This window comes from Bos javanicus, chromosome 3 (assembly GCF_032452875.1).
Source record: "Bos javanicus breed banteng chromosome 3, ARS-OSU_banteng_1.0, whole genome shotgun sequence".
In the NCBI taxonomy this organism is placed as follows: Eukaryota; Metazoa; Chordata; class Mammalia; order Artiodactyla; family Bovidae; genus Bos; species Bos javanicus.
In genome coordinates, this window is record NC_083870.1 from 7,592,630 (window position 1) to 8,085,591 (window position 492,962).

General features: G+C 41.2%; 10 protein-coding genes, 1 long non-coding RNA gene, 5 other non-coding genes and 1 pseudogene across 34 annotated transcripts; 4 read left to right on the forward strand and 13 right to left on the reverse strand.

Moving 5' to 3' along the window:
- Positions 1–9,034: 9,034 nt before the first annotated feature.
- On the reverse strand, positions 9,035–243,225 carry ATF6 (activating transcription factor 6). 2 transcript variants are annotated; one of them, XM_061400334.1, is made up of 16 exons: positions 242,931–243,225; positions 230,112–230,188; positions 226,634–226,721; positions 224,509–224,609; positions 217,319–217,448; positions 216,519–216,722; positions 209,593–209,813; positions 193,968–194,153; positions 192,857–192,948; positions 165,602–165,733; positions 159,142–159,255; positions 157,969–158,068; positions 147,777–147,844; positions 143,693–143,804; positions 74,071–74,155; positions 9,035–14,157 (listed from the first exon to the last, which is right to left on the reverse strand). In XM_061400334.1, the coding sequence occupies exons 1-16, from the start codon at positions 243,208–243,210 to the stop codon at positions 13,949–13,951; spliced, it is 2,199 nt and encodes a 732-aa protein (XP_061256318.1). In that variant the 5' UTR covers positions 243,211–243,225; the 3' UTR covers positions 9,035–13,948. The 2 variants fall into 2 exon arrangements, with proteins under 2 accessions (XP_061256318.1, XP_061256311.1); XM_061400327.1 differs by having other exon boundaries at positions 143,693–143,807.
- Positions 104,328–114,270, reverse strand: LOC133237744 (proteasome activator complex subunit 3-like). Its single transcript, XM_061400215.1, has one exon. It carries the CDS (start codon positions 105,793–105,795, stop codon positions 104,839–104,841), a length of 957 nt encoding a protein of 318 aa, XP_061256199.1. The 5' UTR covers positions 105,796–114,270; the 3' UTR covers positions 104,328–104,838.
- A 6,163-nt stretch (positions 243,226–249,388) lies between the features above and the next one.
- On the reverse strand, positions 249,389–257,546 carry DUSP12 (dual specificity phosphatase 12). Its single transcript, XM_061400346.1, has 6 exons — positions 257,092–257,546; positions 254,317–254,430; positions 254,106–254,224; positions 253,218–253,314; positions 252,723–252,909; positions 249,389–249,796 (listed from the first exon to the last, which is right to left on the reverse strand). Exons 1-6 carry the CDS (start codon positions 257,433–257,435, stop codon positions 249,620–249,622), a joined length of 1,038 nt encoding a protein of 345 aa, XP_061256330.1. The 5' UTR covers positions 257,436–257,546; the 3' UTR covers positions 249,389–249,619.
- Positions 257,547–279,872: 22,326 nt separating this feature from the next.
- Positions 279,873–286,933, reverse strand: FCRLB (Fc receptor like B). Its single transcript, XM_061412978.1, has 5 exons — positions 286,795–286,933; positions 285,898–286,221; positions 283,477–283,743; positions 282,563–282,853; positions 279,873–282,268 (listed from the first exon to the last, which is right to left on the reverse strand). Exons 1-5 carry the CDS (start codon positions 286,931–286,933, stop codon positions 281,880–281,882), a joined length of 1,410 nt encoding a protein of 469 aa, XP_061268962.1. The 3' UTR covers positions 279,873–281,879.
- Positions 286,934–293,521: 6,588 nt separating this feature from the next.
- Positions 293,522–305,229, reverse strand: FCRLA (Fc receptor like A). 3 transcript variants are annotated; one of them, XM_061400357.1, is made up of 6 exons: positions 305,082–305,214; positions 301,486–301,638; positions 300,903–301,169; positions 300,147–300,431; positions 298,721–298,755; positions 293,522–295,448 (listed from the first exon to the last, which is right to left on the reverse strand). In XM_061400357.1, exons 1-5 carry the CDS (start codon positions 305,137–305,139, stop codon positions 298,721–298,723), a joined length of 798 nt encoding a protein of 265 aa, XP_061256341.1. In that variant the 5' UTR covers positions 305,140–305,214; the 3' UTR covers positions 293,522–295,448. The 3 variants fall into 3 exon arrangements, with proteins under 3 accessions (XP_061256341.1, XP_061256335.1, XP_061256352.1); XM_061400351.1 differs by lacking the exon at positions 298,721–298,755; XM_061400368.1 differs by lacking the exons at positions 293,522–295,448; positions 298,721–298,755; positions 300,903–301,169; positions 301,486–301,638 and adding an exon at positions 298,801–299,158 and having other exon boundaries at positions 305,082–305,229.
- Positions 305,230–328,889: 23,660 nt separating this feature from the next.
- On the reverse strand, positions 328,890–345,439 carry FCGR2B (Fc gamma receptor IIb). Of its 11 annotated transcripts, none has more exons than XR_009733380.1 (9): positions 345,214–345,439; positions 341,687–341,707; positions 340,249–340,506; positions 334,703–334,957; positions 333,947–334,066; positions 331,694–331,750; positions 330,224–330,357; positions 329,586–329,626; positions 329,419–329,468 (listed from the first exon to the last, which is right to left on the reverse strand). XR_009733380.1 is itself a non-coding variant. In XM_061400385.1 (8 exons), exons 1-8 carry the CDS (start codon positions 345,323–345,325, stop codon positions 329,382–329,384), a joined length of 948 nt encoding a protein of 315 aa, XP_061256369.1. In that variant the 5' UTR covers positions 345,326–345,437; the 3' UTR covers positions 328,890–329,381. The 11 variants fall into 11 exon arrangements, 7 of the variants coding, with proteins under 7 accessions (XP_061256369.1, XP_061256361.1, XP_061256395.1 ...); XR_009733379.1 differs by having other exon boundaries at positions 330,224–330,360; XM_061400385.1 differs by lacking the exon at positions 330,224–330,357 and having other exon boundaries at positions 328,890–329,468; positions 340,249–340,503; positions 345,214–345,437.
- On the reverse strand, positions 336,300–338,112 carry LOC133245394 (polyhomeotic-like protein 1; annotated as a pseudogene).
- Positions 345,440–365,427: 19,988 nt separating the features above from the next.
- LOC133237854 (splicing factor 45-like) lies at positions 365,428–366,869 on the reverse strand. Its single transcript, XM_061400466.1, is given in 1 exon segment — positions 365,428–366,869. A coding segment is annotated over 1 exon segment (1,206 nt). The 5' UTR covers positions 366,830–366,869; the 3' UTR covers positions 365,428–365,623.
- A 37,884-nt stretch (positions 366,870–404,753) lies between these two features.
- LOC133237855 (low affinity immunoglobulin gamma Fc region receptor III-A) lies at positions 404,754–413,531 on the forward strand. Of its 2 annotated transcripts, none has more exons than XM_061400482.1 (6): positions 404,754–404,853; positions 405,850–405,870; positions 406,675–406,932; positions 409,523–409,777; positions 412,081–412,270; positions 412,363–413,531. In XM_061400482.1, the coding sequence occupies exons 1-5, from the start codon at positions 404,814–404,816 to the stop codon at positions 412,257–412,259; spliced, it is 753 nt and encodes a 250-aa protein (XP_061256466.1). In that variant the 5' UTR covers positions 404,754–404,813; the 3' UTR covers positions 412,260–412,270; positions 412,363–413,531. The 2 variants fall into 2 exon arrangements, with proteins under 2 accessions (XP_061256466.1, XP_061256470.1); XM_061400486.1 differs by having other exon boundaries at positions 406,678–406,932.
- Positions 413,532–415,812: 2,281 nt separating this feature from the next.
- TRNAN-GUU (transfer RNA asparagine (anticodon GUU)) lies at positions 415,813–415,886 on the reverse strand. Its single transcript has one exon. It is a non-coding gene; the product is annotated as a tRNA-Asn (tRNA).
- Positions 415,887–428,246: 12,360 nt separating this feature from the next.
- TRNAD-GUC (transfer RNA aspartic acid (anticodon GUC)) lies at positions 428,247–428,318 on the reverse strand. The gene has a single exon. It is a non-coding gene; the product is annotated as a tRNA-Asp (tRNA).
- Positions 428,319–429,205: 887 nt separating this feature from the next.
- Positions 429,206–429,277, reverse strand: TRNAG-UCC (transfer RNA glycine (anticodon UCC)). The gene has a single exon. It is a non-coding gene; the product is annotated as a tRNA-Gly (tRNA).
- A 644-nt stretch (positions 429,278–429,921) lies between these two features.
- On the forward strand, positions 429,922–430,004 carry TRNAL-CAG (transfer RNA leucine (anticodon CAG)). Its single transcript has one exon. It is a non-coding gene; the product is annotated as a tRNA-Leu (tRNA).
- Positions 430,005–435,787: 5,783 nt separating this feature from the next.
- On the reverse strand, positions 435,788–438,191 carry HSPA6 (heat shock protein family A (Hsp70) member 6). The gene has a single exon (XM_061400489.1). The coding sequence runs from the start codon at positions 438,052–438,054 to the stop codon at positions 436,123–436,125; it is 1,932 nt and encodes a 643-aa protein (XP_061256473.1). The 5' UTR covers positions 438,055–438,191; the 3' UTR covers positions 435,788–436,122.
- Positions 438,192–438,736: 545 nt separating this feature from the next.
- Positions 438,737–438,807, forward strand: TRNAG-GCC (transfer RNA glycine (anticodon GCC)). The gene has a single exon. It is a non-coding gene; the product is annotated as a tRNA-Gly (tRNA).
- Positions 438,808–440,322: 1,515 nt separating this feature from the next.
- On the reverse strand, positions 440,323–448,911 carry FCGR2A (Fc gamma receptor IIa). Of its 5 annotated transcripts, none has more exons than XM_061400492.1 (6): positions 448,631–448,870; positions 446,736–446,756; positions 445,298–445,555; positions 443,388–443,654; positions 442,431–442,526; positions 440,323–442,306 (listed from the first exon to the last, which is right to left on the reverse strand). In XM_061400492.1, the coding sequence occupies exons 1-6, from the start codon at positions 448,740–448,742 to the stop codon at positions 442,128–442,130; spliced, it is 933 nt and encodes a 310-aa protein (XP_061256476.1). In that variant the 5' UTR covers positions 448,743–448,870; the 3' UTR covers positions 440,323–442,127. The 5 variants fall into 5 exon arrangements, with proteins under 5 accessions (XP_061256476.1, XP_061256477.1, XP_061256474.1 ...); XM_061400493.1 differs by having other exon boundaries at positions 445,298–445,552; positions 448,631–448,867; XM_061400490.1 differs by having other exon boundaries at positions 440,323–442,526; positions 448,631–448,911.
- Positions 448,912–476,666: 27,755 nt separating this feature from the next.
- Positions 476,667–485,496, forward strand: LOC133237943 (uncharacterized). The gene is made up of 2 exons (XR_009733423.1): positions 476,667–478,482; positions 483,103–485,496. It is a non-coding gene; the product is annotated as an uncharacterized LOC133237943 (long non-coding RNA).
- Positions 485,497–492,962: the final 7,466 nt, after the last annotated feature.

Consider the following 492,962-nt stretch of genomic DNA (forward strand, 5'->3'; position numbering starts at 1 on the left):
AGGAATAGAAGAGCCTGTGTAAGTCTTCTAGGTTTGTTCTGTGAGGCTTTTTTCTCTTGGTGACTCAATATTTGGATGGCTAGCCCCGGGGGAAGCCATCAGGGTGAGATCTAAGAATCAGGGGCTGGCGCGTGGCTTTGGGTGGGGAGCTGCTCCCCTCAAGGCCCACAGGAGCCAGAGGCCTGGGCTCCTTGGGGCTCGGCCCTCACTCCCTCACAGAAACTTGGAAGGGGAAGAATCTGGCTTCCCAGTGTCAGGCCCAGGGCGCCTTCATCTGCGAGCTCTGCAGCGCCGGGAATGGAGGAGAAAGGGCAAGGCATGCGATGGTTGCCTCGTGTCTTCTCCCCTCCCCCGAGGGGCTGTTGGGGGCGGGGAGCTGCACCCTCAGCCTGCTCCCGGGAAGCACTCCATCTGCCTGGGTGGGTTTGGGTCAAAAGCTGGGTGTTTCTTCTCTTAGCAGTAGATTCCTTCTCTCTCTCCTGGCTTTTCTTTTGTTGCTTCGGCTCCTTCTGGGTCAGCAGTTGGCCTCTGTCCCCATTCCTTGTGGGGACTCAAACCGCCTTCTCCTCTGCACATCTTTTCACATCTTGTTCCTTCTTCCATTCTCCAGAGGTCTGGGAGTGAATCTCCCTCCTATATTCTCTCTGGCTCGGCCCCCCCCCCCCCACCCCCACCTTTTCCCCCTCTCCTCTTCCCTCTCCTTCCAAGAATATGCCATTTCACAGAAAGTTCCATTTTCACAGCCATGGTTATTTTCATGTGTTTCCCCAGTTCTAACATCGCAGAGGAATGTCTGACATCATCTCCACCAGTGAATCCAACGCTCACCAGCAACCCCCCGTCCCTACCTCTCTCCCCTCCTTTCTTCACCAGCTGTTTGCTAAGTCTGGAGTCTGTCTGATGATTGAAATACTTTTTTTTTTTTTTTCTTGTCCTTGAAACCCGGTTCTACCTTCCATCTTTAAGCCTATGTTGCTCCCTAAACATTAGAATATGAGCTGGGCTTGGTCTCAGGAGAACTTGTTCATTGGCTCCCAAACTTGTGTGCACATTAGAATCACCTGGGGGAATTTAAACACTCCGGTGGCCAGGTCACACCCTATGCCAATTAAATCAGAACATCTGGGGCTGGGAGTGGGAACAGTAGTTTTTAAAGATCCCCAGGTGATTCCAACATGCAGCCAAGTTTGGGAACCATGACCTGGTGATGTACTGAAGGGGGTTACAGCCTGCAGCCAACTGAATCAACTTCATAGAGCTCAGATCTTCTTGTCTTGTCGAGACATGAGGGTACAGGTCCCAGGTCCCAAACTAGGCTGGGAGCATTCTCTCTGGGGTGTCTCTGCACTTGAACCGGGGCCTCTCCTAGCCTCAAGGTGAAGACATGCTCTGGGGAGGGTTGACAGAGGCCTGGGAGAGATTCCCTTTCTGCAGCAGAGGGTGCTGGTTCCAGGTGGGAGCTCTGAGGAGTTCAGTCCCCAGGAGAGCCTCAGGTCAGTTGGGAAGTAAGCAGCCAGTTCTGTCCCTCCTTCCTGAATGCAGCCCCAAGCCCTGGGGTTCCTGACACACTTCTGATTAAGGACACGGTTCTGATTCCCACTCTGCGGGCAGCCCTGATTCCTGCTGCTCAGCTGAGAGTAAGGCCATCCCGGGTAGCAGGAGGCCAGGTGAGGTGGCAAGGGGTGGGAGGCTGTGGATGCTCAAGGTGTAACTCTGTGGACTTTCACAAACAGAGTGACAGCAAGAAAATTCTTTCCTGGCGTTTCCCTAGAGCCCCAGCAATGACAGTCTCGGAAGGATCATCGCTGGCAGGCTCTGATATTCTCACTCCTCCACCCTGACAAGCATCTACATGGGTGGTTCTCAAACTCTTATCAGAATCCTCTGAAAATGAAAAGTGACCCAGAGGGATGGTATGGGGTGGGTGGTGGGAGGGGGGTTCAGGATGGGGAACATGTGTACACCTGTGGCGGATGCATGTTGATGTATGGCAAAACCCATACAATATTGTAAAGTAAAAAAAAAAATAATAATAAAAAAAAGAAAGTGAAAGGCACTCAGTTGTGTCCAACTGTATAGTCCATGGAATTCTCCAGGCCAGAATACTGGAGTGGGTAGCCTATCCCTTCTCCAGGGATCTTCTCCAACCTAGGAATTGAACCAGGGTCTCCTGCATAGCAGGCAGATTCTTTACCAACTGAGCTATCATGGAAGCCCAGTGAGGGAAGTTACCAGGGAAGCTCAATGAGGGAGCTATCAGGGAAGCCCAATGAAGGAAGGGCTTCTTAAAACGCAGATTGCTGGGCCTCAGAGTCTGATTCAGTGGGTCTGGGTGGGGACCAGAGCATTTCTAACAAGTGCTGTTGCTGCTACAGAATGAAGGTCACATTTATAGAGCGCCTGGTCTACAGCCTCTCTCCAGAACACCTCCAGTGTGCCACAGACTGAAATCAGAGGAAAACAGCAGGAAACAATAAAAAGGGAAGGGGAGAGCTGATGCTGCCCCGCCTGATAGGAGAGGCAGGGCCCCCATCTTGCGTGTCCCTCCTGCTCATAGCTGACAGTGTGCCTGCATCGCAGAGCGCCATGAATATTTCTGTATGGTGACGTAGCTGGTACACGCAAACACAGGCGACAAATGCCAGTCTATCGTGTAAACTTCTGGAAAGACAATGTCTGTCTGTGGCTTTCCAAATGCTCAACAACTGAACTCAACAAAAAATACTGAGTTGGCCTAAAATGCCCAAAGTACCATATTCTAAGCACATCATGTCAAAAATCTACTGGGGATAAAACAGTGAATTAGATACTGACAGAGTTCTTGATCTTCTGGAGTTTACTGCCTTTCAGAGATGACAGTAAACAAGAAATGGCAGAGGTGAGAGCTTGGAAAGAAAGCTACCTTTCTAAGAGCAGGCTTCTCTCTCTCTGGACTGTTGATGCCCTGCTGACTTGAACCAGATTATAAATCTTGGGGAGATGGAATTGGCCCCAAATGGGCTACTTGTTGTGTTCACCTGAGCTGACCCATAGAGCCACTTAAAACCAGAGGTTAAATGTTTCAGCATCTTGCTGAAATCTTTCAGCTCATGCTGTTTAAATTAAATGAATTTTCAGTTCCCCTTCCAGCCAAGGGTTTGATGGAAACAGCCAGGCTGGTGGTGCCATGCTGATGTGCTCAGTTGTGGCCGACTCTGCGACCCCATGAACTGTAGCCCGCCAGGTTCCTCTGTCCATGGAATTTTCTAGGCAAGACCATTGGAGTGGGTTGCCATTTCCTTCTCCCCCTTCTCCATGGTGGTGCAGAGGTTGCTGTAATTCTGTCTTGCTTGAGGCTGCCAGGCTAGAGGGGGCATTGTGTTAGTCTGATGTGAGTAAGTCACTGAGCAGAGAATTCCACCATGTTCAGGAAACCAGAGACAATGCAGTGAAATGCACCATTGTTTGTCCTAGGACCAGCAGCCTAGTGAGTGGGTGAGCTCTGTGGCTGTGGCAAAGACATTGGTCAAATAATCCTCAATCCCAAAGCTCTCCTGAGAGCAGCTTGTGTCTAACTAAACTTATTTTTCAGGCTGACCGGAAATAATGACCTCGTCTGGAAATTATCTTTACTCTTCTGTGGGAACAGAGGGGTGACCGCATAGACCCACAGAAGAGACATCATTCACGTCTTTGAGGCCAAGGATATTATCTGGTTTATCTATACAGCATCCCACACATTGGTGGTAGCTGCCTGAGCTTAGTTCAACACAGCATCTGTAACAAAGGTTTAAATTCTGGGGCCACTAACTCTAGCTATGGGGACATTCAACTCAGGAGTCCAAGTTCCACCGAGTACTCAGGCAATGTGCATAACCTGAGAGGCTTTGGAAGTCTAGCAGGAGATCTAAGAAATGAGAGTCAGGAAAGGCTTTTGAGGCTCAGTTTTTCTTTGCAACCAACCAACTGATGTATGTAGAAACAGGGCTACGCCTGTAAACAACTGGAAATATTTTTGGTTAGCTTCACAAGGTCCCCCTACTCCTAATTAAGCAGTTTCTAGGAGTGACAGGGTTGCAATAGTTAAGCTAACAAGATGACCCATTTCTTAATATGGTGTGTTGCATTTATTTTAAAGATACATCCCTCTCTTCTGGACCAAAGCATTTCAGTTTTGGATCTGGACATTAGTGATCTCTTACAAAAGTATCTCTCACCATCTCATAGTCCAACATCCACACTAGAAGTTAATTCTGCAGTGAAAACTTTCTAAAGACAAAAGAACTTGTGATCAAAAGAGTAGGCAGTTGGATACGCCCTGCAGATGGGGTTGAAGGGTCACACTTGAATGCTCTTCAACCTGAGCTGAGTGGGTGGACTGGCCAAGCCTGGGCCTTCAATTGTGGAAGCACCCAGCTTGTCTTCACCCCATTCACTGGGTAACTCACCCAAAAGAACACAAGGATTAAGGGCCAGGAGAGGCAGGGCAGCAGCCCACTGTGGGCTCCACATGCAACCAGCATTGAGTACATACCTTCAGAAGGAAGTAGTTATTCACAGAAAATCCACTGGCATTGCTGGGCTCTGCCTCTCAGCTATTGTCCCTCTTTCCTGAACGTGCCTCAGCAGCTGGGTTGCCTGTGATATGTGGCTTTGTTTCTGTCTCTACTTTGTCTCCTGTGACATCCTTTATGGCTTTAAAGGATGCGTGATAGTGTATTACAGTAAAATGAATGTGACCTTAAAAGCAAGGTAGACATAATTTGGCCTTGGAGTACAGAATGAAGCAGGGCAAAGGCTAATAGAGTTTTGCCAAGAGAATGCACTGGTCATAGCAAACACCCTCATCCAACAACACAAGAGAAGACTCTATACATGGACATCACCAGATGGTCAACACCGAAATCAGATTGCTTATATTTTTTGCAGCCAAAGATGGAGAAGCTCTATACAGTCAGCAAAAACAAGACCAGGAGCTGACTGGGGCTCAGATCATAAACTCCTTATTGCCAAATTCAGACTTAAATTGAAAAAGTAGGGAAAACCACTAGACCATTCAGGTTTGACCTAAATCAAATCCCTTCTGATTATACAGTGGAAGTGAGAAATAGATTTAAGGGACTAGATCTGATAGACAGAGTGCTTGATGAACTATGGACGGAGGTTTGTGACATTGTACAGGAGACAGGGATCAAGAAGATTCCCAAGAAAAAGAAATGCAAAAAGGCAAAATGGTTGTCTGAGGAGGCCTTATAAATAGCTGAGAAAAGAAGAGAAGTGAAAAGCAAAGGAGAAAAGGAAAGATATACCTATTTGAATGCAGAGTTCCAAAGAATAGCAAGGAGAGATAAGAAAGCCTTCCTCAGTGATCAGTGCAAAGAAATAGAGGAAAACAATAGAATGAGAAAGACTAGAGATCTCTTCAAGGAAATTAGAGATACCGAGGGAACATTTCATGCAAAGATGGGCACAATACAGAACAGAAATGGTATGACCTAACAGAAGCAGAAGATATTAAGAAGAGGTGGCAAGAATACACAGAAGAGCTGTACAAAAAAGATCTTAATGACCCAGATAATCACGATGGTGTAATTACTCACCTAGAGCCAGATATCCTAGAATGTGAAGTCAAGTGGGCCTTAGGAAGTATCATAATGAACAAAACTAGTGGAGGTGATGGAAATCTAGATGAGCTATTTCAAATCCTAAAAGACGATGCTGTTAAAGTGCTGCACTCAATATGCCAGCAAATGTGGAAAACTCAGCAGGGACCACAGGACTGGAAAAGGTCAGTTTTCATTCCAATCCCAAAGAAAGGCAATGCCAAAGAATGTTCAAATTATCACACAATTACACTCATCTCACATGCTAGTAATGCTCAAAATTCTCTAAGCCATGCTTCAACAGTACGTGAAACATGAACTTCCATGTTCAAGCTGGTTTTAGAAAAAGCAGAGGAACCAGAGATCAAATTGCCAACATCCGCTGGATCATCGCAAAAGCAAGAGAGTTCCAGAAAAACATCTACTTCTGTTTTATTGACTATGCCAAAGGCTCTGACTGTGTGGATCACCACAAACTGTGGAAAATTCTTAAAGAGATGGGATTAGCAGACCACCTGACCTGCCTCTTGAGAAATCTGTATGCAGGTCAGGAAGCAACAGTTAGAATTGGACGTGGAAGAGCAGACTGGTTCCAAATAGGAAAAGGAGTACGTCAAGGCTGCATATTGTCACCCTGTTTATTTAACTTATATGCAGAGTACATCATGAGAAACGCTGGGCTGGAAGAAGCACAAGCTGGAATCAAGATTGCCGGGAGAAATATCAATAACCTCAGATACGCAGATGACACCACCCTTATGGCAGAAAGTGAAGAAGAACTAAAGAGTGTCTTGACGAAAGTGAAAGAGAGTGAAAAAGTTGGCTTAAAGCTCAACATTCAGAAAACTAAGATCATGGCATCTGGTCCCATCACTTTCATGGCAAATAGATGGGGAAACAGTGAGGACTTTATTTTGGGGGGCTCCAAAATCACTGCAGATTGTGACTGCAGCCATGAAATTAAAAGATGCTTACTCCTTGGAAGAAAAGTTATGACCAACATAGACAGGATATTAAAAAGCAGAGACATTACTTTGCCAAAAAAGTTCCGTCTAGTCAAGGCTATGGTTTTTCCAGTAGTCATGTATGGATATGAGAGTTGGACTATAAAGAAAGCTGAGCACCAAAGAATCGATGCTTTTGAACTGTGGTGCTGGAGAAGACTCTTGAGAGTCCCTTGGACTGCAAGGAGATCCAACCAGTCCATCCTAAAGGAGATTAGTCCTGAATATTCATTGGAAGGATAGGTGCTGAAGCTGAAACTCTAATACTTTGGCCACCTGATGCGAAGAGCTGACTCTTTTGAAAAGATCCTGATGCTGGGAAAGATTGAAGGCAGGAGGAGAAGGGGACGACAGAGGATGAGGTGGTTAGATGGCATCACCAACTCAATGGACGTGATTTTGAGTGAACTCTGGGAGTTGGTGATGGACAGGGAGGCCTGGCATGCTGAAGTCCCTGGAGTCTCAAAGAGTCGGACACGACTGAGCGACTGAACTCAATTGAGACATGATTTCAAATCCTAGCTCTGGTATGTGCTAGTTGTGAGTTTTTAGGCAAGTTCCTTAACTTTTTTGCCCATTTTTTCATCTGTGTTGTGGATAAACTTCTTGATAAGGCTGCTGTAAAGTTTAGTGAACTAATGCTTACAAATGCTTAGCACAATCTCTACTACAAGTTAAGTCTTCTATACCTATCAACCATCATCATGAAGTCAGCTAAGGGAAGAACTGTCTTCAGGCAATTGTGGAGATCACACCAGATGCGATGGAGTGAATGTGATGGAGTGAATAATACACTATAGATTTCCTATGGTTAGCAAAACATTGGAAGTAGTTTAAATTTCTAACAAAAAAGGACTAGTTTGGTAAATTGCAGAGTACGTGCTAGAAGCGCCCTCTACTTCAGGCACCCTGTATTGTGTAATCCAAATGTCCGCTGTGGTTATCCTTTGAGACCCCAAAATTGGCTTGAACACTATCCCACACACAGTGGGAAGTCCAGGAGGGACAATCCCAGAATGATTTGGTGATGGGGTCCTGTGAGGGCAAGGGTGTGGGCGGTGATACTTCCCCATTCACTTCTGCTGCTTCGACTCTTCCGTTTATGAATTATCTTGCTTTACTGTCTGCAAGCTTTTCTTCTGCACCAGTCAGACCACATTACATCCGATTTCCATTCTTTCACTCCCTCAAACAACACTGATTCAAAGGTGTGTGTGCGACAGGCTCACTGAATATTTGAGACAACGAAGAGGATTCAGATTTTAGCACATTGAGCAGTGTGAAGTCTTTTTGTCCTCCTGTGACCAGGGAATCTTCTCATGAGTCCCTGACAAGCTCCAGAATCCAGAGACCAAGTCCTGTAGCTTTTATTCTGCTGCTGCCCAGGCCCCTACCCTCCAACGGGCGCTGACCTTCTCTGCAGAAGAGGGGATTTGAGGTCTTACTTTTCAAAGAAGCCTGATAAGGTATCTTAGGAAAGAAATGTAGTTTTGCCTCTGAGAGAACCCTGATGTGACTGTAATTTTATATATTTGTGTACCTGACCCCATAGGCTCCTTTAGGGCAGGCACCTATGCTTGATCTGTGCCTCAGGAGGGGGAGCAATAGAGCAAATAAGAATCCATGCCCTGAGTTAAACTGCTGCTGCTGCTGCTGCTAAGTTGCTTCAGTCGTGTCCGACTCTGTGCGACCCCATAGATGGCAGCCCACCAGGCTCCCCCATCCCTAGGATGCTCCAGGCAAGAACACTGGAGTGGGTTGCCATTTCCTTCTCCAATGCATGAAAGTGAAAAGTGAAGAAGTTGCTCAGTCGTGTCCGACTCTTAGCGACCCCATGGACTGCAGCCTACCAGGCTCCTGCATCCATGGGATTTTCCAGGCAAGAGTACTGCAGTGGGGTGCCATTGCCTTCTCCATCGACTGCTTGGGTCCAAATACTGAGTCTGTTGCTTACTAGTTAGGTACCCACTGTAGGAAATGAGTTGTAGGGAGGATTGAGATAAGATAAAAGGTAGTGAACATAGAGCAGTGTCTGAGGTATACCCTGGGTCCTCACTAAATGCCGACACTGACTGCTCCCAGATGGATTCTGTGCCGACAGTCTGCAGAGACCAGCTTCATGGACATGTCATTCCAAGCTGAAAAGAGGTCTTTGGTGTGATTGAGTAACTTGGTTTCCTAATGTAGAATGTCAAAGGATGAATTTTTAGACAATTGTTTTTCCCCTTAGTAAGACTGTAGTTTAAATATTTGGACACAATAAAGGAAACTTTTACTTAACCAGGTTGGGAAGAAGAGTGGAAAAGAGCTCAATTGTTTCATCTAAACAGTGACAAGCCACGAAACCATGTCAGGCTTCCCTTCTCATTATTAATCACTTAACACTACAGATTCATTTTGGGTCTTTTTTTTTTTTTTTTCTCTTTCTACATACAGAACAAAACCAAGCAAGTTTAAAAATTCTTTATTTGAAGTTTAGACAAAGAACAAGTATTGCATCATAAAGACTTGCTTAAAAGCATATCATAGTCTGCTGTCATTGTTTCTTTATGTGTTGAAAACAAAACAAAACAAAAAATTTAAGGGAGAAAATGGTACATCTTTCCTCCATATTTTAACCCATTCTTAACTGAGCACCGATACAACCTTACAAAGAAAGTCCTGGTGAAGCGACATCTCTGATGCTCTCTCCTCGGGTTCTAATGGCTCCGCGGGAGAAGCACTATCGGTCTCAGACTAACCATACTGCCAGTGTGATGACAAGTGACAAGTATCTCTAAGGCCAGTAGTACAGAGCAGTTTCCATCTAAAGTTCTATTTCCCCACTCTCTCTCATGAAGACGACTGACCTAGAAATGAGGGCTGAGTGTGAGTTAAAAGGGTCCAATATACATCTGTCGCGAAAGTCAGCCCACTGAACTGTCTGAGATGGTCCTGCCGGGCAAGACGCCAAGCCTCCAGGTCTGCTTGTTGACTAACGTTCAGCAGCATCACTGGGGGCAAGCAGCACTGTTGCTGACCTTGGAAACGGTCAACTATGCTTTATTTACTCCTTGGTTCCCCATTTAATATAATTAAAAGCCTTTTAATGTGCTGAGTCTCTAAGGCTTCAAGGTAGCAAACCACTATGTTGAGTATGGTGCCCACTTTTGACAGTGACTAGCCATGACCTGACTCACACACAGGACAAGTTTCCTGATCCAGATGCCTTTGTCATCTTCTTTTCATAAGTTCTCACAGAAAACCTGACAGATATCAACACAGAGGTATTAGAATAAACTGCGAAAAGTCCTAGTCTTGTCCAAAATAAAATTTATTTTAAGTTTACTCATTAAAAATATAAGTTAACAGAACAGACTCTTTTTTCAGGTAAGAGAAAAGTGTTTTTTTTTTTTAATGTGCACAGTTCCATCTGGACTCTGGCAACATTTTGGGTGGTAGTCCAATGTTCTATTTCCTAGAAAATTAAAAATTAATCTCAACCCCTAGGGGTGAGGGGAAATAGGAACTGCTCCCTTCCAAATATTATTAGGTGTAAGAATAAAAATTTCTTACATTTCATTTTATCTCTTTAAGCTTTATTCTGCTTTTCAGGTATAAGTTATAATTAGCATTCATATTAGCAGCGAAGATCCTAATTTCTGTAAATTAAAATGACTCAAGACTAACAGAAGTAGCATTTGGCAAAGAATGAGGGGTCTATAGAGGGTCAAAAATGTCTATCAATTCTGGCATTAAGCAATCTTATTTGAGAGGTTAATTTGTATGAAAACAGCCAATAGGATAGTACGCAAGGTCTCATTTGAAGTTGAGTCCTGTGACTCTGAAACAGGAAGCCGAGTTGGCCCAGCAGTGTGCAGTGGAAAGAGGGCTTTCACGGTGGAAAATTTCCATGAGGTCAGACTGAAGGGGGCATGGACTCTAACTCTGGCTCTTCAGTAAAAGTGGTTACTTCTAATAGTTGAAAGTGGAAGCTGCTTTGAAACTTGGCAATGTGTTAGAAAGTCAAATATAATTACAAGTTTTTCTCTCTGATTGTCAAGTTTCACCACCTGAGGTTAGTAAAATGGTGAGAATCAGAAAATAGTACAAAAGCTGCAAAGAGCTTGAGAATTCTCCAGCTTTAATCACTCCAGATGCCGCAGCAGCAGGGTCTTATCAGAGTGTCACTGCTGTGACTACTGGGGGTTCATTCCCGGGAGGCAGATTCAAGCCAGGAAAGTTTAATCGGGACAGTGTCTCTTTAAAAATGCTAGAAAAATCAGTTTGAATCCCAAATTTCTTGTCTGTTTCTAAGTAGTGTTTATTCAGAACACTCAGGAATGACTCATGTAACATTGCTGCTTTCAAATACCTCTGCGTCTACTTCTTGCTAACAAGAGAAGGCAAAGAAATGCCAGCTTTGTTCTGAAGCCTGTAGTCTTTTTTTTTTCTTTTTTTAAATTAGAAGATGCTCTGAGCTTTCATAATCACAGGGAATTTATTTGTGAAACGACAAACACTACCCAATAACATAAACTACAAGGATGGCAAGCAATGTTTCTTTCAAGACGATCCTTTCACAAACCCTAACTTTAGAAAGGGACATTTCACACTGTGGTCCTAATGGAGCTGTGTCCCTGTTCTGCTGAGTGAGTTAACCCCCCGGGGAAGCAGCCCCTGACATCTGACTCAGTAGGTAGCACAAGGGAACTTCTACTTCCATGAAGCCTTAAAAAGTCGCAACCAGGTGGGAAAAACACCCAGAAGTCTTCACCATCACTTCCCATGAGAGTAGTACCAGTGCCCCAAAGGGCACAGCCATCTAGGAACAGGTGGACTTGACCTCTCCGTGACCTTATCTAATATCTTCACACATTTGCAAAATACCACTTAAAGACTTAATAAATTAAAAAATTAAATAAATATACACCCACACATCCGCCATAATTCCTGGTTGCCATCCCCAAAAGGCAATCTCACCACAACAATTAGGGGAAAAAAACAGCTTAATTTATTCATCAGGCACAGCAACTTTCCATTTCCTAAAGGACCTTGAGCTAGCGTACAGGCGTTAAAATAAAAATACCATTATGCCCAGGGATTAGCAGTAGCCTTGACAGTAGTTTAAAAAGTATATTTCTTTGCACTTGTCAGTTGCCTTTCACTCATTTCCTGAAACTGTACCCTGAGGAGAATCCTGTTCCCACCTCTCAAAAAGATCAACTGCAGAATAGGTCATGACAAGGAGCAGAAAGGTCGGTGAGTGCAAGCAGGCAAGGCTCCCAGGCTGCTTTTTATGGGCACTTCACAGGTACTCTCAATCCACACTTAACCCACCTGAAAGGCATTCAGGGGACGCAACATGTAAGCCTTCAGTCTGGCCACTTGGTAAAATGAGCGCAGGAAAAGCTGGGAATGAAGGGAAAAAGTAAAAGCGAGTGCTAAAACCAAGAACTCCACGTGGTGGTTCGCTCTTGTGTGATTCAGTGCAAAGGACAGGAAGGAAGCACCGTCTATAATCACTCCATGCACACTTCATGTGTATCCACCGTAATGACTACCTCAGTTCCAGGGGAAGACTGGCAGCTTGGGAATGACCATGTCGCCACTGACTACTAGCCATGGCAGCAGCCTCTTGTTTGGAATAATTCACAGGACAGAATGGGAAGGATCAGGGCCAGGAGAAGACACTCCTGGAGAAGATGGCCTGCAGCCTAAAGGTCTTCTAGGCGCTGCCTTCTCTTTCTTGGTGCCCAGTAGAAGGAGGAGTGGTCCCCTGGGAAGTGGCTCTTGTCTGAAATTGCCCAGGACAGACAAATCACAGTGGAGTGCTGCCCTGATTTAAAACAGTTTGTGCATACAGAAAAGGAGGCTACTGACACTTCCCAAACTCCAGATTCCCGGGGAACAGAGCAACAGAGCCCCCTACTTCCCCTCACAAGAGTTAAACTGATTTCCTCCAAAAGCATCTAACTGACTTAGACAGAGAAGCATCACTGTCCAGACAGAAGTGCTGGTGCGTCTTCAGAAGTATTTAGGAACTATGCTAACTTCACAGGCAGAAAACTAACTGGCTACATATAAATCCTTGAGTTGATATATTTTCTCTGTTCTTTTCTTGCAGGGAGGAAGAGACTGATACAGTGTGGAATGGAAGGGAAGAAATCTGACCAAAGCAAGTCAATTAGGATAAGAAGCGGTGTTTGCAGAATGCATTCTACCGAGAAACTGAAAAGTTTCAGAGGAGGAGAGGGTCAAAGACCCATTTTTGAAGCTAAAGGTAGAAATCACAGAGGAGAAGAAAGTAAAGTACAAGTGAACAAAGTACGATATTTTTCTGTTTCGTTTTTAATAATGGGAGGACAAAAGAATTAAATTCCTTCACTGCCTTTTCACTGGAGAACTGATAATTACTGCCATATTATGGGATGCACTCCACCAGTAGGAATCTAATTTGCCTGTGTGCATAGTCTTAAAGGAGTAAATACCTGTCAATTCTCAAGAGAAAAAACTCGTGTTTGTTTAAATCTAAAGTCACCTACATGCTCCTTACTTGAACTGGGTCATATTACTAGAAGGTGTGTAGTGTGTGGAGATTCACAGTCAAGTGAAGGAAAATGGCTTTAATTAAACTGCAGTCTCATCAAACTTTCAGTGTTTTAAATACATGTGTTAATGGAGCTATCTCCTCTTTCAAAAAGACCCCCACCACCGTCTCTTCCATTTCATCCTCTCAAATTCACTACCCTCCCCCGGCAATACAGTTGTTCTCGTGGCGTTTCAGGTGTGAACCACAAATCCCAAGATAAACTTTGCCACTGGAGGATTTTCCCTTTTACCTAACACTCCAAAGGGTTTGCCTCTCTTGGGGATGCTTTTGGCCCTGCTGGTTCTGACATTTGCTTTCCAATAAGCATACATCCACAATTGGTTTGCATTAAGTTGATGAAAGATCTAATCAGTGGAAACATCTGTGTGCTGTTAAATCAAAGTATGGTACCTATAAGTGAAATGGCAGAGAGGGGAAGCAGGTCTTATTTGAAAGAATATGACTATTTAAACACAAAACAAATACAGAGGAAAAAGTAATTTAGAAAAGTACAGGGAAAAAAAAAATCTACACCAGGCAGCGGTGAAGAATGCAGGGCTACCTGTGCCCCCAGAGAACTGCTGCTTGCCTTGTGTCTGAGCTTCAGTGCTCTTCAAGTGGATAGGCAGATGGTGAGAAATGGAGCAGCTTCGTTTTTTCCTCTTCTCTCTCTGGAATTCTATTATGAGGCAGTTCTCTGCTTGCCACCGAGGCAAAAAGAAACATTTCTCTCACCCACTCACCAGTCTGGCAGGGTCCCATTCTTAGTTCTCCAATGTAGCCCCAGGGTACTATTGTAATGACTCAGGGATGGTGCTGACAACATGGGCTGCCTCTGGGGCTGCTGGAGGGGAACCAAAGAAGGTGTTGGTTTGATTCCTCTGCTGATCCCGGAGGTAAGGAGGAACTGACGAGCTTTTGATGTGGAGGATTCTGGTGTCCATCACCTGACAGTCAATCTGCATCATCACTTCGTAATCTTGCCCGTTGATCACATTCTCTGCAGAGAGGAATACACACAAGGAATAAATATTCAACAGAAGGTGAAATTCCGCTATAAGCTTGAATCCCAGGAAGACATCATGAGCTCCAAGGTGTGAACTGTCAACACGCTTTCAAGGGTATAGAGAGAATTCATCAGTCACTAATCAGAGCTACAGTGCCGGGATGGGCTGTCCTCTCCTCAATTCTGGTTTCTAAACAACCTTCACTGGCTCAGGAGGCGCTGGAGGCACTGTCAGAATAAATACCGCAGGTTACCTATTCACAGACATTGTATGTCTTATATGCTTTCCATGCAGTGTATCACCATGACTGCAGCAACTGGAACAGCAGGGGATTTCAGATGCAGAGGGTGGGGAGTGGGTGCAGGGGGAAGAATACTTAAGTCCTCTCCTTCCCTTTCAACAGTGGGAAGGAGTAATCTGTCAAATGGACCACCACATCATGTGAATCGTAAGGGGGCCTTGGCCAAGACTGCTTGGTTCCTGTGCATCAGTAATATTTCTAATTTAATTAAGATATTCCCAACTATGCATTTAAGGGTTAGAAATTAGGAACATAAAAATACAGTGAAGGCTATAATAATTTATTCCCTGATTTGTAATTCCGGGTGGTTTTTTCCAACTTGTAGTCAATGAAACTTGGCATAAAACTGATGGAAGAATTATAAATAGATAACATCTTTCAAGTCCAGCTGAATAGTCACAGCAATATAGTCAGAGGATGTGTGAACTTGGAAGAAGGCTGGAGAGTCAACGTGGCATCTCAGTTTGCATTCTGAACCACGAATCCAGAGCTGGGTGTGGGGATCAGGAAGAAGCTGGCGAAGGCCCAGTCCTCCACTGCCTTTTTATGAAGATGATACACGGCCAGCCAGTGATTTTTAAATTAAACACTTGGCTTCTCTAGGACAAAGAACTGAATTTAAAAGTAGAATTCTTTCTATTCCATTATCTTTTTATTTATTTTCTACTACTACACCATGTATGCCAAGTATTATAAATCCAGAGGAAGAAAATCCAAAGCTTGACATATGATCCTCAGATTCCATTATGTTTGGGAAAACTGAACTATGGAGTTTGTCACTTATGAGGCAGGAAAAGATTTACAGAGATCACCTAATCTGGGGTGTCTTAAAACAGGGTCTAATGCAAAGACCTCAGAGTCCATAAGTTCCCTGAAATTACATGCAAAGTTCTATTTGTGTGAACATTTTTCTGGAGAGGGGGGTTACATCAGATTCTTAATGAGGTCTATCGCCTCTTAAAGGTTAAAAACTTATTAAATCTAATAAGCTATCAACTTCAAGTGCCTTGAGCAGATCATATTTTTAAAGCTAATGGAAGACATAATTCTTCCACTTTTATTGGCTGATTGTTTCAATTTCTAAAATAGTCTCCACTGATGGTGAATTTCCCACTACAAGTCTTATTATAAGTCTCTTTGATTACAGTTAAAGCTAATTTCCTTCTTTCCCAGCCGTACTAGTGATGAAGAGCAGTCATTTGCTGCTGGATATTAACTAACCCTACTTATTTTTTAAGACCATTGCTATGGAATTTTAACTCCAATTTTACAGCTCCTGCTACTCTGTAATGGCTATCAAATCATTTACTTATCTTTAGAGAATTAAATCTGATTGCCTGCAAGTTAGCCAACATTTCCCTATCCAGGTGTTTTCTTTTCTAAAAAGTAGGCAATGGAAGAAAGACAAGCTGCTAACGTATTTGGAGTTATTACATTCAGAACATGTGATACAGTTCAGATTCCAAGGTACCACACTAGTTATTTCCTTTTGGAACCATGGTCCCTCTCTTTTAGAAAAACTGAAAGATTGTATGTGTGTGTGCATGCACACACACACACACACACACACACACACACACACACACACATGACCGAATAATGAAAAACACGTGTATAAGAGACATAATATACATTACTAATTTTTACTACTTTCCTGGATTGACTCAAAATCCAGATGACAGTATAAGATCAAAACTAGGTTCTCTCATATAGCCCATACCACCTACAGAAGTCATCAGAGCCCGTGTGCCTGAGATGCTTTAAATTGATAACTGGAGTACTTTAATATCTTAAATATTGGGAAGAGATGAAAAACCTGGTGGTATGAGCTCAGATGTTTGGGGGAAAACTAAAGCTGTGTCATGATTCCAAAAACCTGGGAGTCCCTTGCCATGGCTGAAATGGCATCATTATTTTAAGCCCATCCAGGAGGCTCAGGCTAGCTATGGTTCAGGAAGCTTTAAAATGGACTCTCTTCTTCACTCCTTTCTGAAATTTGAGGCCAAGGAAAGGACCAGCAATACTAGAAGAAGACTCTACCAGATAGGATATGAATGTCTTAAACCGAATTTAGAAAGCCCTTCTGAACGACAAACTGATAATTTAGGGTTTAAAGTGACATACCATTAGGACTCCCAAGTTACCCACAACCTCTAAAAAAATAAGAGTAGCTCTAGCAATTTCTTTTCTTTGGTCCACTCTGTGGGACCCTATAAAAGAGTCCTTTGGGGGTTTCAGTACTGACCCCCTTGCATAATGAGTGGGGTGGTCTTGGCATTACTGATGAGGTTCTAATTATTTTAACTAAAGGAGAACAGAATGAGAAACAGCTTATGATAACTTGTGGCCTGGTAGGCCCTTCCCCTGTGCTGTCAGGCACACAGTCTGCTTCCAGGAGCAACAGACAGACTCTGAAACTCTGAAATTTGTGCCTCACTGTGAATAATACAAGGGGTCTACCGGTGGTTCAGTGGTAAAGAATCTGCCTGCCAACGCAAGAGATGCAAGAGACGTGGGTTTGATCCCTGGGTTGGGAAGATGACTGTATATACAGCCCATGGGGTTGCAAAGAGTCAGACGTGACTGAGTGACTTTCACTTCACACTTCCAGTATTCTTGCCTGGAGAATTCCATGGATGGAGGACCCTGGTGGGCTACAGTCCATGGGGTCACAAAGAGTTGGACATGACTAAGCACGCACGCATGTGAATAATATACACCAGAGTAGGTTCTAACTGGAGAGATGAGACCTGAAGATTCTGGTGGCTCAGGGAAAAGGGAGAGGAAGAGTCTCTGAAGGAAAATCCAGACAGGATGTGAGAGGCTGAGGACGGACTGCACACTCTCATTAAGGGCCAGGCTTCCATTATGAAGGGGCAGCACCCCCAGAAAAGAGAAAACATCACAGCTCATGGGCTTTCTGACAAGAGGGAACAAGGTAAATACTGGATTAGGGAGTTGTTAGAGTTACGTGAAAAGATTGCTAAAACATTTTTTGTGTACTTAATGAAAAAAGACAGTGACTATTTGGGAAAAATAGAACTAAAAGGAACAGTGTGGAGCACAGACGGTAAAGGTTCACTCTCCCTCTTGCACTGGCAAGCGCTGTTTTGGGTGCTGCACAAGTGCTATAACTGATCTTGCATTCTGGGCCTTCTGGAGTAAACACAATGAGAAGAAACATTGACCTGAGTCAGGAAAAAGGTATAAAATACGAATACTTCACGTTCAAAATTAATCAGGCAAATAAAAAGGAAGAGGTGACTGACTTGAAACATGAGCGCCAGAAAGTGATTCTGAATGCCCAGAAGGACTGGGAAAGCATGAAAAAGAGCGCCTGGATAGTGGAGGTGGAAAAACTCTAGGCACTGTGAAATTCTGAATGCCTGTAAACACACAGTGACTGAATTAAGAATGGCCTGCCAAGAGGCTGTTAGCTGGGAGATGACACATACATCAGAACCTTGACCGTAAACAGAATTCAAATACCTCAGAATTTTACAGAAAGCTTAATTTAAAAGCAAAACAAAACAAAACAAGACTTCACCAGTGCTTTGCAAAGAAGTTATGTATGAGAAAACAGATTTCTGTTCAGAATCAGACACTAATCAAGCTAGGCTGGTGACTGGCAGTAGGCTGTCAGTATCTGTACCTGAATTCTGCGGGGTGTGGGGAGACATGGATGGTAAATAAAAATCCCCCCTTCCACGGATCACAAGATATAACTTCATCCAAAACAAACAAACTGAAAAATGAGGAAAGAAACCCAAATGGGTAAGAAAGTGGAGACAAAGGGAATGGAAGGTGGGAACAGAATGAACAATAACGTGGTAAAATATCACATGTGTGCCGGTTGTGACCATCCCAGTGCGCCATGCGTTGGAAAAAAATTAAAAAGCTCTTTCTACTCTTCTACCCAAATTCTCCATTCAACTTCTTTTTTTAAAAATTAATTGTAGGATAATTACTTTACAACATTGTGATGGTTTTTGCCATACATCAGTATGAATCAGCCATAGGTATACATATGCCCCCTCTATCCTGAAGCCCCCCTCCCATCTCCTTCCCCACTCTAAACCTCCAGATGTCACAGAGCACCGGCTTTGGATGCCCTGCCTCATACATCAAACCCACACTGGTTATCTATTTCATATGTAGTAGTGTATATGTTTCAATGTTATTCCTGTTTCAAGAACTTCTTCTGAGAACCTTCTATGAAAATTCCAATATTGACCTTTTTCTTATAACCAATATATAAATGTTCTATGTCACTGAATATGTTAAAATACTGACAGAAAAGAGGTTTGGCTCTTTTAAAAAATGTCTGGCATTTTTGAAGGTAGCAGGTAAGGGATCAGATCACTGGTCGCGCTAGAACCTTTCCCTCATCAGCGGGGAAGAAGACTGAGTGAATAACTAAGAGTCATACTGAAGATGGGCTTCCCAGGTGACACTGGCGGTAAAGAAGCCACCTGCCAATGCAGGAGACATTAAGAGACGCAGGTTTGATCTCTGGGTCAGGAAGATCCCCTGGAGGGAGGGCATGGCAACCCACTCCATTCTTCTTGTCTGGAGAATCCCCATGGACAGAGGAACCTGACGGACTACAGTCCACGGGATTGCAGAGTTGGACACGACTGCAGTGACTTAGCAGGCAGGCATACTGCAGATGGAAACACAAAATACACTTCTGACTTGACTCTTTCCAGAGACATAAGGAAGAACACCTGCAGGAGCAAAGAGCACCCAGTAACTTCTATTGTCTGCCCTTTGCTGTTTCTCAGACAGTGGAGAGATTTCAGGCTGTGAGTGTCCAAGAAAATCAGAGATACCAAAGGAACATTTCATGCAAAGATGAGCTCAATAAAGGGCAGAAATGGTATGGACCTAACAGAAGCAGAAGATATTAAGAAGAGATGGCAAGAATACACAGAAGAACTGTACAAAAAGATCTTCACGACCCAGATAATCACGATGGTGTGATCACTGACCTAGAGCCAGACATCCTGGAATGTGAAGTCAAGTGGGCCTTAGAAAGCATCACTACAAACAAAGCTAGTGGAGGTGATGGAATTCCAGTTGAGCTATTGCAACTCCTGAAAGATGATGCTGTGAAAGTGCTGCACTCAATATGCCAGCAAATTTGGAAAACTCAGCAGTGGCCACAGGACTGGAAAAGGTCAGTTTTCATTCCAATCCCAAAGAAAGGCAATGCCAAAGAATGCTCAAACTACCGCACAATTGCACTCATCTCACACACTCGTAAAGTAATGCTCAAAATTCTCCAAGCCAGGCTTCAGCAATATGTGAACTGTGAACTTCCTGATGTTCAAGCTGGTTTTAGAAAAGGCAGAGGAACCAGAGATCAAATTGCTAACATCCGCTGGATCATCAAAAAAGCAAGAGAGTTCCAGAAAAACATCTATTTCTGCTTTATTGACTATGCCAAAGCCTTTGACTGTGTGGATCACAATAAACTGTGGAAAATTCTGAAAGAGATGGGAATACCAGACCACCTGATCTGCCTCTTGAGAAATTTGTATGCAGGTCAGGAAGCAACAGTTATAACTGGACATGAAACAACAGACTAGCTCCAAATAGGAAAAGGAGTACGTCAAGGCTGTATATTGTCACCCTATTTATTTAACTTCTATGCAGAGTACATCATGAGAAATGCTGGACTGGAAGAAACACAAGCTGGAATCAAGATTGCCGGGAGAAATATCAATAACCTCAGATATGCAGATGACACCACCCTTATGGCAGAAAGTGAAGAGGAACTCAAAAGCCTCTTGATGAAAGTGAAAGTGGAGAGTGAAAAAGTTGGCTTAAAGCTCAACATTCAGAAAACTACGATCATGGCATCCAGTCCCACCACTTCATGGGAAATAGATGGGGAAACGGTGCAAACAGTGTCAGACTTTATTTTTCTGGGCTCCAAAATCACTACAGATGGTGACTGCAGCCATGAAATTAAAAGACGCTTACTCCTTGGAAGGAAAGTTATGACCAACCTAGATAGCATATTCAAAAGCAGAGACATTACTTTGCCAACAAAGGTCCGTCTAGTCAAGGCTATGGTTTTTCCAGTGGTCATGTATGGATGTGAGAGTTGGACTGTGAAGAAGGCTGAGCGCCGAAGAATTGATGCTTTTGAAGTGTGGGGTTGGAGAAGACTCTTGAGAGTCCCTTGGACTGCAAGGAGATCCAACCAGTCCATTCTAAAGGAGATCAGCCCTGGGATTTCTTTGGAAGGAATGATGCTAAAGCTGAAACTCCAGTACTTTGGCCACCTCATGCGAAGAGTTGACTCATTGGAAAAGACTCTGATGCTGGGAGGGATTGGGGGCAGGAGGAGAAGGGGACGACAGAGGATGAGATGGCTGGATGGCATCACTAACTCAATGGACGTGAGTCTCAGTGAACTCCGGGAGTTGGTGATGGACAGGGAGGCCTGGCGTGCTGCGATTCATGGGGTCGCAAAGAGTCAGACACGACTGAGCAACTGATCTGATCTGATCTGAGTGTCCAAGGGCAGGGAGGGACAGTGGGAGGGGCTTTATACATTTAACTACAAGACAAACCAGAATTTGTTAAACTTTTTAAAAATACATGTGTATTTATTTTTTATTGAAGTATAGTTGATTTACTGTATTACATAAATTGCTATTATATTCCATTTAAAATTATTATAAAATATTGGCTATATTCTCTACGCTTGTAGCTTATTTTATACATAGTGGTTTCTACTTCTTTATTCCCTCCCTTTACCTTGTTTCTCCCCACTGGAAACCACTGCTTTGTTGTCCATATCTGGTAGTCTGTTTCTGTTTTATTATATTCAGTCATTTTATTTTTGACATTCCACATATAAATGATAACATACAGTATTTTTCTTTCTCTGTCTGATTTATTTCACTAAGCCTAAAAAGGTCCATCTAGTCAAGGCTATGGTTTTTCCAGTGGTCATGTATGGATGTGAGAGTTGGACTGTGAAGAAAGCTGAGTGCTGAAGAATTGATGCTTTTGAACTGTGGTGTTGGAGAAGACTCTTGAGAGTCCCTTGGACTGCAAGGAGATCCAACCGCGCCATTCTAGAGGAGATCAGCCCTGGGTGTTCTTTGGAAGGACTGATGCTAAAGCTGAAACTCCAGTACTTTGGCCACTTCATGCGAAGAGTTGACTCATTGGAAAAGACTCTGATGCTGGGAGGGATTGGGGGCAGGAGGAGAAGGGGACGACAGAGGATGAGAAGATGGCATCACCGACTCGATGGACGTGAGTTTGATTGAAGTCCTGGAGTTGGTGATGGACAGGGAGGTCCCGCGTGCTGCAATTCATGGGGTCACAAAGAGTCGGACACGACTGAGCAACTGAACTGAACTGGATACTCTTCAGTTCCATCCATGTTGTTGCAAATGGCGATGCTTCATTCTTTTTTATGGCTGAGTAGTATTCTGTTGCTATATACACCACATTTTCTTTATGCGCTCATCTACTGATGGACACCTAGATTGCCTTCATTATCTTGACTACTGTAAATAATGCTCTCATGAACACTGAGGTGCATGTGTTCTTTTGAATTAATGTCTTCATTTTCTTCAGATATATACTCAGAAGGGGAGTTGCTAGATCATATGGTAGTTTTATTTTTAGTTTCTTGAGGAGACTCCATATAGTTTTCCACAGTGGCTGTACCAATTTACATTCCCGCCAACAGTGTACAAGGATTTCTCCACATCCTCCCCAACATTTGTTATCTGTGGTCTTTTTGATGACAACCATTTTGATAGGTGTGAGGCGATATCTCATTGAGGTTTTGATTTGCATTTCTCATTAATCAGTGATGCTGAGCATTTTTTTTTCATGTGCTTGCTGGGCATCTATACGTCTACTTTGGAAAAATGTCTATTCAGGTCCTCTGCACTTTTTTATTTGGGCTGTTTGCTTTTTCAACATTGAATTGTTATGAGCTGTTGATATATATTTTGGATATTAAACCCTTTACTGGTCATATCACTGCAAATATTTTCTCCCATTCTCCTGTTTTCTCCCAAAATGGCTGTCTTCTTTTTGTTGGTGGTTTCCTTTGTTATGCAAAAGCTTTTAAGCTTAATTAGGTCCCATTTATTTACTTCTGTTTTTATTTCCTTTGCTTTAGGAGACAGATCCTAAATACTAGTGCTACAATTTTTGTCAAAAAGGGTTCTGCCTATGTTTTCTTCTAGGAGTTTTTATAGTTTCCAGTCTTACATTTAGGTTTTTAATCTATTTCAAGTTTATTTTTATATACAGTACTAGAGAATGTTCTCCTTTAATTCTTTTACATGTAACTGTGCAATTTTCCCAGCACCACTTAATGAAGACACTGTCTTTTCTCCATTGTATATTCTTGCCTCTCTTGTCATAGATTAATTGGCCATAAATGTGTGGATATGCTTCTGGGCTCTCTATTCTGTCCCGCTGATCTATGTATCTGTATACAGAACCATACTGTTTTGACGACTGTAGCTTTGTAGTATAGTCTGAAGTCAGGAAGTGTGATGCCTCCAACTTTATTCTTTCTTCTCAAGTTGCTTTGACTATTTGAAGTCTTTGGTGGTTCCATGTAAAATTTTTAGAATTGATTGTTCTAGTCCTGTGAAAAATGTCATAGCTATTTTGATAGGCAATACAATAAATCTGTAGATTGCTTTGGGTAGTATGGTCATTTTAACAAGATTAATTCTTCCAATTCATGAACATTGAATGTCTTTACAATTGTCTATACTGTCTTCGATTTCCTTCATCAATAACTTATAGTTTTCACAGTACAGGTCTTTTAACGTCCTTGGTTTAAATCTGTTGCTAGGAATTTTGTTCTTTTCGATGCCAATGTAGATAGGACTGTTTTCTTGAATTCTCCTTCTGATACTTCATTATTAGTATATAGGGAAACAAAATATTTCTTTAATTAATCTTGTATCCTGTAACTGACTGAACTTATTTATTTAGTTTCGGGGTAGAGATTTCAGGGCTTTCTACATAGTGTCATGTCATAGTAGTGAGAGTTTTACTTCTTCCCATCCAATTTGTATGCCTTTTATTTCTTGTCTGATTAATATGGCTAGAACTTCCAACACTGTGTTAAACAAAAGTGGTGAGAGTTGGCATCCTTACCTTATTCCTGAGTTTACAGGAAAAACTTTCAGCTTTTCTTGTTGAATATATTAACTGTGGGTTTGTCATAAATGGCCTTTATTATGTTTAGATATGTTCCCACTATATTCACTGTGATGACAGTTTTTATCATGAATGGATATTGAATTTTGTCAAATGCTTCTGCATCTGTTAAGACAATCATGTGATTTTTAGTCTTCATTTTGTTAATGTGATGTACCACATTAATTGATTTGCAGATATTGAGCCATCCTTCCATCCCTGGAATAAATCCCACTTGATCATGGTATGTGATCCTTTTTACATATTATTGAATTTGGTTTGCTAATACTTTGTTGTAGATTTTTGCATTTATAGTCATCAGAAATGTTGGCCTGTGATTTTCTTTTTTCATAGTATCTTTCTCTGATTTTGGTATCAGGGTAATGGTGGCCTTACAGAATGAATTTGGATGTGCTCTCTCCTCTTCAGTTTTTCAGAATAGTTTGAGAAGGAGAGGTATGAATAGAATTTGTTAAATATTACATGATTATTATATTTCTGAACAATGGGGAGACAGATGAGAAAGAACTTATCTAGTTAGAAGATCTATAATAATTTAATTTTAAAAATGTATGGGCCTACAATAATGTCTATAAAACCCATCAACCCTTAAGGAAGACATGTAGTGGTCATGATGATTGAAGGAAACTACACTTACTGTTTTATATTTAAATATAAAGCATTTTTACATGTTTTTTTCTTTTTTATTATTTATTTATTTTTAAATTTATTTACTTATTTTTTAATATAAATTTATTTATTTTAATTGGAGGCTAATTACTTTACAATATTGTATTGGTTTTTATATATACTAAATTTCAAGGAATAAACTACTGAGTAATTTATTTAATAACATTTAGTGGTTTGGTTTGCCAGACACTGTTCATCTAATACTCAAAGCAACCTCCTAATTCAGGCATTATTATTCCCATTTCATAGATGAGAAAACTGGAGCATAAAAATGTCATGCAACTAGCAATACAACAAGGAAATGGCACAACAGGAAGTTCAAACATAGTCAGAGTGTCTTTAGAATACATTCTTACAAACCACTCCACTATGTTGGGAATATTATTATTTTTTAACTGAGATTTGTTTATCATCATTTCAGGAAATCACATCCCCAATGGCAAGTATCTTGTGATACTAAGTGACCCTTAGTACCTGGGTCACTATCAGGAAACGCTAGTATCAGTTTGCATTTGTAGCTGTTGCATTCCCAGTCATAGCAGGTACTGATTCAAGCACCTGACTTGTTCACTGTGTATTCTAATGCAATATAAGCATTATATTTATAATGCTTGAACATTATATATATTTATCCATTCAACAAATATTTACTGAATTCCTACCATGTGCCAGGCACTGAGGATACAGAAGTGAACAAAACAGAAAAAAAAAAAAAAATCTTATTCTCATAGAGTTTAACCCTTATAAAAGATGAAAGTGAGGGTGGAGACCGAAACTAAATAAGTATACAGAATGTTGAATAAGTGGTATGGGTAAAAACAAAGCACCGAAGGTGGTTAGGGAGTGAGGGTGGCGGTGTGAGGAGTGGCTTGCAGTTTAGATGTGGTGCCCAGTGGAGGCTTCACTGAGAGGGTGACTTCCGCATAAGGACCTCAGGAGGTGAGGAGCGAGCCATGCAGCTATCAAGGGAGAAGTCGAGCACGTACATGTCTGAGATTCCATGACATTTTAGTGGAGAGAACAGGCAAGCAGTAGGAAATAGGGGTGAGGACTGATTGGCGGGAGAAAACAGGGTTAGAACTGTAATTTTGGAGTTTATTTGTAGACAAGACAGATGGAGTCCTGAAACCAAATGGTACTCTTGGGGAAAAAATGATGGGAACATGTGTGTTAAAAAGGATGGGCATGAACTCAGAGAATGGGAGAAAATAATTCCTTCATTTGCAAATAATCTCCAAAATATAAAAACAGCCCATGCAGCTCAATAAAAAAAAACACACAACCTAATCAAAAAAGAGCTGGAAGATCTAAATAGACATTTCTCCAAAGATACACTGATGGCTACAAAGCACATGAAAAGATGCTCCAACATCACCTATTATTGGAGAAATACAAATCAAAACTACAATGAGGTATCACCTCACACCAGTCAGAGTGGCCATCACCAAAAAATCTGCAAACAGTAAATGCTAGAGAGAGTGTGGAGAAAAGGGAATCATCCTACAATATTGGTGGGAATGTAAATTGGTATAACCACTATGGAGGACAGTATGCAGGTTCCTTTTCATCCCAATCCCAAAGAAAGGCAATGCCAAAGAATGTTCAAACTACCGCACAATTATACTCTTCTCACATGCTAGGCTTCAACAGTGAGTGAACTGAGAACTTCCAGATGTTCAAGTTGGATTTAGAAAAGGCAGAGGAAAAAGAGATCAAATTGCCAATATCAGTTAGATCAGAGAGAAAGCAAGAGAATTCCAGAAAAACATCTACTTCTGCTTCATTGACTACACCAAAGCCTTTGAATGTGTGTGGATCACAACAAACTGTGGGACTACCAGACCACCTTACCTGCCTCTTGAGAAATCTGCATGCAGGTCAAGAAGCAACAGTTACAACCGGACATGGAACAACACTGGTTCCAAATCGGGAAAGGAGTACGTCAAGGTTGTATATTGTCACCCTGCTTATTTAACTTATATGCCAAGTACATCATATAAAATGCCAGGCTGGATGAAGCACAAGCTGGAATCAAGACTGGCGGGAGAAATATCAATAACCTCAGATATACAGATGACACCACCCTTATGGGAGAAAGTGAAGAGGAATTAAAGAGCCTCTTGATGAAAGTAAAAGAGGAGAGTGAAAGAGCTGGCTTAAAACTCAATATTCAAAAAACTAAGATCATGGCAACTGGTCCCTTCACTTCATGGCAAATAGATGGGGAAACAATGGAAACAGTGACAGACTTTATTTTCTTGGACTCCAAAATCACTGCAGATGGTGACTGCAGCCAGGAAATTAAAAGATGCTTGCTCCTTGGAAGAAAAGCTATGACCAACCTAGACAGTATATTAAAAAGCAGAGACATTACTTTACTGACAGAGGTCTGTATATTCAAAGCTATGGTTTTTTCAGTAGTCACATATGGATGTGAGAGTTGGACCATAAAGAAGGCTGAGTGCTGAAGAACTGATGCTTTTGAAACGTGGTGTTGGAGAAGACTTTTGGGAGTCCCCTGGATAGCAAGGAGATCCAACCAGTCCATCCTAAAGGAAATCAGTCCTGAATATTCATTGGATGTTGAAGCTGAAACTTCAATACTTTGGCCACCTGAGGTGAAGAACTGACTCATTTGAAAAGACCCTGATGCTGGGAAAGATTGAAGGCAGAAGGAAAAGGGGATGACAGAGGATGAGATGGTTGGATGGCATCACTGACTCGATGGACATGAGTTTGAGCAAGCTCTGGGAGTTGGTGACAGACAGGGAAGCCTTGCATGCTACAGTTGCAAAGAGTCAGACATGACTGAGCAACTGAACTGTACTTAAAAAACTAAATATAGAACTACTATATGATCCAGCATGTATCTGGAGAAAACTGTAGTATGATAAGATACACGCATTCTGATGTTTACTGCTGCACTATTTACCATAGCCAAGACAAAACTAAAGAAGATGTGGCACATATGTACAATAGGATAGTACTCAGCTGCAAAGAAGAACAAAATAATGTCATTTGCAGCAACGTGGATGGACTTAGAGACTGTTATACTGAGTGAAGAAGTCAGACAGAGACAGACAAATATCATATGATATGGCTTATATGTGGAATGTAAAAAAAAAAAAGGTACAAATGAACTTACTTATAAAACAGAAATAGAGTCACTTGTAGAAAACAAACTTGTTACCAGGGGGGAAAAGGGGAGAGGACAGATAAATTGGGAGACTGACATATACACACTTCTATATATAAAATGAAAGTGAAATTGTAGTTGCTTAGTTGTGTCCGACTCTTGCGACCCCATGGACTGTAACGCGCCAGGCTCTTCTGTCCATGGGATTCTCCAGGCAAGAATACTGGAGGGGGTTGCCATTCCCTTCTCCAGGGGATCTTCCTGATCCAGGGATCAAACCCAGGTCTGCCACAGTGCAGGTAGATTCTTTACCATCTGAGCCACAGGGGAAGCCCCCATATATACAATAGCTACTGCACAGCCCAGGGACCTCTACTCAATACTCTGTAACATCCTTTATGGGAAAAGAACGTGAAAAAAAGAAAAGAGTAGATATATGTATAACTGATTCATTTTGCTGTATACCTGAAACTAACACAGCATTGTAAATCTACTATACTTCAATAAAAATTTTTTAAAAAGAATGATGAACATGAAGGAAAAGAGTAGATCTGTGGTTTTATCTGATCACTGAGAATACTTTTAACTGAGAAACCAAACTCAGTTTGTAATCTTCGTTCATTCATTCAACAAATGTTTATATACTAACTATAGGCCAGGCATGGTTATAGACTCTTAAAAGCATTCAGATCCTATTTTCTGTATCCAAATTAAACAGAGGGTGAATTTTCTAAAGGAAAACGGACACCATATCATGGGTCACAAAACTGTCCACAAACATTTACTAAGTGCCTTAAATTGTAAGGAATTATGTAAGACAATGAGGTTTCTCCCTTTATGCAGCTGACAGGAGTGTTTCAAAAGCAACAAAATCACATTTAAAATATTGGTAAAACATCAAACAAGTGCATTTCCTCAGAAAAGCCTTTCTTCTTACTACCAAAACTCAAGTTGCATCCTCAAATCACATCAGTTATTTTCCTTCATAGCACTTACCGCAACATATAATTAAACACTGGCTTATTTACTTGTTTATGAATATATGCGTCCCCTACTAGACCATCAACTCCATAAACTCAAAGAATATGTCTCTTTCATTCACCACTACATATCTGGAATTAGCAACATCTCTTTCCAGCAGACAATGAAAAATACAGAACATGGTTAAGAAGGCTGTCCTTCATACTTGCTAGTTATGTCATCAGGTAATTCTTTGCCCTATGAAAGTTCCATCATTCTTGACTCCAACTTGAGAAAGTGTCATCCTAGAATACTTCCAGAAATGGTAGCAACAAAGAATTTCTAATATCCTCAAACACAAAAATAATCCTACTCTGAAACACAGCTGAAGTCACTTCTTTTCAACCTCAAGTTTATATTCTGAATTCATAACCATCAACAATGACTCCTTTAAAGGTGACCAGATGAAATTTATCCCCTGGGAAATTTAGGGGCTTACAGAAGTTTAAGCTGTACATGGTCACGTTCCTACCTTTTCCCAAGTTCAGCTCCTCCTGGGCTTTCGATAGTTTGCTAGAATGATTTCAGGAAATCTGACTATAATTGTTCAGATTCCATAATAATTGTTCATAATTCCAAAACAATTCCATAGTTGTTCAAAGACTAATGGTATTAGTTTTGCTTTACCCTGGATTTGCCTAGTCTTTGCCTGAAAATGCTGCCCACATATGTGAGAGGTTTTTTTCATCAGATCATAAAAAGAGTTACATTTCATTGATCTTCAACAGCCCCTAACAGATCATTAAATGGATATGACAAAATTACTCATTTTGCTTCAAACTGGATTTCTAGACTACCAAACTGATATCTGATTATGTAATTTCAATTAGCCTGAAAAACTGAGAACAAGTGAACTTCAATATGAGTGGCAACAAAGGGACCCACAAGAACACTGGGTTGGGGTTAAAATTCATTCTGAAAGCTGAATGAACTAGACATAGGAGCTGATCTGTTGCCCTAAGACACAGTTTTGAGTTTTAGCCTGGGACGTGGGCCCAACTCTAGGGATGACCAATGTTATTGCTTCAAATAATAAAATTGCTGGCACCAAGTACTAGAAAACTGTTTCATGGTGTCACAATCTGCAATTTGAGACCCATAAGAACTGAACCAATGTTCAAAGGCACTTCCTTCTAAAACCAGAACACGTGGAAGAACTACCCCACAGGCAGATTAAGAACCAAACCTCTGCAATTACTAACACTGGGTCAAAGAGCACTCTTTCTTCTGAAAATCTGTGGCTCCGTAATTGCATTTAAAATTAATACATGGGAATTATACATTCTTCTCAGAGCATCAAAATGGCTTTCTCTGTAATATTTCTGCCCGTTGTGTTGGGCAGGCTCAGCTTCTACAAGGAATCACTAAATCAGAATTATAGAACGTGAAGGAACCTGAGGCCTGATATTGTCATATTGCTCTCAGCCTAGTAAAAAGTCTAGCATATGTTTTATTCATAAAATGGAATCTTAAAATATTTTGGAAATGACAGTCACTCAATATCAGGTACATGCAGAAAAACTCATTCACATTCTAGAAACAACTGCCAATAGGTTAAAATGAATGAAACCTGACATGGTATTGTAACTGTAGACTAAAAACCAACAAAGTGAAATATATATAGATATATATACATATATACACATACACATATGTATATACCCAGAAAGCGGTTTGTGTAACACGGAAGGCTGCCATTCTTCATATTCTTTCAATAGGAAGAAGTGTCTTTTCCTCTCCACACCTGCTCAGATATAAAGCCTGTTTAAGGGCACAGAACAGGTGAGGGGCCCTGTAAATTTCAGAGGCTTCTCAGATACACCCACTTCTAAAGTCCATTTAACTTGGACAGCTCTTAGGAGGAGTCACAGTAGAAAGTTGGCTCCCTGAGGACAAGGAATTTTTATCCATTTCTCACTGCTGAATCTCCAGTGCTTGGCACACAGAAGGCACTCAATAGGCATTTTAAAATAAATGAATGAATGAGGCTTTGGTTGTGTGGAAGTGTTCCCACAGGATGCTGACTTACAGAGGGTGCTGGAAGTATTCTCCTCTACCACATACACAGAACTGAGCTCAACAAGAGTGAGAGTAAGGCGGCTTCCTCAGGAGGGACCCGCTCTCCTGTGGGTTCAGTTTTTAACCAGAGAATTCCCCCCTCTCTCAAAACAGGGGCAGGAGCGGAGGTAAGAGAGAGGTGGAGACCAGGTTCAGAGGTCAATGTCCACAAGGTTATTTGCCATTCTGGGTCTCATTTTCTCCACTGCAATGTCCGCAGTTCTCAGTCTGCAGGAAACCATGTTGCTTTTCAACTACATAATGTTCCGAAAAGCCTAGAACTCCCCAGTTTCCTGTGTTTACTCCCCACTCTTACAACTGATAATTCTGTAGGCTTACATAAGCAAAACCCAGGAAACAGGACTTCTTAAAGTGTCTGCATTTATAAATAGCCTGACTGCCCCGCTTAAGCACTGTAACGGGCAGTCCTGCCTCCAGGCAAGCTTCATTAACAATGTGCGTGCGTGCACGCATGTGTGTTCAGTCGTATCCAACTCTTTGTGACCCCATGGACCGTAGCCTGCCAGGCTCCTCTGTCCTTGGCTTCCCAGGCAAGAATACTGGAGTGGCTTGTCATTTCCTACTCCAGGGGGTCTTCCTGACCCAGGGATTGAACTCTTGCCTCTTGTGTCTCTGCACTGGCAAGTGGATTCTTTACCACTACGTAAGGCCAAATAAATGCTGAGATTCTGAGACTACTAATTCAATCTCACTCTTAGTTGAAATTTGACCAAGTGCTGGGTCATCTAGAGTTTACTTTTTCAGAAACCTAAAAAATAAGTAAGTTTATCTTTTAGACACAGAGGTCTTTGATAACAAATAGGATTTTTTTTTAAAGTTAAGAAACTGGTATAAACAGTACTTGTAGATATCTGGAAAAGAAATAATTGTTGAGTGCCTTATTCAGATGTTCCTATAAATGAGTGAGGCTCACTGTTTCAGTATTCACTTTATTCTTGCAGATGAAGTAATCAGAAAATTAGTGGGAAAAAATTTCCCTTTTGTTATTATTGGAAACTAATCTAGAAAAGTTGTCTAACAATTGAGGAAAGATCTCTGGATTTATTTAGAGAAAAATACTAGAGGATACTTGGTTAAACAGCTGATAGAAGTCATCACCAAGTACAATTAAGGCTCTGCTGTGAACTGATACCCCATCCTCAACCCACCCTCCACATTAGAAATGGCCTGGATGGTCTTGTCTCAGATTCTCAAAAGAAATGGCCTAAGGACTGTATAAGATTTTTGATTTTATAACACAAAAATAATCTGGAATATACTATTCTACACATTGAATAATTTTTCCATTCTGGGAATTCTGATACACTACCACATCAGCCTACAAATAGTACCACTTTGACTCCTACAACAAATGCCTCTTTTCCAAGAATTTTTCATGAGTTCTGAATTAATATAAAGTGGGATACAGACAAGCTCTCTCTTGCTATATGGTTGAACTATTATTCTCTGAGCCATAAAAGCTATTTCTCTTTTTGGCAGGGAAGCCATTTTCTCTCAGACATTTCTATTTCTTTCAGAAAAAGGAAGCAGTCATATTTACAAAACTACTGAATAAATCCTGGTACTATACAGGTTTTTGGCAAGAAGCCAAACAGCATTTTGGAAAAGTTTAAAGTGAATTAACTACAAAATGTTCTGATCAATAAATGTCATGTGATTTGCTGAGCAAAGAGTGAGAACAGGGTGTGAATGTTAATATTCAGGTGAAGTTCAGTAAGTCTCCTGCTCTCATTTTTTTTCACAAACTAAACTCACAAAAGCAGAGGGTGCTTGTTTTTTTGTTTTTGTTTTTTCTAAGATAAGACCTGCTACATAAAAAATTATCGATAAATAATGAATGAAAAATGGGTACAATTGAGTACATGTCACATTCGAGTGTTCTACTCAGCTATGAAGATGACAAACCCTGCTGAAAACCCAAAACTAAGCCTGCTCCATCCCCCAAGGCCCGTGTGGAATGTATGCCACATACACTCTGAGAATCGCGTCAAGACCAAATTCCCAGAGACTCCTGGTGTCAACTAGGATACTCAAACCAGAAAGAGATTTTTTGATCAAGGATGTAATTTTGACTTTTTAAACTCAGAGAATTTCTCCTCCTCTCTCATGGAACAGTGCCTAACAGGTGGCACTGCTACAGCAGAAGCATAACCTTCTTAGAGGATCTGTGGTTGTCTCACAGGAGTGTAACATCATGGATACAGGCTCCTCCTCACACTTTAGTTTGTTAAAGACTCTTTGGGCTTGCAGTCAGGTATCCTGTACTGTCTTATCTAAATACTTGGGTAGGAGAACAGAAAATGTGCTCATGAAAGCTAGTGGCTATGCATTCAGTGGATCCAGCATGGTGTCAGGGCAGGCACTGCTCTCAGCTGAAATGTCTAACCAAATCCCTGATCATTCACAGAACTAGCAAATGATTACATGACACAGTCCCTATTGTAAGTAGTTCGCAATCAAGCTGGCAGATAAAATATACAGAGGAAGAAGACACTAATAATAGTTCAGAAGGAAGATATTCTAAAATTACTGAAAAATATAGCAATTTGCTTGTATGCAATAGAAATTAACAATGATAAGCTTATTAGGATCCTATCTGTACTTCTGTTATGACAGACAATTATACTTTCTCCTAGTGAAAAGTCATGTAAGAATAAATACAGCAGTGATCAGTTGGTGTTTTGGAAACTGCATGACCTGTGAAATCCAAACGCTGGCTGGTATGGTGACAGGAGTAATGGTTATAATAAATTAACTTCAGTTCAAGCAAAGAACTTAATACAGTTGCCTCTAAGTGCAGCTATAAAAGTGCTTGGGAATAAAGAGAAAGAAGAGATTAATTCTTTCTGGAGAAAATGGAAATTCACTAAGAGAAAGGTGACTTAGGAGGCTGATGTTTTATTGTTTGTCTTGGGGTTTTTTTGGCCGTGTGGCATGTGGGGTTCTTAGATCCGTACGCCCTGCACTGGGAGTGCAGAGTCTTAACCACTGAACCACTAGGGAAGTCCCTGATGTTTTTGTTTTCTTTTATTTCCAAATAAAAGTTTTGGTTTGATTACTGATCAAATCCCAAATTGAGTAATTAGCTTACTATTCTTACTTTCTCAAATTTGTTCTACCTTGTCAGGGGTCATGGCAGGTTCACTTAGTCACAAACCATTGTGCAAGGAGTAAAACAGGACTGGAGATCACAAAACTTACTCAACTTGTGCATTTAAGAACCAATATTTGTCAAGGAGCTTGGAGAGCTGCCTTCTGCTCATAAGGATATGCACACCACCTCCAAATAACTGTACTCCCTCCACAGAGAGAATTTTTACGAAAGAAACAGATATATTGCAAAACAACTGCCTTACTCCTTCTTTGCCAAAACCGTTGTACAGAGTTGGACAACCACCCACCTGACTCACCAGTGCACTTTTTGTATCCGGCTGCCTGGAGCACATCCTTAACTCAGAACAGCAACAGTGCAGAGCCATGTGGCAGACTTGCCTCCTTTCCTGACCTGTGGATCACTGATTTAGTTCCCTAGTCTAAAGTGGCCTTGCCTTCTGGTTTGTTTGCCCCTTTGGTGAGTGGCAGAGTCTCCCTGTGGCAGAGGCTGCATGAGAGACCAGCATGCTTGCCAATCCTGTAATGTGACACAGGGAGGTGAAAATCCCTAGGTTTATGCAGCTCTCCACCTGTTCTCATTACTCCTGCTATGTGGGGACAGCGCTGAGGAAGGGCTGGCCTGTGTCCCCTATGATACAGTAACTGATGCAATAATTGTTTTAAAAGTGCAAATTACCTAAAAAGTATTCCTAATAAACTAGATTCTATGTTATAAGATCACTTACAACCTCTTGTGGATTTTGACCTCACTCAGCTCCAAACTGAAAAAGCATGGAATGTGGACCAGAAGATCAGGGTCAGCTTAAACTCTGACACTGCTGGTCCACAGTATTTTCCGGGGAAAACCACTTTACCTTTTTCATCTTCCATTTTCTGGTTTCTTTTTCATGCACTGAATATTTACTGAGTGCTTTCTATGCACCAAGCCTGTTCTAGGTGCTGGAGCTAAGAAGTGAACAAAACAGACCAAAGCATTTCTTCACTGCATTTCCTCACAGTGTATCCATTCTAGTGGGTATGAGGAGGCCGATGATTAACAGTTCAGTTCAGTCGCTCAGTTGTGTCCAACTCTTTGTGACCCCAAGAACCGCAGCACGCCAGGCCTCTCTGTCCATCACCAACTCCCAGAGATAACCCAAACCCATGTCCATCGAGTCAGTGATGCCATCCAAAAATCTCATCCTCTGTCATCCCCTTCTCTTCCCGCCCTCAATGTTTCCCAGCATCAGGGTCTTCTCAAATAAGTCAGCTCTTCGCATGAGGTGGCCAAAGTATTGGAGCCTCAGCTTCAACATCAGTCCTTTCAATGAACACCCAGGACTGATCTCCTTTAGGATGGACTAGTTGGATCTCCTTGCAGTCCACGGGACTCTCAAGAGTCTTCTCCAACACCACACTTCAAAAGCATCAATTCTTCGGTGCTCAGCTTTCTTCACAGTCCAACTCTCATATCCATACATGACCACTGGAAAAACCATAGCCTTGACTAGATGGACCTTTGTTGACAAAGTAATGTCCTGCTTTTGAATATGATGTCTAGGTTGGTCATAACTTTCCTTCCAAGGAGTAAGCGTCTTTTAATTTCATGGCTGCAGTCACCATCTGCAGTGATTTTGGAGCCCAGAAAAATAAAGTCAACCACTGTTTCCCCATCTATTTCCCATAAAGTGATGGGACCAGATGCCATGATCTTCGTTTTCTGAATGTTAAGCTTTAAGCAAACTTTTTCACTCTCCTTTTTCACCTTCATCAAGAGGCTTTTTAGTTCTTCTTCACTTTCTGCCGTAAGGGTGGTATCATCTGCATATCTGAGGTTATTGGTATTTCTCCCGGCAATCTTAATTCCAGCTTATGCTTCTTCCAGCCCAGTATTTCTCATGATGTACTCGGCACAGAAGTTAAATAAACAGGGTGACAATATACAACCTTGACGAACTCCTTTTTCTATTTGGAACCAGTCAGTTGTTCCATGTCCAGTTCTAACTGTTGCTTCCTGACCTGCATACAGATTTCTCAAGAGGCAGGTCACGTGGCTTGGTAATCCCATCTCTTTCAGAATTTTCCACAGTTTGTAGTGATCCACACAGTCAAAGGCTTTGGCATAGTCAATAAAGCAGAAATAGATGTTTTTCTGGAACTCTCTTGCTTTTTTGATGATCCAGCAGATATTGGCAATTTGATCTCTGGTTCCTCTGCCTTTTCTAAAACCAGCTTGAACATCTGGAAGTTCACGGTTCACCTATTGCTGAAGCCTGGCTTGGAGAATTTTGAGCATTACTTTACTAGCATGTAAGATGAGTGCAATTGTGTGGGAGTTTGAACATTCTTTGGCATTGCCTTTCTTTGGGATTGGAATGAAAACTGACCTTTTCCAGTCTTGTGGCCACTGCTGAGTTTTCCAAATTTGCTGGCATATTGAATGCAGCACTTTCACAGCATCATCTTTCAGGAGTTGAAATAGCCCCATGGAATTCCATCACCTCCACTAGCTTTGTTCGTAGTGATGCTTCATAAGGCCCACTTGACTTCACATTCCAGGATGTCTGGCTCTATGTGAGTGATCACACCATCGTGATTATCTGGGTCGTGAAGATCTTCTTTGTACAGTTCTTCTGTGTATTCTTGCCACCTCTTCTTAATATCTTCTGCTTCCGTTAGGTCCATACCATTTTTGTCCTTTATCGTGCCCATCTTTGCATGAAATGTTCCCTTGGTAATTTTCTTGAGATCTTTAGTCTTTCCCATTCTATTGTTTTCCTCTATTTCTTTGCATTGATCACTGAGGAAGGCTTTCTTATCTCTCCTTGCTACTTTTTGGAACTCTGCATTCAAATAGGTATAGCTTTCCTTTTCTCCTTTGCTTTTTGCTTCTCTTCTTTTCTCAGCTATTTGTAAGGCCTCCTCAGACAGCCATTTTGTCTTTTTGCATTTCTTTTTATTGGGGATCTTCTTGATCCCTGTCTCCTGTACAATGTCATGAACCTCTGTCCATAGTTCATCAGGCACTCTGTCTATCAGATCTAGTCCCTTAAATCTATTTCTCACTCCCACTGCATAATCAGAAGCGATATGATTTAGGTCATACCTGAGTGGTCTAGTGGTTTTCCCTACTTTCTTCAATTTAAGTCTGAATTTGGCAGTAAGGAGTGTAATAATAAACAAGAGAAATAAATACCTAGTATGTTTGAAAATGAACACCAAGGACAAAACTAAAGCATGGAAGGGACACACGAAATACTGAGGAGTTGAACCTAATTTTAGAAAGAGTGGTCTAGCAACAACTGACCAGGAAGATGATTTTTGGTGAAAACGGGACTTTTTTGTCAAGACCTGACAGTGCAGAGGCAGCTGGTCATGCAGGTCCCTGGGGAAGGGCATTTCCGGCTGAGGGAAGAGCCCCGATAAAGGCCCTTTGTGTCTGAGGAACGGCCTCCTGGCCAGCGCGACTGGGGCAGAGGTAGAAGCAGGGCTGAGGCCAGAGTGGGGCCAGGGCGCCAGACCCCTACAGGCCACACGGATTTGGGCCTCTACTCTAGATAGATGAGACACAACTGGGGGGCTGAACATGAGTGTCACTGACTGACTTAGATTTTAATAAGATCATTTTGACCAGTTTCTTGCTTATTTATTGCAAAAATTGCATTCGTATTTCCAAAGTTCTTAAGAATTAAATGCGATCATCTGGTGGAGGACTTTCAGGCTATAAAGCGACATAAAATGTTACCTTCTGTCATTGTGTGGAGTCACACAGTGGAGAGATGCCAGGCTTTGGAATCACAGACGTGAGTCTGAAGGTGAGCTTTTCTAATTGGTAGCTAGAGAGTGAAAAGGTGGCTTAAAGCTCAACATTCAGAAAATTAAGATCATGGCATATGGTCTCATCACTTCATGGCAAATAGATGGGGACAGTGGAAACAGTGTCAGACTTTATTTTTTTGGGCTCCAAAATCACTGCAGATGGTGACTGCAGCCATGAAATTAAAAGACGCTTACTCCTTGGAAGGAAAGTTATGACCAACCTAGATAGCACATTAAAAAGCAGAGACATTACTTTGTCAACAAAGGTCCGTCTAGTCAAGGCTATGGTTTTTCCTGTGGTCATGTATGGATGTGAGAGTTGGACTGTGAAGAAAGTGGAGCACCAAAGAATTGATGCTTTTGAACTGTGGTGTTGGAGAAGACTCTTGAGAGTCCCTTGGACTGCAAGGAGATCCAACCAGTCCATTCTAAAGGAGATCAGTCCTGGGTGTTCTTTGGAAGGACTGATGCTAACGCTGAAACTCTAATACTTTGGCCACCTCATGCGAAGAGTTGACTCATTGGAAAAGACTCTGTTGCTGGGAGGAACTGGGGGCAGGAGAAGGGGATGACAGAGGATGAGATGGCTGGATGGCATCACCGACTCGATGCACATGAGTGTGGGTGAACTCCAGGAGTTGGTGATGGACAGGGAGGCCTGGCGTGCTGCGATTCATGGGGTTGCAAAGAGTTGGACACGACTGAGCGACTGAACTGAACTGAAGTTTTTGTAACTTCGTCTGTAACAGGGAGGCTAATATCTACCCTGTAGGGTGGCTGTGAGACTTAAACACATAGATTAAAGTACCTAACACAGCATGCAATGTACACCCCTCTAAGTAGCAAGGACACAAGACGTCAGAGCACAGGGAAAAGGCCTGGGAATCTGTGACCCCAGGGTCTAGCTGTGACTTTCCACTCCTTTATGGTCTTGTGGTGACGGACTTAGCTGCATTCTTTAAAGCTGATTCATTTTCTCCATCTCTCTGATGGATGGAGGTTACAGTTTCCTGTGGTGGTATGAGGGTTAAGAAGTTAATGCCTGTGACCCTGCTGTTTGAAAGCAGATACTACAGAATGTTCCTATTGTTAATACAAGTGTGACTAAGGCTTACGCTAAGGAGACAGTGAGAGATTCCAGAGGAAGCTGCTGCTTTGGAAACAATATGAGATTTATGTTTATCCTGAGAACGCTTTCCAGAACCGTTCAAGTTCTATGACTTATATTAAAAAAAGAAGAAGAAGAAAGAGAAGAAAAAGGAGACAGGTCTACAGCATCAGACGTCTGTTATTACATAGTAGAAATGGTTGCAGAGGGGAAATTCTGGCACATATTAAAAACCTGTTTTAACTCTTGCTTTAGAGCTAAGAAAGCACTAGAAAATTTGGCTATTTTCCTATCTCTTTTTCAGATAAGTTATCCCAGTCCGCTTCCTGTAACTTGGTATGTCTCATCAGAATTCATGACATCTTTCTGGGCTTCTTCAATAAAAAATTTGGGGCCCTTCTTGGGATAAAACAACTGGAACCACTACATAGTTTATATAGGTCACTATTAATCTCTATGGAAGGCAGGCTGAAGGCTGAAAACTAGGCTGGTTTATGACCTAGAAAATGCAGGCCATAAGCTTTCTTGAAATAATCTGTATTTCTTGGGATTTTTTAAAAAGCAAGATATCAAAGCAGAGACGGCTTGCCACTCAGCCTCTTCCACAGACCAACAGTGACTTGCTACTTTTATGCTATTAGCTCATCTCATCAAAATACCACCAAACACAGAGAGCTATGCTGGACTGCAGCCGGGCATCACACATCCCAAGCAACTGTAAAATGTAGTCACCACCTATGTTTCTGCACTAATAGGCACTATGTAATCTTAACAGAGCTGTGAATATACTCAATTTAACCTTTATTTTTAAAGCAGGACTAAAATATCCAATTTAATATGTAGTACAGCAGCTCTCAATTAATAGAGTGTAATAAACAAGGGCTTTTCTGAGATATATAAGGCAAGCAAGGCAGATGTTCTCCCAGTGGGAGTTTGTTCATATGATCAATATGATTCAGTTACATAAATATTTACTTAACAGCTGTTCTGTGTTGGGTACTGTGCTGGGTGCTGGAAAAAGAGATGAGTAAGACCTGGCCCCGGATCAAGGCGTTTAAGGGAGGCAGCAATGTAAACAGATACAGGCAGCATAGGTGCTGTGTGGGTTTGCCTATGGCGTAAACAGAACAAAGAGGAGTGCCTTCCCTGGCCTGGGGGGCGGGGGGTGGGGGGTGAGGAGAGGGTGAAGAAGGCTGTCTGAAGGAAATGCCACTGAAGGTGAACTCTGAAGGAGTCTTCAGCCAGGTCAGAGGTAGGGGAAATGCTAGAGAGGGATAAGCATTAGGCAATTCATGAAGTCCTGAGGCAACAGTCTGTGCAAGGGGTTGTTGAAGTTACATGGTGAAGTGGAAAGTGGGGTTATGAGTCTGAAGAGATGAGAAGGGGTGGTTCACAAAGAGCTTGGAATTTATCCCAATGGCAGTGGGGAGCCACTGAAGAGTTTTAAGGAAGCGAGAAACAGGATTGGGTATGTATTTTATTTTAATAGGTCACTGGTGCTAGTGCAGAAGACAGAGCTGTTGAAGGATGGAGACAAGAACAAAGGGATGATTCAATCATAAGTTTATATATCTTGACTTTTTTCCTGTGGGGTAAAGAGGTCCATTAGTTTTGCTTTATATCCGCCAGTGCAGATGAAAGTATGGAACACACATTTTTAATGTATGCCTGACAGTCCAGAGTATATCCCACTTGGTGCAAGAGTTAACCCTCCGTCCTTATTAGGTCTGCTTTGTTTCTAATAAAAATACATGAGCCCAGTGTAAGAGGAGTCCTAAAAAGTCCAATATGGCTCTTAGATCCACAGTGAAAAAGTCTTCCCTTCTTTTTTTGTAACAAAGTGGCACAATCTATTGCAAAATTGTCTCTTCTTAAGCAGAATATTTATTATTTTTTAACATTCAATATATGATTTGGAAAAATAAGGAATTATCAAGGGAATAGTGAAGCATTTGCTACATTTTCTATACTGCTCCCAATTCCTGGATTGTTCCCTATTTAAACTAACTTTCAGTTCAGTTCAGTTCAGTTCAGTCACTCAGTCGTGTCGACTCTTTGCGACCCCATGAATCACAGCATGCCAGGCCTCCCTGTCCATCACCAACTCCCGGAGTTCACCCATACTCACGTGCATCGAGTTGGTGATGCCATCCAGCCATCTCATCCTCTGTCGTCCCCTTCTCCTCCTGCCCCCAATCCCTCCCAGCATCAGGGTCTTTTCCAATGAGTGGCCAAAGTATTGGAGTTTCAGCCTCAGCATCAGTCCTTCCAATGAACACCCAGGACTGGTCTGCTTTAGGATGGACTGGTTGGATCTCCTCGCTGTCCAAGGGACTCTCAAGAGTCTTCTCCAGCACCACAGTTCAAAAGCATCAATTCTTCGGCACTCAGCTTTCTTTATAGTCCAACTCTCACATCCATACATGACCACTGGAAAAACCATAGCCTTGACTAGATGGACCTTTGTTGGCAAAGTAATGTGTCTGCTCTTTAATATGCTATCTAGGTTGGCCATAACTTTCCTTCCAAGGAGTAAGCGTCTTTTAATTTCATGGCTGCAATCACCATCTGCAGGGATTTTTGAGCCCCAAAAAATAAAGTCTGACACTGTTTTCGCTGTTTCCCCATCTATTTCCCATGAAGTGATGGGACCAGATGCCATGATCTTAGTTTTCTATCAATAACCTCAGATATGCAGATGATACCACCCTTATGGCAGAAAGTGAAGAGGAACTAAAAGCCTCTTGATGAAAGTGAAAGAGGAGAGTGAAAAAGTTGGCTTAAAGCTCAACATTCAGGAAACTGTTGTTCAGTTGCTAAGTCCTGTCTGACTCTCTGCACCCTTGGGAGGTACCTACTGTATCTCCAATGTTAACACATGGGAAATCTGAGTCTAAGAAATTTATATAAACTGCCCCAAAGCACATAGGTAGTGAAGAGGAAGAGTCACATTTGAACTCAGGTCTGATTCCAAAGTCTGAGTACTTTTTTCTATGACAGCAAGACCATGAGATCTCTCAAAAAGAGGCAGCAATTCAAATTTTATTAACATATAATTTACTTGGGCTCAGAAGGAACTTTTCGGTTAATTAAAATGCATTATATTTTAGAAATGTCTTCATTTCCTGTTTGGTTTTCCTTTTCACTCCTCTACGCCCTACCATCTCTTCAAAGAAGAGATGACAAAATCAAGATAAAGTCGTGATCTTACCACAGAGAAGAAAAATAGTATAGAAACAGATGCCTTTGGATTCTCTGAGATTTGATATCCAAACCCAAGGTTGGTTCGGTCCAACAGTTTAGATGACTTTGGGTACAAAAGAAATTTTGGCCAGCTAGTCTACATATCTACTAATACTACAAACACTGAATTCCTACTTCATCCTACTTCATGATGGCAGCTCTCTTTGTCATAGCAGCTTAATCTGTATTTTTATATCATGATGAAATATAAAGAAGGATCTGAGCATCCAATAATTACTAAGCACCTTATTCATGCCAGGCACCATCTCAGGTGCTAGAGAGAAATCGTCAAATTTAAGGTTCTTCCCTCATAGTACTTACTTAATAGTAGAGCAGTCAGAGCAAAACAAAAGCAGTTTCAGACACTGACAGGCTATGAAGAAACCAAAGCAAGACAAGCACTCAGAGAGGGCTAGTGGAAGAGAGCAGAAGACAGGGAGGGAGGGAGGCGGGGAGAGGAGGGAATACCCTACATTCAACAGTAGTAGCATTCGAGAAAGGCTTTCTGAAGATGTCCTCTTTTGGCTAAGATCTAAGTGATAGGAAGGAGAGAGCCAAGGAAGGACCAGACAAAAGAGTTTTCTAGGCAGAGGGACCAGTACGTGTAAAGGAGTGAAGAAGAAATGAGCTTACATGTTCCAGAAAACCCAAGACGGCCAGGGAGGCTGAGGTGGGGTGAATGAGGAAGGAAAATAAAATCAAAGGAGGAGGTAGGGATCAAATCATGTACCATTTGGTAAGCTATGATAAGGGATTTGGAATTTTTTCTAAGTGTGACAAGATGCCATTGCAAGATTTTGAACAAGACAGGGATATGATTTGATTTACATTAAAAAAAAAAATCACATCACTCCAGCTGCTGTGTGAAAAAGTAGAATGAGACACGACTAGTTAGGGAGAATTACAGTTGTCCTGCTGAGATAATGGTGGATAGATCAGAGCAGTGATCAGAGCAATGAAAGGGAGATGAGGAGAAGTTGTAGGGCTCAGTGTTATTTTGAAGGTAAAATTAATAGGACTTACAGATGGATTGTATGTTGCGTAAGAGAAAAAGAGAGGAACCAAGGTTTCCTATTTTTCTGGCATGAGCAGCTGGGAGAACTAAGATGAGGAAGGGGGTTGGGAAGAAAAGTAAAGAGTTCAGTTTTGGACATGGGAGTGTTTGGAGATGTTGGAAATGTAGCTGGGTAAAGAATCTGGAATGCGGGGCATAGGTCAAGGCTAGAGACTCAAAACTGGGAGACATCCGCACCTATTTAATACCTGAAGCCATGTGTTGTGGAAATTGCTCCGTTCACCAAACTCAATTATCCTCTTTTTCCTCTAGTAAAAGAACTGCCAACTTTTACCTGGAGTCCCAGGCTACCTGACTAAAGACTACATTTCCTGGAGGCCATTCAGAAAGCTGTCATGTGACTCAGTTCTGCCCAGTGGAATGAAAGGAGAAGAAATACTGTATAGTGTCCTCAAGGGTGGGGATATGTCCTTCACTTCCTATTTTCTTCTTCCTGCCACCTAGAACACAGATGTGATTGATCCAGAGGCTGGAGCAGCCATCTGGGACCAGAAAATGGAGGCAGCGTGTTGAAAACAGCAGGAAAGAAAGAGTCTGGATCTCCAACACTAACAAGCTATCATAGCAGTGGGATCATCTACCCTCACTTTTACAGGAAAGGGATGTTGTAATTTAGATACCATGGGATTAAGTGAGAATCACCGAGGTAAGACCAGGGGTAAGGTCTAAGCCCTGGGATATTTCAGTGTTTAGGGTTTGCGAGAGGAGAAAGAAAGAGTCCATAGATGAGACTGAAAAACAGCCACTAGTGAAATAAGATGAAGAACAAAATGAGACATAACAGAAAGGTCATAGTGGAAAACAACTAGATAAAGTGTTTCAAAGTAGTGCCAAATGCTGCTGGGAATGATAAAAACAGAGAAGAGAATTTGAAAGAATGAAGGTGAAGGCAGCTTTGACAAGAAGTTTCAGTCGAGTGATGAGCTGAAAGACTACTTGGAGTGGGTTAAAGAATAAATAGGAGCAGAGAAGGAGGAAGCACCAAGTACAGATGAGTCTTTCAGTGATTTCTGCTAAAGAGGGCGATAGTGAAATGAGAGATAACTGGAGAGGAAATGAAGGATCAGGGAATATTTTTTTCTAAGTGAGCCCTACTATCATTATCAAACCTACTGTAATGAGAAGTTTAAAATTTAATTAAACTTGTCATTATTAATGACAAGTACTAAAAAGCAAGAGCTCTGAAATGCAGTATGAAATACTTACATTTTTATAAAGGAGTAATTCTTTCTTTGAAAACTCACCTCCTTACAGGAATGACAGCTCAAGCTGTTAAACTTGAGACCCTTAATGAATCACGTTAACAGCACAAATGCTGTCGCTATACTACAAATGCAAATAGGGTGATTAATGGGACTCTTTCTTATTTATAAATCAGTGCCCATAATTAAAAAAACCCCACAACTTGATAGTCTGACTAAACTTTCTTCTACAAACTTTTAAAATATACCTTATATTTTTGGTACCAATGAATTAAAAAGTTTGGTGTACTTTTTCCATTGGAGAAATCTGACCATTTCCTTGAAAATCCTAATGCTCTTCTTATGTTCTCTCAGATTCACAGGGAAATCTCAAGTATGTGAAAATCATTAACATTTAGTAGGAGAGGAGTTGGGGGAGGAATCTAACTGTTCGCACAAAATACTTGGTATACAGAGGCAATTATTTCTTTAGATGTAATTTCAAAATATTCATTTATGTGAGTTCAGAAGTCAAACCTACAACTGCCATTAGTCATAACTTCTGTTAGTGCGTAGGTTCTCATACAATACCTTAACCAACCAAACAAAAAATGACATGTGGAGATTTCATAGGGAAGATTCCCAGACAGTGAAAGAAAGTGCACTCTGGGTAGAGGACACTTGGCATGTCCCGGGAACAACAAGGAGGACACTGCATGGAGAGGAGAGGAGAGGAGAGGGCAGAGGAGTGGAAAGTGAGGTCAGAAATGCAGCGCGTCTGTGTGTGTGGCGAGAATCATGCAAGGCTGTGCAGGCAGTTTGCAGGGCTCTAGCTTTTACTCTGAGTGAAATGGAAAGTGATTATTTTGAACAGAGGAGTGACATGACCTAATTTATGTTTTAACAGGATCCCTCCAGCTGTAGTGTTGGAGAGAGACGAAAGAAGGCAAGGGTAAAAACAGAAAATAACAGGAGTCCATTCAAGGCTCTACTGAGGTCTGGTTCAGAGCAGCAGGGCAAGGAGCTAAGATGTAGAAGAGGTGTGATTCAGGATATACGCTGAAGTCAAGTCAGCAGAATTAGTTGAGGGATTAGATGTGGGGTGTGGAAGAAAAAAGAAAGGAGCCAAGGATGACTCCAAGGCTGTGCAAACTGAAGGCTGGATATGCCATCAACTGAGATGGGAAGACTATGAGAAGAGAAGGTTGGGGGTGGAAATGAGGAGGTCTGGTTAAGTGTGAGCTGCCTCATCTAAGTGGAGATATTAAAGAGGCAGTTGGATAAATGAATCTGGCTAGGCTGAAGTTAGAGGTACATTATGCAAGTGTAGATATTGAATATATAATGAGGGAAGTGCATGGCTAAGTCACTCACTGTCATAAGAGAACCCCCAAACAACCTGACAGGCTAGAAGAAACATGAGCAAACTCTAACAAGCTGAAATTAAGTCGAAACGTAAAATTCTACACAAATACATGATAAGGGAGATAGAGTAGACTAGAGACATGTTTGAAAAATATACAGAGGTCTTAATCAAGTATACAAGTCTGATAAATCAAAGGTGAAACAACTCATGCCAACTAAGGTTGTGTTGAGAATACAACCCCCAAAATGAGAGTTCTACTCTTTACCTGTTGATCAGAGCACATTTGCAATGCTTTGTCCCATTCTGTATTGGCTTGAACCCAGGAGTTCAAAGCAGCCATTTTCAAAGACCTTGAAGCTGACCATGTAGGAAAAGGATTACGTCTTCTCCAAGGCCCAAGGATACTGAATTAGAACCAGTAATCGAAAGGCAGAGATTCTGAAGCAATATAAAAAGAAATTTCTGACATTTATAGCTGTCTGAAAAGAGAATGAACTGTCTCTGGAGGTAATCAATGCCCTTTTATGAGAAATATTGGAGCACTGTCACCATTTTCTGAGACTCTATTATAAATGCTTTCATATGCTAGATATATTATTGGCAATTTATACAATATATTAAGTCCCTCTTTACTACAACCTCATATGAGGAAAGGCTTCCCTGGTGGCTCAGCTGGTAAAGAATCCTCCTGGAATGTAGGAGACGCAAGAAGTGTGGCTTTGATCCCTGGGTCGGGAAGATCCCCTGATGGAGAGGAAATAGCAACCCACTCCACTATTTTTGCCTGGAAAATTCCATGGACAGAGGAGCCTGGTGGGCTACAGTCCGTGGGGTTGCAAAAGAGTCATACATGGCTGAGCACACATGCATGCATGCACACATATGAGGAAATTTCCACTCAGAGCAAAGTGAACAAATCATATAGTTAGGGAAGAGCTGAGATTCACACCTATGTCCATCTGTTTCAAAAGCCCATGCTTCTATGCATGTCTCTCTCTGGATATTTTCAACTGTGTGTAGTCTTTTTCAATAGTGTATGTTAAAACTAATATGGAATAAGAAAACACTCTGCCTAGTTAAGTACCTGTTAATCCAAAGAGCTCCGTGATAACTTCATACCAATTATTGAAACCCATTTGCATCTCTCTTTCTTAAAAAAACACTTATTTTATATTGGAGTATAGATGATTAACAATGTTTTGATAGTTTCAGGTAGACAGCAAAGGGCTCAGCCATACATTATACACTGGAGAAGGGAATGGCAACACATCCAGTATTTTTGCCTGGAGAATACCAGGGACAGAGAAGCCTGGAAGGCTATGGCCCGTGGGGCCACAGAGAGTCGGACACAACTGCGCCAATCGCACACACATACATATACATGTATCCATTCTCCCCCAAACTGCCCTCCCACCCAGGCTGCCACATAACACTGACATCTGCACCTTTTTTTAGTAATTGTGTGCATCATATTTCTCTGTTAAGTCAGATTCTCTCCAGCTATCATGGAAGGTCAACTGGAATGAGGGTAGAGACAGAAGTATTGTTATTTCTGGAAGGAAACTTCCTGACAGTGGTTAACACAGTGGGTGATGATGCCCCAGGAACAAACGGAGAATGTGAGAGCTAGTCAAGACTCTTGCCCTGCCCCAAGGGAAGCATGGGTTACCTTAGTTCTAATGCTGTCAGTGGTAGAATGTGCTTATTCCCTGGAAAACAAAGTGTTTATAACATGCTAAGTGCCATGGAAACACATTTGTTCTTTCCACAAGCATATGAAAAATTCAGGGGAAAAAATAAATCACTGAGCTTAAGAACCAGAAGAAAAACAATTAGAAGGGAACTTAGAAGAAAAGGAAACACCAAATCACAACTCTTATGAAAAAAATCACACTCTCGAGAGTTATGGGCCTTTACATAGAGGCTGTTGGCCATACATTCTCTTTGAAAGGCCTCTGGGGAGGTACCTGGTGCATTGGGAAGAGGCTCTGCTAACACCACTGGGAACCAAAAGCATCTCGGGAACAACGGCCCACAGATGTGTGGCACTCTGGACAACTCACTCCTTCCTCTATCCGAGCTCCTCCTACCTGAATGGGTTTCATTCCTGATAAAGAATTTCCTGCTACTTTTTTGGCACTTCTTATTTTTTTTCAAACTTTTCTTTATCATGTTTTGGGTTGTCAAGTGGCTCTAGAGGCTAAAGGAGTAGGAAGGAAGGCAGCAACAGTCTACTGACATGACAAACCAGAGGAAGGTCTGGTTTCCACAGGCCATTTGTGAAGCTCCACCCGGGCTGAAGCTGGTCTCGCTGCTGGGTGGCTCACCAGGCTGGGCTCAGATCCCAAGGCGTCCTCATGTGAAACAGACGCACTTGCACGGATGGAGCTTTTGCTTTGTATGGGGGCAGGCAAAGTTCTCCTCATTAAAAGGACGTGTGTGGCTTCAAACACTGTCCTGATTAAAATTTTTCTTTACAGAACAACTCTGTTATGAGTTGGACATGACTTAGTGACTAAACAACAATTAGCCACTGGCACTTACCCCCTGGCTCAGTTTGTGCTTAGTTTTCCAGCTGTCTCTCTATACATTGTTTCACAGAGTTTTCAGGTGACTCTCCTACCACTGTATTATCTTTGCACTAGCATCCATGCTACTCCCTAATATAAGTAAAGTGAAAGTGTCAGTCGCTCAGTTGTGTCCCACTCTTTGCGACCCCCTGGACTGTAGCCTGCCAGGCTCCTCTGTCCATGTCCAGGCAAGAACACTGGAGTGGGTAGCCTTCCTTTCTACAGGGGATCTTCCCAACCCAAGGATTCAACCCACAGATCCAACCCACATCTCCTGCATTGCAGGCAGATTCTTTTACCATCTGAGCCACCAGGGAAGCCACTAATATAGTGGCCTGTATTAAAAAGAAACCTTTGCTTTCCTATATGATGATAATAACTGATATCATATTCTCACAGGTAATCACAAAGATGACCATGAACTTGTCAGGGAAGTTATAGCACAAAAGCTGGCCTCAATCAAGTTTTCACTAAGTTCCTTTTTTAAAAACTGCATTCACTAACTTTCTAGTCTTTGATTTATTTTCATGATAGGATCAACTTAATTAAAGCTGAGACTGCCAAATTCATCAATTTAGAGGACTGGAAGATTCTTTATCAGGTTGACCCACTCACCTACAATATCCCTGTGGTCTCTAAAACATCCTTAGCACAGATGAGTAAGGGAAAAATATATATATAAAGAAATTCCTCACATATATTCCAGAAGATAAGAAATCAAAATTAATGCAACAAAAATTGTCTAAAAGAATACCTTAGTAGGTGGACAGGCAAGGGAGCAAGCCAAAATCACCACAGTAGCACTGAGTACTTGACCTGAGTTTTGAAAAATCTGTGATACTTCGCAAGTGTAGAAGCAGGAAGAGTGGTCTGTAATCTCACTGAACATACAAAGACAACTGGATTGGATTGCCAGCTCAGAGAAGACTGACTCAATCCTTATAATAGTTAGGTAAACCAAAAGGCTAATAGCAGAAGTCTTCCATTTAAGCTCATAGAGAGAGATTTCCCCTGTGTTGAACAGATATGATCATGGAGTAACCATGGAATGGAGATCCCACTATTCTTCAACATGACACTTGTGTTTATGAGGGAAGTGAAGTCAATAAAATGGTCAAGAAAAAAATGATGTGGTTTTGGCAAATAACATGCCATCTTCTATAAAGTCTTGTGTTCTGCTTACAAGCACATAGTCCTCACCTTTCCTCCAGGTCAGATCATTATCAATTCACGCCTGAATGAATACAAAAGTTCCTAGCTGTGGCACCTGATCATGTCTAATCCAGCCTCTGTCTACATACAAGTCATCATGTACACTGTCAGGAGATTAATCTTTCTTCAGTTTCATCATGTCCCTGGCCTTGATGGTCTCTATGATACTGTGAAAGGCGTTACATGACTGCCTCTTTATGGTAGTGGTGCTGGAATGGAGAAGTGAATGAAGAGGAGGAGTGAACCATGTGATGATGTGAGGTTAAGAGGCTTCCAGAAGATGGAAAAGCCTGAAGCATAAACAATCACTCAGGCTGAAGACGAGCAAGGACTGTGTGCTGGAGTGGAATGAACAAGAATAGGACCGGTGGTGACAGAGAAAATGAAGCTGGAGAGACGGACAGAGATCAGTTGAGTTATGGAGGCCAAAGTGAGGAGTGTGGACTTTATTACAGGTTTAACTCATGATGAGTTACGTGAGTAACTTAATAAGCTCTGCCTGTTGAACAAATTAATTATTAAAATCTATTCAGAACTACTTATTTTGTTAAATTAGAATTGAAACTCACAGCATGATTTAAAAGAAAGAGAAATATTCTTCTGCATGTTGAGCATGTTTAAATTAAAATAATCTTTTACATGGGCCAAAGTTTTCTATTACTAAAACTGAATAATGTCAATCTTTCTAAGTCAATGGAAAAAATGAAGTTACACATACAAATTTCTAATTGTGTCTTAGAACTTTAACATTATCTCTTGATAAAATGGATTAATAACAGTGGATATTCACAATTCAGATGCTTTAAAATATTATGCACATATACACATAATTTAGGATGGAGAGACCTGCTTATTATACATATGTTTTGGAAATAAAATGATCACTTGTTTGCGTGACAGAATCGCATATGTCAATGCTCTACCTAAAGACACTATGACTTTTGGGTACTCCATGACTGGACAACAGATTCACTGAATGTGACAGGCAGCCTCTACCAGCACCTCCAGTGAGCCCCACTTCCTAGTGTTCATATCCCTGGTGCTCCCTCCTGTTGAGTGGGGGCTGTATTTAATAATTAGCTTCTAACAAACAGAATATGGTAAAAGTGATGGGGTATTACAACAACACTGTGGCATCCACCTTGAGCATTCTCTTATTTACTCATTCTGAGATAAGTCAGATGCTGTGTTATGAGCTGTCTAACAGAGAGGCTCATGTGGCAAGTAACTGCGGGAGGCCTCAGGCCAATAACCAGTAAGAAATGCAGCTCTCAGTCCAACAGCTCACAAGGAACTGAATCCTACCAACAACCATGTGAGTAAACTTGGACATGGATCCTCCCTAAGCTGAGCCTTAAGAGGCTGCAGCCCTAGCTGAGAGCTGGACTGCAACCTCATGAGAGGCCTTAAACCAGAGGCACCCAACTGAGCTACCCCTAGACTCCTAACCCACAGAAACTGTGAAATGTTTTAAGTCACTAACTTTTGGGATACTCTGTAACACAACAATACATAACTAATATACCGAACTACTTATCATTTTAATGGAGATGTAGATCAGTTACAATTTTAACAGTGGCTAATCCAAAAGACATTTAAAATGTCTGACATACATATTTAATCACTTTGTAATAGCAAGTTTGCCTTTTAGTATTTTTTAATATTAGAATTAGTTTAAACGGGCTAATTTGGAGGGGATAGCCAAAAAATCCAAAGGTTATATATTAATGAAAAAATCTGATCAGAAACTAAGAAACTGCAGTTTCAAAGAGACAGAAATCTAAAATTAGAAGTTAAGGACTGGGTTCTAATATGCCTGAGAAAAATCTAGAGACTGTTATCAGATGAAAAATGAAATTGTAAAATAATTTTGTTTTTAAAAGAATGGCAGCGGGACATAAAGACACAATAACTTGCACTCGCACTGCAACTTGAAAGCCCTGGCATCAGTGCTTATTAACAAGTCAGCCTCTTCATGCCTGTTTCTTCATCCATGTAATAAAAATAATAAGAAACGTACACTTTAGGGTTGTAAAGCACTCAGAGCAATGCTTGGTACATGGTTAACAACCAAAGAGATTTAGTTCCTATAACAATTACTGTTTTCTGTTATAGTCTTAAAAAATTATAAATCACAAATTTTCAGGTTACTTCACATGAGACATTTTAAAAAAAATTAGCAGGAAGTTCAGGAAACCAAACTTTAACCAGAGCTAAGAATAAGGCTTGGATGTCCTGGGTAGTACAGTGGATAAGAACCCACCTGCCAATGCAGAGGACACAGATTTGATCCCTGGTCTGGGAAGATTCCATATGCTGTGGTATAACTAAGCCCATGTGCCATAACTATTGAGCCTGTCCTCTAGAGCCCACAAGCCACAGCTACCAGGCCTGTGCGTTGCAGCTCCTGAAGCCTGCATGCCTAGAGCCTGTGCTCCACAACAATAAAAGCCAACACTGCACCGAGAAGCCTGTGCATCGCAACAAAGAGTAGCCCCTGCTCAGCACAACTAGAGGAAGCCCATGTGCAGCAATGAGGAAGACTCAGCACAGCCAAAAATAAATAAAGGCTTGTTCAAGAAAGCGAGAAGACAAACCCAGAGAATGAGTGAAAATACTTGTAAATCATGTACCTGATAAGGGACTGGGACTTGTATCTAGAACATAAAATGAACTCTTACTACCCAATAATAAAAAAGACAAATAATCAAATTAAAAACAGGCAAATGATCTGACGAGATAGTTCTTCAAAGAAGATATACAAATGGCCAATAAACACATGAGAAGATGGTCAACATTATTAGCCATTGGTAAAATGTAAATCCAAACCACAATTAACATACCATTCCACACGCACTAGGATGGCTGTAGGGGACCTGGGATCCCAAACGGCTCTGAGGGACCAAGCCTGCACGCTGCAACTAGAGTCGATGCGCCACAGTGACGATCACACACAGCTCCATGAGGACCCCGTGTGCTGCAACTAAAACCTGACCCAGCCAACTACTGAAATAAATAGATATTCTAAAACAGACAACAGTAAGTGCCATTAATAATGTGCACCAAATGGAACCCTCATACACAATTGGTGGGAACACAAAAGTACAGGTTTTCAGTGGAAAACTTAGACATTTATTCAATTTTTAAATGTACAATTTGCTACCATCTCTTTCGCTGAATCAACTGAATCAAAAAAGGAAAATAGTTGACCAGTGGATGTAAAATGTCTCCAAAATCCTCCACTTTACAATAAATGTGAAGAATCTTGTATTTTGTATTGAGATAAACCCATTTTTTAAAGAACATGGTAGTATTCTAATTCATTATCATAAATGCAGTTTGAATCTTCAAATGTTAAATCAGGCATGCTATGAATTAAAATCTACTTGAGAAATAATATTGAAACTAGGAAACTAGAAAGGCTCTTATAAAAATAGAAGCCAAAAATAAATAAATAAAAAACCAAAAAATTCAATGAGAATTTCCCCTGCTGCATCTTGAATGACTAAGCTGTATTGTGTGGGAAAATAGCATTGTCTTAAAAAAATAAAAAACTAAGCAGGAATTGAGGATTTAATTATGTGATTTCATGGAAATTTACTGCCACCAAAAAATAAGCTCATGGTTTATTTGCCCTCTAAAACACACAATCCATTTAGGCAGACCTTCCTTTAAAGATCAGCTACCTCAGCCTTCTCACGTTATAGATGAGGGCATTAAATTGAACACCTGGTTAAGGGTTGAGCAGAGTGAGAACCTAAAGTGTAGGTTGTTTTCCTGGGTCTTATGCTGAGACTAAACCTTTAAAAAGAGACAACAGTTCCTGTATCTGTGTAGAGATAATGGACTCCAAGTAGAGTTATTATCCATTCTTTAAGACCTTGTTAACTTCTGAGAATATCAGTTATCACCGAGACTTCTATTAAATGAGTTTTATCAAATGGTTTAGGAAAACAGTTTTTTTTTTAGTTTAACGATATGAACTAAAGCCAAAACTCACTATCTTTCTCCTTTGGTTGTGGTTTCTTTCTTCTCACTTTCTGTGTTTAACCTTCTCTGATTATCTAAAATGTAGTTGAAATAAGTTTTTAGGCACTTGGCATCTACTGTTATAGATTTAGAGAATCTCCTATCTTAAGAGGTAGAGCTTACGTCCCACTATATAATTTAAGTTCTTGTGAGATAGCAGGAATTATATATTGGCCTCTGCCCCTGGTTCCTGGCATAGAGCTCCTAAAACTCTTGGAATTTCTTAAGTGATAAGAGCACTGGGAGCATGTTTTGTTCTAACATTTGACCTTTCACCATGGTTCCTGATACAAGACTCCTGAAACCTTTGTGCTGGGTGACAGGAATGTCTTCTCCTAATGAGGCCACTCTGGATGGTCTCCTGGATTATGGCTGATCACTGAAAAGACCAAGCCATGATGAGAAGTTTGGAATTTTCAGCCCCGGCCCTGCTGAAAATGGAGTTAATGACTGACCATCCTGCCTATGTGATGAAGCCTCCATAAAACCCCCAATAATATGGGATCTGGAAGGCTTCCAGGTTGAAGAACACATCCATGAAATGGGAGGGTGATGCATCCCAATTTCAAGGGAACAGAAGCTCCAGTGCTTGGGTTACTCCTGGACCTCTCCCTATGGAGCTCTTCATCTAGCTGTTCATCTGTGTCCTTTATCACATCCTTTAATAAACTGCTAAACATAAGTGTTTCCCTGAGTTCTGTGAGCCACTCTAGCAAGTTAACTGAACCCAAGAAAGGGGTCACGTAAACCACTAATTTCTGTCCAAGTTGGATGAAGTTGCAGGTAACCTGGGGTGCTGACTACTTGCAACTGGCATCTGAAGTTGGGTGGGAGCAGTCGTGCGGGATGTGACACAGATCCAAGTGGACAGCGTCAGAACTGAGTTAGACTGCAGGACCCTGAGCTGGCATTGTGGAGAATCCCTGGTACGGGGGGAAACCCCACACATCTGGTGACCAGAACAGTTGTTAGTATCTTTGTGAGGATTAAAGGAGAAAGACACAGGAAAGGAGAACCACAGGTTTTCTCAATACAGTACCAGATACTTAATCTCCCAGGTTTCCTTATAACTAGGGTACAGACACGTGACTTAGGCATTGCCTTACAAGATGCACCTGCTCTAGACTACAAAGAAGCTGTGGCTAGTAAGACTCTCCTGGACAGGGAGGTGGCCCTGGAAGCAGTAGCATCTAATTTCAAGAGCCAGCCATGGCACTGGTTCTGGAAGCAGAGTTAGGAATCAGTGATCTCAGTGGTGCAAGCTATGCTCTATGACCAGCTGTGGTGTGGAATTTGGGGCTTTGTTCTTCTTTAAGGGACCTCCAAGTGTGACTCTCTGGCTTTCCTAGAAAATCTGCTTAAGTCACCCAGAGTTAGTCTCTGTTACTTGAAACCAAGAAGTATTAATACAAGCAGCTATAAGTAAAAGAAAAAAAAAAAAGAAAGGAATACAGAAAAAGAAAGAAAGGAAAAAAAGCTCTTCTATATTGTGTTTATCTCAAGCTGGTTCTATATGTAGTTTTCATATTAAATAGTATTTCTCAGCTTGTAAGATAATGTCCAGCATTTAGTAGATTCCTAACAAATGTAGAATTAAATTGGTTATTTTATTTACAAAGGTAATACTTATTAATGAAGCTTCCAGGGATAAAAGGGAAAAGATAGCACCAACAGGAAAGTACATTTACCAGAATGTGTGAGGACAGAACAACTAACCAAACCCAGAGTCGGGGGCAGAAGTTTTTTATGTTCATAGCCTAGTTTCTCTAATGGAACTTTCAAACTATCTAAATTTTGGCAAGCCCATTTTCCTGGGAAGATACATGTTTCTAGAGAAACGCAGACAGTAAATTCCTTAGTGAGAGGACAGTTTTGTTTATTTTTGCTATAAAATGACATGCTTTATTTTGCATGTAGAACTGATCTGTTGGTCTGGGACAAGCTAGGTTAGGGAAATGATTAATATTTATTTACTAGAAAATGTAAAAAAAAAAAATTGTATATTTAAATCCCAAGGAAAAAGCAAGCAAATTTTGAAATCCATGTTTGCTAAATTTGGATGGAATGAATTTATTTTAAAATCCTTTAATTGGGTAAACACATGATGCCAAGAAAGCTGCAGCTTACAGTTGCTCCATTTGTTTCTTCACATTTTAGTATACTGGTAAGAAAATCTTTCTGTCTTATCATGGAAATTCCAGGGAACATGTGAGCATGTCTATCTTACTATGAACATAAGTACTTCATCATTTTGTTGGCCATCTTACCAAATTATGTGCTTAATATAAAATATTTATAGATGCCTGGAACATAAACACCATAGCTGCTACTCTGAAATTATGGTAACATAAACTGGCATTTAGTTATACTGCTTCCACTCAGTCACCAACTATTTAAATAGGAGCTTTGGGTAAAGGAAAGTGACTGCAAGGACTATTCAGAAAATTCAGTTATGATTCTTCCAACTTCTCAGCCATTTCAGCCGTACACTGGGATAAAATTATACCATGGAGACTGTGTGAGGACCAAATGCAATTATATATTTTAAAGAACCCAGAAATATGCTTAATATACATGGTGGGTACTCAAAAAAAGGCAAAAGGAGAAGGGGACAGCAGAGGATGAAATCGTTAGATAGCATCACCGACGCAAAGGACGTGGATTTGAGCAAACTCCAGGAGATAGTAAAGGACAGGGAGGCCTGGCAAGCTGCAGTCCATGGGAACGCAGAGGCAGATGTGACTTAGTGACAACAAGAACAAAACTCAAAAAGAGGAACTAAACCTGAATTTGCAACTATTTAGTAGCACAGGCAAATCTATGTCAAAAGCATTTTGTTTGGGGGAAAAAAAATTCCAAAATATATTTTAAGCTATGATACATGCTGAATAAATCTTGTAAATGCTTAACTTTATTTTTATCCTCTCATTATTCTAACAGTATAGTTCATACTTACTATTTTTATTCATTATTCATAACATAATTCTTTGTTTAACCCTGGATTTTATCATTTTGGTGATGGTTTAGTCACTAAGTCATGTCCGACTCTTTGAGACCCCATGGACTGTAGCCCACCAGGCTCCTCTGTCCATGGGATTTTCCAGGCAAGAATACTGTATTGGGTTGCCATTTCCCTTCTCTAGGGGATCTTTCCCACCCAGGAATCGAGCCTGGATCTCCTGCATTGCAGGCGGATTCTTTACCAACTGAGCCACCAGGGAAGCCATGATTATCATTTTAATACGGGAAAATTTATGTAAATATCTCGCTATCAACTAGGGAGGTCGCTGCTTCAAAAAACTGTAAGGTATGTGACACTGCCAATTCTTTTCTCTGGGTTTACTAACGCACTAAAATTCAGTTCAAAGTCGTACAATAACCAGTGACGAAGTGAGTTGGTGTTTTAAGAGAAGACAAAAAGGTTTTCTAAGACGTTTATGTCTCACTTCTCCCCATGTCAAATACTAAGTCATTTTGCTTCTAATATAAAATGGTTTATCAAATAAATATAAACAAATAACCTTTCACATTTAACTAAAGTTCTGTGTCTGGGGATGTGAAGATCTGGGCCTGGTCACAGCTCCATTAATAGCTGGGTTGGGTCAGCCGTTTGCCTCCCTCAACCTATTTTCTTACCTCTATCATAAAGCTGTTATACTAAACTATCACTAAGTTTTCTTCCAGTGCCTAAATTCCCTATGATCTACATTATGTCCTGCTTCCCAGTAAGATCATTGGTTCTCTGGAGGCATAAATCAGATCTTTGAGAGAAACTACGTTACTTAGCATAGTAGTATGTATGGAATATCTATAAATCTGAACTGCAATTATGACACTGTAAACCCAATATGGAACCAGATTATTACATCTTATAGTATAAAACCAATTATTGCAAAGTAACCATTATTTAACATGTACAATGGGGTCCTCTCTTATATTTCAGTCAAGCAAATGCTTCCTTTACCGCTCTAGGCAGTATGAAGCTGGGAGGAATGACTAAACAGGATAGTTTCTATGTGAGGTGTTATGTCCTCTTATCTCCATAAACCATTAAAATACTCCTAACTTCTAGGCTTACACTGTCGTACGTCAGTGTGGTAAGCAGCTTCAGTAAGTTCCCCAAGGAATCCCACTTCCCGGTGTTCATACCCTTGTGTACTTCCCTGCTAGAAGGAACCAGGGTTAGCATGCAGCAGAACGGATGGGGCTCCAATGCTTAGGTTTAAAAGACTGACTGCTCTCCTGGGAGCTCTCCCACGTGCTCACTTTCTCACTCTTGTGGCTTACTTACCCTGAGGGAAGCCCCAGGGAGAGGCCCTCACAGTGAGAAGCTGACACCTCCTACCAACAGTGAGTGAGTTTGGGAGCATACCCTTCAGCCCTGATCAAGTCTTCATCTTCACCAACAGCTTACTGCAACCTCAGGAGAGATCTGAGGCCAGAACCACTCTGCTAAGCTGTTCCCAGATTCTTGACCTTCAGAAACTGTGAGCTAATCAATGTTTGCTTTTTCAAACTGCTAGGTTTGCAGATTATACACAACAAATACCTATTTATCATCCTTTTCTAATATGAAGTACCTGTGATTTCTTCTTCTTGCCTAGATGATTATAACTTCCTAACTGTTGTCCCTGTAAAAGCATCAGCCTCTGTAATATTCATCCTTTACATGGCTGTAAGTAAGATATTTGAAATGCAAGTTTATTTGTGCCTCTCTATTGCTTAAAAAATTTTAGCAGCTCCCTATTACTATTAGAACATTCAAAACTCCATACCATGTTATAGAAGGCCTTCACAAACTGGCTTCTGTTTTCTCTCTAGCTTCTTCTGCACCTCAGTACTTAAGCACTTTAACTCTACTTCAATACCCAAAGTGGGCTAAGGATTTTTCTTTTTCTGATATCACTATTACACTGTTTCCTCTGCCTAGAATATCTCATCCATTTGGCCAACACTACTTATCCTTCAAGATTCAGTTTAAGTATTACTCTGTGTGTGTGTGTGTGTATTTAATTAATTATATATTTTTCTTGGACATAGATACTTCTATACAAGCGTCTGGCTTGTATATATTTATAATTCAATTTGACAAAAACTTTTAAGCACCTACTATGTGTTCGGCACATTTTTTGTAAGGCACTAGGAATAACAAAAAATATTAAGTGAAGGGTCCTTAACCTAAGGGAGGGGAAGTAGCAAGGAAGCTGGACAGTAAACAACTGATTACAAATGACGTGAATGTTACAAAAATAAGGGAGTTCAGAGTATTCTGGGCAGATAAGGTGGGGGAGGGACCCCCAACTTACTCTATGGTTTTAGGAGAGATTTTCTTGAATGATTGTTGAGTAAAGAATTTAAGAAAAAACTCTTCCCAAAAGGTGTGAAATCAAAATAAAAACACAGCCCTAAATTTTAGTTCAAAAATCAAAATTAGCAAGTAAAACGGAGACATACTTTGGCAACAATATATGCAAAAAAAGTTATGAACTATATTTGACAGAAAGCACAATGTATGATATAGAAAAAAAAAAACACACTTTGGTTTCACCAATGGGAATATACTATATAGATCCTCCTCAACTGACAATGGAGTTACATTCCAATAAACCCACTGTAAATTGAAAATATCGTAAGTCAAAATGAATTTAATACACCTCATCTACCAGACATCGTTTAGTCCAGCTTTTTCTGTTTAGTCACTAAGTCATGTCCGACTCTTTGAGAACCACGGGTTGTAGCCCGCCAGACTCCTCTGTCCATGGGATTTCCCAGGCAAGAATACTGGGGTGGGTTGCCATTTCCTTCTCCAGGAGATCTTCCCCACCCAGGGTTCTCACCTGCGTCTCCTGCATTGGCAGGTACCAGGGAGGCCCTTAGCTCAGTATACCTTAATTTGGCCACATCAGGTCTTAGTCGCAGCATGTAAGATCTAGTTCCTGACCAGGGATCAAGCCTAGGACCCTGCATTGAGAATATGGAGTCTTAGGTGCTGGACCACCAGGGAAGTCCCAAGCCTAGCTTACCTTAAATGTGCTCACAGGGGCTGCCCTGGTGCTCCAGTGGTTAAGAATCCACCTGGCAATGCAGAGGAGACAGGTTCGATCCCTGGTCTGGGAAGATTCCACATGTCATGGAGGAACTGACCCCGTGCACCACAACTACTGAGTCCACACTCTGGAGTCTACACTCTAGAATCCGTGCTCCACCACAAGAGAAGCCAGCCGCAACAAGAAGCCAGCACACCACAACGAAGAGCAGCCCTCACTCTCCACAACCAGAGAAAGTCGAGCACAGCACAAAGACCCAGCACAGCCAAAAACACCGTTGTTTTAAAATGTACTCAAAACACTTGTATTAGCCTACAGTTGGGCAAAATCACCTAATACAAAGCCTATTTCATAATAAAGTGTTGACTAGCTCATGTAATTTACTGAATACTGTACTGAAAGTGAGAAGCAGAATGGTTGTTTGGGTACAGATTGGTCGTAAGGGTATCCATTGTTTACCCTGGCGATCACACGGCTGACCGGGAGCTGCTGCTGCCCAGGATCACTAGAGTACTATAACTAATATCACTAGCCTAGGGAGAAAAAAATCAAATTTCAAAATATGAAGTACAGTTTCTATTGAATACATAACACTTCTGCACTATCTTGAAGCCAAAAAAATGGATAGGTCAAACATTTGGAAATTGGGGACTGGATAAGACTCTTGAGAGTCCCTTGGACTGCAAGGAGATCCAACCAGTCCGTCCTAAAGGAGATCAGTCCTGGGTGTTCTTTGGAAGGACTGATGCTAAAGCTAAACTCCAATACTTTGGCCACCTCATGCGAAAAGCTGACTCATTGGAAAAGACTCTGATGCTGGGAGGGATTGGGGGCAGGAGGAGAAGGGGACGACAGAGGATGAGATGGCTGGATGGCATCACCGACTCGATGGACATGAGTTTGGGTAAACTCCGGGAGTTGGTGATGGATAGGGAGACCTGGCATGCTGTAATTCATGGGGTCACAAAGAGCCGGACACAACTGAGCAACTGAACTGAACTGTATAGAGTTTGGAAATACTCCATTATGCTCAGTATTCACAGCCTCTTAAAGGAGGGAAAAACAGAGCCCGTTGAGAAGAGAATGACCAGAACTGAGACACCCTGAACCCACATCACAAAAAGAATAGCTTCTGAAAACTGGAAGGCCTTGCTGTGTGAAGACTCAGAGGTGCACAGTGTATAAGTAGCTAAAGGTCAGTCTTGTAGAAAATATTTTATATTAATATATAATCCCATGGATTTATGGATAGAGTAAGGAAGAGACAGAAGAACAATTCAGAAATAGCCAGAGCTATTTAAGGCAGGTAAGTCTTTATCCCTGGAGGTGACTATTTCTCAATTTGTTGGCCACTGAGCAAAGCACTGCAGAAGGGAATCCAAATATTGGAAGGGAGTTAGTATGTATGACTTTGTACTAAAGCCTTTTAAACCTTGATATTTTATGGCTTGAATACATGAATATTAATGAGTCTTTCTTCATCCTAATCTACACTGCAGTGATGCCAAGTAGTTCACATTTCCCACAAGATCTGTTCTATATAGTAAGCAGAACGAAAACAAAGAGATGGGCTTTAGATATCTTCAAAGAGGCTATCTATATGGCCTTCTCAGCAACCCTGCTCCTAGCAACAAACTATTTTATAGTTCATTTGTCTCATTATTTAATCTAAATCATATGTTTCAGGCATGCATTTGTTTCTGTAAAATCTGTAATAAATCTGGAGGAAAATATCTCTATGGATATTTGGTTGAGTTCAAAGGCAACTGCTGCTTGATGTACTCAAGATCCCCAAAGCAAAAGTTCTCTCTAATGAACGCTAGTATCTGTATCCATATTTTCAATTTCAACTTTCTGAATTCAGAAAAAGGAAACATAGATTTCTTCAGACTTGCTAACCTTTATTTGTAAAAGTCCAAGCATGTGTGCTTCATCGTGTCCAACCCTCTGCAACACCATGGGGTCATGTAGTCCGCCAGACTCCTCTGGCCACGGGATTCTCCAGCAAGAATACTTGGGTGGGTTGCCATTTCCTCTTCCAGGGGATCTTCCTGACCCAGGGATTGAACCCGTGTCCCCTGCATTCGCAGGTGGATTCTTTACCACTGAGCCACCTGGGAAGCCCCAAAAGTCCAAGTGTGAACAAAAACTACAATGTCTTTGACATGTACATCCTTAAGATGATTCTAGTCTATTACCCTGTCTTCAATTTACATCTTAAATATCAAAGAATTTACCATGCAAGTATGGAAAGAACTATGCAACACTCCAGAGAAAGTTATGGTCTCTACTGTTGCCAATTGGTATCACTGCAAAGGAGAACACACAGAGAACCTGCACTTGCTCAGCAGTTCTTCTGAAAAACAGAAACTTGAGATTATGTGAAATGGCTCAATCTTCTGACATACTACAAGGTTCTTAATTTTCCAGTACAAAGATAAATCCATTCTGAAGAGCTTAATATGTATAAAATAAATAAATATTTCAAATTTTGGACAGTCAGTAGGAGGTTCAAACCAATTTTGTTGGCTTAAATAGATGTTGATCTGTAGTTTTTATTAGCTGAAAGCTAAACCATCTGTTTGAGTAGAAACAGATTTTGGCCCCAGGGAGAAAGAGTGAAAGTGATCTCACTGAAGCTAACAGGGCACTGAAGGTCAGTTAGGTACAGTGGGTTTGGGAACTGGCTCCTTTGGGTCAAGGAAGTTCTCTAGTATCCTAGAAAATACAATGCAAACCTGTCTAATGTAAATCTCTGAAGCCTAGTGAAAGTTCTAACAGATTAAATGTCTGATTAATAAATCACATACAAAAGGGACAAACGCTTCATGGAAAAGATTTACTTGTACAACTTCCAATAAACTATCAAAGCAATGATCATTCTTCACAAAGTGATAAGTATTCCAAGTACAGAAAGGCAGACATACCATAAATCCTATTTTATTTCTATTTTAAAAATCTATCTTCAGATTTACTTTGTAGAAGGGGCTTCAGAACAGGCTATACCAAGTGGGGATAACCTAGTGGTTTCGAAGGAATTAAAAACAGATACCCTGATGACTTCAAGAAATAAATGGGAAAGAAAGACAAGCAGGGAAATGAGGGTGGCAGGATACAGTAATACGACAGCTTTTCAAAGTCATGGGATCAGTTTTTACTGCTTCCTCCTTTAGCTGCCAAGTGCTATAGATTTTCCTTTGAAACTTCTTTGGACATTTTCCCTTTCTCTCCATTCCAGGCCTTTAATGATCTCACTCCAAGACTGCTGCAGTGTCTCCTTGCTCATCTCCTCTGAAGCTTCAATGTACTCTACCCTTGCTCCTAGCGCAGCTTCCCTCTTATTTTTCTTTCTATTTACAGACCTCCTCCAGATTAACAGTCTCTTAATAGAGCCTTTATAGTGTTTTTAAAATTATGATAGCTTAAAGTCACTTCCTTAACTCATTAACGACCTAAATCATATATAACTGCACCCCATGCAATAAACACCTATTCCCCATCTCTCCTCAACACGAACCCTCTCCTTACTGTCTTCTCCTGGCCACCTGATGTGAAGAGCCAACTCACTGGAAAGGACCCTGATGCAGGGCAAGATTGAGGGCAGGAGGAGAAGGGGGTGACAGAGGATGAGATGGTTGCATGGCATCAGCGACACAACAGACATGTTGCTTGCTGTTCAGTCACTAAGTCGTGTCCAACTTTTTCCAACCCCCAACCAATATGAATTTGAGCAAACTCTGGGAGACAGTGAAGGAAAGAATCGGATACGACTAAATGAACAACAAAAACTACCTGGATACCTTGCTCAGTTCCAACACGTGATGGAGCACGCAGCAAGCAGATGCTGGTTTGTCCACAATATCCATTATTTCCATACTAAGAGACGTTCACTTTTTTTTGTTTTTTTCAGATCACAGTGTACCTAGTTAAAACATTATACTTCTGAGCCTCCTTTGAAGCTAGGCACAAGAATGTGACACAGTTCATATCCAGTGAGAAATAAAGTCTGCTACAGATTTCTGGAAAATGTGTCTTCTGATAGACACCATGCCTTCCTTTTTTTCTGTCTGAAATACAGATGTGACGGCTTGAGCTGCAACAGCCGCTTTGAGATCATCTGGGAAAGGCCAAGACAACTGCAGCAACCTTAGTCCTGCTGCTGCTGCTTCTAAGTCGCTTCAGTCGTGTCCGACTCTGTGCGACCCCATAGATGGCAGCCCACCAGGCTCCCACCGTCCCTGGGATTCTCCAGGCAAGAACACTGAAGTGGGTTGCCATTTCCTTCTCCAATGCATGAGAGTGAAAAGTGAAAGTGAAGTCGCTCAGTCGTGTCCGACTCTTAGGGACCCCATGGACTGCAGCCCACCAGGCTCCCCCCTCCCTGAGAGTCTCCAGGCAAGAACACTGGAGTGGGGTGCCATTGCTTTCTCCGAACCTTAGTCCTAGCACCCTTAAATTTCTGAATCAACACCAGCAACTGGACTGGTTCACTGCTGTGGATTTTTCAATACATAAGAAAAAAATCCAATTTATTTAAGCCCATGCTTAATTACGTGTTCTGTTACTTGTAGCTGAAAGCAATTTTTATATTATTTTATAATAATATAAAATATTTTAATATAATAGAGAGTATAAGATAAAAGTGTATATCTTATACTTTCCTCATCCTTATATTCTAAGTTTCCATTTACAGTTCAAGTTTTATCTCCCAAGGAACCAAATTATGTTAGTCATAAAGATTTTCTCATTTATCATATTCTTCTAATTTTCTTTTTTTTCCTTCTTTTGAAATTTATTTTTTAATTGAAGGATAGTTGCTTTCATAATTTTGTTGTTTTCTGTCAAACATCAACATGAATCAGCCATATACCATAGCATTAGCTTTACAACTACCAGTACCTAATTGATCTCTCCTTTAAAAACATCAATCAGCATATTATTAATGGTTCAGAACTTATCTGTGCCATCACTGTGGGTCTAGATCCACTTAGTAAGGTAGCATCAGTGGAAGCTATGAGCTATAAAGGGACCTAAGAAATTCAGTCAGATTTTACCCAAATTCTAAAGACAATTGTGTCACAGAAAGCAATGGCCACCCACTCCAGGACTCTTGCCTGGAAAATCCCATGGACAGAGGAGCCTGGTAGGCTGCAGTCCATGGGGTCGCAGAGTTGGACACGACTGAGCGACTTCACTTTCACTTTTCACTTTCTTCATGCATTGGAGAAGGAAATGGCAACCCACTTCAGTGTTCTTGCCTGGAGAATCCCAGGGATGGTGGAGCCTGGTGGGCTGCCGTTTATGGGGTCGCACAGAGTCGGACACGACTGAAGTGACTTAGCAGCAGCAGCTGCCTTCCTTAGGTGAATGTCCTCTCACTAGAAAACTGCCAATTGAATCTGCAGCTCAGAATGTAAAGTCAGTCTTTATGAAAGTGTTCCTTATCATAGTTAGCACAGTAAATGTGACTTAATGCTCATCATTTTACTTGTCAGTTATTACTATATTCATAATTAACACATCTCTGACTTTGTTTCAAAAGAAAAAAAAATCATTTTTTCAGATGAATAGTGTGATTTTTCTCCTTTCTTCAGTAGAAATTCTCAGTGGGAATTTTACTGCCGGTTTTAATAGTGAGTCAAAAGTGGAACTACTTGATCATGCATTAAAAAAAAACATGGCTTCAAGAGAAGACTCCATTTACTCAATTAGATATAATTATATCTGAAATGGAATGAATTGCAATCAAAATACAAAACTGTTCACATATTTTTAAAAATAGATAGCCTGTACACATTTAAGGAGAAATGAATATATAAGAAGAAAATGCACAACTTTTAGGCACAACTCTCTTGGGCAACCAGCCTGCTTGAGCAGAACAAGTCTAAAGTAGGACAGTTTCCAAATATATTTTCTTTGAGACAACACTCCTATGAAAGTAATCATCAAAAGCAGTTGTATCAACATTCTGTTATTATAAAAACCAATCCATTTATTTGGTTGGTTTGCTTTCTGCCCTTCTGTTATAGTCTCTCCAACCAAAAGGGGTTCCACTGGTAGTGACTTCTAGATTTTCCTTACATGAAAATTATTTTGAGATTAAACACAATTACAGTTTAGCCTTGTAGTCATTTGTTCACTTACTTGAACCCTTAATACTGACAGGGTAGAATTAGAGTTACAGTTTTATTTTCGTTACTCATTTACCACATTGTCTGAGCCACATGGTTAACAGAGGGAAGGAAGACAGTAAAACCAAATCAACACAAGTGCTGGTCAAACTGTGAAATGTACCTGCTAATGGCTGTGTTCAATGTCTGATGAAAGGCGTCTACAAAGTAGTTACCATTAAAAAAACTCTTCTATGTTTTTTGTTGAATTATGTATCAAGAATGAACGAAAGGAAATGAGCAGTTTTACTATAACATGAGTGGAAATAATTTAAAAGCAGGAAATGCTGACTTATAGTACAAGAAGACCTTCTAGAATCCTTTTCCAAAAAAAAAAAAAAAAAAATAGCAATAGCCTTTTAATTCATCACCAACTGGCCTGCCATACATCTGCAATCATTGTTTTTTAAGTTTTTTTAAAAGTATGCCTCAGTTCAGTTCAGTTCAGTCGCTCAGTCGTGTCTGACTCTTTGCGACCCCATGAATTGCAGCACGCCAGGCCTCCATGTCCATCACCAACTCCCAGAGTTCACCCAAACTCATGTGCATTGAGTCGGTGATGCCATCCAGCCATCTCATCCTCTGTCATCCCCTTTTCCTCCTGCCCCCAATCCCTCCCGGCATTAGTCTTTTCCAATGAGTCAACTCTTCACATGAGGTGGCCAAAGTATTAGAGTTTCAGCTTTAGCATCATTCCTTCCAAAGAAATCCCAGGGCTGATCTCCTTTAGAATGGACTGGTTGGATCTCCTTGCAGTCCAAGGGACTCTCAAGAGTCTTCTCCAACACCACACTTCAAAAGCTTCAATTCTTCGGTGCTCAGCTTTCTTCACAGTCCAACTCTCACATCCATACATGACCACTGGAAAAACCATAGCCTTGACTAGACGGACCTTTGTTGGCAAAGTGTCTCTGCTTTACAATATGCTATCTAGGTTGGTCATAACTTTCCTTCCAAGGAGTAAGCATCTTTTAATTTCATGGCTGCAGTCACCATCTGCAGTGATTTTGGAGCCCCAAAAATAAAGTCTGACACTATTTCCACTATTTCCCCATCTATTTGCCATGAAGTGATGGGACCAGATGCCATGATCTTAGTTTTCTGAATGTTAAGCTTTAAGCTAACTTTTTCACTCTCCTCTTTCACTTTCATCAAGAGGCTTTTTAGTTCCTCTTCACTTTCTACCATAAGGGTGGTGTCATCTGAGGTTATTGATATTTCTCCCGGCAATTTTGATTCCAGCTTGTGCTTCTTCCAGCCCAGTGTTTCTCATGATGTACTCTGCATAGAAGTTAAATAAGCAGGGTGACAATATACAGCCTTGACGTACTCCTTTTCCTATTTGGAACCAGTCTACTGTTCCATGTCCAGTTCTAACTGTTGCTTCCTGACCTGCATACAGTATGCCTAGAATTTCATTTTACTTCAATAATCTTCAGTGTGAAGACTTCTTCAAAGACCTTCTTTCTTACAGCCTAACCTGTTTTCAACTCTCTTACAAGAACAAAGGAAATTAAATAATAAAGTTTATTACTCTTCATTGAAGAGTAATAAACTACAAAAATTAAATAAGGCATGGAGAACACAGAACGATGCGACTATTATTTTCTAAATGGCATTAAACTCACATCCATATCCTACTCTCTTTAGCTATTTCTTATATAGACATTTTTCCACAGCTCAAAACCACAAAGTAGAATCATTATACATTATAGCTTAAGGCAAAACATTGACCTAGAATCTAATTTATTTTTCTAAAATTGGAAAATCAAATTCCTATTCCCAAATCCCCACATACAGGATACAAAAAATCCAATTGCTCAATAAACTTTGACTTTATGCCCTCTACACTCACTCCAACATTCTACAAGCTCCATTTAAGTCAAAGAGAGGGATCAAACCCACAACTCATTTTTCTGTTTCAAGTTACATGTAACATTTGAATTCAGAGATGGTAGAAAATATATTTTATTAACTTCCTCAAGTCCTCATATTGCTCACGGTGAAAACCTTGCTGACTGTTTTTAATCAAAGAGTTAAAATAGTAATGTCTTTCAAGTGACCACAAAGTAATGACCAAATAACATTTACCTTACTTATTGTGTCGTTCAACAAACATGTGCCTATCAAATCCAAAATATTATATTATATTGAATTATATTGCTCAATGAATGTGCTTAACCTTTATAACAGGGATCAAGTAGTATAAAAATATATCTTAAATTCTTGAGTCCACATATTTTTAATATTTACACATTTGTCTTTAATATTGAAATATTTAATTAATAATTGATCAAAATATATTTTATACAATGTATTTAGCTCTTACTTCTCTGTTATATAATGGTTGAATAAATGGTACAAATTACTTCCTTGACCTTTAATGTCTTCATCTATAAAATGAAGATAATAAAAAATAAATAAATAAAATGAAGATAATACTTAGCTGGCAGCTGAGCATTACATAAATTAACAGAGATGAACATCTTGCAATACACCCTGTGCCAGACACTGCTTGCTCTAGGTACTGGGGTTATGGTAAATGCAAATATAACAAACATTCCTGTCCTTACAGAGGAGGAGAAGCTGGCTAAAGTAACCAAGAAGGAGGTGCAGCAGGAAAACTAGACCAGCCATTGTATTACAAAAGCTCACAAAATAAAGTGTTTAAAAACACAGGGAACACCAAAAATGAACGTGAGGGGACTGACTTTAAAAGAAGACAAATAAACTTCTTGAAGCAGTGAGAACGCTGCTATCATGAATGAAGTGGTGGTCTCACAACGGTTTACACTTGTCAAAACTCATAAAATTGTACACATAAAATTGGTGATTTTTTTATTGTATGTACATTATATCTCAATGAATCTGATTTCTAAAAAATGCATGTGTCACGAAAAATAATTTTAAAAAGGGCAGAAGAGCTGTTCTACATGAAAGGAGACTAAAGAGGTGTGACAAGGAGATGCCATGTATGACCTCTGATTGGATGTTGAATCCCTTCCCCCAAAAGCTATAAAGAATATTTTGGGGGCAAATTTGGAAATTTGAATATTGATTATATATTAAACTCTATTATATCAATGTTAAACTTTGATGTGGTCATTTTATTGTGCTTGTGTAGGAGAACATCCCTTTTTTAGGAGATGCATATTCAAGTATTTAAGGGTAAAGTATTAAAATGTTTGCAACTAACTTCCTAACAGTTCAGAAAAAAACACATATGAGTATAAAGAGATAAATAGATACAAATAAAGTAAATATGGGAAACTGTTAACAATTGGTGAAATCTAGGTAAAGGGTCTCCATATACTCACTGTACTCATCTTTCAACTTTTCTGTAGATGTGAAGTTTTTAAAAATAAAAATGGGAGGCTGAAAAAACGGGAATAGTCAACCATGTCAAATAACAGTGTGAGGTCAGGTAAGATGAGAATGAAGACATGACTCTTGGCTTTGGCAAGGTATTGGTCATGACCCTTTTGCAAGAATACTTCAGCAGGGCAAAAGTTACATAAGAGTAAGCAGAGGAGAGAATGGGAGATAAGTAAATGGAAGCAATGAGTATAGGTAACTCTTTCAAGAGTTTTGCTATGAAGGCAGCAGAGAAACAGCACATGGAGTCAAGAGATTCTCCCTACACTAAAAGCAATATTAAGGCACTTTGTATGTTGGTAGGGATGACCCAGTAGAGAAGAAACTGATCACTGGGGATAGCAAGGGTAAAAATGCAGGAGCAAAGTCTCTGAAATGGTGAGAAGGGCTGGGATGCACGATCCAAAAGGAAGGAGTCACCTTAGATAATGGTGACCATGATGACAATGACAAAGTAAGAGTGACCAAACTGAAAACAGCTAGGCACTATTTAAAGCATTTCTGCTTATTTAATTCTCACCCAAATCTAAGAGGAAGGTATTACACTAATACCTCCTTTTACAGGAAGCTCAAGTACAGAAGGAAATGGCAACCCACTCCAGTATTCTTGCCTGGAGAATCCCATGGACAGAGGAGCCTGGCAGGCTATGGTCCATGGGGTTGCAGAGAGGCAGACATGACTGAAGCGACTAAGCATGCACGCACGCACAAGTACAGAAAACTTAATTAATTTGTCGAACTACACATATCCAATAAATAGCAAAGTTGGGATTTACAACTCAGTGGAAGAAACTTTTCTCCCAGTGCAGTAAGAAGGAAAGCAGAATTTGTGGGTATAGATGCTGCTAGGTAGTGGAAAGATGAGATAGCTCTTCAGTGATTACATCTATTTTCTCAATGTAGCATTTTGATGAGTTCATCAGCTGAGGGGGTGAAGAGAGGGGATATTGGAGATTTGAGAAGAGAAGGTGAGAAATTCTTGTTTCAGAGAGAAGGCAAGTGCATTTACTAGCAATGATAGGTGGTACTGAATGCCCCTTTGGAATTAATGGTCATAAATTTGAAGTGAATCTCCTTGTCCAGACTGGATGATGTTTTGTAGCAATTTTCAACCGCTTGACAGGAGGCATAAAGAGTATAGCTGTGTTTAATTAGGGTGAGATTTTTACAGACAAGTGGGACCTAAGGAAAGAGGATTGGGTGGGGGGGTGGTTTGTAAGAGTGGTGATAGTATGGAACACGGAATACAGGCTTGGTAAGGAGAAGTGTATGGCCAAGATGGATGTAAGACACAGAAAAAGTGGCAGGGTCAAAGGACTGGAGATTTGTGAGGTCAGAGAGTAGCTGGAGTGTGGGTATTACAGTGGGAGAGCAAATAAAAGTCAGAGTGGGATGCCTGGAGAGATTTCAAATGGATGCCATTATGGATGATGAGGAGGTCTTGAGTATGACCATGTGGATGGGAAGCTGAGGTGGTGCAGAAATAAAAGATGAGTTGACCTAAAGAGGCCTGAGTGCTGGATGAATCCTCTGTGTAGATGCTGAAGTTTTATAGAGTTGACAAGAGCCGTGGTGGAGAAGTAGTCAGTGAAAGCGGGGTAGAAGACAGCAGCAAAGAAGGGTAACAGGAGTGTTATAAACTTAAAAGATGTTAGGGAGACCAAAGAAGAAAGGTGAGGTCATCTGGAGGTTGTAATGGGGGACAAGGATACTATCCGCCCCATCTGCAGGCTCTGAGATATATGACGTGGGAAGGAAAAATCAAGGTCTAATTTGAGAAGTGGCCTCAAAACAAGAAGGTAAAGGGATGGTTCAGAAAAGAAGCTGAGGATGCAGCACAGTACTGAGCACATGGTATCTACTTAATCAGTATTTCCTGAATTTGAAGTAACTTTTCTAAGAGTTGTCTATATCCTAAAAAGGAAAACAAAATACAAAGAAATTCAAACCAGATTAAAAAGGAAATGATCCTCTAATTATGGTATTTTTCAAATCCATGAAAAGGCTCATTTTAAAAAATTAGTCCCCTGGCCAAGATAATCAAACAGCATCTTACTGTTTTTGGCTTAATATCAATACAAATGGATAGCTTACTGTTATGCAGAAGAATGCCTGGTTTTACTTTATAAGAACCTGAGATCAAAATACTAAAATTAAGTAAATTCTGCCTTGTTGAAGGTTAGACAATACCCTTTCTGAGCATAAACTGACAAGAAGTTAGATCTATTACAGTTCAAGTAGAAAAATCTAGGAACAAGATGAATAATATTTCCTAAGCATATTCTTTGGAGTGTAATACACTACCCTTTCGAATATACTGTTCCACTTGAAGTTGTAATATGATTGATCCATGAAAGCTTCAGAGGTATGCCTTCATTGAAGGAGTATAAGTTCACCTCAGCGTTACAGTTTGTTTTTGTAAAAAGTTTGTTCTGTCTTCCTAAGACTAAGAGGATGTCATAATTCTTTTATGTTTTAAAAAGAAAAAAACTTTTTTTTATATGTTATGTGTCTATAACATTGTCTCCTAAGCATTTCTAATAAGCTGTCTGTATACAGTTAGAGCCAGACATCCTGGAATGTGAAGTCAAGTAAGCCTTAGAAAGCATCACTACAAACAAAGCTAGTGGAGGTGATGGAATTCCAGTTGATCTATTGCAAATCCTGAAAGATGATGCTGTGAAAGTGCTGCACTCAATATGCCAGCAAATTGGGAAAACTCAGCAGTGGTCACAAGACTGGAAAAGGTCAGTTTTCATTCCAATCCCAAAGAAAGGCAATGCCAAAGAATGCTCAAACTACCACACAATTGCACTCATCTCACACGCTAGTAAAGTAATGCTCAAAATTCTCCAAGCCAGGCTTCAGCAATATGTGAACCGTGAACTTCCTGATGTTCAAGCTGGTTTTAGAAAAGGCAGAGGAACAAGAGACCAAATTGCCAACATCCGCTGGATCATTGAAAAAGCAAGAGAGTTCCAGAAAAACATTTATTTCTGCTTTATTGACTATGCCAAAGCCTTTGACTGTGTGGATCACAATAAACTGTGGAAAATTCTGAAAGAGGTGGGAATACCAGACCACCTGATCTGCCTCTTGATAAATGTGTATGCAGGTCAGGAAGCAATAGTTAGAGTTGGACATGGAACAACAGACTGGTTCCAAATAGGAAAAGGAGTTCATCAAGGCTGTATATTGTCACCCTGTTTATTTAACTTATATGCAGAGTACATCATGAGAAACGCTGGACTGGAAGAAACACAAACTGGAATCAAGACTGCTGGGAGAAATATCAATAACCTCAGATATGCAGATGACACCACCCTTATGGCAAAAAGTGAGGAGGAACTCAAAAGCCTCTTGATGAAAGTGAAAGTGGAGAGTGAAAAAGCTGGCTTAAAGCTCAACATTCAGAAAATGAAGATCATGGCATCCGGTCCCACCACTTCATGGGAAATAGATGGGGAAACAGTGGAAACAGTGTCAGACTTTATTTTGGGGGGCTCCAAAATCACTACAGATGGTGACTGCAGCCATGAAATTAAAAGACGCTTACTCCTTGGAAGGAAAGTTATGACCAACTTAGATAGCATATTCAAAAGCAGAGACATTACTTTGCCAACAAAGGTTCGTCTAGTCAAGGCTATGGTTTTTCCTGTGGTCATGTATGGATGTGAGAGTTGGCCTGTGAAGAAGGCTGAGCACCGAAGAATTGACGCTTTTGAAGTGTGGTGTTGGAGAAGACTCTTGAGAGTCCCTTGGACTGCAAGGAGATCCAACCAGTCCATTCTGAAGGAGATCAGCCCTGGGATTTCTTTGGAAGGACTGATGCTAAAGCTGAAACTCCAGTACTTTGGCCACCTCATGCGAAGAGTTGACTCATTGGAAAAGACTCTAGTGCTGGGAGGGATTGGGGGCAGGAGGAGAAGGGGATGACAGAGGATGAGATGGCTGGATGGCATCACTGACTCGATGGACGTGAGTCTCAGTGAACTCCGGGAGTTGGTGATGGACAGGGTGGCCTGGCGTTCTGCGATTCATGGGGTTGCAAAGAGTCGGACACGACTGAGCGACTGATCTGACCTGATACAGTTAATTGAAGTTTGACAGTCCTCGATGATCTTAAAATGTACAATGAATACCTAATACTCTTTCTCTAAGACTAAATTTTATTGGAATTTATCTAGAATCCCAGTGTTTTATAATTGTATTTGGTGGCTTCAGCATGACCATCAATCAGAATGTGGACTGGTCCAACTTCAGGTTAAAGAACTTTTCGATTTTGTCTTACTCATTGAACTATAAGGTTGTCATTATTAGACAGAAAATTTACTAGTAGTTCTGTTACACCAGATAAATGGACTTGAGAAGGACAACCAATCCTCCCAGTTCCATTAGAATTTAATATGATGTGTCAGAGAAAGTCATCAGCCAACAATATACACTGTGCTCATTCTCAACACACACCTGACACTGGGAGTGAGAAGTTTCTCTTTTCCATGAAGAACCCAGCTGGAAGTAATCTCTTCTTTACTAAATCCCTTTAGTACTTTGTTTATTCCTTATGGGATGCTCTCTCTGGAATACAGTGATTTCTGTGCTCATCTTATACTCCCTACTAAACTATAAGCAAGTACACTACACCATCACACTTTGGATACTCTCAAAGCACTATGGTATTATTTGTATTTTATCCAATACCCAGAATTAATGAGAGAACAAAATGCAATAGTAATACTGTCAATATCAAATTCATTAGTATTACAGATTAAATATAAACAGGTTTCTTAGGTTTAGTTTGGGAATCACATCACATCACCATTTATGTTATACAAGAAACTGCTTTGAGCTCCAATAACCTATGAACTCACCCTCACAATATAGCAAGGACTTCTTATACAGCAGGTATTACCAGAAAGGCCCCAAGCAAGTAGTCTATAGATCAGTAAAGATAAATTGTATATAAATTTATATACAAAATATATAGTAATTGTAAAGGTAGCTTTAGACTAAACCTTTTACTTTTTAAAAGAGAAGAATTTAAAAATAATATTTTGTGAAAACAGTGGGAAAATGCTTCAGAAATAACGCATGGATATATACTTGACCAGATGAATGTGTTAGTTAATCCAGAGAATCTAGGTTAAACAAAGCAATCACATGTCATTCATAAGCCAAAATTTCAACTTACCATTTATGTTTATTGCTGGTAATACAATTGACATCTTTGGTCTTGAGGTCTTGTTATGGGTGGTAGCTGGTAACAGCAGGTGATCCTAAGATTAACAAAGAACAATTTGTTACATATAACAATCAGCTTAGTCCTATAACAAGCCCAATTCAGAGTTTCTAGGATGCCAACATTTCAATGCTATCATAAAAAAAAAGGTGGGGCGGGGCTGGCTAAGCCCTTTTGTGCTCAGAACTCTGGCCTGAAGGACTAGGTGCAAGGCCTCTGTACTCGTCCCCCTGTGAGCAGGTGAAACCAGACTAAGCACCGAGGAAGAGAAAAAGGGATCTTCCGTCAGGAGGGAGGCGTCATCCTGGAGGACAGGAGTCCTTGAATCTGGCTTCAGACCTGTTTTGAAGACTGGGTAAAAAGCACTGCCCCATTTCTTCTGGACTCAGAGATCAAGCCCTAAGCCTTTGGAGTGGGAGCACTGACTTCAAGACCCTAGACTAACAGAGAACTAATGCTAGGGAGTATCAAATAGTGAGAACTCACACAAAGGAAACCACTTGAATACAAGACCCGGCATCACTCAACCACCCATGCAAGACGCCTGTGCCGGACATCTGTGCAGGATGCCTGATCTAAACAACAAACAAAAATAAAAACCCAATCATCAGCAGACAGGATTACCACCTCACTCAGCCTTGTCCATCAGAGGAAAACCAACCAAACAAACAACAACAACAAAAAGCTCAGCACAAATCTCACCCTACATGAAGCTTACACAAACTACTGGACCAACCTTAGGAGAGCAGAAACCAAAAGGAAGAAAGAATTCAACCTTGAAGCCTGGGAAAAGGAGACCTCAAACATAGTAAGTTAAAAAAAAAAAAGAAAAAGCAGAGAAATACTACACAAATGAAGGAACAAACTAGAAATACATAAGTCCAAATAAATGAAGAGGAAATAGGCAAACTACCTGAAAAAGAATTCAGAATAATGATAGTAAAGATGATCAAAAACCTTGAAAACAACATGGAGAAAATGCAAGAATCAATTAACAAAGACCTAGAAGAATTAAAGAATAAAGATGCAGAGACAAACAACATAATTACTGAAATTAAAAATACTCTAGAAGAAATCAATAGCAGAATACCTGAAGTAAAAGAATGAATCTGTGAGCTGGAAGATAAAATGTGGAAATAACTTCTGAAGAGCAGAATAAAGTAAAAAGAATGAAAATAACTGAGGATGGTCTCAGAGACCTCTGGGACAATATCACATGCACCAACATTCGAATTATAGGGTCCCAGAAGAGGAAGAGAAAAAGAAAGGGTATGAGAAAAATTTTGAAGAGATTATAGTTGAAAATTTCCCCAACATGGAAAAGGAAATAGTCAACCAAGTCCAAGAGGCACAAAGAGTCCTGTAAAGGATTAAACCCAAGGAGAAACACACCAAGACATATACTAATCAAACTAACAAAGACTAAATACAAAGAAAGAATATTAAAAGCAGCAAGGGAAAAGCAACAAGTACATTCAAGGGAAACCTCATATGCTTAACAGCTGATCTTGCAGCAGAAACTCTGCAGGCCAGAAGGGAATGGCAGGATATATTTAAAGTACTGAAAGGGAAAAATCTACAACAAAGATTATTGTACCCAGCAAGGATCTCACTCAAAATTGATGGAGAAATCAAAAGCTTTTCAGACAAACAGAAGTTGAGAGAATTCAGTACCACCAAACCAGCTTTACAACAAATGTTAAAGGGACTTCTACAGTCAAGAAATACAAGAGAAGAAACAAGATCTACACAATCAACCCCAAACAATTAAGAAAATGGCATAGGGACATATATACCAACAATTACTTTAAATGTAAATGGATTAAATGCTCCAACCAAAAGACACAGACTGGCTGAATGGATACAAAAACAAGACCCATCTATATGCTGTCTACAAGAAACCCACTTCAGACCTCTCACTTTCAGTGAGACTGAAAGTGAGAGGATGGAAAAATATACTCCATGCAAATGGGAAACAAAAGAAAGCTGGAGTAGCAATCCTCACATCAGACGAAATAGACCTTAAAATGAAGACGATTACAAGAGATAAGGAAGGACACTACATAATGATCAAGGGATCAATCCAAGAGGAAGACATAACGATGGTAAATATCTATGCACCCAACATAGGAGCACCTCAATACATAAGACAACACTAACAGACATAAAAGGAGAAATTGACAGTAACACAATAATAGTAGGAAACTTTAACATCCCACTCACACCAATGGACAGATCATCAAAACAGAAAATTAATAAGGAAACATAAGTCTTAAATGATGCATTAGATGAGCTGAATCTCATTGATATCTTCAGGGCATTCCATCCAAACGCAGAATACACCTTCTTCCCAAGGGCACATGGAACATTCTCCAGGATAGACCACATCTTGGGTCACGAATCAAACTTCAGTAAACTTAAGAAAATTGAAATCAAGCATCTTGTCTGACCACAATGCCATGAGACCAGATATCAATAATAAGAAAAAGCTGTAAGAAACACAAACACATGGAGATTAAACAACATGTTTCTAAATAACCAGAAGATTACTGAAGAAATCAAAAGGGAAATCAAGAAATTTCTAGAAACAAATGACAATGAAAACACAACTCAAAACCTATGGGATGCAGCAAAAGTAGTTCTAAGAGGGAAGTTTATAGCAATTCAATCCTACCTCAAGAAACAAGAAAAACATCAACTAGACAACCTAACTTTACATCTAAAACAACTGGAAAAAGAACAAAACCCCCCAAAAATTAGTAAAAGAAAACAAACCATAAAGATCCGAGCAGAAATAAATGATAAAGAAATGAAAGAAACAATAGTAAAGATTAAAAAAACTAAAAGCTGGTTCTTTGAGAAGATAAACAAAATTGACAAACCTTTAGCCAGACTCATCAAGAAAAAAAGGGAGAAGAATCAAATCAACAAACTTAAAAATGAAAAAGGAGAGGTTACAACAGACAGTGCAGAAATACAAAGGATTATAAGAGACTATTATGAACAACTATATGGCAAGAAAATGGATAACCTGGAAGAAATGGACAGAGTCTTAGAAAAGTTCCATCTTCCAAGACTGAACCAGGAAGAATTAGAAATTATGAACAACCCAATTACAAGCACTGAAATTGAAGCTGTGATAAAGAAAATCTCCCCAAAAACAAAAGCCCAGGACCAGACGGCTTCACAGGAGAATTCTATAAAACATTTAGAGAAGAGTTAATGCCTATCTTCTAAAACTCGTTCAAAAAACTGCAGAGGAAGGAACATTTCCAAGCTCATTCTACAAGGCCACCATCACCCTGATACCAAAACCAGACAAAGACAACACAAAAAAAGAAAACTACAGACCAATATCACTGATGAACATCGATGCAAAAATCCTCAACAAAATTTTAGCAAACAGAATTCAGCAACACATCAAAAAGCTCATATACCATGATCAAGTTGGGTTTATTCCAGGAATGCAAGGATTCTTCAATATATACCAATCAATCAATACCCTGTGATACCCTATATTAACAAGTTGAAAGATAAAAACCATATGATAATCTCAATAGATGCAGAAAAAGCCTTTGACAAAATTCAGCACCCATTTATGATTTTAACTCTTCAAAAAATAGGCATAGAAGGAACTTACCTCAACATAGTAAAGGCCATATATGATAAGCTTACAGCAAACATTATTCTCAATGGTGAAAAACTGAAAGCACTCCTCCTAAGATCAGGGACAAGACAAGAGTGTCCACTCTCACCACTATTATTCAACATAGCTCTGGAAGTCCTAGCCACAGTAATCAGAGAAGAAAAAGAAATAAAAGGAATCAAGATCAGAAAAGAAGAAGTAAGGCTCTCACTGTTTGCAGATGACATGATACTAAACATAGAAAAGTACAGTATGAGAAAATTACTAGAGCTAATCAGTGAATTTAGCAAAGTTGCAGGATACAAAATCAATACACAGAAATCACTTGCATTTCTATATACTAAAAATGAAAAATCAGAAAGAGAAATTAAGGAATTAATCCCATTCACCACTGCAACAAAAACAATTAAATATCTAAGAATAAACTTACCTAAGGAGACAAAAGAACTGTACAGAGAAAATTATAAGACACTAATGAAAGAAATCAAAGACGACATAAACAAATGGAGAGATATCCCATGTTCCTGGTTAGGAAGAATCAATATTGTGAAAATGACTATACTACCAAATGCAATCTAAGATTCAATGCGATCTTTATCAAATTACCAATGGCATTTTTCACAGAACTAGTACAAAAAATTTCACAATTCATATGGAAACACAAAAGACCCCGAGGAGCCAAAGCAGTCTTGAGAAAGAAGAATGGAGCTGGAGGAATCAACCTTCCTGACTTCAGATTATACTACAAAGCTAGAGTCATCAAGACAGTATGGTACTGGCACAAAAACAGAAATATAGACCAATGGAACAAGATATGAAGCCCAGAAGTAAACCCATGCACCTATGGGTACCTTATTTTTGACAAAGGAGGCAAGAATATACAGTGGAGCAAAGACAGCCTCTTCAATAAATGATGCTAGGAAAACTGGACAGATACGTGTAAAAGAATGAAATTAGAACACTTCCTAACACCATACACAAAAATAAACTCAAAATGGATTAAAGACCTAAATGTAAGACCAGAAACTATAGAACTCTTAGAGGGAAATATAGGCAGAACACTCGATGACATAAATGAAAGCAAGATCCTCTATGATCCACCCCCTAGAGTAATGGAAATAAAAACAAAGTAAACAAGTGGGACCTGATTAAACTTAAAAGCTTTTGCACAGCAAAGGAAACTGTAACCAAGGTGAAAAGAAGACTCTCAGAATGGGAGAAAATAATAGCAAATGAAACAACTGACAAAGGATTAATCTCTAAAATATACAAGCATCTCATACAACTCAATAGCAGAAACATAAACAACCCCATCAAAAAATGGGGAAAAGACCTAAACAGACATTTCTCCAAAGAAGACATACAGATGGCTAAAAAACACATGAAAAGATGCTCAACACTGCTCATTATTAGAGAAATGCAAATCAAAACTACAATGATATATCACCTCACACCAGTCATCAAAAAGTCTACAAATACTAAATACTGGAGAGGGTGTGGAGAAAAGGGAACGCTCCTCCACTGTTGGTGGGAATGTAAATTGATACAGCAACTATGGAAGACAGTATGGAGATTCCTTAAAAAACTAGGAATAAAACAACCATATGACCCAGCAATCCCACTCATAGGCAAATGAGGAAACCAAAATTGAAAAAGACACATGTATCCCATTGGTCACTGCAGCACTATTTACAACAGCTAGAACACAGAAGCAACCTAGATATCCATCGATAGATGAATGGATAAAAAAGTTGGGTACATATACACAATGGAATACTACTCGGCCATAAAAAGGAACACATTTGACTCCGTTTTGATGACGCAGATGAACCTAGAATCTATTACACAGACTGAAGTGAGTCAGAGAAAGATAAATATTGTATTCTGTGGTACTGAAGACTTCACTTTCACTTTTCATTTTCACGCACTGGAGGAGGAAATGGCAACCCACTCCAGTGTTCTTGCCTGGAGAATCCCAGGGACGGCGGGGCCTTGTGGGCTGCCGTCTATGGGGTCTCACAGAGTTGGACATGACTGAAGCGACTTAGCAGCAGCAGCAGCAGCAGTGGAGAAATAGACATAGAGAATAGACTTATGGACATGGGGAGAGGGGAGGAGAGGGTGAGACGTATGAAAAGAGTGAGATGGAAACTTACATTTAAAAAAAATGATAGTTTTTTATTTGAACCTGACTTTGGGATAATTAACTACAAATCATTTTATGATTCATTCATTCATAATGCAATACACATGAATTACTGAGTGACTATCATTAGCCCAGACCAGCCTGTGATGCTCAGTTATGTCTGACTCTGCCAGGCTCCTCTGTCCATGGAATTCCCTGGGCAAGAATACTGGAGTGGGTTGCCATTCCCTTCTTTAGGGGATCTTCCTGACCCAGTGATCAAGTCCAGTTCTCTGACATTGAGGGCAGATTCTTTACCATCTGAGCCACCAGGGAAAGACTATCACTACCAGATACTACAGAAAACTGCTAGTTCTGATAACATATATCCTGCAGTATACTATAAAGAGTATTGGTCAAGCAGTCAGAACAGAGGGCTTTTAATTCTAGGTCTGCCACTGAATAGCTGTATAATCTGGATCTATTTCCAATCCTATAAAATGAGGAGGCTGGACTAGATAATGTCAGAAGGTACTGAAGTTATCTAGTAGAGTCATCTTCAAATTTCTTTTTTAAAGAAGAGTAATGTTCCGCCCCCTCCTGAAAACAATACTGATCCCAAAAACTGATATGTAACAGAGAGGTTCTGATTCAAGCAAGACCAAGGCCTAGAGCCTTACCTGCTTGGCCTTCTCTTCTCCCTTTGAAGCAGCCAGTGTTAGGCTTCTCTTTCGGTAAGCAACAGAAAAATGCTAAATAAGATGCATAGTTCTTCCCCTTAAAAAGTGTATAGATTAGTGGAAGGGTAAAAAAAAAAAAATTATAAACGGATGCCTAGCAAAATTATATAATTCTAAATGTAATATTGGGGCTTCCCAGGTGACACAAATGAAAGAATTTGCCTGCCAATGCAGGAGACACAAGAGAGATGGGTTTGATCCCTGGGTCAGGAAGATCCTCTAGAAAAGGAAATGGCAACCCACTCCAGCATTTCTTGCCTAGAAAATAACATGAACTGAGGAACCTGGCCGGTTACAGTCCACAGCATTGCAAAGAATCAGACATGACTGAGTACATACACATAAATGTAATATTGCCAACTTTTGATCATCTATAAGTGACCCAGAGCATCTGAGGTTTCTAGTTTCCAACCACACAAATACTGAAGCCGAAGTAAGAATGAACCAAGAGGACTTTGGCTTCAGAAACAGGGAAGAATGAGTGTTTTGGAAAAGGTATATATGTCTTTTGTAGGTATGAAAAAGCTGGTTAAAAATGACTTTGACTTTGATATTAACTACTGTTTTCAATAACTCAGACACTTTTTTTCCTAGCAAAAACATAGGAATTGTCACAACAAAAAGGAAAAAGAGAAAAAAGTATACAGTAGTGTTTCTTCTTAAGGGAGCATGGTTAAACTGAGATAAAGCTAACCCGCAGTCTAACTCCTCTTGCTTTATTTTCTTGCTCCTGTGTTGCATCATTTGTTCAACAAACTTGCTCTATGGAAGGACTCATCAAAAAATAGGACTTGACATAGCTGAGAGTGATAAAAAATTCAATGCAACTTAATTCAATGTGATTATGAAATGTAAATATCAGCAAAGCTAAGAAAAAAATCTAGATTGTGAAAAACAAACAGAAATTAATGTACATGAACAGAACTGTACAGAAAACCTTTCCTGTAACTGCTTGTGCTTTGTCTAATTCAAGGCAACATCTCCATGAGAACATGTTTATTTTTTAAAAAAAAACAAAAAAATAGAGGGGAAAAGATGAGTGTGATTGTTCTGTTATAATTCCGGCACTGCAGCATGGGAAAGTTTTTTTTTTTTTTTAAGTGCATTGTTAGACACAAAGATCACACGTTTCTGAAAGTAAGATAACATATGATAGCCAAGACAAAACAAAATTTGCTGATCTTCGTGCCATAAAAATTATAAATAGCTAAACACCTATAATTAAAATACTGTTCAGGATCCCCCAAATTGAATGAGAAAACAAACCAACAAACTTACAAGCCCCAAATTAAGGCTACTGTAAAAATAAACATACTTTGATTCCACTGGTCACGGGTTAAGGTCAGGCTCAGACTTAAATCTGAATTTCCTGTTAGGATCTAGATGTCGTATCAAACTTCTTTAAACATGATTTTCAGAACATAATGCCTCCTGCTTTCTCTCTTCATTAAATTTCATACAAAGTAGTTACTTTTGCAGCAGAAAACCAAAAAAACACATTACTATTTGTGAAAAAGAAGAAATCACATCTTGAACGCATAAAAACTATTACAGTTAACCTTCCCTACCTCTAATTATTAAAGGTTTGCAAACTAGGAGTAAAACCTATAAAGTGCTTGTTTACAAAGAGACCTATAGGTTAGACATGCAGGGAATCAAAGCTGGTATACTAAAGACTCTGGGCTTCCCAGGTGGCGCTAGTGGTAAAGGACCTGCCCGCCAATGTAGGAGATAAAAGAGATGTGGGTTCTATCCCTGGGTTGGGAAGATTCTCTGGAGTAGGAAATGGCAAACCACTCCAATATTCTTGCCCGGAGAATCCCATGGACAGAGGAGCCTGGTGGACTACAGTCCATGGCGTTGCAAAGAGTTGGATATGACTGAAGTAACTTAGCATGCACCCACGAACTCTAACTGTGCCTATTTTATATTAAAAAATACTTTGCACACACACACACGCCTACAACAGTGTAGTTGCTTCATTTAATATTTACTTTCACTTCATCAAGTTAAATGTTTCTTGCCATAACAGTGAATCTTCAATCATTTGTTCTCTCCAACTATGTTTATCTCACGTTTGATGGTATTTCACTAATCCTATCAGTGACATCTTCAGAAAGGAATCAGTCAACATTTACTGACTTCTCACCATTCATTAAAAAAAAATTTACTGAGCATAGTAACCTACCATGTATTCAGCACTGTGCTACAGAGGATATTTTCTTTTAAAGAACACATATTCAAGTTTTTCTTAGGCAAAGAATGCTAATTGTGGCAGGAACAGTCATTGTGCTCGGTATCTGCTTTCCTTTTCCTATTCCTTTTCTAATATCATTTAGCTGGGCACGAAGCTACTCAGAAAAAGGACTATATTCCTGTGCAACCAAGTGAAGCTACACATTCAAGTTCTGGTCAGTGGACTGTGAGGAGAAATGGTACATGAACTTTGTCAGGGTGGTGATGGTGAAAGGCAAACTCGCTCCTTTTCTTGTTTCTCACCTGCTAGCTAGAATGCAGATGTGACTGCTGAAACTGGGGTAGCCATCTTGCATCAGGATACGGAAACTGCAATCTGAAATTTATGGAGCAATAAGGAGGAGCAAGGGATCCTAATGATCAAGGAGATACCAGAAGACCTCCATATGAGAAACAAACTTCTAATTTGTCTAAGTCACTACTATTTTGGACTTTTCTGTCACTTGTACTAAAACAACTCCAATGACTAGTTATATTACAAGTTTGTGAAATAATATAGTGGTTTTTACTCAAGAGAAATCTCAATAAGGGTTAAAATAATCAAAGAAGCTTTACTCTTTAACAGTGTAAAACAAACACCTTTGTTATCTGGCCTTCTTGATAATATTCCCCTCCCCTTTATTTATTAAAGAAATTGTCTAGGAAATTCAATCCTGGAAAAGTACAAGTACAATTAGATGAATCTGAACAAAATTCTTTCTTTCTTATTAAGTCAGTTAATATAATTCAACTGCAACAAAGGTGAAGTTACTTAGAAATAAAAAGTAGAAAAAAGATGTTGCCATAGAGATAAATTATTTTGTCACAGTCTTTCAAAACTATGTCACTACCTTTAAGATATCTCCAAATGGACTCCTAAAAAGCTTTTATAGGACTGAGATACCTAGGAATATCTTTGGGGAGAAAACTATGTGGACAAAATAGCATAATCAACACTTTGTTATTCTCAGAGGAAGTTAGAGAAATACTGGTGGGAAAACGCCAAAACGTTTCATTGTCAGAATAAAGCATCAGTTTTCCAATGTTATACAATATTGTGCATGAGAAAATATACTATTTTCATACAGCTTTCCCCATTCCCTCTTCCAAGCACTTTGTTAGAAAAACAAAATTATTAGTGCATAACACAGCATCCAAAGTTATCTGTTTCTTCTCTTTTTTTTTTTTAAAGAGCTAAAATTGGAGACTAACTTATCAAAAGAACAGGACCACATTTTGCCCAGCTGGAGGTTATGATGGAAAAGCACATTCAAACTGAGGTCCTACCAAGTTTTGTCTAATGTTGATTCTACATATCTGTGTAGGTAGAAACTGACCTTAACTTAAACTAACTCACTAGGTTAAATGACCCTTCCCGCTTCCCCTCTAAAACTTACTGCTGCCTCTAACACACTAAACATTCATGACTAGTTGGGTTATTTTTCCAAAACTACCTTTGCTAATTGCATTTGTTACTAACTGTGTAATTTAATAAACTACTACATAGGATGGTATGGGGAGGGAGGAGGGAGGAGGGTTCGGGATGGGGAACACATGTATACCTGTGGCGGATTCATTTTGATATTTGGCAAAACTAATACAATTATGTAAAGTTTAAAAATAAAATAAAATTAGAAAAAAAAAAAAAACAAACAGTGTGAATAGAAAGAGAGCACTGTGGGTGTAGCGCTTCCAAGTTGGCGCTAGTGGTAAAGAACCTGCCTGCCAATGCAGAAGAAAGAGACGCAGGATCGATCCCTGGCTCAGGAAGATCCCCTGGAGGAAGACACAGCAACTCACTCCAGTATTCTTGCCTGGAGAATTCCTTGGACAGAGGAGCCTGGAGGGCCACAGCCTATAGGGTCACAAAGACTCAGACACGACTGAAGTGACTTAGCATGCACACAGTGAGTAGAGTTTATTGCAAGAAAGACAACGTGGAACTTTAGTAGATGTGCACTCAAAAAGAACCGGCCCTACCTCAAAGCTTGCCAAATGAATGCATATTTATATAATTAATTGAGATAAAGTAAGACACACACACGTATATATCTTAAAAAAAAAAGATCCTTTGCTTTAACCAATTTTGTTAATTAACAGATTATCCCTAGTCTGTGTTTTACTAGGTAGAACAGCTTTGCCCATGTTAGGAAACTGAATCAGGGCTGCAGTCTTTTATTTTTGATAGAAAGGAATGCATTTAAAATTTATTTATTTGGCTGTGCTGGGTCTTTGCTGCCATGCAGGCTTGTCTCTAGTGGCAGTGTGCTCAGGCTTCTCACTGAAGTAGCTTCTCTTGCTGCAGGGCACAGGCTCTAGGCTGAGTGGGCTTCAGTAGCTGCAGTTCTGGCCGTTAGAGCACAGACTTCATAGATGTAGTCTATGTTTTCTTAGTTTCTCTGCAGCATGTGGGATTCCCCCGGGCCAGGGATTGAACAAGTGTCTCCTGCACTGGCAGGCAGATTCTTTACCACTGAGTCACCAGGGAAGCCCAGAAAGGAAGGTATTTAATATCTAACGATGTCCCCTAAGGATGAGGGAAACTCAGTCTGCAACAGGCAGTATCTGTGACACTAAACAGCTTTCACTTAGATCAACATGTCAAAGAGTCTTGCAGATCAGGCCCCTATTAATAACAATGACCTCTTGATATTTTAAATTTGAACCACGTAAACTGTATTACAGACATGGGGGTTGGTTTTCCAACCCAGAAAACTGTTAAAAACAGACCAAAAATAAAAAGAGCATCTATCCACATTTGAAAAACAGCTTTGTATTAAATTTTCTCTATCAATATGTTCCTACCTTTTGTTTCCTGTATCACTGCCTCATTTACCTTACCAAGTATCTTTCAGACTACCAAACTGAAGGCCAAAGCAGTAATTAAAGTCAGTTTTTCCTAGTTATTTATCAATTCACAACATTCTGAACTAATGTTAATTTCTAGTAGTTACATTAACTGTTGATCAGGAACCAAATCTGTCCTTTCATTTAAAGCAATTATAAAGCAAAGGCAATTAGGAAATTAGAAATCATTAAACTACACAGACACACATACTGACATATCCTGAAAATAAGAATTGCAAAAAAAAAAAATTAGAGGTAGTAAAATTAAGTAGAGTGTAATCATTTAAAAGTCTATTAAAATGTCTATGATGTAGAACTTCCCATCATAGTAAAAACATAAGTAAAATACATTACTCATCCCAAAACTAGAAACAGTTAATAGAAATAGCTAATATGAATGCAGTATTTGTGCCACTAACACATGCAATAAAACTACAGGCCAATAAAAGGAAATGTAAAGTTTGCATCTGCACCATTAGCACACATGTCAGCCAGAGGAAAAATAAATCAAAACTATTAGAGCACAACAGATGGCTCAAAAGCGAGCCAAGGTTTACATTTTGACAAGAGGAAAATTTTGACAGTAAATTCAAATCTGATAGTGCAGGCAAGGTCACCCCCCAAAAAAGTTAGTTTGAAATCCTAATAAGTACAAACTAAAGTACTGCCATAAGCAATGGTTCTCATATCAAACTCTACAAGAAGCCCCCAAAACTCCCCAACTGATGCTGAACTCCTTTTTTTTTTTTCTTAATTTTTTAACTGAAGGATAATTACACTATGGTGGTGTTTCTGCCATACATCAACATGGATAAGCCATAGGTATGCATATGTCCCCTCCCTCGTGAGCCTCCCTCCCACCTCCCATCCCATCCCACCCCTCTAGGTAGTCACAGAGCCCCGGCTTAAGTTCCCTGAGCCATACAACATATTCCCACTGGCTATCTGTTTTACATAAGTTAGTGTACATGTTTCCATGCTACCCTCTCCATTCTTCCCATCCTCATCTTCCATATCCCTGCCTCGTGTCCATAAGTCTGTTCTCCATGCCTGCATCTCCACTTGCCCTGCAAACAGGTTCATCGGTACCATTTTTCTAAATTCCATATATGTGTGTTAATACGGGATATTTATTTTTTCTTTCTGACTTACTTCACTCTGTTATAGCTCTGTGCTGAACTCTTTTATTCACACAAAAAGGGCATGATTGAACCATACAAAACTGTCATTTTTATGGTGAGTCAAATCTCAGTAATTTCATAATGGTCAACCTCATAGTTTGGTGAAGAGTTTTGAGAGACCCTAGGACAGTAAGAAGATCAAACCAGTCAATCCTAAAGGAAATCAACCCTGAATATTCATTGGAAGGACTGTTGCTGAAGCTGAAGCTCCAATACTTACACCACCTGATGAGAACAGCCAACTCATTGGAAAAGACCCTGATGCTGGGAAAGACTGAGGGCAAAAGGAGAAGGGGACGACAGAGGAAGAAATAGTTGGATGGCATCACTGACTCAATGGACAAGAATTTGCGCAAACTCTGGGATATCGTGAAGGACAGGGAAGCCTGGCGTGCTCCAGTTCAGGGGGTCATGAAGAGTCAGACACAACCTAGCAGCTGAACAACAACAACACCGTTACGTATGCCTCTCTTTCAAATCCAGAATTAATTTTGAGTTTCACAGCCAAAATGATTCCTTGTAAACTTTCCCAAGAATAAGACAGTAGCCCCCCAGTCATTCTTCTGTCTTGATGAGGGCTTCAGGGAAAGTGTTTCTAAACCAGGGTGGGATTGTTTTCCCTAAAGAAAGCTCTTAGAACAAAATGTTGGTTATGTGCCTTGAATAAGTAGAGTGCTAGGAAGTCTCTGACCTTATACTTCCTATTTCTTCATTCAGTAATCTGAGCTCATCAAACTTCAAAACTTTGTCAGCTATAATACAGAGCTTTTTCAAAGGTGGACCATGTGTGATTTAGGCAAATACATTAGGATTCCTGAGACTTGTTATCAATCATCATTTGTTGTGTGCTGAGAGTGTAGCGTCAGAAAAATGTCTTATTAAGGAGAAAGATCAAACACTAAACGTATAGAGTTTAACCATATGAGAGTCTGTCAGACATAATGTTTACAAGATGTTTTATTTTAAAAATTGACTTTACTCAGGACTACTGGCAGGAAGTGAATTTCCTAAGAATTAAATTGCAAACTACAGATATGCTACCAAAGCAAAGGATGGGATGGGACAGAGGAAGGGTCTGTGTCTACAGAAAATTGAATCAAGTTTTCTGAAAAAAGAGATTAATTAGGAAACACTTCAAGCAAAAAGTTAAATATTGGTATCTAAGAGAATTACTTTATTTTTTTGTTGGAAAAATTGGGGAAAATGTTGGGTGGAGACCAAAAATTTTTTTTAAACTAGGCAGCTGGCTCTAGAAATGAAGTAAACTTGTACAAGAGTGGAGTGGGGGATTAGCTCAAATGGTAGAGGACTTGCTTAGCATGTGAGTGGTAGCGGGATCGATGCCCACATTCCCCAGTTTGGGGCTTCCCTGGAGCTCAGTTGGTAAAGAATCTGCCTGCAGTGCAGGAGACCCTGGTTCGGTTCCTGGGTCAGGAAGATCCACCGGGGAAGGGATGGGCTACCCACTCCAGTATTCTTGGGCTTCCCTTGTGGCTCAACTAGTAAAGAATCCGCCCACAATGCAGGAGATCTGGGTTCGATCCACAGTTGGGAAGATCCCCTGGAGAAGTGGAAGGCTATCCAGTCCAGTATTGTGGCCTGGAGAAATTATAGTCCATGGGGGTGCAAAGAGTTGGACACGACTGAGTGACTTTCACTTTGACTTGTACAAGAGTAGTCTCAAATGTCCTATGTGTGTAAACAGGGGAGGGAACATGGAGGGATATGATTCTAGCTGATTCCTTCATATCTATGACTCTACAATCTTCTGCGGTGGAAGAGGAGTCCTACTTAATCTATTCTCCTGGAATGATTCTCAGTGTTTGGATATTTCCCCACTCTTCACTACAGATCTTGATCCTTTTCCTTCCAAAGCAATTTTGATCTTGGTTTCACACAAAGAAATATGAGGGGCTGGAAAATATCCATAAAGTACATTTTAGGAAAGACTGGACTTGACAAGGCAAATTACAAAGTGGGCAGTGACAGCTGTCTAAGTTTATTCCGTTCCACCTCATAGTGGAGAACCACTTTCCACAGCTGAATAAAAGAAACTGAGGGTGACAGACACAACTGATCTAAATTTCTGAGCCTAGAAATGAAAGCTCTTTTATGATTTGGTCCCCATGGATTTTGGTTTTTCTACTGGGATCTCTCATTCTTTTTCACAAACACTGGTGTCAACTGTCATAGATACTCTCTATAAATTCAACCAAGAAAGGAATACACTCTGGTATTTCACTTCTTTTAATTTAAAAAAATGGCGAGAGAGAAATAACAGAGGTTTAAGTATTCAGAGCTTCTACTCCTATCTCTGTGCTTCTTCTAAGGATTTTTTTTTTTTTTTTAGCACTGCTGATTGTGTGGGAGGGGTGAGGTTATAGGTGGAGACGAGAGTTGGAAGAAGCTACACTGGCTTACATTTTTTAAAAAGTATTAGTTTAGCAGAGGGGGAGAAGTCTGGAAGTTGGAAGGGTAGAAAAGAATTGAGTAAAGAGGGCTAGCCTGAGCTGTGGGCTTTGTGTGACAGAAGAGAGACTAACGCAGTGACTGTGTGTTGGGGGCAGGGAGTGGTGGTTGGAGGCAAGAGGATGTTTTCCTGTCTATTAATATTCCCTTTCCAGTTTTTTCAAGAGACTCCATTAAAAGGCTATATTACTTATCAAGTTTTTGAAGTTTTGGATTTGCATTTCTTTTGGATGTGCCACTATGCCAAAATTAGTCTTTTAAAAGGGTAAGAAAAAAAATGTCTAGTTTTATTTGAATTACATAGATAAAGGGTCTTTTCTTCTGTGGGCAGACTTCATAATGGTCTTCTGGCAAGGAAACACATTTAAAAATCAAGTTAAATCCTAGTACCAAGAAAAAAAGTTTCTCACAGGCCTAGTCATTTGAAGAATCTGGGCAGCTACTATCTGTACAACATCTGCCTTTCTCTGCTTCCCTCCACTGTTATTCTCCTACCCCCGCCAATTCCTGGCCTGGCCCAGCCACTCAGCTTCCACTGTGGCCCAAAGCACTTTCCCACCCCAGCCTCAACCCAATTTTCTCTTCTGCAAAGTGGTATTTTTCTCCCTCCCCGTCCAAAGGGTCACAGCTACTTCTTATATCCATTCAGGTCTCAGTTCAGTTCAGTTCAGTCACTCAGTTGTGTCCAACTCTTTGCGACCCCATGAATCGCAGCACGCCAGCCCTCCCTGTCCATCACCAACTCCCGGAGTTCACTAAGACTCACGTCCATTGAGTCAGTGATGCCATCCAGCCATCTCATCCTCTGTCTCCCCTTCTCCTCCTGCCCCCAATTCTTCCTAGCATCAGAGTCTTTTCCAACGAGTCAACTCTTTACATGAGGTGGCCAAAGTACTGGAGTTTCAGCTTTAGCATCAGGTCTAGCTGAGACTAATCTCATTCCTAGACATGTGCTCCTACTACTAGGTTCAACAGTGTTGCCTCCATTTGGTTTGCCCAGGCTGCCATAATGAATCCCAGTGTAGGTTACAGGGGCCCAGATATCTGGAGAGAGAGGACACTGAAGGGCCTATACTATAAGGTACAAAGCAGGAGAGATTAAAGTCTTTAATTTAATACTCTTGATATTTAATATTTGTAAGGCAAGCCATAGATTACATTCCTAAGCTTAATAAGTATTGTTCATTTTAGTCATGTGAATTTCAAATTAGTTTCCCTAAATCTTTAAGACTCGGCACTTAATTTTTATAGTATTAGCTGGTGGTTATGGCCATCCTGCATCCCCAAAGCTTTTCTATTTGTTGGTATTACCACTGAGTGGGTTTTTGTGCAGAAAATACCTTCAACTACTGAAGCCTGACGCTAGGAGAAGAAGCCTCTCTCCCAGCTCTTTGGCAACTAGGGCATGGACATGTGATATAAGCTTGGCCAATCAGATACTCCTTTTAAATTTGAAAGGCTCAGGCATTAGTGAAAAAAGACTCAGAGACATACAGATTATTCATAGCAGTGAAGAGTCTGCCACTGACAGCAGTGCTAGCAATCTGTGGGGTATCCAGTGGTGGGTTATCCTAACCCAACTTCTTGAGCTGAGACAATGGCTGTGTTCTTTGCTGTGTGGCTTCCTTTGGTTCCCACCATATTCTAAGCTGAATTCTCCAGTCTTCCATGGTATCTGTGAACTACCAAATAGACTTCCAATAAATTCCTTTTCTGCTTAATGTCAGCAGTTTCTGCTTTAACTTACAGTAGGTTTCTGTTGTTTACAATCAAGAAACACTACTAGGACAGAGCTGCAATTCCATTTCTGACATATTTGACATTGCCAGTTAATGTCTGACCTAACATTTTTCAAAAACATTAAGTTAACAATGGCATTATTTTAGATAAACTACAATAGAGTCATAAATCAATGGGCTTCCTCATCTTCCGTTTGATGCCCACAGTAATGAAAACTAACTCTGTCACTACCACACTATTGAAACTGTCCTCAAAAATATTACATTCTAATTGTCCAAGCCACTTGCTTTTATTTAGTCCTCACTCTAGATTTCTCTCTGCAGCATTTGACATGCAACTTTCCCTCCTCAAATTCTCTTAGTTCTCATTTTCCTCCAATGTTACTGTTACCTTCTCTTCCACCACATTCCACATTAACAATTGGTGTTTCTTAGTGGCAAATCTTTTTTCAACCCATATTATTGGCATTCTCATCTAGTCCCATGACTTGAAGTATATGTCTGGCTCAAACCTCCCAAACATTAACTGAAGACCCATATTTACAATTTTTCACTAACCATCTCCACTGGAATGTCTATAACAGTATTCTTAAACGACAGTTTATCTTCTCCTGGGTTTTCTACTTTTGTTAACTCATCAATTTCCATCTAGTTATCCAAATAGAAATCTAAAATCATCTTGGACTCCTTCGTTCTTACCTTCAGCACGAAATATGCCCCCTTTTCATTCCCAAGCTTAAGTCCACATTAGCTCCTCTCATGTACTTCTACTTACTCTGCTTATTTAACTTATATGCAGAGTACATCATGCAAAATGTCAGGCTCGATGAAGCTCAAGATGGAATCAAGATTGCCAGGAGAAATATCAATAACCTCAGATATGCAGATGACACCACCCTTATGGCAGAAAGCAAACAGGAACTAAAGAGCCTCTTGATGAAGATGAAAAAGGAGAGTGAAAAAGCTGGCTTAAAACTCAACACTCAAAAAATTAAGATCATGGTATCCAGTCCTATCACTTCATGGCAGATAGATGGGGAAACAATGGAAATAGTTAAAGACTTTATTTTCTGGGGCTCCAAAACCACCTCAGCTGGTGACTGCAGCCATGAAACTAAAAGGCACTTGCTCCTTGGAAGAAAAGCTATGACAAACCTAGACAGCATATTAAAAAGCAGAAACAATACTTTGCCAACAAAAGTCCATGTAGTCAAAGCTATGGTTTTTCCAGTAGTTATATATAAATGCGAGAGTTGGACCATAAAGAAGATGGAGCGCCAAAAAATTGATGCTTTCAAACTGTGGTGTTGGAGAAAACTCTTCAGAGTCCCTTGGACTGCAAGGAGATCAAACCAGTCAATCCTAAAGGAGATCAGTCCTGGGTGTTCACTGGAAGGACTAATGCTGAAGGTGAAGCTCTGATACTTTGGCCACTTGATGCAAAGAGCCGACTTGCTGGAAAAGACCCTGATGCTGGGAGGGATTGGGGGCAGGAGGAGAAGGGGACGACAGAGGATGAGATGGCTGGATGGCATCACTGACTAGATGGACGTGAGTCTGAGTGAACTCCGGGCGCCTGGTGTGCTGCGATTCATGGGGTCACAAAGAGTCGGACATGACTGAGTGACTGAACTGAACTGAACTGAATCTTATATATTAGGAATTATTCTTAGATGTTTTATGAGTAGTGAAGACAGTCCTATAAATCTTTGAATCTACTATTTCAAAGCTACCATGATATACCTTGTTCATGAAGAAAACTGAGAACTGTTAAGTGATTTTCTTTGTTCACAAAGAGGAAATAAATGTATGACTCATTTGTGGGCAGTCACAGAATGATTAAAGTACAACTGGATGACAACTCCCTGAATATAAAACTTTTCTAGAAAATGAAATCAAAATTTTAAAAATAAAATTACAGTACAGTGGTTTGAACTTCACTTCATGGCAAATAGATGGGGAATCAGTGGAAACAGTGGCTGACTTTATTTTTCTGGGCTCCAAAATCACTGCAAATGGTGACCGCAGCCATGAATTTAAAAGACGCTTACTCCTTGGAAGGAAAGTTATGACCAACCTAGACATCATATTAAAAAGCAGAGACATTACTTTGCCAACAAAGGTTTGTCTAGTCAAGGCTATGGTTTTTCCAGTAGTCATGTATGGATGTGAGAGTTGGACTATAAAGAAAGCTGAACACAGAAGAATTGATGCTTTTGACTGTGGTATTGGAGAAGACTCTTGAAAAAGTCCTCTGGACTGCAAGGAGATCCAACCAGTCCATCCTAAAGGAGATCAGTCCTGGGTGTTCATTGGAAGGACTGATGCTGAAGCTGAAACTCCAATACTTTGGCCACCTGATGTGAAGAGCTGACTCACTGGAAAAGACCCTGATGCTGGGAAAGACTGGGGCAGGAGGAGAAGGGGATGACAGAGGATGAGATGGTTGGATGGCATCCCCGAATCAATGGACATGGGTTTGGGCGGACTCCGGGAGCTGGTGATGGACAGGGAGGCCTGGCGTGCTGCAGTTCATGGGGTAGCAAAGAGTCGGACATGACTGAGCAACTGAATTGACTAACAGTGGTTTGAAACCACCAAACTTTAGGTGAGTACCTACTTTAGCCATTTATTTATCTATTCATTCATTTACTCATAAGTGATTCAAGAACAAGTTCAAATCTAAAAAAGCTGCTGTCTGCTACACACCTTCAGTTCAGTTCAGTCACCCAGTTGCGTTCGACTCTTTGTGACCCCATGAATCGCAGCACACCAGGCCTCCCTGTCCATCACCAACTCCCGGAGTTCACCCGAACTCATGTGCATTGGGTCAGTGATGCCATCCAGCCATCTCATCCTCTGTCATCCCCTTCTCCTCCTGCCCCCAATCCCTCCCAGCATCAGAGTATTTTCTAATGAGTCAACTCTTCGCATGAGGTGGCCAAAGTACTGGAGTTTCAGCTTTAGCATCAGTCCTTCCAATGAACACCCAGGACTGGTCTCCTTTAGGATGGACTGGTTGGATCTCCTTGCAGTCCAGGGACTCTCAAGAATCTTCTCCAGCACCACAGTTCAAAACCATCAATTCTTTGGCACTCAGCTTTCTTCACAGTCCAACTCTCACATCCATACATGACCACAGGAAAAACCATAGCCTTGACTAGACAGACCTTTGTCGGCAAAGTAATGTCTCTGCTTTTTAATATGCTATCTAGGTTGGTCATAACTTTCCTTCCAAGGAGTAAGTGTCTTTTAATTTCATGGCTGCAGTCACCATCTGCAGTGATTCTGGAGCCCCCTAAAATAAAGTCTGACACTGTTTCCACTGTTTCCCCATCTATTTCCTATGAAGTGATGGGACCAGATGCCATGATCTTAGTTTTCTTAATGTTGAGCTTTAAGCCAGCTTTTTCACTCTCCTCTTTCACTTTCATCAAGAGGCTTTTTAGTTCCTCTTCACTTTGTGCCATAAGGGTGGTATCAAATACATATCTGAGGTTATTGATATTTCTCCCAGCAATCTTGATTCTAGCTTGTGCTTCCTCAAGCCCAGCGTTTCTCATGATGTACTCTACATATCCGTTAAATAAGCAGAGTGACAATATACAACCTTGACGTACTCCTTTTCCTATCTAGAACCAGTCAGTTGTTCCATGTACAGTTCTAACTGTTGCTTCCTGACCTGCATACAGATTTCTCAAGAGGCAGATCAGGTGGTCTGGTATTCCCATCTCTTGAGCAATTTTCCAAAGTTCATTGTGATCCACACAGTCAAAGGCTTCGGCATAGTCAATAAAGCAGAAATAGATGTTTTTCCGGAACTCTCTTGCTTTTTCGATGATCCTGCGGATGTTGCCAATTTGATCTCTGGTTCCTCTGCCTTTTCTAAAGCCAGCTTGAACATCTGGAAGTTAATGGTTCATGTATTGCTGAAGCCTGGCTTGGAGAATTTTGAGCATGACTTTACTAGCGTGTGAGATGAGTGCAATTGTGCGGCAGTTTGAGCATTCTTTGGCATTGCTTTTCTTTGGGATTGGAATGAAAACTGACCTTTTCCAGTTCTGTGGCCACTGCTGAGTTTTCCATATTTACTGGCATATTGAGTGCAGCACTTTTACAGCATCATCTTCAGGATTTGAAATAGCTTAACTGGAATTCCAACACCTCCACTAGCTTTGTTCGCTACACTCATTAGGACTGCCAAAACTATGAGTAGAAATCCAAATTCAGGCTTGCCTAAAATATACTGGGGGTGAGGGTATACTGGGGGTAGGGGTAGAGGGGAATGTTGAGACTGAAGAATATGCTTGGTCACTTAAGACTGACTGACTTTAAAAATTACTTCTTATAATTACACTCAAATACTTCGTATGTATGACAAACTAGAAAATTATTTTATGACAGTTAAGGATCTCTGTTGTTTAATAGGATGGAATAATGTACAGGTGATTGACATAGTGGTCTCTCTACTAGTAATTTTATACTAAAATATCATAACAATGTTACCAGGGTTATACAGCAAATGTATTCCCATATGTAAGGTAATAAATGCATTAATACTTATTGTGAGCTCAAGCACATGTACAGAAAGAGTTTCACATACACCTGAACAAAATAATAGATTAGTAAATCCTCAGGATAGGTTAATCAATGGACAGAGACAGATTGTTTAATGAAATAATACTGCTTCTTGAAATTACTGAGATCAGTTTGAAATTAACACATACACACTATTACATATAAAACAGATAATCAACAAGGACCAGTCTAGTGTATGGGACAGGGAACTTTATTCAATATTCTCCAATAACCTATATGGGAAGAGAATCTGAAAAACAATGTACGTATCACTGAATCACTTTGCTATACACCTGAAACTAAATCAGCATTGTAAATCAACTATACTTCAAAATAAAATAAAAATTAAATTTAAAAAAGAAAATAAGTTAGCCATTAATCTGACAGTGTAGCTAAAAATTTCAGAAATAATTTCACAGTAAATCTAGTTACTGATTAAACATATATTTAGAATAGTATCACCATGAAATAATACTAAAAGTCTCAAATTTATTTTCTAGGCAGGACTGTTGTTAAACCTTTTTGAAAAAATTTAAATGATTTCTGCGGTAGAAATGAAAGAGCTTAAAAAATGAGTAATGAGTAATATTTCTTTCTGATACATTATTTCTTATAGTCTTTCCTATGGGAATTATGAAAGTTCTCATTTTTTAAACATTAGTTTTAATTTTTAAATGTTCTTATGGGGCTAAAGTTCATTAATTTTACATAAAACTTTTACAGAATGAGCATATCTCAGGTAATACATAAATTTATGTACTTGCAAAGCAAAAAATTAGCACATACTGTAAAATTAAGGAGATATTCTTTTAATAAACTACAATTATTTGCTTCCTTTAATCAAGCTATTTTTACTTCATTTGTTGTCATTACTCTTAATCTTCTTTCTAAAAGTATAAACAGAAATTCGATTCTTAAGTAACATTTAAACTTCCTACCATACTGTGTGGTCTTTTGGACTTAATATAATACAATGCAATAAGTTGAAATTTAAATACAAAGGATTATATTCAACTTATTGGTTTACTGAAAATATTAACTCTCAGCTCATGAAGCTCATAAAATGGTCTTTTTCACTACTCCTCTACAGAAGAGCAACCATCTTAGTCTGTCAAATTTCTTTAGTTCCAGACGGGTGCCTTAAAGCAGTATTGGAGTAAGCTATGAAATACATAGGTAATGGGTTCAATAATTTTGTGCTTGTCTCACAGCAGAAAATGAAGGAAAGAAGCAGACAAAAACATTCACTAACATTAAAGAAGCTGAGGAATAAGACAGTGATGTCTTGACCTCACCATACTTTTTAAACTGTTTAAAATTTATGAAATAATTTTAACCAGAATATTTTAAGTCTTTATATTAGCAAATAAAACTTAAAATCTAAGAGAATTCTTTCTTGAGTATTTAATAAACTATGTACCTTTAAGTATTTAAGAAATTAACTTTTTAAAATCAGAAATCTGGAAGGGTAAAGCATTATGTTTATGACCATAGAGAATCAATTTTGAAAAAAAAACTTTTCACTCTTTGATATACAAATTTCTTCATAACTGTTGGTTAGAAAAGTAATAAGAGAATTACTGATGCCGTTAATGGGGTGAGAGAGTTGTTTTCAAATGGGCTTATACAGCATGGGAATTCAGTACAGATGTTTGGAATAACTTGCAGCTGTTGCAGGGTGAATAGGCTTAATGAAATCACTGGGAATATTGAAGGAGAATTGCCAGAAGTACTTTAAAACATTTATATTATTGTGATTAAAAACCGTTTAATTAGAAGCCTAAAATTGGTCTTTAATTATGATCAGATTTTTAGACATCTCTCATTGTTACATATTCCTGGGTATACATCCACAAACATGTGCAGTTGTAACAAAGTACCTCACTTACTATTAATGTATGTCTGATGAAAAAACAATTTTCTTTAGTTTGATCAAGTTGTGGTTCAGTTAAATTCAAAATGCTTTATAAATTTATTATATGCAAAACACCAAAAGGATAAAGAGTGAATTAAAAAAAGTCCCTCACTATTCTCAAGAAACTTACCTAAAGAAGGTATTATACGTGTACACATAAAAATAATACAGAGAAACAGTATTACAGGAATTCAGTGGAATTTTCCAGATTTCACTGAGTGTTCAAACGCTGTTCCTTGAGGATGAGCCTGACTTTGCCTGAAGGTATCCATAAGTACATTATTCCTTCATCCAGGTAAAAATTGTTAGGAAAGTCAACCTTCAAAATAAGATGTCAACCTTACCATCTATTAGGTTTCTAAAGCATACGGAATCACCCTGAGTTAGCAATACAGAAGGCTAGTACTCTAGGCTCTCATCATAAGTGTGGATAAGAGATAAGATATTTAGAAGATATGTTTAAGTGGCATGCTGGCCATCCACTCCCTTTAGGCACTCCAAGTTCCAAGATGAAGTTGAACTCTGAGAAGGCTTGATTCACTTTTACCATACATTATGAAAAAAAGACAAATCAGTGTCCTCAGGTAATGTCCCCATAATGTCCCCATAGAAGGTTTTGGTTCAGCTTCAAGACTCAACCCAATTAACTTAGAAATCTTAGCTCTAAGCATGTTGCCTAAGGTCAATATATTGTGAACCATATATGCAAGTCACATGTAAACTTTCTAGTAATAAAAAAGTAAAAAGAAATGGGTGAAATTAAGTTTAATAATCTATTTTCTTTACCCAACATATTAAAAATACTATCATTCAATTTGTATGTAATCAGTGTAAAAATTATTGAGCTATTTTACTTTTTTTCTTCAAGTTCTTAGTCTTCAAACTCTGGTGTGTAGTTTGCTCTTACAACACATCTCCATTAGGACCAGTTAGAGTTGAAGATTAATGGCTACTATAATGAACACTGTGACGCTCTAGAGGATAAACTTCTTTTGGGAAATGGTCCTTTGAGCCTTCGTCTCCAACAAAAACCTATCGCTCCTCTGCTTTCCCCTTTATTCTGTAGGTTATTACGGACAGGGCCTTAACAACTCCACTTAGCAGTTCTTTGGTGGTAAACAATGGGAGGGTAGGTGACTTGGTCAGTAAGATATTTTAAACCCATAAATTCAAAAGTGAAATAAATAAAATCTTGTACTATATTTCTCCCCACCTATCTCCAAATGCTGTAATAGCACCTCCCTCCAACACGAATCTGTCTGCAATGCAGGAGACCCAGGTTCGATTCCAGGGTCAGGAAGATCCCCTGCAGAAGGAAATGGCAACCCACTCCAGTATTCTTGCTTGGAGAATCCCACGGACAGAGGAGCCTGGCAGGCTACAGTCCATGGGGTCGCAAGAGTCGGACACGACTTAGCGACTAAACCACCACCACCACAAATGGCATGGCTGATAGTTTAGAATGTCTCCTCAGGAGAAGTGGAATGGGAGTATTCAAACTCCTGGGGGTATTGACTCCTTAGTAAGGGTCATTTCTATGACCAAAATAAAGTTACGGATACCATATAAATTTAGATATTATTTAGATACCTTTATATAATCTTTTAGTAAAAATACTATAGCCCATTCTGGTTTAGAAACATTTCAACTTCTCTTAAATTTCATATAATAAAGTAATACACCACTTCGTAGTGATATGTTAACTTGTGGCTACTGGTTTGCACGTTTCTAGAACTCCCTTTTAAGACACTATAATCTCATTTATTGAAAATGAAGATGCAGTACAGTGCAGTGAATAAAGCACTAGCCTGAAATGGAAGATGATTTGGCTTCTAGACTTCTGTCACGTAAGTTGTGTGATGTTATATAATTCTCTGAATCTAAATTTCTTCATCTGTAAAATTAAGGAGGCAAAAGTACATCAAAAACCTTAACTGGAAGCTATATATTTATTCAAGAATTTCAAAATGCTGTATTATCTGAAACAAATAGTGTTTCCAAGGTCATGTTGCAAAACTTTGTTAAGAGTGAGATTAAATAACAAAGCTAAAATAAATGGACAAGTTATAAAAGGAACTTAATTCTGCAGGCGGGTTTAGTTCCTGTTCATTAGCTCCTGATAGTTTTTCACAAGGAAAAATAACACGACGTTCTCTATGTGAGAGAATTCATTAAGTTCAGTTTAGTATTGAAATAGTTTAAATTTGAGTGACTAGGATCACTAAGCTTCACTGATAAGATTCTGCTAACTAACTTTAGAAACTTAAAGACTTATCACAAAAAAGAAAGCAAAGAAAAAACACATACAAATGTATAATCATCTAATATTAAACACCTATGACTGTTGATGAAAAGATAAGTCATGAAACTTCGACATTTCTATTTTATTTCCCATGGACAATTTCAGTTCCAGGTGGGCAGATACTTATGTGTTAGCACTACAGTGTTGTAATTCAGTGAACAAGGGTGGTCCAACACCTGTTTCTGTAACTGACTGAGTCCTTTGTTTTTTCAAAAAGATCAGTAATTTTTAAAAAAATGCCTTGATGTCAGTGCACAATAGCATCTTTCAGAAATGTTTAAATGTTGACAAAGGAAGTAGGATTCCCTCCTACTCATACCAAATCACTGTAAGAAGGAACAACTCATCTAATCAGTACAAGACAATGAGTGCTTTCTTGAACATATTGACAGAGGTAATAAAAATGTTTTTTGAGGGGGAATGGGATAAACACTAAACAATAAAATGGTTAATTCCACTACGGAACCTCAAATCAAAATCGGAGTAAAATCCTAATGTAAGTATCTAGACACTCCCACAGTAACCTAGGCACACGTCTTCCTCACTACTTGATCTCTATTTTCCACATTGTGGTCAAAACCCTTATCCTAGCTGCATATCATTGCCACAGCTACGTAACAGAGCCTTAGGAATCCTTGAAAGACAAAATTAAAGGGGGTTCATCTGTTGCTATCTGAATCTGGGGAATAACAGCCAAATGAAATTCTAATTAGCAAAACTTGATTTAAATATAAATGCTTATCTTCTATAGAAATTTACATAATCTTTGTTGCAATAATATAAGAAGATGTATTTCTTAAAATAAATGAAACCCACACATAAGCTTCAATGATTTCATTAAACTAGTGGATGACTAGAGATGACTTCTCCCTGTTTGTTTTTCAAATTTCTGAGCATTGAGATAGTCCTTTTGAAACTGAAAAAACATTTTAAATTGATCACAGTTATCTATTAATGGCTGAGGCTATTTGGTAAGAGTTCTGCAGAAATATGAAAACCTCATTAAGACTATTTAAAAAGTTGCTTCTAATAACCAAAGAATTTATAAACAATTTGATAATTAAAAAAAAAAAAACTTCTATGCTCCAAAACTTAAGAACTTTGAGTCTCTTCTATATCAGTTTTATGGCTTAAGAAAGTTATATCACTCGGTTCTAAAAACCAGATCTACCAATTTCAGAATTTCCAATCAAATCTGAGTTAGAAGCTTTCACGAATCATAAAAAGAATTTAAAACTAAAATTAATTTCAAATGAGTTTTTCAAACCATTTCCTAAGAACAAAATATGAAACACACACTCTTTCAATTCAGCTGTCTTTTTAAAAGGAATTTAAAAGAGGCTTTAAGACTAACAGCAAATGATACATATTGGCTACCATGCTTTGATACCAGTCCTGAAATAGGCTCATTACAATAAAAGCTTTTGCAACCATATGCAAGGAGAAATCATAAAGGGCTTGATTTTTGCAGAAGTAGGCACCAGCTCCAAATTTGTCTGATATAATGTTAGAACAGGGAGAAAAATGCAGATACCAGAAATCTGAACTAAAAAGGACAAGCATATTTTCTTAGTAAAAGACATGCTTGGGTATTAGAGATAATTTATTTCAATCTCGCATAGGGTCAGCATCAAGAAATTGAAACTCCAAAACTTTGGCCACCTGATGCAAAGAACTGACTCACTGGAAAAGACTGATGCTGGGAAAGACTGAAGGCAGGAGGAGAAGGGGACGACAGAGGATGAGATGGCTGGATGACATCACCGACTCGATGGACATGAGTTTGAGCAAGCTGCGAGAGCTGGTGATGGACAGGGAAGCCTGGTGTGCTGCAGTCCATGGGGTTGCAAAGAGTTGGACATGACTAAGCAACTGAAATGAACTGGCATAGGGTTTGACAGTTTAAGAGAATAAGAAACAAGCAAGATGATGGTGGTATTATGTATGGAACAGATATTTTAAACCTTAGATGATTAACTATGGTTGAAAAACAAGCAACAATTGGACTTCCTTACACTGTCGATTACACACTGGCATGCAATTAAATGCCTGTCAAACGACATGAACTGACGTAGAATTCCTGGCACTTAATCTGAATCAGATCTAATACCTTACAAGGGAAATAAAGAGAACTCTTGAGGAAGAACGTTAAATGCAACCAGAAGTCTTTCTATTAGGCAATATCTTTTGTTTTTTACAAGGTCCAATTTGAAAGATGCAGGCTGTTCAGAAGTTCAACGAAAGAATAAACTTGTTCTATCTTGGGGCATCATTTTTTAGAAGTTTACTTTGAAAATAAAGCTTCCACTAAACCAGTTTACAATTTTTTCTCATCTATATAGGTTAATATAGACACATATTCATGTATATTTTAGTAAAACGGGCTCAGTTATAAGGATGCGTTATACAGTTATAAATATAAATAAAAATTTTTAAAGGTGATTATGTCTCTAATTCACTTCACTCATGAAGAAACAGCTATTTTACTCCTTCAAGTGAAAAAGATAAGGAAAATGAAAAAGAAGAGGTGCCCAAAATCACCATGCTCTTCCTGCATAGACTTTGACACTACCCCAGAAAAAAAAGTAATGAACATCACTATTCACTTAGAAAAACAAAACCACCCACTAGAAATGTGGTATAATTCAAAATAAGAAATATTTCTTTTTTAAAAAAGATGCAAAAGAAAACATCTCTGCTTTACACATTAAACAATTCTTACTGTTAAATAGGAAATGTTTTTATAGCAGCCTTTAGAGTCAAGTCTGTACGATAAAGGTTCATGCTGGTTTTCACCCTTGGCAACCAAAATGCATTGTTGAAAAGAAACTCCTAAACAAAAAAGTCTCCTTCAAAAGTGATTTCATTCATTAAATGGGGAAACGGGGGAGTGAGGGAGGAATGATTAAGATCAACGAAAAGAGAAGATAATCATGTTTTGATCCTATCTGAAGCAAGATCTGAAGGTAGTTTCACTTATAGTAAGGAAAGATATTGCAAAAAAAGGGGGGAAGGGAGTAGAATCACAAGCAAGTTTTAATAATAGATTCTAGACTCTCACTTGGATAGTTACCTAGTTTCAGAGGGTCTTATATTATGTGAGAAAAATTTCCAATGGGAAATACATTCTCATTTTTCACAAAAATAAATTTAATCCCTCATAATTTCCCTACCAAAAACTCATTTGAGGAATAATTTATTGCATGAAAGTATTACTTAAAATACATTAAAAGATTAAGGTCATAACTTATTATGTGTAGTCTTAAAAAACTCTCATGAGGATTCAGGGCACTTTTAGCTGAACGGGAAAAAAAAATGAAGCTGTCAATTGTACATGGGAATAATCTCATTCTTGTATATAAAAAGGCAACAAAAGTAACTCCCACTCTTTTTCCAATTGTGTATTATATAACTTCCACAAATGCTGATTTTGAGTGACGAAGATCCTCAAATAATACTAATACTGGAAAAAAAAGTGAAAGTGAAAGTGAGGTAGCTCAGTCCTCTCTGACTCTTTGCCACTCCATGGACTGTAGCCTGCCAGGTTCCTCCGTCCATGGGATTTCCAGGCAAGAGTACTGGAGTGGGTTGCCACTTCCTTCTCCAGGAGATCTTCCCAACCTAGGGATTGAACCTGGGTCTCCCGCATTGTAGGCAGACGCTTTACCGTCTGAGCCACCGGTAAAGTCCCACTGAAAAAGTTTTCAATAAATATACTTCAGCTGGCTGAAGAATCTTCATCACCAGATAAAGTAGAATTCTAAAAAAAAAAAAAAAAAAAAAAACCCACCATGGAAGAAAGATTCATCATTCAATAACTGCAAAAAATTCTCTGATGCATAAGGTGACTCAGGGTATAGTAATTTACCTTACCGGCAAATAAAATTTGAAAATGCTGGACTTGAAATACAACAACAATATAGATCACTACTGAGATGACAATGGTTTCCCCTAAACTGGGCAGCAAAAGCAGGAAGGAGGAAAAAACCCAGTCACATTTTAGAGGCTTTAGATTTTAAAAATGACCCATATAATTTGACAGGAAAACTTTTAAGAAATAAGAAATATCTTAAGGGACAAAAGGGTACAGGAGTTGAAAATCAGTTGAGGGCAAAAAATGTGATATAAAGCTTGAAGGACTTAGCAGGGACTTAAACAAATGGATATACAGAAGAGACTCTAAACTGTGTGTAAAAGGAAAATAGATGATGCTGAGGTGGCAGAAGATTGTGCCAGGAAGCCATTTTCACAGATTTCTCTCCAGTCTAAGGGAGGTATAGATGCCCATTTCTTTAGAACAACTGAGATCTATCCCTCTTTATATGCTCATTTTTCTTACACATCAGAGTTGAAAAATACCAAAGGTATGAGTCCAGCTGAGGAGGAGGAAAACTACACATCTGAAAATTAAAGTTTAGATAAGCACACAGGCCATCAAAAAATGATTTTTATTTCAATTTGCTAAATTGAAAGCATACAATGACCTAAACGCATCCCTTTAAACTCTTTTTCTTGCAAAAAACAAAAGATGGTATAAAAGGAGCATTTCTGAGGTTTGAACAAAGTAACAGAGCAGAACCTTAAGAAAAGCGTCATTGAACTTTCTTTAAAACTTTTTTTTAATTAACCCCTGAAACCATTCGATATCACCAATGCCATAAAAAAAGAAACCTTAGCCAACATTCATCTATAAAGCTGTTTTTAAAATGGCCATCCTTTCTCCTTGACCAGCCTTACCACCTTCAACCAGATGGCTTGATCCCATTCTCTCTCCCCAAAGAAAAATCAAATAAAAATTACACCAAGAGGATTTAGTATGAGGATAAGCTACGAAACAGTCTCTAAAGAGTAACGCACATTTCCAGTTGTTTCGTCACCTGTAGATAACCAGCCTTCTGAACAGCTCAGCCAACTCCTGAAGGAAGTAGGGTGGAGAAAGGTCCTCAGTAAAGGTTGTCAGTGTTGGTGCTCCGAGGGGTCTTGATCTTCTCGATATTCTTGAGGATTACATCATGCAAAGTGGCATACTGGTTCCGTAAATGGAGCAGGATCTGGCGCACACTCAGGTACTCATTTTCGTCGACCTCCGCTACAGTGCGGCGATAATCTTCCACCTGGGGATATTTCACTATCTTGGATACCAACTTTGCCCGGGTGTTGTAGTAGGTGGAGAAGCGGCGTAGATAGGAGGCTGCTGTGCTCTCCACGGTCCACAGCTGGTCCACGGTGTCTTCCTGGATGGACACGCCGAAGTTGTTGCCGTCCTCCACCTTCGGAATGAGCAGCTGCACCCACATCCGCACCGTGTTGCATTTCTCTCTCAGCAGCTCGATCTCAGGCTTTACACGCTCAATCAGCTCCACCAGATGCTGGTTGCTCCGCAGAAGCTGTCCCTCGCCGCCGGGCAGTGCTAGTACCTTGATGGAGGACTGGGTCTGCAGAGGTGGCGGATCCCGCTTGGGCCCATCACCCGCAGTGTCTGGGGTGATGAGGCTTTCTGGGGCAATGAGGCTCTCTGGGGCTGGCACTGAACGGATTCTGGACAAGTCTTGCAGGCGGAGCTCCTGGACGCGACTATCCAGCTCCGAGAGCTTCTGAGGGAAGAAGGTGGACACTAGATCCTCGGCCTCCTGGGCGATGCGGGCCCGGAATGAATCTACTTTCCCCAGCACGTCCTGCTCTAGCTTCAGTGGAGAAGCCATGACCGCCAGGGGCGTCGAATGTTGGAGCAGATACGGGTTTGGGCTTCCGGCGCCACCGCCAACTCCCAACAGACCAGGGCCCGCTAGGCCGAAGTGACGTCCCAGGGTCTCTGCGGACTGGCACGCGGTGGAAGCGGAGCCGCACGCTGACCACTCCCGATGGCACGCTGACCACTCCCGATGGCACCCTGACCACATGTGTGTAGGTGGGGAGGGAGCCCAGCCGGATCTAGTTATCTGGGCGGCCCATCCCCTATTTACTGGCCCCTACGGGCTGGAAGACAGTTCCAAAGAACATCGTTAAACTTAAGCTGTGACGACGGAAGTCAAGGAAATCCACAGTCCTTAGATCCAGAATACACAATCTCTTTTGAAAGTCACCTCACGAAATGGGCTCCCAAGAGCAAGTCTCACTTATGAAGAGCTTTAAATCACATCTTTACATGTAATCTGAGACTATCCATGCTTTCCCCTTAGAAAGTCAGAGGGCTTCCCTGGTGACTCAGTCGGTAAAGAATCTGCCCGCAATGGGGAAGATGCGGGTTCGATCCCTGGGTTGGGAGGATCCCCTGGAGGAGGGCACGGCAACCCACTCCAGTATTCTTGCCTGGAGAAGCTCCATGGACCTAAAGGAGCCTGGTGGGCTACAGCCCACGGGGTCGCAAAGAGTCGGACACGACTGAGCAACTAAGCATACATAAAAAGTCAGAAGCGAGTGCACTATTATATTTTTAATCAAGTTAGAAAACTTCTGAGATCTTCTATGGCTTACTTCATATAATTTTTAGTTTAAATTTATAGCAAATGTTAAGTTACAGAACTTTTCTAAAAATTCATTTTGGTGAATAATCACAGTTAAATCTAGACTGTAGATTAAAGTAACAGATTTCCTTAATTCTAAGTGTATGGTGCTTACCGAGGTTAATATCCTTGTTTTTAGGAAGCACACACTACAATATTAAGGGATAAAGTGGTATGATGCATTTACCTATTCTCAGATGCTTCAGAAAAAGTGTGTATGTTTGTCAGTGTGTGCATGTGTATAGAGAATGAGAATGCTGAAGCATGTGGAGAAATGATAAAAATTGATGACTCTGTATAGACTGTATGAGAGATCAGTATTAGTCTTATAAATTCTCTGTAAGTTTCTACTTAATTCAAAATAAAAAGTAAAAAAACTACCTTTTCCTTAAAGTTTTCTGGAATCATAAAGACAAATTCGATAGTCTTCTAAACTCTCACCCTATTTATTTATATTCATTTTCCTTTCCCTGAAATATTTTCCTTTTCTTCTTTGCAACCCACAGAGTAAAATCCATGCCACTCACTTTTATTCTAAAATTACTGAAGTTTAGGGGTTTTTTTTTTTTTTAAGGATTATTCTAAAGATGCTATAGTATAGTTTCAAATGTAATTGTCACTTTGATCAGGCTGTAAACTCCTTCAGGACAGGAGCCAAGTTTTAATTTATTTCCTTTACAGGTGCTCAATACATGCCTGATGAAATGATCTTGACATAGTAAGATTTTAGCTAACTAGAACTTCAGAATATCTAGAACCAAAAGGAAAATATCAACAAGACAAATATGTTGTTACAGGTTGGGTCCCTAGCAAGCAGAGAAGTTGCTTACTGGAAGTTTATTAGGGAGTGTTCTTAAGATAAACACCTATGGAAAGGAAGAGACAGAACTGGGAGAAGTTGGGCTTCAATGCAATCTCAGAGCCTTGACGGACCCCATGGGGAACTAGGTAATGCCCTTCAGAGTTATCCTGAGATGGGGTCAAGGGAGTTCTGAAGAGGGCTCTTTGGCGGCAGGACTTCTTGCAGTTGGGAAATAAAAACTTAAGTTCTGAGGAGGGATCTGGGGAGCTCATCACAGCTTCAACTACATATGTAAAACACTAAGATACCATAATCCAAATGGAAAAAAAATACCTCATTGGGAGTGGTAATGGGGTTGAAGAGAAGCATCAAGAAAGTCTTAGAAAGTAAAATTAACATGGTGATAGTTTTAGATATGGCGAGATGAGAAAAAGCAGAATTCAATATTATGCAAGTTTTTTTTTTTTGGCTTAGGTAAATAATTTCTATTTATACTTATATTAAACCTCTCCTATGGGGTCACTAAGAGTCTGACACGACTGAGCGACTTCACTTTCACTTTTCACTTTCATGCATTGGAGACGTAAATGGCAACCCGCTCCAGTGTTCTTGCCTGGAGAATCCCAGGGACGGCGGAGCCTGGTGGACTGCCATCTATGGGGTCACACAGAGTCGGACACGACTGAAGCGACTTAGCAGCAGCAGCAGCAAGAGGTGATTTAAATATACATACATTTTTTACACACACATATTTACATTCGAGTTATGAGAATTTAGATAGAGCTGTCAAATAGAAAAGAAAAAGCAGATCTTGAAACATGACCACAATTTCCCAAATGTTGATTTTCTTCATAACTTTGGCTATAAAAGATTACAATAGGGCCAGCATGGAAATTCCTTTTTGTACCAATAACATCCTCAAAGGTATTAATATATATGGTTTAACAGATGGTTATTTTGTTTTCAAAGAGAAAACATTTCTAGCTGCTTTTTAACTGAAGCATAGTTGCTTACACTGCTGTGTCAGTTTCTGCTGTACAGCAAAGTGAGTCAGCCACACATACACATATATCCCCTCTCTTCCAGTTGCTGTTTTAAAAAAGGAGAGAAGTTTCTTTCTGTTTATAAGTGATTAATGTAGCCATTTATGTGAAATTATTTTCTTTACTTGTCTAATGATAAAATATAAAATCCTTTGGGGGATTTAACTGCTCTTTTTTCTGATGTGATGTAAGAATTTTATTTATTTGTAATGTTTTCTGGTCTTGTGAATGAAAGTAGCAGTTGGTAGGAAAGTAATAGCTCCTAATTCTTCTTCTGCCATCAACCATCAGCAGTCAGTTTTAAAGATTATTTAATGCACTTGCATGCCTTGATTTGACCCATGAAATTAACACCGAGTGCTAACAGGTGGAGGAAGGCTAGGGACAGCTGTATAGACTGTTGTCTCGTTCAGTTCAGTTTCTCCTTTCTTCACAGCCCAGTAGGGTTCATCATGAACTGATGCCAATAACAGACACCCCGCTCGTCTTTTAGAAATACCAACAGATCTATGGATTGATTTGTCCTTTAAATATCTTCCAAATCTGAAACTTCCCTGTGAAGATGGGATTCTGTGGTGCTAAGTTCCACTTACAAAACTAAACAACTATTGTTGTATCAACTATTGGAGACACCTGTAAGTGTGCGACATGGATTGGAATGTAATCTTCCAAACTAAGCTTTTTTCCCCCCCACTGATTTCTGTCTATGAAAGTTAGAAGAAATATCATCAGTGGGGCTATATCTAGATAATCGTAAGACTCTGGTGGGTGGTAATATTTATGTCTTTATAAAACCTCAACTCTGGGTTGCAATGGATCTTACGTTATCTAGACCAAATGGTTTCATTTACCACGTGTGAACACCCCCAAGTGAGCAATTTCTAGGCCTGGGAAATATATCATGTCTCTTCCTTCATTCTTCTTCCTAGACTGCTGTAAGTAAAGGTACAGAAATAAACAGTCTGCAGTGTCTTTTTGTCAGAATCAAGTCTCCACATCTAACATGATCATGGCTTTAAATGAAGTGAAAGAAATTGAATGTGTTAAGTCACTCAGTCGTGTCTCTTTGCGACCCCATGGACTATCGCCTGCCAGGCTTCTCCGTCCATGGAATTCTCCAGGCAAGAATACTGGAATGGGTTGCCATGCCCTTCTTCAGGGGATCTTCCCAACCCAGGGATCAAACCTGGGTCTCCTGCATTTCAGGCAGATTCTTTACTGTCTGAGCCACCAGGGAAGTCAAGTTGGCAATATAGGCATTGTGGTTAAAGTTTGAAGTTAGTCATGTTCAGATCTTAAGCTTTGCTACTTACTGTGACTCAGGCTAAGTTATCTAACCTCTCTGTGCTTCATTTTCTTCATCTATAATAATATCTATAAAATTATTTTGAGGATTAAATTAGTTAATACATGTAAAGAGTTTAGCAGAGGGCCTGGAATATAGTAATTGTTCAATAAATGTTAGCTATTATTGAAGGAGGGTCTATCAACAGTCCAAAATCTCCCTTTACTCTTAGGAGTAGAACTATGTATTCTAGACAAACAAAACAAGATATAATTTTCTCGTTCACTGTCTTATTATTTAGCAGTGATGACTAATTGTACTACACAGTTGAATATAAGTATCTTTTTTTAATGGCTTGAATTTCTCAGATCATCAGTATTTAGAGTCCATATCACAGAGAGCATGGGTGAAGTAAGCACAAAGGTTTATTGGCTACCTTGACTGAAAACTCTGTTTCTAAATAGAACCCCTTCTTGCAAAAGCCATATCTTCAGCAATTTCACATTATTTTTATCTTACAAATTACATAATTGGGATAGTTTGGAAACAGTGATGTCTACTTTCAAGGGTCCTTAAAAATCACTGATTTTAACAAAAATCCACTGATTTTCGGGTCCTAGATTCTTGACTTTTTAAGATGCTATGGCCAGTGGCTCTCCATTCAAGTCACTGATAGCTTCCTTGTTTACAAACTGCCTGGATCAGTAATGTACTGAAGGACTTCCCTGGTGGTACAAAGGATAAGAATATGCCTGCCAATGCAGGGGACATGCGTTGGATCCCTGGTCCAGAAGGATTGATTCCACATGCTGTGAAGCAACTAAGCCCGTGTACCACAACTACTGAGCCCACGTTCTAGGCCTGCGAGCTGCCACCGCTGAGGCCTGTGCTCCCCAACGAGAAGCCCCTGCAGCGAGAAGCCCGTGCACCACCACAAGGGGCAGGCCCCGCCCACCGCAACCACAGAAAGCCTGCATGCAGCAGCGAGGACCCAGTGCAGCCCAAAATAATAAAAATAATGTACTGGACGGATAAGTAATCTTCTAGTTCAGTATTTTTCAAACTGAAGCCCACTGGTTCCCTATAATTATTTGTGTGTCTTCATTCTGATGATAAATTAATTGATGTAAGCATATTGTGGATCATATTATAACTGCCATGTGATCTGGGGCCCAGCAATTACATTTTTATGATTATGATGGTACCAAGTATATCTACCTTAATTGATGAGAGAGGAGCCTATTAAGTGGTGTTGGTTTAGTTGCTAAGTTGTGTCCGACTCTTGCAACCCCATGGACTGTAGCCCACCAGGCTCCTCTGTCCATGGGATTTGCCAGGTGGGAATAGTGGAGTAGGTTGCCATTTCCTTCTGAGAAAGGAGCCTATTAGGTATGATTATCCATTTTTCCCTTCTCCCAAATAACTGTTAATCCAATAGAGCAAAAGGTTTTTTTAGTGGCTCAAATAGAGAAAACCTGTGGGAGAATTAATTGGAATTAATAATATGAAAATGTTTAATTAAAAATGAAAAGCGCTTGCACCATGAGAGTCGGTACTTCACTTATCAGTAGTAACTTACACAAGAACATAGTCTATGACATAAATCCATGTTGTTGATTTGAATTTTATTTTTGTAATATTATTTATATTTAATTTATATATTTATATTATATAATAGAATTATATTATTTTGGTTTAGTACTTGTAAACTAAAAGTAGGGGATGTTTCGAGTTTTATGTTTATATGTACTTAATAAACATAAGTCAATGCTGGCAGAGAATTTCTTCCTTTAAAAGTAAAAATCCTCTTCTAATGCCTTATGTGAACAATTCCAGAGTTATCTTCCTGAAATGTGTTATCAGATTTCTCTCAAATTCCTTAAGCATAGCCTACAAGTTCCTTCCTGACCTATTTCCTGCCATCTTTTATTTCCCAGAACCAACTCTACATTCCAATAACATGTCCTATGCTTTTACAAATTCAGCTTTCTCTGTGTAAAATGCCACACTGCATCATTTTTCTCTCACTCTGTCTTACTCATCTTGCTATAATCAACTCAAGAACGTTTCCTGATGCCACCTGCTTCCTTGTTAGATGAAGTTATTGCTTCTGGCACAGGTTAAATAGTATAAGATCTACCTCATAAAGCTGTTGAAAGGATTAAATGAGATAACATATAAAGCATCTAGAACAATACATTCTTCATAAATAGTAGTAGTTTCATTTGTATCTTAAAGTATTCTGCATATATCTCTTTTATAGTTCCTATCACAGTATTGTAAGTCTGGATTTACATGTCACTTTTCTCCACCATAAGTTCTTTGAGGATAAGCATTTCAGTTCTTTGATTTCTGTATGTCCTTTAATGGCAGTGTGCCAGGTAACAGTAAGTGTTCAATGAATATTTACTGAATAAATTAATGAAGTATAATAAAATGTATCAGACATGACCTAACTAGCAAAAGAGATGAGATTCTCAAGCAACTTATTTTTTCGTTTTCCCCTGAAAAGCTGCTGAACTATCCTACGTCACATAAAAATCCATTTTAGAGATCTAACAGTGGTCTTCTGGGCTGAACTCTTTAGGGATTTATAGGGAAAGTAGGAAATATATTTCTTTTTTCTCCCATCAACAGCATGCAGAGTTTTACATTCTGCTTTTGACTCTGGTAATATGCCAGAATTCTAGCAATCACAGTATTGCTTAGTTCTAAGAAGGAGCTCTTACATAAACAACTGGAGTTGGTCTTTAGAACAGTAGTTACGCATCACTGCGTGTTTGTGCAAAATGAACATCTCAGGAGTACTAGAGAGGTACACACACAAGGGATACGGGCGGGGCTGGCTGACTCATGCGCCTACTGTTTACTTACAGCTTCTTATTAGGATGGCATTTGTTTTATTTGGCAAATATACAAGATTTCACTGACTGAGAGAGGAAGATGTAAGAAAATGCCCAAGCATAAAACTTCTACCCCTGAATAATAATCTGTAACTCGGTGCTGTATCAACAGACTCCCCAGGGGCTGGTGCAAGCTGAAACCACTCCAGAATTACAAATTTCATGAGCTGTAGACTTTACTGCTAAAAGTAAAGTAGTGGTTAACTAAAGATTTTATTCTTCCACAGACACGTCCATTTATAAACGCTAAATTCACTAGTTGGGGCTAAATTTTTGATTAGTATATAAAATATGTATGATGAGTTTCTAATTTCTGTAAATAATTCTGACCAGCAGAAATAGTCAAATGTACATTTCAAAAACCAAACCAAAGAATGTATATGCTTCAACCTGAAAAAATGTACTTTCTTTATGTTCGTTTAAAATTACTCGGTCCTTTCACTTTGATTTTCCTTCTTGTCCCTTATCACAAACTGAAATTCTATTACATGTTTATCTATTTGTTGTTTCCAGGCTCTAGAATATAAAATCAAGAGCTTTTTTTTGTTTTGTTTATTGGATTCTTTGCAGTGAGAACAGCTTAGAACATAATGGCTACTCAATAAATATTTTGTTGGATGAATGACAGTAAACTTGTTTAAATCTCTTGATTTAAATAACTCTTTGAGGATAACTGCATTTGGAAAAACTTTTAAATTATGAAAGTAAGGTAATTATTCAAATAGTCGTAACTTAGTATGAATAAAGTTTTTGGAACAATAAAAGCAATCCTTAAATATCTGAAGAAAAAATGTTTTATGACGATCTCTCATATTTATGTTTTCTCTTAAAGAGCAACAAAAGAGGCACTACTTGTTTTAAAAAATTTGGATTTTGGTATTTATCACTTCCATTTACCTTCTTAAAATATATGTTTTTTCCCAAGATGAAAAGATTCATATTTTGAAAGATGGAAAATATAACTCCTTAGCTTTCTATTTTCAACTCAGGTCAACTACACCAAATTGCAGTAAAGTTAAAAAAAAATACAGATAAAAACAATTGAATTTGGACTTATTTTGGTTCTAATAAGTACTTTGCTTAAGGAGATGCTATGCTTTCCTGAATGTAACCTGAACACAAAGTTGGTAAAATAATCCTAGGAGGATAAAAGTTTTCAAAAAACTTAGCAATCATATATGCACAGAAATTAGGTTGATCACTTCTTTTTGTATGGTAAATAATACATATACCTATTTTACTAAAATATAAGCAAGATAAACTTCATAGCTAAAAAGCTGACCCCAAAGCCTCAGTCTTAAGTTGTTTCATCAGAATAGACTTGAACTATTTATAATCTGAATTCAAATTATTTTATCTTTAATTATTGATCTACTTAATAGTCTATGGTGGACTTCCCTGGTGGTCCAGTGACTAAAACTCTGAGCTCCCAGTTCAGGGGGACCAATTCAGGGATGTTTGATCGCTAGTCCGGGAACTGATTCCACATGCCACAACTAAGAGTTGGCATGCTGTAAAAGACCCTACATGCCACAGCTAAGACCCAGTGCAGCCAAATAAATACATAACTATATCTTTTAAAAACCTATGAGCTTCCATTATATATAAAAATGTCAGGTAACAGGTTTCATCTAAAAATGAACAACAGAATTAGAACCTTGTGCAGTAATGTCTATTAATATTAAACCTATGCTGACATTAACTGTTTCAAAAACTATATATGATTTTATGTGTGCTATTAAAATTTATAGGAAAACAAGACTAGTTTTATGCTACAAATATGTAATATTTACTAAATCTTCTGGATGACCTATCACATCCATACCAGGCATATGGTTCCTATCTGATATCAATATGGAAAGGTCAGATTAAAGATGACAGTTTCTTTTCAATTATCAGCTGATGTTACTAAAATCATCAAAATGAATGTGACAGAGTCAATTTGAATAAATCCTAAAAACAGCAGAAAACCTGGTGTCTTCTGTTACTTCATGTTCTGTCGGTAATCTAAGTATCTAGTTTCTGCAGGCATCACATGAAATGAATATTGAAATAGAATTAATTTAGGAAATCACTCTGAAATCACTTTTTAAAAGACTACTGTAAGAAATTTATAGACTACTGAGGGAGATTCTAGCTGTCCTTCTGTTTGGAAGAGCTCTTCCTTTCAAATTATAATTGCCTTTACCCCCAAAAGGGATAAAGGGTAGGTCTAAATTATGTAAATAAAGCCTTCAAAAAACCTAATTAGATAATGGATAGTAATATAAAAGTCACTGTTGTAAAATGTTGCAGATTTCACACTCTTTCCAATATGTTAATTTTCTGTCTGTTGCTGAATGATAATGGCAAAAAAATGAATCTTTATGGGGAGTTGGGGGTGGTATGGGATCATGGATGACTGTGTTATGTCTAATGAAAAACAAACTTTCTTCCCTTGTCCTATCCATTTATAGGTTCTTCAAACTGTAGTCACAGGCTTCAAAGGTCAGTCCCCTGATGACAGAGAAACAGACATATACTGAACACCTACTATGTGTTAAGTACTATCCTATTAGGTACTCTTCTAGTACCTGATTTTTTATATAAAAATTTTTATATAAAATTTCTTAGCCTAAAAAGAGAGAATTATTAATATTAGAGATACTGAGGCTCTGAAAGTGTTTCCCTGAAATCTTTGAGTTCGTAAGCAAGAGAACAATGCTGGTTGAAATCCAAATACATTCGACTCTAAAGCCCATGCTACATGATTTCTTACAAAAAAAAAAAGGCTGTCTCAGCACCTCCAAAGTTATTTTCTCTACAAACTAAAAATTATGATGACTCATAGCTGATTGGAAATTTTTTTTCTTATTTCTGAATAAGGCTGCATAGTGCTACAGGATAAACTATCTATACCCTCTGTTATTTTTCTACTCTTTAAGCCAACGCCTAAAATATCTGTATGTGCATGTGTATGCACATACATACATGTATTCATACATACATAATACATGTATTTTTAAAAGAATAATTCTAAGGTCAAATCCTATAGGTCTTTTTTACTAAAAAAGGGAGAAATACATAGTAGATTAGACACAAAGTAGTAGCCAGTTCTTTTAAAAACTTTATTTTTAGCTCCTCTTTCCCTTACTTTTCTGTGTATTTCCTAGCACTGAGATCTGTATTGGCACATGTTGTATGTTTATTTCGTCTGGTCTCCAGAACCTTGGTTTGGCAATATCTTCCACTACCCATTACACTTTTGCTGTAATTACCTACAGTATATGTTATGTTTCCAAAAGAGTATATAAATAACATTTCATTGGTTAAGTAGAAAGTCAGGAAACTTGAGGTTGGAGGAGTTCAGTCACAGGATACTATTTTAAGAAGTTCCAGCAAAATGGACAACAAGAAAGTTTTAAGGATAACAAAAGAAAAGAGCCTAGTGTAGCTCAGCTGATAAAGAATCTGCCTGTAACACAGGAGACCTGCTTCGATTCCTGGAAAGGGAAGATCCCCTTTAGGGAGGGATAGGCTACCCACTCCTGTATTCTTGGGCTTCCCGGGTGGCTCAGATGGTAAAGAATCGAGAATCTGCCCGAGAATCGAGACCTGGGTTCTATCCCTTGGTCAGGAAAATCCCCTGGAGGAGGGCATGGTAACCCACTCCAGTATTCTTGCTTGGAGAATCCCCATGGACAGAGAAGCCTGGCAAACTACAGTCCATAGGGTCGCAAAGAGTTGGACATGGCTCAGTGACTAAGCACATACCCTTTTAAGCTTAGCTTTATTTTAATTCTTCTATTAAAAGCTACTGGACACAAGGAAAAAGAGTTTTTATTTAATTATGTACCTACATAAAATGATGGATATTCAATAAACTTAATGATAGTCATTTCATGATGTGTGTAAGTCAAATCATTATTTTGTACACTTTATACTGTGCTGTGTATCGATTTTATCCCAATAAAACTAGGAGGAAAAAAAACTATGGGATGTAAACAGTATTGAATATCATACAGTACTGGATATCCATATGCAAAAAAATGAACTTTGACCCATCCCTGTGCCATATACAAAAAGTACTTTAAAATGGATCACAGACCTACATGTAAAACCTAAAACTATAAAACTTTTAGAAGCAAACATGAGAAAATCTTTGTGACCTTGGGTTAGACAAAGATTTTTTAGAACAATAAAAATAATACTTAAAGGAAAAAGATGATAGATTGGACTTCATCAACATTAAGATTTCTGCTCTTTTAAAAACACTGGTAAGAAATTGAAAAAACAAAAGACTGGGAGAAAATATATCCAAATCAGTAACTGACAAGGGAGTTTTATCTAGAATATTTAAGAACTCTCAAATCAATTATAGGAAAACAGCTACAACCCAATTAAAAATGGGCAAAAGATCTGAACAGATACTTTACAAAAGAAGATATATGGATGGCAAATAAGCACATGAAATGATGTTTAAGATTATTTGTCATTAGGGAAATGCAATTAAAACCTGAGATCAGTCAGTTCAGTCACTCAGTTGTGTCCGAATCTCTGCCACCTCATGGACTGCAGCACACCAGGCCTCCCTGTCCATTGCCAACTCCTGGAGCTTACTCAAACTCATGTCCATCGAGTCGGTGATGCCATCCAACCATCTCATCCTCTGTTGTTCACTTATGCTCCTGCCCCCAATCCCTCCCAGCATCAGGGTCTTTTCAAATGAGTCAGTTCTTCACATTAGGTGGCCAAAGTACTGGGAGTTTCAGCTTCAGCATCATTCCTTCCAATGAATATTCAGGACTGATTTCCTTTAGGATGGACTGGTTGGATCTCCTTGCAGTTCAAGGGACTCTCAAGAGTCTTCTGCAACACCACAGTTCAAAAGCATCAATTCTTCGGCGCTCAGCTTTCTTTATAGTCCAACTCTCACATCCATACATGACTACTGGAAAAACCATCGCTTTATCTAGACAGACCTTTGTTGGCAAAGTAATGTCTCTGCTTTTTAATATGCTGTCTAGGCTGGTCATAGCTTTTCTTCCAAGGAGCAAGCGTCTTTTAATTTCATGGCTGCAATCACCATCTGCAGTGATTTTGGAGCCCAAGAAAATAAAAGTCTCTTACTGTTTCCATTGTTTCCCCATCTATTTGCCATGAAGTGATGGGACTATATGCCATGATCTTAGTTTTCTGAATATTGAGCTTTAAGCCAACTTTTTCACTCTCCTCTTTCACTTTCATCAAGAGGCTCTTTAGTTCTTCTTTGCTTTCTCCCATAAGGGTGGTGTCATCTGCATATCTGAGGTTATTGATATTTCTCCCAGCAATCTTGATTCCAGCTTGAGCTTCATCCAGCCTGGCATTTTGCATGATATACTCTGCATAAAAGTTAAATAAGCAGGGTGGCAATATACAGCCTTGATGTACTCCTCTTCCTGTTTGGGTTGTTCCATGTCCAGTTCTAACTGTTGCTTCTTGACTTGCACATAGATTTCTCAGGAGGCAGGTCAGGTGGTCTGGTATTCTCACCTCTTGAAAAATTTTCCACAGTTTGTTGTGATCCACACAGTCAAAGGTTTTGCGTAGTCAATAAAGCAGAAGTAGATTTTTTTCTGGAACTCTTTTGCTTTTTTGATGATTCAACAGATGTTGGCAATTTGATCTCTGATACCTTGACACATTTATTAAAATGGTTCAAATAAAAAAGATTGGCCATATCATATCAAGTGTTGGTGAGAATGCAGGGGAAGTGAAACTCTCGTATACTGCTGGTAAAAATGTAAAATTGTACAACCACTTTGGAAAATAGTCTGGCAGTTTCTTAAAAAGATAAACACATACCTATCATATAACCCAGCCACTTTACTCCTAATTTCCATAAGAGAAATGAGAACATATGTGTCTACAGAGACATAGGTACACCAATATTCATAGTAGCATTATCTCATGTTGATAACTGTAAACTCATGTTGGTCAAAGGGTACCAGTTTCCAGTTATATGATGAATAAGTTCTGGAGATATAAGATACAGCATGGTAATTATAGTTAACAATTATTTGTATTAGCCAAAAGTGGAAGGTGAATGAATAAACAAATTGTTATATTCCTACAACAGAATACTAAACAATAGAGGAATTAGCTATTGATAATACAACAGTACAGATGATTCTCAAAGTAATGATGTGGAAGGAAAAAATACATACTGTATGATTTCTTCATAAAAAATTATTTTTTAATGTAAATGAATTTATAGTATCATATCAGAAAGAAGATCAGTGATTGCCTATGACAGGGGAGAGAATAAGTGGGGAGAAATTACAAAGGAGTAACCATCAGAAATGATGGGCATGCTGATTATTTTGACTATGGTGATGATTTCACAGATATATACATTTTTCAAAACAACATGTGTGATTAAGTATGTACAGCCTCTTGGATGGTAGTTATATCTCATTAATGCTGTTTTCTATTTTTTTAGACAATAACAACTAACCCACCATGGAAAACAGTATGAAGGTTCCTCAAAAGATTAAAAATAGAGCTATCATATGACGGAAAATCCCACTTCTGGGTGAATATCTGAAAGAAATGAAATCAATATCTCAAAGAGATATCTGCACCCCAGTGTTCACTGCAACATTATTCACAATGGCCAAGACATGGAAACAACCTAAGTGTCTAATGATGGATGAATGCATTGATAAGGAAAATGTGAAACACACAAAGTGGAATATTATTCAGCTATAAAAAAGGGGAAATCCTAGTATGGAGAACAGTATAGAGGTTCTTTAAAAAGCTAAAAACAATTAAAACAAAGTTACCATATGATGCTATATATGTATATATATACAATGGAATATTACTCAGCCATTAAAAAGAATGAAATAAGGCCATTTGCAGCAATGTGGATGGACCTAGAGAGTATCATACTGAGTAAGTCAGATCAGAAGGAGAAATATCATATGACATCCCTTATATGTGGAATCTAAAAAGAAATGATACAAATGAACTTATTTACAAAACAGAAAGAGACTCACAGACTTAGAAAACGAACTCATGGGAAGGGACAGTTAAAGACTTTGGGATGGTCATGTACACACTGCTATATTTAAAATAGATAACCAACAAAAACCTAATGTATAGCACATGGAACTCTGTTCAATGTTATCTGTCAGCCTGGATGGGAGGGGGGCTTGGGGGACAACGGATACATGTATATGTGTGGCTGAGTCCCTACACTGTTCACCCGAAACTATCACAACATTGTTAATTGGCTATGCTGCTGCTGCTGCTAAGTCGCTTCAGTCGTGTCCGACTCTGTGCGACCCCATAGACGACAGCCCACTAGGCTCCCCCGTCCCTGGGATTCTCCAGGCAAGAACACTGGAGTGGCTTGCCATTTCCTTCTCCAATGCATGAAAGTGAAAAGTGAAAGTGAAGTCGCTCAGTCGTGTCCGACTCTTAGCGACCCCATGGACTGCAGCCCACCAGGCTCCTCCATCCATGGGATTTTCCAGGCAAGAGTGCTGGAGTGGGGAGCCATACAAAATGTTTTTGGTGTTAAAAAATGAAATTAAAAAAAACAAAGAAGATGTGGTATATTAGTTATACATAAAAGAGAAAGAATGCCATTTGCAGTAATATGGATGGACCTAGAGATTATCATACTAAGTAAAATCAGAGAAAGATAATACTGTATGATTTGCACTTGGGTGGGGGAAATGAGGGAGATGTTGGTCAAAAGATACATATTTCCAGTTATAAGATGAATAGGGTCTAGAGATCTAGAGATATACAACTACAGTTAATAATACCATATTATATACTTGAAAATTGCTGATAGAGTAAACCTTAAATATTCTCAATATTAAAAAAAGCAATTATGTGAGATGATGGATGTGTTAACTAACCTAATTATTTAACTAATAATATGAACTAATAATCTAATAATTTAACTAATGTGCTAACTAGCCTTTATTATAGTAATCATTTTATAATATGTATGTGCATATATATTATAAAATGATTAAAGATATATACCTTAAGCTTACAATGTTATGTATCAATTATATCTCAATAAAGCTAGGGGATGGAGAACACTAACCTTCACCTTAAAAAATGGCATTACATGATATACAAACTCTCACTAGCAATTTTAATTATAAATATGTTAAAGAATAAGTCTTTGCTTCATATAGCAGAAAATTAAATTCAATCCAGACACAAGGTTTGTTTTCTTGTATTAAGAGAGTCTTCCAAGAGGTATGGTTCCCTGAGTGCTAAAAAGACTAATTCCTCAGAAGGCCGTAAGGCAGAAATCCAAGTTAAACACTAAGTGTTCAAATATTACAACAGTATAACAAACTAGAAAATAGTTAGGAAATGATAAAAAGAACATGCCAAATGAAAACAAAACAGTATTATTAGGCTGCACCTACAAATTCTTGTAATTTTCTAGCTTCCAACAACTACAACTAAACAAAGATATGAGGGGGGAAAAAGAGGGAGAAAGAAGAGAAGGATGGCCCTTTTCCTCACAGCATCTCGATGTGTTAATGAGGTGCCTGATGATATTTGCAGAAAGCAAACAAGCTACTGCATCAAGACGTAAATACGGTTGTGACTATCACACCCTCTACAATTATTTTTGTCACCATGAGCTATGATGTAATAGTTACAGGTAAAATATCTCAGAACAATCAGTTCAGCTGTTAAGTCTCCAGGAAGAGTTCCCTGCACAGGACTGTACTGTAATTATTTGTCTGTCATTTTTTACATTATAAATTCCTTGAGTGCAACGGCTATGTCTTATTAATCAGCTGTAACCCCACATCAAGCACTTTCTTGCAGAGATTTCATTTATCTCATACTGCAAACTGGCACCCACCATGGCCTGACAATCCTGTTTCTCTAGCAGGCACACTATTAGTCAAGACAACTATTTCACACCTACCTACTCCTCTTTCCTCAAATCCCCTATACCTCCTCCAACAGCCTCACCTGCAGCTGATCACATTGTATTAAACCCTTCAGCGGAAAATAGAAGCCATCAGAGGTGTCTTATCTTCCTAGAATAAAATGTCCTCCCTATAAATTGCCTGGCTTCTAACTGCAAGACAAGAAAGGTCTCACCTTCTAGCACAAAGGACAGTCTTTCTACTTGTGACATAAATTCCACCTGTTTGCCCCGCCTCAAGGACTTCATCACTTCTAATAACACTGCTCTCTTACTATCCACTAGTTCATTCCGTGAAAATTTAAAATTGTTATCTTGGAATTAAAAAAAACTACCCTTTCTCTGTTCCTTCTGTTGACTAAAAAAATACACAACCCAAAATTTGAGAATTACTTTTATTTGGCAGACAGAACTGAGGACTTAAGCTAGTTCTGAGAGACTTGCTCCAAAGAGGTAAGGAAGGACCCAGGGCATATAGGAGATTTTGCTACAAAGACCCGGTAGCTGGGATGTCAAAAGATTAGTATTATTAGTTAATGAAAACCAGATGTCTCAAGAAATTTAGTGTTTTTCTATACATGGGAAGATTCAAGACTCTGGGCTCACTGAAACCAATTCCCTTGATATGCATTGCTTGTATTTGTTGACAAACATTCTCATAAAAGATTTTTGTTGCTGATTATTTGGTGTTCATACTGAATGAATATAAATAAAACATCAAGTGTGTAGGTTCTTTCATTTATAGAGCAGAAAAACAATTCTATACTAGAAACACTAATTCAATCTCCATATTTTCTAAATCATTCATGTCATTCAGTTGCTTAAATGCCTTAAATGGCCCTCAGAATAAAATTGAACTCCTTACCATAGCTTACAGTCCTTGTGTGATATGGCACCTTCCAGTCTCTCCAACCTTATTTTCATAACTCAACCTCATCCCCCGTACTCTTCACTAACTCTTCTGCCACACTGGCTTTCTTATAATACCTCAAATAAAGCTTCATTCTATGAGGCCACCCTGATACCAAAACTGAGCACCAAGACACTACAAAAAAAAAAAAAAAAAATTATAGGCCAATACTCTTTGATGAATTTAGATGCAAAAATTCTCAAGAGACTATTAGCAAAACAAATTAAAAAAAAAAAAAAAAAAACAGAAAAGATCAGACACCATGATGAAGTGGGACTTATTCCAGGGTCACAAGGATGGTTCAACATTTGGAAATCAATGTGTTACACTGCATTACCAAAAGGAAGGATAAAAATCACATGATCATCTCAACAGACATATAAAAAGCAATTGAGAAAACTCAACATCCACTCATCATAAAAACGCTCCACAAAGTACGTATAGAGGGAATATAACTCAACATAGTAAAGGTTAAGACCCACAACTTAAGGTTATTCTAAGACCAATCATGTAAAGTTTAAGAGCCACTGAAATATCTTACATGGTAAATTTATAATGCATTGGCTGAAGAAGTACATACAATCAATACCTGAGAGACTAAAAATGCTGTGGATAGTTGACCCCGCTCAGTGCCTGCTGGATGAAAAGTCAATACAAGAAATTATGGCACTGCTACTTTCTAGTCATATAATAACACATCAAATTAAAGAGTAGCTGCAAATATGAAGACTGAATTAATATTTCTACTGAATTGTTCTGCTCAATAAATGAAAGAAACTACACACTTGATATTTTATTTACATTCATTCAGTATGAACACCAAATAATCAGCAACAAAAATCTTTAATGAAAATGTTTGGCAACAAACAGAAGCAATTCTAAAGTATTCAGTATTGAATATTTAAACATTTTGAACAATGGTTTTGAATCTCATTTATCCTGGAACAACTGTGTTGATATTTATACTGATGATACAAAATCAATTCTGATACTTTAGCCTGAATGAAGACAAGGGCACCAAACTGTATTAGAGTTCACTGTATTATTCATCACCTCATGTTCAGATACACACACATATACACATCATAAACACACACACAAAGTCAGTTTAAGGACATCCTGGATAAAGCAATAAAAGTTATTAACTTTATTAAATCTTGACCCCTGAGTAGACTTCTTTTTAATATTCTATGACAAAATAGGAAATATACATAAAACATTTCTGCTGCATCCTAAGTATGACTGTCCAAAGGAAAATCACTTGTGTACTGTGTGAGTTGTGAGCTCTACAAACTACTTTTTTTTTTTATTTCTTTTTTGGAAAGGCCATGAGAAAATACTTGAGATAATAGTTAAAAATTTCCCTAAAATGGGGAAAGAAATAGGCACCTCAGTCCAATAAATCCAGAGAGTCCCAAACAGGATAAACCCAAGGGAAAACACCCCAAGACACATATTAATCAAATTAATGAAGATCGAACACAAAGAACAAATATTAAAAGCAGCAAGGGAAAAACAACAAATAACATACAAGGGGATTCCCTTAAGGATAACAGCTGATCTTTCAATAGAAACTCTTCAGGCCAGAAGGGAACGGCAGGACATACTTAAAGTGATGAAAGAGAAAAACCTGCAACCCATATTACTGTACCCAGCAAGGATCTCAATTAAATATGAAGGAGCAATCAAAAGCTTTACAGACAAGCAAAAGCTCAGAGAATTCAGCACCACCAAACCAGCTCTTCAACAAATGCTAAAGGATCTTCTCTAGACAGGAAACACAGAAAAGGTTTATAAACTCAAACCCAAAACAACAAAGTAAATGGTAACGGGATCATACTTATCAATAATTACCTTAAATGTAAATGGGTTGAATGCCCCCAACCAAAACAAAGACTGGCTGGATGGATACAAAAACAAGACCCTATATATGCTGTCTACAAGAGACCCACCTCAAAACAAAGGACACATACAGACTGAAAGTGAAGAGCTGGAAAAAAATATTCCATGCAAATAGACACCAAAAGAAAGCAGAAGCAGCAATAACTCATATTAGATTAAAATAGACTTTGAAATAAAGGCTGTGAAAAGAGACAAAGGACACTACATATGATCAAAGGATCAATCCAAGAAGAAGATATAACAATTATAAATATATATGCACCAAACATAGGAGCACCACAATATGTAAGACAAATGCTAACAAGTATGAAAGGGGAAATTAACAGTAACACAATAATAGTGGGAGTCTTTAATACCCCACTCACACCTATGGACAGATCAACTAAACAGAAAATTAGCAAGGAAACACAAACCTTAAATGACTCAATGGACCAGTTAGGCCTAATTGGTATCTATAGGACATTTCACCCCAAAACAATGAATTTCACTTTTTTCTCAAGTGTACATGGAACCTTCTCCAGGATAGATCACATCCTAGGCCAGAAATCTAGCCTTGGTAAATTCAAAAAACCTGAAATCATTCCAAGCATCTTTTCTGATCACAATGGGGTAAGATTAGATGTCAACTACAGGAAAAAAACTATTAAAAATACAAACATATGGAGGCTAAACAACACACTTTTGAATAACCAACAAATCACAGAAGAAATCAAAAAAGAAATCAAAATATGCATAGAAATGAATGAAAATGAAAACACAACAACCCAAAACCTAAGGGACACAGTAAAAGCAGTGCTAAGGGGAAGGCTCATAGTAATACAGGCATATCTCAAGAAATAAGAGAAAAACCAAATAAATAACCTAACTCGACACCTAAAGCAACTAGAAATAGAAGAAATGAAGAACCCCAGGGTTAGTAGAAGGAAAGAAATCATAAAAATTAGGCAGAAATAAATGATAAAGAAACAAAGGAGACCATAGCAAAAATTGACAAAGCTAAAAGCTGGTTCTTTGAGAAGATAAATAAAATAGACAAACCATTAGTTAAGATTCATCAAGAAAAAAAGGGAGAAGAACCAAATCAACAAAATTAGAAATGAAAATGAAGAAATCACAGAAGACAACACAGAAATACAAAGGATCATAGGAGACTACTATCAGCAACTATATGCCAATAAAATGGACAACTTGGAAGAAGTGGACAAATTCTTAGAAAAGTATAACTTTCCAAAACTGAACCAGGAAGAAATAGAAAATCTTAACAGACCCATCACAAGCACGGAAATTGAAACTGTAATCAGAAATCTTCCAGCAATCTGGAAATCTTCCAGGACCAGATGGCATCACAGCTGAATTCTACCAAAAAAATTTAGAGAAGAGCTAACACCTATCCTACTCAACCTCTTCCAGAAAACTGCAGAGGAAGGTAAACTTCCAAACTCATTCTATGAAGCCACCATCACCCTAATACCAAAACCTGACAAAGATGCTACCAAAAAAGAAAAATACAAGCCAATATCACTGATGAACATAGATGCAAAAATCCTTAACAGAATTCTAGCAAACAGAATCCAACAACATATCAAAAAGATCATACATCATGACCAAGTGGGCTTTATCCCAGGGATGCAAGGATTCTTCAATATTCGCAAATCAATCAATGTGATTGATTGATATTGTTAACACCACATTAACAAATTGAAAGATAAAAACCATATGACTATCTCAATAGATACAGAGAAAACCTTTGACAAAATTCAACATCCATTTATGATAAAAACCCTCCAGAGAGCAGGAACAGAAGGAACATATCTCAACATAATAAAAGCTATATACGACAAACCCTCAGCAAACATTATCCTCAATGGTAAAACATTGAAAGCATTTCCCCTAAAATCAGGAACAAGACAAGGGTGCCCACTGTTCACCACTACTATTCAATATACTTTTGGAAGTTTTAGCCACAGCAGTCAGAGAATAAAAAGAAATAAAAGGAATCCAGATTGGAAAAGGAGAAGTAAAACTCTCACTGTTTGCAGATGACATGATCCTCTACATAGAAAACCCTAAAGATTCAACCAGAAAATTACTAGAGCTAATCAGTGAATATAGTACAGTTGCAGGGTATAAAATTAACACACAGAAATCCCTTGCATTCCTGTACACTAACAATGAGAAAACAGAAAGAGAAATTAAGGAAACAATTCCATTCACCACTGCAACAAAAAGAACAAAATACTTATGTATATATCTACCTAAAGAAACAAAAGACCTATATATAGCAAATTATAAAACACTGATGAAAGAAATCAAAGAGGACACAAATATATGGAGAAATACACCATGTTAATGGATCAGAAGATCAATATAGTGAAAATGATATACTACCCAAAGCAATCTACAGATTCAATGCAATCCCTATCAAGCTACCAACGGTATTTTTCACTGAGCTAGAACAAATAATTTCACAATTTGTATGGAAACACAAAAAACCTCGAATAGCCAAAGCAATCTTGAGAAAGCAGAATGGAACTGGAGGAATCAACCTGCCTGACTTCAGGCTCTACTACAAAGCCCCAGTCATCAAGACACTATGCTACTGGCACAAAGACAGAAATATAGATCAATGGAACAAAATAGAAAGCCCAGAGATAAATCCATGCACCTATGGACACTTATCTTTGACAAAGGAGGCAAGAATATACAATGGAGAAAAGACAATCTCTTTAACAAGTGGTGCTGGGAAAATTGGGCAACCACTTGTAAAAGAATGAAACTAGAACACTTTCTAACACCATACACAAAAATAAACTCAAAATGGATTAAAGATCTAAACATAAGACCAGAAACTATAAAACTGCTAGAAGAGAACACAGGCAAAACACTCTCCGACATAAATCACAGCAGGATCCTTTATGACCCATCTCCCAGAATATTGGAAATAAAAGCAAAAATAAACAAGTGGGACCTAATTAAACTTAAAAGCTTCTGCACAACAAAGGAAACTCTAAGCAAGGTGAAAAGACAGCCTTCAGAATGGGAGAAAATAGTAGCAAATGAAGCAACTGACAAACAACTAATCTCAAAAATATACAAGCAACTCCTGCAGCTCAATTCCAGAAAAATAAACGACCCAATCAAAAAATGGGCCAAAGAACTAAATAGACATTTCTCCAAAGACATACAGATGGCTAACAAACACATGAAAAGATGCTCAACATCACTCATTATCAGAGAAATGCAAATCAAAACCACAATGAGGTACCATTTCACACCAGTCAGAATAACTGCGATCCAAAAGTCTACTAGCAATAAATGCTGGAGAGGGTGTGGAGAAAAGGGAACCCTCTTACACTGTTGGTGGGAATGCAAACTAGTACAACCACTATGGAGAACAGTGTGGAGATTCCTTAAAAAATTGGAAATAGAACTGCCTTATGATCCAGCAATCCCACTGCTGGGCATACACACCCAGGAAAACAGAATTGAAAGAGACACATGTACCCCAATGTTAATCGCAGCACTGTTTATAATAGCCAGGACATGGAAGCAACCTAGATGTCCATGAGCAGATGAATGGATAAGGCAGTTGTGGTACATATACACAATGGAATATTACTCTGCCATCAAAAAGGAATCATTTTAATCAGTTCTAATGAGGTGGATGAAACTGGAGCCTGTTATACAGAGCGAAGTAAGTCAGAAAGAAAAACACCAATATAGTATACCACCGCATATGTATGGAATTTAGAAAGATGATAACAATAACCCTGTATGTGAGACAGCAAAAGAGACACAGATATAAAGAACAGGACTCTGTGGGAGAGGGCGAGGGTGGGATGATTTGAGAGAATAGCATTGAAATATGTGTATTATCATATGTGAAATAGATTGCCAGTCCAGGTTCAATGCATGAGACAGGGTGCTCAGGGCTGGTGCACTGGGATGACCCTGAGGGATGGGATGGGGAGGGAGGGTCAGGATAGGGAACACATGTACACCCATGGCTGATTCATGTTAATGTATGGCAAAAACCACTACAATACTATAAAGTAATTAGCCTCTAATTAAAATAATTTTTAAAAAAAAGAAAAAACAGAAAAAAAAAGTCTTGTTTGGCTGTGCCACATGGCTTGTGAGATTTGTTTCCCAACCAGGGATTGAGCCTGGTCATGGGAGTGAAAGCCCAAAATCTGAACCAATAGGCCACCAGGGAACTCCCTAGCAACTTTTTAATGTAATATCAGTTTTATTTAAAAGGATATCAGATAGACAAATAATATTTTGACTTGGGTATTTGGTAGACAAATGAGTTAAAGGAGGTTGCCACTTCAAGGAAAACAACTGACAATATTTTGACAGTGATGAAATGAGCCTTCAAGCAAAAAACAGAATTTTGAAAAAGTTGCATCTGCTACCATGAACTTAACAGCTTCCTAATATTTAAAGACTCACTTTCTTTATAAGGGTGTTTAGTGGATGCTAAGAGTTAGTACTACTGGGGTTTCCTGGGTGGCCCAGTGGTAAAGAATTCACTGCCAGTACAGGAGCTGCAGGTTTGGTCCCTAGGTCGGGAAGATCCCCTGGAAGAGGAAATGGCAACCCACTCCAGTATCCTTGCCTGGAAAATGCCATGGACAGAAGAAACTGGTGTGTTACAGTCCATGTGGTCACAAAGAATTGGACACGACGGAGTGACTAAACAACAACAATACTTAAAGACTTTTCAGATAAGACTTGTGGTGGTATTAAACAGCATGGTTTTTTTAATATTGTATAATAAAATGTGTCAACATTTGCAAGATCTGTATATCTCAATGAGCCAAATTCTTCCAAATGGCCAATGTGTGACGTTACAAAATCATGCATGGAGAAGAGATCCATTCAAAAGGCAAGGTAAAAACCAATGGATTTTAATGTATCAGAGTGCTAAAAGTTCTTAGATTTGGCTTCTACACTTAAAGTACCCTTGAGGAAACTATCTCTGGTTGAATTTTGGTATGGCATCAAAGAAGAATACCCACAATTATCTGCAAAGGCTTTGAAAATATTTCTTCCATATCCAACTACATTATCTGTGTGAGGTCAGGTTTTCTTCATATATTTGAGCCGAAAGGAAATGATTAATGCAGAAGCACATATGAGAATCCAGCTGACTTCTACTAAGCCAGATATGAAAGAGATTCATAAAAATATAAAACCAGCACTCTTCTCACTAATGTTTCTTTGAAATCTTTTGGGAAAATACAAAGGACTCTTGAAACTGAAAAGTTTGAGAACCTCTGATCTACATCAGTCAAGGACCTCCACTTTCTTATCACTCAGTTCAGTCTGAGGCCTGATTTTTCAGGCAAAATAGGAGCCTGAAGATCAGAGTCAAATATATAGGAAACGCTGCTGCTGCTGCTGCTTCTGCTGCTGCTAAGTCGCTTCAGTCGTGTCCGACTCTGTGCGACCCCATAGACGGCAGCCCACCAGGCTCCCCCGTCCCTGGGATTCTCCAGGCAAGAACACTGGAGTGGGTTGCCATTTCCTTCTCCAATGCATGAAAGTGAAAAGTGAAAGTGAAGTCACTCAGTCGTGTCTGACTGACTCTTCGCGACTCCATGGACTGCAGCCCATCAGGCTCCTCCGCCATGGGATTTTCCAGGCAAGAGTACTGGAGTGGGGTGCCATCGCCTTCTCCATATAGGAAACGAGTGGATAAATATTTGATGAGATAAATATTTGACTGCAAAATTCTGAGTTGGATGTTTTTTCATTCCAAAGCCAAGGAAAAATTTTTTGATTATGTATCATTCTCTTTATACTGCTTGTACCTCCACAAGAATAGATATCCAAATGCTACTAATTCAAAGCACATTTAACAGGAAGAATGCAATAGTCTCTTTAAGGAACTTTAAAGTAAACACCCCCTCCAAGGCAGATTCATACTCAACAGAATAAAAGTTACTGAATTTCTATTCAATAACAGAATGAGAAGAAAAGTAGCTATAAAACTTTAACAGAGGCTTGCTTATTCTGTATGATATATTTTATTTTCAAGATTTACTTCTAGGTGTATTATAATCAGACATAGATGACTCTATATGAATTATTTAAAATATAGGCTATGGAAGATTTGATTGACAAGCTTTTCTTGAAGCATGTTTTTTTCTTTATTGAACAGCTGATTTACAGTATTATATTAGTTTCAAGTGTACAACATAGTCATTTAATATTTTCATAAATTATATTCCATTTAAAATTATTATAAAATATTGGTTATAGTCCCTATGCAGTATAAAATGCATTTAAATTTACAGATTTTCAAAGACTGATTTCTAGATTTACCATGAGACCTAGATGGCCCCAATAAAAGTAATCAAGAAGCTGGTCTATCACAAATTGTTTATCACATTATGGTGATGTTATAAACTAATTTAGAATCCATCCATCAAACTAATGGATTTGATATCCAGTTTGTTCATTCATTCAGTATTTACTGAATACCTGCTCTATGCCTGATACTAGGCTGGGTACTATGGATAGTGTGATGACTAAGATGGAGTTGGTTCTTGCCCTCAGGTGCTTAAGGCCTGACAAGGGAAACAGACAGTAAGCAAATAGTTACATAATTATTTAGTTAGACATACACCACACTCTGGTCTCAGCTAATCATCTATCCTGCTGGTTTCCAGTGTGATTCTATACTCGGAACTGGAAAACTCCTCAAAGCCCAACCATAACAGACTCTCTACAGATTAGCATCAGTGTCTTGAAATAAATACCACACACCTATTAAAGCCTTAGGATCTTTCAAGAAAAACCAGCTACATGTCAGTGTTCAGATTTGTTGATGGTGTCAAAGTTAAACAAATCATAGTCCAAAATGAAGAAATCACCACATATTGGGGAGGGAAGGACATAAGCATTTCAGACCTTACTCCTGAGTCAGATGGTAAATCAACAACTTTTCCTAACTATAACTGCTTCTTCCATAATTAAGCTTTATGACATCATCAAAAAGCTAGCACCAAATTCTGTTTAAGCATAAAATGATTTAATAGTCTACTTTGCTAGTTTTCCAACTTTTTGAGGAAAAACTTGAAGACCATCTGTGCATTAGTTAAATTAGAAATAGTTCTATCTCCTTTCAATTTTAAAAACATTTTACCATTATTAAAAACCAGCTCCCTGTTTAAGATTTAGAAGACTTTTGATGTCTCAAGGAATACTTTAAATATGATTTTATTTTGTAGAAATCTGGTTTTAATTCCACTTTTCCTTTTATTTTGTGTAGTCCTACTGCAAATCAAAAATTTTTCTTTAACTTCCTCCATGCTCTGAGTTAAATAGAAACACATTAATACAGAGGAGGAACAAACACTGACATGTTTATTTTCTTTTAAAACATCTGTCAAAAATAAAATATGCACTCCATTCTTATATTTATATGTATATAAATTAACCATAACAGTCTCTCTGTGACTATTCTGGGAGATAGTGAAAGACAGAGGAGCCTGGCGTGCTGTAGTCCATGGGGCCACAAAGAATCGGACATGACTTAGCAATTGAACAACAACAAATCTCTCTTTACTTTATATCTCTCCTATCCTTAAACATACACATGAGCACACGTGCACACACACACACACACATACACCAACACACACCTTAGTTCTCTTCCCTTTACCTGTATCCAGGCTATTTCCCCTTCCCTTCAGTGCCAAATTTACCAAGCCCCCCACTTTATTTCCTTCACAGTCTCTCTCAGCCTCTAATCTTCAAGTCACCAATTATTTCCATGTTTATACAGGCCAAATGGGCTTTCCTCATCTCGTTCTCAGTGAGTTCTGTAACACCTGATACTGCTGACCATCTCTTTTTTGAATTCTTCTTCCTTAATCGCCATATTTTAAAATAGATTTCCCCCCTTCATCTGTAGCACTGCTCCAATTCTTCTTCTATATCTCTAATCATTTCCTCTGTATTTCCCTGGTAGCTCTGTTTCTCTTACAATATAACTCTTCATAGCATGGGTCCTGCTTTTCCACAGGGCTTTATCTTTGGTCTTGTTCTTTAGAAAATGAACCAGAAGCATTCAAACAATGTTTTGAACAGATGGATCAGTGGAATTAAAATCTTGAATTAAAATCCAAGCTGAATATTCTGAAAGACAAGGCACTTGGACTTAAAAGTTCTAGAAAGGCAATATTGGGAAGTGGCTGCAAACACAGATTCTGGAACCAGACTCTGTAAGTTAAATGCTGGCTCAGTCACCTCCAAACTATGTCATGTTGGACAAATCAACCTCTCTGTGCCTCAGGCTCCTCATCTGCAAAGTGAAGATAATAACTGTACCTACCTCAGGATTAAAGACTGGCATATTATAAGCACTATAAAACTATTATTAGATAAATTATAAGGTCACTAGCAATTAAAAAATCAAACTCATTAACTTATGGGTCTATCTTGTAATTTGACATTTTGTTTTTGTTATGGTTGTTTTTCAAAACCTTTAAAATATTCAAACTCCAACAGACTGAGTCACTCTAGTAACTTTAAAGAGTTTTTAACACAATACTACAGGTCTTTGATTCATTTTGATATTTGGCAAAACTAATACAATTATGTAAAGTTTAAAAAAAAAAAAAAGGACAGTGTTGACACATAGAAACACATATACACACAAATACCTACACACACACAAATAGAAGACTGGAGACTTCAGATTTCTAGAGTTAGAAGGAAAATGCAAACCTGCTCTAACTGAATCATTTTACAGATCAGGAAACTGAAATTAGGAGAGATGAGTGATTTGTCCAAAATCAAATAGTAAGTGGCAGAATTGGGGTTAGAATGCAAGTCACTAAAGGCTGCATCTGTGAGTTGTTTAAAAAACATTTTCCCTCACATCTTCATGATGTGAAGAAATATTTTTTCTTAAAATGCAGTTTTGCTTTCAGGAAATGTTTTCTTACTCCGTTATGAGAAATGTGAAGTTTGATGAGAAGGAAACTATCCAAACTTCATCAATTATCAAATCCCACCTGAAGAATAGGGGTAGCTTTAGAAGTCATTCTATCCTGTAGCTAAAAATCTATCCACATCAAAGTAGACTATATATTTAAAGATTTTTTCCACAGTTACTCAAATAATAAAAGTAATTTTAAACGTTCACTGAGAAAATTTCCTTATTTGTTTCTGGAAACTTCATCTCTAGTAATCTTTTGAACAACAGGACATAAAAAATAAGGCAAAAAGTCACAAATAAATAGCAGTTTGAGACCTAACATTTATTTAGGACTTACTTTACACTGTCTGCAGTGCACTGCAACAGACTTTGTAAAATGACCAGAGGAATAACTTTATTCCTGCCCAGAGAAAGCTTGAAATCTATAAAAGGAGCTTAAACAAATGCATGTGAAAAAACATCATAAAATAAAGATTACTAAATATAGCACATGAATCACAAAAGGTTGGAAAAGACTCAGATGGACTTGCTCACCATCCTGAAAATTTTGAAGACTTGAAATCATGAGTTATAAGTTCTTTGTGTCCATGGCTATTCTACTTACAAGTCTCGTTATAGAGACTACTGAACAGTCATTTTTCAAACATAAAACAAGTTATATTACAGTTTATAACTGAAAAGTCCAAATAACAGAAACTTTTTTTAATATTAGCTAGGAATCTGTTACAGAGCCAAGGAACAAATGACTAAATCCCCTAAAACCATACAACAGTAATTCATATTCAACAAGGAGCTTGAGATCAAAAGTTTCTCATCTCAAGAATCTGGCATGCCATATACAGAATGCATTATAAAATGCATTTACACAGACACAAAAACCATTCTTCTCTATGAGAAGTTCTAGTGTACCAATCATTAAAATATTGTCTATTTTGGCTAAAGTACTTCCATTTCAAGACACAGCAAAGATTTTTTTTTTCCCCTCAACTGTTTTAAAAAGAAACCAGAAACTCTCAAAGTCTACTTATTATATTCCCTTGGTTTCAAATCTGAAGAGATACTGTAATCTTTCAGACCATTAAGTTATTCTTTACTATTATGAAAGTGTAACCTAATAAAGCACTTAAGCTACAGTCAGGTTATTAACAAACAAAATATTTTAATTGTTATATAATAACTCCAGCAAAACTGGCCAGCAGATTTGGCAACAAAACATACTTGGCTTTGGAGAAACAGAGTAATTTTGATATTTAAATATTCTGCATATATATCTAAAATGCAGCACCAGAATGTAAAGAAATAAAAAAATCGTATTAAATTAGAACACCTCAATTATTGCTATTTCTACTGCATACCATTTCTGTGTCCTTAGACAAGCTACTTAACCTCTCTGTGCCTCAATATTTCCATGTGTAAAGTAAAACTAGGGATACTTTATTATATGTACGGAACTAAGATTATAAATGTGAAAGGAGTGTGTAAAGTATAATCAGTTCAGTTCAGTTCAGTCGCTCAGTTATGTCCGACTCTTTGCGACACCATGGACTGTGGCACGCCAGGTCTCCCTGTCCACCACCAACTCCCAGACTTTACTCAAACTCAGTCGACTGAGTTGGTGATGCCATCCATCCATCTCATCCTCTGTCGTCCCCTTCTCCTCCTGCCTTCAATCTTTCCCAGCATCAGGGTCTTTTCAAATCAGTTAGTTCTTCACATCAGGTGGCCAAAAAATTGGAGTCTCAGCTTCAGCATCAGTCCTTCCAATGAATATTCAGGACTGATCTCCTTTAGGATGGACTGGTTGGATCTCCTTGCAGTCCAAGGGACTCTCAAGAGTCTTCTCCAACACCACAGTTCAAAAGCATCAATTCTTCTGCACTCAGCTTTCTTTATAGTCCAACTCTCACATCCATACATGACCACTGGAAAAACCATAGCCTTGACTAGACGGACATTTTTGGTAAAGTAATATCTCTGCTTTTTAATATGCTATCTAGGTTGGTCATAACTTTTCTTCCAAGGAGCAAGCATCTTTGAATTTCATGGCTGCATTTTTGGTGATTTTGGAGCCCCCAAAAACAAAGTCTGTCACTGTTTCCCCATCTATTTGCCATGAAGTGATGGGACCAGATGCCATAATCTTTGTTTTCTGAATGTTGAGCTTTAAGCCAACTTTTTCACTCTCCTCTTTTCACTTTCAGCAAGACGCTTTTTAGTTCCTCTTTACTTTCTGCCATAAGGGTGGTGTCATCTGCATATCTGAGGTTATTGATATTTCTCCCGGCAATCTTGATTCCAGCTGTGCTTCCTCCAGCCCAGCGTTTCTCATGATATACTCTGCATATAAGTTAAATAAGCAGGGTGACAATATACAGCTTTGACGTACTCCTTTTCCTATTTGGAACCAGTCTGTTGTTCCATGTCCAGTTCTAACTGTTGCTTCCTGACCTGCATACAGATTCCTCAAGAGGCAGTTCAGGTGGTCTGGTATTTCCATCTCTTTCAGAATTTTCCACAGTTTGTTGTGGTCCACACAGTCAAAGCCTTTGGCATAGTCAAAAGCAGAAGTAGATGTTTTTCTGGAACTCTTGCTTTTTCGATGATCCAACGGATTTTGGCAATTTGATCCCTGGTTCCTCTGCCTTCTCTAAATCCAGCTAGAACATCTGGAAGTTCTCAGTTCATATACCGTTGAAGCCTGGCTTGAAAAATTTTGAACATTACTTTACTAGCATGTGAGATGAATGCAATTGTGTGGCAGGTTGAGCATTCTTTGGCATTGCCTTTCTTTGGGATTGGAATGAAAACTGACCTTTTCCAGTCCTGTGGCCACTGCTGAGTTTCCCAAGTTTGCTGGCATATTGAGTGCAGCACTTTCACAGCATCATCTTTTAGGATTTGAAATAACTCAACTGGAATTCCATCACCTCCACTAGCTTTGTTCGTAGTGGTGCTTTCTAAGGCCCACTTGACTTCACATTCCAGGATGTCTGGCTCTAGGTCAGTGATCACACCATCGTGATTACCTGGGTCGTGAAGATCTTTTTGTACAGTTCTTCTGTGTACTCTTGCCACCTCTTCTTAATATCTTCTGCTTCTGTTAGGTCCATACCATTTCTGTCCTTTTTTGTGCCCATCTTTGCATGAAATGTTCCCTTGGTACCTCTAATTTCCTTGAAGAGATCTCTAGCCTTTCCCATTCTATTGTTTTCCTCTATTTCTTTGCATTGATCACTGAAGAAGGCTTTCATTCCCTCCTTGCTATTCTTTGGAACTCTGCATTCAAATGGGTATGTCTTTCCTTTTCTCCTCTGCCTTTGACTTCTCTTCTATTCACAGCTATTTGTAAGGCCTCCTCAGACAATCATTTTCTTTTTGCATTTCTTTTCCTTGGGGATGGTCTTGAAGCCTGCCTTCTGTACAATGTCACGAAGCTCTCTGTCCATAGTTCTTCAAGCACTCTATCTATCAGATCTAATCCCTTGAATCTAATGGTCATTTCCACTGTATAATCGTAAGGGATTTGATTTAGGTCAAACCTGAATGGTCTAGTGGTTTTCCGTACTTTTTTCAATTCAAGTCTGAATTTGGCAATAAGGAGTTCATGGTCTATGCCACAGGTAGCTCCTGGTCTTGTTTTTGCTGACTGTATAGAACTTCTCCATCTTTGGCTACAATGAATATAATCAATCTGATTTCGGTATTGACCATCTGGTGATGTCCATGTGTAGTTTTCTCTTGTGTTGTTGGAAGAGAGTGTTTGCTATGACCAGTACGTTCTCTTGGCAAAACTCTATTAGACTTTGCCCTGCTTCAGGACCCAGAGATCCCACAGAGACTGAGACTAAGAATTGTGTTTGAGTGTCTCCTGTGGAGGTACGGGTCAGCAGCAGGCTGATGCAGGGGCAGGAGCTCTGGGTGCAGCAGACCTGGGTGCGGCATAAGCCCTCTAGGAGGTGGTTGCCATTAACCCCATCACAGAGCTGCCAGAACTTGCACAGGACTGGGAAACAAACTCTTGGTGGGCACAGAAAGAACTTTATGTGCACCAGGACCCAGGAGAAAGGAGCAATGACCCCATAAGAGACTGATCCAGACTTGCCGGTAAGTGTCCAGGAGTCTCCAGCAGCGGCATGGGTCAGTGGTGGCCTGCTGCAGGACTGGGGGCACTGAGTGTAGCGGTGCATACATGGGACCTTTGAAGGAGGTCACCATTATCTTCATTACCTCCACCATAGTTTGGCCCCAGGTAAATAACAGTTGAAACTCCAATACTTTGGCCACCTCATGCTGGCTGAGTTGACTCATTGGAAAAGACTTTGATGCTGGGAGGGATTTGGGGCAGGAGGAAAAGGGGACGACAGAGGATGAGATGGCTGGATGGTATCACCGACTCGATGGACATGAGTTTGGGTGAACTCCGGGAGCTGGTGATGGATAGGGAGGCCTGGTGTGCTGCAGTTTATGGGGCTGCAAAGAGACGGACGCGACTGAGCGACTGAACTGAACTAACAGGGAGGGAACATAGCCCCACCCATCAACAGAAAATTGGATTATAAATTTACTGAGCATGGCCCTGAACATCAGAACAAGACCCAATTTCTAACTCAGTCTCTCCCATCAGGAAGCTTCCATAAGCTTCTTATCCTTCTCCATCAGAGGACAGACAGACTAAAAACCACAAGCACAGAAAACTAACCAATCTGATCACATGGACCACAGCCTTGTCTAACTCAACGAAACTATGAGCCATGCCATATAGGGCCACCCAAGACGGATGGATTATGATGGAAAGTTCTGACAAAATGTGGTCCCACTGGAGAAGGGAATGGCAAACCACTTCAGTATTCACGCGTTGAGAACCCCATGGAGGGTATGAAAAGGCAGAAAGATAGGACACTGAAAGATGAAAGACCTCCCCAGTTCAGTAGGTGCCCAATATGCTACTGGAGATCAGTGGAGAAATAATTCCAGAAAGAATGAAGAGACAGAGACAAAGCAAAACAATTCCCAGTTGTGGATGTGACTGGTGATGGAAGCAAAGTCCACTGCTGAAAAGAGCAGTGTTGCAGGAACCTGGAATGTCAGGTCCATGAATCAAGGCAAATTGGAAGCGGTTAAACAGGAGATGGCAAGAGTGAACATCGACATTTTAGGAATCAGCAAACTAAATGGACTGGAATGGGTGAATGTAACTCAGACGACCATTATATCTACTACTGTGGGCAGGAATCCCTTAGAAGAAATGCAGTAGCCCTCATAGTCAACAAAAGAGTCCGAAATGCAGTACTTGGATGCAATCTCAAAAACGACAGAATGATCTCGGTTCGTTTCCAAGGCAAACCATTCAATATCACAGTAATCCAAGTCTATGCCCCAACCAGTAATGTTGAAGAAGCTGCAGTTGAACGGTTCTATGAAGACCTACAAGACCTTCTAAAACTAACACCCAAAAAAGATGTCCTTTTCATTATAGGGGACTGGAATGCAAAAGTAAATTATAATGGCCGTATACATTAAAGGTATCCATATTTGTATATGAATGAAAAAGAAAATGGATATATAATGCTCTTGATATAATCATTAACTAAACTCAGGTTAAGTGAATCCTCAGACAACTCTGTTCTATTTTTTATAATGTGCTTAAGACCTGAATAACAGTATATCTTAAAGTAAGCTAACAACTTATTTGGAAAAAAGCCTTCTAAAATAAGGATTTTTTTTTAAGTCTCTCTCTTCTAAGAAAAGACATTTTTTTTTAATTTATTTTAATTGGAGGGTAATTACTTTACAATATTGTGGTGGTTTTTGCCATACATTGACATGAATCAACCATGGGTGTACATGTGTTCCCCATCCTGACCCTCCCTCCCACATCCCTCCCCACTCCATCCCTCAGGGTCATCCCAGCGCACCAGTTCTGAGCACCCTGTCTCATGCACCAAATCTGGACCAGCAATCTATTTCACATATGATAATATACATGTTTCAATGCTATTCTCTCAAATCATCCCACCTCGCCTTCTCCCACAGAGTCTAAAAGACTGTTCTATACATCTGTGTCTCTTTTGCTGTCTTGCATATAGTGTCATCGTTACCATCTTTTTAAATTCCATATATATGCGTTAGTATACTGTATTGGTGTTTTTCTTTCTGACTTACTTTGCTCTGTATAATAGGCTCCAGTTTCATCCACCTCATTAGAACTGATTCAAATGCATTCTTTTTAATGGCTGAGTAATACTCCATTGTGTATATGTACCACAGCTTTCTTATTCATTTGTCCGCTGATGGATCTAAGTTGCTTCCATGTCCTGGCTATTGTAAACAGTGCTGTGATGAACACTGGGGTACACGTGTCTCTTTCAACTCTGGTTTCCTCAGTGTGTATGCCCAGCAGTGGGATTGCTGGGTCATATAGCAGTTCTATTTCCAGTTTTTTAAGGAATCTCCACACTGTTCTCCGTAGTGGCTGTACTAGTTTGCATTCCCACCAACAGTGTAAGAGGGTTCCCTTTTCCCGCACCCTTTCCAACATTTATTGTTTGTAGATTTTTGGATCGCAGCCATTCTAACCCCTGTGAGATGGTACCTCATTGTGGTTTTGATTTGCATTTCTCTGATAATGAGTGATGTTGAGCATCTCTTCATGTGTTTGTTAGCAATCTGTATGTCTTCTTTGGAAAAATGTCTGTTTAGTTCTTTGGCCCATTTTTGATTGGGTCGTCTATTTTTCTGGAATTGAGCTGCAGGAGTTGCTTGTATATTTTTGAGATTAATTCTTTGAAAGACATATTTTTAAAATAGCAAGTATTTTTCAAAATTCATTTAGTCACTTCTTTTTTCAGCCAGAGAAGGAATATGGCTAGAAGATTATGAAAGCAGAGATAAGTAAATGGCCAAACTTCAAGATCCATGTGTAGTTGTGAAGTCCCAAAACAAAAGGAGCTGTATCCTTTTGAAGGAGACTTTATACACTAATTTCCTTTGATTACTAAAGAAATTCCTCTTGCCTCTGAAGATTTTATATAAAGGTATATACTAAACAAAAATTTCCAAGAAACAAATAATATACGTTAAGAAAAGATGCCACTCTTCTAAGCATGTATTCGGTATTACTTTAGGCATTAACTTAGAAAATGTCATTGTCATTCTGTAAAACTCTCCTTTACGGCCTTCCGTGGGAATAAACCTTTGGCAAACGTTTTGAATCATTAACATCACCAGTCAACCTTTCTGCACTATGAAAGTCTTTCCTATTCTTTGTCCAAAGTTACAAGTTTCTGGTTCATGCTGCTTGAATCTGCAGATACTAGACACCAACCCTTCTCCACACACAAAAAAAGCAACAAGGTCTAACAACAATCCACTCCAATAATTTCACCAAGGTGACTTTTTTCTTAGCTCTAAAGCTGAGATTCAGAGATAAGCACAAAGCTGATAAGATACATCTCTGGCTAGTACAACCATAAATAAAGCAAAGACAGGTCATCTCTAACTGAACTTTCTGCTGGAATTTGGCACTGCCCATGTTATTTCTTAGAGCAGCAAAATAGATTTAAATTTCTCTAAGCAAAACAGATGTAAATATACACCTTAAAAGATGATGAAAAACCGTGAACTTTCCCTTAGTGAAGCATACATAAAATTGCTTTGTTCAATAAACACTGAGTGACTGGCATTGTGCCGAGTGTCAGCTGTAGTCATAAAGAAGCACATGACACTTCCCGTCTTTCAGAGGCCTGTGATACATATGAGAAGACAAGCCTTGGAGACCAGAAACTAGGGACCAATAAAGAAAGAACTCTTTTAAAAAAGCAGGTGTTACGTGATATAATAAACAGTTTATGAAGCTCTAATGGTTGATCACAATCTTTTTCTCAAACTAGTAGTCCAAGCTATTCCTTCTGCATAAACTTGTTGGTACATTTAAAGAAATCCACCCTATTTCCTCGGTCACAAATGAATGGACCATGGGTCATGAGCCAGATTATTGCAGAAATTCCATATAATTATATATATATATATATATAAAATCAAGCTCTTTATGTTTGGGGAGTCTGAATAAGACATGTGAGAAAAAGACTAAAGTGGAATTACTGGAGCTGCTGTTGAATCAGGAATGACAACAAGCCACTACTCTAAGTCTCCATGAGGACTAGTGTACGTTCCAAGCTATGAAATGTAAGAGTTGGTTTATTAAATAATGGTATACTAAACAGTCAATAGCTACATCTACTTTTTTATAAATTAAAATATTTGTTAAACACATGTCCAATTATAAAATAAAACAATATGGTTTGCTTATTGGCTCCGTTAATTTTCATTTATACTAAGCAAAACCTGGGGGCATCAAAATTCCTACACTTCTTAATTTCTAATGCAGTCACACAGGATCAATTACAGTAATTTCTGTCAATGAAATTAAGAGCCTGACTAAAACTTCTACGTCTTTCTTTTTTTTCCCTTATTTATTTTTATTGAGATTTCTACATCTTTCTGCACAAGAAATGATGCCAGTTAACTTTTTAATAAAACTGTTAGTATATTTTATATTGAAAAAAATGGAAAAGAAAACTAAGCATATAAGCATGAGATCATTATGTCTCTCATTCTCATTTTAGCAAGAACAAAAAGAACAACCCAGGACTTAATCAAATTCCTGTCTAATGACATAGTCATCATGATAAAATTAACTTCCTTATCCCTACTGTTGAAAAAAAATAAAGCAAGAAAAAGTAAAAAAGGATGCTCTCTCTCTCTCTAAGGACTTCTAACGACTGTTATCTAGTTCAGTTCATGCTTATCCTCACTTTTCCCTGATATAAAACACTAAGATATGATAAATCAGTAATTAGGAAATGAAAAACTCAAACAGAATGTGAGAGTCCAACAGTTTGCTTAAACATGAGACAGTTCCTTCCAGAACATCAGAAGGTTGCAGGGAGGGTGACAAATAATTTTCTAGTAGCACTTTTCACAGCAAACTAATGAGAATTAGCTTTTACAAATGTAAGAAATGTAACATATTCATTAAAAAAAAAAGAACAGCATTCGTCTTCCTTTGTAAAAACACAGTCCTTTTAAGGCTACAATAATTTTCTTCATAACAAATACTTGTTCTCCTCCCTAGAAAAATGTTACTAGTCATGATGTCAATCTGTGGCTTGACAATTGCTACTTTTAATGTATACTGTACTGTTTTCATCAAATAATACAGAAATTATCCCAAACCTAAGGAAAAGTATTCAGCTATTTCAGTGCTTCTTTTGTGGTTATATTCATTACATATACACATCAACACGTTCGTTTTAACACCCATCGAGTCTCTTCTTCATAGTGCTGGATCCCATTTACATTTCCCCCCAACATGACTGTGTCAACCCAAAGCAACACCAAGTTCTCATCAGCCAGTAGAGCTGGAGCCTTGCCGAAACCCTGTTTTCAGCTGCCCCCTTGCTGCTAAAAATGAACTTTGAGGCTGGTGCAGTATAGAAACACACCGATTACATCTGAGAGAATAGACTGAGCACAGGGAGTTTTTGAGAAAAGGCAGAAGTCATGAGATACCTTCACTATAGTATCCCAAATCTCCTAACACATTTGATTAACAACTACACATACATGAAATGTTTGACTGCCCTAATCTTCGAGTCCAAAATTCTGAGCCACTAAATATTTATACTTCAGGAAAAGAATTAACTGAAAATTTCAGTGATAGTGAGTTGTGACAATAATCAGAGAATGCATCATTTACTGTCAGCATATGCTTATTTCTATCATGCCTCTCCACATTCTTTAAAAAAAGAAAAAGAAAAACCTAGGATACAAACTACCAAGAAATTCTAACCTAGTCATATGTTACTGGTTTAACATACAGCACTTTACGAGAGATATTCAAATGGTAATTCTATGAAAAATGTATTTTCATTTTAGAGGAAAAGTAGATGGCATGAAAATAAGCTATGCGTTTTACCCCATTTAGTCTAACATTTGTAACATTCAGAAGTGGTCATATAAACATTTTCTTTTGCATGAGTGACTAATTATCTTATACATTCTTCACTAATAAGAGTAAATGCTTGATGAAGGAGAGAGAAAAGAATAGAAAGTCTCAGTCACATAGATTCAAACATTCCACATGTAATGTATTAATCAGCCCATAACTCATATTAAGCTAAAATTTAGGAACTCTACTTTCCATTAACCAAATGGGAAAACCAAACCACCATAAAACCTAAAAAGAAATTTTTATGTTTTTACTTCTCCTTTAGTTATAAACAAAAAATATGGCTATAGGGACAACAAAGAATAAAAATCAATAAGCAGCTTATATTTTCTAAATAGTGTCTGGTATCAACTCCATGTTCTTCATAACTTGAACAGCTCAAGGTCAAGCTTGTATTATAGCACTTAGAGTGTTCTACTCATACAATTTATTGTATATTACTTCCCATCTCATATATTTTTATCTTCCATAGTATGCAGCCCAATGCCTTATGTACAGCAAATATTCAAAAATATTTCTTTTATTCTCTCCAAATGAACTTACCCTTCGAAACGACACAACATAAAACGTGTCTCCCCTTCTGCGGATAGCTTCAAAGAAGTCTTGGTAACTTCTGGGTGAAGCATAATACACCTGTAGCTCACTCCCTGAGTTCCTGCTGAAGTAAGAAAATGGCAAAGTGCTCTTAAACTGATGAATTTCTATCCACTCAAAAATGCTTCCTAATCTAAGGTGACATCTGAATCATAAGAATCTCTCTCAACCAAAATATTAGTAGCATTTTGGCAGCAATTTTTGCAATAACATTTTGAAAAGCTAAGATCCAGTTCACTAGAGCTAAACTCTCATTTCTGAATGCTCTAAATGTACCAGTCAAGTGCACTGCAAAGCACGTAAAAACAACAGAAGTACCAGAAAACAGACTTCTACATCAGTTTGCATGATTTTAAAATTTTGGTAAGAAAAATTAAGTCTGAGGAAAAGTTCTTTTTCACCGTTCTGTCAAATCTGTGAGTGCATACTTGCTTATGAGGCTGTACAAAAGGGGAAAAAGAGCTTAGGATTTGGAAACAAATATACCTGTCTCTGAATTCCTGTTCCACCCCACAGTTGGGCAATTGTGGGGGAAATCCATCCCAGAGCAACTTCATTTTCCTCATCAGTAAAATGAGGGTAACTACATAAACCTTTCAGGACTGTCCCTGGGGTCAGAGATGTTCGTACCAACCATGTTACTCCTATGGGTCCTTTTGCATAGGAGTCACTCAACAATGATTAGCCATAGATATTAAAAGTATCATGTCAGTGCCTTGATAAAATTATATCTAAAAATGTAATACCTCAAACCACATCATATCCCGAAAGATGTACTCAAATGGTGTTAATATAGTTCTTAATAATATTTTCAGGGTCTTTTATTGTTTAGCACAGTAAGCTAACACCCAAAAGTTAAAGAGAGTAAAAAAAATGTTTATCTTTCTTCAAAAACAAAAATCATATATATTTAATTCTTATAGGTTCTTCTATATCTTCAAACTGTTATTAACTTAAGAGGATGGAAAGACTGACCTAAAAGGAAATTATAAATGAGCCATAAAAACTTCCTTTGAAATAGTTTCATGTACTCAATAGGCCATTTCTAACTATAATATTTTACCTGTACAACTCTTATTATTTACGGTAGTTACGTTCTATAAAGTCAGTGCGAACTCTGAACGAGAAAACACTGAACCGTTCTCCTAAGGGAAATCCAGGTGAGATTCCTGTGAGCCCTTAGTTACAGCATTTTTGTGAACTGATCAACATATAACCTTGCTTTATATGTTTCCATTTAAAGACACTTTCTTTAACAAACACTGCTCACTCATTAACAAAGCACTCACAGGCAACAGCACTATAACCCGCGTACACACGAAGTCTATCTAATACACGTTTTCTCTACACAGCACAATACAGCTTTCTCGGGCTCTCGCAAAACTAGGCAGCACACTGCAGAACTATGCTTGTAGGCAATTTTAAATGATGAATTTACAAGCAAAAATCATACAATGTAAAAACTACGGCACTAAATAGATCTCAGAAAGGACAAGTGCTTATAGTATGAGAGCTGAAACAGGAAGCCAAAGTACTGCTTTGCTGAAATTCACCTGGGAATGCAAATGACCATGAAAGTACCTTGAATATTGATTGGCGGTACAAATAAATTTTCTCAAGTAAGAGGATTCATAAATACAGAATGCATGAATAAAGAAGGTCAACTATAATTCACTTAAAAACATTTTTTAAAAACTGTTTTTTAAATAGCAGTTTAGGTTCAAGCAGTTTTCAGTTTTAAATATTAAGTTTGGGATTAAAAGAAAGGCAAAAAGGTAAAATGGTTTTCAGAGGAGGCCTTACAGATAGCTGTGAAAAGAAGAGAAGCAAAAGGCAAAGAGAAAAGGAAAAATATTCCCATTTGAATGTAGAGTTCCAAAGAATAGCAAGGAGAGATAAGAAAGCCTTCCTCAGTGACCAGTGCAAAGAAATAGAGGAAAACAACAGAATGGGAAAGTCTAGAGATCTCTTCAAGAAAATTAGAGATACCAAAGGAATATTTTATGCAAAGATGGGCATGAAAAAGGACAGAAATGGTATGGACCTAACAGAAGCAGAAGATATTAAGAAGAGGTGGCAAGAATACACAGAACTGTACAAAAAGATCTTCATGACCCAGATAATCACAATGGTGTGATCACCAGCCTAGAGCCAGACATCCTGGAATGTGAAGTCAGGTGGGCCTTAGGAAGCATCACTACAAACAAAGCTAGTGGACGTGATGGAATTCCAGTTGAGCTATGTCAACTCCTAAAACATGATGCTTTGAAAGTGCTGCTCTCAATATGCCAGCAAATTTGGAAAACTCAGCAGTGGCTATAGGACTGGAAAGGGTCAGTTTTCATTCCAATCCCAAAGAAAGGCAATGCCAAAGAATACTCAAACGACTGCACAATTGCACTCATCTCACATGCTAGTAAAGTAATGCTCAAAATTTTCCAAGCCAGGCTTCAATGGTATGTGAACTGTGAACTTCCAGATGTTCAGGCTGGATTGCAGACTGCCAACATCCATTGGATCATTAAAAAAGCAAGAGAGTTCCAGTCAAAGCCTTTGACTATGCCAAAGGCTTTGACTGTGTGAACCACAACAAACTGTGGAAAATTGTTCAAGAGATGGGAATACCAGACCACCTGACTTGCCTCTTGAGAAATCTGTATGCAGGTCAGGAAGCAACAGTTAGAACTGGACATGGAACAACAGACTGGTTCCAAATAGGGAAAGGAGTATGTCAAGGTTGTATATTGTCACCCTGCTTATTTAACTTATATGCAGAGTATATCATGAGAAATGCTGGGCTGGATGAAGCACAAGCTGGAATCAAGATTTCCAGGAGAAATATCAATAACCTCAGATATGCAGATGACACCACCCTTATGGCAGAAAGCAAAGAAGAACTGAAGAGCCTCTTGTTGAAAGTGAAAGAGGAGAGTGAAAAAGTTGGCTTAAAGCTCAATATTCAGAAAACTAAGATTATGGCATCTGTTCCCATCACTTCATGGCAAACAGATGGGAAAACAGTGACAGACTTATTTTTTGGGCTCCAAAATCACAGCAAATGGTGACTGCAGCCATGAAATTCAAAGACGCTTGCTCCTTGGAAGAAAAGTTATGACCAACCTAGACAGCATATTAAAAAGCAGAGACATTACTTTACCAAAAATGTCCGTCTAGTCAAGGCTGTGGTTTTTCCAGTGGTCATGTATGGATGTGAGAGTTGGACTATAAAGAAAGCTGAGCGCAGAAGAATTGATGCTTTTGAACTGTGGTGTTGGAGAAGACTCTTGAGAGTCCCTTGGACTGTAAGGAGATCCAACCAGTCCATCCTAAAGGAGATCAGTCCTGAATATTCATTGGAAGGACTGATGCTGAAGCTGAAACTCCAATACTTTGGCCACCTGATGTGAAGAACTGACTCATTTGAAAAGACCCTGATGCTGGGAAAAATTCAAGGCACGAGGAGAAAGGGAAAAAACGGAGGATGAGATGGTTGGATGGCATTACTGACTCAATGGACATGAATTTGAGTAAGCTCTGGGACTTGGTGATGGACAGGGAGACCTGGCGTGCTGCAGTCCATGGGCTCACAAAGAGTTGGACACAACTTAGCGACTGAACTAAGAGATTAAAAACATTTTTAACTAATGAAGAAATAATATGCCATCATAATAATGTGTCAAAAAATGAATATATTTTTAACATACACATAGTAATTGAATAAAATACTCTGGTTACAGAGATCTATAAGTTACTACATATAACTGAACAATCTGTTTCTATAATATAACGAGGAGAACAAGTTTAAGATGGAAGCAAAGTGTGCATTTCAACTTTACTGAAATACTGCTGCTGCTGCTGCTAAGTTGCATCAGTCGTGTCTGACTCTGTGCGACCCCATAGACAGCACCCAATAGGCTCCTCCGTCCCTGGGATTCTCCAGGCAAGAATGCTGGAGTGGGTTGCCATTTCCTTCTGCAGGGGAAAATACTAGGTATTTAGAATTCCTTAACCAAGAGCTTCCACACTTTCTCACCTGATACTAGTGGTTTCTGTGTATTGGACAGCCATGAGCTGAGAATTTGAGCCCTGTTCCAGAGCACCCTGAAAGAAAAGAAAATGTGTTAATGTTACATAATGAAATTATATGAAAAGTTTCCTATATTGACTCATTCTATATTTACATTTACTAAACTTCATTAAAGTATTCTTAAAAGTTTTTTTCATGAATATTCTGACATATTAAGCTTACATAACTAAATACCAATAAAGAAATTAGAACTCATTTGGTCATATTCTGGGCTGAAAGATGTGTCTTATGGACAGTAAGACATTTAAGGGACTTCCCATAAAGATTCAAGATATAGCCACAAAACTTAATCCAAGTATCACAGGTTTTATGACCAGCTCATACAAGTATTACTGAATGGATAACAATTTAAGCATTAGTTGCTCAGGCATGACTGACTCTTTGTGATCCCTTGGGCTATAGCCCACCAGGCTCCCCTGTCCATGGAATTCTCCATGCAAGAATACTGGAGTGTGTAGCCATTCCCTTCTCTAGGGGATCTTCTCCAGGGATCAAACCCAGACCCATTGCATTGCAGGGAGATTCTTACTGTCAGAGCCACCAGGGAAATCATTAACAACTTGTGTTTGTCTCAAATAATTATTTTCCCAATGAAAATTTCCTAAAGTATGAAAAGAAAGTGAAAGTGAAAGTTGCTCAGTCATATCAGACCCTTTGCTGACCCCTGGACTATACAGTCCATGGAATTTTCTAGGCCAGAATACTGGAGTGTGTAGCCTTTCCCTTCTCCAGGGGATCTTCCCAACCCAGGGATACATCTCCCACATTGCAGCCACAAGGGAAGCCCAAAGTATGAAAGGTCCATAACAAAACTAGATCCTAATGTTTACTTTTTCCAGTGAGTCACCTCTTCGCATGACCCTGATGCTGGGAGGGATTGGGGGCAGGAGGAGAAGGGGGCGACAGAGGATGAGACGGCTGGATGGCATCACTGACTCGATGGACATGAGTTTGGGTGAACTCCGGGAGTTCATGATAGACAGGGAGGCCTGGCATGCTGTGAATCATGGGGTCGCAAAGAGTCAGACACGACTGAGAGACTGAACTGAACTGAACTGAACTGAAAGTTTACTTTGAGTAAACACAAAGGTCTTCGTGCATAAATAGACCTATAGACTAGTCCATCACTAAGAGATCTCACCAGTGACTCTTCGCCTTCTGGAACCATTAGTGATGTACATAGATTATGGTAGAAACTTCTCTCCCACTTAGCATCTGCTTTGCACTATGTCTTCTTATATACCCTGGCAGCTTTGTAAACTGATCTTCAAAAAAGTTTTATAAGACTATCAGAGTTCAAGAGCACATTAGGAATTGACTTTACTATTACCTTGTCAGAGACTTAACTAACTTTAATCACAAGATTACTAGCATTTGTTCGTTACTATATCCATCCATTCTTCCTTCAGCAATCAAACTTTCATAGAATGTGCCTACTACATGTACAGGTGCTACAGAATTTGATTTCTGCCATCAAGAAGCCTGTAGTGTAACTGGGAAGACAATACAGTATAATGCTAAAACACAAGAATATACAAAGGGTTAAGGGAAGAGAAGAGGGAACGATTTTGTTTGGTGGTAGACGGAACCAATATGCAGGGATGAACAGAGGGTTTCCAATTCCTGGCTCTGTAACAAGTCAAGGGTCTTATTTTATGAAAAACTAATGTAGGTCTTAAATATAGTAAGTGCTCAAAAATGCATTAAACAAAAGTAAAAAGAGCACACATAAAATGAAAAGAAAAAGATACTTAAATAATAAAATATTATACTTACTGTTATGCTTATGAAGTAGCAAATAAAGCCAAAATTAAACTACAGCTAGTGGATAATATAAATGTTAAAATAAACAGATTAAATAGCTGATGAATTTTAAATGATTTTGCTACTTTGGCACATATGAAATAAGCACAGAAGTCTGAAAAAAGTCAGACTTCTTTTCATAGACTCAGAAATGAGTGGGTAGGCTTTAAAGAAAGCTGAGTGACTTACAGAGACAGCAGGCAAACAGAACCTCAACATGCCATTTACCTATTCAAGATTTACACCAATAAATAGCGGGACTTATGAAAATTTGGCTGTGAACGTCAACATTTTTAGCTCTGTGGACTTAGCACGAGGTTATGATCAGAAAAAAAGAGTGAGACATTTACACAGAAGTGAGAAAGATGTTAAAATCTCCAGTTATGTTGTAGATTTGTTTTCCCTTTGGTTCTGTCATTTTTCTGCACTATGTTTTTGAAACTTTGTTATTTGGAGCCTATGCATTTAGAATTGTTAGAACTTGATTTAATGCTCCTTCTCTCAACACAAAATTTCTGTGTCTTCTGTAATATTCCCTATCTACTTTGTTTGATTAACATAGCCACATCAGCATTCTAATGCTTAGTGCTTGCACATAAAATACACTTCACCCTTTATTTTGCATCTGTCTGTGTCTTTACGTTTAAAATGTCATTTCTTACAAACAGCATATAGTTGAGTCTTCCCTTTTAAAAAATCTAGTTTGATAATTTCTCCCTTTTAATTGATAAGTTTAGGCCATTAACTTTAATTGCTAATATAGTTGAGTTTGTTTCTACTACCCTGGTATATATTTTCTATTTATCCTAATTATTCTTTATTTGTTTATTCTTTTGGCTGAAATATACACCTTTTTAGCATTCCATTTTTACTGTGGATATCACCTTTTTAACTATTCCTTGTGCTCATTTTTAGTGGTTGCTCTAGAGATTATACTTTGATCTTTAAGCTACTAGTCTACCTTCAAATATTACTTGAACAATATAAAAACTTCATAAGAGTTTAATTCCATTTATCCCCCTCCCTTTTTGTTCTTATTATCTAATATTTTACATCAAAACAAACTATAAACCCCACAACAAGCTGCTGCCAAGTTTTGCTTTTAAAATAGTCTTTTTAAGATCTCAAATAGCTAAAGCAATGTAGGAAAAAAAAAAAAATGGAGCTGGAAGAATCAGGGTCCCTGACTTCAGGCTATACTATAAAGCTATAGTCATCGAAAGAGTATGATACCGGCACAAAAATAGAAATATTCATCAGTGGAACAGGACAGAAAACCCAGAAATGAACCCATGCACCTATGGTCAGTTTATGACAAAGGAGGCAAGAATACACAGTATTAAAAAACAGTCTCTTCAACAAATGGAGCCGGGAAAATAGGACACTACATGGAAAAAAATGAAATAAGATCATTCTTTAATACCATACATGAAAATAAGGTCAAAATGGATTAAAGACCTAAATGTGAGACTGGACACTATAAAACTACTAGAGGAAAACATAGGCAGAAGACTCTGACAGAAATCGCAGCAGTATATTTTTCAATCTGTCTCCCACAATAATGGAAATAAAAACAAAAATAAACAAATGACACCTACTTAAACTCAAAAGCTTTTACACAGAAAAGGAAACAATAAACAAGACAAAAAGACAACCCACAGATTGGGAGAAAATATTTACAAATGATGTGACTGACAAGGGATTAGTCTCCAAAATTTACAAACAGCTCATGATGCTTAAAAGCATCAAAACAAACAATCCAATCAAAAAATGGGCAGAAGACCTAAATAGACATTTCTCCAATGAAGACATACAGATGGTCAAGAGGCACCTGAAAAGATGTTCAACATGGTCAATTATCAAAATGGCTATCATCGAAAAAACCACAAACAATAAATGCTAGAGAAGGTGTAAAGAGAAGGGAACCCTCCTACGTTGTTCGTGGGAATTTAAATTGGTACAGCCAGTGTGAAGAACAGTATGGAGGTTCCTTAAAAAAGACAAAAACAGAGCTACCATATGACCCTGCAGTCCCACTCCTGGGCATATATCTGGAGAAAAACATGATCTCAAATGATACATGCACCCCAATGTTCACTGCATTGTTTACAACAACCAAGACATGGAAGCAACCTACATGTCCATCAACAGAGGAATGGATAAAGCAGATGGGGTACACATACACACTGGAATATTACTTAGCCATTAAAAAGAATGAAATAATGCCATTTTGCAGCAACATGGATGGACCTAGAGATTGTCATAGTGAGTGAAGTTAAGTCAGACAGAGAAAGAGAAAAATCATATGACATCCCTTACATGTGAAATCTTTTTTTATAAAAAGACATGATAAAAATAAACTTACAAAACAGAAAGACACTTAGACTTAGAAAATGGGTAAAGAGCTAGTTAGGGAGCTTGGGATGGACATGTACACACTGCTATATTTAAAACAGATAACCAGCAAGGACCTACTGTGCATATAGCACATGGAACTCTGTCGGTGTTATGTGGCAGCCTGGATGCCATCCTGGGGGAGTCTGAGGGAGAATGGATACATGCATATGTATGGCTGAGCCCCTTCGTTGCTCATCTGAAACTATCACATTGTTAATCGGCTATACCCCAATACAAAATAAAAAGTTTTTTTTTTAAGATACTAGTCTTTTAAAGACTTTGATATACACAAATAAAATAAAGATACTAAAACAAACAAAACAAACAGCCATTTATTTTTATCCAGATATTTACCCATTGTGGTGCTTTCACTCTGGATAATCTGGTGTTCTGTCTGGTACCATTTCCCTTAGTCTAAAAAACTCATGTTAGTATTTCTTACACTGCAGATCTTCTAGAGACAAATTATCTCCGTTTTTATCTGTCTGAAAATGTCTTTATTTTGCCTTCATTTGGAATGATATTTTTACTAATTTGCCCCTTTATCTTTTCTAATAACTCACAGTCCAGGAAGAGGGTAGAATTATGAAATAGGACAAATCAAATCAAGAATATAAGGCTTAGAGATGACAGAAATTTAAAAAATAATGTTCATGTGTCAAATTTATAGAATCCCTTATTAGACTATTAGGTCCTTTGCACAAGAAGGTTCAAATTAGCAAAGAAGACTAAGCAGAGTAGATACAGGTTTTGTATACTAAAAAACAAAACCAGATGAATTCTTTATATGCTTTGGTATCAACAACAGCAGAAGAAGCAGAATGATTCTTCTTCCCCTAACCAACCAAGAACTTCATTTAACCTTTAACAAACATAGATTTATCCTTGTCATTCCTTTTTTCTGTAATAGCTAAGACTCCCATTTTTCTACCATTATCTAAGCTCCCTACTAAAAATATATGTACCCAAGATAGCAGAGAAAGAGATAAGATTTTAAACTACAAATCTCCAAATGTTCAAAAGCCATGAAATTAAAGCAAAATTCTTTATCTTCCACTAAAATTTCTGTAAGATTAAAGAACACCAAGCACCCTTACAAAGTTAACTCTCTGCTTATTTATCTAATGAACAGGAAAGAATAACATGAAAAAATATGTCAAAAGATAAGACAAAAAACTTATTTAGGCCAATGATTTAACCTATTTTTCATAAAGCCCACTTTGCCAGCTGTGTGGAATTCTCCACTGGCAACAGTCTCTTCCTGCTCCCTTTTCGCTCTTCCCTGTATAACAAAGGATGAAAGCCTTTTTACCCAACTATATTACCCAAACTTTTTTGCTACCAGGGTCTATATATAATTTAGGCTCTACCAATAATACTCACTTGCACCAGATTTGGAAAACAGAGGGAGACAGAGTTCATTTTTTTCTCTGGCCATGGAGGCAGCTAACGCATAGGCTTTGGCAGATGTGAGTTTTGGCAGTACTAGACATTGTATTTGGAGAAGGCAATGGCACCCCACTCTAGTACTCTTGCCTGGAAAATCCATGGACGGAGGAGCCTGGTAGGCTGCAGTCCATGGGGTCACTAAGAGTCGGACACGACTGAGCAACTTCACTTTCACTTTTTACTTTCATGCATTGGAGAAGGAAATGGCAACCCACTCCAGTATTCTTGCCTGGAGGATCCCAGGAACAGAGGAGCCTACTGGGCTGCCATCTATGGGGTCGCACAGAGTCGGACACGACTGAAGCGACTTAGCAGCAGCAGCAGCAACAGACGTTGTATTCCAATGCGAGTAAGCAGCTTTGGGACTTTGAGGTAACTATGACATTAGTAATGATTGCCTGTAGCCTCCAGAAGTACTGCCAACAAATAAAGTTGCTATAATAGGTGAACAAAAGGTAAGTGGCCCAGAGAAACACACACTGGACAATCAGAGACTCTCGATGTCAGAGCTTAAGCTCATTTAGACTAACCCTCATTATTTTATAGATGAAAACAGTCCCTTAATGGTCAAAAGTTCATGTTTCTCAATATCCTTTTAATGTACTTTAGAACATACATACTGTTTCCAATTAGTTTCCAAATAATCAAATAGTTAAGGCGTTCCATTAGCATATCCATTAGCTTCCCTTGTGGTAAAGAATCTGACTGCAATGCAGAAGACCTGGGTTCAATCCCTGGGTTGGGAAGATCCCCTGGAAAAGGGAACGGCTACCCACTCCAGTATTCTAACCTGGAGAATTCCATGGACTGGACTGATAGTCCATGGGGTTGCAAAGAGTCGGATGTGACTTTTACTTTCACTTTATCTTCCCTGGTGGCTGATGGTAAAGCATCTGCCTGCAATGCGGGAGACCTGGGTTCGATCCCTGGGTTGGGAAGATCCCTGGAGAAGGAAATGGCACCCCACTCCAGTACTATTGCCTGGAAAATCCCATGGATTGGAGGAGCCTGGTAGGCTACAGTCCATGGGGTCGTAAAAGAGTCAGACACGATTGAGCAATTTCACTTTATTAGCATATAACCAGGTAAACCTGGTGAAACATATCCCACCCCAAAATGAAATGTCTTGATTCTTACAGCTACTCCATTTCTCTGTTTCCATTAATGGGAATCTTCCTGAAGTAATTTTCTCATTTTATTTTTACCTCCTGAACCCACATCAGTGAGCCTTTTGTCATTACCACTCTCCAGTGAGACAACTTTCGTCAGTCACTTGTTGATGCTTAGTCACTAAATTGTGTACAATTCTTTTGCTAACCCATGGACTGGAGCCTGCCAGGCTCCTCTGTCCATGGGATTTCCCAGGCAAGAGTACTGGAGTGGGCTGCAATTTTCTTCTCCAGGGGATCTTTCTGACCCAGGGATCGAACCTGGGTCTTCCACACTGCAGGCAGACTCTTTACCGTCTGCACCACCAAGGAAGCTTTTAATCCAGCTTTATTCCAATTCTTGATGTTCCTCAAATACATAAACTGCTTCCTCCTGAGGGTCACTAATACTTTCTATTCTCTTGCTTTGGAAGCTGTTTTTCCAGGTTTTCTCCTAGATCTTTACGTTATTTGCTCCTCCATTTTCTGCCTATGGCAAAAGCAGTGTTCTCACCAAAACCCTCTTCTTCCCAAGCACATAGGAAAACTACATTTGCCAAACCTACTGCAAGGGAGACTAGGAAAAGTGACAGAGTTTTAGTCAACGGAACAGTGGCAAAGGCCATGCCTTATCCCTAAAATATTTTGCATAATTTTCCAAACTTTCTTCCTCAACATCCAAAGCTAGAAGCAAAGGATTTCAAGTTGCTGAGGCCACAATGTGGAAGAATCTGGGTTCCTTAGTCACTGCTTGGAGGAAAGCCATTCTAGAGAGCTATCTCAAACTCCGAGTGGGTGAGAAACAAATTTCTATTCCAATGGCTACTGAGATTTTGAGGCCAGCTGCTGTTGTTTGGTTGCTAAGTCGTGCTCAACTCTTTGTGACCCCCCATGAACTGCAGCACACCAGACTTGTGACAGCTGGTAATAATTACCTTGACAATACCTTACTCAAGTGGAATCTCTTTAGAGAAGGCTTCTCTTACCACCCAATCTAAAATTGCCACTCACCTCTCAATTCAAACTCTAGCCCTGTTTTTTTCTATAAATAACTTTTAATTTTGAGTCAGTGAGTCAAAGTCACTCAGTTGGGTCTGACTTTGCAACACCATGGATTGTAGCTCACCAGGCCCCTCTGTCCATGGAATTTTCCAGGCAAGAATACTGGGGTGGTTTGCCAGTCCCTTCTTCAGGGAGTCTTCTCGACCCAGGGATCAAACCCAGGTTTCCTATATTGCAGGCAGATTCTTTCCTGAGCCACCAGGAAAGCCCTTTGAGTGTATTTAAATACTTATTTATTTTTTTAAGTTAATCTTTTCCCTCGTGATGAGAACTTTAAAGATCCATTCTCATATTTCCCTGGTGGTACAGTGGATAAGAATCTGCCTGCCATCTACTGTAGAGCACATGGAAATCTGCTCAGTGTTATGTGGCAGCCTGGATGGGAGGGGGGACTGGGGATACATGAATGACTGAGTCCCTGAGCTGTTTACCTGAAACTATCACAACATTGTTAATCTACTATACCCCACTACAAAATAAAAAGTAAAAAAAAAAAAGAAAGAATCCACCTGCCAACGCAGTAAACACAGGTTTTACCGCTTGTCTGGGAAGATTCCACACGCTGCGGAGCAACTAAGCCCTTGTAGCACAACTACTGAGTTCGCGTGCTGCAACTACTGAAGCCAGCACACCTGGAGCCTGTGCTCTGCAACGAGAGAAGCCACCGCAACGAGAAGTCTGCACACCAAAGCCAGAGAACGGCTCCTCCTCTCCACAACCAGAGAAAGCCCGTGAGCAGCAATGAAGACCCAGCACAACCAAAAACACAAAAGATCCATTCTCTTCCAATTTTCAAATATACACTACGGAATTATTAACTAAGGTTACCATGCAGTGAGCTACGTCCCTATGACTTCTTTATTTCGTAACTAGAAGTTTGTGGCCTCCACCCACCACCTCTGGCAACCTCCATGAGTTTGGTGTGTTTTTTTTTTTTTTAAGTCAGAATTCAATTTTATTTCACATTGATAGAAACCGTGAAAAAGACTTACATTTTCCCACAGTACAGCACAGCATTTCAATGGAATATTTCTTGCCATAAGTTAGATCTTGCTGATTTGTGTCAGTGAAACAACAGTTTATATTCTTCAAGGTAAAGCAAAGTGACTTAGTAAATGACTGTTTAAAAACTGTGAATCCAGACATAAACATATGGCTTCATTATCCACATGCTCTGTGTAGTCCATACCAAGTCATTTCCATCATCAAATAGCACCCATTTATGAAGATGCCATCCTAACACTGTCCTAGTCAGCTGGAATTTTAAGATTCCACATGTAAATGAGATCATACGGTATTTATGTTTTCTGGGTCTGACTTATTTCACTTGACTTGTTTATAGTTTATCTTTCTCATTAGAATGTAAGTTCCATGAAGGCAGGGACTCTATAGTACTCTCTACTATATTCCCAAAGTCCAGGATAGCACCTGGCTCATTATTACTACCACAGGTAACATTTGTTAGGAGCTTGCAATGTGTCAATCTAAGTAATTCAGAAGTAGTATTAGATACTGGAATGACAGAAAGACTATAAATGTACTTTGTGGTAAAAAACAAAAAAAATTTAAGATAGAAGCCCAGCTATACAGGTTCTAAATAAGAGCTGTCAATAACCTGTCTAAATACAAAAATGCTCTCCATGGAGATGTGCCTTCAATCCCAAGCTGTCCTACATTTGAAAAGTTCTAAGAACAGAGGAGATAAACAGTATCATTTGTTAAGTTTTTTGTGCCAAGAACAGCTGATGCAGACCCATGCATAGCAACTCCAGACTTGAAAGCAAATTTGAGAGACAGAGCAGGAAAAAGCACCATGCCTGAATAGGAAGCACTAGCACTATAAAACCTAAATGAGTGTTGTGAAACCTGGGAGGAGGGCTTCAGTGGCCTTGACAGCTGCACCAGTAGCAGCAGGAGGCAGCAGGAAGTGGTTACAGTTCAAGCTTCCCAAGTTATCCAGGGAAGACAGCAACCCACCTGCAGGAAGCCTTCTAACAAGTATGCCAAGTGAAAGTGAGAGTCTTAATCGTCAAAGTGTTAGTAGCTCAGTAGGGTCTGACTCTTAGCGACCCCATGGACTGTGGCCTGCCAGGCTCCTCTGTTCACGGAATTCTCCCAGCAAGATACTGGAGTGGGTTGCCATTTCCTTCTCGAGGGGATCGTCCCAACCCAAGGACTGAGCCTGGGTCTCCTGTATTGCAGGCAGATTCTTTACTATCTCAGCCACCAAGGAAGCCCACAAATATGCGAAATGTTGTTAAAGACAAGCAGAAACAAACCTGAAGAATACGAGTTTTCTGTTGATTATTCGTCATTCTTCTTGACTTGGTCCTTTCCACTTCGTGCCTATGAACCCATCCTCGAAGTTCATGATTTAACCTATAAAACAGCTTAATTGATTAAACATATTTCATAGAAACAGATGTTTCACCTGATTGGAAAGGAATTTAATCATGTTCTGAGGTTCCAAAGAGCATTCCAAATGCCTAATGATTCAATATTCTTTTGACTTAAGAAAGCGAAGACACTTAATGTTAGTTGTTTTTAATGACTTGCATTTTTATATAGTAGTCTCCTCAATCATGAGTTCAAAGTTCAAAGAAAATCATAGCTAAATACCTGCCAAACATAAATACTAAATGCAAAAGTTTTTCCACAAAGTATTTCTGTTTCTGCTCTTGGACTATGTACACACAAATACTGGAGAGCAAAGAACAAGTCATAGGGCTCCTAACCACAGATGGACGCATCAAGGCCTTTGAAACGCATGCTGTTTGGGGAGAAGAAAAAGAAGCAATCAACTGCTCAGGAAGAGAATTTTTAAGGCACTATAATCCAAATTTTCCAAAACTGAAAAAAAAAATTTTTAAGCCCAGTTCAAATATAACTTCCCTTTATTTTTCTTACTTTTTAAAGCAGTTGTGGAGATATCAGACTATACTCAGTTTTCTACAGTTGATTACTACATACCACACACACACACAAAAAAACTGAAGCAGTTTTTAAGGTGTGTAGATAGGATCCAAAAATCACAGGAAAAAAAATTCAAGGGAAGAGTAAATAAAGAAAAATACACTAATGTGAAAGTGATTCCAGAATCACATATCTTCAAATTACTACCTTCCTAATTTGAAAAGGTACCTTCCAATATGAATGTTACCACCTACAAATCTAACACTTACCCTGAATTTTTATATTAATATCATTCTTTAGTTTTCAAATAAGACATATTTAAGCATACAACTCCCATATAATCACATAAAATAGACCCAATACCCCCTTTATCAGGTTGGTGGGGAAACTGAACAATTGATATGCCTGCCTATGGTTATGCAAGAAATAATTCAGAGTTTTCTCAGGTATTTGGTTAATCTGAATTAATATCTGTCTAGGTTCCACAGCTAAGCACAGGAACCCAATCAGCCATATCTGTAACAATTGACAACACTCACCTGAGAGATTCTGTTGTGTTTATCAGGGGCTGACAGGGAGGCGGAGGAATATAGAGTAATGGTTCTTCAGTTAGCACCATCAGGGCTTTGTCATTTGAAACAGAATGGTCATATCTGAAACATAAATGTACAAAATGTGTTGCCTTGTGTCTTGTATTCCTAAGAGGAAGTCTGCTATAAGAAAGTCATTGCTAGTATTGTTTTCATGAAAATAAAAATATAAACCAGTACAGTCCTCCTATACAGCAGAGAACTATATTCAGTATCCTACGATAAATCATAATGGAAAAGAATGTTAAAAAGGAATGTGTGTGTGTACACACAGCACTAACACAATACTGTAAATCAACTACACTTCTGTACTTCCATAAAAACATTTTTGTAAATATTTTGAATAGAAGATACTGCAAGCAAGAAGTGAATGTGATTTAAAATGGGGGGAAATATATACCATATAGCACAAACATCATTTTGCAATTTTCTAAAGAGATTATCACGGTAGTTCACATTTACTGCCCAATTATTAAGTACTTAAAACTAGAGATATAATGATAACACACAGTTCACGTCTTCAATGAACTGAAGGCATCCTCAGTGATGCTGGAACACGAGGGGTAACACAGTGAGAAGCTAAACTGGGGGAAAGACCCACTGATGGACAGGAAAGACTTACGACCGACAGTGAAGTATTATGTAACCAGGACTGAAGTTTGTGCTCATTCTCAACACTGTGATAAGAGAACTGAACAGTCTCCTTAAAAGAGTGTCTGTGTATATATCCCAGTGTTCATTACAGCACTATTTGCAATAGCCAGCACATGGAAGCAACCTAGATGTCCACTGACAGATGAACAGACAAAGACGTTGTGGCATATATATACAATAAAATATCACTCAGCCATAAAAAGGAACATGTTTCGGTCAGTCCTAGTGAAGTGGATAAATCTAGAGCCTGTTATACAGTGACGTGAGTCAGAAATAGAAAAATAAATATCATGTATTAATGCATATGTATGGAATCTAGAAAAAACCAGTACTGATGAACCTCTTTACAGGGTAGAAAACAGACTCTGGACACAGCGGGGGAAGGAGCGGATAGGACAAACTGAGAGAGCAGCACTGAGACATGTACAGTGCGATATGTGAAATAGACAGCTAACGGGAAGTGGCTATGCCACACGGGGAGCTCAACACGGTTCTCTGTGACAGCCTGGAGGGTGGGGGAGGCTGGAGGGGGCAGGGGGAGGTTCAAGAGGGAGACATATATATACTTACGGCTGCTTCATGCTGTTGTATGGAAGAAACCAATACAATATTGTAAAACAATTATCCTCGAATTAAAAATAATTTTTTAAAAAAATCTGTGTGTGGGAGGGGAAAGGAAAAGCATAAAATACTTGGCAGGAGAAAAGTAAAAGCCTTGAAAAGTTAAATATTAGAATCAGGGAGGAATCCCTAATAAAACACCTGACTGACATTAACCAGTTATTCCATTAGCTTTAAAAAATATACTTTCCTAATCATCACAGTGATCTATATCATGTGAATTCATATCCGGGGTGTGATGTAGTGAGCAAAATGTGGGTTGAAAATCCTAATCAGATCCTAATCTGAGTTGAGGATATTATAGCTATTTATTCCCGTCAGTCTGCTATTTTAACCTTTCTTACTAAGAAATCTGAATTCTGTCTTGAATTTCTTTATATACAATACTCTGGATTTAGAAAACTAGATTTATAAAAATTCAAAAAGAAAAACACAAAATTGGACATGGCTAGATTTGTGCTTTTCAATCAACAATAGATATTTTTGAAAACCAACTATATGCCAGATACTGTGCTAGGTGATGGAATTCCAACAGGGAACAGGGAAATGAAGTCCAATCCTCCATGATCTTGATGGAGAAGATGGACCAAATACAAGAAAACAAACACAGAGAACAAATCCAAACTGAGGTAAGAGCTATGAAAAAACATATGGTTGAGATAGAAAACCAAATGACAATGCCTACTTCAGATAAAATGGTCCGAAAAGGAGAAGGTATTTAAGACAAGGCGTAGAGGATGGCAAGAAGCCAAACCTATAAAAACTGGGGGAAGAGTGTTCTAGATAGAGGTAGGTGGGAAAAGGGAGGCTTTATGGAATTAAGGAAAACTCACCAGCGGAAAATTATAAGCAAGTGAGGGAGGCACAAGATGTTTGGTAAGATGGAGACCAATCATGATAAGGAATTACTAAATGTAATAAGAAGCCACAAAAAGGCATTAGGTAGAGAAGTGATATATTTTTAATTTATATGTATCCCTTGCTATTGTACCAAAACCAGTTTTGATGGAGGCAAAAGGGGAAGCTGGGAGACCAGTCAGAGTGGAAGACCACTCTGCCTTGCGCTTGGTAAATTCTCTCTCAGGAGAGATCAACAGCAATCTGGGCAAGAGCTGAAGATACTATGACTAAGGTGGTGGCAGTGAAGATAAAAAATGAACCAATTCAAGATAATGTTTGGAAAGAATATCAATAGCACTTGTTGAAAGGGAGGAACCAGGGTTTCTGGCTTGAGCAACAGAAACGACGAAGCGTGCTGTACAGAAGCGGGTGGAACCTGAGTATGGAAAAGGACCTAGAGTTTCACTGCGCAGGTGTTAAGTTCGAAATGTTAAGAGAAGTGAAGGAACTACTGGATATATGACTTTGGAGACTCAGAAGTCTGGGCAGGAAATCAAAGAGAGTCATCGCGATATACAGAAATGGACTGTGTGCTAAATTATGGCATAAAGGGAAAAAAAGCTCACAGTTCTATACGTTAGGATTTGGATAGAAGAGGAGCCTACAAAGATGAAGCAGAGCCAATGAAAACAGAGGAAACAAAACTGCAGCAATACTAAAGGAGAATACTTCAAGAAGGAGTGATCTATACAGCCAAATGCTGAGGAAAGATCAAGATAGAGAGTTTTCACTGGACTGACAATGCTGAAATCAGTGGCCACCTTGACAAAAATAATTTTTGCAGTGTGGAAAACTAACTTTAGATAAAACTTAAAGACTTCTAACTATGCCACATACAAGTGGGAAAAAGCAACAGCAGAGGGTATATACACCATTCTTTCCTGCAGCTGTACCAGAAACATTCTTGATGCCCTTTCTTCTGCCTACGGGGGTTGTTATTCAGAATAAAACAGCGATTGTGGTACACAGGTAATGAACGCACACACAAAAAGAAATCAGCTCAAATTAACTGTTGAGGGAGAAGAAAAAAACTCTGCCTTGCACTTGGTAAATTCTGAATGCTTTTAAGAAGCCAGAGGCTGTTTACCACACTAAAAAAAAAAAAAAAAAAAAAACCACCTACTAAGACCAAAGATCTTTATATATGTGTTATTTTAAAATCAGGTCTGAATACTCACAAAAATACAAACACTGAAGTCAAGTTCATCAAAAAAGTCTTGAACTACTTTTGAAACTATAAATCTGATTTATAATTTTATTTCCATGTGATAAACTCTGGTAATGATTTCTGCACATCTGTGCTGACTGGCTTTGTTCTATCAGCCAAAAATATTCTTTGGAAAAGGAAACAAAAAATCTGATAGGAGAAATATTATATCAGGAAAGGGACTGCTGCTGCTGCTGCTGCTAAGTCACTTCAGTCGTGTCCGACTCTGTGCGACCCCATAGACGACAGCCCACCAGGCTCCCCCGTCCCTGGGATTCTCCAGGCAAGAACACTGGAGTGGGTTGCCATTTCCTTCTCCAATGCATGAAAGTGAAAAGTGAAAGTGAAGTTGCTCAGTGATGTCCGACTCTTCGCGACCCCACGGGCTGCAGCCCACCAGGCTTCTCCATCCATGGGATTTTCCAGGCAAGAGTAATGGAGTGGGGTGCCATTGCCTTCTCCGAGGAAAGGGACTAGGTGGAATTGAAGAGGAAAAAAAAGGGAGAACATAAGCCAACATGCAATCTGGAAACAATGATATCCACACTACTCCTGAGATGGTCAGAGTTCCAGACTGCCTGCAAACCACTCCATACCAATAGAGAAAATTTCAATAAATAAATCACTGCAATAAAGGGCAGTCTTAAGGAGCTACAGCTAATGAGAATTTCTGGAATAAATACTGGTTCTGGCTGATGCCTTAGAAGTTGATGCCTTCATCTAAGAAGTCCTGATTTATACCTGACATGCTGACATAATTATTACACTCGTACAATAGTACTAGTAGCTGAAGCTCCAATTCTTTGGCCACCTGATGCAAAGAAGTGACTCATTAGAAAAGAGCCTGATGCTGGGAAAGACTGAGGGCAGGAGGAGAAGGGGACGACAGAGGATGAGATGGTTGGATGGCATGACCGACTCGATGGACATGAGTTGAGCAAGCTCCAGATGGATGGTGATGGACAGGGAGGCCTGGTGTGCTGCAGTCCATGGGGTCGCAAAGAGTTGGACACAACTGAGCGACTGAACTGACTGACGCTAGTACTAGTTTTCATTATTAAAAGTCTCTCGGTTTGGTTGACAGATTACATGGTCATCTTATATACCACACATTTCTAAGACTGAAAAAATATATGCAGTTAATTATTAAATGATAGACAAATGTAATATTATAAATTACGAGATTAGAATCTACTCCTTTTTTATTTGAACCAGTTGTCATAACTCTCCTGAAAAAATGAAACATTAACATAAAGTAAGCTGCATTAAAACACACACACACAAATGTTATGGCTGAGTATAAATAAACCACCTAAAAATCAGTTTAAAACAAATTCATACTTGGTGCTTTCAAACGTTTCACAAACATTTTTTGGTATCTGTTATTTAGTATATAAAATAATAAAAGAAAGAATATCAAATTAATGGGCGAACACCTAAATCTACCAAATGGCTTAATAATAATCTTAGGTATTCCGATAGAGACTTGCATACAACCAAGAATCAATAATCATTTCCATTTTTTATTAAGACCAGTGGAGGCTCTGGGTCAAGGACAGAGAGATGGCTTGCACTTCACGAATTATTTTGAAAGCTGATAAATTACAGCCTAAAAGTCATTCAGACCTCTAGTTAGAGCTAATACGATCAAAGGACTGTGCTTTCCACGAACCACCATATTATCTTACTCTAACATGGACAAGTAACTGAAAGCTTTTATTTATTGTAGTTTGTGAAAAATACAAAATATTTTTATAACGCTTACCTGAACAGTAATTTCAGGTGTCTAATTCCATTCTATTTTTAGCAACAAGCTATAAAACATAAGTGGCGTACTCTCAACTCTCATAAATCCAAAGGCTATCTATGAAAAATGTAACTTTTGCTGGATCTTACATAGACAACAACAGAACTCAAAATTACAGCATATGCAGGGCTAACTTGGAAAAATCATTTAGCAAATTAAAAATACTATTACTATTAAACTCCAGCAATGTTCAGGGAGACTTATACAATCACTAAGATCAGTATTTCAGAAGTATGGCTAATTTGGGCATGTAAAAAAAAGGCAGGAAATGTTAGGTTTTCCAACATCTATCACATTCTATGTTGCATTACAGTTACTACCATAGAATTCTTTGGATCATCTGCCATATTTAGCGCAGTATTTTGCACACTGAAGATTCTTAAAAAAAGTGAATACTAGCGTTTTTTTCCAGGAAGACTGAATGAAGACAAGCCTGAAGGACTATGGTAATACTCTCATTAAGTGGTATGGGTGTAACAGAGTAAAAATCAGAAGAATGATTCCCCTATGGCCTTTGGCCTGTGAAACCTTAGAGAGTTAAGAGTAATCAAATCTTTAATGATTTTCAAGCATTATTCTGTGCCATGGTTGACACACTATAACCTCCCTTTGCCTTGTAATTCAAGGACCTAGCTCCACTTGACTCTAATAAAAATTATAAATCACACGGAAATGTTTATCAAAAACATTTTTGAAAAGGGCCACTATAACCTTCTTCTACTTGCCATAGGTAAAAATTATGTTTTCATACAGTTGTCTTTACTACTTCCAAGCTATATGGAAATTTATGAAGACAGAATTAAATTATAACAAGAAAAAGAGATTCAATAAAAATCACAATAAACAAGTATAAATGATTTTATCTAATAACTGCAAATGGATTCAGCCATATCATTCCACCAAATCATATCCATCACAGATGATACAGTAACAAATATTACACTATATATATATAAACATGTGACAGTAAAATAACTATACTAAAGCACTACAAACAATATACCATGTGTAATATATAATGTATGTGTTTCAACGCATATAGTAGTACACACAAACCGAGATTTTAAGGTCCCAGCTCTACAAGAATTCTAAAACTGGGACAGTTTTTAAAAAGGAAATTTACCCTTAGAACTGATCTTGGTAAAATTTATGAACATCCTTGTAACTTGTTTGCTCTACTAGTTGAAATTGTGTATAAACAATTTAGATATAAATCTAACCTGTAGCTCTTTTTCTGGATGATGTCATCCGATGTGTCTTGCTCCTCTTTAGCAGAAAATCCTAGAAGATGCCTCCTTTGATTTGTAGGGTTCACACTAGGATTCATTCTCTTGGAATCTTGTTCCAACATGCTGAAAATGTTAAAATGTTAGCAAATAATTGAAAAAAAATTTGTCATACATACACATGCTACGTGTAGCTCTGAAGCAAATCAGAATTCTGTACACACAGCAAGAATATTAGGTATAGAGGTAAGTCAAAACAGCTTACTGATATGGTCAAATCCCTAGCTTGGCATCCTATACATACATGAAAAACAATTTTGAAAATAATTTTTCTAACTATAGAAGTACATTATTTATAAACTGTTTTAAAAAGTCAGTATTCTATATGCTTTAAACTATGAATATATCCCTGGAGAAGGACATGGCAACCCACTCCAGTATTCTCGCCTGGAGAACTCCATGGACAAAGGAGCCTGGGGGGTACACTCCATGGGGTCGCAAAGAGTTGGACACAACTGAGTGACTTAGCATGTGAATATACACATATATATAAAGTAAAAATAGGTCCAATGTACATATAAACAAATTCCAAACTCAGATAATAACTAGAATAAGAAGTCTTCCTCGATGCTTCAGATTGATGTTTTCAAAGAAGAAATACTTCAAATAAAACAGGAATTATTCTCTTTATCAACAATCAAATTCACTAGATTTTCACCATCCCAGAAGGCAGGCTATCAAATAAAGTTAACAGAAATTTTTTAAATGTTGATTTACTCCTTTCTCTTCACTCTTCCTAAATCTTTCTGTATGTATCTGGGGCAAACATAGATATGTATTATTGCAATAGTTATTTAACACTTTCAACTAACTAATCAAGGGCTTAGAAACCTGGCTCATCGATATGATATCTTGTGTGTTTAATTTTACAGTGCCACATATATAACTTATACTAGTCAAAATCTTCTTGAAATTCAACACAAAGGGAATTTCCCTAGGGAAGCACAAAAGAAGGGATACCAGATTCTATTTAGAGGGATGAAGCGTAGGAAGGAAATAAGGCTGATGAGAGGGTCACAGTTAAGGGCCCCGAGATTCTAAGAGAAAAGGAGTTCTTTCGGGTGGAGTACTTTGCCTCCAGATTTGGAGAAAGGGATGTTAGGTGGAAGGAAAAGCATGCACATCACTGTAGAGTCTCTTCCTGATGCCTTGCTATATCCCCCATTCTCTGCAATCCTTCCTTCCTGGAGTCACCATCATCCAGTGTTTCTCACAGGATGTGCTGTGGCGCGCGCGGGCACACTACAGACTCTTCAGGGGTTACCATCTAATGATGGTCATGGTGTAAAATCTAATTTTGCTACAACTGAGGCTCCATTTTGTTACAACTGTATCTTTCAGAAAGAATGTTCACCTGAGTAGTCAGGAACAGTATAAACCCTGCTACAAATGAGATAAAAGGCTGTGGAATACCCCACTAAACTTATGAACACTTAGCCTGGTGAGTATTTTAGAAAACATGAGATAAGCAGTAAACAAAAACAATTTTGTAGGGAAGCCAAATGAAGAGTGTGATGATAACTGTAGAATGTGTTTTTTCTTTTCAAACCTTACATTTTGGAAAAGGGTTTACTTTTTAATCCTTTCAAGGGTGATGCCAAAACGTCTACCTAGGAAAGTAAGCCTAAACAAAATCAAAGGTAAACACTTCCCCCTCAGGACTTCCCTGGTGGCTCAGTGGTAAAGAATCCACCTGCTACGCAGGAGACACAGGTTCAAGCCCTGATCTGCGAACATCCCACATGCTGCAGAGCAACTAAGCCCAGGCACCACAACTACTGAGCCCAGGAACCGAAGCCCAGGCACCTGAGAGCCTGTGCTCCACAACGAGACATGCCGTCACAACGAGAAGCCCATGCGCCGCAGCTAGAGAGCAGCCTCCGCTCTCAGCAACTAGAGAAAAGCCCGCCCGGCAAGAGACCCAGCACAGCCGAAAATAAACAAATAAATGAAATTATTTTTTTAAAAAGAACTTACCCCAGTTTACAGAATTATTCACCTCCTATCAACCTACCTCTCCATTGCAATTGTGAAATATCCACATAATAACATTCCTGTTTGGTGGATGTACTCTGTCAATTTCACCAATGACTAGGAGAAACTCTACCACTCTAACTATTTAAGAATTGGGTCTGAACCCCACTCACATTTTATTTCTACTGGATAGTGTTGAGCTAAAAGCTCCTAGGAAGGAACAGGGTTTGGGAGAGGAGCAAATTCTGGGTGTCCCTCCCTGCAATTCACTTCAATAGGGTCCTCTTTTTTTTTTTTTTTTAACTAAAAATGTTTCAACTAGTACCACTAGTCTTGGTACAAATTCTGGACTCTGTATTCAGAACATACCTAATAAGCAAGCCTTCTTCCAATATCCAAAGAAACCTAACACCCCTCAGCCCTCACTTCAGGCTTTCTTTTTCATGGCTGTAGTTTCTTCCGCATGTTCCTCTTTACAGTACAGTCTTAGGTTCCTTCAGCGTATGTGGTCACTCCCCCCTCAATATGCTTCTCAGAGATGATGTCCAGAACTGGCCACAGCACTTCTCAGGTGGTATGACCACTACAGGACGGAACAGGGTAATTCCTTCCCATGTTCTAAATATTATTCTTCCACCAATGCAGCCTAATATCACACAGGCTTTTTTGGCAGTTACATCAGACTCTATATTGAAGTTGGTTTAATTAAAATTCCAACTCTTCTTACAAACTGACTGGACTATTACCCTCCCTTCCCTTCCCTTCTTCTCCCACTTCCAATTTAGAATTTACATAACTGAGCTTTGTGATCCAGTTGAGTAATTTACGTTAATTCCCTTTAAAATATCATTCAAGAACTTTTCAGATCCTAATTAACAACAGAAATTCTCCTTCAAAGCAAGGAACAACATGCCACCAACATCCTCAGCTAAGCTGTTGTTAAGATATCAAAAAGAAAAGAAATTAAGCCCTGGAGCATGCTCCCAGGCAGCACCTTCTAAGTTTGTAAAAACATAAGTAAAACACTTATGAATTAATCATAATATCTCCTAGTCCAAAATCCCTGTCTTGACCATAGGGATATTACAAGACTGTTAAACATTCTCCTAAGATGCAAATGCAGTATAACAGCAGCTACCATTTTCTGAGCACCTTCTACGTACTAAGGAATCAAAGCTCAAAGAAAGTTGAGGCTCAAAAGAGTTTAAAGTTTGCAGAAGGTCATGCTGTGATATGGTGATTTATAAAAAGAAACACATATTTGGTGGCAACATTTTTCTGGCCCAGAGCTCCTAACATCCTTGAGAATTTCCCAAGTGATGAGACCCATAAAGGTGCCATATGCTATGTTAATGAGGTGACTCTGGAAGGCCCTTGGGTTGCCTAAGGATGGGGGTTAGTCCCCAGAGGAATCAGTCATAGAATACAGAGTTTGAACTTTCAGTCCCAACTCGCACCCCCACCTCCAGGAAAGGGAAAGGGACTAGAGATTAGGTTCAATCACCAATGGCCAAATGACTTAATCAACCATGTCTCTGTCATGAAGCCTCCATAAAAACCCAAAACGAAGGGATTCAGGGAGCATCTGGGTTAGTGAACATTCAGAGCCAGTGGTGAGCTTGAAGAGGTCATGGAAGCTCCCTGTCCATTCCCCCATACCTTGCCCCATGCAGCTCTTCTACCTGGCTGTTCCGGAGTTATATCCTTTAATGATAAACTGGTATTCTAGTAAGCAAAATGTTTCTCTGACTTCTGTGAGCCACTCCAGCAAACAAACAGGAACCTGAGGATTGTGGGATCCTCTGCTCTATAGCTGGCTGGCCAGAAGCACAGGTGACAACCTGGATTTGCAGTTGATGTCTGAAGCGGGAGAGGGTAACTCTTGTAGGACTGAGCCCCTAATCTGTGGAATCTGACCTTGTCTCCACACTGGCTGTATCAGAATTAAGCTGAATTGTAGGACACCCAGCTGGTGTCCGTGCTTGTTGGTACGGGGAAAATCTCTCCATACTTTGGAACTGGATAATCAGAATCCTTAGGAGAACTGTTTGGTGGTGTGGAAAAACACACATTGGAATTGGTGTCAGAAATGTACATGCTCTGAGTAATTCATGAAGCCAGGATTTGGGTCCAGGATTAGAACATCATCACTGCCTTATGTTGATGACATTTCCCAGAATGACTGATTGACTCACTCATTTATTCAACATGTTCTAGACACCTATTATGTTCCAGGAATCATATTTGATACTAAAGACTCAAAGATAAAACCAAATATAGTGTGTATAAGTGTTTCTGTGTGTGTGTATGTTGGGGGGGTGGATACAGATACAAGATAATAGAGGGATTAGCAGTGTAATAGCAGTTAATGCCAAATGTTACAGAAGCATATAGCTAGGGCATTTGATCTTTACCAAGAGGATCATGATGTTATCTTTAAATGACAAGCAGTAAATAAACAGGTAGAAAAGGAGGATGGGAGTGAGAAAAGGCATTTCATGCAGACTAATATGAAAAAGGACACAGTCACAGGAGAGTATGATTTGCTTGAGAAATTCCAAGTAAAGCAGGAGAAGGTATATGGGTGGACATGTGCATGTATAAGCACGGAGGGAAAGGGACCATCGCAAAGAGAGAAGGGAGAGACGAGACTAAGAGTACTGCAAGGCTAGATTACTTACGGGTGGCCTCGCCTGCCACAGTAGCAGTAAGTCTAGCAATTTATTCAATAAAAGAAACAAAACTGGTATGTTTTATTCTTGTTTTAATTTTGGTTCCCAGTTATCCTGTCCCTTTCTGTATCAACATCTTCCATGTGATTAATGTTAAATTCCCTGGTATAATGGGAGAAATCTACCTTCTTTCTTTTAGAAACTGATATCACGTTTGTCCCCTACCCATCTAGACTACTTGGTGACTATCACTGCCAGAAAAACAGCAGAACGCTAGGACCGTTCCTCTGCTTTACCTATTTCCTGGCTAGGGATCTTAAAGCTGTTTGTGAGGCTCTCACAGGTAAGTGCTAAGTTAAAGTGGCTGCTATGGCTTCTAGGAGAAGCTTTTACATTTTTCCTTCCCTGAATCCTACTGTCAGCTAGCAACGAACACAGTTAGTCCTTCTGGATCAGAAGGCACCTTCCTCTAGCACAGTGACTCTCACAAAGTGCAGTACCCAGACCAGCAGCATTAGCATCACCTGATAACTGGTTAGAAATGCAAACTCTCAGGTCCCATTGCAGTCCTACGCACCCAGAAACCCTGGAAGTGGTGCCTAACAATCTATGTTTTAACTAGCTGTCCACATGATACACGTCAATGTTTGAGAACCACTATTTTAAACTAATCTGGTTTCTCATAACATCTTTCCTACCTCAATTCCCTAAAAGTTACATGTTTTTCACAATAAATCCAACAAAAGTGAACAGTGTGGGGAAAAGGATGGGGCAGTTAGATGAAATGGCTGTGGAAGGACACAATCAAAAACGATGTATGTGGTTTATGGATGATTAATAGAGTAAGTTATTTTTTAGAGGTTTATATTTATTTTATTTATTTTGCTGCACTGGGTCTTACTTCCAGCATGTGGAGTCTTTAGTTGCGGCATGCGGGATCTAGTTCCCCAACCAAGGATCACACCTGGGCCCCCTGTTACTGGACCACCAGGGAAGTCCCTAAAGTAAATTATTAATAGTTCATAACCATCAGTACTTGGGAGTTTTTAAAGAGTTCTTCTACTGATTATTGTTCTTTAGATGATTTTACTACCACTATGAAAACTGGGATTTCAAGTCACAATTTATAACTGTCACAAGGAAATGCCTTGCATTTAACTATCAGTTCAGTTTATTCCATCTGTTATTGGACTGTAATCACTTAGCAGTCATAATCACTTAGCAGCTACACTTGCTAGAAATCAGTTTTAATGTTGATTGGTTTGGCTCATAAGTGATCACTATTATTCCCACTGCCCACATGAGAAAATGATTATCAGAGTGTAATGACAAATATATGTTTAACCATAACAACTTTAATAATTTTACCCTTTTTTAGCCTGAGGGCTCACTTAGATCTCATTCAATGGACTCCACAAACATGATCTTCACAACACTTTCATTACACAGAGTCAACAAAGCATTTTTAACAAGGAAGTAAGACAGAGAAGAGGCAAAAAATAAATATCCAGGCTAACAAATACATGAAAAGATGCTCAACATCACTCATTATCAGAGAAATGCAAATCAAAACCACAATGAGGTACCATCTCATGCTGGTCAGAATGGCTACCATCAAAAAGTCTACAAACAATAAATTCTGGAGAGGGTGTGGAGAAAAGGGAACCCTCTTACACTATTGATGGGAATGCAAACTAGTACAGCCACTATGGAGAACAGTGTGGAGATTCCTAAAAAACTGGAAATAGAACTGCCATACGACCCAGCAATCCCACTGCTGGGCATACACACCGAGGAAACCAGAATGGAAAGAGACACATGTACCCCAATGTTCACTGCAGCACTGTTTATAATAGCTAGGACACTGAAGCAACCTAGATGTTCATTGGCACACGAATGGATAAGGCAGCTGTGGTACATATACACAATGCAATATTACTCAGCTATAAAAAAGAGTCAGTTCCAATGTGGTGGATGAAACTGGAGTCTATTATACAGAGTGAAGTAAGTCAGAAAGAGAAACACCAATACAGTACATTAACGCATATATATGGAATTTAGAAAGACGGTAACAATGACCCTATATGTGAGACAGCAAAAGAGACTCAGATGTAAAGAACAAACTTTTGGACTATGTGGGAGAAGGCGAGGGTGGGATGATTTGAGAGAATAGCATTGAAACATGTGTATTACCATATGCGGAACAGATGACCAGTGCAAGTTCAATGCATGGAGCAGGGCACTCAAAGCCAGTGCTCCAGGACAACCCAGAGGGATGGGGGAGGGAAGGAGGGGAGAGGGGGGAGAGGGGTCCAGGATGGGTGGACACATGTACACCCATGGCTGATTCATGTCAATGTATGAAAAAACCACCACAATTCTGTAAAGTAATTAGCCTCCAATTAAAATAAATAAAATTTTTAAAAATGACTAGAAGAAGAAAAATAAAAAAGCATCCAAACAGTCTATGAGTCTCAATTTTCTTATCTATCCATTTGGCCTGAATGTATTTTGAAGGCAATATATCAGGAAATTCTGTAAAGAAGCTTTTAAAGTTTTTCACTTGTTTATTTTTGGTAGTTGTTGTCTTTCGGCCCCAAGTCCTTGTAAATTTTTTTGAAGTCTTAAAATGAAATTTCTCTTAAGCTAAATTACAGAGACGCTGACTGTCCAATTCAGCTCAAAACAACTATATATGCTTCAAACTATGAAATGACTTACAGAAACTAACCATCTAAATAACTGTAAGTTTACATTTCCCTTGTTTTTATTAATATTTGAAATACATGAAGGAGCTTTATTTTACTAGCAGAATACAAGACTGTCTTCATACAACTTTGACAACACAAATATGAAGGAAGGAATTTGACAGTCAAAACAGCCAAACGTACAAAAGAGTACGAGAAAATTGTTGTTGATATGAACTTTCAGATGCTTGGCATGAGTGTTTTTGCATCATTCAGTGTCTCTTTTTGTTAATTTTGGAAAAAAATTTCCCAAAACACAAGGAGATGACTCAGTCACAATAAGAGTTAGTATAATGATTAACTGTTATAGTTCATGATATAAATAGGGTGATCTAATCACACTTTTCATAATTAGCTTAAATCACATTCTATTCAGTATTTTCAAATAAACTAATAAATATTTTAAAAAACAGAAGTCTCTATGTCTCTGTGACCAGAAACAAGCTACCCTGCAAGAGTTACAAGTTTTAAGGCTCAGAATAACCATTACACCGACAAACGCTGCTCATGCTGGGGGTCAGTGGGCCTGAAAAGCACAGATTAATAAAACATAAATAACTTCAATTTCTCCAGAAGCCTGGAAAAAGTATTATAAGAACTGTTACTTTATTTTTTCATTTATGAAATTCTAAAAGCTAACAACTGTTTCACTTATGAAGCCAACTTAATTATTAAGATATGATTTCAGATACCCAATTTTCATACCAAGTAGCTCAACAAAAAATGGCACATCTCCAAATCTATACTACCCGTCACAAACCTGTTTCCTTATGGTACCAGCTGGTCAATTTCAAAGTCAAGCCATTTCAGCAGGTAAGAATCTTACAGTTCCCATCCCCAAAAGAAACCCATTTGCTGCTATTGCTCTCCCTGAACACTGCATATGAAAAACTGAAATCACTTTAGGATTTGGAAAGAGCGGGAAGATCCTTAGGTTTTAATTTGGAATAGTGGAAAGAACACAAAATTTGGAATCAACAGATGTGCATTCAACATGTGGCTCTGAGACTCCCCGAGTCATTCTGGGAAAGTTGGTTAACTTCTCTGAGCCTCCAATTCCTCTCTTCACAGCAGTTTTCAAAGATTCAAATGATATGATGGATGAGAACATGCCTTATAAATCAGAAAGGAAGATGACACAGCAGTTAGTGGCACAGCTTGTCTTCCTGCCTGCCAAGGTTCAGGCTATCCTCAACATAGCAACTGGAGTGATTGTTTTAAAATCTAGGTCAGATGACTATGTCACTCCGCTGCTCAAAACCTTCAGATGGCTCCCCATCTGTATCATGGTAAAAGCCCAAATCTTTAAAATGACCAAGGCCTCGCTAAGTTTATTCCCTCCCTGTACCTAACCTCTCTGGCCCCATCCCCTACTACTCTCCCCCTCCTTCACTTTAGTCCAACCACACCAACCCCCTTGCTTTTCCTGGAACATGCAAGGCACACTCCCACCCTAACACCTTTGTTCCCTCTGCCTGGAATGCTCTTTCCCCAAACATCCATATGGATAATTATCACTTTTAAGCCTTGGTTCAAATATCTACTTTACAATGACAACTATTTAAAACTACAATTCCAATAACCACCCTCACACTTGTAAAACTGTTTACCCTACTATATTTTATCCCTTTTTTCTATCATTTTACTTATTATGTTTACTATCTGTATGTCCCTGTATGTGTATTTTGTTCTAAGACAATGCCTAACCCACAGGAGGCATTTCTTTTTTTTCCCTTAAGTAACAAATGTTATTTTATGTAACATTCTGCCTCTTGCCAGGAGAAAAAATCCAGATCTTTATTTTAGAGAAAACTAAGGCACAACTCAAGAATAGCAGGTGGTGAACTCATTATTATACCATCTCCAGATGCAGGAACAGGAAATTATGTTAATTTTCATTGAAACTGAGGCTAAAGACAGGGAGTTCTCAAGGGAGTTCTCCAAATCTTAAAAAAGCTATTTTTCTCTGTTTATTGAATGGTTCGCAGATGATTTTTGCAGACTTGTAGTAACTGGGGGCAATTTACTAGAAACAGAAATTTGAAGCAACAGATCAATAGTCAAGATTAAAAAAAAAAAAAAATTCCTCTAAATAGTAGTTCTCAGAACCACGGATTACCAGACCTGGAGAAGAAACACATACGTACAGCGGCAGTTTGCCAAGCAAGCCGGCAAGAGCAAGAAGACAACCTGAGATTCTTTCATCCATTCAACGAACAATTATAAAGCAAGCACTCTTCTAACAGGCAGTGCTCATTCTTGGAATCTAGTCACTAGACTCTGAGAAAGGCCAAGCAGCTTGCGGAGCGGTCCAGCTAAAGGAAGAAGGAGACCCCTAGCCAACAGCCCTGGCTCAGTCCCGGTTGAGGCCAGCACCAACCTGCTGGCTATGATGAGTGAGCCATCTCCAAGCAGGTCCTCCACCCTGAGTCAACCCAGCTGACACTCCATGGAGCAAACAACTGCTGTCTCTAGTGAGCACCTCCCAAACTGCTGGTGTTTCAGCCAAGTAAATGACTGTTGTTGTTTTAAGCTCTTAAGTTTTGGGGTGGTTTGCTACACAGCAATTGATAACTAATACACTCTAGTTATTAAATTTCTGAAGTCAATAAATCAATATTTAATACAGTAAGTTTGTGTGTGAACAACTCTTTTGTATTCTCTCACTTGAAAAAGGCATGCTCTAATCTTTCTTAAATGACTATAAATTTCAGTGCAATCTCTTCTGTTATAGTCCCATCAATCCCATCAACCCATAAAATAAATATTTTCTCCTTTTACATCCAATCTTAAGCTTTAGGGAAATGGGTAACATTATTGGATCTTTTTCTCTGCATAAATGGCTGTTGTTCTATTAATGATTAACACAAGGGCTCCAAATACAAACTGAATTCTAGCTCTGCCGAATGTTAGCTATGACTTCAGTTTCCTCATATGTAAAATGGAGAAAATAATACTTACCTTATAGTTCAATATATAAAGTGCTTAGATTAGTACTTGCTGCACAGCAAATGTTTGATAAATAAAAGCTCAACAGCAAAACACTTAAAAAACTGCTACCTTTATCAACCAAACACAGGTGGTATCAACAAACAGGCAGATTATTCTGAAACTGTCTTCACTTTTGTACTCATCTTTTTTCCCAACTATCTTATTTCCATTTATCTCTCATTTTCAAATTCACATTATACAAAAAAAGGGGGGAAGGAAAATTAAAGTAAGTAATGCTGCTTTATTGAGAATTCCAATAAAAGGGTTGAGTTGCTGTTGTTTAGTCACTAAGTTGTGTCTGACACTTTTATGACCTTATGAACTGTAGCCCGCCAGGCTCCTTCTGTCCATGGGATTTCTCAGGCAAGAATACTGGAATGGGTTGCCATTTCCTTCTCCAGGGGATCTTCCTGACCTAGGGATCAAACTCACGTCTCCTGTATTGGCAGGGGGATTCTTTACCACTGAGCCAACAGGGAAGCCCAAAAGGGTTCAGACAGAAAGCCACATAAAGCATACAGAGTATCCATGATTCCCCAGTAGTAGCTTCTCAGAGTTCATGGGTTGTGATAAGTTGACTGGTAACATAAGATATCAGTGCCAGTTTATGTTCACGACACACAGACACCAGGAAGTCTAGATGCATAGCACACACTCACACTTCTTGCTACACCAGCTATAACTCAGTTAAAAACCATTCGTGAAGTGAAAGTGAAGTCGCTCAGTCGTGTCTGACTCTCTGTGACCTCATGGACTGTAGCCTACCACAGTCCTCCGTCCATGGGATTTACCAGGCAAGAGTACTAGAGTGGGTTGCCATTTCCTTCTCCAAAGGATCTTCCCAACCCAGGGATCAAACCTGGGTCTCCCACATTGTAGGCAGACACTTTAACATCTGAGCCAAAAACCATCTGTAGACTATACCTTATAATATAAGTTTCAAATGTTTACTGAAATGACAGAACAGGTCAAATCTGGAGAAAATAAGACATTAAACTTCTAGGCAAACTGCCTAGAAACAACATGTAATAATTACATATATATTTTGCAAAATCAAAAGTTTCAAAGTTATTTTATACTACCTTAATATTAAGCCAGACCCTCACTTATTACAAAGTAAAGCTAAGTATCCCTCTATTATTTATGTTTTGCACAGCTCAGTATTGAAAATGGTGTTTGAAAAAGCTATTTTAAACAATCAGCTACTGGTCCTTGTTTCACATTAAACTAAGATTTATAGACTAAAGAAAATATCAAAGTAACCAACTTAAACTCTAACAGTTTTCGCATCTGCCCTAGTCTCTCACTGACGCCCTCTCACAAGATAGAAGCGGCAGAAGTTACCACATGATCTCCTTTTATCTTTGAAAGTGACACAGTGACTGACTCACTCAAGGTATTAAAGGAAGTTAGCAAAGAATGTACCTTTCTGATTTCAACTGCTTTCCCTTCACTATGACGAGTCAGGTCTGAGGGGAAAGGTAGCCAAGTGATACATTATAAAGCCATTGCAATACTCCTTATTCGTCTCTCTATATGTAACTCACAAGAAAGCCAAAACTAAAGAAAATCATCAATAGAATTTTCCATGCCCTCAAAACTCTGCACTGTTTATAGACTCAAGGGTGAAACCCTATAGGGACTAGAAGAAAAGAGAACCAATTACTTTGCACAGATTCTTTTTTGAAGAACATGAATAAATTAGACACTTGGGAAAAGAACTAATCTTAGGTCTCCTGGCTGGCTGGCTAAGTCACTTCAGTCATATCTAAATTTTTGCGACCCCACAGACTGTAGCCCACTAGGCTCCTCTGTCCATGGGATTCTCCAGCCAAGAATACTGGAGTGGGTTGCCATTTCCTTCCCCAGTTAGGTCTGCTGCTGCTAAGTCACTTCAGTCGTGTCCGACTCTATGTGACCCCATAGACAGCAGCCCACCAGGCTCCACCATCCCTGGGATTCCCCAGGCAAGAACACTGGAGTGGGTTGCCATTTCCTTCTCCAATGCATGAAAGTGAAAAGTGAAAGTAAGGTCGCTCAGTCGTAATCGACTCTTAGCGATCCCATGGGCTGCAGCCTACCAGACTCCTCCGTCCATAGGATTTTCCAGGCAAGAGTACTGGAGTGGGGTGCCATTGCCTTCTCCGGTTAGGTCCGCTACCTCTCTGCAATCCCAGAGTCAGTAACACCTAGTATTTAGATGTATAGTATTTCTTCAGTTTATGTGTCACTTTGATAAATGTGGAAAGTACTTTTAGCCAAAAACTTGAATTAGATTTCATTTTAAAGTTTAGCTGAACAAAACCATGTATACTTGGTGGTTTGAAGTCTGACATATAAGTTATAGAGTAACTTTTAACCTACAGCCAATAGTGATATCATACAGCAAAGTGTGCTCAGCAACTGAATAAGGGGAAAAATTGAAGCCAGATTTGGAGACAGGCTCATCTCAAATAGGAAAGTTAGACCCTCTTCCTATAAAAATAATGAAAAGCTGACAAACAGAGAATACTGGAATTAGAGACATTTTATTTCTAACCAGTTCCAGGCAACTCAAATTCAATACCGTATTCTCTGTGGTGATCTTTTCCCTAATAACATAGTCTCTTAAGAAACCACAGAGCAGCTGGCCCCTACGGAGTTTGATTTGCCTTCCTCACCCAAGTCTGATGTCTTAAACTGTAAAGATTATGGTTCTTATGAGAGGACAGCACCTAACCCTGGACAAAGGAAAAGTATTATCAATTTCAAACACTTGCTAATTTTGTTGTTGTTCAGTCGCTAAGTCGTGTCCAACTCTTTGCGACCCCATGGACCACAGCATGCCAGGCTACACCATTCTGTCCTTCACCATCTCCCGGAGCTTGCTCAAACTCAAGTCCATTGAGTCTGTGATGCCATCCAACCATCTCATCCTCTGTCACCCCCTTCTCCTCTTGTCTTCAATCTTTCCCAGCATCAGGGTTAAGACTTAGTATATTTAAAACCTCCTAAGGATGCTTATTTATTATTTGCAGAAAAGGAGAATGGTTAAAGTGACTTTTTAAATATGTAGAAAGGGGAAGAAGTAACAAAGGAATCTATATACTGCAGTCCTATGTGCCAGGAAGAAGTTCCTCTTATAGGATTCTGTCATGGCTCTTATTCTCTCCAAAACACAAGTTCATAAATTTCCTCAATTATATAAAACAAACCTAGGAATATACAAGTGCCTATCCAGAGATTTTTAAAAATTTCTTTCACATGTATTATCTTCCAATTTAATGGGTAAGCATGCTTACAATCACCATAGGGGTCGATATATAGAAAGGAAGAAATATAAAATTATACACAGTAGTTTTCAACCCTGGACACACCTCAGGATTATCTAAAGAAAAATGCTTTATTTAAAAAGAAATGATTTAGACCCATCTCATTAGATTCCATACATTAGGGGTAGGGCTCAGTTAGCTGTCTTTTTAAGATTTTCATAGTGATTATGTACAGGCAAGGTTGAAAACCACTATAGAGAGAATTTAACAAAAAGTCATCCAAACTATTAAGGAGAAAAGGGAAATTAGCAAAACATCAGACAAACTTCTATGATAAAAGCTGTTGCCCTATCATCATTCAAGAGTCAAGAAAACTCAGAATATAATAAAGGTAATAATAAACAACAAATTACAAGTAGCATTCAGACTGATGTTTTTCCAACTAGCTCTTAATCACTTTGTTTTACAAAGAAGGAAGTATTTTTAGCACAATTTGTTGCTGGTTAAACTTTATTTGCTAACAGAACCTTCTAGAAATTCTTTTCTTTCTATCAAAATTTATCTATTTTCCTCCCCTCTTTCCTTATTTCCCCCTCGTTTCTTAAATTAATTCAACTTCCCTCCATGAAGAAGTATTTTTACAAGTATCTAAAATGAACACTGCCCATTTTCCCCACCTCACTATATTTCCTGAATATTTGTATAACTCTGAGATTTACACCAACCCTTGGGGTGAGGAGCAAGTTAAACTTACCTAATGTCGAAAACTGTCATGAAGTTAAACTTAAAACAATGAAACTTCCGAGTCAAATAGAAACACAGCATAGAGAAGCAATGAAAAACTATGTCTTCAGTATGAACAACATCAGGTATGATCTTTGACTACTCCTTGGAAGTAGGGACCCAACAGGAGGGAACCCTAAAGACAAGTCCTCTACCTAACAACAAAAATATTAATATCTCTTCCTCAACCTCATAACATTTAAAACATAATAACCAATTATACCAGACCCTATCCAATCTCAGTGTCTGTTAGAAGGTTTAGTGTATGAAAAATGATTAGATGAAACTACATTTATAGTACAGGAAGTGGTAGTAATGAGATAAAGAAAACAGATATGAGAAGTAAAGTATCTTAGAAAATGTACAATCAGAAAAAATAAAGAAAACAGAGTCAATTGTAAGAAGCCCAGGATTTGAGGGTTCAGCATAGTGGGGGGGACACATGTGTACCTGTGGGTGATTCACGTCAATGTATCGCAAAAACCACCACAATACTGGAAAGCAGTTATCCTCCAATTAAAATAAATCAATTAGCTAAAAAAAATTTCTTTGCCATTTTTATTTAATTTTTTTTAATTTTTTTTAATTTTATTTTTTAACTTTACAATATTGTATTCGTTTTGCCATATATCAACATAAAAGGGGGATAACTTCTTTTCCACTTCCGTGGAACCTTTTATATTATACTTTGGTTACTGTCAGGCATTATACATTTCCCTTGGAATGTTTATCTCTCCTTCTCTCCTTATAAATTTTTAATTTTACTCTCCTCTGTAAAAGTCTTTCTTTACAATAATTATCTCCATCTATTTCCCTCTTCTCAGTACAACACTCACAACATACACCAGTTACTTGGTACTTGCTATGACACATCCTTGCATTAGTCACTGTTTATGCTGTTCTCCTTCATTGTGAGCATGATGGCCTATGTGACCTGGACACAGTCCACCCTTTCAGCCTAACTGCTTACCATTCTCTACCATATAACCTACGTTCATTCACATTCAATCATTCATTTCACTTAGTCACTCAACTGTCATCCAACAAATATTTATCAAGTAGCTACAATATGTCAAACACAATCTAAAAGCAAGGTAAAATTTTTTTAATAATAAAAATAAATAAGAACAAGGTAAGCTCTAGCCATCCCTGACTGCAGCTTACTGTAGGTAACAGCCATCTTCCTTCACCTCTCCAAGCATTTATTCAGAATATTCCCTCTGCCTGGAAGGCCGTTCCCACTTTGTCACCATGATTAAACCTTTCCTCACAATTCAGTGCAACATGTATCTACAATGTACTACGCACAATACAGATGCTGAGAATATACGTATATTTCTTTAAAAAAAAAAAAGGAGGGAATTTCCTGGCAGTCCAGTGGTCAGGATTTGAAGCTCTCACTGCAGGAGTCCAGGTTCAATTCCTATTTGGGGAACTAAGATCCTGAAAGCCATGCAGCATGGCTGAAAGGACTCAAGGAGTCAATAACAGTGATGACAGACAGACCAACAAATAATCAGTAAAACGTGATACATTCTATTATATATATACAGGATAATATGGGAACACTAAAAAGAAATACTAAGCCGAACCCAGTCAAAAAATGGGCAGAAGACCTAAACAAACATTTCCTCAAAGAAGATATACAGATAGCCAATAGACATATGCTGCTGCTGCTAAGTCACTTCAGTCGTGTCCGATTCTGTGTGACCCCATAGACGGCAGCCCACCAGGCTCCCCCATCCCTGGGATTCTCCAGGCAAGAACACTGAAGTGGGCTGCCATTTCCTTCTCCAATAATAAACACATGAAAAGCTGCTTAACATCATTCATTATCAGAGAAATGCAAATCAAAACTAAAATGAGGTATCACCACACACAGGTCAGAATGGCCATTATCAAAAACCTACAAACAATAAATGCTGGAGAGGAGGTGCAGACAAAGGAACCCCCTTGCAGTGTTGGTGGGAATGTAAATTGATACAGCCACTATGGAGAACAGTGTGGAGATTCCTTAGAAGACTAGAAATAAAACCACCATATGAGCCAGCAATCCCACTACTGGGCATATACCCTGAGGAAACCACTATTCAAAAAGACACACATACCCCCAGTGTTCACTGCAGCACTACTGACAACAGCCAGGACACGGAAGCAACCTAGACACCCACTGACAGATGAGCAGATCAAGAAGCTGTGATACATACACACAACAGGATATTGCTCAATCATAAGAAAGAATGAATTTGTGTCAGCTGAACCTAGGTGGGTGAACCGAGAGCCTGTTACACAGAGTGAAGTAAGTCAGAAAGAGAAAAACAAAGATCATATATTAACACACATATACATATGGAATCTAGAAAAATGGTACTGCTGCTGCTGCTACTGCTACTGCTGCTAAGTCGCTTCAGTCGTGTCGGACTCTGTGCCACCCCATAGATGGCAGCCCACCAGGCTCCCCTGTCCCTGGGATTCTCCAGGCAAGAACACTGGAGTGGGTTGCCATTTCCTTCTCCAATGCATGAAAGTGAAAAGTGAAAGTGAAGTTGCTCAGTGATGTCCGACTCTTCGCGACCCCATGGGCTGCAGCCCACCAGGCTCCTCCATCCATGGGATTTTCCAGGCAAGAGTACTGGAGTGGGGTGCCATTGCCTTCTCCAGAAAAATGGTACTCATGAACATATTTACAGGGCAGGAAGAGAGACACAGACCAGGAGAACAGACCTGGGACACAGCAGAGGAAGGAGAGGGCGGGACCAACTGAAAGAGTAGCCCTGAAACATATATTACCACACATCAAGGGAAAGCCAGCAAGAACTTGCTGTGAGACGCAGGAGCTCAACCTGGTGCTCTGTGACAACCCAGAGCGGTGGGCTGGGTGGGGCCGGGAGGTTCAAGAGGGAGGGGAAATATGTACACTTATGGCTGATTCAGGTTCTTGTACAGCAGATATCAACACAACATTGGAAAGCAATTATCCTTTAATTAAAAAAATACTTAGCCTAGGGGTGAGTTCAATTTGCTCAATGCCAATTCTTAAATCTAAAAATAACAATTCCCTTGCTTTTCTTTATAGCTATACCATATATGCACATGCATACATAATGTACAGTTTTCCTGATTTGAACTTCATATAATCATATTTTAAATATTTTTCTGCAATTTGTTTTTCCCACACAGCATAGTGCTTCCTACAAAGTCTGATAAACAGCATTTTAATATCTAATTTAATATCAAATTTTGTTATGACTTCTTCTTTGATCTATGGGTTATTTAGAACTGTGCCTTTTAATTTTTAGTGGTTTAGAAGTTCTAAGTTTCATCTTTTTTATTATTGATTTCCAGCTTAATTGCCGACAGTGAATATATTCCATATGTTAATTTTTGAAATTTGCTGATATTTCCCTTATGGCCTAGTACAAATTAATTTTTTAACACTTTCACATATGGTTGGAAAAACTGTATTGACAGATGCAGTTGTATATACATATGGCCACCAGATCAAATTTAATAATGGCAATAATCAAATCTTCTGTATCTTTGCAGATTTTCTTATCTATGTGGTCGATGAATTATTGAGAGAGGTATGCTAAAATTTCCCACTATGGCAGCAGAAGGTCAATTTTATCCTGTAGGTCTGTCAGTAATTGTTTACAAGGAATATTACTGGGAACATACTAATTTAGAATTATAATATCTTCCTGGTAAACTAAACCTTTAAATCAACATGTAGTGACTAAGTCTAACACTGCTTTTCTCCTTAAAGTATATGTGTCTGATGCTAGGCTTTCTTTTGACTACTAGTTGTTTTTTCCATCCTCTGACCACCTACTTTTTTGTAGCTTTATGCTTTTAGGTGTTTCTCTTATAAACAGCATAAAGCCCAATTTTGCTTTTCTCCCCAATCCAGTCTGACAATCTTTGCTTTCTAAATGCAGAGTTCAGTACATTTCCACTCATTGTGATTACAGAAAATATTCTAGATTCATTTTTACTACAGTATTTTGTGCTTTCGTAATTGAGCTGTTTATTTCTCTCTTAATGCCATCTTTTGGAATGAATCTGTCCACCTCATTCCACGATACACTAGACTTAGCAATGATATATTCTATTTTGCTAGAGGTTACCCTTCAAAACTTTAAAATATCAATTTAACACTCTAAACATAGTCATTATCTTTACCTACTTCTCAAACAATACAAACTTTGAATACGTTAAGTTCAGCTACACCCCTCACAATTTATCAGTTATTATTATCCAGAAATTACAGTAGTCCCCCTTTATCTGTGGTATTGCTTTCTGCAGTTTCAATTACCTGTGGGTAACCACAGACTTCCCTGATGGTACAGTGGATAAGCCAATGCAGAGGACACAGGTTTGATCCCTAGTCCAGGAAGCTCAACTGCTGAAGCCTGCTCCCTCTAGGGCCTGCGAGCCACAACTACTGAGCTCCTGGCTGCAACCACTGCAGCCTGCAGACCAAGAGCCTACGCTCTATAAGAGAAGCCACCGCAGGAAGAAGGCAGCACACGGCAACCAGAGAGTAGCCCTTGCTTTTTGCAACTAGAGAAAATCTGAGCCCAGCAACAGACTCAGTGCAGCCTAAAAAAATAAAAATATATGAAACATACCAGAAATAAACAATTATTGTTTTAAGTTGCGCACTGAGTAGCATGATGAAATCTTGAACTGTCCTGCTCAGTCCCACCCTTAAAGACGTCAGTTATCCCTTTGCTCAGTGTATCCCGCTGGTAAGTCACTTTGCAGACATCTCAGATACCAGGTCAACTGTCACAGTATCGATACTGCAGTGCTTGTGTTCAAGTAACCCTCATTTTACTTAATAATGGCAAACAAGTGCAGGAGCAGTGATGCTGGCAATCTGTGCATGCCAAAGAGAAGCCATAAAGTGCTTCCTTTATTTGAAAAGGTCAGGTTCTCTACTTAATAAGAAAAGGAAAAAAATTGTATACTGAGGTTGCTAAGACCTATGTAAGAACAAATCTTCTATCCATGAAACTGCGAAGAAGGGAAAGAAATCATACTAGTTTCATCATCACATCTCAAGCTGCAGAAGTTACGGCCACAGTGTATAAATGCTTAGTTAAAATGGAAAAGGTACTAATTGCTACCATAAGCTATTTTGAGAGAGAAACAGGTCACATTCATATAATTTTTCTTACAGTATATTGTTATAACTATTCTATTTTATCATTAGTTACTGCTTTTATTCTTACTGTGCCTAGAAATTAAACTTTATCATGGGTATGTACATATGGAAACAACATAGTGTGTGTGTGTATATACATATGTAGTATTCCATACTATCCATGATTTTAACCATCCATGAGGGGTCTTGGAACATACCCCCCAAGGATAAGTGGGGGGAGCTAATACTAAATTTCTGTCTTGATTTGTTTTAGACACTGTTAATGTTTTATACCATCAACTTGTTTTAGTTTCATCCATAAAAGATTTGAACGCTTTCAGTAAATATTTTGGAACTAAAAAAAAAAAAAGTTTCGTTCACATTTATTATTTTTGTTGTTATTGCTGGCTACTCATTTCTAGGTCTCAAAATCTTTTGAGTCCATTTTCCTTCTTCCTTAATTCCCTGACACTTCTGAAGACTACAAAAGATTTTGGATGTCCCTCAAATCTGGTCTTATCTAATGTTTCTTCATGATAAAATCCAGGTTATGGATTTTTGGCAAGATTATCCCAAAAGTGATACTGTGCCCTTTCAGTGCATCACATCAGGAGGTACAAGATGTCAGTACATCTCATGACTGATTATTGATTATTGGTTACTTTGATTATTTAGTTATGGCAGTATAACCCCATGCCTCTTAATAGTGCTCATGTTTTCCATCTCTATGTTTCTATGTTACATTCTGCATAATTTTTTCAGCTCCATCTTCCCATTTACTATTTATTTCTCCAAATGTGTCTAATTTTTTGTTTTAACATGTGCATTACTTTTCTAATTCAAACTTTTTAATTATCACATTTCCAGATTTTTTTCAAAATGTCCTGATCAATTCTGATAGTCTTTTGTTCTTTCATCTTACTTTAACTCCCTCTTTTAACATACTTATATTTTGTATCTATTAATTCAAATATCTGTAGTCTTTCAGAGTGTCACTCTGTAGTTTATTTCCTCTAACTCTTGCTCACGGTAGCCTGTTTGCTGGTGTGTTTAATAATTTGGAGGAGGTGCGGGGATGCGGATTCATGTTCAATTGAAATCCTACCTTTGGCAATTTTTTTAGATGTCTATTTAAAGTGCCTTTCTTTGAGAAGGACTGGCATTTGCTTTGGGCAAGAGACTAGTAGTAGCACCAACAGAGGATCTCTTAAACTAGATTTTTGTCTTGGTTTTTTGGAGGCCACACAAGTAGTAGAAACTCAGGCTCAAACCAGCATGAGTTAGGGCCTGTGGTAAAGAGAAAATTTTTTTAAAATTCTACTCACAGTCAAGGTACTTTGCAACACTCCCCCTCTGAGGTATGGTAATCTACTTTTTTTTCTTTTAGCAACCAAGAATGGTATTCTTTGGAAGTCCTGACTTTATTTGGGTGGGCGTAGGAGGGCTTCAGTTGCGACTTTTCACTTTGCTTAGGTCCAGAGCTCTCTTTCCCGTTCCCAGATGCTAGGCCAAAAGGATAAGGAAATAACTCCAGGACAAACACTACTTCCAATGATAGCTTACTACATGGATTCATGTTAGCTTGGCTATTTCTGGCTTCCAAGAAATCCTTCCTTTTTCCTCAGTTCAGCCATGAAATAAGAGTTTTGACTTGTTTTTTAACCTAGCATTTTCTGGTATACTAAAATGCAAAGTTTCTCTGTACCTCTAGCCCGCCATATTGCCAAAAACAGACATCTTTAAGGTTTTTTTGAATAATGATAGGGAAAAAAAATGCTTTAGGGTTTAGTAGAAAAGGCAGAGTTTTTAATGATAATTTTTAAAAAGAGATCTGGATTAAATTTCAGGTTCTTTATAAACTATGACTAATAATCATAGACTCAACCTCGATGAGTAGAAAGTGAGAAGAGGGTTTCCTACCAATTCATTTGTCCTGTTTGGTTATTCCCTGCTGCCTAGAGTTACTGTTTTTATAGACCACCCAGAATAGGCCAGTTCCTTGAATTCTGTGCCAAAAATCACTAGATGCCCCCTTTACCATCCACACAATATCAATAAGGTCAGAAAAATTAACCCTTTTAACTATATTTAGTTTATTTTCTTTTTCGGTGTAATAACTATTCGGGTACACAAAACTCTTCAAACTAGTCAGTTTTGCTTACACATTACTTTGACAAAACTCTGTTACTTTAGACATAAGGTGTATTTACATTTCATCACCAAGTGCCTTCAGGAAATGTTTCTTAAGGCATACCTATATTTGGCAAACGTGTGTTATATATTTTTTCACTTGGACCCATACCAGTAAGGCACAAAAGTTCAATTCTCCACTGAACATCTGAAACAACATTAACAACACTATTACGGTAATGTGATCTCTTCTGAAAGAGTTCAGGTTCCTAAATCTAAAATGCTTTTGAAATCTCTGATTAAAATGTCTATTTGTCTGGCCAGACTTAGTTTTCCGGTACCTGAGAAAAGTTGAGTTAGAACTCATGGTCTGTTATTTAAAAGCCTATGCAGTTTCTATATCAATTAAAGCAGAATAATGCTTGCTTTATATATACATATATATATATACACACACACACAAGGCCACGGATGTGGAAGTTGTTCAATAAATATCTTCCAGGTGGTACTAATAAGGTTCAACTAGGGAGTTCCTGTTCCTCTTGCAGACTCCCAGGCCTGAGAAGATCCTCTGTCTCGCAGTGAAAAAGACTGCAAACAGTGAGGTCAATTAAGAAATACTTCTGAATAATATACATGATGGAACATCTTCATCCCCCACATTTGCTTCAGGGGTAGATCTCAGTCTTTCAAGTCATTGTTGCTCTCTAGCTTTGATATTTCACTGTTTGTGCCGAATTTTCTCCAGAAGAAATAATTCCAGCTTTGTATGAGTTTTGTAGCCATTTCTTTCCTATTTCCTTCTTGGTGTCTGAGATATTCCAACTTGTTAAGACATCTTGATATTTCTTCATTCCTTCTAGTTCTTCTCTGTTTTTTTTTATCTTCAGTCTAAGCCTTTTAAACATGTTTTTAAAATCTGAACAGTTGCTGATATTCCCATTACTTCTTGGCTTTCTGTTCCTAAAGCTTCACATAAAGACAGGCATAGATTTCCTTGGGTTGCTTCTCAGGATTTTCAAGTATTTCAACTTTCTCTCATTCTTATTTATTCTTTTTGTACTATCCATCTAATTTTTTAAACACAAACCTTTATTGATAAATTGAGACCACTATCCCCTCCATCCATAATGGGTCAATCTACTTGCTCATGGAAATAAGACCCATCCTTTGATACACCCATCACCTCAGCATCTGTGAAGATCAGTAATTCATTAAAAGTTTTTTGTTCCTGTCTTATCTTTCAAATCTCTATTGACTTATACAGACTTTCACAACAGGACATACCCAACACCATTCTCACTTCCTGAAGCAAAATTCTACTGTCTTTATTCGTTCATCAAATGCTACTACAAAAAGTCACTGTGACTACCATTATCAGAGTTATTGATGTTCCTTCAAGAATATGCTATCTTTACACAATACCTACATAATCTTTTTTCATATTACAATTGTTTACATATGTGCTTCTCTTACTAGACATGCTTTTATTCATGTGTACATTCCTGGTTCCTTGCTCAGCACCTGGCAAACATATAAAAATATATGCTGTAGGTCTGACTGAAAAAACAATGAGCCTCACCTCAGAGAGCCTAGATAACAAATGAGGAACTAAAAGCACACAGCTTTTAAGAAATCATATAAATGTGTATCTCTGAGATTCCGTGGTAGTATAGTGGATAGGAATCCGCCTGCCAATGGACGGGACGTGAGTTCTATCCTAGTCCAGGAAGATTCCACATGCCGAGGGCCAATTAAAGCCTGCGTGCCACAAAGACTGAGACTGCGGGCTGCTACTGAAGCCCACACACCTAGGCCTGTGCAATGCAACAAAAAGAGCCACCGAAGTAAGAAGCCCACACACCACAACAGAGAGCAGGCCCTGCTCACCGCAACCTGCACTCACGGAGCTCCGTCTGGTACTGAGGGTCCCAGTATAAAATGCACTCAACTTTTGAGAGTTGCACTCATGTTGATGAGTGCAGAAGAATTGATGCTTTTGAACTGTGGTGCTGGAGAAGACTCTTGAGAGTCCCTTGGACTGCAAGGAGATCCAACCAGTCCATCCTAAAGGAAATCAGTCCTAATATTCATTGGAAGGACTGATGCTGAAGCTGAAACCCCAATCCTTTGGAAACCTGATGCGAAGAACTGACTCATTGGAAAAGACCCTGAGGCTGGGAAAGATTGAAGGCAGGAGGAGAAGGGGACGACAGAGGATGAGATGGTTAGATGGCATCACCGACTCAATGGACATGAGTCTGAGCAAACTCCAGGAGTTGGTGATGGACAGGGAAACCTGGTGTGCTGCAGTCCATGGGGTCAAAAGAGTTGGACACGAGTGAGCGACTGAACTAACTGATGACTTTATATTCACTCCATAGTAATCTAATTCACTTTATTCAAGTAATTTAATTATATTCAAGTTCCTAAATCAGGATGACAAAGTTTTCATTAGCACGTCTCTTGTCTCCTATATTAATCAAAAGATAGATCTTCTTAAATAAAGAAGTTGCACTCCTTGGGACTTCCTTGATTCTTCAATGGTTAAGAATCTGCCTTGCAATGCAGGGGACAGGGGCTTTGATCCCTGGTTGGGGAGCTAAGATCCCACATGCTATGGGACAGCTAAGCCCACACACAACAACTACTGAGCCCGCACACGCACACTGGAACCCTTGTGACACAACTAGGGGCCCACATGCTACAACTAGGAAGTCCGTGCACCACAACGAAAGACCCTGCATGCCGCAACTGAGACCTGATGCAGTGAAATAAATTAGTATTTTTTTAAAAAAGAAAAAGGAGTCCAGTTCTCACACACAAAAACAAAAGAATTTTAATATAAAGGATACGGGTAAAATGTCAAAAATAAATAATGAAAAAAGCAATAAATTTTTTTTTAATAATGCAAATGCTTATTTTAGGTATCTCTTCAGCATGTTTTATGTAACTTGTCTAGTATAGTGTCAACTTTCAAAAATAAGTCAACTTGAAATCATGACTTTTCACCGAGCTATCTTAGTTAACCAATTAAAAAGCGAGGTCTCTGGGACTCCATGAAGAGATTTCAAATGCTCTGGGGAATTGTGCTAACATCGAACAACAACCAGAGTCCAATATGAGATCGACTTCATTTTTAGAAAACAACTACATAGAAATAAAATGGGAATGACCTGGTTTGGCTATCAAACATGTGAACAGGAGGTTCATTATACTATTATACTATTTTCTCTGTTTAAAATCGTCATAAATAAAAAAGAGATTATTATTATTCAACTTATAATTCCTTTCAGTTCTCAACTAATTTTAATACAGATTTCACTCCTATCCCTAATAAATCTGCTTTCCAAGATTACCACTGACCTGCTAATCACCAAATTCAGTATTTTCATCTCAGTTTTCTGCCTCTCCCAAGCCCTCAACATGTGATACCACTGCTCAAGCCCCTCCTGAAACTCTTTTCATCCTTGGCTTCAGAAAATCATTTTCTTCTCATTCTGTCCCCAATCCTATTCACTTTGAGTGTCTTTCCCTGGGTCTATCTATTGTTCATGCTGAGTCACTCAGATTCTTATTATTCTTCTTCCTCTATTTTTCTCCTTGGATAATCTCAGCTACTCCACTAACATCTCTGTCTATCTATCAGATAATTGGTAGGGAGGGGTTGGGGGCAAGAGGAGAAGGGGACAACAGAGGATGACATGGCTGGATGGCATCACTGACTCGATGGACGTGAGTCTGGGTGAAGTCCGGGAGTTGGTGATGGACAGGGAGGCCTGGCGTGCTGCGGTTCATGGGGTCGCAAAGAGTCAGACATGACTGAGCGACTGAACTGAACTGAATATCTAGGCATTACCTCAAATTTCCCAATATCTAGTCACTATCTCAAATTTATACTAACAATAGAAACCATTATTTTCCACCATGAAATTATTCATCTTTATATGTTGGCTACTTCATATAAGAGTATCACCATTTGGTCCCTCAAGAGAGAAATTTTGGAATTATGTTTCCTTTCTCTCTTTTCCTCCTCACATTCCACACTGTATTCATCATCAAATCCCACAGAGTTTACATCAGAGATGTACCCTGGGATAGGCCATCCTTTCCATCACCATAGTCCAAGTTTAGACTCTTGTCTATTGCTTTACATACATCAACAGAATCCCATGCTGTCTCTGTCAACAGTTTCTCCTCCATCCAAACCATTTTCAATAGCACCCTCAGAGTCATTTTAGTCATCTTCCTAAGATACGAAACTGATTATGTTACCCTCTGCCTAAAAACCCAGGAATGACTGGTTTATAGTAGCACTGAATACAGCAGCATACTAAGCCCTTCATTATCTGGCCTCACTTGTATCACCAGCTATATTTCCTCACACACACTTCTACATACATAAAATGCACCGGATTTTTCACTTTTTTTCTGAACTTGTCAGACATTTCATAACTGTGCCTCTTATCATGCTGCTCCCTTGGCATGCCTCTCCCGTACTTTCCACCAGGCAAACGATCGTCGTACTGTAAGATTCAGCTTCCTCTATGGGATTTCCCTCATCATTCTGGCATTCAACAAAAGAAAATGTTTTGTGCATCTATCAATATGACATGAACCTTCTCCTCAAGGAATGCATATTCTGGTTTATATTCTTTTAGTACTTTGTTCATACTGAAGTTATGACATTTATCACATTATGCTATAGTCATCCTGCCACACGTCTCTCCTCCCAGCTGGATCATGAGATCTTTAAAGGCACGGCCCCTGTCTAACTACTCTTTGACTCCCCAACATCTAGGATGCTGACTTTGTTCATGTGCAGAGTATGCCATGGTTAGTGGGAATCTGAAAAAGATGATTTTTAAGATCCCTTTGAATTCTAGTATTCTATAATTTCAACATTAATGCAGCACTTCTTAGTTGTGATTTAGCTGAAAACCTGTGTCAAATACAGCTAGAATGCTTAAAATATTTATATTAATTCCTGTTCCAAACCTACGGAAGAGGAAACAGAATTACTGCTCTAGTTAGGGAAGAAATCATTCAAGTGCCTTATAATCACTGACACTCAAGTATCATAGTATTGAGGGAGGTAATATTATAATTACATTTTAAAGGTAAGTAATTGAGGCATAGAGAGATTAAGTAACTTGAATAAGACAACAAAGTTACTAAGCTAGGTGGGGAAGCTAGGATTTGAACTCAGTCTAATTTCAAGGCCCATGATCTTTTTCAGTTCAGTATTATGCTTAACAGTGCTCTGTTTAATAACTTAAGGCTTCCTTCATTTAAAAAAAACATGAACTTTACTTTCTGCCAGACCTACATGAAGAACAAGAAAGAGGAACCAATCTTTCTTCTGTTATCTTGCCTCTGAGGAGGAAAAAACAAATCCATTTTTCCCTAGTTTATGACTAGAGCAAAAATAATAAATAATAAGAATTCAAATTTCTAGCATTAGTATCCAAAACAAATATCTATACACTTACCTCATGGGTCCATAGTTCAATATTACAAATGCCAAAACTATCATCACACAGATAGCTCTTCGCTTCGGACTAGGAACTTTAAGCCTCTGGTTCTAAAGAAAATGATCATATTAAATACAATTGAATTACACATCAGTCTCACAAAAAGCAACATCTAAGATAATAATAACCCTCCTCTTTACCAGTTATGAGAATGCTTAAATGAAAACCAAAATGCAAATATGAGGAAAGAATACTTTTCAAAAGACTAAGGAGAGGAGTAGGAGAGAAGAGACACAGCAGCCCTTGTTACAGAGGCCTCTTCACCCAAAGGAAGAAGTCAACAATTTTATGTTTTTATGAATCTTCAAAGAATCCCAAGACACTGTACTTTAGTAATCTGTCTCTCTCTTAAATCACTGTTTTCAGTAACATAATGGAATATTCCCATGTGCTCAGGGTAAGATAGAAAGAGCAATGTAAGAAGCCAGTCTCCGGTGGTCAGGACTCCACGCTTCCACTGCAGGGAGCATGGGTTTGGTCCCTGGTCAGGGAATGAAGATCCCACATGCTGCCCTGCACAGTCAAACAAAAACGTCCCATTTACTAGGCAGAGGCATCTGTTTGGTTCAAGAAAGCACTGCAGTAGGAAATTCTGAAGGCAGCAGATTTCATGAACAGAACTGAGGTGATTATCCTCATTGGGATGCATAGCAACGAAATACAAAGTATAGCATAGTGGTTGGGTGAACTGAGAACACATTAAATTTTTAAATTTTGTATTGTTTACTCTTTTAAAAGGGAAGACCTAGTGGGACTACTTAGGAGACCTGATGTGATTCATTTAGTCAAAAAAAAAAAAAAAAAAACAGAGAAAGGGTGCTATGATAATAAGGGAGAAGAAACCCAGGAAAAGGAGACAATTTTTATACACAGCTTGGGAGGTACAATTCCAAAGCTCCTCTTTCCAACATTTTATCCTTATGACAAATGTTTTTGGGCTTATTGTGCCTGCCTTTTCCTATTATTATTTTACAAAATTTAATTTAAAATGTAAAATTTCCAATTGCTTTATCAGGAAAAAAAAATACTTCAACCCATCATCTCGCCTCTATCACTAACTAGCACTCACCTCTGATACAACTTCATCCAGTTGCCGCTTCAGGGAACCATTCTCTTTCTTCAGCTTCTCATTCTCCAAAAGGGCTGCCTTTAACCTTGCCTCTAAGCCTAGCATGTATTCTTTCTTCTTCTTGCGGGACTGACAAGCTGACTCTCGATTTTTAATCATACGTTGCTGTCTCCTTAACACAGCAATCTAGGAAAAGTTACAGTAAATCAAAAATAGTTGGATTTTAGAATCACATCAGTGAAGAATATACTGATTTTTATAATTATCTTTAAACAAATTGTTCAAAAGATAGCTTATTGGTTGTTTTTAAAAAAATACTCAAATGAAATAAACTGAAATCAAATGATTAAATAAGGCCTTCTAAAACCTGTTAAATGATTTCTTCTGGTGTTTTCACCAGAAATAAGACTTATTTATTGATAAATAATAAATAAGATTTATTTATTGATCTTCCCACTTTCCCTTTAGAAATACTATTTATATGTATACATACAGCTTTAATCTATATCAGAGGCCCTGAATTACTTGACTGTTTTTCGGAACCATCTATCCAGTTACTTATAGGGCCACTTCTGCTGGTAGAGTTACCATCACTTCAAATTCACCACATGCCAACTGAATTCATTATCTCCCTCTACCTATTCTTTAAAACCTACTGATTTTCTATCAATGGTATCTCTCAGGATATAAAGGAAGGTGTGTCCTGTAACCTATTTTTCTTTCATTCCCTACCATATTAACTCATCTCCAGACTACTGCAACAGCTTTCTAACTACTTCAGCTGGCTTGAAGCTCCTTCTGTCTACAATTTTTAAGATAACTTTCTTCTCCTAAAAACATTTTAATCTTGCTGCTGCTGCTGCTAAGTCGCTTCAGTCATGCCCGACTCTGTGTGACCCCAGAGACAGCAGCCCACCAGGCTCCCCCGTCCCTGGGATTCTCCAGGCAAGAACACTGGAGTGGGCTGCCACCTCCCTCTCCAATGCATGAAAGCAAAAAGTGAAAGTGAAGTCGCTCAGTCGTGTCTGACTCCTAGCTACCCCATGGACTGCAGCCTACCAGGCTCCTCTGTCCATGGGATTTGCCAGGCAAGAGTACTGGAGTGGGGTGCCATTGCCTTCTCCATTGCAAAAGCAAGCTAGTCACATATTTTACCTACCCACGTTTGCTTTCAAAATCTTCCATAATGCGACCACTCTCTACTTTTCTAACTCTCCAACTATTCACACCACACCTTCCAATCAAGGTTATTCCATGATCTTCACACATATCTAACGCGTTCCTTTATTCATACTGTGTGTTCTGATTTAGAATGCTTTCCTCTACTAAGCTATTTAAGGACCATCCAAACTCTTAATTATGATAGACCACTTGGAGTTTTTAATATTGTCTGAATTACTTATGCCCTTGTAGTTCAGAAGATACAGCTGAATGCTCTGTTTCAAAAATGCTGACTTTTTCTCTCTTTTCCTAGATTTTATACCTCGGAAGCCAAAACTATGTCATATGACCCACAATATCTACCATAATCAAAACTTACTGACCAAAATTATTTTTGTCATATTTTATAAACAAAGATGTGAAAAGTGTTTTAGCATTAGTCTATTTCAGAGAGAATGTGAGATAGTAAAATTAAGTCCATAAAAAGAATCAAATAATATTAAATGTATTATTGTAAGTGTACAGATGACAGAATTTCTGACTTCTCTGTTTTGTAAAGGACTTTTAAAAAAGGAAACATTTTACTGTGGCTGTTTAATAACTTTCACTGAGATACATAAATAAAATTAAATAATTTAATGCTGATTTCTTTTGAGATAACACTGCAATTTCCACCCCATACTACAGTTTCTAGAAATAGAGGTATACCAAATCCAACTGAGCAATCAGACTCCATAAGGAAAAAAAAAGAATCCACAAGGAAAAGAAATATTACCTGAGATATCAAGAAGTGTATCTTTCCCCCCCTTTTTTTTCTTTTTTAACTGAAACATCACAAGAATGCTGACTTTGGTTATCATCAATCTACAAAATCTCCCTGTGGCATAACTACCCCACTCTTCAACACACATACACACACGGGGCAGTGCCAAATCACGATGGGTTTTAACTATCCATCAATTTCAAACTATTTCCGGACAATGCCACTTTGTTCAAGCTACTATTACTCTTAGTGATCTTCATTTTTACTGAGAATGCCAGTGTCCATAATTAATACTTAACACAAGAGCGCTAAAGTACACAGAACACCGAGCAAGCACGTAAAAGAGAAGGTTCCCAGATGGAAGAGCTTGTACTAAAAGTTGGATAAAAGGTAACCTTACTTATTTAAAGGCTGATTAATGTATGGACTCTAGGGAGGCTTACAGATGGCACACTACCTAATAAATTTCAAACAGGATTAGGGATTTCTATAAACAATAAAAGCACCTGCATATTATACAGCATAAAGTTTCAAAGGCCGTCAGTGCACATGCCTCAGACTAAAGAAATGAAAACCACCTGTAGCCAAATATTCATTTCTTCCCATAGAAAGAGATAACAATAGTTCTGAAAATGCAGTAAATACTCAGTATTACCAATAAATACAAAAGATGAATACAATAAAAATATATGAAGTCCACAGGAATCTCCAAACACAGAGCTCCTACTTTACATCTCAGCAAGCTATCTTCAGCTAACTGAATAAAATATTTAAATTATTCTGTATTTTTGAGGGTAAAAAAAATAAAATAAAATTTCAGATTAAACATATGCATATTGTTTGTTTGTTTGACAGGGGAGGATATTTTAAAAGAAAAAAAGGACTACCTGTAATTACTATTCTGTAAACTGATTTTCTTCCCATACAACATATCATGATCATCTTTGACATGCCATGAGAATGGCAGCACAGTATTTCAATTACATTGATGCTCCGTAAAACATTTAATTAATCTCTTGTTGAAATTGTTATAGTTTTCAAGATTCTTTAAAATAAGGCTCATCATTTGACACTGTTAAGAGTAGAAGAATCAAGGCTAGAATTTAGGGCAGTTAATTCCAAGACCAGTGCTACTTACACAATAGCTCCACGCTGCTTTTAAATACCAAACAGGAAGTCCTGCATTACAGTACGGAACTCTAAACTCAGTGAACTGTGTGGTTACTTTAATTATGTGCCTGTTTGAAATTGAAGGCTTATGGAACTGCTTGTATCTGGAAGTTTACCCTCCTCTGTTAGCAGTCTACAAACATAAAATCAATACTCTGGCCCATTAATCAATTGACACATCTCCTTGTGGGCGTATAAGATGATTTAGCATGATTGAGATGAGTGAACAGCTAGCCGGTCCCTGCTTCTGATCATCCTGCCTTCAGACAACTCTTTCCCAAGCATTATGTCTTGGAAAAGGAAAAACTCCAAAGCAGAAAAATATTCTCCCTGTATTGCCACTGCACTATAAAACATCAATAGCGTTTCCTTATTAAACATTTATTTGACTGTAAGAAAGACTCTCACAATTGCCATATGACCCAGCAATCCCAATGCTGGGCATACACACCGAGGAAACCAGAATTGAAAGAGACACGTGTACCCCAGTGTTCACTGCAGCACTGTTTACAATAGCCAGGACATGGAAGCAACCTAGATGTCTATCAGCAGACGAATGGATAAGAAAGCTGTGGTACACATACACAATGGAGTATTACTCAGCCATTAAAAAGAATACATTCGAATCAGTTCTAATGAGGTGGATGAAACTGGAACCTATTATACAGAATGAAGCAAGTCAGAAAGAAAAACACCAATACAGTATACTAACGCATATATATGGAATTTAGAAAGATGGTAACAATAACCCTATATGAGAGACAGCAAAGGAGACCCAGATGTAAAGCACAGTCTTTTGGACTCTGTGTGAGAGGGCGAGGGTGGGATGATTTGGGAGAATGGCATTGAAACATGTATATTATCATATGTGAAATGGATCGCCAGTCCAGGTTCGACGCATGATACAGGGTGCTCGGGGCTGGTGCACTGAGGAGACCCAGAGGGATGGTATGGGGAGGGAGGTGGGAGGGAGGGTCAGGATGGGGAACACGTGTACGGATTCATGTCAATGCACGGCAAAACCACTACAGTACTGTAAAGTAATTAGCCTCCAATTAAAATAAATTTATATTAAAAAATAATAATAAAATTTAAAAAAAAAGAAAGACTCTCATAAAAGGAGAACTTTCACAAATGGACAAATACTTTTTGAAGGTTGGATCAATTTAAGAGTCAAAATCCTAAGTCTCTTTGCATTATGTTTCATTTTAAGTTACTGATAAACACAAGACATGTTCTTCTTACAAATAAATAGACTATATAGACCCTTGATTCCATGACATTGCTAAAAAATGAGCTTCGAAGTCCTGAATGGCTATAAAGATATTAAAATATTTTACGGCTAAGAAATACATCCCAACATCTCACACAAGCTCAAGACAGATCAAGTACGGGTAACATACAGGTGAATGAACCACTAGGCTACTATACATCTATCAGTTCTAATTCTCATTTTGCTGAGTTTTTCTCTCTACACTGATGTATAAAGCGAACACTGTTGCTGATTAACCTCTTCATTATATCAAACAAAACTTTATTCAATTAAATAAAAAAGAAATAAACTTCACCTACTGGAAAATGACACTTTAATCCTCTAAAGGTCTCATCCAATCCAAAAACAAAATGGTTCTAGTACCAATGTTAAACACATGTGCTTAATTACCGTGTAGCACAATAATGACTACTGTATCATAAAATATGGATGCTATTAACTTTGCTGTTTTATCTGATTCCAGACTGTTCAAATAAAGTCAATCTTTATACTTTGTCTCACAAAACTTAAAACCATCTGCTTGAATTTTTTTCTTAATTAAGAGAATACATTTGTAGAGAGAGAGAAAAGGGAACAGCAAGTTTCAAGATACGGATAATTTGAAGTTGGCACCACATCAGGGCTGCCTTGTAAGCCTCGTTGACAGAGCAGAGTAAAGACCACAGTGCTGAACTGAGGGAAGGCCAAGGTCTGAATTCTAACTCCACTATCGCAGGTCATATGATGGAGGTGAAGATCAAATTTAATGGACATGAAGGTTGTCTGTAAACTGTAATGTACTACACACATGCCATGCTGTGCTAAGTTGCTCCAGTCGTATCCAACTCTTTGCCACCCCATAGACTGTCACCCACCACGCTCCTCTATTCATGGGATTCTCCAGGCAAGAATACCACCGTGGGTTGCCAGTTCCTCCTCCATGGGATCTTGCAGACCCAGGGATCAAACTCATGTCTCCTGTGGCTCCTGCAATGCAGGCAGATTTTTTACCACTAAGCTATATGCTGGGCTCCAAAATCACTGCAGATAGTGACTGCAGCCATGAAATTAAAAGATGCTTACTCCTTGGAAAGAAAGTTATGACCAACCTCGAGAGCATATTAAAAAAGCAGAGACATTACTTTGCCAACAAAGGTCCGTCTAGTCAAGGCTAGGGTTTTCGCTGTGGTGATGTATGGATGTGAGAGTTGGACTGTGAAGAAAGCTGAGCGCCGAAGAATTGATGCTTTTGAACTGTGATGTTGGAGAAGACTCTTGAGAGTCCCTTGGACTGCAAGGAGATCCAACCAGTCCATCCTAAAGGAGATCAGTCCTGGGTGTTCATTGGAACGAATGATGCTAAAGCTGAAACTCCAATACTTTGGCCACCTCACTCAAAGAGTTGACTCATTGGAAAAGACCCTGATGCTGGGAGGGATTGGGTGCAGGAGGAGAAGGGGACGACAGAAGATGAGATGGCTGGATGGCATCACTGACTCGATGGACGTGAGTTTGAGTGAACTCCGGGAGTTGGTGATGGACAGGGAGGCCTGGCGTGTTGCGATTCATGGGGTCACAAAGAGTCAGACACAACTGAGCAACTGAACTGAACTGAAGCTATAAGCTTCACTAAAAAATATCCTGCAGCTATGAATAAACTGGGTGAGGAAACACATATTCTTAATTCCATCAACAATGTGCCTCAGAGATACTCTGATAAACTGTTCAACTAAAGTAATATTGCAAATATCTGCCTTCATTCCAGCTCTTATTTTTACAGATTTCAAATATTAAACATCAGATTAAAACAAAAACCGACAAAATCTGGAAATCCCATTTAATTCATACAAAAGCAGAAAACCAGGGCCTAAGAATAAAAATCTAATTCACTCTCCTCCCAAGATCCCTCAGTCTGCTCCTTATTCTGTATTTATCAGGACTCTCATTTGCCTGAGAAGGCCATTAGGAGGTTTTATGCACTTACAACAAAGAGTCTGGTATATACCACTTCATCAATATCAGCCATCTAAGTAACATGGCCTTGACTGAAATATTTAACCAACTGATTCATTCAATGGTAAAATGGGAACAAAGCCCGCTTTACAAGGATTTTGAGAGAATCAAATAGGACTATGTGAAAATAAATGTGAAATACTTATCAAAACTATATTAGAGAAGAGCTGAACTTCTCAGAAGCGTCAAAAAGACAAAGGCTATGGGAATGCTCCAGACTGAAAGAAGTCAAAGAGACATGACATCTCAGTGCAGTAGCTGACCCTACAGGGATCCTACACTGGAGGGGGAAAAACTCAAGCGATAAAACTGTCATACTGACAGCTGAAAAAAGTATTTTACAAAGGGTAAGAGAATATCCCTATTCTGAGGAAATACACACTGACATATTTAAGGGTAAAGAACTATAAGGTATGTAACTTACTGTAAAATAGTTCAGGAAAAAAATGTATATATGTGTGTATATATATATATATGCAGATGGTTAGACAGGCAGATAAATAAAACTAACTGATAAAGCAAATGTGGTAAAATGTTAACAACAGGTGAATCCAGGTAAAGTTACATGGTGTTCTCTGCACTAGTTTTGCTTTCACAACTTTTTAAAATTTGAAATTATTACCATATGCAAGGTCTGTACACATGTCCACACACATGCACACACACACATAAGACTGCAGTACAGACATAACACTAAGGAGTTATAGGAAAAGCAAAAAGAACTTTCCTTTAAAACTCATAATCAAGGGTGGTAAGAGCCACAGAAAATGTTAACCATAACAGGTTTAATCTTTGAGTATTATTTGTTAACCACCTTTAACCAGTCAAAAGTTCTCTCCTGTTAACAATTAATATTCTTTCACACATTTGTAGAACAGTGATGTTCTGGAGAATACACACCTTCAGGACTATATAGCCAATGATACTTTCATTGAAATAATTTGTCATTTTTCTTTGTAAATTATCTATTCACTTATTTTGTCCATTTGGTTGTTGGGTTAACTTGCATCTTTCTGATTTGTAAACACTCTTTATATACTAAAAATTGCTTTTAAAAGACTACACAAACTTGCACATGAATTTTCAAAGCAGCATTATTCCTAGTAGCCTAAAAGTGGAGACCACCCAAATGTCCATCAACTGATGGATGGATAACCCAAATGTGGTATATCTGAAAAATGGACTATTATTTGGCCAAAAAAAGGAGAAAACATTGAAATATACCACATAAATACATCTTGAAAAATATTGTGCTAAATGAAAGAAGTCATACACAAAAGCTACATCATGTATAATTCTATTGACATGAAATGTCCAGGATAGGCAACTCTATACAGAAAGCAGGCTTAACTCAGTTCGTATAGAATCTACCTGCAGTGCAGGAGACCCTGGTCCAATTTCTGGGTCAGGAAGATCCGCTGGAGAAAGGATAGGCTACCCACTCCAGTATTCTTGGGATTCCCTTGTGGCTGGTGAAGAATCCACTTGCAATGTGGGAGACCTGGGTTCAATCCCTGGGTTGGGAAGTTCCCCTGGAGAAGGGAAAGGCTACCCACTCCAGTATTCTGGCCTGGAGAATTCCATGGACAGTACAGTCCATGGAGTCACAAAGAGTCAGACACAACTGAGAAACTTTCACTTTTCCTTATACAGAAAGCAGATTAGGAAGTAGCTGCCAGGGGTTGAAGAGGATGGCAGATGAGGAATGACTGCTAACAGGAATGGAGTTTCTTTTTAGGGTGATGAAATATCCTAGAATTAAACATCAGTAACAGTTGCATAACTCTGAGAATGTACTAAGCAATCACTAAACAGTGCACTTTAAAAGGGTAAACTCCGACTTCCCTGGTGGTCCAGGGGCTAAGAATCCACCTGCCAATGCAGGAGACACAAGTTTGATCCTTGGTCCAGTAGGATTTCACATGCGGCAGGGCAACCACACCCGCGTGCCACAACCACTGAAGCCCAAGCACCCCAGAGCCCGCGCTCTGCAACAAGAGAAGCCGCCACAGTCGGAAGCTCACGCTCTGCCACGAGAGAGTAGCCCCCCCTCGCTGCAACTAGAGAAAGCCTGTGCACAGCCACGGAGACCCAGCAAAGCCAAATAAACAGTTTTTTAAAATAAAATGGTAAACTCCATAGTATATGAATTTTAGCCCAACTAAGCTATTAAAAAACCCCAAGCAAACAAGGACTTTCATTCACCTCAAAAGGCCATGGAAGGCAGAAGCTAAGGACCCTCTTTCCAGACAAATGTACATGCATACAAAGTATTACAAGCAATTATGCAGGGAACAGAGTGAGGTGAAGAAAAGGGAACTTGTTTATGGAAACACTGAAACCTATCGATGGGTACCATTAAGAAACCCTGTGACAAATTACAACTACCCCTAAGGTGAAAAGCTACCTAGCTTCTGACGCTCTAGTTTCAGTTCCAAGAATTTCTCCTACAGATACACTTTCATATGAACAAACTGAAGTAAGTACCAAGTTATTCAATGGAGGAATGTTTACAAAGAAAAAAAAAAATCCACAAAACTCTTAAATGATTATGACAGCTATATGAGATAAGACTACCATGCACCTATTAAAATAATAAGAAAACTTTTTATGTACTGCTGTCGAAAAATCTCTAAGATATATTGAAAAGAGTGACATGCAGGAGAGTGTTTATAGTATGTTACCATTTCCATAAAACAGGTAAATAGGTAAAAAGATATACTCTTATATACTAAAGAACTATCTCAGAAAGAATGCACAAAAAACTGGTAACAATGATTGCTTCTGAGCAGGGAAACAAAACAGCTAGAAAGCATCTAGGTCATGGGAGGACTGTCTTCCTAGGAATGAGTCTCCAGGGGTAGTTTATAGGAAGAGAAATCAGAGAAAGGACAGAAGCATTTAATTATTTATTAAGATATAAACCAGCATCCCTCTAAAAATAATTATTTATTAACCTTATCAAGATGCTAAACTGAGAAATAAAGAATAAAGAATGTTAAAGTTGCCATGACATAAATCTAACCTAATGCAACACATCAGGGAAAAAAAATTTTTGTTCACTTCTCATTCCAAAGCTACTGTAACCACAGAAGAGATTACTTGCCAAAGTCTTTATTCAGGATAAATTTTTAGGAGCCCCAAATCTCCATCTAAAGAGGAACTGCAAATATTTTAACGAAGCATGTTTTTCTTTTACGTGCACAGTGTCTGGTAGCAGCAAAGCCAAAAAGTAGTCAGCACAGAAGTAATTTCTTTACTAGAATCTGGATAGCTTTTCAGATCTCTAAATCTTCCTGTTGAATTTGTTCTGATGGATTCCTCTACTTTATAGCCTAAAGAAATATCATGATCTCAATGTCTCTGTTGCTTAAGAATTTAGTTACTAAAAAGTTCATTATTTATTCACTATTTATCTTTTTAGGTCTAAGGTAGTCACACAATTCAAGGTTATTCAGCTCACACTTTGACCTAACAGTATCTATTTGTGGGTTTACAGACAAAATAAGCATCTTCAGTAGTTCACTTTTTTTTTCTGAAACAGAACACAGACACTCTCCATCTTTCTAAGTTTCTCTGCACTGCTTTGCATTGTAAACAGATTGTTTTAGATTCATACTTTTCTTGGAAGCTACTCCTTTAGGGGGTACCCTGTGAGTCCTGCTACTACACATCCCCCTGGGTATGACAAGAATACAAAGCCCTGACCACTCTTTACCCAGGCCATTTCTCAGGGTTGACCTTGAGAGATGAGATAACATCTCCCTCTGGACAATGAGGAGGCTTGCTTACTGCTTGCTGTAAATGTAGTCAATTCCCAACTTCAGCATTCCGCCACTGCAATAAAGGAACACTGTGTGTACAGCATCATCTGGGCCAGTATCACATCACCCCCATGCTGACAATACTAACAATACCTGAATTCTTGAACTTAACTATGTAACACTGTCCCCACAGAAAGAAACACAAAGTTTCAATTTGGTATGTATGCCAGGGGAATCCCCTCCACACCATTCTCACACCCAAGGCCACTGAAAAGGATCCCCAGCACCCACCTTCTCATGATGGCTCTAGTGACCCAGGACAGGGACTCCCAAAGGGAAGGGCTGGGATGGAAGGAGTCAAGGTCACTAAGTAAAGAAAAAGACAGAGGGTCCAAAGAAATAAGGGGTTTGGAAGACCCTCAGTGGAGCGAATGGAGAGACCATTCGCTTCTCTCAGTGGGCTGAGAGAAGACCTGCAGCCTCCTGTCAGTATAGCCTGTACCCCTTCATCAGTCTCCCATCTGATGTTATTTCAAGTTCTGACCTTGTTTCTGATAATTTTTTTTCCATTGTATCCACCAACTGATTTCTATTAAGGGTTTTTGCTCCACCTTGACCCACTTGCAACATTTAGAATAGAATTTCACCCTCTTTTTTTTCTGTTCTGTTGTCCCAGTAACCAGAACAATGTTGTAGCTCCATAGCCTTAAAACTAGGACCATAAAGTCTTGTGAACTTTATGGAATTATAATGGGTAAGTGGAAGTGTTCAATGCAGATTTAAACAGATTGCTGTTTCCAAGCCCTTGGTTTGATGTTTGGCAACATTCAATAGCACTTTAAAGAAAGATAAGCATGTTCTCCCATGAAGGCATCTTTGTAGTTCCAAGATTACCATTTACTAAGAAACTGCTTGAGAGAATTTCTACACTGAAATGAGAGACCATGTTCATTTTTTCCATCAGGATCTGAGCCAAAAACCAACCATATTTCTTGAAGACTTAGGTGAGGTTTCCAAGAGTTAAACAGAACAGATTTACCAGCAAAAGGCAGGAAGAGTGAGATTATAATTTGAACCAGGCAAACTGTTTCATAACAGAAAATGTGGCACTTAATGTAGTTTGCAGAATATGGTATGCTAAAAATGCTACTTTATGGCAGGAGCAGACCTCTGGAGAGTGAAACCAGCCAAACGAAAAGAACAAAAAAGGTAGAAAAAAAGAAGCCATGTCAGCAATACAAAGCCACAAAAAACTGATACACTTTTTTTTGGTTCCGAATTACAACTTTTCCACCACATTTTGTGGTTTAAAAACACACAAAAAAAACGCTTGCTGTAAAAGTTTTCATTTTGGCCATTTTGAATCAGGGTTATACTAATTCAAATTTATCCTAATTTAATAGGACTTGAGTCTAACAAACACACACACTGTTGAGGTCACAGGAGACTACATATGTGAGCAGATCAAAGTTTTCTGCAGCTCCTTCTGGAACAGATTTATCCTGGGTTCCTGAATGGCTTGGCCAGCTGATAGAGGACAGACTGATGTTTCTTTACTTGAAATAAACATTAAGTCAAAACCTCTAACAGAAAACTCATACTGAAAAGGTTTGGCTCACTCCCTGATGTGCTAGTCAAGAAGAAACGAGCACAAAAATCTCAATGCAGGTTGATTGGAAAATGTATTCTAATCATCTTTATGTCTCTTGCACCAGACATACAGTACTTGAATCTTTCTTATATAACACTGTCAATTCTGAATTTTGAAAAATAATAAGAATGCTAGTCAATAATTATTGCTTTAAAAAAAGCTAATAATACTTGTTGATTCTATACTTTCTCATCTCACACATCCCCCAGTTCTTCAATGTTGACTGCATTATTCACCAAATTTACAAAGGACTCCAAGAGTTTAAAACCAAAACAGACATAGTCTTTCACATCAAAGAACTTCTAAAGGATGTCTGGCTAACAGACTGACAAATAATTAACTGAAATGTTTATAAAGATTACAGAATGTGTGTCAGTGACATACAATGATGACTGCCACCATTAAGATGCTCATTATTCAGATATTAAGCCTAGAAGAAAAACAATGATCTCTTCTTGTTTTTAAATAGAATTACTGCATCAAAGACTCTTAGAAGAAATTTTTGTATAACTTGGGCTTCCCTTGTAGCTCAGCTGGTAAAGAATCGGCCTGCAATGCAGGAGACCCCTGTTTGATTCCTGGGTCGGGAGGATTCACTGAAGAAGGGATAGGCTACCCACTCAAGTATTCTTTGGCTTCCTTGGTGGCTCAGCTGGTAAAGACTCCGCCTGCAACGTGGGAGACCTGGGTTTGATCCTTTAGGCTGGGAAGATAGAGGAACGGCTGGCTACCCACTCCAGTATTCTGGCCTGGAGAATCCCATGGAGTGTACACCCATGGGATGGCAAAGAGTTGGACAGACTGGGCGACTTTGACTTTTACTTTCTGTAACTTACCTGCACCTGTTCTAGATGAGTCCTCTGGAATAACCCAGAACAGTTATCCTATTTTCCACATGACAACCTTCATTTTCTAGAAGATGGCTCTACTTTCAGTCTTCTTTTCTTTAGCTGACTGAATCATACCAACCCTTAAACCATTCTTCTCCCCATGACATGGTTTCTAGACCGTCTCCCCACCCTAGCTACACTCCTCTGGACCATCCCATGATTGAATGTTATAATTCTATGAATGTATACTAAAATATGCTAAGATTTTTTAACACTAAAAACAGTGTGTGCCAAGACATGAAGGAGGAACAGTAGTGTTACATGAAAATAGATATATAGTACAGGATTAAGCTTGACTATTATGTTAGTTTATTTTGAGTACTAAAAAAGGTAAGCACACAGTGCTGTGGCATAATAGATAATGTATAGTATGTGTTTCAATTGAAGATGAAATGATGTGAAGCTGAGATTTGCTTTAAAATACTCTATGTGGAGCTGATGAGCACAGAACAGAGGAAACATGATTAGCAAAAAAATGTTGGTACTCACTGAGGTATGATTGGTAATCAAAAATGTTGGTAATCAAAAAATATATAGATGTCATATACATCAATTTTTATAAATTTCTAATTAGCCATTATCTTTTTCATGTCTAAAATATTTCAAAACACATATTTTTAATGTCTAAACAAATTACCTATAGACAACTTTGAATATTTTCTATTGCAAGTTTTATTTGTGAGTATTATAGAAAAAAATATTCAAATTCACAATTTAAAAAGTATTAAAAGAAAATTTTAAGCGGTCATTTTCAAAATCCTTGTTCAGAATAGAAATCATTTTAAGCATCTTTTCTGATCACAACAATGTGAAACTAGAAATCAACCACAGTAAGAAAAACGGGGAAAGAACCAAACAACAAGCCACTGAACAAACAACGGGTCAGCAATGAAACCAAAGAGGAAACCAGCAAGTCCCTCAAGACAAGTGAAGATGAAAACACAGCTTCCTAAAACCCATGGGATGCGCAAGAACAGTGCTACAAGGGAAGTTCATAGCCATACAGGCCTTCCTCAAGACACAAGAAAAATCTCAGATAACCTAACCTGACACCTAAAAGAATTAGGAAAAAAAGAACAGACAAAACCCAAAGTCAGCAAAACGAAGGAGATAATAAAATCAGAGAGGAAATATATAAAATAAAGATCCAAAAACAACAGAAAAGATCAATAAAACAAGAGCTGGTCTTCTGAAAAGATAAACCAACAAGCCTCTGACCACACCCACCTAGAGGAAAACAAAGAGAACTCAGATAGACAAAGTAAGAATGAAAGAGGAGAAATAACAAGTGGAACCACAGAAACACAAAAAATCATAAGAGGATACTATGAACAGTTATATGCCAACAAACTGGACCACCTAGAACCACACAAGTTTCTAGAAACATACAGCCTGCCAAAACTTAGTCAAGAAGAAACATAATTTGGACAGACAAATCACCAGAAATGATATAGAATTTCCCTGTGAACTTCATTCTCCTGTGAAAAACTTTTTAATTGAAAAGTTGGATGTATGATTTTTAGTTGAAAATATCATGAAATATTTTTTAGATTTTTGGTATCATTGTTCATTTACTTATTGTAGAAAACTTCTCAAACACAGAAAGGAAAGAAAGACTACACACCCACCCTCAATGAGTACCAACATTTTTTTGCTAATCACGTTTCCTCTGTTCTGTGCTCATCACCTCCACATAGAGTATCTTAAAACAAGTCTCAGCTTCACATCGTTTCATCTTCAACCGAAACACATTCTATGCATTAGTGTCTTAAGCTACAGCACTGTGTGCTTACCTTTTTCAGTACTCAGACTAACCTAACAGTCGAGCTCAATCCTGTACCATGTGTCTATTCTCATGTAACACTACTGTTCCTCCTTCATGTCTTGGCACACACTGTTCACAATTCCTATATAAACTGTGGGAATTGCTGTAGAATTTCGGTGTTCTACTCCAGTAGATAATATTCTTTTGTTATGGGTCTTTACAATATTGCTGATGGAGATTACTTGGCTGTGTTTATGCAACAGTAGAGCAATTCTACAATGAAATGGCTACTGAAATGCTAGTTAATAAATTCTAGTAGACAGATCTGTCAATAGTATGATATACAATGTTACATAACTCACAGGATTTTAAAAATACTTTGCAATACCTAAAGAAAAGGTAATATCCACTTTTATTTTAAAAAAAGATACAGGGTTTGTTTTGCTTTCCCAGTCATGATTTTAGAGAATCCACTTTCAGACTAATTACTTGATTTTAACTTTCATTGAACTTCAGGCCCGTGATGTTCAATTACTGTTTAACACACAACATAAGGTATTTTGTATCACTTTTAAAGAAAGCAAGAGTTAGCTGGCAAATACTGTAACTGGTTTTAGGCTGTGACAGATCTTGGGAAACTTTCTGTGATTTATAAATTACAGAAAGTCCCTATAACAGAAACTCTGAAGGTTTGCAAAGATGGGAAAAAACTAAATAATCATTAAGAAACAGAATTCCTAAGAGTAGCAAGTCATCATTATGCAGTGGTGAAAACTCTACAGTAAGTTAAGAGAGAAGCTAAATATAAACTCTGACCAAAGAGAAGTCTACAGACTTATCTGGGGCGTTGCCAAAAACATTTCAATCAGGAAACATGAAAGAATCCTGTAAAATACTAGTATTTTATGATTGAGTTGGGGGTGACAGTCTGAAGTATTGCGATGAAAAGGTTCAAAAGAAGGAATTAAAGAAGAGGAAGGTATGCATACCTCTCTTAGTCAAACCACTTTGGACTTTTTAAAACCTTTTCACTTAGATTCTAACAAAATAAGCCTTACCTTAATTTTCCACTGGATGTGCAATTTCAGCACATTTGACACAATATAACAAACTTTAAAAAACAAAAATAGTGTCCTTTTTTTGTTCAAATTTTTAAAATCAGGCATTTTAAAAAAGCATTCAACTTCAAAACTTACATCGGAACCCACATTTTTCATCGTACTTTGTAGGACAGGTTTGGTCACAGAAAGTTTCCCATTTGCTGGGCTGTTTGCCACAGGGGCTGGTACCACATTCACCACATGATTAGGTAGCTGCGTGGTTGCCCCAGCAACAGCAAGGACTGGTTGAGGAGAGGGCAGAACTCCAGGGGCCTGGAGCTGAACCACGGTAGGCTGGGAGAGCACCACGGTCTGACCTGCAGTAGAGAAAAAAGAAAAGGAATCAGAGGGTGCGTAACTGCTGCAGCAGAGGCAAGCTGTTGAGCACTTAGGTCTCTTCTGCAGATACAATAGGTAAAACCACATGAAACGATTTGAAACCACCAATTAAACCACAATCAAGAGCAGCACACATTCTTGCTGACTTTCACTGCTGTGTTTTTAATGAATTTAAAATATGTTTTAAATTCATTCTCTTTGAAGTTATGATTAACAATGTATTTCCACACTTTTTTTCAACTAACAAATACTAAATCTGTTAAGTTATACATAGATTTCCCTAAGTATTAACCTCTGAAACTTTTGCATGCTAGAAGTATTTATCATATTACAAAGAACAAACCTTGTATACTGAGCACGGAATCATATATTTTAAGTTAATGGGATTTAGAAATACATACAACACCAAAAATATATGACAGAGATTCAGGAAGTCAATACTCGGAAGAATCTGAGTCTACAAATATCAAAAATGTTAAAACCACTTGAGATAAATTCTTAGCTAACACGGGAAACAGAGATCTGTAATTTAACACAACCAGATAATGTTGACTCCCCTACCCACCAAAATAGTCTACAAGTCTTTTCTTAATCTTCACATTTAACCTTATTTTAAAATTATGCTATTCTGAAAATTAATATCATAACCTAAAGAAGGCTCATACAACTCCCAATACTGATCTAGTCCAATACTGATCTAGTAAAACTTTTATTTGTCTGCTGAGTGTTTGCTTTCAGATCTGGCCAATTTTATAAGGCGTTGAAAGCCTCACCTAACATCCACAGCTGCCTGAGCCTATCCAGCAAAATAAAGGTATTAAAGTAACTGGCAAATAAAATTTCCCATTGTATATTTATACTCTTCTTGAAGGAAAAAAAATACTATGCTTTCAGACAGTGTAATATGCATGACCCATGTAAAATTCAGCTCAGTATTTCAAAGGATCAAAGAAAACTAAAAATCAAAATAATGCTTCAAACACCTGTTTGTTATGAACATGTCTTAGCTTGAAAAAAAATCACTTCTATAAAATCAGTCTTTCTGTCTCAAAAGGCCTTGAAAGCATACTTATACTAGAATTAATAGTATTTTATCCCTAAAAAGTAAATAAATTAGTAAGAAAGACCTAAAAGTAATTTCACAGATTTATCATATACACAGTTTAGTATAAGTGATCCCTAAGTATTCTTACAGAGAAGGCAATGGCCCCCCACTCCAGTACTCTTGCCTGGAAAATCCCATGGACGGAGGAGCCTGGTAGGCTGCAGTCCATGGGGTCGCTAAGAGTTGGACACGACCGAGCAACTTCACTTTCACTTTTCACTTTCATGCATTGGAGAAGGAAATGGCAACCCACTCCGGTGTTCTTGCCTGGAGAATCCCAGGGGCGGGAGAGCCTGGTGGGCTGACGTCTATGGGGACACACAGAGTCGGACACGACTGAAGTGACTTAGTAGCAGTAGCAGCAAGTATTCTTATCTTCTAATTTTCCCTTGGAATAATTTACTTTATGAAATAAAAACATATAAAATATGGTAATAACTCATAAGCAGATATAAACTTGCTCTAGCCAAATATTCAAATAAAAATAGAGAATTCCCTGGTGGTTCAGTGGTTAGGACTCTGTACTTTCACTTCCAAGGACATAGGTTCAGTCCCTGGTCAGAGAACTAAGATCCTGCAAGCAACGTTGCAAAACCAAAAGTAATAATAATAAATAGCATATCACCAAATGTTTTTTAAATAACACTTACTGATCTATTACAGTTAATCTGGTACTGTGAAAGACATACTCATGTATGTCAAGAATGTAAAACTCAGACCAAAGGTTCCCACCCCGAATTTAAGGACCCTTCTTTGATATCAAAAACATCATGTCACCCAAGACTATCACAGCAGTCCTTTCAGTTTCTGTAGATGGAGAAAATATGTGATGAGAAAAGTTTAGTAAGAATTTAGTAGTGATTTGAAATGAATCTGGAATTTATTATCCTAAGTATAACCACAAAATTTTTAAAAATCAGTGCAAAGATATATGAAACAAATTATGTATCCAGTCAACAGAAAATATGGATGTGCAGATACCCTACAAAAAAGCCAAAAGCTACTGCCACTTCAACCATCCATATCCCAGGATCCACAGTCTACAGGTTGAGAACCACTGATTTAAAGCAATACTTTGAAAAGAGCATTATCAGGGGCAGTGTTCCACATCTCCTGAGTTTAAAAATTATGATAAAGTGAAAGTGAAGTCGCTCAGTCGTGTCTGACTCTTTGTGATCCCATGGACTGTAGTCTACCCGGCTTCTCTGTCCATGGGATTTTCCAGGCAAGAGTACTGGAGGGGGTTGCCATTTCCTTCTCCAGGGGATCTTCCTGACCCAGGGACCGAACCCAGGTCTTCTGCATTGCTTTACCCTCTGAGCCACCCCTCAAAACTAAAATGTTCAGTGAATTTAGGGGATTACTCCAAAGGTCAGAGAAGGTGGTAAATGTAAAGAGAGAAATCATTTCAAGGAAACAATCCTACTTTTAGCTCCAATTACAGATTTAAAGCATTGGCAGACAACACATGCAGATGGCTTTTCTTAATCAATTTTCTTAAAATTGATTCAAAAAATAATCCAAGTCTGTAGTGTTCATGTCTGGTTATCACCATCTCCTTGCTAAGAGAACTGTAGCATGGAGCAAGGGAGATGAAGCAATATCAAGGCAAGGTCTGCATACCAAATGTGGCTCCAAGTCCTTCCAGGCCATTGATGCCTCTTTTTTTTCAAAAATGCTCATCAAGCCCTTTCATCCCAGAGTGCCCAACTAACCTCAAATTATTTAATATCTAAATCAAAGATCCTCTAAATAGTCTTGGCATGTTTGGGTTCAAGACAAAATGGGGAGAAGCAACTACATTTCTATTACAGTGTGTTCACGGTGGCTTGCTAAATCTGACGTGCTAGATGCTCACCAGATCACAAAACACAAGGCAAAGAACTGTTTCAGGGCTTAAATAGTTAGCAGCTGAACATAAGTTACTACTGTTCCTCATGTGCAAACAGTTAAAAAGGGCATACCAAAACACTGTTTATCCATTTCAGCATGCTTAAAATCCTCTTTGGCATTACACACAAATCCCCCTTCATGGACCATGGCTGGTTTCAATGCTGAATACTTGACTATGGATGACTCACTGATTGTGATAGTCAGTGTCTTCGTTTTCAATTATCTTCAAAGATTTCAAACTTTGTATCAAACATTTATTGAATGTCTTCTTTGTTTGAAAGAGTATGGCTGTGTGACTGAGTAAATAATTTCTCTGTGTATTAGTTTTCTCATCTATAAAATGAAGATGATAATAAAGCACCTATCCTCACAGAGTTGATGTAAGGATTAAATAAGATGACACAGTTAAGCACTTAGAATGGTATCTGGCACTTGATCTTTTATGTATAATAACTTTCGTAAGGGTATTTCATGTATAATTAATTCATTAGTTTTCATAGTTACTGTTATTTAACTATTGATATAATTTTCCAATTAGATAGTCAATTCGTGAGACCAAGGACCATTTGTCTGCATTCTTTTAGAGGCAATAGAGCATAGTAATTAATTACACAGACTCTGAGCCAGACCATCTGGGCTCAAGTTCTGACTGTGCCTCTATTAATAGGACGACTTGGAGCAAGTTATTTTACCTTTATCCTCCATTTCAATGATTTGAACCACTATCTACCCAAAAAGTCCAAGAGAGGATACTTGCCCTTTTTCCATCCTCCATTCCCATCACCTAACTGCCAACCCCTGTGATTCTACACTTTCTAACATCTCCACTGTCTATCCTGGATCTTCACTGATAGTCTAAGTTTCAACACCTCTCACCTGCACTATCATAAGAATCTTAATGAATGTATAGGACACAGATGTAGAAGTAAGCAGCAGTTATTTACGGCAGACTGAACAGCATGTCAAGAAACTAGAAAAAACAAGAAAATGTAACGGACAATAGCCAAATTAGTTGAACCAAAGATTTATAGAAAGGAGAGTTATTATTATAAGGTAAAGTTAGAAAACTAAACTGGAGACAAACCATGATGAGTTTCACATTCCAAGCCAGACAATTTGAACTTAATCCTGTAAGAATTACTTCTTTTTTGCAGGACTTGCCTGGTAGTCCAGTGGTTAAGACTCTGCACTTCCAATGCAGGGGGCAAGGGTTTGATCCCTGAGTGGGAGCAAAAATCTCGCATGCCGCACAGTGTAGCCAAAAAAAGAAATTACTTCTTTTTTAATAACAAATATTTACTTCTGATACTTATATCGATTAACTGTAAAATGCCTTTCCTATTTCTCTTCTTCCCTCCCCATTATCAAATAAATGTAAGACTGGAAGTTATACATTTAAATCTGTTATGTTATTACAAAATTACCTCTCCAGATTACACTATAAAAAGAGTAACGAGGCCTGTATTAGCATATGCTCCCCCCAAAATAAATACTGTTTTCAGATAATGGGAAAGCACTGAAGTTCTGAATAGTGTATGATTCAGGCCTCTGAAACTGATAAACTGCTCAGAGAAGTTTTCTCTTCTCGCTATAGGTAAGATTTTCTATCATTCAAACACAGCCAATGGTCTGCTGCTACTGCTGCCAAGTCGCTACAGTCGTGTCTGACTCTGTGCGACCCCAGAGATGGCAGCCCACCAGGTTTCCCCGTCCCTGGGATTCTCCAGGCAAGAAGCCAATGGTCTACTAAGAGCAAATTCTTAGGAACACCTCTTGCTTTACATACTGATCATATTAATGTCAAACTTTTACCTTTTATGTATGTGTTTTAATAGCTTATGGAAGCTATAATAAAGTTCTTCACACATTTAAATTCTTAGCCTTTGGGATGATGTACACTTTTGAGATCCTGATGAAAGTTTTGAAGACTATCCCTAGAAAAATTCACAAATAATATACACTAAATCTTGCATTTTATTTCAAGTAGTTCATGATATCCATTCACAGGTCCCAAGAATACCCATTAGACAGGACTGCTATTTTTCATATGAAAAAGACCGTATTTTGACCCTGTCTTCAGAGGGCAGGTATTTCAGATTTGTTTGGTTGGGGTTTTCTGGAAGGGATTGGTGAATTTTCACGGATCCATCCAGTCTTTCACCTAGTTCTTTTTATCAATGCCATACTGTCTATGACCATGGAATAGAGCAAAGTTAATAGAGTACCTAGAAATCAAATTTATGACCTTGCCCTCACTAAAACCATGCTTCAAAGAAATGAGCTAAAAATCTATAACTGAAAATAGTTATAAACGTAACACTGGTATTTATTTATAACCCATATCCCATTGATACCTAGTCTTACTTGGTGCCAATAAGATAAATCCACGGAAACAATGCTGCACAAGTTTCGCTTTAGCCATGTGTACACACATCAGTATAGGCAGGATGATGAATACTCTTCCCAAGAGAGCTCTGTGTGCAAATGAGCCCTGTATGTTCAGTCAGTTCAGCACTCAGTCATTTGTCTGACTCTTTACAACCCCATGGACTATAGCAGGCCAGGCCTCCCTGTCCATCACCAACTCCCAGAGCTTACTCAAACTCATGTGCATCGAGTCAGTGATGCCATCCAACCATCTCATCCTCTGTCGTCCCCTTCTCCTCCTGCCCTCAATCTTTCCCAGCGTCAGGGTCTTTTCCAAAGAGTCAGTTCTTCTTATCAGGTGGCCAAAGTATTGGAACTTCAGCTTCAGCATGAGTCTTTCCAATGAATATTCCAATGAATATTCAGGACTGATTTCCTTTAGGATGGACTGGTTGGATCTCCTTGCAGTCCAAGGGAAGGGACTCTCAAGAATCTTCTCCAACCCCACAGTTCAAAAGCATTAATTCTTTGGTGCTCAGCTTTCTTTATGGTACAACTCTCACATCCATACATGACTACTGGAAAAACCACAGCTTTGACTAGATAGACCTTTTTGGCAAAGTAATGTCTCTGTTTTTAATATGCTGTCTAGGTTGGTCATATATGTGACAACTATATACATATTCCTATATGTGAACAGTACCAAATCCTCAGACTTGAACTTCTTTTAATATAGACCTCAACTTCTTATAGAATCAACTATACGAGGCCATCTAGTGGATGAAATATAGAAACACACATTCTTAATGGCTTGAAGTCAGAGGTTCAGGTATTTAATGCCCTGTATAAGCTCATGTTTATTAAACAATGCTTCCTACTACTCGGAGATTTAAGAGTCTGATTCTATTGTCAAACCACACCTATTAGACCTGAAATGGACCACTGTATTTTAAATACTAACCTCTCCCTAAAAACAAAAAAAATTCATAAATACAAAAATCTCAGAATACAATAGCATCAAGAAAGTTTCCCAGATTTTCTTCTTCGCTACAAAATTACAAGCCTTAGAGGCTGTTTTCACTAAAACTGTGAGAAAAAAGAAGTATTAGATATAAGTGATCTGGATAGCTACCTCCCTTGTTAGGACAGGAACCACCTATTAACCATCTCTCTATAACCTCCTCAGAGCCAAGGACATTCTTGACACACACACCCAACATGTGCTCAGAAATTATACCCTGAATTAAAACAAGTCATATGACCCATGCCTCAGAGTCCTCCAATTAAACATACAGAACATCAGATTCCATTCAGGTACCTTTAGTAGGTGCAGGATGTATACTGATAATTGGCTGCTGCTTTGCCAATGGCATAAGTGTTGGTAGTGTCTGAATAATGATTGTTTTTGCTGGAACGCTGGGGTTTGTTTGAGTCTTGGGTGCTGCTGGAAGTAATAAAGGCTTGGGCTGAATTGAAGGTTTCGAATTTATTTGAATTTTTTTCTTTGGAGTCAGTCCATTTTCTGGAGAAAAACCAAACCACAAATTATTTAAGTGCAATTAAGCAAATCCTAGAAAGCAGATTCTATTATACACCTTTCTCTACACATTATCTTAACCTCTGACTACCCTTAACTGAAGTTTAAGCATAGTTTAATGTACTGAAAAACAGAATTTTATCTTAGTGGACTGAAGAAGAGTCCTCAATCTGAGGTCTTCCCTTCTGACCAAGCTACAGCTTTGCAAAGGGGACACAGGAACCAGTAAAGAAAAACAGCTAAAATCACTGAATAAAGGTGAATGAGGTTAACAAATGCCACAGGCAAATGGGCCTCACATTCAACTTCTTATAGGTGAAACTTGGAAATTTCTCCTGAAGATGGGGCCCTAAATCTATTTCAGAGCATCATTCACCTATAAAGACAGAGACAACCAAAGAAGATCATTTTTTCCCTTTCCTCTTCACATTAACGTTCACAACAAAGGATAGAGGTCCACTAGTTTAAAAACAGCAAGCTAGCTTAATAAACATACACTTAATCCAACATTTTCCTTTAAGATATGGCGCTTACTCTCAGTCTACAATAGAAATAACAGAAGCTAGCAGATGGAGTAATACCAGTTTTGCTCTTAGGACCAATGATGGGCTTGTCTTCCTTCAGTGGCTCTGCTGAGGAGGGGTTGTTGGAGCTTTCACCATATAAGGAAAGAGGAGACATCTGAGAAGTAGAAGACAAATCCAACTCCTCCTGCAGTAAAATACAACACAAATAAATTCATGCAGAAGAATAGTATCCTTGAGCAGAAAATGGCTTAGAAAGAGAGGCAAGATCCATGCATAAACAGAAACACTTCAAGATAATTTCAAGTCAAAGGTGTGATATATTACAACTATATCTACACAGTAAGCACTAAGAGATGATGGATAAGTCAACATTACCCATTAATACAAAAGTAAAAATAACTAAAAGCGAAGTATGTCTATTTAACCCTCTTATATTAAAGATACGATCACTGATTCGATCTGCTTCTACATTTTCTCCCACAAACTTTATATTTTACTTGATTCCTAGCCATACAAACATTTAGTATCATTATAGATTTACAGTTGAAATGCTAATATCTTTTCCCTACCATCTCTTATTCAGACTTACAGGAATTTCAAAAACAAATAATTCTTACTATTTTCATCCTTTTCTATTTATTAAAACTACCTTTGTCCCTAATGTTTGAAAGAAAAATCCTGAAAGGAGCAGGGCTATTTTATTTAATGGGTAAATTAATAATGCAGAGATATACAAATACTAATATTTTCCAAAATTCAATATTCAGTGGATCTGTCTCATTTTGCTAAAATAAAGAAACTTAACATAGGATAAAGTAGCATTTCAATTCCAAGAAAGAAAGATGTTATGTATAATAAATAAATAGGCATATACATTTACATACATACATCATATCATCTTCAAAAGAATCTACAAGATCACTGAAAGAAGAGTTAAAAGAATACTTGTTTGCTCTTAGCATAACATAGGCCCCCTTAAGTCAAAAATCCAGAAGCCATAGAGGAAGAAAAAACAGATTTGAATAATAATTATTTTATAATAAAAAACAGGCCATAAACAAAGTTAAAAGATATATATTAAGAGAAAATATTTGCCTAAAATGAACAAAGGACAGGAGTCATCATTTCACTGAAAAGGAAATGCAAATGGTAGCCAAAGGCAAATTTAAAAGAAAATCTTTCTTTTTAATCATCAGATACGAAAAGTTAAAATAACCTGAAAGAGCATGTGGCAGAAATGGTCACTCTCAGTCATGCTGGTGAGGACGAGAACTGCTTCATTCATCCATCCCTAACACCTATCACCATGTAGCCAAAACCCAGGACTGCATGAACCTTATAGTGTATTGAATAATAATACATTTGTGTGTGTGTGGGGGGTGGGGAACAGTAAGAGATAATATAGGAGGAAATGATTATCTTTATGGCCTTAGATGCTTAAAAGGCATTTAATAAAACTCTGCAAAGATTCTTCATAAAAGTCCTAGAAAATAAGAACTGGAAGGATGATTTAACACTTAAAAAAAAAAGCTAGGCATCATTGGATAGTCGAAGTCATACTTAATGGTAAAATACTAATACTTTGCCATTAAAGTTGGGACAAGAAAGAAATAATTGCTTTTTCTGTAATTCTACAAAACATAATTATAGCAGAAACTAAAATAAAAGGAACAAATATTAAAATAGAGACAGAAGTGCCTTTGTTTTGCAAGATGATGTGCTATCTACTTAGAACACATTTAAGAACCAACAAAAAAATGTTCACTATAAAAATGTACTAATAATCACTTAGACAATATAATAAAAATAGTTCATTCATAATAGTAATAGCAATTATGATATACCTAGGAATTAATTTTTAAAGAATGTATAAGATCTATATGAAGAAAATGATAAAGCTTAACTGAGAGACAAAAAAGAAACCCTTAGTAACAGAGAAACATATAATATTCTTTAACAAGATGATTACAAAGGCAATACAACTGGGAAAACTAGTTCATTTATACAGTGAAAATTAAAACTACATTTGTCCTTAACACTTCATATGAAGGTCAGCTCTTAGGCCTACTAGGCGACATCTTTGACAATGTTCACTGTGATGCAGGTGAAGGGTTAGGCAGTTACATTCAACAAACTGATGCAGACAGAGCAATATGAACGGGTCTTAAAAACACTGTGCTAATTTTTTACAGTAAGAAATAAAAGAGATCTAATATAATACCATTTACGTAAGTTTAAAACACATACACAAAACTGGAATCAGTGAGAAAAAAAAAGGAACTTTAATAAATGGTACTGGAATAGTCCTTCTGATAGTCATTGAGGAAAACAAAAAAACTTGGATTTGTATCTTACATCATAAACCAGGATTACTCCAAATGGATCAGATTTGAAAATTAAAACTAAAACCTTAGGAAATATATATATTAACAAGTCACTTAGAAACTATTACTTCCTGAATAATTTGATCCTAAAGCCACTAGATGGGGCACAGTGCAAGACAAGCACGGACGCAGAGAGGCAGCCTGCGGGAGTGTCAGAGTCCAAGCGAAGCAAGTAAGGGCAGGCAGCCAAGCCCAGGGAGTCAGAGTAAGGTAATGATTGTATCCATATTGCATCAGCCTGAGGTAGGGTGTCAAAGCCCAGAACACAGGAGTCAGTGTAAAGGGACCCGCACTGGCAAAATCCAGGACAACATAAGAATCAGAATAAATAAAATAATGAGCTATAATCTATTGACTACGCCAAAGCCTTTGACTGTGTGGATCACAATAAACTGTAGAAAATTCTTAAAGAGATGGGATTACCAAACTACCTGACCTGCCTCTTGAGAAATCTGTATGCAGGTCAGGAAGCAAGAGTTAGAACTGGACATGGAACAACATACTGGTTCCAAATAAGGAAAAGGAGTACATCAAGGCTGTATATTGTCACCCTGCTTATTTAACTTATATGCAGAGTACATCATGAGAAACGCTGGGCTGGAAGAAGCACAAGCTGGAATCAAGATTGCCGGGAGAAATATCAATAACCTCAGACAGGCAGATGACACCACCCTTATGGCAGAAAGCGAAGAAGAACTAAAGAGTCTCTTGATGAAAGTGAAAGAGGAGAGTGAAAAAGTTGGCTTAAAGTTCAATATTCAGAAAACTAACGTCATGGCATCCAGTCCCATCACTTCATGGCAAATAGATGGGGAAACAGTGGAAACAGTGGCTGACTTTATTTTTCTGGGGTCCAAAATCACTGCAGATGGTGATTGGAGCCACGAAATTAAAAGACGCTTACTCCTTGGAAGGAAAGTTTTGACCAACCTAGACAGCATATTAAAAAGCAGAGACATTAGTTTGCCAACAAAGGTCCATCTAGTCAAGGCAATGTTTTTCCAATGGTCACGTATGGATGTGAGAGTTGGACTATAAGGAAGGCTGAGCACAGAAAAATTGATGCCTTTGAACTGTGGTGTTGGAGAAGACTCTTGAGAGTCCCTTTAACTGCAAGGAGATCCAACCAGTCCATCCTAAAGGAAATCAGTCCTGGGTGTTCATTGGAAGGACTGATGCTGAAGCTAAAACTCCAATACTTTGGCCACCTGATATGAAGAGCTGACTCACTGGAAAAGACCCTGATGCTGGGAAAGATTGAGGGCAGGAGGAGAAGGGGATGACAGAGGATGAGATGGCTGGATGGCATCACCAACTCAATGGACGTGGATTTGGGTGAACTCTGGGAGTTGGTGATGGACAGGAAGGCCTGGCGTGCTGCGGTTCACGGAATCGCAAAGAGTGGGACACAACTGAGCAACTGAACTGAACTAAATCTGTTGAATAAACTAGGAAACCATGAGTCCATACTGATATAAACAAAGAAATGAATGAATTTAAAGTCTGATGAGAAACAGGATATTTTTACATAGTTTTAAAGTACCTTCTCATAAAATACCCATTTATGGCAAAGGGAGATGGGCAACTTCACAGTAGAATAGCCTGGAAGATACCACCTCAATCAAATGAACAAAGTAAACCTCATCAGTAACAGGACAAATGAAAACAGCATGCAACAGTATCCAAAGTAAATGAGACAGACACAGCATCACTTCTGTGATATTCCTGCCACAAAACTGAATCTCACCCTGAGGAAACACCAGGCAAACCCAACCAGAAGACATTCTATAAAATAACTAGTCTTTAATCTCCAAAAGTGACAAGTCACGAAAGTCAAGGAAGAATGAACTATTTCAACTGAAGGAGATTAAAGAGACAGGACAACCAAATGCAATGTATGATTCCAAACTAGCTCCTTTTGCTCTCTACAGGATACCTCTAGAACAACTGGTACAATCTAAATGAGAGCTGAGGATCAGATGACCATAAGGTATAAACATTTATTTCTTGATTTTAAGCTGTATTATGACTAAAAGACATATCCTTACTTGTAGGAAGTAGACATTGGAGTATCTGGGGGTGACAAGGCATCAGGTTGGCAATTTACTCTCAAATGATTCAGGGTGAAAAAGTTCTTTGTAATGTACTCATAACATTTCTGTAAGTTTGAGGTTTTTCCAAACTCTCTCTCTCTCATCTGTCTATCTATCTATCTACATAGCTATATATCTATCTATATGTGTGTATATACACACACACACATCTATCTATCTATATATACACACATCCAAGAAGACAAGAATATAAATATTATAACTTCTGAGCAGTTAAAACCCTCCTTTGAGTAACAACAACAACAAAAGCAATAGAAGATTGGTCATTCAGCTATGGAGAAAAGTATCCCTAGAGAAAGTAAACACCAGAAATAAAGCTTATAGAAAGTGACAAATTAGAGAAGAAAACACTTGTAACTTATTTCACAACCTAAGCACTAATCTTTATTTTTTGGGGCTCCAAAATCACTGCAGATGGTGACTGCAGCCATGAAATTAAAAGACACTTACTCCTTGGAAGGAAAGTTATGACCAACCTAGATAGCATATTCAAAAGCAGAGACATGACTTTGCCAACAAAGGTCTGTCTAGTTAAGGCTATGATTTTTCCAGTGGTTATGTATGGATGTGAGAGTTGGACTGTGAAGAAAGCTGAGTGCCGAAGAATTGATGCTTTTGAAGGGTGGTGTTGGAGAAGACTCTTGAGAGTCCCTTGGACTGCAAGGAGATCCAACCAGTCCATTCTGAAGGAGATCAGCCCTGGGATTTCTTTGGAAGGAATGATGCTAAAGCTGAAACTCCAGTACTTTGGCCACCTCATGCGAAGAGTTGACTCATTGGAAAAGACTCTGATGCTGGGAGGGATTGGGGGCAGGAGGAGAAGGGGACGGCAGAGGATGAGATGGCTGGATGGCATCACTGACTCGATGGACGTGAGTCTGAGTGAACTCCGGGAGTTGGTGATGGACAGGGAGGCCTGATGTGCTGCGATTCATGGGGCTGCAAAGAGTCGGATACGACTGAGCGACTGAACTGAACTGAACTGAAGCACTAATAATTCTAATATGTTATAAAACACTTTAAAAATTGAAGGGAAAAAGACCAATACAATCCAATAGAAAAATGGACAAAAATTTGACAGTTCATAAAAAGAAATGCAAATAGGCATTATACATATGAAATATACCAAAAGATGTCCAACCATACTTATAATAAAAGAATAGAAAATAAAACAAGTTAACACTATGTAGCAATAAAGGGAAAACTGGCTCTCTTACATACTGCCTGGTCAGAATACACAACTGTACAACCCTTTGGAGGGAAATTCGGCAATAAACAGTAACATTAAAAATCACCTTGATCTCAGCAGTCTCTCTTTAGGAGTATATCCCCAAGATATCCTGGCAAAAATATGAAGTGTCTTATGTATATAGTTATTTATTACAACAGTGTTTGAGTTCAGAAAAGACTGAAAACAATACATATGTCCATCAATACAGAAATCATTGAACAAAGTATGATATAACCACACACCAGAACACTGTAAAGCCATAAAAAGGAATGAGAAAGAATCTATAACCTGAAACTGTAGTTACCTCCAGGATATATACCACTAAGTTAAATAAACAAAGTGAAGAACAGGGATGTAACATGCTACCTTCTTCCAAGGGAAGGGAAAAAAAGGCTATTTCAGCTAGAAGGAAGAGCATGTCCAAAAATCTAAAATGGTAGAAGCAGAGGTCTCACTGCCCGTGTTCACTGGTGGTGTCTCACACAGCTCCTGGGGCAGTTGTTCACAGACTGGAGCACACAGGAGCTCTCGGAGGTAAAGCCAAGAGCAGTGAGAAGGCAGGGGTAGGAAGGACAGTGAGAAAGAAGACTGGAAGGTAAGCAGGGGCCGGGTCATGGAGGGCCTGATACACTAGCAGTTTGGATTTTGTCCTTGTAATGGTTGGGAAGGTTTTAAGCAAAAAACTGACACAATCAAACTTGTGATTTTTAAAGATTTCTCTTTGAAGATTCCTCTGCTAAGAAAGGTCTGGGGAATTAGGAGGCAGAGAGACCAGTCAAAATTCTATTGCCTTAATCCAGAAGAGGTGATGATAGTCTGGCAGGGTGGAGAAGATGAATCCTAGAGATACTAAGCAGATAAAATCATCAGGATTTAGTAACTGCTACATGTAAACCACACCAGAATGAAATACCTCAATTTACATCAGATATAATATATTGAAACATTAATTTAAATTTTCTTCTTATATTTTTTTCCTTTTTCCTTTCCAAAAAATGCCTAAGTCTTTTGGTATTTTCTTTTCCTGCCCTCAAGAATTTTTTTCCTAGATGAAGAGCAGAAGCATGTTTAAGGTTTTGTAAAAAACCTTACTAACTCATTCAAAAGATAGTGCTAGGCATTCCTGAACTAAGGAGACCATTCTAGGTTTTATGGCTAAGGAGTCACACAAACAGACCATGTCCTCCAAGAACATATATCCTAATAGGGAGGAAAGAGTGTAGCACAGAGAAAAGACTTGATAAAGACAGAGTAAGCTTGATAAACAAAAAAATACTGGATACTGGTAAAGTACAATGAAACAAATGAAGCAACGAAATTATAAAAACAAGATCATAAGGGAAGGGTGGCAAAATCAAAGAGACTAATAACTTTCTAACTCCCTCAAGGTCCTTCCTCAGGATTAAAAGAGGTAAGATTTATATTAGCACTTAATAAAAGTTAACTTCCTTCCCCATATACATATTTCCCAGATACCACCATAACCAAAATCATTGTAAAAGACTAGTTACTTACAGGAACATGCTGAGTTGATGAGTAAGAGTCCACTGATTGAGGAGATGAGATTGAACAACTTGAGGAGGCTGGCGAAAGTGGCTGAGGTTCTGTCTTAATATCTTTAATTGGAAAAGGAGAAGCAAAAATTTTCCCACTGGACAATATAAACTCAGAATAAATAATAAAAAAGGTTAAATCTACTCTCAAAATTCAGATATAGAAGCTAAGGTCACCAAAATATATCATCAAGTGAAAATTCAAGATGCAGAAAATAGTATATCCAATATGCTTCCATCTGTGTAATAAATTTATATGTATGTTTATATGTGTATATATACATATAAATACATATGCACATACTATTACTAACATCTGCACTAATTCTCTTAAAAGATAAACTTAAGAAATTGGTCACAGTGCTTGTCTCTAGGAAGCAGAACTTGCTGGCTGAGGGACAAAAGCCAAAGGAGACATTTTTCTACTCTATAGACTCTTCGTATCTTTTGAATATTATGCCATATGCAAAAAATTATAGATTTTCCCCCAAAATAATTTTAAAACATAAGAAACAGGGAAGAATTTTTGTGGAAAGCATTTTTGACAATAAAATTACAATACAAAAATGTTCCTATCTTTTGAACTATTTTTTTAAATGTGTTGATCAACTTCAGCCCAGCAGTGTTCCTCAGTGCCAAATTTCTAACAGGGTAGGAAGGAAGGAAAGAAGAATCTGTGCCAGACTGTGTTCTCCAAAGTTAGGAGCAAAATACCTACCGTGTCTCATGATCTGTACTGTGATCCTGCCACTTCTCCATCAAGAAGTAGTGATTATATTCTCTTCTATTTGAATCTAGGTGAGCCTATGACTTCCTAAATCAACAGAGTATGGGAGTAACGATATGTGAATCCCAAGTCTGGGTTACATTAGGTAGCTGAAAGACTCACATTTGAGCCCTTGAATCCTGATTACCACGAGACTGCCAGGTTTTGAGGAAGCCAGGACATTTAGAAAGATGATGGTCAGCTCTCACACTGGCAGTTCAAATCTTCACATCATTTCAGATCAGGCATCAGACATGTGAGGGAAGAAGCCTTAAGGTAGTCCGAGCCCCCAGATGTCAGGCTACCCTAACCTCCAAATCTTCCCAGATGATGTCTGGACACCATGGAGCAGAGACAAGAAATTCCTGATGTATCCTGTCCAAATTCCTAACCCATAGATTCTGGGAGCCTAATAAAATGGTTGTTGTTCTAAGCCACTACGTTTTAGAGAAGTTTGTTACATAATAGTAATGAGAACACTGACCCTGTGTAGTCCATATTCTATGAGGAAAGAAAGGAATTGAGCGAGATATACTAATATATAAAAGGAAGGGGAATAGGAATTACAACAGAGGGGGAGGGCTGTAACTTAGATGGGGAAATGTGCTGGTTAATTACCCACTGTTACTCAGCTCCATGTTCACCTCCTATAGTCTGTGATGAAAATTAATACAAGTCCCAGCTGGCTTCCTTTTAGGTCCTGTCAATAGGGGATTCTAGAAGGATGTTTCTTACAGTAGAATGGGGGAGAAGGGATTTTTTTTTCATCCTTCCATCAGCTTTATCCCAGAAGGGACAGTTTGCTTTAGGTTCTAGTTTTTTTCAGCACACCCAAAACCCAGTTCAGTGGCCCCTTACAGATATTGGCATCGTCCAGGTAGTGGCTCCTCCTCAGAAGGGTCTACATGAGACAGCTACACTAAGGCCCTAGGTTCTGATAATCCAAGTCTCTTCCCTTTGATTCGCTAAATCCTGTTTAATTCTCAGATAGGTTAATCTCTTACAGTATTACATTTAATTCAAATATTAAATATTACAGTATTACATATAATCTCTTAGAGTATTACATATAATTCAAAATCGATATTTCTGAATTATAAAATTTTCATTCATTATGTGACTCTGCCATAACTCTGAAATTCTTTATATCTATTTTGGCAAGAAATTTATGTATGCCCGGCCATACCAGAAGTAGAATGTAGTCCCTGGAATTTTTTAACAAATAAAAGTAGACCAATAACCCCACCTAATTTTGACTATTACCAAACCATAAAATAATACGGATCCATTTAAAGTTTTTATCAATGAAATACATCATTACCTGTACAGAATTGGTTGTTGACGTCCCAAATGCCTGTCTCCCAAGGCATCAAATCCAAGTCAAAATCAAGATTATCAAAATTACTTTCCTGTAGATTTCAAATCAGCAAAAGAATATCAGATTAAAATATATACATCCAGAAACCAAACTAACAGAAACAACTTGTCAAAAATAACTATTACCCAAATTAGAAAAAATAATTTTCTAAGTTAATCAATTCATCTTGAGAATATATCTTAGATACCTTAGAGATAAACCAATTTACTCTAAGCACAGTAGTAATAACTAGGAAGGAGGTAATGGAGTCAACATCTATCAGAAAGATTCAGTTGGTCTCATTCTTTTCAATGAAGAGACACTATTACAAGATATTAACACAAAATATGTGTTTTGTCATAAAGGAGATCTAGTATAATAAGTTTTCCCACTGTCACTAAAGGGAAAAAAGTCAAAGCAAATGCCTACTTATAAAATCATCTCTATCTGCAATGGAAAGAATACAGATGTATCCAAAAGACATTCAGGAATCATAAAGAGACTAACTGAACCTTCAGATATACCAAATATTAAAATGGTTATGGGAGAAGGAAGAGATCCACAGGAGGAGGGCAATTTTATCTTTTTTACTGGTCTATAGTTTTCAAATTTCTAAATTTTTTTTAATCCTAGAAGATAACACCAAGTTTCTCAAATAGGGGTCAATAAACCTTTTAGAGGAGCTCTTAGCTTCTTGTCATTTAGGTGACAATTTTTTTAATGTAAATATAAGTGTATTCTGGGTCATAACCATTTTCTACCATATACAATAATATAGAATAACCACATGATTTCAGAACCCTCATATCACTTAAGACAGTATCACTACTATTTTAAATGTCTGAAGTCACAGAGATAAGAACAAAGGAAACTTAATATAAAAACAGTACAACAAGTCAAAAGGTAGTCGGTATTAACTTAATGTGACAAATAATAAAACAGCAACAAAAAAGAAAGTAACCCTCAGGCAAAAAGGAAAGATTAATCTAGTAATTATTAACAACCACTAGTAATAATTTCTAGAATATTATCCTTCCAAATGTCTATTATTTGGTTTATTTTTTATTGAGACTGTAACAGAAGAAGGGAAATTTTTCTTATCTTATATTTGCCCTAAACTGAGAAAATATTAGTGTAAGTTACTTAAGAGAACACATGAAACTGCACACAGAAAAAAGAAAAAACTACTGAAATTATGAAAGAAACAACTTTTAAATCAATCTCCTTTGCTTTTTCCTCAAATTTGAATCTATACATAAAAAATTAAACAGCCTCATACTTTCAGCAATGAAAAATCTTTAAACTTTCGTAGTCCAAGTAAATTGAGCAATATTTGGCTGATTACTAGCAATCCTTTGTAACATGCTCAATAGTGGCGTGACCTACTTCAGGGATGCTTCATACTCAATCTTCAGCCAAAAAAGTCAAATACCTTTTACAGCATAAGAATTTTATCTGGTTGGAAATTTCATAGGCCCATTTTATTGTAAAGCAAAACATGCTGATACTTATATACTCTGCTTCCTCAACAACTTCTCAAGAGAAACTGTACTGCCATGTAGAAGAATGATGGTTATACAACTGCAAAGGGCCCTCTAAGATGATTTAATCCAATCTCTTATTTTATACCAGAAAAACTAAGAAACTGAAAGACTGAATGACTTCTTTGAGATAACAGAATGTTAGTTATAAAGTCAGAATCATATTTCCCTGAACCTTTCAAATATAATATATTGTTTCTTGAAGACTAGGCTCTGGAGGTTATGAAAATAACATTAGTTGCTTAAACAACCAGTCAATATTAAAACCCAACTTAATTATAGACAACATTATAAAGCATCTCATAGAGTAAACGAAACCATAAAATCTTATGCATTTGGAGAAGGAATTAGCAACCCACTCCAGCATGGGCTTCCCTCGTAGCAGGAGACCCAGGTTCAATTCCTGGGTCGAGAAGATCCCCTAGAGAAGGAAATGGCAACTCATTCTGGTATTCTTGCCTGGAGAATCCCATGGACAGAGGAACTTGGTAGGCTACAGTCCATGGGGTCGCAAGAGTCGGACACAACTTAGTAACTAAACACCACCCCCCACCCCCACTATTCTTGCCTGGGAAATCCTATAGACAGAGGAGCCTGAGCAGGCTACAGTCCATGGGGTTGCAAAGAGTTGAACACAACTTACCAACTAATATTCACACTTTCACGCTTAGGATGGATTTTCTAGCTCCAAGTCACCCTTTGAGGAAATGCCTCACTTTGTACTACTTAGTGTAAACATAAAGACTATTGTTTAAGACAACAACAACAAATCTCATGAATTGATTTTAAAAAACATGTGTTCCACTCTCTATTGATTCATGGTAAAACAACTGCTAAATTATTCTTTGAGAAATGTCAAACTCACCAAGTGATAAATATTCAACCTGACTGATGTACATATAAAATCACTCTGTTCACTTGAACTACTTCCCAAGTCAAACAGCACCTCATCCGTTAAAGAAGAAAGCAAAATAAGAGTTCAGGCCAAACAGCTTCACATATACTGACCCAGAAAAGGAAAAAAGAAAGAAAAATCTAAGCTACTTTTGAGGAATCAAAAGTACTATAATAACTTTTATGCATACTTCCAGCTACTCAAAGGCAAAAAGGAAGGACATTTCTAAGTTTCAGAGCTTTCGACACTACGGATACTTAACTTTAAAAAAGGAAGTTGGTTAAGTTCTCTTTCTAAAAAAAAAGTTTTATAATTTACTACTTTTTGGGGTGGGGGTGTTGTGCTGGATCTTCGCTGCTTTTCTCTAGTTGTGGTGAGAGGGAGACATTCTCTAGTTGAAGTATGCAGACTTCTCACTGCAGTGGCTTCTCTTGTTTCAGAGCATCAGCTCTAGTGCCCACAGGCTTCAACAGCTGTGGCCTGTGGGATCCATAGCCGCAGCTCCTGAGCTCTAGGGCACAGGCTCAGTAGATGTGGTGCTTGGGCTTAGCTGCTCCATGGCATGTGGGATCTTCCCAGACCAGGGATCAAACCTATGTCTTCTGCATTGGCAGGCAGATTCTTTACCACTGAGCCACCTGGGATGCCCGGTAAGTTCTCTTAACTAGAGCCATGACTCACATATATCCCTTAACATCACATTGTTTCCCTTTGCAGCAAAATATGTGTAAAAACCAAGAGGTAGGGAGTTAAGTAACTTCTCTAAGGTTACCCACTCCTGGGGCCAAGGCAGACTTAGAATACATGTCTTCTACACACCAAGACCAAAGCAATTTCTGCAATCATACATTCACTGAAAACAAAATGGCAACTAACTTTCATTTTTAACCCTGAAAGTTATTTAAACTTAAATAACCAGCCTAAAGGTGTTATTCTAAAATCTTCTTGCAATAGTTAAAGATTAAATATCACATTATTCAACACTTCTCCCCTAATAAATACTTACATAAGTCTCATTTGCTGCATCCAATTGCAGGTCATCAGTGTCTGTGAAATAGCCAAGTTCAGCAAACAGGGCAGAATCTTGAGACAAAAGAAAACAATAGGTATTTCCTGTTAATCCAGAGTTTTGACTAGAGGATAATTGCTGTGTCCTTATGCCAACTCTATTAGAGTTTCTCATTAGCCATTCTAGCAGTGTGAATGACAGCCGACGCAAAGCTGATTTCTCACATATGTATTATTTTCCACATACTTTTTATCTTGTGAACTAAACCATTATCGGAGAAGGCAATGGCACCCTACTCCAGTACTTTTGCCTGGAAAATCCCATGGACGGAGGAGCCTGGTAGGCTGCAGTCCATGGGGTCGCTAGAGTCAGACACGACTGAGCAACTTCACTCTGACTTTTCACTTTCATGCATTGGAGAAGGCAATGGCAACCCATTCCAGTGTTCTTGCCTGGAGAATCCCAGGGACGGGGAAGCCTGGTGGGCTGCCGTCTATGGGGTCGCACAGAGTCGGACACAACTAAAGCAATGCAGCAGCAGCAGCGGCAAACCATTATACCAAGGATTAAAAAATGTCCTGCCATGTCACGTTGGACTAATTGATAGTGACTTTCTGGAACATTATTAACACAAATTCTGAGGCTTCATCTGGACTCAGCACAGAAACGGTGACACAGTTGATCAGCAGTGATGACAGGACAGGTATCAGGTATTTACCATCCATGCCTTAAAGGTACAACCAATTTTCTATCCAAACAATAAAGAACTTACCTAAATCACTGAATTTATTTCAGCGAATCTAACAACGTTCAAATTTCCTAATGAGACTGCATTATAAATCCAGAAACATGAATACAGAATGTCAAGGTGCTGATAAGGCAAACAAGGCTGATTACTGTACAATCTGTAAAGTATCTATTTTCTCTAACATCTTAAGAACTTCAAGTGCTTTGAAGAGTCTGCCAGTCTAAGTTGGCCTCTGTACTCCCTACCATTGTGCCACTGAAATTTGCTCTGGTGGTTCCTTACTCCACACATATAGGAATTGCACTCCCAGTCTAGCCTTGACTTAGCCAGTGGGAGAAACATTTCACCAACCTAAAACAAAATAGGACCTAGCAAAATACGTTGTGTGCAGTGATAATGAAAGGTTATTCATATAACTCTCAGAAAAGGACTACCTTAAACTCAGCTGTCCAGCAAAACAGAACAAAAAACCCGTATAAGTAGCTAACTGTGACTATGTACCTTATACGCAGGCTGAAACTCCTTGAAAGAGTTCTTTATCTGCTGCCTCTCATTTCTCTCCTCCTTTTCCTTCTTGAACCTATTCCAACCAAGCTCCTCCCACACACACAAGCATACACATCAGTTATTAATGTCACCAATGACCTCTCCTTTGCTAAATTGAATAGTAAATTCATGGTCCTCATCGTACTCTCAACAGCTTTGAAACACTTGATCCTTTCATATTAATTGAAGCATTTTCCTCACTTGGTTTCAAATTATCATCCTCCCCTGGTTTTCCTCCCACCTCACCAGTTGGCCCTATCTTGCTGGTTCTTCCTTATCTTCTTAATATGAAATTGTCCCTGGGCTTAGTGCAAACTTTTCTATCTATCTACTCCCTTTGTGATTTCAGCTGAGCTCATGGCTTTAAATAGCATGGACATGCCAAGGATTCCTAAATAAACATTTCCAATCTATACTGTAAGATGTATAAACAGAGTAAGTACTCCCCATCTCCTCTTGAGTATCTAAAAGGCATCTCAAACTTAAAACAGCCAAAACTGAGCTTCAAATCATCCTTCATCAAACGTCCTATGGCTTTGTCTTTATCTCAGTTAATGACAATCCAATTACCCCAGCAGCTCAGGTCAAAAACCTTAAGAGTCATCGTTTATTTCTTTTTCTCATTCTGTGTTCAATCTACCAGTAAATCCTGTCAGCTCTGTCTTCAAAATATGTATTAGTAATCTGGCTTCTTACCTTTCTTTTCCATCCTTCCAACTCTTTCCATCTTTCCTTTCTTCCCCTGCTCTTCTGAACAGAGAGATGTCAGCAGAGCAAGAAGGGTGGTGGGGATTTTTGTGTCATCATCTGTGAAAATGTGCCTGGTACCCAAGGAAATAGGATGATGCCAGAGTGGGGGCTGCCTAGTGGAGGTGTAGGCATGCCTCAGCTGCCAAGAAAATGCGGCAGTGGGAGGAGGCCCAGGGTGGTAGATGTAAAAATCAGCCCAAGTGGTTAGAAGAGTAATAATACCAAAAAATGTGCTATTTGATAAAGCAAATGACTAAATATATTTAAAATAATTGGAGCTAGGTTCCTCACTGTTTGAAAAAGGGCTTACAAACGTGAAAAGGGAAGAGAATAAAAGAATCCTAAGGTGTTGGACTGGTATTAGAAGCATTAATATGGGCACATTTTTTAAAATACTTACACACAGAAAGAATTATAGATGTTTGTATAAGTGTGTACACACACACACACATACATATACATGTATTTCTTAGCTTTGTCTGCTAACAGGTCCAAGAAGGGATGACATCCCATCAGTATTTAAAAATCCTGTTTCCAGATCTTGGATACTAAATATGATCCTCTACTAAATGGAAGTCCACCAAAGGGCTACTTAGAGTAATAGCTAATTCCAGGGTTTAGACAGGGGCATGCAAAAGAGGCCTGGGAAAATCTTGTTTTGCCAGAAAAGAAAGAAATTCTCGGAGAATGATGGAAACACGTTAAAAGAACAAAGAAGCTGATATGAATGGACTCTATTTTTGTTTGTCTTTTTGTTTTCTCATATTTACAATTCTTTCATGTAACGAATAGACTCTTACTGGTCAATTATGGGAAAATCTGAGCCTCAAAATAAAGCCAGAGTACAACCCATTAAGTCAAATAGCAATTAGTGAGCCCATAATGAAATAAAAAGAGAAAGCTCTTTCTTACAGTATCAGTTCAGTCACTCAGTTGTGTCTGACTCTTTGCAACCCCATGGACTGCAGCACACCAGGCTTCCCTGTCCATCACCAACTCCCAGAGCTTACTCAAACTCATATCCATCAAGTCAGTGATGCCATCCAACCATTTCATCCTCTGTCATCTCCTTCTCCTCCTGCGTTCAATCTTTCCCAGCATAAGGGTCTTATCCAATGTCAGTTCTTTGCATCAAGTGGCCAAAGTATTGGAGTTTCAGCATCAGCATCAGTCCTTCCAATGACTATTCAGGACTGATTTCCTTTAGGACTGACTGATTGGACTTCCTTGTAGTCCAAGGGACTCTCAAGAGTCTTCTCCAACACCACACTTCAAAAGCATCAATTCTTCAGCGCTCAGCTTTCTTTATAGTCCAACTCTCACATCCATACATGACCACTAGAAAAACCATAGCCTTGACTAGACGGACCTTTGTTGGCAAAGTAATGTCTCTGCTTTTTAGTATGCTGTCTAGGTTGTTCATAGCTCTTCTTCCAAGGAGAAAACGTCTTTTAATTTAATGGCTGCAGTCACCATCTGCAATGATTTTGAAGCCCCCAAAAATAAAGTCTCCCACTGTTTCCCCATCTATTTGCCATGACGTGATGGGACTGAACGCCATGATCTTAGCTTTCTGAATGTTGAGTTTTAAGCCAGCTTTTTTACTCTTCTCTTTGACTTTCATCAAAAGGCTCTTCAGTTCCTCTTTGCTTTCTGCCATAGGGGTGGTGTCATCTGTGTATCTGAGGTTACTGATATTTCTCCCGGCAATCCTGATTCCAGCTTGTGCTTCTTCCAGCCCAGATTTTCTCATGATGTACTCTGCATGTAAGTCAAACAAGCAGGGTGACAATATACAGCCCTGACGTACTCCTTTCCCGATTTGGAACCAGTCTGTTGTTCCATGTCCAATTCGAACTGTTGCTTCTTGACCTGTATACAGATTTCTCAGGAGGCAGGTCAGGAGATCTGGTATTCTCATCTCTATAAGAATTTTCCACAGTTTGTTGTGATCCACACAAAGGCTTTGATGTAGTCAATAAAGCAAAAGTAGATGTTTTTCTGGAACTCTTTTATTTTTTCAGTGATCTGGCGGATGTTGGCAATTTGCTCTCTGGTTCCTCTGCTTTTTCTAAACCCAGCTTGAACATTGGGAAGATCACGGTTCTTACAATATAATGTCAATTAATTTACGCAGATATAATGTCTAGAGAGAATCACCATTTGGCATTAGAGCGGTACTTGATATAGACTGGAGTTATCAATGGAGGCCAGGGCTAGTGAGTGAAGGCTTAATAAGGAATACGATATTGGTGGCACGTCCAATTATCTCTCCCCAAATACGATTCAAATGTAAAAGGAGAAATAGTGATGCTACTGTGTAGAAATCTGGAGATACTAACTTGACCATGGGATCAAAGTGAACATCACCTTGGGACAGATCAACATGGTGTGCCTCCGAATGCAACACACTGAGAACAGAGCATCATTTCCGCGGCATTCCTGCCACATTCCTGCCATGGACTCAAGGCCTGATTCTGGTCATGAGGACAGAGTGGATAGACCCAGGTTTAGAGTCATCTTACACAACAAAAGATATGCACTCTTTAACACTGTCAAGGATACAGAAACAGGCAAAGACTAAGGAATCGTTCCAGGAGACATGACAAGTAAAAATAATGTGGGTTTGTAGGTAGGGTCCCAGACTGGAAAGGGAACGGGGACATTATTAAGACATACGGCAACATGTGAATGGTATCTGTGAACTGGAGGGTAATGCTGGACCTTTGTTCATTTCCTGACTGGAAGGAGTATATGGTAGTTGATACAGGAGAGTATCCTTGTTTCGGGGAGGAGAGGGTAAACACTGCAGTGTTTAAGGGTAATGATCTCACAATAGTTTTCTGGCTTTTTCTCTCTCTAAAGAAAGAAACAGGGCCAATACAGCAAAATTTAACAATTACGGAATATGTGTAAAAGGCATGCAACAATTCTTTGTACAGTTCTTATAACTCTTCTGTAGGTTTGAAACTGTTCAAAAATTTAAATTTGAATAAAAAATATACATGGGTATATACACATGCATATGCATATGTGTATAGATCCATAATCCAACCACTTCCATTTCCTCCATTCTCCCATCATAAATCACTTGGATTGCTGCAGTAGCCTCCAAATGGTCTCCCTGCTTCTGCCCTTGACCTTCCTTCAGTCTATTTTCAACAGAGCATCTAAAGTGAGCCCATAAAAACATAGGATGTTACTGAGAATCAGGATTTCCACAGGAGGAAAAGAGAAATGAAAGTATATAATACAAGAAGAAAAAAGCTTTCAATACTATATAATGCAAGAAAAAAACTTGCAAAAGTATATAATGCAAGAAGAGAAAGAACTCTGTCTGTGCTGTCTTTGAACTGTGAATATTTAGTACAAATTCATGCTTTCTAAAAACACATATTTCCTTTTCCTTAGGAAATACATAGTGAAGTGTTTGGGAGTTTCATATTATTTGCAACCTGCTTTCAGATGATGAAAGAAGAAGGAAGTGTCCGTAATACTGAGAGAGAAAGCAAGTATGGCAGGATGTTAACAGTTGATAAATCCAGGTAAGGGGAATATAGGTTATCGCCATACTGATCTTTTAACTTTCCTGTGGTTTGCTAATACTTTTAAAAACTGATAGTGGGTTGATAAGTACACTTGTATATCCACAGAATATCTTAGAAGGATCCATACGGAAGTGGTGGTATTGGTTACCTATGAAGTATCTCTGAAATTTACTGCCAACTTCTATGTCTTTTTCACCAATCCCACCCTACCATTTAGATTTCTACTATTTAGATTACTACTATTTAACAACAGTAAACTATGGTAGCTATTCAGTCTCATTTGCTCAGCAAACTTTCCCACCTGACAGCCACTTTGACCACTTATTTATTCCTTTACTTCTTATAAGATGAGAAATCAGTGGTGACCAGTTAGAAAGAGCTGTTTTGGCAAAGCGGTAGAGCCTGACTGCAGTGGGTTCAAGAGACAATAGAAAAAGAGAAACTGGAGTCGGTGAACATGGACATTTTCTAAAAAAGAATTCTGCTGTAAAATAAAAGAGAGAAATGTGGTGGCAGTTAGCAGGGAAGTTAACATTTGAAGCGGGTTTGGGGTTTTTCTTTTTTTTTTTTTTCACTCTAGATAGGAGAAACAACTACATGCAGGGAGGGAAATGATGATTCAAGGCACAGAAGGAAGAAGTTTGAGCAATATTCTTGAATAAAGAAGGAGGACTCTTAAGCACACATGGAAGTGATCGGCTCTCTCATTCCCACCAACAGAAGAGAAGCAAATATGCTGGCACACGGATGGGCAAATAAGGTAGTAGGAGACTGTGGCAGTTCTCTTCTGATTCGAAGGATTCAGGAAGAGGTGCTGGAAGTTTGAAGAGAGAAGAAACTTCACAAAAACAACCATCAGAATGAGAGGACCAGGGACATATGATCAGCTGGGTAACACTTACTCAAAGGTCTATTTCAGGTTAGAATCATAAATTTAGTGACACCAGTCAGAATGGTTGAATTTTCTTTTTTTTAGCCACTTTCAGCTATTTGAGGGCATTCATGGAGTAGGCAGAGTTAGATTTAACCAAGGCTCTGGTTGACCAAAGAGAGAATTACAAAGCAGGAGAGAGACAAAGAATACTAAGGGTATGAGGCAATGGTTAGAGACTGTCCATGTAATGTAAACTGGATAAGGGGAAAGTGATGACATAAAGGGGATGAGGGACACAGAAAAGATGACAGAATCTCAGCAGGGCTGGAGGTGCCACTGGACCACTAAATAGAGTGAGCTGGTAAGACAGAAGGTGATGGTCAGAGAGGGATGTTTGAAACTGAGATTATGTTATTAGTAACAACTAGATTGAGGCTTATGACTGGGAAAGCAAATGGCTAAGACAGGGTGGAAGGTGGAGAGGAGACCCAGGAAATGAGAGGTCAAGGTGTTTGAAGGATCTTCTCTGAGAAGGCTTCCCTGGTGGCTCAGACGGGATTCGATCCCCTGGAGAAGAGAATGGCAACCCACTCCAGCACTCTTTCCTGGACAATCCCATGGACAGAGGAGCCTGGTAGGTTACCATCCATGGGGTCGCAAAGAGTCAGACATGACTGAACAACTTCACTTTTTTTTTCTTTCTTTCTTTCTCTGAGAATACTGAAATCAGCCAAAAATCTTGATGGAAGGAGTGTTGAAGTAAGTGACAATAAGTTAAGAACTAAATTTTTTCAAAAAGTGAGGGAGAGTGAACCAGAAATTAGAAGATGACTATAAGAGGGACAGGTGGAGGAGAGCATGTGAGACAATGTGAAACTTAAGCCTGGATGTGGATTTTTTTAGGGAAGATGAATGATCAAAAAGCAGCAATGAAGAACAAGAAAGACGCTAACCCACCTTCAGAGACCCTAATGGTATAAAGGTTTTGAGAATGAAAACAGCAACCATTCAGTAGGGCTTCAGGGAAAAAGTGTGATCAGGGGTGTCAGGTACTGGTCAACACAGGAAGGCAAAGAGAACTTTCACAGAAGATGCTGAAGTTATCAAAGAAACCACAGTGGCAGAACAAAGCTTCTGATCTTGGTACATATATCTTATATGTGGTCAAAATAAAAAAACAACAAGTGGCTTTTGCACAAATGTAAGAAAAAGGAGGAGAGAGTAAGGGAGGTAGGAAGGAAAGAGAAGAGGAAAGATATACAAATGGCAAACACAATTTAGGAAAAGATGCTCCACATCACATGTTATCAGGGAACTACAAACTAAAATAATGCGACACCACTACACATCTATTAGAATACCTAAATCTGAAATGCTGGCAACAACCAAGTGTCAGCAAGGACTTAAAGCAACAAGAATATCCATTCACTACTGGCAGGAATGCAAAATGGCATAACCACTTTGGAAGACAGGTTGAAAGTTTCTTACAAAACTGGACATACTCTTACTGTGTGATCCAGTAATCATGCTCCTTGGTATTTATCCAAATGATATGAAAATGTATGTCCACATAAAAAGCTGTGCGTGGGAGCTACCTGGTCTGGTGGTTAGGAATCGGCACTTTCATAGCCATGGCCTGTGTTCAATCCCTAGCGAGGGAACTGAGATCCCATAAGCTCCATGGCACAGCAGAAAAAAAAAAAGCTGCACATGAATATTTATAGCAGCTTTATACATAACTGCCACCATTTGAAAGCAACCAAACTGTTTTTCAGCAGGTACATGGATAAACAAACTGTGTGCCTTGAACAAATCGTGTCCCCCCCAAAATGTATAAGCTGAAGCCCCCAATATGACTGCATCCAGAGGTAGGATGGTATTTCGGAGGTAATCAGGCTTAAATGAGGTTACAAGTGTGGGGCCCTAATCTGCTAGAACTATGGCCTCATAAAACTAAGAGCTAGATCTATCTACTTACCTCTCTCGCTCCTTCCCTCCTTCCTTCCCCTTCCACCCCTCTGCCTTGTGAGGACACAGCAAAAAGATGGCTTTCTGTAAGTCAGGAAGAGAGGTCTCACCAGAACCTGACCATGCTGGCACCTGAAGTTGGACTTCTGGCCTCCAGAACTGTCAGAAAATAAATTTCTATTGTTTAAGCTACCTAGGTATTTTGTTATGGGAGCCCAAAAGACACTGTGGTACATCCATATAATGTAATACTATTCAGTGCTGAAAAGAAATGAGCTATCAGGCCACTAAAAGACAGAGGGATCTTAAATGCATTTGCTAAATGAAAGAAGCCAATTTGAAAATGCTACATACTATATCATTCCAATAATACGACATTCTGAAAAAGGCAAAACTAGGAGACAGTGGAAAAATCAATGGTTGTAGAGGGCTTTGGAGGAAGCGGGCAGAGATAAATAAGTGGAGCACAGGGAATATTTTTAGGGCAGCATAACTACTTCATATGATACTATAATGGTAGATACTGACATTATGTATTTGTCAAAACCCACAGAATAAACATGGAGAAAGCAAGGGAGTTTCAGAAAAACATCTGCTTCATTGACTATGTGAAAGCCTTTGACTGTGTGGATCACAACTGTGGAAAATTCTTAAGGAGATGGGAACACCAGACCACCTAACCTGTCTCCCGAGAAATCTGTATATAGGTCAAGAAGCAACAGTTATAACTGGACATGGAACAACCAACTAGTTCAAAATTGGGAAAGGAGTGTAAGGCTGTATATTGCCATCCTGCTTATTTAACTTCTATGCAGAGTACATCATGGGAAATGCCAGGCTGGATGAATCACAATTGGAATCAAGATTCCCAAGAAAAATATCAACAATTTCAGATATGTATATGATACCAATGGCAGAAACTGAAGAAGAACTAAAGAGCCTCTTGATGAGGATGGAAGAGGAGAATGAAAAAGCTGGCTTGAAACTCAACATTAAAAAAAACTAAGATCATGGCATCCAATCCCACCACTTCATGGCAAATAGAAGGGCATAAAGTGGATGATAGATTTCCTTTTCTTGCGCTCCAAAATCATTACAGATGGTGGCTACAGCCATGAAAGTAAGAGACGCTTGTTCCTTGGAAGGAAACCTGTAACAACCAAGACAGTGTATTAAAAAGCAGAGACATCACTTTGCCAACAAAAATCCATAAAGTCAAAGCTATGGTTTTTCCAGCAGTCACATATGGATGTGTGAGGTGGATCATAAAGGAAGCTGAGCACCAAAAAAATTGATGATTTTGAATTACAGTGCTGGAGAAGACTCTTGAGAGTCCCTTGGACTACAAGGAGATCAAACCAGTCAATCCTAAAGAAAATGAACCCTGAATATTCATTGGAAGGACTGTTGCTGAAGCTGAAGTTCCAATATTTTGGTCACCTGATATGAAAAGCCAACTCACTGAAAAGACCCTGATGCTTGGAAAGATTGAAGGCAAAAGGAAAAGCGGGTGGCAGAGCATGAGATGGTTAGACAGCATCACTGACTCAATGGACATGATCTGAGCAAACTCTGAGACAGTGCAGGACAGAGGAATCTGGCATGCTACAGTCCATGGTGCTGCAAAGAGCTGGATACGACTTAGCGACTGAAAAGCAAAAAAAACAACACAGAAGGAACAGTGAATCTTAATATAAACTATGGAATTTAGTTCATGATAATGTATCAATACTGGCCCATGAACTGTACCAAATATACTTCATTAATGCAAGACGCTACCAACTAGGGAAACTTGGGGGTGGGGAAACTCTGTACTAACCCCTCAATTATTCTGTAAATCTAAAACTGTACTAAAAATAAGTGCTATCAAGTATTTAAAAATAATTACACTGAAATAGAATTTCAGCATCCATAAATAAAGTTGTTCGGGAACAGGGTCATGCTCAGTTTATACTGTCCATGGCTGCTTTCATACTGCAGCCGGCAGAACTGAGTAGCTGGAACAGAGACCACATGACCACAAAAGCCTAAAATACTTACTATCTAGATCTTTACAGAAAACATTGACAGGGCCTCTCTAAATTTCATTACCCAACATAAAAGGAATATGCACATCTTGTCATAGGCTGTTCTGAGTAAGCCATTTTTAATTATTCAAAGTTGTTAGAATCCCAAGTTCTAATTACATGATCTGATTTTAAAATTTTAACTGGCTAGCTTGTAATATAGAAAAAAATCAAATCAGTGAAGTACCTGAACACCCAAAATGGCAACTCCCAGAAAAAGAACCCACATTCTACTGAGAAATGCTAGCAGAAAGTAACCTTTCACTCCAGCGCCTGCAAAACCTATACTACTTACTGAACACCTGAGGAATCAGAAGTAAAATGTTCTATTAGGAGAAGATTTAACAGTGTCAAAAGAGAAGCTTGGAAAACCATGGGAAATGGGCATATTCAGGGAGGGGCAGGGCAAGACACCCGAGCTGAGTCAGTGAACCTACTACAAAGAACTGAATGATCTGTTAAAGAACATTAAAAGTAGGAGTCAACAGATAAGATTAGTCAGGAAAATGCAGCCTGAGTATCAGAAGACATAATAATGCTATCAGGAAGTATCCCACAGTTATAGTTTAAGAAACATCATGAACATATAGTAGTTGACTAGCTGAGAAAATAGATCCTAACTATCCAACATACTAGATTCATTAATAACTGGGGGTATCTTGGTAAGAATCAAATCTGTAGAAATAATTCAGGAAAGCAATATAAAATAGTGACTAAGTTAACAGGCTTTGGAGGTAGACAAACGTAGTTCTTAGCCTGCTTCTGACACTCACTAGCTATAAGACTTTGAGCATTCATTTTCTCTCAGCTTCAGTTTCCTTATCTGTGCATCTAAGAGCTTAGCAGAGCACCTCACACATAATGTTTAATAAGTGACAATTGTTCCTAATTGTAATAGGAATATATTTTCCAAAGCCAAATATATTTTCCCAAGCCAAATACAGTAGGCTTATACTATATAAGATTATATTAGGCTTATACTACTTACACTACAAGTACACTCTACTTGTAAGAGACAGTCTACTTTTTCCAACAACTCAGAAAATCTACCCAAGGATTGAAATAAATCTCTGCTGCTGCTGCTAAGTCACGTCAGTCGTGTCCGACTCTGTGCGACCCCATAGACGGCAGCCCACCAGGCTCCCCCGACCCTGGGATTCTCCAGGCAAGAACACTGGAGTGGGTTGCCATTTCCTTCTCCAATGCGGGAAAGTGAAAAGTGAAAGTGAAGTCGCTCAGTCGTGTCCGAATTTTAGCGACCCCATGGACTGCAGCCTACCAGGCTCCTCCGTCCATGGGATTTTTCCAGGCAAGAGTACTGGAGTGGGGCGCCATTGCCTTCTCCGGAAATAAATCTCTAACAGTATATAATTTAAGAGAAGTTCTGCCCTTGGAAAATCAAATGAGAACTTCAGTTCAACAAAGAGAACTGAGATTACACTCTTGGTACTGACAATGATGGTCCAATGAAAAAATGAAGGTCAGTCTGTGTTTCCCCCAAATTTTAAAGGTAATGAATGGTGTAAATTTTAGGTTTGCTAAAGGACTCATTCAGGGAAGTATACAACCCCAAATTCACACTGAAGCTCAAGAACAGTATAAGTACTCCTCTGTTAAGGTAAGAATATTACTATCCTTATAAGGTAAGGACAAGTTTTCTTCAAACACTGGATGATAAAGCTTCTCTACTCTTATTTCGACCACATTCCATTCCTACTCTTCCTGCCACAAAGCCAAACAAAATATCCGTAACAAGCAAATTCATAATTGTATCCGGAGAACAATCAGGATTATACCCATTTATAAGCGTTAGGTGTAGATGGACAGCAACCTGAGGTCAGGTGCTAGGGTGCTTTGCTTCTCTGCCAATATGGACATCAGCCTCGATCAATAGTGGAAGCTCAGAAAAGGTTTGTCTTCTTTCAGACGAACCAAACGTGTACATACACGCACAAACACTATACGGCAAGCATCGCCCACATCGCACACTGAGAAAAACCTTCAGCCGTTTTGGTGGTCACGGCCATCCTGCCCTAAGCTTCCTAATGACGTCGTCGCCGCACCAAATCATCACCTGGTACTTTCCCAGAGGAAACAGCCAACACGATAGTAATTCTAATCAGGCAGCATTTTACACTCATGTCGCCAGGACAGACACCGACAGGTTCTGCTATACTCTACTAGGACCACGGACGGACACGACGAGTGACCCTCGCTTCCCCGACAGGATTCGTCCACACCTGTCACCGAGAGGGCGCGGAAGCAGGGAGGAAGAAACCTGGAGCCACCCCTGGCACAGTCTCAGATCCCACTCACCCCAGTCTTCATCCGGCCGGTGAGGGAGTCCCGGACTAAAAGGTGACTCCATGGTGCCGGCAACGCCAGCCGGTTCCCCCGAAACACACGTTCCCCTGCCCAGTAACTCGGTGACTAGTCCTGGGACGGCGGCGGCGAGCGGACAAAATACTCCGTAACGCTGACGCGACGGTGGCCGAATGGAGACAAACTGCTTCCGCCGCACGAGGGCCGCCAGAGCCTGAGCTAGTTTTAAACAAATCGCTGAGCAAGTATTTTTCCCTTTTGGAGTTTTCGACATTTTCTGTTCTGCTGTTTTAAGGAAAAAAGAAAGACGCAAATACTACGTCGGTTAAATAAAATATAATATTTTGAGAAATGGGGGAAAACCCATTCTGAACATCGTCCCCTTTGATTCCACAGTGGAGATATATCAAAACAAAATTTAGAGACTAAAAAAGTAACTCTGGTTTAATTTTAATAACTCACTATGAGTATAAAAATTCTCCATATACACAAATGTGTGGAAGAAAAATACACAACTACTTTTCCACATTCGTTAGAGCTTCCCCTCTATTGGCACAGCATCTGAGATAAGCAAAAATACTAGGAATCGTACTTCTAGAAAGCCTTTTATTTAAGAAAATTTAAACAAAATAAATATAAAAGATGAACTTTCCAAAAATCAAAATCAGCTCACCGCCTTAAATATACATTTCTAAAGCATAGCACCTAGTAGACCGAGTCCTCGAGACCTTACCCTAAGACCTGTAATAATGTAAATTCCCAATCGTTTTACTACTAAAACTTATGGATCGATTTTGTTTTAAAAAATCCACCTACACCACAAACTCTAACGGAAAACTTGAACTGAGTTTGATGAAAGAGTTTCAAGACCGCTACTTAAAATTTCTTTCTAAAGCATTTCAGCAGTTGAATATTTAATAAAAGCCTCCACCTTAAGAACACGTATATTCTTAAGAACACGTATATCGGTGCATGAGACACGGTGCTCAGGGCTGGTGCACTGGGATGACCCTGAGGGATGGGATGGGGAGGGGGGTGGGAGGGAGGGTCAGGATGGGGAACACATGTACACTCATGGCTGATTCATGTGAATATTATTGCAAACGCCACCACAATATAAAAAAAAAGGAAAAAAAGAACACGTATACCTCTAGGACCAAGTGGAATCTTTCCCTAGGCTACTAAACAAAACAAGCCCTTCCCAGAAGCCTCAAAACTCCTCGTGGCTGGATGATTACTACGGATTACACAATCCGGAATATACAGAATCACCCTGGGATGCAAACCCCGAAAAAAATCACTGAATTATCTTACATTAAAGGTGATTCTTTCTGTCATCGGCTAACTAATCATTTTTCATATCAGGTGAAATTTATAAGGTTTTTATTCTCACCCAACTGCAAATTCAAAAATTGCCACGAAAACTAAAATAAAACCACCAAGAATCTTCTATATCCACCACGTATCTTAGTCTTTTTTTTTTTTTTTAAGAAAATCGCCATGACTTAACTCCAGCAAGTTTTCGGGTTTTAATTTAAATTTTTTTAATTTTTTATTCAAGTGGAGATAATAATAATACAAAACAGATTTTGTGTGCTTACCACCAAGAATAAACAAACACAAAGAATTTCCATTTTCACTTCAGGTTTTTCGTAAGAAACTAAGCACTGCAGATTAAGCTGAGCTACGTTGTTTCCTTCTGCTTCTTTCCCTTCGTCCACACAGGCAACTTCTATTACGAATTTTATGGTAACCGTTAAAGTCCATTTTTATCATGTTTAAATATGTGTATAGATACATACATTTAGTGTTGTTTTGGGGTATTTTAATTTACATAAATGTTTAGCACTAGTCTTCTCCAAGTCACTTTTCTCATTCAAATTTATTTTTTGATGTTTTAACTGTTATATGGCATTTCCATAAATTTTTTCATTTCCGTACTGATGAACGTAAATTTTTCATTTCCCTACTGATGGACATTTGGATGGTTTCATCATTTTACTGTTACATAAAATATATCCTCGTATGGATATCCTGGTGCATATATGCAAGAATGTCTTTTAAGGTACTTGCTGGCTCTAGGAGTACTGCTATTTGCCAAATAATACCAATTTACACTATCATTAGGAGTGATGAATTCTCACCAACACTAGATGTAACCAGACTTTTATTTTTTGCCTGTGAAGGGTGTGACTATAATTTACATTTCCCTGACAATTAAAGAGGTGGCACATCTTCTCATATTCATTAAACTTTATTTCTTCTGTAAATTGCCCATTCATCTTTCATAAAATTTCCTACTGGATTTTCTTTCAATGATGTGTTCATTTAACTTGTATGAATGTAGCAAATACTTTCTCTGAGGTTGACATTTGTCTTTGTTTATGGGATTTTTGTCCTCTAGGTTTTAATTTCAATGTAGTCAGACTTATCAATCTTTTCTTAATGATCTCTGCTATTTGTATATTGCATAAGAAATCCATCCCTTTCCTGAGGGAATTTTTGTTTCCAGATTTTTAGTTTCATTTTACACATCCTTTTTTTTTTTAATTCAGTTATTGCTGACATATAGTAGCACTATTGCCTTTTTACAGCAATTTTGTATTCAAAAACCTGACTGAATTATGTGCAAATGCTCATCCATGGAGTTATACCCTCCCTACTGTAAATCCTCTAGGATTTTCTGTGTAGAAAGACTTCTTGTATGTAAACATTAACATTTTAAAATCTATTTTTAACATCATTTTAGGTGAAGCGAAAGTCCCTCAGTCGTGTCCAATTCTTTGCAACCCCATGGACTACACAGTTCGTGGATTCTCCAGGCCATAATACTAGAAGTGGGTACCCTTTCTTTTCTCCAGGGGATCTTCCCAACCCAGGGATTGAACCCAGATCTCCTGCATTGCAGGCAGATTCTTTACATCTGAGCCACAGGGGAAGCATATTGTTTTAAAATTAACCTTTAATATGGAAATTTTCAAGCAAACAAAAGAATCTGGGGAATTCTTAAGTCTTCATTTGGAGGAACTCCTGGCAGTCCAGTGGTTAGGGCTCTGCATTTTCACCACCAGCCACTTTCACTGCTGTGGTTTGGGTTCAGTCCCTGGTTGGGGAACTAAGACTCCACTGTGCAGGGCCAAAAGAAAACAAAAACATCATTTGTCCTGTAAATTTTTCACTTGGTGAGTCTCCTGATTGTAATATCTAGAGGTTTGATAGGTTTGGGGTTTTTTCATTTGTTTCTGCAAAATCTTTTCTTTGGAGACATTTTTTAAAGAAACATCAATGTTCGTTAAGAAATATGCTGTTTGTAGATCTTTTTGAATCATACCTGTTAGTTATCAAATAACTTAATTCATTTGCTTTAACTTAAACCTGTGGCAGAGAAATAAAACTTCAAAGAATTTTATGTCTAGATCCATACCTAGGACTCTACTCTGGCATCTGGTAATGTATCTTCCCACAGGTTAAGAATCCATGATGCCAAAGTGATGTGCCCAGCCAGGACATATATCCCCCTCCAGACACACTTCTGACACACAAATAGCTCCACACCTTGCTCAGGCCTCTGACCCCTAAGAACTATGACAATAGTGAATGCCAGGATGTAGACAGCTTAGAAATGTGAGCTTAAGAGTCCAAATAATACATATGCACAGGGTCCCCATGGACAAATCCAGGGGTAGGGAAAGAGGGGCAATCTGTGGGTAGGAGCCAACTCTCACTGCATTGCCATATTTTGTCACAAAACTCCAGTCAGAGAATTCTAAATTCAAATGTCTTCTAGGTCATTATGAAGATGTATTTGTCAAGATAAGAAATTAAAACATTTTAATAGCTTAGTAGCTTTAAGTTCTAAATATTAAGACAAATAGAATGTAAACTTCAATTCTGTTCTGTCTGAATCCTGCCAATGTTGGTAGAATGCCTGACTAGTGAATTTGTAGCTTAGTTAAAAACGGCATTTCATCAGTACTATTAGATTTTACAATCTGATTGACATTTTCAGTGTATCTTCAAGACAAATATCACCCTGAACAGTGAACTCAAACAATAAATATAGAGGTTAAAAGATCAGATTTTGGAGTAAGTCAAACCTTACTTCTAATCTAGGTTCACTAGATAGCTATGTTAACTATTGAGGAAGTGACAATCTTTCTGAGCCTCAATTATGACTGTAAAATAGGAATAGGGTCTATTTCAGAGCTGTTTTGAGGATTAAATATACATTAAGTGTTTAGGATAGTGACTGGCACAAAAGTACTCAATTAATTGCAGGAATTTTAAGAGAAACTGTTGACTGCTAGTGGCTAGGCACTATATAAAGTTCTTTGTCAGCACTGTATCACAAAAATCCTCGGAAAAACTCCAATGTGGATCCTATCATTATCTCCATTTTAGGTAAAAATTAATTAAAGCTAATGCAAATGACCTTTCAAACAACACTGTCAGGAGAGCAGAGAATATATTAATCTCATTTCGTGAAGCGGAGAAGGCAATGGCACCCTACTCCAGTACTCTTGCCTGGAAAATCACATGGACGGAGGAGCCTGGTGGGCCGCAGTCCATGGGGTCGCTAAGAGTCGGACATGACTCAGCGACTTCACTTTCACTTTTCACTTGCATGCATTGGAGAAGGAAATGGCAACCCACTCCAGTGTTCTTGCCTGGAGAATCCCAGGGACGGGGAGCCTGGTGGGCTGCCGTCTATGGGGTCGCAAAGAGTCGGACACGACTGAAATTGACTTAGCAGTAGCATTTCGTAAAGATGAAAAATGACTCAATTTTCAAAAGACCTGCTCACTTCCAAGAAGATGGTGATCAGTGGAGCCAGATTAGAGCCACTCTCTAATAATTCTACTTCAGTACTGTTTTCACTGTACCACACCGCCTCTGAAATAAGGTTAATATTGCTGTTTTCAACAAATGTGTAAATCCTAATGTTTTACACTGGTATTCCTAAATATTAAAAAGAATTCTTTTTTGAGAACAAAGGCATAATGGATTTTCTATCTATCCCCCACCCCCTGCCAAAAAAGAAAAAAACAAAACACTGAAAGACTTTAAATCTGAAAAGCCTGCTGAGGATGTTTCACAAAATTTCAAAATTTACATAAAGAATAGTCATGTATCCCAAAACAATCCCTCACTGGCAAATACTAATTATCACTCAAAAAAGATACTGTTTTGTCAATTCCCCTGGCAACAATACAAGGCAGAGGTTTTATCTAGTTTGTTCAATGTATCACCAAACTGCATACAACAGGTGCTTGGTAACTATTAACTGAACTGACAAGTATAAATTCAAGTAAAATCTACATAATTCTCTGTGTCAGATGCCACAGTGTCATGGATAGGTAACTTGAACAGCATGAAACGGCTGCTACTCAACTACTTTTTACCTACAAAGAGGCAAAGGTTCAACCTAATTGCTTTTAATAATCTTTCTGGAAAACATTACAAAGTAAAGAGGTAAACAGCTATTATGAAAGCTATGACAGAAATGGAGAAATTTTTTCTCCTAAAAAAAATGTATTAAATGAAAGTTGCCAAAGGCTCCAGGTCCTATTCTGAGATACTCTCAAGAGTCAACTGTAACGGTCCCACCCTTTTAAAGAGGATGGTGATTCACACTTCTTTGTATTTAAAGTAACTTCCATGTTGGTGTTTATGTACATATAGATACACTCACATGTGAAGATATGTAATATGTATTAAGAACATGGACTACTTTATTAGCTATTTCTGATCTCATGTAAATGTTCAAACATCTAATCAGGTACAATTCTAACTATTATCAATGAGTAAAATAAATTCATCTCCAGAGATCACATTAAAAAGCTAATCTGGACATATTACCTTTCCCAATACTCTTAACACACCAGGCTAAAAAGGTGATTGATATGCAGTTACCCCACATTTAATTTTCTTCATCATTAGAAACATACCTAACATTAATATATTTCTTTAAGCAGATTACTTCCAAAAGTATCTTAAACACGTTTTTCTAAAAACTCAGATAACTGGGATTCCAGAACAAAAGTAGAAAAAAGACATTTTAGTCAGCATTTTACTGATGTCCTTTCCTTCTACATTTCCAAGAAAAATCCAGACTTACGTAGCTTTACTAATGTCCCTTAAAAGAAAATGTCAAAACACATCCAAGAAAATTTGCTTTACATTTCTAGAAATAAAAGGATGTCACTTAAATATGACAGTTTAAAATTTTTGGACATTATTCTGTCCATCTAGACCTGAAGAATTCTTAACTAACATTCCAAAAATCACAACTGTAAGGAAGTGACATATGTGTAATTATGGCTGATTTGCATTTTTCTATAGCAGAAACCAACACAAGATTGTAAAGCAATTTTCCTCCAATTAAAAAATAAATTTTTAAAAAAGATGAGGAAAAAATCACAACTTTTAATATATATGAAATAAAGAAAGTATCCAGGTTATAGAAGATTTTAATATCAAAGTATAATTTACATGATTAAAAAGTTCTGATTTCTATACAAAGTATTCTACATAGACAGTAATAAGAAGCTGACAATGTATAATTTCTAAGTAACATCAAGTGATTTTATCTTCTCACATTGCAAATGAAATGTTAACAGCCTAAAAACTACACAATCTGCCACGGATGACGATAAGGAAGAGCAGCACATATCAGCAAGTCATCACATGAAACAAGTTCCTGTTTCTCTTGTTTGTGATCCCCACATTGGCAGCGTTTTCGTTTCGTCCACTCTGCTCTTATGTATTTGAAAAGCGGGTGCTATCCATCTGCCACATGAGCACTGTTCACCATACCAGTTGAAAGAACCCAACTTGGCATTGCATTTGGGGCAGAGAAGCTAAAAGAAAACAGATGTGTTAGTTCTTCTCTCACTTTTATATAAAACAAGTAATTATCTTTGGTAACACAGGATATAAAACAGTTAAGACATGGCTCATAGCTTCAAGGAGTTGATGATCTAACCAGTGAGAGGAAACGTAATGGCAATTTATTATAAGGGATAGTAGACTGCAATAATTCTTAAGTATGTTGTACTCTGGGAGTACAGAGAAGGAATAGATTAATTCCAGAATGAAAGGAGAAAGGTGAAGACTGAGGCATGAAACAGAAGGCTTCATGACTGTGGCATATATGTTGACTTTTTTTTTTTACCTAAAGACTTAAATTTTTATTTCTAATTAGCTAGTACTAAGACTAGAGCATTTCAAGCAAACAGTACAGACATGAGCATACCTGATCCACACTTTAAATACAGTGTCATCATAAACAAGATGAGACAGAAAAATCTTTCATTATCCACACACCATATTATGTGTTTACTTTTAAACCAACTATAAAGAAAGTTTGTACATAAAACTCAGAACTAAAATTGATTACATAACTATCTACAAGTTTTTAGTTTGACAAAATATACCACATTCCTCAAAACAATTAAACATAAGAGTTACTGTATGAACCAGTAATTCCAATTCTGGGTATATATTCGAAATAAAGGCAGGGACCCAAACAGGTATTTGTATATCCATGTTCATAGCAGCATTATTCCCAATACCCAAAGGGAGGAAGCAACCCAGATATCCGTGGATAGATGAGTAGACAAAAAAAAATGTGGTATACACATAAAATGGAAGACTATTCAGCAGTAAAAAGGAAGGAAACTGACGCACACTGCAACATGGATGAACCTTGAGGACATTATGCCAAGTGCAATAAGCCAGCCACAAATTTATGAGGCACCTGGAGGAGTCACATTCATAAAAGCAGAGAGTAGAACAGTGGTTGCCAGGGACTGGGGAGGAGGGGGTGGGGATTAGTGTTTAAGGGGTAATTAGTTAATTAGTGTTTAATGGGTATGGCATTTCAACTGGGGAAGATGGTGGTGATGGTTGCACAATGTGAACATTCTCAATACTACTGAATTACACACTAAAAATAGTTAAAATGGTAAATTTATGTTATGACTATTTTACCATAATTTAAAAAAACCACATTCATAATATATGTATGTCAGACCATTTGTGCCGTACACCTTCAACTTATACAATGCTGTATATCAATTATATCTCAATAAACTGAAAAAAAAAAAAACAAAAAAAAAACTGTGTATCTCAAAGCTGAGATAAGCAACAGACTGGATAAAACACCTGCATTATGTGAAACACTAGACGACATAAACAGCTCCTAAATTCCTTAGAAAAAGACAAAACCCATTGAAATGCACCAAGGATATGAAGGAAATTTCCTGCGAAACAAAGTATAAATGGCTGATAAGTACATAAGGATGTTGGTCTCAGCAGCAGTCATAGAGATTCAAATTAAGACACCTTAGGATTAACATTTTTCATCTCATAGACAGACAAAACCTTACTGATTTTATAATATCCATATGCCAACGGTATGGGGAAGTGAGTACATGCATTCAACGTTAGTGAAAGGCAAATTTGTGTGGGCATTGTTAAGGTTAGCCCAGAATATTAGTAATATTTTAAAATGTACACTCTTCAAGCCAGGAATTCCACTTTTAGGTATATATTCTATAAGAAAATAAAGGTACAAAGAAGTATGCACAAATGTGACCTAGAATATGTCACAAAAAAATAAAATAAGTGCCTTTATCTTGGATGCTTTCCAGATTAAATAAAAGCAGCAAGGGAATTCCCTGGGCATCCAATGGTTAAGACTATGCTTTCACTGCTGAGGGCCAGGGTTCAATTCCTGGTCAGCAAACCAGGATCCCACAAGCCACAAGGGGCAGCCAAGATAAATAAAAGCAGCAAGGCATAAACATAAGCCACAAAAGAAAAAACAATAAAGTGGACTTCAACAAATAGTATCAAGAGTCAGAAGTGACTGCTGTACAAGGTTTATTTGGTAGCGATAACAATGGTGACAGATTCTAAAACCTGTGAACATACTAAAAACCACTGAAAACATACTAAACATACTAAAAACCACATACACTTTCCATGGGTGAATTATATTGCAAGTGAATTATATCTCAATAAAGCAGCAGCATCTGAAAACATGGGTTTGAATATAGGGTACCCCCTTCTAGGCAAGACATTAACTAATGTAAATTAAGTTTCCTCATATATAAAATGTGAATATATATCTGCTCTATTTTATAAAATTATTGTATTCTTCAAATGAAATACAGTGAGAGTTTCATAAAAACTCACTATACAAACTTAGATAATCTTTAAACATCATTACCTCTTAGATTAAGAATATCTTTACATTAATATCAAGTAAACCTAAAAAGAGTTGTAGCGGTCACAGGATGCTCATATGAGCTGCATTCTTTACAATTAGTAAGAAATGAAAAAGAATCTCATAACAAATATATAAAACTGAAAGAATCAAGAAAACAGAGATACATAGAGCCAAAGGAGAAAAAAGGAAGATTAAGAAGAAATTTTAAATCTAACTTTAAAAAATCTGTGATTGGCCCTACTTCTTACAAAGCTCAAGTTTGGCTAAATATATTCTAGTTTGTCTTAATTTGAAAAAATATAAACAATAGCCTTAAAAGGAATTAACTGAGACCAAAAGCTCTCAACCAGAAAGTGGATCACTGTTTTAGATCACCTGGTTTTTAATTAACTAATTTATCTTTGATAGAATCTTGCCTATCCTACAGAGATATAATCTTTAGAAAGAAAGCAGTTAAGATGGAGTAAAACACTAAAGCATGGTTTAAAATGAAAGAAGGAACAAAATACAGATGACATAATAAAACTAAAGAAAGTAAAATGTGTTCTCACCTGTCCATCCATCACTCCCAACAAAGTGGATTCCATCCACTGTACAGGTTCAATGAAGTAAGATGTACACTGAGCCTGACTGCCTGCGGAAAGCATGGGGGATGCCGTCATCCTCTTGTGGGCAAAGGCTATAGGACCACTTCCTTCATTATGATCCAAAACGCTAGAACTTCTAAATAAAGATCGCCTGCAACCCCCAAACAAACAAAAACATTAATGATTTCCAAAAGAATGGAAAAATAGATTAAAAGTGCAGTTATTTCTTAGAGGGCAAATTAATATAACAATGATTATGCTATTTTAATTTTTGATAACCTCTACAAGTAACCAGATAACTTTTAAGAATTCATATTCACCTTGAAACCAGATCTGAATATGAAATTTCTGTATTATTCCATTAAACAAATTCTTCCTACAAGATTTTAAGAAACTCAAACTTTCAGTACTTTTCTACTGAGACAAAGTAAAATCTCCAAAGGATACAAAATACTTTACCTGCACTTTCTACATTTGTAGAGACCCCCATCTTTCAATCCTTGTGAAATGGCAGATGGGTCAACAGCAAAGAGTTCCTGAGGTAAGTTCTGCAATTCTACGTAACATAAAACATATCCATTTGTCAAAATCAACTCTACATTTTCAGACAATATTCAGTTTGTGTCAAACTGAGGCAAGTTGCTCAGTGGTAAAGAATCCACATGCCAATACAGAAGACGAAGGTTCGATCTGTAGGTTGGGAAGATCCCCGGGAGAAGGAAATGGCAGCCCACTCCAGTATTCTTGCCTGGGAAATCCCATGGACAGAGGAGCCAGTCCATGGGGTCACAAGAGAGTCAGACACAACTTAGCAACTAAACAACAAAATGCTAATCTCAGAAATTAAAAAAAATCTCCCGTGTTGAGGAATGAGGACGAGGTGGGAGAGCACAGTGATGCAGCCCTTGGCTTCCAGGCACAGACTGCCTGACTTCAAGTTCGAGCCAGCCATTTACAAACCATGTGACCCTGAACAAGCTATTTCTTGCTAAACCATGGTTTCAAAATGAAATTAAAGTACCTGCTTCAAAAGTGAAATAATGCACCTGAAGCATCTGGTGTCAGAGTAAACCACATCTACAAAGGACTGAATGTGCTGTGCTTCGGTTGCTCAGTTGTGTCTGACTCTTAGCAACCCCATGGACTATATAGCCCGCCAGGCTCCTTAGTCCATGGGATTTCCGAAAGTAAGAATACTGGAGTAGGTTGTGATGACCTCCTCCAGGGGATCTTCCCAACCCAGGGATGGAACCCAGGTCTCCGGCATTGTGGGCAGATCCTTTACCCAGGCTGAGCCACCAGGGACGCCCAAAAAGGACTGAATACATACTGCCAATTATTACTTACCTGGATACTTCTCTGTAACCTTTTGTAAACGATATTGTTTATAAACTGCACTGGAGGTATCCACTTCACAGCCCATTGCCTGGTATAATTTCAGTTGCCACTCAAACCCCTCATTCATCCTGCAAGGGCAAACAGATACAGAGTTAAATTTTCTTTAAATAAATAAAACTGCATCACAAAAGCAGAATTATTACTATATCAAGTAACTCACTTGGCCTCTGGCTTGACAGTCTTAAGGTTTTCATAGGCTTCTTCAAAGGTAAGCTGGTCAGTCTTCATCATAAAAGCAGTTATTACAGTCACACTTCGACTGACCCCTGAATGACTGAAAAAGAAACCTTTAAAATATCAAATAGCAACAATTACAAAAACAAAACACCCACCCCCTATAAATGGTAAAGTTTGGGTCCACTTCTTGTCTGCTTCTTCTACTCAAGTAAATCCTATGCCTCTGAAATACTACTGCTACACAAAAGAAGTATTCCTTGATTTCCTTATTCACTTTTAAGTCTGAACCATGTGAATGTACTACCTACTGAAAAATAATTACACTAATTTTTTAACACCTTACAATGCCTTCACATAAGAAAGCCTTCCTCAGCGATCAATGCAAAGAAATAGAGGAAAACAAAAGAATGGGAAAGACTAGAGATCTCTTCAAGAAAATTAGAGATACCAAGGGAACATTTCATGCAAAGATGGGCTCGATAAAGGACAGAAATGGTATGGACCTAACAGAAGCAGAAGATATTAAGAAGAGGTGGCAAGAATACACAGAAGAACTGTACAAAAAAGCTTCACGACCCAGATAATCACAATGATGTGATCCCTCACCTAAAGCCAGACATCCTAGAATGCAAAGTCAAGTGGGCCTTGGGAGGCATCACTACGAACAAAGCTAGTGGAGGTGATGGAATTCCAGTTGAGCTATTTCAAATCCTGAAAGATGATGCTGTGAAAGTGCGGCACTCAATATGCCAGCAAATTTGGAAAACTCAGCAGTGGCCACAGGACTGTAAAAGGTAAGTTTTCATTCCAATCCCAAAGAAAGGCAATGCCAAAGAATGCTCAAACTACCACACAATTGCACTCATCTCACACGCTAGTAAAGTAATGCTCAAAATTCTCCAAGCTAGGCTTCAGCAATAAGTGAACCGTGAACTTCCAGATGTTCAAGCTGGTTTTAGAAAAGGCAGAGGAACCACAGATCAAATTGCCAACATCCGCTGGATGAAAAAAGCAAGAGAGTTCCAGAAAAACATCTATTTCTGCTTTATTGACTATGCCAAAGCCTTTGACTGTGTGGATCATAATAAACTGTGGAAAATTCTAAAAGACATGGGAGTATCAGACCACCTGACCTGCCTCTTGAGAAACTTATATGCAGGTCAGGAAGGCACAGTTAGAACTGGACATGGAAGAACACACTGGTTCCAAATGGGAAAAGGAGTACGTCAAGGCTGTGTACTGTCAGCCTGCTTATTTAACTTATACTCAGAGTACATCATGAGAAACGCTGGGCTGGAAGAAGCACATCTGGAATCAAGATTGCCAGGAGAAATATCAATAACCTCAGATATGCAGATGACACCACCCTTATGACAGAAAGTGAGGAGGAACTACAAAGCCTCTTGATGAAAGTGAAAGAGGAGAGTGAAAAAGTTGGCTTAAAGCTCAACATTCAGAAAACTAAGATCACGTCATCTGGTTCCATCACTTCATGGGAAATAGATGGGGAAACAGTGTCAGACTTTGTTTTTGGGGGCTCCAAAATCACTGCAGATGGTGATTGCAGCCATGGAATTAAAAGACCCTTACTCCTTGGAAGGAAAGTTATGACCAACCTAGATAGCATATTGAAAAGCAGAGACATTACTTTGCCAACAAAGGTCCGTCTAGTCAAGGCTATGGTTTTTCCAGTGGTCATGTATGGATGTGAGAGTTGGACTGTGAAGAAAGCTGAGCACTGAAGAATTGATGCTTTTGAACTGTGGTGTTGGAAAAGACTCTTGAGAGTCCCTTGGACTGCAAGGAGATCCAACCAGTCCATTCTGAAGGAGATCAGCCCTGGGATTTCTTTGGAAGGAATGATGCTAAAGCTGAAACTCCAGTACTTTGGCCACCTCATGTGAAGAGTTGACTCATTGGAAAAGACTCTGATGCTGGGAGGGACTGGGGGCAGGAGAAGAAGGGGACAACAGAGGATGAGATGGCTGGATGGCATCACTGACTCGATGGACTGAGTCTGAGTGAACTCCGGGAGTTGGTGATAGGGAGGCCTGGCCTGCTGCAATTCATGGGGTCGAAAAGAGTCGGACACGACTGAACGACTGAACTGAACTGAATGGCTTGAGAACAAATCTAAACTCTTTTGCTCTTGGTTTTAAAGGCCCTGGAGATCTGGTCCCAAACTTCTATTTTATCTTTATATAATATTTATAACAAAGGCTGGCTGTAAAATTGCTGACTCAGTAAGCGTAAACTGTTGTTATTATACTCCTTCTGCCACTGCTACGTCCTAATCAATTTTTCTCTCCCCAAATCTCCCCTACACTGGCCACGCCAGCCCCAAACAAGAACAATGAAAATAGCCTGCTCTCCCTCTTAAGTCTGAATAACCTTAACCTCTATTCATCTCTCTTACTACACACCTCGCATCCCAGTCTGCATTTCCTCAGTATGTGTCTGGCTACTCGAGAAGAGATTTAAACTCTTTAGGTGTAGAGACTTAGTCATTTATCTGAAGATTCCTCCTACCCTGGAAAACTCAGCGGCTGCAGAATGACCCAACATAAACAAAATGAATGAAAAGCCTGCGCTTCGTCAGGGGACCGCGTCCCGCCCACTCCTCTCTCTGACACAAGCCTACGGAAGAGGGAGCTGGGACAGCCCTCTGGTCCTCTTCTGGGCCCTGGGAGGCAAAGGGTGAGGTGGGCCAGGGTAGAAGCGTGGTGAGGTTGCTCTCCCCACGGACCCGACCACTCACCAGTGCACCAGCACCGCGCGGCCCTCGGCGCGAGCCTGGACAATGAAGGCCACACAGCGGTCCAGATGACTGAGCAGGTCGGTCTCAGGTTTGTCCAGCGCTGGCACGAAGAGACTCCGTAGACCCTCGACCCCAGCCCCCGTTTTGAAGTTAGGCTCCTCCGAGTCCACCGTCAGCACTGCCGTGACGCCCGCCTCCCTCAGGTGGTCTGGCTCCGCGACGGCCGCGGCTCCACCCAAGAACAGCCCCGGACGCACTTCCAGCATATGCCTGGCAGAGCTGGCCCGGCTCTGGCTGCCGATCTGGTGCTCCCAGCCATGGCTCCCCTCCTGCGCCTCCAACATGGCGGCGCCCGGGGGCCGGGCAGCGGCTGGCCCTACCACCGAGTAGGCAATCGGCTAGAACGTCCTTACTTTAGGCCCAGCCGGCTGAGTTGCGCCGCTGCTGCCTCGGAGGATTTCCTCGACCGCTGGAATGTGGATTTACTGGGGAAGGTGACGTGACTTCGGCCTGGGCGGAGCTAAACCCCATTCGCAGCCGCTTCTGAACCCTAACGCAAATACCTACAGGGTTTCTCAGGCTCTTAGGGTTGAGATTTTTATAGATTTCTGCAGAAGCAGAAAATGGATTCAAGTTGAAATGATGGTCACACCAACTGAGTCAGTACCATAATCTTATGCATTTGAAATACAACGCTTTTCCAGTACGTATGAAATCATTTGTTTGTAGTTCTTCTCTTGTAACTTTTTACTTTTTTTTTCTTTTTGCCCCCCTCCTTTTTTTTATTGGTATGTGACTTCTTGTTGGTGTATATTCTGTATGTTTGAAAATATTGATCCCATGGTTTTGTGTCAGTGCACTCCAAAGACCACCAAGAATCCACGTGTAGTTTTAAATAAATTGAGTTTATTACTCAATCATGAACTGTAGAATTTTGGGAAATGCAGGTCTTAAGAGAATGTTGCTGCTGCTGCTAAGTCACGTCAGTCGTGTCCGACTCTGTGAGACCCCACAGACAGCAGCCCACCAGGCTCCCGTCCCTGGGATTCTCCAGGCAAGAACACTGGAGTGGGTTGCCATTTCCTTCTCCAGTGCATGAAAGTGAAAAGTGAAAGTTAAGTCGCTCAGTCATGTACGACTCTTAGCGACCCCGTGGACTGCAGCCTACCAGGCTCCTCCGTCCATGGGATTTCCCAAGCAAGAGTACTGGAGTGGGGTGCCTTGCTGCTGCTGCTGCTAAGTCACTTTAGTCGTGTCTGACTCTGTGCCACCCCAGAGTCGGCAGCCCACCAGGCTCCCCCATCCCTGGTATTCTCCAGGCAAGTGGGGTGCCTTCAGATCAGATCAGATCAGATCAGTCGCTCAGTCGTGTCCGACTCTATGCGACCCCATGAATCGCAGCACGCCAGGCCTCCCTGTCCATCACCAACTCCCGGAGTTCACTCAGACTCACGTCCATCAAGTCAGTGATGCCATCCAGCCATCTCATCCTCTGTCATCCCCTCTCCTCCTGCCCCCAATCCCTTCCAGCATCGGAGTCTTTTCCAATGAGTCAACTGTTCGCATGAGGTGGCCAAAGTACTGGAGTTTCAGCTTCAGCATCATTCCTTCCAAAGAAATCCCAGGGCTGATCTCCTTCAGAATGGACTGGTTGGATCTCCTTGCAGTCCAAGGGACCCTCAAGAGTGTTCTCCAACACCACAGTTCAAAGGCATCAATTCTTTGGCGCTCAGCCTTCTTCACAGTCCAACTCTCACATCCATACACGACCATAGGAAAAACCATAGCCTTGACTAGACGAACCTTTGTTGGCAAAGTAATGTCTCTGCTTTTGAATATGCTATCTATATTGGTCATAACTTTCCTTGCAAGGAGTAAGTGTCTTTTAATTTCATGGCTGCAGTCACCATCTGTAGTGATTCTGGAGCCCCAAAAAATAAAGTCTGACACTGTTTCCACTGTTTCCCCATCTATTTCCCATGAAGTGATGGGACCGGATGCCATGATCTTCGTTTTCTGAATGTTGAGCTTTAAGCCAACTTTTTCACTCTCCTCTTTCACTTTCATCAAGAGACTTTTGAGTTCCTCTTCACTTTCTGCCATAAGGATGGTGTCATCTGCATATCTGAGGTTATTGATATTTCTCCGGGCAATCTTGATTCCAGCTTGTTTCTCCAGTCCAGCGTTTCTCATGATGTACTCTGCATATAAATTAAATAAACAGGGTGACAATATACAGCCTTGACGAACTCCTTTCCCTATTTGGAACCAGTCTGTTGTTCCATGTCCAGTTCTAACTGTTGCTTCCTGACCTACATACAAATTTCTCAAGAGGCAGATCGGGTGGTCTGGTATTCCCATCTCTTGAAGAATTTTCCACAGTTTATTGTGATCCACACAGTCAAAGGCTTTGGCATAGCCAATAAAGCAGAAATAGATGACTTTCTGGAACTCTCTTGCTTTTTCCATGATCCAGCGGATGTTGGCAATTTGATCTCACATATTGCTGAAGCCTGGCTTGGAGAATTTTGAGCATTACTTTACTAGCGTATGAGATGAGTGCAATTGTGCAGTAGTTTGAGCATTCTTTGGCATTGCCTTTCTTTGGGATTGGAATGAAAACTTACCTTTTCCAGTCCTGTGGCCACTGCTGAGTTTTCCAAATTTGCTGGCATATTGAGTGCCGCACTTTCACAGCATCATCTTTCAGGATTTGGAATACCTCAACTGGAATTCCATCACTTCCACTAGCTTTGTTCGTAGTGATGCTTTCTAAGGCCCACTTGACTTCACATTCCAGGATATCTGGCTCTAGGTCAGTGATCACACCATCGTGATTATCTGGGTCGTGAAGATCTTTTTTGTACAGTTCTTCTGTGTATTCTTGCCACCTCTTCTTAATATCTTCTGCTTCTGTTAGGTCCATACCATTTCTGTCTTAGGAAGATCCTATTACAGGATTTTGGGCTTCCCATGGGGCGCTAGTGGTAAAGAAATCGCCTGCCAGTGCAGGAGACTTAAAAGACCTGGGTTCAATCTCTTGGGTCCAGAAGTTCCTCTGGAGGAGGGCATGGCAACCCACTCCAGTATTCTTGCCTGGAGAATCCCATGGACGGAGGAGCTTGGTGGACTACAGTCCATAGGGTCGCAAAGAGTTAGACACAACTGAAGTGACTTAGCATGCATTAGAGGATCTGAGCTTATATTAAATGGGTTAGGGCTAAGGGACTGTGGAAGCAGGACTTTGCTCTGGATTGGATGCTGTCAGGAAGTGGGAGTGATTCTATGATTCAGTATGTTAATAAATCTTACCCAAGGGAAAGAAGGCTAGAGAGATGCTAAAGCTGTAACTGGTCAAGAAATAGCAGTCATGGTACTGGCATAAAGAAGGAAACATGGCCAACGCAACAGAATAGAGAGCGCAGAAATAAACCCTCACATGTATGCACAAATGATCTTTGGCAAGGGTACCATGACCAAACAATGGTCTTGTCAACAACTTTTTGGATATGACACCAGAAGCAATACATGGGATTATATCAAACTAAAAAGTTTCTGCACAGCAAAAGAAACAATCAACAAAATGAAAAGGCAATCTACAGAACAGAAAAAAATATCTGCAAACCATATATCTGATAAGGAGTTAATATCCAAAATATACAAAGAACTCATACAAGTCAACTGCAAATAAAAATAGAAAATGGGCAGAGAAACTGAAAAGAGATTTTTTTTTCTAAAGAAGACATACAAATGGCCCACGGGTACATAAAAAGATCCTTAATATCACTACCCAGCAGGGAAATACAAATCAAAACCATGATAAGATATCACCTCACACTTGTTAGTATGACATTAAAAAAAAAAAAAGCAAACAATACGTAGCATGTTGATGAGGCTGGTGGATAAAAGGGAACCCTTGTGCATTGTTGGTGGGACTATAAATGGATACAGCTACTCCGGAAAATGTATGGAAGTTCTTCAAAAACTTAAAAAACAGAGCTACCATATAATGCAGCCATCCCATTTCTGGATATATGTCCAAAGGAAATTGCTGGGGACCAGCCCCAGCTGATCCAGGGTATTCGAAGGAGAGACGGCCTAGGCGACTATTTATATGCTAATTAGAGATGTAAAGAATAATAGAATGAGGATAGCTCAGTAGGAAAATTCAGTGGAGAAAAGAGGCTGAGTAGCTTGGTTTACGCGGGAGACCAATAAAACTTCAAGACAAGAAGTTTGCACCACTTACGTAGGCCGCAGGCGCCCTCTCGAATAGCGGAAGGTGCCTCACCCTAGACACCTTCTCGAGTGGGTCTTAGAAGCCCAGGCATAATTAGTAAGCGTGGTGGGTTCCGCGCTCCAGACGGAGACTCAGCTGGAAGTTAAAGGGAAGAATGACATGGGGAGACCAAGCGTTGGTGAGCAAGGCCTGTAGCTTTATTTTTAACAGGGGCTTTTATACCCTAAGTTACACATAGAGGATAATAGGGGATGCAAAGTCAGCAGTCTTTGATTCTTATCAAAAACCAAGGTTTCTTTCCTGCAAATTTATCGTACACAAATGGTTTAGGTGATTTACATCATCTTCTGGCCAGAAGGCCTACTAACATTTTATGACTCTTGACAAGAACTTATCAACAAAGACTTATTTTCTCTAAGAGTAATTATTTTAAGGTTTGGCACCATCTTCCAAAGATAAAATTGCATTCCTATAGGGCGGATGTGTAATGGGTTTACAACAAAGGAAAGAATTTATTACCTTAAGGGTCTAAAGTTACTAACACCAAGGCCACTACTTATTTTTTTCTATATACCAACTATTAATTAATACATATTCAAGGATACAATTTAGGGGATGTGAAAACTTGGCAACAAACATTGACTCATCAATGAAATCCTTTACTAGATTATTCTGACAGTTTTTAACTCTCTGAGAGGCTCTAAGCTATTTGAATATCTTAAGCTTCCCGTGCCTCTGGAGGCTAGGAGACTGTAAACAATCGTATCCATAGCTGCAGGAGTCCGGGTAAACTTGTCAGGCGAGTTAGAGAGCCATCTGAGGGGTTTGGATTTAAACACTCCTAATTGCCCAGGAACTTTATTAATTGGAGCTGTAAGTTAACTCTTTGACAGAGAGAGAGCGAGATGGTGGTAGGGGACAGCCCCCAGTAAAGTCAGAGGTGAGAGCACAAAGCAATAAAGTAGGCAGACTCTGGTTTTTTGGGGGGAAATGCTCGAGAATATCCGGGCGGACTCCTGAGGCTCGATCCCGCCTTTGCGTATGCCGAGCCTCCTTCCTCATGACCTTTGTCACGAGTGGAATGCCTCACCGGCTTCCGGCGGGAAATGAAGTTAGAATCTTACAGAGAGACCTGCAGTCTCATGTTATTCCCAACAGCCAATACATGGAAGTGACCTAAATGTCCATCTAAGCATGGATGGTAAAGATGTGACTTATATATTATGAAATTTTATTTAGCCAAATGAAAGTAGGAAATCCTGCCATTTGTGATAACATGAATAGAACTTTGAAAGCATTATGCTAAGTGAAATAAGTCAGAGAGAGAAAGACAAATATTGCATCATATCACTTATATGTGGTAACTGAAACAGCTAACTCAGAAACAGCATAGAATAATGGTTGCCTAGGGCTGCAGGGAGGAAGAATTGAAGAGTTGTCCAATTGGTATAGAGTTTCTGTTTTTGAAGATGAAATGGTTAAGAGGGTAAATTTTTTTTTCATCATATTTTTTAATAGCAGTCATTTTAGCTAAAATAGAGGGATATTTGGTGTTTTGTAATTGGACAATGTTCATGTTCTGTCTTATTCAGACATAATGATGCTGGTCTTTGTCTTACTTCGTCATGATCTCGGAGTTGCCTTGTCTGATGTTGATTTTCTGTGAAGTTGTTTACGTTCAGCAGGAGAGGAAGAAACACCTAACTGTGAGCACCTGGCCAGCTGTAGCAGCACTAAGGAAGATCTACTTCATAGTACCAAGCCAGCTCCTGGATGCCAGGGTCTGCTTTCCTCTTTCTCATATATGACTTTATGATTTTCAAAGAGACTGAGACTTGGGGCAGGGACATTTGACCCCCATCTAAGTCAAACGGAGGAAGCAGCAACTACTTGTCCTTGGAAACACTTAAGTGGGCAGCCTGTAGGGATGGAGGAAGAGTGGTACCTTCCCTTACTCCCACCACAGGCTCTGAACCTCTTAAGGGTAAGGACTTTGCCTTTTCATCTTTGTATCCCTCACCCCACAGAATTTGGGCTAATGGTGCTGATTATTCCATCTTTTGAATGTTAGAAATGAAAGGGAAAGGAGTACCAGAAAAGACACTGTGCACGTCCCTTTCAGTGTCATATCCTTCCCCATCCCAAAGGCTTTATCTCAAAGTCTCACTCAGTGTTTTTGCTGCAGAGTCATGCTCTCAATCTTCTGAGCCCTTGGTTGAATCAACTCGGCCTTTCTCACTTTATGGTCCTGGAAACATCTCCTTTGTGTCAGGCTCTACAGTAGATGCTGAAGCTACAAAATGAATGCGTCTTTGCCCTCGAGGAACTTAGAGAAAAACTGGAGTAAAAGATAAATAAATAGCCTAATAGTGTTTTGACAGGAGCAAGGGCAAATCACTAAGAAGAATGCCAGGGGTGGCATGTATGGAATATATGAAAAATACTGAAATATATGTATCAAACTATTAACAATGGTTATTTCTGGGAGCTGACATGAGGAGACGTACATGATAGGGTTTATACACTTCTTCCTGTATAATTTCTTAATACACTTCTTTCTGTATAACAGTACATGAACCGTGAACTTCCAGAAGTTCAAGCTGGATTTAGAAAAGGCAGAGGAACCAGAGATCAAATTGCCAACATCCGCTGGTTCACTGATAAAGCAAGAGAATTCCAGAAAAACATCTACTTCTGCTTTATTGACTATACCAAAACCTTTGTATGGATCACAACAAACTGGAAAATTCTTCAAGAGATGGGAATACCAGACCACTTGACCTGCCTCCTGAGAAATCTGTTTGCAGGTCAAGAAGCAACAGTTAGAACTGGACATGGAACTACACACTGGTTCCAAATCAGGAAAGCAGTACGTCAAGGCTGTATATTGTCACCCTGCTTATTTAACTTCTATGCAGAGTACATCATGAGAAATGCTGGGTTGGAACTGAACTGTATAATTTGAATCTTTTCAAGAAGTGTTATTAAAATTATTCATTGTTAACAATCATAGATATTTACATTCTGGAAAAATGGTGGAGGGGAGAATTAGGATTAATCTCCTAGACAATTTGTTCAGTTCAGTCGCTTGGTCGTGTCCAACTCTTTGCGACCCCATGAATCGCAGCATGCCAGGCCTCCCTGTCCATCACAAACTCCCAGAATCTACTCAAACCCATATCCATCAAGTCAGTGATGCCATCCAGCCGTCTCATCCTCTGTCGTCCCCTTCTCCTCCTGCCCCCAAGCCCTCCCAGCATCAGGGTCTTTTCCAATGAGTCAACTCCTTGCATGAGGTGGCCAAAGTACTGGAGTTTCAGCTTTAGCATTAGTCCTTCCAATGAACACCCAGGACTGATCTCCTTTCGGATGGACTGGTTGGACCTCCTTGCAGTCCAAGGGACTCTCAAGAGTCTTCTCCAGCACCACATTTCAAAAGCATCAATTCTTCGGCGCTCAGCTTTCTTCAGTCCAACTCTCTCATCCATACATGACCAATCACCATCTGCAGTGATTTTGGAGCCCCAAAAAATAAAAAAATAAAGTCGGCCACTGTTTCTTCATCTATTTGCCATGAAGTGATGGGACCATGATCTTAGATGCCATGATCTTAGTTTTCTTAATGTTGATTTTATTAAGGTAGCCTAAATCATGCCATCGGGAGAAGGCAATGGCACCCGACTCCAGTACTGTTGCCCGGAAAATCCCATGGATGGAGGAGCCTGGTAGGCTGCAGTCCATGGGGTCGCTAAGAGTCAGACATGACTGAGCGACTTCACTTTCACTTTCCACTTTCATGCATTGGAGAAGGAAATGGTAACCCACTCCAGTGTCCTTGCCTGGAGAATCCCATGGACGGATAAGCCTGGTAGGCTGCAGTCCATGGGGTCACACGGAGTCGGACATGACTGAAGCAACTTAGCAGCAGCAGCAGCAAATCATTCCATCAGCTTTATTAGTTTTCTGTTGGAAATTAGCTTTTCTTCCTCAACTCCTTAAAATGAATGTAAGTTCCTTCAAGGATGGGAGTGGGAGACGTATCTGAATTGTTATTGAACATCATATAGCCTGGCTCAGTGTTTATCTGTACCTGGGTGAATTCCCAAAGCTGAAAGGTATTTACCAGCTTCTGTATTTGTATGCCTGGCCACTAGGTGGCACCATGTGCCCTTTTGCAAAATATATTTTCTTCAGTTCAGTTGCTCAGTCGTCTCGGACTCTTTGCGACCCCATGAATTGCAGCACGCCAGGCCTCACTGTCCATCACCGACCCCCGGAGTCTACCCAAACCCATGTCCATCCAGTCGGTGATGCCATCCAGCCATCTCATCCTCTGTCGTCCCCTTCTCCTCCTGCCCCCAATCCCTCCCAGCATCAGAGTCTTTTCCAATGAGTCACCACTTCCCATGAGGTGGCCAAAGTACTGGAGTTTCAGCTTCAGCATCATTCCCTCCAAAGAAATCCCAGGGCTGATCTCCTTCAGAATGGACTGGCTGGATCTCCTTGCAGTCCAAGGGACTCTCAAAAGTCCAACACCACAAGAGTCCAACACCACAAGAACTTCTCCAACACCACAGTTCAAAAGCATCAATTCTTCGGCGCTCAGCTTTCTTCACAGAGAAACGCATATATGGCAACCTGCAACAAAAGCTGGATGTTTGGCCCAGGGAAAGAAATTTGTGTTTAGAGAGGGAGCTGGGTTGCTTCTTGTCAAGAAGAGGAGAGGAGGCTCTCTGCCTCTACCTAGCATTGGTAGGCTCAGGCATGCACCACCCCCAACACACACATAATTTATCTGTTCATTTTATCGGGAGCAAGCCTATATCATTGATAAACATGAATTAAGCAAAAATTCTAAGAGATATTCAAGTATGTGGTGGCTTGCATTTTAAAAAGACATCACTCATTCTATATAACAAGGCCTAAATCTGATGAGAGTCCACATCACCCTACCTTTCCATTTATGGTTGCTTTCAGAATGTTTCATCTTCTAGAGCACAGTCACAAGTATGATTTAACACTTTCACCTTTAAAAATATTTGCTGTAAGTGCATATTTATGCTGAGCGATGAGTAGGGCAATTTCCCCTCTTCTGCCCCATCGCCTCCCCATCATGATCCAAAGACAAGTTCCTCTTTTTATCTCCAGCATGCTGCCTGGGCCCTCCTAAACCCAATGAATTATCAATAAATGTTTGTCAGTTATGTTCTTAATGGAACTTAAGATCTATGACAGTTATGGAGATACACATGAAATGTACTTTAAGGCCTCCAAATTAAAATGTTGAACAAAAATGTAAATGGTGACAACAACGTTATTTTGTCTGTGTTCGTGAGTAGAAGGTGGACACCTAGAAAGTGATGAGTTCATATTTGACACTGTCTTTTAGGCACACAGTCTGCAACCAGAGAAAACCCAGGTCTGAATCCCAAGCTTCTTCTGACCCTATTACCTACCAATATGTAATCATGTGCTTGTAGAAATTTATATGATTTCTCTAAGCCTCAGTTTCTTCACCTACAAAATAGAAATGCTGTGCTGTGCTTAGTTGTTCAGTTGTGTCTGACTCTTCACCACCCCGTAAACTGTAGCCCGCCAGGCTCCTCTGTTCATGGGGGATTCTCCAGGCAAGAATACTGGAGTGGATTGCCATGCCCTCCTCCAGAGGATCTTCCCAACCCAGGGATCGAACCCAAGTCTCCCATAGCAAAATAGGAGAAATTATAGCCACATTGCAGAGTTCTTATAAGAATTAACTCATCAATATGTGTTATCGCTAGGAGAAAGAAATCCCAAGCTGCACCGTTGCCCCTGAAGCAGCTCGTAGAGGATGCTGTGCAGGAGAGGCTGAGCTGCAGCGAGGGAGAAACAACCGCAGATGGCGTGTCCTGAGGAAGTTGGTGAGCAGAGATAAATCACTGAGCGTCATCAGTCCAGGAATTCAGTGGTCATGAGACTTAGTGGTAAGAGGACCCTAACTACTCATGCTGCTTCAACCATATTCTGAAGTCATGTATTAGAGTCCGTGTCTTGTAAAAACGTGTCCTCCTTCCCTAGAAGGGCACCTCTTGTCAAGATTCTGAGGAAATAACATCACCACGAAGCCCTGCGAACAGAGATGACTGAAGCGAGTTGAAACCCCCTCCTTATGTAAGGATAGCTTGGTCCACTGACCCAACAACTTCTCCTGTCTTACTCCCAACTGTGCCCCCGACCCAACCCTAATATTTGAAAACCCATCGCATTTGGGGACAAGCCATTTGAGAAACACTGGGGCAGGAACTGGTTAGTGATATTTGGGTTGTGCTCTCAGTTCCTTTTTGACTAAAAGAGAAACTGGTAAACAAAGAGTCAGATGAGTAGGGCAAAGATGTTCCCTATTGCATGTCAGGGGTTTGCTGGGTTATATTTTGCAAAACTCTTCTCCCTCCATTCCTCCCCAGACAAGCAAAATACAGAGAATGGCCAAAGTTGCCCCTTTCCAACATCACAACCTTTGGAGTACTCTCACTGCCTAAATATAGTCCAGTGTGTTGTAACGGAAAGAGCTCTGGACTTGGATGCGTGTTCTAGACTTAAGTTTTGGTTCTATCATGTACCAGTGTTATAACTTGGCCAAGCCAGTTAAGCCCTCTGAATTTCAGTGGCCCCAGCCTAAAATAAAGCCTTCTCTAACATTCGCTAAATGATTTTAAACTATAAAAATCAGAAATTCTATAAACTTTTGGTCAGTACACAGAACATTTCTATATCCTTTAAAAATGCTGTTGCTTGCCCCTCCTTATACCAAATATACGCAGCTGCTTCTTCTAAGTGTGTTTCCTATCAACTATCTCATATTTTCCAAGATGTATTTTTAGAAAAGGCAGAGGAAACAGAGATCAAATTGCCAACATCTGTTGGATCATAAAAAAAAAAAAAAAAGCAAGAGAAATCCAGAAACTCATCTACTTCTGCTTCATTGACTATGCTAGAGCCTTTGACTATGTGGATCACAACAAACTGGAAAATTCTTAAAGAGATAGGAATATCAGACCACCTCACCTGCCTCCTGAGAAACCTGTATGCAGGTCAAGAAGCAACAGTTAGAAGCAGACATGGAACAACAGACTGGTTCAAAATTGGGAAAGGAGCGTGTCAAGGCTATATATTTACAAACATTCAAGATGGCAGGAGGAAACTGTCCAAATAAAGGGAAAAGGCTAGATTTGGATGTTCAATAGAAGCATTTTATATGGTCCCAAAGTGGAGATGCAGCCTGGAATATGGTGAAGCCCTTTAACTCAAGCCTCCACTATGCAGACAGAGGTGCAAATACCCACATTCTGTATTAAACTGCCAGTACAAACAATGCTTGGAGGCTCAGACCAAAGAAATTATTCATTTTGGCTGGAGGAAACTGGGGGAAATTGTCCAGGAAGGCGGCATTTGACTTGGGTCTTTCCCACAGGTGAAGGAAAGAGCTGTGAGGGAGAAAGGGCTGGAAGAGTAGTCGGAAGACAGAGAGCAGTGAGGGAGAAGGCACAGAGATGTGAGGGCTGAGATGCTTGAGAATGTTTCATTAAGGGCGCCCAGCGTCTGAGAAATACATGATTTATCCTGAGACTTCACAAGCGGTCCTGGGGCATGTGTTGGGTCCCACGAACCAATGCAGTCCTAACAGCAGCCACACAGAGTTGTAGCTGTTGTGAAGGGAAGAGGCCACTACAAGTCCCGCACAAGCCTCAAATTTATCAAGCCCGTTGCACACGAGGATCTCAGAATTCCTTAGTGGGGTCACAAAATATAACATGGATAGTGGGGTAGTAAGTGGATGAGCCCCATCTGCATATTCCTTTAGGATATCGAACCATTACTGGTTGCCTCTAATCCAAAACGATGCAGGTTACTGCAGGAATTTCTCGTATGCACTTATAAAAAGAAGCAATTCATATGAATTCTAGCATTATCAACTGTAGAAAGCATGATGACTACAGTTAATAATACTGTTTAAAAGTCGCTGAGAGAGTAGATCTTAAAAGTTCTCACCACCAAAAAATATATATGTAACTATATACAGTGGAGGACTTATTGTGATGATCATTTTGCAACATATACCAATATCAAATCATTATTTATAGAACTGAAACTAGTATTAATATAACATTATGTGTCAATTGTTGTTGTTATTCAGTAGCCCACTTGTGTCTGACTCTTTGGGACCCCATGGACTGCAGCATGCCAGGCCTCCCTGTCCCTCACCATCTCCCAAAGTTTGCCCAAGTTCGTGTCCACTGCATTGGTGATACCATCCAGCCATCTCATCCTCTGACACCCTCTTATCCTTCTGCCCTCAGTCTTTCCCAGCATTAGGGACTTTTCCAACGAGTCAGCTGTTCCTATCAGATGACTGAAATACTGGAGATTCAGCTCCAGCATCAGTCCTTCCAACGAGTATTCAGGGTTGGTTTCCCTTAAGGTTGACTAGTTGGATCTCCTTGCTGTCCAAGGGACTTTCAGGAGCCTTCTCCAGCACCACAGTTTGAAAGCATCAATTCTTTGGCATTCTGTCTTCTTTACAGTCTAGCTCTCACAACCGTACGTGACCACTGGGAAGACCACAGCCTTGACAATATGGACCTTTGTTGGCAGAGTAATGTCTCTGCTTTTCAACACACTGTCTAGGTTTGTGATCGCTTCCCTGCCAAGAAGCAGCCATCTTCTGATTTCGTGGCTGCGGTCACCATCTGCAGTGGTTTTAGAGCCCAAGAAGAGGAAGTTTGTCAATGATATTACCTCTGTCCAAGAAGGAGTGGGGAGAGGACAGGGAAGAGAAAGAAGGAGGAGGAAGGGACAGGCAGGCTGGTGGGTGGGGAGGAGAAGTGGAAGAAGCATCCGCTAGGGGCCAGCATGACCTTACCAAGGACAGTCTTGCCTTACTAGCCTGTTTTTCTGACTATGACTAAATAGGCAGGTAAGGGGACATTCTCACCCACTGAATCTGCACTTCTGCAGTCTTGTAGACAGATCTCCTCACGAATAAGGAATAAAGGTGTCCCTCCCCAACTCCCTAACTATCCCTTCTTCCCACCCTTCACTCCAGCAACCATAAGCTCATTCTGGAAGTCTGTGAGTCGGTCTCCAGAAAGAGAAAGGAAAAACCCATGTGATATCACTTATACACAGAATCTAAAATATGATACAAATGAACTTACAAAACAGAAAGAGACTCAGAGAAGGAATTTATGGCTGCCAGGGTAAAGGGATTGGAGAAGGAAATGGCAACCCACTCCAGTGTTCTTGCCTGGAGAATCCCAGGGACGGGGATGTCTGGTGGGCTGCCGTCTATGGGGTCGCACAGAGGCAGACATGACTGAAGCGACTTAGCAGCAGCAGCAGCAGGGAGCTTGAGATGGACATATACACACTACTATATTTAAAACAGATAACCAACAAGTACCTACTATATATCACATGGAACTCTGCTCAATGTTGTGGCAGCCTGGATGGGAGGGGAGTTAGGGGAAGAATGGATACATGTATATGTGTCACTGAGTCGCTTCACTGTTCACTTGAAACTATCACATTGTTTGTTAATCAGCTATGCCCCAAGACAAAATGAAGTTTTTTTTTTTAAATGATGGTACATGTATGTATATACATACGTATATACAGATACATACATACAATAGAATACTACTCAGCCATAAAAATGAATGAAATAATGCCATTTGCAGCAATATGGATGGACCTAGAGAGTGTCATACTGAGTGAAATAAGTCAGAAAGAGAAACCATGTGATGTCACTTATATACAGAACCTAAAATATGGCACAAATGAACTTATATATTAAACAGAAACAGACTCACATAGAGAACAAGCTTGTGGTTGCCGGGAGGGAGGGGAGGTAGAGGAGGGATGGATTAGGATTTGGGGATACAAACTATTATATATATATAGATATAGAATGGATAAACAAGATCATAGTATGCAGCACAGTGATCTATATTAAATATCCTGTGATAAACAACAATGAAAAATAATAATATGAAATAAACATTTTTTTAAAAAAAGAAATAAAGGTTGGATATTAGAGCAATTGAGTTAGTAATTGGTTAAATAATTGCATCCAAAGAGAGGAAAATAAAATGGATCAATAGCAATCATAAGAGAAATTTCTAATAAGATAGAGCCATCATCTAAATTTCTTTAATCTGTTTTATTCAACTTTCTTTTTTTTTTTTTAGTATTACAGTGCACAAGACATGTTTATCTAATCTACATGTGTTACAGCTGAGAGGGATTACATTTGGATCCAAAATTGTCTTTGTCTTTGTCCAGCTAACTAAATTCAAAAAAGAGAAATATAAGATCCTGGACTTTGATCCCTCAAATGAACTACATAAATATAAATTGGGAGTCAAAGAGGTATGGCTTAGATAAAACATTCTCTTGGGTTTGCAAGCAATAGCTTAATGAAGCTGGACAATAGTACCTGACTCCTGGGAGAGTGGCTATCTTTTGCTGCTGCTGCTGCTAAGTAGCTTCAGTTGTGTCCGACTCTGTGCGACCCCATAGACGGCAGCCCACCAGGCTCCCCCGTCCCTGGGATTCTCCAGGCAAGAACACTGGAGTGGGTTGCCATTTCCTTCTCTAATGCATGAAAGTGAAAAGTGAAAGTTAAGTTGCTCAGTTGTGTCCAGCTCTTAGCAACCCCATGGACTGCAGCCCACCAGGCTCCTCCATCCATGGGATTTTCCAGGCAAGAGTACTGGAGTAGGGTGCCATTGCCTTCTCCGGGCTATCCTTTAGGCTCACTGAATTCCTTCTCAAAAGACCTGAGCTCTATTTCTACCCCACCACTAACAAGTCTTTCAGTTTCTGTGTGTCTTCATTTACTGACCTCTAAAATTAACAAGTTGCCGTAAATCTTTAGGTCCTTCACAATAGTAAAAGTCTACATAGGACTCACCCCTTTATTGTCCATGGAAGTGGGATGAGCATTCACTTCACTACCTTTTCAAGTGCCTTTCTGAACTAAAGAGCCTGGAAAGCAAAAAGGGATCAAGACTCCCTTGCAGCTAGGTCTGGCGACTCAGAAGCCCTTAGACAACATATGGAAGGTGAAAGTGAAGCAGAGGCTGTACTTCTGCAGCTTCTGTGGCTTCTGTAAACCAGGTGGATGACGCTCTTGGTTTCTTCAGCAGCAGCAATATCAGAGATCCCAGTGGATCCCAGTGGATCTCTGTGGTGCTGAGAGGCAGGGCCCTGAGCATCTATTTCTTGGACCATAGCAGACTGGGTATGCTGAAAGCACAATTCATGGAATGATCAAAATTCAGCTTTCTTAATATTTCATAATCCATTTCAGATTCATTCAGTGGAGTAATCCCCTGCTCCTCTTGCTACTCAAAGTCACTAGCATCAATTGGGAACTTGTTAGATATGCAGGCTCTCAGGTCCTACCCCAGACCCACTGGGTATAATCTGTATTTGCAGAAGAGCCCTGGCTGATTCATGCATACATTAAAGTTTGAGCCAATCCCTGACTTTTCTGCTGCTCTTGGCAGTTCATATTCCTTTAATGACTTTAGTCACAAATATAGTTTCAATTTATTAATTAGAATGCCCAGTCTTAGATGTTAATCAGAACTTAAAGCTTAATTCTGAGATAACTCTTTGTCCTCATACATATTGGGTTTAGGTCCTGACTTGAGAAAGCAGCTTGAAGGAGCTTGATTGGTTTTCCTTTGTTTCTCTTTCTGCATCTCCTTAGTGTTTGTTTCCTTTTCACCTCACCCAGGCCAAAGAAGGGGATAACAGGGAAGGAAGGAAGGATGGGTAAGGAAGTAGAAAACTCTTTGGATGAGACGCTTCCTCCTCTCTGAGTTTGGAGGTGACTATGGCCAATTCTTTCTCCCATGAACACGTTTTGTGGACTTTTTGGAGGTGTTCATTTTGGGGGACTGATCCCCTCTGATATTCAAGACAGGTTTATCTTTTTCTAGGTGTTCACTTGCACCTCTTTCCTCAATCTCTGGGAATCCAGACTCACCTCCAGCTTTTCCGGTATTTTTTTCAACCCCTTCTGGTGGCCTTATTCTACAGGAACCAAGCCCCAGGTGGCACTAGTGGTAAAGAACCTGCCTGCCAGTGCAGGAGATGTGTGAGGTGTGGGTTCCCTCCCTGGGTTGGGAAGATCCCCTGGAGGAGGGCACAGCAACTCACTCCAGTATTCTTTCCTGGAGAATCCCAGGGAGAGAGGAGACTATGGAGGCTATGGTCCACAGGGTCGCAAAGAGTCATGTCAGACTGAGGCAACTTAGCACACACACCATGGCAGCTCTCTGTCTTTCATGGACCACAGAAATATGTACATACCTAGCTTCGCCCCCGCAAATTTTGTAGTGTAGAATCCCAAAACAGACTTCTCCATCCTATGGCCACAACTCACCTTAGCTTTCTCAAGAGTGAGTCAGGCCCAGTTTCCTGTGTCTTGCAACTGCGGGGAACACATTTCAGACCTCTCTGGGTGAGGCCAAGGGACTGCCCTCATTAGGCTTGAGGGGGAGAGGATAAGTGCCCCAGACTCCCCACTATGAGTAAGAATTGTGATGGAAACTCTTCATATGTCAAAGAAAGCTCTTCACAGACCCTCTTTCCCCTCCATACTCTAACCCCTTTTTAATCTTCTTGATTTGATTTCGGAGTCCAAAAGCCAGAGAACAAATCTTTGGTCATTTCCTTTGTACATTCTGTGTATGATGATCTGGCTTCAGAATTCCATGTCTGTTGCATTGCATCATGAAATATCACTTTTGACATCCTGTCACAAGTGCAATTGCTTAATTGTAAAAAAATAAAAATAAAATTCTGCCTTCCTGCCTTTTTCTCCCTGGACACACCCAGTCAGTTATGGGTCCCACATTTTAAATCAAATACAGAGATGTGCCCAGAAAAGCCAGGATGGGGAAGGAATTCTAAATTAAGAACAGTTGAAAACACTGAAACAAACAGAGTCTATCTTTAAGAAAACTAAGCATGACTTAAGCAGCGTCTTTAAACATCCAAAGGCCTAACAAGAGGATGAGGAATTAGATCTGTTGAGTGTAACTCTAGGAGGCACGGTGAGTAGAAGCTATAACAAAATCATTTTGCTCATTACCCATAGGAAGAACTTTCCAATTGCCAGAGCTATCCCAGGCAGTGGTAAAGAACCCACCTGCCAATGCAGGAGACCCAAGAGATATAGGTTTGATCCCTGGGTTAGGAAGATCCCTGGGAGTAGGAAATGGCAACCCACTCCAGTATTCTCACCTGGAAAATTCCATGACAGAGGAGCCTGGCAGGCTACTGCCCATGAGGTCCAAAGAGTCAGACACAACTGAGCATGCCCACTCCTCCTAATATAAAGTGGATCGTCCTTGGGAGGCAACGAGGATCGCATACTCACAGGAAGTCAAATGTGGCCACATGGCAGGAGAAGTTTAGAATCTTAATAAGTGGTTTCTTGGTTGAACTAAACAGCTTTTAAATTCCTTTCAGATTTTTGAGGACTTCCTCTTCAACTGAAGAAAAAGTCCATCTTTAGTCTCAGGCTACACGTAGGGTCATGTGTAACTTTTTTTCTAGACATATTGAAATTTGCTTTTAGGATGCATTTTGTATTTCATTAATTCTAAGAGATAATTTTGTTCAAACTACTTTTAATGTCTCTGGAACTACAATGCATCTTATGACTGTCATCGTGTCATAGTTTGCACTGCTTAAATAAACACGAACATGAAAGTACTGGTTTCAAAATTTAAGAACTGGTATGAGCATCTTGGGAGAAATTTCTAGAGATGACAGTGAAACGTTCATAGGTTGTGAGAAGTGGAATGGGTGGTGTATCAGACATGTTTAGCCACATTCCTGAAAGTGAAAGTGTTAGTCACTCAGTCGTGTCTGACTCTTTGTGACCCCATGGACTGTAGCCCACCAGGCTCCTCTGTCCATGGAATTTTCCAGACAAGAATACTAGAGTGGGTAGCCATTCCCTTCTCCAGGGGATCTTCCCGCCCCAGGGCTCAAAACCAGGCCTCCCACAGCTGAAGTCAAAAGTAAGTTAACTCACGATGATTGCAAAACCAGCTTACAAGTCTGGCAATGATGAGTGTTACTCTTGTTATGGCTTCTTTTAAGGAATGCTGCATTACTAATGCTCTTCATAGGAAAGAGCACGTTGCAAGAATGGGAAAAAAATCTTTGATAAATATGAATGGGGAAAGTGATTTAGAGAAGTCAAACTCTGAAAGTGAATAGTTTTAGGAATACCTCACCCAATTTATATATTTCCTTTATGTTGTCATTTTTATGCATACGTAAGAGTGATATAAACTGTGGAAAATTCTGAAAGACATGGGAATACCAGACCACCTGACCTGACTCTTGAGAAACCTATATGCAGGTCAGGAAGCAACAGTTAGAACTGGTCATGGAACAACAGACTGGTTCCAAATAGGAAAAGGAGTACATCAAGGCTGTATATTGTCACCCTGCTTATTTAACTTCTATGCAGAGTACATCATGAGAAATCCTGGGCTGGAAGAAGCACAAGCTGGAATCAAGATTGCTGGGAGAAATAGCAATAACCTCAGATATGCAGAAGACACCACCCTTATGGCAGAAAGTGAAGAGGAACTGAAAAGCCTCTTGATGAAAGTGAAAGAGGAGAGTGAAAAGTTGGCTTAAAGCTCAACATTCAGAAAACTAAGATCATGGCATCTGGTCCTATCACCTCATGGGAAATAGATAGGGAAACAGTGGAAACAGTGTCAGACTTTATTTTGGGGGGCTCCAGAATCACTGCAGATGGTGACTGCAGCCATGAAATTAAAAGACACTTACTCCTTGGAAGGAAAGTTATGACCAATATAGATAGCATATTCAAAAGCAGACCTTTGCCAACAAAGGTCCATCTAGTCAAGGCTATGGTTTTTCCTATGGTCGTGTATGGATGTGAGAGTTGGACTGTGAAGAAGGCTGAGCACCGAAGAATTGATGCTTTTGAAATGTGGTGCTGGAGAAGACTCTTGAGAGTCCCTTGGACTGCAAAGAGATCCAACCATCCCATTCTAAAGGAGATCAGTCCTGGGTGTTCATTGGAAGTAATGATGCTAAAGCTGAAACTCCAGTACTTTGGCCACCTCATGCGAAGAGTTGACTCACTGGAAAAGACTCTGATGCTGGGAGGGACTGGTGGCAGGCGGAGAGGGGATGACAGAGGATGAGATGGCTGGATGGCATCACCGACTCGATGGATGAGAGTTTGAGTGAACTCCGGGAGTTGGTGATGGACAGAAAGGCCTGGCGTGCTGCAATTCATGGGGTCGCAATGAGTCAAACACGACTGAGCGACTGAACTGAACTGAAGAGTGATTATAGGACTTCCCTAGTGGCTCAGATGGTAAAGAGTCTGCCTGCAACACAGGAGACCTGGGTTTAACCCCTGGGTCGGGAAGATCTCCTGGAGAAAGGAATAGCTACTCCAGTATTCTTGCCTGGAGAGTTCCATGGACAAAGGACCATGGCGGGCTACCGTCCATGGGGTCATAAAGAGTCAGACATGATTGGCAACTAACACTTTCACTTTCAAGAGTGAAATTTGAATTTAAAAATAGAAAATTTAAAAATTTTCTATTTCTAATTAAGCCTAAAAGACATTGTGTGGCTATTTGGCCACAATTTCCTTCCTTAATGTTCTGCTCAATGGTGCATCCTATGGTCAATGTCATTTTAGATGCTGTGAACTACAGCGATAATGTGATAATAGCTTCTATCAAGTATGTTACTTGGATAACCTCATTGAATCCTTCTAGCAATTCTGTAAGGAAGATGCTATTATTACTGTGCTTTGCAGATAAGGAAATACAACTTCAGGGAGAAAATCTCTTGCCCAAGTCTTGCTGTTGTCGCTAAGTTGTGTCTTACCCTTTGTGACCCAGATGGTAAGTAGTGAGGGTGATGTTTGAACCCAAGTCTATTAACTGCTGGCTGGGGTTCTTAACCTCTATACTCTGCCACCTCTAGGTCCAGAGTTAATTAGCTTGGCTACTACAACTTAACATTCTACATTAAGAGCATATTTACTGTAAAGAAACGGGAGAGTGGTCATCTCCCACATCAGCTCCTTTGAACTGAAAAAGACTTAAGTGTACCAGTTCTTTAGCCTCAGATGTTAGCTGAATCAGGGATGTACAGTTATATGAGGCCTCTTATTATGATTAGAATGTTAAGCATTGAAACCAATTATCTTCGAAGGTGTAGTGCATGTATAGTGACTGGGGAATAAACTAAACTAATACGGGCAAACTGCAGTACACCTTGGGAACTGGGTGGAGAACTAGGATGATGTGGCTTGGAATAAGAGCTCTACTTAGCAGAAAGTTCACATTTATTAAGGAAATATAGTCAAGAGTACATTCTGTTAGTTAACTGCAGCCCAGCTAACAAGAATTCAGACGATGAGTGGGTTAGAACTACAAACAGGGACATTGACTCTGCAAGGATTGCACTGCTGAGCTGTTGCACAGCACAAAGTTAGTAATGTTGCCAGGATTCAACTGGGAGAATTCAACAGAGGGAATTCAACAGAAGATTAGGGGTCAAGAGTTTCTCTGGGTTTATTAAGAAATATAGGACTTCCCTCGTGGTACAATAAATAAGAATCCACCCGCCAATGCAAGGGACATGGGTTTGATCTTTGGTCTGATAAGATTCTACATGCTGTTGAGCAACTAAGCCTTTGAGCCACAACTACAGAGCCCGAGCTCTAGAGCCTATGAGCTGCATGTACTGAAGCCCGCAACGAGAGCCTGCGCTCTGCAACAAGAAAAGCCACTGCAACAAGAAGCCGGTGCCCAACTGAAGAGCAGCCGCCCCCACTTGCTGCTGCGAGAGAAAGCCCTCGCGAAGTACCAAAGGCTCAGTGCAACCAAAACTATATGAATTAATTTTTTAAAAGAAATATATAACTGCAATGATGTACTCTCCTGACCAGGGTAAGAGAAACAAGCTCTCTCAGACATAATTTGACAATATCTATTAAAATTTAAAAGGATTCATTTTCTTTAACAATTCTACTTAAGGCTAGGAGTTTGCCCTACAGATATATTCAAATATGTGTCTAAAGATCTAAGTGTGAGAATCTTCATTGCAGCATAATCTAAAACAACAGAAGTTTGGAAATAATAGTTCATCAATAGGCACTGGCAGACGTCATCTCTCTGGAAAGTGACTTGTGAGCCTCCATGCTGGGCTTAGTGCTCCTCCTCTGTGCTTCTAAGCACCTTAGCATCCCCTGACTTAGAACCTTTAGTAATGAAAAAAATCTGTTTATTTGTCTTTCCCTCTCTAAGTGAAAGTGAAAGTGAAGTCGCTCAGTGGTGTCCGACTCTTTGCGACCCCATGAATTATAGCCTACCAGGCTCCTCTCTCCATGGGATTCTCCAGGCAAGAGTACTGGAGTGGGTTGCCATTTCCTTCTTCAGGGGATTTTCCCGACCCAGGGTTTGAACCCGGGTCTCCCCTATTCCAGGCAGACGCTTTAACCTCTTTAAGGTTACTCTTATTTCCCTCTTTTTCCCGATGAGAGAGCTTGAACTCAGAAGGCCTGTACAGCCCATGCCTCACCAACAGAGTTGATGACGCAAAAGTATATGCAGAGGCACAGAGGCATGAAAGAGGCTCCATGGGGAGAGAGCAAGTGGTCCGTGTGACTGCTCCATGTCGTGATAGGGAGTTTGGACTTGAACCTAGAGGATTTGATTCACTCTCTTAGGAAAAAAGTCATTAAGTGTGGAACCCAGAGTTGAGTTCCTTCCTTCCACAGAGTCAAGTCCAGATGAGAAACTTAGACTCAGGGAGGACAGTATGAGAGAGGGAGGCCGAGATCCAAAGGAAACTTGCCAGGACCCTTTCTGCTGTCTGATGGGGGACTTCCGGGTTCCTTGTTTGGTATCTGGTATGGACACTCACAGGTTTACAGTCAAGGCCTGAGACTGAGACACAGAAGTGATCAGAGAACCAGAGAGCAGTGGCTTCCTCCCCAGGTTTCTCCAGCATTCTGTTGCTACCCTTGCTGCTTGAGAATGAGCTTGAGATTCTCCTTGGGTAGCCTGGGCTAGCTAGCCAGCCTTCTGTTTCCCTAAAAGCATGTTGGAACCTGATGAAGCTGGATGAGGACTCAGCGCCCTGCGCCCCACCCAGAGGAGCATGGCCAGTAAGCTGCCTGTCTGACGTTTCTCAGTATTTCCTTAGTGCAGGTCTTCCTGGGAGATCATTAATAGGTCTTGTAGGGGAAGATCAAGGAGATTCGGGGGGCTTAAAGACATGGAGACTAAAAGGCATAAAAGTTACTCCTTCCCTTGCCACACAACATAAATAGAGAAGTTGAGTCATGAATGATTTCATTCTAACCCATAAATCTTATTCTTTCCCATCCCCCACATCCCTGGCCTTAAATGGAGGTAGGTGGCAGGAAGGAAGATATTGTGGCTGCTGTGAATGAGGAGATAGTAAAGAGATAAAATGCTCTTTTGAATGGCTATTTCACCATTTCACTCCCTTAAGAAATGATCAACTGATATTTTAAAATTACTTATTATTGAAGTATAATTGCTTTACAATGTTGTGTTCATTTCTGCTATGCAGCAAAGTGAATCAGTTATACATATCAACTGACTTTTTTTTAATGGGTGAGATTCTTTGATTAGGTAATCAATGCTAGTCATGACCCTAATGCTACTCATTTTCTATCTGGATAAAGAGACAGCAGAAACATCAGGGGAACAAAATCACAATGGGCCCACTGAAATAGAGTCGGGTTAGCCAGGGAAGGCATGCCAAGAAAAGATTCTGGGAAGTGAGCTAAGCCTGCATAGAAAGCTGAAAAGCAGAGGCACAAAGACCAGAAGCCCAACACTGGATTATAGTGCCTGAACATACCTTCTCAAGGGATAAGCAAGTGGCCGCTGAGATCAGTTTATTTGATTGCTCTTTCGTAATTTTAAATTAGCTTCTCCTCCAGTAAGGTTTATTTATGCCCTCCATAAAGAATGTTTCCGCATATCCATCCCAATTTTCCAACAGGTTTAAGAACCTCTTAACAAGACTTCCATGTTCTGAACCCTTTCTACTTCCCCATGTTCATCTCCTGCCACCTTCTGCCTAAAATATACCCTACCCTGCCATACACACACACATAAACACATATAATTCTCCAGCCACTTTTAATTATTTGCAACTCTACAAACACACTATGGTCTTCCATGTCTCTGCTTTTGCATCCTCAGCCTGCATCCCCCGCTCCTCAATATTTTCCCATCTTCACTTGGTGAAATCTTGCTCTCCTTCGAGATTCAGTTTCCTCCACTGAATTCCTAGTGTTTCACAGAAGCACTTATCACATTGCACTGTAATATATGTGTGAACCCACCTGCCTCTCTTCTTATATAATTTCAGTGACTTTGTAGTAATAACATGGTGAAGATAATACTTGAAGAAAGTAAGAAGGTAAGAAGAAGAAAAAGATGAAGGATGTTAATGTGATACTGATTAATCACTCAAAAAGAAAGGGAAATTGCATTGTGACTGAATACCTATAGACTAGAAGGGTGGGAGGGTAGAGTTGTTATCAGTTCTAAGCCTTGACAGTAAAGGTTAACTGATGAAGGTATAGGTAGGCCTAATGAGAAAGAATTCTCCTGGAAATAATTCACACCAGCTCTGCTGAGATCTCATAGTTTTAGTAGGCAGATGAGGAACTTATAAAGACTGAACTGTGTCTTAGTGTTGGAATGGCTCTTATAGAAGAAACTGGCAAAAACTAGAATACAGCAATTTTGAGAATTTGTCTTAAACTTTCTTCAAAGAGATTTCTCGATGCAGTTGTTTAATTTAGGCTAAAATGAGCAGGGCCTGCCTGCTGCCACCAGAGCCCATCAGAGTCTGTCAAGCTATGCTGGTGTGGGAGGTGCATCTGGGTGGCTCTAAGTGTACACTCACCCTTAACCTGGAACGGGAGACCCACACAAATCCCTTTCTGTCTCTAAAACTATAACACAGGACTTTGAAGGTATAAACTCATCAGAAACAGAACTGAAAACCTTTTAAATTTTAACTTTCAATTCATGATGAATAATTAGGGTTGTAATTATTGACCCTTAAATGTGCCAAAGAGTTTAGTACCAAAATAACCTTGTGCTGAAATATGCGTTGTGTGGGTTTACATGAAAAGCTAAGGATGACTAAATCCACTTCCAAAAGTCAACCTCAAAGCAGTAAATAGCAGATTTCTACTTCCCTACTGAAATCTGTGAGGCGAAGGAAGAGATGAGAGGGAAGGCCTTGGGGTTACAAACTGCTCAGATGTGCAGGTTGAGATTGACGTGTCAGCTACCACACTTTATAAACCACAGCGAAACACAGGGATGAAACAGAGGTGGCTTAAGGAAGGTCTCCACGTGACGGGAGCAGGAGAAACCAGAGGTGGATGTGCCTGGAGAGGGGACTGTAGCCACCCCCTCCCTCAGCTCTCCACAGTAGTGGTCTCAGGGGTTCCCTGACTCACAGCCGAGTGGGAAGTGGGGGTCTCGACTGTGTGCCCTGGCAAAGACTGTGTCTCCTTTAATTCCAGGACCACCCGGCTGAGGAGGCCTTGGAGCAGCTGCATTTCTCGGAGCAGAAGCGCCACGTCGGGTTTTAGGGCGCCAGCGGTTTGTTGCAAGGGTGTCGGTGGCGCACACGCTGGTGGCCCAGCGGTGGGGGCTCCGCCCGCGGGGAACTGCGGCCCCGCTGAGGTGACATTCGGGACGGAGGGGACCGACGGGACCGATCTGGACACCGGGGGCTTTCTGAAGGAAAGCGGCTGGTTACCGGGGTCCGGGGCGGTGGTGGACGCCAAGTCCAAGGGAGAACCTGCGAACACAGCACACACAGAAACGCTCGGCTGAAATCATTCTCTCATGGCCTGAGGCGGGAAAAGGGGGCGAAGGACTGAAGGACGGGCCGGGCTGGGGAGGCGAGTGGGGATGTCGAGGAAGCGGGAAATGAGCTGGAGGGGTGAGGGAGGCAGGGGTGTGGGAGGCGGTGGAGCGGGACGGCGGGGCAGGAGAGCGGGTGGGGAGTGACGGGCGTTTCCGGAAGGCGTGGGCGGAGGCTGGGCGGCCGGGGCTGCCCGCCCGGAAGGCTTCGGGAAGGGCCGTCACTCACCGCGGCCCGGGAGTTGCAGCCATGGGCTGCGTTTCCGGACGCTGCGGGTGGCTGTAGCCGCCTCGCACCAGTACGATTCCAGCTCCTCGACCTCCGGCTCGGGGACCGTGTACTCCGCATCCCAGTCGTAGCGGCGCACGGGCCGACTGTACTTGTAGAAGGCGAACTGCAGCGGCGTGTCGCGCTTCTGCGGATGCAGGCGCGTCTCGCAGCGCAAGACCACTCCTCCGAAGGCCCCGCCGCGAGCCTCCACCCGGCCTATCACCCTCAGCGCGGGCGCCTGGAACAGCTCTGCGGAAGCGGGGGCCCAGTGGCCAAAGGTGCACTTTAGGCCGGCGCAAGGGTCCCAGGGAACCGGGCCCAGCTTTGTAGTCCCACGACCCCTCTCCCGCTCCGGTTTCCCACGAGGACCTCTAACCCACCAGGGAGGAGATTGTGTGTACACTTGAAGGGAGGAAAGTCTTTGAAAATGTGGGAGACGAGTCCACGAGGGAAGGGGAAAGCTTGAATGGAGCGGCACCAAGTCAGACACCTCGAGTCACTCCCCGACTGACATCCAGCTCTGATCCTTCAGCCTAGAAGGGGTCTCAGGACGCCTGGAAGCAGTTCCCTCGCCCCAGTCCCACCGTGATCCCATTTACTGCCACTGTCATTCTGGCTGGGGCTGCGGAGAGAGCTTCCCCCTACATGGGTGCCTACCCAGAGAAAGAAGCCAGGACCCCTGCCCCCACCCAGGCTTAAAGATCAAGTGCGACTTCACACTAAGAAGGAGAGGAGAACGTGCTCGTGGTCCCGCAGAGAAATCCCCAGCTTGCCAGCTACTATAACTCTCGCCCCTTCATTTCCCCGCCGGGTTTCTGTCCCAGAATTTCCCAAGGCTTGTTTGTCTCCCTCCCCGGCCCCGTCTCCCCCACCTTGCACGGTCACGGCCACCTTGGCGGAGAACATGGGCGCGCTTTCCACGGGAATGCGCATGGTGCCGGAGCACTGGTAGCGCCCGCTGTCGCTGGCGCGGGCCTGGGGTACCGTGTAGTTGGCGCTGGAGTGGAAGTAGCGCACGGGTTGGCCGTCGTGGTAGTAGTGAAGTTTATAGACGATCTTATCGTACCAGCCGCGACAGCGCATGACCAGCGGCTCGCCCTCGAACACCGCAGCATAGGGCACTTGCAGGATCAGCCAGTCTACGACAGTCAGCACAAACAGCCTGATTCCAAGAGAAAGTCCAGCCCTAGGGGTGACCCATTCTTCTCCACCTCCGTGCTCGCTTCTTCCTACCCCTTTCCCCCCACCAATCCCCTTCTCCCTTCCTGGACACCCCAGGAGCCTCAGATGGTGAGTGGCAAGGGGAAGGGGAAGGCCAACCTTAGGTATTGATGGCTGAGACTTGGTTCCAGCCTCAAAGAGTAGTGTCCGTCAGAATCCAGTTTAAACGCCTTAAGATGGCATCAAGGCCTTCCTGACCTGGCCCCTGCTTACCTTTTCAGCACCATCTCAGGATTCTCCCCTGCCCCGTGTCTCCTTTTCCGCCTTACAATGCAGGCTAATTCCATACATACTGTACTGCTGGGAGAACTGGCACTGCCCAGAGCCTTAGTACATGCCAAGAAGACCTCTTCACCTACTTTAGTTGAGGCCTATTATCCTGCAGGTCTGAACTTAGATCTTATCTCCTCCAGAAAACATACCTGAGGGCCTCCCACCCCCCGAGGACAGCCTTAGGCACCTTCTGCGGTACCCTTATTTACCTGATCATCATACTAGCTAACGTTTACACAGCCCTCAGTTCAGTTCAGTTCAGTTCAGTCACTCAGTCGTGTCTGACTCTTTGCGACCCCATGAATCGCAGCATGCCAGGCCTCCCTGTCCATCACCAACTCCCAGAGTTCACTCAGACTCACGTCCATCTAGTCGGTGATGCCATCCAGCCATCTCATCCTCTGTCGTCCCCTTCTCCTCCTGCCCCCAATCCCTCCCAGCATCGGAGTCTTTTCCAATGAGTCAATTCTTCGCATGAGGTGGCCAAAGTACTGCTAAATGCCACTTTAGGTGTTTTACATGGAGAAAAAATTCTGCAAGTAATAGCCACGATCTCTATGGTACTCTCGGTTCTGTAAGCAGTAACTACTGTCTATCATATTCAGTATCTTATCTGTGCTTGCTATCAGTTTCCAAACAAGAAACCATGGAGTGTGGATGAGAGTTGGACCATAAAGAAGGCTGAGCACCGAAGAATTGATGCTTTCGAATTGTGTTGGAGAAGACTCTTGAGAGTCCTTAGGACTGCAAGGAGATCAAACCGGTCAGTCCTAAAAGAAATCAACACTGAATATTCATTGGAAGGACTGCTGCTGAAGTTGAAGCTCCAATACTTTGGCCACCACCTAATTCGAAGAGCTGTCTCATTGGCAAAGACCTTGATGCTGGGAAAGATTAAGGGGAAGAGGAGAAGCAGGCGGCAGAAGATGAGACAGTTAGATAGCACTACTGACTCAATGGACATGAGTTTGAGCAAACTCTGGGAGATAGTGAAGGACAGGGAAGCCTGGCGTGCTGCAGTCCCATGGGGTTGCAAGTAGTCTGACGTGACTTAGAGACTGAGCAACGAATGGGTATGAAGTGTAAATGCTAATCTGAACATTGAGTGATAACCTTTTAAATTCTGAATAGAAAATATACCCTACCAGGCTAAAATGACAAAATATTCCCTACAAAGTAGCCAATCCTGTGCCCTAATGAACAAATTACTGTTACTTCTCTTATTCTGTTTGGAAGCTCTTTATGTCTTCCCAGGAAATTAGTTTCTTCTTGACTCGTGTGTGTGTGTGTGTAATAAAAGTGCTTTGTTCATCTGCTTTTTTCTTTGACAACCTCTCATAATTCATTTTTAATCTTCACAATAACCGAATAGATGGACACTCTTATTGTCCCTATTTTACTAATGGGAGGCACAAAGAAGCATCACTCTGTTCAAACAAGAGTAATCCCCCAGTTGCAGGCAACCTGTCCAGGGAACCTCACTTTTCCTGCTTTGCACTGCCCTATCCCTTCCTGCCCAACCCTCTTTCTCAAAAGTATTCAGTATCCCAGGTCCTTAGACTCTCTTCTCTTCTGAGCTAGTAAATGAACAGAAATGTTTATTTACTGTCCACTGGCAGGATGGTAAAGGGACCTTTGAGGCTATGCAAGCCTTACTGCATCTCTCACATAGTGCCAGGCAGACTCAGTATAACCCCTCTCTTCCTACCCCAATCAGAGTGGCCCCGTGTCCTCTCCCACAGGAGGGGCAGCCTTGCCAGGGGACGTGTGCGCTGCCCCTCCAGTGTTTAGACACTCACCATTAGATACAGAGAGGTGGATGGGGTCACTGACGGGTGCTCCGCGTGTCTGGCATCTATACACCCCTGGCGTGTGCACCTCGATGCTCTTCTTATAAGAAGGCAGGAGTAGGTGGCCCAAATACCAGAGAGTACTAATGGGTCGAAGCTCCAGGAGCAGCGGGTGGTACCCATCACACCGCAAGGTTACCTTTTCCCCTTTGAAGATTGTGGTCCAGGGTGGGTGCAGAGACAATATGGGCTTCTCTGGAGTAGCTGGGGGAGAGGGTATGGGAGGCAGCAATGTGAAAAAGAGAATCAAGGTGAGGTGCCCAAGGATGAGATCTCAGGTTAGAAAATATCAGAAAATGCCAGTTTCCAGGACCCAGGTTACTAGTCCGTCTCTGGGAGAGGAGAGACCACACTGGGCTATCAACTAGTCCCTTGGTGAGCACCCATGTCTAAGTGCCAGGCCTGCTGGCAAACTGAGTCACAGGGATTGAGAAGCCATGAGAAGAGACGCTACCCTGGAACAGCTAAGAAGTGGAGAGTACCCAGGCAGGTCACTTGGGATGGTTGGAGTAGAAGTCACAGAAAATTGGGATGAGGGATGTGTAAGACTCACCAGCTTGTCCACTGCTTGGAACTACAAAACAAGAAAGAAGGAGGAGAATGTTGGCAATGAAAGGAAAAGGGGGCCTCTCTTGACCATAGGAAAGATTCAACAAATCCCAAGACGTGTTTTTCTTCTGCCTTTAGTTCCCTCAACTCTGAGAAAGCCCCTTTCCTCTTTTCCTCTCCAAAAATAGATAACAAACTGAGGACTGAATATCTCCCCCAACACACATATACACCCTGACTCCCACTCTTCCCCATACCTAAAGTTCTTAGGCCAGTGTTGCCTCACTGAGGACTCACCCAGGAACAGAAGGACTGTTAGCTCCCACATGGTGGATCTACCAGCAGCAGCTGCAGAGCAACGGAGATGCCCTGACATGGGATGGGAGAAGAAACAGAGACCAGTGACCAGTGCTGACCACTGAGCCCTGGGAGACATCGCTGCTTCTCCCAGTCATTCCTCATTTCTGAACACGGTGGACTGGAGGGAGCAGGAGATAGGCTGGATATGTGTCAACTCTCAGATGCCCCAGCACCAGACACTGTCCCACCTGCTACGCCTAAACCACCTCACATCTCAGGCCAGCCCCACCTCCTGTAGAGAAAGCCTTTGTTCCCTTTGCAGCCCAAGAAAGCCACATAGAACCCCAGGCTCTGCCTGCCACCTTCAGGCTCCCAGCAACATCCCACTCCCATCTCACTCCTTTCCTATCCAGGAAGGTCCCATAAGCCTCAAATGAGAAAGACATCTTCATGTCCTCAGGATCCACACAGGACAGGGACTTCCTTGGTAGTCCAGTGGATAAAACTCCATACTCCCAAAGCAGGTGGCCTGGATTCGATCCTTGGTTGGGGAATTAGATCCTGCTTACTACAACCTAAGTGGCTTAGATGGTAAAGAATCTGCCTGCAATGTGGGAGACCTGGGTTCTATCCCTGGATGGGGAAGATCCCCTGGAGAAGGAAATGGCTGCCCACTCCAATATTCTTGCCTGGAGAATTCCATGGGGTCACAAGGAGTTGGACATGACTGAGCGACTAACATTTTCACTTCACTTTGCTGCAACTAAAGATCACTTGTGCCCCAACGAAGACCCAGTGCAGCCAAATAAATAAATAAAAATATTTTTTAAAAAATAGATCCACCCTGGACTATTCTGCTCACTTCCCAGTGATAGGCATTGGTGGGAAGTGAGATTGACATCGGGTTCTGTATACCTGGAAGTCACGTCCTTCCCTGGGTGAATAGACAGAAGAGTATGATTCATCAACCACCTTCTGTGTCACTGTCTTACAGTGTCACAGTCAAGAGGAGAAATGTTTATGTGTTTCCTCTTTATCTCCTTTCCTGGAAACTTAAACCTCAAAAATTAGAAAACCCTTCCTTCCCACCTATCCCAAAGATCTTCTCTATAACATATCCACTCACTTGGCTTTCCTTCCTTCTCTCTGTCCCCAGCCATGCCCCAGTTCTAATAATCCTTACCTGTGTTAGAAAAGTCACTGCATCAACCCCTCGGAAGCTTCTCAGACCTGACCTCTCGCCTCTACTTCTTGTGCTTTTCAGCCGTGTGATCATACCCTGAGCAGTGGGGAACCTGAATTCTCCTGTAAATACTTAATGAATTTTCCAACCTGATAGTATGTCTCCTTGGACAGTGTTCGGTCCTCGTCTGTGACTGTTTAGTACTAGGGTACCTCCTTCCTTTGGAACTCTGGCAGGAAGGAGATAGATGATCAAACCCTGTGAGGGTTTAAGACGGTCTCTTCCCCCCTTCCTTGCTGATGCCCAAAGTTTCACTCTAAGAATTTCCTCGTAGTTTCTCTTAATATGCTAGCCTTTGTTAAAAATGCAGATGCCCCTTAGGGAAATGCGATTGATCCTTTAAATTAAGCTGGTCACTTCAGATCCTGCTTTGAGAACACGTTTTGATAGAAGAGAGATAGAATTATATGGGTCTGAAAACCAGGGAGGTAATTGATAAGGTGTTCAGGAGTGGGGGGAGGAGAGGACGAGACACCAGGAACAGAGACTATAAACTGCCCGCTTTAGGAGGGCCCAGCTAGGCAGTGTTCCCAGCTTCTCCCAACGTGCCTGATGCCTCATCCGGGGCCAACGTGAGCCTCCGCACATCATCCACAATCTGTACCAGGCCACCACCTTTATGATAAGAATGTAATGCACCCCTCAGCTCTTCCCTAAATCTACCCAAGTTGACTCTATTTTCTCTTCCTATCACTCAGAATACAAATCTCAGCCTCTTCCCCCAGATTCCACGAAAAAACTTGATTACACTCAAAATTCATGAGGTGTACAATCTTCCCTGAAAATCTCTAGAATCACCCATAGGGTTCATATCATATAGCGCTCAAGTTTTGGCTTGAAGAATCTCCCACCCAGCATTTCTTCATTCCAGGCTTTCTTCTGCACTTTCCTAAATTGGATCTTCTTCTCCATCCAGGACTTTTTCCTGAAGAATTTCTAATTCTTTACTATGCACACCTTTACTACGCAGAGAAAATTAGCAATGATCATTTATTACCTGAGCAATTCTGTGAAGCCTATCATGACATCACTTCTGGACAAGATATACCATTATCTGCTAAGAATTCTGAGAAATAAGACGCTTTCAGTGATGACAGTGGGATGCTGCTGCTGTTGGTATCAATGGAGACACAGCTTATTTCAGTGGGTGCTGCAGCCCTGAGCATGCAGCAGGCACAACACCATGTGCCTCACAGATATTACTTTATTTATTTATTAAAAATATTTATTTATTTGTCTGTGCCAAGTCTTAGCTGCAGCATGTGGGATCTAGTTCCCTGACCAGGGATCGAACCAGGCCCCTTGCGTTGGGAGCTCAGAGTCTTAGCCGTGGACCATCAGGAAAGACCATATTACTTTAATTCCTGCAAGGGGACTTTAAGGAGGAATTATCATCTCCATTTTACATATGTTTCCTGTGGCGCTAGAACTGGAATTTGAATAGAAATCTGTCTCAACTCTAAAATCTGTTTTTCCATGCTCATAGCAGACTGTCATCTTTAGTCTTTTCAAGTCTCCTCTCTCGTTTTATTTTTTATCTTTATTCACACTGGGGCTTCCCTGGTAGCTCAGATGGTAAAGAATCTACCTGCAGTGCAGGAGACCTGGGTTTAATCCCTCAAGGGGAGCGGCTACACACTCCAGTTGTTGCTGTTCATTGTCTAAGTCATGTCCAACTGTTTGTGACCCCAAGAACTGCAGCACACCAGACTTCCCTGTCCTTCACTATCTCCTGGAGTTTGTTCAAACTCATGCCCATTGAGTCAGTGATGCTATCTAACCATCTCATCCTCTGCCGCCCCCTTCTCCTCTTGCCCTCAATCTCTTCCAGCCTCAGGATCTTTTCCAACGAGTCAGCTCTTTGAATTAGGTGGCCAAAGTATTGGGGCTTCAGCTTCAGCATCAGTCCTACCAATGAATATTCAGGGTTGATTTCCTTTAGGATTGACTTGTTTGATCTCCTTGCTGTCAAGGGACTCTCAAGAATCCTCCAGCACACAATTCAGAAGCGTTAGTTCTTTGGTAATCCCCTGGAGAACAGAATGGCTACACACTACAGTATTCTTGCCTGGAGAATTCCATGAATAGAGGAGCCTGGCAGGCCACAGTCCATGGGGTCGCAAAGAACTGGAGACAACTGGGTGACTTAATTTTTCACTTTTCACTCATACTTCTGTTCTCCTCTGCTCCACACGAACACCCACTGTGTAAACTACTTTCTAATCCTTCATACATGCGTATATTTACATTTGAGAAATGTTTAGTATTATTAATTTACATATATGCTATTGAGTTTTAGATATTTCTCTTTTAGAATAAAAGCCAGAGTTAAGAGGAATTTGCCTCCCCCCTCCCCTTTTTTCCTGCCTCAGTGATTGTGCTGAGACATCTCACCTCATCTTCTCTGACCCTTGAACTGGAATTTACATCATCAATTCCCCCGGCTCTCGGGCCTTTGGATTCAGACTCAATTTCCCTTTCCTAGGCCTCCAGTTTGCAGATGGCAGATCATGGGACTTTTCAGCCTCCATAATCTAGTGAGCTGATTCCTCATACTCACTTTCTCTTCTCTCTGCCTGAGCCTCTGAAAACCACCATTCTACTCTTTGCTTCTACGAGTTTGGCGCTATCAGATTCCACACAAAAATGCATGCATGCATGCTAAGTCACTCAGTCATGTCCAACTCCTTGCAACCCTATGGACTGCGGCCCGCCAGGCTCCTCTGTCCGAGGGTATTCTCCAGGCAAGAATTTTGGAATGGGTTGCCTTGTCCTCCTTCAGGGGATCTTCTTCGCACATAAATGAGATCATGCAATATTTGTCCCTCTTGTCTGGCTTATTTCACTCGGCACAGTGTCTTCTAAGTTCATCCATATTGTGAATGGCAAGAGTTTCTTTTCTTAAGGCTGAATAATATTCCATTACATATATGTGTAGTACATACAACGTATCTTAGATACATTTTAATTATCCATTCACTTGTTGACATTTAGGTTATTTTCATATTTTGGCTATTGTGAATAATGCTACAATGAACATGGGAATGCAGATATCTCTTGAGATACTGATTTCCCTTTTCACTTAGGGATATATATATATATCCCTCCCTCCTTCCCCTCCATTCGCGCCTTCCCCCTCTCTACTCTCCCCTTCCCTCCTCCATTTTCTCCTTTCCTATTCCTCCCCTTCCTGGCTTTCCCTCTCCTCTTCCACCTCTCCTTCCTCCCTGCTCCCTGGGAGCCCCCTGTTTTGGATTAGCTGGGGACCACCACCGGAGGCAGGGGAGAGGGCCCTGTGGACTACCCTCACCCCTGGCCCCAGCCCCACCACCCAGCTCCAGAGCATCTCCCCCTTGTTGATCCTCAGGCCTTGAGGAATCCCAGCCCTCCATCCCACCAGGATCTGTGGCGAGTGGGGGCAACAGCAGCTGTGTCCCCGGGGAGGAGGGGAGGAAGATTCCAGCTGAGCTCTGCTGCTGCTGCTGATTGTTGCCTTGGCCAGCCCCACCTGCCAGGTGCTCTCATCACCACGCAGGGCTGCCATCCTGGACGACCAGACTGTGTGGGGCCACAGTGAATGTCTGGCCCTGACCCTGACCCTGGCCCGGGAGCAGATCAACAGGATCATCGAAGTCCCAGCCAAGGCCCCTGTGGAAGTAGACATCTTTGGGCTGCAGCAGGGCAGCCAGTAGAGGGCCACGGACACCATGTGTCAGATCCTGCCCAAGGGGGCCGTGTCTGTCCTGGGACCCTCCTCCAGCCCCACTTCTGTCTCCACAGTGAGCCAAATCTGTGGAGAGGAGATCCCCCACATCAAGGTGGGTCCCGAGGAGATGTCCCACCTTCAGTACCTCCGCTTTGTGTCTGGCAGCCTGTACCCCAATAACAAGGACACCAGCCTGGCCATCTCCCGGATCCCCAAGTTTTTCAACTACCCTTCAGCCAGCCTCATCTGCGAGTGCTCATCTCAGGGCCGAATGCTTGCTGCGATTGGAGGAACTGGTGCGTGGCTTCCTCATCTCCAAGGAGACTCTGTCCATGAGGATGCTGGATGACAGCTGGGACCCCACCCCGCTGCTCAAGGAGTTCCACAATGACAAAAGTGTCCACCATCCTCATCGACACCAACGCATCCATCTCCCACCTCATTCTCAGTACCATCTCGAGGCTGGGAATGACCTCAGCGTTTTCAAGTACATCCTCGTCACCATGGACTTCCCCATGGTAGAAAGTCACCATGGACTTTCTACACCTGGTGGTGGAGGACTCCTCCAACATCCTGGGCTTCTCCAGGTTCAACACCTCGCAGCCCTTCGATCTCGAGTTTGTGCACAGCCTCAAAGTGTTCTGGAGGGAGAACTGAGAAGCCAGCACCTACCCCGGCCCCGCGGCGAGCTCGAGCCCTACCCCCAGCTCGCAGATACTTCTGGGGCCCCTTCAGGCCTCGGCCGATCATGCTCAGAACCCCTGGTATCCCTTTTGCTTTCTGAGTACATCCAGGAGGCCTCACGGTGTGGCCTGAATTAAGTCTGACCCATTCCTTCCTCTCCACCAGCTCCACTTGCATGTGTCCCCTCCAGGTGCCCAGCACATATGCACCCCAGAACCTTTGCACTTGCTCTTCCTGCTGCTTTGCATGCACGTCCCTAGGGAGCTAGTGATTTGATCCCATGTTGCCAAGTTACTGCTCAAATGCCACCCCCCCATTAAAAAAATGGCCAACTACCCACTATTTGCAATGCTAGAGACTAGGGTTCCATCCCTGGGTCAAGAAGAACCCTTGGAGAAGGAAATGGTAACCCACTCCAGTGTTCTTGCCTGGAGAGTTCTATGGACAGAGGAGCCTGTCATGCTACAGTTCATGGGGTGGCAAAGAGTCAGACAGGACTTAGCTGACTAATACACAGAAGTGGGACTCTTGTTCATTAGGCAGTTCTATTTTTAAATATTGAGGAACCTCCGTAATGTTCTCCATAGTGGCTGCACCAATTTACATTCCCCACAATGGTGCACAAGGGTTCCCTTTCCTCCACAGCCTTGCAACACCTATTATCTTCTTTTTGATACTAGTCTTTCGGATAGGTGTGAGGTGGTATCTCACTGTGGTTTAATTTGCTTTTTCCTGATAATTAGTGACATTGAGCACCTTTTAATATACCTATTGGCCATCTGTACATCTTTTTTTGAGAAATGCCTATTCAGATTCTTCATCCATTTTTTAATCAAGTTATTTGGGATTTTGCTGCTAAGTTGTTCATGCTTCTTATATATTTTGGATATTAATCTCTTATCAGCTATAGGGTTTGCAAATATTTCCTTCCACTTCATAGGTTGCCTTTTCATTCTTGATTATTTTCACTGCTATGCAGAAGTTGTTGCATCTTCTCACAGATGTACAAAGGAAAAAAGAAACATGTAGTATAACCAACTTAGACTCTTAAAAAGTGTCCAATTAGAAGCATTAAAATGACTGAGCTGAGGTTGAGGTCAAAATTATTTTATTATCCCTAGAGAACTGATTAAGGAATCAAAAAGTAAATGGGTTCTTCTTTTTAGAAATGTGTAAATATTGAGATTTTTGAGGGTAATGTCAGGCTGGGCCTTAAGAATGATCTAGTTCAGTAATTCTCAGTTTGGTCTAGAGATACCTGGGGGTTCCAGTGACCCTTTAAGGGATCTGAAAAGTCAAAATTATGTTTGTGTGCTGAGTCACTTCAGCCATGTCCAATTCTTTGTGACCCCATGGACTGTAGCCCACCAGGCTCCTCTGGCCATGAGATTCTCCAGGCAAGAATATGGGAGTGGGTTGCCATTTCCTCCTCCAGGGGATCGTCCCAACCCAGGAATCGAATACACATCTCTTACATCTCCTGCATTGTCAGGTGGGTTCTTTACCACTAGCTTCACACCCTACTAAGAGGTCTCTTGCCTGTTTCATTAGGTTGACACTTGCATAGATGGCACAAAGCAGTGGGGGATAAAACCGTTAGATCTGAAGCATAGTTGAAGGCAGCAGCACCAAACTGTATTTTTCACCGTCATGTTGTGCGCTCACAGTAAGAAAACAGAACAAAACCTTGATGAAATCATTTAAAAAATAACTTTGTTACATTTTGAGCTCAAAGTACACATCTCTTAAAATATTTTGTGTGCTGAAATAGGAAGTATGCACTTCTGTTCCATACTGAAATACAATGACTGTCTTCAGGGAAAGCTCTTACACAACTGAGTTCTGAGTTGAACCAGCTACCCTTTTTCTTGGAATACCATTTTTAATTAAAAAAATGACTGAAAAACTGTAGTCATTCAGACTTGGGTATTTCTCAGACATTTTCTTAAAAGTGAACAAAGTGAGACTGTCACTTCAAGGAAAACATCTGACAGTAATTGTTGCCAATCGTGAAATTCCAGATTTCAAATGAAAATTAGAGCTTTAGAAAAACTTGCATTTGTTATCATGAGCTTGACAGTCTCCCAGTAATTAAAGACTTTTCTGTTAATACTGAATCTGATTTTTAAAATATTGTATATAATGAGATGCTATCAACATTTAAAAGATCTCTATAACTTTGTGAACAAGTATTTTCAACTGCCAACACACGAATGAAAGATCTATTTAAAGTACAAAAAGGACCAATGAATTTTATTGCAGCAGAGTAAGAAATGCTTGTTGAGGGCTTCCCTAGTGGTCAGTGGTTAAGAATTCATCTGCCAAGGCAGGGGACAAGGATTCAACCCCTGGTCCAGGGAAATCCCATATGCCACAAGGCAACTAAGCCCATGCACCACAACTCCTGAAGCCTGCACATCCTAGAACTAGAGCTCTGCAGCAAAGAGAAGCCACTGCAATGCAACTAGAGAGTAGCCCCTGCTCGCCACAACCGGAGAAAGTCCTAATGCAGCAACAAAGACACCGCAGCCAAAAACAGAAAGAAATACATGTTGATATGGCTTCAGATTCCATAATGCAACTCAATGTTTAAAAATTATCCTTGTTGAGTTCTCATGTAGCATCAAAGAAGAATATCCACAATTATACAAAAAGTCTCTTAAAATGCAACTACAAACCTGGATGAAGCCAGATTTTCTTCATAAAATTCCACTGAACTCTCTTTTTAAAGCAGAGTTCATGTTAAATTTTTTTTCTTATAACAATTTGCACAGTACTGTACATATAAATACCACATTAAATGAAGGTACTTCAGTACTGACAAAAATTAGCTGTCTTGTCTGGCTGGGAAAATGTGTGAAACATCTATAGTCATGTCTTTAAGCTCAACAAAAAAAGGTTTACCAAATCCAGCAATTCTAACAGTATACCAGGGGCAGTCTTTAGCAAGTTGAGATTACTTGGAGATCGAAAAAGAACTACTTCACACTGTAGGTAATAAACTTGGCTTCTTATTACCTGTAAGAAAAGACAAAAGCAGATAACATAAAGGAATCTGAAGATGATTTAGAGATTTATATATATATATATATTTCTAAATTCCTACTCCAAGAAGATTTTTTTGATTAATAATTTATATTTACCTGTGTGGTCCTCCTCAGTGGTCTCCCATTAGCTCCTCAGAGGTAACTACTATCCTGACCATGGTGTTTCCTTTTCTATGCTTTTTTAAAAAACTTTATCATGTGTATGAATGAATGGCTAAACAATATATTCCTTTGTAGAAAGGACATCACACCATATGGTATCTTCTAGGACTTTTTTTTTTCACTGAATATTAATATTCCTAATATTCTTTTATGCTGCTGCATTGTAGCTATGGTTCATTTATTCTGTTGTATAGTATTCTGTTCTGTGAAGATAGCACAACTTATCCATTTTTCTGTTGGACAACTGAATTGAATTCAAAGTTGTGATTTTACAAATAGTGCTATTATGAACACTATTGTACATATCTTCTGGTATACATGTATATATACTAGTCAGTATGTATACTCAGGCATGAAGTTCTGGGTTATAGAGTGAAAAGTATTCAACTTTACAAGACAACAGGTGTGCTTGGTATCTAACGTTTATTTCAGAGATAACATCCGGTGCAGCTGCATTAAGGCCTCTTTGGGTTACAGAATCCTACACTGCACAAGCCATAAACCCAATCTAGTATAACAGTTCCTCTTTGCCAGCCTTTTTCCAATTTCCCCAGGCTGGACAGACAGATGAGGACAGGTAAAAGCTCTCTCCCTCTCATGCCTTCTTTCCTGTTCTTGCCTTTCTTATCCCTGATGATAGCAGTTTCTCTCCCTGAGGCATCCAGTTCTTGACCTAATCTGGGTCCTCTAGGGGAGAACCTGGACATTTTGCTGATACTAGATGTCCTACTCACCCTTTAAGGTATAGTAGCTTAATTCCCATCTTCTTCACAATGCTTCCCTTATTATGCTGACACCCAATTCAGTTCGACGATCCACAATTCACTGAGAGTTTAAATATCCCTCATTAAACTAGACACCAATGAGTCAATGTGGAACAGAGAGCTCAAGAAGTCCTCCAAGAGCTCACCTTTTAGTGACTAGAAATAAGATAGTAAAAAAATTAAAATGCAGTGTGATGATAAAGGTCCACATTGACACATGGATGAGGAGTACAAAAGAGAGACACTTAGCCAGCTACACCCATTTCTTCCTTATTTTTTCTCTGAGAGCTTTTATTATCTGTACATGGCTCCCTTATTTAGCGCAGGCTTGCAGGATGCATTTATGAATGTGGTACCACTAGTTGAAATCAATTCCGTGTAGAATGGCTATAACACAGAACCTTTGAAGGTACATTCAGCGTGGTCCATTGGCACCTGAGCTTCTACTTTGGTCATCTCCCAAATGACATATTTCTGGTCATCATTTCTTGCAACTCCCACTCATACACTTGTTAATTCATCCTCTCATGCTACAGTGATATTTGTGGACTTTTACCAATTTTCATTTGCTTCTTGATCTTTCCCCTGGTAGATGATAGGAATCACCATAAAACTGGCATTTTAGAAGGCAATGGCACCCCACTCCAGTACTCTTGCCTGGAAAATCCCATGGACGGAGGAGCCTGGTAGGCTGCAGTCCATGGGGTCTCTAAGAGTCAGACAGGACTGAGCGACTTCACTTTGACTTTTCACTTGCTTGGAGAAGGAAATGCCAACCCACTCCAGTGTTCTTCCCTGGAGAATCCCAGGGACCGGGAAGCCTCGTGGGCTGCTGTCTATGGGGTCGCACAGAGTCGGACACGACTGAAGCGACTTAGCAGGAACCACCACGGAGGAGGGCATGGCAACTCACTCCAGTATTCTTGCCTGGAGAATCTCCATGGACAGAGGAGCCTGGCGGGCTATAGTCCATGGGGTCACAAAGAGTCAGACACGACTAAGTCAGTCAGTGACTAAGCAGAACACAGGAACCACCAGAAAACTTGAATTTTAACATTCAACGTGATTCTATTCCTCTGTTTCTTTGTGGCATTTCTGGAACAATCAAATACACATCGTTGTAAATCACTGTGGGTCCAAACTGCACACAGAATAAATAGCAGAAAAAAAACGCTCACTGAATAACTTCACACAACGTGATTTAAGATAACATGGTAGAGTCCCCCCTGGCTGAGGTCATAAAATGAAGGGCTAACTCACTGACCAAAGGTTACTGTAGAGTATGTCAAGCTAGCTCTCATTGGCTGAGAATGCACAGTAGCAGTCCGAGCATAGAAAAAAGTATTATTATGGTACCAAAATCAATTTATGTATATTTTTAAAGAAAAATATTTCAGAGATGAATTAAATAATTGCTGTTCTGGCAGTGCTATTGTTGTTGTTTAGTCACTCGGTCATGTTTGACTCTTTGTGAGCCTGTGGACTGTAATGCTTCAGGCTCCTCTGTCCATGGGATTTCCCAGGCAAGAATACTGGAGTGGGTTACCATTTCCTTCTCCAGGGGATCTTCATGACCCAGGGATCGAACCCAAGTCTCCTGCATTGGCAGGCAAGTTCTTTACCACCTGGGAAGCCCAGCAGTGTTAGGCTTTATCACATATTTCTGTGATCAAGCATGATAATTCAGTAGGATCCTCTGGGGAATTTGTATATGCCCTGCTTTAATTGCTTAATGGGTAGGCGTATTACCATCCCTCCATCTCAAATCGTAAACCCTCTATAGACAGAAACACTGTTTTATAGGTATATTTAACATAGCATCAATTTGGGCATGTAGCAGAGGCCAGAAAACACCAGCATGAATTAATATTTGCTGAATTAAGGCTAGCAGGAGAGAATTAAGTAAAAGAGGCAAAAGTTCATCTCAGAGTCCAACACCTACGTGAAGCTGAGATTCCCCAACCTCAGCACTATCGCCATTTTGGACGAGATAATCCTTTGTTGTGGAAGGCTGTTCTGTGTATTACTGGATGTTTAATAACATCCCTAGACACCAGCAGCACACCCTCCTCACCATGTGACAACCAAAAATGTCTCCAGACATTGCCAAATGTCCCCTAGGATGGAGAGAGATTGCCCTTGGTTGAGACTGCTGCATTAAATCTATCTCATTGCTTCTCTTTCATTCACCAGATTCTGGTCTGGGCCACAGAAGGCAACTCTCTAGATCAAGCAGGATATGTCTTCATGTTAAGACAGAATACACAATTATAGTTAAACTCTAGGTATAACTTGGTACAAATTTATTTATACTCACCTATCTCTGCTGCTCTAACAAAACACTGGGGCAACCTGTAAAACCATTTATGCATAAGTATAGAACAGAAAGATGAAAACTAGAAAAAAAAACTGGATTTATTGGGGGTAGTCAAGCAATATGGCAAGTGAATTATTTATTCATGTTTGGTAGGACCCTTTGTGGTCTCAAGCTTCAGGTGGCTAGACAAGTCCCTCAGCTCTATGACCAGGTGACCAAGGAGAACTCTCATATCCTGTATCTGCTTGAGGAGAACACCCATCTGGTGATACAGATGAGGGTCTGGGCCTTGCAGAGGGGAAAAGGAGTCTGGATCCTTAGAAGAAGGGGTGGAAAGTGGAGGCAGTGGCCCAGGGGGCTTTGTAGAAGTAGTTTCTGGAGCATCTGGTTTCTGAGGAGCTGGAGTCAAGGTAGTGGGTGCAGCAGACCTGGAGGGACCTGGATTAGGGGGCAGGAGACACAGACAGAGTGAAGTCTGACTCTCGTCCTACCCTCATACTCCTGGTCAATCTTTCTTATTCTCTGAAAGTAGCTTTGGAGCCCAGTGGCAGCAAAAATTTGAGGACTCTGGTCCAAATTCCAATCTGAAGAAATCTGCATTTCTTCTGCTTGAAAATCTTCCACAGGGAGGCCTTATCATTAAAAGGGCTATGGATGTTAGCCAGTTCCTCCTCTTTTAATTGAATTCCTTCCAACAGGCATGTTGTACAACAGGTAACTGGTCCTAGGTCAATCTCTGATTGTACATGATGCATGCTAAGTCTCTTCAGTCGTGTCTGACTCTTTGCCACCCCATGGACTGTGGCCCGCCAGGCTCCTCTGTCCATGGGGATTCTCCAGGCAGGAATACTGGAGTGGGTTGCCATGGCTTTCTACACTAATGTACTTGACATTAGTGTAATTCCTTATCCTGTGCCAGCCTTCAGTGTTTTGAGGATGCCTCTGCTGGCCCCATGAGTCACTTCCTCTTCAAGATGAGCCTCTCCCATCCCTTCCATTATTTTCCTTATGACATGACTTGAGCGCCCTCCCTACCCTGGACACTTCCTATGGGTATGTTTCAGATCAAATGCAGCCTTCTTGACTGAGATTCCTAGAATTGAATATAAACTCCAGCCTACTTCATCCTCACTCTAGAAACTCTGTTGCTACAAATGCCCAGAGTTCATGAAGGGAGTGTCAAGTCTACAGGGCAGTAGCTGCTGGCTCAGGTCTTGGTTTGGTGAGTTGTACACCACAGTCTGAGGGAGAAGTTGCCTCTCTGTGCTTTTTTTCCCACCACCAGGGCCTCTGGCTTATTGTTCTTGCCTCCTGTGTGTCTTTTCTTAACCTGCTTACACCAAACCCTAGCTCACGGACCCAATTGTCTTATCCCCTTCCTTCCTGCTTTTTCACACCCATCACACACACACACACACAAACTCACCCTGCACCCTGATCTCCAGCTTGGGGCTCTGTTTCCAAACTTGATTGTCCTCAGTGGCTGCTTCACACCAGTAGGACCCAGAGTGTGCCTCTGACACGGTGGGGATCTGGAATTCTGAAGAGGGACCCCTGCTACGCATTGTCCTGCCGTCCTTGTAGAAGGAGAAGAGGAGGCGGGCGGATGACCTCTGCAGGGGCAGCTTTGTCTGACAGCTCAGGGTCACTGGCTTCCCCTCTTGGGGCTCAGCTGAGGGTGTGACTCTGAGAACTGGGGCTCGAAACAGTTCTGGGGGAGAGAGAGGTGAGAAAGAGGAGCTCAGCCATTCATTCAGATGAGCCCCTGGCAAGCAAAGAACACCAGTCCCACATTCCTTCCTCTATTTTTAGATCAGGAAGGACTTCTCTTAGAAAAGTTCCATTTGAACCTTTCGAGTTGTCTCTCTCTTCAATAGACAGGACTAGAGAAGATCTAGAGATTGGCAAATCTGACAGTAAGCCAGACATCCAGTCAGTGAACATCGGGGAGCACAGAGCTGTAGGACAGAGCAGAAGGAAACATGTTGAGCTTGGAGTCAAGCTGAAGGGCTTGGACGGGCAATGCTAAGATGCTGCTCCTCCTGAAGGCCACCTGGGGCATCTGCCAGCAACCTACTGCTTAGGCCTTTGGTGATCTTGCCATCTCCAGGGAAAGACATTTGTAGTTCCTCTGTCTTTCCCCACCTGCCTCCACCATGATGACACTGCCTCTAGCGCTTACCGTGAACTGTGAGAGCCACAGGAGACGCCGTCTCTGGGCTCCCAGGACCAGGGCTCCTGAGGACAGCACTGCAGTGGTAGTGCCCGCTGTCGGCCTTTTGCGCCACAGTGATGGAGATTTCCTTGCTAGGTCCGGGGGGGCCAAGGGCTGCGCCGTCTCGGTAGAAGGTGACCTGGGTCAGTGGCCAGTCTTGCCAGGCCAGGCAGCGCAGAACCAGAGGGTCTCCTTCGAATATAGGCTTGGCTGGGCTTTGGAGGATCAGCCAGTCTGTGGGCCAAGGCAAAAGCTGAGTGTGACCTACTGCCCCTTGGGAGCTCCCTCAATCTGCCCACAGTAGATCCCTCTAGTCTTTCTCTGAGGGGCCAGGCCACCTGCCCTCTGGTTGGGAGTGTGGGACAGCTTCTCTAGGGTCTAGCACAGAGGGTACCCTGGCTTCTTGGGCTGAAGATGGAGCAGATGGTATCTCTTCCCATGGCCAGTTTCCTGGGGGTACCTTCCTGAGTGGGCTGTGGGGCTGAAAGGAGAGCTTTGGGAAATGGGAGAAAGAGCTGCCTGCACTGGTCAGTCCTTTCTAGGACCTCACCGTAGGACACAGTCAGGTGGACGGGTTCACTGAAAGTGTAGCCCTTGACCTGGAAGCTGACTTCCCTTGGGTCCGTCAAGTCATCCTCAGGGTGGCACATGCTGTCCTGGGTGCTGGCTGGTCCTTTGCACTGGAGTGCCTCAAAACTGGCAGCTGCGGAGAGCATGGTTGGAGAAGAACCAGAAAATGATGCTGCAGCTTGGAGAAGGAGGACAGGAAATGGCTCTCCACAGTGGTTCCTCCCTCTCCTTGGGGAATCACACGTTTTAAAATAGAGTAAGAAGACATCAAAACCTTTTTTTTTTTTTTCCCAAGAGACCCATGTGGCTCTCTAAGAGGGACACATTTGACTTGATTCGCTGGCTCCCGGGTGCAGTCAGTGAGTGGACTGTGGGTTTGAGGAAGGGGGTGGGGAGAGAATGGTGAGCTCACCAGCATGACATCCAGCTGCAGGTGCAGGAAACCAGATGTCAAAGACAAAGAGGATCCCAGAGCAGACAGACACAGGACAAGAGGGAAAGGAGATCAGATTCTAACATTTGTTGAGGGTCTACCATGTGCCAGGCATTGCCAGGCACGTTCACACTTTATCTCACTAATCTCACAAGATTTCTGGGCATGTGATTTCACCCCCACTTTATAAATCTTATTAATAAATGAACAGATTTTGAAAAGCCAATTCATTTACCCCCAATTTTAAAAAAGAGTAAGGAGTATAGCAAGAAAGTCAGGTACATCTGAGCCCAAAGTCAGTATTCTTTTTACTTAGTTGTCCAGACATGATCTACTTTAGTCCTCAGACCTTCCTGGGGGCTTTCTTCCATATTTTCTTTTTCCCAGATTCACTTTGCTCTTAATCCTTGAATATGTCATCTACTAACTAGCTTTTAGTACCTCCTTCGTGGCTCCTCCTTTCAGGTCTTCCTTTTTCAGTCTCCTTTACCTTAATGTCCTCTGTCCCTTGAACCTTCCCTGGCAACAGTAAAGCCCATCCTGTGTCTTTCCCTCTACCCCTGACCCTCTACTCCAAGTCTGTACTGGTAGCTATGAAACAATTCTTTCTTTGCTTGGGGGTTGAAACTTAGTGTTATAGCTTTTCCACCACATTTCCTCACCCTACCTCTTAGTTCCATGGCTGACCCAGGCTAGGTAAATCTCTCATCTCCGTGACTGCTTCTTGACCCTCTTAATGCTTCTTTCCCTCTCCTGGGCCCATGGCCATTCACATGTTCTCAGTTCTTTCCTGTCCCACTTGCTTTTGCTCCCTTTCACTTGCAAAGTCCCAGTACTCTTCTTTGAGCTGGTAACTTCTCTTAGCAAGGCCAGTCTCTACTTCCTAATCCTCATTACATCAGCAGCAGGTGCTTTCTTTCGATCCCCTCTCAGCCCTCTTCATCACCCTGCTACCCTCTTTTCAGTTCCTCCACTTTCAGTCAACTGGACACAGCCTCTTCTCTTTTTTGTAAAATAAAATGTTGTTAGGCTACCAGGCACTTTGACTCAATAAACTACGTGACAGGTATTATTATTCTCATTTTATGGATAGGAAAACCGAGTTCAGAAATATGAAAAGCGGCTTTTCCAAGTGATACAGAGCTAGTAAATAAAAGAAGAGTGGCTTGAAACCAGAGCATCTGATTCTGAGTCTGGACTTCTCACCACAATACCACTGCTGTGTCATAATTCAGTCACCCAGTCCTGTTTCTGTATGTTCAATAAAACAATTCAACAAAACTATTGTGTAGGGGAAATGTGGGTGCTGAGAATTCAAAGATAAATAAGATATAGTTTTAAAAATCAAACAAAAAGGCATTGTCCCTGCCTACAAGTAACTCTCAGTTCAGTGGCTGGCACAGGCATATGAAGAGATTGTTTCAGAGGAGGAAGAAAGTAAAAAGAAAGAATTTGCACAGGCAGCCATCAAAGCAGAGAGGAGGGCTCAAGGAAGATTTCCTGGTAAAGATGCCACCTAAGCTGAGTCTTTAGGGATGCCCAGAAGATTGTAAGCGAGAGACGAGCAGGGAGCAATGGCGGGGGCAGGGAGACGGGACTCATTTCAGGCAGAAGTAGCAGTATGAACAAAACTTTGGAGATAAATAAGAGTTTGGCGGGTAAACATAAGCAGGTTGGGATTTATTGCAAGGCCCAGAGGGTGAGAGAAGAGGTTGAAGAGGCTGAAACAAGGCCAAGTTATTGTGGACCTTGAATGCCATGATAAGGAGCTTTGGCTGGCAGACTTGAATTTTAGAAATTACTCTGGCTGCAGAGTCCGAATTTATTTCAAGGACACCAGGCTGAGATATGAAGATTAGTTAGGAAGTTGTTGGACTAGCACAAGACAGAAATGATGAGGGCTTGTCCTGCTGCTGCTGCTGCTGCTGCTTCTAAGTCGCTTCAGTCGTGTCCGACTCTGTGCAACCCCACAGAAGGCAGCCCACCAGGCTCCCCTGTCCCTGGGATTCTCCTAGTAGATACAATTAGTCATGTTTCAGGAAAGAGACCGGGTCTAGGACCAACTTAGAAGGTAAACTTTGCCAAACTTGATAACTGATCATGTGTAAAAGATGAAGGAGAGGGAGGAATCTACATTATCTCTGAATTTTTGACCCAGATTTCTGGATGGATACCATTAACTGAGATAAAACAGTGAAAAATGAAATTTGGGGACTTCCTTAATGGTCTAGTGGCTAGGATCCCGGGCTTTCACTGCCATGGCCCAGGTTAAACCCCTGGTTAAGGAACTGAGATCCCTCAAGCCACACAGTGCAGTCAAAAAACCAGAAGGATGAAATTAGGAGCGGGAGGCACCAGGAGGATCGATGAGCTCCACTCTGGTCGTATTGTGCTGAGATATCTTGAAACACGCAGGTAGCTATGTCTTGTGCAAAGCTTGATGTTTGAATGTGAAACTCAAAAACATGATTAGGGTGTGATGCATCACTTAGAACTCTTAATTATACAGTTGTGCTGGTAAAAGTTAGACAAATAAGTTCACTAAGGAGACTGTAAATTAAAAACTAAGGCGGCGAGGAGGCAACTGTAGAAAATGCCAGTCTTTAAGGGAAAGAGAAGAAAAGCCACCAAAGAGACCAAGAGAGATACATGAAGTACAAAGAGAAGACAGGGGAATAGAGATTGCCGAGGAAAAATATGTGATCAGCTGTACCCAGTGCAGCAGAGAAGTCCAGCAGGATAAGATTTTAAAAGTGTGAAGTGTCTGAATAGAGTTTGTTGTACTTTGGCCAAAACTGAGTCCACCGGAAGCCAAACTGCGGTCATTAAGAGTGAGTGACAAGTGGGGAAACAGAGAAAGCAAAAATGCAGACTACTCTTTCAAAAGATTTATCTGAGAAAAGGAAGAAAAGAGTTGAGATTGTAGCTAAAGAGGGCATCATAGTCAAGGGGACTTTTAGGATGAAAAAAAATACCATTCAGAAAGAGCCATTCAGTCCCGCACACGAAACTTCCATACACTAGCCATATCCCACCTGAACTTGGCTTCTGAGTGCTGAAGTTAGTTCATGCTGCTTTCCTTTGGGTCTTTTCCCTAAAGTCCTACATATCTCCATTTCCACAAATTCCAAGATTTTACTTACCCAGTAGCATCTGGGCTGCCCAGAGCAAAGCAGGAGAAAAGTAGAAGACTCCAGCCATGAGGACAGAGCTTAGCTTCGTGGTAACTGCGTTTAGGTCTCCTGCAGCTTCTAACACACTGATTTTCTTCAACACGAAACCCCTCAAATTAGAAAAGAGGAAGTAAGTCTAACTGTCTGATTGCCTGCATCTGGGGCCCATTTTCAACTTTGCAATTGACTTTCATCCTTCAGATTGACCAGGTTGGCTCCAGCACCATCAGCACCCTTAGGGGTGTGGATGACATGATCACCCTCCCAGTTGTTCGTGAATTCCCCCGCAGAGCTCAGAGACCTTTCAGAGCATGTTGGAAAGCATGTTTCAAAGTCTGCTCTCCCACCAGCCTTCACAAACTCTAGGCAAAATCAGTGCAACAATCGTTTATGTCACCAATGAAATAACAGGATAGGAGGCAGGAAATTGCTTGAAGGCTACACAGAAAGTCACAGGAAGACCATCGGTGAGAATTCAAGTGTCCTATCTTGTCCTGTTCCAAGTCTTACATGCTTCTAGTAACCAAACTGGAGCAGGACTGAAGGGAGAAGAAGATTGGTGGTGGTTGTTCAGTCCCTCAGTCGTGTCTGACTCTTTGTGGCCCCACAGACTGCAGCATGCCAGGCTTCCCTGTCCTTCACTATCTTCTGGAATTTGCTCAAACTCATGTCCTTTGAGTCCATGATGCCATTTAACCATCTCATCCTCTTCTGCCCCCTTCTCCTCCTGCCCTCTATCTTTCCCAGCAACAGGGTCTCTTCCAATGAGTTGGCTCTTCACATCAGGTGGCCAAGGTATTGGAGCATCAGCATCAGTCCTGCCAGTGAATATTCAGGGCTGATTTCCTATAGGATGGACTGGTTTGACTTCCTTTCTGTCCAATTGGTAATGGCACCAAATTACATATGAGATTAGCCCCCTGGTTGTATTCTTTCCTGGAGAATCCCAGGGATGAGGGAGCCTGATGGGCTGCCATCTATGGGGTCGCACAGAGTCAGACATGACTGAAGCGACTTAGCAGCAGCAGCAGCCACATGCTTCTAACATCCAAAGCCCAGACAAATTTGTATACAAATTTTTCTAGACTCAGGCCTCAGCTCTCTTTTTCTACAGTACAACTAAGGCTATTCAGTCTCATTGGAAATCTGAGTAAAAGGCAAAGAGGGACTCCTGGGAAAGAGCAGAGGAAAAAAGAAAGTCAATTTCCAGGGGCCCTATCTGTAAGGTTAGGGCTCAGGCTCATGGCCAATGCTCAAGCCACTGATCCTGAAGAAATTAGAGACAGAAGGCATCTGATAGCCTGAGAAACCTGAGAAGAGTCAGGAACAAGGGCAGTATGAAGGCCACAGCATCTCTCTTCAGCTCCAGGAGTCCTTATGGGAACCACATGCCTACCTCTGAACATGTGCTGTTGGACTGAGATCTCCTCAGTGGAAGGGCCCAGGCCTCTTTTCCCAGGGACCACACTACTCTCCCCTTCCCATCATGACACCCACCAGGCCCTCAGTTGGTGACTCAGAGATGAAACGAGCCATCAGAAATGGGGGAAGGCAGTCCTGCTTGAAGGCAGAAGGAGAGTCAGCATGACCCTTCAACTGTGCAAAAACCACACGTCAGAACAGATATATTAGCAACAGAGGCCTGACAGAGCGGGTACTTCTCAAGCTAAAATAAGCATTTAAAATAAATTTTCCATTATCTGAGAGACAAATTTTTTTTTGCAGGTGGCCCCAGGGAATGCAGTGGGAGTGAGGGGTGAATATGGGTGTGGGGAGAAGCAGTGAGGCAGTAAGCCTCGCAGGTGATGTGACGCGAAAGAACCCACAGGCTCAGAAGAGGAAGAGAAGTCTAGACCAGCCCTGATAAAAATTAAGAAAATGAAATGTGTTTAGATGAACTTCCAGACTTAACACTCTGTAAAATACAGACTTTTGGAGCTAGGTCTGTAAGGAGCTTCCACATTAACCCCACAAATCTTTCCATTCTCATGCCCCCAACTTCTCCTTAACTGCCCTTACCACAAAGTTGTACCTAGATGGAGACCCTCATCTATACACACCATTTCCATCAGCTCCCACAGGACCCCACTCTCAGTATGGAAAGTAAGAAGGCCCCTGCGGACGTGGGATGAAGCGATCACATTCTTTACTCTGAAATTTCTACTAAGCCTCTGGAAAATTTCACTCACATGAAGTCTAATCCATGAAATACTTAGAACAGGTGTGAATCACTGGGAAAAGAGGAACACTGGGCCTGTTATGTGCTTATGGAGGCTGATCTCAGTTTACTGAGTTAGTCCCACCATGAAGATCACCCCAGAATTTTCACAGGTCAGTGGGGCAAGTCTCCGTCCTCATTCCATCCCAATACTAATGAGACCTTTGATGTAATTTTCAACTGCTCCTGGCTTGTCACAAGCAGGATGTTTATTTTTTCTTTTTTTTTAATTGAGTAGATTAAAAAAATTAGAAAAGATAAATGACGGTATAAAGAATAATGATGCAATGAAGACTTTTGTACCTGGTTAAGTGGAGGAAATAGAATATTACCACTATCCTTGAAGCACTGTGTGGGTTCCTTCCGATTTCATTATCTTCTTTCCTGGTGACAATCAACCACAATCCTGATCTTGTATTTATCACTTCCTTTATTTTATTTTTTGTTTTTAAAATTTTATTATTTATACAATGTTGTGTTCAGTCTCTGGTGCACAGCAAAGTGTCACCCCTTTATTTTATAGTTGTAATCATTTCGCACTTGGAACTTTTATTAAATTGATTAATATTGTATGCATTGTTTTGAGATTTACTTTCTTCTCTTCTTTTTTTTGTGTGAATTCTTTATTAGCCTTGTGCTGGGCTTGGACAAAAAGTTCTTAATACCTTTTCTAGAACCCTTCAGGTCAGGTGTATGTGTGTGTGTTTCGTGTTTAAAAACTCTTTTGCACAGTGGTTTTAGGCTCGCAGCAAAGGGTAAGGTGCAGGGAGCCCGCGTACCCCTCCCGCCCCCGCGCACGCGCGGCCTCGCTCACTGCTGCCGTCCCCTGCTGGTCCGTTTGTTAAAACTGACAAGCCTGATGCACCATAATCACCCCAAATCCCAGGTTTGTCTTAGACTGCATTCTTGGTGCTGTACATTCTACAGCTTTAGACAAATGTATCCATCAATATAGTAACATACAGATATTTTCGCTGCCCTACAAATCCTCGCTGCTCTGCCTATTCATCAGTCCACTTCTGCAACACCTGATGACCGCTAATATTTTTACTGTTTCCATCGTTTGACCTCTTCCGGAATGTCATGTAGTTGAAATCATGCACTGCGTGGCTCTTCCAGACTGGCTTCTTTCACTTAGCAGTGTCTTTTAAGATTCCTCCATGCCTTTTCATGACTCGATAGTAGATTTCTTTTTAGCCCTAAATAGGATTCCATTGTCTAGATATACCAGTTTATTTACCATTCACCTACTGAAGGATACCTTAGTGTTTCCAAGGATTGGCAGTTATCAATAAAGCTGCTATAAACATCCATGTACTAATGATATGGAACATCTTTTCGTGTATTTACTAACTGTATATGTTCTTTAATGAAGTTTTGTGTTTTTTTTTTTTTTTGTAGAAGTCAAAGTGTAAATTAGGTAACAGGGACAAATCTAAACCAGGCTCCAGAGCCAAGAGTGTGACTTCCACTGCCCACCTGTTTGGGTTTCTGAGTTTATGATTTACATTTAATGTGCTTGCTGCCTTGCCAATCTGACTGGTTTTCTTCTGCTTTCAGTCGCATTTAGTTAAAATGAGGTGCAGGCAGGCAGTCTTATGTTCTGGGGTTGCTGGAGGAACAGAGGGAGCAACTCCTGCCCAGCAGAGTGTTCCCTGGGCTGCTGGCAGGCAGACTCTCCAACCCAGCTCCGTCCTGGAGGGGAAAACAGCACAGCCAACATCTCTGTGGAGCAACAGGGCCCTGAACAAGCTGGTGGTGTCACCTTTTAAATGTGGCACAGGCCAAGGACCCTCTTTGCCCCAGGCAGTCAGAGGCTGGGCAGGCCCTTGGGGTCAGAGGTCTCGGACTGACCCGAGGCTGAGGCAAGAACGCAGTAGCCTCCATCCTGATAGCACTTCTGTTGCCCTTTTCTCCGTCCTCTGCCCCCACCGCTCAGAACGGAAGCAAAGACCCTTGTGTCGCACATGAAGAAATACTTTTTGAGAATCCAGGCGCTGAATATGATGTCAGAGTCTGTGATAACAGTATACCTCATCCCCCTGGGGCCCTAATGATTATTCAAATGTTTATTAATTCAAATGTTTTGCTCCTATTTTAAAGTTAGGTTGTTTATTTTCTTATTATTGAGTGGTAAAACTTTCGGCTTTTAAAAATTCTAGATATATGTCCCTTACAGGGTGATATGTTTTAGAAATGCTATCTCCCAATCTGACTCGTCATTTTATTTTCTTATCATTGTCTCTTTTTGAGGGGTATCGTCCAAATGAATTTGCATGTACGTATTTGTCGGGTTTTTGTCTGTCTGTGTGTGAGGTCTGGTGCTTCTTTTCTTTTCTTATTTTTATTACTGAAGTATAATCGACCTAGAGACTGTGGTAGCTCCAGGTGCGCCACAGTGGTTCAGTATTTCTACACACCACAAAATGATCACCACTCATTGCCTTTTTTTTTCTCATTGTCTTTTGAAAAGCAAACACTTAAAATTTTTATGAAGTCCAATTTACCAGTTTATTCTAAGTTTTTTTTCTTTTGTATATTGCTTTTTAATCCCACTTAATAAATCTCTGCCAAATCTAAGGTCATTAAGATTTTTTGTTGTTTTCTTCTCGAAGCTTTATAGGCTTAGATCTTACATTTAGATATAAGATCCATTTTTAAATGTTTTTTAAAATTTTATTGGATTATAGTTGATTTACAATGTGGTGTTGGTTTCAGGTGTATAGCAAAATGACTCAGTTGTACATATGCATATATCTGTTCTTTTTCACATTCTTTTCTCACACAGGTTATCACAGAATATTGAGTTTCCTGTGCTATACAGTAGGTCTTTGTTGGTTATCTCTCTTATATATGCATTCTCGCTAAGTCACTTCAGTCACGTGTAACTTTGCGACCCTGTGGACCATAGCCCACCAGTCTCCTCTGTCCATGGGATTCTCCAGGCAAGAATACTGGAGTGGGTTGTCATACCCTCCTCCAGGGGATCTTCCCCACCCAGGGATCAAACCCACATCTCCTGTGTCTCCTGCATTGGCAGGAGGGTTCTTTACCACTAGCACCTCCTGGGAAGCCCAGCTTATATATAGTAGTTTGTGTATGTTAATCCCATGCTCCTGATTTATTCCTCCCTACCCCTACATTCTCTTTTGGTAACCATAAGTTTGCTTTTAGGATCCATTTTAAGTACATTTTATATATAGTGTGAGTTAAGGACAAAGGTTTAATTTTCACATTGGTTATCAATTGTTCCAGCACCATTTGTTGAAAAGATTATACTTTCCTCATTGAATTGCTTTGGCATCTTTATCAAAAATAAATCAGCCATATGTTTATGATGATATGTCTGCACTCTCTTTAACTTTGTTCTCTGTTTTCAAAATTTCAAAAGCTCTTCCACATAGATTTTGCATTTCCATGCAAATATTGCTACACTTCCGTATAAATTTAGAAACAGCATGTCAACGTTTTTTCAAAAAAGCCTGCTGGGACTTTGATTCCATAGATCAGTTTGGAGAGAATTGACATCTTAACAATTCCACGTCTTTGATCTATGAACACATGCGCTCTCTGTTTAAGTCTTCTTGAATTTCCCTTAGCAGTTTTCAGTATATGTGTCTTGCACATCTTTTGTCAAATGTATCCCTAAATATGTCATATTCTTCATGCTATTGTAAGTGACACTTTAAAAAAATAAAGTTCTGATGGTTCAGTTAGTATATAGAAATACGGACAGTTTTGTACATTGAATTTGTAAACTTGTTAAAGTCACTCATTAGCTATAGGAGTTTTGAAATATAGATTCCCTGGGATTTTTTTTATACAAACCATCCAGTCATTTTCAAATACAAAAAATTTTATTTCTTCATTTTCATCTGTACATTTAAATTGTTTCCTTTATCGCCTTATTTCACTAGCTAGGACTTCCAGCACTATGCTAAAAGAGCGGTACGAGCAGACTCTTCAGCTTGCTTCTGGCCTTGGGGAGAAAGCATGCAGGCTTTCTCTATTAATGCTGTTGAATGTGGGTTCTTTACATTGCCCTTTATCAGGGTGAGAGAGTTTTCTTCTGCTCCTTCTTGTCCGTGCTTCGCCATTCAGTCGTGAAGGACTGTAGCCTTCCAGGCTCCTCTGTCCATGGGAATATCCCAGCAAGAATACTGGAGTGGGTTACCATTTCCTCCTCCAGGGGATCCTCCCTCACCCAGGGATCAAACCCACATTTCCCGCAGCTACTGCATTGACAGGCAAATTCTTTACCATTGAGCCACCTGGGAAGCCCACCTGTTCCCACTTACTATTTTTTAAAAATAATTAATGGGTGTTGATTCTGTCAAGTGGTTTTTCTGCCTCTACTGAGATAATCATATTTTTGGCTCTATTAATACAGTGAATTACATTAACTGGTTTTCAAATATAAATTCAATCTTGCATTAGTCGAGATGTCTGTCTATAGCTACACTGTGGCTATTGAGTGCTCGTGTGACTTTGCAAACCTATAGAACACATAGTAAGGCCATCTATCTTATTCCTAAGACTTGAAAATGTATTGCAGTACACAAGTTATTCCTCACTTCTTGACTGGCTTGTTTTTATATTTCTTCAAAGAGAGAGAAGGAACAAAGGAAGGGGGGCGAGATGAGAAAGACAGGGAGGGAGGAAGGAAAAAAAGAGAGACTACACTCAGGTCCAGTTTCATATTGCTCAAGTAGAAGCTAGAAGTCTCCAGGCGTGCCAGATATGAACTGACACGTCTGTCTTTGGATGCCTGTTACACCTACAGCTCGGGTTTTAGAGCACAGATTCAGAGAGCATTTACAAAGATGCTCTGAGCTCTCCAATGCACGAGACCAATGACCCTATTGTTTCTCTTCCAGGGGACAGTTCCCCATTTCCAAACAAAGCCAATTCCTTACCTCTGGGAGACTAGAAGTATGAGGAAACACACTCTGCTGCCAGGTGGACCTCATTTTCATAGAGAAAACTCACATATTCTGGGAAGATAGCGCTCAGAGCTATTCCTTTAACTTGATTGCTGGCAGCAAATGAAAGAATTAATATTTCATAGAGGACAGTGCCCTGGGCCCTTTCTTGAGAGATTGAATCTGCCTGAAGTTCTTGGACCACAGAGGATTAAACAATATATTTGTGTATATTTTTTCTTACTCTCTTTGTGTTGGCTTTGCAGCTTAGTTCAGCAAAACAGTTATTCTGAGCTGCAAGAAGTACAACAGAGACAAGCAGGCTCTTGCTCAGGCCCAGAATGATGGTCTATCTCCCTTTCCTTTGTTGCTGTGTTTGGGTCTGTCAGCACAGAGAACAGCCTTCAGCTTTCAGCCCCACATGGGTTTTTTAATGTCATTTATTAATCAATTGAAATAAATCTCTCAGTGTCTTTGTTGAAGGAGACTATCTAGCAGACCACAGGCTTCTTTCCCCCAAACACACGCCTGAGAAAGCGAAAGTGGCAGGAACCGCTTCTTATTTGACAGAGCAGTTTTACAGGTATTTACTCTGTACAGGAATACAGAGGTGTCAATTACATTATTGCTCAAGTAACACATTATGCGGAGAAGGCAATGGCACCCCACTCCAGTACTCTTGCCTGGAAAATCCCATGGATGGAGGAGCCTGGTAGGCTATAGTCCATGGGGTCGCTAAGAGTTGGACACGACTGAGCGACTTCATTTTTACTTTTCACTTTCTTGCATTGGAGAAGGAAATGGCAACCCACTCCAGTGTTCTTGCCTGGAGAATCCCAGGGACGGGGATGTCTGGTGGGCTGCCGTCTATGGGGTCGCACAGAGTCGGACACGACTGAAGCGACTTAGCAGCAGCAGCAGCAACACATTATGAAATAAGATAACCAAATCGAATTATGAATTTTAGATCTTTTGATATTCTCATCAAAGTCTTCAATTTAACAACAAATCAGACTAGGTTCTTTGAGCCAGCTTCATCATGCAGAAGGATAATGCCCCTTGTGTTCATGCAGGAGAGAGGGGACATCTCTTTCATCTCTTTCTGAGACTTACGAAAGTGCATTTTTCAGATTAGAACGTGCCATTTTATTGTTATCATTGTGAGCAAAAAGAAGGCCTATAAAATTCTATTTTGCTGGTAGAAATGATGTACAAATGAACAGGGTTTTATTACTTCATAATAGTAACATAAGGTGCACAGAACATTGTGCTTTCAAATGTTATTTATAATGATACATGCTACTTATAGAAAGTGTAGAAAACATAGAAAAAGGAAATAAATGAAAAAAAAATCACACACATAGAGACTTTTCCTATGGAGGTTCTGGTCAGGTGTTTTTCCCTCCAACATTTCAGGAGGAAACTACAGACTGTGATTAACTCTATGTTTCAATAGAAAGTATAAGTTTAAATATGTATATTAAAAATATAAAGTTTCAGACATCTTCTGAGAATATGGGTAAAAGGTACTTGTCCCTATTTCTCCTGTTGCATACAACTAAAAATCCTGGACATTGTATATAAAACAAAAATAAGATCCTTAAAAACTGGAGAGAAAAAAGTAGACCAATTAGAGATCTTAGGCTCTGAGGGATGACACAATGGTGTGTTCCCTGGATTTTCTTTTGGCGTTACATATCTCAAATTTTGAGTGAAAAACCAGTGACCCAGAAATATCGATATCACAGCCCAAAACGAAGCCCTGACAGAACTATGTTCTCTCTAGCCAAAGGACTAGAAAGGACCAGCTTAGCATGACCCAAAACAGTCAGATAATAAATGTTCCACTCCAGCAACATCACAGGAAAAACCTCACACTACCCACAAAAGCATCAGATAAAGTAAACTTCAGAGCTAAGAAAGTTACCAGAGACAGAGAGGGATATGATATAATGACAAAAGGATCAATCCACCAAAAAGACCCTACATTAATATATAGCAAGCAACAGAGCTGCAAAAGGTGAAGCAACAGTGAGAGAACAGGAGAACTTGATAAATCCACAATTACAGTTGAAGGCTTCAACATCTCTCAACAACTGATAAATCAACCAGACAGAAAATCAACATGGATATGGAAGGGCTCAATGACACATTAACCAGCAGGATCTATGGAATGAAGCAGGGCAAAGACTAATAGAGTTTTGCCAAGAAAATGCACTGGTCATAGCAAACACCCTCTTCCAACAACACAAGAGAAGACTCTACACATGGACATCACCAGATGATCAACACCGAAATCAGATTGATTATATTCTTTGCAGCCAAAGATGGAGAAGCTCTATACAGTCAGCAAAAACAAGACCAGGAGCTGACTGGGGCTCAGATCATAAACTCCTTATTGCCAAATTCAGACTGAAATTTAAGAAAGTAGGGAAAACCACTAGACCATTCAGGTATGACCTAAATCAAATCCCTTATGATTATACAGTGGAAGTGAGAAATAGATTTAAGGGCCTAGATCTGGTAGATTGAGTGCCTGATGAACTATGGAATGAGGTTCATGACATTGTACAGGAGACAGGGATCAAGACCATTCCCATGGAAAAGAAATGCGAAAAAGCAAAATTGCTGTCTGGGGAGGCCTTACAAATAGCTGTGAAAAGAAGAGAAGCAAAAAAGCAAAGGAGAAAAGGAAAGATATAAGCATCTGAATGCAGAGTTCCAAAGAATAGCAAGAAGAGATAAGAAAGCCTTCTTCAGTGATCAATGCAAAGAAATAGAGGAAAACAAAAGAATGGGAAAGACTAGAGATCTCTTTAAGAAAATTAGAGATACCAAGGGAACATTTCATGCAAAGATGGGCTCGATAAAGGACAGAAATGGTATGGACCTAACAGAAGCAAAAGATATTAAGAAGAGGTGGCAAGAATACACAGAAGAACTGTACAAAAAAGATCTTCATGACCCAGATAATCACGATGGTGTGATCACTGACCTAGAGCCAGACACCCTGGAATGTGAAGTCAAGTGGGCCTTAGAAAGCATCACTACAAACAAAGCTAGTGGAGGTGATGGAATTCCAGTTGAGCTATTTCAAATCCTGAAAGATGATGCTGTGAAACTGCTGCACTCAATATGCCAGCAAATTTGGAAAACTCAGCAGTGGCCACAGGACTGGAAAAGGTCAGTTTTCATTCCAATCCCAAAGAAAGGCAATGCCAAAGAATGCTCAAACTACTGCACAATTGCACTCATCTCACATGCTAGTAAAGTAATGCTCAAAATTTTGCAAGCCAGGCTTCAGCAATAGGTGAACCGTGAACTTCCTGATGCTCAAGCTGGTTTTAGAAAAGGCAGAGGAACCAAAGATCAAATTGCCAATATCTGCTGGATCATGGAAAAAGCAAGAGAGTTCCAGAAAAGCATCTATTTCTGCTTTATTGACTATGCCAAAGCCTTTGACTGTGTGGATCACAATAAACTGTGGAAAATTCTGAAAGAGATGGGAATCCCAGACTACCTGACCTGCCTCTTGAGAAATTTGTATGCAGGTCAGGAAGCAACAGTTCGAACTGGACATGGAACAACAGACTGATTCCAAATAGGAAAAGGAGTACGTCAAGGCTGTATATTGTCACCCTGCTTATTTAACTTCTATGCAGAGTACATCATGAGAAACGCTGGACTGGAAGAAACACAAGCTGGAATCAAGATTGCCGGGAGAAATATCAATAACCTCAGATATGCAGATGACACCACCCTTATGGCAGAAAATGAAGAGGAACTCAAAAGCCTCTTGATGAAAGTGAAAGAGGAGAGTGAAAAAGTTGGCTTAAAGCTCAACATTCAGAAAACGAAGATCATGGCATCCGGTCCCATCACTTCATGGGAAATAGATGGGGAAACAGTGGAAACAGTGTCAGACTTTATTTTGGGGGGCTCCAAAATCACTGCAGATGGTGACTGCAGCCATGAAATTAAAAGACGCTTACTCCTTGGAAGGAAAGTTACGACCAACCTAGATAGCATATTGAAAAGCAGAGACATTACTTTGCCAACAAAGGTCCATCTAGTCAAGGCTATAGTTTTTCCTGTGGTCATGTATGGGTGTGAGAGTTGGACTGTGAAGAAGGCTGAGCGCCAAAGAATTGATGCTTTTGAACTGTGGTGTTGGAGAAGACTCTTGAGAGTCCCTTGGACTGCAAGGAGATCCAACCAGTCCATTCTGAAGGAGATCAGCCCTGGGATTTCTTTGGAAGGAATGATGCTAAAGCTGAAACTCCAATACTTTGGCCACCTCATGCGAAGAGTTGACTCATTGGAAAAGACTCTGATGCTGGGAGGGATTGGGGGCAGGAGGAGAAGGGGACGACAGAGGATGAGATGGCTGGATGGCATCACTGACTTGATGGATGTGAGTCTCAGTGAACTCCGGGAGTTGGTGATGCCAGGGAGGCCTGGCATGCTGCGATTCATGGGGTCACAAAGAGTCGGACACGACTGAGCGACTGACCTGAATTGAACTTAATCAGTATTTATAGAACACACCACTCAGTAACAATGGAACACACATTTCTTTTCAACTCTCCATTGAATATACACCAAACTGGACCATAACATGAGCAAAAACAAAACAAAAACAAATAAACAAAAACTCAACAAACCTGAAAGAATTGAAATCATAAAGAGTATGTTTTCCAGACACAATGAAATAAAACCAAAAGAAAACAGAAAAAAAGTCTCTAAACACTTGGAAAGTAAAAAAGATATTTCCAAACAATACATGGGCCAAAGAGGAAACCTTAAGAGAAATTAAAAATACATTGCAATGAATGAAAATAAAAATGCAACATATCAAAATTTATGGGACACAGTTAAAATACTACTGAGAAAGAAATTTACCACTGGATTAAAAAAATGAAAAAAATCTCAAATCAGTCATCTAAACTCCTACTTCAGGAACCTAGAGAAAGAAGAGCAAAATAAATCCAAAGCAAGCAGAAGAAATTAAATAATAATAAGAGCAGAAAACAATGAAAACAGAGAAAATCAGTGAAACAAAAAAATAGTGAAAATTGATCTTTATTGAGAATATTAAAAAAAAATTGACAAACCTCTAGCAAGACTGATCAAAAAGGAAGACACAAATCACCAATATCTGAGTGAAACAAGAGCTATCACTACAGAACTTGCATAAATCAGAAGGAAAATTTTTAAGTACTACAAACAATTTTATACACATAAATTTGACAACTTAGATAAAATGAAACAATTCCTTGAAAAGTACAAACTATCACAATTCACTTAAAATAGATACCTGAATAACCCTATAATTCTAAAGGAAATTGCATTCATAATTTTATTTATTTATTTATTTATTAAATATATGTATTTATTTTTGGATTCAGCGGGTCTTAGTTGTGGCATGGCATTGGGGCTCTAGTTGCAGCTCATAGGCTCAGATGCCTTGAAGCACGTGGGATCTTAGTTCCCTGACCAGGGATTGAACCTGCATCCCCGGCATTGAAGGGCAGATTCTCAACCACTGGACCACCAGGGAAGTCCCTGCATTCATAATTTTAAACCTCCCCCCAAAGAAATCTCCAGGCCTGTATGATTTCACTGGAGAATTCTGCTGAACATTTAAAGAAGAATTAACACCAATTTTTTACAACCCCTTCCAGAATACGGACAGTGAGGGAACACATCCCAGTTCATTTTAGAAAGTTAGTATCACCCTAACATCATGCTTAACAGTTCAAACTCCATGATTTCCCACTAAGAGAGGAAACAAGGCAAAGATGTCTGCTCTCACCCCTCTTAACATAATGCTAAAAGTTCTAGCCAGTTTAATAAAGAAAATAAAATTAAAAGGCTTTCAGGTTGGGATGAGAGAAATAAAAATATCCCTATTTGTACATGGTATGATCACCTATTTGGAAAATCTGAAGAATTCATAAAAAATTCCTGGAAGCTACTAAATGAATATCCAGCAAGTTTGCAGAACACAGGTAAAGAGTAAAAAAATTATTCTTTCTATATATTTAGCAATGAACATGTGGAGCCTGGAATTAAAAATGCAACTTCATTTATAATCACTGAAAAGAAATAACAGGTGCAAATCTAACAAAATATGTTCAGGACTTATATGATGAAAATTATATAATACTAGTGAAACTATTTTAATATAAATAAATGGGGAGGTACACCATGTTTTAAGGATTAGAAAATTTAACATCTTTAAAAAGCCATTTCTCCTCAAACTATTATATTGGTTTAACACAATTCCTCTCAAAATCCTAGCAAGGAATTTTTGTAGGTATAGACAGTCCATATTATTCTAAAATGTACATGGACAGACAAAGGAACAATAATAGATTCATGTTGAGGTTTGACAGAAAAGAGCAAAGTTCTGTAAAGCAATTCAGTTCAGTTAGTTCAGTTCAGTTGCTCAGTGGTGTCCGACTCTTTGCGACCCCATGAACCGCAGCACGCCAGGCCTCCCTGTCCATCACCAGCTCCCGGAGTTCACCCAAACCCATGTCCATTGAGTCGATGATGCCATCCAACCATCTCATCTTCTGTCATCCCCTTCTCCTCCTGCCTTCAATCTTTCCCAAAAGATAAATAAATACAAAAAAACATAATGTTGAAAAAGAATAAAGTGAGAAAAATAAATCTACAGTAAGACTTGATTGGCAGAGGAGTACACACAAAGACTAATGGAATAGAACAGAAAATCAGGCATCAGATCAGATCAGTCGCTCAGTCGTGTCCGACTCTTTGTGACCCCATGAATCGCAGCACGCCAGGCCTCCCTGTCCATCACCAACTCCCGGAGTTCACTCAGACTCACGTCCATCGAGTCAGTGATGCCATCCAGCCATCTCATTCTCTGTCGTCCCCTTCTCCTCCTGCCCCCAATCCCTCCCAGCATCAGAGTCTTTTCCAATGAGTCAACTCTTCGCATGAGGTGGCCAAAGTACTGGAGTTTCAGCTTTAGCATCATTCCTTCCAAAGAAATCCCAGGGCTGATCTCCTTCAGAATGGCACAAATATGCCCAACAGATTTCGACAAAGGTGCAAAAGTAATTCAACGGTGAAAGACTTTTTTATTAGATAGTTGGTAATTCATAGCAAAAAAAAAAAAACAACCCTCAATTTAAGCCTCATACCTCAAAAAAAATGAACTCAAAATGGATGATGGACTTCAAAACATGAAAAAATAAAACTTTTACAAAAATACAGAAGAAATGTCTTTTGGGCCTACTGCTAAGCAAAGAATTCTTAGACTTGATACCAAAGGTGTGCTCTATTAAAAGACAGAGATTTTCATTGGATATGTGAAAATCATAAATTGAAGGGTTTAACTTATTTGACTAATAGTTGTCTTACATAATTTTATTGATATAAATACTTGTATAATTTAAATAATCTGATGAAATTATGCTTTTTCAGCAAATGAAAAAGAATATTTAATCACAGTAGCCACCGGAAAACAGTAAACCAGAGACTAGTGGGGCAAATATCATAGATGATTTTAAATCTATACATATTCTTTATTTTTTAAAAAATATGAAAATCTATATATATTATTTTTTTTTAAAATATGAAAAAATTTTAATATGAAAATATGATAATACATTTATAGGAGACTTGGAAAATGCAGAACAAGTTTTCATATAGTTCTACTGTTTATTACAATTATTTTTGAAGTACACAAATTAAGATTTTTAGTAGGAGTTTCAATATCATACTCTCAAAAATTAATAGAATCAACCACAATCCTGATCTTGTATTTATCACTTCCTTTATTTTATTTTTTGTTTTTAAAATTTTATTATTTATACAATGTTGTGTTCAGTCTCTGGTGCACAGCATAGTGTCACCCCTTTATTTTATAGTTGTAATCATTTCGCACTTGGAACTTTTATTAAATTGATTAATATTGTATGCATTGTTTTGAGATTTACTTTCTTCTCTTCTTTTTTTTGTGTGAATTCTTTATTAGCCTTGTGCTGGGCTTGGACAAAAAGTTCTTAATACCTTTTCTAGAACCCTTCAGGTCAGGTGTATGTGTGTGTGTTTCATGTTTAAAAACTCTTTTGCACAGTGGTTTTAGGCTCGCAGCAAAGGGTAAGGTGCAGGGAGCCCGCGTACCCCTCCCGCCCCCGCGCACGCGCGGCCTCGCTCACTGCTGCCGTCCCCTGCTGGTCCGTTTGTTAAAACTGACAAGCCTGATGCACCATAATCACCCCAAATCCCAGGTTTGTCTTAGACTGCATTCTTGGTGCTGTACATTCTACAGCTTTAGACAAATGTATCCATCAATATAGTAACATACAGATATTTTCGCTGCCCTACAAATCCTCGCTGCTCTGCCTATTCATCAGTCCACTTCTGCAACACCTGATGACCGCTAATATTTTTACTGTTTCCATCGTTTGACCTCTTCCGGAATGTCATGTAGTTGAAATCATGCACTGCGTGGCTCTTCCAGACTGGCTTCTTTCACTTAGCAGTGTCTTTTAAGATTCCTCCATGCCTTTTCATGACTCGATAGTAGATTTCTTTTTAGCCCTAAATAGGATTCCATTGTCTAGATATACCAGTTTATTTACCATTCACCTACTGAAGGATACCTTAGTGTTTCCAAGGATTGGCAGTTATCAATAAAGCTGCTATAAACATCCATGTACTAATGATATGGAACATCTTTTCGTGTATTTACTAACTGTATATGTTCTTTAATGAAGTTTTGTGTTTTTTTTTTGTAGAAGTCAAAGTGTAAATTAGGTAACAGGATGGGTTCCATCCCTGGGTGAAGAGCCCCTGAGGAGGGTACGGCAACCCACTCCAGTATTCTTGCCTGGAGAATCCCATGGACAGAGGAGCCTGGTGGGCTACTGTCCATAGGGTTGCAAAGAGTCGGACACGACTCAAGCAACTTAGATTGCATGCACACAGTATTAAAAAATACAGAGTTACCCTGGAGAAGGAAATGGCAACCCACTCAAGTATTTGTGCCTGGGAAATCCCATGGACAAAGGAGCCTGGTGAGCTACAGTCCACGGCATCCCCAAAAGAGTAGGACACGACTTAACGACTAACACAAACAATGTAAAATACTTTTTTTTTAATGTGTGATGATTTTTTAAAATTTAATTTTTTTAACTGGAGGAAAATTGCTTTACTGTGTTAAAATATTTTTAAACAGCTAATTTTCTCCTTCAGAATTCTAAATCACTTCTTCTGACTTCCCTTTTGTGTTTGTTAAGAAGCAACTTTAACCTGTTCGCTGGTAATGATAAGGTTGATGCTTCCTGTGTTTCTGATAGATGCTCTCATTAACATCACTCATACATAACCTTAAACAACAAGCACAAAACATCACTCAAAAGACAAAATGGAGATTGAAAAAATGAAAAATATGAGATTTATAAAATACATACATACAAAACCTGTTAGCCAGCCCCAAGTGATGATACCAATTACCCAATGCAAATTATATACATTCAAGCTTTATTTTTTAGAGTAGCCTTGTAAAAAAGGTGTTATTGCTCTTTTATGAAAATCTTGTTCTTTACTTCTATGTGTGCTACTTTTTTATGTCATAGCTTACTGGTTTTATGTACGTAGGTTTAAAACATTTTATATTGAATGTTTGTTGAGCTCTTATAGAGGTTCTTAAATTGATGGGTCAAATTAAAATATACAGTTTATTATAATCACCATGTTACAAAAATAAGAGAGATTTATTTTATTATTTAACTTATCCATAAATTATTCCCCAAAGGGTTTTCTAAGTGTTTTTTGAGGAGGGGGATGAGGATTGATAAGGTTGTTCAGTTGATAAAATAATAAACTTATTATTGCAGGTATAAAAAAATACAAACTTAGAAATAAGAAAGAGAATATTCTTCACGGCTAAAAATCATTACAAATATAAAGGAGATTTCAATGTACAAAATAAAAAGCAAACAAAAGAAAACACTTGATCAAACAATCAAAAGCTAACTCTGTGAAAAGATCAATGAACTAGAACTTGGACAAGTCTGATTAAGATAAACAGAGGTACAAAGGTCTCTTTTTAGTATTCAACAATTTAATAGCAGTATTTTGTTTAGTATCTCTGATGTAACGTGGGGATGACCACAACATATGTGGGGATGCCCACAAATCTTGGTCACGTTGTTATAAAGAATCGAGTTACAGGGAACTGATCTTATTTCCATAATGAGACGAATGCTATTGAGTAGCAAAACAATTTTCCTGAAAGTTCCTGGAAGAGTTCAAGAATTGGGAGAACTAGGTACTACACAAGATGTGGGATGGAACCCATGCCTTTTACGCCTCCTGCAGGGTTCTTTACCACTAGCGCCACCTGGGAAGCCCATTTTTTAAATACCAAAGAACATGCATATTGCACTTGAAAATATGTGGGTTCCTTTCAAATATCTTTTGATACTGCTTTCTAACATGATTCCACAATGATAAGAAGACGGACTGTGTGTGAATACCTTTACAGTATGAAACTTCTGTGCCTTGTTCCATCTTCCTGGATATGTTCCAAGGTCCCTTAGTTTATACTATACGGGAGATGGAATAGAATTTGTATGCTACTCTTGTGTGAAAATTGTATAAATCTTCATTATGTTGAGTTGGTTCACAGAGCTTTTCAGGTTTTCTATATTCTTCTACTTTTCTATATATTCATTCTATTAATTTTTGAGAGTTTGATATTGAAACTGCTACTGAAAATATTAATTTGTCTACTTAAAACATAATTGTAATGAACAGTGGAATTATATGCAACCTTGTTCTGCATTTTCTAAGTCTCCTATAAATGTATTATCATATTTTCATAATTAAAAAAATAAAGAATATGTATAGATTTAAAATCATCTATGATATTTGCCCCACTAGTCTCTGGTTTACTGTTTACTGTTTTCCTGTGGCTACTATGATTAAATATTTAAAGAATATTTTTCATTTGCTGAAAAAGCATAATTTCATCAGATTATTTAAATTATACAAATATTTATATCAATAAAATTATGTAGGACAACTATTAGTCAAATAAGTTAAACCCTTCAATTTATGAAGCTTACTAGCTTTTCCCAATTTTTCAAAAAGTTTCTGAGGCAACTTAATGCTATTTCTTACACAGGCAAATGCTCCAAATAATTTTTCTCTTTCTTTTGTTTTTTTTCCTTTAACAAGAAGTCCTTCCTGGAAATCGCTGTTCTTCAACACTAGTCTGGATTGTTTGCACTCTAGGCTCCCTGCATGGCTGTTGTGTTAAGGCCTCCTTCCCCTGAATTTTCTGTATTCCCATTTCTTGATTGACTTGGCTGGAGCAAGTTTGCCAGGGCGTCTGAGAAAGGGTGTGCAGGTGGAATAGCAGATGCCCCTGGTGCTCCACCTCAAATTCACTTGGTTCACCTGAATTCACTCATACTTGCTGACTAGTTCAGTTTCTCCTGAGAATTAAACAAAGGAAAACTAGTGACCTGGAAACATCTACTCCCCTTGGGTATGAGAGAGGCTCTAAGAGTCTAACTTCTCCTTTTACAGATTTTTCCAGTTATCCCCTTATTTTCAAAATCATACCTGATCCACATCTTGTGTAGTACCTAGTTCTTATGTAGTACCTAGTTCTTGTGTAGTACCTAGTTCTTATGTAGTACCTAGTTCTTGTGTAGTACCTAGTTCTTGTGTAGTACCTAGTTCTTGTGCAGTACCTAGTAAGCAATAAGCACATAGAAAACTAAACACACGATGAAAATGAAGCCGTAATTATCTCTAGAGGGAAAAAAAAGATTGTTCAGGAGGAGAAATGTAATCAGAAAATACTATTTGTCTCAATAATGAACAGTAGTCATACAATGGTGATAAAATTATATTGGAGCACTGGATAAGGAGAATGAGAACTGAGTGACCATGGTATAGTAAAAATAGTCTTCTTATCCTATAGGAGGAAATCAAGTGAATAATATCTGACATTTAAAATCAAGAAATAGTTACAAATGTATTATTTGGAAATATGGAGATAAATTAACAGATGATACAGTTGAAACTGTTGAAAATGATTGCCTCTGGGGGACAGGACTGAGGAGATGCAAGGGAAGGGACAAGAATCAGCTATTTCTTGTTATATGCCTTGTGTTCTGTTATATAATTCAAATTATGTCTTATTACTTTAACAGAACATTAAAATTTTATTTAAAAACAGAAGAAAGCATTGTCTTCACATATACATTTAAGACATTCACATGAGAAAAACTCACGCAGACCACACTGTGCAATATAAGTGGGAAATAACAACAAAAAAAGATAGTGCTCATTCCCTTTGGAAATAAAGCAAGCAAATAGCGTGAAACACTCATCTAAATAAACCTTGAGCTAAGAAGAAAATAGAACAAAAGTTATAGATTATTTAAAGACAAATAGCAATGACAAAAATACATATCAAAATCTAACGGATGTGGCTAAAATAGCAATAAGAGGAAATGTTATAGCCTTTTGTGAATTTGTTTAAAAACAAATCCTTAGAACTTTGTAAATAAATGAACAATACAGTAAGTCTAAATAAAGTAGCAGAAAGAAATAATCCATCAGAAACAAATAGCAAAGTCTTGATCATGACATCAAAAGTCATGACAAGACAAACAAAAAACTAGACAAACATTTGGGAAGCCTGATTAAGATAAACAGATATGACAGTCAAGGTGGTTCACTCTCCAAAAATCATTCCACCTCCAAATGATTAAGCTAAAGTAAGTTACTCCCTTTTCTAGTGATTGATTTAGGAATGGGCATGTGACCCAGGCCTGACCAATAATGATGTGATGGGAAGATTGCTGGAGAAACATTTTCTCACTCTTAAGAAAGAGACACATAGAAGAGGTAGTTAGCCGTTTTCTTTGTCTAGATCTTTGGAAGTGATGCCTGGAACTGCTGTGGTCGTCATGCTGCTAGGCCAAGGGATCGCTGCACAGCACACCCAGAGTTCTGATGCACAGGAGACACCCTGTCTCTGAACTTTCTGTTGTGTAAGATAATACATTTCCCTATCCTTTAAGCCAAATTGAATCTGATTTCCTGTTATTTCCAGCTGAAGTCATCTGACAAAAGAAAGCAAGCCCAAAAGCTAGGTATGAGAGAGAGAATATAAATGCAGACACACAGCAATAGTCACTCAGTCGTGTCCAACTCCTTTGTGACACCGTGGACTGTAGCCTGCCACGCTCCTCTGTCCATGGGATTTCCAGGCAAGAATACTGGAGTGGGTTGTCATGCCCTCCTCCAGGGGATCTTCCCTCCCCAGGAATCGAACCCGGGTCCCCTGTATTGCAGGCAGATTCTTTACTGTCTGAGCCACCAGGGAAGGCTACAGATACATAGATTATTACCAAAAGATAGAAGAAGATACAGTGTATAGCTGCATATCAATAAACTGGATGGTTTCTAGGAAAGTAACATTTTTTCAAAATTGACTCCAGTGAGATAGAAAAGCCTTATTAAACCAGTAATGACAGGGGAAAAAAAAAGTTTGTCAAAGATCTAGCCTAAAAAAAGTATCAAGCCCACAGGATATGTTCAGTATCTATTTATTTTTGGTTGTGCTGGATCTTCATTGCTGTGTGTGGACTTTCTCTAGCTGTGGCGAGCAGGGGCGGCGCTCAGGCTTCCTACTGCAGCGGCTTCTCTATTGCGAAGCACAGGCTCTTGGTGAGTGCGCTTCAGCAGTCATGGCCCATGGGCTTAGTTGCTCTGCAGTATGTGGGATTTTCCCAAACCAGGGATCAAACCAGTGTCCTTTGAACTGCAAGTCAGATTCTTATCTACTAGATCACCTGGGAAGTCTTCCTGCCCCCGCCAGGATATTATAGGAGAATTCTATCAAATCTAAATTAACTGATATAAAAGGAAGTTGAAGGATCCTAGAAACATAAAAAACAGGGCAGATTCAGGCATGTAGGAAGTTAGTCTAATCTGGGCTATTGGGATGGCCACTGGGATGAATGAACTTCACTTGTTTGCAGGCACAGTGTCACTTTGATCAAGATTTAAATTCCAGGGAAACAGCTCCTGGTTGAGCCAGCTTGGGGTGCACGTTCTCCTCTGGAACTAGGGATGAGGTCAGCCCACCTACCTGCATGGAATGAGACAGGGAATAGAGTTATTTAGTCAAAGGGAAGTCGGGCTCTGTTACTATTAACAGAATCAGGGAAAATCAATGCTGGGTAAGAAAATAGTCCATTATAATCAGATTGGAAAAGTTAAAAATACTCAGCATTGACAAAGGGGTCAGGAACTGGTTTCCCTAGTATACTTTGGGAGGATATGTAGACTGCTTTTTTAAAGATGAGAGCATCCTTTGAGCCAATGATTCTACTTCTAGGAATTTATCCTGAAGAAATACTCACATATGTAGTCAAAAACATCATTCAAGAATGTTGTTCACCACAGTATTGCATATCAGATCAGTTCAGTTCAGTCGCTCAGTCATGTCCGACTCTTTGTGACCCCATGAATCGCAGCACGCCAGGCCTCCCTGTCCATCACCAACTCCCAGAGTTCACTCAGACTCACGTCCATCGAGTCAGTGACGCCATCCAGCCATCTCATCCTCTGTCGTCCCCTTCTCCTCCTGCCCCCAATCCCTCCCAGCATCAGAGTCTTTTCCAATGAGTCAACTTTTCGCATGAGGTGGCCAAAGTACTGGAGTTTCAGCTTTAGTATCGTTGCTTCCAAAGAAATCCCAGGGCGGATCTCCTTCAGAATGGACTGGGTGGATCTCCTTGCAGTCCAAGGGACTCTCAAGAGTCTTCTCCAACACCACAGTTCAAAAGCATCAATTCTTTGGCGCTCAGCCTTCTTCACAGTCCAATTCTCACATCCATACATGACCACAGGAAAAACCATAGCCTTGATTAAACGAACCTTTGTTGGCAAAGTAATGTCTCTGCTTTTGAATATGCTATCTAGGTTGGTCATAACTTTCCGAAAAATTGGTAACATTTAAGATATCAGTTAAATGAAATATAGCACAGCATTTGTACTATGGAATACTATACAATCCTTAAAAAGAAAATACTTCCATGGAAGAGCTCCATAATATACTATTCATCAAAATAAACTGCTTAAGTATATGATCCCATTTATGGTCTTAAAAAACTGTGTGCATACTCAGTTGCTCGGTTGTGTCTGACTCAAAAAACCTAAAAATATGCATTAGGTGTGTATTAAAAAATCCAGAAATATACTCCAAAATTCAACAGTAGTTACCCACAGAAAAGGAAATAGGATTAGGGGGTGAGAACAAAATGGAACTCTCACTTTTCCTCTTTATATTTCAGTATTATTTGAGTCTTCATGCTCACAGTGAGCATGAGTTTTGGCCTATGTGTATTTGTAAACAGGCAAAAATATAACGTGATTTAATTTTAAAAACCCATATGCTTATACATACTATTATAGACAGAAACGTGGATTGAAATTTTTTAAACATTAGCATTGATTGTTTCTATTTTGTGAATTTATAGGTGATCTTAATTATCTTTTTTGCTTACCTGTATTTTAATTTAATCTTAGAAATTAGCATAGTAAACTAATTTACATATAAATAAAATAAACTGCTACTATGTAATGTATTGGAGAAGGCAATGGCACCCCACTCCAGTACTCTTGCCTGGAAAATCCCATGGATGCAGGAGCCTGGTGGGCTATAGTCCATGGGGTCGCTAAGAGTCGGACACGACTGAGCGACTTCCCTTTCACTTTTCACTTTCATGCATTGGAGAAGGAAATGGCAACCCACTCCAGTGTTCTAGCCTGCAGAATCCCAGGGACAGGGGAGCCTGGTGGGCTGCCATCTATGGGGTCGCACAGAGTCAGACATGACTGAAGCGACTTAGCAGCAGCAGCAGCATGTAATGTATGAATAGAGGGACATACATTGTTACTGTAAAAAGGGCACGAGTATGTGAACAAGAAAACCACAACAGAAGAACTATGAACGGCTAATACTCTTAAACGCTCTCATTCTAAAGGCACATGTTTTGCCATAAAGTAAGCCCTCAATAACCCAATAATTGCAATTACTGTTCCTTATTGTACAGCAATATGTGAATATGAAACCTCATGAAAACTACTCAACAAAGGAAGCTGCTAAATTCTGAATGCAAAAATGTTGCACAACGTTCCTGTTAGAGTCCCAGGAAAATGAGGCCTCGCTAAGGACATCTCCTGAGGAAGCTGTCAGTCCTGTTTCTAACCTCCCGGAACCTTCTCTGAGAAGTTCACATCCTTCTGATAACTCTGATAGGGGAAGAGCAGAAGAGAAAGAGTCAGTAAATCTCCGTTCAGGACTCATCTGAAGTTTGGCTTCCTGAGAACTGGTGTTTATTTACCATGGGAGGAAGAGAAAGAAGACATGGAAACAAGAACACAAATTCATTGGAAGAAGAGTATATGGTTTTAAGATGAGGGATACTTGTCCTACACTCCAAACATTTTCTTGCCCCCACCTTCTGCCCATTACCACCTCCCCAAGATTCTTACCACTGAAAAGAAACCGACCCCAGATCAGTCTATATTCTAATTGGTTCAGTGATTAAAAGATAAGGGGACTGTTGTTTGTGTAGTATTTTATTATAAAAGTAATAAATGGTCTGTACAGAAGAATTAACAAAGCAAATGAAAAGCACCAATAATTCCATCCCCAGAAACAATCACTTTTAATATATTGGCATACGTTAGTCTATTTCAACATTTCTGAAATCATCCATGGTTATCTAATTTTTCTCATATAACCTGTAACGTATTTCTGTGTTGCTGCAATTTCTTAATAAAAGTAATTTACACTGGCTGTGTGAATGTATAATAGAAGAGTCCTACTGATGAACGTGCTGAGGCAAGGAAGAAATCAGCGGTCAGTTATCTGAGGCTATATCACCTGTGAATGTCAGAACAGGGAGCTTCAGGATTCAGAGGACTGAAAAAGTCATTCTCCTTCTTTAGAACTGCAGTATCCTCTTCTACCCAAGAGGAGTTCAGGCCAGAAGACACCAGATCCTGGCCTCTCCGATTCACTGCCCCGAGTCCCAGGCAAGACAATGAAAACTAAAGGCGTTTCTGGTAATCGGACTCTGAGTCTTCCTCTGCAACATCCGGGTGCGAGAGGAGTGAATAGGTGACTGTGTTCTCAGCCTGGAGAAAACAGAAGGGAGCAGTGAGGATCCGCGGAGAGGCCGCAGGAAGGAGGCCGCACCAGAGGCAGCAGGGTGGAGGAGGGGGAGAAGGAAGATCAGGCGGCGGAGGGCTCACCTCAGTTCTGGCAGCATCATTTTCAGCATCAGTGAGACCGGCTGTGGGCAAAGAGAGCAGAGGTGAGCAGGCGCACGGCTATAGCCTGGGGCCGCCCCACACTGAGGCGGGGCCCAAACCAGGCTTGAGGGAGGACCACTGACCCCAACTCAGCCCTGTGGGCCGAAAGCTTGGTTCCCAGCCCACCCTCAGTATCCCAGACATGGCGCCCCCACCAGCTACATTAGCAAAGGGAGACAGTCATCTGTACTACACTCTTTTCAGAAAACCACTATTTTCTTCGAAGCTACTAGGCAGCTTTTGGGATTGGAGATACTGAGTAAGAGGTGTGTGTGGACTGGGGTGGGGACCTTTCCAGGTTAGCCAGATGTATTGGGTTGGCCAAAAAGTTCATCCAGATTCCTCTGGAAGCTGGTACAGAAAAACCTGAACTAACTTTTTGGCCAGCCCAATAGTATGTCTTTGTCGGAGCTCTGGAGAATCTCCTACTCCCTCACATCAAAAAGAAAGAAAGCGTGAGAGTGAACAAGGGAGGCTGAAGAGAAGGAAAGAAGGAAGCAAGCAAGCCAGCCAGCACTCTCCTTGGTGAAGATCTAAAACACATCCAAATTTCCTCATGTTTTTGCCAACAAACTCACTTTGCCAGTGCGGAAAGCAGCTCAGTATCTGCAAAGCAGCATTCCTCAGGAAGTGGGGAAGGAGTCTGAGACAATGCATCTAGTGTCTTCATTCATCTCCAGGACACAAGGAATCCCTGTATGCCATGCTCCAACTTCTGGAACAAACCACGTCCTGAATCCTCCTTCTAATGCATCCCTCTACAATCCCAGCAACCTAGATGAGCCTTTGGGGAAACCATCAGCCCCAGTGCCTTCCTGTGAAATAAACACCTTGTGAAATATATTTATGCCAATGGTAGAACCAAACATCAAAATGGCTAACCCACTTGTGTTCGGACGTTTTATCCTACGTCAGCTTGGCCCCAGTGCAGACTCAGGTCCATATCCCCACTTGGCCTGGCCATGGGACCTAGGGATCTTGCTCAAAGTGCCGCTGGACAGCTGGGCCATTTTGCTCAAGCTCTCAAATCTGTTGGCTCTGCTCTGAGTCATACTCCAGCCATCAGAGGTGGGGTCCTCAAGGGCTTCTTTTTCCTGTCTGTTTCTGCTGTCTGGGAGCCCCCAGAGAAAGCTCCAGGTCCCTCCAAGCTCTGGCTTTAACTACAGTCAGGAAATCACCTGGGATAGTCCTGCTCCTTTAACATATCCCCACTTGGGCCAGAGTTGATGGGCACTGACTCTCAGAATGTCAGACCGGGAAGGCTTCGAGGTCCTCCAGGCCAATGCACTCATTTCCTCAGTGAGGTGATTAAACCCCAAGAGAGGAAACGACACTCAAGATTCCATTTTATGATAGCGACCAGGCTAGTGCCAGGTTCACATTTAACAAACCTACAGGAGTGGGCATTAGATCCAGGCTTTGTCGACAGAGGAAAGCCCGCTAATGTAGCTAGTACACAGAACTTTCTCAGCCTAAAATCTTCTCTTCATGTTCCACCAAGAGTTGAGCCCTTACCCCATCGCTCACCCCATCTACTCTTACCCCATCTCTCCACAGACACGGACTACAGCAAATCTAGGCTTTATTCCCTTGGCCTCTTTCCCCTTTCCTCTAGAGTTTTCTCTCTTTAATTCTATTTGCCTTAGTCTTACAACATCTAACCCCCACCCTGTGCCAGCTCTTCCAAAGCTCCACAGAAAGACCTAAATATCTCTGATGTCCTGCTCTGGAAATACCCCTAGAAGTTCTAGCCCCAGAAACTCAGACAGGGCCATTGTCTCTCTATCTAGGATAGGTATTCATCTCCTCATCCCCAGTGAGGTCCTCTTCAGGCCCAGGAGTTAGTCTCAGAACTGACCAAGAGATTTGAGCCCCTGCCCTCCTCCCACTGCCCCCTCCCTCTCCTGTGCTCACAAGCCGCCTCTTGATACACATGGCAAGCCGCTTCTTGACGCACACGGCAAGCCGCTTCTTGACGCACACGGCAAGCCGCCTCTTGACGCACACGACAGGGTGTCACTGAGCCCACAGAAGGGAGCTGCACTCACCTGGTTCCTCAGGGAGGGTCTCTCCCATTTCCCTGCGCTCAGGGCTTCCTGGGAGAGCTAGGAGGGGCACATGGAGGTTAGTAGGATTACGGGGTAGAACCTAAGTCTTCAGGACCACGGACCAGAGGCAAGACTGGGTTAGAACCAATACATACCCTTCTCCCACAGACACGCCTCTCCTCCCCACTTCCCAGAGACTACCTTAGCCTATAAAAGGGCTGGTCTAGAGAGGTAGAAGTTGGCTAGGTTAATAGTAGGGACTCATGGGACTGTCAGAAAGGCCATTCCATTGCACCTTTCTTAAGCTTGCTCTGCCTTTTAAAAGCATCTCTTTCTCCCTCTCAGTTTTTCTCACTGAGTCTCTACATTTACTTACCATCGGTAACTGAGGTCTTGGCTATGAACCAATTGCAAAGTGCTTTGTGAGGTATAAGTAGTATTTTTTCTCTTTGTCAGTGGCTCTGAGTCTTTTTTTCCCTTTTACTTTCTCTGTGTCTGGATAACTCTGGCACTTTCTCTCACCAGTAAGCTAGCTTTACAGTGTTAAGAATTGTGATGATCTGCTTACTAGATTTCTATAGCACCTTCCCTTCTCTCTCAGCAATTTTACATTAATATTAATACTATGGGAGGAAGGAGCCTGCTTTCCAAGAGCTGAAGTTCTTCAGCTGATCAGTGAAGAGATGTTTATTAATCATCTTACTGTGTGGCAAGCACTGTGCTAGGTGCTGATGGGAAGAGGAAAGAAGCATAAAACAAAGAGACATGCTTACTGCCCTCCTGTGCCCTTTAGAATACAGATTAGTTGTTTAAAGGTACCCTATGTCAATTCCATGAACTTTCTGCCCTGCTTCACCTTCTTTTTTTCTGCTTCACCGTTTGTGGCTTCGATGGCATCAAATTGCTCCCAGCACCCTCCTTACTCTTTCCCGAGCTCCATCCCAGCCACAGTGTTTCTCATTTCCATGTCTCAGCCCCCACGCCTGTAATGCTCATCTACCCTCTTTGCCTGGTTAACTGCTAGCCTCAAACATCACCTCCTCCATAATGTTAACAGCCCGTACTATATGGTGCTAGCTGCCTGCTAGGCACTGTTGTAAGAGCTGCAGGCTCATTCATTCTCATAACCTTATGAGGTAGGTTCTATTTGTGTCCTCATTTTTCAGATGAAGAAACTGAGGCACATAGAAGTTGAATATGATGAGGAAAAACAACTGTTTTCCTGAAAACAACAACAACAACTTTGTTTCCCTGAGTTGCCACCTAAGAATTTTACAGTATGATCACCTTGCTTACTCCCAGAGTATGGACATTTAAGATAAGGACTTGAGTTTAGGATTCCCGCTGTTAAGTTCTCACTTTGATTTTCCTGGGGCATCTTTCAAAACAACCACTTAGATGTTAAGCCCACAAATATGTTGGTGTCCTCCACCTCAACCACTTCATAAATAGTGGCTTGACACTGTCCTCTCTGCTCACCCATGACCTGGGGCAAAGGGTTGCCACCCCTTCTCATTTCTGGGATCTCTGAGTGGCAAATCTTGTGACTCTACTTCCTTTATGAGAATGTATTGAAACTGTATTTTCAATGAAAACGACCCAGAGCTTTCACTTCCCCAGTCTAGGAGTTCAGATGCTGAAGGAGCCGCCAGCCCCGTGTGGGTGGCTCGTGCCTCCTTGTTCAGCTGGTCGTGATGTGAACATTCTTAACACGCCAGCTCCATCTTCTCAACACACAGAGAATAACTCACCCCCACGTTACTCAGCCGGTGAGCAGAGGTGCTTAGATTTGAACTGAGGCAGTCTGACCCCCCAGTTGAGCTTCAATCACCATGCAACACTACCTCCCTATGACGTTTTCTCTAACTGGCCCAGCCCGTGCTGGGTCATTCAGGCTCTTCTATCCCTGTCGTAGCCTATGCATTCTCTAATACTGGTCTTATCCCCTCCAGTTACTATCTGTGCTATTGTACTATTTGTATTTCAGTCTTCTCGACAATATTATGGACTCCCTAAGGGCAGAGGCTGAACTTTTCTTTAACTTGGCATCATCCACAGAGTCTATCACAGTGCTTGACACATAAGCCAATTTGTTCAGGCCTGTTAAATGAATGAATGAATAAATAAAATATGGGACTATACATGAATGCTAAGGATTCTCTAGCCCAAAGATAAGGGTTCTAGCCATGGTTGGGGTTAGGGCCTTGGCTAAAAAGGAACTGATAACAAGAGGGACCAAGAGGAACCACAAACCTGAGATCGGCTTTCTCCTGAGGCGGAACCAGGTTATTATGGCCGCAACAATAGCCACTGCAGCAAAACAGGTGCCTATAGCCACAGCTGTCATCGATGAGGGGCCGCTCGAGCTGGACTCTGGGGAAGACAGACCTCAGGACCCTCCCTATGCCACTTCACCCTCCCTGCCCTCCTCCAGTGCAGCACTTGCTTCCTCCCCCAGCCTCACCTGCACAGGAGTTCTGTGAGTGGGTTTGTGCCTCCCCCACACCCTTTCGATTTCTCTGCTAATCAAATGAAGGCACACTGCTGAGTGTATAAGGTGGAGGGAAGGGTTCCTTTTAGCCCGTGGGGATAGCAGGAAGCGTGAACCTGAAGCCTCCAACACTGGACCCCTAAACTGTTTAAGAACATGCTATACCTTTGGGAGTGAATGGACATATCATGAAACATGAGAAAAAATTAGGAAAACTTCAGTTCTTAGGAATGTCCAGGAGCTTTGGGAACTTCTACACCAACGAGAAAGCTCTGCCTCACTGCTGTGCTTGGTGTGATGGGCTTATATTTCAAAGTGGAATAAGAGCCTCATCACCTGTCACTTGGGTTCCAAGCTCTGGACAGCATTTATCAAGTGGCCCATACCCCCTGCCCTTGGCCCCAGAGCCGAGGTTTGCTACTATGGCATTTCTCAAATCTCCATTTAAGACCATGTGACTTTATTCCTAACTATCCATCTCCTCTTCTCCCATCCTTTCATCTTGAGAGAGTCCCCACCTTGGACAGTGATGTTCACTGGCTGTGACGAGTGTAGCATCTTCCCAATAAACGCTGTGCAGTGGTACTGGCCGCTGTGACTGAGGTTGGCGCGTGGGATAGAGAAGTTGGTGCGCTGATAGGAAAATATCTTGGATTTCCTATCCTGGTAGAATGTGATCTTATTCAGAGGCTGGTTTCTCCAGCTGTGGCACCTCAGCATGATGGGCTCCCCTTCCTGGAACACGAGGCTGGGGGTCTGGAGCAACAGCCAGTCTGAAAGACACAAAGGGACCGCAGGACCCAGAAGGTCTTGACTCAGATCTGAGACCCAGACCATCCCTCCGGGGGCCAGTGTGTGTCGGGGGGAGTTTAAATGTGGACTCACACACCCCTGGTCTCTAATTCTGGCTCCTTCGTGTATGCACCCTGTGATCCTGGGTAAATAATGAATTCTTCTGGGCCTCAGTTTCCTCGTATGTGGAACTAGTCACAATAGTACCATTAGCTGTGCTGTTTACAGTAGTTGCTGGCACACAGTAGGTGTTCAGATATGCTTGTCTTCTCGTTCCCATCCTGGGAGACACAGCTGCAGCCCTGTCTGGCCCAAGAGGCCTCTGCAGGTGGATACAGGGGACCCAGAGTGCAGTCCCTTCCCCGAGGAAGGAGGGAGGTGGGGGAGAAGCCAGTCTGAGAGAGAAGACAGCATGTGAGGGGGACAAGCAGAGACCTGTGTCCTTGGGGAGAGTCACAGGCACCCAACAAATATTGGTTTACTTGGTGCATGTTAGTAAACAAACGTGGAATTTCACTTCAGCGGGGACTTTGTCTCAAGCCAGCAGTGACATGGGTGGGCCATTCATTAGCCAGCTGTGTACTTTCCCTCAGTCATTTTAATCCTTTTGCTGAGGAAATATTTTTAATTTCTTTATAGTTTAAGGAATAGAGGCTTAGGTAGGTACTTATAATCCTGACCTCAGCCCATGCCTTCTGTTTTCCTGAAGCTGTAGGACAGATCAGAGTTGGAATTGGAAAGAAAGGGTAGAAAACAACAGATACATTGGAAGGGAGAAGGCGAATGAAAAAAAAAAAGCCACACGTGTGCCAGTCAACCACACTTAGTCCCTTCAGCAGATCAGAATGATGCCAACCAAGCCCCTACATTGGCTGGTGAGCCGGCCACATACGTGGAAGGAAATGTTCACAGCAGAGGGAGTGAGTGACAGGGAAGAGAAAACCACGGGCCACAGCTACAGTGGGACAGTGCAGAGAGAAGGTGGGGCGCCCGGCCTTTGCTCTGTCACACAGGCTGGAAACCCACGCCTAACACTGGGGGCAGTCCTGTGTTCCACCCTCTTCCTCCCCCATCACCCTCCTCGTGAAGAGCTCAGACCCTGGCTAGACGTTCTACTCCAGGATTAGGTGAGCAGTCCTCGGTCTCTAGTCTGCTTCTTTTATACAGGTTGGATTAAGCTAGATGGGAATGCTGAGAACTGTAGAGATTTTTTAAAATGAAGTAGAACTCAGAGAAAATGTCAAAGCTGCTTCCATGTAGCACCTGCAACCAATTACTTCTCCTCCCTGTCTGGGGAATCCCCTCTACAGAAGGTGTACAGCCTTAGAACAGCACTTGCTTCTCGGCAAAGTCTCCGCTGGTGCCAAATTTTAACCTGTACAGTGGAAGCCTCAGCCTTAGGGTGGTTTGTCCAAGAGGGCCATCTGAGGTCTCCTTGAGGACAGTTCCTTGGTGCAGATCATGAGGGCAGGGCCCAGTTTCATGTTCATGGCACTCATGAGGTGTTGTTTAAGTCATAAAAGGGCATTTCCGTCAAACTCCTGGGAACAAAACTCCTCTGCAATCTCCTGGAAGCCTTGTAGAGAAGCAATAAACCTACATAAGACTCCAAAGGCTAAGATTACTAGACAGGAACACAGGGTCGGTGCCATGAATCCTGGCATAGGCAGAGCCGAATGGAAGTTTCCCGGGCCTCATTCCCCATGCCCAGCTCTCACTGATAAAGGCCCAAGGATGTTGGAGAGAGTGCTTTCATCATAACTGGAATCTCTGAACCCCAGCTAGAGTGATCCCGACCCCTGCCGCACGTGCCCTGGATGATGGCATGGATGGTGTCAGAGGAGCAGCAGGGTCCACACTGGTGACCACAACATGGTGAGCCTCCCGAAACTCTTTCATTTTCTCCCTCTTCAGCCAGAACTGGCAGCTACAGCTCACACAGTACCTCTTAGTGGAACTCATGAAGCAGAAAACTCTTGGAGTCGTAGAACTGTTCTGCGGGAGTATACTTCCCACAGTGCTGGAACTTTGGGAGATTTGCCTTCTTTACTGCTGAGTAGATGGGTTGTCCCCTTCACTGGAGCCACCTGACTGATTCTTATTCAGCCCTGTCGGGAGGCCGGTCTACAGTGGCTTATCAAACTCTTTCAGTAATGGAGAACACTGGGAATGCTTCTGCTCAGTCCTGGGTACCAAAGCCCTCAGTTACGTGAGTGAGCATCTGGGGCTTCATAGTGCTTCGCCAAGCTTTGAGTCTCCATTTGTCTGGATACCATGGCTAAGGTAGAAGGTGGTGCTGATGGGCAGGGGCCTCAGCTGCCAACTCATCGCTTGGTGAATTACCATTCCCATTGGTCACTAGTTCAGCTTCTTCTCCAAGACTGTTCTCCTCATCTATGGTCTTGGGCTCTCTGCTGCCTGAGAACCCTCGGCAGGAGCACTGAACGCAATGTGGAGACGTCATCTCCCTCCTCCTTGCATTGGACAGCCGATGTCTGGGCTTGTCCGGTCAGTGCACAGACTGCATGAGGAGAACAACAGGGACCTGTGCTGTGGTGGCTGAGGCGCAGTGAGGCTCGTGGGTACTGCTGCTGCTGGACCACCTGGAGGTGCGCAGCTGGGCGGGGGGTACTGGGACTGACGGTGCTGGAGCTGCAGCCAGTGGTCAAGAACAATCTGCAGTCGGATAACCACTTGTTTCTTCAACAGCTGGATCTGTGCTGTTGCTAAATCAGTGAACGGGGCTTGACGGGAGTGACTAAACCCATTAGGGTCTGGGTGGGAGCAGGTGTGGCTGTCCGTGTCAGGCTCATGCCCTGCTGACCACTCCCATCTGCTTCTGCCTTCTTGGCCACTGCACTTTCTGCCTCTGGCTAACACCCCGGGTCAGTCACTGCCTGGATGTAGGCAAGGGCTCCACCTCTCCAGTGCCTTTCCTTGGGCAGCTCCTACCACCACCTATTCCTCACGAGGGCAACTCACCCAAAGGCCCAGGTGTGTGGCCACTTCTTCCTGGACCCATGAGCCTATGTCCACTGCCTCCAACAGCTGGACTAACGTTAGCAAATGGACCTGAAGTCCTAGAGGGAGTCTGAGCCACAGCTAGGGCCTGGCAAAAGGCCTGGGGTAGGCCAGAAAAGAGGTATTAAAAAGCAAAAACATCACTTTGCCAACAAAGATCCATACAGTCAAAGAGATAGATTTTCCGGTAGTCATGTATGGATGTTAGAGTCGGACCATAAGGAAGGCAGAGCACTGAAGAATAGATGCTTTCAAATTGCGGTGCTGGAGAAGACTTTTGAGGGTCCCTTAGACAGCAAGGAGATCAAACCAGTCAATCCTAAAGGAAATCAACTCATTGGAAGGACTGATACTGAAGCTCCAATACTTTGGCCACCTGATGAGAAGAGCTGACTCACTGGAAAAGACTCCAATGCTGGGAAAGATTGAAGGCAAGAGAAGGGGATGACAGAAAATAAGATGGTTGGATGGCATCACTGACTCAGTGGACATGAGTGTGAGAAACTCCAGGAGATAGAGGACAGGGAAGCCTGGCATGCTGCAGTCCATGGGGTCACAAAGAGTTGAACATGATCTAGTGATTGAACAGGAACAAAATGGGGAATAGCATTCTGGGTGGAGCCTTGGGCTGAGACCTGTTGTTGCTCATTGCCAAGTTCTGTACTCAACCGTATCTGCATGGACTCCAGGATCCTGAGCAGATGGTACCTCCTGCTGGACTACAGCCACTAACAAGCATCAGGATGAGTTGAAAACTAGAGGCCAGGGTCTGCTGGGCCAGGGTCTGCTTTACCTAGGATTGTTTTCCCAGAAGCAGTCTTGGATCCATCTAGGGCTGGGATAGGTTGAGGGAGAAGGATGTCGTGATCCCCAGTAGCAAAGATTGGGTCAGAGTTGTAACACGGGAAGAGTTCACTCTGGGATTGGCTGGTGAATGGGGAGGCTGATGCTGTGGCCTGACTGGGGCCTGGGTGGTGCTCAGCTGCTGTGTCTTGCTGGCATTTGGGGTGCTGATCTGCTGCCTGGCAGCAGTTGTGGCCAGCTGGACCACAGCCAGCCCACGCAGCTGGGCCTGCTGAGCTGCTGCTGGCACAAATTGGTGTAAATACTGAGGCCCACAGAGCTGCCCCAGCAGTGTCTACAGAGCCTGCCCCGCCTCTTGTTTATAGAGAGCCTTTGCCTTGGACTGAGAGTGCCTTGCCTTCTGTTGGCACTGGTCTCCATGGTAGTGGTCCAAGGTCACCCAGGCTGCTGTTGGGCTCAAGGACGTCATATCTAGCTCTGCACCTAGGTCCCCCAGGGTGGTGCCCACCTCATGTGCCAGTCGTTCCATCATCAGTCACAGTGGCGGGGGTGTCTCCCATAGTCCTGAGGAGAGGAAGCCCCTCAGCTCCACCCCTTCCTGGAGGGCCAGAGCACTAAGGCCAGGGCCCTGCCAGGCCACTGAGGCTTCCCTCCATGACTGTCTTTTCCTGCTAAGCCCAGAGGCTAAAGATGGCAGGACTGGGACTGGAGCCCACTGGGCCTATTAGATACTTAAAATGTGGGTATTCAGGGAGGGAAGGGGACTAAATGAACAGTAACAATGACAATATTTATCATAATCACATTGCAGCTTTTTTTTTTAATGGAGAAACTATTTCTTGCCAAGAGCTTTGGAAAATCATTGATCTGTTCAACAAACATTTATTAAGCCCTGCCCTGTGCCTGTGCTGGAAATATAAGGAGATGAAGACACAAGTTTCACCTCAGTTGCACAGAGAGAGGGCAGGGATTAGGGAAATGTTGATTCTCAACAGAACCTCATGTGGGAGGCAGTGGTATCTCCACTAGCAAGTGAGGAAACTGAGGCTCAAAGGTGAATGAAATCATCATGTTTAGATGGCTAGTAATTCCCTGTGCATTTGACTCTGCCACGAATATGGGAAGATTTCTATGATTTAGAGGTTTTCTTCTGCTTCTCTCACACCCAGATGCCTGTTGGTGGCCTGGTCACCTTCTTGCTCAATCGGCACCAAGACAAAGGAGCCCAACATATTCTGAGAAATCTCTTAGGAACTTCCACCTCACCACTCATACTAAGCCGAGGAGGTGGGTTGAGAAGGGAAATGAGTAGACCAAAACCACTTCAAACAACTCACAGCCGTGCTTTCCAGTAAGTAGGCGACTGCCCTTTGCTAAAAACCTCTGCATGGAAGCAGATTTCATCTCCCCTTGTTCTCCCAGACTCTCCAGGGCCTCCTCCACTGACCGGAAATCACATCCAGATGCACAGGGTCGCTGAGGCTGGTCTGCTCCCTCTGGCACCTGTAGGACCCACTGTCGTTGCTGCCGGCCCTAAAGCTGTAGCTGGGCTGCTTCTGGGTGTGGATGGAGCTCCCATTATGGAACCACGTGGTGAGGTTGCCTGCAGAGAAGCTGGTCCCCTGGCACGTCAGCGTCACGTGATCCTCCCTGAGCACATTGATCCACGCAGGCTGGATGCTCACCACAGCTTTTGGGAGATCTGCTGAGGGGCAGAGAGAGGAGGCAGCATGAGGAAAAGGGACCCCAAGGGCCTAAGCAGACCCCAAATCTCAGATGATGGAAAACTGTGGCCATGCTGCAGAGATCAAGAGAAGAACCCAACCCAGAACAGGTCCGCACCTGAAGGCAATTCCTCCAACTCATGTAGCCACACAGGGGCCCCCAGGAACCCAGATTCTCTCAGGGAGGAGAGGAGGAAGGGTAGGGAAATGGGAGAGGGGGCAAGCACACAGTCGAGAAACACAAGTACACCTCGCCCAAGGAGCTCTGCCCAGTTCCTTCTCTGTCTCTATTTCTCTTTCTCTCTCGAACTCACACTCACAGACACACACACACACTACACATACATCCTTTGGGGAATCACTTCCCCCACCCTCATAAACTGAGGCATTTGGACACTAGTGGATAAACTGTCTTCCCAGCTGGATGAAGACAAGTGGGGCCACCTGGTGGAGGTGCCAGGCTGAGAGTCAGAGGTCACATTTCTCTTCTGACCTGCTTCATTCCTTATCCTGTAGAATAGACCTGTCCTGACACCAAAGCACAGATGAGTCTCTATGGCCTCAGGAGAATCAGAAAGAGTGAGAAAGGCCAGAAGGCCAGTCTAGGAGCTCTGGATTCAGTGACCCAGGAGAGCCCCACCCCCTACCAGTCCTGGGTGGTGGAGAGGTTAGTGGTGCTGAGAAAGGAGTGCCCAGCAGTGTTCACCCCACCCAGCCGCAGCCAGTAATACGGCCTCCTAGTTCTCTCCAGGGTAACAGGCCCTGAGAGCTTCAGATACATGCAAAGTAGATGATTTATCAACCCATGGGGATAACCTAAGCAGATCATGTGATTCTGCATGGTCTGGGCTCGTGGTTTAGTTTGGAGAGAAGAAGGCAATTGATACAGAGGACAGTTATTTTCCGTGACAGAATCTGTGAGGTATCATCATAACAGAAGCAGGAGGGCTGAGGCATCTGTGTCCCTTGGCTGCCCACCTCTGGTGGCTTCAGTGGAAGGGAAGCAGGAAGGAGAAGCGGGTGCAGGGCTTCTTGTGGGCACAATTCCTCTTTCCTGGCTCTACCTCAATCTTGGATTGCTGGTGCCTCCAGAGTTCCTCCATACAGGGTGCAGGGAGCAGAGAGAGCTGGGGGACAGAGGGGATGTGGTGGAGCACTTACCAGGTTTCCCAGAAACAGGAGCTGCAAGAGAGAAAGCAAAGATCAGCCTGGTGTTTGGATATGATGATTCATCATTACAAATAATCATCAGTCCCAGGTCAAATTCCCTTCACCTGCACAGATTTCCCTCTCTGTGTTATTCCCTTTCTCTTTTGCATCACCCATTTCTCCTTCTCATCTGGGTCTTTCCTACCAACATAAATATGCTCCAGGATGTTTCATTAAAAGGATAAAAATCTCACTTGACCCTGCATAGAATTCCAAAAGTATTTCCCTGCTCCCTTTCCCAGCCTGATTTCTCAGTTCTTTTTCTACATAGGCTATCCTCATTTCTTCTCTTTCCAATCACTGAACCTCTCTAGTCCACTAAAACTTTTGTCAAAATCACCAATGACCTCAATGACAAATTAAATGGATATATTCTATTCCTCTCCCAGATTCCCCCCATATAAGGGTATCTCTTTACCATCTACCCAGGTATTCATGCCAGAAAACTGCAAATTTTCTTTTATTCCTCTCTCTCCCAAACCATCTACCTTTGCACCAGTAAATTCTTGTTCACCCTGCTTCCAGTTAGTCCTTAAGTGCATCGACTTTATCCATGTCCAAACTACTTTAGGCTACCATCAGCTTTCTTCCATCTCCTAACTTAGCTTTTCCCTTCTTCTGTTCCCCCTGCAATTCATTCCCCACAGAGAAGCTAGAATCATTTTTAAAATAACAAATCAGATATCACCCCCCTGCTTACAAGCTTTCTGGTTTCCTCCTTTGCTCTTAAAGTAAAATGTAAATATTTACAAGGCCACACCTGATACAGTCCTTGCTCACCTCTCCAGCCTCATCTCAAGCTCCACTTTCCCTATTCACTGAATTCCAATAATACCAGCCCTCTTTAAATTCTTCAAACTTGGGGCTTTTCTGTATGCTGAACTCTCTGAACCCACTTCCTTTGTATCTTCAAATGGCTTAATTCTTATCTTGCTTCAGGTCCTAGCCTAAAAGTCACTTCCTCAGAAAATTCTTTCCATATCGTCCTGTTAACACAGGCTATTCTCTCATCTCCCCCACAACAACTGTTCTTATCAGAGTATCCTGTTTACAGCTTCATAGACACTTCCCAATTTATGCATTTGTGCTTTTTTATTTATTGTTTGTGTCCCTCAGTAGAATGTAAACTCAAAGAGGGCAATAGCCATGTTAATTTTATTTACCAATACTCTGAAAATCGTCCATTGAGTGTTACCTAGGTGAGAGATAAGACAGCCCAAAGTTGTGATGACAGTAGAAAGTGAAGATGGGGACATAGGCATGAGGGAAATGTAACAGGCAGCAAGAGAGTGCCACTTGATGAAGTATGGGGTTTTGTGAATGGGTGACCAGGAAAATAGTTAATTGTGCTCACACAAATATAAATGTTAGGAGGAGAAGAACATTTGTGAGGGGAAGATGATAGAGTTTGAATGTGTTTTGTTTCTGAGCTGACAAATCAATTTGCAGGTTTCCAACCGGGAAAATGGAAATATAAAATTGTATCTGACACAGACAAGAAAGACAGGTTTGGAAATTATTGACATAGAAGTTAGCTAAAAACCAGAGTGTGCAGAAGTGACAGGTGACAGTACAGGAAATGGGTAAAGAAGCAGGACCAAGAGGAGGAGGAGAAACAAGAGATGAGAAAACTAGAGAGAAGTCATCTTCCACTCATTCACTAAACAAATATTCAGTTCAGTTCAGTCGCTCATGTGAATATTAAATGTGTTCATGCTCTGTATCGTCACTGTAAGGGAGACAGAAGGCCGTCTCTCTCGTTCCCTGATAAATCCCCAGAGTCTGCACATAGCATTTATTTAATGTGTAAACAAGGCAGTCTGTGGACTCTGGAAAGCGGAGAGTCCTTGGACACATTGCCTGGCTCTAGAGGAACATCTACCTGTAAGAGTAGGGTCGGAGCTTCATTAGGTAGGCAGTGGAGCAGCGCTGAAGGCATTTATGGAGTACAGTGGCTCTCCCCCAGCCATAGCTGAAGAAGCCATGGCCTCGGTGTGCAGCGTGGATCCAGACAAGAGGAGACAGGAGCAGTCAAGACTAGACCAGAATGTGTTGTAATAAAATGAGCTACAGAGCAATGAAGACCTAAATCCTTGGTGACACCAAAGAGGCAAGTGGACAAAAATGCCGGAAGTCTCTCCCAGGAATCTTGCCTAGGGCTCACACTGATATCGCCACGGCAGGGGCAGGGAAGTGTACACCTCTCCAGGCCTGAGCTCCTCCATGTGAAAGAGGGAGGACGTTCCGTGTGCTCCTTTTCCATGCTATTCTACTTCACTCCATCTCACCTTGCTCGTGGGGGAATACTCTGTCTTCCTCATCTCCACCCCCTGTCCCAGCATCATCCAGCACCAAGGGCCAGGGCTCCCAGCACTGACCAGATTTTACTACCCATCATAGTATGTAACTTGGAAAATGGCTGGCTGCATGTCTTCCTCTGGAACCATCCTGAAGTGGATTTGATGGTCATACTCCAGAAATTAAGTTTGGGAGGACATTCCTGGTGATACGACTCCTCTACTTGGCCTTCCCTAGACTCTCCCACCAGCATAATCAGTCCATGGTCCCTAGCCCAGGGCTGAGAACGTGGTCAGAAGGCAGTGCTCAATCACAGCCCAAGATCCTCTCCTTCTCTTTCATCAGTGATAGGACACCTCTCCCTGTCTGTACAGTGCAAACAGACATGCATGATGTCTCTGGTCTCACAAGTGATGATTCTAGAATTGCCTGGCTTATGCATTCTCTGGTTCCTATTCCCTGCATAACTGAGACCCTCCTGTGCTTTTTCCCAGGTAGATCTCCTTTCTCATAAAGAGAACAAGTTTCTGCTGTCTGAAGTGGTTTCAGGGGCACAGAGAGCAGCCACTGCCCCCCACTACAATGTGCTGTCTTGCTTCCCCACATCGCCATGGTATCACTGACTCAATAGACATGAGTTTGAACAAACTCTAGGAGATGGTAAGGGTCAGGGAAGCCTGGCATGCTGCAGTCCACGGGGTCACAAAGAGTCAGACACAACTTAGCAACTGAACAGCAACAACATCTCCTATTTGCCTAAGACATCATCAGCCCTCTGGCCTAAGATTTGGTCCCAGTGAAACATGCATTTCTAAGGAAGATAAACACCTTGGCCATCATTAATCCTTCAGGTCTAGCTCATTGGACTTTCCTCAGAGCTGGTTCTGCGTGGGAAGTGGTAGATTACCAGGGACCTTGGTGCCCAGTGACTTTGGGCAAAACACATTAAAAAAAAAAAAAACCTGACTTCTGCCAATTGCACAATTTCCCAAGGCCAGCAAGGTTGTCAGCCTGTGATTTTCATCAGCCTGCCTTCACCCTCCTGACTTTCCTGATGTGCTGCCCACTGTGGCCCTCGTCCTTGTCCCAGCTCAGCCCCAACCCAGGTGGCAGCAGCTGACTTAGAGAAGCCCACCTGCCCATGGTCCTGATCCACTGTCCCTGCTGTGCCCCCCACTCACCCAGGAAGAGCAGAGCTGTCCACAGTAGCATGTGGCCCCAAGGATGCCAGGGCGTGCAGTGAGCTCGGTTCCTCCCGGCAGCAGGGAAGGCTAGGAATGAGGGGATCCCCATCACCTCCTGGAGCGAGCAGGTTGCTCTGACAGCCCAGCACGACAGGCACTGGCTTCTTTTGAGGCTTGATAGATTCCACCCAGAGGGCAAATTCAGGAGTCCAAAAGAGGAAGTGAAAAGAAGTGTTGCTTTATCATTGGCTCCTCCCCTTCCACCCTCTTTCATCTAGAGAGTTCCCTCCCAGAAGATTCAGGGCTTCCTAGAATGAATCTGGCTCAGTCCCACTCCAAATTCACAGAAAATGTAGGAACTGGGAAACAAATTCTCCTCCTTCTCTGGGGCCACAGCTGGGCTCAGCCCCAGGGAGGAAGAGGGGAATGGTCACCCCTACTCAGCTCAGGACTCCCTGTCTGTCTCTGTCTGTTTGGAAAAGGCGATGGAGGAGAGTGTGCCAGGGGACTCCCCATCTTCTAGATCCATTTAGAGGTGCAGACACTGGCGTCAGACTCCTCCTGAGACTGAGCAGAGGGGCTTGAGGCCACCTTTCCCCATCATTTGATTGCCTTTATTATCATAATCCAGACTCCATTTTGGATTGTGGAACCAGGACAGAGAAGTGTGTCAAGGTGGCGATAGAATGATCATTCCCATCTTTTATCACCCCTTGACTTCCATTCTTTTTAAAAAAGATATTTAGTCATTTATGTATTTGACCACCCCGGGTCTTAGTTGCAGCATGTGGGATCTTTTGCTGTGGCATGCAGACTCTTAGTTGTGATATGTGGGATCTAGTTCCCTGACCATGGATGGAACGCTAGGGCCCCTGCATTGAGCGTGTGGAGTCTTAGTCACTAGACCAGAAGGGAAGTCCGTCATTCATTCTTGTACTCATCCCTCCAACAAATATCTTTTGAGGAGCAACTAGTGCCCTGGTTCTTTGTTTCTCACCCTCATTCCCATCACTGTTCCCATCACTATGGCGTGGTGAAGAGCAGGGCTTTGGAGCCATATTGGTCTAATTTTGAATGACAGGTAGCGTCTCAGAACTACAGATTCCTCATCTGTATAAATGAAGATTAACTTGTCTATCCTTCAAGCGGAATTTCTCAGCCTCAGTGTTACTGACATTTGGGGCCAAATAATTCTTGATGTTAGGACCTATCTCATACGCTGTAGAGTGTTTAGCAGTATCCCTGACCTCTCCCCACTAGATGCCAGGGGCAACCCCTAACTGTGAAAATAGAAATGTCTCTAGACATTGGCAAATTTGCTCTTGGGGGCAACCTTGTTGCTGACTAAGAATCACAGTGGTCATGGTATTTGAAAATTAAAAGAGAATGTGTGTGCTAGCACAGGCCCTGGTGCGTTGTGGGTATCCAGTCAATGCTAGTTTCCTTTTTCTGCTCTCTATCATCGTCCTCATCCCGTGTGTTCACCCTCAACATCCCCAGAACATGAGATGCTCTGGGATCTCTCTTGGGACCCTCTGCTGGGACCTCTCTCCCAAATGCTCTCTCAGGAAACAAGCTGTAATATTCAAGGAAATGATACTGTAAAACCTGTTCTTACACTCTGTGGTCTTCAGAAACCTCAGCAGCACCCCCGCCCCTCCGCCCCATTGGACAAGGCTTTACTACTGGCCCCATTCTACCCCATCCCCCACTCCCAATCCTCCTCCAGCCCTTATCTGATGTTTAGGTGAAAAAGTTTCCTTAACCAATGTCAAGACTCCAGTGAGCTATTATCAACACTTTAAAAGTTAATTTATATAATGTGACTCACAAATTGGAGCCACCCCAGTAGAGCAGCCCACATCATGAATTTAAGCCCAGGTAAGCCTGCACTTACAGGAAACAGCTGTCCAGGAACTTAGCATGCACCAATCACAGTCTTCCAACTCAGCTTTAGCTATCAGGATCTTCTAGCCTTGTAAGTAAACTCCCAACTCCTAGCCAATGAGGCCCTGTTTCCACATGGCCTCCTGTAAAGCTCTGTAACACTTGGCCTTGCCCAAATCCCTTGGAAAGAGTTCTGCTTATGAGGAACTGTACTGCCTCAATCCATGGCTTGCTTTCCCTTGAATAAAGGATATCAGTCTTATAACTAAATCACTTTAGCTTTGTCGTTGGACAGGTAGGGTATATCTCATTTTATTGTGCTAACTTTATTGAGCTTTGCAAATGCATTTTTCACAATCAGAAGGCTTGTGGCAACCTTCACTGAAGAAGTCTGTTAGTACCATTCTTTTTTTTCAACTGCATTTGGCACACTTTGTGTCCCTGTGTCATATTTTGGTAATTCTCACAAGAGTTCAAACCTTTTCATTATTATTATGTGTTATGGTGATCTGTGATCAGTGATCTTTGATGTTCCTACTGAAATTGTTTTGGAACTTTTAGCAATAAGGCCATCATAAATTAAGGTGTGTACATGATGCTATTGCACACTTTATAGACTATGGTATAGTGTACACATAACTTTCATATGCACTGGGAAACCAAAAAGAATTGTGTGACTCATTCAATTGCAATATTGGCTCTACTGCAGGGGTTTGGAACCAAACCCGCTCTGTCTCTGAGGTACAGCGAGTAATGTCAGTGAAGTGTAGTATGAGGACAGCTACTGAGGTTCTAAGGTTGGCTCTGAGATGAAAGTGAAGGTTCCTGCAGAGCCACTTTACTTTGCTGCCTCTTCAGCATCTCCGGTAAAATTCTCTTAAATCAAGCTCCACCTATTTGCCATTTGGAGATCAAGTTTGTCTGTTCTAACCCTTTTAGGTGGAAATTTGGGGTGTGAGCCACTCCAGATATTTCGTGGTGAGACCTAGTAGGCCACAACATTTGAGTTTATGCCCAATCTCAGCTACAGTGTAAGCATCTACAGGAGGTACAAAAAGATCTCAGGAACATGCTCAGGCAGCCAGAAACAGTAAGTCTGGTTGAACTAAGGAGGATTATTTAAACAAGGGAAAATAGTAAGAGCCCCTTATGCAAAAGACTGGAAAAGGGAATGGCAACCCACTGCAGTATTCTTGCCTAAGAAATCCCATAGACAGAGAATCTTGGCAGGCTACAGTCCATCGGGTTGCAAAGAGTCAGACATGACTGATCGACTAACACACACACACAATGCAAAAGAAAGATGGTGGCAGGCATTAGGAAACTCCAAAAGCTTGAGGTGAGTCCACAGAACAAACTGCTGAGGGACTTGGGGAATGGAATTAAGACTATAAATTTGGACTTTTTTGACCAAAAGCACATCAAAATCTAAGTAGGCACAAGTCAAACTCTTGAAAGCCATCAGAGCATCTGCCACTATAAAAACATATGGGAATCTTAGAAACCAAAGCAGCAAAATTGGTGGCCACAGACTAAGCATTTAAAAGCTGTTAGAGGGCTTACCACCTCTGTCTCAGACTCCTGGACTAGGATAAGTTGGTAGAGGAATGGGTTAGACTGACAGTAAGTCATGTGCCAACCTCACAAAAATGTCCAAATAACCAGCTACACTGTTGAATACCATATAATCCCCAACCTGGAGGCACTTCCCTATTAGGCATTAACTTGGCTCTGAGGAAGGCTTTCTTATCTCTCCTTGCTATTCTTTGGAACTCTGCATTCAGATGGGTATATCTTTCCTTTTCTCCTTTGCCTTTGGCTTCTCTTCTTTTCACAGCTATTTGTAACGCCTCCTCAGACAACCATTTTGCCTTTTTGCCTTTCTTTTTCTTGGGGATGGTCTTGATCACTGCCTCCTGTACAATGTCACGAACCTCTGTCCATAGTTCTTCAGGAACTCTATCAGATCTAATCCCTTGAAAGAACTGACTCATTTGAAAAGACCCTGAGGCTAGGAAAGATTGAAGGCAGGAGGAGAAGGGGACGACAGAAAATGAGATGGTTGGATGGCATCACTGACTCAGTGGACATGAGTTTGGGTAAATTCCGGGAGTTGGTGATGGACAGGGAGGCCTGGTGTGCTGTGGTCCATGGGGTCGCAAAGAGTCGGACATGACTGAGTGACTGAACTGAACTGTATATAATCGTAGGATTTGATTTAGGTCATACCTGAATGGTCTGGTGGTTTTCCCTACTTTCTTCAATTTATATCTGAATTTGGCAATAAGGAGTTCATGGTCTGGGCCATAGCCTGCTCCCGGTCCTGTTTTTGCTGACTGTATAGAGCTTCTCCATCTTTGGCTGTGAAGAATATAAGCAATCTGATTTCAGTATTGACCATCTGGTGATGTCCACGTGTAGAGTCTTCTCTTGTGTTGTTGGAAGAGGGTGTTTGCTATGACCAGTGCGTTCTCTTGGCAAAACTGTATTAGCCTTAGCCCTGCTTCATTCTGTACTCCAAGGTCAAACTTGTCTGTTACTCCAGATATCACTTGACTTCCTACTTTTGCATTCCAGTCCCCTATAATGAAAAGGACATCTGTTTGGGGTCTTAGTTCTAGAAGGTCTTGTAGGTCTTCATAGAACCGTTCAATTTCAGCTTCTTCAGCATAGACTTGGATTACTGTGATATTGAATAGTTTGCCTTGGAAATGAACAGAGATTATGCTGTCGTTTTTGAGATTGCATCCAAGTACTGCATTTTGGACTCTTTTGTTGACCATGATGTTTACTCCATTTCTTCTAAAGGATTCTTGCCCACAGTAGGAGATATAATGGTCATCTGAGTTAAATTCACCCATTCCAGTTCATTTTAGTTTGCTGATTCCTAAAATGTCGATGTTCACTTTTGCCATCTCCTGTTTGACCACTTCCAATTTACCTTGATTCATGGACCTAAAATTCCAGGTTCCAATGCAATATTGCTCTTAAGTATCTTCATTATTTGGAAAAGCATAGCTGCCTATTTGTAATTCATTGTGAAAGGGAGCAGAGTATGTCATCCCAAAATATGATTCTTTGGCATAAGAATTGTCTTGATCTGGTTATATTTAAGAAACAGAAGACACTGGGAGAGTTCTGAAAACTGAAAAGTTAGTCTTTGTAAGGGAAATCTACATCTATAAGGGAGAAATATCAATAACCTGAGATATGCAGATGACACCACCCTTATGGCAGAAAGTGAAGAAGAACTAAAGAGCCTCCTGGTGAAAGTGAAACAAGAGAGTGACATGACTGAGCGACTGAACTGAACTGAAGGGAAATTTCCACTTATAAATGTGTCAGTATAAGGGAAAACCACTAGACCATTCAGGTATGACCTAAATCAAATCCCTTATGATTATACAGTGGAAGTGAGAAATATATTTAAGGGCCTAGATCTGATAGATAGAGTGCCTGATGAACTATGGAATGAGGTTCGTGACATTGTACAGGAGACAGGGATCAAGACCATTCCCATAGAAAAGAAATGCAAAAAAGCAAAATGGCTGTCTGGGGAGGCCTTACAAATAGCTGTGAAAAGAAGAGAAGTGAAAAGCAAAGGAGAAAAGGAAAGATACAAACATCTGAATGCAGAGTTCAAAAGAATAGCAAGAAGAGATAAGAAAGCCTTCTTCAGCGATCAATGCAAAGAAATAGAGGAAAAAAACAGAATGGGAAAAGCTAGGGATCTCTTCAAGAAAATAAGAGATACCAAAGGAACATTTCATGAAAAGATGAGCTCAATAAAGGGCAGAAATGGTATGGACCTAACAGAAGCAGAAGATATAACGAAGAGATGGCAAGAATACACAGAAGAACTGTACAAAAAAGATCTTCATGACCCAGATAATCACGATAGTGTGATCACTCATCTAGAGCCAGACATCCTGGAATGTGAAGTCAAGTGGGCCTTAGAAAGTATCACTACGAACAAAGCTAGTGGAGGTGATGGAACTCCAGTTGAGCTATTCCAAATCTTGAAAGATGATGCTGTGAAAGTGCTGCACTCAGTATGCCAGCAAATTTGGAAAACTCAGCAGTAGCCACAGGACTGGAAAAGGTCAGTTTTCATCCCAATCCCAAAGAAAGGCAATGCCAAAGAATGCTCAAACTACCACACAATTGCACTCATCTCACATAGTAGTAAAGTAATGCTCAAAATTCTCCAAGCCAGCCTTCAGCAATATGTGAACCGTGAACTTCCTGATGTTCAAGCTGGTTTTAGAAAAGGCAGAGGAACCAGAGATCAAATAGCCAACATCTGCTGGATCGTGGAAAAAGCAGGAGAGTTCCAGAAAAACATCTATTTCTGCTTTATTGACTATGCCAAAGCCTTTGACTGTGTGGATCACAATAAACTGTGGAAAATTCTGAAAGAGATGGGAATATCAGACCACTTGACCTGCCTCTTGAGAAACCTATATGCAGGTCAGGAAGCAACAGTTAGAACTGGACATGGAACAACAGACTGGTTCCAAATAGGAAAAGGAGTACATCAAGGCTGGATATTGTCACCCTGCTTATTTAACTTCTATGCAGAGTACATCATGAGAAATGCTGGATTGGAAGAAGCATAAGCTGGAATCAAGATTGCCGGGAGAAATATCAATAACCTCAGATATGCAGATGACACCACCCTTATGGCAGAAGTGAAGAGGAACTGAAAAGCCTCTTGATGAAAGTGAAAGTGGAGAGTGAACAAGGTGGCTTAAAGCTCAACATTCAGAAAACGAAGATCATGGCATCTGGTCCCATCACTTCATGGGAAATAGATGGGGAAACAGTGGAAAGAGTGTCAGACTTTATTTTTCTGGGCTCCAAAATCACTGCAGATGGTGACTGTAGCCATGAAATTAAAAGATGCTTACTCCTTGGAAGGAAAGTTATGACCAACCTAGATAGCATATTCAAAAGCAGAGACATTACTTTGCCAACAAAGGTCCGTCTAGTCAAGGCTATGGTTTTTCCTGTAGTCATATATGGATGTGAGAGTTGGACTGTGAAGAAGGCTGAGCACCGAAGAATTGATGCTTTTGAACTGTGGTGTTGGAGAAGACTCTTGAGAGTCCCTTGGACTGCAAGGAGATCCAACCAGTCCATTCTGAAGGAGATCAGCCCTGGGATTTCTTTGGAAGGAATGATGCTAAAGCTGAAAGTCCAGTACTTTGGCCACCTCATGCGAAGAGTTGACTCATTGGAAAAGACTCTGATGCTGGGAGGGATTGAGGCAGGAGAAGTAGGGGACGACAGAGGATGAGATGGCTGGATGGCATCACTGACTCGATGGACGTGAGTCTGAGTGAACTCCGGGAGTTGGTGATGGACAGGGAGGCCTGGTGTGCTGCGATTCATGGGGTGGCAAGGAGTCGGACACGACTGTGCGACTCAACTGAACTGAACTGAACTGAGGGGTCTGCTATCTAGGTAGATTATCCAACTGGTGCTTATTAGACAATTACTGACTGATCAGTCTAAGATTGCATTTCTGGGAGAGCCTAAACTGCAATAAAATCTCAATTTCATAATGTGGTGTTTAGCACAAGTGACTCCATTTTGGGCTCTTTGTTTTAACAATGTTTAATATGGAACCTGGCGCACAAACTTAATCTTCACCATTATTATTGTTATTAAAAGACTAGAAGATGAAAGAAATTGAAGATTACACAAACCAACAGAAAGATATACCATTCTCAGGGATTGGAAGATTCAATATGCTTAAATAGTTCATACTACCCAAGACAATCTATAATTTCAATGCCATCCCTATCAATATAGTGATGGCATTTTCCACAAAACTAGAGCAAATAATTCTAAAACTTGAATGGAAACACAAAAGATCCTGAACAGCCAAAACTATCTAGAAAGAAGAACAAAACAGGAGGTATCAGATTCCCTGATTTCAAACTTTACTACAAATCTATTGTTGTCAAAACAGTATGGTACTGGCACAAAAACAAACACATAAATCAATGAAACAGAGTAGAGAGCCCAGAAATGAACTTATACTTCTATGGTCAATTAATCTATGACAAAGCATGCAAGGATATACTATAGGAAAAAGTCTCTTCAATAAACAGTGTTGAGAAAACTAGACATCAACAAGAATCAAACTGGATGACTTTTCACACCGTCTACAACAATGAATACAAGATGGGTTAAAGAATTATTGCAAGACATGAACCATAAACATTCTAGAATAAAACACAGGCAGTATTGCTCTTTAACATTGGTCTTCACAATATATTTTTTGGATATGTTTCCTCAGTCAAGAAAAACAAAAGGAAAAATAAACAAATGGGACTACATCAAACTAAAAAGCTTTTGCACAGCAAAGGGAACTATCACCAAAATGAAATGGCTATCTACAGAATGGGGGGAGATTTTGCAAACAATATAACTGACAAGGGGTGAATATCCAAAGTATGTAAATAACTCATACAACCACACAACAAAAACCAAAATCAAAAGATAAATCAATTAAAATGGCAGAAGACCTGAATAGACATTTTTGCCAAGAAGACTTACAGATGGTCAGCAGGCACATGAAAAGATGCTCAACATCACTAATCACCAGGGAAAAGCAAATCAAAACCACAATGAAATGTCGCCACACATCTATCAGAATGGTTATTATCAAAAGACAAAAAATAATAAGAGTTGCTAAGAATGAGGAGAAAAGGAAACCCTCGCTCATGCTTGGTGAGGATGTAAATTGGTTAGCCATTATGGAAAACAGTATTTGAGGAGATTCCTCAAAAAATTGAAAATAGAGCTACCATATGATCCAGCAATTCCACTCCTGGGTATTTGTCTGAAGAAAATGAAAACACTAATTGGAAAAGTTATATGCACCCCTACATTAACTGCAGCATTATTTACAAACCCCAAATATGAAAGCAACATTAGTGTCCATCTATAAATGAATGGACAAAGAAGGCCAGTGGTGTATACACACTATGGGATATTGTTCAGTCATAGAAAAAGAAATCTTGCATTTGTGACAGCATGAATAGACCTTGAGAGTATTATGCTAAGTGAAATGAGTCAGAGGAAGACAAATACTGTATAATTTCACATATGTGTAGAATCTAAAAAACAAGACAAGACTTCCCTGGTGGCCCAGTGGTTAAGAATCCACCTGCCAATGCAGGGAACACAGGTTCAATCCTTGGTTTGGAAAGGTTCCACATACCACACGGCAGCTAAGCCCACGTGCTGCAACTGCTGAAGCTGATACATACTTTTAAAGCCCATGCTCCGCAACCAGAGAAGCCGCAGCGATGAGAAGCCCGTGTACTGTAACTAAAGAGTAGCCCTCACTTGCTGTAGCTAGAGAAGCCCTTGCACAGCAGAAAGGACTCAGTGCAGCCAAAGATAAATAAATTTTTTTTTTTAAATTATAAAATGAGCAAACATAGTAGAGTCATAGACACAGAGAACAAACCGGTGTTTGCCAGGGGAAAGGGGTTGCCAGAGAGAAATAAGTGAAGGAGAATAACTTCATTCATAACTTCAGTTGTGAAATAAATGAGTCATGAGGACTTCCTGGTGGTCCAGTGGTTAAGAATCCACCTTCCAATGCAGCGGACATGGATTTGATCTCTAGTTGGGGAACTAAGATCCCACACGTCACAGGGAAACTACCTATGGGCGGCACCTCGTGAGCCCACACAAAGCTAGAGACAGAAGGCCGTGAACGGCAGGGAACAGCCCACACACCACAACAAAAGATACAGCGTGCCACCACAAGGATCTTGCACCCCGCAACTAGGACCTGACGCAGCCTAATGAATGAGTAAAATGAAAGAGACCAGTGTCATTAAAGAATAATAGATGAGTCACGGAGATGAAATGTACAGAGGGGGAAATACAGTCCGTAAAAAAATAAAAAAAAAAAGACTAGGAGAGTCTGGTCCACTGCTTCCAGTGAGGGATGGTGTTTATGGACCCACATAGGAAAGGACAGATAAATGACTCCAGCTCTAGACACACTTGGATTCCAGCCGCTTGATTCAGAAGATGTTTTTTTCTTTCCTTCCTCTGCTTGGTTGGGTTTTGTTTCTCTTCCTGTTAATACAACGACCACTCTTTCACTGGATGCCTGTAATCCCTTTATTAGTCCTTCTATGGTTTCCTTCTTACAGTGACTTCCTCAAGAGCTGAGAAACTACTGACCCCAAAGGAGGAGGAAGTCTGGAAGGAAAGGCAACCACAGAAGGAGAAGAAAGGATACAGAATGATGGAGTTACAGAAGCTCTGGCTTCAAGGGGCTCAGCCAGCTCCATATACCAGTATCAACAGCCCAGCCTGAAAACTTTCAAACTTATGTCTTTGCATTAAAACATTGTCACCTCAGAGGGATAGTATGGGGAGGGAGGAGGGAGGAGGGTTCAGGATGGGGAACACATGTATATCTATGGCAGATTCATTTTGATATATGGCAAAACCAATACAATATTGTAAAGTTAAATAAAATTAAATATAAAAAATAAAATAAAATAAATAAAAAATAAAACATTGTCACCTTTAACACCGTTTTAGAAATGCAAATACTCTAAGCTGTGTGGATCATTAACTACAAGTGTGGCTTTGCTCACCAGTCACTCATTTTCATGGAGAAGGCAATGGCACCCCACTCCAGTACTCTTGCCTGGAAAATTCCATGGATGAAGGAGCCTAGTGGGCTGCTGTCTACGGGGCCGCACAGAGTCGGACACAACTGAGCGACTTCACTTTCACTTTTCACTTTCATGCATTGGAGAAGGAAATGGCAACCCACTCCAGTGTTCTTGCCTGGAGAATCCCAAGGACGGGGGAGCCTGGTGGGCTGCCGTCTATGGGGTCGCACAGAGTCTGACACGACTGAAGCGACTTAGCAGCAGCAGCGCTCATTTTCAGCACAATAGAGTGCTGAAGAATTATCACGAGAGGATAGAAAAGTAATATAAGACAAGGAAAGGCTATTTCTCAGGAAGCAAAGATCCATGACAAAGTGAGGGTCTTAGACAACAGAGGGCTATTTTTCTCTGGGGGCATAGATTAGGAAGGGAGAGATGAGATCAGATTTCAGAGAGAGCTTTGCCATTTTGCAGACCTCAATGAAGTGAGGGAAATGGACAGGATGCTCTTTATCCAAAATTACTTTTGTAAATATTTTCTCCCAGTTTCTGGCTTTTCTTATTTTCCTGACAGTACCTTTTGCAGAACAGAAGTTCTACATTTTAATAAAGTGAAGTATCAATTATTTCTTTTCATGAATCATACTTTTGATATTGTATCTAAAAAGTCATTGTCGTACCTGAGGTCATCTAGATTTTTCTCCTTTTTATCTTCTAGGAGTCTTATAGTTTTGCATTTTACATTTAAGTCTATGATCCATTTTGAGTTAATTTTTGTGACGTGTGTAAGGTTTGTGTCTAGATTTTTTTTGGCTTGCAATCGCCCAGTTGTTCCAGTACCATTTGTTGAAAGGACTGTCTTTTCTCTGTTGTATTACCTTTGCTTCTTTGTTGAAGATCAGTTGACTGTATTTACGACGGTCAGTTTCTGGGCTCTCTATTGTATTCCAGTGATTTATTTGTCTATTCTTCTGCCAATAACAGGATGTTCTTTGAGAACTCTTCCTGATCTACTCACTTCTTCCTGGTCATTAAACTATGTTAATGAAGATAGACATTGATTCATTTCCAGTTTTATCCAGTTCAGGCTCCATACTCTGCTTTCTCTTCAACAGTGATCCCAAGGCTGAAAGTGACCGATCTTTCACAACCTGCCAGGGACAACAGTGTTGGAATCTTAGGTCACATCCAGGTAGGCTGCTCTAAGGAGCCACACACAGGAGGGTGGGACATAGAGATAGCTTATCATGACTCCTATCCTAAGCAGATGCTGTGCCATGAGGAAGGAGGTATGTCATCACCCAGGGAGAAAAACGGAAGAGTGAGGAGCCAGAGAGGTCCATTAACCAAGTATTCAGAGAGGATGTGCTGGGGGATGAGAAGTCAAAACAGATGAAGGTGTGATGGGTCCAGATTCAGTTTGGAACAAACCTTGTCAAAATCGAGTTCCATTCACTCATTCCTTTTCTACATTGGCAGATTGCTAAGAGAAGACAGGTTGTAAAAGGATAAGAATATAAATAAAGGAGATCTCCATGTAACTATGGAGATGGTTGATGGCTGAGGAGGCTTATAGAAAAGCCCCTCCATGGTGGGGGAGGGAGGGGTGCTGGGAGGTCACTTTATCATTCTAGAAACTGGGAAAAGTTGTTTTGTACAAGAAGATAGTGGGAGTTCCCAGTTTAGCATCTGTTCTATCCTGTGGTCCCTAGTCTCAGTAGAGGACCCCAGAAGAGTTTCCTCTGGCAAAGGTACAGAGAAGGTGGGCAAGCTGGAGTAAACTTGAACCCTGGCAGAATTGCAGAAGTGAAGCTAACGCCTTCTGGGACACCTAGAGGGCAATGACGCTGAGGCTGGCAATAGCACCAAAGGCTGAGCAAGGGAGAGCTTGCCCAAGGGGAAGTGATTACCTAGAGACTGAGTGACTCAGTGACTCAGTCAACATCCAGTGCTTTAACCCTATATTCACTCTATACTCATAAATGGGGTGATTAAACCCCGTTTTAAAGCAAGGTCCTACTGTAATAAATATCCTATCGTATATCATAATATGTATATAATCTTTGCTATACAGCAAAAATTAACACAACATTGTAAATTAACTATACTTCAATTAGAAAATAAAATAGAGTGATGGTGGGAGGATGAAGAAATAAATAGAGGCAAGAAGCTGTGTCCTGAGAAACATTCACTATAATGGGGAATACAGGCTGTCATGGTCCGGGCGCAGGTTGGAAAAGAATTTCCAAACACAAGGCAGGATGAAAGAAGAATAAAGTTTATGTGAGTGGGGAGGGGAGAGGCTGCCAGCACAGCGGGCCGGCTTCCTGATAGTCAGGGAGAGCCGACAGTGAACAGGGGTTCTTGATTCATTTTTATACCCTGGTTGTAAGGAGTGGGATACGGGTCTTACGGGCCATTTGCTGATTGGGTGAGGAAGGTATATTGGTGGGGGGTTGCGGGGGGCGAGTAAGGCAAATACCTTCTCCCTATATGAGGAAGGAGGGGAGACAGGATATACTGGTCAGGAGGACCTGAAATTCATTAATAGTTACATCACTGGGGATGGGAGGGAAAGTCAATAAGTGTCTGCTTTTTCCATTCCTGCATTCCAAGACCCTCCTTGGTTTCATCTGCTCTTTTGTCCTTGGGTCAGCACATTCCACCCTCTCTTTATTTTTAGGGCCAATTCTTTGGCCCCTTTTCATACCCTGCTAATGTCTATCTACCTATTTCCCTTCTCAGGCATTTGGGAACCCAGTCTCAAGGGAAAAGGGGCAATGATGCTCTGGCTTCTTCAGGCTGTACAGGGGTGTCATGGGGCTCTGGGTTCCCTTTGCCTGCATGGTATACTTAGGGAGGAAGGTGGGGTTCCATGGAACAGTATGGCAGCTTGTTCTAAGGTTGTCCGAGTATCCACTGGCTGGTATCCTTTTTGTAAGACCATTTGGAATTGGAGCTTCTGAACCTGTCAGGAGATGAACTTAGGTGTTAATAATACATGGGCCAAACAGTAATATCAGGAGGAAGGTGATGGCAGGTCCAAGGAGAGGTAAAAACCATGTTATATTAGGTAGGCCCCTTTGATAGTTTGCCAAATAGTATTTGCATCTGGGGCCCCTTTTTCCAAAGTAATGTAGCCATTTAGCTTGTTCATGTATTTTCTTAATACTCTCTTCTACTAGACCACTGCTGTTAATATATGTGCAACAAGTTTCGTTGATGACTGCACAAATTCCCTCTTGCTCGGCTAGGAAATAATCTAAGGCCCTCCTGAGGTCCATTACCACCTCTGCTAAAGAATTTAAAGACTGGGAAAGTCTTTCCATTGATCTTCCCGTGACTCAGCGGAGGTCATACAAAGTGTCTGATAAATTACTTATAGTTGCTTCATGGTAGATGAAGCCTCCCCAGGGAGCAGCTAATCCAATGGCAGCTCCAGTGCCTGCTAAGATGAGTCCTGTAGCTCTTTTAGATCTGGGCTGCGTGGCTTGGTAAATAGTCACTCCTACAGAGCTGTTTTGCATAATCCCCAAGGTGCATTGTCCTTTACACCATGCATTATTAAGACATTTGAGTGCAATTTGCTTTACCTGGATAAGGTGATGAGGGTTGTATGTGCCCATCATATGGCAGTGGATTAGTAGGGAGACCACAAATGAAGACCTGTCCAGCTGGGGCACAAATGTGTCTCACCTGGGAGGAGTTAAACCGGTGTATTATCTGGTTTCCCCAAGCAGGGGTATCATTACAATGGTAAGATAGATGACCAAAGGAAAAAGGGGCATGGGGATTTGGATCTTTCCCATATGCCTTGTGCTAAGTCACTTCAGTCATTTCCGACTCTGTGCGACCCCATAGACGGCAGCCCACCAGGCTCCCCCGTCCCTGGGATTCTCCAGGCAAGAACCCTGGAGTGGGTTGCCATTTCCTTCTCCAATGCATGAAAGTGAAAAGTGAAAGTGAAGTCGCTCAGTCGTGTCCGACTCTTAGCGACCCCATGGACTGCAGCCTACCAGACTCCTCCATCCATGGGATTTTCCAAGCAAGAGGTACTGGAGTGGGGTGCCATTGCCTTCTCCACCCATATGCCTTAGGAGCACTACATACTAGGCACCAGGTGACCCCGAGTGCCCCTCCCCCATGAGCACATTGATTGTAACCGGTGGAGGACAGTGGTGTGGAGGTCATAGATATTGGGCACCAATGTGGAAGGTTACCATAGCCTAAACCATTTTTGCAGCTTGGATGGTTAAAAGTCAGAGGTGAAATCTGGGAGGCATCAAATCCTCATATATTAGGGAGCAGTTGTGTTGCAGGAAGGCGGACCCCTTCCAGGGCCCAAAACTGGGCTCTTGTCTAACCCTCGGAAATGAATTGTCCAAGGAGACACATGTGCTGACAAAGAGATTTTATTGGGAAAGGCCAGCCGGGTGGAGAGCAGTAGGGTAAGGGAACCCAGGAGAACTGCTCTGCCGCGTGGCTCGCAGTCTCGGGTTTTATGGTGATGGTATTAGTTTCCAGGTGGTCTTTGGCCAATCATTCTAATTCAGAGTCTTTCCTGGTGGCGCACGCATCGCTCAGCCAAGATGGATGCTGGCGAGAGGAATTCTGGGAAGTGGACGGACACGTGGTGTCTCCTTTAGACCTTTCCCGAACTCTTCCGGTTGGTGGTGGCTTATTAGTTCCGTATTCCTTATCAGGATCTCCTGTCATAAAACAACTCATGCAAATGGTTACTATGGTGCCTGGCCAGGGTGAGTGGTTTCAATCAGTGTGCTTCCCCTAACAGTTGCAGGGGCCTCCTCTGGGCCCTGAGCCACAGCAGTGACAACAGCTCCCCCGCTGGATACAGTGCAATGGATCTGGCTTTTGTTTCTTGTCAGGTTAAGGTGGGGAGGTAATTGTAGACATGGGAGTGTCTGGGGACAGGCCAGATGAAAAACTTAGATTGTAATCTTGGATCTCCTGTGAAAGAGGGTGGTAGGGGAGAAACTGTAGGCCTCTTTCCCGGTGTTGGTGATATATCCAGCAGTCCCTAAGGTTCTCCCCTTATGCTGTAATAGTGGAGATATTTACTAAAGAATTGGTTGTCCATTCCCCTGACATTTTCTGCCATATACTAACTAGGCTTCCAAGAAGGAAAACTAAGAGTCTCATGGCTCCAGGTTTAAGAGGAGACAGACTTGTTTGGTGAATAGTCTTGGAAGTCTCGAAGGATCTTGTCCCATGCTAACTGTAATATGAACTGTCTTTGGTAATTTGAAGGCCGTAAGGATAGCTGAGGCTCTTGGAAATTTATATCTTCCAGTAATGCCCAGTAGAAGTCAAATTCAAAAGGGGCGATGGAAAGCTGGTGTAAGAGCAGATTTAGTAATTGTCATAAAGTGTACATTAGTATTAAGAAGAACTAAGATTATTGGGGTCAGTTGTAAGGAGTAGTGATCAAGATATCTCAAGGCTCAGAACTCAAGGAGGGGTCACCACCTGATTTCCTTTCGAAAAGAAAGCAAAGGCCATCCAGAGGTTTTCAGTCATAAGAGATGTCTGTGGAATCTTCTGCTGGCTGGGGATCTTCTTCTGGAGGAGGAGCTGTCTTCAGTCTTGACGCACGGATCCAGGGGGTGAAGCCTTGGACCTTGGCAGCTGTGGGAGTGACCAGGAGGACTTGGTGTGGTCCTGTCCACACTGCTTCGAGTGGGTTTCAATCCTGTGGAAGGGTCTTAACATATACCCAATCACCAGGGTCAGGTGGGGAGAAGTTTCTGAAAAGTTAGGATCTGGCTTGGGGCTGTTTTGATCCTAGTATTCCCAGATGTTTTTAAGAGTTAGTCCCAAAGTTTGAAGATTCTGCGCTAAGTAATGGGTTTCTGGATCAGCCAGGTGGTCTTAAGAATGGTCTCCCATAAAGGACTTCATAAGGGCTTAGATGAGACCGATTTTGGGGTGATCTGAACTCTTAAAAGAGCGATAAGAAGAAGAGTGTTGGGACAAGCCCAACAACAAACCAACCTGAGGGAGCGGTGCCGCAGAAGAATAAGGAAGAATGAGACTCAGAAATAAGGTGGGGATCAGGCGCTGATGCTATTCACAAGCAAAAGCCCAGATCCTAATCCTAGCATGCCTTTTATTGTTAACATCTACTTCCTTGTACCTGCTCTGGAGATATCTGTTCTTTACAATCCCAGATCGGGGATAAAGATATACAATGCACAGTCCTCAACCTTCAGGCCTTTCATGACTTTGTTTAGCCCTTCAGCTAGTGATGCCCTTTCTCAGCAACTCCCTCAAGGTTCTGATTATGGGAACAGTCACTAATAGTTTTCCATCAGTCACATCAGTACTTCAACATCTTGTTTTCAAGATATCTTTCCACTATGTACTTTTGACTGCTCCTAGCCCTTTGCCTGGGTGTGATGAGAAAGTCATTCTTATTTTTCAAAGAGGCCCTGGTAATTATAGCACAGGCCTGTGCATAGCATATTCCCTACAGAAGAGTGACCCATGTTTGGTGAGTTTCAGTTGCTAGCTTGGTTAAATACTTTTGAGGGTTTGATTGGCTCTTCCTACCTTTCCGCATGCCTGGGGATGCCAAGCCGGGTGAAGATAGTAATTAATTTGTAGGGCTTCACGGACTCCTTGGGTCAAACTGGAAATAAATGCAGGGCCATTATCTGATTGTAAAGAGCGTGGGAGTTCAAACCTAGGTATAATATATTCCACAAGGGCCATAGTGACCTCAGATGCCCTCTCAGTCTTAGTGGGGTAGGCTTCACCCCATCCCATAAAGGTGTCTACCATTACCAGGAGATATTTATAGTCTTTGCAAGGTGACATGTGAGTATAATCTACTTGCCAGTCTTCTGGTTGGTCTCCTTTCCTCTGGATTGGGTGGAGCAATGGAGGAGGTTTTACGGCCCACTCTGGGTTAACCTGACGAGAAATAGGACAGGCTTGGGATATAGATCGAAGGGTTGAGAGGATTCCTTTTCCAGTGAATATTGTCCCCATTAGTTTAAAAAGGATTTGGCCCCTAAGTGGGTGGCCTGATGTAGGTGGTTTAATATCTTCCATTGGGAAGCTTCTGGTAGGAGACGTTTGTTGTCTGGGCTCAGTAGCCATCTTTCAGGGGATTAAAGTAAACCCACAGTTCTGTCCTTCTTTGAGTTCAGAGGGTGAGTAATGAGGCAGAGAGAGATCTAGACATGGGATGGGAGGAGCCTGTAGCGTGCTTAGGGCAGCCCTCTAGACTTCTTTATCTGCTTTATTATTTCCTTAACTTATGTCCAATGAATCCTTTTGATGTGCCCTGCAGTGCGTGATGGCCACTTCCTTAGATTTTATAGCTTCTGATAAGTCTAGAATCTCTGGCCCATGCTTAATTGGGGTATTATGAGTGGTTAATGGCCTCTTTACTTCCAAATGGCTACGTGGTCATGTTCTACATGGAAGGTGTGTGCTGAATCTGTGTAAATATTGACTTGCTGTTCCTCTCCTAGTTTGAGTACCCTGGTTAGAGCTATGAGTTCTGCCTTTTGGGCTGAAGTATTGCCCCATGGAGTGGGCCTGACTCTATTACTTCTGTTAGGCTAACTATTGCATGCCCCGAGACCCTTGGGCCCTCCTGAATGGAACTGCTGCCAACGGTAAACCATTCCACATCTGGGTTGGGTAAAGCGGTATCTCGCAAGTCTGGCCTAGCGTTGTAGGCCTGGTTATTTATTTCTAAACAAGAATGTGGAAGTGGAGAAGCTTTAGGATTTGGATCAAGCAAAAAGGTGGCAGGATGTAGAGTGGTACAAGGTTTGATGGATATCTCTGGCCCCTCTAAAAGCCTGATACTTGTGAATTCTGCTATCTGAAATCCAACGGAATGTCTTGGAATTGGGAACATCTAAGACCTGGTGAGGAGTGTAGACTGTAAGTGAGTTTGGAAGCTTCTTCTGTTAGATGTGCAGTAGCAGCTAATGCCCTTAGACAAGGAGGCCATCCCTGAGACATTACGTCCAGTGTTTTAGATAGATATGCTACTGGGCATTGTGATGGGCCCAGGGACTGTGTTAGTACACCCAGAGCCATACCTTTTCTCTCATGAGGCCCAGGTTAGTACACCCAGAGCCATACCTTTTCTCTCATGAGCAAAGAGAGAGAAGGGCTTTGCTAAATCAGGTAGGCCTAAGACTGGTGCTGTGATTAGGGCCTTCTTTATTTGTTTAAAAGCTGTCTCCATTTCTGCAGTCCATTCAAAGGGCAGCTCCTCTTGTCCTTTAAGGGCATCGTGAAGGGGTTTAGCTAATAAGGCATAAGTGGGGATCTAGGATTTGGCAAAAGTTCGTCATTCCTAAAAAGATTCTAAGCTGTTGTTTAGTGGCTGGCATGGCCATGTCTGAGATTAACTTCCTTCGATCAGGGCGATACTTCTTTTTCCTGGGGTTAATATCAGCCCCAAGAAAGTGACTTGTTATGAGGTAATCTGTGCCTTGGCTGGGGATACCCAGTACCCTCGTTCTGCTAAATGTTTAAGAACGAGAATAGTGTTATTATCTGAGGTTAGTATATCTGGGCTACAGATTAAAAGATCCTCAACATATTGGAGTAAGCAGCTTTCACCCTCCAATGTTAGAGATGAAAGGTCCTTTGCTAATGCTTAGCTGAACAAATGAGGACTATCTCTGAGGCAGAACTGTCCAGGTGAGTTGTAGGGTAAATTTAGTAATTGGGTCTTTCCATGCAAAGGCAAATAAAAATTCGGAGTCAGGGTGGGCTGGAATGCAGAAGAAGGCATCTTTGAGGTCAAGGACAGAGTAATATTGGGTTTGGGAAGGAATTTGACTTAAAAGGTTATATGGCTTCGGTACTATTGGGTGAGTAGGGATCACTGCTTGATTAACAGCCCTCAGCTCTTGGACTAAGAGCTGTCAGGTTTCTTTATTGCCAGGATCTGGGTATTGCTGGGAAAATTACATGGGATTAGAAGTCCAGTTTGGAAGAATTTGGAGATTAGAGGCATTGATCCTATTAATACTTCCTCCCTTAAGAGGATATTGAGGTACGTACTCTAGGGAAAGAGCTGGGATCCTTTAGATGGATAACTACTGGAGTGGCTGTAACAGACCCGCCAGGAGTAGAAGTATCCCATACCTCTGGAGGAACTTGCCTGAGGATATTGGGTGGAATTTTAGGTAGGACTGGTTCCATGGTGGTTGTTAAAGCCATGTAAATGATAAGATGGCTTTAAGTTTAGCTAATAGATCTCGGCCTAGCAGGGGTAGGGGGCAGGTTGGGACGACTAAGAAGGAGTGGGTGAACAGAGTGTTTTCGCAGGAACAAGGGGAGAGAAACAGGCATAGGAAGGCTGTCCATCTGTCCCTGTTAGGAGGGTTGAGGAATAGTAAGTGGGCCCAGAGAAGGAAGTTAGGGCTGAAGAAGTAGCCTTGGTGTCAATCAGAAAGGTTACAGTGGCCCCCACCACATTCAGGGTTACCCGGGGCTCCTCCGGTTTTGTAGGGAATTTGGGAGCCTGTAGACTAAGCCCCGGGCACCTTCAGCCATCTGCCTCCAGGAAGTCAAGACCCAAAATGAAGTCTGGCTCCTGTTCTTGATAGTCGACTACCACCGACAGTTGAAGCTGACTTCAACTTTGGTTTTTTTTTGTTTGTTTGTTTGTTTGTTTAAAAGGATTTTTATACTATATTAAAAAACCACAAAATAAAAAAGGGATCAGTCAACATATATCTTAGAAGTCTTACAGAGTCTCTGCACCCATAGCCATGAAGGCCCCCTGACGCCTTGTTCTCCTCTGCTCAGTCTGCAGCTCGCTAAAGGATCGCTGGAGATGACTCAGGCTCTAGTTTTTAAAATCAAACTTGTTCTGCCAAATCCAGGACCCTGAATTTATCCAAATTGTAGAAACATGCTTTGACCACCCGTCCACCAAAATACCTCCCATTCAGATCAACAACAGCTTTAATTGCTGACTCAACCCTCTCGAATTCTAAAAATATTCGTACTGCTTCATCATCAGGGGCACCAGGAATTTCAAATATCACACATTTTCCAACTTTGCCATATTTTTCACACTCTTCCTTGGTTTCTACTTCCAAGTCTTCATCCACCTCTCCTGCACCAACCATGTTCCTGAGTAGGACCACTTTGGTAGGACACTTAAGTATTTCAGTTAATGGATTTGAATCTGACTTCTTGGCTGCGTCTTTCTCGGTGGCGTCGCCCACGATGATCTTGCCGCCCCGCTTGCTGGTCTTCTCCACCGACAGCGCTGTGCTCAGGCCCTGCTCATGCTTCCCGAGACCCTGGCCTTCCCGGAAGCCATACTTCTGCATGATTTTATGTGCTACCGTGCCCCCCATGTTGGCGAGGAAGGAGTTGCCAGGGCCGGTTGGGGATCGGGGTCTGTCTTATTCCTCGTACACTGGGAGAGGAATAGCAGCTTTGGAAGACTGTGAGCGAGGTCGTGAATCCTCTTCATAAGGGAAGTCTCGGGGTAATTCTTTGTCCTTCTCCACAAGAGACGTGGGAGGTGCAATGGCAGCTCCGCCCATACTTCTTTTCCTCCTCTCTCGCTCATAATCTTCATCTTCATCAGAATCTGGATCAGGTCGCCTGGAAAACCGACTAGCTTCATGTCTGTCTTTACGCCGCTTTTCTCTCTCTTCTATTTCCTTCTGTCTTTCCAGCTCCCGCTGCCTCTGTCGCTCCTCTCTTTGGCGCTTCACTACTTTCTCATAATCGTTAGGAAACATGGGATCATATTCATCAGCTAAGGGGATCAAAACTTCTCCTGCAGAAAACCCGCTGGGAACAGGGTCCTTGAGGCCTGCAGCCACGTGCGGTGGAGTGTCCACGATCTGCCGCTCATCCGAAGAGCCGCCTCGCTTTAGGTCGATTACTGGAGCAAGGACTGTACTTTGTTTTGTCCTCTGGCTCTTGGCCTGAGTGAGAGCTGCCTTCTTCACCTGGAGCTGAGACTGCAGGAGTTTGAAGTTTTTGGACCAGCCTTCTGTTTTTGAGTCACTGGTCTCCACTCCCAGGTCATCGTACAAGGACATCTTCTCAGTTCAGTGCAACACAGCTTGTTGCATCCATTCCTTAAAAAGTATATGTATCTTCACTTTAGCTGCCTCGAGTACTTGTAAATATGTCACAGTTGATTCGTGCATCCTCTCTGCGGCAAACACCGGCCCGCCCGGCCGACGCTCCCGGGCCGCGGCGGCGCACCGAGGCCGACGCGCCGCCGACACCGCGGGCTGGGCGCTCGACGTCAGCCCCCGACTGCAGCACCGCTCCGGCGCCAACCCCTACGCAGACTCCGCGGCCTGACTTCAACTTTGACTCTGATTGCCAAGTTCCGAAGTACCCCTGGTTTTGGTTGGCAGTGCTGTTGGCATGAGGGACAAATCCTCTTCCAGTGGCCCTTCTGGTGACAGTAAGGGCAAGAGGTAGGAGTGATGGAGCATGGCAGTTCCTGACAGCGTGCCCTGACTGACTGCACTGGAAGCAAGTCATCAGAGACTTCTGAGAAGGGGGAGGAGCACCCTTTGATCCCTGCCCTGGGAGGGACTGACTAATGGCAAGAGCCATGTACTGAGCATGTCACTTTAATTTTTCTTCCTCCTTCTGTTCCTGCCCATTCCTAGAAGGTTCCTCCCTATTTTTAAAGGCCATATCAAGCAAAACAGAGGATGAGATTTGTGGGGTTTTTGTAACTTTTGTCTACTGTCCAGGGATGCCTGACTTATAAAGTGGACTGTAAGAATGGCCTGTCCTTTGGGGGTCTCTAGGTCTAGATTGGTGTATTTTCTCATAGCTTCTACTAATTGGGCCTGGAAAAGGGCTGGGTTCTCAGAAGGTTCCTGCATAACTTCCCTAAGGTTATTATAATTAACAGGTTTGATAATTGCCTATTTTCATGCCTTCTAGTAGACAAGTAATCATGTAATTTCTCCTAGTAAGTCCACCTGCTGGCCCACTTTCATTTGCTTGGTATTTGCATCCTGGGTCTGCCTGAGGGACTGCCTCTGTCCCTGCCCTTTTTGCATTAGGGTTTCGGGCATGTGCCTCATCTGCCCAAGTCTGAGCTAAAGCCCAGATCCTGCTCTTTTCTTCATGGGTGCAACAAGTAGTTAGAATTATGTGAACATCTTGCCAAGTTAGTTCAAAGGCTATGGTGAGGGCCTGAAATTCTCTGGTAAAGGTGATAGGGTCCTGACTAAAAGAACCTATTTGCCCTGTATATGAGAGAGGTCAGACACAGGGAAGGGGACATGGACTCTGATAGTGCCTGAGTCTCCATTAGCAACTTCCCTTGGGGGAGCATATTAGGACTTGGCTCCAAGCATTGGGCTGTCCAAGATCGAGTACGGGGAGGAGAAAGAAAATCTGCCACTGGATAGGGAGGTGGGGATTGTGGGGCAAAAGGTTGAGAAGAAGGATGAAATCAGGGATAGGAAGGGTCATCTAGAATATCTGGTGTAAGAGGAGGTGGAGGACAGATGCGAGGCAGTAGAGCTGTAGTGGATAGGCACACACAACATGTCTTCCTCAAGCCCAGATTCTGGCTTGAAGGGCCATGAAGTCCTGAATATAAGGAACCTCAGAATCTTTTCCATGTCTCCAACAATAGAGGTCAAGTTGGTGGATTGTATTAACAGTTTAATGTCCTATTAAAAGGCCATTGTTCTTGATTTCCTAATTTGTATTGTGGTCAGGACGAGCTACAGAAATAGACAAGTCTCTTTTTTCATGAGATTGTCTGGGTCAAACATCTTCCAATTCCTGAGGATACAGCCGAGGGGTGCGTCTGAGGAAGGCGCCCAAGATGTACCAGAACCCATCCTTAGCTTATATGCTGTAGAATGGGGGTACTGAGAATCACCAACTAGCAAAAGGCTTCCCTGCGACTGAGGCAAAATGTCAACCATCCCGACAGTCGCATCCGACTGAGAGGTGGCCAGTGTAAACCGTAAGACCGTGCTACTAAGGCACCAGGAGCAGACGGGGAGATCCTGGCCACCAGCTAATTGACTCACCGTTAGAAGATCCTCAGGGACGTGGAGGCAGTTTCCAGGATGACTTGGGGTCTGTGAGGTCCTTTGGAGCCAATCCAGGCCAAGGAAGAGGAGGCGAGAGTAGACAGAAAGAGAACTGAGGATTCCCCCTTAAAATCCTATCGGGGAGGCAGTGGCCAGGGGACAATGATCTCTGTTTTGCTTCAAACACTGTGTCTGACACGGTGCACAGAAGTTGTCTTGCTGGGCGCGGATGCCCTTGTGGCCCGATCCATTCCGTGTCCCCCTCATCCTCACACGGGAGTCTTCGTGTGGCAGGCACCCTAATGGCTTTTAAGTGCATGACCCATGCGCACACAGTATTGGTTGGCCTAGTCCTCAGTTGGAAAGGAGAAAAAGGAGAGACCCTCACCCATTCAGGCAGCAGCTACTGGGGCACAGTGAGCAGTGGGGCCTTTGGAACATACCAGAAGGTAACCCTGGCCTGAGTTCCTCAGTTGCTTCCACAGCCCTTGCCTATTTGCAGAGGGTCCCTATGAGAAAGGAGAAGCAAGGAGGTGGGGGAAGAGACCCCAAGGTCCACGTATGGGTCACCAAAAATGTTGTGGTCTGGGTGCGGGTTGGAAAAGAATTTTCAGACACGAGGCGGGATGAAAGAAGAATAAAGTTTATGAGAGTAGGGAGGGGAGAATGGCTGCCAGCACAGCGGGCTGGCTTCCTGATAGTCAGGGAGAGCCTACAGTGAGCAGGGGTTCTTGATTCATTTTTATACCCTGGGTGTAAGGAGTGGGATAGGGGTCTTACGGGTCATTTGCTGATTGGGTGAGGTAGGTATATTGGTTGGGGGGGGGCGGGGTGCGGAGAATAAGGCAAATACCTTCTCCCTATATGAGGAAGGAGAGGAGACAGGTTATACTGGTCAGGAGGACCTGAAATTCATTAACAGTTACATCACTGGGGATGGGAGGGAAGGTCAACAAGAGTCTGGTTTTCCATTCCTGCATTCCAAGACCCTCCTTGGTTTTATCTGCTTTTTCAACCTTGGGTCACCACACAGGCTACATGCAAGAGACAGTATAAAAACAGCACAAACACATTCACTCATATGAGCATAGTATTAAGTTGGCTAAAAATTTGTTTGGGTTTTAAACTTTTTGGCCAACCTAATAGAAAAAGAGCTTTGAGGTTGTGACTGGAATTAAAAGTTGAGAAAAAATATGAGTGTTAGAGTGTTAGTATAGTTAAAATTATTAATTGTAGAGCCAAAGCATTTAATCAAAAAAAGTTTTGGTTTCAAACACATCTGAAGGTTAGCTGCAAGGTATGTCTGAATAGAAAGCAGACCTACATTTATGTAATCACATAAAAGTGAGAAAACACTGAAGAACATGCAAGGTTTGTACCATAAATGGATATGATAGTCATAAAACTGAAATCATGTTTGTGTTGCAAACAGTATATCCTCAGGAAAAGCAAATGCCAGTATCACCTGTGGTGAAAATTTAGCACAAAGAAAGACTACAAATTGAACTAGTGATGAGAAGAACATATGGAAATCATGCCATCATGGCATGGTTCTGGCTTGTGTAAAACCCTAGTCATAGTTAGGGTCTAACTCTCAGTCATTTTTGATGAGGAGCTTTAAAACAACCATTCTGAGATAGAAAGAGAAAGGGAAAAAATGGTACAAAAAATACCAGAAGGCAAATGATAAGATAGTCGTAGTAGTGTCAGTCACTCCGTCATGTCCAACTCCACACCTCCATGGAGTATAGTCTGCAAGGCTCTTCCATCCATGGAATTCTCCAGGCAAGACTATTGGAGTGGAAATGATCAGATGGCAATAGTAAATCACTATATATCGATAGTCATGCTAAAGACAAATGGATTTAATTCACCAATCACAAAATATAAAGTGGCTGAATGGATTTTAAAAATAAAGAAAAAGAACAAGACCCACTTATGTACTGCCTACAAGAGATTTGTTTCAGCTCTAAAGACACACATGGGTTCAAAGTGCAGGGATGAACAAGATTTAACTCAATCCAACTATCTTTTCTGACTACAGTGGTATGAAAATAGAAGTCAACAGCTGAGTAAAGCCGGAAAATTTACAAATTTATGGAAACTAAACGCATTTCTAAATAACCAATTGGTCTAAGAAGAAGTCAAAGGGGGGAAAAATGATCTCTAAACAAATGAAAATAGAAACACACCATATCAACACTTATGGGATGCAGCAAAAGTAGTTCTGAGAAGAAAATGAATAGCTATAAGTTCATTTATTAAGAAATTATAAAGATCTAAAATAACCTAAATTTACACTTCAGGGAACTAGAAAAAGAAGAACTAGCTAGGGCTTACTTCCCTGCTGGTTCAGTGGTAAAGAGTTCATGCCAAGGAGGAGATGTGAGTTTTATCCCTGGGTTAGGGAGATCCCCCAGAGAAGGAAACTGGCAACCTATTCTTCCCAGTATTCTTGCCTGGGAAAAATCACATTGACAGAGGAGCCTGGCAGGCTACAGTCCATGGGGTCACAAAAGAATCAGACACATCTTGGCAACTAAACAAAATTAAACTCAAAGTTTGCAGAGGGAAGGAAATAATAAAGATCAGAATGGAAGTAAATAAAATAGACAACAGAAAAATAATACAAAGGATTGACAAAACCAAGATCTGGTTCTTCAAAAAGTTAAAGTTGACAAGCATTTAGCATTTTTCTTACAAAAAAGGAGAAAAGATTCAAGTATATAAAATTAGAAATGAAAAAGGAGACATTACAACTAACTACAGAATCATAAAAGACTATTATGAACAAAGATATGCCAAAAAATTAGATAACCTAAGAAGTGGATAAATTTCTAGACGCACACAACCTACCAAGACTGAATCATGAAGTAATAGAAAAGCTGAATAAACCAACAACAAGAGGTTTAATCAATAATCAAAAACCTCCCCACATAGAAAACCCAGAAACATATGAGTTCACTGAAAAACTTCACCAAACATTCAAAGAACAAGTAATACCAATCCTTCTTAAGATCTTCCCAAAAATTGAGGGGGAGGGAATACTTTCAAACTCATTCTACAAGGCCAGGATTACCTTATACACCACAGCCATTTAGGATTTATCCATGAGATGCAAGGGTGGTACAGCATACGTAAATCAATAAACGCAATATGATTTATTATTAAAATAAAAGATAAAAATCACCTGACGACTCAATAGATGCAGGAAAAGCACCAGACAAAACATTCTTTCATGATTAAAAAAAAGAGAAAAGCTCAGAAAATTGGGTATAGAAGGATTACAGCTCAACATAATGAAGGTCATATATGACAAGTTCACAGCTAACATTATACTCAGTGAAGAAAAGTTGAAAATCAGGAACATGAAAAGGATGCCCATTCCCACCATTCTTATTCAATATAATACCAGAAATCCTAGCTAGGACAATTAGTCGAGACAAGTAAATGGTATCCAGGTCAGGAAGGAAGAAGTAAAATTTTCACTACCTGCAGATGATATAATTTAGTATAGAGAAAATCCCAAAGACTCAACTAAAAAACTTTTGGAACTAATTAACAATTTGAGTAAAGTTGTAGGCTACAAAATCAACATACAGAAATCAGTTGCTTTTCTATATAATAATGATGGAACATATGAAAAAGAAATTTTAAAAAACTGTTCCATTCACATAGCTTCAAAAATAGTAAAATACTTAGGTATAAATTTAACCAAGAAACTGAAACTACACGACTTTGCTGAAAGAAATTGAAGATGATATAAACAAATTGAAGGACATTCTGTGTTCATGGATCAGAACAATTAATGTTGTTAAAAATGCCTATATACTATTGAATCATCTATAGATTCAATCCCCATCAACTTACAGTGGTATTCTTCATAGAAATAGAAAGAAAAATCCTAAAATTTGTATAAGATAACAAAAGATCCCCAGTAGCCAAAACAACTCTTAGGAAAAAAGAACAAAGTCAGAGGTATCACATTTCCTGCTCAAACTATACTACAAAGATACAATAATAGAAAGAGTATGGCATTGGCACAAAAACAGATTCATAGAACAATGGAATAGAATAGAGAGCCCAGATAGTAAACTCTTGCTTATACAGTAAATTAATATTTAACAAGGGAGTCTAGAGTACCCAGTGGAGAAAGGATAGGCACTTCAACAAATGGTATTGGGAAAACTGAGCAAACACATGTAGAGCAATGAAATTGGATCCCTGTCTTACAAAACCCATGAAAAATCACTCAAAATGGATAAAAGATTTACACATGAGACTTGATACTGTAAAACTCCTAGGAGAAAATGTAGAGTGGAAGCTTGTCAACATTGGTCTTGGCAATGATTTTTTTTGGATATGACAACAGAATCACAAACAACAGAGGCAAAAATTGACAAATGGGACTACATCAAATTTAAAAGCCTTTGCACAGCACAAGAAACAATGAAGGAAATGAAAAGACAACTTACAGAATGGAAAATAAAGTTTTTAAACCATGTATCACAAACCATGTATCAGATAAGGAGTTAATATACAAAATATGCAAACAATTCAGAATTCAATCGCAAAAAACAGTCTGATTAAAACCTGGGTAGACTAACTAAATAGATGCTTTTCTAAAGAAGACATGGTAAAAACAGGTACATGAAAAATGGCCAACAGGTACACGGAAAATAATGGTTAGCACTGATAATCATCAAGGAAATGCAAACCAAACCCATAATGAGATATTGCATCACACATGTTAGAATAGCTATTATCAAGAAGACAAAATATCTTCTCAGTGCTATTGACAATGTGGAGAAAAGGGAATGCAAATGTGTTGGGGGGAAAGTAAATTGGTTCAACCACTATGGAAAACATCATAGAATTTTCCTCAAAAAATTAAAAACAGTACTACCTTATGAACAGAAATCCCATTTCTGGGTACATACCCAAAGGAAATGAAGACAGGATTTTGAAGAGATAAATGCAGGCCCATGTTTGCTGCAGCATTATTCACAAAAGCTGAGATATGGAAACAACCTAGATGCCTATCAATGCATGGATGGATGAAGAAGATGTGAGATATCTTCAGGTTTTAGATTATCAAGTCATGTGAGAAACCTGATTCTTGTGCCTAAATTTATCCTGACATGATTTCTGGTGATTTTTTACTTTGAACTTGACTTGCCCATTTTGGAGAAGCTCTATACAGACAGAGAGCTCTCTACAGTCAGCAAAACAAGGAGGAGCTGACTGTGGCTCAGACCATGAACTCCTTATTGCCAAATTCAGACTTAAATTGAAGAAAGTGGGGAAAACCACTAGACCATTCATGTATGACCTAAATCAAATCCCTTATGATTATACAGTGGAAGTTACAAATAGATTCAAGGGATTAGATCTGATAGACAGAGTGCCTGAAGAACTATGGACAGAGGTTCCTGACATGGTACAGGGGGCAGTGATCAAGACCATCCCCAAGAAAAAGAAATGCAAAAAGGTAAAATGGTTGTCTGAGGAGGCCTTACAAATAGCTGTGAAAAGAAGAGAAGCAAAGGAGAAACGGAAAGATATACCCATTTTAATACAGAGTTCCAAAGAATAGCACAGAGAGATAAAGGCTTCCTCAGTGATCAATGCAAAGAAATAGAGGAAAACAATAGAATGGGAAAGACTAGAGATCTCTTCAAAAAAACTAGTGATACCAAGGGAACATTTCATGCAAAGATGGGCATAATAAAGAACAGAAATGGTATGGACCTAACAGAAGCAGAAGCTATTAAGAAGAGGTGGCAAGAATACACAGAAGAACTAGACAAAAAAGATCTTCACGACCCAGATAACCACAATGTGTGATCACTCACCTAGAGCCAGACATCCTGGAATGTGAAGTAAAGAGGGACTTAGGAAGCATCACCACGAACAAAGCTAGTGGAGGGGATGGAATTCCACTTGAGCTATTTCAAATCCTAAAAGATGGTGTTTTGAAAGTGCTGCACTCAATATACCAGCAAATTTGGAAAACTCAGCAGTGGCCACAGCACTGGAAAAGGTCAGTTTTCATTCCAGTCCCCAAAAAAAGGCAACGCCAAAGAATGTTCAAACTACCACACAATTGCACTCATCTCACACTCTAGCAAAGTAATGCTCCAAATTCTCCAAGCCAGGCTTGAACAGTATGTGAACCAATAACTTCCATATGTTCAAGCTGAATTTAGAAAAGACAGAGGAACCAGAGATCAAATTGCCAATACCCGTTGGATCATCAAAAAAGCAAGAGTTCCGGAAAAATATCTATTTCTATATCTGGACTACTCCAAAGCCTTTGACAGTGTGGACCACCACAAACTGTGGAAAATTTTTCAAGAAATGGGAATACCCATCTGACCTGCCTCCTGAGAATGCAGGTCCTGTATGCAATACCTCCTGTATGCAGGTCAAGAAGCAACAGTTAGAACTGGACATAGAACAACAGACTGGTTCCATCCAAACTGGGAAAGGAGTCCATCAAGGTTGTATATTGTCACCCTGCTCCTTTAACTTAAATGCAGAGTATATCACGCAAAATACCAGGCTGGATGAAGCACAAGCTGGAATCAAGGTTGCCAGGAGAAATATCAATAACCTCAGATATGCAGATGACACCAGCCTTATGGCAGAAATAAACTAAAGAGCTTCTTGATGAAAGTGAAAGAGGAGAGTGAAAAAGTTGGCTTAAAACTCAACATTCAAAAAACTAAGATCATGGCATCTGGTCCCATTACTTCATGGCAAATAGATGGGGAAACAATGGAAACAGTGACAGACTTTATTTTCTGGGCTCCAAAATCACTGCAGATGGTGACTGCAGCCATGATATTAAAAGACACTTGCTCTTTGGAAGAAAAGCTATGACAAACATAGATAGCATATTTAAAAGCAGAGACATTACTTTGCCAACAAAGGTCCATCTAGTCAAAGCTATGGTTTTTTCAGTAGACAGGTATGGATGTGAGAGTTGGACTATAAACAAAGTTGAGCACTGAATAATTGATGCTTTTGAACTCCAGTGTTTGAGAATACTCTTGAGAGTCCCTTGGACTGCAAGGAGATCCAACAGTCAGCCCTAAAGGAAATTATTCCTGAATATTCATTGGAAGGACTGATGCTAAAGCTGAAGCTCCAGTACTTTGACCACCTGATGCAAAGAACTGACTCTTTGGAAAAGACCCTGATGCTGGGAAAAACTGAAGGAAGGGGGAGAAGGGGACAATAGAGGATAAGGTGGTTAGATGGCATCACTGACATGATGGACATGAGTTTGAGCAAGCTTTGGGAGTTGGTGATGGACAGAGAAGCCTGGCATTCTGTAGTCCATGAGGTCACAAAGAGTCAGACAGGACTGAGCAACTGAACTGAACTGAAAATTCAAAGGAAAAATGTGAAAAAAGAAAGAAAATAGAACAGAATATCTAAGTGATAAATAATTATAAAATAGTTAAATGTATGTGTAATAGATACATCAAAGAGGAGAGAAAGAATGGAGCAAAAGAAACATTTAAAGAGATAATGGCCAAGAATTTTTCAAAAATAATAGAAGCTGTCAAACCACAGATCCAAGAAACTGAGAGAACAGTACACAGACTAAATACATGCGTGCACGCATGCACATACACACACCCCACATAAACACATGGGGCTTCCCTGGTAGCTCAGCTGGTAAAGAATAGGCCGGCAGTGCAGGAGACCCTGGTTTGATTCCTTGGTCAGGAAGAGCCCCTGGACAAGGGATAGGCCACCCATTCCATTATTCTTGGCTTCCTTGGTGGCTCAGATGGAAAAGAATGTGCCTATAATGTGGGAGACCTGGATTCTATCCCTGGGTTGGGAAGATCCCCTGGAGAAGGAAACAACTACCCACGTCAGTATTCTTACCTGGAGAATTCCATGGACAGAGGAGCCATGGCAAGCTACAGTCCATGGGGTCACAAAGAGCTGATTTTCAGAGAGAAGAAACACTTCATACTCAAACTCTTGAAAACCAAAGATAAAGGGAAAAATCATCAAAACACCAATAGATCTTAATTTTTAAAAATCTTAGAGAGTTAGGATATCAGTGCCACCACCATAGTCAGACCAAAAAAGGTATAATCACTCCAGAGAATATTTTAGCAGAAATGTAAAGACATTTAAATCTGTCTCTTGGCCAACTCACAATTGTCTAGAAGGTTTAAAAAAGAAATTTTTCTAAGAAATGGAAATGAGAAAAAGAAAGTCAGAACTCCTTTTCTAAAGCATGCCACATAACAATGTCCTTTTGGAGCAGATGGAAAACCCAGCTGTGTCTAGACCTTGTTTTCTAGTCTTCCCTGCAAGATGAAAATTTTAGGTCATCTCAGACTCCAGATGGCTGCCCTGCAGTCTTCCTTATTACTTGTCTTGAAGAGGAAGTCCATTTTCTTTTTGAATCTCAAATATTCCTCCCCTGAGTTGTCCTAGATGTTGCTTTGGGTCCTGCCACATGAAAGTTTCCCTTCATTCCAAGCCCAAGGAATACTCGAAATCCTCTCACTTCTCTAAGAAATAACCTGTGAACTCATCACAGCTTGCAGGACCAAAATAGTTTGATGTTCAGTATCTCTTTCATCAAGACTTGGGTGTCTCCTGCCCCTCTGATGACTCTTACTACTTTCTGTGAAGGCTCCTGTCTTCACCCACTCATTAAACATTGGTGCTTGTTCATCTCTCTATCCTCAGCATACTTTTCTCTTTTCCAGTGATTTTCTAAATGGGGAGAGAGTGCCCCAGGGTGAGTATCAGAATGGGAAGGGGAAAGAGAGGAAGAAGTGTAACTTGAAAAGATTATTCAGCATTGTAATATAATGTTATACTTGCAATTTGACAGATAAGTTTTGAAATTTGAGATAAAATTAAAGGAAGATGAAAAGTTTTATATTTACATTTAAAGGAGTGGAGAATAGACTTCAAAAAGTTGGGAAACATGATTTTCCACCTTTGTCACTTCTAAATGATTTTACCCACACCCATAATTTCTACTAGACTAATACTCAAAGTGATTCCTCCATCCCCACCTCTGGGGATATTTGCCAATGTCTGAAGATATTTTGGGTTGTTAAAACTGGGGAGAATTCCCCCTTACATTTACTGGGAAGAAGCCAAGAATGCTGCTGAGTATCCTCCAATGGACAGAACAGCCTCCCATGACAAAGAATTTTCTGATCCTAAATGTCAATAGTGCTAAGGTTTAAAAAACTCTGTTCTGGAGGGAGGAGCCAAGATGGCGGAAGAGTAGGATGGGGAGAACACTTTCTCCCCCACAAATTCATCAAAAGACCATTTAAACGTCGAGTAAATTCCACAAAACAACTTCTGAATGCCAGCAGAGGACATCAGGCACCCAGAAAAGCAATCCAACTCTTCGAAAGGAGGTAGGAAAAAATATAAAAGACAAAGAAAGAGACAAAAGAGGGAGGGACGGAGTTCCGTCCCGGGAAGGGAGTCTTAAAAAGAGAGAAGTTTCCAAACACCAGGAAACCTTCTCACTGCCAAATCTGTGCCGAGCTTTGGAAGCACAGAGGGCAACATAACAGGGAGAAAAAATAAATAAACAATTAAAACTCGAAGATTGCGAGTCCTACGGTAACTCCCCCAGCGGAGAAGCAGCGCAGACGCCTGCAAGCGCCATTAGCAAGCGGGGGCTGGGCAGGGAGGCGCAGCGCGGGCTGCATCGCTTAGAGTAAGAATCTGGCCTGAATACCATGAGCACTATCTGAGCGAAATAATTTGGGCTAGCAAACCAGACTGTGGGATATCTACCACGCGAAAAGCCAGCCCCAACCTAAGACACCGCCAGGCCCGCGCACGGAACAAAGAATTGAACAGAGATAGCTGGCTGCAGATCTTCCCCCTCCGGTGATAGGCAGCCAGAGCCGGAAGGGGGCAATCGCAGCCCCAGAGAGACATTATCTATAAAACTGTAAGCAGGCTTCTTTGCTAACTAAAACTTCTTGGGGGGTCTGGACGGTTAACATCTGCCTGAGAAGGTGCGCCGGTTTTACACCCAGATAACCAAGTGGCGGGGAGGCGATAAGTCGCAGCATTGGCGCTCGCCAAACACCTCATCACTTGAGCTGCTCGGACCTGGGAAGAGCACAAAACTCAGGCCCAACTGAGTCTGCGCCTCTGAGGACTACCCGAGTGCCTGAACCTGAGCGGCTTGGACCTGGGAGGTACATGCAACCCAGGGCCAGCCTCGGATTGTTCCCGGCGGAACAACCTAGAGCCCGAGCAGTGTGGGCAGGGAGGCTACACGCGCCATGAGCGGGGGCAGACCCAGTGTGGCTGAGGCACTGCGAGCGCACGCCAGTGTTATTTGTTTGCAGCATCCCTCCCTCCCTCCCCACAGCGCGACTGAACAAAGAGAAGAAATACAGCTCCACCCATCAGAACACCAACACAAGCTTCCCTAACCAGGAAACCTTGACAAGCCACCTGTACAAACCCACACACAGCGAGGAAAAGCCACAATAAAGAGAACTCCACAAACTGCCAGAATACAGAAAGGACACCCCAAACTCAGCAATTTAAACAAGATGAAGAGACAGAGGAATAGCCAGCAGATAAAGGAACAGGATAAATGCCCACCAAACCAAACAAAAGAGGAAGAGATAGGGAATCTACCTGATAAAGAATTCCGAATAATGATAGTGAAATTGATCCAAAATCTTGAAATTAAAATGGAATCACAGATAAATAGCTTGGAGACAAGGATCGAGAAGATGCAAGAAAGGTTTAACAAGGACCTAGAAGAAATAAAAAAGAGTCAATATATAATGAATAATGCAATAAATGAAATTAAAAACATTCTGGAGGCAACAAATAGTAGAATAACAGAGGCAGAAGATAGGATTAGTGAATTAGAAGATAGAATGGTAGAAATAAATGAATCAGAGAGAATAAAAGAAAAATGAATTAAAAGAAATGAGGACAATCTCAGAGACCTCCAGGACAATATTAAACGCTACAACATTCGAATCATAGGGGTTCCAGAAGAAGAAGACAAAAAGAAAGACCATGAGAAAATACTTGAGGAGATAATAGTTGAAAACTTCCCTAAACTGGGGAAGGAAATAATCACCCAAGTCCAAGAAACCCAGAGAATCCCAAACAGGATAAACCCAAGGCAAAACACCCCAAGACACATATTAATCAAATTAACAAAGATCAAACACAAAGAACAAATATTAAAAGCAGCAAGGGGAAAACAACAAATAACACACAAGGGAATTCCCATAAGGATAACAGCTGATCTTTTAATAGAAACTCTTCAAGCCAGGAGGGAATGGCAAGACATACTTAAAATGATGAAAGAAAATAACCTACAGCCCAGATTATTGTACCCAGCAAGGATTTCATTCAAGTATGAAGGAGAAATCAAAAGCTTCTCAGACAAGCAAAAGCTGAGAGAATTCTGCACCACCAAACCAGCTCTCCAACAAATACTAAAGGATATTCTCTAGACAGGAAACACAAAAATGGTGTATAAATTCGAACCCCAAACAATAAAGTAAATGGCAACGGGATCATACTTATCAGTAATTACCTTAAACGTAAACGGGTTGAATGCCCCAACCAAAAGACAAAGACTGGCTGAATGGATACAAAAACAAGACCCCTACATATGTTGTCTACAGGAGACCCACCTCAAAACAGGGGACACATACAGACTGAAAGTGAAGGGCTGGAAAAAGATTTTCCATGCAAATAGGGACCAAAAGAAAGCAGGAGTAGCAATACTCATATCAGATAAAATAGACTTTAAAACAAAGGCTGTGAAAAGAGACAAAGAAGGTCACTACATAATGATCAAAGGATCAATCCAAGAAGAAGATATAACAATTATAAATATATATGCACCCAACACGGGAGCACCGCAGTATGTAAGACAAATGCTAACAAGTATGAAAGGAGAAATTAACAATAACACAATAATAGTGGGAGACTTTAATACCCCACTCACACCTATGGATAGATCAACTAAACAGAAAATTAACAAGGAAACACAAACTTTAAACGATACAATAGACCAGTTAGACCTAATTGATATCTATAGGACATTTCATCCCAAAACAATGAATTTCACCTTTTTCTCAAGCACACATGGAACCTTCTCCAGGATAGATCACATCCTGGGCCATAAAGCTAGCCTTGGTAAATTCAAAAAAATAGAAATCATTCCAAGCATCTTTTCTGACCACAATGCAGTAAGATTAGATCTCAATTACAGGAGAAAAACTATTAAAAATTCCAACATATGGAGGCTGAACAACATGCTGCTGAATAACCAACAAATCACAGAAGAAATCAAAAAAGAAATCAAAATTTGCATAGAAACGAATGAAAATGAAAACACAACAACCCAAAACCTGTGGGACACAGTAAAAGCAGTTCTAAGGGGAAAGTTCATAGCAATACAGGCACACCTCAAGAAACAAGAAAAAAGTCAAATAAATAACCTAACTCTACACCTAAAGCAACTAGAAAAGGAAGAAATGAAGAACCCCAGGGTTAGTAGAAGAAAAGAAATCTTAAAAATTAGAGCAGAAATAAATGCAAAAGAAACAAAAGAGACCATAGCAAAAATCAACAAAGCCAAAAGCTGGTTCTTTGAAAGGATAAATAAAATTGACAAACCATTAGCCAGACTCATCAAGAAACAAAGGGAGAAAAATCAAATCAATAAAATTAGAAACGAAAATGGAGAGATCACAACAGACAACACAGAAATACAAAGGATCATAAGAGACTACTATCAACAATTATATGCCAATAAAATGGACAACGAGGAAGAAATGGACAAATTCTTAGAAAAGTACAACTTTCCAAAACTCGACCAGAAAGAAATAGAAAACCTTAACAGACCCATCACAAGCACGGAAATTGAAACTGTAATCAAAAATCTTCCAGCAAACAAAAGCCCAGGTCCAGACGGCTTCACAGCTGAATTCTACCAAAAATTTAGAGAAGAGCTAACACCTATCCTGCTCAAACTCTTCCAGAAAATTGCAGAGGAAGGTAAGCTTCCAAACTCATTCTATGAGGCCACCATCACCCTAATACCAAAACCTGACAAAGATCCCACAAAAAAAGAAAACTACAGGCCAATATCACTGATGAACATAGATGCAAAAATCCTAAACAAAATTCTAGCAATCAGAATCCAACAACACATTAAAAAGATCATACACCATGACCAAGTGGGCTTTATCCCAGGGATGCAAGGATTCTTCAATATCCGCAAATCAATCAATGTAATACACCACATTAACAAATTGAAAAATAAAAACCATATGATTATCTCAATAGATGCAGAGAAAGCCTTTGACAAAATTCAACACACATTTATGATAAAAAAAAAACTCTCCAGAAAGCAGGAATAGAAGGAACATACCTCAACATAATAAAAGCTATATATGACAAACCCACAGCAAACATTATCCTCAATGGTGAAAAATTGAAAGCATTTCCTCTAAAGTCAGGAACAAGACAAGGGTGCCCACTTTCACCATTACTATTCAACATAGTTTTGGAAGTTTTGGCCACAGCAATCAAAGCAGAAAAAGAAATAAAAGGAATCCAAATTGGAAAAGAAGAAATAAAACTCTCACTATTTGCAGATGACATGATCCTCTACATAGAAAACCCTAAAGACTCCACCAGAAAATTACTAAAACTAATCAATGATTATAGTAAAGTTGCAGGATATAAAATCAACACACAGAAATCCCTTGCATTCCTATACACTAATAATGAGAAAACAGAAAGAGAAATTAAGGAAACAATTCCATTCACCATTGCAACGAAAAGAATAAAATACTTAGGAATATATCTACCTAAAGAAACTAAAGACCTATATATAGAAAACTATAAAACACTGGTGAAAGAAATCAGAGAGGACACTAATAGATGGAGAAATATACCATGTTCATGGATTGGAAGAATCAATATTGTGAAAATGAGTATACTACCCAAAGCAATTTATAGATTCAATGCAATCCCTATCAAGCTACCAACAGTATTCTTCACAGAGCTAGAACAAATAATTTCACAATTTGTATGGAAATACAAAAAACCTCGAATAGCCAAAGCGATCTTGAGAAAGAAAAATGGAACTGGAGGAATCAACCTACTTGACTTCAGGCTCTACTACAAAGCCACAGTTATCAAGACAGTATGGTACTGGCACAAAGACAGAAATATAGATCAATGGAACAAAATAGAAAGCCCAGAGATAAATCCACGCACATATGGACACCTTATCTTTGACAAAGGAGGCAAGAATATACAATGGATTAAAGACAATCTCTTTAACAAGTGGTGCTGGGAAATCTGGTCAACCACTTGTAAAAGAATGAAACTAGAACACTTTCTAACACCATATACAAAAATAAACTCAAAATGGATTAAAGATCTACATAAGACCAGAAACTATAAAACTCCTAGAGGAGAACATAGGCAAAACACTCTCTGACATACATCACAGCAGGATCCTCTATGACCCACCTCCCAGAATATTGGAAATAAAAGCAAAAATAAACAAGTGGGACCTAATTAAACTTAAAAGCTTCTGCACATCAAAGGAAACTATTAGCAAGGTGAAAAGACAGCCTTCAGAATGGGAGAAAATAATAGCAAATGAAGCAGCCGACAAACAACTAATCTCAAAAATATACAAGCAACTCCTACAGCTCAACTCCAGAAAAATAAATGACCCAATCAAAAAATGGGCCAAAGATCTAAATAGACATTTCTCCAAAGAAGACATACAGATGGCTAACAAACACATGAAAAGATGCTCAACATCACTCATTATCAGAGAAATGCAAATCAAAACCACTATGAGGTACCATTTCACACCAGTCAGAATGGCTGCGATCCAAAAGTCTACAAATAATAAATGCTGGAGAGGGTGTGGAGAAAAGGGAACCCTCTTACACTGTTGGTGGGAATGCAAACTAGTACAGCCACTATGGAGAACAGTGTGGAGATTCCTTAAAAAACTGGAAATAGAACTGCCTTATGATCCAGCAATCCCACTGCTGGACATACACACTGAGGAAACCAGAAGGGAAAGAGACACGTGTACCCCAAAGTTCATTGCAGCACTGTTTATAATAGCCAGGACATGGAAGCAACCTAGATGTCCATCAGCAGATGAATGGATAAAGAAAGCTGTGGTACATATACACAATGGAGTATTACTCAGCCATTAAAAAGAATACATTTGAATCAGTTCTAATGAGGTGGATGAAACTGGAGCCTATTATACAGAGTGAAGTAAGCCAGAAGGAAAAACACCAATACAGTATACTAATGCATATATATGGAATTTAGAAAGATGGTAACGATAACCCTGTATACGAGACAGCAAAAGAGAAAAAAAAAAAAAAAAAACTCTGTTCTACTCCCTATATGCTAATGACTCCCAAGTCTTTATCTCCAGCCAACACTTTTCTTCTGAATTCTAGAAAAGTATAGAATAATCAGCTAATTATTAGGCATTTTCACTTCAAAAATTTTTCTTCCAAAGTGAGACTCATCTATTCCTTCCACACTTGCACTCTATGATCTGACTTCTATGAAGTCAAAACCCTTCAAGGTACCTTAGGCCACTACTATCTATCATTCCTATCCAATCAATAATTAAATTTTCTTAAACTTCTTTCCCTACTGCCAATTATTAACAGGATAAAGTTTTGAGTAAGTCACCTAATCTCCTTGTGCCTTGGTTTTCTGATTTGTAAAGTAAGGACAATAATAGTTCAACTATCTCACATGATTGATATGAGGATTAAGTAAGTTAATTATTGCTTAGAAAGCTTGCAATGGTGCCTACACATAGTAAGTACTATGTAAGTACTTGCTGTTATTATTATTTATTTCATGGCCTAATTATTCCTTGCCTAAAATATTGAAATAGAATCTTAACTAGTCTTCCTTCCTCAGTCTTGCCCCATTCAAATCCATTTTCTGTAACTGTTTTCAAAAAGACATATCAAGCTATTGTTCATCAAAAGACATTATTTAAGAAGTGAGTGATCACAGACTAGGAGAAGATATTTGTAATAGACATATCTAACAAAGGATTCGTATCAAGAGTACATGAAGAACTTCTACAGATCTCTAAGAAGACTGATTAAAATGTGAAGAACCCAGTTAAAATGTGAAGAAAAGATTTAAACAGGCACTTCACAGGAATTCCCTGGTGGTCCAGTGATTAGGACCCTGTGCCTTCACTGCCATGGGCCCTGGGTTCGGAGAACTAAAATCACGCAAGCTGCATGGCCAAAAAAATTTTTTAATAAAAAAAAAAATAGGCACATCATGAAAGAGGATATCTAAATGACCAAATAAGGACATGAAAAGACACTGAGCATCATTGTTTATCAGGGAAAGGCAAATTAAAAACGCAATAAGTGATCACTATATGCTGATGAGGTTCAGGATCCGCTGTCCCAAAATATGGTAGCTTGGCATATTGAGTATTTTAAGCTGAAGGAATTTTTTTTTTAATGGCAGAAACCAGAAGGTTGCTCTGACATCCTCACCTCACCCTTCTTCCCTGAAAACAGGAGATAAATATCCCAAGTAAAAGGTATCCTCCCTGTACCAGGAGGAAGGGAAACATTTATCAACAGAGATGGGGAATTTAGGCCCAAGAAGACCGTACAAACAGCCTTGTTTATTCTTCACCATTTACTACCCATAGATAGTTCAAACTCTCTGCCTTGTCCATGTTTCACAAAATCATTGTTGCATTGTCTGAAAGGTATAAAAGTTCCCTTCTCTGTTTACTTTTTTTAGTCTCATCTCTTAGTGGGGCTCCTATTCACATATATGAATGTACAAAGTTAAATTTATTTTTCCCCTGTTAATGTGTCTTATGTCAATTTAATAATTACATTAGCTAAAGAACTTCGAGGGGAAGAAGGGGAAGGTTTTCTTCGCCTACAACATCTACCTGATTGGCTAAAATTAAAAAGATTGAAAATATGAAAATAAACTCAATTAAAACCAAAAGAGTGAAAACCAAAATTGTCTAACAGATCGAGTCACTGCTCTACTCAAAATCCTTCAATGAGTTCCCATTGCCTTCAGGATGATGTTCAACCCTTCAAGATGACATCTAAAACCTTAAGGACAGCACAAAACTTCTAAAAATATACCTATTGTTACCAACTCTGCCTCTTTGCAGTAATGTAGCATAGCAACAAGGAGCCATCTTGGACATAGATTACAAATACAAAGCCTCAGTAAATACAAAATTTCAATATCCAAAAAGATACAGTATTTAAAAAATTTTTAACTTAATTTACTGATTTATTTATTTTATTTATTTTTGGCTGCTCTGGGTCTTCATTACTGAGTGTAGGCTTACTCTGCTGTGTGTGGGCTTAGTCTAGTTGCAACAAACGGGGGTTACTCTCTGGCTGTGGTACACAGATTTCTCATTGTGGTAGCTTCCCTTGTTGGATAGATCAGGCTCTGGGTCATGAGGGCTTCAGTCACTGCAGCACATGGGCTCAATAGTGGCACTCAGGCTTTGCTGCCCTGTGGCATGTAGAATCTCCCTAGACCAGGAATTGAACCCATGTCCCCTGCATTGACAGGCAGATTCCTAACCAGTGGACCACGAGGAAAGGTCATCACCAAGGTATACTATTGAAACATAATTTTTCTCTCTAGATTCTCTTCATTTTTACTAAACCCAGCCAAATTAAAGTTGACTTGTTCAAAGTAAGCCTTGTTTCAATAAATATGGCTCAATTATTCGTATAAGTGTAATTGCTTATATAGGCTCTTTTAAATTGGTTGCACTGGAACTTTTCATTAGGAATCTCAGAACCTTTAAAAGGCCTCTCAAGGCTGGGAGAGCCATGCCCATGGCTTGTCTTCAGATTCTACCTGTGATATCTGTAGATTGGGTCAATTTGTGTCTTTTCCAGTTCCCCAGACTACCTAGAGAGTTCCAGAAAAACATCTATTTCTGCTTTATTGACTATGCCAAAGCCTTTGACTGTGTGGATCACAATAAACTGTGGAAAATTCTGAAAGAGATGGAAATACCAGACCACCTGACCTGCCTCTTGAGAAATCTGTATGCAGGTCAGGAAGCAACAGTTAGAACTGGACATGGAACAACAGACTGGTTCCAAATAGGAAAAGGAGTACGTCAAGGCTGTATATCGTCACCCTGTTTATTTAACTTATATGCAGAGTACATCATGAGAAATGCTGGATTGGAAGAAACACAAGCTGGAATCAAGATTTCCGGGAGAAATATCAATAACCTCAGATATGCAGATGACACCACCCTTATGGCAGAAAGTGAAGAGGAACTGAAAAGCCTCTTGATGAAAGTGAAAGAGCAGAGTGAAAAAGTTGGCTTAAAGCTCAACATTCAGAAAACGAAGATCATTGCATCTGGTCCCATCACTTCATGGGAAATAGATGGGGAAACAGTGGAAACAGTGTCAGACTTTATTTTGGGGGGCTCCAAAATCACTGCAGATGGTGACTGCAGCCATGAAATTAAAAGACGCTTACTCCTTGGAAGGAAAGTTATGACCAACTTAGATAGCATATATAGCATATTCAAAAGCAGAGACATTACTTTGCCAACAAAGGTCCGTCTAGTCAAGGCTATGGTTTTTCCTGTGGTCATGTATGGGTGTGAGAGTTGGACTGTGAAGAAGGCTGAGCGTCAAAGAATTGATGCTTTTGAACTGTGGTGTTGGAGAAGACTCTTGAGAGTCCCTTGGACTGCAGGGAGATCCAACCAGTCCATTCTGAAGGAGATCAGCCCTGGGATTTCTTTGGAAGGAATGAAGCTAAAGCTGAAACTCCAGTACTTTGGCCACCTCATGCGAAGAGTTGACTCATTGGAAAAGACTCTGATGCTGGAAGGGATTGGGGGCAGGAGGAGAGGGGATGACAGAGGATGAGATGGTTGGATGGCATCACTGACTCAATGGATGTGAGTCTGAGTGAACTCCGGGAGTTAGTGTTGGACAGGGAGGCCTGGCGTGCTGCGATTCATGGGGTCGCAAAGAGTGGGACACAACTGAGCGACTGATCTGGTCTGGTCTGGACTGCCTGGATTCCTGCACACACCAAGGGTTAGTCTTTTCTCTTCACCTGGTAAGTGTGCTCAGAACCCAAGAGTCCCCAATTTCTAGAGGAAGCAACAGAAAGAAAAGAAAAATATTATAATTTTACCCACAAGTACAAATTACCAAATTGTTGTAAATCACAAGTAGCATGAGAATAAGGGTTTTTTCTATATCTGAAAAACAAAGAGTGGTAGCTAATTTAATCCCATATAATTAATCTTTGTTCTAAGTTCAGCTTTAGCAGCCTCTCTCCTGCCTGCCATCCCCTTCCAGGAGCTCTAATTACCGGGACAGCAGTCCAGGTATGATTGTGGCATAGCCCTATGGCGTGGCATCCCTGGCGATCCAGCCTCCAGAGGAGTCTTCCAAACCTCTATCCCAAAGAAGGCTGTCTGGAGAGAAACTTCAGAGCATCCACTCAAACTGAGGGGCCCCAAGGGGCTGCCTGCCCACTAGTCAGTCCTGGAGGAGGCCCCAAGATTCTACTGCCAATATTCACCTTCTGTTCACTTGCGCCAAATAGAAACAGGGAGACAGAGTTCTGGGTGAAGTAAAAACAATGGATTTTATTGCTTTGCCAGGCAAAGGAGGCCACAGGGGCTACTGCCCTTCAGACTGTGACCCACCCTGGAGAAGGTAGTAAGGCGTTTTATAGTGTTCAAGGAGCAGGGCGTGCTCAACTTGTAGACAATTCTCAGATTGGCATCGAGGTGATGTTTCAAGCATCATCAACCTTCTGATTTCAATCGGTTCTGGGGTCTGCAGTTTTCATCTGGGGGGGATCTGCTTCCTGTAAAAACAACTTAGGAATGTGCATCAGGGCTTTATCTATATCTTTCAGGGAACTGTGACCTTGGTAATTCAGCTTTGTGGCAGTTATAGTCAAAATTGTTACCAGTTCCTTACCCCAAGAACTAGCCTTTGTTTTTACGTCTTCACATTTCCTAATCATGAACTCTTAAGTCAGCATTTTACTTCAAAAGACAAGGACATAGGGGCTCGCACATGGTTTTGCTATTACTGTAATTCCCACCCCAGTCCTATGCTCCACCACTACCACATTTCTTGCTGGTCCCCAAATTTGCCATGTTTTCACCTATGCTGTTTTCTGTCAACAGAGCTATTTTCCCAACTCACACTTATTGCTTAAGACCAAACTCCTCCATCCTCGTCAAGACCAAATTCCTTCTCCATAAAGACTTCCAAAAGTTGCACATAGCTAAACTCTAGTTTGCAAGAGTCACCTAAATGTTGCTGACTCCATCGGTGGCCCTGCCTCCACAAAAATCTCTCTCATTCTTAAATTCTATGTGCCATATTTTGGGTCCCTTGACTTTGAAATCATGTTCTTGTTGTATTTTTTTCTTAGCTAACAAAAGAAGGCCGTTTGCTGCTCTCTACTGCCCTCTGTTGAAACAAAGGAGACAATGTGAGTTTCCTCTGCAGGACGAAAAGCCCAGTTTTCAAAAAAACTAAGGATCTAAGCAATTTAATATAAGAAGCAGCCAGTTAATGGGCTAGAGTAGTGAGAGTCAGGTTCAGGAGCAAGAAGAACCTGGGGGTGCTGTTTTCTAAGCCACTTGCTCCGCTCTTCTGCTTGAGTGACCCTTAACTTCAGACAGTGAATTCAAAAGCTTGCTTTCATTCACTCTCACTCTGGCTTTAGACCCTTAGAGTGAGGGCACAATTTGAAGTGGCAGTAGAAAACTAGAAATTAGATCCCAACATCTAGGATCTGCTGAGACTGGCTGGGACCGGAAACCCTTTGCTAGAGTGCTGCAATGCTTGCAGTTAGAGCAACAAAATGGAGAAGGCAATGGCACCCCACTCCAGTACTCCTGCCTGGAAAATCCCATGGGCAGAGGAGCCTGGTAGGCTGCAGTCCATGGGGTCGCTAAGAGTTGGACACAACTGAGCGACTTCACTTTCACTTTTCAGTTTTGTGCATTGGAGAAGGAAATGGCAACCCACTCCAGTGTTCTTGCCTGGAGAATCCCAGGGACAGGGGAGCCTGGTGGGCTGTCGTCTATGGGGTCGCACAGAGTCGGACACGACTGAAGTGACTTAGCAGCAGTAGCAGAGCAACAAAATACAAAGAAACTGTATGGGGCAAATTCTGGACGTAAGTTGCAAAAAAGAGACCCAAAAACCCAGCGGCCCTGAAGAGCCAGGAGCACAAGCAGGGGATCGAGAGCAAAAGCAGAGTACAGAGCATGCCCCCTGTACACAGCACCCACCTAAGGCTACGCCACCTGATGACCCCTGGAAGCACCCCTAACCTTGCCCCATGTAATGAACAACCACCCCGAGCCCAACCCCCTACCCCACCCCACCCCACCCCCACCCCCACCCCCCCCCACCCACCTCCACCCCCAACCCCCACCTCCACCCCCAATCCCCAACCCACCCCACCCCACCCCACCCCCGCCCCAGGGCGAGCAACCAAGGGAATCTGCTTCCCCCTGCTGCTGTAGGAGACCCAATAAAGCCTTGCCTGAATTTCTCGTCTGCCCTCTGCTGCTGCTGCTGCTAAGTCGCTTCAGTCGTGTCTGACTCTGTACGACCCCATAGACGGCAGCCCACCAGGCTCCCCCATCCCTGGGATTCTCCAGGCGAGAACACTGGAGTGGGTTGCCATTTCCTTCTCCAGTGCATGAAAGTGAAAAGTGAAAGAGAAGGGCTCAGTCGTGTCCAACTCTTAGCGACCCCATGGACTGCAGCCCACCAGGCTCCTCCGTCCATGGGATTTTCCAGGCAAGAGTACTGGAGTGGGGTGCCATTGTCTGGCCTCTAGTCAATTTCTATTGATTGGGGAAGGCCGAGAACCCTAGTGGTTATCACTGCTACTCACATGGCTTAGAACCTCCCCCTCAGGCCTGCTTTGTCCTTTAGCTGTATCAAGTGCAGGGTCCCCAGCAAGGGTAAAGATTCAGGAGGGTAGCAACTCTGTCTTAAGCCAAACATGCTAAGAATCGCTGGAAACTGCTCCTGGGGAGGGCTGAAGCTGCCCTGCTCAGTAGCAAATCAAAATTAGATAAGGACATTTGAAGAAGTATAAATGAGGTTCTAGGGCTTCCCTGATGACTTAGTAGGTAAAGAATTCACCTGCAATGCAGGAGACACAGGAGGCAGGGGTTTGATCCCTGGGTTGGGAAGATCCCCTAGATAAGGAAATGGCAACTACTCCAGTATTCTTTCCTGGAAAATCCCATGGACAGAGGAGGTTCCAAATAGGCCAGTGACAAAAAGATAATTTTCATCTCATCGAGATGAGGCCCCAAGGCCTCAGTAAATAAAGGAAACACTTCTATGGCTTTCAGTTAATTTCCTAAAGCACAGTTCAGCTTGAGGCCATGTCTCTAGTTCTAACCCATACCTCTCCTTCCAGATATCCAACAGATTCTGACCACTCCATCACTGTGTCCCAGAGGCACCTCAAACTCAAAATATCCACACCCAAACTTATATCTCCCTACTCCATTCCAGCTAATATTCTTCTCATCTTATTTTCTACCTCAAGAAATAGCACCTCCCAAGCCAGAAATCTAGATATCATTGGGTTTCCTTACTCTCTTTCATAATCCACATCTAGTTTTTCCAGTTCTCTTTGCTAAATATCCAAACCTCACTACCATTAACCCTTACCTTGGTCCCAAGTCATCTTCATCTGCCATCACGACTACTGCAAGAGCCTAACTCATCTCTTTGCTCCCAGTTTTACTCCTTCCAACCTGTTTATAAGCCACAACCAGAGTAATGTTCAGACACACTGAAAATCAAAGAAATGCAAATTAAAATAATAAGACCCCATTTCTTGTCTATTAAGATTAGGAAAAAGAATGTGATTAAATGGATTCTCATAGATTTCTGAATGAAGTGTAAACTAAAACAATTGTTCTGGGAAAAAATGTGGAACTACTATTAAAAGTTGAGAAATATGTATGTCTATGCCATCATAATTTCACTTCTGGGAAAATGGCCTTTGGAAAAATGCCAAAATATTTTTTAAACTGCCATTCTTTGCAGCACTATTGAAAATAATTAAAATCAGAAAGTCTGTGAGATGATGAATGTGTTAATTAACTAGAATGAGAAAATCCTTTCACTATATGTATATACAAAACAAGTCATCACAATGTGCACTTTAAATATCTTTTTTTTTGTATTACTTATGTCGATAAAGCTGAAATTTTTTTTTAAATATGAAGAAGTCTAAAAATGTTGGATGTTTTGGAATCTGACTAGGTAAATCGCTCTGAGAGAAGTGTATATATCACTTCTTAGGTGACTTTCCCCAGAAAGTACCAGAAAACCCTCAGATGGCTTAAACAACAAGTAATATTTTGCTATGTCATATATCAAGTTGTCTGAAGATAGGGTAGTTCCAGGGTTAGTTAAACGCTGGCTCAATAATGTCACCAGTGCCCTAAATGTTTCTCTTTACTGTCATTAGCAGTGTAGCCATTTCCCTTATGGACGCAAGACAGCTGCAGCAGCTCACAGAATACACCCTTAAACGTCACCACGTTCAAAGCCTCACAGAGATTTTATTGCTTCTTGTGCTCCAGAATTGCCCCCCTACCCCCACAATCAGATTGCCCTTGAGGATTCATTGTCCAGAGCTGTATTACACACTCAGTTCTAAATAAATCACTGCTGCTGCTGCTGCTGTTAAGTCGCTTCAGTCATGTCCGACTCTGTGCAACCCCAGAAACGGCAGCCCACCAGGCTTCCCCGTCCCTGGGATTCTCCAGGCAAGAACACTGGAGTGGGTTGCCATTTCCTTCTCCAATGCATGAAAGTGAAAAGTGAAAGTGAAGTCTCTCAGTTGTGTCTGACTCCTAGCAACCCCATGGACTGCAGCACACCAGGCTCCTCCGTCCATGGGATTTTCCAGGCAAGAGTACTGGAGTGGAGTGCCATTGCCTTCTCCGAAATAAATCACTAGCGAGGGAATTGGTTCTCAAAGTGTGAATAGCAGTATTAGCATCATGTGGTTAGTCACTCAGTTGTGTCTGACTCTGCAGCCCCACGGACTGTAGCCTGCCAGGTTCTTCTGTCCATGGAATTTTCCAGGCAACAATACTGGAGTGGGTTGCCATTTCCTGCTCTGGGGATTAGCATCATAATCTGTTAGAAATGCAAATTCTGGAGCCCTATGAGAATCAGAAAATCTGAGAGTGGGGCTCACTAATTTGTGTTTTAACTATACCTCCAGATGACTCTGATAGAGCTCAAATATGAGGACCACTGACTTAGACTAAAGAGAAACCACCTCCTGGGGCTAGGAAAATGTCTAGTCTTCTCTCAAGTTCATGGACACCATGTGAAAGTTGCTTAGTCATGCCCGATTCTGCCACCCCATGGACTGTATGTAGCCTGCCAGGCTCCTCTGTCCATGGGATTTTCCAGGCAGGAATACTGGAGTGGGTAGCCATTCTCTTCTCCAGGGGATCTTCCCAACCCAGGGATCAAACCCAGATCTCCTACATTTTAGGCAGAGTCTTACCACCATATATCTGAACCAAATCATGTTCTACCAGCAAGGAAGAAAGGGAGAAGAAATTCAGAGCTAGAGATAATCGTGTTCTAATGATGATGAGTCTTCTAAGGATACAAGGAATGACACGGTCTCTTCCTTTCCACATTCCTCAAAAATAAATATTTTTTAGTATGTTTTCTTCAATTAAAAAATGGGAGGGAATTCCCTGGTGGTCCATTGATTAGGACTCTACACTTTCACTGCCGGGGCCCGCCTTTGATCCCTGGTCAGGGAACTAAAATCCCACAAGTTTCATGGCATGGCCAAAAAAAAAAAAAAAGTGGAAAATACTGAGTGATATGTGCATTTGCAGCCTATGCATATGCGGAAGTGTTGTAAGTAATTGTTGCAAAATAATTATGTAATGTAATACATAAATAGTAGGAACAAAATAAGCAAAATATAAATACATAAGGGTAGATGGGTGTTTACATGAATATGGATGTATAGGGAAAGTTCTGGAAGGACTACAAAATTCACAGTGGTTATTCCTAAGGAGGGGAGTGAAACTGGAGGAGAAACGTATTACTGTCACTTTTACTTTATTTACTTCTTGTGGAGTCCTGCCCCAAGGCCACAGGTGTGAGGGCCTTGTACTAAAGCCACAGAAGCAGAGCCCAAAACCAGGTCATCTCCGAAACTCACTGAGCCCCTGTGTAACTCACCGTTGCTAAAAGCCCCCCAATCATCAGCAGCCAGCTTCTCACCCCAAATTAGGCAAAAATTTCCACCCTGGTAGTTACCCAATAGCGCCACAACCAACCACATAATGCTAGCCTTCACGCAGGAATTTTCTTTGTCTTCAGGCTATAAAAATCGGCTGCTGCTGCTGCTAAGTCACTTCAGTCGTGTCTGACTCTGTGTGACCCCATAGACGGCAGCCCACCAGGCTCCGCCGTCCCTGGGATTCTTCAGGTGAGAACACTGGAGTGGGTTGCCATTTCCTTCTCCAATGCATGAAAGTGAAAAAATACAGTGAAGTCGCTTAGTCATGTCAGACTCCTAGCGACCCCATGGACTGCAGCCCACCAGGCCCTTCCATCCATGGGATTTTCCAGGCAAGAGTACTGGAGTGGGGTGCCATTACCTTCTCCGTAAAAATCAGCTACTAACCCACAAAAAGTGTTGGCTCTCCCTGACCTGTTAGGAGGCGTCTGTTTGCTGTGCTCCCAGTGCCCATGTTATCTCTGCTCTTTGTTCTTAAAACCTCACTCCTCTCTGCCATATTCCGTGTCTGGAAATTCTTTTCCAAGCCTCATTCAGACTGCCTCGACATTTCTAAATTGTTTCACTTATTTATAGAAAGAATATATTCTAGATCACGTGTGTAGTTTCAAAGAAGTAATTGTTTAAAATGTCAACACACAATATAGGCAAGAGGAGAAAGGACTGAAGTTCTAGGAATGATTCTGAGCTCTGCTCACATTTTCACAGATGAAAAGATGGCAGTAAAGAAAAACCATTTCAAAACTAAGCATTTTTGTTTTGGTTTTTTTTTTTTTTTGGTGTCGCTTGACTGGCTTGCATGGAAGAGAAAGCATGAGTTCAGCTTTTATAATTAACTGTTAAATCTTAGTGCTATTAATTTGATAGCTCTGCTAGAAAATTCCCTGGACTCCCAAAAAATAGCCTATGGCCTTCATCGGAATTTTTAAAAGACAAAGTTTACCACTTTGGATACCAGAAAAGCTTTATCAAAAGTGCAAGCTCTTGTCCAACTCATCCAAAAAAATCCAGCAAGGAACACAAAACTCAAAGAAAAAAACAAATACTGAGGTTGAGGAACAAAGAGAACCAAGAAGCAGTTTATTTAGGACAGAAGCCAAAGTTACCCCCTCAGAGAATAGGGTGGGTGGCCTCCCAAGTGAGGGATGCCCACAGAGTTTTTGATCCCACTTTTATGCTGTTTTTAGCCCTTTGAATGGGTTGGGGTCTTTTTGATTAAGGATGGACTATTCATTGAGGGGAAGGCTGAAGCATGGTCTGGATTGCACCAGGTTTTTTCAGTCCTGATCCGGAGCATTTATCTCCAGAAGCTACCACAAACACACTCTAAGAGTTTGTTGGTCAGCCTCTAGGTCATGTCTGACTCTTTGCTATTCCGTGGACTGCAGCATGCCAGCTTCCCTGTCCTTCACTGTCTCCTGGAGTTTGCTCAAATCATTGAGTTAGCAATACCATCCAACCATCTCATCTTCTGTTGCCCGCTTCTTCTCCTGCCCTAACGTCTCCCAACATCAGTGTCTTTTCCAATAAATCGGCTCTTTGCATCAGGTGGCCAAAGTATTAGAGCTTCAGCTCCAGCATCAGTCCTTCCAATGAATATTCAGGGTTGTCTTCCCTTAAATCTTCTGTATTGGTCCAGGGCCACCACATGTGGACGCTCATACAAGGTCATCAGCAACCTGTGTGCTTTGATTGCCCATGCTCCTCGGTTTTCATGGTGAGAGTTTCTTCCTCAGATGTTACCAAGTTTCTGTTTTAAATGTCATTCCTCCCTGTGTCATGACCTCTTAAGTGCAAAACAAGGAAGTGTCTTTTTTGTCTCCTTAATGCCCACCCACAAGAAGGCTATTCTTAGGTTTGGCCCTGTATTTCTTGCCTCATTTTCTGCAAGGCTTAGAAAATTACACCTGGAAGCCAGCATTCAAAATGATAGGGCTTCCCTGGTGGCTCACACAGTATAGAATCTGCCTGCAATGCAGAAGACCTGGGTTGGAGTCCTGGTTTGGAAGATCCCCTGGAGAAGGGAATGGCTACCCACTCCAGTATATCTTGCCTGGAGAGTTCCATGGTCAGAGGAGCCTGGCGGGATACAGATCATGGGGTCACACAGAGTCAGACAAGACTGAGTGACTAACACATATTTAAAATGATGGAATGTTAAAAGGGAAAGAACTAGATATAATCTAACTCAATTACATCATTTACAGATGAGCTTAGGAAAGAGAAGTGGCTTGACAGCTAGTCTCTGTGAAACCGAAACCAAAACTTGGATTTCCTTCCTCTTCCACCATTATCTTTCCCATACCACATCACCAACTTAAAATTCTGCAGGTCTGGGGGGAGTCTAAGTATATTCTGATGTGAGATAACGAGGTAGGATATGTATAAGTCACTCTAGCAGATAGCATCTATTTTCTGGAAAGTTCTTATATGTCAGTAGGCTGTTATTTTAATGGCAATAGCTAAAGTTCAGGCTATGGTTTAAGGTTACACCACAAATATAGTTTAGTTCCTTGCAGTTTTCTTCCCTTGTGTCTATCTCTTCCTATTTGGGGAGTAGTTTTCTCACCTTGATTTCCTTTGTGTGTTTCTATAAGCATATCTGTTTTCAGACTTCTGTGTCTGTGTCTTATTCTGTGTGCATTTTCCATGAGTGTTTGAGATTTATTATCTGTGAAGCAGGGTATCGTCTTGAGTATTTTTTTACTTTCTGATCATCTTTGTCTTTCTCAGTTTTCCCTCATTTTTTCTTTTTAATGAAAAAGCCTCCAGATGACTCTAGCCCTTAGCTGTTTGATTCTTCCCAGAGCACCCCTCAGACATCATGGAGCAGATATAAGCCATCCCTACCATGCTCTATTTGAATTCCTGACCCATATAACCCATAAGAACAATCAAATGTCTGTTGTTTTACACCATAATGATTATTGTTTTAAATTTGAGTATGGTTTGTTACATAGCGATCGATAACCGGAGTTCTAGTTCTGGGCTATATCGAAGACAACCAGGCCAGCCTACCGCTCACACTCCCTCTCACGACTGTATCTTAGATGACTTCACTGAATTTCTGCCTGTCTTCATTCTAGGATTTCCTGAATCCAACTGAGCTGCTTTAGAGGTGCCACAGGTGACATAATCTACCTGGACTCCTGCTCAGGACTGCTGTCAGCAAGCTAATCAGAGAGTACTTGACCTGAACACTACTGGAGAGAAGTTACCAAGACCGAAGACTGGTCTAGCTACAAACCCATACCCCTCAACCTCTGCTGGGCCCTTTGCATTGCTTGGCAATCCTTTTACATGTAAACTCCTGTTCAGCTCCTTCTCCTGTTCACCATAAGGACCACCCTGGTGGCTCAGACGGTAAAGCGTCTGTCTACAATGCGGGAGACCCAGGTTCGATCCAATCCACTCTAGTACTATTGCCTAGAAAATCCCACGGACAGAGGAGCCTGGTAGGCTACAGTCTATGGGGTGGCAAAGATTCGGACACGACTGAGCGACTTCACTTCACTTCACTAAACCTTCTCTGGCACCCTTAAGCCCTCCTACTATCACCTTCGCCCCCTCTTTCTCAACAGTTGACTGCCTCCTTACCCAAGAAAATCAAGGCAATCAGGCATAAAGTACTTCACCTTTCTTACTCAGTGTCTGAAAATAGATTTGCATATGACTTGTCTTGAGCACCGAAGAATTGATGCTTTTGAACTGTGGTGTTGGAGAAGACTCTTGAGAGTCCCTTGGACTGCAAGATCTAACCAGTCCATCCTAAAGGAGATCAGTCTTGGGTGTTCATTGGAAGGACTGATGCTGAAGCTGAAACTCCAGTCCTTTGGCCATCTGATGTGAAGAACTGACTCATTTGAAAAGACCATGATGCTGGGAAAGATGGAAGGCAGGAGGAAAAGGGGACGACAGAGGATGAGGTGGTCAGATGGCATCACCAACTCAACGGACATGAGTCTGAGTGAAATCCGGGAACTGGTGATGGACAGGGAGGCCTGACGTTCTGTAGTCCATGGGGTCGCAGAGTTGGACACGACTGAGTGACTGAACTGAATGGAACTGATGACTCTTCCTCACCTCCTGCTCTTAGCTCAGAGGGAGAGGTGTTCCATGCCTACCTCAGAACCGACTCCCCACCCATGCGCTATTCTCGTGTCTTCAGGATCTGCGCTTGCTTCATCATGTATTCCCTCTTTGTCATGCACCCAACTTCTCCCACTCCCACTGACTTCTTCCCAAAGACCTGTAAGCAAGTCCAAGTCTTTTACTTAAAACAAAATTTCCCTTTCTTTCCTTGTCCCCCTTCTACTTATCATCTTCTAATTGTCCTTTCTTACTATGTCACTCAGGGCTCTCCATAGTAAGCCACAATATCAGAATCTGGATATATTCAGTGTCAAGAAAGGAATCTATTGGTGGGTAACTGGAGGCAGGTCAGCCAGTCCTACTGTTGTGGTGCCTGGGACCCAACTGTGTCCCTCTCTTCTAAAGGTGTCTACGTTATACGTGACCAAGTCTTACTTATTTGAGATTGAGCATTCCAGGAAAGACAAACTTGCCAGGCCCAGCTCACATGCCTGCTCTTTGGCTTTCTGCATTAGTCAACTCAGGCTGCCATAGCAAAGTATCACAGACTGGGGAGCTTAAACCTCAGAAATTCATTTTCTCACAGTTCTAGGGCTAGAAGTCAGAGATCACGCTGTTTTAAGGGTTGTTTCTTTTTTTTCTGTGATCTCTTTCTTTGGCTTGTAGATAGCCATTTTCTTGCATGTTCACATGGTCTTCCCTCTGTGCGTGGCTGTGTCCTATCTCCTCTTCTTATAACCATACCAGTCATCCTGGGTTATGGTCCACCATAATGACTTCATTTTAAGGTACTGACTCTTTAAATACCCTATCTCAAAATACGGTCACAGTCTAGAGTTACTGGGAGTTAGGACTTCAACATATAAATATAAGGGAGACACAAGCCCAAGATGGGGTGAGGGGCGGAGGGGAGATCTATCTCCTTTGGCTTCTGCAATAAAAAGCAATCACCATTTTCTATTACTACTCACAGTGGGGGGCTTCCCCAAGGAATACTGAGGTGCTGGTGAGAAGGGGAAGAGGAGTGGATCCAGTCATGTTTTCATAACACAGACACTTAAAAGGAGTAGTAACTCATGGCCTTCCTTAATGGCTCAGTGGTAAAGAATCTGCCTGCCAGTGCAGGAGAAGCAGATCTGATCCCTGATTTGGGAAGATCCTACATGCTGCAGAACAACTAAGCACATGCGTGACAACTGCTGAACCAGTGCTCTAGAGCCGGGGAGCAGCAACAGCTGAGCCCACAGGCCACAGCCACTGAAGCTCAGGCGCCCCAGAGCCTGCGCTCCGCAGCAGAAGAAGCCACTGCCAAGAGAAGCCCACTCGCCGCAACTAGAGAAGAGCGTGCACAGCGACAGAGACCCAGCACAGCCAGAAACAGATAATAAATAAATATTAAATAAAATTTTAAAAATTAAAACACTTTTTCATTTCCACCCAATCTTCAGACAAAAGTTATCAAGCTCCTATCGCCCAACCCCAGCCCCTGAAATTTCTCAGGCAAAGGTTGTAAATAGTTCTTGGATTGCCACACTGAAAGAACTTTGTCTTAAACTTTTCTACAGCATTTTATACTGTTGACTTCTCTCTCCTACAAGATCCATTCTCCCTGGGCTGTCCTGCTGTGCTTTCTCCGTTAGCCCCTCCTACCCAATTTCCTTTGTCAGCTATTCTTCCTTTTCACACCCTGTCAAAGTTGCTGAGTGTCAAGTTTCTGTCACTGGCCCTCTCTTTAGCCCTTTCCCACCTCTCCCCTTGCTTCCCCTTTTCCTCACTGTTCCCCTTTCTTTCTCAATCAATACTCTTATAAACAAAGAGATTTTTATACTTTATCTTAACCTATGCTCTCTAGATAGGCTTCACATGGAGGTTCTTAAATTATAGGGAAAATGGTATGTATATGTGCATTTTTTCTTAGGAGAGGGCCTAGCTGCTGCTGCTAAGTCACTTCAGTCGTGTCTGACTCTGTGCAACCCCATAGACTGCAGCCCACCAGGCTCCCCCGTCCCTGGGATTCTCCAGGCAAGAACACTGGAGTGGGTTACCATTTCCTTCTCCAATGCATGAAAGGGAAAAGTGAAAGTGAAGTCGCTCAGTCGTGTCCGACTCTTAGCGACCCCATGGACTGTAGCCCACCAGCCTCCTCCATCCATGGGGTTTTCCAGGCAAGAGTACTGGAGTGGGGTGCCATTATCAAAAGTTTAAAACATCAACCATGTTGATGCCTCCTAAATCTTTTGTCCAGACCCTTCTGAGTTCCAGAGCCATATATCCAACTGCCTACTTGACATCTTCACCTAAAATCACCACCAATCTCCAACTCAGTGTCAAAAGCTGAGATCATTATCTCTCTCTCTCAAAGCCTGCTCTCCATCCTCTATTTCTTATGCCCAAGAAATGTGTTGCCATCCTCCTGATAACCCAAATCAGAAAGCTGAGCATCACCTAGCCCCTCCTTCTAAACCACTCCTCATTGCCGTTCATTCATCCAAATGCTGTCCATTCCACCTTCTTAACATCTCTCCTAAAGGCTTCCATTGCATTTTCACTTCTTTAACAGAGACTCTCCCTCAACTCAACTGTTAAAATAACTTCCCAAGTTTTTCCTCCATTTTCAATCTCTTTCCCCTCCAACCTATTTCGTGGACTATGTTATTCCCCAGCTTAAAACTTTGAAGATCAGTTTTATGTTTTGTAAAAACTACCATGATAACAGTTCAAGAAAGTCCAAAATTTTCACCATGGCATACAAAGTCTTTTATGATCACCTAATAAACATTAATTGAGCGCCTCCTCGAGGGTTTCCCTGGTCACTCAACTGGTAAAGAGCCTGCCTGATAATGCAGGAGAGTCAAGAGATGTGGGTTCTATCCCTGAGTCAGGAAGATCCCCTGGAGAAGGAAATGGAAAGCCACTCCAGTGTTCTTGCCTGGGAAATCTCATGGACAGAGGAGCCTGGAAGGCTACAGTCCACGGGGCACAAAAAGTCAGACACAACCAAGCACTCACACACACACATGGCTTATTTGGGGGCTTCCCTGGTGGCTCAGACAGTAAAGAAGCTGCCTGCAATGCAAGAGACTCAAGAGATGTGAGTTCAATCCCTGGGTCAGGAAGATCCCCTGGTGAAGGAAATGGAAACCCACTCCAGTATTCTTGCCTGGGAAATCCCATGGGACAGAGGAGCCTGGGGGGTTACAGTCCATGGTTTGCAAAGAGTCGGACATGACTGCGCAACTAAGAGGAGTCTACTCAAGGTACTGTATTGTATGCTGGGGATACAACGATGAACAAGAGGAACAGATTCCCTGCCCCCAAAGACCTTACAGTCCACAAATGTGATGAGTACTACAAAGGAGGAGGACAAGCCACTGCAGGATTGCAGGGGATGTGAGCGTCCCAACTTGAGTCAGGAAACGAGAGCCGGCCTCAGCCTCTTGTGTTCCACTTCCAGTTGTCATCAACAGGTGTGTGTCTGGATATGGAACCAACAACTTTGAATGCATTATTTCATTTAAACTTCACAACAACTCCTTAGGGTTGGTACCATTTTTGCTAGCCCCATTTTAGAGATATGGAAACTGAGGCCTAGCAAGTTAAAGTAATAGAATTGGAATTCCTTCCCACACTCATCTGAAACGCAGCCCTCTTAGACCTTTAAAAGCTTGTACTTCTCTTTTGTTGTATTCACGAATCCTCTGGAGCTATCCTCAGCTCTGTAAACATGCCCACCTATTTCACTTACGGTCTTGGCTCATGATGCTGCCGTTGCCTGAAACACCCATTTCCCTCAAAAGCCTTCCTGCTGAACACACAATTATCTTCTGTGATCCAGTAAAAGTGTTCTCTCTTCCGTGTGGACTCCTAGAATTAGCCACTGCCTTCTCTGTGGATACACAGAATTTCACAAATCTTTTCTAAGTTCCTGAAGCACTTCAGATGCTTATGTGGGTAGTCTTCCCCCTGCCGTGATCATTCACTCAGTCGTGTCTGACTCTTTACCACCCCATGGACTACAGCCTGCCAGGCTCCTCTGTCCATGGATTTTTCCAAGCCAGAAGAAACTATAAATCCCAGAGGATGATAATCGAGGACCTCTGTAATCTCAGAACCTTGTGTTGTGGCTGCCATTTCAACATGAAGGAGGAGAAGAAGGGACAGAGTAAAGAAAAAGATGAGGGAGAAAAGAAAAAGCAAGCACAGAGACAAGCACCCCAGTATAAGATAATGCCAAGACCATCTGTTCTTCTTTTTAAAAATTTGCATTTACTGCAAGGTCAATCCTTACCAGCCCAACCACAGTCAGTTAGAGGGCTGTTCAAGAAAACCTGCAGAATGGCTCCCACTCTGTTGCGGTCCTCCTGTGTTCCCCTCCTCTCCTTCCAGTCTAGCCCATGCTCTTGACAGCTGACAGTTCCTCCCTCCAACTGAAGGCCACAGACAGAAAATGAGGCAAGAAGAAAATTAAACCTCAAAGGAGGAAAATAAAGTGAACGCCTGGCATCACGTATGTGGCAGAAAGCGGCTTCAGGGAACAAAGAACAACAGAGAGCATTGAGAGTTACCCACCTTTCGCCCTGAAGCCACAGAAAACCCAGAAGACACTCGATTTTACGCTTCCCAGATAAGCCACCACAGCGCTACAGCATGGAGCCTGAAGATTTCAAATACAAGTCTGGATTTTGGAAGATGCAAATAAATCACCCGAGAGGAGCACTAGAATGGCTCTTCATTCGTTTCCGCCATCCATCCTTATCAGACACTTAATCCAAGGGCCTGTGGGGGAGGGGCTGCTGTAGAAGCATGTTGGGGCAGGGAAGACGATAATGGGAGAGGACAGATTAACTCTACTCCAGAGAAATGAAAACGTGTGGAGCAGTTTTTATATCACTCCGGAGTGGAAAGGAAGTGTCCGAAGCAATGGTCACTTGTGCCAGCCTCTGATTCCATGCTGTTGCTGCTGCTGCTGCTGCTGCTAAGTCGCTTCAGTCGTGTCCAACTCTGTGCGACCCCATAGACGGCAGCCCACCAGGCTCCCCTGTCCCTGGGATTCTCCACGCAAGAACATTGGAGTGGGTTGCTATTTCCTTCTCCAATGCATGAAAGTGAAAAAATACAGTGAAGTCACTCAGTCGTGTCCAACTCTTAGCGACCCCATGGACTGCAGCCCACCAGGCTCCTCCATCCATGGGATTTTCCAGGCAAGAGTACTGGAGTGGGGTGCCATCGCCTTCTCCGGATTCTATGCTACTCCTGCCAAACATCACCGGCCCACTTCTGTCTGCTGCTCACTTCCTGGGCTTTTCCAAGCAAGGCCTGTCCTAGATGTCCAGAAGCCTGCTGGGGGCCTGAAATGGCCAAGCAGAGCCATTGATTTTCTGTCTAGGAACTAGACTGATGTGACAGCAAACAGCGCAGGGGTGAGGGTGGGGGGGGGGGGTGTGGGTGTGTGTATTTTGGCAGAGCAATGTCGAGAAAGGCGGAGAAGAGGTTAACAACTTTACCACTTCCTAACCACTGCACCTCCACTTTTTCCGGTAAGGAGCTGCTTCACAGGGCCCTGAGGGGCCTGAGCTAATCTGAGCTACTGTGGCCCATCACAGCCCTAGGAACACTGGGAGAAGTGTCACCCTAGTTCTCACCTCACCTGCTTCCTTTCCTGCCTTTCCACCTTCTCTTCATTCCTTCCAACTTTTTGGAGGTATCTCCTCCTCCCAGAGCCCATTTCTCCCACTGCCTATTTCTTTTAATAGAGGATTCAAATCTCATGATCAAATTCCCACTAAGTTAGTAGCTCCTGCAGTTTACAGATCCCAGAGGTATACACATCTCCAATTTTAAAAGAAAATATTACTGTAGATAATATCGGGGTGAAGGACACTTGTAATGATCTGAAGATTTAAATGACTGCTTCCTGTGGGTAGCTTCTGGTCGCTCAGACAGTAAAGCGTCTGCCTGCAATGCAGGAGACCCAGCTTCAATCCCTGGGTCAGGAAGATCCCCTGGAGAAGGAAATGGCAACCCACTCCAGTATTCTTGCCTGGAGAATCCCATGGACGAAGAAACCTGGTAGGCTACAGTCCATGGGGTTGCAAAGAGTTGGACACAACTGAGTGACTTTACTTTCTTTTTTTCTTTCTGTAGGCAGGCCCTGGCTGCTTGGAGATGGGTCTGGGCCAAGCAGGAGAGTGAGACGTTTTGAAATAGAACAAGAGACCCCCCTAAGGAAGTGTTCTCTTTCTTGAGTCTCATTCCCAGGCTCCTATTGTCTCGAACGTGGCATTGGTGGGTCCTAATGCAAGAAGTGGGCTCATTCGTCTGCCATTTATATTCAGGAATTACATGAAGTTCCCAGAAATGGAAACTGGTGCGTAATAGATTAGGGGTGGGGAGAAAGGCTGTTTACTTCCTCTCTTCGAGTCAGCTAGGTCTCTTGAGGGTTCCTATCTGTGGTGACTTTCGCACTCTAACACACAGCATGTGGCAACTGCTACCACCGGCAGCTCTGCTGCTTCTAGGTAAGTCAGACTCACTTGGCCTGAGAGCAGAGCAAAGATGCCCTGGGCACAGCAGGCATCTCTTCTCAGGCAAGGAATGAGACCCTTAACCAAGGACAGACCCCTTCCTATGTCTATAGACCTTGGTTTAGCTCCTAGGACACAGCTTCAGGGGTTAGAGATACAGGAAATGGGCATAATGGGGAGGTGAAAGGAGAGGACATGAGTTCTCCGTCACTTCACTCCTCTAGGTCTCAGCTTCTCTGGCTATAAACTGACAAGTGTGCACTGGGTAGCCCCTAAGGTCTGTCTCCCACTCTCACTTTCCAATGCTCCTCTCTCAGTCATTTCATTTCTATCCTTTCCAGAGGACTTGGGTGGAGATAGTTTCCATGGCTTGATTCAGAGATATTCAACCTGTGCCCTTAACTTTGGGGTTTGAACAGGGACCAAGGAGGAAGGGTATTGAAAACAGGGATTTGGGCAGACAACAGATTAGGAGGTACAGACGCTGGAAACCAGAAGGCAGGCAGTGGGGGAGATACCCACTCTATTCATCTTTGTTGAAGATGTCTTTACCTTGTTTGTTTATTTAATGGCTATACGGGGCCTTCACTGTGGCGCTCAGGCTCTTCATCGCTTTGCGCGGGCTGTCTCTAGTGGCGGAGCGCAAGCCTCTTGTCGCGGTGGTCTCTCGTCGCGGTGGTCTCTCTTGTTGTGGAGCACAGGCTCTAGGGTGCTCAGGCTTCAGTAGTTGTGGCTCATGGGCTCTAGAACATGAGCTCTGGTTGCTCTGCAGTGTGTGGGATCTTACTTCTGGCGCCAGGGATTGAACCCGCGTCCCCTTTACTGGCAGGCGGATTCTTACCACCAGGGAAGTCCCCACTATCTTTATCCTGATTCTTGGAAACACTGGCCTCTGAGGGCAGAGGTGGGCAGGGGAGTTTAAATACCACACTCCAGTCACCCTGTTCTCTGCTGCTGACCAATATTTGTTTTATTCTTTTTTTCTTACAGTTTCAGCTGACACGCAAACTGGTGAGTTTGCTTCATGGTCTTGGACGGATCGAGTGAGGCATGTAAATGTGTAATAGCTGCAGGGCACTGTTAGGAAATGTTCTTTGCACAAGAAACTGTTGACATGGAGTTGATGGTGGTGGTGGTGGTGGTTTAGTCGCTAAGTTTTGTCTGACTTGCAACCCCATGGACTATAGCCTTCCAGGCTCCTCTGTCCATGGGATTCTCCAGGCAAAATATTGGAGTGGATTGCCATTTCCTTCTCCAGAGGATCTTCCCGACCCAGGGATTGAAACCAGGTCTCTTGCATTGCGGGCAGATTCTTGGCAGGGGCAATTCCCCCAATACAGTGGGCTTGGCCCTACCAAGGAGGAGGCTAAGTCTCTCCAAGTCAGTATGCTCAGACTGAGTGCAATGCTGCTGCTGCTGCTGCTGCTAAGTCACTTCAGTCGTGTCCGACTCTGTGCGACCCCACAGACGGCAGCCCACCAGGCTCCACCGTCCCTGGGATTCTCCAGGCAAGAACAGTGGAGTGGGTTGCCATTTCCTTCTCCAATGCATGAAAGTGAAAAGTGAAAGTAAAGTCGCTCAGTCGTGTCCAACTCTTAGCGACCCCATGGACTGCAGCCTACCAGGCTCCTCCAACCATGGGATTTTCCAGGCAAGAGTACTGGAGTGGGTTGTCATTGCCTTCTCGAGACTGAGTGCAATACTAAGGCTGAAATGCCAACTCTCAGTTTGCAATGGGTTTTGAGCCTCCTTGGGAATACCAATATAGAGCCTGCTCACTTCTCTGCCCTTATCTACATTCTCTTAACACTTCAGCAGATCCCTCAAAGGCTGTGGTGCTCCTAGACCCTCAGTGGAACCACGTGCTCACGAATGACCGTGTGACTCTGAAGTGCCAGGGAGACTACCCTGTTGAAGACAATTCCACAAAGTGGTGGCACAATGGAACTCTCATCTCAAGCCAGACCCCCAGCTACTTCATCGCAGATGTCAAGGTTCAGGACAGTGGCGAGTACAAGTGTCAGACAGGCCTCTCTGCACTCAGTGACCCGGTGAAGCTAGAAGTCCACGTAGGTGAGTAGGAGAAGGGGAAAAAGGAACTGACCAATAAAGGATAAAAAAAAAAAGAGGCCCTGAAAAAAAATAATGTTCCTGGGGATTAAAACTAGGATGAGATGATCTGTAGTCTATTGAATTACATCAGTATTGTAGTCCTAGCTCCAAGTAGGCCTTAGATAAAATGTCAAAGCCTGGCATACACTAGGGACAGGGCTGCTGGACTGCACAATTCCAAGAATCTACATTCACATAGAAGATGAATATATACAGCATGAATGGTGTCATCTGAAGGTCAGGGCATGACATCAATGCTCTATAACAGTTATTGAATAAATTAATGAATCCACTTTAGGACCTCAATCTCCTCATTCTCAGACACAATCTCCACATTCTCTAAGCTACCCAACAAGCCACCCCTAATCTTGCATCATATCTATTTCCTCTTCCCATCAACGCTACACTCAAATATACACTTCAGCCTAAATTTGGCAATGTGAAATCTCTCCTAATAGAGATAGATACACGTTCAGCCCGCACATTCATCATGGAACGAAAGTCTTTGTATCTTAACAAAATCCAGGCATTGGATGCAAGGAGAAGTATGTTGAGGCAGAGATCTCTCCTGGTGTCCCTGAAATCACACCACATAGCCTGGTAACTGCTGTGTCTTGTAAGCTTCACTCTATTTGCATGACTGCCCCATCTCCATAATGTATGTGAGTGGAACAAGCCTGGAGGGAAAGGCGGGTTTAATGAAGGAGGACCTGCAACAAAATTCCACGGACCTGGGTCTCTGAAGCTGATTTTCTGGGCTCCTACACCTGACTGTGTTACTTAGTTGACTTAGTTCTCAATCTAGCTAGGTGAGAGATGGCCATGCCTGTGTGCCAAGTTGCTTCAGTCATATCCGACTCTTTGTGACCCTATGGACTGTAGCCTGCCAGGCTCCTCTGTCCATGGGATTCTCCAGGCAAGAATACTGGAGTGGATGGCCATGTCCTCCTCCAGGGGATCTTCCCAACCCAGGGATCTAAGCCACATCTCTTACATCTCCTGCTTTGGCAGGCAGGTTCTTTACCACTAGCACCACCTGGGAATCCCAAGAGATGGCCACCTGTGACCAAATAAAATGGGGAATTACCAACAGGAAGCAAGAGAAACCTCAAGTCTTGGAGTTGTTAGTTTGTCTTAAACTTGGCTCTAGAAACTGACTTTAGAAGTCTAATTAGTGTGAACAGTTTTAAACTCTGACCAAGAGCATTAAGTTCACCAGGCAAACTCCTGATCCTTCTTTTGGACCCACTTCACTTATCTTCTTCTCTGAGAAGCTTTGCTTACTTTCTTCGGGCCGAATTTCTTTGCTCCATTCTCTTTGGTCATGCAGTCCTTTGTTCTTAGCCTGTTGTAGCACTTATCACCTGGTATTATAATTATTTCTGAGTATATGTGTTTCTACGCCTAGACCACAGGTTCTTTGATGTGTCTCAGTCATCTGGGTGTCCCCAATCTGCATGACATGACATAGTAAGTTCTCAATAAGATATTTGTTTAACTAATGTATATATGAACATTCACTGAGTCCATGACACCCTGAATGGAATAAGAATGTTCTCCCCTCAAAGAAACCAAACTATATGTGTGTGTGTGTGTGTGTGCGTATATGTGTGTATATACAACATAAGTTATGTATATATATGTGTGTGTGTATGTATGTATATATATGATTACATATGTAACCCCTGTTAATATTTAAGCACATGTTCTTTCTTTTTTATGAGCATACATATGTTTTATATTCTTTTTAACTTAACATTCTCTGATAAATGTTTTCTCATGTCATTTTAAAATTTCTCTGCAGTATCGTTTTAAATTATTCAGGCCAACTTCCTCACCATGACTTCAAGTTCTCTGTGTGTGTGAAGTCTGGTTACTTGGCAAGGCAGTTGTGAAAAGAGTTGTTTTGATGATTAACTGTTTCCGTCTTAAAGGCTGTGCTCTGTAATGAAATGGTCTTGCTAAGACACTGTGGCCCCTGAAATTAGCAGTTACCATCAGCACTACCAAGCATGCTTTTCTTTCCTCTCCCTGACTTTTACAAGGAGTTCTCCTTCACAATTTCTGTAGCCACTCCTATGGATACTCAGTAACCTTCTTCCTGACTGGTTGCAACAGTCTTCCAACATTCCTAAAACCATCTATTCCTTCTGAAGTCTACCTTTCCTTGTATTCTAATATGATTCTTACTCTTTGATCTAGAATTTACAATGGCCCCTTATCACCTTCCATAGCAAATCCAAGTGTGGACTTTGAGGATGCTGCAGCTTGCTTCTCACCTGCCTCATCACTTAGTCCCTCTGCTCTCACTTTATGCTTTGATCATGTGTGTGTCTGTCCCTCTCTCCCATTAGACAAAAGCTCTTGGAGTGACTTGAGTTCTCATCCAGAGTCCAGTTGTCTTTTTCCCAAAGAAAGTTACATAAGGATGGCGCCGCCCGGTCTGGAGTTCCACTGTCCCCCAGCACCTGGGTGGTGAGCATTCTCTTCAGAAGAGCTTTGTGCTGGGTGCTGAGGCCTCCTGGGCCTGTGTTCTCTTTGTGTCTTGCAGGCTGGCTATTGCTCCAGGTCGCTCAACGGGTGGTAAATGTGGGAAAGCCCATTCGGCTGAAGTGTCACAGCTGGAAGAAAACTCCTGTAGCAAAGGTCCAGTATTTCCGGAATGGCAGAGGCAAGAAGTATTTTCATTGGAATTCTGACTTCCACATTCCAGAAGCAAAACTTGAACACAGTGGTTCCTACTTCTGCAGGGGCATTATCGGGTCTAAAAACGAGTCTTCAGAGTCTGTGCAGATCACTGTTCAAGGTAAGACATGTGTGGCACTAAAGGGACCAGAGACCCCTGTGCTGGGAATCTTGCATTCACACTGGGGAGATGAGTTGGGAGGAAATTGCTGACAATTCCACAGACTTCTTTACGAGTGTCATTCACTTTGAAACATGACAGCAGGTGCAAAGGCCACATTTCCTTCCTCATAAATATGCCTGTCCTAACTTACCTCATTCAAACCATATCCACACTCTTGTGTGTCTCTATCGTGCTGGCTCTTTTTTTGCCTGCTCCTGCTCCCCTTTCTCTTCCAAGTCTCAAGTCTTAGCCAAGAGTCTAGCTGGCAGTAACCCCTCACTTTCTCACAGAAAGACCCAGAACCTGTGTTCTGGCTCTGCTGCTGATTAACCATATGACTGTGGCCAGTTAGTCTCTTGAACTCAATTTCCACTTTTGTAACAAAGACAAGCTGACATTTATTGGGCATTTTTCAGTGTGCTGGACACTGTGTTGAATGCTTCATTACATGCACTTAATCTGAACACCTGAGAATTAATGCTTTTGACCTGAGGTGTTGGAAAAGACTCTTGAGAGCCCCTTGGACAGCAAGGACAGTCAATCCTAAAGGAAATCAGTCCTGAATATTCATTGGAAGGACTGATGCTGAAGCTGAAACTCCAATCCTTTGGCCACCTGATGCGAAGAACTGACTCATTGGAAAAGACCCTGATGCTGGGAAAGATTGAAGCAGAAGAAGAAGGGATGACAGAGGATGAGATGATTGGATGGCATCACCGACTCAATGGCCATGAGTTTGAGTGAGCTCTGGGAGTTGGTGATGGACAGGGAAGCCTGGCGTGTTGTAGTCCATGGGGTCACAAAGAGTCGGACACGACTGAGCGACTGAACTGAACTGATATTGAATTCCACTTTCCAAATCATTTAGAAAACATCTCCAGTTTCTGTAGCACCATCCTCCAGGGTCAGAGATGCCCTGCCATGGTGCTCCTGGACTTCCTAATCTCCCAAAACTTCCACCTGGAATCAGACTGAGATAAAAACCCTGATACTGGGAAAGATTGAGGGCAGGAAGAGAAGGGGGCGACAGAGGATGAGATGGTTGGATAGTATCATTGACTAAACGGACATGAGTTTGAGCAAACTCTGAGAGATAGTGGAGGACAGTTAAGCCTGGCATGCTGCAGTCCATGGGGTCACCAAGATTCGACACGACTGAGTGACTGAACAACAATACACTGTAAGCAATTTACATGTAATAATACAGCAATATAGACACACATCTTCTGAGATTCTAACAAAACAATGCCACAGTTTGTATAAAAAATAACTTCATCACAATTTAAATTGAAAGTAAATACTCTCAAATAGCTAGGAAAAGAGAGAGCAAATAATAAGGAAAATGGGGGCAAATTGCAAACAATTAGTAAATCTAGGTAAAGAATATCTGAGAGTTATTTGTACTTTATTGACATCCATTTTTTAAGTTCAAAATTATATTAAAATTAAGATTTTTTAAATTGAGACTAAAAATGCACTCTCATCTTACTACCTTATAGGCAACAGCAGAGAATGACTTTAAAACAATCTTAATGGCTAAGAGGTTGAGAAGCAACAAATTCTAGCCCTTTCCATTTTGGGTTCTTAGTTACTGAGCCTTGATAAAGAAATATTTTCTGACGATAAGTAAGATAAGTAGTAGATTTCAACGGCTTACCTTGTGTGTGTTGGTTTTTGTTTTTGTTTTTGTTTTTTCATTTTCTTGAGTCGGGTGAATACACTGAGTATAATTTTGAGACACAAGAGAAAGTTACTGAATTAAAAAACAGTGTTCTCACAACAACTTAAACTTTGATATCTCTCATTGCTGTTGTACAGTCACTAAGTCATGTCCGACTTTTTGCAGCCCCATAGACAGCATGCCAGGCTTCCCTGTCCTTACCTAACTCCCAAGTTTGCTCAAACTCATGTCTATTGAGTTAGACATCTCATCCTCTGTCACCTCCTTCTCCTTCGCATCAGGTGGCCAAAGTATTGGAGCTTCAGCTTCAGCATCAGTCCTTCCAATGAATATTCAGGGTTGATGATCTCACGCAAAACCCAGCTACAAGTACCTCCATCAAACATGAAAACACTATTGCTCAAGAAGCACTACAATCCAAAACTGGTAGGAGGAAGCTGTGGCTTTCTTCCAGGCTCCCCCACATTCAATAGAATCTGTTTCTTAGCAGGTGTCAGAAAGACTTCACAGTGATGACCTCACTGTTTATGCCAATTTTCTGCCTTAACAAATGTCATTTTTTTCTCATCTCTCTGCTCAGCTCCAGAAACTTTACAAACTGTCTCGTCATTCTTTCTACCTTGGCACCAGATCACCTTCTGTCTGGTGATGGGAGTCCTGTTTGCAGTGGACACGGGACTGTATTTTTCTGTACGGAGACACCTTCAAAGCTCAGAGGAATGGAGGGATGGCAAAGTCACATGGAGCAAGGGCCCTTAGGACAAATGGAGGTAATGAAAGCAGCATCCCCATCCCATGGGGGTGATAAAAGCAGCATCTATGAACCTCTTCCTAATTTCACAGCCTTATCATCTCCCAACAGGCATCTCTGGGAGCAGCAGGAAAATTACACGTCAGACTCTAGGGATCTGAGGATCCTTCACCCAACTCTGTTTCTTCTAGTCTCCTATGGAAAGAAAGTGCCAACCGTGAAGGACCAGTAAATATCTGCATCACCAGAAATAGAAGTCTCAGAGCTACGTGGCTGCTTTCTGTATTCCAACCATTCTGTCCCAAGAGAACAACCATACAGACTCTCAAAGATCAGCCCTGATGTATGAATATTGTGCTAAAATAAATGGATATGTAAAGAAGAAAATTCATGGTGGAGAGGCAGCTGGATGGTGGTCTACATGTTTTGCTGCACGCTGACTGCCTTCAAGGCACCCTGAAACTCCTTCTAGATAGTCTGTGGGTACATGTGGGGGTCTAGGGAACAGAGCCCAACCAATGAAGAGGGTGGCTGAGAAAGAGCAGGGTAGTCCAGGATAGACCAGACAAGACCACCAACTGGGCTGTCTTCCTAGAACATGAACCATGGTGGAGGTAAAAGAAAATCACAGACGTGAGATGGGATTGAGTTTTCCAGGGGAGCCCCTGTCAAAAGGATACAGTGTGAGTCTGTGAGTATACAATGATAAATCCTCTCAATGTCATGAGTAGAAAATGATCCAGGAAGGGGGTTAGGGGTTGGAGGATTTGCAAAAGAAAGCACAGAATAAACTCATTGGAAGGAACATTGCTGTCCCAAATTAAGCCCACTGAACAAAGATATATCAGTGTCTAAACCGAGAACGCATTACAAGAAAAAGTCAACCACAACTGCACAGGAAGGAGCTGGCAGGAGATGAGGATGCTTTTAGACTGAAAATTAGAGAGAAGGGGCATATAAAACCAGAATTTTCACTTCAATATCTAATTCAGCTTTATTCACATCACCCTTAAACAAATGTTGGATAACCACTATTAAATGTACTAAACTCTACTGAATTAAATCATGAAACTTTTAAATCCTTCAGCATGTCAATAATAATGGAGTAGAGGTGAAATCAATCACTGCTTCTGGAAGAAAGCTTTAGCTATCTCTCTTTGTGTTTTAGAAGCTTTAAACTGAACATTTCTTGATTCCGGTAAGCCATTTTTACAAGATTCTGCATGTTATTGTTAGATAGAAGATGGAAAAACCACGATAATAAAACATGAATGATAGAATCCTTTTGTCCTCCATTGCCTAAAGTCTTATCAGAGATTAGTTAATGAGAAACCCCTCTCCTCTCAGCAACCATCTCACCACAACTCATATGAATTAGTCAACTTGCTATTTCACCAGATCTTGTTGAAACAACTGGGCAAAGGGGAACTCTGATAGGTGGTCTGGGATAGGAGGATGGATGGGAATTAGAGGTAGTTTTAGAGCATGGGGCAGGCAAGAAAAGGTAGAGCTAGGAAAGAAGTAGGTCAACTATGAGCTTTATGCCAAGCCAACAATTCAGGTTTGGTATAAGAATATTAGAAGTATAGGGATATTAGATTTGGACATGAGACAAGGGCATTTGGAAACGTTAAACATTCAACTCACATCTACTTAGTACTTAAGTGCCAATTAAAAAAAAAAGTTTTGTTTTTTTTAATGTGTGGCTGAGGCTGGCCCTAATTGCAGGCATGGGGGTTTAGTTTCCCTGGGGCTTGTGGGATCTTAGTTCCCAAGGCAGGGATCAAACCCATATACCCTAAATTGGAAGGCAAATTCTTAACCACTGGATCACCAAGGAAGTGCCCAAGCTAGCATTTAGCTGCTGAAGATATCAAGATGAACAACCCAGGGTCATTCCCTGGAGCAATTTTCATTCTAGTGAAAAAAATAAAAAGCATAAATAGAGGATGAAGAAAGGGCTGCCGAAAAGAGGCTTAATATTTGGTATTGTGGTAATGGATGACTAAAAGTTTGCCAGGCAAAAAAGAGAAGTGCTGAAGGCTGATGGGCAATGATTCAAAAGCCGGAGAAGGGGGTCAAGAAAGTGGTTTGGTTCTGTTGCAGTCTAAAGAGTCAGTGAAGGACAGCAGAGAGTTCAGGGGCCAGATCTTGAAAGGCACTGCCTTCCAAGATAAGGAGGTTGTCATTTACCCTGCAAGTCATTGAAGGATTTTAAGCAGAACAGGTCTTTTCTAAAGAAAGCCTCTCTGGAAGCTACTTGGAGGCTGGAAAGAAGAGGACAGTTGAAGACAGGACACTGCTTAGGCAGCAAGGTGGTTATTGCAGTAACTCAGGGGGCAAGTAATCAGAAAGTAACTATCAGCAGGCAGAAGAGGGAGATGGCTATTCAAATGTTTAGAAGGTAGGTTCTCCAAAAATTTCGAATCAGCAGGACGTAGCATGACTGAGAGCCCAGGGTCTGGAAACACAGTTTCACAAGTTAAGAATACAAGTACAACGGGCAAGACAGGCAGATGTAGGGCAAAAGAATCCAGTTTTGGATTTTGGTTGGTAAATATTTTTAAAGCATCAGTTTCGTGATGCAATTTTAGTAGAACCTTATTCAAGCAAGTAAAAATTGTTCTCCTAGTTGCAACCCTGATCTCATACACCCTTTGTTTAGAAACTGCTAGCAAAATACATAGAGAACTGAAAGAGATGAGACTTGTGGTTGCCAAGGGGGAGGAGGGAAGGGAGAGGGAAGGACTGGGAGTTTGGGGTTGGTAAAGGAAACAATTACATTGAGGATGGATAAACAACAAAGTCCTGTACAGCACAGGAAACTATAAACCTGCCTGCCAGGTTTCTTGGGATTAACCTATAATTATGTGCATAACTGAGTGACTTTGCTGTACAGAAAAATGCCATGTAGTGCCACAAAGCGCCACAACACTGCTATACAGTGTGATGCCAAAGAGATGGGCACCACACTGTGAATCAACTATTGTTGTTGAGTCGCTAAGTCGTGTCCGACTCCTTTGTGACACCACGCAGTGTAGCCAGACTCCTCTGTCCATGGGATTTCCCAGCCAAGAATACTGCAGTGAGTTGCCATTTCCTTCTCCAAGGCATCTTCCTGACCCAGGGATCCAGCCTGCTTCTCCTGCATTGGCAGGCGGATGCTTTATCGCTGAGCCCCCAGGGGAGCCCAGATCAACTATGAAAGTGAAAGTGAAAGTCGCTCAGTCGTGGCAAACTCTTTGCGACCCGGTGGACTTTACAGTTGGTGAAATTCTCCAGGCCAGAATACTAGAGTGAGTAGCCTTTCCCGCCTCCAGGGGATCTTCCCAACCCAAGGATCAAACCAAGGTCTCCCTCTGCAGGCGGATTCTTTACCAGCTGGGCCACAGGGAAAGTCCCAAATCAACTCTACTTCAATTTCTAAGACAAACAAACAAAAAAAAAGTAGTAGGTTGGACTCAGGCTGGGTGGAGATTTGCAAACTTTCATAATGTTAATGCCATTGGTTTCCGGTGAGAAACTGACAGGTCTATTTCAAGGGTCAAAATTGCTACACTTCGTCCCTGGGTGGATTCGAACCACCAACCTTTCGGTTAACAGCCGAACGCGCTAACCGATTGCGCTACAGAGACAGACAGTGGGAGTGCCTTTTTCCAACTTGGGTCACTGAAAATAAACTCGAAGTGTTCTGTGTCTTCAATGTGGTTGAGGCCGGGTAGGAACTGGTAGAGACATCCCCCTCCAGAGCACCAGGGAAGTAAGTAGCCCAGAGAGAAGTGGGTCCTTTTCCCGCACTAGCGCCTGCTTAGATCTGAGACAGGACTCAGTTTCTACCCGGAAGATGCTAAGAAAACGAGAGCAGCCGAAGGTGAATGAACCTGACTCTTCGTCGTCGTTCCGTCGTTCAGTCGAGTCCGACTCTTTGCGACCCCATGGACTGCAGCACGCCAGGCCTCCCTGTCCATCACCAACTCCCAGAGCTTGCTCAAACTCATGGCCATTGAGTCGGTGATGCCATCCAACCATCTCATCCTCTGTCGTCCCCTTCTCCTCCTGCCTTCAGTCTTTCCCAGAATCAGGGTCTTCTCGAATGAGTCAGTTCTTCGCATCAGGTGGCCAAAGTATTGGAGCTTCATTCAGCTTCAGCATCAGTCCTTTCAATGAATATTCAGGGTTGGTTTTTCTTTAGGATGGACTGGTTGGATCTTCTTGCAGTCCAAGGGACTCTCGAGAGTCTTCTCCAGCAGCACAGTTGGAAGGCATCAGTTCTTTGGCGCTCAGTCTTTTTTCTTGTCCAGCTCTCAAATCGGTACATGACTACTGGAAAAACCATAACTTTGACTATACGGACCATTGTCGGCAAAGTAATGTCTGTGCTTTTTAATACACTGTCTAGGTTTGTCACAGCTTTTCTTCCAAGGAGCAAGCGTCTTTTAATTTCATGCCTGCTGTCACCGTTCGCGGTGATTTGGCGGCCAAAGTCTGTCATTGTTTTCATTGCTTCTCCATCTATTTCGCCATGAAGCGATGGGACTGGATGCCATGATCTTAGTTTTTTGAATGTTGAGTTTAAAACCAGCTTTTTCACTCTTCTCTTTCACCCTCTTCAAGAGGCTCTTTAGTTCTTCCTCGCTTTCTTCCATAAAGGTGATGTCATCTGCATATCTGAGGTTATTGATATTTCTCCCGGCAATTTTGATTCCAGCTTGTGCTTCCTCCAGTCCGAAGTTTGGAATGACATACTTGGCATATAAGCCAAATAAGCAGGGTGACAATATACAGCCTTAACTACTCCTTTCCCAATTCTGAAACAGTCTGTTGTACCATGTCCAGTTCTAACTGTTGCTTCTTGACCTGCATACAGGTTTTGCAGGAGGCAGGTCAGGTGGTCTGGTATTCCCATCTCTTTAAGAATTTTCTACAGTTTGTTGTGATCTACACAGATGGGGGTCTTGGGGGGAATCCAAAATGAATGCTGTGGGTTCAGGAGTTCATTTGGTTTTCCTCAGAGAAATACATCACCATACTTTTTTGCCGATTTAGGCAATTTATGCATTCATGCGTGAGTGTTAACTTATAATAACATTATTACTGTGAAAATTTTAAATACTGCATCACATATCTAATCATGTCTGGAAAAATATTATATTTAAGTAAAGGAGCATAGTGAAACAAAACTGATCTTCAATTTCAGCTGTTTAGAAGGATTTCTACTAGTTTATTAGGCTCCCAGACAGAACATAGAGTTTATAAATGCCTGTAATGTATGGACTTTCACTCTGACATAATCCAGATTCAAATATTCAAGGGCCCTTATCCAATGAAATCAACCTAGAGATTCTGGCCAGTGCTGGGCCTGATAAAGTAGCTCCTCTCTTTGTTCTTGGGCCATTTAAAAACCCCAGGCTTCCTGAGCTGCATCTTCTCTGCCACAGGCATACCCAACCAGGTTACAACACCAGTTCTTCTCTGAACCCAGGCACTCACAAGAAGTGATTTTCTCTGTTGCACAAGTCCCAGGGCACCAACACATAGAATCTCTGTCTTCCTTCTGCACCAGCATCCCTTTAATAACGGTTCCAGATTAGGTGCAGGTCCAAGTTTTCACTGATTTCCAGTGAAATGAGAATACACACAATATATATATATATGTATGTGTGTGTGTCTGTGTGTGTGTGTGTATCTCAGATAAGTTTGCCAAATGACCTCTAAGCCAACATTGTTTTTTCACACTTTAAATTTTTGTTTTTAAATGTCCCTTCTTTTATAACATTAAGATGAGGATAGATGACAGTTGATGTGGCTGTGATTGTTTTATTAATTTCCTAACTTAGCAAAATGAAAAGTTAGCAACCCTATGTTGGTCACCAGCATTTGGGGGAAATTTTTACTTCTCTATGAAGTCCTAGTTTGGGAATCACTACTTTCATCTTGGCCACAAAAAGTAAAAATAACTTTCAAGTTTATTCTAAAAACATATACATTTCCTGTACTTCACTTTGCATGTACACATGATAGCAATTCAAAAGAAGGTGGGAAAAGAAGAAAAGAAAAACTGAGGCAAAAAGAAAGTACAAAATGGGATAGTGAAATAAATCCAAAATATATCAGTAATCACAACAAATATAACTGGAGAAAATGTGCCAGTTAAAAACAAAAGTGGATTTTTAAAATATATTTTATTTTTATTTTGTTTAGAAGAATGACATTAAACATAAACAGAAAGACTGAATGTAAAAGAATTGTTACTCTTGAGAGTCCTTTGGACTACAAGGAGATCCAACCAGTTCATCCTAAAGGAAATCAGTCCTGAATATTCATTGGAAGGACTGACATTGAAGCTGAAACTCCAATACTTTGGCCGCCTGATGTGAAGAACTGACTCATTTTGAAAAGACCCTGATGCCGGGAAAGATTGAAGGCAGGAGGAGAAGGGGACAACAGAGGATGAGATGGTTGGATGGCGTCACCAACTCATGGGATGTGAGTTGGTGATGGATAGGGAGGCCTGGAGTGCTGCAGTCCATGGGGTCACAAAGAGTCAGACCCAAGTGAGCAACTGAACTGAACTGAACTGATGTCAGAAATATTCTAAGGAAAAAAAAGTTTGTACTTGGTATATATTAATAGCTATATGGTGGACAAACTAAAGTTTAAGAAATAAATCATCACTAGAAGAGGATGGTCACTATATGCTAATAAAAGATTAAACACATGATAAACACATAACACTCTAAACACATATGTATCTATTAAAATAGTACTAAAATATAAAAGCAAGAATTATTAGACCAAAAGGGAAATTAACAAATCTATCACCATAGTGGGAGAATTCAACATACTTCTCTCAGTATTTCATAGATCTAATAGTTCAGTTCAGTTAGTTCAGTCTCTCAGTCGTATCTGACTATTTGCAACCCCGTGAATAGCACACCAGGCCTCCCTGTCCATCACCAACTTCTGGAGTCTACCCAAACCCATGTCCATAGAGTCGGTGATCCCATCCAGCCATCTCATCCTCTGTCATCCCCTTCTCTTCCTGCCCCCAATCCTTCCCAGCTTTTCCATATGAGTCAACTCTTCACATGAGGTGGCCAAAGTACTGGAGTTTCAGCTTCAACATCAATCCTTCCAATGAACACCCAGGACTGATCTCCTTTAGGATGGACTGGTTGGATCCTCTTGGAGTCCAAGGGACTCTCAAGAGTCTTCTCCAATGCCACAGTTCCAAAGCATCAATTCTTTGGCGCTCAGGTTTCTTCACTGTCCATACATGACTACTGGAAAAACCATAGCCTTGACTAGACCGACCTTTGTTGGCAAAGTAATGTCTCTGCTTTTCAATATGCTATCTAAGTTGGTCATAACTTTCCTTCTAAGGAGTAAGCGTCTTTTAATTTCACGGCTGCAGTCACCATCTGCAGTGATTTTGGAGCCCCAAAAATAAAGTCTGACACTGTTTCCACTGTTTCCCCATCTGTTTCCCATGAAGTGATGGGACCAGATGCCATGATCTTCATTTTCTGAATATTGAGCTTTAAGCCACCTTGTTCACTCTCCTCCTTCACTTTCATCAAGAGGCTTTTTAGTTCCTCTTCACTTTCTGCCATAAGGGTGGTGTCATCTGCATATCTGAGGTTATTGATATTTCTCCCGGCAATCTTGATTCCAGCTTGTGCTTCTTCCAGCCCAGCGTTTCTCATGATGTACTCTGCATAGAAGTTAAATAAGCAGGGTGACAATATACAACCTTGACGTACTCCTTTTCCTATTTGGAATCAGTCTGTTGTTTCATGTCCAGTTCTAACTGTTGCTTCCTGACCTGCATACAGGTTTCTCAAGAGACAGGTCAGATGGTCTGGTAGTCCCATCTCTTTCAGAATTTTCCACAGTTTATTGTGATCCACACAGTCAAAGGCTTTGGCATAGTCAATAAAGCAGAAACAGATGGTTTTCTGGAACTCCCTTGCTTTTTTGATGATCCAGAGGATGTTGGCAATTTGATCTCTGGTTCCTCTGCCTTTTCTAAAACCAGTTTGAACATCTGGAAGTTCACAATTCACGTATTGCTGAAGCCTGGCTTGGAGAATTTTGAGCATCACTTTACTAGAGTGTGAGATGACTGCAATTGTGCGGCAGTTCAAGCATTCTTTGGCACTGCCTTTCTTTGGGATTGGAATGAAAACTGACCTTTTCCAGCCCTGTGGCCACTGCTGAGTTTTCCAAATTTGCTGGCATATTGAGTCCAGCACCTTCACAGCATCATCTTACATATAAACAAATGAACGAGTTTGACTTTATATGTATATATATAAAGGGATTCCAGATTAGGAGCAGATTCAGTTTAAAGATACATATGTAGTACTACCAATTTAATGAGTATATTAAGACTTGTTTAACAAGTATATTAAGACAAGTTTAACAATATTCCAAAGACAGAGGAGCATGGTGGGCTACAATCCATGGAGTCGCAAAGAATCGGACACAACTGAGTTACTACCATGTTAACATTTTGTATGTATATGGTGGTTTAGTTGCTAAGTCCTGTCCCACCATGCTCCTCCGTCCATGAAATTCTCCAGGAAAGAATAGTGGAGTGGGTTGCTATTCCCTTCTCCAGGGGATCTTCCCAACCCAGAGCTGGAACCCGAGTCTCCTGCATTACAGAGAGATTCTTTACTGTCTGAGCCACCAGGAAAGCCTTATATCCATATCCATATATATTTATATATATATATATAAAACTTTGCAACCAATTATATATGTATATAAAACTCTGCGACCAATAATTACAGTTTATACATTCTTCTCAATTGACTTTGTATGAGGCCATAAAACAAGTCTTAATATACTCAGGAAATTGGCACTATTGGAAATCTTTTTTAATTTGCTTTTAAATAACTTGTAATAAAGATAAACTGCATGAAAATTGAAAAATACTTAGATTGAGTAACTAAAACTAGAGCATACCAGAATTAGCAAATGCTCAATGCTTTACATGTGCTCTTGGGTAAAGGAATACTATCCTAACCGCCAATGTTTAGACTATACGTTAAACAGTATTTTCTGTTAAATAAATCTGTTTTTAAAAAATGAAATACAATTTCACCCTATTACAATAAGAGGAATAAATAGCCAGTAACTATTCTGATTGGTCAGCGCCATACCAATGAACTCCTCAGATAGAACCGTCCTCTGGGTTCTGCTTTGGCTCTCCCTATACACTCCAGAAAACTTCCCCATACCACTGCTAGCCAACTCTAAGAAACTCTAGGTAGTCACTTCCAAGGAGCCCACTCAGTGCCTCCCAGTATGCAGGTCTCATTTAAGCCAGCCTACTGCAGGTCCTGGATATAGGTCCCTGTCCCTAAATGTCTCCCAGGACAGGGCTACCTGAACCACAGTCCAGTTAACAAGCACTCAGTGTCAGTCTGACCACTCACTACTCAGTACACTTCTGTAGTCACCCGTGCTTGTAGCCATCTGCGGGAACTGCGGCCTCCACCCAATCTTGGCACCAAGAGAGCCGGAATAGCAGAGAGAGCAGGCAGGCAGTAATAGGTCACGGTGAAGGCATCAGTCTGGTCTTGTGGCCTCTGCTAGCACTCTGGCACTGGAGTGTAAGAAAACTCGGGGACTAAGGGATGACTGAGATGCACTTGTTCTCTTTTCCATCCATGTTCTACTAATATTTTACCTTCTTTTCTTGGGATGAGGTGGGGTTTTTTTGGTTTTTTTTTTTTAAACCCAAACATCTTCCGACGATGGGCATTAAAATTTGTTTTAGTGATAAAATGAATAATTAATGTTTGCGTGTTGCCAGGCACCATTCTAAACATTAACTAACTCATTTGAAAGTTGTAATTATGATCTTTATCCCCTCTGACAAATGAGGGAACTGAGACAGCTGAAACTGCAACCCGGGGAGCACAAGAGACGCACGTGCTTAACCACCACATTACGTCACCTCATCCAGCCTAAATGGCTGAGGTCAGCCTAATTGCATATCTCATTCCAATAAGTGATTTTTGTATGATAGAGATAACACATACATAAAACCCTTGGACAGTATTTTAAAAGCTAGAAAAAATGTTAATATAATTGCTGCTAGTTCTGCAGAAGATGACAGGGAATTCAGTATCAACATCTATCCTTTCCTAATTTTAGGAAAAAGTTTTCTACTTATTGAGATAAGTTACCTAATGACTATCCATTTTGGGGGAAAGGAATTGAGAGAATTTGATGCACTTCCCCTATGCTAAACCAGGGTTCACATTCCAGGATGTCTGGCTCTAGGTGAGTGATCACACCATCGTGATTATCTGGGTCGTGAAGATCTTTTTTGTACAGTTCTGTGTATTCTTGCCACCTCTTCTTAATATCTTCTGCTTCTGTTAGGTCCATACAATTTCTGTCCTTTATCAAGCCCATCTTTGCATGAACTGTTCCCTTGGTATCTCTAATTTTCTTGAAGAGATCTTTAGTCTTTCCCATTCTGTTGTTTTCCTCTATTTCTTTGCATTGATCAAAGAGGAAGGCTTTTTTTAAATCTCTCCTTGCTATTCTTTGGAACTCTACATTCAAATGAGAATATCTTTCCTTTTCTCCTTTGCTCTTCGTTTGTCTTCTTTTCACAGCTATTTGTAAGGCCTCCCCAGACAGCCATTTTGCTTTTTTGCATTTCTTTTCCATGGGAATGGTCTTGATCCCTGTCTCCTGTACAGTGTCACGAACCTCCGTCCATAGTACATCAGGCACTCTATCTATCAGATCTAGTCCCTTAAATCTATTTCTTACTTCCACTGTATAATCATAAGGAATTTGATTTAGGTCATACCCGAATGGTCTAGTGGTTTTCCCTACTTTCTTCAATTTAAGTCTGAATTTGGCAATGAGGAATTCATGATCTGAGCCACAGTCAGCTCCCGGTCTTGTTTTTGCTGACTGTATAGAGCTTCTCCATCTTTGGCTGCAAAGAATATAATCAATCTGATTTCTGTGTTGACCATCTGGTGATGTCCATGTATAGAGTCTTCTCTTGTGTTGTTGGAAAAGGGTGTTTGCTATGACCAGTGCGTTCTCTTGGCAAAACTTTATTAGCCTTTGCCCTTCTTCATTCTGTATTCCAAGGCCAAATTTGCCTGTTACCCCAGGTGTTTCTTGACTTCCTACTTTTGCATTCCAGTCCCCTATAATGAAAAGGACATCTTTTGGGGGTGTTAGTTCTAAAAAGTCTTGTAGGTCTTCATAGAACCGTTCAGCTTCTTCAGCGTTACTGGTTGGGGCATAGACTTGGATTACTGTGATATTGAATGGTTTGCCTTGGAAACAAACAGAGATCATTCTGTTGTTTTTGAGATTGCATCCAAGTATTGCACTTCGGACTCTTTTGTTGACCATGATGGCTACTCCATTTCTTCTGAGGGATTCCTGTCCACAGTAGTAGATATAATGGTCATCTGAGTTGAATTCACCCATTCCAGTCCGTCTTAGTTCGGTGATTCCTAGAATGTCGACGTTCACTCTTGTCATCTCCTGTTTGACCACTTCCAATTTGCCTTGATTCATGGACCTAACATTCCAGGGTCCTATGCAATATTGCTCTTTACAGCATTGGACCTTGCTTCTATCACCAGTCACATCCACAACTGGAGGTAAGTCAAGTGGGCCTTAGAAAGCATCACTATGAACAAAGCTAGTGGAGGTGATGGAATTCCAGTTGAGCTATTTCAAATCTGTGAAGGTGCTGCACTCAATATGCCAGCAAATTTGGAAAACTCAGCAGTGGCCACAGGGCTGGAAAAGGTCAGTTTTCATTCCAATCCCAAAGAAAGGCAATGCCAAAGAATGCTCGAACTACCACACAATTGCACTCATCTCACACTCTAGTAAAGTGATGCTCAAAATTCTCCAAGCCAGGCTTCAGCAATACGTGAACTGTGAATTTCCAGATGTTCAAGCTGCCTTTAGAAAAGGCAGAGGAACCAGAGATCAAATTGCCAACATCCACTGGATCATGGAAAAAGCAAGAGAGTTCCAGAAAAACATCTATTTCTGCTTTATTGACTATGCCAAAGCCTTTGACTGTGTGGATCACAATAAACTGTGGAAAATTCTGAAAGAGATGGGACTACCAGACTACCAGACTACCATCTGACCTGTCTCTTGAGAAACCTGTATGCAGGTCAGGAAGCAACAGTTAGAACTGGACATGAAACAACAAACTGATTCCAAATAGGAAAAGGAGTACGTCAAGGTTGTATATTGTCACCCTGCTTATTTAACTTCTATGCAGAGTACATCATGAGAAACGCTGGGCTGGAAGAAGCACAAGCTGGAATCAAGATTGCCGGGAGAAATATCAATAACCTCAGATATGCAGATGACACCACCCTTATGGCAGAAAGTGAAGAGGAACTAAAAAGCCTCTTGATGAAAGTGAAGGAGGAGAGTGAACAAGGTGGCTTAAAGCTCAATATTCAGAAAACGAAGATCATGGCATCTGGTCCCATCACTTCATGGGAAACAGATGGGGAAACAGTGGAAACAGTGTCAGACTTTATTTTTGGGGGCTCCAAAATCAGTGCAGATGGTGACTGCAGCCATGAAATTAAAAGACGCTTACTCCTTAGAAGGAAAGTTATGACCAACTTAGATAGCATATTCAAAAGCAGAGACATTACTTTGCCAACAAAGGTCCATCTAGTCAAGGCTATGGTTTTTCCAGTGGCCATGTATGGATGTGACAGTTGGACTGTGAAGAAAGCTGAGCACCGAAGAATTGATGCTTTTGAAGTGTGGTGTTGGAGAAGACTCTTGAGAGTCCCTTGGACTCCAAGAAGATCCAACCAGTCCATCCTAAAGGAGACCAGTCCTGGGTGTTCATTTGAAGGATTGATGTTGAAGCTGAAACTCCAATACTTTGGCTACCTCATTCAAAGAGTTGACTCATTGGAAAAGACCCTAATGCTGGGAAGGATGGGGACAGGAGGAGAAGGGGACGACAGAGGATGAGGTGGCTGGATGGCATCACTGACTCGATGGACATGGGTTTGGGTAGACTCCAGGAGTTGGTGATGGACAGGAAGGCCTGGTATGCTGTGATTCATGGGGTCCCAAAGAGTCAGACATGACTCAGCGACTGAACTGAACTGAAACCAGGGTTCAGGTAGAAGCATCATTTGGCTAGTGACAGCTGTATAAAATAGAGCCAACAATTGTTAAAAATCAGCTAATCTGGAGATGAATAGAAAGATTTAACATAGTATTTGCCCTGACATTACCCAGAGATCAGTTTTATAAGATACAAAGACACGTTTATCTACATACATAAAGAATAATAGAGAATTTTTGAAATACATATTCTTATAAATGTTTTAAATCTTCAGAATATTCCTAGCTAAACACATTCCTAGCTCTGTGTTTCAACATAAATGAATCCCATAAAACTAATATTTAATGGAAAACATACTAGTTGTAAAAGAATACGTGCCACCTGATGCCAGTTATGTAAATTTTAAATCCTTGTATATCAATACCCTGCTTAAGAATGAAACAGAAAAACCAATATAATATTGTAAAGTAATTAGCCTCTAATTAAAATAAATAAAATTAAACTTAAAAAAAAAAGAATGAAACAGAAGAAGCCTCTAATGTTCCTCTATTTTTCTTTTTCTCAATAAGGAGTCTTATTTTGGATTTTATATTTATTATTCCTTTGGTTTTTATAAGCTTCACTACTTGTGTGCGTGCATGTGTGCTGAGTCATTTCTGTCATTTTCTTTGCAAACTTTATGCAATTCTTTGTGACCTTATGGACTGTAGCCCACCCGGCTCCTCTGTCCACGGGATTCTCCAGGCAAGAATTCTGGAATACCTGGGTTGCCATGCCCTCCTCCAGGGTCATTATTTGTGTGTATCTTATCAAATATCTGAAGAGCAATTAAATTAGATAGAAAATAAAGAGGATTCAAGCCTTGGAAGAAGGAACCACAATGGGTGAGCATTCTTCATTCTTCATATCTTCATTCTGAGAGCACTCACCAATCAGACATAGTCAGGCATATGAACATGCTGAAAACCAACCTTATACCTCACGCATCAAGGTACAGTTTAGATCTCCCAGACTGACTAGAAATTGAAGGAATAAATTTCAGAAAGCAGGGAGCATCATCAGGGAAAAACAATCTGCAAATGAATCACATTTCATATCTTTGGTTCACCCTAGTACCTGCTATTGGAGAAGGCAATGGCACCCCACTCCAGTACTCTTGCCTGGAAAATCCCATGGACGGAGGAGCCTGGTGGGCTGCAGTCCATGGGGTCACTAAGAGTCAGACACGACTGAGCGACTTCACTTTCACTTTTCACTTTCATGCATTGGAGAAGGAAATGGCAACCCACTCCAGTGTTCTTGCCTGGAGAATCCCAGGGAGTGGGGAGACTGGTGGGCTGCCATCTATGGGGTCGCACAGAGTCGGACACAACTGAATCGACTTAGCAGCAGCAGCAGCAGCAGTACCTGCTATGTACTGACTCGAGGGAGGCCAGGGGGAAAATAACAGCTGGAAGTCTAAAAGAATACTGAGCAGAGATTTTAAGAGCCGCCCCACCAGAGGAGGAAAAAACACTGGAAATGACATAAATATTCAAAAATAGGAGACTTTCTAAAAAAATTATGATGTAGCCATATAGTATAACAATGAAGTCATTAAACCAATGTTTTAGACTAGTACTTAATGAATATAGAAATATTCACATGTTTAAATAAACATTCAGTAGCTTTAAAAATGTGTACAGTATGATTCTAACCTTGCAATTAAAAATGCCAAAGAGATAAAACATACAGCAAAATATTAATAGAGATTTTCTGGATGATGAAAATATGCGTGCCTTTTATTTCTTTGTGAGTGGCTTATTCTCCATATTTTCTGTAAGGACTCTATATTACCCTTATATTCAGGAAAAATACTATCCTTTGGGGAAAAAACGAGCATATACTATCTACCAGGTGCTCACACAAGGCACTACTTCAAAGGACTCTAGCCTTGCAAAGCGTCTCAAAAACTGTACTTTTGTTCCTCTCCCTTATAAAGAAACTGCAGCCTAGAAAAGTTAAATGATTTGCAAACACGTCAACCGTTTGTAGTGATAAGTAAGCCTTCTCACTGTCAAACCAGTGACTCATTTCTTTGTAAACCAGTTTAGACATAAAATCTTGGTTTATTCCTCATCATCCCTTGTAGAGGAGAGGTTTGTTTCATAAATTGCATTCTTTGGTGTAGTATGGCAGTGCAAAGTGTGTGGGCTTGAGAACGTTAGGTTGGCCCCTACTGAATAGCAATATGAAGGAAGGGAGCAAATGAGAGCTTAGTGAATCGTCGACGCAGAAGAAAAGAAGAAGGAAAAAAGGTGGAAATCTGGAGTACAGGGTTTGAGGCAGAGCCTGAATCCTGGGATGGGATTAAAGTGTGCGGCAGGTAAACAATAGGGATGGCCCACTTAACTGCAGAGGAGGTGGAAACTTGATTGCAGGATTAATGATTCGATGCATTTAACGCAGAACCGGGGTTCCAAATAACCGCAGCAACTAGTACTCTTGCCCAGGAGCCAAGAAATTTGCATGGAAGAGAAGTACTCTTGGAAAGAGCCTAAAATTGTTTGCTGCTGCTGCTGCTAAGTCGCTTCAGTCGTGTCCGACTCTGCGACCCCATAGACGGCCTCCTACCAGGCTCCTCTGTCTCTGGGATTCTCCAGGCAAGAACACTGGAGTGGGTTGCCATTTCCTTCTCCAGTGCGTGAAAGTGAAAAGTGAAAGTGAAGTCACTCAGTCGTGTCCGACTCTTCGAGACCTCATGGACTGCAGCCTACCAGGCTCCTCTATCCATGGGATTTTCCAGGCAAGAGTACTGGAGTGGGGTGCCATTGCCTTCTCCGAAAGTTGGTTAGTCTGTATTTTGGCAGTGGGGGGACAAAATAAAACAGTCTTTCGTCTCCCCGTCGGGGAATCGAACCCCGGTCTCCCGCGTGACAGGCGGGGATACTCACCACTATACTAACGAGGAAAACGACGACTACGTGTGTAAAATTGCTCACTAGGAAGTTACTTCTAAACTGCCATCGTCATTCCTTGAAAAATGGCTGTTATTCAACTTGTCTCTTTACTGTGTCTAGTCTGTCACATTGCAATTGAAACATAATGGGAGCTCTACGTGTAATTTAAACTTTCTAATAGCCAACTTAAAAAGTAAGAAACAGGTGATATTTTTAATAATATATGTGATTTAACCCAAAATCTCGAAATAAGAACTGGATTTTTTTACATAATTTTCAAGCTGGTAAGTATTTTTCATTTACAGATACCACATTTCAACTCAGACGTTAAATTTTCATTGGAAAAAAATGACTAATATTTAGATTTCATGACATTCACAACTGAAATTCAAGTGGATTCATAACGTACCAAGTTGTTCGTAACGTACGTTAACGTTCCGCAATAGGTAAATGGAGTATCTGTTTAACTTTTTACATCAATTTATTTCAATTAATTAATTACAATTAACTAGCCTTTACATGCAGTTCCTCAGACACATTCGCCAGTTTCAAGTGGCCAACAGCTTGTAGCTACCGTATCTGTCTCGGAAGTATAAAACCATGACCCGTTTCTGAAGCTCAGTTTCAGACAGGACATCCGGAAGATCCCAAAGATTTCTCAAGAGTTGAAAGTTTAAAATGGAAGGCAGGAGGGAAGGTAAGAGAGAAAAGAAACGCTTCAGATTCGAATCCCTCCAAAATGTAGCTGGACAGAGAATGAGGTCAAGGGAGAAAGTGAGGTACGGCTGCAGTTCTAGTTTCAGTTCTCAGTTTCGCTCAGGCTTTAAACTGCAAACTACATCGCACGCTCTACTTCTCTCTCTTAATTTAGTTAGAGTGAAAGAAGGAAAAGATTCCCTGCGTTGGCCGGGAATCGAACCCGGGTCAACTGCTTGGAAGGCAGCTATGCTCACCACTATACCACCAACGCCTGCTTGGCAAACTTTTCGAATTACACGTATAAGAGTAATAGAGACTATGAATCTGCAAATGTTTTTTAGTATTGTTCTGTGTCTGAAACCCCAAAATACACAGAGCCTTTTCTAGGCGAGGATGGACCCCGTTCTTACTCCTCTTAATCGGCCCCGCCAACTAAGGACTAGGGCCTGAAACGCAGAGACCACCAGGGGCCTGGAGCTGGAAGGACGGAACAGCGAGAAGCCAGGAGGGAAAGCCAATGCCTCGCTTGGCAGAGCATTTTCTTACCCACGCCCCCGCCTTCTGTCATCCGAACTCCCTGCTCCGCCGCTTGGCGCCGCCCCAGGACTAGATCCACAGGGTGTTGCATTCAGTAAGGGCGATTTGAAGCGAAAGGGCCGAGGGAGAGCAGCCAACAAGGGAGTCCACTCTGGTGTGGCTAGGTCTCCGGAGAAAAGGAGCGAGAGGGACACTGGAGAAATGGATCTTTGCAATTTAGGATGGTGATAACGTAGGAAAAAAGAGTCAGAAACAGTTTTATTTTCCCTATTTTGCGAAGAAGTCCAGGGAGGAGTTGTAATTTAAAATGAGAAACTAACCATGCTACAGCACTTTTTGACAGTCTTAGAAGAAAATAAGAACGCCGATTCTACGTGTGTCAGGATGGCCGAGCGGTCTAAGGCGCTGCGTTCAGGTCGCAGTCTCCCCTGGAGGCGTGGGTTCGAATCCCACTTCTGACAACATCCAGTTATTTTCTTCGGGCTTTTCTTATTTGTTTCCAATGAACAAGTAGGATTGAATTCGTGGAGAAACGACTATTGATTAATTAACACTTTATTCTTTAATCAACGCTTTATCAACACTTTTTAATGCTCCGTATCTACATATGAAGAATGTGCTTCGCTTTGAATATAAAACTGAATCTATTTGGTTCTATGTATGTGCTGTGTGTTAGTCGCTCAGTCGTGTCTGCCTCTTTGCGACCCCATAGACTGTAGCCCACCAGGCTCCTGTGTCCATGAAATTCTCCAGGCAAGAATACTGGATTGGGTTGCCAATTCCTTCTCCAATTTAGATCTATCCCTAGTTACAATTTTTTCTTTTTTTCCTTTATTATTATTATTTTTTTTTTTTCAGTGTTACAGCTCCATTTTATTTAGAAGATAGCAGGAGAGAGAGAGGGTGAGAGAGAGAGAGAGAGAGAAAAGAGCGCACGCACGCGGGAAAGAGAGTCCCTCTTTTTTTCCTTTAGACTCCAGTCTCTCAGTGCTTATTCACCTCATGGAGAAAAGCCCTCAATCCAGATCTCTTAAACTGCAATTGACCCGAGTCTTTTTGTGCTCAAGATTGTAGTGTCAAGCTTTGGTGAGACTCTGATTCCCCACCATCTTGCCAAACTGCTCCCACCACCAATTTTTATTCAAAAGGCTTGCTGTACCACCAAAAACCAGGGAAAGAAATCAACATACCAAACCCAGGGGAAAGTAATAGAAAGGGAAAATAAACGCATGGAGTTGTTTCAAGAACTTTTTCTTCAAGACCTAAACAAGCCACTTTCTCATTTGAGAGGAACTGGTTATAGAAAAATGTTGTCCTTTGCAGAAGAGAGAAGAACTGTCAATCCGAAGAGGCTGAATGTGTGAGGTTCATAAGCATGAAGATGGAAGGATCTTTAGGTTGGTTAGTGAAAGTTTACATTCTTTGTTATTTACTAGACTATAACCTTGGGAAATGTATTTGACTTTTCTGAGTGTTAGTTTGCTTGTTGTAAAATGGAGACAGAATTGTTGTGAGGATTGAGTGAGATGACCTAGGAGCTTATTAGAAATACACATCTCAGGCTGCACCTCTGATTTATTGAATCCACATTTTATAAGATTCTCAAATGATTCTCACGCATAATAAAGTTTGAAAGCACTGGTCTGTCTAATTTAAATCTTTAACTTGGAATATCCTTTCCCTTGCCACCTTTTACTCTGTATCATTTGAGCACTTGCAGTATGCCAGTCTGCTTAAAACAGAGACAAAAAGTTAAATTAGATACTGTGTCTAAACTAAAGAAGGTAAGAGTGTATCCATAAGAGAGACAGGGAAAAAATAACAAAGCTGAGCCTTAAACACATGATCAAGATTAAGATCACCAGAGTTGAGTCATATTGGTATCACATACCTCCTGATATAATGCAATAAGATGGGCATTTCACCCTGTGATATACTGCCCCCAAACCCCCACTCTAATCATGAGAAGTCTGACAAACCCAAATTGGGCGACAATCTGCTCCCCTGGTAGCTCAGCTGGTAAAGAATCCACCTGGGTTGGATCCCTGGGTTGGGAAGATCCCCTGGAGAAGGGAAAGGCTACCCACTCCAGTATTCTGGCCTGGAGAATTCCATGGACTGGATAGTCAGTCAGTCCATGGGGTCACAAAGAGTCAGACACGACTGAGCGACTTTCATGTATTTTCTGCCAAATACCTAACCAGCGCTTATCAAAATGTGAAATTTTGGGGGACACTGCTTTATTTATTTCTTTATTTATTCATTCATTCATTTTTGGCCATGCTGAGACTGCATTGCTGCATGTGGGCTTTCTGTCATTGCAGAGAGTGGCAGACTATTCTCTAGCTGGGCTTCTCCCTGCAGAGCAGAGGATCTATGTGCTCCAGCTTCAATAGTTGCAGCACGGGGACTCATTAGTTGTGGCTCAAGGGCCCTAGAGCGTGCAGGCGTGGGTAGTCGTGGCATGTGGGCTCAGTAGTTGCAGAGCTTGGGCTTAATTGTTCCAAGGCTCCATGTAAGACCTTACCATTAAGAGAAGGTGGATGAAGGATATACAGTGATTTTCTATAGTATCTTTACAATTCTCTGTCAGTCTAAAATTATTGCAAAATAAAAAGGTCTTAACAACAACAACAAAAAACTTAACAGTGGTTACCTGTTAGGAATAGTAGCAGTTGGGAGTGGGGCAAGGAACTGCTATTATTCTTGTTCTGCCTCCCCACCCCCACCACCACGAGGCTTGTGGGATCTTAACTCCCCCAAGCAGGGACAGAAACCCAGCCAAGGCAGTGGAAGTAGAGAGTCCTAACTACTGGACCACCAGGGAGTTCCCAAAACTGCTGATTTTTCATTGGAAGGGTTGTAGGAAGTTTTGATTTTTTAAATAATGGAATGTATTTTGTTTCAATATTTTGGGAAACAAATTAATATTGTAATCACAAAAGTTGTGATTACAGTAATCAAACTAAGACTATATATACACAATACAATGACATTTAAATACCATGCTGTCCTCCAACCCAGGGATCAAACTGCATCTCCTGCATTGCAGGGGGATTCTTTAACTCTGAGCCACCAGGGAAGCCCATTAACAGGAAACAATCCCCAAAGTATCTAAAGCATCAGCAACAGTCATTCAGAAGTAGATGAAGTAGTTCAGTTCAGTTCAGTCGCTCAGTCGTGTCCGACTCTTTGCGACCCAATGAATCTCAGCACGCCAGGCCTCCCTGTCCATCACCAACTCCTGGAGTTTACCCAAACTCATGTCCATCGAGTTGGTGATATCATCCAGTCATCTCATCCTCTGTCGTCCCCTTCTCCTTCTGCCTCCAATCCCTCCCGGAATCAGGGTCTTTTCCAATGAGTCAACTCTTCGCATGAGGTGGCCAAAGTATTGGAGTTTCAGCTTCAGCTTCAGTCCTTCCAATGAACACCCAGGACTGATATCCTTTAGGATGGACTGGTTGGATCTCCTTGCAGTCCAAGGGACTCTCAAGAGTCTTCTCCAACACCACAGTTCAGAAGCATCAATTCTTCAGTGCTCAGCTTTCTTCACAGTCCAACTCTCACATCCATACATGACCACTGGAAAAACCATAGCCTTGACTAGATGGACCTTTGTTGGCAAAGTAATATCTCTGCCTTTCAATATGCTATCTAGGTTGGTCATAACTCTCCTTCCAAGGAGTAAGCATCTTTTAATTTCATGGCTGCAATCACCATCTGCAGTGATTTTGGAGCCCAGAAAAATAAAGTCTGACACTGTTTCCACTGTTTCCCCATCTACTTCCCATGAAGTGATGGGACCAGTTGCCACAGTATTCATTTTCTGAATATTGAGCTTTAAGCCAACTTTTTCACTCTCCTCCTTCACTTTCATCAAGAGGCTTTTTAGTTCCTCTTCACTTTCTGCCATAAGGGTGGTGTCATCTGCATATCTGAGGTTATTGATATTTCTCCTGGCAATCTTGATTCCAGCTTGTGCTTCTTCCAGTCCAGCGCTTCTCATGATGTACTCTGCATATAAGTTAAATAAGCAGGGTGACAATATCCAGCCTTGACGTACTCCTTTTCCTATTTGGAACCAGTCTGTTGTTCCATGTCCAGTTCGAACTGTTGCTTCCTGACCTGCATATAGGTTTCTCAAGAGGCAGGTCAGGTGGTCTGGTATTCCCATCTCTTGAAGAATTTTCCACAGTTTATTGTGATCCACACAGTCAAAGGCTTTGGCATAGTCAATAAAGCAGAAATAGATGTTTTTCTGGAACTCTCTTGCTTTTTTGATGATCCAGTGGATGTTGGCGATTTGATCTCTGGTTCCTCTGCCTTTTCTAAAACCAGCTTGAACATCTGGAAGTTCATGGTTCACATATTGCTGAAGCCTGGCTTGGAGAATTTTGAGCATTACTATACTAGCATGTGAGATGAGTGCAATTGTGCGGTAGTTTGAGCATTCTTTGGCATTGCCGTTCTTTGGTAATAAAGTGGTTAGTTTGTTTAAATCTCTCTGTAGAAAAATAGATACCATCCAAATGAGATCTGAAGTGTTTTCACAACTAAGCATGATGGAATTCTCCTTCTTATAACCTGTGTCTGTTTAGAGAGAGAGATTATTGAAATGTGAGGAAACTATCCAAACGTAGGTGCCATCATTCTGTTTGAGAAGTTACAAACAGGTTGCGATGGTCAGTGTTGGAAGTGGGAAGGACATTCAGGAAAGGGGAAGTGTAATACAGAATATGTGTGTGAGATCATCTCTTTTTTGCAGGTTCTTTCAATGTAAAACAAGTCACAAAAGACTTGGGCCAGGTGCAGGAAAACGCAGTTTAAAATGTGAGCTGACAACCAGACTACAGGTGGGTCGTTACTGCAATCTCCTCTCAACCTGCAACAGATCACCCTTAGCTAAATATAATGTAGCATTCCTCTAACCAAGGCCACCTTCATTTCTGAGATAAAAATAAGTCTTTGGGCTGATTGGGAACTAACTTACACAAACTTATCCTTCTCTTATGTCATTTAACTGGCAGTAAAGTTGAGCCTGAGGATACTCCCCTGGTTCAGTCACTTGCTATAAAAAGCACATATTCACTTAATGAATAATGCAAAGATACAATAAAACATACTTTTTCTCTCAGGGCTCCGTGTCCAACTGTGTTCTAAAAGAATAATATGTACAATTTCACAACATCTGGGGGAAATCTTTCTTTTTTTTAATGGTCTGTTTGTGAGTTAACAGTGCACGGAATGTAGAAGCAGGCAGGATATAGTTCTTAATTTCAACTCTCCCCACTACCCACGTTCCCTGACTTAATAGATATGGATATTGAGTAAATTGTTTAACCTCTTTTAGCCTCTGGATCCTCACTTTCAAAAGAGATAATACACTGTTATGTTGCTGTGATGATTAGATTGTACATAGTCGACAATCAATTAGTAATAATTAGTAATAGTGAATATTTGTTGCTCAATACTAGATGCCTAGCCTAACATTCTTCTTCACTCCTCACATACTTATTTAATTGTACCCTCATTACACATCTGAGATATTATTTGATCATCATCCCCATTAAATAGAAGGGAAAACTGAAGCTCAGAGTTTAACTTGCGGAGTAGATAAAGGAACACCCGTCTGGTTCCAGTACAGCCATCTTACTACACAGTTGCCACTGTCACCATCATCATCGTCATCATCCTAGGGCCATCAGCACAAAGCAGATGGGACCATGCAATTCCTCTCACACAGATTAAGATCAATAATAATTTTAATTATACCAATAGACTTACTCTCTTAATCTAACAAATACTATTCCCCAGAATCCAGGACTTGGGGTCTGTTCGGTAAAAGAACAATAAGGTCACATTATGAGAGGCAAATAATTAGCATATAAACTTTTTGTCCGTGTATTAGGACACATAGACTGAAAAACTAAACTAAGCTCCCAATACAGAATTTTTATCTTAGGGTCTTGCCAAAACTTGCTTCTCTTCATTCTCTGCTTTTCCAACTCCACCTCCCTCCCTCTTTCAACACAATATCACAATTCTCTCCTCTCTCCTCACACTTCAATACTATCTCAGTGTGCCTTCCTCAAACTCTTCCTCTTGCTTTCCTTTATAGAAATTATGCACATAGCCTCATGAATTTTCTTCCCATCCCTCCTTCAAAACCCACCCCAATATTTCTGCTTCTGAAAGCCCTGCCCCTTCGTCTACTTAATTGGATAGAAAGAAAACTAAGAAATTCTAAAAGTTTATTTAGCTTTATTATTTCATATAACAAATCCATACATGCAAGTAACAAAATGCATTAAATGTAGGTAAAAGCAATATTAAAGGGCCACACAAATGTTCATAATGATTTTACTTCTGCTTGTTTGATGTAGGAGAAGATTTTTTATAAGTCAAATGACAAATATCTCAATAATAAAACATACTGACCAAAAAAAAAAATTCTCTGTTGAGGGTAAGATTCTCCTCCACTCCTACCCCTTAAGTTGGGCAGGATCACAGTAGAAAGTCTAGAAAGTCCACAAACCCAGCCCTTGCAGTCTCAGCTGACCCGTCCAGAGGGGCCATTTAATCAACCTCCTCAATGACAGGGCCAGTACTAGGGGCTCCATGTCGGGCTTGAGCTCCACAACTGCTGCCCACAGAGACACCAGGCCCCCCATAGAGCCTGGAGAAGATGGGGCAACAGATCTGCTCCAGCTCCCTCTTTTGATGCTCATATTCCTCTTTGTCTGCTAACTGGTTGTGCTCCAGCCAAGCAAGGACTTCCTGACACTTGTCTTGTACTTTGCGCCTGTCCTCTTCAGGAATCTTATCTCTAAGCCTCTCCTCTTGCAAGGAGCTCTTCACATGGAAGACATAGGCCTCCAGAGAGTTTTTGGCAGCCACCCTGTCTCTCTGGGCCTCATCCTCAGCCTTGTACTGCTCAGCCTCACGAACCATCCTCTCCACCTCCTCCTTGCTCAGCCGGCCCTTGTCATTGGTGATGGTGATCTTGTTAGCTTTGCCTGTGCTCCTGTCAGTGGCTGTCACACTCAGGATGCCATTGGCGTCAATGTCGAAGGTCACCTCGATCTGGGGGACTCCACGTGGGGCAGGAGGGATGCCGCTGAGCTCAAAGCGCCCTAGCAGGTTGTTGTCCCTGGTCATGGCCCTCTCACCCTCATACACCTGAATCAGGACCCCAGGCTGGTTGTCTGAATAGGTGGTGAAAGTCTGGGTCTGCTTGGTTGGGATAGTGGCATTCCTCTGGATCAGTGTAGTCATCACCCCACCAGCTGTCTCCAGCCCCAGGGACAGGGGAGCCACATCCAGCAGCAGAAGATCTTGCACCTTCTCACACGTGTCCCCCATCAATACGGCTGCCTGCACAGCAGCCCCATAAGCCACAGCTTCATCCGGGTTGATGCTTTTGTTCAGCTCCCTGCCATTGAAGAAGTCCTGCAGGAGCTTCTGTACCTTGGGGATTCGGGTAGAGCCACCCACCAGGACAATGTCATGGATCTGGGCCTTGCCCAGCTTGGCATCGCGCAAGGCCTTCTCTACCGGCTCCAGGGTGCTGCGGAAGAGGTCCGAGCACAGTTCTTCAAAGCGGGCTCGAGTGATAGAAGTGTAGAAGTCTACACCCTCAAACAGGGAATCGATCTCCAGAGTGGCCTGGGTACTGGACGACAGGGTGCGCTTGGCGCGCTCGCAGGCCGTGCGGAGCCTGCGCAGGGCCCGCTTGTTCCTGCTCAAATCCTTCCCATGCTTCCGCCGGAACTCCTCCATGAAGTGGTTTACCAGCCGGTTGTCGAAGTCCTCTCCACCCAGGTGAGTGTCTCCAGCCGTGGCCTTCACCTCAAAGACACCAGCGTCGATGGTGAGGACCGACACGTCGAAGGTGCCCCCACCCAGGTCGAAAATGAGCACGTTGCGCTCTCCGGCGCCCAGCCGGTCCAGGTCGTAGGCGATGGCAGCTGCCGTGGGCTCGTTGATGATTCTCAGGACGTTGAGCCCCGCGATGGCACCCGCGTCCTTAGTGGCCTGACGCTGCGAGTCGTTGAAGTAGGCAGGCACCGTGATTACAGCGTGCTTCACGGGCTGGCCCAGGTATGCCTCCGCCGTCTCCTTCATCTTGCTCAGCACCATGGACGAGATCTCCTCGGGGTAAAACGCCTTGTCCTCCCCGCGGTAGGACACGCGCACCTTCGGCTTGCCGCCCTCGCTCACCACCTGGAAGGGCCAGTGCTTCATGTCCGACTGCACAGAGGGGTCTGTGAATCTGCGCCCGATCAGTCGCTTGACGTCGAACACGGTGTTGTGCGGGTTCAGGGCCGCCTGGCTCTTGGCCGCGTCGCCCACCAGCCGCTCGGTGTCTGAGAAGGCCACGTAGCTGGGGGTGGTGCGGTTGCCCTGGTCGTTGGCGAGGATCTCCACCCGGCCGTGCTGAAACACGCCTACGCACGAGTACGTGGTGCCCAGGTCGATGCCTATGGCCAGCTCCCTCGCGGCGGTCATGGTTGTGGTTTCTCCCGCTCCCGGCGACCAGTGCTATACAGAGTCGGATGGATGCAGGAACCTGCGAAAGTTGGTGCTGCTCAGCAGTGTAGGTGTACGCAGCGGCGCCTCTCTCCTGCCTGCCCAGCTCGGATCTGCTCGGCTCCGGCTCCAAGAGCTTTTTATCCAGTTGCGGAAGACCCGCCTCCTCCCGCTGCCGCCGCCGCCGCGAAACTTCTAGCGCCTTCGCGGCGAGCCCAGAGCCGCCCGGCCCGCCCGCTCCGGCTGACTCAGCCCAGGAGGCGCTGCGCTGACTCCGGGAGAAGGTTCGAGCGGATCGGGCCGTGCAGGGAGCGGCGGCCCCATCAGCGTCTGACTCAGAGTTGCAGAGAAAGTTCCAGCTTCTCCCGGCTTGTTCTAAGGGCGAGCGGTTGGGGCAGAAGAATGGTAAGGTGAAAACTTGTTCTCCCTCTGGTTGGTTGAAGAGGGCGGTTTTGAGTCCAACGGCTCTAGAAAAACCGAAAGCATTAGAGCCATGGCTTCAAGGACAGAGGTTTAAAGTTTTATTATTTTAGTCTTGAAACATGAAGGCTGTATTTTCAAAATTGTGATTAAGAGGGGCGGTCAGATTTCTGTTACGGAGTGGACCTAGGGTCAGAGATGATGGTAAGACACAGTGTTGTGAACTGTTGTCACAGAAGTAGCATTGGTGGTTCAGTGGTAGAATTCTCGCCTGCCACGCGGGAGGCCCGGGTTCGATTCCCGGCCAATGCAGCCTGCTTTTTTCTTTCAGGGTATACCCGCATTTTAACATTTTTTCTGGTTTTTTTCTTTAATTCAACTTCTAAAGTGGATCTTCATTAAAAAAAAAAAATTCTATTTGAGTGTAGTTGTTTTTAAATGTTTCTGCTGCTGTATAACAAAGTGAATCACTTTTACAATTACATATATCCATTATTTTTTTTAGATTCTTTTTCCATAAAGGTTGTTCTAGAGTAACTATACATCCTCAAAAAGAAGGAACCTATTTTTATAACCCAAGAGGGAGAGAAGCTGTCAGCTTTAAATTCATTCTCTCTCAGTGTTTAGGCTGCCCAGGCCTGTGTGTCAAAAGTCAGGATATTTTAGGCAAGGCCCTGCAAAAAAGGGTGCTCACTTCAGAAAGAAAGATGTGGCCTGGCCTGGGGTCTGTGCCCTGTAGTTCAGGGACTACCTTGTCCAAGCTGCTCCAACTTTCTCTCCCAGCCCTCAGCAGCCTCAAAAGCCCTACACATCTACCCCCAAGAGTTCCAAGTTCCAAGAGTCCTACAGCTTCTAAAACAAGCTGTAGAACAAATTATGCAGTGCAGTCCAGTTACGGTATGTACAGATCTGTGACACCAACTACTTGTACATCCTTGAACAAATCATTTCAACCATCTGGTTCATTGCTTTCTCAGCTTTAAAATGAGGAGATTGAACTTCATCTTTTCTAAGACGTTCTATAGCTGTAGAAGTCTCTGGTTTCATCCAGGAGCAAAAGAGGATTCCTGTTTCCCCTAAACTATGTACCTGCTCTATATCTGAAAAAATCAAGCTTCTGTTGATAAGAAAAAGAGGAGTGATCTGCTATGTCTATCCTACGGTGCCACATATACTTTATTCATTTAAATAGATAATATTTATTATCTAATATTACTTAACAACAGTCCAGTAAGGAGCCTTAGTGTGCTAGATATCGATGATGCTTAAAAATATGTATGAGTCACCTCTTTTCAGCCTCAAAAAAGGATTGCAATTGCATGCCTCTTGAGGTCAGGTCGTACAACTTGTTTCAATTAATGAAATTTAAGTATGTGTATGTTACTTTTGGACAGAGTGCATTTAATTACTGTCCTAATTGTTACTGTTCTCTTTGCCTTCTTTGGCAATGTGTGGTAGTTGGTGTTAAAATCAAAGTATAGTATAAACCTGAGCCATCCCATGAGAGAGAGCTTCCTTAGGAAGTCTTCCACGTATATAGCAGAAAATGAGTGAGAAATAAACCTTTGATGATTTATGCCACTAAGATTGTATTTTTACAGCATATGAGCTTAGTATACTGGCTAGAGCTAGTCAAACAGGGTTATCCCCATTTTTTTTCCAATGTGACTAGCCCCAGAAACATAACTCACCCACAGTTCTACCTTTGATTTCGTCCCTACTCCAAGTTAGACCTTCTTATGTTTTTTTTTCCCCCAGTTACTATAGTAAAAGCAATATTATCTATTTAAAGGGAAAGTGCCAGCCAAATAGTGTGCTCTGAAGACATCAGATTCCATAAGCATTTATTAAACATCTACTATGTTCCAAAGACATTATGCTTCCATGTATGTTGTTACACTTTAACCTCACATGATATCCCTGGGGAGGGAGATAAAGATATCACTATTTCACAGAAGAAGAATCTAATTCATAGAGTAGTTAAATGAATTCTTCAAGACAAAGCACCTAGCAAATGGTAGAAACACAAATCCAAGTTGTTCAACTCTCTTTTTAGTATGCTTTCCACGGCTACTGTACAGGATTAGAAAGTCCATTCAATTAGAGGGCAGTAGGTCCAACTAATACACTACTTTACAAGATGTGATGGGTGAAAGTAAAAAATGAGTTTAGACAGATAACATTCAAAGCTGAAATGCATGTACTAGTGGGATATTTTGGGTAGTATCTAGTAGGGTGTTCAGTAGTACTGAATTGGACTTCTGCTTCTGGTAAGATGGAGTAGATGTACTTTTTTAAAAAGTGTCTGATTTTGAATGCTGAAGAACTTACTGATTCCATAAATATGTATTGAGGGTCTTATCATGTGCCAGACCCTGACCTTGACTCTTAAGTATATAGTAGTGAACAAAACAAAGGCCCAGATCTCCTGGAGCATGTTTTAATGAGAGAGGGAGTAGTCAGTTGGTGATACATCCATGGGGGAAAAAATACAGCAATAAACAACTGAACATATTCAGCTGGAGATGAGAACAATGGGGGAAAATAAAGCAGGAGAGCAGGATTAGGAGATGGTGGAGGAGTGAGGTTAGGTTGAATGACCAAGGAGACCTCACTGATGAGGTGATATTTGAGTAAAGACCATGAAGAAGCATGATGTGGATATCTGTAAGAACATTTCAGAAACAGTAAATAACATAAACCTGTAGCAGAAGTATAATTGAAGTGTCCAAGGAAGCAAAACAGAGCAATAAATGAGGTCAGAGAGGCATTGAGGAGCAAGATCATGTAGTACCTCGTAGAACATTGCAAAGGCTTTAGCTATTACTCTAAATGCAAGGGGGAAGCTATTACATAGCTTCCAGAAAAGAAGTGACAGATACAACACACATTGGCTGTTGTGAGAATAGACTGTTGGGTGACATGGTTGTGTGCAGGAAGACCAGGCAGGAGGCTGTTGCAGTAATCCAAGTAAGAGAGGATGGTGGCTTGGATCAAGATGCTGCCACGTCCACCCCCCTCCTGAGGCTGTGCCATCCCTCCAGGCAGCCCCGGCCCCCATGAGCCCTTCTGCAGCCTGTGAGAAGTGAGAAGATTGTTGGATTTACTTTGAAAGAAGCACCAGGATTTACTGAGGCTTCATATATTTGAGGAGCCTCTAGCGAGGAGCTGGGAGAACACATTTGCTGTGAGTCCATGTAGAGCTGGATGGGTGGGGACTGTGCCTTAGCCTTTGGGAAATCAGTGAAGGGAGGGATGGAGGAGCCTGGTAGGCTGCAGTCCATGGGGTCGCTGAGGGTCGGACACGACTGAGCGACTTCACTTTCACTTTTCACTCATGCATTGGAGAAGGAAATGGCAACCCACTCCAGTGTTCTTTCCTGGAGAATCCCAGGGACGGGGAGCCTGGTGGGCTGCCGTCTATGGGGTCACACAGAGTCAGACACGACTGAAGTGACTCGGTGGCAGCAGCGGCAGGGCCTGTTACCTTCTACTTGATCTGGAGATCACAGGTCTTTTCTTTCCCTGGAGGCTCCTTAGCCCAGGTTATTGTCAAAGTGAGGCCAGGGAAGAGGAAAGTTATGGACTGAAGAGTTGCTGCCACTACTGCTGTTACACCATGGAATGAAGGGTCATTTGTCCTGAGGGTCTTGGCTCCATCTGACTTTGTTATTCTTCCCGTCTCCCATGGAGCTTTGAAGGTCTCTCTGCACTGAAAAATACAGGCCTGTATCCACTGCCAAAAGGAGTCCCATCACCAGGCAGAAAGTGATTTGATACCAAGGTGAAAAGATGAGTGGAACTGCTGGACCTAATCGGAGAGGCAGAGGAATAGGAAAAATTACAGTTGTTAAGACAGAAATTTGGAACAGTCATGTCCCTAGTGAGGAGTCTTTGCAAAGCAACCCAAGCCAAGGCCAGGAGCAGACAGCTACCCCAGGAAGTCTTCAGTGGATCGCTTTGTCTGTCTGCCTTCCCAAATAAAGTGCTGGATCGGCATTTCCCAAAGGATGACCTCAAACACATCTGTTCTGCAGAACATTAAGAAAAGTTATAGAAGAAGAAGGGTTCTGTGGTTACCTGAGTTTAGCAAATGCCTTACCAGGCTCAATTTAAAAGTTTTCTTTGAGACAGGGCTTCTTGAAGCCTTTGGTGTGCATTATGAATATAAAAGGAGAGGAAAAGAATATGTAGTGTGTTCTGCATTAATTTGACCACAGAACCCTTCATTCTGAAAGGGCTCTCAAAGAGTTATGTGATTGGGGAACAGCCTTTGGGCAACATTGAACTCGGGAATACACAGATGACATCAACACATCTTCACTCACCACCTCCTCTGAACCCAGGGCTGGGTACTCACTAATGAACATCAGGCTGGCATAAATAATCTGTGATACCATCTGAAAGGACATAATATGGATTCCACAATGTACAGTTTCTCAAGAACAGGCAGAAGTCTAGTTCTTTATGTGTAGAGAGAGGTTCTAATGCCAACATGGCTGCAGCAAGCTAAGAGTCGATCCTAGGGTGAGAGGCTCAGTAGGGAAACGCAGCAAGCATTAGACGCCGGGAGAGACACGTGATAGAGTGGTTTGAGTGAGATGCAAAAGAGGGAGAATGGCAATGTCTGGGAATTGGATATGGAGCTTGAAAAGGTGGATTTTGTCCCCTGAGGGTTAAAACACCAAATAAATGACACCCATTTCTATAATCCCTGAGAAATGACCGGGAACACAGCTTCACATTCATACAACCATCAGGCCAAGCTAGGACTTTCAGGGTTCCTGTTTATGTTAAACAGGCACTCCCAGGAAAACAAACATTCTGGAGTCCAGAAGATTAGTAATCCCCTCACTACCCATCTTTCCAAGGTGTACATCTCCTTGAACAACCTTCATTCCCATCTTGGACAGTGATGTTCACTGGCTGTGATGAGTGTAGCATCTTCCCGATAAACGCTGTGCAGTGGTACTGGCCGCTGTGACTGAGGTTGGCGCGTGGGATAGAGAAGTTGGTGCGCTGATAGGAAAATATCTTGGATTTCCTATCCTGGTAGAATGTGATCTTATTCAGAGGCTGGTTTCTCCAGCTGTGGCACCTCAGCATGATGGGCTCCCCTTCCTGGAACACGAGGCTGGGGGTCTGGAGCAACAGCCAGTCTGAAAGACACAAAGGGACCACAGGACCCAGAAGGTCTTGACTCAGATCTGAGACCCAGACCATCCCTCCGGGGGCCAGTGTGTGTCGGGGGGAGTGTAAATGTGGACTCACACACTCCTGGTCTCTAATTCTGGCTCCTTCGTGTATGCACCCTGTGATCCTGGGTAAATAATTCTTTTGGACCTCAGTTTCTTCGTATGCGGAACTAGTCACAATAGTACCATTAGCTGCACTGTCTACAGTAGTTGCTGGCACACAGTAGGTGTTCAGATATGCTTGTCTTCTCGTTCCCATCCTGGGAGACGCAGCTGCAGCCCTTCTGGCCCAAGAGGCCTCTGCAGGAGGATACAGGGGACCCGGAGTGCAGTCACTTTCCCCGAGGGAGGTGGGGGAGAAGCCAGTCTGAGAGAGAAGACAGCATGTGAGGGGGACACAGCAGAGACTTGTGTCCTTGGGGAAAGTCACGGGCACCGACAAATATTGGTTTACTTGGTGCATGTTAGTAAACGTGGAATTCAGTGGGGACTTTGTCTCAAGGCAGCAGTGACATGGGTGGGCCATTAGCCGGCTGTGTATTTTTTCTCCCAAATTTAATTTTTTTACTGCGGAAAAATATTTAATTTCTTTGTTCCGTAGGGAATAGAGGCTTAGGTAGCTACTTCTAATCCTGATCTCAGCCCACACCGACTTTTTTCCTGAAGTTATAGGACAGAGCAGAGTTGAAATTGGAAAGAAAGGGTAGGAAACAGCAGATACCTTGGAAGGGAGCAGGGAGATAAGAAAAAATGACAACAGTCACACGTGTGCCAGTCAACCACACTTAGACCCTTCAGCAAATCATGACACCAACCAAGTTATATTTATGGAAGCCACCTCAATAAGAAGCCCATGCACCTCAACTAGACACTAGCCCACACACAGCAACGAAGACAGAGCAGCCATAGATGAATAAATAAATAGAAATTTAAAAGACACGAGTTTCACCTCAGTTGCACAGACAGGGGACAGGGATTAGGGAAATGCTGATTCTCACCAGGACCTCATGTGGGAGGCAGTGGTATCTCCACTAGCAAGTGAGGAAACTGAGGCTCAAAGGTGAATGAAATCATCATGTTTAGATGGCTAGTAATTCCCAGGGCTAAGGAAATGGCAACCCACTCCAGTGTTCTTGCCTGGAGAATCCCAGGGACAGCGCAGCCTGGTGGGCTGCTGTCTATGGGGTCGCACAGAGACACGACTGAAGAGACTTAGCAGCAGCAGCAGCAGCAGGATTCAGTTGTGCTGTGTCTGTGCATTTGACTCTGCCATAAAAATGGGAAGCTTTCTATGAATTAGAGATTTTCTTCTGCTTCTCTCACACCCAGATGCCTGTTGGTGGCCTGGTCACCTTCTTGCTCAATCAGCACCAAGACAAAGGAGCCCAACATATTCTGAGAAATCTCTTAGGAACTTCCACCTCACCACTCATACTAAGCCGAGGAGGTGGGTTGAGAAGGGAAATGAGTAGACCAAAATCACTTCAAACAACTCACAGCCGTGCTTTCCAGTAAGTAGGCGACTGCCCTTTCCTAAAAACCTCTGCATGGAAGCAGATTTCATCTCCCCTTGTTCTCCCAGACTCTCCAGGGCCTCCTCCACTGACCGGAAATCACATCCAGATGCACAGGGTCGCTGAGGCTGGTCTGCTCCCTCTGGCACCTGTAGGATCCACTGTCATTGCTGCCAGCCCTAAAGCTGTAGCTGGGCTGCTTCTGGGTGTGGATGGAGCTCCCGTTATGGAACCACGTGGTGAGGTTGCCTGCAGAGAAGCTGGTCCCCTGGCACATCAGCGTCACGTGATCCTCCCTGAGCACATTGATCCACGCAGGCTGGATGCTCACCACAGCTTTTGGGAGATCTGCTGAGGGGCAGAGAGAGGAGGCAGCATGAGGAAAAGGGACCCCAAGGGCCTAAGCAGACCCCAAATCTCAGATGATGGAAAACTGTGGCCATGCTGCAGAGATCAAGAGAAGAACCCAACCCAGAACAGGTCCGCACCTGAAGGCAATTCCTCCAACTCATGTAGCCACACAAGGGCCCCCAGGAACCCAGATTCTCTCAGGGAGGAGAGGAGGAGGGGTAGGGAAATGGGAGAGGGGGCAAGCACACAGTCGAGAAACACAAGTACACCTCGCCCAAGGAGCTCTGCCCAGTTCCTTCTCTCTGTCTCTATTTCTCTTTCTCTCTCGAACTCACACTCACAGACACACACACACACTACACATACATCCTTTGGGGAATCACTTCCCCCACCCTCATAAACTGAGGCATTTGGACACTAGTGGATAAACTGTCTTCCCATCTGGATGAAGACAAGTGGGGCCACCTGGTGGAGGTGCCAGGCTGAGAGTCAGAGGTCACATTTCTCTTCTGACCTGCTTCATTCCTTATCCTGTAGAATAGACCTGTCCTGACACCAAAGCACAGATGAATCTCTATGGCCTCAGGAGAATCAGAAAGAGTGAGAAAGGCCAGAAGGCCAGTCTAGGAGCTCTGGATTCAGTGACCCAGGAGAGCCCCACCCCCACCAGCCCTGGGTGGTGGAGAGGTTAGTGGTGCTGAGAAAGGAGTGCCCAGCAGTGTTCACCCCACCCAGCCGCAGCCAGTAATACGGCCTCCTCTTTCTGTCCAAGGGAACAGGCCCTGAAGCCTTCAGATACATGAAAAATGGACAATTTATCAACCCATGGGGATAATCTAAGCAGATCATGTGATTCTGCATGGCTTGGGCTCGTGGTTTAGTTTGGAAAGAGGAAGCAATTGAGACAGAGGACAGTTATTTTCTATGACAGAATCTGTGAAGTCTCATCATAACAGAAGCAGGAGGGCTGAGGCATCTGTGTCCCTTGGCTGCCCACCCCTGGTGGCTTCAGTGGAAGGGAAGCAGGAAGGAGAAGGGGGTGCAGGGCTTCTTGTGGGTGCAATTCCTCTTTCCTGGCTCTACCTCAGTTTTGGGTTGCTGGTGCCTCCAGAGTTCCTCCATACAGGGTGCAGGGAGCAGAGAGAGCTGGGGGACAGAGGGGATGTGGTGGAGTACTTACCACATTTCCCAGGAACAGGAGCTGCAAGAGAGAAAGCAAAGATCAGCCTGGTGTTTGGATATGATGATTCATCATTACAAATAATCACATTGTGAAAGGTTGTTGCCGAGCCGTGAAAGATGCCAGGACTCTTGGCCTCTGGAGGAGAGGAATTCAATCCAGGCCAGTGACAAGGCATGATTGCTCAGATCTTTTGTGTAATAAAGTTTTATTAAAGTATAAAAGAGATAGAGAAGGCCACTCCTTAGACTGGTCTTCTGACATAGACATCAGAAGGGGGCATAAAGAGTGCTGCCTTGCTAGTTTTTAACAAGAAGTTATATTCCTATCAGCAGCCTGCTGATTAGAGAAAGGAAATGTCTCAAAACTCAGAGAGTGGTACCAGGCCCCTTATTCACAACGCGCATTTTGAGGTAACATTGGCACAAGGTGAGTCATCCCAGGCCATAAAATGATTGACATGAATCTTGAAGAAAGGCAGATTTCCAAACAAATACATAGTCTCATTAACATAGCTTAAAAGAACATTTCCATTGGGAAAACACACTGGTCTGTTGAGCTCTTATGGGTTCTGAGTGTTAGGCTAAACCGACTTGAAGAAAGACAGAGTCCAAGGTAAATACATAGTTCATTAACATAGCTTAAGAAAAACATTTCCCTGAGAAAAACGCATTGGTTAGCTCAAGGTTTGAGAAAAGTTAAATTCAGGTGGAACCCGGTGTCGTCATGGCAACACAGAATTTTAAGGGAAACCTCCTTTTAATTTTGTATAGAGAAGGGGAATACAATCTGACACTTGTAGTTTCCTCCTGCCGTTTAAGAGAGAAATAAAAAAGTGTCTGATACTTGCAGCCAGTCCGCCATGTGGGGGCCCCTAGCCTTCCTGCCTGTTACCCTCTCCCTTGCAAATCCCCTTCCCTCTCTCGTGAGTCTCTTGAGGTCCTTTAACATCATGTCTGCATTTCGTTCACCTGTGGTGTTCATGCCTTAACTTGTTCAGCTGCGTTAACAAAATTACCACACAGGGGCCAGACTGATATCTTCATAAATTTACTGTCACCATATTCGGAAAGACACTAAACTGCAGTTCTGACACTTGAAGCCATTTGCTCTGATTCTCTTGGTAGTGATACTGATCTTTTCCTCTCTTCATGCTTGCAGTGCAAGGAGGCATTCTTGATGTCTCTGGTCCCACAACTGATGCTGCTGGAGTTGCCTGGCTAACATATTTTCTGATCTCCATCCCTGAATAACCCAGACTCTCGTGCGCTTTTCCCCAGGGGACTCTCCTTTCACAGAAAGAGAATAGGCCCTGCTGCCTGAAGTGGCAGGCCCAGAGGATGGCCTCTGCTCCCCAAGGCAGTTTTTATCGCTCCTTCACGCCTCTTATTGCTTAAGACAGCATTGGCCCTCTGGCCTAAGATTTAGTCCCAGTGAAACATACATTTCTAAGGAAGGTGAACACTTTGGCCATCATCAGTCCTTCAAGTCTAGGTCACTGGACATTCCTCAGGGCTGGCTCAGCTGTGGGAGGTGGCAGATTACCAGGGGCCTTAGTGCCCAGTGTCATTGGGCAAAATGTTTAAAAAGCCCTACTTCTGCCAATTTCATCATTTCCCAAGGCCAGCAAGGTCGTCAGAATGTGATTTTCATTAGCCTGCCTTCACCCTCCTGACTTTCCTGATGTGCTTCCCACTGCAGCCCTCATCCTTGCCTCTGGCTGTAGAGAGGTTAGTGGTGCAGAGAAAGCAGTGCCCAGCAGTGTTCACCCCACCCAGCTGCAACCAGTGCTACCACCTCCTATTTCTGCAACAACCCAGGGGGCAGCAGCTGACTTAGAGAAGCCCACCTGCCCATCGTCCTGATCCACTGTCCCTGCTGTGCCCCCCACTCACCCAGGAAAGGCAGAGCTGTCCACAGTAGCATGTGGCCCCAAGGATGCCAGGGTGTGCAGTGAGGTCGGTTCCTCCTGGCAGCAGGGAAGGCTAGGAATGAGGGGATCCCCATCACCTCCTGGAGCAAGCAGGTTGCTCTGACAGCCCTGCACGACAGGCACTGGCTTCTCTCGAGGCCTGATAGATTCCACCCAGTGGGCAAATTCTGGAGTCCAAAAGAGGAAGTGAAAAGAAGTGTTGCTTTATCATTGGCTCCTCCCCTTCCACCCTCTTTCCTCTAGGGAGTTCCCTCCCAGAAGATTCAGGGCTTCCCAGAATGAATCTGGCTCAGTCCCACTCCAAGTTCACAGAAAATGTAGAAACTGGGAAACAAATTCTCCTCGTCCTCTGGGGCCACAGCTGTGCTCAGCCCCAGGGAGGAAGAGGGGAATGGTCACCCCTACTCAACTCAGAACTCCCTGTCTGTCTCTAAGGCGATGGAGGAGAGTGTGCCAGGGGACTCCCCATCTTCTAGATCCATTTAGAGGTGCAGACACTGGCGTCAGACTCCTCCTGAGACTGAGCAGAGGGGCTTGAGGCCACATTTCCCCATCATTTGATTGCCTTTATTATCATAATCCAGACTCCATTTTGGATTGTGGAACCAGGACAGAGAAGTGTGTCAGGGTGGCGATAGAATGATCATTCCCATCTTTTATCACCCTTTGTCTTTCTTGTACTCTTCCCTCCAACAAATATCTTCTGAGCAGCAACTAGTGCCCTGGTTCTTTATCTTTCTCACCCTCATTCCCATCACTGTTCCTATCATCATGGCATGGTGAAAGAGCAGGGCTTTGGAGCTGTAGTAGTCTAATTTTGAATGACAGGTAGCTTCTCAGAACTACAGATTCCTCATCTGTATAAATGAAGATTAATATATCTATCCTTCAAACAGGATTTCTCAGCCTCAGTACTATTGACATTTGGGGCCAAATAATTCTCCATGTTAGGACCTGTTCCATGCATTATCGGGTGTTTAGTAGAGTCGGACATGACTGAGTGACTTCCCTTTCACTTTTCACTCATGCATTGGAGAAGGAAATGGCAACCCACTCCAGTGTTCTTTCCTAGAGAATCCCAGGGATGGGGGAGCCTGGTGGGCTGCCATCTATGGGGTCACACAGAGTCGGACACGACTGAAGCAGCAGCAGCAGCAGCAACATCCCTGACCTCTACCCACTAGATGCCAAGTGACATCCCCTAATCATGAAAATAGAAATGTCTCTAGACTTTGACAGATCTGCTTTTGGGGGCAACATTGCCTCTGGCTGAGAACCACTGCACTCAAGGTTTTTGAAAATTAAAAGATAATTTGTGTGCTAGCACCATCCTTTGTGGGTATCCAGTCAACACCAGTTCCCCTTTTTTGCTTTCTGTCGTCATCCTTGTCACCGTTTGCTCACCCTCGACATCCCCAGAACAGAAGATGCTCTGGGACCTCTCTCGGGGCCCTCTGCTGGGGCCTCTCTCCCAAATGCTTTCTCAGGAAACAAGCTGTAATATTCTAGAACATGATACTGTAAAACCTGCGTTTACACTCTGCGGTCTTCAGAAACCTCAACTACCCCTTGGCCCCATCGGCTAAGGCTTTACTACTGGTCCCACTCTACCCCGCCTCCCACTCCCAATCTACCTCCAGCCCTTATCTGATTCTTAGGTGAATAAGTTTCCTTAACCAGTGACAAGGCTCCAGTGAGCTGACATCAACACTTTAAAAGCTAATTTAGGAACAACTTGGTGGTCCAGGGCTTAAGGATCCGCCTGCTAATGGAGTAAACACGGGTTTGATTCCTGGTTCGGGAAGATTCCACATTCTGTGGAGTGACCAAGCCTGTGCACCACAACTGCTGAAGCCCACGTGCCCTCGTGCCCATGCTTTGCAAGTGGAGAAGGCACTGCGGTGAGAGGCCCATGCACTGCAATTAGAGAGTAGCCCCCACTCGAAGAAACCAGAGAAAGCCCATGCACAGCAAGGAAGACCAAGAGCAGTCAAACAAAAAAGGAAAGAAACTAAAAATAGAGTAATCATATGATCCTGCAATCCCATTCCTAGGCTTATATATATCCAGAGAAAACCATACTTCCAAAAGATATATGCACCCCAGTGTTGATTGCAGCACTATTGACAGTAGCCAGAACATGAAATGGTGCATATATACATTAGAGTAGTATTCAGCCATGAAAAGGGATGAAATAATGCCATTTGTAGCAACATGGATGATCCTAGAAATCGTCATATTGAGTGAAGTAAGTCAGATAAGGACACATATCATATGATATCACTTATATGCAGAATCTAAAAAAAAGTGAACTTATTTACAAAAGAGAAACAGACTCACAGACTAGAGAACTTATGGTTATGGGGTTAGTGGGGAAAGGGTGGATGGGAGGGAGAGCTTCGGAGTTTGGGGACTGATGTGTACTCACTGCTATTTTTGGAATGAATGGCCAACAGGGACCTGCTGTGTACCACAGGGAATTGGGCTCAATATTTTGTGGCAACCTACATGGGAGGGAAGTTTGAGAAAGAATGGATGCATGTATGTGTGTGGCTGAATCACTTTGCTGTGCACCTGAGCTAGCACAGCATTGTTAACAATCTATAGTCCAATATAAAATAAAAAGTTAAGAAAATACATCAGTTCAGTTCAGTCACTCAGTCGTGTCCAACTCTTTGCAACCCCATGAATCGCAGCACGCTAGGCCTCCCTGTCCATCACCAACTCCCAGGCTTCACTCAAACTCACGTCCATCGAGTCAGTGATGCCATCCAGCCATCTCATCCTCTGTCGTCCCCTTCTCCTCCTGTCCCCAATCCCTCCCAGCATCAGAGTCTTTTCCAATGAGTCAACTCTTCTCATGAGGTGGCCAAAGTACTGGAGTTTCAGCTTTAGCATCATTCCTTCCAAAGAAATCCCAGGGCTGATCTCCTTCAGAATGGACTGGTTGGATCTCCTTGCAGTCCAAGGGACTCTCAAGAGTCTTCTCCAACACCACAGTTCAAAAGCATCAATTCTTCAGTGCTCAGCCTTCTTCACAGTCCAACTCTCACATCCATACATGACCACAGGAAAAACCATAGCCTTGACTAGATGGACCTTTGTTGGCAAAGTAATGTCTCTGCTTTTCAATATGCTATCGAGGTTGGTCATAACTTTCCTTCCGAGGAGTAAGTGTCTTTTAATTTCATCACTGCAGTCACCATCTGCAGTGATTTTGGAGCCCAAAAAATAAAGTCTGACACTGTTTCCACTATTTCCCATCTATTTCCGATGAAGTGATGGGACCAGATGCCATATCTTCGTTTTCTGGATGTTAAGCTTTAAGCCAACTTTTTCACTCTCCACTTTCACTTTCATCAAGAGGCTTTTTAATTCCTCTTCACTTTCTGCCATAAGGGTGGTGTTGTCTGCATATCTGAGGTTATTGATATTTCTCCCGGCAATCTTGATTCCAGCTTGTGTTTCTTCCAGTCCAGCGTTTCTCATGATGTACTCTGCATAGAAGTTAAATAAGCAGGGTGACAATATCCAGCCTTGACGTACTCCTTTTCCTATTTGGAACCAGTCTGTTGTTCCATGTCCAGTTCTAACTGTTGCTTCTTGACCTGCATATATAGGTTTCTCAAGAGGCAGGTCAGATGGTCTGGTATTCCCATCTCTTTCAGAATTTGCCACAGTTTATTGTGATCCACACAGTCAAAAGCTTTGGCATAGGCAATAAAGCAGAAATAGATGTTTTTCTGGAACTCTCTTGCTTTTTCGATGATCCAGCAGATGTTGGCAATTTGATCTCTGGTTCCTCTGCCTTTTCTAAAACCAGCTTGAACATCAGGAAGTTCATGGTTCACATATTGCTGAAGACTGGCTTGGAGAATTTTGAGCATTACTTTTCTGCATATGAGATGAGTGCAACTGTGTGGTAGTTTGAGCATTCTTTGGTATTGCCTTTCTTTGGGATTGGAATGAAAACTGACCTTTTCCAGTCCTGTGGCCACTGCTGAGTTTTCCAAATTTGCTGGCATTAGCATATGTTTAATGACACACCTTCAAGTACCAGGAGAGTTCTGTCACCAACCATAAAAAGTCAAAAGGTTGGCAGTGGCCCAATTCTTGGAAATCTCTGCTCCTTCCCTGAAACAGATGGAACAATCCTCCCACTCATTAGCTTAGGCAATTACCCAGCCCATGAAAACTAACCACCATCCATATATGGGGGCCTGTAGCCTTCTGAGATAGCCCATACTCTGTGTGTGAAGTGTGTTTCTTCCAAGGCTGTTCTCACATTTTGAAATGGACTGCATTGGGAGAAATTGGAATGTATTGTTAGTCTTTCAGTTATGTTCAACTCTTTGTGACCCCATGGACTGTAGCCCGCCCGGACTCCTCTGTCCATGGAATTCTGCAGGCAAGGATACTGGAGTGGATTGCCATTTTCTTCTCCAGGGGATCTTCCTGACCCAGGGATCAAACCTGGGTGTCCCACATTGCAGGCAGATTCCTTACCATCTGAGCCACCAGGGAATGTGGTGGTACGTGATCTTGATTAAAAGACCATGGGTTCAGGTCCCAGTCTGGGGTGCACAGTTTCACTACCACTTGCTTCTCTCCTCCTTTACCAGCGCTCAGTAAACCAACTTGTTGCAGGGAGGGACACCCCTTCCAGGGTCCAAGAGTGGGCTCTTGTCTAACACTTGAAAATGAATTGTCTGAGGAGACACGCATTTTGACAAAGCAAGAGACTTTATTGGGAAGGGGCGCCCAGCTGGGCAGAGAGCAGCAGGGTAAAGGAACCCAGTGGCACACACATGGCTCAAGCAAGATGAATTCCAGCAAGGAGGATTCTGGGATGTTGGTAAGACATATGGACTGGTGTCTCCTCTCTCCTTTTGACCTTTCCAGAATTCTTCTGGTTGGTGGTAGCTTGTTAATTTTCTATTCCTTACCAGGACTTCCTGTTGTTAAGAGAATTCATGGAAGTTGGCTACTTTGGGGCCGGGCAGGGCAGGCAGTGTTTGTCAGTGTTTCTCCTATCAAATCCTGTATCTGAATTGCCCTTTCATTCTGAAGAGATCTTAAGACTGTAAACAAAAGTCTGCCAAGTTTGACCTTATTTGACACCCCTTATCTACCCTTAAAGGAGCAGGAAATGGCAACCCACTCCAGTATTCTTGCTTAGAGGATCCTGTGAACAGAGGAGCCTGGTGGGCTGCTGTCCATGAGGTCGCACAGAGTTGGACACGACTGAAGCAACTTAGCACTTAGCATTAGCATCTACTCTTAAAGGGAGGCTGCCAAATGGGCCCCTTATATGGTTGATGAGACTCTGATAAACTGCTATTAGTTATTCCCCTAAACGGCCAAGGCAAACTAAAATTAAAATTAATGGGCAACCTTACAAATTCTGATGGATACTGGAGCTTCAACTCTACTTTAAACCCCTCTTGCTTCAGAGCCTCCAGAAGGGATCCTGAATGAAGTGGCAGAAGACACTGAAGGGTGGGAATTCTGACCGGAGTCAGGATCTTCCAGATCTCTATCCTATAAAGTTGGAAGCAAAGAAGGGTTTCCAACCCCTCGTGGATAAATTCCTAAGGCATAGCCTGTTGGTGCCCTGCCAGTCCACACGTGACAATCCTGTTCTTCTAGTTGTTAAGCCCAATGGGGAATATAACAGGGCACAAGACCTTAGACCAGTAAATGATGCAGTGGTTCCTGTACATCCCCTCGTGGCCAACCCTGATTACATATTAACTGAAATCACTGAGGATGCTAAATGGTTTATTGTATACCATCTCAAGGATGCCTTCTTCTACATCCCACTTCATTCCTTATCACAATATCTGTTTGCCTTCGAGTGGACTAATCCTGACTCAGGCTGAACACAGTAATATACCTGAACAGTATTGCCTCCAGGGTTTCAGGACACTCCACACCTGTTTCCCCAGGCCCTGGGAAAGGAACTAAGGGAAACACACCTAGAAGGAAGTGTTATTCTACAGTACATAGATGATATTTTAACAGGTAATCCCTCCATGGAGTCCTCAGATCAAAATACCATTGAAGTATTAATTCAATTAATTTCCTTGGGGCCTAGGGTTACAGAGTCTCTCAGAAAAAGGCACAAATCACAAAGCAACAAGGTAAGTATCTGGGATATATTATAAACTCTGGATATAGACAGTTATCTCCAGATTAAAAAAAAAACTATATTAGGCCTAAGCACTTCAAAGACTAAGGAAACATCTCCATAGCTTTTGAGGGATGGCAGGATTTTGTACAGTTTTGATTCCAGGATTCAGGCTAATGATTAAGCCCCTGTATGAAGCCACTAAAGACCCAGATACAGAACCACTGGCCAACTGGAGGCGGCCTTATCAAGTACCAGGCTTTGCTCCTTGACTTCTCAGAGTTAATCCTCAAAACCTGCCATACTCTTAACCCCGCTACCTTAATGCCTGTTGAAAGCCCAGAGCTAACACATTCTTGCCTCCAAACCCTTGACAAGGTCTATGCTCACAGGTCTGACCTAACAGACACAGGCCGTAGAAAGTCCTAAAGAAGAATGGTTTACTGATGGCAGAAGTTTTGTTAGAGACGGTCAGGAGAGCAGGGTATGTTTTTGCGGGCACTCATAGCATCATAGAAGCAAAAATCTTGCCACCTAACACCTTGGCCCAAAATGCTGAACTGATAGCTCTAACCCAAGCCTTAATCCTAGGGGAAGGAAAGATTATAAATATATACCTAGTCTCAAAATATACCTTCCTTGTTTTACATGCCCACACAGCTATCTGGAAAGAGAAAAGACTTCTAAATGTAAGAAACCCCCCTGTAAAGAATGAGGCTGAGATTTTACGTCTCATAGAAGTGGTCCAGAAACCAAATCAGGTAGCAGTCATCCACTGCCTTGAGCACCAAAAGGGAAATTCTCAAATTTCCGAGGAAACGACAGAGCAGATCAGGAAGCAAAGTAAGCAGCCCTGATGCCCATAAATGAAATGGCTTTAATCTCACCCCTTACCCCTTCTAACATTATACCCAGCTACTCAACTTCCAAAGAGAACTGGACATGAGATAGAGGGAGAACTAAGAGAACAGATAGTTAGTGGCACATAGATCAGAAATGGCTCATACTTCTCTCTGAACAATGGAGAACTGTTAAAGAAGGGCTACATGATTCTCTCCCTCTGGGGAGAGATGCAATGTCTATCATTGTTTTCTGACTTTTTACAGGGAAAGGGCTCCTGGAGGAAATGAAAAGAGTTACTCAAGCCTGTGCCCTTTGTGTCACCCATAATCCTGGGGGCAATGTCAAGCCTCCCTCTTTTGTGAGCCCAGTCCAGCGTCATGGGACTTATCCAAGACAGGGCTGGCAAATAGATTTCACTCTGATGCCCTCTTTCCAGGGCTTCAAATACTTATTAGTCTTTATAGATAACTTTACTGGATGGATAGGTGAATAGAAGTCTTCTCCACTAGAACAGAGAGAGCAATTGAAGTGACTAAGACAATCCTAAAGGAAATTATTCCTAGATTTGATTGCCCCATCACTTTCAGAGTGACAATGGACCTTTGTAGCAGAGGTTTAACATTCAGGCAGAAGGGCAGGGTCGCCTGAGGCAGGCTGTTATGTATGAATGATCTCTCGTGATCTTCCACAAGAATGATCCCTCAGCCTGCAACAGCTTGAAGTGGGGCTTCCATTCCCAGCCAGAGATTGAGACCAGGTTGTGGTGGTGAGAGCCAGTAGACCAGTGCTCAGTGACAAGAGCCCTGGCCCTTCAGCTTTGCAGAAAAGAATTCCCACAAAGATGGAAAGTAGTGAAACAAGTCAAGTATTTATTAAGAGGGAAAAAATAAGGACAGTATGTGTGGATAGATACACGGGCAGGCTCAGAAGGAGAGTCCCTGAGTCTCACTCTCATAGTGGTTTGAATTACTTTCATAGGGCATTTCTTCTGGGTTTCTTTTGGCCAATCATTTGATTGGCCTGGTTCACAGTCCATATTTGGTATATCTCAGGATCTTCCTATGTGTGTGCGTGCATCTTTAAACCTAGATGGGGTGCTCGCTTCGGCAGCACATATACTAAAAAAAAAAAAATAATAAATAAACCTAGATGGGTTTTACTGAAAAAGCATGTGGATAGCCTGGCATTAATTACCATCACTCCCCTTTGACCTCCCAGGAGTTTTCTGCACATGTGTGGTTGAGGGGATCTCCTGACTTCTGGAGCGAGAAATATTTTAAACCAAAATGTCTTTGTTCAGGATGTTCAATGTCTTTGTCAAATGTCTTGTCCATCTGTGGATGACTACAGGACGGAAGAAATTAACACATCCCTTCCCTGAGGCTGCCTATTCCAGGAAATATTTGCAAGACTGAAAGTGAAAGTGAAGTCGCTCAGTCTTGTCCAACTCTGCAACCCCATGGACTGTAGCCCACCAGGCTCCTCCATCCATGGAATTTTCCAGGCAAGAGTATTGAAGTAGGTTGCCATTTCCTTCTCCAGGGGATCTTCCTGACCCAGGGGTTGAACCCAGGTCTCCCGCATAGCAGGCAGATGCTTTACCTTTTGAGCTACCAGGGAAGCTCCTTTGCAAGGTTAACTGCCTTTTAACTACTTCCTCACCTCCCCACTTCTCTGTTCTATAGAAGAATCTGGCATCCAGACTCCATAAAGGTGGCTATTTTGAGACATTAGTCTGTCATCTTAGTCAGTCAGCTTTCCAAATAAAGTTGCATTTCTTGCCTTAATACTTTGTCTCTCTGATTTATTGGCCTGTCTTGCGGTGTGCTGACTGAGCTTGGACTTGGTAACACTTCATTTTAGAGATTCTGGTGGGTTTAAATAACTAATCGATTGGTCTACATGGTTTTCGTTTTTTCTCATCCCGTTCTTTAAATCCCTGCTCTTATATAGTAAATTCACAAATAAAAAGTGAGGCCCCAAACCCCTAGGCACTCACTCTCAACCCCAATAAATGTGTTAGGGGAAGCACACTGACTGAAACAGCCCACCCTGGCCAGGCACCATAGTGACTATTTGTGTGAGTCATTTTATGACAGGAGGTCCTAGTAAGGAAATGGAACTAATGAGCCACCACCAACAGGAAGAGTTCAGGAAAGGTCAAAAGGAGATACCACATGTCTGACCACCTCCCAGAATCCTTATCACTGGCATCCATCTTGGCTGAGCAAGGCATGCACCACCAGGAAGGACTCTGAGTCAGAATGATTGCCCAAAGACAACCAGGAAACTAATCCCGTTACCATAAAACCCGAGACTTTGAGACCCATGGCAGAGCTGTTCTCCTGGGTTCCCTTACCCTGCTGCTCTCTTCCCACGTGCCCTTTCCAATAAAGTCTCTTGCTTCGCTAGCTTGTTTGTCTCCTCGGACAATTCATTTCTGAGTGTTACTCAAGAGCCCACTTTTGGGCCCTAAAAGGAGTTTCCTTTCTGTGACAAAAGCAGTACTCCAGGCCTGTATGTGTCTCCCTATGACCTTGTTGTGTGGCCCCAGGTGTGCTGGTAATTGCTAGGTCTTGTAAATAGTAAGGCTCCATTTTTTTCAGTTTGCTGATAGTTACTGCTAAAGGGCATCTTGCAGTTATGTCAGGGGAAGCACACTGATTGAAACCCCCCACCCTGGCCAGGCACCATAGTAACCGTCTGCATGAGTTGTTTTAAGACAGGAGGTCCTGGTAAGGAACACAGAACTAATAAGCCACCACCAACCAGAAGAGTTTGGGAAAGGTCAAAAGGAGACACCAGGTGTCCAACCGCCTCCCAGAATCCTCTCTGGCATCCATCTTGGCTGAACAAGGCATGTACCACCAGGAAGGACTCTTGAGTCAGAATGATTGGCTAAGGACAACCCGGAAACTAATCCCATCACCATAAAGCCTGAGACTGCAAGCCACATACGTACGTGGCAGAGCTGTTCTCCTGGGTTTCCTTACCCTACTGCTCTCCACACGGGTGCCCTTTCCCAATAAAATCTCTTGCTTTGTCAGCACATGTGTCTCCTGGGACAATTCATTTCTGAGTGTTAGACAAGAGCCCAGTTTTGGGCCCTGGAAGGGGTTCCCCCTTCCTGCAACATTTATAAGAACTAAAAAAGTTGGTCCAACTGTCACGCAAGTGTATGTTCCTTGGTTCTTTGTCTCATCACAACAAAGATTTGGAGTGATGGACATTAAAGCCCCCTCGGCATGTCACAGCTCTCGGGTCTTGGATAGACTGAGTTATAGCTCTCAGGTCTCAAAAGGACCATGTTGTAGCTCTTAGACAAATCAGCGTTACAGCTTGGTGTTACAGCTCTATTTTATTTAGAAGATAGCAGGAAAATCAATCTCTGAGGCGTAAGGGCACATCGATCCAAATACGTGAAGGGAAGAGCGCCCCAGCCCGCAGGAAAGAGCGAGAGCGAGAGCGAGAGCGAGAGAGAGAAAGCTAGCTTTGGCTGTCTTTTTATGTTTATCTCTCCCTGGGCCTGTCCTATGTAAATTGGGCCAGCCAGGAGTGTTGTTTGTTTTACCTGAGGTCCTCACTCCAGTCCTCGGAACTTTTGTTCTATTTTCGAGGGCTTTTCCCTTCTTTGTCTTTTAGCCACTGCCATTTTGGACTCCTTTCCCCTATTCTACCTACCTAACACAACCACAACATTAGTTGTTGGTAGCCTGAGACTAGCACAAAACAAGGTTGCACACCATTTATAGCTGAGGTCCTACTGTTGCCAGCTCTCAGGGGAATTAGCTAAGTATCTTGGAGACTTTTGTGAGTGGCTCTAGATCTTGGGAGAGCTATTATGTTCTGCATCCTGTTTTTTAAGGCATTCTCCCCTAAGCCAAATGACACTATATACCCAGAGTGAAGAAAAACATTCCGAGGAGAAACAGCTATGATCTACATACAGAACATAGGATTCTTTTTTTTTTTAAGTTGAGCAATTCCATCTTTTATTTATTTGTGGTTATTGAAGTATAGTCGATTTAAAGGTGTTTTTTTTTTCATTTCTATCTCAGTTGAAGATTTTCTCCTGATTAAAAAAAAAAAAAACAAATTGAAGATAATATAGTCAGACCGGTGGGTCAGACAGCCCTTTGGAGTATTCAGGTTGCAATGCATTTCTTTAAGGAATTAAAAACAACTGTTCTTGTAAGAACTGAATGCAGCTTAAGAAACAATTTCCCTTCATCTCGAAAGCTTGTAGGTCTTGTAGAAATCTGGATTTAGAAAATAAAATTCCTCCTTGGAGAACTTGCTTTCTTTCCTTGGTCTTTAAGATGTAAATGTACACCTGGTCTTCTCCAGGAACTCTTATCTAGCCCATATCTTTGAAATGCAAATCTCAGTGAGGTAACTTTTATTAGAAAAAAGGAAAAGATACTTGGAAACTAGGTAGATGAAAAATCTTTAGGGTTATCACAAATGTTATGAAAAAGATATGCCATCTGAGCAGGTAACTTTAACTTATTCCATCCACCAGAAACATAATTTTGATCTGTCTTTTTTTTTTTAAGTAAACTAAAAAAGTGAGTTTTTATCAACTAAAAGTGAGTTTTGCCTTATCGTAACCAAGCAGGACCCTATGGGGCATTCCTGGGACAGGCCTTCCCCCATATCCTCTGCTTTAGCTTCCCCCTGAAGTACTTAGATAACAGTACTTGATATACATTTCCTGAATTGTTTAGTTAGGGGAACCACTGACCAAAACTGCCTGCCCTGGCTAGGCAAGATAGTAGCCACTGTTGCAGTGAAAAACGAAAAAAAAAAAAAAAGGAGTGAGTTTTTAAACGTTCCTTTCCTGAGAGCAAAGAAGATAAAACAGTAAGCAGGCGGGAACATTCCTAGTTTTTTTTATTTTTTTTTTTTTTACTTTAACTGCTCCTAACTCTGAATGTCTATAACTAAGAAGTTTGCTTTCAGTTCAGTTCAGTCCCTCAGTCGTGTTCGATTCTTTGCAACCCCATGAATTGCAGCACGCCAGGCCTCCCTGTCCATCACCAACTCCCCAAGTTCACCCAGACTCACGTCCATCGAGTCAGTGATGCCATCCAGCCATCTCATCCTCTGTTGGCCCCTTTTCCAATGAGTCAACTCTTCGCATGAGGTAACCAAAGTACTGGAGTTTCATCTTTAGCATCAGTCCTTCAATGAACATCCAGGACTGATCTCCTTTAGAATGGACTGGTTGGATCTCCTTGCAGTCCAAGGGCTTTCAAGAGTCTTCTCCAACACCACAGTTCAAAGCATCAATTCTTCGGCGCCAGCTTTCTTCACAGTCCAACTCTCACATCCCTACATGACTACTGGAAAAACCATAGCCTTGACTAGACAGACCTTTGTTGGCAAAGTAATGTCTCTGCTTTTGAATATGCTATCTAGGTTGGTCAAAATTTTCCTTCCAAGGAGTAAGCGTCTTTAATTTCATGACTGCAATCACCATCTGCAGTGATTTTGGAGCCCAGAAAAATAAAGTCTGACACTGTTTCCCATCTTTTTCCCATGAAGTGATGGGACCAGATGCCATGATCTTCGTTTTCTGAATGTTGAGCTTCAAGCCAACATTTTTCACTCTCCACTTTCACTTTCATCAAGAGGCTTTTTAGTTCCTCTTCACTTTCTGCCATAAGGGTGGTGTCATCTGCATATCTGAGGTTATTGATATTTCTCCGGCAACCTTGATTCCAGCTTGTGCTTCTTCTAGCCCAGCGTTTCTCATGATGTATTCTGCATGTAAGGTAAATAAGCAGGAGAAGTTTGCTTTTCTCCCCCCAACTCTGCAGGAGCTGCACGTCACACCTATTTTCCTTTGACTCTATGCTAAACACATCCTGTGTCTGGTGTTTACCCTTACAACACCCTTTCCCTTGTAGTTACATATCAGAAAGAAGGCCCCAGAACCACCAAACTGCCAGACTCAAACTGGATTGCTGACGCCAGCCTATGATTGTCTTTGAAACAATGCAAAAGGAAGAAATCAAAATCCTAACCCCTTTGTTCCTCATTACAGACTCCTAAATGCAAGCCCCCATCTTATATAAGCCCCTAGACTCCTCATGGAGGGGTGGGCACAGTTCTTGAGGCATGAGTCCACTGTGAAATAAAGCCCCCTTCTATTTCCTCCAAACTTTATATCTGTATTTTTTATTCAGCTTTAGTGGGCAGAGAAAGGCTAGATTTTGGTGAGCAACACCACTTTCATGAATAATCTTACAACAGGAAGTCCTGGTAAGGAACTCAGAACTAACAAGCTACAAGCAACTGGAAGAATTTGGGAAAGGTCAAAAGGAGAGAGGATACTCCGGTCCGACCAACCTTCTAAAATCCTTCTTTCTGAAACTGTTGCAGGAAGGGGACAGAGCCACAAGAGTGGGTTTTTGTCTCACACTTGGAAAAGATTTGTCCGAGGAGACACATGCTGACAAAGTGTTAGGTAGTTAGAATAGGGAAAAGGAGTCCAGAATGGCGGTGGCTAAAAGAAAAGGAAGAGAAAAGCCCGTGAAAATAGAACAAAGGAAGGTCCGAGGACCTGAGTGAGGACCTCAGGTAGAACAAACAACACTCCTGGCTAACCCGATTTACATAGGGCAGGCGGGGGGTTGGGGGGGACATATAAAAAGAGAAGCCAAAGCTCTCTCTCGCTCTCACTCTTCCACGCGCTGGGGCATTCTTCTCTTCACGTCTTTGGGTCAACATGCTCTCACGCCTCGAGGATGGATTTTCCTGCTAATATGTAAATAAAATAGAGCTGTAACACGGAGCTGTAACACTGATTTGTCTAAGAGCTATAACATGGTCCGTTCGAGACCTGAGAGCTATAACACGCCAAGGGCTTTAATGCCCGTCACTCCAAATCTTTGTTGTGGCGAGACAGAACCGAGGAAAATACAGTTGCCTGAGAAAAGGGAGAGACTTTATCAGTCAAGGGCACCGAGTCGGAGAGCAGTAGGGTAAGGGAACCCAGGAGAACCGCTCTGCTACGTGACTTGCAGTCTCGGATTGTTTCTGGGTTGTCTTTAGCCAATCATTCTGACTCAGAGTTCTTCCTGGTGGTGCACACATCACTCAACCACGACGGATGTCAGCGAGAAGGATTCTGGGAGGTGGTTGGACACGTGGTATCTCCTTTTGACCTTTCCTGAACTCTTCTGGTTGGTGGTGGCTTATTAGTTCTGTGTTCCTTACCAGGACCTCCTGTGGTAAAACAGCTCGTGCAAATTGTTACTATGGTGCCTGGCCAAGGTGGGCTGTTTCAGTCAGTGTACTTCCCCTAACAACGCCCCCCTGGAGACTTCACACTCAAGGTATTTCCTAGAATTTGGGGCAGAGGTCTCTTTCTTCTGTAACTTCTTCCTTCTGTGCATGAGTCTAGTCCTCCCTAGCAGAGCAGAAGTCTTTCTCTACATGATCTAAGTTGAGGTGTTTTGTATCTGAAACCAGCTTCCACCCTTGTAGTAACATCAATTTGGCTTGAAACTGCTGGAGCCTGATGGAGATAAACTTTGCAAGGAGTTGGGGTATACAGGAGGCAAATAGGAGGCTTAATAAGATAATTATTACTGGACCCAGAAATGGCTGGAGCCAAGAAGGGAAAGGAGAACTCCAAACACCTCTTGAACTCAAATGCCAGATCTTTGTGGCCTGTTTCAAAAGTCCTTTGATATCTTCTTGGAGCTGCCCAGACTGGTTATAATAAAAATAGCATGCTTCCATTAGATAGAGGCAAGTGCCTCCTGCCCTGCAATCAGTAAATCTAGGGTCTGACAATTTTGTAGGACCATTGTCGCTGACATCGTACATGGCATTTCATGCAAAGATGGGCACAATAAAGGATAGAAATAGTATGGACCTAACAGAAGCAGAAAATATTAAGAAGAGCTGGCAAGAATACAAAGAACTATACAAAGAAAATCAACATACCCAGATAACCACCTAGAGCCAGACATCCTGGAATGTGTCAAGTGGGCCTTAGGAAGCATCACTATAAACAAAGCTAGTGGAGGTGATGGCATTCCAGTTGAGCTATTTCAAATCCTATGCCAACAAATTTGGAAAACTCAGCAGTGGCCACAGGACTGGAAAAGGTCAGTTTTCATTCCAATCCCAAAGGAAGACAATGCCAACGAATGCTCAAACTACCACACAATTGCCCTCATCTCACACACTAGAAAGTAATGCTCAAAATTCTCCAAGCCAGGCTTCAACAGTATGTGAACCGTGAACTTCCAGATGCTCAAGCTGGATTTAGAAAAGGCAGAGGAACCAGAGATCAAATTGCCAACATCCACTGGATCATCAAAAAAGCAAGAGAATTCCAGAAAAGCATCTACTTCTGCTTTATTAACTACACCAAAGCCTTTGACTGTGTGGATCACAATAAACTGTGGAAAATTCTTCAAGAGAAGGGAATACCAGACCACCTGACCTGCCTCCTGAGAAATCTGTATGCAGGTCAAGAAGCAACAGTTAGAACTGGACATGGAACAACAGACTGGTCCCAAATCAGGAAAGGAGTATGTCAAGGCTGTATATTGTCACCCAGCTTAATTAACTTACATGCAGAGTACATCATGTGAAATGCCAGACTGGATGAAGCACAAGCTGAAATCAAGATTACAGGGGGAAATATCAATAACCTCAGATATGCAGATGACACCACCCTTAAGGCAGAAAGTGAAGAGGAACTAAAGAGCCTCTTGATGAATGTGAAAGAGAAGAATGAAAAAGTTGGCTTAAAACTCAATGTTCAGAAAACTAAGATCATGGCATCTGGTCCCATCAACTCATGGCAAATAGATGGGGAAACAATGGAAATGGTGACAGACTTCAGTTTTTTGGGCTCCAAAATCACTGCAGATGGTGACTGCAGCCATAAAATTAAACGATGCTTGCTGCTTGGAAGAAAAGCTATGACCAACCTAGACAGCATATTAAAAAACAGAGACATTACTTTGCCAACAAAGGTCCATCTAGTCAAAGCTATGGTTTTTCCAGTAGTCATCTATGGATGTGAGAGTTAGACTAAAAAGAAAGCTGAGCACCGAAGAATTGATGCTTTTGAACTGTGGTATTGAAAAAGACTCTTGAGAGTCCCTTGGACTGCAAGAAGAACAAACCAGTCCATCCTAAAGGAAATCAGTCCTGAATATTCATTGGAAGGACTGATGCTGAAGCTGAACCTCCAATACCTTGGCCACCTGATGCAAAGAACTGATTCACTAGAAAAGACCCTGATGCTGGGAAAGATTGAAGGCAGGAGAAGGGAAGATGGTTGGATGGCATCACCGACTTGATGGACGTGAGTTTGAGCAAGCTCTCGGAGTTGGTGATGGACAGGGACGCCTGGTGTGCTGCAGTCCATGGGGTCGCAAAGAGTCAGACATGACTGAGGGACTGAACTGAACTGAACTGAGGGGTCCCCACCCCTGAAAATCTAACCCTAGATTAGGAACCTAAACAAAATACTCTCTACTTGGAGGACAAATCCCAGGATGCCTCACAGCACTCGAATACCTTCCTAAAGGCCCTCACTGCTGCCAGTTTCGTAGCAAGTGAGGTGAAGGTCTCCTCTCAGCTGCCAAGGAACTGCCCGTGTTCCATTCATTATGCCTTGTTCAGGTGGTAAGGCAGATGGAAATCCTGTCTGTCATCGTTTCCATTGTTTCCCCATCTGTCTGCCATGAAGTGATGGGACCAGATGCCATGATCTTAGTTTTTTGAATGTTGAGTTTAAAGTCAGCTTTAAAGAGCTTTCACTCTTCTCTTCCACCTTCATCAAGAGGCTCTTTTTGCTCCTCCTCGATTTCTGCCATAAAGGTGATGTCATCTGCATATCTGAGGTTGTTGATATTTCTCCTGGCAATCTTGATTCCAACTTGTGCTTCATCCAGTCCAGCATTTCACATGATGTACTCTGCATGTAAGTTAATTAAGCCGGGTGACAATATACAGCCTTGACATACTCCTTTCCTGATTTGGAACCAGTCTGTTGTTCCATGTCCAGTTCTAACTGTTGCTTCTTGACCTGCATACAGATTTCTCAGGAGGCAGGTCAGGTGGTCTGGTATTCCCATCTCTTGAAGAATTTTCCACAGTTTATTGTGATCCACACAGTCAAAGGCTTTGGCGTAGTTAATAAAGCAGAAATAGATGCTTTTCTGGAATTCTCTTGCTTTTTTGATGATCCAGTGGATGTTAACAATTTGATCTCTGGTTCCTCTGCCTTTTCTAAATCCAGCCTGAGCATCTGGAAGTTCACGGTTCACATACTGTTGAAGCCTGGCTTGGAGAATTTTGAGCATTACTTTTCTAGCGTGTGAGATGAGGGCAATTGTGTGGCAGTTTGAGCATTCGTGGGCATTGTCTTCCTTTGGGGTTGGAATGAAAACTGACCTTTTCCAGTCCTGTGGCCACTCTGAGTCTTCCAAATTTGTTGGCATATTGAGTGAAGCACTTTCACAGCATCATCTTTTAGGATCTGAAATAACTCAACTGGAATGCCATCACCTCCACTAGCTTTGTTTATAGTGATGCTTCCTAAGGCCCACTTGACACATTCCAGGATGTCTGGCTCTAGGTGTGTGATCACACCATTGTGGTTATCTGGGTTATGTTGATCTTTTTTGTATATTTCTTCTGTGTATTCTTGCCACCTCTTCTGAATATCTTCTGCTTCTGTTGCTGCTACTGCTGCTAAGTTGCTTCAGTTGTGTCTGACTCTGTGCGACGCCAGAGATGGCAGCCCACCAGGCTTCCCCATCCCTGGGATTCTCCAGGCAAGAACACTGGAGTGGGTTGCAATACTATTTCTGTCCTTCATTGTGCCCATCTTTGCATGAAATATTCCCTTGGTATCTCTAGTTTTCTTGAAGAGATCTAGTCTTTCCCATTCTATCATTTTGCTCTATTTCCTTGCACTGATCAGTTAGAAAGGCTTTTTTAATCTCCTTGCTGTTCTTTGGGACTCTGAATTCAAATAGGTATATCTTTCCTTTCTCCTTTGTCTTTCACTTCTTTCCTTTTCTCAGCTATTTGTAAGGCTTCGTCAGACAACCATTTTGCCTTTTTGCATTTCTTTTTCTTGGGGATGTTTTTGACCACCACCTCCTGTGTAATTTCACGAACCTCTGTCCACAGTTCTTCAAGCACTCTGTCTATCAGATCTAATCCCTTGAATCTATTTTTCACATACACTGTATAATCATAAGGGGTTTGATTTAGGTCGAACCTGCATAGTCTAGTGGTTTTCCCTACTTTCTACATTGTAAGTCTGAATTTTCCAATAAGAAGTTCATGATCTGAGCCACAGTCAGCTCCCAGTCTTGTTTTTGCTGACTGTATAGAGAATAACAGAGGTCAGAGTTGCCTGTCTGATTTAGAAACCGGGATGATTGGGTGTGGTTTTTTGGTCGTCCAAAACAGAACATGGATTTCTGATACTGGTTAATAACATCCGAGGAGAGCCTCGTGCTCAGGAATAGGTATAGCATGTCAGTTCTGCCAGCACTCCTAGTTTCAAGGCTTTGGGCTAAATCATAATACCCTAGGGCAATTTCTAGATCCCGGTTTTGTCAGATCAGTTCTGACAGTGAAGGTTACCCCACATCATGAGTTGTCCAGATTTCCTACAGACACCCTTGTTTGGGAGTTGCTTTTAAGACAGTTAAGGAGGATCACTTGGGTAACGTTAGTCAAGAGAGAAAATAAGGGCTTGGGTGGGATGCAGATGTTATCATGGGAGTAAATATAGACAGCTATTGCTGATGCCAAGGTGTGAAGTTTTTCTCCCCTTTTACCCAAAAGGCCATGCCATGACCAGAAGGTGTGCATTGGGTGATGGCATGTAGCTGGGCTGGAAGGGTGGGCCATTGATACCCTGGGATAGGTTGGACATATCCCCAGCTTCTGTCATTAATTCAGATCCAGTAAGGGGTGGTCAGGTTGAGTTGAGAAGCAGTGTGGTTTGCAAGCGTATATGCATCATCAAGGGAGAGATTAATAGCTGTGCAGGGAGACATGATCAGAAAGAGAAGGAACATCATAGGATGCATTTACTTATCTGAGGGAGATTTAATGGTGTTCCTCTTGAACAAGGTCTCAGGTCTTCAACAGGTTCGCAGGAGTAGTTGTCCTCTGGCTTTGGAGTCTAGTCCCCATCTCCCCCTCTTGTAGACCATAGGGTTTTATTCTAGAATTGTGGACCCAGGCAGATAGACCCTTCACTTTTACACTGGTTGAGGCTACTAGGACTTGATGGCCCTGTTCATTTCTCGAACAGTGGGTTTGGACTCCCTTTCTCTTGCCAGGTCTTTACTAATACTTTGGTCCCTTGGCTGTACTTGGGGATTTTTCAAGTCCTCCTGTGGTCTAGGGAGGACCTGTTCTCCATATCATTGGAGTTCTTGTTCAAACCTTCCAACTCAATTATATGTTTTAGGAATGCATTGGTGTCTTCATCAAAAAACAAGTCAGAAGTTAAGAATGGACATCCATACATCATTTCATAAGGGCTTAATAATAGTGGTCATTTGGGGGGCTGCCCGTACCCTCATGAGGGCTATGGGTAGCATATGGATCAATTTATTATGTGTTTCTTGACATAGTTTGGCCAGAGCCCTTTGAAGAGTCTGATTGGCTCTCTCCACCTTCCCTGAGGCTTGAGGCCACTAGGATGAGTGGAGGCACTATCTCCTTTAGCAGAGCTTTACAGACTTCTGTAGTTATCTTTGTCCCAGTAGGGAATGCTTCAATCCATCTTGTGAATGTGTCAACAAAGACTAGCAAACAAGAGAACATTTGGGTCTTTGTCATGGCTGTATAATCCACTTTGCCAGTCCTCCCCTGGGTATGATCCCCAATGTCGGACAGGTTTAATTAGAGGAGGTGGCAAGAGTCTGGTTTTTGGATTATTTCTTAGGTATCACAATTCTGTGTGACCTGCTACATGACCATAGCCAACTGGGGGTGGTAGAGAATGGGCTTGAGCAAGGTTTCCCGATTATCTTTCCTAAAATGGGTACTTTTATGTAAGGAGTTAGTAATTTTCCAAACCTGAGAGTCGGAGTATTATTTGGGCCTAATCAGTCTGGAACTACCCATGTGACCCAATCTCCCAGCCCTGCTCGGCATATTGGGAATGTTCCTCTGGGGTATAATTTGGAGTCAGGATTTCCTTGGGGCAAAGGGGGCAGGTAGCAGTGACAGGAGTAGCTTCCCTCGAGGCTTGTTTTGCCTCCTTATCAGCTTTCCTATTTCCCTGGGCCTCCTTTTCTTGTCCCTTTTGGTAACCCTTGCAGTGGATGATAGCTAGTTTAGCAGGAAGTTTGACCACCTCCAGGAGCCTGAGAATGAGCTCTTTGTGTTTAATAGGAGAGCTTTGAGCACTGAGCATCCCTTTTTCCTTCCAAATTGCCACATGGGCGTGCAGGATGAGGAAAGCATACTCAGAGTCTGTATATACATGAATCCTCTTTTCTTCCCCTAATTCCAAAGCTCTTGTCAGGGGAAAAGGTTCAGCTTTCTGGGCTAAGGTGCCTAGGGGAAGGCACTTTCCCTCATTTCTTCTAGGCTCACTATGGCATATCCTGCTTTCCTCTCTCCTTTTCTACAAAGCTACTGCCCATCTGTGTACCATTCTTCCTTTGGGTCAGATAAAGGTGTCTCTGATAGGTCAGGGCAAGAAAAGTATAACTCGTTATGATTTGCATGCACTGGTGATCCAAAGGGGAAGTATGGGGATCTGGCATTAAAGTGGACTGGATTTAAAGTCTGATAGACTCTTAATTTTATTTCTGGAGTGTCTTGGAGGGCTTGTTATTGGGTGATCCTTCCCCCTGTTATTCCATGTATCCCCTTTAGTTTCCAAGACTGTTTGCACTGGTGAGGCATATACACTGTGGTGGGCTGGCCCAGGATCAGCCTTGATGCCTCTCTAACCATAAGAGCGGTGGCCACTACTGCCCTGAGGCAAGTGGGTCATCCTCTGGCTACCTCATTTAGTTGTTTCGAGAAGTAAGCTACAGGTTGTAATATAGGCTCCATTATTTGCCCTAATATCCCAAGAGCAGTTCCTACCCTTTCAGAGACATACAGCCTGAAAGGCTTTTCCAGGTCCAGGAGGCTTAAAGCTGAGGCTGTAATGATAGCCTTTCAGGGCATTAAAGGCAACCGTGCAGGTCTCATCCCAGTCAAGTGGCTCTTCCTCTTTCCCTCTTAATTTTTCATATAGGGGTCAGGCCAGATTCCCATAACTGGGATCCAGATCCTGAAAACCCAGTCATTCTTAAAAAAAACCCTAAGTTGTTTTCTCATTTGGGGGTAGAGGGTACTTAACATGAGGGATTTTCTCTAGGGGTCAAGCATTCTTTTCCCCTCTGTGATTATAAATCCAAGGTATCTTACTTGGATCAAACTAATCTGAACTTTTTTGGGGGATACTCAATAACCCTTTTCATAGAGGAAATTTAAAGTTTTAATAGTATTCATTTGAGAGCTGGTAAAATCTAGGCTAGCTATGAGCAAGTCACCTACATACTGTATTATATTACTGTTTGTTAAGGTTAATTCCCTTAGTTCTTTCCCAAAGGAAGTCCTAAAAATATGAGGGCTGTCCCTAAACCCTTGTGGTAGTTGAGTCCAGCAAAGTTGTATAGCCTCCCTTGTTCCTGGGTCCCACCACTCAAAAGCAAAAAGAGCTTTTGGGATTTGGGATGGAGAGGAATATAAAAGAAAGCATCCTTAAGGTCCAAGACTGAGAAGTATTTAGCATTTCCTGGGACTTGGGATAGGAGTGTGTTCAGGTTCAGGACTATACTGCCCTTAGATCCCAGAAAAATCAATAAGATCCATCTGGTTTCTTAACAGGGAAGATTGGAGTATTTCAGGGAGACTCATAGGAGATTAGAATTCCAATATCCTGGTAGTTGTTAACTAGTGGTCTAAGACCCTCAAGAGCTTCTAGTTTTAAGGGATATTGTCTTCTTCAGGGGTAAGGAGCATTTGGCCTCAGAAGAATCTTCACTGATTAAACATTTATGGCTAGCCCGGGACTGGAGACATCCCACACCTGGGGATTGACCTCATCTAAGAAAGGGAAGGACTCCTCCTTTTCTACATCTGACTGCAAATATTCAGACACAAGACAAAAGAAATTATTGGTTTCTAGCTTTCCCCAAGTCATTCTGGTCTGGAGGCAGCAAAGAAGGTCTTCCCCCCAGTAGGGGAGCAGGGCAACCAGGGATGTATAAAAAAGGGTGGGTCCCTTGCCAATTGCCCACCTTACAATGGAAGGGCTTAGTAAAATTTCAGCTTTGGGGTTTTCCATCTACCCCCATCACCATTTTATTCATGGAGTCTAAAGGTCCTAATCAGAAAGGAAGAATAGAGAAGGCAGCCCCCATGTCCGGAAGAAAGTTCACATCTTTACCTTCTATTTGCAGAATCACCTAAAGATCGAGAGGAGTGATCTGGATTTCACCATTCGGGGGAATTTCTTGAGCTGCTGGGCATTGCCAGTCCCAGTTTCCCAGGATTCACACAGAGGGAGCAGGTGTAGGGGTCTCCATACGCCTTCCCTTAGGGTGATATGGACACTCCCCTTTCCAATACCCATCCTCTCTGCAGTAGGCACATTGGGTGCGTCTCAGCCACGGTGGATTTCTAAGATCCTTTCTTCTTCCTTACTCCCTCCATGACTCTGGCATAGTAGCAGGATGAATCAAGGCCAAGATTTTAGCCTGTTGTTGGGCCAAGGTTTGGGTCTGCCTCTCTATCCTCTTATCCTTTTGGGCTTCCTTTTGCTCCCTTTTGGCTTCCTCCTCCTGGTCCCTATTCAAAAACATCCTATTTGCCTCCTTCACCAAATCAGAGATTGGGCTTTCTGGTCCTTTTGCTAATTTTTGCAATTTTCTTCTTATGTCTAGGGCTGTCTGGGTTATGAAGGAATGGGCCAACAGGACTTTTCCTTTCATACTCTCTAGATCTGCCTGGGTAAAGTTCTTAAAGACCTCTGTGAGTCTTCCCTCCCACCCACCCCCCACCCCAAAAAAAGAGCTGGATTTTCATTCTCTCCCTGTGTAACCTCTTTTATCTTAATATAATTTATGACCTTTTGGACACCCTGGGTCATTCCTGGTAGTAGGCAAGTAGTGAAGATTCAAAACAAAAGACCTGTATACAGAAAACTATAAGACACTGACGAATGAAATCAAAGATGATATAAACAGATGGAGAGAGATTCCATGTTCCTGGTGGGAAGAATCAATACTGTGAAAATGACTATACTACCAAATGCAATCTACAGATTCAATGTGATCCCTATCAAATTACCAATGGCTTTTTTCTCAGAACTAGAACAAAAAACTTCACAATTTATATGGAAACACAAAAGTGTTTTCCTGACTAGCCAAAGCAATCTTGAGAAAGAAGAATGGAGCTGGAGGAATCAACCTTCCTGACTTCAGACTATACTACAAAGCTACAGTCATCAAGACAGTATGGTGAAAGTGAAGTCGCTCAGTCGTGTCCAACTCATAGTGACCCCATGGACTGCAGCCTACCAGGCTCCTCCGTCCATGGGATTTTCCAGGCAAGAGTACTGGAGTGGGGTGCCATTGCCTTCTCCAGAGGATCTTCCCAACACAGGGATTGAACCAGGGTCTCCCGCATTGTAGACAGATGCTTTACCATCTGAGCCACCAGGGAAGTCCTAGTTAGTGGTTGCTGCTGCTAAATCGCTTCAGTCATGTCCGACTCTGTGCGACCCCATAGACGGCAGCCCACAAGGCTCCCCTGTCCCTGGGATTCTCCAGGCAAGAATACTGGAGTGGGTTGCCGTTTCCTTCTCCAATGCATGAAAGTGAAAAATGAAAGTGAAGTCGCTCAGTCGTGTCCGACTCTTTGTGATCCCATGGACTGCAGCCCACCAGGCTCCTCCGTCCATGGATTTTCCAGGCAAGAGTACTGGAGTGGGGTGCCATTGCCTTCTCCAAGACATCTTGTTCCATTGGTCTATATTCGTGTTTTTATGTTAGACAGTATGGTACTGACATAAAAACATAAATATAGACCAATCGAACTAGATAGCAAACTTAGGGATAAATACACACACCTATGAGCGACTGATCTGATCTGATGGGTACCTTATTTTTGACAAAGGAGACAAGATTATATAATGGGGCAAAGACAGCCTCTTCAATAAGTGGTGCTCGGAAAACTGGACAGCTACATGCAAAAGAATGAAATTAGATCACTACCTAATGCCATACACAAAGATAAACTCAAAATGGATTAAAGACCTAAATGTAAGACAAGAAACTATTCAACTCTTAGTGGAGAACATAGGCAGAATACTTAATGACATAAATCAAAGCAAGATCTTCTATGACCCACCTTAAAACAAAAATAAACAAGTGGGACCTAATTAAACTTTGAAGCTTTTGCACAGCAAAGGATACTACAAACAAGATAAAAAAGACAACCTTCAGAATGGGAGAAAATAATAGCAAGGGAAACAACTGATAAAGAATTACTTTCCAAAATATACAAGCAGCTTATACAACTCAATACCAAAAAAGCAAACAACCCAATCAAAAAGTGGGAAAAGGACCTGAAGAGATATTTCTCCAAAGACATACAGATGACTAACAAGCACATGAAAAGATGCTCAACATCACTCATTGTTAGAGAAATGCAAATCAAAACTGCAATGAGACACCACCTCAAACCAGTCAGAATGGCCATCGTCAAAAAGTCTACAAGCAATAAATGCTGGAGAGGGTGTGGAGAAAAGGGAACACTCTTGCATTGCTGGTGGGAATGTAAACTGATACAGTTACTATGAAAGATTGTATGGAGACTCAGGGGACTTAAACAGGGGCTCTGCAACAGGCTGAAGGGTGGGGTGGGAAGGGAGATGGGAGGGAGGTTTGGGAGGGAGGGAACATGGGTATGCCTATGGCTGATTCTTGTTGATGAATGACAGAAAACCACAAAATTTTGTAAAGCAATTATCCTTCAATTAAAAAATTAAAAAATTTTTTTGCTGTGGTGGGACAGAACCGGGGAAGTTACACACTCCCCCAACATGTATAGTGCCATGACTCAGATTTAACCTGGCAGGAACAACCTCAGCTCAACCCCTGCAAGGCGGAAGCCAAGCACAGCAGAAGACCAACTCGGTGAAGCTCCCACAAGTGGAAGCTGAACAAGAAAACCCAATGCAGAGGAAGTGACAAGAAGCCCAGCGTGCTGAAAACTGGGACAGCAAAAACAAACAGCAGAAAGCTCACGGGGCTCAGTCTCAGATTCCAGAAGACCTCCGGTTAAGGTAGGATGTCCTCACTCCTATGGATGGAAGGACATATGGCTAACAAAATTTTAATTCCTATACAATCTCTTGTTTCTTGTTTCCTTGAACACCCCGTGAATAGGCGAGCGGCAGTGGGTGCAATTGAGGGACTCTGGCAGGGTCTACTTAGTAGCTGTTGCCCAAGCTGGTGGGGGTTCTTCTGTCCTTAATCTTCTTTGTGCCAAGGATTAGGCCAATGAAAACTGTGAGCACAGGCCAGGTATTTACATTTTCCAGCAGGTTATGAAGGGGATTACTTGGCACGTTTTTCCCACTGCTTTTTCCTCCTGTCCTTCAGCTCCTCTCTCCCAGGATTTGACCCTGGCCAAAACCCACAGTGCCTGGCTTCAAGACCTAATGAAGCTCAGGCTTTTGATGTCTTATTGCAAAAAATTCAGTGAGAGACACAGGGATAGGTAAGATAGGTAGATTTGTTTGGATTCAGAGAGAAGCACTCTCCAAGAGCGTGGGCCATCACAGAGGGAAGCAGCCATGGAATATGGTGTGGTTAGTTTTCGAGGGCTGGGTGATTTCATATGCTAATGAGTGGGAGGGTCATTCCAACAACTGGGGAACCACCCACTCCTCGGTCTTTTGACAGTGCCTTGGAACTGTCCTGGCACCTCTGGGTGTGTCATTTAGCTTGCAGATTGAGGATCAAGGTGTAGTTGAATTTGACTTGTCATCTTGGACCCATTTGATTTTAATCGGTTTACAGTAGGCCCTTGGGTTATGTCATTTTTTCAAAAGTTGTGCCCTGCCCCCTTCCCTCCTGTTTCAGGCTCTTTTCTTGAGCCCTGTCCGGGCCCACAATGTTGCCTCTATAATCTTCTGGTGGGACAACCAGAAAATAGCTGGCCTTTGAGAGAGAAATGCTGTATAATATCCAATCTCTCTAGATATTCAGCCTTCATCTTCCATGTTTCCTGCAACATGTGCAACAACAGCATCTCTCAGTGAACCCACTGAGTGGGTGACAGGCACTCAATGCCTACTAGAGGTTTATCTGTTTGTGGCATCCCTTCAAGGGCAATTGGGCATCCAGGGATAATATTTGGGCCCAAACCCTTACCACCCTTCTCCTAAAGTTACAAACATACCCCTGGATCAAATCTCCATTCCACTTTTATGGAACATCCAGTCTGTTGCCTCTTATCAATTTGCTCTTAGTTCAGTTCAGTTCAATCATTCAGTCGTGTCCAACTCTTTGCAATCCCATGGACTGCAACATGCCAGGCCTCCCTGACCATCACCAACTCCCAGAATTTACTCAAACTCATGCCCATTGAGTCGGTGATGTCATCCAACCATCTCATCCTCTGTCGTCCCCTTCTCCTCCTGCCTTCAATCTTTCCCAGCATCAGGGTCTTTTCCAATGAGTCAGCTCTTCTCATCAGGTGGCCAAAGTACTGAGTTTCAGCTTCAGCATCAGTCCTTCCAATGAACACCCAGGACTGATTTCCTTTAGGATGGACTGGTTGGATCTCCTTGCAGTCCAAGGGACTCTCAAGAGTCTTCTCCAACACATTTCAAAAGCATAAAATTCTTTGGTGCTCAGCTTTCTTTATAGTCCAACTCTCACATGCATCCATGACTACTGGAAAAACCATAGCCTTGACAAGATGGACCTTTGTTGGTGCTGTCTAGGTTGGTCATAACTTTTCTTCCAAGGACTAAGTGTCTTTTAATTTCATGGCTGCAATCACCATCTGCAGTGATTTTGGAGCCCTCCAAAAATAAAGTCTGCCACTGTTTCCACTGTTTCTCCATCTATTTGCCATGAAGTGATGGGACCAGATGCCATGATCTTCGTTTTCTGAATGTTGAGCTTTAAGCCAACTTTTTCACTCTCCTCTTTCACTTTCATCAATTTGTTCTTAAGCCACTTACTAACTCCTACAACCAGGACCCTGCCTCTTTGTAGGCAACATTACTCTACCCCATTTATTATTATTAAAATACTCCTAACACCCCTAACAGGACCAGATAACCTGTTCCTTTGTCATTACTTCCGTTATTACCTAAAGTGAGTCTATGAGATGTTTACCATTGGAAACACCCTAAACTGCTCTTGTGGAGGACTAAGGGAAGAAATCAGTGACTTACATTCCCTCAGAGTAATAAGAGGATAAGGCTTATGACTATTTCTCCAGGTTCCCAGTCTCAGGGCACAGAATTGGATTGCTTTACATCATAATATCTATTCCCATCTGTGATGGACAAACCAGCAATGAGTTAAGATTACAACCCCTTAGAAAAAAAGAAAAAAACAAAACAAAATGAAAAACTAATAGGCCTCCTATTTCCATGGGTGGACTTTCTTAAGGATGAGGCTTTTTGAAGCTTATCCTACCCAGCACTGTTGCAACCTGAGAGTCAGGCATCCCCGGGTCAGAGTGCAGATCCCCAGGCAGGCTGAGGCGTGACAGCCTCCTGGAGATCAAATCGCCAGGCAGGTCAAGGCAGGTCAGCCTCCCGAGAATTGGGTCCTGGGGCAGGTCTAGGCATGCTGACCTCCTGGGACCCCTGGACAGGTGGACCCTCGAGCAGGCTGAGGTGTGACAACCTTTCAAGGACCAGATTCCTAGGCAGGTTGAGGCAGGTTGACCTCCTGGGACCCCCGGACTGGAGTTGGGCACCCTCAAGGTCTCCAGTGTGACAACTGGGGTTGCCTAGACCTGCCCAGGGACCCAATTCTCGGGTGGCTGACCTGCCTCAACCTGCCTGGGCATTTGATCTCCAAGAGGCTGTCATGCCTCAGCCTGCCTGGGGATCTGCACCCTGCCTCAGGGATGCCTGACTCTCAGGTTACAACAGTACTGGGTAGGATAAGCTTCAAAAAGACTCATCCCTAAGAAAGTCCACCCATGGAAATAGAAGGAGGCCTATTTTTGTTTGTTTGTTTTATTTTTGTTTTTTCTTTTCCTCCCTGTCATCACTGTCTTTCAGAGGGGAAATAACCAATCCACTTCCTGACAGATGCCCTTGAGATCCATCCTTGATAGCTGGAAGCTGTTCAATCCTCAAACCCTAAGGAGAAGTCACTTAAAATTCTTTTGTGCCACTGCATGGCACATTATCCTCTGGGGGACAAGGAACACTGGCCCGAGGATGGGAGTTTAAGTTACGATACCATCCTGCAGCTAGACTTATTCTGCAAAAGACAAGGGAAATGGACAGAGATCCCCTATGTCCAAATTTTCTTCCACCTAAGAGATATGAAAGAACTCTGTCTTAAGTATGGGATTGTTGTACGCCCTAAAAGTGAGCCTACTAGGCAAATGGTGTTAGGTACAGACAACCAAGAGAAGGAAGCCTCCCATGAAGGCTCACCTCCCACGGCTCCCGAGTTGCCTGATGTTCCTTCCTTGTATCCAAACATGCCCCCATATCTGGGAGCACCCCCTCCACAGAAGCCAATTCGAGTATGTCCCCTAGTTGAAACTGGAGAATTTGGACCAACCCAGACCCATAAGCCGTTCTCCAAGACAGATCAAACAAGACCTGGGAAGCTATCCAGATGACCCAGGCAAATATATAGATACATTCCAACACATTACCTTGGCCTTTGACTTGACATGGAAAGATATCATGGTCATATTTAGTCAAACTTTATCTGGACCTGAGCATGCTAGGGTCTTAAAGGAAGCCTGAAGGTATGCTATAGGGCTTCACATGTCAAGCGATAAATACCCCATAGGGGAAACAGCGGTCCCCTCCTTAGATCCTAATTGGAATTATAATGACCCTGAACACATCTGGGAAAGAGATCATTTTCTGATCTGTGTAAAGGCAGGACTAAGAGCAGCCCAGCAAAAAGTAATCAACTATGCCTTGGTCTCAGCAATAAGTCAGCAGTCCAACAAGAACCCCACTGCCTTTCTCGAAAGGCTAAAAGAGGCCCTCCAAAAGTTTACCAATCTGGACTTAGACTCTTACAAGGGACAGGTGATTTTAAAGGACAAATTCCTGTCCCAATGTGCATCAGACATCAGGATAAAGTTACAACAGCTACAGCAGCAGGACCCTGCTGCATATTTAGATGAAATGGTCCAGACAGCCACCAATACCTTTTATAACAGAGAACAGGAGAGGGAGGCCAAGGCCCATGAAAGGGATAAAAGGAAAGAGACACTCCATGCCCAAACGCTGGCCGCCCTCCAGGGAAGCCCTATGGCAAACCCCAAGTCCTTGAAGGACAAGGCACGAGGCAAATGCCTAATCTGTAGACAAGCGGGACATTGGGCCAAAGAGCATCAAAACCATGACAAGTCTCCTAAAACAGCTGGCTACAAATGCCATCAATTGGGACATTGGGCAGCACTCTGCCCTGGGGACCCAAGAGCCTCAAGGTCAAGCACCAAGCCTTCCCTCACCACGGCTCAACAGGACTGAAGTGACCCGCTCCAGACAGCCCACCTGTTGCTGGAGCCAAGGGTGCAACTGGATGTGGCAGGTAGGTCCAAGGATTTCTTGGTTGACACAGGGGCTACCTACTCTGTCCTGACCTCCTACTCCAGAGCCTTCTCCTCCCAAACCTGGGAGGTGCTACAGGAAAAAATTTTACTTTTAGGTGCTACAGGAAAAAAAATTACAAAAATACCCACCTGAGCACCTCTTTGTTGCTGGGATGGACAAATATTTTTCCACCAGTTTCTGGTGGTCCCTGAGTAAAAGAGATATACTCAGTAAAGTGGGGACCACCCTTGTGATGGGAAGCTTTTCAGTCCCTAGAGCCCTACTGCTTCTGGTTACTACTGAGGAACCCATTATACCCTGTTCAATAGGGAAGGGCCAGAACTATGGGAGGACAAAATTAACCCCCAGGTGTGGGACCAGAAAACTCCAGGACGACCCCACCAAGCTGCACCAGTTGTCATTGTCCTCTGAGATCCTACTCGGTTTCCAAATCGAAGCTTCTCTTCCAGAAGAGAAGCTCAGAAAGGACTACAGCCTCTAATAAATAAATCCCTTGCCCGTGGGCTGTTGGTCCCCACCAATTCATCGTGTAACACTCCAGTCCTCCTTGTAAAGAAAAAGGATGGGACCTGGCAAATGGTTCAAGATCTCTGGATCATAAATGAAGCTGTAGTCCCCCTCCATCCCACAGTACCCAATCCCTATGCAATCTTGGGAGAAATCCCACTCAGTGCCAAGTGGTTTACAGTCCTGGATCTCAAAGATGCATTCTTTTGCATACCACTGGCTAAAGAACCCCAATATCTTTTTGCCTTCAAGTGGGAGGCTCCAGGAGAAAAATACCAACAGATAACTTGTACAGTATTACCTCAGGGGTTCAGAGATAGCCCCCACATTTTGGGGCAGGCTCTTAGCCGGGATCTCCTAGATCTGGACCTGGGACCTAATAGGAAAATATTACAATACATAGATGACCTACTAATCTGCTCTCCAGATGAGAAAAATGCCCAAAAACATGCAATTCAAGTTCTAAACTTTTTGGCAGAGAAGGGATATAAAGTGTCCTGTGCTAAAGCCTAGATGGTCGAGACAAAGGTCACTTACCTGGGAGTCCAGGTTACACATGGGTCTAGGAGGCTGTCCTCTGATCCGGTACAAGGAATTCTCCAGTTGCCCTCCCCCATGACTCAAAAACAATTGCAAGCTTTCTTGGGGCTAACTGGGTATTGTAGAATCTATACCCCACTATAGTCTAATTGCCCAGCCCTTATATGAAAGCTTGAAGGGATGGGATGATGTGGGATGCCTCAAAAGAAGGCAGAACCTACACTAAAACAAGCCTTAACTCAAGCACCTGCTTTGAGGTTGCCAGACTCAGAAAAAGAATTCCAACTTTATGTCCATGAAAGAAAGGCCTTGGGAGTGTTAACTTAAAGGTTGGGATCTGAGCCCCAGCCTGTAGCTTACTTATCCAAGAGGCCCAACCCAACTGCCCCAGGCTGGCCTCCCTGCCTTCGAAATCTTGCTGCTATTGCAGTCCTGATAGGAGATTCTTTAAAACTCTCTTTTGGGGGCAAACTAACTATTTTTACCAGCTGCCAAGTAAAAAAACTCCTAAATGGGAGAGGCCATTTATGGATGTCTGATCAAAAAATCCTCAGATATCAAGTTGTGCTGATGGAAAATCCAGGCCTGACTATATCACCTTGTGAGGTTCTTAACCCAGCCACCCTCCTGCCTACACCTGAGGGCTCTCTCCCCTTTCACTCTGTCTAGAAACCTTGGACCACTGGACAAAACCCTGAGAGGGATTGTCAGAAGATCCTCTGACCAATCCTGAGGGAATCTCGTACACTAATGGAAGCAGCTTTGTCTTGAATGGAAAAAGAGCCAGATATGCAGTAGTCTCCAATTTTGAGACCATAAAGGCTAAACCTTTGCTACTAGGTACTTCAGCTCAATTAGCTGAGCTCATGGCCCTGACTCGAGCGTTAGAGCTGGAAAAAGAAGAGAGTAGCCATTTACACTGACTCCAAATATGCCTTTCTGGTGCTACATACACATGCTGCTATTTGGAAAGAAAAGAGGCCACTTGACCACCCGAGGGCCCCCAATCAAATATGGTGATCAAATCCTTAGGCTCTTGGAGGCAGTCCATCTGCCAGATGAGGTTTCAGTCTCCCACTGTAAAGGACACCAAAAAGGGAGCACAGAAGTGGCACGAGGGAACCAAGCAGCTGATCAGGCAGCTAGGAGAGCAGCATTACAGAACCATGACCTAATAGGGATTGCCACCTTAGTTCCACAGACTAATTTGCCAGAAACTCCTTCATATACTGAAGGTGAGACTCTTAAAGCTAAAAGTGAGGCGTTTCAGGAAGATCATATGGAGTGGTTCCAAAAGGAGGGACTCCTTTTTCTGCCTGGGAACCTCCAATGGAAGTTGGTTAACTCCTTACATGCCACCACTCATTTAGGGGAGAAGGCCCTCCAAAGATGACTAGAAAGTTCCTTCAGAAGAACAGGTCTCCAAATGACTATAAGGCAAGTGGTCTCCTCTTGTCCAACTTGCCAATTAAACATCCCCCCAGGAGCTTGAATATCCCAGCTGGCCCAGCCTATCCAATGATGTGGGGCCTACCCAGGAGAGGACTGGCAGATGGACTTCACCCAGATGCCAGCTTCTCAAGGGTATAAATACCTATTAGTCATGATAGATAGCTTCACAGGATGGATTGAAGGCTTTCCCACCCGAACTGAGAAGACTGAGGAGGTGGTAAAAAAAAAAAAAAAAAAAAAACTGCTCCATGCAATCATTCCGAGATTTGGTCTGCCCAGATCATTACAAAGTGACAATAGGACATCATTTACTTCTAAGGTCACCCAAGGGGTCTCGAGAGCATTGGGCATTATTTATTATCTCCATTGTGCCTGGAGGCCTCAGTCTTCAATAAAAGTAGAAAAAACCAACCAGTTCTCAAAATCAGTGATAAAAAAGATAACCCGGGAGACCTCTCTGGGATGGAAGGAGGCTTTACCAATAGCTCTCCACCCATATTGGCCCTAAGGAACAGCTTGGTCTTAGTCCTTAAGAGATGCTATGTGGGAGAACTTTTGTTTATGTCAATGACCTCTCCCTAGATCCAGAGGCTCAGACCCTCCAGTCTTATACCATGGCCCTTAGGCAATTCCAACAAGACATATGCTTGTGGGGTGCCAACCAGGATCCAAAAGATTCTAAAGAGCCACCACTATATGCTCCAAGGAGTCAAGTCCTAATTAAAGTCTGGAAAGATGGGTCCCCAAAGGCTCAACTCCAGCCCACATGGAAGGGCCCCTACCCTGTAATACTTTCTACCCCCACAGCAGTCAAGGTACCAGGACATGACTCCTAGATTCACTACTCACGAGTCAAGCCATGGAAGAAAACAGAAGAGAACACTCAATACCCCTGTGAGCCCCTGGGAGATCTCAGAAAATTGTTCAGAACCACAAATAAGTGCCGTTCTAATGAACACCCCCAAAATTAAGTTTCTGGGGATAAGATTTCTCAGGACACTCTAAAGAGCCAACAAAGCTTGGCAGGGGTTGTACTCCAAAACAGACAGGAGATAGATCTCTTGACCCCGAACAAGGAGGGACTTGAGCCATCTTGAATGAGACATGTTGTTTCTGGGTAAATCAGATCAGATCAGTCGCTCAGTCATATCCGACTCTTTGCGACCCCATGAATTGCAGCATGCCAGTCCTCCCTGTCCATCACCAACTCCCAGAGTTCACTCAAACTCACGTCCATCGAGTCGGTGATGCCATCCAGCCATCTCATCCTCTGTCGTCCCCTTTTCCTCCTGCCCCCAATCCCTCCCAGCATCAGAATCTTTTCCAATGAGTCAACTCTTTGCATGAGGCCAAAGTACTGGAGTTTCAGCTTTAGCATCATTCCTTCCAAAGAAATCCCAGGGCTGATCTCCTTCAGAATGGACTGGTTGGAACTCCTTGCAGTCCAAGGGACTCTCAAGAGTCTTCTCCAACACCACACTTCAAAAGCATCTATTCTTTGGCACTTAGCCTTCTTCGCAGTCCAACTCTCACATCCATACATGACCACAGGAAAAACCATAGCCTTGACTAGACGAACCTTTGTTGGCAAAGTAATGTCTCTGCTTTTGAATATGCTATCTAGGTTGGTCATAATTTTCCTTCCGAGGAGTAAGCGCCTTTTAATTTCACGGCTGCAGTCACCATCTGCAGTGACTTTGGAGCCCAGAAAAATAAAGTCTGACACTGTTTCCCCATCTATTTCCCATGAAATGATGGGACCGGATGCCATGATCTTCATTTTCTGAATGTTGAGCTTTAAGCCAACTTTTTCACTCTCCACTTTCACTTTCACCAAGAGGCTTTTTAGTAAATACCTCCAGCTAAATTAAAGAAAGTCTAACAGTCTTCGAGAAAAACATTCCAGATCCTACAGGACCTCAAAGAACGAAATGGAGAGTTCTCGGGGTGGCTACAATCTCTCCTTGGGGATCCTTCTCCTGGTGAGGGAGGATTTGGAGTTGGCTAATATCCCTACTAATCCCTGTTATCACCATTTGATGCTGCTTATGATTGCTCCATGTATTATCAATGTCTAACCCATTTTATCTCTGCCCAGGTCAACAAGCTACAACATGGGGTGCCCGTTCAACAAGGATGTATAAAACTACACCTGACCATGGGAAATATCACTCACCCTTAGATGGACACCGCTATACAGACTCTGAAGATTGCAATAAGCAAGAGGGGGAGGCCCAATGCCCCTTGCTGTCCCAGCTCAGCAGGAAGTAGCCAGAGAGACCTCGACGCCCTATTCCCAAAGAATTGGGCCACCCACCTCTTGAGGGGGGAATGTTAGGTAGTTAGAATAGGAAAAAGGGGTCCAAAATGGTGGTGGCTAAAAGACAAAGAGAAAAACCCATAAAAATAGAACAAAGGAAGGTCCGAGGACCGGAGTGAGAACCTCAGGTGAAACAAACAGCCCTCCTTGCTAGCCCAGTTTACATAGGGCAGGCTCAGGGGGAGGAGAAAAATCTTACAAAAAGAGGAGCCAAATTTCAGTGGGGGGTTTCTCTTCTCTTCGCATCTTTTGGGTCGGCCCACCCTCACACCTCAAGGACGTATTTTCCTTTGCTTGCCGAATAAAACTGAGCTGTAACATGGAGCTATAACACTGGTCGGTCCTTCACTGCAAACTTTTGCTGTGGCGAGATGGAACGAGGGAAGTTACACACTCCCCCAATATGATGTTATTAATAACTTCTATGACCCTGCCCTGTTACCCATCAGCCAGTCAGAGAACTGTGCCTAAGATGATCACAGATGCTTGGAACCCTCCTCCCTCACCTGACTTTTAAAAATGCTTGGCTGAAACACTTCAGAGGGCAGGGGGTGTTTTAGAGCTCATACCACCCACCTCCTTGCCTGGCCCTGCAGTAAACCTTTCTTGGCTCCAAACTCTGACATCTCAGTTTGGCCTCACTGCGTCAGACTCACAGACTTGGGCTATCATTATCATAATAGTCTTGTGACTAAAATCTTTAAACAGCAGCATAAGATCTCTGGGTCTCTACATATGTCTGTGTATGTCTATGAGTATGTTTTATAAATGTGTAATTTTTTAACACTGTTGGATGATATTGCCAAAATTAATTGGTGAGGAGCTCTAATTGGCTTAAAGAAAATTAAGCATTTATATAAATCAAGTGTACTCTCAGAAATATGTAATATGTTTTTCAATTTCACATAATCTAGGTTAAAGTTTGCTGGATAAAAGCTACTTTAAGCTTGTCAGTGTTGTTAGGGGAACTATTGATTGAAACTGCCTACCCTGGCCAGGCACGAGAGTAACCACTTGAATGAGTTACCTTACAACCGGAGGTCCTGGTAAGGAATACAGAACTAACAAGCTACCAACAGCCAGAAGAATTCAGGAAAGGTCAAAAAGAGAGAGGAGACTCCAGTCCATATGCCCTACTGATCTCAGGTGATCTCGACCTGCAGTGGCTTGAAGCAGGATTTTGGTTCCCTGGCCAGAGATTGAAGTCAGGACTGGCAGTGAGAGTGCTGGATCCTAGCCATTAGACCACGAGGGCCAGTAGCCAATGTCACCTGTGACAAGGCTCTGGCCCATTGGCTTTGTAGAAATGAATTCCCACAAAGAGAAAGTAATGAAACAAGTTTAGTGTTTATTTGGAGGGAAAAGGGTACATGTGAATTGACTCACACAGGCAAGCACCCTCATGGTAGTTGAATTACTTCTATGAGGCATTTCTTCTGTATTGCCTCTGGTTAATCATCTTGCTTAGCCTAGTTCTGAGTGTGTACTTGGTTTATCTCAGGGTCCTCCCCCATGTGTGACTTCCCCTTCTTTTGGCCAGAGGAACCTTTCTGCATACATGTCGTCAGGAAGATCTCTTGACCTCAAGTATGAGAAATATGTGGGCTTGGGGCTTCCCAGGTGATCCAGTGGCTAAAACTCTTTCACTCCCAGTGAACACCAGAGGCCTGGGTTCGATCTCTGGTCAGGGAACTAGATCCTACCTGCTGCAAGTAAGATTCTTATGCCACAACTAAAGATCCCACGTGCTGCAACTAAGGCCTGGCACAGCCAAAATAAATATAGTTTTTAAAAAGAAAGAAATATGGGGTCTCTTATTTAGACAGGACTCAGCTCCCCTCTCCCTTTCTGCTATTAATATTATCTTCATCTTGGAGTACCTGTCTACAGGGGACAAACTCCAGCTGTTCAGCCTGGAGCTCATCAATCTCCTGCCTCACTACCAACCTCCCAGAATTCCCTTACTGGAATTCATCTTGGCTGAGTAATGCACGCACCACCAGGAAGGACCCTCAGTCAGAAAGATTGGCCAGAGACAACCTGGAAACTAATGGCATCACCATAAAACCCAAGTCTATGAGCCACAGGGCAGAGCAGTTCTCCTGGATTCCTTTACGCTGCTGCTCTCTGCCCAGGCATCCCTTTCTAATAAAGTCTCTTGCTTTGTCAGCACATGTGTCTCCTCAGACAACTCATTTCTGAGTGTTAGATAAGAGCCCACTGTGTCCTTGAAGGGGTCCCCCTTCCTGAAACTAAGAGTCATGTGTCCAACTCTTGAGACCCCACGGACTGTAGCCTGCCAGGCTCCCCTGGCCATGGGATTCTCTAGGCAAGAAAACTGGAGTGAGTTGCCATTTCCTTCTCCAGGGGATTTTCCTGACCTGGGAATTGAACCAGGGTGGCCTGCATTGCAGGCAGATTCTCTACGGACTGAGCTATGTGGGAAGCCCCTTCCTGAAACAGTTTGATTAAAACAGGCATGCTTTTAGAAATAGCAGCATTAAATATAATACTTTTGTAACTGAGAAAGATGCTATGGGACCTTGGTGCAGATCCCTCCCCCATATCCTCTGCTTTTATCTTCTTCCTGAAGTACCTAGATAATATTATCTGATGCACATTTCCTGAATTGTTTTATAGATGCTAAAGCCACCACCAAATGGAAGAAATTAACTACTTGATCATGAGTAGTAGCTTCCAGACCAGTTGGTATCTGACTAATGTCGATGTTAACTCCTACCGCACTGCCCTGTTACCTCACCATCGCCAATCAGAAAATTATGCACAAGCTGATCACATACCCTGGGACTCTACTCCCTCATCTTGCCTTTAAAAATGTTTTGCAGAAACCCACTGAGAAGTGTGGGCTTTCTGTTCACTAGCAAGTTCACTAGCTGTCCTGAGCTCACCTGCCACCCTGCAATAAACACTGCACTTTACCACAACCTGGGTCAGTAGGTTGGCATTACTATGCCTGAGCCAGCAGACCCACATTTGGTTCAGTAATACTTTTATTCTACCTAGGCTTACTAAAAGTCAAATTAGCTCATGTTATATCTGTTACAGAATTTGTCAGCAAGAAAGATAAATTAAGATGATGGTTAGCAATTTAAACAAAATGGTTAAGAGCAAATAAATAGATGTAACTAAGATACAAGATTATAAATGAAGTTTTCAACAGTAATTATAATTCATGATACATCTACTTAAAAATAGTTTCTAAAATATTTCTGGTAACTTAAAATCTTAATGTTATACTAAACTATCTTATATAATGGATATTCATTGAATATCTAGATCATTCCAAATAAGATAAAATTCTGAAACATTAATTACTGAACATAGGCTTATCTGCTTTTGGCTTCCTTTAGTAAACATGGTTTTTGGCACATTGAAAACTTTTACTATGAGGAAGAATATACTTCTAAAAATTATGAGATGTTTTTTGTATATTTGCCAATTCACAAAATGCTAGTGCAACAGACAGTCCACAATTACTTACTTTTCAGGTTTCACTAGGAACTAAGGGATTCTAAGGGTAAGAATTATAATTAATACATGAAATTAAAACTAACAGAAATAATACAGGAAATATCTCTATGCAAGATGTGGAGATGTGTTTTTCTTAAGGGAAAAAGAGAGTAGTTTTGTCCTAATATAAAATGATTTTGTCTTAATCTAAAATGACAAAAAAAAAATAGGAAAAAACTTGAATGGATGGAAAAAACGTTGTAGAATGTTTGTGGGAAAGGATTCTTGTGGGAAAGCAGTTTTAAGTGTGGTCAAGCTGGAAAATGTGGCTAAGATTGGGATGGATTTACTTAAGGTTTTTTTAATGTTAATATCACAAGTAAACTGGTACAAAATTAGAATTTGGCTTTCTGTTAAAAAAACAAACTTTTATTGCACTATTAATAAGAAACTGGGAAAGTCTTCTTTTTTTTAGCCCTTTGGGTAATCTACTTGGAAAGCAAAGCTTTTGAGTCTTACCAAAACAATTTCCTGTGTTTCATATTGTCTTTACCAGATCTTTACTTACTTAAGAAAACTCAGTCTTCTCAATATTAAAAAGCAAAGATTTGTTCACAACTATAACCTTCCTCATTGGCCTTTAAAATCTTTTAGTGTCACTCTACTTAAACAGATAAGTATTATTTCATAATGATCTGTGACCCTATGTAGTCAAATGTTCGAGCCTTTTTGCCATCTTCAAGTTCCCAAGTTCTAAATAGATTGTTATTAACCTCAAAATAACAAATCCAAAAATCCCTTGGAATGCTCAAGCGATTTGTCTCTCAGCTTATAAAGGAGAGATGTTAAACTATGTTTATTTGTTACATTAAATGATATGCAAAACACTGTCAAAAAGTGTTGGTAAACCTTTTTAAGGTAAATGGGTATGAGTATATGTTACTAATATAGGTATTCCAGAAATTGTTTTATGGTGCTAGAAATTTTTCAATACTTTTATTGTCCAATCATCCTAAATTACTTTATGTCATAGAATTAACTGGAGAAGGCAATGGCAACCCACTCCAGTATTCTTGCCTGGAGAACCCCAGGGACAGGAGCCTAGTGGGCTGCCGTCTATGGGGTCGCACAGAGTCGGACACAACTGACGTGACTTAGCAGCCGCAGCATAGAATTAACTATATTTCCTTATGAGATGAACTTTCATCAGATTTGTATCCATGAGCATTAAAGTCTTCTGTCATTGACAGACAGTTATTATTTTACTTTGATGCTTTTGCAAAATGAAATTCATGGAAAGGCCCTATGAAAAATTGTTGACCACTCACACTGCTGCCTGGAGAAGGAAATGGTAACCCACTCCAGTATTCTTGCCTGGAGAATCTTGTGGACAGAGGAGCCTGGTGGGCTGCTGTCCATAGGGTCACATAGAGTCAGACACTACTGAAGCGACTTAGCATGCATGCATGCATTGGAGACGGCAATGGCAACCCACTCCAGTGTTCTTGCCTGGAGAATCGCAGGGATGGAGGAGCCTAGTGGGCTGCCATCTATGGGGTTGCACAGAGTCAGACACGACTGAAGTAACTTAGCAGCAGCAGCACACTGCTGCCAAATCACCGGCGGCAAACTGATACTGTGCAGGGCCCTGTGGGGCTCCTGGGCACAAGGCCTTTGTGACCCCATTTCTTTGCTTACAGTAAACAGCCTTCATTCAGACTCCAGGACCTTCCCCGAGTTCCAGTGGGCATATACAAGCCATTGTTAATTAGGGAAAGGAGGGGATGCGAAACCAGGGAAAAACCAGTCCAGAGTGGCCTTGGGGCAAGGTCCTATTTCCCATCAATGGATACACACAACAATATCTTTGAACTATTTTGCAGATACTGAAACCCCCTCCAGGTGGGAGAAGTTAGTGATTAAAGATGGCATGCTGCCCACAAGCATGTAGACCCCAGACCATGAAGGTTGATATTAACTCCTACTTACATCACCACCAACCCATCAGAAGAATGTGCACGAGCTAATCACACTCTCTTTGAACAATTACTATAAAACTTCTCACTATCTTCCCCAGGTTGAGACACATGGTTTTGAAGGCATTAGCCTGCTGTGGCCCCCTTCACCTGGCAAAGCAAAAAAGCTAGTCTTTTCTGCTTCATCCAAAACTCTGTCTCCAAGATTTGATTCAGCACAGGTGTACAGAGAAGCTGAGCTTTTGACATCAAAACCTTGCATATACATTTCACAACTGAAAAAGGGTCCACCTGGCATCTGGTTCTGTACAAATGGTGGAGAACTCACAATCAAGCTTACTAGAATGAGAAGCTATTGACATCATTAGGTAGACTGCTTGCACCCAAGACACTAACAGGCAAGAATCCTAGTCCCTTTGACTCTCATCATGAAACACCCTCTCCTCTTTGTACCTGCTTCACCATTCTTCTTTCCTTCTTGTCACTTGTAAAGATAAAGCTATCATCTGTATTTCTGGGGCTCTTGCAAAAGAGGAGACTTACCTGATTATTAAATGCCGGGGTCCAGCCCCGGTGGATCCAGGGAATTCGAAGCGGGGACGGCAGTCGGCGAGGATCAGGAAACAACTGCTTAATTAAACTTTAATTAAGGATATAAAGAGTAATGGAATAAGGATAGCTCAGTGAGGAAATTCAGTGGAGAAAAGAGGCTGAATAATTCAGCCAGAAGGTAAGAGAAAGAATGAAATGGTGAGACCAAGTTTCGGTGAACAAGGCCCGCACTTTATTTTCCAAAGTAGTTTTTATACCTTAAGTTATGCATAGAGGATAATGGGGGAAGGGGTAGAGTCATGCAGCAAGCCAGGCTTTCTTCCTGCAAACTTATCATATGCAAAAGCTTAGGTGATTTGCATCATCTTCTGGCCCGGAGGCCTGTTAACATTTTAAGACCCTTTCTTCAGAAAACTTATTTTTCTCTAAAGGTGATTGGTCAGGAGCCACCCTCCAAAAGCATTAGATAAAGTTGCATTCCTACAGAGCAAAGGTGTGGTGGGCTATAACAAGAAAAAGAATTAACTCAAGGGTCCCAGGTTACAAACATTAAAGCTACTACTTACACCAATTATATTAATCAATACACTGCCAGGGACACAGCAGGTAAGGGATATGGAGACTTAGCAGCAAACATTGGCCCAACAAGTGAAAAACCCTTCACCAATACAATTTCTAATCAATCTTTTAACTGCTCAAAGGAATCTGTATTTAGACAGTTTAGAACATCTCATGCCTCTCACAGTTGGGAGGCTCTGAACAATCACGTGTGGCCTGAAAAACCTATTCAGGCAGGCTAGAGGACTTCCAAAGGAGTTTGTAGGTTAAACACTGTCACACCCAGGAATTATTAACTGGAGCTGTAAGCTAACTCTTTTTTCAGAGAGAGGTAGTGGGGGACAGCCCCCCCGTAAAGTCAGAGGTATAGGTGAAGGCACAAAGCAGAAAGTAGGCAGACTCTGGTTTGGGGTGTAAATGCTCGAGAATTTCCAGGGAGACTCCTGAGGCTTGATCCCGCCTTTGCGTATGCCAAGCCTCCTTCCTCAAGACCTTTGCCAGGGGCGGAGCTCGCTCCCCACAATTAAATTTGCCACCAAAGCAACAATTACTATGATACTGGTAATCCTGTAATTCTGCCTGTTACAAACTTCTCCCTGATTTCCAATGCCTCAGTTTCTTTGGACCAAATGAAGCACCGACTCTTAACCCTGACTCTGCAAGTCAATTTCTCTGCTTCCAGTTGACAACTCTACAAAGAGAAATCAGAATACTCTGTGCAATGTACAGACCCTTAACTCTTTAGTCATAAATTATCTGACCTCTCTGCACTTCTATTCCAGCATTCTCCACCATGGGAATATTTCCTTTGGTAGGACACCTGTGCTGTTCCCAGGTTTATCTTTGTCTATGGATGATAGTCGGAGAAGGCAATGGCACCCCACTCCAGTACTCTTGCCTGGCAAATACCATGGATAGAGGAGCCTGGTGGGCTGCAGTCCATGGGGTAGCTAGGAGTCAGACATGACTGAGCAACTTCACTTTCACTTTTCACTTTCATGCATTGGAGAAGGAAATGGCAACCCACTCCAGTGTTCTTGCCTGGAGAATCCCAGGGATGGGGAAGCCAGGTGGGCTGCCGTCTATGGGGTCGCACAGAGTCGGACACGACTGAAGTGACTTAGCAGCAGTAGCAGCAGCATGGATGATAGTGCCCTTCACACATGGGAAACTCAATGTTTAAATAATTGGGAAATGGTGGGAAGCTGTGGTCTGAGCTAACCATGTCTCTGATGGTCCACAATCAAACCAAGGCATCACACTGGGTTGCACCTATCTATTTACATTACAGATCAAATGGGAATTACCAGGAGGCATCCACAATTCAAATTTTTCTTCCTTTAGATTCCTTAAAAAACTGGAAACAGAACTGCCATATGACCCAGCAATCCCACTGCTGGGCATACACACTGAGGAAACCAGAATTGAAAGAGACACGTGTACCCCAATGTTCATCGAAGCACTGTTTACAATAGCCAGGACATGGAAGCAACCTAGATGTCCATCAGTAGATGAATGGATAAGAACGCTGTGGTACATACACACAATGGAGTATTACTCAGCTATTAAAAAGAATGCATTTGAATCAGTTCTAATGAGGTGGATGAAACTGGAGCCTATTATACAGAGTGAAGTAAGTCAAAAAGAAAAACACCAATACAGTATATTAACGCATATATATGGAATTTAGAAAGATGGTAATGATGACCCTATATGAGAGATAGCAAAAGAGACACAGATGTAAAGAACAGACTTTTGGACTCTGTGGGAGAAGGCAAGGGTGGGATGATTTGAGAGAATAGCATTGAAACATGTGTATTACCATATGTGAAACAGATCACCAGTCCAGGTTCGATGCATGAGACAAGGTGCTCGGGGCTGGTGCACTGGGATGACCCTGAGGGATGGGATGGGGAGGGAGGTGGGAGGGCAGTTCAGGATGGGGAACACATGTGCACCCATGGCTAATTCATGTCAATGTATGGCAAAAACCTCTACAATATTACAAAGTAATTAGCCTCCAATTAAAATAAATTAATGAATTTAAAAAAATTTTCTTCCTTAGGCAGATCCCTATTTCCTAGGCTAGGAGTCAGTGTAAATGAGGCTGTGATTAGGAACCTACCCTTAACTCTTGAAGATATCATAGAAATCTAATGTTAAAACAATAGCTGCCCAACCAAAATCCCTGGATTCTCTGGCCAATGTTGTTCTTGAAATAGGCTAGCCCTTGATATCTTTTAGAGGAGCAAGAAGTGTCTGTGCCATTGCCAACACCACTTGCTGTACTTGGATTAACACTTCTGGGGAAGTTGAAACTCAGTTACCTGAGATAACTGAAAAAGTCACTTTGCTTAGTAAAGTGTCTCCTTTGATTCAGCCTTTCTTTGATCTATTTGATCTAAGTTGTTTTGGGCCAGGGGACTGTGGTGTTTGAGCGCTCTGCAAATGTTGGGAATTATTCTGCTTATAATCTTTTTGATAGTCTCCCTCGTGCTCCTGCATTTTCTCTTAAAGGCACGGGCGCAGCTGCAGGAGACCAGACAAATGATCTACCTTCACCTAGAATGCCAAAGATAGGATGAAGAAAATTGCCAGTTATGGGACTGAGACCTCAATATTCTAACCTATAGATTCCAATCAGAGAGCCAATATGATTCTATGGGAGCTCAGAGTTGTGCCAATACTTTAACTTTGATCAATACTCTCAATACAACTGGAAGTATGATCAAAGGGGAGTGGAATCAGTCAAATTAATCTACATATCAGGATCCTTCATGAGGAGACTGCCCTCCGTACTGTAGGCCCAGCCCACAACACTTCACATGTAAATCTAAGTCAGCCTGCACTAACAGAAAGCCCCGTGCAGGCAACCTAACACCCACCAATCACAATTCTCCAACTCAGCTTTAGCTAGCATATCTTACCCACAGAATAGGACCTACTGGGACGTCTGATTTCAGTTTGGGAGAAAAAGTTCTTGTAAGGAAAATTTGGGGTGAGAGCTGCATGGTGTATGACTTTCTTCTGATTGGTGGATGGTGAGGTAATAGGACAGTCTTCCAGGAATCCAATGCTCAG

Bases quoted from the DNA above. Each gene is read 5' to 3' on its own strand.
- FCRLB (XM_061412978.1), bottom strand. From the start codon at position 286,933: ATGTCTCCCAGGGCTCAGTGGTCAGCACTGGTCACTGGTCTCTGTTTC. The intron at 286,222-286,794 runs GTGAGTCCTCAG...TTCTAACCTGAG, and splicing joins AACAGTCCTTCTGTTCCTGG to ATCTCATCCTTGGGCACCTC. The intron at 282,269-282,562 runs GTGAGTGACGGC...CTGTGTTCGCAG, and splicing joins GCTGCAACTCCCGGGCCGCG to GTTCTCCCTTGGACTTGGCG.
- LOC133237744 (XM_061400215.1), bottom strand. From the start codon at position 105,795: ATGTGGTCAGGGTGCCATCGGGAGTGGTCAGCGTGCCATCGGGAGTGG.
- LOC133237855 (XM_061400482.1), top strand. From the start codon at position 404,814: ATGTGGCAACTGCTACCACCGGCAGCTCTGCTGCTTCTAG. The intron at 404,854-405,849 runs GTAAGTCAGACT...TTTTTCTTACAG, and splicing joins GGCAGCTCTGCTGCTTCTAG to TTTCAGCTGACACGCAAACT. The intron at 409,778-412,080 runs GTAAGACATGTG...CTCTCTGCTCAG, and splicing joins TGTGCAGATCACTGTTCAAG to CTCCAGAAACTTTACAAACT.
- ATF6 (XM_061400327.1), bottom strand. From the start codon at position 243,210: ATGTCGAAAACTCCAAAAGGGAAAAATACTTGCTCAGCGATTTGTTTA. The intron at 230,189-242,930 runs GTGAGTGGGATC...TTTTGTCTCAAG, and splicing joins CCGGCCGGATGAAGACTGGG to ATTCTGCCCTGTTTGCTGAA. The intron at 14,158-74,070 runs GTAAGTTGAAAT...TCCTCTCTGCAG, and splicing joins ACCAGCAATAAACATAAATG to AGAATGTGATCAACGGGCAA.
- DUSP12 (XM_061400346.1), bottom strand. From the start codon at position 257,435: ATGTTGGAGGCGCAGGAGGGGAGCCATGGCTGGGAGCACCAGATCGGC. The intron at 253,315-254,105 runs GTAAGTAATAAT...TATGTTACGTAG, and splicing joins GGTTACAGAGAAGTATCCAG to AATTGCAGAACTTACCTCAG. The intron at 252,910-253,217 runs GTAAAGTATTTT...TGGGGGTTGCAG, and splicing joins TACAAATGTAGAAAGTGCAG to GCGATCTTTATTTAGAAGTT.
- FCGR2B (XM_061400377.1), bottom strand. From the start codon at position 345,325: ATGGGGATCCCCTCATTCCTAGCCTTCCCTGCTGCCGGGAGGAACCGA. The intron at 334,067-334,702 runs GTGGGGACTCTC...TGTCTTCCCCAG, and splicing joins AGTGAACATCACTGTCCAAG to AGTCCAGCTCGAGCGGCCCC. The intron at 331,751-333,946 runs GTTTGTGGTTCC...TGCCCCTCCTAG, and splicing joins CAGGAGAAAGCCGATCTCAG to CTCTCCCAGGAAGCCCTGAG.
- FCGR2A (XM_061400490.1), bottom strand. From the start codon at position 448,742: ATGGGGATCCCCTCATTCCTAGCCTTCCCTGCTGCCAGGAGGAACCGA. The intron at 446,757-448,630 runs GTGAGTGGGGGG...TCTCTCTTGCAG, and splicing joins GACAGCTCTGCCTTTCCTGG to CTCCTGTTCCTGGGAAATGT. The intron at 445,556-446,735 runs GTAAGTACTCCA...TCTGCCCCTCAG, and splicing joins TCCTGTTCCTGGGAAATGTG to CAGATCTCCCAAAAGCTGTG.
- HSPA6 (XM_061400489.1), bottom strand. From the start codon at position 438,054: ATGACCGCCGCGAGGGAGCTGGCCATAGGCATCGACCTGGGCACCACG.
- FCRLA (XM_061400351.1), bottom strand. From the start codon at position 305,139: ATGGCTGGAGTCTTCTACTTTTCTCCTGCTTTGCTCTGGGCAGCCCAG. The intron at 300,432-300,902 runs GTAAGCGCTAGA...TCTCTCCCCCAG, and splicing joins TGTGGCTCTCACAGTTCACG to AACTGTTTCGAGCCCCAGTT. The intron at 295,449-300,146 runs GTGAGTTTGTGT...CTTTTCTTACAG, and splicing joins GCTGGAGATCAGGGTGCAGG to GTAATAAGAAGCCAAGTTTA.